The sequence below is a fragment of the Haliotis asinina genome, chromosome 4 (assembly GCF_037392515.1).
Source record: "Haliotis asinina isolate JCU_RB_2024 chromosome 4, JCU_Hal_asi_v2, whole genome shotgun sequence".
NCBI lineage: Eukaryota > Metazoa > Mollusca > Gastropoda > Lepetellida > Haliotidae > Haliotis > Haliotis asinina.
The window spans coordinates 57816002-58340400 of NC_090283.1; the positions used below are offsets into that span (position 1 = coordinate 57816002).

At 39.8% G+C, this 524399-nt stretch overlaps 4 protein-coding genes across 45 annotated transcripts; 1 reads left to right on the plus strand and 3 right to left on the minus strand.

Annotated features, from left to right (window-relative positions):
• Positions 1-17550: 17550 nt before the first annotated feature.
• LOC137281041 (putative transcription factor Ovo-like 1) lies at positions 17551-18940 on the minus strand. The gene is made up of 2 exons (XM_067812195.1): positions 18853-18940; positions 17551-17918 (listed from the first exon to the last, which is right to left on the minus strand). Exons 1-2 carry the CDS (start codon positions 18938-18940, stop codon positions 17551-17553), a joined length of 456 nt encoding a protein of 151 aa, XP_067668296.1.
• A 1532-nt stretch (positions 18941-20472) lies between these two features.
• Positions 20473-98812, minus strand: LOC137281711 (zinc finger protein Gfi-1b-like). 23 transcript variants are annotated; one of them, XM_067813139.1, is made up of 3 exons: positions 97596-98785; positions 88143-88468; positions 84992-85967 (listed from the first exon to the last, which is right to left on the minus strand). In XM_067813139.1, exons 1-2 carry the CDS (start codon positions 98437-98439, stop codon positions 88146-88148), a joined length of 1167 nt encoding a protein of 388 aa, XP_067669240.1. In that variant the 5' UTR covers positions 98440-98785; the 3' UTR covers positions 84992-85967; positions 88143-88145. The 23 variants fall into 23 exon arrangements, with proteins under 23 accessions (XP_067669233.1, XP_067669254.1, XP_067669255.1 ...); XM_067813140.1 differs by having other exon boundaries at positions 88104-88468; XM_067813132.1 differs by lacking the exons at positions 84992-85967; positions 88143-88468 and adding an exon at positions 20473-23117.
• Positions 98813-103605: 4793 nt separating this feature from the next.
• LOC137281720 (uncharacterized) lies at positions 103606-361805 on the plus strand. 20 transcript variants are annotated; one of them, XM_067813222.1, is made up of 3 exons: positions 103606-104794; positions 149612-149939; positions 151282-152789. In XM_067813222.1, exons 1-2 carry the CDS (start codon positions 103939-103941, stop codon positions 149932-149934), a joined length of 1179 nt encoding a protein of 392 aa, XP_067669323.1. In that variant the 5' UTR covers positions 103606-103938; the 3' UTR covers positions 149935-149939; positions 151282-152789. The 20 variants fall into 20 exon arrangements, 19 of the variants coding, with proteins under 19 accessions (XP_067669323.1, XP_067669336.1, XP_067669329.1 ...); XR_010956757.1 differs by lacking the exons at positions 149612-149939; positions 151282-152789 and adding exons at positions 114605-115039; positions 117096-117546 and having other exon boundaries at positions 103627-104794; XM_067813234.1 differs by lacking the exons at positions 149612-149939; positions 151282-152789 and adding exons at positions 141773-142070; positions 145356-147063 and having other exon boundaries at positions 103629-104794.
• A 114491-nt stretch (positions 361806-476296) lies between these two features.
• Positions 476297-477466, minus strand: LOC137281042 (major royal jelly protein 5-like). Its single transcript, XM_067812196.1, has one exon. It carries the CDS (start codon positions 477464-477466, stop codon positions 476297-476299), a length of 1170 nt encoding a protein of 389 aa, XP_067668297.1.
• Positions 477467-524399: the final 46933 nt, after the last annotated feature.

A 524399-nucleotide genomic window follows, 5' to 3' on the forward strand; every position in this document is an offset into this window, starting at 1 on the left:
CCAGACAATCCAGTGATTGAAATTATGAGATAGTTTCAAGAGACAGCCCAATTTCAACAGTGATATTCAACAGTGTATTCAGGTTTTGTGTCAGGTCACTTTTGTCATGAAATTGTGTATATATTACATGAGAGTGAATTGAATGAATGTCACCAGCAAACAGGGCTCCACATTAATGTTTGTTGGGATATGTTTGTGTTGCGTACCAAGGAGACCCTAACTGGTGCTGAGTTTACATCTGTGTCTTCAAGTCCCTCTTATGTTCGTGCCATTAATTATATCTTGCCAACAGTTGTTTTAAGTTTTATTTGCCTGACGAGCATAATTTCTGTGTTAATCAGACATGCGGTAAATGTCAAGCATTCTTATGAACATTAGGATACCGGTGAAGAACCAAGGTAGAATAGGTCGTCAGTAACTTGTGCTTGCCATAAAAGGCGAGAAACGGCCAGGCTTGCTGTCTTGGTTGACACATGTCATGTCATCATTGGTTGATACATGTCATCGGTTCCCAGTTGCACAGATCGATGGTCAGACTAGATTTGTCTGGTCCAGACTCAATTATTTACAGACCGCTGCCGTATAGCTGAAATATTGCTGAGTGCGGCGTTAAACTAAACTCACTCTCTCGGAATGATCATTAGGATTATCGAACTTCTAAGTTGGAGGAGAGGAGACCCTTGCCTTTTTAAGTGGGATGAAAAACAGACATTGTACTTATTTTGAAAATAAACACCTGTATTAATTCTTCATGCAGTGGAATGTTTACATTTTTCATTCAAATAATTCTCCTTAGAGAATGGTTTGTCGAGAATGTTTTCTGTTGGTACAGCATGAATAACACCATGTGATGACACTGATGAAGAAGATCCAGGTTTTGATATTGATCTTCAGTAACCCATGCTTGTCATAAGACGCGATTAATGGGATCAATTGGTCATTGTTTAAGAACCTCTGAAGGCCTACCCCGGGCCATGCTTGCCATAAAGGTTATTGTAAGAGGTGACTAGCAGGATCTGGTGGTCAGGCTCACTGACTTGATTGACACATGTCTTTGGTTCCCAATCGCAGATCGATGGTCAGGTTGTTGATCACTGGATTGTCTGGTCTAAACTCAATTATTTACAGACCACTGACCATACTGCTGAGTGTGGCGTAAAACAAAACACACTCACTCACTCACTCACTGTGTGATGTGCAAGGGGTTTCATTATGTTTTAGCTGCAGAATCACTAGAGGGGCTACCAAAGAATTTTGTTGTTTAATGCCTCCCTGCAAAATAGTCATGCCTGAGGTAGTTCGGTCATGAACTGGGATACGATAATGTGTAAACCAAGTTGGCCATCGGGTTCTTCATGGGTTACAATGACATACAGTGGAGGCTGTCAAAACCAGCATCTGTCCAATCCGGCAAGTTGTCAGCACCATTACAAAGTTTGAGTCCAATCTGTGGCTTGTACATTTATCATCAGCTCTACAATCCAGCATGCTGTCTACACCGAACTATTTCTTCTGTCCCAATGATTGCCTGTTTAGACAGCTTCCACTGTATATTTGATAACTTACATGGAACCAGATGTAACTTCTAAAAATGTTTGTAGTTTCAGTTTAGTGAAGAAGTGCCTTAAAATACAAGTAGAACAATCTGAAAGAGTATGGTTTTCAATATGCCAGCAATGTTATGGTACGAGATACAAGAAATGGACTTCACACACTGTGCCCATGGGTAGAACAAAACCCAGACCTTGGGGCTGATGATTTACTCATTAGGCTGACCATCAGTCATTGACATCTTCAATACAAACACATACCGGTAGGGACACAGTATAAATCACAATAGTGAGTGGTGTCAAGCATTATACTTTTAATCTCTTCAAATGGCAAGAATGCAGTAACCGTTATCAAACATGTTTTGAAGAAGAGACATGAAGCTGTTCTACAGTGAACCCATTGTGCCATAGCGATGACTATAGATGATAGATAAACCATGAAGTGAACCACAAGGACTGGCTATTGATCGAGTATTGTATCGTGAGTGAGTGAGTGACATTACTCTTAGCAATATTCTGGCAAAAGCATGGGTATTGAGTATTGTATCGTGAGTGAGTGAGTGAGGTTGTATGCCAGTTTTAATATTCAAGCAGTGTCACTGTGCATCACACCAGAAAGAAGCCTTACTCATTGTAACCATGAGGGGAATCGAACCTTTGGTGTGATGAGTAAACACTCTAACCACTGGACTACCCCACTGCCCCTGGCTGCTGACAGAGATTGATGATGATTTGCTGAATATCGACTGATTATTAAAAAATATCAGAGAAATAACTTTCAGCAAAATAGCAAAAAGAAAGAAATCACCTCAACTCCCACCACTGATTTGCAGTGAAATATTGAACACTCGACCCACTAAACCACCTCACAGTCTCCAGCTCATGGAACATGCCAAGGAAAATCATGTATGTTTGAACCCCATCTCAAGTTTAACAGTACAGCATCCTTTCACAAGATCCGTATCTGTATCAAAGTACTCACTGGTGCTAGTTCTATACATTGTATTCAGTGTGTTTTAGAGTTACACATTTCTGATTATTATTCCCAGTGATATATTTTGTTCACCTAATTTGCATATTTTGAAACCATCATGGTTGGCTGGTCCTAGATAAAGTTTATCATGAGTGTGAAATACCAGAGGAGTGATCAATTTTGGAATTGTAGTCAACTTGCTGTACAAAAACTACACTTACTGCGCACTAGAGGCCAGTACAGTTACAAAATGACTATTAAATGTATTCAGTGACATTCCGTCCTTTCAGAAATCAGAATTGTCCTTTACTTGTGAACTGTTCGAAAATATATGAATTTGCAGGTAGATTCAGACCAGTTGTTAGAAGAGGTAGTAATTAATCATAGTCAGATGTGACTATTTGAAGGGAGGTTACTTTCAGAGTAAAATGTTTCATTATTTTGAACCAGGTAGGAATTAATCTCATGTTATTAAAAGCAGTAGTTTCAGATTGTTTCCTCTTTCAATCTTTAGGAGTAATGGGGTAACCTAGTGCTTAAAGCATTTCCTCGTCATGCAAAGACCCATGCTCGATTGTCCACATGTACTGGTATACATTGTGTGACGCCCATTTCTGGTGTCCTCTGCCATGATTTTGCTGGAATTTTGTTGAAAATTACATAGAACCAAATTTACTCACTCACTTTCTTGATCTTTTCTAACGTGTTTTAACAGTGTATGAAATAAGGTCCCGTCCAACCTTTCAAGATGAGCTAGATTTCTGATGGATGGTCTAAATTTACAACTAGCCAGCATGGTGAAACGTTTTAGATAAGCTGTTCCTTACATCTGAGTGAAGTCATCACATCTTATAATATTTTTCAAATTAAGAGTTTCATTTAGACTTGACAACTACTGTTTAATTACTGTTTGAACTATTATATCGCAAACTCCTAGCACTGGGTTGACATCAAATCATTTATTGTAACTACAACTTGAGGATTATCTGATCTGGTTAATCCATTTGGGACCTGTAACATTTTTCAGTTACCAACGCTGGTTTCTGGATGGCTTTTCAGTTTATATCATAGACTTGTTTTAGTAAACCATCACTGGACTTCTAGTATGTACTGGTTACACCTCACTGTCTTAGGATATTTCCAATTAATCTCTTACTGAACTGGAACTACCATTTTGTTGATTTCAGAGATTGCTCGGTCGGTCAGCTTTGGTCATTCCTTCACAGGAAGTTCAGTTCGAGGTATTGGTGGAGGAGGCAACAGTTCGGGGCAGTCATGGGGACCACCAAGACATAGTTATCCCTTCCCTGGTAGAGGTAGAAGGAGCTCCAGCATGCTAGATCGTCAGTTCGCTTGTGATATTTGTGGCAAGGAGTTTACAGAAATCTGGGGAGTGAAGAGACATAAACAGGCCAATCACGAGGGTGCATCTTTCCCTTGTGTGTGTGGGAAGGTGTATCGATATATCGCCAGTTTGCAGAAACATCAGAAGAATTGTGATCCATACATGTTCTCATGCTTGAAGCAGCAGCCTGATGAGATGCACTAAGTCAAGTCGTTGTTCACTGGCATACAGTGCTGGTAGCAATATGAAGGCTTATCACATTTGCATGAAGAATTAAACATTGATGGGAGGTTTGGTCCCAGAGTTTGAGCTCCTTTTGTTGTAGTATGCTTAGAGTAACTACCTCAAGACTGTATTCTCTAAGAAGGATGTATCTGTTCGCTGTACAAGTCTGGCTGATGTCAAGTTCCCTGAAAGATTTACCAATGTTCATTCTCATTTCAAAGGTTATCAAAGATTTGATGATCTTTCAAGGACATTGTGTTCAAAACATGACTTCCACATACTTACCTATAGTGTCTGCAAGATTTTTCAGGTCATAACAGGTTTGCTGAAATTATTTAAATTGTTCAAACTTGAAATATCGATCAGTGTTGTGATTGTGTTCATATGTTGAAAAAAGTGTATATATGTTTTGTGAAGTAACACATAGTCACAGGTTGTTGAAGGGTTGTGTGAACATACATGAAACAGCAATGTTGTGGTGCAGTGTAAAACCTGTAAAAAATATATGTTCCCATGTTGAAATGATAGCAGCATTTCAAGACTGTTGATGATACTGAGTCATCAGTGGACAGTTCTAGTTATTGACTCTTGTTGTTTTCAGATGATAGAGTTCATCTCCTGCCCACAGGTTCGACTTGTGGCAGCAGCAGACATTTGAATGTCGCATCTGGAACAGGCATCAACTCGGGATCATCTCCTAACTCCTGCTTCCAGATGTTCATCAACAGACCCCTGTCCATGGAAGGATTGACTGGACAGCCTGTCACCACCTATGGGACAGCAGGACACACAGTGTCCCATCATCAGTGGTCCAGATCAGGAGATGGACATGGTTCTGGAGATCCTTCTGGAGGTGCTCCTAGATTAAGTTTCAGGACTTCTGAGGTATCTAAGTCCAAGTGTTGTTTTTGTGATATCTGTGGGAGAGAGTTTCCTGACAACTGGAGAGTGAGGCGACACAAGCAGGCTGCTCATGAGAACATCACCCATCCCTGTGTTTGTGGAAGACTGTATAAGTACAAGGGGGATTTACTGAAGCACCAGAAGAACTGCTCAATATATACTTTGTCTGTGACATGAAATGCATCACAAATGGAGAGGCTTGCAGACAATCAGAGCTTTAAGCTGCATACATTGAACTGAAAACAATGATTTTAACATTTTATAAAAATTTGAACTGAGATATTTTATGGATTCCATGTTTTCTTGATCTCAAACATTTCATGATATGAGAATGATTTCAAGATTCTCTGTACTGAAACAAACCATCATTCGGACATGGTTCAACTTCATCAAGTGATTTATAAAGAATGCTGCCTGTTTGGTATTTCCTTTGTGGTTTTCACATAGGTTGCGAATGATCATGATGACAGTTAGACAGAAAGCCGGCCTGCTTCACACTCAGCAGTTACATTTTGTCCAAGAAGAGTTTTCTTTGAAAAAAGTGCCTTGTGATGTCTTGTTTAAAAGGATTCCTTGCGTTTGTGTCTAATTGTGTTCATGTGGTTTGGATGGAAGTTTGTTCCTATCACTACTGCCTGGAGAGAATTATCGTACAGTTTCTCAAGGTATAGTTGATGTATATGAACTCTCTACATGGAATCATCGGTCTTAATTATCTCATTAATTATATGAAATTATATTTGTTTTTCTCAAGAGTACATGTCTTCGGAAAAAGAAGTTGAATTTGTTATGGTGTAGAAATTACTGAGATAAACTTTCTGCTATAAACCAGTAAAAATAAGGAAAAAAACCCCAAGTGTATAATATTCAGTAAAATATTGAATAAAAGATAAACATGGTTACAGTGAATGACAGTGCAGATTTCTAATGCAATATGATTAGGTCGCTGATCTAAAATATTAACTAAACGTCTACAGAAACCAAAGTCTTGCTCCTTCTAGATATACTGATCGAAATTTGTTGACAACTATGGTCAGTCTTGAAACATTGATGTCAACAAACAGATGAGTGTAAATACAAAGTCATCTCCCCATCATATCAACCACAGTCATTTACGTACCTATTACAGGGGTCTAGGCTAAGTGCCCCCTGGACAACTGCCCCCCGGACAACTGCCCCCCGTCCATTGTGGCCCCTGGACAACTGCCCCCCGTCCATTGTGGCCCCTGGACAACTGCCCCCCGGACAACTGCCCCCCGTCCATTGTGGCCCCTGGACAACTGCCCCCCGTCCATTGTGGCCCCTGGACAACTGCCCCCCGGACAACTGCCCCCCGTCCATTGTGGCCCCTGGACAACTGCCCCCTAGGCTAATTGCCCCCTGGGACAAGTGCCCCCCATAATAACAACACACCAACTGCCTTTGAGACATTTATTGGAGTCTTGCAAAAAGAACAGGCACTGAATGAAGTACAGATGACCAAGATGGTGACTGGCCAGGAACCACCCCTCAAACGAAAAACCTACCGTGACTGTGCCAATAGACTTGCACGTCCTTTTATAATCTGTCCTTTTAAATGAATTGATACTCGTATTGAATCTAAAGATGATGTGTTGTGGTATTATATCTTCTGTGTAACTAGGACTGCTGTCTAATTTGGACTTTGTTGTTGGTCCCAAGCTGGTCCAAATTAGACAGAGTTCATTGTATATAGTTATGGAAAATTCTAGCAAAAGCTATGCCACACCACCACTTTCTTGAAATTACTGGAACCCTGTTGTCTTCCATGGGAAACAAAACAAAGGGAGGTAACTCCCCAGCTTACTCTTAACATAGAAGGCGAATTCAAATTCATATTCAGCACTTTATTTTACTTAAATTTTACTTAATGTTACATAATAATGAACCAAACCACATCCTCATTACACATTGCAATTATCTGCTGAGATAGATTCTGGTAATAAAATTTGAATAGTGTTGAGGTAGGTTTATGAATGCATCCTGAAAATCAGTGATGACACCAGGTGTTCGTGAGAAGAGTATGCATGTCCAGGTATAGTGTTAGCACCCTTCATTCACACAAACTGAATTAAAAAAGAAAGTGGGGTGCGCCTGTAATATGATACCTGTGAAGATCCAGGTTAGAATTGATCTTCAGTAACCCATGCTTGTCGTATGACGCAACTAACGGGATCGGGTGATCAAGCTTGCTAACTTGGTTCAGACATGTCATTGTTACCTGATTGTGTAGACTGATGCTCATGCTGTCGGTCACTAGGTTGTCTGGTCCAATGTGGATTATCTGCATCCGTATAGCTGGAATTTTGATGGATTAGGTGTTAAACAACAACCAACTAATTTAGTTCCGATTCTTTTCAGGAATAGGTTGAGAAAGTGGTAGTACGTTACCAATATGGTGGTACAGTTGTGAGAACAAAGAGCAAGTCTGAATGAAGCTCCTGCACTATGCCAACAAACCATACCTTCTCATTGTGAGAACAAGTAACTTAGATGCCTTTGTATGTGTTTGTGATCCATGTCACTAGTAGGGTGATATACCTCCTTTTGTGAACACCTGATGTCATCACTGTTTAGTAGTGATTCTGTTATGATACAGTGAAATAAAATCATGAAACATGAATGGAACCATGCACGAAACTGTTTTAGCAAACAGAGGCTGATTTAATTCTGAAACAGAGGTTGCTTTGGATTTGAAGAAAAGGGACGGAAAAGATGATCTTTTGTACTTATAGTCAGTGATAATATGAAGTGACAACGCTTTGCAGCCCTTGTTTACAGGAGGACATAATTCTATTCCTGTAGGAAAAAGACATTTACAGTGAGTCTGTTGTTAATTGCAGGTGCCAGAGGTGAAGATACTTATGGGACTTTCAACAACCCTTCTCAGGTCTTTGGGAGAAACATTTACCCAATACCAAGAGGTTCATTTGCATCCAAACCCGCAGACCCTGCTGCCAGTTTGAGACAATCGGGTTCGGAACTTCCATTTGTTAGATTTGTCAGCGACATTGCAGACAATATGCTGCAGAAAGGTGCCTGTCGTTGCAGCGACTGCGGGAAGACGTTTCCCGACACTTGGAGGTTGCGGCGACACAGGAAGGCAGAGCACGAGCACGTGACACACGCCTGTGTTTGTGGGAAAATATACAAGTACTCAGGGGACCTTCCCAGACATCAGAAGACTTGCATCACATTCCAGTCATTCCGGAACTGAGGCATGAACCTGGTAATGGTTTTGTGTACAAAATTATATTCTTCTGGCATCTAGGGCTAAGGTTTCTCAGAGCATCATTTCATAAGCACGAGGCATCACTCTTGGTAATGGATTTGTGTAATATTTATCTGGCATCTAGGGCAAAAGTTCCTTGTTCGTTGTGGCTTCAGAGCGACATATCAGATTCTAGGGCTTTACAGCTTGTTGTGGATTTGTATAAAAGTTTATATTCCCTAGATACCTTGTACAAAGGGCATCTAGCAGGGGGTTAGTAAAGCATATACTGGTCAGTCTCTCCGTGAATAATCATTTCAGTATTTGATGTTATCAAAAATGGTTACCAGAGGGTTGTAAAAGGTTTTCTTGGCTGGTCAGTCTCCACAACATTTCAAAGGTTAGCTCATTCTGCTCAGTCAGGCTCCAGAAAAAATGTTTCAGAATCTTACATTCATGGTTTTGTGCCTTCTCTTGTCACAGAGGGTACTTGTCATATCTTCCTATGAACCTTCATTCTAGTACAGTCCATGAAGTGAGTTAGTCTGTCTCACAGTCCCTGAACCACATTATTTGCCTACTGACAAATCTTCTCTGCAGTACTAAAGTCTTAAATGAAGCAAGTCTGGATTTCCTCAGGTTCAGGCTTGGAATCTCTGGTCTCCCTGGGACTCCTTTTCAGTTAGAATGGGTTTGCTTGTTACTATCAAAATTATATATATTCAGAGACTGAGCCTTAGTCTGGGTGTTCTGGATGCGTGATTGGTTGCAATAATATTTAGTTGTGCAATCAGCGATATTGTTTCAAAAGTGATAATTCACAAGGCCTGGATAGTTCACATATCCTTTGTAAAAACTAGAACGTCTTTCCCAGTCAAATTCACAAATGTTTCATTTAGACAGAACTCAGTGATGTAATGGCCGGATCAATGACATCTCCAACACACGTTGACAACAGACAAGCTTGCCATTAAATTCTTGTGTGTCACATCAACAAAGTCCTTGACAGCAGAGGGACTAATCTGTGGTAGTCAAGTTCAATTTAAGTCGATGTAACCTGTTCTGATTGGACAGAAAGAATGGACATAATTCATGTCACGATTTTTTGCCGCTGGGGGACCATGAGAACCAGGAGATATTAGAACAGAAGTTCTTAGGAAAATATGACAAGTAACCTCTGTGGGAAGAGAACGGTTTTTGTGGTCTATTTTTCATGGATCAGTATGTGAAATGGTAAGGATGATTCCATTCTCTACCACTATCAAGGCGTCAAAATATATCAGTGCTTTGGTAGTAATCATTTTAGGTACTGTGATGATGTACACTTAGAACCAATAGTTGACCTTTGTTGGAAAGATAGCATGAAAAGGGCACTGGAATCAGAAGCAATACAGTCAGGACTTGAAGGGAATTTATATGAATTTCAAGGCATTCACAAACATTCAACTGAATGTGTGCATGGTTGAATGATGAATTACCTTCAGTGTCTTGGAAATGTTTTGATTTGTCAAGTAACACTGACAATAGGTTGATGATAGCTGCAGTATCAAGGATGCTGCCAGGATGTTCCTCATCATCAGCCAAGAGCCATGTTTGTTAATTACTGAGTGACCTTTTGAGGGTTATCAGTTACTGGTGAATGTTTGGGTTGAACTTACAACATTAGATCACAAGGGACAGATGATTCATTATTTTTAGTTTATGAGCAGGTTAATTTCCACCAGTCTTTCCTTCCTTAGAAAATATAGATCACACAGACATCAGTTCAGCCAATCTATTGTTGTCACGCTGTCACAGAACATGGGCTGAGATGTCAAGAACAATGGATGACATCATCTTTGATTGTTTCAAACTGTTGTGCACACAATCAAAACAATGCACTTGGTGTGATGTAGCTAAGATGGTGACTGGGGCTTCTTGTGTGGATAAACAGTCTCCAGCGAGCATGGAGGTCATCAGTCTATGACTCTGCTTCAGTATTTAACTGGTTGATTAATCTTTAGTGGATCAAAGAGTGTTTTTTTTTAATCAACCATGCCCTATTTTGGCCCTTTAGCACTGAAAGTGGACAATGGATTTGACATTTATATCTGTTGATAAATTACTTCTTTGTGTGGCATGTTTAGAAGTTGGTGAATCAGATAAGGACAAAACTTCTTGGATGAACAACTTCTTTAATCAGTTGGAGCGACATTTCGATACAGCTTCTTGTATCGTTGTCAAGCAAGTTGATTTATCTGTTGATAAATTAGTTTACTTCATTGAATACCCAAGAAAATGGTATGTTGATTTATTAGAGGACTAGCTCTTGGTGTCAGATGTCTGTGATTATTACAAGGACACTATCACGTAATACGATCAAACAGGCTGGATATGCTCAGACCAACACCTCTTCTAAGACTTCCAGTGTCTTGATTACCAGAGTAATACATGAATTACAGTTTCACAAAAATGATCACGTAATACGATCAAACAGGCTGGATATGCTCAGACCAACACCTCTTCTAAGACTTCCAGTGTCTTGATTACCAGAGTAATACATGAATTACAGTTTCACAAAAATGACCTCAAAAGGACCACAAATTAGTACACAACAAACAAAAAGTATGGGAACACCCTAAAATTTTGTTAGTCACATATTAACTTAATTATGTTGTAGTCATATATACCCTAATGTAGATACAACATTTTATGCACTTAATGGGCATTTTAAACAATGTGTTAGAACATGCAGCTGCAAACATTTTCAGCCAGACCACAGGGCTGGCTTGCCAGCCCTGACTAACACTTACCTGCCCCCCCAAATACCAATATACATGTGTAAATTTTAACCCATCAGTTGGGCTGCTTAATTTGAGAATCTTGCAGTCCATGTTGAATATGAACCATCCTGGACAGACAGATACTCTGAAATAGGTACCTTGTGAGGAGGATGTTCTGTGATAACTCACTGCTCTTAACAGGCTGCATGAGTTGAAAACTCTCGAGGGAGCTGGTTAAATGAACGCCAGAAGAAAGATTCCCCCAGTGTCTTAAGCATGTGTTAGTTGCATTTATATGTCCGCTATATAAATATCCTATTATAATATAACTAAAACCTGTTCATCTTCCTTACTCCACCCTCCATACGTACACTGTCCGATTAGACTTACATTACATCAACAATAGTTTGTTTCTGAAAACTAATGATCTAATTGTTGAATCATGTTCTTCAAATTCTTCTCTCTGTAGTTTCAGGAATCGCTTATGGAACTTTGCACTCCCAGAGCATGCTTGAAGAGGTCCTTCCCACGTGGCATGGCGGCACAGGCTCGAAGTACATCCCGCCAGACACCGCAACCTTCCATGACCTGTGTTCCACCAGTCAGGTGTACAAGAAGAATTACCCATGTCACATCTGCGGGCGGACATTTGCAGACACAACAGCTCGTCTGAACCACAGGAAAGCCGAACATGACAAAATAATCCATGCTTGTGTGTGTGGGAAGCAGTACAAGTATAGAACTGGGCTCCGCATCCACAAGAAGGCCTGCTCAGTGGCTATGTCAACTTGACCACTGTTGGACTGTTATGATAAACAGCTGGACAGTGGTCAGTTAAACATGGCAGCCCCATAGGATATCTACCTGTGCGGAACATTTCAAGTGGTTTGAGGAATCAGGGTCTGATCACTTTGGGTGTAACTCCTTTACCATGTTGACATGTCATGATACATGTCGGGGGTGGCCCAGGAGTTAAAGTGTTTGCCCATCACGCAGAAGACTCAGGTTCGATTCCCCACATGTGTGCAATGTGTGCAGCCCATTTCTGGAGTCCCTTGCTGTGATATTGCTGGAATATTGCTAAAAGCAGCCTAAAACCATACTCAGTCACTCGATAAATCTTGGCTTTTAGGGATATGGTGGGGAAATGCATTTTGGTAAAAATTCAGAATAAAATTGCATTTGATTTGGGCGCATTTACTTAAAATTACTGTAAGTTTAGAATTAGTAGAAACCCAAAGGCCTTTCCTTGACATAGTACCATGACCTTCTAAATATTTATTTTGTTGATTGTGTAATTTCTGTCAAATAATTGTCTTTTAAGCGAGTGATTTGGGAACATCTCTGTGAACAGTATTACAGTTATGCCAGAGCATGTCAGTTTAGTGTCAGCGGGGAGCCCCAAGTGATTCAGTTCATACATTCACCTTGTGAAATTCACAAGGGTTCACATGGCGCTGCAAACCTAGGAACATCAGTGGCAACTGGGATTCGGAACCCATGATATCCAGGACGCAACTCTGCACGGTGGACAGCTGGATCACCAGAGCCACGATAGTCTTACAGACTGATATTACAGGGATGGTGGTGTAGCCTAGTGGGTAACACACTTGCTCATGAGGCCAAAGGCCTGGTTTTGATTCCATATTTCTTTGCAATGTGTGAAGACCATTCGTGGTGTCCCCTACAGTGCTGTTGCTCACGCACTCACTCTGAAAATACAATCACACAAAATCATCGAACCGGTTCAAGTATAGAACAGAGCCTGCTCAGTGGCTGTGTCAGCTTAGACACTGTGAAAGTAGCTTGTTGGGATAACGCAGACGTTGTCACTGAGAAGACATTGAGCGAGGATTTTTCACAGATGGTCCCAGCAGTGATTCTCCATGTGGTTAAGACCCATCAATGAAGCAAATTTAACACGGAGAACTTGTTGTCTGTGACCTTTTTATCTTTCTTTAACATACATAAACATACTGAGGTGAACTACGGAGCCTTTGGGTTATATGTGGGTGGCAGTATTATGAAACAGAGTTTACCTCAAGTACATCCAACTTTGAATAGTGTTTGAACAGTGTTTGAACAGTTAGCATGTGAGTGTTAAACAGTATTGCTTAGCAACAATGGCGACCAGGGTACAAAGCAGCCTTAGGCGTAAGACAAACTTAAGTCTATGTTAATGTATGGGAGTTACAGTCACCTTATGGCTGGAGATCCGGGTTTGATTCCCCACATGGGTACGACGTGTGAAGCCCATTTCTGGTGTCCCCCACCATGATATTGCTGGAATATTGCTAAAATCGGTGTGAAATCCAACTCACTCACTCATTGCTAAAAATCGCTTTGTACAATCGTAGGCTGGATGGAGAGTTACCTCCCTTTGCCAGGAGTACGTTCAAATAATATACCACAAGTACTTTCCAAAGTAGCATTAAACCAACAACCTCATTTAAGTTGGTTATGACCGAGTGAGTGAGTGAGTTAGGTTTCATGCTGCTTGGAACATTACTCCAGGAACATCAGACATCTCGGCTTCGTGATGGAGGACCACCAGAAGCGCTGCACATCATCAGTGTGGTGATACCAGAAGGCATGGACACAGTGCTGTTGAACCTCGACACAAAATAGGGATAGACCTAGATTGGAACCATGATCATAAGTTTCTGGCACACACTCTCAGGGTTCACACAGGCTTGAAAAAACTGGACTCTTTTACATTTTACACTAACAGGTACTAAATTTGGTTTGGTCCTAATTGTCATGTCCAGTTATGATTTTAGAGGAAACTAATACATAAAAGAAATACCTTGCCATCACAAAATGTGTATTTAATCTCCATCATGATGCAACAAGTTCCCTTTGCACCGATGTCTCTTAGAGCTATTTCTCTCTGATGATTGATCCCAAATTATACCAACTGCATGTGTATTCATCTACTGATGTCTTAAGTGTGCTTATATGGTTCCTTAAAAATGGTTGAACAGCCCTTACATTTGACGGCTGATAATCTGAACGAACTCTGTACTGCTATGACACCAGTGTGTCCCTCCTGTCACATGACCAACAGTTTGCCAGAAAGATGTTCAAACTCATTTCCGTTCAAACTACAGTGGAAGCTGTCTAATTTGGACTTGTCTGGGACCGACTTTTGTGTCTAAATTACGAGGGGTCAGAATTGGACTGGTGAGAGTCAAAAGTCAGCTCCCTTGACCAGGAGATACGCATACACAGTACTTTTATGATGAAAGACACAACTAAATGAATAAATGAAGTAAACATGTACTGTATAGATTAATTTATTTATTCAATGGTTTGATTACATATTTTACTTGCGGCAATAGTCCCTCAGGGTAGGGCTGCATTTGGACATCTCCGCTTCAGTGGTGGTTCAGCCATTTTGTCACTGTTGAGAAATTACTGGAGTATCGTCTTTTTATAACAAAATCGCATACCATCATAATGACACTGAGTGAGTAGTGTCAGCTTGCTGAACTGCTTTGTTAATTTCATTTTGTTAATTGGTTATCATCACACCTGATAATCTGTTTGAAGTGGTAATCGGCTAACTACAAAGCACTTCCGCCTCTGGCAGTCCAGCTAGCCCGAGTTAATTAGTGATGTTTTAATAGTAAATTACCTTGAAGGACGGAGATTTCAGTCCGAAATCCGAGTTACATGAAGTCTGAATTAGTTAGTCTACATGTAATGACAACTTACTTAACTTCTGCCAGGATCAACAATTCGGTCCGAATTATATAGAAAACCGAGTTACTTAGGGCCTGAGTAAGACAGCTTCCACTGTATCAAAAATCACTTTATGTAATTAGTTAACAGAGTGTTTGAATCTACAATCTGTTGTTTAACTCACATATTTGTCATAATGTTTAACACTCATAATGATTACTTTTGTCAAGATGTCCTCAGGAATGAGGCATACATAATTCATGTATGATTATGATATAATCCCTGTTGAGTTACCTCTATTAGTAATTTATCTCTTCACACAAAATAAAACATGCCTGTTTTCTGCCCACAATGAAGCTTCATTTGGGAGTCATCTATATATTTCAGTCAGTCTGTCAATAATGCCATTATATGTGGCTGATACGTGTAACTAAGGCCAGACCAATTTTGTTTTATTTTTATTTTTAATTTTATTTGTTTATGGATCTGCTGTTCGTAAATTGTTCCAAAATATGAACAAAAATAAAAATAAATTTTCCCCGCTCAAAAAAATAAAATCCCAATGTTGAAGGTATATGTGAGCAAGACTTAAGCGACTATGTAAGGCAGTTTGTTGGACACTGTAATACCGGTATCTGTTTTCAGGGGCTTTAAACTGAATGATCTAGCAAGTTTTTTCTTTGAATTCAGTTGTTCAAGCATCTCAGTGAGTGTGAACTTGAAATACAATCAGTTTGAAAAATTTATGTGGGTTTTTGTTTTGGCTGGTGATTTTTAAAAAAATAATTAACCTCCTCTTGCCTTTAGGCTTACTGAGATAAAAAATGTGTAAAACAATAAATAAACTTGGTCTACCCAAATGTTACTAAGTAAATAGGTATGCATGACGTAATAGGATGAAAATTGTCTTTCTGTTAATGAGACAAATGGAATTTAGTTATCTAGAATTAAAAACTTCACAAAAAGGTTGATAATTTCTTCTGCAAACCTGCTAATATTTTTAACTGTGTGATTGAACATAGTTGATGCTTAGAGTAAAATATTTTCTTTCAGTTTCAACATTGTGTTACATTGAAATTAATTCATTTTTTATTTTTATTTTCAGGATGTATGTCCTGTTTTATGTAACTGTATGAGGTGACTGCAATAAATGTATATTTAAGTTGGTCATTCTTTTCATTAATCCATATTGGGCTATTGAACTGTTTCAACATACTTATGGTTTGTGGACAAAATTGAATGAATGAGTGAATGATGGTTGCAGTGGTTTACATGGAGGGGTCAAAGCGGGTAAGCTTGGATGCTCAACCTGAAAATTATGTATTCCTGATTCATTGTGATATTGACCAATGGGATCAGGTGGTCAGGCTCACGGACAAGATTGACACATGTCATCGGTTCCCAATTGCGCAGATCGATGCTCATGCTGTTGATCATTGTATTGTCTGATCCAGACTCAATTATTTACAGACCGCCGCCATATAGCTGGAATATTGCTGAGTGCAGTGTGAAACTAAACCACCATAAAATATTGACTGTTTGATACAAGGGATGAGTGCAGAGAATGGGACAGCAAGGTGTTTGAGAAACACAAGCACAAGTGCAGACAAAGTTGTTTATTCATTAACCTTTGCTGTGCTATCTCCACCCTTTCTCACATGTACAAGGACCTTGAACAACTTGAAAAAAATCAGATCTTTTATTTAACATGAAACACATTGGTCGTATAATACTGTATTCAGACAAAATGTGCAACTATCGTCATGGAAATATAACTACTGTATTATTGTAACATTATTGTATCCATGATCACATTACTATATCCATAACCGGTTACTGCATTGATGAAAACTTTACTATCCATGAAAACATCATTATGTCTTGATGAAAATATTATCACTGTCTGGATTAAAACATTATTACTGTATCCATGAATACATTACTATATCCATGAACACATTACTGTATCCATGAACACATTACTGTATACATTACTGTATCCATGAACACATTACTGTATCCATGAACACATTACTGTATACATTACTATATCCATGAACACATTACTGTATCCATGAACACATTACTGTATACATTACTGTATCCATGAACACATTACTGTATCCACAAAAATACTGTAACTATTCATGAAGACATACTGTTATCATTCACAAAAATTATCAAGATTTTTTTATTTTAAATCATGAAAATATAAGGCGAAAGAAACAAAAACCAACAGTAGTGTAAGAAGTGTATTCAGTCACTGCAAAAAGATGATATTTAATCTGTTTTTCTCATGATATTCCTGACACATCACTGGACACCAAGAATGGATTTCACCCAGTTATACCAATGTTGGGAATCAAAACGATCTGGCCTTCCGCATGAAGAGCCATTAATTTACCATGTGATCATTCCACTGATTTGTTTTATTGTATTCCCGTTGCGTACGTCAATGCTTATGTTGTGATCAATTTATTGTGAGGTCCAGACTTGATTATCTACAGCCCGCCATAATATAGCTGGAATAAAGCTGAGTGTAGTGTTAAACAAACTACTGCTTCATTTCATATAGAATCCAGAGCTTCATTTTAGTTTCCTGAGAGAGAGAGAGGGAGAGAGAGAGAGACAGAGAGAGAGACAGAGAGAGAGAGGGAGAGAGAGAGAGATGGCGTTTGTGTAGTTCTCAGCAATATTCCAGCAATATCACGACAGGGGCACCAGAAATGGGCTTCACACATTTGTATCCATTTGGGGAATCACGGGTATTCGGCATGAAGAGCGAATACATTAACAACCACATTATTATTTCATTTCGGAACCCGACATTACTTTTCATTTCTTCTAGAACAGTACAGCATGAACACAATTTCCTGAACTTAAATGTTCTGATCCGATAAACCAATCTCCTGGTTGTGGTGACTCATTTCATGTGCGACCCAAGCACTGCTGTCATTGTAACCCTTGCCGCAGTGCTTACAGAAATACAAGAAGGGATGACCGTGTTTGTGTTTCACATGACTTTTAAGTGTAGTGAGTGTGTACATCTTGGACCCACAGATGTCGCAGGTGAAGGGGCGGATGCCGGTGTGTGTGACGACATGACGCTGGAGGTCGTGGCGGGAGAAAAACCTCTTGCTGCAGATGTTGCACAAGAGGGCGGGGTTTGTGTGGTACCGTTTGATGTGCATCTTGTACGAGTGTCGTTTGTCGTAATATTTGCCACATTCCTGGCACACAAACAGAGCTGAAACAAAAATTGAAAATTATAATATGTTATTCAGCCTGCAATGATCTCAGGATTAGATGAATATGATTGACATTAACATTATCAACTAAAACAAGGAACTGTTCTGTGAAACGGTCGTATCAAATATGAAAAAGTGGAAAAGTATTGTTAGATGTTTCCTTAACTGCATTGATACCACAGATATAGACGAATGTAATAGCATTGTGTAAAACAAAAAGACATCTTCTTTGAAGCAAAAATGTGAAATATTATTTCTTATCAAATATTCTGCTCGGCCGCCTGCTGCTAGCTAGTTATACAGCAGACTTACAACTTTATTATGTAGCCAGCCCTGTGGGCCAATAAATTTTCAAAGGGTATACATTTCACTATGCCACTGACTACGTGAAATATTTCGAAAATAATTTACAATTGTGGTAGCTTGATGACGTCTGTGTAGTCCACGATCAATCAAACTGTAACTTCCACAGATCAGCCTCTTATCTAACACTAAATGTGACTGGTCTAGAGAATGCTTTCAGCAAATGAATAATGTCATTCTTTTCTGTTGTTCTGATTCAGATGGCAGTGACACTAAATGAATCAACAGTGGCCACAAGTTATGGTTTTATTAAATTTGCTTTTGCACATGTTTAAGTTTAACTCACTACAAGTAATTCATTAATTACATTATTTTAACACCATATCTCAATTTCCTATTTTTAATATAAGGCTGGTTGCATGTCATCAGGGCCTGCAACATTGCTTAGTTATCAGCACTGTGGGCTCCCTGGCTTTGTCAGGAGTTTCATACACTGTCTATACGGATTAGCACAAAAATAATGATAATAAGAATGTATCCATTTATAGAACAGCACATTGTTACCCCTGATAACCCAGTCTGCCTGCTAGAAGGTTAGTACTCACATGACCAATACCACCAGGTACCCACATTCTGCTGGGCCAACAACCCCCTGATAACCCAGTCTGCCTGCTAGAAGGTTAGTACTCACATGACCAATACCACCAGGTACCCACATTCTGCTGGGCCAACAACCCCCTGATAACCCAGTCTGCCTGCTAGAAGGTTAGTACTCACATGACCAATACCACCAGGTACCCACATTCTGCTGGGCCAACAACCCCCTGATAACCCAGTCTGCCTGCTAGAAGGTTAGTACTCACATGACCAATACCACCAGGTACCCACATTCTGCTGGGCCAACAACCCCCTGATAACCCAGTCTGCCTGCTAGAAGGTTAGTACTCACATGACCAATACCACCAGGTACCCACATTCTGCTGGGCCAACAACCCCCTGATAACCCAGTCTGCCTGCTAGAAGGTTAGTACTCACATGACCAATACCACCAGGTACCCACATTCTGCTGGGCCAACAACCCCCTGATAACCCAGTCTGCCTGCTAGAAGGTTAGTACTCACATGACCAATACCACCAGGTACCCACATTCTGCTGGGCCAACAACCCCCAGATAACCCAGTCTGCCTGCTAGAAGGTTAGTACTCACATGACCAATACCACCAGGTACCCACATTCTGCTGGGCCAACAACCCCCAGATAACCCAGTCTGCCTGCTAGAAGGTTAGTACTCACATGACCAATACCACCAGGTACCCACATCCTGCTGGGCGAACAGAGGTACTTTTTAACAAACTCACTTGCCTATGGTGAGACCACATGTATCACACATGCTTCATTGTGGGCAGGACTGAAGTCCCAGAAACTCGCAGGAGTCAAGCTGCCAAACATGGTCACCAATCCATAGACTCTTCGCACTCAACACTGGTTGACTTAAACTGAACTGTGACCTTAGCTCTAAGACCACATACCACCACACATCCAGCCATGACTATACAGTGAAAGCTGTCAAAACCAACATCTGTCCAATCCGGCAAGTTGTCAACACCAGCATAAAATTTCAGTCCCATCTGTGGGTTGTACATCATCAGCTCTACAATCCAGCATGTTGTCTAAACTGAATTATTTCTTTGGCCCCAGTGAGTGCTGGTTTAGACAGCTTCCACTGTATTTAGAATTTAATGTAGTATATAGGCAAAACAGAAAAGGATCACTGAAAAACTGTGATGACACCAGGTGTTCACCCTACCAATGGCACCTACATAAAAAAGTAAGTATTTACAGTCTGATGCTGCAGGACTCCAATGAACAAACCAGATAAACAAGTGAGCGAGCGAGTGAGAGAGTTTCACGTTTTTATCAATATTCCAGCAATATCATGGCACGGAACACCAGAGATGGGTATCATACAATGTACCCATGTGGAAAATAGAACTTAGGTCTTCAACGTGACTGGCAAAAGCTTTAACCACCATCCCCAACTGTGTCGAAGTTCACAGATTCAAAGAAACAGAAGCACATCTCACTGGGAGTAAGCCCTGTCCATGCTCAGCCAGAAGTTGGTCGCCATTAGTTTGCCCAATGGTAGAGAGTCAGTCTCAAACCTTGTAAATGTCTATGAACTCAACCTGTCTAATAAGCTGAATGGTCAGGGATTATATCCCCTAAATCAAAACACATTAACTTCCAGACTGTGACTTATTATGCATGTTTATTACAAAAAATGAATATTTTGACAATTAAAAACAATACAGTAATGTAACAGTTGTATTATGACCGATACTGTTATTCAGAGTATAAACATATTTACATGAGTCTAACACAGAACACCTTTCTAGTCCATCTGTGTCACTCCAGGATCAATCGTGGACTAAATGCCTCAAATAAACAACATCTTTTTTTCATACTGATTCAACTCAGCAATATTCCAGCTATATGGCTTTAACCTATGAATTAACCAGTCTGGACCAGACAGTCCAGTGATCAACAGCATGAACATGAAACTTACAACTGGGGCAAGTCAACCACGTCAGCGAGTCTGACCACCTTTTAGTTATCTCTAAAGACAAGCACAACATTCAAAATTGTAATCCCTTGTCATCACATAACTGTTATTTCTCAATTATCTTGTTGCTGGTTTTGTTAATTATATACTGTATTTATATAACCCTGTTTTCTACCTGATTCGTACCTGCATGGCAGTGATACAAGTATCTGTGTCGAAATGTCGCATCACCGGAATAAAGAAGTATATGTTTTCACCTGTAGAAATGCCACTCAAAAACGTTACCCAGGTAAGGAATTGAACCCAGGTGTTCAGTGTGAAAAACGAACACCATGCAGCTGCTCTTCTGCCCCTAGGTTGTTCAAGAATACATCAGTACACTGCTTAACATGGAAAAGTTATGAAAACTGAATAATGATTGCCAGTAGTTTAAAATACATCCAGGGGATAAGTTCTTGCTTGCTTGTTCTAATTTAAGTTGTAACCATGGCAACTAGCTGGATACATGTTGTATCAGGTACACAGTGGTAACCACACAAGTGTCTGTCAAGTACCATTCATCGTAGCGCAGTGGGGTAGCCCTGCGGTTAAGGAGTGGTGTGTGAGTGAGTTAGTTTTACAACACTTTTAGCAATATTCCAGCAACACCATGGCAGGGACAGTCTAAGTAAACTTATCCTTAGTACTTTTCGTTACACTCCACTACTGTGTCTAACAAAACCTATGGAGGTCGCATCAGGTAACCTTTGATGATTAACCAATCAGAATACAGCTTACCAAATCGCGAAAGTGCACATTCGCACATACCTTTTGAACTTTTTATCTCGAAAAGGTTCGTACCCAAATGATTCCAAATGCTATTTAGCATACGCTCGTTTCCGGGTGATGCACACGGCGTACGTACAACCATGTCAACGGTGAGTAAACCGTCACTGAAAATGGTGTTTTGGCAATATTCAAAGATGTTATCATGCGGAAATATTAGCTAATGGTAACCATGTCAACAGAAACCGCAAAGCTTATACTGGTATACTGCAGGTCAAATAACTGTGTTATATGTTGATTTTTGTTTGTGGAAAGATCTGTGTGAGTGACCTGAATATTTTGAAAGTCCCTCTGATCCCTAAATAGTAGCCGTTGTCTGGTTGGTAAAATCTATTTTGATTGGATGATCATTGGTCGCTCAAAGGTTACCTGACGCGACCTTCTACTAGGTTTTGTTAGACTCAGTGGTGGAGTGTAACGAAATACACTGAGACTAAGTTTACTTAGACTGTAGCAGGGGACACCAGAAATTGGCTTACACATTGTGCCCAAAGGGAATTGAACCCGGATCTTCATGACAAGTGAACACTTGCACCAAAAGGCTACCACACTGCCCCTACTGTCAGTGGAAAGCACAAAGATGTACCAAATTTATTCAACATGGAGATGTTTTGGGCATTGTTCACTTAAAACATAGATGTCAGTCTTGAATTCGAACTCATGTCACAGAGATCCTGGAAACAGACATCAACCGTTTAATGAAACACAAGTAGGTCCATCAGGTTTATTCTATGAACCTTTGTCTGATACTCGGGATAGCAAGGCTGAACAGTATATATCAACGGAGCAGGCAGGGGTTATTGAGTTCAAACAAATCCTGAAAATGTTCCCTCAGGCATTTAACTTGGATTAACCTGAATGTTGAGCAAAAACACTGAATACTTTGAGAACGTGTATCATTATCACTTCTCATTGTTCTCCTCCACACACTGCAGGGGTGTGGGGCAACAAACACACCATGACGTCCATGACGGCCATGACATCTATGATGACAATTATGACGAGCATGACAACCATGATGAGCATGACGTCCATGACAACCATGGCGAGCATGACATCCCAGCACCACAACCCAACTGGCCAACGACCCACTAACCACAGCCCTCATCATCAGATTAACATCAACTAATGTTTAGTTCACAAAGCTTTTGTTAACTATCGTGGTACGTCTTGTACACGGGACAAATCTTCCGATGCAGCCACATGCCACCACGTGACTTATACGACTTCCCACATTCACAGTTATAAGTGATATTCTCGTGTATTGTGCGAATATGACACTTCATTGCATAGGCACTGGAGAATATTTTGTGGCATATCGGACACGATGCCTTTTCCAATGAGACAGTAGCGTAGCTCGAACTAGAACGGCGCTTCTCTACCATGAAGTTAGTCTGGTTTGGGAAGACAATCGGCAGCGAGGCTAGAGATTCTTCCGAGCCTGGTGGAAGGAAATGTCTTTGCTCCTCAGATCCAGATTGACTGAAACCCATTGAACTTCTCACACCTGCAATTACAAAAAGTTCATAGTTTCAGTCAATCCTTGATGCATGTGAAGGTCAAGGTCAATAACATGAAACAACGGATTAATACATGCGTGGTGTGAAGCTGCATGCTACATGTGTGCTGTGCTGTTAGGACCTAATGTTGGTTACAGGAACGTAAACCATCGGTTAAACCATATAAACCTATTTCCTTATACTGTGTGAGTGAGTGGACATGGATTTACACAACTATTAGCAACATCCCAGTGTTATTAAGGCAGGGATATCAGAAATAGTATCCCAGTAGTTTCTGTGACACTCGGTCTGTTGATCACTGGATTATCTGATCAGATTTGATTATTTACAGACTGTTGCCACATAGCTGAGTGTGACATTAAACTAAACTCACTCACACTCACACTCACTAAAACTGATGTTATATATACAAATTTCAAGTAAAATATATAGTGTGTTGTCAGGATAACAAAACTACACATTGCTACAAGAAACAAAATCTGAAACTAAAACTGAATTAACATAAAGATCAATAAGAGTAGACATAGTCTTTTCTTTGCATCACATGCTGGCTTTAGCCTAAACTGACCAATTTCGACAGCAATATGAATACATATTTAAAATTTTAAACAATTGTGGCAAATGCACTGGTTCTTTTCACAGTTCATTTCCAATTCAGTGACAGTTGAGCACCTTGGACTTTACCAGATACTAGCTCAAGGTTAAGACCAGTCTTAAACTTCCATTCATGGAAAATATTAATGAAGAGGATTTCTAACCACCACAGACGACTTTGTCATGAAGCACAATAATCTGTCACACCAACAAGAGCTGGCCACCAGAGCCCACTTGCACAAGGTGATCTTAGCACCACAATGATTGTAACTCCCATTCTCCAACATTGGCTTAAGATAGTCATAGCACTAAGATCGTTTTGTGCAAGTGAGTCCAGTGCCCCGTGTTCAAAACAACCTTAGCTAAGATCAACCTTAAGCACTAAGGTTAGAGTTACGATCACCTTAAGAAAAAGATGCGCCTGTTGCATAAAACAACCTTAGGGCAACCTTAGGGACTCCAACCTTAGCCGTACCCTTAACCCCGTGGACGCCGAGTTTTTTTTCAGGCGCACATTTTCATAAGGTTTGAAAAGTGAACATTGTGCGAGAATTACGCTAGCGTGGCCCTGGATCTGTGTACGGCAATACAATTACACAGAAATGTAGAATATTTAATTTCCTATCCGTTGGTGTAAATATAACTGCGACAACCTCAGGGATTTGAGAAATAGATACTGGTAAATGTTGCCAAAAACCTTTGTGTGCATTAAAAATCAGTAAATTTCTCCGTTTTCATTGTGTACCAATAAAAACACTCTGCTACGATTTTTAAAATTTATCACCTTTACGAAAAAGTGTGAGCGAAGAAAATACAGCCTAATGTCAGAACGACATAAGTGTATATGAAATGGATTTACGTCTTAATGCACAACATCATACGCTCAATATTAAAAATGGTCCGCAATAAATGTCAAAAATGGATCTCCACAGGGATATGATGCACTCATAAAGATAAGGGGGCATAACTCTGCTATGTTTTACATCAGGTCAGTGTAACTAAGATCACATGGAGAGAATTTGCTGTGAATACGGATAGTATATTTTTGTAATGTTTTGTACACAGTGAACAAACCCATTCCAATACAAAGTTCCCCAATGTGAGCGGAGAGGTTTTGGTAGTTTCACAGTTTATAAGGAAAGATAACAATGTACTACATGAGAAAGCGATTTGGATGGCAATACATGATTTAGTTCTTAGATTCTCAAATTCTCCTGTTTGTGTAGATGTTATTTGATTAATTTTGCATCACTATTAACGGAGTAACAGACACAACTTCAAATGTAATGACATTATATAATAACATAACTTAAAATGATGCAACATTTTAGTTGACGTCATGGCATGTTTTGTGCATTTTGTGACATCAGAAAAAGATGACACTGCTTTGCTGTTTAGTACATATCTCACCTAATTTCCATTGAACATGTCAAAGTTCTCGGCTTCTATGCCAGAATTCAACACACTTCAGACAAAACGAAATAGTGTCCTGAATATATCAACAATTAGACGGTGTTACTACGTATCTTATTGTGAGCAACACGTGTACCTGCCTGGCATCAATGTAGCGTAAATGAATATTCATTTAGGATATAAACATTATGATTATGTTATTTCTCTTCATAGGTATGTAATGAAAGGTAAAAATAGAGAACTATTAGATTGTGTACGTAAGGTTTGTCCAAATTAAGACATGACCTGTTACATATTCTTAAGCAGTTTTCGTATAAATATTGAGTTAGATATCCTAGTTGCTATCAAAATGTTTCAAAACATTTTTGACAAACTCACACCTGGTGAAAATACGCAAAATATACATCACAATACTGAAAGTGCAATCGGAATAATATGGCCATTGTGTTTACTCTTGTTCAACGGACCTTCACCTCAAAGAAATTGCCTAATATGTGCAACAATGTTGATGTGTGACATCACTACCCATGACCAATTTCTTTCAAAATGGCGGCTTCGCTGACATGGGTACATCGGAATTTGCTAGGATCCAGGGATCTTTTGAACATAAATATGAGATGTAAGTAATCAGAATTATTCTGACTATCTGTGTATTGTTATATGTTTTTATCGCTTACAATGTAAATGACGGAAGAAGCCAGAAATGCCGATAAGTACCGTTGTCGTTCTGCTTGATTTTGCGTCAGTGATGGCGTCACGCTGCTCGGAAACTTTGACAGTTGCTTATGAATCATTAAATGATTGCATTGTATATTTTTTTAACTTGCTATTTCTTGCTGCGATACGCTTCACCTTAATATTCTAGGCGTACTTAACCATTGTAAGCAATGATTACACGGCTGGATGCTGGAAAATTTCCGAAAATGCCACGTAGTGTAAAATCGGATTTTTTGTTTACATTTGAAACGCAGAGTCTTTCGAGCGTTCGTTCTCGTTCGTTTTATGTAGACAGTTAGTGTTGGTGACAAAGACCATTTGTAATTTGATTCTATGATGTGTGGAGAATTCAATGATACATTTGTTGCAGCAGACTATGAAGTATATGTGATAAAATAGGCGTCTCAATATTGCCCTTGTCGAAACATGATTTTGTAAACACTATCCAATATGGCGGAAAGCGCACTTCGGCGTTCGTGTAAGTGTATTTTCAAAAACATCCCAACCAATTCTTGGTTCATTGGCGACGTTTCAAAATTTCATAACTGGTTTTCATGAAAACTTTATCAGTGATCATTAATATGCTATAATTGACATTCCCATTCATGTACACTCTCTGCTTCCTCAAAATAAAAACAGCTGCCATATTCCCTTTCCAACCTTAGACACACTTAACCTTAGTTGAGGTTGTTTCGTGCAACGGGAGGCTAACCTTAGTAAAGGTCTAAGGTTGAAATCTTAGAGATAAGGTTGTTTTGAACAACGGAGCACAGATCTGTCCAAGTTCATTGAGATTCTGCAGGTTGAGCTAGGTAACACTGAGATCACACTCCAGACAGCTTGGTGCCATCCGAGAGGATAAATAAGTATGTCTTTAAGAGGAAAAAGAGTCAACTTTTTTCCAAGCAGAAAATAGCAACGTTGATTCATACTTTGTGACTATAATTTCTGCACATGGGAGGTGTGAGGTAAATCGTACAATCATGCTAGTAAAGCACACAAAGGGATCACATTTGTAAAAACTGATGTCAGCATGTGAAGATTTGGGTTAAAGACTCATCTTCAGTAACCCCTGTTGTGAGAGAAGACTTACATGATCGGGAAGTCAGGTTTGCTGAGTCATGTCATTGTATGCCAACTGCATAGACTGATGCTCATGCTGTTGATCACTGGTTTGTCTGGCCCAGAATTGATTACTTACGGACCACTGAAATATAGCTAGAAGACTGCCAAAAACGGGTTAATACTGAACTCACTAAAACTGATGTCAGAAATAACACGTACAGTCAGGATAACAAAATCAGTTCTATATCCATTACTTTTGTTATAAGTGTATTGACAACAAACCCTGTTTACTGCATTGTTGATGTTTATCATAATCCAGTATATGTTTACTAAAACTGTGGATTATAGTTAAATAAAATACATTCAATGCAGCTGAAGCTTCAACAGTACTTAGTATATTCATGGCAGGGGACACAATCTTCATGAATGAATCAGTCAGAACTTGGGCCTTGCAGCACGAGAAACATGAATCCAAATTTGAAATGTTTTGTTCTTGAATCTTGAGTAGTGCGTGAGTCTAGTTTTACACTGCACTCAGCAATATTCCAGCTATATGGTGGTGGTCTGTAAATAATCGAGTCTGGACCAGACAATCCAGTGATCAACAGCATGAGCATCAATCGGTGCGAAAAATGTGAACCGATGACATGTGTCAACCAAGTCAGCTACCCTGACCACCCAATCCTGTTAGTTGCCTCTTATGACAAGCACAGTCGCCTTTCAAGGCAAGCATGGGTTGCTGAAGGTCAATTCCACCCTGAACTGTCACAGGTTTCTTGAATCTTGAAGTATTTAATTCAGATAAACACAAGGTGCATCTCATGTGTATTGGAATCACTGGGATATCTGATCAGAATGAACTGCCCATTGGATCATATGAACACAAAACCAGTCTCTTTCCTCAAAGCTTTCGTCAGTCCTACACCTTTTTCATCATAGAGCACAAGCACCAATGTTTCGACAAATCAGGTTTATACCTGTCAAATGAATATATTCACCTGAAATTAATCAGTTTTTTCCACAAAGATTTTGTCAGAGCTACACCTTTTTCACCATGGGGCACAAACGTCTATGTTTTGACAAATTCGGTTTATACTTGTACTGTCGGCCGCAGACACAGACATAGGACTCATTGTTATGGACAGCCATCTTGTGCACCATCATGGCTCTCCGTGTTGTAAATGTCTTCTCACAGTCTGGACACTTGACAGTGCCAGGTCGCCAGGTCGAAGATGGTTGCCTGTTGTTGTCATAGAAGCCAGACATGCCCACTTGGAACTCTCGGGGCAGTTCCTGAATATCCCATGATGTAAAAGACAGTGAAGGGTCCCTTCCCATGAAATTTGACCCATCTGACTTTGGTTGAACAAACATGAGTGAGCTTCCGTCATCTGAAAGATACAAAAGCTTGTTCTTGATTTGGTCAACTTTGGCCAAAAACGTCATGAAGAAGATATAGATGGTGCAGCATAACTTTGGTAGGGTTTTGTTAACTTTGACAGTTTCAAGAAGTTTCCTTGTGTTTGTTGGTTTTATGCCTTTAGTCAGCAAATATTCAATAACAGATATTAAACCAGACAGGGGGCAGGGTGGTAGCCTAGTGCTTAAAGCCAATTTTCATCATGACAAAGACTCAGGTTCAATTCACCATATGGGTTCAGAGTGTGAAACCCATTTCTGGTGATAATGGTGGAACATAGCTAGAAGCAGTGTAAAAGTAAAATCATTCATCCCAAAGAGACAAGTGACTAGTGACAATCGAGTGATGCTGTAGAGTTGGTGGAATCAGTGATAATGTCATCTTATGGGTCTTATAACTAAATCAAGACAACTTGAAAATATATCAAGTTGTCTTGAATTAGTGTCTCTAAATTAGTTCGGGACTGTAAAGAACGCTGTAATCTGTTCATAAATGTTAAAACTATTGGAATCACATTGAATCCGTTGAGCAGGAAGTCCTGTGTTACTTAGCATGGCTGTAACAGAAACACGACTGTTCCCTTGCCGTTTAATGTTGCACTGCACTAAGAAATATTTATGCTATATGATGCGAGAACATTCTGGAGTAGACAAACAGTGATTGATATTATGAGCAACAACATAAGCTGTTGGGGTTCACTGAGTGAGTGAATGAGTTTAGTTTTACGCCCGCTGTCAGCAATATTCCAGCTATATGGCGGTGGTCTGTAAATAATTGAGTCTGGACCAGACAATCCAGTGACCAACAACATGAGCATTGATCTGGGAACCAATGACACGTGCCAACCAAGTCAGCAAGCCTGACCACCTGATCCCGTTAGTTGTTGGGGTTCACTGACACGATCAAGCTGGACCATCTCAACTTTGAGTCACTTCTTATGACAAGAACATTGTAGAGGCCAGTTCATAGACGTAATTGCCACAGGAAATCTGGGATATACTGGATCCACACAATTAGGAGCAGACATGGACACTGTTTTCAGTATCATTCACTGGAAACTACAATCTTACAAAGTTTAACACTGACTGATGTTCAGTTGCCTGGCAACAGTTTAGTCAAGTGTCACAAATAATATGCCATCAATAATATACATACGTCATCACCAATCTTCATGACTTTAATGATGCTGGCAGCAACAGAAAAGCTTAAGCATTGCTGCCCAGCCAAAAGAATTCCCAGAGTCCATGTAGTACAAGACCATAGTTGGATTTGTTCTGATGTCAGAAACCCATATTGAAGTGAATACATAATAAAGTACTTTACACCAGTGACCTCAAAGGTGACCTTGAACTTAAATAAACTTAAATAAATAATGAACTTGACATAAATACTTGACATTAAATATTGTAGAAAATATGAAATTTATGGTTTTAAGCTCATAAATTGTCAATGATATGATCATGTTTTATCCAAGCCTGAATTCTGACTTTGACCTTTGACTAATCTTGATCAGAGCCATTTTCCAAGAACTAAATCATATACCAAACTTAATGATAAAAGCATTAAAACCTTTTGAGAGCATTAAACCTTTGGCTTCATTTCTATTCTATAATGTAAAGTCAATAAGTTGTGCTACAGCCATTAGAAAAAAAAATACCTAAGTATTAATTTTTAACATTTCAATTCACATAAGCAATTATTGGGGTACAATTATATGCAATAAGTGAAATCAGAGCACATGATCGCTCATTAAGATAGTTGTACTGACTAGTACTTGGTCTTCAGAATCAGGAGAGAAGAAAAATCAAACTGCATGTTTCTATTCATAATTTATTGAAACAACTGAAATATCATTCTTGTCAATAACAGCAAGTTAACAGACATTATACAGTTGACAAACTGGACATATACATAGTATATTGAAAGAACAGGACAGGACCCATTAAATGACTACAAGATGGACATAAAAAGTATCGGTGATGTAACAATCCATTGAATAGACTTGGCATCTTGATCCAATCAATATACAAATGTGGTCTTGCAGGAACTATAGTCTGTTTGTTGTGAAAACGTGCCAATGAATTTCACTTTAAACAAAAACAAAAACCAAATAAAGTGAAATTAAGATTGTGAATCCTCATAATTTTACCTTGCCAATTGAAAATTTAAGTGTCAGAATTTTATTCAACTGAGCATGAAAGCTATTAAATGACGAATCATAGATTCAAATCGCTATTGTTGGTATGTATTACAAGGGGGTAAGTGCAAGAGATGGAACAGTGAAACAAATGAGCACATGAGTGTTAACTTAGGCCAACACTCCTTGTTCTTGATGTTTCATTTAATATGCTTACCCCATTATAATGCAAACCAATAAAGCACTTAGAAACTATGATTGTGTGTTAAACAACTTTATACTCAGTTGCATAAAATTCTGAGATTTGAATGTAAAATTATGAGGAGTCACAATCTTAATTTCACTTTATTCGTTTTACATTTTCATTTAAAGCGGCATTCATTGGTACGGTTTCACTGCAAACAGATTATACACTTATTATGCCCCCCACACTGATATAGTCTCCACTTCCTCAAAGCATTTGGACAGTGTATCCAAGCGTTTTTCTCTGTACCTAGGTAACAAAGTTTGTTTTTGTTTGTTTTCTTTTCTACTGCACTCTAACTCAGTAAAACATCTTTACAGGACAGTACAATAAACACAGATTATGGTATCAGTTGTCACTTGGAACACATGCATTATTGTACCAGCAGAGACAGAGTATGGTTTAATGCAACAGGAGAATCAAACCCAGGAATTCATGAAAGGATTGTGGTGTGATTAGAAGTGTTCATTGTGGGATGTGCAATATTAACATTACTGTATTATATGGTTCAATCATGTTTTCTAGATGTTCTGTTACCAGACTTATATAAGAAAATAAAATAAACAAGTATGTATTTGAGAAAGCTTCTCAAGCTGCCAATTAGCATGCAACTTATTTTAGACCCGGAGCGTTCATATGTATACTGCCGAATCAATTGCCATCAGCTTGTCTTTGTGGAGTCAAAGATCTGGTCTTTCATGCATAAGTAAGTTGTGCCAAGTGAGAGAGTGAGTGAGGTTAGTTTTATGCCACACTCAGCAATATTCCAGCTATATGGTCGCGGTCTGTAAACAAGTCTGGACCAAGCAATCCAGTGACCAACAGCATGAGCATCGATCTGCACAATTGGGAACCAATGACATGTGTCAACCAAATCAGCCAGTCTGACCACCCGATCCCATCAGTCACCTCTTTCAACAAGCATAGTTGCCTTTTTATGGCAACCATGGGTTGCTGAAGGTCTATTCTACCCCGGACCTTCACGGGTTCGTACCAAGGGAGCAATGGTCTTAAGTACAGATCTTTATTGTGATGAGATGCTTTAACCACCACGATATCTCACAATCCTCAACAACTTGAAAATAACAAGCAACAATTCTTTTACATATACTGTAAATCATGAAATTAATGCGTCATGAATTTAATGCGAGTGCAAAGGTCTTGTCTAAAATGCGTCATGAAATTAATGCGAGCTCAGGAAGCTGTGTTGATCAGAAAATGCGACACCCTGATTCTTTGTTGTTCATTTTCTTTTCATTTCTTATTACCACACACTAGTTACCTGAATTGAACTTGTTAAGCATTGAATGGAATGGAGCTGACGATGCTTTGATTACGCTGCCATGTTTGATCACGTGATTGCTTGCTACTACTTGTCTTATGACAACAATTGATGGTGAATTCAAGGTGGCCATGAAGAACCAATTTATTAATTGGTATGCCAACAAAGTGTCAGACAATTTCACAGGTTCCAAAAAGGACTTGTGGATTTACGAATAAGTGTGATGAAGCCTCTACATGCCAAATGGACGGAGGCCGCGATTGCAAAGGTGAGCAAGGATCGCTAAACGATCCTGCGTGGCTGGAGAATGTCCGGTCTGGCTGATGTGCCTCAATGACTTTGAACAATTGACAGTGATTAGTGTAACCAGTGATAACTGACTTGCGATACCCGTAATGTGAAAGTGACCTGTGTTGTCTGGTGTAGTGTCAACACTTCTGCTTAGTGACAAAATTTGCCGATGAATAATGTCAATAGGTATTAAGTAGTGTCAATGAATGGAAGAGATTTCTGTTTATTCAAAAGTACACCCCCAGACTGAAATGCGTCATTTTAATAATGCAACACATGTACAGACGCATTTTTCGCAATAATAAAATGTTCGCATTAATTTCATGATTTACAGTACTTGAGCGTAACTACGAGCTCATCTTGAGACTCTGCTTCACTGGACATGTCCGATGGTGCTTCACCAAACTTGGCCGATACTTGTACTTCTTCCCACAGACACAGACGTACGACACATTGTCATGGACAGCGGCCTTGTGGTCATTCATGGCACCCGTGGCAGAGAACATCTTGCCACAGTCGGGACAAACTGACCTACAGGGTCTCAAGCAGTCCCGGAGTGGGAGATCAACCATGCCTGGAAACACATTGCCACCGTGGATCTCCTCCAAGTACTGTGTCGCCATGTGTTGCCTGCTGGTCAGCCTGTGTCGATCTACACACTTCATCATCGGCTGACTGAAACTCACGGAACTTCTGTCACCTGAAAGTAACAAGAAGTCCTATGTAGTTTCAGTCAAGCTTTGGCATTTGTATAATTTTTCATAGCACAGAAGAAATCACGAAACTGACGTAAAATCTCTGCAGGTATGCACTTAATCCCCACTGTGTCAGACTTGGATGTATCAACACAAACTCATCCACATATACTGAAGCCTTAAACTTTGGATAACAAAAAATCTCTCTAAGTCCCAAGTTTGAAACAATACAAGGTTCAACTCTATAATAAAATGTCTTTTTAAAGAACGAACCATCCCCACCAAAGAAATCACACTAGTTGTCACACCAAAATAATGGAAAGCATCTATGGATTTACCAACAGAACTTGAGGAGGGGAGCAATATTAAACCCCTGGTAAGAATGAAAACATTCTTTCTGATTCTCACAGATTTGCAAACATGGTTTGTATTTTGTAAAGAATTGAGGAAAAATGATTCCATATTTTTGACAGTAACATCTATGCATAATTAATTAAACACAAATGGCCTGTATGTATAGTGTAGATCTTAGCTGTGTAGGGACGTGGGCTATGTTTCACTATATGATACAAAAGTGAACAAGTACAGAGCTCCAGATAAGATTTAGTTCATGTGGGTACTGTACCCAGTGTATTTTTTGGGGGGTGGGTATTATGAATGTTGAGTGGGTATTTCATTTTCCATTGCCCACTGTTTTCAAATGTGGGTATTTCAGTGATTTCACTCAGCTATGTATATGTCATCAAGTACATTTACTGTCAGGTATGTACTGTCTTTAGTCATACCTAATCAAAACTAACAAAAATATAATGGAAATTATTTCCTAACAAATTACACATCTTATACTGACATAACAACACTGGTCTTATTCAAACAGTACAACTTGAGCAACTGATGTCTTTTTCATTGCGCAAGCGATCTTTATGAATTTATTCCATACAGATATGGTTTAAATTTTTTGTGTATCTAACATTTCAAATGCATAATTGCTACGCAACAATTATTTAAAATGTATAATTGGAAATTTTCTATGTGTATTTTACCTGGATATGCAAGTCTGTTGAAAAAATGTCTACAGGGGTCAGGCTGTTTCATAAAGGTTGAAGCAGTTTGGGCTGATTTTGTACTGGTACCTTGACACAAGGAAGGTACCAACTGAGCTCCAGCAGCACACGATATATGGTCGAACTACTCATTTTGATCCTTGAAAGTGCTATGTGCAACATTTCATGGGTTTGTATCTCTTAGTATCATTCTTTGCTGAAACAATGTACCGTTTGAAAGTGACAGAATTTCACTGACAGTTTTCCTGTTTAGTGAATCATCTGATGTGTTGAATTGCTGTAGGAAAACTAACTTTTTGTCTGTATATCCAAATTTGAATTTTCTACAGATATCTTAACATTTCTTGCGTAATCATATTGGCAAAGTCTATGGAAAAAATTCACAGCAACTACCATAAAATTGTAGAGGTTTGAATCTCTGGTTCAAACTACACAATCTATAGACAACAAACAGGGCCAGGAAATCTCAGCTGAGCATCATAAACTATGGCAAATTCTTCAAGATTTTACACCATACAGATGTTTGTTAACTGATGAGCATAGGGGTGTAAAATAGACTTATGTTTGTGTTGCTTATTACATGTCGTCTCCTGTCCTTGTGTGTTCCCTATTCTTGAAGTAAACACATTTTCTGCTAAGATCGCCGATGTGTGATACATAGCGGTTGTGTACATCACTGACTGCTAACAAGGAAGTGGTCCTAGTCAGTGAATTATCAAAATTTGGCAATGTAATGAATATTTGTGAGTTTTAACCAGTTTGAAAATATCGTAACTTTTTCCTGCCCTTTCCGACAGAATTCCTGTTCCATACGTTTCATAACGTTACTTCCTTGTTATGCTCCGAGAATGGGAGACACCTCTAAAAGTTAGCGGCAGACAACCTTGTTTTTCATTGAGCTCAAGAGCGATAGTACACCTGATGGATCGAGCAGTTGATAGATGCAGATGTTAGATGGTGAATCTCTTCATATAAAAACAACAAGCATTCATGCAAAGAGAACTGTTTGTATTATTTTATTCAGCCGAGATCTGTAAGTAATGCGAGAATAGGAAACACCAGTACATTATAATACTTGGCATAAATTCTTTTTTGTTGTCAGATCAGGATTAAATGTTAATGGTATGCAGTGGAAGTATTAAAACACAATTCAACAAAAATTAAGGTTCAAATCTGTTTACTGATTGACAGTTACACGGTACTTACAAGAACTCAGTAAATAAGCCTGCAAGCCTCCTTGCTGCATGTGATTCACCTTATACAAGAGGTGCATTCTCAAAAAAGTTTCAATGTTTTGTGGTTGTTTGAGTGAGTGAGTGAGTGAGTGAGAGAGAGTGATCGAGCGAGCGAGTTTAGTTGTACCCCACTTTTAGCAATATTCCAACAATATCATAGCTAGGAGACTCTGAAATGGCTTCATATGTGTGTGGGGAATCGAACCAGGGTCTTCAGCAAGATGAGTGAACATTTTAACCACTAGGCTACCCCTCGCCCCGTAGTTGTTTGACCTTTCTGGCCTGACGTGTGCAACGTTCAGTGTTTACATCATATGACTCTGTTTTACACGACACGTCCGATGGTGCTTTACTAAACCAGGTCGATACTTGTACTTCTTCCCACAGACGCAGACGTAAGACACATTGTCATGGACTGCGGCCTTGTGGTCGTTCATAGTTCCAGTGCCAGAGAACATCTTGCCACAGTCGGGACAAACTGACCCACAGGCTCTCAGACTGTCCCTGTGGGAAAGATTGATGACCCCTGGGAACACCATTCCAGCGTGGGTCTCCTCCAGGTACTGTGTCGCCATGTGTTGCCTGCTGATCAACCTGTGTCGATCTACACACTCCATCATCGGCTGACTGAAACTCACGGAACTTCTGTCACCTGAAAGTAACAAGAAGTCCCATGAAGTTTCAGTCAAGCTTCAGAATAAATTGTCACAGCCTTCGAGACAAACATCACCAAGCTAACTATTCCCTACAATAACACAAAACTGAAAAGAATTTATTAAAAACAAAACCATCCCAGGTTCAGGCCAAATCATGCCTTGCTATGCCACTGTAGTTCTGAGTAAACTCGAGATATATCCTAGCATTTGCCTGACACCTTAAGAACAAAACTTTGGTCATCTCAACATGTTTAGAAAGCTGGAGAATGGAACAGAATTTATGATAAAGGGTAAGTATTGTGGCTGAGATTGACTGCATGTGTTATCACACAGACTTCAGTCAATGAGGTAACTTGGAAAAAGTGATATACTGTAAATCACGAAATTTTTGCGTCATGGTATTTTTGCGAGTGGCGACCAAGAGACGTTTTTACGTCACAATATTTTTGCGACTTACATAATTCTCAAAACATAGTTTAGTTTGACAGTTTCAAAGCTTACTTGCATCTGAAAGTTTGATCTGAAGTAAATCCAATAACATATTAAAGTTTGCCGCTAATCTTGAACACCATTCAGTGAAGTACTTCCGCATGTATGCAAGTCAGTGATGTTTACCTAAAAACAACACTTGCTGCATAGGCCAGATAAGCTTAAAACAGTTCAAAGGGATTAAATTAAATGGAATGACTTTAATAAATTGGCACTGATGAAGGACCTGTTTAGTCAATGTCGGTGAAGCTGTTGATCTCCAGATAAGTGTCATGAAACCTATCCAAGCCCACTGGATGGTCTCGGCCTTTCAAACAGTCTCCTAGAAATGTGTGTTGCATGGTTGGCGCCTGTCTGGACCATCGCACTGATTGAGTGACTTTAGTTCAGGTATCCATTGTTTGGATTGTTTCCACGTGAGTACGAGTAATGCTAGTAATTAGTCATTCTTCGCGTTGTTGTCATAGCTTAATATATGTATTGTCTAGATCCATTGTTAATTATATGAACTGGTGAATAATAAAGCGAAGATAGGACAGGTTGTTTGCTGATTATTCATTGCATTCTACCAGCAAATTGCATCATGATTTTTTTGCGAACTCAAGTCATTCGTAATTTTTGCAAAAATATCATGCTTGCAAAAATTTAATGATTTACAGTAACCAATCCATACTCAGCACAATGTAAATGACTCCATTTTTTACTCAGAGCCTCATTCAACTTCAGCTCAGAATGTCAGCAACATAATGTAAAGTATGCAAAGAATTCCAACTGAATGTGCCAAAAACTGAGAGGAAACTGGACCATGATGTAATAAACGATATCCACTTTATTTAATACCGAAAACGATATCCACTTTATTTAATACCGAAAACGATATCCACTTTATTTAATACCGAAAACGATATCCACTTTATTTAATACCGAAAACGATATCCACTTTATTTAATACTGAAAACGATATCCACTTTATTTAATACCGAAAACCAAACTATAAAAGTGTCATCTTTAAAGACAGTAAGACACATTTAGCCTCAAGTGTTCTAATGTTCTAACTTCCAACTAGTGTGTAGGAACAGGTCATATTCACAGGTATTTGATAGAACATTGGTGATGTCATAAAGACAGACCTCTTGTTGAACACATCTTTGTCATCGGCACTTTCAGCTATCAAATCCTGAAACTACTAAAATGTTGAAGACGTATTTGTTTTTCATCCTATAGATGAGCTCACAGACATTCTCGGACACCGAGGATCAAGGTCAATAAATGTCCCCATCTAAATTCCAAAACAGATAACCTTCAGACCCTAGAAGAATATTTTGTTTCATGCAAGTAGGTTTTGTGTAAAAGCAACAAGACTTTACATCCACTGGGCAATTACCTGATTACACAGAAGAAAACTTCATGCAATTCACTCTGATTCAAATAACTTTCAACTTCCCAGAAATACAGCTGAGGTTGTTTGAAAGCTTTCACTAAGGTCTGGCAGTCACAAAACATGATCGCCCATATGGCTTACCATATTTTCATAATCACCTTCAACTAATATCATTGCATAGCAATGCAGGTCTTCTGATGTTTTAATAAGTCGTCCTTGTATGTGTACACTTTACCACAGACACAGGGGTGCTTGATTTTGTCATGGTTTGCCACCTTGTGACGCTTTACCCCTCGGAAGTCAGCAAAACCCTTGCCACAAATATCACAAAAGAATTCCTTTAAAGTCTTAGGTCTACCAAAGCCGGATCCAGACTGGCCTATAGGAAATACGGTCAGGCCTGGATGTGGCACATGCTCAATGTAGTCATGAAAACCGAGTCCTGTTCTTGGAATGATGGGAAAAGGCCTATCGTTTGTGTGCCCTGGAGGATGGGACCAGACTCGGCCTGAAAGGAACAGAATTTTGTTAATGTCAATGTCTAAAGATTGGTACCCTACTTGTCCAAGGAACCGCGTGAGAAATATGCATTACCTCGGAAAGTGCATGATAAATCTTTAAATCGTCATCATCATCATCATCATCATTCAACCAGTGTCTCTGCAACATCACAACAGAGTCGGTGGTGGGTAGCTTAGTAGTTTAAGCGTTCACTCATCACACCAACGACTCAGGTTCAATTTCCCACGTGGTTATGATCTAAGGGGTTGAAAACACCACTGCCAAACGTCCCAGTCCAGTGTGTTTTTCCTACTGGCCAATCATTTTTGTATATGATGCGGTACCAGTGTCCAGCTGACTTACGAATGGTAATTACGTTGCTTATTTAAATAATCAACAAGAACATCGGCTAATATAGTGGAAAAGTTATCACGATAAGTGATGTTACATGTGCCACTGTCCCAGAATATACTAACAATTATAAAGTGTCATGATATTGCTGTAATTTTGATTAAAGCGGCATAAAATCTTATTCACTGACTCAGCATTTCTGCTTATATTGTAACTGAGAAAATTGTGCAGTACGCCAGGTTAATGAATGTGGTTTGTTAACTAACCAAACTGCACAAGAGCTTAATACAAAATACAATGTCTAAAGATTCATCCTTTGTCAAAGATCACAACTCTGTCGATTCCAATGACAAAAACCCAACATCATTCAAATTAACCATATCTTGACAACCCTGAAGATTCGGGTTAGAACTTCAGCAACCCTCACTTGTCTTAAGAAGTGACTAACAGGATCGGTGCGTAGACTTGGCTGACACGCCATCGGTTCCCAATTGTGCAGATCAGCGCTCATAATGTTAATCACTGGATTGTCTGGTCCAGATTGTGTAGATGAATGATAAGGATGTTGACAACTTGATTCTCTGGTCCAGACTGGATTACATTCAGATCATCACCATACAGCTGTAATAGCACAGTGTAAAACTAAACTCACTCACTCACTCACTCAGATCACCATACAGCTGTAATAGCACAGTGTAAAACTAAACTCACTCACTCACTCACTCAGATCACCATACAGCTGTAATAGCACAGTGTAAAACTAAACTCACTCACTCACTCACTCACTCAGATCACCATACAGCTGTAATAGCACAGTGTAAAACTAAACTCACTCACTACTAGTCAAATAAATCAAGGATATGGCATCATATCCACTGTGTAATAATTATACACTCCTGACTATCTTCAGTAAGGCAGTTCCAGAATTACAAGATCAAGATGACGGCAGTTTAACTGTATCTTTATTTGTCCAAGGTTACATGATGAGACACACAGTAACGTAAAACAATAAACAAACCTTGCATCACTGTGGATGTGATCTTTGATACAATTAACACCATGTTCATCTGTGTAGCATATGAGTAGGTAAGACTGCTTGCTTACTACTGTCTACAGTGTTAGCAAATCCGATGTATTAGAAAAATGACACTACAGTTAAGTGAAGCAAACATCACAATGGATACAATGGTTCAAAAATATTCTGAAAAGCCACTTACCACAGGGCAAGTGACTTCAAGAAAGTAACTTGTCCTAAGTTTCCACTTGCCCTGATTTTATGACACAATGCGTGATGTTAATCTTTACTGACTATTTATCAAAGTGATAATTTCACTCTCTACTAGCTCTACTTTATTTATCAGTGCTAACTTTAGTTGCTTGATTATGAGCAGATATGAAATGAAATCGAAGATTATCTGCAGATAGAAACCATTAGTGGAAATTATCTTGCAGTCCACGGACAAGAGAGATACCATTATTTGATTGCCCGAAATGAAAATTGACTTGTCCCGGGCGTTGGGCAATAGGATTTTTTTACCCCTGGGATAATGATTTAGTGACTGAGTGGGTGCAAATTTGTAGAATACTTATGAAAACACACGCACACACGCACGCCAAGTCTGGTTTCTCCACTAACTTTGGGGAACCAAGCAAGTCTTATGCTGATGAATTGCATGACGATTATGCATAAAACTGCTGGAAAACATATAATGCATGTGAACAGCTGCATTTTTGGGGTAACATTTTCTTAAGAAATCACCAATTTTCACTGATTTTTATTATTTACTGAACTCACGACAATAATCTTTTCAACTTTACAAATTTGTGCATCTGTTCATGAGTAAACAATACCTCCAAACAGTATGAAATATTTTGCAAAGTTTACTCAAATACAGTTGTCTGAAGTAAGAGGCTACATTTACACCAGTGAGCCTGATCTTTTGAAATGAAGTCTGTTCCAGTTAAATCATATAAAACCAGTTTGAAAGAGTTCTGTTATATCATGATGTGTCTGTTTAAAGTGGGAGGGAAGCCTGAAGTGATAAAGTTCTAAGATATACACTCCATAGGTAAAAGTATGTAGCTGTTAATCTTAAAATACTCAGAGCACTGAATCAAAAATCCAAGGGACACAACTCTGGAGAGGAAACTGCCATGCAGGGACAACTGGGCCACCCACAAAACCAACACACTTGGAACAAAGTAGCCCTTGCTTGCTAGTTGTTTAACATCACAGTCAGCTATATTACAGATACATGGCAGTGTGTGTAAAGACTAGACAATCCAGTGATCACCAGCTGGATAGCTATTCTCAAAATGTCCATAGCACTACAAGCTCTTAAGCCCACTCTTAACACAATGGCTACAATCAAAAGTTAAGAATTCTTAGGGCTATGAATGTTTCGAGAATAAGGGTGCTGATGTCCTAAATCATTCACACTAAACCGCAAGCATTATGTATAATTTTATATTCGGCATATATGGTATGTCTGATTTTTATGAGCTACCATCTGTATTTCTGTACCACCAACTACACATCCATTTCCACATATAAATCACAGAGAAGAGATTTTGTCTCAGATCACACATGTTCAATCCTCACAGAAACTTCAGTCTGCTTGAATCAGTCAACAAATATGGTTCACACAAAGACAGAACAGTAACTTCTGAGCAAGTTTATAGCCATCCTATAAAGAGACAGACACAAATGGGTGATAATGCTGATGAGCTAGAACAGTCTCCTATAGATGTTGTCGACCAAAGTTATATTGAATCTGTATCACATCGTGCTTTATAAGTTATGACATCGTGTCGAGGGAAATACTGGGTTTTATAAGTCCCAATACAACCTTACTCGGGACTGATAAAACCCTGTGCTTCCCTCGACACGATGTCATAACTCATTTATCTAGCTGAATGTTTTCACTAAATCAAAACAAAACAACACGCATCGAATCAACTTGTGTTTATATACGTGAGATGCCACTGTTTGACCTCAATGCACCGCACGTTACTAAAGGCTTGTCGATACACGCTTTTCTCACTTCGCATCATTACTGAGACGTAGCGGGGTGATATGACTTTCATAGCGGGAGTACACGACTTTTATACTCCCGCTCGCGGATCGTGATGGATGTACATGGTATTTTATCAGAGTCACGTGGACCAATCAAAACTCGACATTATTACATGAGGCTAAATAATAACACATAGTCCATGGGTGCTTATATGGTAAAAAAGTGAGCAAGTTCTGCATATCTCCAAGAACAATCACAGACTCTCTGGGCCATGTGGTTCTTGTGTGCTACCAGATTGAGAATCCTCTTCAACAACATCTACTTTGACTGCTGTTAAAGACTAAAAAAGACAACCAAACAATTATTGCGTACATACTGGAACTAAAAACCAGCAGGTCATCTCGAGGGTCTGTCAAATTCTAATCCAATCAAGGTACATTCCTTCAAATCAGAATCTGTTGTGCATTTGTCAGAACCATCTCTGAACCATCCTCACTACACAAAAGGTTGTTCAAAGTCAAATCAGAAACAGCATGAAACTAACTTAAGAAATCCATTCTTTTAAAGACATCAAGATATGAAGAAAAATACCTCTGCATTTTGTTCATAAACGATCACAGAGTATGTGAATGTTTGTCTGTAGGATAAGACTCAAGTTGGAGTGAGTGACTCAAGCTGGAGTGAGTGAGTAATATTTCACATCACTCTTAGCAATATTTCCCCCATTATCACGGTGTACACATGTGGGGAATCAAACCCAGGCCGTTAGTGTGAACACTTTAACCACTAGGCTACCCCACCACCTCACTTCACTGGAAAGATCTGGGAAACAACCAGCAATCTTCCTGTCCATCTCATATAACAAGGTGGCCTCACAGACTGGCACCTGTTCGTGTGTTTCGTCAAATCATTGGAACATCTGTAGGACTGTCCACACATACACGTGTTCCTGTCCATCTCGTATCACACAGTAGCCTGATAGACTGGGCACCTCTTCATGTGTTTCGTTAAATCACTGGAATACCTGTAGGACCGTCCGCAAATACATATATGGGTGACATTGTCATGGCTGGCCTTCTTGTGTCTCCGCACAGAATAGAAGTCAACAAAACTCTTCCCACACACGTCACAAAAGGACATTTTCTTCTGTGACAGATCAGAATTAGCTCCTTGGGGTGACGACTGGTACGGTACTTGGAACATGTGTCCGGATACATCTGTGTGTTGAGAATATCCTTGCGAAGTCTTGGGATTCTGGGTGTGGAATGCAAGCATTGAGCTGGCAACAGAGTCTGAAAGGAAACAAGATTTAGAGCTACTGTGTGTTAGACACTTGTGGGTAGCACGCCGCAGATGATTCATGACACCCATGAATGAACTAACATGAAGATTCAAACATGAATTTTATCAGATAAAAACTGTCATCAAAGTGTTACACCATCTTGCTAAGAGACTACATATAGTCACAGGTATTGCTGAGAGATGATAATATAAGAATTTGGAAACTTCATCCAGTTACAAATTTGAGGTGTTCTGAAGCAGTCTTCTCAATAAAGATTTCAAACCATCATCATTACCAGTTGTTAATTTGTAAAGATATGTAACCCTAACAACAGATGCAGTCAAAAATATCACACTAGCTTCAAAAGACATTGCCAAACATCAACTCTACCAAGATTACTATCAGCAAATTCAAACATGTTCTGAAGATTTTAGTTTTTACAGCTATAAATGAACCAGCACTGGCAGATATGATTGAATATTCTTTACCACACTCCACATAAAGGAACTTCTGCTCATGAAAGGCAACCAATGAGCGCACAGCATTTGCCCCAAAGTGTGATGTTCTCATCGATTTTGGCAACAAGTTGGTTATTTTAGGTCTGATAGCTTCTGAGACAAACATCAGAGACTCTTCATGCACAGATGAACAAAGTCCTATAAATCCATCAGGGTATTTCACAGTTCAATGTGTGACTTTCAAGCTCCTTTCCCTGATGCATGGCAGACAAAACTTTAAGTCTTTGCAAAGACACATCATGTAAAACTACAATGTGAAAATCTCCACAACTGTACACAATATCCAGAGTTCTTTGCAAACCACTGAAGACAAAACAACTTGTTTATTGTAAACAGAACCATCATCACATCAAGTTTACTGTTAACTTGTTTCCGCAAGCTTATGAACTGAGCACGTCTTCAGATGTTGAGTAAAACCACTCCTGTATTTATAAACCCGTCCACAAACACAAGAGTGAGTGATGTTTTCATGTTCGGCCTTCTTGTGCCGGCGGACACTACGAGCATCGCAAAAAGCTCGCCCACAAATTCCGCAATTGTAAAACTTTTCCCCTTTTGTATCCTGTTCATAGACAACTAACTGAGAAAAGTGTGCAGAGTTTGAAAATGATGGGTAAAGAATTCCTCCATGGGCCAAAGGTTCCTTTGGGGTCTGTTCAGAAGCATGGAAGTCTCCTGATCCCACGTGGCCTTTTTTTCCTGAAAGAAGTAAAAATTGACTTTCAGTCTGCTGTGGAGATATTGTTAAAAAACACCAAGACGACTTGTTACAGAAAATGTGGTTCATCCAGAGATTAGATGACACAGAGAGGAGATACTTTCCAAAACACAAAACTGTCAGGGATATAGGTTTATGATGCAAAGCACTGCTGCATGAAAGTGAGAATAGATTCATCAGCTGTATCACTAGTTTATGACGAGAATGAACTTGAACAAAATACAACCACACAGATGATGAAAGCAAGAAACATCGAAGAAAGAACTCACATAACTGTCCCATCTTCTGTTCAAGGTCAAAATGTTCACAGTGATCTCCGACATCTTGTTCCTTCCAACAACAGAGTACCATGTTTCATGTCTTAAGTGCAAATGCCCACAATACCAAACAGATTATGAAAATAAGGCAGTCATAACACACATAATTATTGTGTCTGTTGTTCGTAGTCAAATGTGATCCTCCGTCTTGTTCTGTACGACAACAAACGACTGTCATTATTTCTATCATGAGTCAGGGGCAGTCAGTGACCCAAACACAAGACACAGTTGTCCATATAACCGTCACAAACCATCAAACTTAATATCCAGCATCAAAGAAATAACTTCATTTCCAAAGAATTGAAAAACAGATGTTCAGTTTGTACCGTGTTATGACGATGATCCACATTAGAACAACAAGCTTCAAACAAGTCTACTGTGTTTAAGGTCCAAAATATCTCGCATTGAGCAAACAAATATTACGACTATTGTACAAAACAGCCAGATGTACAGATTGTCCATTGGTATGATACTGATCAACAACATTAGAACAAGAGGCTTCAAAATAAGCGTTCTGCTTTTCCTGTCCACATCTCGTGTCGAACAAATAAATGTTGGTACCAATAAACAAATCCTTAAGATGTACGGCTTGTCTTATGTTTTGAAGTTGATCAACATCAGAGCAAGAAGATTCAAACAAGTCTACTCCTTGTCAGTTCCAAGTCGGTGGACAGTACATGATTTCAGATGTTGAGTAAAACCACTCCTGTACTTATAGATTCGTCCACAAACACATGAATGAGTAATGTTTTCATGTTCAGCCTTCTTGTGCCTTCGAACACCGTACGCATCAGAAAATGTTTTATCACACATATCACACTGAAACGGTTTTGCAATTCGGGGACCCACAGAGCCATCATCAGCGTATAAGACCCTTTGGGATGCATGCATTAGTTGACGACCGACACCAGAATTGGATCTATTCCTTCTTTTTCGGGGGAACTGCTGAGACATTTGCCCCAAACACTCAGGATCTTCATTTCCTGCAAGGAACGAAAATCTAGTTTTAAGAAATGTAGAAATGATTCTGAGAAACTATATATCAAGCCAGGAACAAAAGAATTGTGTTTATTAAGGCTAATGTATTTAGCTTGTTGTTCAACACAGCTATAATTTCAGCTATATGGCAGCAGTCTGTAAATAATCAAGTGTGGATCAAACAATCCAGTGATCAAGACCAATAGTGTCAATCTATGCAGTTGGGATACAATGACATGTGTCAACCAAATCAGCAGCCTGACCACCCAATTCCATCCCTTTAGTAGCCTCTTAAGACTACCATGGGTTGCTAAAGGTCATTTCTATCCCACAGGTGTCCAACCAATATAATTACTAACATTTTAACCAAACTTGTAGATCAATTAGAAGTACAACAAAAAAACCCAAAAAACACCCAAACCGACACAATATCACCTGAACTTGAAAGTTCATTTGAAACAGTATACTGCTGGTGAGTGAGATGAGTTTAGGCTTTGAACCAAATACCAGTTACATCACAGAGCTAAAGTTTGATGTTGCAGGAAAGAAAAAGTGAAAGTCAGACATTTACCAGTTTGGAGAAACCCACAAGCACGAGGGTGTTGCTGACAGACATAGAAATATAATTGAAGCAAACAGTGAATGAGTTCCATTTCAAGCCACCCTTAGCGACAATCCAGAATACAGGCAGTATGTCAGAAACAGCAATACACATTGTACCCATGTGTGGAATTGAACCTGGATCTTTGGTGTGGTTTGTGAACACCTAAACCACTCCATCATCCTGGAGGCACAAGAATCAATCCCATAATTCATGGGTATAGGTCTCTGAGATGCACACAATGAGAGAGTGAAGATTACGAACTGGTTCCTATGCCCGATACACTCAAATATTCCTGAGATGCCAACCCCCAAAGTGTTGCTAGTAGTAGTTTCAACATTACAAAATTGGTAGTTTGACCATAAAATCAGTGGTCAACTAAATAAACAAAATCATGATGGATTCTGAGAAAAAAATAATGATATTATGACTATGTGGTTAAATTATTTCGGCCAGAAATAAATGTGTCAAAATCGCAAAGGTATTCGAATTACGTTTTACTTGCAATCATTCCAGTTCAAATATGTCATTAAATTTGATGAATGGAAGGTACGTGAAGTCCAAAAATGTATTTCATTGTTGAAAATGCATGTTTTTATGCATTGTTTAATGCATTTTATTCAAATTTCTTAGGACTTCTAGTGGAAGCGTATTGGCATATTTTGAAGTTAAAATTCGTAGTGACTATGATAAAATCGTAGAAGTTAGCATCTCTGGTATTCTGGACCACAGATGGTTGACACCACCTTGATACTGATGATATCACTGGTAACTGCAGTTCTATGAGTGACGCGGAACATAAAAACTACTTCTGACACCTGGCTTTCACAATACCCTGTTTGTTCAAAATTCTCAGTTCAACCTTCCAGTGTCACTTCAGGGACATCATCAACGTCTACACTTCTAGACCCTGTTTCACAAAGCTCTTGCAAGCAGATGACCTCAAAACGTTTCTCATAGCATTTGTACCTCGTACACTGTAACAAGTAAGAACGCTACGAGAGAAGTTACAAGATCTGAGAAAATTTACAAGTTCTTACACTGCGAGAGCTATGTGAAATAGGGACCCCTTTCATCAGCTCCTCTGTGAATCTAGCCAGGAATTTCAGTTGTGGTGATTATTCTTTCGCAGCAGCACAAGTGGAACAAGTCCTCTTGACATTAAACCTTCACACGCTGAACCTTCATATTAAACCTTCACATCTTTTGTCTCATTTGAAAACAAATCTCTTTCAACTTACACATGCCGACAACTCTGGTACTGAACATTTTGGTGTGATTTCAGTACGCATTGTGAATGGAGATATGTGCTGTAGAAATGTACTGTTACTTCTTCTATTAATGGAGTGGGGGTGGGGGGTGGGGAGGGGGTGGGGAGGGGGTGGCTATGGGGGTAGCTTAGTGGTTAAAGCATTCACTCATCATACTGAAGATCAGGGTTCGATTCCCTACATGGGTACAATGTGTGAAGACCATTTCTGGTGTCGCCCGCCGTGATACTTCTGGAATATTGCTAAAATTGGTGTAAACTAACGTCACTTACTCACTTTTCTACCTACATCAATGTTCCAAGTTCACATATGTAAATGAATATAGACTAAACAAACTCCAGACTTATATTATGAGTTGTTCCTATCACCAACAGGCTACCACACTGCTCTTACGGTCAGGAGTAAGTGAGCACGGTTTCACACTACTTTTAGCAATATTCCTGGTATATCACGGCATGTGACCCCAGAAATGAGCTTCACCCCGATCTTCAGTGTGAAGAGCAGACTTTTAACCCACTGGGCTTCCTCGCCACCCCGAGTCAGAAGTAATGCCCAAATGATGTATATGGAGTCAGAAATGATGGATGTTACATGTGTTATTCATAATATTCCTTCTCTTGATTACAACAGAAATCCCCAAAAGACATGTTTCGTCAAATTTGAAACATTTCAGAATGACGTATCATGGAAAATGAGAAATGAAAAGAGAAAAACAGTTTTCATCATTCATTATTTTATTAGACAAAGATGAGGCATATTTTACCAGGAAAAGTTCTATTCCATATAGGAGGGGGAGTACATGTATCATTATGTGGGTGGACTGAGTCATTGACAAACACAGGCAGTGCAAGTCTGTCAGATTATGATGACAAATCATAGTGATTCCTACTTGACATGTCACACTCAAAGGCTGAATGATGAAAGTACATGCAGCCTCCTAAGACATCAGATGTGAATCCCTTTTCTGATCAAACTCTGTTCCTGTTACAGAAAACAGTGTTGTTTTTTACATGTCTGCTTGAATGCTGTCCTTAAGTAATGTGAGTGATGAAATCACCTTACTGAACAAGCCCACTTCCTGTTACAACAAGCAAGGCTGTTTATGGTACGTCTGGTCTGTTTGACGTCCCACAATGATTGAAGTCAGTCACATCGGATTCAAATCCCCTTTCTGAACATGACATGTTCCTGTTACAGAAAAACAATTGTTTGTGATATGTCTGCTTGATGGCTGTCCTACAGTGATTGAGTGAGGTTAACAAGTCCTGTTCCTCTTACAAACAACAATGTCTTTTATGATGCGTCTTACGTGGTTGTCCTTCAGTGATATGAGTGAAGGTGGAGCTATGCAGAATGAAGCTTTAGGCCATGGTCTGCAGTGTTCCAGCAGCCTGTAAATTACAACTATCAGGCCAGCAGATACTGACACAGAAAGAGCTAAAGATCATTCATGTGAGTGTGCACAAGTACATGAAGTCAGTCTCAAAGACTTGACCACCTGATCCCGTCCACTGACCTCCTGATCCCGTCCACTGACCTGACAGTTCCACTCGGCAATCTTAGAGATAAATGACCCGTGCCCAGATTTTCAAAGTTCCCTTAGTACTAAGATAGTCATAAGTGCCATTCATTAACATTAACTTAAGACTATCTTAGCGCTAAGACAGCTTTGAAATTCTAGGCCTAGAACTCCCATACTTCGACACAGGCATGTGATAGCCGTAGAGGGAAAGACTGACTGGGCTACAGTTATCTGTGTCACTTTCACCTCTGCTTATTGGGCACTGAGGCGGATGAACACATCAATTTATCCCTTATCAACTGCACATTGCTGGACTGTCATTGAGGATGACAATGACGACGATAACATGGAGACCAAGGGAGACAATCTATTAAGATGTGAAAGTGGAATCATTGTCAAGATTGTTTCTTTGTGGATCAGATAATCCAGTGATCAACAAAATAAACACTGATCTGCACAACTGTGTCAGTCAAGTCAGCAAGTGACCAACTGATCTCATTAGTCACCTCTTACGACAAGCATAGTCACTTTTTATGACAAACATGGGTTGCTGAAAACCTATTCCAACCTGGAATCTTCACGGGTCCATTGATCTAGGAACTGTTGCACTTACAACAAGCTTGGGTTGCTGAAGACCAGTTCTTACCCAAACCTTCAAAGATCTGTCTACATTGATAAAAGTGGTAAGATGTATCAGTGAAGTGGCAGATTAAACTGTGTTAAAAGTTTCTTGTGAGTGGAAAGGAAAGGCCACCTGTGTCCCCTAAACCATAACATCAAAAGTTCATATCAACAGATGGACGTACTGTACATCCAATACCGCACACCACAAACGTTTCTTAACAACATCATACTCTTCTGCTAAGTAACTGTGGCATCTGGGAGTCACTAAATAAGAGACACATGTGAACATCGTCCTTTTCATAAGCTCTACCTTAATTCCAGATGGCAAAGAACAAAAACATCTGACACTGATTTACAAATATTCCTGTAATGTCATGGCTCACAAAGTCAACTCATGTGTGGAATCAAACCCATATTCCAGCAATATCACAGCAGTCCACACCAGAAATAGGCTTTCACACGTTGTACTCAGATACACAGAGTCATGCCACGGCCTTCAGCTTGATGAGCAAAGCTTTAACCGCGACGCTACATCATATCCCCAGACGCTGGTGTGTATGTTCAAACAGTGGACTTATACACACTGCAGTTCTTCTGGTGGGCTCTCAGCCCCCGAACATACACGTATGTCTTTCCACAAACACAAACACACGCCTCATTTCCATGTGCAGCCAACTGGTGCCTGTGGAGATCGGTCTGCCTTGTGTAACTCTTCCCACATTCACAAGAAAACTTCAAGTTTCTGTGGCTGGTTTCTATATGTCGTTTACAGCTATTGTGACTAGAGAATGTCTTGCCACATAAGCTGCACTGATTTGAGGAAGACAAATTGGAAAACTGAAAACTGTCTCCAGACAGTCCTCCCATATCGTGGGGCAATTCTTGAGAAGGTGGATGCAGCAATCTGACTATAGAACCTGAAAGTAACAAAATAACACCTGTTGAAATATAAAGATTCTGCTACCCATGTAAAGATCCTGCTTATTAATATAACTGAATGCTATTATGTCATGGCTGATACAGATCTGCAGGAAGTCTGCAAGAACTCTGCAAAAAGTCTTCAGGAAGTCTGCAAGAAGGCCACTAAAAGGCAGTTGGTTGTGCAAATTTGCTGACCTATGCATTCCTGCTAGTATTGTCAGACACAATGGTTTCACAGTTAACCAAACATATCAGATTTGTTGTGCAGTTCAGTGTTTGAATTCAAATGACTTGTCTCATCACCTTAGGATTTGCTGAATCAACATGCTTCACTGAAGCCTTTTCCAGCAAAAAAAAATCGACCACGTGGTCAGACGACATTATTACCATACCAAGGAGCCAATCAGAATACTGACGAAACTGATGATGAAAATGGTGGTAGGCAGGAGAAGGACGGTACCCTCAAACCACGCCTTATATCTCATCATAAGGTTTTGCTATCTATATCATGCTTCATGGAGTCTCACTTTGCAGAAGCCGTCTGACCATACATCTCCCAACATGCCGCCTACTATAATAAGCATAAGAAGGTGAAATATATTGAGTCTGTCAATAACCCATATTGGCTCCTTGAATTGCATATGGTATCATTTCTTTGTTAGACAACAGGCAAGCCTGAGGCTGAATGTTGATTTAAGATTTTATCACACTATGATGCCTGTGGCATGATGTTGTTGATCAAACTATTCACGAGGGATGCATTTACAACAGAAAATATCATCCTTGAAAGAGTCAACACTGAGATCTGAAATACTTAGTGAAGGCATTGTTGTAATACAAAATCTTTAGCCACTGTGGAGAATAGTAAAATTAAAACATCTCTTTTATTGGATTAAGGATTCAGGTGAACTCTTACTGGTCAGAAAGAAAGAAAGTGTACAATAAGCTGTATCAACGCCACATGAACAGAGCATGATAAAGTAGGGCTGTTCCTTTGTCCTTGGAGAAGCCAGACAGGTTTCTGTCAAATGGCAATCTAATGTATCGAGCCACCACAACTGTTGTCTGCCTCTTGGTAAACATCAGTTTTGGGACCTCTCCATGAATACAGGACAAGTCTTTTGATGTTTTCGAAGGTTCCTCGCATACACATAACTCTTCCCACAAACACAGTAACAGGCCTGGTTCTCATGAGCGGCCGCCTTGTGCCTCTTCAAATCATCTGTACGAGCAAACCCCTTCCCACATTCACAAGTGAAACACAACTTCCTGTGAACTTGGTCAACATGTCTCCGGCAGCTCTGAACCGAGCTGAACATCTTGCCACACTCTGTGCACTGAGGAGTGCCTGACCACTCCATGCCTGGAGTGTTTGAGTGTGACTCTGATAGTCTAAACACGTCTGTCTCCAGTAACTTTCCTTGTGAGTCAAAGGGTCTAATGGTACAGGGAAGTGAGTGTTCCGCCAGAAACACCCCTGGGCCTGAAAGGAACAAAAAGTCAGGATGACAATCTAGGAAACGATCCTGCATGTGGATTTGTGGTCTTCAGGCTGAAAGTCAACCCTGGACATAAAAACATCCACCAACAATAAGGTTTTGCCTTCACTGATAATTATACCAATTCTAGGCAGGTTGCTCATTAGGGAGAGATATATGTTCAATGAAATCACAATGCCTTTCAGGAAATGATCAAATGTAAATCTGGACAGGTGTAATCCCATATACAGTAAGTCATTCCCAAGCCTCATGCGAACAACCTGGTTTGCTTGTACAAGACATAGGTAACTCTGTCGATATTGGTAAAAAGGTGCTTATCATGATCACCTTAATTCTTCCAGATACAGCAAAACCTCTGGCAACTTGTCAACAAAATAATTCCTTTCATCGTTACAAAATAATATAAAAGTTTCACAGCTTGTTTACTTCTCTCATACAAGAAATAATTACAAAAAACAAATTAGTGATTATTATGTGTAGTCAACCACAGACCACAATGACATGTGCATGATAGTCACGGACTCAGAGATGCCAACTCCAAAGTGTTGCAAACAGTACTTTGACTACAAAATTAGCATTATAACTGAAGAAAGAGAATAAGACACTAAGTAAGAGTGAAGCCTTAATTTCACGTAGGGGTTTCATATCATTGAACAGAAGGAACGGTCATAGTTCAATCATTCCGACAAAACTGTCATCTGACCTCAGTACACAGCGAGTAGGTCAAGTCACAAAGGCATTGAAATCAGGTTCCTGATGGACAATTTTGCTAAAATTATGTTTTTTACAAGCAATGATTCCAGTTCATATAGGTCATTAAATTTGATGAATGGAAGTCCGAGAATGTATTTAATTGACAAAAATACATGTTTTTGACAACACATCCAAAATTAATGAATTTCCCTCGAATTTCATAGAATTTCTATTTCAAATGTTTCTAATGTACATTGAGGCTTAATTTCAAAGTAATTACAAGAAAATTGTAGAGGTTGGCACCTCTGCTGACTGCCAGTCAATTAGTAAGGCTCTGGCGACCAGCACAAGTTGATTTAGACCGTAAGTGGGGAGTTGCTAGTGACTAAGATATCAGCTGCATGTCCTGGCTCTGATTTCTTGAAACAAACTTAAGTTAAGTTTTAACTCGAATTTCAAACTGAGTTTGACAATTTGAATCAGCTGACTTTTTAACTCAACTGCATTTTTCAGACAAAAAGCCCAAATCATTTCAGCAATCTATCCCCTACAACTCAAATTGTCAAGTATGTTTAAGTATAATATCAATTTCAGTTCATTCTGGGAAATTCAATTTCTAAAATTTGAGTAAAAACTCTTACTTAAGCAAAAACTCAGACTCAAGTTGGTAATTGTTGAAAGACCCCTGAAGGTCCGGGGTAGAATAGGCGCTCAGCAGCTCATGCTTCCCATAAAAGGCAACTAAGCTTGTTGTAAGAGGTGACTTATGGGATCTGGTGGTCAGGCTCTCTGACTTAGTCGACAAGTCATCGATTCCCAAGAACACAGATTGATCTCATGCTGTTAATCACTGGATTGTCTGGTCTAGACTTGATTATTTACAGACCGCCGCCATATAGCTGGAATATTGCTGAGTGCGGCATAAAACTAAACTCACTCACTCTGTTGGATGGACTGCACATGTGGATGCATTTCCACATGCAGTTTTGTGGCCTCTCCATGAATACTGGACAAGTCTTTTGATGTTTTCAAAGGTTCCTTGGATACACATAGCTCTTCCCACAGAGGAACAGGCCTATTTCTCTTCAGAGGCCGCCTTGTGCCTCCCCAGATCATCTCTACTACCAAAACCCCTTCCCACATTCACAGGTGAAACACAATTCCCTGTGAACTTGGTCAGAGTGTCCTGTGTGTGGATTTGTGGTCCTCAGACTGAAGTCCTTGACATAAGAACATCCATCAAATGCCCAAATTAATTTATTTCATACTAATTGTCGATACAACGTCATATCTTTCAGACTAGACATTTCCGAGGAAAAAACAATGCCTTTTAGGAAGTGATCAAATTTATCATCTGAGTGTGACACTATACACAATAAGTTTCCTTCACCTGAAGGATTAATTAACTTAAGTGATGTAGAAATCAAAATATGGTAATGATACATAATTGTTCCCAGGCATGAGTGAGTTTTGTTTTATGTCACTTTTAGAAATATTCCAGCAATACCAGGGCAGGGGACACCATGAATGGGCTTCACCTTGAACCCATGTGAGGAATCAAACACGGGTCATCAGCATAACAATCGAACGCCTTAACTACTAGTCTACCCACCATCCCCAGCCATGAGTTGGCAAGTGAGTGAGTCTTGGAAGAGTGAGTGAGGTTTATTGCTGCTTTAACCAGTACTTTACACCATTGTGTGTCAGCTTGATGTATGTGGACTTTCCAGATAAATGAGTGAGTGGGTGAGTGAGCGAGCGAGCGAGTTGGGCCTAATGCAGCTTTTAACAATATTCCAGCAATATCCAAATTATGTAGTTTCATTGACCATCTATGCAAAATATACTCTTCAAATAAAGTAGGGGAACTGTACTTTCAATATATGATTGTCAAAATTGGGAGATATGTAGGACTCACCATATGGATTTAATTCAAAGCAAAACTGTTCCTTCAGTTATCCCCCTTGTTAGGTGACTGGAGTATGACATGAAAATTTCAGGTTTACAATTTTCAGTTAGTAGTGTATGATTTGACCCTGAAAACCCTGACCATGCACAGCTGCATGAAAATTATCAGGAAAAAATGGTCTACACTGATTACGAATGTCAAGATTCATAATGACACCCCATGGACCACACATGTAGGAGGCTCCCATGTTGTGCACATGCTTCCCATGCAGTGTGTTCGCATGTGGTTAGAACGCGAAATGATGCTGCTTACACACGATGAATATCATTGTAAGGTTCCTCAATGAGTTTTCCACCACACTTTAAAGTTCATGTTCCCCTATTTTTTTTTGAAGAGATACATGAATAAATTAATGGTGCTGACAAAAAAGGAACCTAATTTGGGCAATCGAGAATTTGAACCACAGATCTCTGGTTTCTGGCAAGTTATAAGGAAACAAACTGATACCAACCTAAACATGGTGCACACAAAAATTATTTTTCTAGTTTTATTAAAGCTCAGACAACAGTCGGCAGTTAAAAAAATAATCTATAATTTGATTTTAAGCTTTTCCATTTTTTCATTCTGTATGTGACACACACGCTTAAACAAAGATACATAAAAATCAGCACAAAAATGGAGGTGGGGTAGTGTTTTAATTTATAACCGGATTCTGAAAGTACTTTAGTTTATCTCTTTCTAAGAAATCCAGATTCTGAAAGTGTTCTAGGTTATCTCTTTCTCGGAAATCCAGATTCTGAAAGTGTTCTATGTAATCTCTTTCCCAGAAATCTAGATTCTGCAAGCATTCTAGGTTATCTCTTTTTCCAAAATCCAGATTCTGCAAGTGTTCTAGTTTATCTCTTTGTCAGAAATCCAGATTTTGAAAGTGTTCTAGTTTATCTCCTTCTTAGAAATCCAGATTCTGCAAGTGTTCTAGTTTATCTCTTTGTCAGAAATCCAGATTCTGAAAGTGTTCTAGTTTATCTCCTTCTTAGAAATCCAGATTCTGAAAGTGTTCCACGTAATCTCTGTTTTAAAACCAGATTCTGAAAGTGTCCTAGGTTTTATTTTGTTGAGCAGCAGTACACCCTTCGGCCATATGTCTTCTGAGTCCTCTCTGGTACCGATACACCTTCCCACACACACATGAATGAGTAATGTTCTGATGGATGGACTGCATGTGGATGCGTTTGCTTACAAGTTGAGTGAAGGTTTTACCACATTCCTCACATTGTATAGGTTTCGCACTTTTGTTGGAGGGGTTATTCCTGGTTGGGGGACAGTAAACTGATCTTTCACTCTGACTTAACACATTAGATTGGTCTGAACCAGTTGGCAGATAATTCCATAGTTGTCCAGGACTTTGAGAGATGGGTTGGCTTGAACTCAGATAATAGCGATTGTCTGAAACAGACAAAAAAATAAATTCTATTTCTTGCTTGGTGTTGGTTGATGCAACAATGGTGTTTGCCTCTGACACAAATAAATGTTATCAAATGGTCAGACAAATTCAGATTTGGGAACTTGAACACGGGACAGCTTGAGGAACTGATGACACCTGAGTCCAACTAACCATTCACTATGTTATCTCAGACTTGCACTGACAAAATAAATCAGCAATAGGCACAGATAATATATCATGTTGTAACTAAATGAGAGCCAAGAACTAAACACTTCTCAGAACAAAAGTGAAATATTTCAAACAAATGTCTACTTTTATTAACTAACTAAACAACTAACCATGTCCACAAATCTCAAAGTAAGAAAGTGAACAAATCTTTGAAAAAAATAAGACAGGTGATAAATAAAATCAAATTTGTTGTATTCACACATTGTTCCTATTAGATTGCTTCCTCCTACTTCTGAAATCAAAATCAAAACTGCATCTTCATCTGTTGTACAGCTCAGTTAACGCATTGTCAGTCCATTTCAGCTTTGCACAAATTTGCATTACTCCCGAACAGCTGAAATGTCTGCGCCTCTCAGATATTTATTTCTCACTACATGACAATGTATGTTGCTGCTGTGAATCTAAAGAACAGTTCATGGACACTTTCAAGCTGCCAGCGACCTTGTTCCCCTGTGGACTGTTCTAAATGATCATCACACTGTGCTGTTTTGGTATTTCGAATCTCTGATACTCTCTCATGAACAATGAAGATGTGGGGACTTCAACAATTCAAGACCTTGGAAGGACCTTTCAAGATTTTACCTTGACATCAAGGACTGCTTTTCCTCAATATCAGTCAGTGTTCTGTTCAAAGTTATCCGTAAACCTTCCCTAACATTCAGGACGTAATTTCAACAAACCCAGTTCGTCAGTGGTCTGTTGTAAGATCTGAGGTACTTCTTTGTTCTTTGAAGATTTGACCTTGACTTCAATAACAGTTATTCCAAGGATTGTTTTCCATACTACAAGTCAATATTCATCTTCATGTACATCTTCCTGAACCCTGAAGATGTTGACATTCAAACATTTCACTTTCTTTGAAGGACCATGCAAGATTTGACCTTGACATCAACAACATCTATTCTTTGGAAAGTTTTCCCTTAATATCAGTCAATGTTCTGTTCAGAGATATGATGTACTAGTACACATGTACACTACTGACATGGTAACACATTCTTGAAACATCTAGCAAGATTTGACCTTGACAACATGTCAAAGGACTGGTCTTCCTGACCACTTCTGGCAATGCTGTGTTGTGCTTAGCATAACTCCATTCCAACATAAAATACCATCTGGCAAGTTCAGTAATTCAATTCTTTTTGGAATGAGCTCAGTAAGTTTTTACCAGGAAATCAACAAAACTTCCTCCTATGATGGTCCACCCTGACCTCGACAGCCATCGTGCTGTTTGTGTCTCCGCAATGCTCGGCGATACTTGTACACCTTCCCGCATACGCATGGGTACACAAGCTTCTGATGCACAGATTCGATGTGTATTTTCTTGTTCACCTGCTGGGTAAATGTCTTCCCACATTCTTCACATCTGTGAAGCTGGCTGGCAGCTCCTTTATGATAATCAGGGGAAACCTCAGAAGGGTTTGGACCAATGGCAAAAGCCACTGACTGCATGAGGTCAATGGCTGGTTGCGACTGTGGTCCGAGCGGGTATGTCCATGACGGATCAATCTGAGAAGTCCTACTCAACTGGCTGCTGGATATCAGGGAGAACCCATTGTCTGAAAGGAACAGAAAATGAAATCTAGTTCCAGAAGTGTTTAGAAATATAATTTATGCATGAAATGTTCCAGGAAGCTGTGAAGTTGCTGGTAACAGACATGATGACGAAGGCCTTTCCTTGTTATAATCGAAGAGCGATATATTTGAGAAGTGGGTTAGGCTTTTAAAAAAGGTTTTGTTGTTGACATGTGGATGACTTTTTCCATTTGAAGGATGTGAGAGAGACGATGTCCTGAGCTGTTCCGTATGCCACTCGTACTTGAAGTTCCTCTTGAACAACTGACATGCTTCTGCATGTATTTGCAATGGGTTCCAGCTTGTGGGCAGATTATGGTCATCTGTCCACTAATACATGGCATCATAACTCTCTCATTGTGGGTCAAGAACAAACAATTATGATTTTAATTCCCCTCAATATTCACATGGTCTACATTTTAAGGTTTTGTCAAAATATATTTTTTGGAAGGAGTCAAATGTTTAAGTAGCCATTCCTAGATTTTGCGGACAACACAAGAAACACAGATTTAGAGTTATCTCCCTTCAAATGATTTCCATTTGCAAAACATTGGTAATTTCCATGCATCATGTATCATTTAATGTTATTCGAGACAAAGATGTAACTACCATCAAGTAGCAAATGAGTTGCTATTGGCAGTTGGGTTAATTGCTATGCACCTCGCTTGTACACAGGGTACACTGAAAATAACAGAGCACTCAGCCAGTCAGACAGCGACATTTATGTGTGAGGTAAGATAAAACTCAGCTTTTGACATTGTTTTCTTGTGTCTGGAAAGTGGTGGAAACAATGATTCAACCATATAGTGAACATATTGCTACACACATCCCCATGTGAAATAGAAAGGTTAGTGAACTGAATGTATCATCACCTGAAAGTAACCCAGCAGATCATTTGAAATCATCACCATAGCGATGACTGTAGCGAGTGAGTGAGTGGGTGAGTTTAGATTTACACTGCTTTTAGCAACATACCAGCAATATCACAGTAGGGAACACCCGAAATGGTATTCGCACACAGTACCCATGTCCAGAATTAAACCCACCCCTTCACCATGATGAACAAACACTTAAACACCTAGGCTAAATGAGGTATTTCTGTTACTATGGCAACATTTCCACACAACAAGCAATGATTCCTTAACCATTAAATGACTAATCTACTCCTTTAGCAGATTGAGTTCAAGAACTTCGATCAATGGGAATTGTCAAATTGCCTTTCCACCTGATATGGCCTTGATACATGACCTGTTTGGAGGGTTACTGAGATCTTCATGAGGAGACAAGGTAGTGTAATTTATAAATATTAGAAAAGCACAGAAGGCATTAAACATACCACTGTCTGTATACCAAACATGTCTGTGGGGAAACTGAACGCCCCTTAAACAATACTCAGTTTCTCATGGAAATGAAACTTCTTCACATATTGATGTCATAATCTTCTTTCAGGATTGTAGCTAGATTGCATTGGTATGGTGAGTCAGAAAGCTGTTTTACTGTATGTCATGCAAGATGAAAGATTTAACCAGCTTAATGGCCAATTTCATGCAAGACGAAAGATTTAACCAGCTTAACAGCCAATGCCATGCAAGATGAAAGATTCAACCAGCTTAATTTAACGGCCAATGTCATGCAAGATTTAACCAGCTTAACGGCCAACATATACACTATAATCATTAATTTGTTCAGCATTTAGATGCTGTGTCAGCCACTGACAACAAACTCATCTGTGTTTTGGACTGGTTTATTTTTCTTGGTGAAGAAAAAGTACAATTTATAAAACTGCGTATTCCAGAGGTTTAATACTCATACACATTACTGACAAAAAGGAACCATTCTATGCCAACACCTTTCTGCTGAATACAAATGCAGATGGCATCATTGGTGTGTTGTGATAATAAACTGTTGTCTTGATTCCCAGTCTATGTTCAGGCTGTATCACAGCATAAGGGAGCTTTCAGACCTGGTTTAAAATACTGAATTCACTGCAAAAATAAAATTTTCTTGAATTTTCAATCGATGTTGAAAGAGGCATCTGACCTACTTTAACTTCAGCATGTCATATTGAATTCTCCAAGTCTAACTGCAGACAAACCTTAGTCTGCCAAGAAATAAACAAAGAAATATGACAACCACATATCCCAAAGACGTGCATGGTTCTGATGAAAACAGTCGCTCCTTTTTGAAACTCATCTACTTATTGGCCCGCAAGATACTACAGGCCTTCTGATGCCTCGTCAGGGCATGTTTGTAGCTGTAGCTTTTTCCACACACACAGTAAAACTTGACTCGCTCATGTATGGCAGTCACATGGTGCCACCTAGAGCCCACATTAGCAAAAACTTTGTCACAGTGTGGGCATGGGTAGCCCTGTCCTCGGGGGGCCACATTCTCAAGGAAAGTGAACAAGTTGTCGCTCTGCATTTCAGAGCCTTGGCTCACTGAGTTACCCTCGTAAGATCGGCCCATACCCACATCTGAAATTGATAAGAAAACAGTGTGCTAGTCCCGTGCTTTAACAATTTTCTGGTCAAAACTTAAGCAAATCAACAGTTATTTCAAAAGAGTTAATGTTCCCGCTAATCATCCAATATCAAGATAATAAAACAACTACAAGGTGTTAAGGTTGCATCTACTCCTTTTGCTTGTCCCTCTCTGATTTGTTGTATACAGTATATTTTTCAGATAACCTGACAAAGATTTCTGAAAACTTTATCTTGCATTTTATCAATGAATGCATACACAAGAAGCATATTGCTGTTAGATCAATTTCTGTACCATGTAGTAAGGTATCGTATGTGTGTAAGGACACTGTGATGAATATGGAGGCCATTATTCAACAAGCTGATGACCTCGGTTTGCTTGGACTAATCTTACTATACATAATAACTGCCAACAAAACTGAGAGATCGATGACCTTTGTAGTTGCGTTAAAATGGGAATTACAGATAGTAACCTGCTACAAAGCCAACAGATAAATCCTTGAGCTTTGAGGTTATGTGAAGCACAGACTTAGGGACAGGTGACTTTTGAGTCTTTGTGAAACTTGAACTGAAAAGAGTAACCTCCAACAAAACTGGAGGATCAATAACCTTCATGATTATGTAGAACACAAACATATTTATTATCACTCAGAAATCCTTCTCAGCATTACATATTTTAATGTAGCTAGTAAACCTGTAAAACAAAATACAGGACTAATCAACAAGCTGTTTCATATCAACATTCACTTTACTGATCTTGTGACCATTAAATTTCAGCAGGAAGCTCCACACACTGTCTGATTCTTCAAGGTCAAGTACTGAAATGTTCTGCTGATCTATTGAGGTATGTAATACAACAAATATTTCCAATGATGACATTACCACCTCTCTCACACATGGAAGGAAAGAAAGATATGACCAAATTCTTGTAGCACTTATCCTTCTGGTCTGATATCTCTTAAGTGGCCATGCGTACTGTGTCAACTGCTACAACATCGCTCCATGCCATGTGCCCCTTGTAACGCTTATCCTTATTCTCCGATACTGCAATAAAACTGCCTAGTGTGTCAACAGCGTCGTTCCTTGTATCAAGGAGCAGGTGGTAACACATCATAGAAACATGTCTTCTTGTGGAAGAGAAGGCTCTGATGATATTTATAGATCTTCCCACAAGCACAGGGATACAGCTTGTTTTCATGTATGGATTTGACATGGTTGCGTCTGGCCCCATAACTGGCAAATACTTTGTCACAGTGCGGACAGGGTAACCCTCCCAGAGATTGCTGGGAAAGGCGAGACTGGTAAGGGGGCAGAAAGTGGGTTCGGGAAGTGTCTGCCACACTCTGAACACAACTGCTACCATCCCTGCCATAACCAACATCTGAAAGTAACAAAAAACCTTTCCATTTTTTTGCTAAACATTTTTTATTACAGTCATATTGTATTTGCAGTGAGTCAGACGGAGCAAAATGTTTGAACTTTGAAAAGATACATTGCAAAGAAAAATAATACTTCTGATCAAATAAATTTTTTTGTCAATTTCTGGCTCTCTTTGGACATCTTCCCAAAGAATTCAAATAATCAGGTTTACAAGAAAGTAGAAAGATCTCTTTTGTTCGTGTCAGTATGTTAATAGAAAACTGCTGGATAGGTCAGTCACCAAAATTACATCCCATGCTCAATTCCACTCTGATTTGTACTATGTAATCCCGCCTTTTCTCATTCAACTAATGACTTGCCTTGTCAATGTGTTTTTGACGTGTGCCACTGGTGAAGAAGGATGTGCTCACACTTTCGTACACAGTAGCATCATTACTTGATGGCGATCCACAAACATTCCCATGATGCATCTGGATTCATACAATAGATGCGGCCTCTAGCTGATGTTACTAGTGGCCACGGAAAAGGTATTTTGTGAACAGTATTTAAGTTATTGCACAACACACCTGCTCATTACAAGGAAAGCCCAAGGAAGGTAACCCTGATCGGTACGCAAACATGACAGCACAAGTATTGCTGACACAAGGTGCTAGAATTCTTTGGCGTGTTCATGTTGAATCCAAATATGGAATCCCTTCAATTCTTTCTGCAGTGAACGGCAATCATCACAGCGATGCCAACAGCAATAACTTCAGCTACAAAGGACAGGAAAGACAGCAGTGTTGTTGAGGTATTTATTTGTTCCTTGTAAAAGCAGCAGCGTAAACGTAAATAACAGTTTGAGTCAAGGACATTTTCCTGTCCACAAATCTTATCTTTGTTTTCAAGGTGTATACTACACAAAGCAGGATGGCGATCACAGACATTCACTTCACATTTGGTCAACTTACTTTCTTCCTCTTAACAGATGTACAGGAACTTAATATATGGATGAATATTTCTTTTAAAATAATGACCAACAGGTGACTGGAAAAACAGCAACTCATGAAATCTTAAAATATATACATACATATGTTTAATCAAATTGTTTCTGATGTTGGCATAACAGAATTATTTTCAAAATTATTTCTGGACTCAGTGAAACATTGCCATCCTAAGAATCATATCTTTATCGACCAATCACTATTATTTAGAAAGGTCTTTGTTATGGAAGTCAAGATGGATGGGTTTCTTGACCAGCTGTGATTGACTGATTGTTGACTGATTGACTCATCCCAAAACCTTGGCAACAATATGAGACATCAGTCCATCAATCCATGCCCACTTGAAACACAAATGAGGATATCTTTCTCACATAAATCTCACTCAACACAACCCATCCTAAATGACTCTTCAATGTGAACTCATCCATTGCCACTAGCAGTCTAACACACTTGTGGCAGGTCTTCTGTGCCCATGTTTGCTGTCACAAGCTTAAGAAATCGCTAATCTAAACACTATTTACGAATCACCTGACCGATCAAAAATTATACTTTCCACAAGGAAATGTCCTATTTCCTCTTTGAATATTGCTTGCTTGGACAAGCAGATGTCAACATCTCCACCAGCAGTCAAACACATATGAGGTAATCTTTTGAACCCATGTTTGTGATCAGAAGCACACCAAGTCTCAATATCCAAATGTTCGAATCACCTGTCAGGGTCAGAAATTGTCCTCCACCAGATGTTGAATGTAGTCCACAAAGAAATGTCAGAAATCCTCTTTGAATGCTGCTAGTACTGGACAAGAAGATGCTATTTTTAAACCCTGATCTTTCAATACATATGTTCCACTTAATGGTGTTAAAGGTAGTCCATGAGGAACTGTCGCGATTCTTCTTTGAATGCAGTCAGTACTCGCCTCTTATTGCATATCAGACAGATGGTTTCATCCACACATTGGACAAGACTTCCTGTGATGAATCAGACCTTGCTGATAGGCATACACTTTGCCACAAACACATGTGAATGACACCTTGTCATGAACGGTGTTAACATGGTTCCTTCGAGCTCCTTGACTAGCAAAGACTCGTTCACATTTGGAGCAAGGAAATGTCCTCGCACGTAAGGCAGCATTCTGCCGTCGAGGCTGTCTTGGGACAACAAAGTTACATTCAGAATAAGTATTCTGGAAATAATTCTGATCCTGACCATTTCCATCATCATAATAGGTTCCACCTGAACTTTGCTGATTAAACCCCATTGATGTCCCGTACTCATCTGAAAGCAACAAAAGCAATGGATTATGTTGCTTTCAGACCAGTCCAGAACTTCTTGTAGGGACAACACAACAGTGAGCAAGTAATTCATGTCCACAACACCTTCACAAAAAGGTTTCCTTGTATGCAAATGGTACGAAAGATTTGTATCCATACCATCAATTATCAACGACCTCCATAGAATGTCCATTAATAAGGTTACACAGTATGCAAATTATACAGAAGGCTTCAGTATCCAAATGCAAGTATGACACGCAAAACAGGATGTCATTCCATTCCTGTTTTAATGTACTTTAAACTTTAAAACATGCTTTGTTATGGAAACATAGCATGTCTGAGACCAATCAGAAATTCAGTTTTGAGATGAATCTGAACTTCTGCTCCAAGTTATTGAAGTAACAGCCTCTTTAATACCTTTTGCTGATAACCTTTTACATTCCCAGGCATTATGCACAGAACAGGATGAAGTGAAGTTCTTTGTCCCCATCAAGAAAGTGTTCAAAGTCCTAACAAAACACACTGTTCAAAGAACCCATTCATTAACCGGTTCAAAGGTCCAGATCACAAAATGTTCAAAGGACCCAATCAACAGTGTTCAAAGGACTCCAACACAAAAAGTTCAAAGATCTTGATCTCAAAGTGTTCAAAGGTCGTGGGTGCTCTTGCACAAATCAACCTTAGTGTTAAGACTGTCATCTGAGTTAAGGTATGAAAATTGTTACTGTTGCTAAGGTCACTTTGTACAATGATGTCCAGATTATAATAAAAAAAAAAAAATATATAAAAATTCAAAGGCCCCCAATCCTATGACGATCATAACTTGATAGCATCATTTGATTTGGCTGTCGTACCATTATGGACACTGTCAGGACTGGACAATGAACAGTCTCTAAAGTCTTGAGTCCCATTGTCACGTGTCTGCACACATTGCACACGACTTCCGATGATGTAGAATTCCCTGACGGTATGCGTACACCTTCCCACACACACATGTGAACTGTACTTTATCATGGATGGCAACAATGTGATTGTGTCTCGCACCATGACTTGCAAAGACTCGGCCACATTTCCGACAAGGAAAGGATTTGTGGGACCGAGAATGATAATCTTGGTGACCCCTGTAGATATCCCCCTGCCCATGATGACCTTGCTGAGCAACACTCTCGTAACCAAGCCAACCTGAAAGCAACAAAAAGTCAAGTCTAGAACAAGTTGCTTTCAAGTGGAAGTTGCGGTGGCTGAGAGGGTTAGGCGGCTGACGATGTGTGCTGGAGATAAGAAGCTTGACTCTGAAGGTGTGTATTCAAATCCCTGATGGGACTCAACTCAAAAAGGTCCTAGAATTTGTATTTTACTAAGAAAGTGTAATCCAAAATATAACGCATGCTGCTTTCAAGTAGCCTGCCTCCAATATTTAACCCATTCAACAAATATTCAACAATCTCACTGAAAACATTCTTAGTCCTTGCTGTGTACAACCTTAAATTCGACCAGTCAGAGTGCTGAAAAAGAGTAAAAACTGCTGATCTCTTTTCCCATTGTGCATTGTCAAAAGATTAATTCAGGGTATTACTAAAGCAACCAAGTCGATCTCTTACTTCAATTACATAAACATTTGAAATGAAACAGAGGCATTCTAGACTTCAGAACACATTTTTTTCAGTCGACAGTCAACAAAATATGCCATTTTGAAACTATCATTACATTTCATTAGTTTTACTGTGAACTGTCTTTTTCTTTTCTCATTCTGTAGAACACGTTCATTCCCGAGACTAGTTAGTTTCAGTCTAGATTACTGCCTACAACTACAGCAGTATTATTTGATTATTTGGGTAAGTTACACCTTGTCAAATTTTAATCTCAGGTTCCAAGTTTGCTTGCAATGTGCACAGGGCACGACTTAATGTGTTTAGAGAGACTTGGTTGATACTTGTACACACGGCCACACACACAACCGAAGGTCTTGTTCTGATGGACAGCCTCAATATGATACAGCCTAGCACTATAGGCAGTGAAAGTCTTGCCACACTCGGGACAACTGAATATCTTTTTAGCTGTGTTGTTGTGAGGCGAGGGACCGAGTTCGAGCCCAAGAGACAGGTTAGAAATGCTCTGAAGAGGATCCTGGTGCTCAGTTGGAAGGAAATGGTTTAGGGACAAGTTTCTGGCTGGGAACATTAATGTATCCCTGAATCCATGTATTGTGACAGCTCGTCTCTCATCTGAAATCAACAAAAAGGACCTCTTGTGATCACTAAAGGTTTGGGCTTAAACTTCTAAACAACCATCACACATATCATAACAAAACAAGGAGCTTACAAATGCTGCTTTCTTTGTAATTTTATGCCTCAGGCAGCAATATGCCAGTCATATAATGTGCCCTGTAAAGAGATAAACTGAACCAGCTAATCCAGTGATGGATACGATGAGCATGTATCTACATAATCAGGAGACATTAAACAAGCATCAACCAAGTCAGTGTTTGTTCGGGGCCTTCTCTGAACAACATGATGCCAACTAACACTCCATTCAACCATGAATCATAAATATTGTTTGAGATAAAGAGTGCATATTTCTGATATGCCAACCCTAAATAAGTGCATTAAAGAATGTGAGCTCACAAAGATAAAAAAGAAAAATGAGGAATTTTTCCACCAAATTAAGAATTATTATAACTTGTTCCACTAAAGGAACCAAACTTTTTAATGCCATTACATACAGCGACCCTTATACAACTGAAACTGGTTCTCAATACTCAGCGTCAGTGCTTGTAAATGATAAGTGAATAAAATATATAATGCATGGAATTTATCAGACAATCTACTCAACCTCCGGATTACTTAATGTGTAAACAATTTGAAAATAACATAATAATAAAAACTTGCAAGGAAAATGGTGGGGAATCGACATGCATTTTTTTTGGGATGATTCCATTAAATTCAGGCAGGTTGGTATCTCTGGCCACCTAACACTCCCTTCAACCATTAATCATGAATACTGTTCCTGAAAAACAGCCTTCAGCATCATCAATAAAACTGCATTCATGTTTGATATCATGATTTACCCCCATGATGCATGAATGAGTGTGTTGAATGTGCACATGTATTTACACTGTGACTTGTCATATGTAGTGATTGTGAATGAGCATAGGTTTATCAGAAGAGTAGGCAGATGATGCAAGAGACAAACTCATAAACTGCCAAAAGGAGAACAAAATCTAAATTTCTTGGACATAAGTAAAAGTTTTATTCATCAGAAATATTTTCTTCTTTGAAGTGAACCCATTCAATGATTACCTAGTGTCTACCTGACCAGGTGCACTGTCACTTGTCTGCCTTCAGATGGAAAGGACAGACTTTCTCGTGGTGTAAGAGGGACGTGCGGTACTTATAGAACCTTCCACAAACACAGAAAAATGTTTCCTTTTTGTGAACAACCTGCATATGATTGAAGCGTGAGCCTCGAGATGAGAACACCTTCTGACACTGTACACAAGGGAAATATTCAGTTCTGGCTGCAGAATTATCAGTCCTGGGAACTAAATTGTCATCACTTGCAATGCCTAACATCTGAAAGTGGTCATTCTGGGAGCGTTGGTATATTGTGGACGTATGGTATGGCATCTGTCTGTACCCTGAAAGCAACAAAAGAGTTGGAGCTAGTCCCATCACTGGTCTCATTAGTGTTTCAGTTTGAATGGGTCATCTTGCAAATGGATGAAAGTTTTGTGTTCTGTTACTTGTGTTGTCCAGAATTCATCAATATTGAAGAAATAGGGTCAAAAGCTAAAATAAGGCTCATTTAAAGATTTGTGCACCTTCCTGTGACACCCACTGACTGCAATACAATATATACCATTCATTCAGTTCATAAATGAATAAATGGTGAACTGAAATACAATATATACCATTCATTCAGTTCATAAATGAATATATGGTGAACAGATAATTTTACAATCTCTGTAGTTGCTTCTTACAACTTCAATGAAATTATTACGTTTCTGATTACAACTATATATTCATTCAATGTGACATTCTGGTAAAGTCATCTTTGTCAGCCTCTACATGACAGTATCCAAGAAACCACCAGATTCATGACAGCTTCTAAATGCTCTTGTGTTTTGTTGACACAACTGTGAACAAATAACACAATAATGAAGTAACATGATTAAAACCTTTATTATATTCAGGTTGCTAAATCATAAAATTATTTCCACACATCTTTCCAAGACACTGGTGATATTTCATCCAGTCTGTGGCATTTAAAATCAACCTGGATGACCATCTCTGATTCAAACACAGTAGTAGAAGTCAACGTATAATCATGGCTTATTTTCCCCACAAAATAATGATATTAATACATGTAGTGATGTTTCAATGTGCATACAGATACAGACAACACAGAAAATGAATTTTTCAAAAGTTGTGAATTAGCATGAAATTGATTTCTTTGTGAATATAGGGTGAGACAATAGGGAAAGGTGGTGCCATCATCAACTGACGAAAAGTCCAATGATTAAATAAATCAGACTAAAAAATTTAAATTGAATTAACAATATGATCATCAATGCAAAAAATCAAACTTGAAACGAGAACAATATTTAATGTAAACTTTCCACTCTAGACTTGAATAGGGCTATTTGATTTATTCTCTGGAATCCGAGAGTCAGTCAGCATTCCAATGGGCACCTATATGCCATACCTTGAGCGAGTGAGTAGGGTTGTATGCTTTATCAGTATTCCAGCAATAGCATGGTAGGAACACAAGAAATGGGATTCACACATTGTACCCATGTGGGCAATCGAAGTTGAACACTTGAACCAGTAGGCTAGCCCGCAGGTGGGGACACAAGAAATGGGATTCACACATTGTACCCATGTGGGCAACTGAAGTTGAACACTTGAACCAGTAGGCTAGCCCACAGGTGGGGACACAAGAAATGGGATTCACACATTGTACCCATGTGGGCAACTGAAGTTGAACACTTAAACCAGTAGGCTAGCCCACAGGTGGGGACACAAGAAATGGGATTCACACATCGTACCCATGTGGGCAACTGAAGTTGAACACTTGAACCAGTAGGCTAGCCCACAGCCCAAACACTTTGAATGTACCATGGAGGGCATGCACTTGGTGCACTGTGATATGAAGAAAGATAATTTGCCATTTACATCTAACCAATAAGCTGAGCTGTCATGTTTTGTCATTCCCTGAACATCAAACTACAAACCATACTGAAACATAATAACATAATAATATAATAATATAATAATTTTATTAAACTAAAACTTAGTCTCTGAACATATATAATTTTGACAGAAGCAAACAATTAAACTGAAAACAAGCCCCAATGAAATGGGCGATTCAGAACCTGCAGGGACATCATGGAGTTCAGACAGATCTATTTGATCATGAATGAGTTAGTGAGTGACTCGGGTATAACCCCACTTCAAGCAGTGTTCCAGGCATATCATGGCACATCACCTTGAATTGTGGTGAAAGTCTGAAGAGGTACAGGTCTTTGAGGTGTGAAATGAGAATAAAACTCGCCAGCTTGGGTATGTCACCAACAAATCGTGAAACACACTGTGGCTGAACCAGGGTTCAAACTCAGAAAGTTTCTGATGTGTTCTCAGATCATAAACCATGTCAAACTTGCATCACATCATCCGTCAAGATCAAAACAAAAAGATGTCTGCCTACTTCTACTTGATGTAACAAAAGATGCACAATTGTCCCAAACCATACATTCATGTCCATGAATTATTCCATGAGGGCAGGACAAACATGTCACATACCCACAGCAATCAGATTCCTATAGAAGCTTAGTTAAATACCACTAGTTATAACCAAAAATATACCATACCATGTTGAGATAACAATTACCATGGTAACTGGAGAAAAGAAAAAAGGACATGTATCAAACCAGGTCGAGCTGTTTCATTTTTATTAACAGCAATATATACCAGTACTGAAGCATTTGAAATTAAATTTATATGACATGACACTTGAAAATGATATTTTAAAAAAATACACAACTCTGACACCTTAGTTACACTCAAAATCTAAGAGAACATAGCCAAGATTAAGTCAAAACTGGTCCACTGAATGTACACAGAGGCCAAAATGTTTTTATGCTGTGTGATCATCAGTGCACTAAGATAGTTTTGTACAACAGGCTAGCTGTTCGCAGCCCTACGAACTTATTAAGCCCATTCTTAATACATTGGCTATGATCAAAGTTCAGAATGCTCAGGGCTACTAATACTTCCAGAATAAGAGCCCTGCAGTCCGTAAGATAAAACACTGACGCGATGTAATTACTGAAAATGTCAGTCTGTGACCGAATGACTGATTTTCGTTCAAGTTCGTATAGTAAACAGTGATATCAGTTAGACTCTCTCCACAAGCCCAGGAAAAGGAGTCTGAGATTAGAACCCACGACATTGAGTTTCTGGCATACCAAATCTGATGAAAACATATACAGAAAGCTACCATTTATCCTTGATATAAGCTCCAAACAGACCAAATGGCGTTTGGTAAGTGGTTAGTGAGCATTATTATACGTGGCTTTTACTAATATTCACGCAACAGCACAGCTGAGGACATCAGAAATAGGCGTCACACAACCTATGTGGGGAATTGAAACCATGTCTTTGATGTGATGATCAATAGCTTCAACCAGTAGGCTGCCAATCAACACAAAGGAGTGAGTGAGTGAGTGAGTGAGTGAGTGAGTTTAGTTTTATGCCATTATTAGCAACACTCCAGCAATATATCAGCTCGAGACTTCACAAATGGACTTCACACATTGTGCCAATGTGAGATATCGAACCAGGGCCTTCAGTCTGACGAGTGAACGCTTTAACCACTAGGCTACCCTTACCCGTAGGCTGTCCCCCACCTTAAGAGGATGAACAGACAGACAAAACAACGATCACTGACAAAACCAGGAACTTGTTTCACCAGATTCTGAAAATCTATCGATGCAACTGGGCCAAATATGTTTCACAAGTTTTCTTGTGGTATGTGAGACTCCGCCTATGTGAATACTGTTTTCCACACACACAATGATATGTAACACCTTCATGGATGGCACTCTTATGATAGTGGAGGCCAGACTCATCACTGAATGACTTCTCGCATAAATTACACTGAAATGGTTTACGTGGTTTCTGAAAACCCTGGAGAATGTTCTCCACAAATTTTGCACCAAGAGGGTTGTAAACGGGCCTTGCAAATCCACTTTGAGAACCCATTGTAGGGTTGAGGAAAGCTGCTGGATTCGTACTACCAGTAACATCTGAAAACAAGAAAAAAACCAACTCAGTCACCTGAAGACGACCATCTTGAACTCAACACAGCTTACACCGACTCAATAGTAACTGAACATTCATAACATCCATTCTATAAACAAATGTTTGCCACTCATAGGGCAATGTCCCTTGTCGCTAAAGAAGAATCAAATATTTACTACATATTCACTACTTGGTCACACACAAGATGCCTGAAATGACTGGTGTCTGCATAGTCATCAATTATAAGCTGTCGACGAAACTGAAGACGTTGGGTGCCATGTTTTCATGAGACATCGCGTTGACATAAGCATGGAAAAGTGGTCAAAGTGTCATGGTGACCTTGAAAGAAGGTCAACGTCACCCAAATCAACAGATGTCTGCGTAATGCCTAAATGTAAGCTGTCACCATATTTGAAGATATTGGTTACATCAGTGTATGAGACTTCAGGATGAAAAGTGGTCAAGACTTTTGGTGACCTTGAAAATAAGGTAACATTCACTCAAGTCGACAGGTGTCTGCATAATCACCCAATGTAGACTGTCATGACATTTGAAGACACTGGGTACGACAGTTCATGACATATCATGCTAACAAGAGTTTGAAAAGTGGTGAAAGAGTCATGGTAACCTTGAAAATAAGGTCAAGGTCACCCCAATCGACTGATGGCTGTGTAATCGACCAATGTAGGCTGATCAAATTGGGTACAACAGTTAATGAGATATCGCTCTGGCAAGACATGGGACGCATCGACGGACAGACAGATGCGGCTGAGTACACAGTCCCCTGTTCCACGTTGCTGCGGGTACAATAAACATGAATCAAATCCAGTTCAAGTGGCTGACAATACCTATACTTCATGTGATGTTCTTGTAATCAGCTAAATACATAATCAATGTCAAAAGGCCTTTTTCTACACCCAACATTCAAGGAATATAGATCAGTATTTCTCTCATAATAACAGAATCTCCAGACGTTCACCAAAGTCACTTTAGCATCCTTAACACATTATCCAACAAGATCTTCAAACCTTCAATTGCACAGAACCATATTTAGTCGAAGCAACCAATGTAAAACAGTATGGTTTAATGGCATTTTTAGCAATATTCAAATGATATCACTGCAGAAGTCACCAACAATGGGCTTCACACATTGTGGGGATTTGACATGACTTATGCACACCGAAGGATTTAAACCACAGGCTTACAACACCATCCGTGAAGCAATCGGACTGACTTTCACGATTACAAAAGACTACGAAATATTCTTGCTCCTTGAGCTCATTGCAGAATGTGTGTCAACAGGACCTGTAGTCTTGCAGTGACATGACCACTTCACAATTTCACCGTCAATCTACCTGCATGAAACACACAAGCAGCGCACTAACCCATTTCATTCTTATAAAAAGGTCAAAGATTTACTTAGAGGGTTTAACAGTATAAATGCCTTTCCATGCTTGAGAGATGCCAGTTGACAAACACTGTTTCCTGAATACTCAGTGGTGAAGACTTGCCAGGAACACAGGACATGTCTTTCGATGGAAGGACATGCTACTTCTATGAACGTAAGTTTTCCCACAACGACACGTGAAGGTCACTTTTTCATGAACAGCTTTCTTGTGGGTGTATAAACCTGTTCTGTGAGTGAAAACTCTATCACACATTGGACATGGCCATTGTTTGTTTTGTGGAGCGCATCGGAATGACTTGTAAAACTCGGGAAAATTCTGAGGCGAAAAGCCTTTGTGATCTACACCCACTGTTGAGAGAGAAATCTTGAAACTGTCATTTTCATGTTTATCTGAAAGAAAGAAAAATTTGTATGGAAAATTGGGCTATGTTGCTCAACGATTTAACACCAGTGCTACATATGTACGCATATAATTAACAACTTACTAAAAACTGTTAAATGCTGGATGAAGACGCGAGTCATATGAAAAGCTCCTTGGACTTGTGCACATATCACTTTTGCCAAGAGACAATTCTTCTGTATTTTCTCATGTATGAGGTCATGACACAATTGGACATTGTTTCCTTGTTTTACTGCATAAAGGTACTTGAATAAAAGGGATAATATAGCAATTATTACACTTGCAAGTGTGCCATATGTCTTAAACAAAACTTACACAACCTCAAAATTTGACAATCATTTTATATAAGTCATATTGCATACTTGTGCAATAATCTCTGAGTATTGATGAACTAAAAACTGACTGATTACTCACAGTTATTAAGAGATGTAAATTTGAGCATAAATGACTCAAAGGGTCTCAAGACATTTCACAACACTGAACAGCTTGCATACATTTAATCATGGACTACCAACAAAGACAGTGCCCTTAACATATATACGTACACAAATGTCGACTTTGAGCTATGTGTGAATTAAGCTATTCATCACCTCAATAGCTTAGGTACAGTATTATTGATGACACAATCTTCAAATTGACAATCACAGGTAACGCTAGTCAATGATGATATTTCATGGGAACCACAAGTATATCTTTTAAAATGTTGGTATGAGTCAGTGAGTCTAGTTTTACGCCACTTTTAGCGATGTTCCATCAATACCACGATGGGGGGAAACCTGCCATACAGTGTTTATGTTTGTTGCATGCACATACACTGACACAATGAAACCTGTATTATTGAGTAATTCTTGTGACACGTGCAGTTAACTGTGGGCCTAACACTCAATCCCGAGCCTTCAGCCCCAACTGCCCTCATCACACAGAGAAAGGAGGATGTGAAGCTGACCAAAACTCAATTGTGTGAAAAAAAACAGAAACTGTAAAAGTTCACACATAAGTGTCACACGTCACTTCAAGGCCAGTTCCTCAGAATCACTTCAACATGTTCTGAATTTCAGTGTTGAAGACTTGCAAGGTATGCAGAACACGTCTTTTGATGGAACGACATGCTACGTTTATGGATGTAAGTCTTCCCACAAAAACATGTGTAAGTCAGTTTTTCATGAATGGCCTTCTTGTGGAAATACAACCCTGGTCTGTCACTGAACTCTTTCGAACACATAGGACATGGGAATTTTTTCTTTTTCTCAGCGAGGCTGAAGTCAAGGAATGGGTTGAAAAGATCAGGGATGTTCTGGGGAACTAAACTTCCCTGAACCACACCCAGGGCTGACAGAGATATCTGCGAACTGCCATATTCATGATCATCTGAAAGAAACAAAAAACTGGATGGAAAATCTGGCCATGTTGTGAAAAGATTGTTGATTATCTTCTTAACAAGAACAATGTCAGTTTTAAGACACACCAACAGGGTTAGCTTTCTTGTTCCTTAACGTAAGTGGTGCATTGGGGCAGCTTTGTGGTTCAGGCATTCGCTTGTCAAAGTAAGGATCCATCATCGAGAGGAACACATGGCTCACACTGACAATCATCACAGCAGTCCTTCATAGCCTTCGGAGTGAAACTGCCAAGCTGTTAAGCAAAGGCTTGCATGTTCGAAATTAGGTATCGGCAGAATATACTGCAAGTTTTCAATAATGTGATATTTTACGATGGAAACAAAGGTGTATCAATCTTCAAAACAAGTAAAATAATTCAAAATCAATGGCTAATAATCAGAAAATCTCCAGGACGTGGGCAATTCTGAAGGAAATCCCTGAGACTGCTTGAAGAAAGCCTGCAGAACTGCTTAACTTTACTCAGTAAGGGAAGAACCTGGCGGAACAATAGAATGACATGACTGAAGGTTTATAATGGTTTTACAAGTATTGGCCCACTCACATACCTTGACAGTTTAACAGCCCCCTGAATACTCAATGTAACTTGAAACCAATCAGGCATTGTGTTATCCCCTCAATGCTGGGCGGTCATAGCTAAAACAGTATCCTATCTTAACTTGACACAGATTCAACACATCAACATTTGGTTCTCTGAGATGTCTTTTTCTATGAGACAATGAAAACAGTCACTAAAAGTAAGAATAAAACCCTCTATTATACTAACAGTGGCATAACAAAAAGTCGTCGTAGATGTGAGCTGAATTGTCTTGTACACTACTCCACAGGTATGCACATCTATCAGGCATGAAGGACATTGCCAGCAACACAGAAACAGGTATAAACCTTGGATGTGTTTCTGTGGCATCTCCGCATCCAAACACAGGAACATTATAACGCAAATGTGGTTGCAAAGCATAAAGAATATGACAAGTCTTCTTATATGCCAGCGAAGTGGGCAAAGGTTGGCAACTTACTTTCCTTGCTTCGGTTCGAAAAATATTTTTCATGTGAAAATAAAATATTTGAAAATGCTGTGGGCAAAGGTTGGCAACATACTTTCCTTGCTTCGGTTCAAAAAATATTTTTCATGTGAAAATAAAATATTTGAAAATGCTGAACCCCAAAAATATAAGTACGGCCTAAGTAAATATAATGCAATAAATATTGTTATTGTTTGCTGCAATAGCAAAGTTTAACTATATGTTATATTATCCCTGTTTGGTTGTTGTTCAACCAATGAAAGCGTGTGTTTCTAAATATCTTTCATTTGGTAACTTTTGGTTTTGGTTTTTAGTCTTCGTAAATGATCATGTGTCATAAGAAAATTCTGAGCTTATTTAAGCAGTTTATTAACATCCAAATTAAGTAAAAACATTTACTGAAAACTTTAAACACCCAAATAGAAAGGGGCCTACCTAAAATGAACCTGGTGGGGCAACTGGCCCTTCCTATCAAGCACTGGGCCCCACAAAAAAAGTCTGAGGTTTATCCCTGAAGAAAATCAAATATCTAAATAAATACACTATCTCCATAAAACTGACAAACTGCATTACAATTTTGCATACTTATTTTCTTATCAGGTATGGTTGATCACACACACACTTTAAATGTTAATCTAAGAGTTGACAGATGATTCACTGTCTGACAGGTCAACTTTTAAATCATGATGCAATGATTAACAAGGTCAGATTTGTTTGGATGATCTTCAAAATTACCACAGTTTATCACTAACTACTGTTTCCATGAAAAACAAGAATCAACACCCTTGATTAGTCGAGGAATTGAAAACGACACAAGTCTTTTGATGATAATCCATACTTCGTTTGTGGTTATACTTCCGGCCACACACGCAAGTGAAAGTTAGTTTTTCATGAATTGACACTTTGTGGTAATACAAGCCTCCTTTGTCTTTGAACAGTTTACCACAGACAGGGCATGGAAACAGATTTTTTGTAGTTTTTTGTCCATACGGTTTGCCCAAACATTCCCTCAAAGGGGCAGAACTCTGTAGAGTGTATCCACCTGACGAAAAATCTACTGTTGGCAACGCAAGCAGGGAACGGTCATAAAAATGCACATCTGAAACGAAAAAGCCCATGTTGCAGACTTAAGCAGAAAAGAATGATCAGATCAGGACTAAGTTAATAACATGGTGTCAGTTACACCTAAACACTTATACATCTATAGAATATAGTGAATATATCCCTGTCACCAAAAACAGCAGAGCTCTCTGATTAAATCTGTCAGATATTCTTGCATATGTCAATATCAAAAAGTCCTAAAATCAATCGACACTAACAAAAATTGTGAACCTACAAAATTAATCAATGTATAAAATGTGATTGGTAAGTTTGAAAATTTGGCATTGTCTGGGAAAAACCTGGTTTAAATCAGTTTAGACAGTGTTCTGGGTTTTTTTGTGTTTAGTGAAGGGAAATAAATTTCACTTGTGGTATAACATAAGAAAAGATGGGAAGTATATCCACATGAGATGAAACATTTAGCATTCGGGGCTTCAGTTTAGGTCTCATCTGCAAACCGACATCAATAGGCAGGAGTTAATGGTTCACAGACCTGAATGTAAGCAATTATTAGTATTAAGCAACGGAGCTTCATGAACAGAAGGCAAACACTGGTCATCATTGCAAGTTCACAGATTTAACCTGAGCAAGTCGGGCTTGTAGAACGCAAGATGGGAAAAGTGGGAGCAAGTGGGCACTTTGCAAGTGGTCTGTTAATCTGTGAATCTTGGTCACATGCACGACAGGAAGGCAAGTATCAGATTTATGTCCCAAAATGTCAAATCCACAAGAAACGAACTGACAACAATCCATCAGTTTTAAATGATTCCCAACAAAAAAAGAATGTAACCTTACTTACACGAATATGAAAGAAAACAATTCCGCTTTCAGGTGACAGGTGTGAATGTGTTGGTGTATTAGTATTCTCTGCCTCACTGAGAAATATTCTGGCTACACGATGACCACAGGAAACTCAGTAACTTGACTGATAGTGATAATTGAATCAAGACAATCCATGCCTCTGTTAAATGGCTAGTGCAGTTAGTGATATGATTTGATAAATGTACTCTGTTGTCAAATGCTGTTCCTTCAATGCTGGGAGAAGTTAACGGAATCCAGTCTGTCACTACCCAAAATCAGGAACAACTTCAAACACCGACAAAAACTCAACTATCGTACAAACCATGTTTATTAACGAGAGAAAACCTTAACATCAGTGTGTACCGAGAAAAATGTATACATCAAGTGTGGGAGTTAAAAACAGGCTCTCATTGTTACGTTTGATAGTCAGGTTCTCTTAAGTAGCTTGTAATATATAAATCTTATTTGATCCTTGTATAAGAAATACGACCGTGACACACAGTCCCTCTTCCAGATGATAAGTACAGTAACAGAATGAAACAAGACAGCTTCCTTGAAATCTCTCAAATATTTTTGCCTAGTGGTAGCTGGTTTCATCTCTTCATGCATGCACATTTGCTTGCATTTGTTGTTCAACTGAGAAATAATGCTGCCTCAGAAAACCAGGACAGTTCAGACAATGGTAAGTTGATATTTCAACCTATGACATTCCCTTTTTTGGGCTCCCTTAACTTCATGCTGCTGTAGTACCAGAGTGAGTGAGTGAGTGAGTTTAGTTCAACGCTGCGCTCAGCATTATTCCAGCTATTTGGTGGCGGTCTGTAAATAATCGAGTCGGGACCAGACAATCCCGCGATCAACAACATGAGCATCAATTTGCACAATTGGGAACCGATGACGAGTCAACCAAGTCAGCGAGTCTGACCACCCGATCCCGTTAGTCGCCTTTTATGGCAAGCATGGGACCTTCACAGGTCCTATATTAGTAAACCAGAAGATGTGCTTGCAGTGTGAAGTCTCACACATTAACATTTGATAACAACAAAACAATACATTAAAACAAAACCAAACACCTAACACAAGCTCCAGATAAATACCATCATCAAATGAAACAAAGCTCTAACTACATCTCGCTGTGACACAGTAAAGACTGTTCACTGTTACACGGAAACAAACACCCCTTACAGGAAATGAATTTAAAGGGGCACTGATGCGGAGCGAATAATGTTTCTCGCCAACGGTCGAATTACGAAACCAAACCGCAAATTGGTCAACGCCCGCTCCTTCAACCGTGACGGACAAAGGAACTGGGCTCCTGTCCATATTAGCAGAATTTCTTCACCTAAACAGTCAGGAGGCCGGATGCCCATCATATGCCATTTGTTTAAAAATGTCCATGGTATCCCTTGTCTGATCGTAACCAAATATACCAGCAGTGTAGTTCTTTTCGGATGGATGGTATAGTTACTGGTCCAATTTGATCCTATTTCTGTGTTTTTAACCTCGATATTTAATCATGTTACATGAAAATATGATGTCTACAGGCACGTAGCAAACCATTTGTTTCAGTACGGAAGATTGCAAAGCTTTATATATATATATATATATATATAGGTAGTTTTGAGTGTTGGTTCAGCTGTGATAGCAAATATCATACGTAAATTTTGGTAGCTATGGTAGCTACCCTGGTTTATTATTTATGATAATAAAAACACAGTTGATTTATTTGAATTCGTAAACAAACAACGATGACTTTGCCTTTGGTAGAGAAACTGGAAAATTCTCTTACGTAAAAAACCCCTTATTTCACCTATTTACCCAAATACACAGCAAATGCCTGTGTGTATTCCTTATGTAATGAAATTCCGTTGGTATCCTCAAAAGAGTTTCGGCCCATAGGTGTTTTCAGGCTGCATGCGACGCAGAGATTACATCTTCCTTGCTGTAACTCGCATTTGATGGTGTAAACCTACAGGTGTTATTTGTCATAATTCTCTGGATGGTCAATTAATGAATTTATAACAGGTATAATTAGTAGTAACACCACTTCGGTTAGGTTACTCAACAAAGGTCCCCATTTGGCATTTCTCCTGTCTGGAGTAAATACTCAACATTATAAATTAAGGTCTGTAATGGCAAATGTATTGTATGTTATGTAATATGTGCATGTAAGTGATGCAAGAGGGTTTATCAGCTGAGTTACAAAAACAAACATTGATCAAAGGATTAACCGATAACACACTGATTGATTAATTACTTTTATCTTCTAGCGGATTTGTCAAAAGGCAGTGTGTGTAGATGACGACACCCTGTCGTAAAGAGTGAGTGCAAAAAGAACATCCTCCCTTCAAAGAATTAACCACCCTTGCGTTGATTGATTGCTCATTATTGGTTAACTAAATTACTTAGAATAGTGGACACCATACAATTAGTTGCCAGGTGTGCTATCTTGGGAGACCAATGAGAGGTTTATCTGGTTTTCACCAACGAAAGACGTGAAACGATGTGTTACTTTTTCGCAAACTAGACAGTTGTAAGACACGCGACACAGAGCAGGATTATTTACCAGCTGCAGATGAATGGAATACGATTTCTTTTATGTGGATATTGATGGATACATTCCTGAACAAGGTAGTAGCCTGACATTGTTGCTATAAAATTAGTCTGTTTTACATTCATTATTTGCATTTTGTTTTAATTTATTTGTTGTAGCATTCAGCAGAATCTGTTTGACAGAAAACACACACTAGATCGCATATGTGTGTGAAATAGGATCCACATTGGCAATCTATACAATGTATAAATGTTGCTGTTATGTTAGAAATTTACTATGAGTATAAGCAGATCACGTGTTCTTTTATTAATTTTCAGAATCATACAAATATGACAATAAACTAATTAGGGTTATGAGACAAAATATAGAGACGTACATTGGCTTCGTTATTTTTCCGTCCTAATAGTTTTTTACCATTTCTACCACTGGCAGATGATTAACCTTCAAAGTGTTTCATTTGTTTTCATAATACATTTGTTATGAAGTAAAAATGACTTCACCTAAGTTGATCTGTCTACAATTAAACTATCAATTGCGCTTACGGAACACGCAGCAGAGGTCACGAACCAGTCACGAATTCTGGGATATCATGCGGGTGCTCACGGGAGAAAAACAATAACAAAAGTTTACACCAGTCCACGGAAAATGCTCCGCATCAGTGCCCCTTTAACTGTCACTACTTGAAATTTACGCTTCCATACATAAAACTGTAGCACTTGAGGACTGTATGATGAATCACAACTTTAAATAATAAAGCCTAATAAGGTTAAGCCTTCCCATGCATAGATTCACCCGCTAAGTATGTAACGATTTGGTTCGATTTGTGAAAAATTGAATCCGACATCTTAGTTTTAGTTTTCAAAAACCATTATCACTAATTTGATTTGATGTTTGTACACCTATCTGGGTTATTTCCACATAGCGGGAATGTAAATCTGATGCAAACTCGGGCACTGCAATAAGGCAAAACATAAACACAGGGCTGATTAACCAACGAGTCATTAGTCACTTCTTCTGCAACAAGGAAAACTGAACACAATCTTTCTGATGTGTACCAAGGCTTCGTTTATGGTGATAAGTTCTACCGCAGACACAAGTGAAAGTCACTTTCTCGTGAATGGCCAGCCTATGATATCGCAGTCCCCTTCTATCACAGAATGATTTCTCACACTCTAAACAGGAAAATGGTTTGAAAGATGGACTTTTAGAATCGTCCAAGGGAGGTAACATATCTGCCCTTGCCATTTCCGGAAACCAAGCTTGATCAGTATCTGAACTCCCAACAAGAAAACCTGAAAGCAACAAAAATCCCAGATCAGCATGATCTATCATCCAGGATCTAACAAATTGGAATCATTTGATGCACTTTCTTCGCTTGTAGCCATGACCTGCCATGACCTTTATGAAACAGTATGGACCACCACAAAAGGCACCCTCTTTTCATTAAGGCATGGTTGTAATTCTGGACTACTGTCAGCTTTAACAGTTTCACATGTGTAGAGTCAACAAGCCACCAAGCAATACTCTCAACCCTTCTGTAAATGGCACTAATCCTGCCTGTTCATTAAAGGTTGTAATTCTTGACTAATGTCAGCTTTAACGGTTTCACATGTGTTCAGTCAACAAGCCATCAAGAAATACTCTCAAACCTGCCATAAATGACATTAATCTTGTTGTCTGTTCATTAATTGATTGATTGAGTTTAGTTTTATGCTGCTTTTAAGCAATATTCCAGCAATATCACGGCCGGGGACACCAGAAAATGGGCTTCACACATTGTACACAAGAGGGGAATCGAGCCCGGATCTTTGACGTGACGAGCAAACGCTTTACCACTAGGCTACACCACCGCCCCGTCTGTTCATTAAAGGTCACAATGTTTCACTACTGTCAGCTTCACTTGTGTTCAGTCAACAAGCCTTCAAGAAATACTCTTTAACCCTTTATATATGACACTAATCTTGTCATCTGTTCATACAAGTCATACATCTTGACCACTGTCAGCTTTAACAGCATCATATACGTTCAGACAAGAAACCTTCAAGCAGTACTCTGTAACCCTTTCAAATATGCACCCATCAGCCAAGAACCCAAGAGTTGGATCTATTGGACCATGTTTGGTACATCCTCACTCACAGAAAGGGAGGTGAAACCAGCTTGTATAGCATCAACTATCTGAATTGCCACCTGAGACACGTGGATAAAATTTTATGTTGATATACCAACATTATGTGTAAAAGTGTCATGTCTTGCACCCAGTCTTATACTTCTTCTGTGAAGCCTGTCCACATTGACAACCTAAAGGAGGACATGTGACAAGTTATATGCTGATAAACCCAGCTGATGTGTAAAACTGTCACACCTCACTCTCAGCATTATACTACTTCTGTGAATTCACATGAACACCACAGAATTTCTGATGGTATTTCAAGCTTCTCTTATGAGCATACTCCTTGCCACACGTACAAGGAAACATCCGTCTGACCTGACATTGGTGCTCTTGCAGTGCTGAAACACTACTGAAAGATCTACAACACTGGTGACAAGGGAAGGATTTAGCACGAAGGCGGTCCGGAACATGAATGTTCCCTATCCTAAACACATTATCTGGTTCATTGCCTGATGCTGCTAATCTCCAATAAGGCAGACAACTTCCATAACCTGAAACCAATAAAAAGGCTGATGAGAAGTCTCTCCATTACGAGGTCCCTATTTCACAAAGTTCTTGTAAGCTAAGATCTTGCAGCTTTTTCCCTCCTATACTGTAACCTAGGAAGTACGAATACTACGAAAAGTTACGAGGGATTAAGCTTAGGGAAGTATCTGTCAGTTTTGTTCAATGCCAAACTCATAATTCTTTATAGGGAACTGGACTCCTGACACATCTGCCGTGGAGTGGATGTGATAAACATTGTTCAATGCCTTTGTTTGTTCAGTCCTCAACAAACTCTGACCAATAAATGAATGACTTGGAGAGGCAGACACATGCACTGTATTAGGAGTCCAACGGTACGCCATGTCATGGTTTGGTATGTATCATGGTACATGGTACAAAGCTTTCAGTTCAGGTCATTAACAATAAAATTTGATGGATAAACTTTTTTGTGGAAAGGCACTGTTGGTTTGGCTGAAGTTCCGAAAGGAAATTCTTTTGGAATTGTGACCCAAATGAAAGTGATTTTACACAATCTCATTTTGCCTATACACAATCTTGTTTATCCAATCAAATTAGAAAAAGTTTTTGACAACAGCAGCACAAAAATGGTAGCTACATGAAGATGTCATCTCGAATTAAATTACACGGAATGTGTATGATGACATTCCAACAGTAATGAGCAAAAAGTGTGTGAGATGAAATTTTCAGCATGAAAACTGAACATCATATTTTCAAAGAGAATTTTGGTGTATCGAATCAATAACAAAATACCATGGTTACCATTTCAGCCTTACAATAAATGTTATGAACAATAAGTCCCATCTCAGAAGGCCAATGACACGCACATAACCAATTAGTAACATTTGATGGATATATCAATATTTATATCATATGAGGTGGAATGGGACTAATTGCTGACCAATCAGAAGGTCCAGATAAAACCCTCGATACTGTCAGAAGTTCTTGAAAATCAAGTGACACATGACATCAGTCTCATGAACTCATGACTGATTTGTTACCATGTTTCCTGGACTGAAACTACACAGCCAGCTAATTTCTAAATGTTTCAGAATGGTACCACATGAGTATCAAGGATTGTCTGTTCCTTTGGACTGTCCACCATGAACAGGACAGAACTTCTGATGGTACCACAAACTTCGCTTGTGATTGTAAACCTTTCCACAGACACATGAGTAAGTCAGTTTACTATGGATGGCCAGTTTATGCTGATACAAACTTGTGTTGCTACCAAACACTTTGTCACACTCAGGGCAAGGGAAAGATTTTTTAGGTTTGTCAACACCAAGATGTTTCATGAACACGTTTTCGATGTTAGAAACAGTCATCGTGTCATATATTGATGGTGATAAGGTCCAATATGGTTGTGAACTTCTATGGGCTTTACGATTATCTGAAAGTAACAAAAAAAAACTAATCAGAAATGTTTCCAGTTTAAAATTGACTTGTAATTTTGATTTTAGAGGACTTTGCATTCTGGTTAAATGAAAAAAAAAAAAAAGGAAAAAAAAAAAGTTTTTGCATTTCAACAGTACAGTCAAGTCTTGTTAATCCGGCCTCCGTTTATCCGACACTTCTGCTGTTAACAAACTGCATTAACATAATTTAGTTTCATATTTTAGTCTGACATCCTTATTAATCGGACAGTTTGCTGAGCAACTATCAATGTTGGATTAACGAGACTTGACTGTATGTGTATTTCCCATCAAACAAGGATATATATTCAATGTAACAAAGTAACAGTAGTAACGCTTTCTTGCAAGGCAGCAGCCAGGACAAGAAACTCTAGAGTTCCAGATAAGGTGCGTATTTTACTAAATAAAAATCACATTTACTCGATTAATTAGAAATCTGGGAGTACAAAAAACACGCAAGAATCACATAAAACCCAATAGGTCTAGAATACCTTGCATACATCACTCAGTTCTGTAAATTGGCTTGCATATGATTCGTCATGGCACCCAAACTGTACAACAGCATTAGCTAATGGTAGGCGATACCTATACTATCACAGCCGTTGCCACTGTCTGGGGTTTACCTTTACAGTCACATGACTTCCATGTTGAGTATTTAGAAGTAGCTGTCAAATGTCTGTCAATGTGACAATTGCTAAACACTTTTAGTCTATTGAGATGCATTCATATTTATATGTTTAGAAGAGTTAGGGTCCCTGTGAGGATAAGAAATTCTGTGTAAATGTACTCAATTCTTTTGACTGGTGGTAGTACACAAAATGACAGTTACTCCTCAAAAAGTGGAATCACTAATACACACACAGAGATGAGAGTAAATACCCAAAAGCTTGAAAAATTATCTGGAGCTCTGAACTCTGAACAGCTGGTGGTAGGCTTTTTCAGGCAGGTAACTATCTTTCTAGTTTTCAAACACAGTTCAACTCACTGTTTCATCTGAGGACAAAAGGACCGGATTCAAATCTTTTATTCACATGTTTATTTCAGAAAAAAATATGGCATTAAAAGATAGCATAGACATTATGAGCACTTTGACTGTCAATCCCACATGAGGAAATCCTCAAGATACAGTTCAGTTTTTGTGCACGAGTCACTGGTTTGTGGTCAAAATGAAACACTTGTTACTGTGCATGATGAATCACAAGTTTGTTTACACAATGTCAGTGGTGTGTGATCAGAATGAGTCACTGGTTTGTGTGCACGAGTCACTCTTTTGAGTGCATGATGAGTCAGAGGTTTGTGTGCACACCGAGTCACTGGTTTGCGCATATGAGTCACTGGTTTGTGTACACAATGAGTCACTGATTTGCGTGCACGATGAGTCACTGATTTGCGTGCACGATGAGTCAGATGTATGTGTGCACAATATGCCACAGGGTATGTGCATGGAATTTCTAAGTGACAGATTAACAGAAGTACTTCTGCTGACAATTACAAAACTTCTCCAACCATACAAGTGAAGATCATGCACATACATGGGGAAGTTCACTTCACAACCGGAAAGTGTTTTCATGACAAATCATGTTCATTATCTCATGTTGAAATACCAACTGGAACAAACCTCCATTTGTTAGAACTTGAAGGAAACACTAACACGAGGCATGATGTATGCACTAAAACAACCATGTATTACATTTTATTTTCTCCTGGTGTCTGTTCGATATACAGGCTACATTTCTTCTGATGATACCACATGCTGCGTTTGTGGGAGTATGTTTTCCCACAGACACAAGTAAAGGTTACACCATCGTGAATAGACGATTTATGCTGATACAAACTTCTCTTGCACCCAAATACTTTATCGCAGAGTGGGCAAGGAAATAGTTTTCTAGACATGTCAAACTCCCCTAAACTTGGAACTGAGCTACTGAAATTATTTGCGTTCATCGAAACAAACATAGGTCTCCCAAGGCGGTGATTTAAGCCTGAACCATGAAAACCTGAAAATAACAAAAATTCCTGATGAGTAATGCTTCAAAATTATTTTGATTTATATCACCTTCAACTAATAACAAGAAAAACAGAAAAGAACTTCGAATAAAATTTTAAGTTAGCAGGGTTTAAGCTGTTTGTGATATTCCTTCAACATCTAACATTGACTGACAAGGAAATGCTTGACCCACTAGACCAGCTTACTGATTCACTAATGAGAACAAAGAGAAAGGACAGCTTTTAAGTGATGGCATGAAAGTAAAACCAAGTGGTCCAGGATTCATAATTTACCTAAAAGTAATGGAATGATGTCCACAAAATGCAACCAAAAACTTTTCAAGATCAAGTATGTGTTATTGAAGGCACTAAAAACATGAGAACACCACCAACAAACCAAAGAACCTTGTGAACTGTTACAAGAAAATCAACTTGGCAAAATCATGTTTAAACAGTTTTCTTACCAGCCTGTCACCAAACATACATGGAAATTACAATATACTTGTCTTCAAGTCCTATAAACTGAGACCATAGCTGGCTAAGAAGATTGATAATGGGAAATATTGATTTGGTAAGAAAATCATGATATCGATAATATTGTATGTACCAATATGGGAAGAAATAAAGAACGAGTTTACTCACACAATATGCTACATTTTGTCATTAATCATGGTGTGCTATCAGGTTATGTACAGGATGCTTTTTTAAAGTAATACATGCATAAAGATGTCACCACTTACCAGTGAAGTGGAACATATTCATGTCATTCAGACATTTCTTTAAATATTTGCTTTAAGTTACTCTTTGATATTCACTGTTAATCAATCAATATTTTGTTACAGGTCACATGCAACCAAAAGATCAAACATAATTAAAACACAATTATCATTTATTCATGACATATAATATACATTGCCACTTGTAAAAAAACAACAAAAAATTATAATCGTACAATCGCAATTCAAAAGTGCAATATTCTGTACTTGGGCTTACTTCCCTCGAAACGAAGTCCTCGGGAGACCGAACCCAGTCATAGTGGGTGGATGCGCACTCAAGTGTAACGACGGTTCTGATTGTCTGGTTCATTTGCTGATATGCTGAGGGCTCATAGTGTGTTCAGAAAGATCTTTTTGATGGGCATTTTAGAAATATGGTGAGTCAAAAGAAAGTAAGATTCTTTATGGATAACAACTTCTTTCATTGTACTCGATGTGTCGTTTCAGTATGTATTCATATACTGCAGTCAAACAAGATCATATGCACTAGAAGAAGTTGTTATCCACAAAGAATGTATGTAGCGATGCTGGGTTTTGTAAATACATGTTCTCTGAATTTCCATTCGATCCAATCAAAAATCATCTCAACAGAGATGTTGAACTACTTGAAACTGTTATTTGTCACAGTACAAAGCAGTTTGCACCAGTTTCCGTTAGATCCAGTCATTCGAGAAAAATTGATGTACATGTAGTTTCTTTGCAACCTACAGACATAAAACATGTCGTGTACAAGTATCACACCTATCTAATTACATAATGTGGCAGAGATAAGACTTGGGTGCACGAGTCATAAATCAATTTAATTTGTTTATGGTGTATAGCCTGATAGGTGTTGAGTTCAAATTGTATGTGGTCAATAATGGAAGCTGTGTATTGCATATTGTCTTTAGGAGACAGGCAGGCAGCTATATAGGTGTCAATAAACCAGACATTGAGCTTTCTCTGTGACAGAGGCTGCAACAATCAATAAGTTTTTTTTATGTAACGAGTAGATTATTTACTTGTTTGTGTTACACAAAAAGGGGGATTAGACTACTGCTCACGACCTCACACTCCAGGCATGCATACTGTTTCAAGCTCCGCGAACCTATTCACTGTGCATGCGTTATGGGCGTAGCGCAGCACAGCTGTTGAAATCACTTTTTCCCCCAGCGCTGGGGGAAATTTAATGAATCATTTGAACTCAGGTTTCGCAGACTTTTTTCCATTGCATCTTTCTTTCAACTTCATAGGTTCAACTGGCATTTTGGATGATTTGTTTCGGTTACTGCATACTGAAAGGTATCAGAATCTGCAAAGTTGTATTTTACGTTGCATGTGACCTTTAACAATCATTGATCACTATGATCTATACTAACAAACAACACTAACCAAGACCATGAACGACACAACCAGAGGAGCGACTTTGACCTGTTACTGCTGTAAAACCGACATTATGTACACCTTGCATCTCTTTTGATGGCGAGACATGTTGGTTTCGTAGCTGTACGTTTTGCCACAGACGCAGTGGAGCGTCATGTTCTCATGAATCGCCTTCACGTGATACTGTAACCCTAACTTCCTATTGAACACTTTGTTGCACTGTGAACAAGGAAACGAAAGTTTGGGGGTGGCCCCACCGTCTCCTGACGACCCAGGTTTACTAACACTGGGGGCAAGTATGCGTTCCACTGGGTTTGCCACAAAAGGGAGATAACCCCGTCCTGCAACGCCTGACCTTGACCAGTGCATAGCTCCTGAAAGTAACAGAAAACGCTGGAATGAATCCTCTGAGACATATTACGACACTTACAAAATGAAGCCACTTCTACATCATCATAGACAATCTGTGAGAATCTTTCCAGTCGACTAAATTCCCTGCCAGATTGACACATGCGTCATCTCATGCAGCTGTTATAAAGAAGGAAGTCCAGGGTTTCATATGACTTGTAAATGTGCATCCAGTACGCACAAACGTAGAGAATGGGCACAGAAAAACAATCCACTGCATCCTGAGCGATGCACAATATCATTCACTGTATCTACAACACATCTATGACTTTGTTAAGTGTTCGGCGTTTTCTTCCAGAACAGCTACGAGCATCATTTCATAGAGCATCGTCAACACATACAGTGTTCTACATTGTTACCTCACAGGACACTTGCATTGCCTGCAAGGACCCCTAAAACCAATAACTGGGGATAAAACCCTCAAAAGACATGGATTCCAATGATTTTACATTCCTGGTTATTTCCTTAGTTGACTCGCGCAAGACTGACCAACAGATGCCTTATCATGTGAGACAAGCTTGGATTACAGATGTAATATGTATATTTATCTATGTAATGTTTATTGTACAGGCCAGAGGAATCCAAACATTTAGATCAAACATGCATTAAACACACACCAGTGAGGAAAGACACGTATTAAAAAACAATATCATCCAAACACACACACACATTTTTGAACCGACTTCAACCAGTTATAAGGTCAATGAGTCTTCATGCCTATCTCACTTCTCTCCCTTTGACAGATACACACGACAGGTCTTTTGATGGTATGCCATGCTGCGTCTATGGTTATACACTCGTCCACACGTACACGTGAATGTAACTTTTTCATGAATGGCCTTTTTATGATAGATCATACTGCTACGATCACAGAACATTTTATCACACTCAGGGCACTGAACTGTTTTAGGCCTAGTATCTCGCGGTCTTGAATACAATAGGTTCAAAGAAAATGGCACTTGGCCAAACAGATGAGGACTTGTACTTGAGCTTCCAAAACCAAGAGAACCTGCAAGGAAGAAAAGGCCCAAATCAGTTCAAACTAACTGAAAATGAAATCTAGGGCTCACACACTCGAGGCTTCTTGTTCAGCTGACCATAAAATAAAGAAAATTCACAGCCTGTGTCTACTTGTGTCTAGTGGGGATGAGATGATTACACAAAAAGGGGAAAAGAGAATGACGCAAGTCAAGTCTTGCTCATAAACATCAGAAACATCTTGAAAGTCAACTCCCATCCAGAGACAGAACAATGCAGAGAAGCATCTAAATTTAGAAATGAAATATTTTTACGAAGAGCCAATTGTCAAGTCATCTTAAAACATAGTGAGTGAAAAAGAACCAAAATCCTCTCGATTTTCAGATAAAGAATATTGATGTCTATGGTATGACAGATTCATACACTGATACACATTTTTATGGCCTGCACAACACATAATGTAAACATCTGCAGCTGTCCACACATTCTACAATCTAGTGTGTAGACAGTACACACCCTTGGTCTAGACAGCTTGATATAGCTGGAGGTTTCAGGTTAAATGCACCTCATTTTCAACAAGAGGCTAATGTTTAATAACTGATTCCACAGACATTTTCATCATCCCTGATACTTCCATATCTGGCTACACTTGACTGAAAAAAGATTTCTAGGTATGGAATGTGGACTTGGACATCGGTGCTCCTTATTTCCACTAAGCGGATGAATAACAATAATTTAAGAAAATACAATGTATCTCTCTCGAGTTTCATTCATCTGCACAAACTAGACCCCACATCAATCCATACTTGTGTTAAACGAAAAGACTAACTCTGTTGTCAAGATGGCTGACCCAAAGTCGACATTACAAAGCATGTAATTCAGTTCTAAAAAACACTGATCTAGTATCCGTAACAGAGCAAGTGCACATTGTTTTGTGTCAGATGTGAACTACTAACATCACCTGAACACAGACAATCATCTGCAGGGATGGGTATTGCCAAACCTTTTCGTACTGCAATATATTGTGATATGTGTTATTGTACTGCAATATATTGTGATATGTGTTATTGTACTGCAATATATTGTGATATGTGTTATTGTACTGCAATATATTGTGATATGTGTTATTGTACTGCAGTATGTAATGCAATACATTGAGAATGAGAATGTGCAACACATGGTTAAGGTAATGAGATTACTGTTTCCTTTCTTTTGACACAATGCAACTGGCCAGTTGAAAATATTCGAAACTGAAAACTTCGTTCTCAATTTTGGAACTTGACTAAAGCTTCTACAGCGACGTCCCTCATTTTTCTTTGTCTAACCCAAATAAAGTGCCAGTAGTAATGTATTTTTTCATTTATATAGTTTATAAATGTCAAGAAAATGTAATCATACGACACATGAACATTTTCAAAATCATTAATGCAAAATAATAAAAATCAAGTACATTATCATGAAAATTAACGATCATGGTCAGGGAAACAACCAATCCTATCAGGTGAACCGGTTTGCAAGAAGTGCACCGCAATATGTCTTAGTGTGAAGAATTGCAATACACCAGTTAACTGTTATTATCATCCAAAACTATGCTCCACAGGAGATATCGCATGTGTGAGATCAGGAGATACAGCTTTGACAGATTTTGCACAATACCCTGACAATGCTATGACATCACAATGCTATGACATCGTTGCACTGCAAGTCTAATGCCAGTTCTGTGTTCAGAGATGTACATTTTTCATTGGATGACAAATAAATCTCACCCTCCTGTCTACTGATATCAATTATATCAACACTCGTTGATATAAGTAAAAGCCTTGGATATATTTGATATCAGTAGACACTGGGACGAGATTCTCTATTTATCGCCCACCCCTAATCATCCTACAAATATTATCTAACCACTGAACAAGACTTCATCCAACTTATCAACATCGTTGTTTCATAGAGATGCTCTAATCTGTTAAAGAGGCATCTCAATGTACCGACAAAACTTCCCAAACACTGTAATCTTCCTTCCTTTTAACATGAAGAGATTTGTTCTAGAAATATCATAGCTAAACATCAATACTTCATGAGAATAAAGACCACTAGACACTTCAATATTGCCATAAACTCTAGCGTTTAAATTTTTATAAACTGAAAGTGGCATAGAGCCAGAAGACAAAGGTCCCATCAATATTCAATCACATCTCACGTGTTCTGATGACAGTACAGGTTTCTCATATGGCTCTAGTCATCTATCACCATGACGACGGAAGTAAGACAGGACAGTAGGTGTTGCCTACATGATGAGTGAGTGAGTTTAGTTTTACACCGCTCTCAGCAATATTGGTTGCAGGATGAGAAACAACAGCAACTGAAGTGCAGTCATACATTATAGAGCATATTATATGTGTGCCCATGTCATACTATGTTTATGACACAAGCCCCAAAATGATGGGCGAGGGATATGGAGATATTCAGGCATTAGTGTCATAAATATAATATTCTGATTACTGCAGAAGTCGTCAAATTGAGGAAAATAAACCAAAATCTACTTTTAAAAATGCGCTGACTACTCGCCATTACAGCACTGTTCACCAAGACAAAGAGACACTTTGTCTCTCATGAAAAATATAAACCCTTATATAGTATTCCCAGAAATTATTGAGAATCATGTTGCGTCATGTAACTCATTACGTTTATTAACTTCTGGCGTTTTACTTACATAAAAATGTTAAAACATCATCCTTTTACAGTCTCAGTCTTGTTTTAGTACTTCGTAAGACCTCCTCACTCAGCAATGCATGCCTGAATACGCCTAGGCACACTACCCATCAAAGTTTGTAGGTAGTCGTGTGACGGTATTCCAATATTGGACCACCTCGGCCTTCATATCTTCAATATTTCTCAGTCCCTTTTGGCTTATTCTGTCCTTCATGACTCCCCACACATTCTCAATTGGGTTTAGGTCTGGGCTGTAACTGGGCCAGTCTAAAACTTGAACATTTTCGTCCGACAACCACCGTTTTGTGAAGTGCGCAGTGTGTTTTGGGTCATTATCATGCTGGAAAATCCAAACATCTTCATACAATGTTTGTGCTGTCGGAAGAAGGTGACCATTTAGAATGTCAACGTATCTTTCTTTTGTCAAGTTTCCAGTGGAAACACACAATGGCGTCACTCCGCGAGCCGATATGCTACCCCACATGTGAAACTTCGGGCTATGTTTTGGTCGCTGGTAGATAGGTTTGACAGTATCTTTGGTCCAAATTTTCATACAATTAGGGAAAAGCCAAACAAAACTTTAATCCGAAAAGAAAACATTATCCCAATCTTGATTTTCATGAGCGCGACACCAGTTTAAACGTTTTTCCTTTTGTGCATCTTTCATCAACGGCGAGGGAATTCCATGTTTTTTCACCCAATTAAGTCTCTGTAATTCCTGCCTAACTGCTTCATTGCATACCTGAGGACTTCCTCTGCTAATCATTTCATTTCTGATGTTCTCAACACTTTTCAATTTGCCCCTACTCACAATCTGCCCAAGTCTTCGGCGATCCACAACACTGAATTTCCTAGGCCGACCTGCCCCTGCTTTGTGCTCTATCCCGGTTCCTGTTTGAATATTTTTCAAAGTTCTGTATACTGTAGACAGAGGAATACCATGTCTACAAGCTAACACTTTAGCATCAGCCTCACCCCTTTCAAAATCCTCTAGAATGAGCTTTCTTTTCTCTCTTGCTGTAAATTCTGCCATGTCAACACAGGAAGCCGTCTGCTCAGACAAGGGAGATAACTCTTGACGTAATGAGCTGCCTTCTAAGCCTTCAAGAGTTGTCTCCCTTATTTAGTATGCTTAGTGCATAGAGAAAGCCCTTTTTCCAATCTTAGCATCATTAGAAAAAAAAACCAAAGATTTTCTCAATAATTTCTGGGAACACTGTATTTTCACCCTTGTAGGTAATAATATATCAGAACTGTGCTCAAACCAACAGACTCATCCACACACCAGGCTTCGTGACAATTATTGTCGCCAACAGGGAATGCATACTATGTCAACCCAATGAAAACCAACAGACTTCCAATACTCAGTGTGTGACCTTAAGAAAATTATCACTTTCACAAAATGGAACATGACTTCCCGAGAGAAATCATATTGATAATAGTTTCTAGACAACTGTATTCAATAAGCACTACATGATCAAACACCTCAGTCTGAATGCACAGCAATGGTGTTCTCTATGCGGACTTACAAATTCCTTCAACAAGCACAATGTGTCCACTTTTAAAGTTTCGGTCAGTTTTACTCATTTTTCCCAATCCCATTTACTGCTGAACTGAGGCACAGAGAACTTGAATAACAGCCTTCTAATTCTACTGGTCACCGAGGACTACTGCCCTTGAATTTTTGTCCTCAAATCAAGTTGGACCAGAATTTTCAAAGATTTTGCTGATGTTCTAGTTGTTTTGTGCTCATTGTCTCTTTTCAGTATGTGTTAATTTTCATATACATGGTGTCCATTAGCGTGATAAGCACACTGTATTTAAGCACCATCCTTTTTCATCATGAAACAATGTTGAGGTACTTTTAGATTAATAACAGAATGTATTAACACTAAATGAACTCTGTTATGAATCTACTCTAATGAGATTGCAATACGCATCACAAATAAATGATAATGTTTATGAATATGCCAGTGAATCGCAACAGCCTTATTAAACACCATAAGGAATACATAGAGTAAACAATCCCCACAAATCTACTCTCTGCCTACTACTACTGCAGTTAAGGTTGCTGGGTTAACAGTATCAAAGAACACAAAAACACATGACTTCTCCATTGACAGGCTTGTCTCAAATACAGGCCTGTCGAAATATTTTTCTGTCCAGCAAGAATGTTTCGTTTTTACAGGTCAAATTATATTTACTTATTTCAAGAAAGAACAAGCAACATCAGATTGTACCCATCCCGTCATTATGTGGATACACTACATGGTACAAGATATTGGGGAATCATTGTCCCAAAGAATTATCACACAACAGGTAGGGAAACATCTTGATGCTGTTGTGTTAATTATTGACGTTCTTCATCACAGTTTCACTTTGTAGCATTTTACCAATGGTTTCAAACCTAATGTGAAGATCAGCCCTGAGCCCAGGCCACAGCTGAGTCAGGAAGCCAGTGTGTGGACTTACCTTGTGATGCCAGGAATCACACCCTCATCATCGTTGTACTGTGGCACTGGGTGTGTCAACATGGCAAGTGACAAGATGGATTAAAAAAAACTGTTAATTTTAGAGTTTGCTTTGCGTTCTTCGTCTTAAAAAGTTACACTTTCAAAAGCACATTTACCAGCCATGACCAAATCAATCTTATCACTTTTCACATATTCAGAAAACATACACATGGATCATTGTTATTTTATGTGCACAACATATCAAACGTTGATAGGGCTTTCCTAGTAACTGGTAATAAGCATGTATGATATAAAACATTTAATACCAACAAAACAATTATTTCAATGATACATATTCTGGAACTACTGCACAGGCAAAATGCAAGAAAATGATATCACTCATGTTTAAGATATATTTGTAATTTTGTTTCCTTCAATTACTAGTTGAATGGAAAACCCTATTTGGTTCCATACAGCTAAGTGTGATAAGACAAGAGGACTTCCACTTACCAACAAAAATAATGAGACAAAATTCATGTTTATCTCAAAACAAGTTCTATCTTTTTTCACAATTTATCTTTTCTTGTAGTTTCAGTGACAACTTAGCTACAAAATCGTGGACAGTACAGTTTTCAGTCATACTCAACTGTACGGACCAGATACAATGCAGTTAGTTTTACATAGGACAATCAAGACCAAAGAAGGATTCAATTCCCTTTGTACTTCCAGCCATTGACCTCTGACATTTCAACTCTTACGTAACTGCTCAGTAACAATTTAAACTTATCTCTTTTCAAATGAAATACATAAAATCTGGTTGCTTTCAGCAATATTCCAGCAATATCACTGCAGGGGGCACCAGAAATTGACTTCACACATTGTAAGGAATAAAACCCAGGTCTTAAGTGCCAAAAGCAAACACTATTACCACCTGGCTAATCTAATTTCCAATCAACTGAGGGCTACGAGAAGAAAATCCTACTCTGCTGGACAGTGTTATTATGAAATGTCTCGAGCCAAGAAGACATGTCTGGTCTGTGCCCATTTGACATTAACCAACTGAGTTACAGGTGGGATAACCTTGCTGGTAAAACCTGGTGTAGGTTTTTTAACTGATTGACGTTTTGGCTGTTCAGATTCAGAAGCCCAAGTACTAAAAAAAAAAGAGTTTGTATCAAAATAGTTGAGCATCTATCAGTTTTTTTCTCTCCATTTCCAAAAATGACTTCAGTGTCATGCATGTTAGAACTAAACGCATCCAGTCTTGTGGCTAGAGTGTCCATCCAGAGAGAGGATGGTCACAGGTTCAGTCCTCTGCTATATCATTCTAAAAAATGGTAAAATATGGTACGTGTTCGTCCTTGTCTGATGCCTTGTATTAATGGGTACTGGTTCAGCTCAGAGTCACAATGGTAAGTCTGGGTGGGGTGTTCATGTTTAACTGCAGCATGGTGTCTCAGTGAGTTGGCACTACAAAACCAGCTGAAGTCTGGGCTAGCATAAGCAGCCACACATACACGTTGTCATATGTACGAAATATTCTTAAGTATGATGTTAAAACTCCATTTCATCTCCCAGCCTTGTTCCTTCTGTCCTAGTTGTTTCTGTGGTTGGGGCAAAAAGATTTCATTCCAAAAGAAAGGTCATTGCCAGAAAGAATATGAAAACTGAACCCTTCTATGTTGTAAATGTCTGGTTACCTGCTAATGATGGATGTCTCAGTGTTATTAAACATCAAGTCAAATAACATGTTAACTGTTCCCATTAATCACTGAAGATATCACACATTAGAAATAACCAAACACTATGAGATTAAGGAGAAGAGATGGTCTTCACATCAAGTCAGTTCTACTCAGTTACCATAGCAACAATATTCATAAGATTTTCTGAGTAAATCCCTGACCTCAAGCAGTAGCAATACAATTTTCAGTAAAAACCCAATAGTTCTGCATACCTGAGATGTGTCACGGTGAAAAGGGAGATAACTACCTGAACTTACTCCCCTTTCAGCCCTTACAGTTTCAAACTTGAATGTTGAATGTGCATGAAGTTGACAACTATGCATGTATATTTCCCTAACACAATATTCCGACATTTAATGCCGAGTATATAACCCAAAATGTGGCTCTCAACATAATTTCAGAATATTTGCTGGCTTCTGACAAAATAACTGTAGAGAGCTTTGTTTTTTAAAGATACTCATTGTTCTTTGCAGATTGTGAAACTTTGATCATGGAAGAAAAAGGTACACATTTATATGCAATGGCTGACCTGAAGAACTTCTCTAATAGTATTTCTTGCAAGCTTGACTACAGCTTCATGCCTACACAAATGAAACTCAATGTTCCAGGGTGGGGTAGTAGGACCTCTTGCAAATACATATGTGCAAGTTTTGGACCTGTCAATTTGTCTGATTCCCCCAAATTGATGCTTGCCAAAAAAAGGTGACTATGCTTGTCGTAAGAGGCGAGTAGAGGGATCGGGTGGTCAGGCTCGCTGACTTGGTTGACACGTCATCAGTTCCCAATTACGCAGATTGATGCTCATGTTGTTGATCACTGGACTGTCTGGTCCAGACTCGATTTTGTGATTTAAGTATTATGGACTTAAAAACACTTTTTTTCCTCACATATATGTAACATGTATAAAATGCGGTGGTATCCTTTTATGTACTTCAAGCTACATGCATGAAAGGTTTTCTTAGTGTTTCCTGTTTTGAAGCTTTGTGAAATATTTCCTGATTATCAGACTGAAAATTTGATTTTTGACACTGCTATGCAACTTCATGAAGCACCATTTAAAATAGATTATGCCAGTGGTGTTGAGTACACAATTTCTAAATCAAATGTTATTCATTCACCTGTTATTACTGTCGGAGCAAGTCTTCTGAGCGTTATTCTATCAGTGACGACCATCACTTCTCAAACAGCAGAAGAAAATGGATATTTACCGTCATTGCTGTAATCTGCTTCATTATCGTCGCCGTAGTCATTGTCATCTTGAAACACTAAATAGTCATCTGCACTTTGGTCACCATGATGAACTTGACTAGTACTGGGTTCGGAGTAATCTGGCACATGTGGAACATTTTGATGAAAGGACGATGATGAAGAACCGGGTGATTGAGAATGTGATGATTGTGGATGAGAGAGTCGGTCTAAAGCTGCTTGGGACGTTTGCGTATGAGGTACATCTGAGGAATAATCTATTTGCATGTATGGAGTCTCTGTCTTTGGCACAATGTCGTCAGGTTCTGGATCAGGTTCTATTTCAATCAAATCTGGATCTTCTGGTTCTTGTTTCACACTAACAGAAGAGTCATTTTGAGATTTTGAATGTGTATTGTTGGACGGAGAAGACGATTGAGCTTGTGGAATGCGACGGGCTGGTGAACGAATTGGTGTACTTTCTAAATGTCTCACTTTTGCTGCAGGTTGTATTGATGAGGAGTTATCGTGCAAACGTTTAGAAGAAACCGAGGCCGAAGAAGGCATCTGTTCATAATTTTCAACTTCACTTTCTTGAGGTATTAATGAACGGTCAACGTCAAATACTGAAAGTCTTAATGTTTTACATTCACTCTTTGATATCATGCTTGCATTTGATGAAACACCATCAACTGTAAACGTCAGTTTGTTTGCATGCAACGCTACTTGAATATTTGCATCTTGCGTCGTGCCGTATGAATTCACCGACGCAGGAAATTCAAGATTCGACTTAGGTCCTTTTTGTAACGATGAAAACACCGTGCACAAGTCAATCGGAATGGTGAACTGAAGGGTTTCGATGAACATGGCTGCAGATTTCCTTCTTGATTCGATACTTTGCTTTGAAATGCTAAAACGGCGTTGCGGAATGCGGGAAATCTTGTGTCCTCGGTCAGTTTTCTTTCCCGGTGCTTTGCCCCTTTGTACTTGCCTCGCGCATTCGGAATTTCGAACACATGGCAGGTGCGCGCTTCATTAATCTCGACTCAGGGGCGTCTGATCACAAAATCATCCCAACAGTTTCTTCTTATGGTGTATTATGAATCAAATGATCACCATGCAGTGCGGGAATAAAACGTAGACAGTCGTATTTCGGTTGTTTTTCTTGAAATACTCTGCAGGTACACCAGCTCTTCCTGGCTTCCTCGTTCGTTTTTCCGGTAGTTTCGATACTATTTACCTAAATACTACCTTTAATGAAAGGTTTGGGATTCCGGGCTTCTGTTGAATTTCGTGTTGCATATTCTTGAAGTATTTTATGGATCAAATGGAAGCAAGAATATATATATGACAAATTAATTTTTTTTTCAGGGAACAGGTCTAAAGAGCCCAAGGACAAAAGGGCCAAAACTGAAAAAGTGAACAGCACCAAAGGAAATCCAAAAGTGCCAATGTTTTTTTTTTCACATTGAGACTTCATTAAAATGTTTGGCACATGTTTTTTTTTTACGTTTTTGCTTCCCCATAGGTACGGTGTATAGTATGGAATGCATCACATGACACAGCAATGCATACCAGTTCTTCCAGTGTGGAATAGGTCACGCAATGTACACAGTTCTTAAAGTATGGAATACTGTAGATTTCACCATAAACATTCAATGTAGAATGTCACCTGTCAAAAGTTGCAAAGAGAGTGTGGAAAGATCACCAATGTCTATAAAAGGCTGATAACTGGAATTTTGAGAAGTCAAGAAACTTTGTCACATCGCAGTAAATTATCATTTCTTTTTGTATAAACTGAAAATTTGGTTTTGATTTTTCTCGGCAACATCTATAAACTGATTGTCTGACAATCGATCTAATTGCATTCAAGGGGGTGTTATTCTCGCCCCCCTCCCCACTAAATGCAGAGTTTATATTTTCGTTTGAAAAAAGCATTGTGCTTTCAGATATTTCACTGAGCCAGTCAGTCATCTTTTCCCATATTCCTTTGACATGTTCGCAATCACTGAGTAACTGAATAGTTGTTTCAGGTACCTTGACGCAGAGAGTACACAGTGCATGGAAATTCCATGAATTTTATCTGAAAGCGATGTATATTTGTAGCTAAAATATTGTTTAAGATTTTGAATTGGAACTGTTGTAAAGTAACACTTTTTGAACTGAAGACATAAGATCAAAATTTATGAGTTCATCTTTATTATATGTATATTTTCACATCTTCTTTGACTTTGCGTTTGTTTAGATTGTATGTCACACAAGGTTCCATAGGAGAATTTACAACTTTTCTTGTATATTCGCAGACATTTCAAATTAAAAGGGAGAAAAGGACGCATCAATTTCCAGAGTGACTTTCAGTGTTTTTCAAAGTTGCTGATTTTAGTCCTTGATATCTCAAAAATTCAATATATTCAATTTATTCAAATTCAATTTCAAGTTATGTTTCAACGGAAATTCGTCTAAGCTTCAGATGTGGGACGATGTACGACGATGTACGACTTCAGATGTCATTCATGAAGTCGTTAACAGAGATCACTTCCTTATCAAATATCAGAATGAATAATAGGTTTTCCATCAATACATATGTTATTGTTGTACCATACTGATTGGGACAGAGTTATCTAAAAAGTTATCAACTTTCTGGTATTTATTTCTTATTTTTATTTTTTATTTTTTATTTTTTTGTAAAAAATCTGCCCATACACTAAAACAGCAAGCCAAGAGACATTTGAAATACATAGTAACGCTGTTTTTGTAACAAAACATAGATCGGCTAACCAAACATGTTTGGCACATACTGACTATTTATCAAGTGAGGCTACGCGTGCGTTCCCCAGCATTGCGTTGGAATATCGTCAGATACGGTCTCATCAGTTTATGCGAAAAATGTTAAGGTATAACTTACATTGTAGGAAAAAACCCTTTTGGGTACAGATCCTGAAACTGCAAAGCTGCAGCTCAGCACGTTTATTGTTTTAGGTAGATAGATAATAGCAACAATGCAACAAAACTAATCATGTATACTGCTGATCAGCTTTCTCTAACATGTCAGCCATCTCTGCAAACGAATCTAAGTCAGTTACGCGTGTGTTGTTTTGTTGTTACACAACCTCATAATCACAATGTAAAAGTCAATCCTTTTTTCCATTCCAAATGCACTTTGGTTTACTCGTCTTTCAAAATATAGTATCCTGTTCTTAACTCTCTTTACAGCATGAAAACATGACTTTTCGAAGATCGTGTTACAGAAGTGTTCTATTTTTGACATGCATACATTGACTTTGTGAATACACATACAACAAGAAAATCTTCATTCGGTTTGCAATGCAAGATGCAAATTCTAAGTCATTGGTCAGCTTTTAAATAGACGATATAATACCGTATCTCATGCTATATTTGAGATTACACTTTCTCGCCAAAATACAGATTCTAGGACTTATGTTTTTTACTCACGTGCGGATTTGAACCTCCTCAGTGAGGCACGTAATCACCAGCACACCGGGACAGCCATCCACCCTACACAGCCACCGCCGTGTCCAATGTGGGTCCGATGGTTGGCTGCTCTCGATTCCTCAGAACTCCACGTGCAAACCACATTTTCTCCATAACATTTTCATGCAAGTTGGTACTTTCGAACGTAAACGTGCATTGAAGTTCCTGAAGATGCGTTTCCTCTTCACAAACCAGATTAAGTTGGCGAAATTGCAACAATCAAACACTGATTTTGAAACACATTATATTTTCATGCAACCATGTCACATCAAAGTCTAAAATGTTCGATAGTGAGATAATTTAATGCTTATGGTCCAAACCGTTAACATCGTACATCGTTTCCACAGCCGTTAACACCGTACATCGTTTCCACAGCCGTTAACACCGTACATCGTTTCCACAGCCGTTAACACCGTACATCGTTTCCACAGCCGTTAACACCGTACATTGTTTCCAACACTTCACCTGAAGAAGAGACTAGGATCTGTCTCGAAACGTTGTGACCTTGAATAATAAAGAAGTTGAACCATAAAGCATATTTAGTTTGTTTCCACAGCCGTTAACATCGTAAATCGTTTCCACAACCGTTAACACCGTACATCGTTTCCATAACTGTTAACATCGTACATCGTTTCCACAGCCGTTAACGTCGTAAATCGTTTCCACAACCGTTAACGTCGTACATCGTTTCCACAACCGTTAACGTCGTACGTCGTACATCGTTTCCACAACCGTTAACGTCGTTCATCGTTTCCACAACCGTTAACGTCGTTCATCGTTTCCACAGTTACCCACTAAAAATAATTAGACACCTTAGCAAAGTCATGTTTCAAGCTAACCAAAGCCTCATCGACGTACATCAATAACTAACTACTTCTTTGAATTAAGTGAGGTGTTGATCACTGGATCGTCTGGTCCAGACTCATTATTAGATTAAATAAACACGTCGGTGTGGTTGTTAATCTGTGTAATTAGTTTGTTGAACGACACAGCAAAATGACGGCAGTCGTGCGCGAATCAGCGAATCTGCTTAATCCGTGAAGATAAGGGTTAGGATAAATGTTTGCAATACCGTAATTTGCCCGCTTGCAATCAGGGCCTGATGCCGCATGCAGGCTTTGAAATCTACCGGCCCTGAATGAAATCTGCAGAATATTTCAACCGTATCAAAGCAAAATAGACTATACTGTATACAGTTTCACACTGTTTCTACAAAATCATTTAGCAAAGATGTATGATCTGGACGATAATGTTAGGTCATGACTTGTTTTTGTTGCTGACTCGAGTGTATTGTGTTGATGAAACCATGGTAACTGTAATTTTTAAAAACATAACATTTATGATTCAATATGAAACAAACAATTTTTAAACTTCTCCACTTCCTTACTGTTGATCATATTCAAGGTCATATATCATGTAACTACCGTGTTGTCAGTAATGTAAGTCACTGTTGACCCTCATATGACTGATGACCTTCTCTCACTTAACAGGCAGCTCGGGTTATTTGGGGTAATGATGTCTTGGCACCTTGAGAATGGAAACAGGCACTTTATGAATACCAATTTTCATTTTTATGGCCATAAAAGAGACTTGTCGGTATTTTATTAGTGCGAAAAATGCATCTGTACTTTTCTAGCTTTATTATGGTGACGCATTTCAGTGTGACCATTTCTGCTTTTGAGAACGTAATAAAAGACAGATGTATATATTCAACAAAAACTAAAACAACAAAAACGACCAAAAAAAGATAAAAAAAAAATATAAAAAAATCATAAATAAATAAATAAACAAACCCCCACCCCCACCCCCACCCCCACCCCCACCCCAAAACACACAAAATTTAAAAACAAAAAGCAAACCCAAAACAAAATAAAAACAAAACAATAAAACAAACTATGGCTCAAAGAGAAAAGACTGGTGTTGCCATTCCTCTGCGAAGTCGCTGAAATACCAGAAAGTGGAACTGTGACTTATAAATCATGAATGGCTCTCGAAGGTTTATAGTGAAAAAATATGGGAAAGATTCTGGTTGAAAAAAACGACCGATAATTTACCAAAGGCCCTAGGGGCCTGCAAATATTTTAAACAGCAATAACAAGCAGCGCTGGGCCTACAGGCCGGTGATTATTTCGAACGCGACTGACGGGATCGGGAGGTCAAGACCACCGACTTGGTTGATATATGTCATCGAATCCAAAATGACGTAGATCGATGTTCATAATGTCAGTCACTGGATAATTATTCACAGACGGCCGTTATAATGCTGGTATGTTGTTGAATGTAGCGTTAAACATACAAAACACGCTAATCATGTGAACTGTGCCTTATTAACTGGTGTTAAAAGTACAAGAAATAGCACATTGCATTGTCGCACAAAGTTCCGAAATTTGTACTCAGGACGCCAAACGCATGATCATCAGCTTGCCTTACAAAAAGACAGGTAACAGTCGCTATAATACGCAGATTGGCAACAGACGTATTTTCGCCAAGGAGTAATATTGGTTTCGTTGAAGATAGTACAATATTAAACAGGAAATAATGAACATGAACCGCTTCGCGCATGCTCTGTTATGTAGCGCGTGCTCCCGCTTCACAAGAAGACGCTGTGGATGAGACTTACAGACGCCAAATAATGTATTTTTGGTCCATCCAGTGATGTCCAATACGTTTTGTAAAGTGCATTTATATGGGAAGAGAATTTTAATGGGACACAAGCCGTTATCTGGACGACATTGTGAGATGTTTTTGTGTTTTTGATCGTCAAGTTTGATAACCATTTTCGTTAAACACGCCGATCATTTCGAAGTGTGAACTGGTGACCTAGAGAGTGAAAGAAGACAGTGTTCTCTGCTGGAACGTATTCTGTCAAGCATCATGTTTATCGAAACACTTGAATTCACAATTCCTATGGACTTATATGATGTGTTTTCTACTTTGAAAGACGGACCGAAGGAAAACCTTGAATTTCCAGCGTCTGTGAATTCTTACGGCACGACGCAAGATGCCAATATTCAAGTGACTCTACGGTCTAATAAGTTGACTTTCGTTGTGGATGGTGTGTCATCAAATGCAAGTATGATTTCTAAAAGTGAGTGTAAGACGCTTAAACTTGCTGTGTTCGATGTGGATCGGACATTAATAGCACAAGAGAGTGCAGTGACAATGACACAGACAGCATTACCAACAATTCCATATCGGACTAAAAGGTCTCACGAATTTTCAGGTTCAGATCAGTCTAATGTAAAATTCAGCCGGACATCCTATTCAGAAGCCACACCATCAAGAACTCAACATCGCACCATTCCACATGCTCAAACCACACCAAGTCCGTCCAACACTTCCTTATCAAAATCAAGAATGGACCCACCAGTGAATGTTAAACAAGAACCAGAAGATCCAGACTTAATAGAAATAGAACCTGATCCAGAACCTGGTGACATTGTGCCAAAGAAAGAGACTCCATACATGCAAATAGATTATTCCTCAGATGTACCTCATACGCAAACGTCCCAAGCAGCTCTCGACCGACTCTCGCACCCACAATCATCACATTCTCAATCACCCGGTTCTTCATCATCGTCCTTCCATCAAAATGTTCCACATGTGCCAGATTACTCCGAACCCAGTACCAGTCAAGTTCATCATGGTGACCAAAGTGCAGATGACTATTTAGTGTTTCAAGATGACAATGACTACGGCGACGATAATGAAGCAGATTACAGCAATGACGGTAATTATTGTGTTTGATTTCTTCTGCGGAGAATTGTTGGTCACACCAAAATGGAATGCCAGGAATCTAAAGAGATAGTGTTCCTCAGCATCATTTGTCTTTGTCGTCAACCCAAAGAAGACACATCTTAACAATCCCATCATGTAAAACTGAACCCAGCAGGTCTAGGATAACCACAGATGTAGTTCCAATGTGTTGATCAAACTCAATGTCGTGCCCCAATCAATGCACAACTTTCGGAGCATTGTATGGGAAAACATTGGTTGTTTGTTGCTCAATGCCGCACTCAGCAGTATTCCAGCTATATGCCGGCTGTCTGTACGTAATTAAATCTGGACCACACAATCCAGTGATCAATAGCAGTACCATCAGTCTACACAATGGGGATACAATGTCATACGTCAGTCAACTCTTGTGACAAGCATGGGTTGCTGAAGATCAATTGTCTTCAGGGTCTTGTGTGTGGGTTCCAGACCCAGTGTTTTAAATAGCAACCTGATCAGTCAGGGTATTTGAGTTGTTGCATGTCATTATACCCAGCCATGGAGGGCTGCTTGTTTTATTCCAATTAAGAGTTAAACAGATCTGCTTTCACATTTGGGACTTAAGACTATCAAGTATTTTTGATGTTTGGTCAAACTGTCGATTTTTCCACTTTTGCCAATACTTAGAATCAAAGGTAAATTACTGTAGAGTTGTCTCCCTTGGGTTAGTGATTACTGAGCTCATTCCCTATGTGTGAAGTAGTTGACTTGCAGCGACAAGTTTCATGTAACTGTTTTATGTCAGTGTGTAGCTTCATGTATGGTCTCCAGACAAAAATCCATCATGCTAAACAGCTTCATATTAATATAATCAAGTATGAAATCTTAATTTAATGTTTTTCACACATCTGTCATAAAATGGTGACAGGGGGTGGTGAATTAATAGAACATTAATTTGTTTTAGTAGTAAAGCAATGTTTTGAAATGGGTCTATTAAGTTTGCAATTCCATAATGAACGGTATCTAGTGGCAACCATCAAGGTGCTGCAATGCCCTTGGTGACACTGTAAAATTCCTCAGCTAGTACAGTTGTACCAAAACCAGAGGCAGTTAATAATGGACCTGTCTTAGAGTCTGATATGAGAACCCAATGTGCAGAAATGACTGTACTCTTTAAATTGCTGTTGACATTGTTAATACTGATAGTGTCTGAGTATTGGCAGTTATTGTCTGCTTTATGAAGGTCTGGGTTAGAATTGATTTTCAGTAACCCATGCATGTCGTGAAAGGAGACTAACTGGATCTTGTGATCGGGCTTGCTGACTTTGTTGATAACTGGATTGGAATGCTGTTGAGAACGGTGTTAAACAACAAACGAACCAATCATAAATGCTAACTGAGGAGAGGTCTAAATGTCCTAAATACATCTTTCTAGTGAGAACGTTGTTAAAAAAACTTCATATGATGCCCCAATCGCCATAGTAACAGCATTCAAGAGTATCTAGTGTCCCTGACTTGTCAACTAACATTGCACGTTGCTCATAATATCAATCTCTTGATCAGGGGTTGGATGGCCTAAGGGTTAAAACATTCACTCGTCACACTGAAGACGGGGGGCTCCATTCCCCACAATCATATCATGTGTGAAGTCCATTTCTGGTGTCCTGAACCTTGATGTTGTTGGAATCTTGCCATAAGTGTCATAAAAACCATAATCACAGTCACACAATTACTGGATTGTTTTGTCCAGTTGTGATTATTTACAGGCTGCCATCGTAGAGCAGGGTCACTGACACTTTAAGTTTTAACTTGTTTAAAACCAAAACAACAAACGTTTTCTTAAAGGAGAGAATTTATGGATGTAAAAATCAGTATTTTCCGTAACATGTCTGTTTTTACGAACTTTTTACTTCAGTCATCAGGGATTATCTCCAGAGAGGAGAAAAATATGTTGTAAGTTGACATTTTAATAAAAATAGGGAAGATGACAACCACAAATTCTTGCTTTTATCTCCATCACTTCAAGTGCCTCTCAATGACATTAAACATTAACCTGTACCTACAAGATAATTACTCAAATTTACTGATAACTTTGCCCGGAGGTACTGGCTATTATATATTTGAAACATATCAGGTTACACCTTTGAAGGTGTTCATACATATCCCCGAGGTACTAGCTACATTCATACAGATGCATTTTAAATATATATGGTTTAGATCTTGGTGTTCTTAAAATGGTGTGACCAGCAGTTTGTTTTGTACAGTGTTTGTTTAGTGTCACTGGTTGAGAAAAACAGTATCTTCATATAAGATTTCTTGAACCTGTCACTTTTGCTTGTCTTTAGTGAAAATTCAGATAACTGAATTCTGAGATTTGCTATCTCTACACCCCCAACTTCTGGAATGCCACTTTAGTCTTATTTCTCAACAAGAAGTGAAATTTTTCAAGCACTGTCACAGAATCATTTTCCTATATTTGATTTTGTATGTAGATCGAGCTCTATCAATCAGGGATGTTATAATCTTGTGTAGCTGAACTTTACCTGAATCTCTTTCATGTCTTCGTAGCAGTTCTGGGTGTGTTAAATTATCAGCATTGGCTCAGGTCATTGAATCCGTTTTGCATCTAGTAAGTCTCAAGTTATTGAAATCGTCTGGCAAAGTCTCACATTTGATAATCAGGGCCAGTTTAGCAATAACCTCTTTGTCCTAATTGAGTAGAGCCTCTGTCTGGCATACAACACTGATGCTACTGTTTGGGCTCGCGAAAGAGTTGATATTGATGTGGAACAGTTGTAGCCTCAATGGGCCACACACATCAGCGCCAGGTTATTCTGAAAAGGAGTACCCACCTAGAATGTCTTTTAGTTTTATCTGTAGGCTATTTAGTATATAAATCAAGTTATCTTATTGCAAAATATTATCAGCAGAATAAATAAGATGACTGAAATCCAAGTGGAGTTGAAACAATCTAGTCTTTTCCAGTCATTTTAGACTTCAGGTGTCAAGTCTGAAGCTTGAATCTTGTTTGGTCCAGACATGTAGTACATTCCGGGAAGTCTATCCCAGCTAAAAAAAAATAAAACATTTTATGCTGTTTTAGATATTTGAATTGCACATTTTATTACATTTTGATCTGGCCTTAGCATGCTTCTTTGGCTGGGGGAAAGTGAAGGCAAGTTGACTTGATATAGTTATTGTTGTGCAGGAGACTTGAGGATGACTGAAAAGAAGGGGGGACGGGGGTTGTTGTTGCTAGTTTTGTTGCCTATGTACTTGCAGAATGGAATAGGCTGAATATTTTAGCTCATTTTCACCAGTCTGATATTTTCGTAGAAAGGAGTTCTCTCGAGCACATCCCTGATTGTTTTGAGTCTCTGTCTGCTGTATTGAGTCATTCAGGTTGGAGCTCACTGTGTGGTACATATCTAGGTATGTCGTCTATTATGAATGTGAGGTATCCTAGTGGTTAAAGGGCTCACTTATCCTGTTCTTCTCTATTTTATTTTTTTTTATATTTTTTGTTTGTTTGTATCTTTTAACATTAATTTTTACAGTCCTCCTGGGTTTGAACGCCATGGGTATTTTTGGTTTTCGACTTTTTCTGGCAACCTGTGGTTGTCATAGATACAACTTGATGGACTGTGGTTTGCTAACTATAGATTGATTATGTCACCATTCTCCTGATTGTGTTGATCTGAGTTCAAAACAACAGTCACAGCAATGCCTGGCTGAGACTTGTTTACATGCTGCTGTCACGGTGATTTAATATTTCAGAGTTTAGCATTCAGCAGTAGGAAAAGCTGTACTGTGATGCTATTTGAGATTTGTCTGTGTCTTTTTGAAAATTGAATTTATCTGCATCTCCCCGCTCCCTTTTCTAATAGTAGTATTTAAGATTGCATCCCCCTTCACTCGTTTATACTTTAATTAATTTGCTCCTTCACTCCCTAGTCAATATGTAACTTGTTGGGATGTAACTTGTGATTTTAGCGTTTACTCATCACACCAAAGACAAGGGTATAGTTCCCCACATTTTTTGTGTCCCCTGTTGTGATATTACTGGATTCTTGCTTAAAGCGATGTAAAACCATATTCACTCGCTCATTTGTAGCCCAGGAATAAGTACCCAGCACACTGAGCTCAAACCTGATGAATCATAGATCTGTTTATAAAAGGTGTGTATCATTTCTGGTATGGAAAGATTTGGTTTGATCAGACCAATTTTGCAAGACTTTTGAATTGACATGCAAGTACAACAATTTCCAAATACAAATGTACATGATATACCTCGGTTAAAGAGATCATCCGGCTGACTGACATGGCAGTCCATATATTTGGTTTGTGTGTTTTGAAAGAAGACTTTAAACTGCTCAAATTTGGTTTTTGAAATGGACAGTCATGTGACTCGATACATGATATTTAGAACATGTTGAATGGTTTCTAAAGATTTTAAATTATGTTTGAGTATGTCTGAAATGCTTTGTTATTATCCAAACACATAACGAACAAGTGACAAGATGGATTCATACAATCTCGTCATTTCATCAGATTTAATACACATTGTGATAAGTAAAAGTATTTTGAATTTAAAGGAAGTGGTTTTGTCTTTGTTGAAATCCATCTTGTCACTTGCCATGTTGACACACCCAGTGCCACAGTACAGCGATGATGGGGGCGTGGTTCCTGGCATCACAAGGTAAGTCCACACACTGGCTTCCTGACTCAACTGTGGCCTGGGCTCGCACATCCTACAGCTCATGAACATTTTTGGTCAGTTATTATTACGCTATAAATGTATTTTACAGATTGTGCACGTTGTGTTGATACAAGACCTCATAATGATACAGTTAAGACTTGATGTTGACTGTATTTACAATTCTGGTGTTTGGTGTTCTGTCGCCATAGTCTCTGATTTGTGCTGACCCAGTTTTATGGCTGTCACTGAAAATATTTCAAATGTGCAAGAAGCATCCCCATCTGTCTTTACTGAACAAAAACGTGACTGACTTGACACCAGTGACATTTGATGTATGTCCTTGTCTGTTGTTTCTACCTGCACATATGACTGGTGTGTACACTGACCTCCGAACTACTGGTACAAGTGGATTGGGAAAGTTTCAGCACAGAGAAACTGTTACATGTTATAATGTTCCCAGTTCTGCTGTCAGACTAATTATAACACCCCCTGTCCTACTGCCAAGCTGGTTGTAATGCCTCCAATTATACCGCTAGACTGATTATAATACCCCCTGTTCTACTGCCAAACTGGTTGTAATGGCTCCAATTATACTGCCAGACTGATTATAATGCCCCCAGTTCTACTGCCAAACTGGATGTAATGCCTCCAATTATACCGCTAGACTGATTATAATACCCCCTGTTCTACTGCCAAACTGGTTGTAATGGCTCCAATTATACTGCCAGACTGATTATAATACCCACTGTTCTACTGCCAAACTGGTTGTAATGCCCCCAGTTCCACTGCCAGACTGATTATAATGCCCCTAGTTGTACTGTCAAACTGGTTGTAATGCACCCAGTTGTACTGTCAAACTGGTTGTAATGCCCCCAGCTATACTGCCAGACTGATTATAATACCCCCAGTTCTACTGCCAGACTGATTATAATGCCCCCAGCTGTACTGCCAGACTGATAATGTCTTCGGTTCTACTGCCAAACTTACTATAATGTTCAAGGTTGTCAGAATTGATTTACTGTTCTTGCTGTATAAACCAACCCATTGTGTAGTTGATGGTTTGCCACATCTGTTCACTGGGAACATCACCTGTTAAATACCTGCTTCTTTTTGTACCTAGACATGAACTGTATGCTTCTACAAATGCTGGAACATTCGTGTCATACTGTATATGATCATATGTGCCATACATGTTTTGCTAATTTTTTATGAAAGTCAAGGTTATAGATACTTTCTTTGCTCGACATGCTGTTGCTTGATTTCTATTAATGTAAGGTCCCTTTGGGTAATAGTACTATGATAAAAGTGATAATGGATGTTTATGACGCACCTGTATCCACCAACTTGTGCATGCTGAAGGCATTAAAGTAAAATGAGAGGATAGTATACCAAACATACATTGTGAGATCAGAAGAATCAATAGCAAGTGTGGGCATAAAGTTGGATTTTGAAACATGATTTGAAAGTTGGCAGAGAAGCAAAGAGTGAAATGTTGACCTCAACAGAATTCCATTGATGTGGAATTACATGTAGGAATGATTACTTGAATAGGGAAGCTAAATGTGTCTTGGGGACTGTTAGCAAGAGCTGAGTCTGGGATAAAAAAAATTCTAGTTGGTGTATTCTGTGACAAGATCAGCTAGAGATGCACAGGATTGTGTAGACCATGCAGAGGAGCTTGAAGTCAACACAAGATGTAATAGGATGCCAGTGTATGATTTGAGAACAGAAGCTATGTTATCTGACTAGCATCCATGATGTGAACTTCTGGCTGTTAGTAAAGCTGGACTTTGTTGTGAATGCAAGCAGCATGGACTTTGTTGTTTGTTTATGACAAACTTGTCGGTCATGCACCATTTTGCTATGATGGGGCAACTTAGTTAGACTTGGCATCCATTTTGAACTTGGATGATGACGTTTCTGATATTTTTGTAAATTCAGAATCCAAAGAATTTGAGATGTCCAATGATGGAAATAGGAAACAGGTTTTACACTGTGTTTGTTTTGGTTCTGCTGAAACTATTTTCTTTACACAGTGCTGGAGATGCACAATTGTTGAAGTGGCGTGAAGATGGAAACAAACATTTTACAGTTGTTGTTTACTGAAGATCACTTCACTTGTGAAGATCAGGGTTCAAAATAAGCTTGTCCATTAGTCAGAGAGAAGTGAAATTCAGGCAGGACTGGAGAGAAGGACTATTGATTACAATTACATAGATGACAACTGATCGTCAAAAGGATACAGATTATCTGAGCATGAAGATTTGTAGCCATTGTGAGGACGGTGTGAAACAGTTACCGCCAATGACATGAAGCTTCATGACAGAACTTTGTGTATTGTTCAAGCTAAATCACCTCTAATAGTCACTCGGTATAAGTGTTAGTTGTTAGGACAGTACTTAAAGTGTTGATTCCTCAAGAAGGAGTCCTGGGTTTGAATTCTGTTTTGGTAGAGGTGAAGAATATTTCTGTTGTTCCAGATGATTTTGTTCTTGAATTTTGCATCTTGAGTAAAGTAATGGAAATGTGGTCACTAAAATATCCACGTGTTTTGTGAAAAATACATGACGAGGTTAATATGATGCAGATGACGAATATAGCATAATGAATTGAATATTGGATAATGAATATAAGGAAAGTCAGCAGTGAAATTATTATTTGATATATTGGATGACCAGTAACAAACACTATTCATTGCCTTGTTTTGACAACAGTTTTGACAGTGACCAGAGACAACACTGATGTCAGATAAGTGTATAACTTAATTATATCCTGCTTGTATTTTGTAGTGGTGCTCCGATTAGTTGAAATACTCTAAGATTGGTCGCAAGGACTAAATGACCTATCAGTCGATCATGTCTTCTCATAATAAAACTCAAGGAGTATAAGTTAATTATATCCTGCTTGTGTTGTATTGTGGTGGTCCGATTAGTTGAAATACTCCAAGATTGGTCGTAAGGACTAAATGACCTAGCAGTCGATCATGTCTTGTCATAATAAAACTTAAGGAGCATTTGTCTTCATTGACAACATTTTTCACAAGATTGGTTTTGTCTGTCTTATTTCATAAGCAGCACAAGCTTGTTTTAAGTCATGAAATTGAAATAAACATGAAATTATGTGTGAGTGTGTGTTTGTCTGGTACAAATAATGCCCTGAAATCTATGTAAGGGAATGTAATGAAGTATATATTACATAGTATACATTTCAGAGAACATCACAAGATTCTGTCTCATGTAAGTCTCAACACAAACACGTGTTACATTTGATAAGCACTTTAATATTGAAAATGAAAGCAGACTATCAGCAAACTGCCTTGTTTGGCAACTTGTAGTAAAAAAGCACTGCCATGGCATGAGAAATGTGTGGTAAGGTGTCAACTTGAAGAATTGATCTATATTTACTTTGTTGTGAAACAACTGAAGATAGATATCAAATTCAAACAACTAATACAGTCATATTTGGCAATCTTTCAGAAAACTGTCTCATAAATTGGCAGCTTGGAATTTGAAAAAACACAACAGTTACAGAATGTATGATAGGTCTCTTCATATTGACTTGACAGTGAAAAGACTCATCATTTTATTTTATAAAATTTAAACAATTAATACCACAGTCACATTTGGCAGTCTTTCAGCAAACTGTCTCATAAAATTGCAACTTGGAATTTAAAAAAACACAACAATTAAGGAATATGTGATAGGTCTCTCTAAGTACTTACTTGACTCATCCTGAGACATAAAATTCGAACAGCTAACATTGTGAGTAATTGTACATCAAAATGTGAATATCATTAAAAATGTGACTCTTGCAGTTTTCTTTGCTTTGGAGATCGCCATTGTGTTAAGGCACCAGTGAAATTGAACTTAAAAAGGTTTGGTCCTTCCAGTTTCACAGTCAGCAAGTCTCTGCACGGAATCTGTTCTGAGGAACAGTTTTGAGAGCTAAACCCCCCTTTCACAATCAGAAGTGTGAATGGGAACAGTTAAAGCAGTAGCTGTTAAAGTGATTAAGTTTGGAAATGACATCTTGTGGTATTGGTGATCAGTCCCCAGAGAACAGCCATCTTATTTTGAAGATAACCAGAGTGGACAACAAGGTGTTTGAGGACACTAAATTCCTGTCAAGTTGCTTCTGGGTTGTCTGTTGCTGACTGGTGAAGTCTTTAGTTGACCAAAGTGCTCACTCAAAACATCAAGTTGTTCTCTTCCCAGGTCTGCAGGCCACTCTTGCTTAAAAAACTTATTGGCCTTAGAATGCTAAAGGCATGCATGATGTTGCTATCACTGAAAGGAAAATGTTCATCCAACTTCTTCAAGATTTCATCAGTGAACTTGATCTTGATTGAGTCAGTGTTTTCTTTTCCTTGAACCACATGGTTCTCGCTGAAGACAAATTTGTTGAACTATAATGCTGAGATAGTACATTTTGAAACTGTTAAAGATAAATGCTCCGGGGTACATCTCCAGCTTTAATAGATAAAGGATTAGAAAAGCTCATTTCAAGTTCGGCTTGTTTGTTTGTTGATTGACACTGCACTCAGCAATATTCCAGCTACATTTCAGCGGTCTGTAGATCAACTCTGGACCAGACAATCAAATGCTCAACGGCATGAGGATCACCCTACTCGGTGAGGGTATGATGACATGTCAGCCAAGTCAGTGAGTCTAACCCACTTAGTCGCCTTCTACAACCATCATTTGTTGTTAGAGATCAATTTTTACCTAGATCGTAATAGGTCTCGTTAACAATGCCGTCATACAGAAATGTTGAAGATGTTTCAGTTTTCAGTTTATTTCTATTTATGATGAGTTTGAGTTTTCATCAAAATCATAGCTGTCATTCATGATGTTCCACAGAGATCATTCATAAAGGCTCATGTGATCGACTACATAGTAATGTATATCATGAAGGATAGTTGACTGGTATCTAGTCTAACAACCGCAAAAACAAGAAAAAGAATCATTCGCGTCTGTATATCAATAATTTCATGCTTTTTTTATGATGATTTTCTTAATTGCTGATGAAGATAAATATCACAGATTGCTACATATTGGTGGTGGCACTTGTGAATGATGTTGAATTCCCGGAGAAAAGCAGGTGACTCAAGCTTTTTGTTTCTTGCAGGCTTAGATGACTTGAGCTTCTCTGTGACAGATAGTGAGTTCCATCCGGTCCGAATGCAAGGGGCAGGGTTCCCTCTTGTCAGTGGCGCTAGTTTTTATGGAATTAATTTGACAAGTTCCAACAATGGCAAGAGACAGTGTGCCTGTCCATTGTGTGGAAAGGTATTTGCCAAAAAAAATGGACTCATGTACCATATCCAAGCTATACACGAGAAGGTTCAGTTTAATTGTGCCTGTGGAAAGTCGTACCACCACAGACGAAGTTTGCTGTATCATAAGAAAACGTGTACAACTGTACAAGGGAATAGTACAACGTGACAGACTTTTTGAAGGATTCATATAAAGGCATACCTGAGCTATGTTGTTCGTGATGGACTGGACTGGCATTACAAATCCCACAACATGTAGATCCTCAATCAGAGCTTAGTAATCGATTGTAAGTGTAAATCCACGACTACTCCACAAAGTTCAATATCTGCACAGAATCATAGCATTGTGCAAATGAAACGGGTACATACCACAATTGAAACATCTAGGATACTCCCTGTGGAGACAGGTACCATTTAATACCGCATTCAAGATGGTAAAGGGTACTTCCTGTTGAGACAGGTACTGTTGTATACTACTGTTGAGACAATCAAGGATACCGTGTGTTGAGACATGTAGTGTTTAATATCACGATCAAGACAGCTGAAGGTACTTTCTGTTAAGATAGGTACTGTTTTATGCTACTGTCAAGACAATCAAGGATACTGTGTGTTTAGACAGGTAGTGTTTAATGCCAAGATCGTGTGAGGCCCATTTTCTGGTGTCCCCCGGAGTGATATCGCTGGAATATTGCTAAAAGCGGCGTAAAACCAAACTCACCCACTAATACCAAGATCAAGACAGTGGAGTGTACTTCCTGTTGAGACAGGTACTCTTTTATGCTACTATCAAACAGTCAAGAATACTTTGTGTTGAGACAGGCAGTGTTTCTTACACGATCAAGACAGTTGAGGGTACTTCTTGTCAGACATGACCACAAGTACGTTGTTGACCGTAGATTTTCCACTGGAGCGTTTATGTCTTCATTGAACAAACATTCTCAAGTCTAATCTAATATAATGTTTCAATTTTAGTTATTGATTAGTGTCCTGAGCTGATCAATAATCGCTAACGCAAGCGAGATTGATTATTCGTTCAATCGCTCTAGCAAGTGTATCATGAATATTGGGTAACGAATGCTGTAATAAGTCATCAGCTGATGTATTATTTGTTACATTCAGTGTAACAAGAACGAAATAAAGTCTGACATGTGTTGACAATGTTGAGAATGTTATCATATCAGTGATAACTCTACTGCCAAAACATACATACGACAGCCCATTGGAATCCTGGGGTAGCCTGGTAGTTAGAGCATTCACTCATCTTCCTGCACAACGGTGTTCAGTTCCCACATGGGTGCAGTGTGTGAAGTCCATTTCTGGTGTCTGTTTCTGTGCTGTTTCTGGAGTATTGCTAAAAGCTGCAGAAAACACAAGTCCGTCTAAATGACACCCTAATTCAAGTAAAATTATTCCTTTTCATAGAATTCACATATACTTCATTGTAGTGATTCTGAATATCAAATGGAAATCAAGACAGCGTGTAGTTTGATTCAATGAAAACAACTAGTTGTACGATCAACCTGTTTCATGATAGGTTGTGTTAGACTCATTCTAATCAGATGTAGTATCAGAAGATGCTCAAGTACTCTTGTCAAATTAGTGAATTTCAAGGCATGAATGGATAGGTGTGCACACTGGGATCCTCACAGTGCTGTGCTGTGCTATGTCGTGCTGCTGTCTTGCTCAGCACAAGAGGTGAATAACTCGATAGCTGGTAGTCTTTCTGGATGATTGTTACGTTTCTGAATTGCATGGATGTCTGACTCTCAATTATTCATGGCCTTGTAATATAGTTGAAATGTTTATGAGTGAACTTAACGATTAATATCAGCACAAAATCCTAATGTATTATCATAACCCTGATGCAAATGATTGAAAGATTAACGAATCACCATTTTTCAGCAAATTGGGAGAAAACTTCAAGAAGCTCAAAATACCCTAAATTTTTATCAATAATGAATCATCGCTTGTTACACTCAAGAATTATGGTGAATGGAAGCCCAGAACCTTCACAATTCAGTTCACAAATAAAAAAGGATTTTAACCCATGCATCAGGTAAAACTGCAACATCCATGTAAGTATATTAAATCTTTAAAGCATGGAGATGGAGATGGAGATGGGGTAGCTCATTGGTGATTTCCCAGGGTGGGCTCTGTTTAGACAATGTTTGGCGACCTGAGCCGAGATATTTCTGAAATATTGTGATGTAACACTGCACTCACTGTACATTGTCTCACAATTGTCATTTGTGCACATAGGCGGAAGGAAATAAATTCATAAAAGGTCGGTACATATAATTCCTGTTTGACACAATTCCAAACTAGATTTTTTGTTGCTTTCAGATTATCTTGATATGGGAGGTCATGGGAACAGTAATCACTATTCAGGGGGATTTGAGGCAACGTGGCGATCACAGGGGTCACAAGCTGACAGCAAAAAAAAGGGAGATAACTTTCCTTGTCCGCAGTGTGAGAAAGTTTTTCAGAGGAAATGGGGTTTGATCTATCACATGAAGGCCATCCACGACAATGTGACTCTGTATTGTGTGTGCGGCAAGTCATACAAGTATGAGACAACCCTACATCGTCATCAAAAGTTCTGTGGCATATACTTAGAATCAAGGAAGTGATGGCGCAAACATATTTTGTGATGATTCAGTCAGTGGAGTTTGAAAGAAATAGATTGATCTGACATTAATGTTGTATTTGTCCAAGTTGTGAGCTGTAAAAAATTATGCGGTGATATTGTTTGTGGCATAATTTATTATTTCCAAATAATAAACCTGTATGAATATTTTGGTTGTTTTTCTGACCTTACGACTAATTACACCTACAAAACCTTTTTCATAATCTTGATCTAAATTATTTGATTCACCGAAATCAAGCATGTGTTTCTGAAACACAATCGGATGTTGGTGATATTTACTGGAATATATCCCTCAGCCTGGATAGTTCTTCATGCTATTGACTGCATAATTGTCACGCTGTTGACCACAGAATTGTCTTGAATATTTACAGACCATGGCATACAGCTGAAATATTGCTGAGTGCTGCATTATTCAGTGAGTGGACGGAGAACTTGCTGAAGTGCAAGGCTAGTGATCCAGAGAGATTGAGGCGTCAGGATCGAGCCTACCTGTGACTGGGCATAAAAACCTTGGACTCTTTCCATGTTGTCACAAGCTCTAATGTGCACTACATAGCCCTGTGCACTTTCAAAAAACCGACCAATCCGTTAATGGTGGCTACATAATTACATACAAAATCTGATTGCGGGTACAGCAATGTACAGTAAACTTGGACAACTGTGACTGTATATCCCAGTCCACCCAGCTGTGAATTATGTATCTTGATAGGATGAGAGCGCCACAGTAAATTCAGTGCACCTATACGCCTCAGGGAGTTGAGATTGATAACAAACAACATAAAATGTTCTTGTCCGGTCCAGACTTGATAATTTACGGACTGCTGCCATATAGCTGGAATATTGCCAAACACAGCATCAAACTTCAATTTAACAAACATGTATTCATTACATCCCTGGAATGTTTACTTGTTGTTAAACATAGACAGGTGCTGGTAAATGTGTCAGCAGCTACCTTTTGTTCTTTTTCCAAACCTGGGTATGTTAAACATATTAGGACAAGCTTGAATTCCTTATTTCAGTCTCTTTGGATTTTGCGGTCAATTTCCCATCAGTATACTGTATTTCTACATTCATGTCATACTTACATAAACAGGTTGTAAATGTTACATCTGAGAAATTGTTTGAATCATTTGTCTTTTAGACAGAAACCAACCTGAGTTACTTGAAAGTCTTGATGGTATTTGTAATACAATGACATCAGCTTAATCATGGTTTTTCAGAATCTGATATGCCATGAAGTAATTAATTCCTGACATGATGCTGTTGAAATTTTCGGTTGGGATTGAGACGTTCTCCATTATGTCCTGCAAGGTCAGATCTCTGAAGCGAATGTGAATAACTGATAAGATCAATTCGTTCTAAATGTGCAAATATGCTTTTTTATGTATGCTGGGAGGTGAAACATCTGTTTAATCCTCACAAATTTACATAATAAATAAATGTTTCAGACTTGAGAAATGCAATGCGAGGGTTACTAGTAAGTGGTTGTGCATTGTTAGTCCAGTCCTGGGCGTTAGGGTAGCTTAGTTGTTAATGCATTAGCTTGTCACGCTGAAGACCCGGGTTTGATTCTGCAAATGGGTACAATGTGTGAAGTCCACTTTCTGGTGTCCCATGCCTTGATATTGCTGGAATATTGCTTATAATATAAAGCAGCGTAAAACTAAACTCACTCACTAGTCCAGTCCCCAATAAAATTGTATGATTTTGAAATGAGGTTTGTTATTTGATGTAAATTACTTGTTCATTATCACTTGCTGGATGACATTTGAATCTGTGTAGAAATGTCACGTATACAGATTAAAGAAGTTAATCCATAAAAATAGTTGTCACTCTTTGTTCTCTTTGTTATTTGATGTACTTGCACTCAGTAGAGACCAAGTGTCCAGTGTTCATACACTGAAATTGGAACTAAAGCTCCTTTTACATCATGAAATTAACACTATAACTTAAAAGAACTCTGCAGTCTGGCCTTTTTGTTACTTTCAGGTTATGGCTATGGAGCAGGCGAGACATTAACTCATTCAATGACAGACTTTTCTGAAAGTGGCAGCTACAGGCAGCCATATTTTTCTCAAACCTCCAACAAAAGCAGAAATATGTTCACTAAAAGTTATCACACAAACCAGCCAGCAGCCCCTAAACAGAAAGAAGTGTTTCCATGCCAACAGTGTGAAAAAGTGTTTAACAGAAAGTGGGGGTTGATATACCATGTCCAGGCCATACATGAGAAAGTGACATTTGCGTGCGAGTGTGGGAAGTCCTACAAGTATCAGAACGCTCTAGTTTACCATCAGAAGACTTGCATCCTCCATGCATCTCTAGGCCAGTGACCCGGATGTACACCACCGAGGTGTATGCGTTGGGTTGCAAAATGGAATTTAGTGCGTGGTGGGTGAACTGGCTAAAGCATCGGGCTATAATCAAGCAAGCCAATTTGTGACGGGGTGTAAATCCTTGGAGTCAACTTCATGTACAGACTCATTCACTGTTGTCACAATCCAAAGTGTACAGTATACAACCCTGTGCACTTCACAGAACCCATGAATCTATTGGTGTATGACCAGATCATGGCAACATAAACATGTGCAAACAGCCAGTTGTAGCTAAAGCAATGTGCACTTGGACAAAGTACTGTGTCCCAGTCCACCCAGCTGTGAACTGGGTACCTCGCAAGGATTGGAAAGCCTTGGTGGCAGCTAGAGTTAACTGGTCTCTAGGGAGTTGGGATTGATAAGAAGATGTCCAGTTGTGTTTGGAAAAATACCAGCGCCTTGAACATGCAACAGTATGTGGATATGTGCGCTATATAAATATCCGATATTAATAAAGAAAATACTAATGACTTACAATCACTTACATTGGAGTGATCAGGATGTACACCGTTTAGATGTTGTATTTCTTGGGTTGCCTCATGAGTTGGTCAGCTTTGTGAAACTAGGAACATGCGTCTTGATGATCTTCTTTTCCAGACTGTGTATCTTATTGCTTTCAACAAATATTCAGAAATACTGTTCCTTCCTTAATTTATACAAGAGTAGGGATCAATGGAGAGGAGAAAAAATCACAAGGACTATGTTTTCAAAGATAAGTTTATATTTAGCAGTAAACCATCTTCAACTTGCATGTTTTCTTTAGCCATTGGTATGACTTATATAGTGTTGCATCTGTCCTGCATGTACATTGTATCATGAGACAGAGCTGTTGCTATGCCTATATGTAAAAAAAATGATAAAATAGTTTCAGAGTCATGTGACTGCATATAATTAAAGAAGATTTCTATCAATGAAGATCATAAAAGTGCCCCAAATGAAACCACTCTGAGTCATCCTCATGAATTAATTATCTCCCTTGTTGAAGTTGCTGACACATACTTACACGTGGAAAGTAACATATTTTCTCGGGAGACGTGCACACTTCTGCCCACAATTAGTTGTGTGGAAGACCCCATACTGAACTGACAGAAGTTGATACAAGGTTCATGCCTACATACAGATTTGTGTTATGTGAAGGATCTTGTGGTATTCTAGTGATTAAAGCATTTGTTTGACACAGGTTTGATTCCCCATAGCGGTACAACATATAAAGTCCATAGTGGAATAGTGCCAAGGGCAACAAACCACTACTATTCATATGTTCACTCAAGTTCCAGGATAGAATTGGTCTTTAAGCCATGTTTGTCGTTCACGGCAACTAACGGGATAAGAGGGTCAAGCTTGATGACTTGGTTGACATATGCCATGTGTTCCCAGTTGTGTAGATCGATGCTCATGCTGTTGATCACTGGCTGGATTATCTATTCAGATTGATTATTTACAGACATATAGCTGCAATATTGCTGATTGCACAGTAAAACTAAACTCGCTCACTCAGTCAAGTATTTTAAGCCCACAAAGTATCAGAACATACGATTCAGTTGCAACTAGATACTACTTTTCCTTCTTTCAGATGGAGGCCAGATTGCGATCCATCATGTAAGCATGGGTGGCTGGGATGGGCTTGGTTATGACTATAACCAGTCCCCTGGAATGCATGATGGGGATTCTCCCTCTCACCTTGGGACAAATAGGATCGCAAACATTTCTTGCCTGGAATGTGGGAAAATGTTTTCGTCGCGAGGTTCACGATTTAACCATATGCAGGTCGTCCACAGGAAACAAACTTTTTCTTGTGTCTGTAGTAAAGTCTATAAGTACAGGACAGGGTTGCTGGCTCACCAGAAGTGCTGTGAAATATTCCGTTCAAATGTGTAAAAGGGTGCTCACAGGTTTCATGGTACAGTGGGTCATAGTCACATGTGGATCACCTGGATTCAAGTCAGAGAAATTCACAAATGAAGATCTTTGGTCTATCTGCACCAAAGATGTGAAATGGTCCAGTTAAACGTGTAAAGTGGCATCAGACATTTCATCCGACAAAGTTATGTTCAGCAGTGCTCAGAATCTCATCGTCACAGTCACGTGGGTTCAAGTCCAATATGCTTGCAGATAATGATCCTATCTCCGTCAAACGGTTTTTCAGTGTTTAACAAGACTTAATTGTGCACTGACTCATGAAGATGTTGATACATCTAAATTTTGCGCTCATGTTGAGAAAAGAAAAAATATGCCGTTTCAAAATGAAAGAAAGAAAGTTTTTACCATGATTCATGTAAAATCATAATGCATTGTTCTCTCATCGTTAATAAAACTTACAATTCCATGCGGAAAATGCACCAGAATTTATTATCGTAACATACGGAGGGAAATATTTAAAGGATCACATGAAAGGACACATGTCCTTTATTTTCTTCCAGGTTTTCCTCACAAGCTTTGTATTGCATACCTTGTGACAAACTGGAAGAAAGTATGGGTAACTGCCTCAATGTTTTGGTATGCGTTGGGGTAGCCTTGTGGTTAAACCACTCACTCATCAGGATGAAAACCCCAGTTCGATTTCCCCGGATGTTTTGTGTGCATGTCTTGTATCCTCTGCCATGATATTGCGGGAATGTTGCTAAATATGGTGTAAAACACTACACACTCACTCACTTACTGTAAGCACCTGAGATTTGCATTGTTTCAAGCTGACAATCTAAGTTCAGTTTAAAGCAGCACTATACAAAACTCATTAATTTTCACAGTGTTCACCACAGGAGTGACCATCTATCGCTTCATTGCCATTTTTTCTTGCAGCAGGAAGTTCTACAACACTGATTGTTGTTAATATCCCTTGATTGTCAATTCAGTTCAAATAGATGTTTCAATAAATTCCTAACGTGCATTTTTATGTGATCATTTAAAACTAAATAAGTATCAGACGTCGCAAATAAACTAGCACAGCCTTTTTGTTACTTTCAGGTGCGAGTTGTTTGGGTGGAAACAATGCTGCCACTTCTGTAACTGTGCCTGATAGTAACTGGAGGACTCCTAAAACAGAACCTTTCACTCATATGCCTAGGGAAAACGTGCTCCAAATTCTGCCAGATGTTTCGGTGTTTTTCTCAAATCGTAGCTCCTACCCAGACAAAAGTACCTTTCAGTGCCCCGAGTGTGAGAAGCAGTTCACGGCGTACAGTGCCAGGATGTATCACATTGAGTCTGTACATAGACACAAGACGTTTGCATGCAAGTGCGGCAAAGTGTACAAATACCAGCCAGGGCTGCTTAGACATAGCAAAGTCTGCCGTCTGCTTCTCCAGGCAAATGCACAGAAGTCGGACCAGTGATTGGAGTGTGGGTTGGACAAGGGATTGGTGTAAGGGTCAGACCAGTGGTTGGTTGGGGTCAGACCACTGAATGGAGTTTGGATCAGACTAGTAACTGGTGTGGGGTCGAACCCAGGGATGAGACTTGGGATCAGGCCAGTGGTTGGTATGGGGTCGGACTGGTTGGGATTGTGGCAAGGTGAAGTTTAACTGGGTCAGACCTGTGAGTGGTTTTCATGTAGAACCAGTGAATGATCTTTTCAGGGGGGTTAAAATTCTGCCCTCAGTTCCAAAAGTATATCTGATACATTATAGTCTTTTATGACAAATATTGGGTGAGTGACCAAGACTGGCATGGAATTCCAGCTATTGTCTTATGCAAGATACTGTTTCAGTAATATGTGATGATGTGGAATCCATGGAGAGGATTGAGATGCTTGTCTGATGACCACAGGCGACTGTCAGAGACTGTGTTGAGACAAGATACTGATATATTTCATTAGTCCATACTAGTGAATACTGAACACATGGCTGATTTAATGGGAAAGACTCCTTGTTGAATCAGTGACCTTTGTCATAATCTGCTTCAAACAATTATGGAAGAATTAATTTTGTGAAATGGAAACTATGGTGAATGATTGAACGATTATCAGGACAAAATGTCCCATAGAACTGCATTAGTTTTAGCTGATCCACCATTTTGATGATGTGAACACGTTTTTATCCATATTCATATCTTCACATGGTGGACAGAATCATTCTGAGTAAGCATAATGTATGTTGTGTTTTGTTGGTTTTTTTTGTAATTTTTTTTTAATCGTCCTATTTTGAGTGGATTTTTATTGCCTTCAAACAAGTCCATGTGGCGCTGATGATGTGTTGTAATGTACCGACATATTGGTTTGAGATTTGATATGTAATGTATTATATACTAGGCCTGACTGAAATGATCAGTAATCAGTAATATTGTTGAGAAAATATTATCTATATGAAAAATGCATTATCGACATTATTATGACAGAAACAAGGAATGGTTTTCTCACATATCAAACAAATTTACGTTTATCATGGTATGCTTCTTAAGTGCTGTTTTGTGAGCAGTCCATGTGTAAACAAAGTGATGTGAAATATAGTAATTTCTGTCACAATTGTTGGCATTTGCCAAGGTTACATCTCCAATATTTATAGTCAATCAATATTTAATTAATGCTTGTCATTCTCTATGATCAATGTCAATAGCTGTGTTATGTACAGAGGTAATATTGCAAGGCAATTAGCTCATTGTTTGACACAAACACTTCTGTATTGTCTCAAGGATGAAATTGGTTCAGGAATTACATGGAGGGTATACTTCTGTTATGTGAAACTGAAATCAGTGCTGATGGTGGACTGAAGTATATATGCTGTTTTCCAACAACATATAGTAAAGTGTGTCCACGTGAAACTGACATCAGTGCTGATGGTGGACTGTAGCATATTATATGCTAGTTTCCTACAACATATTGTAACTGTTTTCTTTTAGATAAATTATTATCAGCACAGGCAATGTTGCATGGTGTGATCACAGTACATGTAATCATAAGTCTGACCCTGGACTTGTCGTAACACTACATTTTGTGTGCAGAATGGGCTGATTGGCTGTTACAGCTTCAAGAGGACCAGTTTATTCGTGTATCTGAGTTGGTGATACTTACTGACAAACATTGGTCAGAGTCAATCACTAGAATCTGCTAAAGGATTGTTTTCTTGGTGCAAGGTGTTTATATTTTCACTTCAGTCTTGGTAGAGTTTTTCTACCAGACATCTTTTCATGCCGAGGTTCTTCTTTGCTACTCACAAAGGTTGAGATTTTTATTTCAGTTTTGTCTTTTATTTCCGTCTCTTCACTAATTTAGATATCAGAATGAAGCATTTTAGCTGCATGGGTCAAGTCTGATGGAGAGCGGAAAATGTTTCAAACTTGACATTTTTGTTGCTTTCAGGTTGCGACTATGGGAGCTCTGTCATGTTTGACCCGTCAGGCATTGCTTTACACCAGGGAAATATGGTCACATTTGGTTACGGTCAAAATAGTGCGTTTGATACTGGTGAAAATAATCACCTTACAACTTATTCCAATTCGTCAGGTCGTCAGCGATCATTTAAAGGGTTTCCTTGCTTAAAATGTGGAAGAAGTTTCGCCAGTGCTGGAGCAAGACACAATCATGTCCAGAGTGTGCACGATAAGATTCAGTTCACGTGCGTGTGTGGAAAGAAGTACGCGTACCAACAAGGGTTAATTCACCACAGAAAGTCATGCGCCATGTGTGTCAATGCTTAGATGATTGATGAAAAGCCACGACCTGTTGGTATTGTGCTTGTAATTGTCGCACAATTTCTGAAGCTAGCAGTTTGATGAGTATAGAGTATACATTAAACTGTTGCCATGTTCTGTGATCACATATTACCAGGATTTCATTTTCCTGAACATTTTACAGACCATTTGAAGATGAACACAAGGAAAAGGTGACAGTAAGGGAGGTAACTCTCCCTACCTAGAAAGCAAGTCCTCCATTTGTCTATCTCTCTGTCCTCATAGCTGTCAATCCAAAACGTGCCCAAGAGTGGGAACCATTAAAATTCAGCATCCAATGATAGCAGGTCCTGGTCGACCTCAGGGTGCAACAGAATCTTTTTAAATGTATTATGGAGGCTACTGAAGGCAAGTTTATCTGTGTCAGTCGGAAACGGTGGTTATTTGAGGTGGAAACAACAATATTTTGCAATATTTAGAAAACACTTTTACGGAAATATGTAAGATTGAGTAGAATGGCCATGAAACTTTCAAAATCTGAGATTCGTTGCAAAAACGAGACAGTTAATAGTTTGAGTCCATGGGACGCGATATTTCCTGTTGTGACTTGCTTTTTGTGTAGTGCCTTGAATGATGCAAGCCTGAATTTCTGAATCTACCCTCTATCAGGGGTTCTTTTTAATTTATCAGGAGTTGTTTTACATATCAAGAAACAAGGCGTTAATCAAGGCTATCATCAGATTTAATGAGTGAGGGAGTTTTACACCAGTTTTCAGAATATTCCAGTAACATCATGGTGTGGACACCAGAAACAGGTTCACGTGGTGAGCAAAGGTTTTACCACAAGGCTACCCCACCGCCTCATCCGTTTTAATAAACATGGCTGCATGATGTGCATAATAGTAATCATCCTAGAGTCTTTCTTGCTTCTGTGGGTGACAGTAAAGTAGCCGCCTTATAGTTATGTGTGACGATGCTACATGATACATATCTGTAAGTGTTCTCTTGTGAAGTTGTTTTGGGCGGGGAATTACTAATTATAGTGCTGTTTAAAGAGGTGGAATCACTAATATAACCTTAGTGCACTGTTAAAGAATGGGAGTTGAAGTTAACCTTAGTAAAGTTTCCTTCGTGAAAGGGGCACTAGGAGTTGCATGTACTGTATTCACATAATATTTGCTGGGCGTCGTTTGAAATTTTTGAACAGAATATAAAAAATATTCAGTTACTATCAAGTGATTGCCACACACAGATTGTCGTCTGCAATTAATTTTCAATATGGTCTTTTTGTTTCAAGTATTAATTGTTAAAAATACAGCTTGATGCAGATGTGACATTGAATGTACCTGATTTCTGTTACCCGATTTACAGGTGTTATAATTACGTATTGCGCCACAAGGACAGCTTAATCTTCATAATGTTTGCCATCTGACAAATGTAGACTTGACGTTTACTTTGTCAGTATGTCAGGTATGGACTTTTGGGAGGAGTTGCTTGATAATTGAGTACAGCTGACCAACTATTGACTAGTCATATGCCATAATGCTAAGAATATCTCGGCCTGAATCATGTACTGTGCATATTAAACGATACATGTAGGATTAGTGTGCACCCCATTTTGTTCTGAAAGTTTATTAAACGATCATTGTACTAGCATGAAAATGGCCGAAAATGAACTGTGCACCCCCTTTCTCAAAAAGTTGTATCTGCCCATTGCATAATTATGCTGCAGTTGTCATCTGCCCTGAAACTGCCATTCCAAAAAGGGAGACTACTCACACAAACTTGACATATCCTGGTGGCAGCGTCAGACATTAAACAACAGATTGTATAGCTAATATTTGAAAGATTGAACACGGATGTGGTGTAGCTTAGTCCTTAAACCAATTGATTACCATGGACTGATTGTGAAATATTTTTCAAACAAAGATTGTGATATTTGTCCATTGTATGCCTTATTTACCAGTCTGTTTCCATTGACTCTTGGTGCAGTGTAAATACCATGCAAATTGTGATGATGTAAGTAATATTATTTTGAAAAAAATAATAAAAGATTCCAAATGGACGAGTGTATTTTTGTTATTTTCAGACACTTTTGACAAACACTACTATGGCATAGGTCAAGGACACAGAAGAAAGATTCATGCATCTCAGCTTGGATCCAGTAGACCCAAATACCGAGACTCAGATCACTGTACCACAGCTCCGCCTATGGGCAAGTATCCCTGCCCACAGTGTGACAAAGTGTTCGCGAGTGTAGGTTCAAGGCGTAACCATGTCAAATCCATCCATGACAGGGTGACATTTTCTTGTGTTTGTGGGAAGGTGTATGTCTATGAATCCGGATTGGCATACCACAAGAAATTTTGTCCTCATTGTGTGTCATCAACTTAGTGAGTGAGTGAGTCAGTATGGTTTCACGCTGCTCTTGGCAATATTCCAGCAATATCACTGCAGGGCACACCAGAAATGGTCTTCACATGTTGTACCCATGTGGGGAATCAAACCTTAGTCTTCGACATGATGAGTGAACACTTTAACCACTAGGCTACCTAGTAGGGGGAATTCAGGATTGATTGTGACATCTTTTATCTGGAGGAGCTGCTTTGTGAAGAATTGGATTGGCAGCAGGACACTTGATTTTTCTTCAGTGATTGTATGGTGTTTAGCTACATCAAACAGACCTTGTGACAAGGGCTGCAAGATTCACAGAGACCTCGACTTGATTCGATTTTTGAAGTGGACCCTTGATTCTGATCATTTTTGATTCGGCCTTTCATACAAGCAGATTTCATTTAACTCTCAGAGTTGACAGGATTAGTGTGAAATCCATGGTCAACTTGGCGATGTCTGCTAACAAATATTTTTATTTGATAATTAGCTTGCCATAAACCAGTCACATTTTACCTTATTTCAGCACATGAAATAGCCAGAGTTGGAGTCAAACTTTCGTTAAGGCTGGGTGGAAATAAAAAGTATTCAAATCAAAACAGTGATACTGGTTATCAATAATTGAAACTAAGGTGTCGATTCGATCCTCAGTTAATCATACCAAATCATTACAGCCTTGTGACTTTTTCACATTTGTGGTCTATAGGAAAACTTTTTGTTTCCTTGTCTGGTGCTGAAATTTAAGGGAAGTGAAGGAGGATTCATTTGGAGATTTGGAGGAGTCACTATTTTCTAGAGTGACGGGGTTACACACACACAGAGACAGACAGAGGCAGAGAGAGGGAGAGAGAAAGAGAAAGAGAGAAAAAAAAGAGAGAGAGAGAGCCACTCTGCATAAGTGTTGTAATGTTTATAATTTGACCAGTACTTTTTTACCTGACTTCACACTGCTTCTCCTTGTCTCACCTGAATTCACCACATTGTGATTCTCTGTCCTCTTATGGTTTGATGTGTTTTGGCTTGACGCAGTAATTTACTATTTAGAAGATGTAGACAAAGCTGTAGTGATACTGTCTTATAGTCCTCAAGTACAATTCCTAAGCCACAATAAATGATTAGATTTTCCTTGAAACTACTTTTGAATGATGTTATGGCTTTGTATTTTATATGTAATTTTGTTTCTAATACAACAGATTAGGGCAGACCTATGAATGAAGATACAATTAACAAGAATATCCTAGATATGAATAGAAGTTACATGTAGCAGTTTACATTATCAATGATAATGATAATAATGATGATAATGTTCATGTGGTGCTGAAGGGTAGGCCTACCAAAGACAATTTCACACTGTAGAAAAAAACACAGAAAAGCCCACATTTATCATGGAAATAGCAACATAAACATTAAACTTTGCTACTGAAAATGGTGAAAATGGCAACTTTGAATCGCTAAAACTGGATTAGGAAACCCCCAAAAGCCTGCAACTTTGATTTTGTGCATGCGAACATGGAAAAGGTAGTTTCGACCATGTTGCCACTTTTCAGTTTGAACAAAAGTAACATTTCCTTTTAAAAGTGTTTCTGTTGTGTTGTTTGGCAGTTGTCATCATCACAATTGTGTGCACACCAGTGTAGAATACTGTCCATGCATATGAAATAATTGACAGTAATTATTTCAACATATTCAATACTTTTTATAGGCAAGGAGAGTCACGGAAGTGCAGAATCTTAATGCACATGTGCAGTAGAGGTCAAAGTTCCGTGATGTAAAAATGTTCCAGTTTCATAGTCTTTCTTTTTCAGTAGCTAGGTATTATGTTTATGCTGCGGTTTTTTTGCACAGAAAGAAAGCTTTTTTAGGTAGGTCTGTAGGGGCCAGTAGCAATATTTCAGTAACTTCACGGGGCGACTATTGAAATGGGTTTCACACATTTGGGAAGTGAACCCGGTTCTTTGATGTGATGTGAAACGCTTTCACAACTAGGCTACACCACCACCTCTTGATAGTGCCGACTCGTGATGATGTGGGTGAGAACATAGGCCTTCACTAACCTATGCTTCTTGTCCTATGTGCCAACACACAGGATTTGGTGGTCAGGCAGGCTGATTTGGTTGACACATGTTATTTGTTCCCAGTTCCACATATCAATGCTCATGCTATTGATCACTGGATTGTCTGGTTCAGACCCTCAATTATTTACAGACTGTTGCCATGTAGCTGGAATATTGCTGAGTGCGGCTTAAAACAAACATCACTCAAATTTGAGAAAGCAGTTGGAAGATGGAAATCTAAAAATTAATTCATTATGGCCAGATGATGATAATCTGTTTGACAGTTGAATCCGCTGTAAACTGATGGAAGTTGTCATTGTGAAATAGCTTGTTCCAGAAGTAAAGCCACAAGTAGCTGCAATAACGCCGATTTATTCATTCACTCCTATTGCAAAGTTCTGTGATCAAATCAAGATCTGTTACTGTTTGATCATATATCATGCCCGCTGAAATTTTGCGACTGTACTTTTTATCAGAGTGTAGCAGAATAATCATCAGTTAGAAATTTACCTTTTCAGTTCTTATGGCTGTTTACGAGACATGCTGTTAATGTGTTTTCGTAGAAATTTGTTGAAAACAATAAAAATATCTTGCAATGGATCAGTGTTTTCCTGTTGTTTTCAGACCCTCATGGCAATCACTGCTATGGCTTAGGTCAAGGACAAAGAAGAACGATTGCAAGATCCCAAGTCGGGTCCAGTCCAAGTTGTCAGAACCGTGTTCCATCCACCCCTGTACTGCCTGTGGGCAAGTACCCTTGCCCATACTGTTCCAAGGCCTATGCTAGTTACAGTTCCAGGCGGAACCATATCAAGTCTATACATGACAGAGTGACATTCTCTTGTGTTTGTGGGAAGGTGTATATCTACGAGTCTGGCTTGGGATATCACAAGAAGTTTTGCCCCATGTGCGTGTCGCCACCAACGTAAATAGCGGGCTTGGTGTCAGTTTTGAGTGATTTGAAGACAGGTTGTTCTGAACGGAATTTTGGTTGTTCAACTTGATTGTCATTTCAAATGGAACAGCAGCAACAGAGTTCATGATTTTAAAATAAGACTGAACATTTTGAACGGGACTTAGGCCTTAGAAAAATGTTGTGGTTCCGATTATCTGACTTACCCTTGAATTCTTGTGCAGACCTTATCTTATAAAAGCAGTATGAATAAAATAAGCTCTCACGTATGTGAGCTTTCTGGTATCAGATATGTAGAATGTGAGTCCAGATCAGTCATTGGCTACTCCATGGTGACGACCTGAGGTCAGATTATTATGGACCACTTTCCGGGTTGTAATTCACTGACAAGTGAAACTAGAGTTAATAAATATTCTTAAATCTTATCATATTTGAATTATTATCACTGCCTTAACAACCCGGAAATATACTGAAACCTTTTGGTGGAAGGACACAGGATGTGTGGATAACAATCAGTAAGCCAGATGCATCATTTGTGTCTGTTATGTATTAATGAGCCATTATATTCCTGAGAAGAGTCCTTTGAATATTTTATTTGTTTCAATAAGCAACTGATAGCATTCACACCCTGCTAATCAATTTAAATTTATGAAAGTACTCATATTATTTGTCGTGTCTCGAAGTAGAATTCGAAGTCAATGATGGAGCTGTGATGATTAAACATTTAAAGACCATTTAGAATTTTCGGCTGTGGTGATGATTTTTATGGAATAGCATGTACAAAGTGAACTGATGCTCCCCTAACAGTTATGTACAAAATATGTGGGGGACACGCCTGCCTGCATGTCATGTACAAAATCAGTGACACCCCCATCCCACCTTTCCATAATTTTAAAATATTTAGTTGTGTACAAAATAGCTTATCAGCAATAGTGCATGTGTACAAATTTAATGGAACCCCCACCCCTTTTCACTCACCGGAACAAAATGGTAACACCCATCTCCCTCACACACACCTCCCCCCCACCCACCCCCCAAAAATAAAATAAATAATAAATCATCATCACCCCCACCAGCATTGTGAACCGTCACTTAAACCACATGGCTACCCCACCTCCCAGCTCACGAGGAACTAACAGACATAGTTAGTTTGGGATTTTGTATATGCTAGCTGTATATTTTAGTCAAATTGTGTGTAACGAACTACAGTCATAATGAACTAGAATTAGTTCCCTTGTCCTGTTTGCTTAGTTGTTGACAACTGTGTGACAACACCAGTTCGACTACCTGAAATAGAAACAGCTTTTTTGTTGTTTTCAGACTTCAGTGGAAATCCCCACTATTTCTCAGGAGCCCCTAGTACAACTGTATGCAGACAAGCGAAGTATTCTGACATGGATTATAATACGTTCCGTGTCCAGCGTAACCAAAACACTGACCTGACCAAGGGCAGCCATCCATGCTCACAATGCAACAAAGTGTTTGCCAGTCAAGGGGCTCTGTGGAACCATACCAAATCTATTCATGAAAACATGTCTTTCCCCTGTGTGTGTGGCAAGGTGTATGTGTACAAGTCAAGTTTGCTGTTTCATAAGAAATCCTGTGCTCAGTGTTTATCTGGGGGAGTCGGGTAGCCAGGTGGTTAAAGACTTCACTCATTCCACTGAAGGTCTGATCCTCAAAATGGGTACAATGTATGAAGCCCTGGTGTCTTGCTGGGATATTGCTGGAATATTGCCAAAAGCAGTTTACACTCCAAACTAACTCACCTTGTGTTTATCGTTTTCGTGATCCAATGCACTAATGCCTAGCTTCATCAAAATGCCACAGGGCGATACGCCCATGATGTCGGGAAAGAATAATTAGTCACTCCCCACTTTCGGTAGTTCATTTCACAATGTAAATAACACTTGACTTCAAAATGTATTGACAATGTGGTTTTGAATAAATTACTTAACTTAGATTAACTTAACTTTTTCAAACCTCCGCTGGACAGAGGCCCAGTTAATTTTCAAAATCCAATTGACCAAATATTAATTTCACTTGACCACAATTAACAATTTGGTTTTGTCTGCAGATAATCTTTATCAATTGGGTGAAATTGCATTTTTATTTCATCATCAAAATACACATATGAAAGCATTTCAGTACTTTGGCATTACTGTACCACAGTACCAGAGAATTCCACTGGACGTGAGCATCGGGCAGTTGTATTTTTCAACCCGGCTTCAGTACAGTTCAGTCATTATACATGGATGGTTGGCTTTTTACTGACATTTTTTAAAACCTTGGGTTGGTGCAATCATGTATGTATCATATAGGGCTGCAGTGTTTCGCTCAAATATTCAGTGAATTGAACCATACCTCTCCATGAATTCAGTTGATTATTTGTGATCACTAAAATCAAATATTTCTTGTGCTTTCACTTGAATTTAATTTATTAATTAAAACAAATTATGAAAAATGAAATGTGAGCAAGCTAGACAGGATTATTGTGAATACCATTATCTACTGTAATAGGATTGTGGTCATTAGTCAGTGTCGTGCTGGAGCTTTGGGATAGCCTAAAGGTTAAAGTGTCTGCTCATCATGCTAAAGTCCTGGGTTCAATTCCCTACATGGGTACAATGTGAGGAGACAATTTCTGGTGTCACCCGTCATTGCTGGAATATTAATAAAAGTGGCATAAACCATGCTCACTTACTCATTGTTGTGTTAAAGTAATAGCATAATTAAAATGTACGCGAATGTATTTGGTTATTGTTTCTCTAATTATAGTGAATAACACATCAACTGTTGACTTGTATTTGTTTTTCAATTTTAGTGACGTCTGTGATATTGCTGGAGTTAGTGAGTTTAGTTTTACCCCACACTTAGCAATGTTCTAGCTATTTGGCGGAGGTTTATAAATAATTGAGACTGGACCAGACAATCCAGTGATCAACAACTTGAGCATTGATCTGTGCAATTAGGAACCGATGACATTTGTCAACCAAGACAGCAAGCCTGACCACCTGATCCCGTTAGTTGCCTCTTATGACAAGCATACTCCTATTCTATCCCAGACCTTCACAGGTCGATATTGTAGGAATGTTGGAAATAGTGGTGTAAAACCATACCCTCTCACTTCTGGCAGATTCGTTCAGATTTACCAGTATTGGATGCCTACTTGCTGGAGTTCAAATATTCCTGTCATCGATGGGAGCTTTCTCTTAATCTTTTTTTGTTGTTGTTCAGTCGCTCATGGTTTTCACCAAATCTCACACAACCCCTTCCTCCCCAACATGGTACTGTTGTTTGTTATGATCTGCAAGAGTTTCAAGGCAGCATCCATTGATAAAAAAAATAGAACAAGCCTTTTTGTTACTTTCGGATGGCCATAACTCCTACATGAGAGCATGTGGCAGCACAATGGCCGGAGGGGAATATGACTGGCAGTATGGAGTTACTATGATAAAAATGTTTTCGGAACCAGGTTCTTGGACAAAACATGTCTGCTCATTTCATCAGAATGTCAGGTTCATCTGCTTGTTTGGAAAGGTTTGTGTTTATCAATCCAGTCTCTTGTTTCCTAAGAAAACCTGCTCCATGTGTCTGGCCCAACCTACATCATTAAGTTGATGAAGTCCTGATGAATATGGGATGGTTTGTGTAAAACTGTTATATATTGTGACGTCGTGTCTGCTTGTTGCGTATAGTTTTGTTATAGGTTCAAGGAATAATATTTATTACTGTGTCCATTGTCCTAGACGCACATTTGCATGTTTTGTAAAACACTGGTAGCAGGATGAAATCAGTAACCCGATAGGATTTTTTGTGACAGATTCAGGAGAAAATGGATGAATCCTGAGATCTGTGTGCTTTATTTGTGCCTCCTCAATACAGCCAAATAATTGTACTACCAGTGGAATATAAAACGGGAATTCGACTCCAGGGCATGATTCGTTTTGATGCTGTTATTCTTAAAATGGATGAAAAGTCCTTCAGTTTGCATCATGTGTTGAAGATTCATTTCAATACCGTTGTCTTCAAGTGTTGAATGGATTGGAAAAAGAGCCTTTTGTTGCTTTCAGGTTTTCATGGTTCAAAGTCCCTTGGACCAATGTCGGGCATCAGGTTGAGCGATCAAGCTGCCTTTACTCTTGTGGCTGCTGGCAGACTTCCTGCCCCTCAAACGAATCCAGAGGGGGCTATTGGGAGCCATCCATGCTTTCACTGTGACAAGACTTTCTCGAGTCACGGGGCCAGGTGGAACCACATACAGTCCATCCATAAAAAAGTCTCGTTCTCGTGTGTTTGTGGGAAAGTATACGTGTATCAGTCTAGTCTGTCATTTCACAGAAAGACTTGCCCAATGTGTGTGGCCGTTAGCTCTCCGTCATAACTGCGATGGCCAACGTTGAATTGAGGAAACTGTTTCAATTTGACAATAATTATCCCAAGTTGGGTGTCTGACTGCAGAGGTTGTGAATTGTTTTCATCTGCACGGACAAATATTTCTGATAAGGCTCCCATTGTACATGTCTCTGAAGGAATTGAGCATTACTTTTGATTTGCTCCTTAGCTTACAGAAAGTCAGTGACAAATGCCTTTCAATTCCAAGAAGTATTGCTGACTCATCCAAGATGCTGATTCATTTCTCCACGTAAAGGAATTCGGCATGGAAATGGAAAACCTGTTCCATGATCCTCATGGAATCAACCTTTTGCACTGTTTCATTGATGATTAATGTGTTAGTGAGTACGTTACAAAGACTCCCCTTCAGTCCAGGGTGTCATTGCACAAAGCGACATTAGCGCTGTGGTGACTGTAACTCCCATACTTTAACACTGACTTAGATAGCCTTAGCTCGGATGTTTTGTACAACAGGACCCAGGCTTGCATTTGTCTCTCTCTCTGAATGTCTGTCATTGTATGTTGAGAAGTGACCCAGGTTACAAGTTGCTGTAGAAGGCTGTGGTATTCGTGTATCTGTTGAAATTAATTAAAATTAATTCAAGTTGATCATGGCCATACAGCTCCTCTATAGTTCCTGTATTAGGAGGTCTTTTCTAATTGAAGTAATCAAGATAGGTGAACAAACGACCAAGCAATTGATCACATGTTCTCACAGTAGAACACAAAACAAATTGTTTTAGGGTATGAAATGCTTGATGATTTTAGTGTTTGAAATACTTGGATATTATCTTGAAAGTTATCTGTTTAATTTTAAGGAAAGTCACTTCGCTTGCTGAAAAAGTCATGACTGAATATATTGTGAAGTCATTGTACATGATATATTAGACATCACTTTGACGTAGCAAGTTGCATCATTTTACATTCAGTGTGAAGTTTGTAAAATGCAGTTTGTGTCGTTTCTAAACAAAAGAAACAACAGAAACAAAGTTGTACTTATTTGCAAAAATGACCTGAATATGAAAAATGATGCTAAGTTTTTTTTTATCGATGATCGCTCGTTGGTAATGAACCAATCATCAATAGTGAGATTTGAGCCAATTCCCAACATTACTGCTGGATGTACACTTAATGTTTTTTTCAAGGATGGTAGCTCTTTCCAAGTCTGTTTTGTAACTCAGTTACTGGTGGTTGTATCAGATTACCACCCCACACCCCGACACCCACACACCACACCTCGACACCCACACCTTGACACCCATACCCCGACCCCACACTCCCAACATGTTACTGTTGTGTGTGGCAATCTGCAAGAGTCTCAAGGCCCATGAAGATCCTCAGTAGAATAGGCCTTTAGCAACCCATGCTGGCCGTTTCTTTAGAACCTGGAATGAATCATCGATGATGTGGACAGATGGATGAAATGATGCACATGACATCTAAGAGAAACAACCCAACACTTATCAAAGTCACAGATGTGTTCTTGGAACAATGAATAATACTTTGTGTCCTTAAGGACACAGTGGTTTTTTTTTTGTGTACATTGTCTACATTCGTGCGCACTGGACGCGAGTCACGTGACACTTTGGCAGCGTGATGAAATAAGTAATCCTGTTGGATCCGATGTGACAGCTTCAGGAGAAGACGCTGGAGTCCTGAGATCTGTATGGTTTGTTTACGTCACGTTACATCAAAACTATACTGAAACAATAAGTACAAGGCATGAGTTGTTTTGATACTGTTTTTCTTAACATGGATGAAAAGTCCTTCAGTTTGTGTTATGTGTTTAAGATTCATTTCAATACCGTTGTCTTCAAGTGTTGAATGGATTGGAAAAAGAGCCTTTTGTTGCTTTCAGGTTTTCATGGTTCAAAGTCCCTTGGACCAATGTCGGGCATCAGGCTGAGCAATCAAGCTGCCTTTACTCTTGTGGCTGCTGGCAGACTTCCTGCCCCTCAAACAAATCCAGAGGGGGCTGTAGTGAGCTATCCATGCTTCCACTGTGACAAGACTTTCTCGAGTAAAGGGGCCAGATGGAACCACATACAGTCCATCCATAAAAAAGTCTCGTTCTCGTGTGTTTGTGGGAAAGTGTACGTGTATCAGTCGAGTCTGTCGTTTCACAGAAAGACTTGCCCGATGTGCGTGGCTGTCACCTCTTCGTCATAACAGCTATGGTCAACTTTGATTGAGGAAACTGATTTATGTCGTCATGGAGTGTTGCATTTGGATGTTTCGCTTCAGGCTGGAATATATTTTCTCTACACTGACAAATATTTCTGATTAGGTTATCCATGTAAAGGTTTCTGGAGGAATTGAGCACTACACTTTGTTTGCTCCATAGTTGAGCCAAGTGAATGAGTTGTACGCTGCTTTTAGCAATATCACAGCGGGGAACACCAGAAATAGGCTTCAGATATTGTACCCATGTGGCGAGTAGACTCTTTTAACCACACGTTTACACCACCGGAAATTCAGTGATTAGCATCTTTTTATGGCAAGAACAAGGAAAGGAATTCATCATGGGAATGAAATACCTGTTTAATGATCCTCATGGAATCAACATTTGCATTGTTTCTTTGATGATTAATGTGATGATTGCATTGCAGTCACTCCTCAGTCCAAGCTTGCATTTGTCTCCCTGTATGAGTGTCTGACACTGCATTTTGAGAAGGTTCATGACCGGGAAGGCTAACATCATAACGCTTCTCGGTTCTCGAGTGTATCCTTCACGGTACTTATAATGCAATGTTATGGCTGAATGAACACTGCGCTCCCCCACTAGTGGTTTGATGGGTAAGGATAGTAGACATTGAGCTGTTGAAGGTAGATAGTGGGTTTGATGGGTAAGGATAGTAGACATTGAGCTGTTGAAGGCAGATTGTGGGTTTGATGGGTAAGGATAGTAGACATTGAGCTGTTGAACTTTGAGAGCAAGATTAATGAGTAAAGATGACAGACACTATACAGAACTGCTGTTTTACATTTTCGTGAACATTTTCTCAATTTACTGTACAACGCTGTGAAAATGTTATTGTTGATTCATTCATATCTAGAAACATGGACACCTCATATAGATATTTACTTTGAGTGACGTGTGCTTCAGGATCCAGCATGGACTTGAATATGTAGTGTTCAGTTCGGAGGTGATGGCACGTTTTCATTTACATTTTGTATCCTTTGTACATTGAGAATGAGTGATGATGACTTTGTAGCGAACCAACTTGTCTAAAACCCTGGAAGTTGTATAACAGAATTTTGATACTCACCAAAATCCCATGACTATTGGTCTGCATCCCAAAATTGACCTGATAAAATTTTGTTAGGCTTGAGCTTATACATTGGGTTAGAATCGAATGTTAGATCCTCTTGTCCTTGGTGTGTATGAACCATACCTGTTTTCAATCGTTTTGCCAAAGTGGGAAGACTTCCATCCTATTGGATTGTCTTCCCTGAAAATATTGATACAGATCCTTCGTCTGTATTGATGCATTATGTAGGCTTATGGTCATTATGGTATGACTCTTTTGGTATATCGATGTATATGTAACCTAAATCAACTTTTCACATTATTACATTGGTGTTTGGTCTGTTATGTGTGGTACAGGATATATGATGACAATAAATAAGGATGGTAGGCACTGTTGTGCTGACAGGGTCAGATCGCTGGCTTGATGCTTAATGATGGCAGACAACCAGCTGCTGAAGCCAGATGTGTGGCGTGTGTATCATGTAGTGATGTAGTGTTAGGAATCCAAAACAAATCCAATATCGATTATCGGAGGACTTTTGTTGAACGGTTATCAGTTATAAACATATGAATTTTTGTAATCACCAATTTTAAGGATTTTTTGTCTTTTTTATTAAAATGTCTTTGTAACTAATGCTGTCACGCAGAGAAATGGATGCATGCAAGAAAGACACTGGAATTGTAATTAAACAATAAAAGTGGTTGATATTTTTACTGTGCTTGCTGTCATCTTTTCATAACTTGATTATGTTATTCTTATCATCTCTCTCTCTCTCTCTCTCTCTCTCTTTCTCTCTCTCTCTCACACACACACACATCATTCATGAGCCTCATGAATATTCTTTACATTTAATGATTAGTTTACTTCATTCAAGTGCGCTATACTAAAACAATTTTGATTAATCGAAAACTGGTTTTGTACAATTGATACCTATTCTAGCTGAGTGAGTTAGTTTGGTTGTGCGTCACCTTCAGGAATATTCCTGCTATATTATCTGTAAATAATCAAATTTGGACCAGACAATCCTGTGATCAACAGTATCAGCTTTGATCACTACAATTGGGTTACAGCTAGTCTGCTCATCTGATAACATAACGTCAAGCATGGGTTGCTGAAGAGCGGGCTACAGGACCAAACAGAATTGAAGTATTAAGCTGCAACCATTATTGATATGTGTGTGGATGGACCACTCATTGCAAGATGTGGGCACCTGTTGAGTCATTGTTGAAACAGCATCTGTCAGTGAGACTCTACAGGATATTGGTGACCATGTTACTGACTATTTCCTCTACAATACACAGCTTCTATACTTTGTGATCTTTGACAGTCCAAATAAACTAAGTGTTATTTCTTTACTTTGCTATACTGAGTCTAACAAACCCTTGTAAAAAGTCGTGTCACATTTGAGCAACCTGTGACTGTCCAATCAAGCGTGAGATGGCCAAATGGATTTAACCAATGAAGTGGTTTGGGGAATTTCTCTTTTTCGGTCGTTGACACTGATCTCTCAACAACAGAAAACAAAACAAAACACAGACATTTACGCTTAGTGGTTTCTGACGACATCGTTACTATTATCTAATATGGCTGCAAGACGACATCCTGGAATATTGACAAAAACACTATTTTCAGTAACTCTTTACTCATTGTTGCAAATTAATGGCGTCCTCCATGAACATAACTCAGAAGTGATCGTGTGGAAAGTAGCATTTGGAAATCATTCACGTTTTTGAGGTAGACGTTCAAATGGTATGTGTAAATGTTAACTTTTCATGATTTGGTAAACTGTCTTCTGATTGGTCAATTCAAAGGGTTTTCTGACCCGACCTTCTACTAGGCTTTGTTAACGTAAGGATAGCAGTGTTATGCATAATACTGAGTCTAAGGTTATTGAAACGGTGATCAGTGATACATGTTGTCCAAAGTATTAATTGCATAAGAACATTTGTATACATTGATGCATGTGTTCAATAAAACATTAAACATAAACATTGATTCTGAATTTTACATACCATCAAATATAATCTGAAATACTATCTACAATACCATAATGTGGAATGGTCTGACAAACCTCCACTTGGGCATCACTTCATGTGAACATTCTGATCAAGCAGTCAGTATCATACTTTCAGAAGTCTCAACATGAGCAAGTGAAACCTTCAGCTCATGTACTTTCTGTATCTGAAATAAAAAGGTTGAGAAGGAATTCCAAATTCATAAAGTTTAAGACACAGCTCCTCTGTTGTGAATATTGTTTGATGTTGATCAGCTGAGTGTAGATTTAAAAGCTATTAGACGCCACTTTGTTTAAATTTAACTGATGTCCTGAAATATTTTCATTTTACTTGGAGTGAGGATTATGTTGCATCAGTTCTAGCAGTATTCCAGCAAAATTATCACAGTAGAAATAGGCTTCAAAATTTGTATCCTTGAGGGAAATCGAATCAAGGCCATCAGAGTGGTGTACAGATCCTCTAGGCTACCAGCAAAATTATGACACTAGAAATAGGCTTCAAAATTTGTATCCTTGAGGGAAATCGAATCAAGGCCATCAGAGTGGTGTACAGATCCTCTAGGCTACCAGCAAAATTATAACACTAGAAATAGGCTTCAAAATTTGTATCCTTGAGGGAAATCGAATCAAGGCCATCAGAGTGGTGTGCATATCCTTTAGCTACTACACCACCTCTGGACAAATGTGAATGTTTTTGAGCGATTGATTGAGTGAGTGAGTTTAATTTTGTGCCCCACTCAGCAATATTCCAGCTGTATGGCGTCGGTCTGTAAATATTCGAGTCTGGACCAGACAGTCCAGTGATGAACAACATGAGCATTGACCTGCGCAATTGGTAAGTGATGACATGTGTAAACCTAGTCAGCGAGTCTGACCACCTTATCCTGTTAGTTGCCTCTTACGACAAGCATAGTCACCTTTTATGGCAAGCATGGGTTGCTGAAGGTCTATTCTACCCTGGGACCTTCATGGGTATGGCAAGCATGGGTTGCTGAAGGCCTGTTCTAAGCTGGGACCTTGACAGGTCTGATTGTAGTTGGAGTGATGCAGCCTTGCTTCTGGAATACTTATCTTCAACAGATCACATCCAGCTGAGAATTAGATTAAGATTCTTTTAACAACAAAGCTAATCCACTGCCCGAAACCAATTTGAAAAACAATGTCTCCTACATACCAAACATACATCAGCTACTCCAACCATCTCATGGTGTTTGGATATAAAGAGTTCCTAAGTCTACAACTTTGGGCGTTATGAATAGATGCCTTGACTTCCAGGTTAAGTTTCAAAAACTGCTGCATACTAACATGAAATCATTCCACATTTGATTCAGCATGAGATGAATTTCGAGTAGAAAATGTGTTTTTGTTGTTTTCAGGTTTTCGTGGTTTGAACGCTATTGGTGAAGACAGCCAATCACAGATTCAGTTTTCCGACTTCCCTGTGTATGGCCACACTAGGCGTGGTAAAACCTCGGAGACTGGTGTAGGGACACATAAATGCTTTCATTGTCACAAGACATTTTCAACCAGTGGTGCTCGGCGCCATCACATCCGGTCCGTGCATGAGAAGGTGTCGTTTGGCTGTGTGTGTGGCAAGGTGTACGTGTATCAGTCAAGCCTGGTGCACCACAAGAAGTTTTGTCCTGTGTTTCTCAGTTCAGTCTCTAGATAAAGGTGATTATCCAACCCCACCTCGATTTCTGATTGCTTGATGTGGCCCTGCACATATTGTCCATATATGACCAGTGCACAAGAGTACACTGACCAAACAGCATATAAATTTTTGCAAGGGAACAGAAATCATTTATTACACACCCCATGGTAAAAGCATGCATCCCTGTCTGAATCTGGATTCAGTGGTTCAGAGCTACTTGTCAGTACCATGTTAGTAGAATATATCATCAAATCAGTTTGTTTTAATGTTATATTTACATGATGAGAGATTTAAGTATTTGTCAAGGTATACTCATGGAAACCCATAAGGGGAACACATGAAAGTGTGAGTGTTTCTATATTCCTTTCTAGGTTTCTTCACAAGGTATGCATTGCACTGTGGGTGAAAATGTGGATGTAAATGCAGGGACACTTGCACTTCCATGTGTTCCCTTATTTGTTACCATGAGTATATATTTGTTGTAGCATTATGGTGACGAGTGGTCCTGTGCGTAGAGTTCAGATCACAAATCGGTTGAAGGTAAACACTGTCGGGCTCATGCAGTCTTGAGAGTTTCTAGGACTTCAGTCCTGCCCCACAACGAAGCACTTGTGGTACATGTGGTCTGACCTTAGGCAAGTGACTCTGTTCAGAATTGGTTCTGTTCATCCGGCAGTAAATGGGTACGTGGTGAGATAAAGGGATGTGACTATAACCTTCTAGTGCATAAGACCCAACTCGGGTTATCCGGGGTAATAAGAATCAGATTCTGATTACAACGTCCAGTGAGCAACTGGGCACTATATAAGTAAATTATTATTATTATTATGACCATGAGTATATAGGGTTTTATGCATCCCTTGTTGAGACAAAACCAAGCACTGGATTCATAAACCCTGAATACCCCTCATCACACTGCTACAACTTACATTACTACTGAAGAATATTGACTATCAACAGGACTATTTTGTGTTGATGCACAAGCAGTTCTGCCCTGTCTTTCTCAATACATAGATAAAGAAACATTTGAGGTCCAGTGACTATCAAAAGATCCAAATCCAGATTTGTTTGCCTGTGTTTTAGTCAGTGTGTGAAATAGCCACTGGTCATTTAGCCTGTGGCTTGTAAAAATCCAGTTGGAACAGTAAATCTTCATAGTCACTGGCCCGACTCGCTAGTGAATTTTCATGGGGTCATTTTGTAAATATATCGCTCTCTGTATATCTCTAAAATCTGTGGCACGCTAAAAGTATCGCTCTCTGTATATCTCTAAAATCTGTGGTATGCTAAAAGTATCGCTCTCTGTATATCTCTAAAATCTGTGGCATGCTAAAAGTATCTCACTCTTATCTCTCTTTGTCTTAGTTTCTACATACAAATTTCGGGCAAGTGAATTATTTTGTTTGTGAGTAACTATCAGGCATAGAGAGTGCGACTGACCAGCAAAACCTTGACACTATGTTGCACACTGGTTTGAGGCAAGGTTTGTTTCTGTCTGTCCAGTCTGGGACAAGTATTTGTAACTGACTCTGAAGCAAGCAAGTGACTCTCAGACATGACTTGTCCTGGATCTTTTGCCTGTGTTTGTGGCAAGTTGTATGTCTGTGTCTCCAGTATTGTACAGGCTGGATTCCACAAGTTTTCAGTACAGTGTATAGATAAAGGTGACTTTATCGCAGTCCAGTGACTATCATATGTTGCAAATCCTAGGTCATTTGGCAGTCTAAATGTGTTCATGAACATGCTGGTATTACGAAATACTGTGTTGCTGGTTGGTATTTAACACGTCACACTGGGAGTGACAAATGGCTGATGGACAAGCTGGGGTTGTATCATCTGGCAGTGCTGAGGTGCTCCTGTTAGTGTATTGGTGTTGTTTCACTGGCCGTTTGTCGTCCCTTGTTGTGAAGCTTGAAAATAGCACAAAATAATGACGGTTTCTTATACAATTTTTTTGCGATCAATCATAAAATGTCAGATTTCAGATCCTGTTGGGTTCCAAGGTTTCAGGACCATCTGTCGAAATTTAAGTACTATGGAAACTGGTTGTGTTCAGACTAATTGAAGTACCTCATTGCTTCTCGTTCTAAGCTGCTGTTAGAACTGAGCTTGCCAGTGTCAACAAAGAAAGTGATCGCAGCTGCGAAGGTTTGTTTGCAGTGCGACTCAAATTTTGGGAAATCATACAGACAAACTGACAGGTCCGAAACTTTACAAAAAAATAAGCAAGAACTCTTTCAGAGAACCTCTGCATGGTTTGTGTTGCCAAGTTTGATCAGTTGGATAATTTAAAAAGCGAATTGTGATTGCTATGGTCAACTTCCCCAAAAAAGACACCTGGTTGACTAAAAAGTCAATTCAAGGGAGGTAATAAATTCATTGAGCTGTAGAAGCATCCAGAATATAGTGGAGATTCATCGGAACAAAAGCCCTGGAGAAATCGAGGATGACTGCCTCAAGGACCTCTTCATTCCTAACATGGACAGTGGGGAAGCCTAATGGTTCAAGCATTCGCTCGTGGTGCGGAAAACCTGGTTTCTGTTCACTGCATGGGTACAATGTGTGACGCCCATTTCTGGTGTCCCCCACCATGATATTACTTGAATATTGTTAAAAGCGGCATAAAACCAAATTCACTCACTCATTCCTAACACTGGGAATGCATTTAATGAAATGACATTTTTACCAAACTGTGTGCGTTTTCTGCTAATTATTGCTCTAGTAGAGCAAGACAGGCTTACTGTTTTTAAAAGGTTAATAGAAATGTAATGATAATGTACACTGTCGTCAGACTCCTCATTGTCCTCAGTGCCCTTGGTTTGGTACTTGATCTCTTGGTTTAGATCAGAATGTGTTTGTCCACCAGGAGCACAGACCTGACAATCGTCGTTAATGTAAAACTCAGTAGTGTAGAGGAGTCGAGATATTCTCCTTACGTTCTTGGGGGGGTTTGACTGCCCACTTCAATTGAAGAAGCCCCAGTCGCTGTCTGGGCTGCATGTAGAAGGGGCAAGGGCCCTGAGCTGATGATGAGCCTTACCGGTCTGACAGCGCCAGGATCATCCAAACTCTCTCTGCACTATTTTTCATCTGTAAAATAGAGATAAGAATAATGGCCATATATATTGTATCCTCACACTTGGAGTTATCTCCAAATACCAGTGGTACGTTCTTATAGTGTCCATCTCTATTTTGCCTTGTATTCCTCTTGAAATGTATTTCACAAGATAATCTAGACTGACGTCTCTCTGGTCTTGACTTCTGTGTTTACATGGATACGACAAAGGACTTTTTGTTACTTGCAGGTGGCCTTGGTTTCACCAGTTACCATGGTAACATGGGTGATGAGCAAAACAGGATGAACGAACAGCAGCGTCAGTTTTCGTCCCTTTATCCGAATTATTACTCAAGAAAACAAACCCCCAAGTTGAACCAGCACGTATGTCCCAAGTGTAACATGTCGTTTTCTAGTTACGGAGTCAAATGGAATCATATGAAGTCTGTTCATGAAAAGATGTCTTTCACGTGTCTGTGCGGCAAGGTATATGCCTATCAGTCCAGCCTTGTGTATCATAAGAAGACGTGTCCGATGTGTATCACAACATCATCATAACCATCGACAGTTTGAGGAGGGACTAGTGTAGGCGTAGGTCTCAAAGAAGGAGAGCTCTTTACGAATGATCTTGGAATGAAGATACACTTCCTGGATCAGAGACCCTACATTATGTGAGACATTTCATCATGATGGCTTCTTCCCCTTAGTCAGAAGCCTGGTCTTATCATGCCCGTAAAGATCTGGGTTAGAATTGGTATTCAGTAACCCATGCCTTTTGTAAGATGCGTTTCAAGGGATCGATGGGTCAGACTGGCTGACTTTGATGACACATCTCATCTTATCCCAAATGCATAGATTGATGCTCATGATGTTGACCACTGGATTGTCTGGTCCAGACCTCATTGTTTGCAGATCGTCACCTTATGCGAGCTGTAATATTGCTGACTGTGGCATAAAACTAAACTCAGTCACTTTAGTATTGGTGGATGTATGGGTTTTTGATGGAAAATTGCTGAGTGCTGTGGTAAACAGCAAACGTTATCATTACTTATTAGTTTCATCTGGAAAATGCGAAAGAGGCCTCATTAATGTCTTTGCAAATAGTTTGCTGCTAAGACAAAAGCATTATATCACACAATGATCTTCCATCTTTCCATAAAAGGCGACTATACTTGTCGTAAAAGGCAACTAACGGGATCGAGTGGTAAGGCTCCTGACACATGTCATCAGTTCCCAGTTGCGCAGATCGATGTTCATGTTGTTGATCACTGGATTGTCTGGTCCAGACTCGATTATTTACAGGCCGCTGCTATATAGCTGGAATATTGCTGAGTGCGGCGTAAAACTAAACTTACTCACTCACCCATCTTTTCATAAAAGGCGAATATGCTTGTCGTAAAAGGCGACTAACGGGATCAGGTTGTCAGGCTCACTGACACATGTCATCAGTTCCCATTTCCGCAGATCGATGTTCATGTTGTTGGTCACTGGATTGTCAGGTCCAGACTCGATAACTTACAGAGCACCGCCATAAAGCTGGAATATTGCTGAGTACGGCGAAAAACTCAACTCACTCACTCACTCACTCACTCACTCACTCACTCACTCACTCACTCTTTCGTCTTTTAGATGCTTATGTTCAGCAGGATTTGAGATCTGTGAGTTTCATAGTTAAGAAGTCTCTATGAGGGTCGCGTGAAGTGGATAATGGAACCGATGGCAGAATTTTGTTGAAAGCTTTCTTGTGTGTTATTTGTGAAGGTGTTCGGATTGACATTGCTGCCAATGTAAAGACTGCTTACGAACTGTAATCTAGACTGTATCCTACCCTGTGACATACATCCAATGATAAACATGTAATATTTCATTCTTTTTTTTTCTCATTTGCATGAAATATTTGTGATGTTTATGTCATGATGGAATTGATTGGATAATGTATTAAATATACAAGAAACAAATTCTGTTGTTGGTTTTGAGTCTGTTCAAATGCGTACTTCATGGTATGCAATGTCAGTGTATATAATGTGATCATATAAATCAGATTAGATTGTTCTTGCTAGTTGGGACCCATGAAGGTCCTAGGTAGACTATGCCTTCAACAATCCATGCTTGCCATAAAAGGTGACTATGGTTGTTGTAAGAGGTGACCGGGTGGTCAGGCTCACTGACTTGGTTGGCACATGTCACCGGTTCCCAAATGCGCAAATCGATGCTCATGTTGTTGATCACTGGATAGCTGCAATATTGAAGAGTCACATACTTACTCATCTACAAAGCAGGGCGTTGGTGGTGTAGCCAAGTGATTAAAGCATTCGCTCGTCATCCCGGAAACCCTGACTCAATTCCCACATGTGTACACTGTTTGAAGCCAGTATCTGGTGTTCCCCACTGTGATGTTGCTGGAATATTGCTAAAAGCAGCATAAAAGTAAACTCACTCACTAGGGCTAACACAGTCTGGACTTGCCAAATAATTTTTAGTTGCTTTTAATCTATGAATACAGTGGGAGCTGCCGAAAGCAGCAGCTGTCCAATCCAGCAATTTGTCAACAGTGGCACGAAATCGCAGTCCCATCCATGACTTGCACATGTATCGTAATGTTAAAGCTTTGCAATCCAGCAAGTGTCAATTCAGGATCTCTTCATAGAGTGAGCCGCACAAATATGTGTTTTTACAGTAATTAATTTTCTTATCCCCATTGTTTGTGTCAACAGGCTTTACCTCATCTCTGATGTGACCATGTCTATAACTCCTTTTTTTCTCGGTCCTCTGTGATTACATGGATATCTCTGGCTTCCTGTAAATCTGGTATATGTGCTATATTTTCTACATCAGTCTTTAATCGCCCGAAGAAGGGGCAAGAAGTAGCACAGTAATGTTGTGTTATGCAGTAAAGGAGTTGCCATCCATGTACTTGTCTGATATGAGCCTCAATGAGATGAAACATTTAGAACCTGAGGAAATCTAAACTTAAGCAGGGGGTAGCATTGCAGAAATGGCTGAACAGAAGGGAAAATATTGTGGTTCAAGGACTGTGAGATAGACTAGCCTGTTTAGCTTGGAACTGCGTATGAAATGGGTCCCTGTGCCTGTTATTTCTTGTAACTGGTGATCAGGGGCTGATCAAACTCGGAGACTCTGAGATAGTTTGTCGTCATAATCAGATGGAAGTAGGTCAGTGTCAACCAATAGTTTATCTGGCCTAGTTGCCAGCAGCAACATAAAATAAAATTGTCAGTCCACTCATGTCTCCATTCATCTGATGCACACCTGAATATCTTTGGCATTGACACACGTGAATCTCTGATGCATCGATACACACCTGAATATCTGATGTACTGATACACATCAGAATATCTGATATGGTGCAACACACTTGAATATCTCATGCGTTGCTGCACACCCAAATATCTGATGCATCGATACACATCTCAATATCTGATGAGATGCTACACACTTGAATATCTCATAGGCTGCCGCATACCTGAATATCTACAGTGCGGCACACCCAAATATCTGATGCATCGATACACATCTCAATATCTGATGAGATGCTACACACTTGAATATCTCATAGGCTGCCGCATACCTGAATATCTACAGTGCGGCACACCCAAATATCTGATGCATCGATACACATCTCAATATCTGATGAGATGCTACACACTTGAATATCTCATAGGCTGCCGCATACCTGAATATCTACAGTGCGGCACACCCAAATATCTGATGCATTGATACACATCTGAATATCTGATGAGATTCTACTCACTTGAATATCTCATAGGCTGCTGCACATATGAATTTCTGCATTGCTGCAATCCATCTTTGTAGCAAGCAGAACCCTCCATTATTTTCATGTTACAGCAGGTCCGTACCAATTCCTGTTGCTTCTACAAGACATGATTCTACATCACACAAGGTGATTTGTTTGATGGCTTATAATGTCAATCACAGGTTTGTCTGATCCGATCTGTCTGATCTAACAACACATGTGATTAGACTTTGTCAAATCAAAATTGTTAAAATGTCATTGTGCAATGGCAATCATTCCTTTACTGAACAGCAAAATAAATGCAACTCTGGGTTTTTCAATTTTTTTAATGGAAGACTTATACATGAATGCTTACTTTTAAGAGATTTTATTTTTAAAAAAAATTCGCTTTTTTTGCCTTTCAGTAAATTTCATCAGATTATACATGTTTATATGTCAATCACGTTCAGATGACAGTATAAACTCTTGCTACAGCAATATGTTACTCAGACATCGGACATACTCGGATGATGGTTCATAATTAAGATAAACTTGTCTTTGATAAGTTAGTAACTTGTCTCATATAAGTTCATGCAATAATTGACAAAACAATGGATGTTCTTAAGCAAGCATAGACCCATAAGATGATATACCTCTTGGCAGTAATTGTCACTAGTCTCCTATAGTATCGAGTGTGAAAAGCGCTCCTTCCTCAATGCCTGGACTGGAATCCATTTTTTTGTTTTTTTCAGATAATCGCGGTCACAGTGGTGTGACTCGGAATGTGCCTAACAATCAGATCTGGAATTACGGACTCAATCAGTATTCTGTGATGGACCAGGTTAGGTTCTGCGAGGTCCCCCGACTTCCGACCAGCACTGAGTCAAGTCAGGGTGGCTTCCCTTGCACTCAGTGTAATAAAGTGTTTGCAAGTCATGGGTCAAGACGAAACCATATACGTTCGTTCCATGAACGGATGTCATACACGTGCATTTGTGGTAAAGTCTACTCGTATGAATCGAGTTTGCTTCATCACAAGAAAGTCTGTTCTGTCTGCATTGAGGCAACCAGCTAGAAAAGGTGATAAACATTCTCTTTGCTGTATATTTGCCAGATCTATGACCCCTGAGTTGATCTTCAGTAACCCATGTTTGTCGTAAGTTGCGACTGACATGGCTGACACATCACCAGTTCCAATTGTGTAGATCGATGCTGAAGCTGTTGATCACTGGATTTTCCGGTCCAGACACGGTTGTTTACATACCACCGCTGTATAGCTTGAATATTGCTCAGTGTGGCATAAAACTAAATTCATTCGCTTTGTATTGTTATATCTCTGTAAAGGTGTGTTTGAAACAAAATGGTGACATTACTTGATATTTGTGCAGTAGCGAATAATTTAATAACAGGTCTGGTAAATCTGATGTCAGCTATTATCAATGAACCTGTTAAGCTAACTGATGTTTCAAAAGAAACATGTTTGAAATATCAAATTAAAGTTTAGAAGTATGATTTGTTAAATGAAGACATACAACTGATGCAGTGTCCCTGACTCTTAAAACTGATGTGTAATCAACATGCAGGCGTGCTTGCCTCAGTAGAAAGTATCTTTGATTGCTATTGTTAGTGCCTGTTTTATTGGCAGAATGTTGTTACTGTGTCATTTCATTGCCCATTTGATTTTGTTTTGGGCTTTGCGATTATTAATCGATTACTGAGCTCCGATTACCGATCTGCATATTGTGAGCGTTAACCAAAGCTGAAAGCAGCATAAAACCAACCTCACTGACCCACTCATGAATTTAGAGTTTTGACAATTTTATTGACTGTTTTTGAGTTCTTGTCAACACAATGTCAATCATTTTAAGTGTATGAATTGGTTTTTACGTAGACACTCTCACTTATATCAGTGGACATCAAATGTCAGTTTTGAATTATTTCACAGAAATTTAGCTGTAGCATTGTCAGAAATTGGAATGCAATGTAACTAGAAAAGTTGATGTTGTGTTTCGAGTGTGCATTTTTTCTGCTATGGTTTTAGTTCTCATATGGTACAGTCAACATTAAATGGTTATCTTCATTGATGGATACATCGTTGATGTATTAATACATTGATGGTTACATGGATACATCATCGGGTTAACTTGTGGAGGTATTCAGATCATAAATTACCTTTGCTGGATCCATTTTGTCTGAGAGCAACATTATAGCTGGACAGTTTTTTTCTCAATTTCAGTTTGTTATTTATGTGTTGGTAATAGCAGGAGGGGAGTATTCCCACCACCACCTGACATAAATAATCATTTGACTGCATGACAGATTTGAATTTAATGTGATCTTAGTTCTTTCTTGTTCAACGTCCGTCTTTCAGTAGTAAAACTGGGTAGCACTAAGGACTCAAAAATATTTTTATTGCTTTCAGGTTGTCATGGGTACGATAACAGATTTACTGGGCCCATTTCATCATACGCTTTTGTCCAAGTAGATGAACAATTTGGACAAGAGTTATTCCCCCTGAATCGCAAAGGTCATGGTCGACCATACCCTGAACCTATCGAAGGGAACTACCCTTGCTCTCAGTGTGACAAGGTGTTTTCAAACTCAGGCACAAGATGGCATCATGTGGCTGCAGTTCATGATAAGATAGTGTTCACGTGTGAATGCGGAAAACAGTTCAACTACAGACACAACCTAGTGAGGCACAAAAAGACACAGCATTGTGGCTGATAGACCCTCAAGAATCTGAAATATGTTTTAAAAACAGTACTTGATTTGATATATTAGATGCCAAACAAATCAAAGAGCTGAAATAGGTTTTCAGAATAATACTGACTTGAATGAAATATATGCTTAATGGGCAAGTACTAGTATATACACATCATTGATAATCTACAGGATATACAGTCATATAAATCTCCGCTAGTACCCTGGTACCGTGTGATAATTTTATTACCTCCCTTTGCTGGATCTGCCTTTTCACAGCAGCGAATCAGATTTGCCGTAACAATCAAGCTTGCCAGTGTCAACAAAGATGACACTCGCTGTATGACTCACAATCAGGGGGAATATCATACAGACAAATTGACAGGTCTGAAACCTTCGGAAATGTATCCAGAACACCTGCCTCTGTCAGGATACCTCTGTAACAATTGTGTTGCCAAGATTTATCAGTTTGATAAAAGAAGCAGAAGTGTATTATGACAGAAGCCTTGTGATTAGCTGTGCTCAACTTCCCCGCATAAAGACATGTTTGGATAAATAGCCAGCAAAGGGATGTAATGCAAGTACCAGGTTGAGACTTTGATGCATTCAGGGTACTAGTAGAGATTTATCGACATCTCAGACTAGTTGCAGAAGGTGAATCAGTGTGGACAATTCCAATTTCTTAGGTCAAGTGAGTGATAATTGTTTTTGTGTATCTTAAAATGAACATAATTCATACTGACAAACATGACTGATTTTTTTGTGTTAAAAATCAATGTAGTCCAGGAGTGAGGCACTGTTTGTTATTTTGAATTCTTCAGGGTTTGTTTTCTTACCATGATAGAATCTACATCATTAAGGTGTAATAAGGAGAGCAACTTGTGTTCTGTGCCAGTTTTCTGTTGTTGGGATAGAAATTTACACAATAGAGTGGTCTGTAAATCAAGGAAATAGTTTTATACGGTAAATAGCTGATGTACAAAGCAGGGTAGACAACTCTGTTGAATCCTTCCAGGTAGAAAAGAGGAAATGTGGACTGCCCACATCCGTTTTAAGACAATGTTGAGGAATTTTTATCATGCATGTGTTTTAAACTTCAGTTCGGTCAAATGCTAACATCTGACTTCACCCAGAACTATTTTTATAGTTGTAGTCATGTATGAAGAAACTGGAATATTTCTTTTCAGGTAACATTCTCGTTATTGATATATATATTCAGAATAAAAATGAATGTGAATATTTCTTAATGTTATATATTTCCAAGTTACTGTGCGGAAGTCTAACCTTGAAGCATCTTTAAGCATCAGGGGCACTGAGGTGATGCGCAGAAAACGTGGATGTCTTCAGTGGACAGTCAATCAGTTATGTCAGGTGGATGTGTATTAAGACCTGAACATGTATTTATTGAACAGGAAGTTGACCTGAAACTGCTGAATATGTTTCATGGTTGTTTCTGATTTGTATGAACAAAACAAAATCAGTGAACCTTTCTCCATATGAACATCTCTTGTGATGTGGTAATTTTAAGACCCGTGAAGGTTCAGGGTAGGATATCCCTTCAGCAACCTATGCTTGCCATAAAAGGCGACTATGCTTGTCATAAGAGGCGATTGACGGGATCGGGTAGTCAGGCTCACTGACTTGGTTGACATGTCATTGATTCCCAGGTGCTCATTCTGTTGATCACTGGATTGTCTGGTCCAGACTCGATTATTTACAGACCACCACCATATAGCTTTAATATTGCTGAGTGCAGCATAAATCTAAACTGACTCTCTCACGATAATTTTAAGACTCATGCTGTTTATTATTGTCAGCATCGGATGTATGTAAATAAAGGTGAAAGACCTCATCAGCTTTTCTCCTGCAGTATGGGACCTGCGAGGTGGCTTTGTGGTGAATGTGTTTTCTCGTCACATAGAAGACCCAGGTTTAGTTTCCCACATAGGTTTAATGTGTACAGCCCATTGGGGCTTGAAACGCTCTATGGAAGCTACCTGTGGATTGTACCGCCACAAAAATAGTGTTTCCTCTCTGGCCTCATTTCTCTGAAGTTATGAGGTATACTCTTTTCATGTGCACATAGGAGTGATGGGATAGCCTAATGGATAATGGGTCGACTTGTCACGCCGAAGACCCGGGATCAATTGCCCTCATGAGTACAATGTGTGAAGCCCATTTCTAGTTTTCCCCGCCATGATAATGCTGTAATGTTGCTACTGTTCACTCACTCACTCACTCACTCACTCACTCACTCACTCACTCACTCACTCACTCACCTACCCTCTCGCTAGCTTGCTTTGTTCACTCACTCACTTAGTGGCTGTTCAACAATGCAGAAGTTTGTTACACATATTCAAAGTGTTCAATACCATATGCAAAGTCCGCCAGTAGTAACCATACTGGTATCAAGTATCCTGAATGTCAACTAAAGACCTAAAGAACCCAAGAACAAAACTTGTTCCATGTACATCTATCTCCACTGATAGTACCATTGAAACAGCCAAACAATCAATAATGAAATACTGCCTAGAATTTTACCTTAAACATTCTGTTACTATGTCAAATGAAATCAGTAGTCTTATAAACTTAGATCAGATTTTTGTTTAATTTCAGGTCATCAAGTTTGGGAAGGTATTAGGTCCAGCATGGTAGGACAGTCTATTGACTTTGATCCCAGCCACTTCCCCGTCAGTAGAAACATTCGGGGACGTATTTACCCCAACCAAGTACAAGGGAAATATCCGTGTCCAGATTGTGACAAAACTTTTGCCAGTTCTGGAGCCCGATGGAACCATGTAGGAGCCGTGCATGACAAAGTTGTATATAGTTGTGTGTGTGGAAAGCAGTATAACTACAGTCATGCTTTGAAACGCCATGAGAAGTCATGCATGATGTATATTAGAGCAAGAGAAAGCAACTGATTTTTATGGAAATATTGGTCTCTTTAAGACAGTGTTTTAGAAAAATTTATCAGTGCTTACAATGAGAAAAACGACTGAAAAAGTTTAATGGAACTTTCTTCAAGGTATGGTGACCATTTGTGTTTGACACAACCTTAAAATGTCGTGCTTAGGAATAGCAGCAATTTACCATCAACATGAAGCGATGAAACCAAGTTTAAAAAATCACAGTTTGGACCTAAAATGTCATGAAGAGATCATACACAAGCTGGAAGTGGAAATTTCGGGACCTCCCCCAATGATAAATTGTATAATAGACATTTAGGTGTTCATACTGTCATAACTTGGTGTCAGTACTACCATAAAATCACAAAATCGGGCTGACTTCAGTTGCTACACGTCCGACTTCAGAAAGTGAAGTACATCTACTGCGGTCCTGGATCGAATGTCACGTTGAACTTGTATGAAGTCTTTCAGTGTAAGTGATGAACGCAATATACAGGATACATTCTGAAACCCATGGTCAGTTTTAACTGGGTGGATATAACACTGGTATATTTTAAATGACTCTTTCTCAAGCATTGTGTGCTCATAACTGATGGATCTAGCTCTATGAATCATCCGTATCATCCAGTCAAATGTGCAAGCTACTTTGCTGCATGCTGACCAATGAAAGACGATGGATGGACAACTGTTTCTCAGTTAGTGTGGTGAACCCCAAATGACTGTAGCATAGTCTCAAGCTGTCATGAGTGACCAAGACAAAGTGTTTTTTCTGTTTCCAGATTCTCATACCTGGGACAGCTATGGTATCTACCGAGAATCTTCTTTGTCTGAATCAGACGCGAACATATATCAACATGGCGCTCTGTCACATGGCGTGCAGCGCTGTAGGAGGGAGAGAGTTTACCCTAAGCCCATTGGTGGAAAATACCCATGTCCAGAATGTGACAAGCTCTTCTCCAGTTCCGGTTCTCGATCCAACCATGTGGGGGCCATTCATGACAAGCTGATATTTTCGTGTGACTGTGGCAAGCAATACAACTATAGACAAGCACTGATTCTGCACAAAAAGACTTGCCCAATATGGCATCAGAAGTGATATCATTGTTCTGGAAGCTACCGCCATGATGCTGTCATGATCTTGAACTGTCCTTGAAGCTGAGGAACTTTCTTTTGCCATGACTTTGAGAGGTCCTTCTGAAGGTCAGGAACTTTCTGCTACCATCAGTCCAGAGGCCTTTTGGAAGGTCAGGGACTTTCTGCTGCCATGACTTTGAGAGGTCCTTCTGAAGGTCAGGAACTTTCTGTTAACCATGAGTTGAGAGGTCCTTGTGAAGGTCAGGAACTTTCTGTTACCATGACTTTGAGAGGTCCTTGTAAAGGTCAGGAACTTGCTGCTACCATCAGTCCAGAGGCCCTTTGGAAGGTCAGGGACTTTCTGCTGCCATGACTTTGTGAGGTCCTTGTGAAGGTCAGGAACTTTCTGTTGCCATGACTTTGATAGGTCCTTGTGAAGGTCAGGAACTTTCGGTTACCATGAGTTGAGAGGCTCTTTGGGAGGTCAGGGACTTTCTGCTGCCATGACCTTGATAGGTCCTTGTTACGAGAAAGTAAAGTTGCTGTGTTTTGTTCACAAGGCAGCAGTGAAATGTTTAAGATTTCGAGGACATTTGAGCAAAGACAGTTTGCTGACATGGCTCTTTTCTTGCACCAGTTCATTTTTAGGTTTCAGTATTGTGTAGCTGAGTAGTATTTAATTTGCAGTTCCTGTAAGTTTATAATCATCTTGTGTAACAGATGAGGGATGTGTAGAGGATTACCAAAGATACATCTAGATTTCCTCTCACAAGTGAAAATATGGTGTTAATCACAAACATTTGGAGATGGAGCGTCCATTTGCAGAGGACAAAAATATTAAATCTGAATTTCAGTTAGGTTTTTATCTGTATTTTCACTGACATTTTAAGAGTGAAAATGAATAAAAAACATGAAACATCAACCCTATGGCAAAGCCTCACTGACATCAGGCTATTGTTCTTGTGACATAGTTTGACCCATTTTTTACATTGTGCTCAGCGAATGATGCTATGCCGGAGAGTAATAATACCAGACACTTACTGTTTGATCAGACATTGTTAACGAGTTATCTCTTAGTTCAGAATTTGTGCACGGGTATATTGTTTGCAGACCAAGATACTTATTTGTGATCTTGAGGTGTATTTTCAAGGTCCCAACTTTTGGTATGTCATCACAATGTTAGAATGTATGTTCAAGTCAGCACTGTCAGCAATGTCCGGTGTTTAAAGTCAGAAATGTTCAAGATTTGTATCATGGATCTCAAAGTAATAAAGATATTTGACATGACTATCAGTCTACTAATTCAACTTGGATATTGACACTCGTCAAGCAAGTCAGTGAGCCAGACTTGTATGTCACCTCTTACGACAACCAAGATTTGCTGGAGACAACCCATGATACCCCAGATTCTCAGCTTAGTAGAAGTATGTAAACTTCAGAGAAGCTTCATTTCTCTTAATACAATGTGTGAGGCCCATTTTGGGTGTCCCCTGTTGTGATATTGCTGGAATATTGTTAAAAGTGGGGTGAAACTAAACTCGCTCATTTCGCTTACCCTTCCACTTTTGACTACAGCTTCAGAAATTTTTTGTTTCTAAAGTCAGCCTAGACAACTTCTGAGAACCTTACTTTACAAATTATGCTGCTTGTCCCGATTCAACAAAACAAAACTGTTTTTTTGTGTTTACATTTGCTGTCATTTTGTTCCTTTTCAATTTTGTTGTTGTTTAATGCTGCACTCAGCAGTGTTCCAGCTATAAAGTGACTGTCAGTAAATAATCAGGTCTTGACTGAGCATATCAGTGATAAACAGCATGAGCATCAATTTGTGCAATATGGGAAGCAATAACATGTGTCAACTAAGTCAGCAAGTCTGACCACCTTATCCTGTTAGTCACCTCTTACCACAGGCATGGGTTCTTGAAGACCAGTTAAGATAGGATGATGTATTTGTGGTGCACAGACAGGCATCACCTAGGTGTGAGAGATCACAACAGCACTTTTTGTTGCTTCCAGATCCACATCCAGACATGAGCTATGGTGTACACAGTGCAGTTGAATACACTCAACCACACCAGAACGTGTATCAGTACACGCAGCAGACAGTACCAATCACTAGACGGCCCAGAACCTACCCTAAACCTATCGGAGGGAAATTCCCGTGCCCCGAATGTGACAAAATGTTCTCTAGTGCTGGGTCTCGACACAACCATGTGGGGGCCATTCATGATAGGCTCATATTTGCGTGTGACTGTGGAAAGCAGTACAACTACAGACAAGCACTGATTCTTCACAAAAAGACGTGTCCTCTATGGAATTATCCCAAGTGATAATTTTGGAAGCAGGGAGCAGACTTTGTCTGGAACAAGATGTTGGTGCTGATGTGGAAGGTGTTTTTTTCAGAAGTTACAGAAGTCTTTGAAAACTAGCATCCTATTGGACATGTTTTTCGGGAAGGTCTTAACTCTCAGAGTCTCAGTCATAAAACAGATTTTAGACATTTAGAGAGAATGGTTTTATGCTCTTTGTAAAATGTAAAATCACAAGAAAAATTGTTTTAGATTGTTTTGGGGATTTTCTGCCAAATATACACATCATAAATTGCCAGACGTAAAATACTTTCAGTTTTAGTTATTAATAATACTTTGTTTGATGATTTTATTTTTATTATTTTCCTTCCTGCCTCTTGGTTTACTGAGGACAAATATCCATAAAACCAGAAATAAATTTGGTCCGGTATTAACTGACGTTTTCTGATATTGTGAAAAGTAGTTGTGACTAATATCTCTAGTGCCTGCCAGTATTTAACTGATTCCCAATATCGAATATCTGTAGATGAAATAATGATGCCAATAGTTCTACAAGGCTCATGACTTATCATCAGATTATATTTCTTCCAATGACATATTCTGGCAGCAGTGTATCCTCCTGTCATATCGAGACCAGTTGTGTCATACAGTACTTGGTTAATGGCTGTTGTTGATAGAACATCATTTACAAACACATAACAAGCACACAGATGATTGAGTGATAATGTTAGACATGTAAACAATATCTCAAACCTAGGAAACTGACTCACACACAGTACCCATGCAGAGCATCGAACTTGGACCAGTCATTGTGTTATCAGCAGTTACTTTATCCACTTACCCACCCACTGGATGAAGTGATCAACTCGATATAGAGGACCATACTTCCTCCCTGTCTGCTGCCTAGTCCATCATTCAGTATATACCATCCCCTCACCATTTTTCTTGGAATTTTTCTATTAATCAGAGCTCCAGATAAGCTTTTGACCATGTGAGTATGATACCCATACTTCTGAAACTAAGTGGGTATCTATACGTTTGATGCCCACCATAAGTCTGGTTATTATTCAAATGACAAGTTTAAGAGGTGTGACACTGTTTATTCATTAATAGAAATAAGACAAAATGCACCAGGTTAAAGATGAATAATTATGGCTGTACATATGAAGCAATGATACTAAATCTCAGCAAATTTGTCATGAATATTTGAAGATGGAAAACCTTCTAGTTTGTTTTGATTGGCTTGAACTGGAACGATAAAAACATGATTTTGACGTATTGGGGAAATGCGTGTTGTTATTTTGACATAGTGTAAACGTAAATATTTAGCGTTTCTTCACACACTGACATTTATTTTAGTTGCATATTTCAACTTTCCTGTATCATAGTATACGCAAATAGCTTATCTGGAGCCCTGACATGTTTGCACACATGTAAATGCAGAATCTACTAACACCAAAAGACAAGTGATCTAATACGAGAGTATCCTGTAACACAATATTTTGTTGTTTTCAGGTATTCATGCTTTGGCTGGAGCAAGTTTATCAGTTGGCTATTCCTTACAAGAGTTCGGTATCCCTGTCTCTGGTAGTCAGGGTGGTAATGAAGGTCGAGCCAATCCGTCGTCCAAAAAACATTCTTGTCCCTATTGCCCAAAGACGTTTGCAAGTCGTGGTGCACGCTGGTATCACATCAAGGCTATACATGAACTCTCTGAGTATATTTGTGTGTGTGGAAAGCAGTATCGGTATAGCAATTCATTGGCAAATCATAAGAAGCTGTGCACAATGGCAAATTCTTAGTTGTCATATGACTGATTCATGAAACGGACTGAAATAAAGGACTGTGCAGTTGTATTCCTGAGATGCAAAATACAAGGATTTGTACAAAACCTTAGCAGTCATCAGTTCTTAGTAGTCTTTCATGGGCCTCATGGATTTTTCAACAGTTGGGGGAATCTTCTGAAGTGAAAACCAACACACATCAATGTGCTTGTGAACTTCATTACTGCGGACTCAAGGTTACCTTTGGATGGACATTTTCCGTAGTATCATACACAAGATGCAATACTTGAACTGGAATCTTTTGTTGTTTTCAGATATTCGTGGTTTGGGCATCTCTTTTGGCGTGAGTCCTGCAGATATAGACAGTATTGGTCACAGGACAAGTGTGTCTTTTGAAGGTGGCGCTGTTCGAAACAGTCGAGGCCGAGTTTACCCTGAGCCTGTTGGGGGCAACTATCCCTGCCCAGACTGTGACAAGATGTTTGCCAGTGACGGCTCCCGATGGAACCACGTTGCTGCTATTCATGACAAGCTCAGTTTTGCCAGTTTGTGTGGCAAGACTTTCAACTATCGACATAATTTAGCTCGACATAAGAAAACATGTCCAATATGTATGGAGATGGGGTTTCAGCAACAACCAAGATGAAAATGCTTTGGAGAAAAGCTACTCCAATGCTTCAAGGATGTAGTGTCAGTGATGGTGTTCAGGAAGATCCCAGAGAGCGTGCATGCACGCACGCACGCAGACAGACAGACAGACAGACAGGCAGAAAGAGCACTTCTCTACCTTTAATTCCGCCTGTGCCTTTGACCACTCCAGTTGGGGTTAGAGTAAACCCACAGCAGCAAGTGCGAACCAGAATTCAACTTTTGCATGCCAGCTCATGAAATTGACGGTGTTGGTAATTGAGGACTTGCTTCAGAAGAATCATTTTGATTGGTTGTAGACATCACTTCCTAAATGAAACTGTTATGGTGAATGGTTCACAGTGTTTGTTGTGGCAGAATGGAAAATTCACTGGACTGTTCTTTTTCATGTCACCTGGCTGTTGATGTATTTGTATAATTGTCCTCTTGTTATATGCCGGAGAACATTTGATGGAAAAGTGAAAATCTAGTTAACATATTGACTGCCTCTGACGAGAATACTCGCAGTATCAATTCTAGTCTAATTTGCCAAATGAGTTGTCTTGTTGATAAATCAGTGGTGTTCTACAACAAGTTTAACAAGTTGGCAACATAGGCACAAGAAACAAATGAGTCCTGGCATTCTGTTACCACCATGAGATGATTGCTTCTTGTGTCAGATTGTGAAACTTGTTTTAAAATACCACTGGTATTGCTATGAGGTAACTCTGCGTTCAAATTTTAGCATACATTGATCTTATGAGCATACTCATGATGGCAGTCAACATGTTTAAGTTATATACCAAATCAAACAGACAAAGAAGGGTTAGTACTGGCCTTCAGCAACCCATGCTTGTCGTAAGAGCCAACTAACGAGATTTGGTGATCAGGCTTGATGACTTTGTTGACACATTTCATTATGTGCCAAGTGCATAGATCAGTGCTCATGCTGTTAATCACTGGATTGTCGGGTCCAGATTTACAGACTGGTGCCATATGGAATGTTGCTGATTGTGGCATTAAACAACAAACGAACCAACCTTGACCAAAGCCTGTTTTACAGCGACTGAAAACAGGACAAAAATAAATGTTGGCTTATGAAATTGTTCATTCGTAGATTTTCATTAATTATTTTGACTTTATTCACACATTTCACACTTATGTATATATAGAGGTAATGACAAGAGTACTATAATTGCAAGTTTTCATGATCTTTTACAACATATTTTCTGTGGGTGAAAAAGGCACCCCTCCTAAATTGTTCAGTTTGAATGGAAGTTCACATTCATATTTGAGTTTAAGTTTCACCACTATTAAAGGCAGTATATATCTCCGAGGGATGTTGGGTGTCTTCACCATAGAATGCCCCACCGTCTAAAATCAATCATATTTGTACGAGATGTTTTCATCTAAATACAACATTAAGCTAAGTTGTGTACATACATCTGTATGAACAATATCCTGATGATATTATCACAGCCTGAGGAATGATATGGTACCACAGATGGAGATACAAGTACCTTTAGAGCCGCATGTCATTGGTACCCAATTGCGCAGATCAGTGCTCATGCTGTTGGTCACTGGATTGTCTGGTCCAGACTCGATTATTTGCAGACTGGCCCCATATAGCTGGAATATTGCTGAGTGCAGCATAAAATTAAACTAACTCACTCACTCATGTGGAAGAAAATATCATCGTCGTAGATGTTTTAACTTCTATGTCGATGTAAGTATCAGTCTCATAAATGCATAGATGAAAATAAACCTTTAAGACTGTGGCTTTAACAGGCTTCCATACTTTACTGGAGTGTCCAAAGGGAGATGTTGTATGGAGTTTGTTAATACCTGACTGGTATTGATCATTTTGTGATATTTCATTCTGAACGCTTAATAAAAGCATTTATCTGTTTGTTCCTGTGATTCTAGTGAACTGATTTATGAATACTGAATAGTTTGTGGTATTTGCTACTTGTATTACACATATACGCACCATTACAGCAGATACCCAGACTTTCTCAGGATTCTTAAGAATTATTGATTTGACAGACATGAATGAGTGAATATGTTTAGTTCTACGCAAGTTTTAGCAATGTTCCAGCAATACCGCCCAGGCAAACATGTAAAACGCCAGAGAACAATCAGTCTCAAGCATGAGCTGAAATTGTCTGCATTTGACACAGTGATATATACACGTCAGCATAAGTAATGCACCACCAAATTATTTTACATGACTGGCTGGAATTGAGTTTGATGAGCGTTTCCATGCAGTTTCTTGATTATCAGATAACGTTTACTGACATATACTTGGATGACAATAACAATTCTGGTTGGTCTCTCATGATTTCAATTAAAATGATACACCTTTGTTTTTGGAAATACAAACCTCAACAGAGCACATGCAACTGGGAATCAGATTAAACATCATTGAATATTTTCTAGATTTGTCTTAAAGAGAACCAAGGTGCTTGTGATAAGTAGCCTCAACATTCACTCTGTTAATCTTAAGAGTCTGCATAAATTGTTTTGATTTCAGACAAGGATCATACCAGCACCGATGGAATGAAGCCTTCGTCAGAGTATACATGGAAAACAACCCATGACATGCCCATTGTCCATTTTCCAACGTTGTCGACTGAGACGTCTAAGTCATTGATGAGAGTGCAGCAGGGTTCCGCCGATCGGTCATATCAGTGTGAAGAATGTGGGAAGACCTTCACTCAACCCTGGACCAAGAAGAATCATGTAGACTCTGTACATCGGAACATGACCTTCATGTGTGTTTGTGGGAAGGTCTATAGGTATCGCCGGGCACTGAGGAGGCACATGAAATCAGAAGGATGTAACCTCAAAATCTGACGAGAGCATGTCCAGTCACACAAAGTGCCACGATTTGCTGTGTGCTGTTGCCTCCCTTAGGCATGTAAGGATCCTATCGTACTGGTTATGTTTCTAAGACTGCTAATCATGTCCATGCTGTTCAGGTTTCAAGAAACTTCAGAGTTGCCTCCCTTAGGCATGCTAGGATCCTGTGATAACATGTTTCGTATGTCAAGGCTTGCCACCATCATGTCCATACTCTTAGAATTTCACCCAAGTAATGGATAATTAAGGCTACAATACTTCTGACATATCAACGGGATATGTTTTAACAATACTGTTCAAAGAGGATTAAATCCTCACTTTTGCTTGAAGGGATTGTAGGTTGGGGTTTGTTGTCATGCTTCAGTTTCTTAATGCTTCGTATGACTACCATTACAAAGTAACAGTATATTATTGTAATTGTTCAGTAATCAGCTCAATGATTATTCAATAAAGGTTCTGTAGAGCAATCAGAGTGACAAAGCCCTTTCTATAATCACGATGTGCACCAGAATGGAAAGTACTATTGACTGTAATCTGTATCATTATCCTGTGTTTATTAACCAGGCCAGTTTTATTTCTTGTTTCACAGATTTATGTCCTGAACCTCAAGGCAATGGGGAAACAGAATATGAAAGCACTCCCAGTCAAAGCGAAAACCCACATGATTCCATGTTAAGTTGTTTGATTTGTTCATATCAACCAAACATAAGTTGAGTGAGTTAAAGTTACACACTGATTTCAGGAGTATTTGACTAGGATTTCATGAAATTGGTCTGGCCTCACTAGTAAATATTTATCGCAGGTGTTCCCAAAAAGGTTGGTGTTCCCATCACAAACACATGCACAGGCACATCGACTGTTGACATGAGAAAAAGACATGGGAACACATATTACACTTAAAGGGAAGAAACATTTTTAATGTTACCATATAACAACATCCCAGCCATGTGACCGCGGTCTGTAAATAATCGAATCTTGACCAGACTGAAGCTTTAAGCATTTCCTTCCTTCCTTCTGGAGTAACAACAATGGGCGCCTCGTGTGTCAAGGCAGATCATTACATCCTTGAAATAATGAGTCATGTATTGTTTCACAGCATCGTGTCAGTGACTGAGTGAATGTAGTAATATTCCAGCTGTATGACGAAGGTCTGTACATAATCGAGTCTGAAACAGACATTCCGGTTATCAACAGCATGAGCATCAATCTACAATATGTAGATTAGGTAAACAGTGACATGTGCTTGTCATTATTACAATACAAGGACAGGTCAACAGCCGGACCACTCAAACCCATTAGTCACTTCTTACACCATGCATTGGTCGCTGGAGTAGAAGAATACCCCAGATCGTCACAGGTCTGATAAATGTGTCAAATCGTACTTTGATCCTTTCTTCAAATCTCTTTTTAGACTGTTTCACAGGTACATGCTTCTGATGATTTGTGAATCTGTTACTGCTCAATACCCTTTCATTTCATTTTGGTAATAGTGTGTACATATGTTTCACCTTCCGGTTGCATCATTCCTTGATTGGCAAGTTCAATAAATGAAAATGTAATGAGACTAAATATTTGTGTTGCTTAACTTTTTGTGAGGATTACATTACACAGAGGCACTATTGTTCCAACCCATCCTGGACCCTCTAAATGAGATGTACCCAAGCAATGATCACTCGATCATTAGAACGTGATCATCAATTACAAGATCAAACGCATCACGGCAGGACATTCTGACCCTGAAATAGATAGTGATATGGAATCTGAAAAAGCTGATGAAGCATTCATGTCAGCTTAGAATACACACATTTCATCTTTTAAGATTGCGTTAAATGATTACGCAGTCATTTACGATCTGAATTATTGTAGAAGTCGCTGAAGACAGAAGATTTCTGCAGTGACGAGTATGCACAGGACTAACACTGATTTGATAGTGCTATATATCGGATGCTCTTCCACGTGTCCACTCGAAGGCTCGGGTTAGAAATGGTCCTCAGCAACCAACACTTGTCTCCACCCCCACCCTCTCTCTCTCTCTCTCTCTCTCTCTTGCTTGACCGTTTGAGAATGGTTTCATGAATACATTCTGAAAAGACGCATCATATGTAGTAAAGGAACTGTCATCCATAGCGCATCCTGCCTTTACTGTAACAATAAATTATTGCTGCTGTGATAATGTCTGAAATTTACCCGGCTTACATTTCTGATCTTTCAGGAAATCCTGGAGGAGGGCGTGAAAGCATTCAGTACACAGACTACAACCAGTTCCACCTGATACAGGTGGCAAGTCCACATCCACTCAACTATGACTCGCGTCAGTGTCGCAGGTCTAAACCACCGTCAGTGAGCTGCCCCAGCTGCGACAAGACGTTCACCACCAGACGAGCCATGATGGTACATAAAGCCGCTGTCCACGACAAGGAGTCATATGTGTGTGTCTGTGGGAAGGGCTACAAATACAAGCCGGGACTACTCTACCACAAACAGCATTGTCCCATAGTCCACATTCAAAACCTCAGCGCCAGCGAATGATGAATTTCCATTGTTTACCGAAACCATTGGTAACTTGCATAATATCTGAGGGGTAAAGGCACGCCTTTAAATATTTAGTAGCCAAGGGGTATATAATCTGAGTAATGTGTTGTGACATTTGCATCCTGTAGGTAAACTGAATCTATAATGAAAATTACTGTTTACTAAAATTATGATATTTTTTTATGGGTTCACATATGTATGGGCTATTGAGTGTTGAGTGTTGGTGGTGTCCGTGCTAGCTACAGGTATGGATAACATTATGCCTCCATTACATTCACACTGCCAGATAATCTTCATTATTCTATTCTTTACTGTCAACATTGTCATGACAAACAGTGACACACCAACCAGAATGACATGTTGTGTGTTTGATATTCTGGGAGGGAAATATATTGAAGCTGTGGTATGGGTAGAGTTCTCAAGAAAGGAAATGTTAGTAAGCACATGACATATTGGTGGAGTGGAGTTCAGAAATAAACGCATTAAAATATTTGTTCGGTGGCCGTTCAAGTTAATCCCCTGAGTTTTGAAAATAAACTCACACACTTCGATGACTGTAACAGGTGCCAAACTTTACACTGGAAATAACCAGCTCACAAATCATGCCTCAGTGTATTTGAAGAATATGGCTTTATTCCCCCGTGTATCTACTCAAGTCCCCCGTTGGCACAGGAAATTACACGTATTTGTTCCACTTACCAGCACTGACAGCTAGGCTATGTTTGTTTAAAAATTGTAAACAAATACTTGGTGAAAATACGGCAACACTGAAATCACAGTGGAACACGAGTCTGTATCATTTGTCCTTATTAAACATTGCTCGTTGCAACAAAAACAAATGTGATATATAGCACCAATGTTCGAAAGTGTGAAATGGTATCATATCTAACTAGCTGTTACCCTCTCGCCGGTTGTCAAGTATGGCACTGATCACGTGACTGGATAGATCGAACGTTCAACGTAATATAACTCTTTTTCAGTATATAGCTCCCTTTGAAAAATCACCCGTGTCCATATTCATACGTAAACATTAGGAGAAAGATTATGGCAGTTGTTAACTCCAAATGTGATAACATACGCATATACATTCGGCAGGAAACGTTTTCTAAAAGTTGCAAGTTTTCTGGCAGAGGTCGCTTGAAATTTGGTCACACTGAGTGATGCTCTTACCGGCCACTGCACCAAGGTTCAAGTACAATGGTCATGACGTCATCATCGCCTGTCCTGACGTCACGGGGTTCCAGTCGGCTGAGGGCTTATTTTGATTTTTCTGGTGCGGTAATGCGGCCGCGCCCAAGTCGATGCTGTGAGATTGGTTTCCCAAATATCACTATTTTCTTATCAACTCAATACTTTTATTTACAATTAGTCATCGTATTGTAAATATATCACCATATAACATAATATTTTCAAAACATTTTCATCACATTTCTTAACAGTTTCTTTTTCTAAAACAATATCTAAGAGTACTTGTTGTAGCCTTTTAAATATGTTTCACAACTGTTACAATGCTACTGAAATGTTATGGAGAAATTCTACGTATATTTTGTCGTGTTTAGCATTCTGGACACCACCAAATCGTACAAATAAGATGTGAATGTCTCACAGCTACATCATATGTTAACTGTGTTTCAAATTGTCCGAATTTCAATGTCACTCTTGCATCAGTAATTTCATGAAGAAAAACGTTAACCTTCCCTGAAGGAGAGCGAGTTATGTTTTCATCCTTAAAACAATTTTATTCTTGCTAAAGGGATTCGAAACAGAGTTGAGCGAAAGGTCTATCCACTAGGCTACCCCCACGGTCCGCCCAGCAAGGGTTTAGGCGCAATAAGACAAGCTATGAATGGTGCCCGTCTTGTAATCCTGACTCATAGCACCACTCCCCAACCCACAGACCCCACCAGCAACCCTCAATTTATAAAAAAGGTCTATACAATAATAATGTACTTTTTTATTAGTAAGGTCCGCAGTGACGTTTAATTTTAAAACAATAGATAACGTAGTCTCAAAAGTAGTAACACAAACAACTTGAAGGGTTTTAAACCAAGATTATTCAATTGCTGATTGTATAATGAACACCCTACGAAATAACGAGCAGTTTTGGTCGAGTTACCACCTGCACCTGATCGATCAGTAATAACGCTACTCTTTACTGATCGTAAGATAATCTACTAGTACTATGTACTGTATTGAGATGTGTAAGACAGTGAGGACAGTACAGGTGATCCCATTTGAATTTTGAGAAGGAAATACAATGTCATGGCTCTGAACATCGTCCATGTGAAAACTACTGATGTCACATTTGCCAAGTAATTTCCCGGGGGTGTATATGAAGAATATTCCAGCTATATGGAGACAGTTTGTAAGTAATCAAGTCTGGGCCAGACAATACAGTAATCATGGCGCAGTGGGTAGCGAGCCTGTCTCGTGACAGCATGGCTTTGAGTTCGGGGCCAATTACATGAAACTAAACGTCTGTTTTTCACTCATATTCGCTGTTTCAGTCTGTTTGAACTATCCAACAGGTTTTCGCAGCTCTCAGCACAAACTGGAAGTAATGTCAAACACGACCCAACAGACTCGAGTCTTTCCAGTATCTTCAGGTCGAAGCGTGTACTGCTGCCGACATAGAATTCCACCATCCCAAACCCAAACACCCCATCCTCCCAAGTCATTTGGTTCAAGAATACACGTTACTTCAACACGTAACACCAACGTGGCTTCAAAACATTGTCGGAGCAGTGGGTTAGTCTAGCGGTTGAAGCATTCTCTCGTTCAACGGAAGGTCCGGGTCCCGTTGCATACATTAGTACAAAGGAAGTTTCTCGTGGCCCGCGCCTTCATATTGCTGGAATGTTGCTGAAAGAGCGGTGGGCCAGGATAGTATCCAGCGAGGTTGAGGTGTCGGGATCGAACCCACCTGTGACCGGGTGTGAAAAACCTTGGAGTCAACTTTGTGTGCAGACTCTTTTGGTGTTGTCACAAACCCCCGTGTACAGTGCACTCCCCTGTGCTCTTAAATGATCCCACGACTCATGTGATGATGGTCACACGAGTATATGTAAACATTTAATTGTGAGTACAACAATGTTCAGTGAATTTGGACAAAGAACTGTGATTAAGTTACCCAGTACACCCACCTGTGAATGGATACCTCGCCAGGACGTGATATCCACAGTACACTCAGTGCACCTTGGGGCAGCAACAGTTGTACATTCCCCGAGGAGTTGAGATTGATAATACAATGTGATGTTGAAATTGAGAGACCAATACCAGACCTGATCAGGCACTAGTTGCGCTATATAAATATCCTGTAGTATATAAAAATATGAACATGTTGGAAGTTCCCACAGTTTTTCCCAAGACTTTGTGTATAAACAGTAATATATACAGTGTGTAGTGTAGTGTGGACTGTGGCGCAGTGGATAGCGTGTCGGATTCGTATTCAAGTTCACTTTGAGACCGCTCACAGAAACAAATGTATGCATGTGTGTTTTGTGTAAAATATGTGTGCCTTGGTGCATGAACGTTTTGAAGATGTCATCAATGAAGATACGGATATACTACGTAAAGATCAGAAGCAATAAACATCTTTGTTGTCAGCTACCACCTCATACTTTGGCCTTTCGCTTCTGTGACCAAATATGTAAGAATGAGGCTAAGGCTGCCCATACAGAAAATGGAGTTGCTTTTGGGGCAGCTCCACATTTCGTGTGGACATCGCTTCCACCCTGTGAAATAGTTTTAGTTACAACTACACTACTGGTCGCAAAAGGCAGCTGGGGAGAAGAAATGTGTGCATGGATAGATGTGATGGCGCCAAGTGGTCGCCTCATCTCACTTCACCGTGCCACACCAAATCATGCCATGCTATGATATACCACATTCTGTTATGCCAGCATGCCACATCATACCATGCCATGATATATCTCATCCTGTCATGCAACCATGCCACATCCCATCATGCCATGATATGCCACATGCTCTTATGTCACCATGCCATATCCTACCATGCCATGATATGCCACATCATCTTGTCACCATGCTACACGTCCTACAATGCTATATCTGCTATGTCACATCCCACTATGTCATGTCACATCCCACTGAGATCTCACATTCCACTATTCAATGTCACATCCCACCATGCCATGTCACATCCCACCCTGCCACATCCCTCCGTGCCTCTCACATACCACATACCACATCCCACATGCCATGAAACATCCCACCACGGCACATCCCACCATGGTAGATATCACCATGTTACATCGCACCATGGTACAGCCCACCATGGTACATCTCTCTATGGTCCATTCCACCACGGTACATCCCACCACGGTGCATCCCACCATGGTACATCCTTCATGTTACGTACATCCCATAATAGTACATCTCACCATAGTACATCCCACGTGCCATATCCCACCATGCTATGTCATGATGATGATGATGATGATGATGATGATGATGATGATGAGTGTATATGTAGCCACTGATACCATGTCCAAAACTGTGCAACATTGTCCACAACTAAGCTGCCATAGTGCCTTCCTACCCGTGCGATATGAACATTCTTCCACACCCTCCATGAATACAATGTAGAAAGACGTTTTTGAGTGCTGCGACACCCTCACAAGTATATCAACTCGTTCCTGGTTGCTGGACATCAGTTAATTCCAAGGATTGCCTCTAGTAAATGGTTCAGGCGAACGGCCGGCCACTTTTCAGCGATTTGTATGCAACTTAAAAATCCCGTTATGGATGAATGGTTTGGTTTAGTTCTCACACAGCAATGTTCTTGCTTTATGTGGTGGTCTGTAAATGATCCAGACAATCCAGTGATCAACGGCATGAACATCTGTGTACGCGTTTGGGATACAATGACATGTATCAACCGATTTGAGAGAGAGCCTGACCACTCGACCAATTCTAAACCAGGATTTCCACGTGTTGTCATGAACATACGAACAGACAGACACACACACACACACACGCGCGCGCACACAGAGAACAAATACGTACATAGCTTATAAATTCCAGTCATGCTAATATAATAAAGCATGTGTGGTTGTTTTGCCAATGACACAATGTACATAGTATACGTATGTCCCACGTTGTCCAACATGTTGCAACATCAGTCGGAGTCAAGCGACCATACCGCCTTACCGGCCGTGAGATACGAGCTTTATTTACCCTCTCTGTTACAATCCATGTACAAAGAATTTCAACAGTGTTTTGTCATGTTTTAACCTTGAAAGGAGAGGAGCCAGTGTTGAATAGCCAACAAGTATTTAAATGTATGCTTACGGACCGTTCATACACTCTAAACCTATGTGTTCTAGTTTTGAACACTATGAGAACACCTTTTTTAAAAAAGAACACAGTCGGAGTGTTCTGATTTTGACACTATGTGTTCTGCCTTCAGAACACTAGTGTTCCGCTTACAGAACGCTTTTGTCCTAGGTTTCAGAACACTCTTTGAGTGTTCAGTTCAGTACAGAACACACCCTGACGCATCGGACGCTGTAACAGATTTAGAACAGAAACCTTTGAGTGTTCTGAGCCTCATTTCAGAGGACTAGTGTTCTGAATCTTCCACCAGCCTAACAAGAACGAACGAAAACAATAACAATATGAAACGATCCAAAACTTTATTAACACCTACATTAATTGTACTTTGAATACTGTTGTAATCATTTTGTCACACGTTACATCTGTGCACAGCTTACCACATCTGCAGTTACATATGTGGACATCTTACATATATGCAGTTACATCTGTGCACTACGTACCACATCTGCAGTTACATCTGTGGACATCTTACATATATGCAGTTACATCTGTGCACTACGTACCACATCTGCAGTTACATCTGTGGACATCTTACACATATGCAGTTACATCTGTGCACTACGTACCACATCTGCAGTCGCAATACCATTGTATACGCTCTCGGGTTAAATATCAAGTTAAAGATATAGTACATGGCCATGAGTTTAAGAACTGCAGCCATGATGCCACCCCCCACCCCCCCCCCCCCACCCCCCCCCCCCCCCCCCCACATTGATCACGCACGAGACAGTGTCGGCAGCTACGTGAACGGCGGCCAGAGCATCATCTTTCAAAAAAGCCTCTATTTTGGGACCATCTGAGGATTTCGTCTTCTGGGCCCCCTGAATTTCTTCCATGGTCACATCCTACAATAAAAATACAATTTCACGCTAAAATTTCTAAATTCATTTGCAAAATATGATGTTTTTTTTTATACTGAACTCGTGACACATAATTTTGAATGAAAGTACTACATGTATTTTATTTCACCCATAAATAAATATGAAAACGCTTATTCAACGGTTTTAGTCAATACAAAACAAGTTCTATTTTGTAGGAATATGCAAAAATGTGGAATATTCCTTGTAAACGCCTGCTTAATGATACGTTCCTTGAATTGCGGGATATAAAATAATGTAACACATGAATTTTAATAAACCATAGGACCTTTTTAACTTCTATTATCGACCTCTTCGGGCTCGTGTTCCATTTGGCACCTTGATGTAGTCTAGTTTTATCTTCTATGAGGTGAATGACGAGCAACATTAATTCTCAATGGATCCTAGAAAAGTTACAGCTACATTACTGTTCAATTGACCCATAGGAACATCATATTCGAATCGCGTTAACGGAATAAGCAGTGTGGTTGGAAATATATTCCTCAAATAAAACACCTCGGTCGTTATCACGAGTCAATAAATGCACAATGAATCCAGCCTGTGCATTCGAAAACGGTAATCTGCAAATATGAAGATTTTAGCTTACAAAATAAATATGTTAGTCTCAGAAATTTATTTAACTTAGGGTAATAGCTGTTTGACAAACCATCATATATTCAAATCGTTATAATTGGTTTGTATTACAAGGGCAGTAGGAATAGTGAAACACATGCACGTGCAGTAAGTCATGAGCGTTAAACTAAGGCCAACCCTACGTGTTCTCGGTGTTTCATTTAATGTGCAGACCATTGTAAATTCGTTCCCGTACAACCTTTGAAACACCGTGTGACGAATGTAGTACCCATAATGCCTTTTAATTTTGTTTATCTTGAAACAACCTTCGGCAGAATGAGACACAAAACGTGTCGCCGTGATATTTCCTGAACGGTCATAAAGGGAGATAACTTGGGATGACATATTTTCCTATAAAAAAAGATCGCATTTGAAGTATCTGTTACTATGCAAACATTCTATACAAAACAAATCTTTACGGCTGACGTACAGAACGCAGTAGAGCACTGGCGTTGTCAGTCCAGATGCCCTAAACTGCGTTGAAAGCAACCTTCAAAACTACAAGAGGAATAACATTTTACCGAATTGACGTCAAAATAGGATAGGATATGACCACTACGCATGACTAACCGGTGCTCAGAAAACGCCTAGTGTTCTGTTTTCGGACGCCTAATGTTCTGTTTTCGGACGCCTAGTTTTCTATACCGGCTGTGCAATTGAGGATTAGCCATCCGTGCGGCAGCATAATATAGTCTGTTCTTTACAAGCAATCCTAGTATATGCTACTATATATGCAGGCAAAATGTAACATTTAAATATTGCTTTGTTCCAAGAGTTGAATAATGGCGGCCGCCAAGACACATGAATCAAACGTATATACCTAGGTTATTCTAGTACTCCAGCAAATAAAGTAAATGTTTTTGTTATGTTTTGCTTTTTTGTTGTTTTTTGTTGGTTTTTTGTGTGTGTAATGAACAGCATGTGTAGAAAATACCTTGTGAAATTTGTGTGTAAATGTTTTTCTTTTGTTTGTTTTGCTTTTTTGTTGCTGTTGTTTTTTTTGCTTTTTTTTGTTTTGTTTTGGTTTTTTTCTCTGTTTGTTTTTTTTCTTCTTTTTTTTTGTAGTGAACAACATGTATAGAAAATACCTTTAGTAAATGTCCAGTATTACCACTGACAGTATTCTTTTGACTCGTGGCGCCAAACAGGTTTTGCTTGAAGCGTTGGGGAAGGGACAGCCGCTCGTATATGTTATGGTTAAGTGTGCTTGCATATGTACGAGCGTGTGTGATCGTGCGTGTCGGTGCGTGCGTGCATGTGTGTGTCTGAGGAATGGGGTGAAGGGGTGGCGGCTGGGAGTCAGTCAGTCGGTCAGTCGGTCAGTCAGTCAGTCAGTCAGTCAGTCAGTCAGTAACTCTCATGGCCTGCCCTCCCTCAAAAACATCCCTATGCATGGAAACAAACAAACAAACAAACAAACAAACAAACAAACAAAAGCAAATAAATAAGAGCCTTTAATCACATCCCTAAAACCAATGATAATCATCTCCCTACCCAATATCGGGCACACAATATATTTTATTGCTGATTCTGAAGCTATGATACTATGTTTCTCAGGTGCAACACTGTACAACATTACCCAGGCGCAAACATCTAGTCTGCCTAGTTTTATTCCCCTACCATGACTACAATGTGTGAAAGGAAGTGTTTCAGTGTTGTATAAATCGTAGGTGGTAGCAAGGCCATACTCGCCTGCTGGTGCATGAGACGACTAACCATTCTTGGCTTCACCTGGGCCAAATGTAGAGATGCTGTGAAAACCAAGCAACATGAACCACCCGGTGGCTTTATCCCCCTCACTGCATGTCTTGACCATGTACAACACCAGTTACTTGACAACATCCTCCATTTGATTGGTGTAGGGTGGAGTCAGTGAGGGGGTGGGTGAGTGAGAGGATGGGTGGGTGAATGAGTGAGTGAGTGGGAGGGAGAGAGTGAGTAAGTAAGGGAGATGAGCGATTGAGGGAGGGAGGTTAGTTTCGAAGTGGGGGGGGGGGGGAGGGAGGGAAAACAATTTTTCTTGGCCATCACAGTAGCTCATTGACTCGTGTTTTCAGAAAGTGCAGTGTGTTTTGAGTAAGAATGGTATTTTCCGTTTATTAATCGTGTTGATATAATAAAAAATAGATGTCTATGTGGCCGTTGTGGCTATGATACTATGTCCGACGTTATCCAACATTGTGCAACACAATATCGCGCCAAGCCATCATCCTTCCTGACTACACGTACGATATAAGATTCATTTCTCCCCTCCATTGATACAATGTTGTGAGTTTTTCAACAGTGTCTGTTGCTGCATTCCGCATCTCTTAAATGTGCCGGCAGCATACAGCAATGTTGGTTTGTAACAATACACATTTACCAACATGCACGAGCAGGGCAGCCAGCCACCCACCCACAATTCAGGATCATTGGGTGTGATTACGAGATTATTTTAAGGCAATCTGCTTTGTGTACAAATACTGTCAATGTGCCCCTGCCTCTCTGTATTGTAGTGTAGTGTAGTGTAGTCGAACGCCGTGAGTGCCATGGAGTGCCTCACCGTGTAGAGCAGAGAGGATACCCTGGATACCTAAAGATATCACCTCTCTTTCTTTTATTCTTCACAGTTATGAATGCATGAAGCTTTAGTACCTATGATACTGTATATCATGTTCTACACTGTACAACATTATCGAGAGGCAAACGGTCGGTCGGTCAGCCAGTCTTTTAAACCTATATGATATGAGTTACAAGTGCGTTAGGTGTGTGTGGGTTGGGTTGGGTTGTTGGTTGGATAGCATAGCATAGCATAGCATAGCATAGCATAGCATAGCATAGCATAGCATAGCATAGCATAGCATAGCGGCTGCTCTTGGCTGTTCCCCATGAACTAATCTCGCTCTTTCACTCCCCTAAACTACATTTGCTGTTAATTCGGCTTCACGTTTCCAAAATGTTTATGGCAGTGAAGTGTACCTCTCTTCTCAGTATTAGGGACACATTAGCTGAATGAAAGTAAAACAAAAGTCTGTTTGCAGAAAACCGCACCGATCAATCTTACTTGAAACAAACAGTCCTCAACAAATCCTCATAATTTTACCTGGTCAGTGGAAAATTTACGTCTCAGAATCTTATTCAACTTAGAATAAATGTTGTATAACAAATGACCAGATAGATTCAAATTGTAAATATTTTTTAATTTATGAAGGATGTCCCGAAAAACTATACCTTCTTTAATCACGTGTACGCATGCATACTTAAATATAATAAAATGAAGTACACCACTGACGGAATTGCCAACACACCAGGGTTTATTGTAAGAGTAACAATGCATGCTTCTGTTTGCTAATAATGACACCAATGTTCAATTTTGGAAGCTTTTTTCTTCAATTACTAATTTCTTTTGTGTCAGTCCGATTGTACGTGCCATGGGTGGTCATCCAGAGACCGAGTACTTAGACATGACACACACGCCCACTGTTATCTCTCCCTGAGATGAAAACAATCTCTCAGCCGGAGATCTGCCGCCAAAACTGTTGTGTCGGCGGCGTGACGTCATACCTGGCTATGATGACGTCATGACTCTGTCCCCGGTCTCGGTAGCCAGTTGCTGCTCACACAAGAAGTGTCTTGTTCACAAACATCGGCTGGGAACAGCTGCACGTCTGCCAGACCTGCTACCTTGGCGGCGTGACGTCATATCTGGCGATACCGACGTTATGACTGTGTCACGACCTTGGGCTGTGTACTAGTGGCTTGTTTACAAGCATCAGCGGCGAACGACTTTTGACAGAAACAGTCATGTAGCCCCTTGCCATACCCAAATTAATCTTCAAAGTATTGCTCTAATTATTTGATTCAAGTATCCATATTTCCTGAATGCATCAACAACACATACTTAATTGAATTGCGCACACATAAAATATTATTTATCAGGTCACGTTACCGTCGACATGTCGGTCGATGACTGTGTAAAACGTATGCTCAAAGGCATTTCAAATTTTTGATAACTGCATTCTATGAACAATAAATCAATGAATTCATTGTATCAGTGTTTCAAAGTGATGGGGATGTGGCGTAAAACTCAACTCACTCACTCAAAATGACGTCTGCGTATTTGTGGCATCCGATGCAGCTGGTTAAGGCAAAAGAATTCAGTCAGTCAGTCAGTCAATGTAAGTTATAGTATTCCGCTCTAAACCGGACAATCCCTGCAACCTTTTGCACATGACAGATATGTGTTTGAAGTTTGTTTTGCAGGTAGTAACGCAGAACACAAACACCATAACATGCCAATACAAACTTTCAAGAAACACACTAACACTTTAACCATCTTACTGTAACCGGGTGCGAATGGCTATAGTGACGACCAGACACATATTACGGGTTGTGGGATCAATACCTTTATTGACAGACACTCTGAAACACATGTTTGGAGAATAAGTACCAAGTTCACGATAAACATATACTAGTAAATATAAATAATTATATACAATCATCCCATCTCGCATATCATTTCTAACATATAAGAGATAAATCTAATATGAAAACACTACGAACAGACGCACATCAAGTAATGCGGTAGTAGTTATATTGCCATTACCACGATGACTGAAACCGCCAAGAACGATAGCTCCTCGGCACTAAAAACACGTTTCAAATACGTCGTACCAACGTACACACCGATGTAGTAACTGGTTAAGTACGTTAGACCAAATTTATCAACTATGTGATGAACGTAGATACTTCATACATATGACACAATAATATTATTCATACCCTGTGCGTGACACTGGGGTGTAGGAAAGCCACATCTCCAAAACTGAATAGAAGGCTGCTACAACGACAAGGAAACCAAAGTCTCAATATTCTAAATATGTATATATACAAAATACATGGCAAGCAGCTGCGTGTCTATAACATGGCTATACGTGAGAATGGTTTTCAGACCATGTGAATTCATCGTCCGCATGGCCATACAATGAAATTCAAAACTATTGTGCATTATCAGGTAAGTCACTGAACTACAGTGCAGAGAATAACCTATGCATAAATGATCCGGTGCAATATGAACAAATATACAAACGTACGTTTCAACACCTCTATAAGCATTGGCCTTATTTGTGAATAATACTGCATGACAGTCTAGTTACAAGAAATGCTGTGCATAATATTTGCAATTGCACCAGTGTACTTTAACTAATTTTATTATCATCAAGATCATATAACTGATAATAATAACACTGTTATTTGGTGCAACACATATATACAATACTTGAAACATTGTTCCTACCTTAGGTCTGAGATGTTAGTTGTCTGTTACTCTGAAATGCGGTCGAACTGAAGTGACGCTCACATGGAAGTAGTATTTTGTGTTTTTAAAAGAACCAATCGACACAAGGGTAAAAAAAGCAAAGGACACAACACAAGTGATGACACAATCTCTTGACACCCCTTATACTGGCAATGGACTAGGAAAGATCTAAAAATAACCATAGTCTAATACTTAAAAAGGATACTAGTTGAGTTAAACTAAAGACAATGACGGCTTCAAATGAACGAAATCTTACATGACTTCATACCTGCCACATTACAACCATTCCATCTTGCAGATTTCTGGATAAATGTATTAATCACAAATGCATGTTCTGATCACACGAGGTCATCAGTCTGTCGGTGGCTAGTCGGCAAGTCAGCATTGGTCAAGATATAGGTGTATCTGGCGACCAGTTTGCGGTCAGCCAGCTTGTTTGTTGTAACAATGTTCCATGAAGTTACGCTACGTAGTTATTTTCAGCAAGAAGAAAAGTTATTTACGGCGAAATCCAGTTCTGTATGTGAGAATGTATCTTTAGCAAATCTAACACATATCTTTACAAGAAATATATAAATAATCCAGATGTTCGAAATAAAATACAGGTTTTCTGTAGCCTGAAGCATAAATTTGTAATTTGATTTTGTTTATTTTGAGAGCGGGATGCTGATGAGAGAGAAGATATTGCCAGAACTCCGGTAAGACCTCTCAATTCTTCATAACCGAGTGAACAGCCGCATTCGGGTGTTTATATAGAGATGAAAATAATAACCTAGATTCTGAACTGTGTACAATATTTTGCTCTTTGTAGAGGACTCTGTGTTTGGTTTGTAAGACCACATACAGCAATATGCCAGCCATATAACGTACGTTGGTCTGTGGCATTTCAGCTAATTACGGCCATGTTGACCAACTGGTATTTATAGGAGGAATGACGTGACTCAACCAGGTCAACGAGTCTGACCACATGATCCCGGTTGTGGTCTCTTATAACTTGTTCGCTGAAAAGCAATTGTAAGCCGAATCTTCATTGTAGCTTACAGGCTACAAATTCTACTCGCTAGGGTGCAGTCACTTACCACCTTTTGACCGTCATCTGTACAGGTTGTGTTATGTGTGTTGTCTTAGTGGTGACCTTGTGGTTTCCAAATCGAACTGTTGTAGTACACTGACTCCAGGCAAAGACCTACAAAGTGTGCTACGTACACGTCTCTTATATGCCGAGCTGGGCAGCATGTGCACTCATAAACGGACGAATCGAATCGGAACTACAGGGGTTAAATTCTATGGACCCCACGGCAGTTTAGGGTACCGTACGAGGTACTGTTCTGCGTTCTGACTCCGGCTAGGATAATATCCATGGTATATGTCTGTGGTAGTTGTGCCCTCAACGGCTCCAGCAGCCCAAACAATCATTCAGTAGCATTTCAGTGGATATGTGAACACAACTGAATTGGTAATGTTGAGTGCATTAAGTGTTTGAAAGTATTATTTCACACACATTGCCGTTTTCCGCTCTGCAGACAACCATGGGCATATCAGTGCCTTGCCATAACAATTGGGTACAAGTATCTACAGCAGGTGAGTTTAGAGTACAGAGGCTATGTCGTCAGCGCCTCCAGCTGTATGACGTCACGCCGCCAGCGATGACGTCAGGCCCCCACGACCAGCCGACCAGCCTGTCAGCTGTAGATAGATACAAAGAAAGAAAGAAAGACGTTTATCCTTTGAGTCCTGGATCTCCTTTCACAAAGCACTAAGGTTATAGTAGGTCACTAAAGCAAAAGAATGGAAATTAAGGTTAACCTTAGTAAAGGTTGCCCATGTACAGCGTGCGTACTGTGCCGTGTCGTGCCGTTGAAGTTTTCACTGACTCTCTCTCCCTCCCGCACACGCACGCACGAACGCACGCTCACTATATATCAGTATATTGTGGAACAAAGCCCTATTTGCACATCAGAAGTGTACACTACCTTCAGTCTAGCCAAGTGAAGACTACAGAGGCACAATTCTTTCCATCAGACAAGAAATGCATTTAGTGAATATGAATCGTCAACATTGTCCGCTCTAAACAACACCATCAGTATTATTCATATTTACTCACACTCCTTAACTAATTAGCGTGAGAAATTGACACAACAGCTTCAAAACTAAGGCTATTTCTTTTCCATCAGGAACATTTACCTGAACGTTTGAGTCGTTTCGCCGTGTTCGTCATGAGTGAGTGAGTGAGTTAATATTTAACGTCACATCGGCAATATTTCAGCCATATCGTGACGAGAACATGTAACACTGAAATGGATGATATATATTTCTTAAATAAACCTGTCAGCAAAGGACAGTAAAACAACCAGAATATCACAGTTACAATTTAAAACTAGTCTTGAAAGTTAAAACTAAGATCACTATTAGGACAACACAATATAAAACACGGGCTATATATCACCAACGACAGAAGGTAGATCACCATGCTAGGGACCATGGGGACTTACAGTATATTTGCTTCCTGCATGGACCCTAGTTGGATTTACATCATCCCTTCAGCCGTTAGCAATTCAGAAAATCTAGCCATAAATTAAAAGGACACGTATTCTACGATTAGAAACAGTGGAATATTTTGATGTACTTTAAATGTTTTTGGACTTACGTACCCTCTCAGGAGGACAATAATTTTACAGTGCTTTAACCCCCCTCGAGGATACAGCCACTAACACTTTAAGTTACTAATTCAAACTTCCAAGAATAAAATATTTATCTATTTACAATTCATTTAGCAAATCTAAGTCTTTTAAAAATGCAAGAATTAAATGAGAGCTAACATTATTAAAAAGATCCTTCAAAGTTTGTGAATTAAAATATTTATCCCTTGTGATGGAATATTCAACACAGTCAAGCAGGACATGCTTGACTGTGATTCTTTCATCACAAGGGATACAAAACGGAGGATCTTCACCTTTTAATAGATAACCGTGAGTATACCTCGTATGGCCAATGCGACATCGTCGCATAATGACCTCCTCAAATCTTGACTGACAACCCAAGTAAGTATAACCGATATAAGGTTTTATTTCATGTAATTTATTTATACCTACTTGAGTGTCCCACTTCTTCTGCATCAGATCACGGATATAAGATCTTATTGTAGCTTTATAATCTGAGTATGGAATAAGAAGTGGTGTCACAGATTTGTTGAGTGCTGCCTTGGCAGCAATATCGGCCATTGTGTTACCAGAAATGCCAACGTGACTAGGCAACCAACAAAAGACGATGTCGCACTGGCCAGTAGCAAGATTATTGTACAGTTCAATAATTTCTATTAAAAGTGGATGTTTACAAGAAATATTTTTAATAGCCTGAAGGCAAGAAAGAGAGTCGGAATAGATTATATACTGTTTATGTTTAGGGTGTCTTTGTATGTATTTGAGAGCCGTTAGTATGGCGTTAGCTTCTGCTGTAAAAATAGAGCTATTATTTGGTAATCTAAAAGATATTGTTCTGGATCCAATGACAGTGGCGCAGGCCACTGCTCCACCATCCTTGGACCCATCTGTAAATATGGGTTTATAATTGCTATATTTATGTTTCAATTGATTATATTCTTGTTTATACTGTAATTCATTTGTTTCTGATTTTTTAAATGTAGTTAATGTTAGGTCAACTTGTGGCTTAACTATCTGCCAAGGAGGAGAAGAAAGAAGACGGGAGGGAGCTATATGTTCCAGCTCAATGCCGGCTGAAGAAAGAAAGGGTTTAATTCTGAGCCCAAGAGGTGGAACAAGAGAAGACTTCTTGTCGTACAAATCCTCATACAGTGGATTGAACACACAGTTATATGCAGGGTTAGATTCATTAGAGTGTAGTTTAGTAATGTATTGTAAGGACAATTTAATACGGCGTTGTGTAAGAGAAAGTTCATCAGCCTCAACGTAGAGACTGTCAACAGGTGAGGTTCTGAAGGACCCAAGACAAAGTCTTAGACCTTGGTGGTGGATAGAATCAAGAAGTTTCAGGTTGCTTTTACAGGCTCCACCATATACGATGGAGCCATAATCAAGTTTAGACCGTACTAATGATCTGTATAAGTGGAGGAGGGTAGCTTGATCCCCTCCCCACTTTGAATTTGAAACAACTTTTAACAAATCTAGTGCCTTCAGGCATTTAGCTTTAAGGGATTTAATATGCGGTAAGAATGTTAAATGAGAGTCGAAAATTAAACCCAGGAACTTGGCCTCCTTTACAACTTTGATAGGGGTGCCATTTAAAGATAATTCTGGGTCCTTATGCGGCTTATATTTTCTACAAAAATGTATACAATTAGTTTTTGATTTAGAAAATTTAAAGCCGTTTTCAAGACACCATTTATTTATTTTATTTAAACGCAACTGTAGTTGCCGTTCAATAGTATGCATATTTTTACCACGACAAGAAATATTAAAATCATCCACAAAAAGTGATCCGTCAATCGAATCGTTTAAAACCTTGGATAAACTGTTGATCTTAATACTAAATAAAGTGACAGACAAAATACTGCCTTGTGGAACACCCTGATCCTGATTATAATGGTCAGACAGTTTAGAACCCACTCGGACTTGAAATTGTCTGTCTTTTAAAAACTGTGATATAAAAAGAGGCAAACGGCCTCTCAACCCAAAGTCATGTAAATCCTTCAAAATACCATGCTTCCATGTCGTGTCATAAGCTTTCTCGAGATCAAAGAAAATCGACACAGCATGTTGTTTATTGACTATAGCATTTTTAACGAAGGATTCTAAACGTACCAGATGATCAATAGTACTTCTATTCTTCCGAAAACCACATTGAATATTTGTAATGAGGTTATTGGTTTCCAGATACCAAATTAATCTGTTATTTACCATTCGCTCCATGGTTTTACAGACACAGCTGGTTAAAGATATCGGTCTGTAATTGGAAGGATCAGTAGGATCCTTACCAGGTTTGGGTATTGGGACCACAATGGCATTACGCCATGAAGGAGGAAAGTTTCCAGATGTCCATATTTTGTCAAATATATCCAAAAGTGTAACCAGACATGGTTCAGGTAAGTGTTTCAGCAGCTGATAATGAATATTGTCATCACCCGCTGCTGTGTCATGAGCTTGCTCAAGAGCAGTATATAGCTCATGTAATGAAAACACTTCATTATAGTCTTCACCGTTATCTGATTCAAATTTAAGTTTTATCTTCTCCTGTTGTTTCTGGTATCTCTGAAACTCAGGGACGTAATTTTCTGATGAAGAAGTTTTGGCAAGAGTTTCACCAATTTTATTTGCAATTTGACATTTGTCAGTAATTAGATTATCACCATCTTTGAGATGGTGAACGGCAGATTTTGAACCTTTGCCTTTAATTCTTTGAACCATGTTCCATACTTTGGACATTGGCGTGCGCGAATTAATTTTGGAGATATAGTTCCTCCAAGATTGTCGCTTACTTTGTTTAAAGGTACGACGCGCCTTTGCATTCAGTATTTTAAATCTGTTTAAATTATGTACAGTTGGGTGATGGCGGAAATATTTCTCTGCCTTTTTCCTTGCTTTTCTAGCACTTTTACAGTCTGTCGTAAACCATGGCTTTCGTACATGTGGAGTTGTAGAGGATCTTGGTATGCACTCATCAGCAATTACGTTTAAAACGTCAGAAAATACCTGAATAGGATCAGCAATATCACTGAAACATTCGGGTCTTAGTTGAGATGTGCATTGAGTTTGAAATAAGGACCAATCCGAAAAATTGTTCAGTGTTCAAGGTTCTATGGGCAGTGACTGAAACAGGAATGCTAGCCAAAGTTTGCAGTGTCAATAGGTTGGAGGCCTGCTGTTTTCGATGACATTCAATCAGTAGGGAGCCTGAACGCAAGCGTTTGATGTTCTTAACGTCACCCGCAACGCCATATATCCCCTTAGAAATAATGAAAGGATTCAACTTGAGTGGAGTCTTGTCAACAGTGTCAAGAACAAGGAAACGTGGCCAATTGTCTGGTACAGTGGATTCATTCTCTTCATTGTCGTTGTCAAGTTGTCGCTTGGTCTTTTTGGAGGGAGTTTGGTAAGCCATAGTGAGCTTATAATTGTTTCATCATCCGAGCTCCCCACCCACCACGGAGTATCACAAGGACAATGCTAAAAACAAACGGATCTCCAGTTTGCAGCACCAAGGATACACGGATGATATACTCCAGCAGAAAAATTAAAAGTGTAATCATTCCACCAGATTGGCCCATGAGCCACCGCCTTCTGGGCATACGACTCTAGGCAAAAACATGAAAGTGTATAGTTGAAATGAAGAAGGTCCAAAAATTCGCCAAGACTTAAAAAGATACAACTTCCAATTTGTTAACATTACATAATGTAATGCTCAGGGCTTGGCGTGACCAGCCGATTGGTTGAACCGGGCCCATTCAACCACCCGTCTAGGTGAAGTCAGGGCCGAAGTGGTGTATTAGGCAATAGGAACACGGTTGCAGGCCCCTATTGCCCTCAACCACCAGGATCCCCTCCTCCACCGACACAGGGCCGCAACCCACGGCAAACGGGTTGGTGGACCAAATATCCCCCCGGGTCCACAACAGGGGTGTCGGCGAGCTCTTAGCGTTACCCAGCACCCACCACGAGGAGGTGGCTCGCCACAGGTGCCATGTTCGTCATGAACGTGTCAACGGTAGTTTACCTCACGACTAAGACGAGGGTGCTTTCCTTCCCATATGCACTGTTGGTCGTTCTACCTAACTTGCATATCATGTATAACATACTCTATTGATAAATTACCGGAATTAAGGTTATGAAAAATTCTCCAATTGCTGGAAAAGGCCAGTGTTTGTTAGCATGTTAAGATCACGACTGAACATCATTAATTAATAACTGGGTTCAAACCGTTCAAAATATATGGTTATATAGACATACACGTGGTAATGAAAAATACTCCTATAAACTGATATAAACAAGATCATGGCTATTGTTGTGCTGTGAAAAATGAATCATTTCGTACTTGCATCAGGCTAAAAGCGGCGGTGTCTTAGTTTTTGTGAACGGCTGTTTTTCAGATATTTGTAGACCGCTTCAGTTAGTTAGTACAGCCTCAAACAACCTGAATGTTTTCAGAATAGGACCTATGAGATACAATGAAGCAGGTTCGAACCTGTGCACCACACGTTATTTTAATCAAAAAGAAAACTAAGAACATATGGACGAACAGCTTGTTTATAAGAGTTGGAGCGACGGTTCAGTGTAGCGTCGAACACAAGCAAGCGTCAGAAGCTAAGCCAAAACGTGTGTTAAGTTGATAACCAGCCACACAAACAACCAAACTCCAACCGGTATAAATTGTAAGACTCATAATTTCTTTATTGTATGCAATGGTGAGGTGTGGTGTGGTGAACTCAGTTTAGGACTTCTTGGGGCCATAAATTTCCAGTACCTTCAATGTTTTTTCGTCACTAATAGAAACAGTTCAGGGTCACCATGAGCAAGTTCACCTCTCTCAAGAAAAACATAGAAATCTATCGGCATTTGAGCTGATTAATCCTGCTCAAGCGGCATAATAACATGTCTGATCTTGTCGCAGATTGTACAAAACTATGAAACATTATACAGTCAAACAGTCGCACGGTCTTTCTGCCCATGTGATATGAGTGCTTATTCCACCCCTCCATTAATACAATGTAGGAAGACCTACAACAATGTTTTAACTTAACTGAGCAACCTTATGGCCACATGAAGAGAAAAAAGAAAAATTATTTTCAACAACAGAATCCGCCATAAATTTATTTGAATGAGCATCCTTTTTGTTTTAGTGTCAGGGGATACTGTGTTCGATAAGTTTTGTTTATGAACACTAAAATCAAATTCATTTCCACCAGCCTCTCTTTCATGTCTTTCATGTCTTTCATGTCTTTAACACACACACACACACACACACACACACACACACACACACTCACACACACACACACACACACACACACACACACACACACACACACACTCACACACACACACACTCACACACACACACACACACACACACAAGCTATTAATACATCACCAAAGCTATCAATACATCTACTTCTGGATAAGCCTCAATGGCACTGTTTATATTATGTCCAACAATGTACAAAATTGGACAGTTGATATGAGTGTTTTCCACTCTCTACCAGTCACACAATGTAGGAAGACTGTTCCAGAGTTGCACCCTGCCTGCCCATTGTCTTATGCTCATCCTTCCATATTGTGTCAAAATATGAATGTGATACATATATATGCTCACACGATACAGAGTTTCCAGTGATACTACTGTTGAGCAGGAAGTGGGAAAGATTTGCTGCAAGATAGCACAGAAATAGTCTATGTTTCAGCTCAAGGAACGCCGCATATTTATAGAACCCCAAACACCATAATGAACACATGCCTAAAGAAACCATCTTTCCATATTGTGTCAAAATATGAATGTGATACATATATATGCTCACACGATACAGAGTTTCCAGTGATACTACTGTTGAGCAGGAAGTGGGAAAGATTTGCTGCAAGATAGCACAGAAATAGTCTATGTTTCAGCTCAAGGAACGCCGCATATTTATAGAACCCCAAACACCATAATGAACACATGCCTAAACAAACCATCCTTCCATATTGTATCAAAATATGAATGTGATACATATATATGCTCACACGATACAGAGTTTCCAGTGATACTACTGTTGAGCAGGAACTGAGAAGGAGTTGCTGCAAGATAGCACAGAATAGTCTACCTTTCAGCTCAACGAACGCCGCATATTTATAGAACCCCAAACACCATAATTAGCACATGCCTAAACAAACCATCCTTCCATATTGTGTCAAAATATGAATGTGATACATATATATGCTCACACGATACAGAGTTTCCAGTGATACTACTGTTGAGCAGGAAATGGGAAAGATTTGCTGCAAGATAGCACAGAAATAGTCTATGTTTCAGCTCAACGAACGCCGCATATTTATAGAACCCCAAACACCATAATTAGCACATGCCTAAACAAACCATCCTTCCATATTGTATCAAAGTATGAATGTGATACATATATATATGCTCACACGATACAGTGTTTCCAGTGATACTACTGTTGAGCAGGAACTCAGAAGGATTTCCTGCAAGATAGCAAAAAAATAGTCTATGTCTCTGCTCAACGAACGCCACATATTTATGGAACCCAAAACACCATAATTACCACATGCCTAAACAAACCATCCTTCAATATTGTATCAAAACATGAATGTGATACATATATATGCTCATACGATACAGTGTTTCCAGTGATACTACTGTTGAGCAGGAACTGAGAAGGATGTGTTGCAAGATAGCAAAAAAATAGTCTATGTCTCTGCTCAACGAACGCCGCATATTTATAGAACCCCAAACACCATAATTAACACGTGCCTAAACAAACCATCCTTTCATATTGTATCAAAATATGAATGTGATACAAATATATGCTCACACGATACAGAGTTTCCAGTAATACTACTGTTGAGCAGAAACTGTGAAGGATTTGCTGCAAGATAGCACAGAAATAGTCTATGTTTCAGCTCAACGAACACCGCATATTTATAGAACCCCAAACACCATAATTAGCACATGCCTAAACAAACCATCCTTCCATATTGTATCAAAACATGAATGTGATACATATATATGCTCACACGATACAGAGTTTCCAGTGATACTACTGTTGAGCAGGAAATGGGAAAGATTTGCTGCAAGATAGCACAGAAATAGTCTATGTTTCAGCTCAAGGAACGCCGCATATTTATAGAACCCCAAACACCATAATTAGCACATGCCTAAACAAACCATCCTTCCATATTGTATCAAAGTATGAATGTTATACATATATATGCTCACACGATACAGAGTTTCCAGTGATACTACTGTTGAGCAGGAACTGTGAAGGACTTCCTGCAAGATAGCACAGAATAATCTATCTTTCAGCTCAACGAACGCCACATATTTATAGAACCCCAAACACCATAATTAGCACATGCCTAAACAAACCATCCTTCCATACTGTATCAAAATATGAATGTGATACATATATATGCTCACACGATACAGAGTTTCCAGTGATACTACTGTTGAGCAGGAGCTGAGGAGGATTTGCTGCAATATAGCACAGAATAATCTATCTTTCAGCTCAACGAACGCCGCATATTTATAGAACCCCAAACACCATAATTAGCACATGCCTAAACAAACCATCCTTTCATATTGTATCAAAATATGAATTTGATACATATATATGCTCACACGATACAGAGTTTCCAGTGATATTACTGTTGAGCAGGAACTGAGAAGGATTTGCTGCAAGATAGCATAGTATAATCTATCTTTCAGCTCAACGAACGCCGCATATTTATAGAACCCCAAACACCATAATTAGCACATGCCTAAACAAACCATCCTTTCATATTGTATCAAAATATGAATGTGATACATGTATATGCTCACACGATACAGAGTTTCCAATGATACTACTCTTGAGCAGGAACTGAGAAGGATTTGCTGCAAGATAGCACAAAATTAGTCTATCTTTCAGCTCAACGAACGCCGCATATTTATAAAACCACAAACACCATAATTAGCACGTGCCTAAACAAACTATCCTTCCATATTGTATCAAAATATGAATGTGATACATATATATGCTCACACGATACAGAGTTTCCAGTAATACTACTGTTGAGCAGAAACTGTGAAGGATTTGCTGCAAGATAGCACAGAAATAGTCTATGTTTCAGCTCAACGAACGCCGCATATTTATAGAACCCCAAACACCATAATTAGCACATGCCTAAACAAACCATCCTTCCATATTGTATCAAAATATGAATGTGATACATATATATGCTCACACGATACAGTGTTTCCAGTGATACTACTGTTGAGCAGGAACTCAGAAGGATTTCCTGCAAGATAGCAAAAAAATAGTCTATCTTTGAGCTCAACGAACGCCACATATTTATAGAACCCAAAACACCATAATTACCACATGCCTAAACAAACCATCCTTCAATATTGTATCAAAACATGAATGTGATACATATATATGCTCATACGATACAGTGTTTCCAGTGATACTACTGTTGAGCAGGAACTGAGAAGGATTTCCTGCAAGATAGCAAAAAAATAGTCTATGTCTCTGCTCAACGAACGCCGCATATTTATAGAACCCCAAACACCATAATTAGCACGTGCCTAAACAAACCATCCTTCCATATTGTATCAAAATATGAATGTGATACATATATATGCTCACACGATACAGAGTTTCCAGTGATACTACTGTTGAGCAGGAGCTGAGGAGGATTTGCTGCAAGATAGCACAGAATAATCTATCTTTCAGCTCAACGAACGCCGCATATTTATAGAACCCCAAACACCATAATTAGCACATGCCTAAACAAACCATCCTTTCATATTGTATCAAAATATGAATTTGATACATATATATGCTCACACGATACAGAGTTTCCAGTGATACTACTGTTGAGCAGGAACTGAGAAGGATTTGCTGCAAGATAGCATAGTATAATCTATCTTTCAGCTCAACGAACGCCGCATATTTATAGAACCCCAAACACCATAATTAGCACATGCCTAAACAAACCATCCTTTCATATTGTATCAAAATATGAATGTGATACATGTATATGCTCACACGATACAGAGTTTCCAATGATACTACTCTTGAGCAGGAACTGAGAAGGATTTGCTGCAAGATAGCACAAAATTAGTCTATCTTTCAGCTCAACGAACGCCGCATATTTATAAAACCACAAACACCATAATTAGCACGTGCCTAAACAAACTATCCTTCCATATTGTATCAAAATATGAATGTGATACATATATATGCTCACACGATACAGAGTTTCCAGTAATACTACTGTTGAGCAGAAACTGTGAAGGATTTGCTGCAAGATAGCACAGAAATAGTCTATGTTTCAGCTCAACGAACGCCGCATATTTATAGAACCCCAAACACCATAATTAGCACATGCCTAAACAAACCATCCTTCCATATTGTATCAAAATATGAATGTGATACATATATATGCTCACACGATACAGTGTTTCCAGTGATACTACTGTTGAGCAGGAACTCAGAAGGATTTCCTGCAAGATAGCAAAAAAATAGTCTATCTTTGAGCTCAACGAACGCCACATATTTATAGAACCCAAAACACCATAATTACCACATGCCTAAACAAACCATCCTTCAATATTGTATCAAAACATGAATGTGATACATATATATGCTCATACGATACAGTGTTTCCAGTGATACTACTGTTGAGCAGGAACTGAGAAGGATTTCCTGCAAGATAGCAAAAAAATAGTCTATGTCTCTGCTCAACGAACGCCGCATATTTATAGAACCCCAAACACCATAATTAGCACGTGCCTAAACAAACCATCCTTCCATATTGTATCAAAATATGAATGTGATACATATATATGCTCACACGATACAGAGTTTCCAGTGATACTACTGTTGAGCAGGAGCTGAGGAGGATTTGCTGCAAGATAGCACAGAATAATCTATCTTTCAGCTCAACGAACGCCGCATATTTATAGAACCCCAAACACCATAATTAGCACATGCCTAAACAAACCATCCTTTCATATTGTATCAAAATATGAATTTGATACATATATATGCTCACACGATACAGAGTTTCCAGTGATACTACTGTTGAGCAGGAACTGAGAAGGATTTGCTGCAAGATAGCATAGTATAATCTATCTTTCAGCTCAACGAACGCCGCATATTTATAGAACCCCAAACACCATAATTAGCACATGCCTAAACAAACCATCCTTTCATATTGTATCAAAATATGAATGTGATACATGTATATGCTCACACGATACAGAGTTTCCAATGATACTACTCTTGAGCAGGAACTGAGAAGGATTTGCTGCAAGATAGCACAAAATTAGTCTATCTTTCAGCTCAACGAACGCCGCATATTTATAAAACCACAAACACCATAATTAGCACGTGCCTAAACAAACTATCCTTCCATATTGTATCAAAATATGAATGTGATACATATATATGCTCACACGATACAGAGTTTCCAGTAATACTACTGTTGAGCAGAAACTGTGAAGGATTTGCTGCAAGATAGCACAGAAATAGTCTATGTTTCAGCTCAACGAACGCCGCATATTTATAGAACCCCAAACACCATAATTAGCACATGCCTAAACAAACCATCCTTCCATATTGTATCAAAATATGAATGTGATACATATATATGCTCACACGATACAGTGTTTCCAGTGATACTACTGTTGAGCAGGAACTCAGAAGGATTTCCTGCAAGATAGCAAAAAAATAGTCTATCTTTGAGCTCAACGAACGCCACATATTTATAGAACCCAAAACACCATAATTACCACATGCCTAAACAAACCATCCTTCAATATTGTATCAAAACATGAATGTGATACATATATATGCTCATACGATACAGTGTTTCCAGTGATACTACTGTTGAGCAGGAACTGAGAAGGATTTCCTGCAAGATAGCAAAAAAATAGTCTATGTCTCTGCTCAACGAACGCCGCATATTTATAGAACCCCAAACACCATAATTAGCACGTGCCTAAACAAACCATCCTTCCATATTGTATCAAAATATGAATGTGATACATATATATGCTCACACGATACAGAGTTTCCAGTGATACTACTGTTGAGCAGGAGCTGAGGAGGATTTGCTGCAAGATAGCACAGAATAATCTATCTTTCAGCTCAACGAACGCCGCATATTTATAGAACCCAAAACACCATAATTAGCACATGCCTAAACAAACCATCCTTTCATATTGTATCAAAATATGAATTTGATACATATATATGCTCACACGATACAGAGTTTCCAGTGATACTACTGTTGAGCAGGAACTGAGAAGGATTTGCTGCAATATAGCACAGAATAATATATCTTTCAGCTCAACGAACGCCGCATATTTATAGAACCCCAAACACCATAATTAGCACATGCCTAAACAAACCATCCTTCCATATTGTATCAAAATATGAATGTGATACATATATATGCTCACACGATACAGAGTTTCCAGTGATACTACTGTTGAGCAGGAACTGAGAAGGATTTGCTGCAATATAGCACAGAATAATATATCTTTCAGCTCAACGAACGCCGCATATTTATAGAACCCCAAACACCATAATTAGCACATGCCTAAACAAACCATCCTTCCATATTGTATCAAAATATGAATGTGATACATATATATGCTCACACGATACAGAGTTTCCAGCGATACTACTGTTGAGCAGGAAGTGGGAAGGATTTGCGTTGAAAAAGCACAGAAACAGCTCGAGCTCGACGAATGTCGCATAATTATGGATGGTCAAGCAACATTCTTTCCACATGCCGAGACCAATCATACATATCACAGGACGCTGTAATCAGATTCTGATTATCATTATGAATGTAAAACATCCAAAGGCTGGTTGAAGAAATATGCCTATTCCACAATTTGAATATTTGTTTACATATCATGATTCTTTTGGTTAAATGCAGACACTTGTTTTTTGCCGTTGTTTACGTTATGTGTATTTATGAAGTGACTCCATAGGCTCCATATCTTACCATTATGTATTCATAAATATCTAACAGAGAACGCCATCCATGGCACTTACTCCATGCTCTTGAATCTCTCAGTATTAAATGTTCATGTTCGGTGTATTTTCGTATTTCAGGCGAACACGTGTCTAAACTTAGTATATGTTTATGGCGGTTACCACCCATGGGGCAGGCAGGATACGCTCACCCTTCGTGAACACCTGGTGTCATCAGTATTTCATAGTGATTCATAAACACATGCTCTGTTATCGTATCGCATGGTGGATTATCTGATTCAGACCCGATTTGTTTACAAACAACATCGTAGAGTTGTAACACTGCTGAAACAAATCCATGCCCATGGTATAGTCACAGTTGTACACTCGACACTGGGCACAGCTTCTATTGTAGATATATGTCAAGGTGTATGACATATCACTATTGATCCTGAAAGTTGCCATTTTCCGATCTTTCTTGTATACGGTCATGACGATGAAACTGCAACATTGACTTGAGTTCTGTTTGTTTATTAGACAGTTTTAGTAAAGTGTTTCTCCAGACCATACAAAACTTCTATACTGCCAAGATGGCACCGTAGCATTCTAGGTAAACTACGTATCAGCGAAAGCCATCATCCCAACTGGCCTGGTGTTTGTATTTTCAGTGTTCCTTTATCACTGCCCTTTTATTTGACATGTACATTCAAGTGAAACATGAATAAACTGTTTTGTCTCTCTGTCTTTATTGTTTCGCGCTTTTCTAGCTGCATGTTTATATCACCGTGGTCTGTAAATAACGGTGCCTGAACCACACAAACCAGTGATTGACATCAAGAGCCTTGATCAATGCAATCAGTTGCATGAAACCCTTTATAAATAAATCCCCTTATTAATCTATCATTAAGCTAATGAAGGTTTGGGGTATCATTAACACATCTTTAACCGTATCAACCTGGCAGGCAACATAACTTTCTATCAACTGCCTATCTGAAAACGCTCTTTTTTTCACATTTTGAAAGATATTGTCCCATTTTGTCTCGATTTCTTTGGACGTTCAGCTGTTTACCCTAAGACCACACGCCACATGTAATTATGTAGTACTGCAGAGCGAACTACCCCATTCCCCCAAACCCCCAAACCCCTAAACCTCCAAACCATGCATATGTTTGTATAGTTAGACCTCCATAAAATCAGCGTTGTCATGTACCACTCTTCACTTCCATTCTCTTCTGTTAGAACTTTTTACCCTGACGACACATGTCAGTTAGTTGTCTCATAATACAGTTTCTGGACACAAGTTCTAACCAAAGCAAAGTAGTGATAAACATTATAAGGGAAGCACTGCTGAAAATCTAATCTATGCCTTAAAATTATTTACTGCTATTCATTCTTTTCATAAATATGTCATTGTCAGAGACTGGTGTGTAAGTATTTCGATATTTATGCAGTTTTATTAACAAACATCTCCCATCTATTAAAACTACTTGCAGCACAGATATCTCTATAGACAGCATACAGACATAAGCCAGTGTGATAGATTGCTTCATTATCACTATCTTCATTCAGTAGCTGCAGTATGCAAGGTAACACGTTCAAGAATAAAATTACCAATATAACTAGCATTAGACACATATGTATACATCCCCTCCATTTGCAATAGTGACTCAATATGTCATCTTCTCCAGTCCATTATACCTGATTGCTTGTGTGTTGTTTAACGCCGCAGTGAGCAATATTATGCCTCTCCGTAAATAATCACGTCTGGACCAGATAATCCTGTTATTGGGGACATGGGCCTCGATCTACACATACTGGGATACGATGACATGTGTCAGTCAAGTCAGCAAGTCCGACCGACCGATCCGTTGGTAGCCTCTTGCACTAGCAGCAGTCTCCATTTCTGACGCCCCTGGACCCGGTTATATCAAACTTTGATAAAACCTTCGTCGTTAATTATACTATGATTAGTTAATCACTGATTATCTTCACATGAACGAAACCCTTTATAAATCAAATCCTTTATTAATCTATCATTAATCTAATGAAGGTTTGGGGGTATCATTAACTCATCTTTAGCCGTAGCAACATAGCAGACAACATATCTTTCTATCAACTGCCTATCCGAAAACGATTTGTTTGTTTTTTTTGCATTTTGAAACATATTGTCCTGAATTTCTTCGGACGTTCTATTATTTACTCCTTGGAACACACGCCACACGTAATTATGTAGTACTACAGTGTGAACTACACCATCCCCCCAAACCCCCAAACCCTATATATGTTTGCATAGTTAGACCTCGCATAAAATCAGCGTTGTCATGTACCACACTTCACTTCAAACATTCTGTTCTGTTAGCATGTTTTTTTCTTCTTAAGTGTTGGTGAATTTCCAATCTTACATGTCGGTCCTACATGTCGATCATGCATGTTTTCCTGCAGAAGTTCTGCTGATCATAAAGAGAGTACCTCATTATGAGTCTTGATTAACTGAATCTGTTCCGTTGTCAAAGTTAATCTTTGCTGTATATTTATACATACTAGTAGACAAAATTTGCTGTATTGGAGACGATACGTCACAAGGGGATAGTCCTGGTTGACAAGTGTTTAATGTGCTGGCTGGATCAGCTGGTTAGCCCAGATTGATCCTGACAAATACTGTGTGAAGCCAGAGCTGTTGTCCCTTCCATCGTATATTGTGGAGGAGAAGAAATATTTCATAATCTGCGCACGTTCATCTCTCTGCCTATTCGATTATAATTTCATTATTCATAAAACATGGTAAAGCGCTCGTCTCTAGCACATGGGCATGTTTGATCATATATATTAGGCGAAAGCGGCATGCACGCACGCACCCACGCATATATTCATTTCAAAGTTCATTACCCAACTGCACAGATCAATGTTCATGATGTTGATCACATGATTGTCTGGTCCAGATTCGATTATTAAGACAACTCCACGGTAAAGCTGGAACATTGCTGAGTTTGCGGCGTAACAATATATTCACTCACTCACTCACTCTGATATTAGACTGTGTACAGAGGTCACAGATCACACTTCCTACAGATCGATGCTTATGATGCTCATCACTGGATTGTCTGGTATAGCTTAACTAGTGAATGTGTCAGTTTAGTTCTACTCTGCACTGAGCAGTGCTCCAGCTATATGGGTGGTCTGTAAATAATCGAGTCTGGACCAGACAATCCAGTGATCAACAGCATGGGTGTGGATTTCCGTAACTGGGAACAGGTGACATGTGTTAACCAAGCCAGAGTGTCTGACAAACCGGTGCTGTTATTTGCCTCTGTCTTAGTAAGCCACTATCTTGGGTTACTGAAGATCAATTGCTGTCTGTTTTATTTTGATTTTGCTCACATAAGGACAGTAGTGCATTCTAAAGGAATCAGCTTAGTGTTTATTGCTCTCTGGCATCAGTCAGTTGTCAGTTGTTGGATACTGAATACAGGGCACTTTGAATTCTTTGAGTGTCATTTAGAAGTAGGTGTTTTGAACAACGAAGAGCGTTCTGTGGATATACAAATTTATTATTAATAATAAAACATTTGTTTATTTATAGATTTCTTCTCGTTCACTTTAAATTCAGTAATGTCAGATTGATATCAGATGGATGTTCCCACGACAAAGAAGTCCGTTTGTATTATCAGTTCACTTGTACAAGGTCATTGTAATAATAAGCAAAGAATATTCCTCAATGTAACATAAAGTACCCAATTTCAAATGTATATTTTGCTAAATGTTTGTTCCCTGCAGGGCCTCACAACTGATCACATATGTGGCTGCGTTTGAACGCCATGCTCGTTGTTTCTAGAATATGTTCCCATGTCATCTCTTTTCTTATGTTTCTGCACACATGTCAAAAACTTATTCTTCTCGTCTACATTTGCAAGTATAAAAGATATCATAACTCGTCATGTGAAATAGTTTTAAATCCATACATTATACATCCATGAAATTTGATAGAAGTGTAACGCTGTTCCCAAACCATGATAACAGTATTCCAAACACCCCTGTTGCGTCTGGCAGAAAATCCATGCAGTCAAATTTTGCAAAGTGACAAGTGCTCGTCAGGCCTAAAACGAAGAAATTCTGTTTTCGGTTATCTGCCCTGTTATAATATTTCCTACAAATCACCTTTACCAGAATTATTAAAGACAGTGATTCTGTTACTGAAACAACGCAAGAGAAGTCTGGTACCCTACAAGATTAGCCTACTGGAGGGCATAAAGTGGGTGGGGCTTATACCACGTGTGGGGCTGACACTCACTTAATGTAGTGTGCCCCCAAGGATGTGGATGTGCGTGCGTGTGGGGCTGCTGAGACAGGAGGGGTGGGGTGGTGGTGGGGGATGTTGGGGGTGTAGGGGTAGTCTGTGCAGTGAGGAGGATTTGGTGAGCTATACTGCATTACAAGGAGCGCTATGGTCACTTTTGTATGCGGGACCCAGGGCTAGTGTATTTACTTGCAGTTGGAGGTCAGTATGGTTGATTGTGTGGCCTACACCTCCTGACATTGCTGTTTGAATCGACAGACTAAACCATCACAAATTAGATGCCAAGCTGAGTCACTTGTGGTACTGTAGGGGGCTGTATAGAGAGAGTCTCAATACTAAACCCCCTCCCAAAGTTGTTATACATGTACATGGGCACCTCTAATTAACGTTTGGCCACCATTTTCATCTAAATTTGTATATTTCTTATTCCTAAAGATTTACATCTTAAGACCAAAAAACAAAAATTATTTTCTCATGGAAACAAATGAGCGCCAACTTCTTGTGTAAAGTCGAGTGAATTCAGCTGACCAATCAGTGATGACCATGGCATATATTTCTGTGCCTATCAGTCGGTGCCGTTTTTATCGGGACTATAAAAGAAAGCGCCTGCGTAAATGTGCCATTCTGCTCTTTCTTTCAAAAACACAAGCATCATGTATCGAAGGCGAAATGACCGGCGCGGGCTCTCAGTGGATCGGTCTACACAGTGCAACTGTACATTCCTCTCCAGGTATGCCACTCTGTTCGCTCCAAACTTTGATGACAGTACCATCCTAGCCTTGCATCTCTTAGCAGAGTACAAGGTCTAGCTGGCAGCCTGTACTGAAGACAAGAATCTCCGGATCTCGCTAACAGACACCAAGCATTCAGTGGGTGATAGGCATTAACTGTGACTTCGATTACGTGACGTATCTTAGCCGTGGGTATAGGATATGACGGGTAAGGATAGGTCGAAATTTAGAGGGAGCAGAGGGGGATCGGGACGTTTTGGGGGATTCTTTACGGTATTATCTGAGGGATAACAATTCTCGTAGGTCAGTTCAGGTGAGGAAGGGGAGGGAGGGGGCCGGGAGTCGGGGTGTTGGTATGTTTTCGGCATCGATTGTTGCACTCGTCGATGCGGAAACATGGAAGCATTTTTGCCTCCCAGAATTATAAAAGGGGAGAGGGTGACTGAGTACCTGGGCCACCTAATTCCGATGGTAACCCATGATGGGAGGTTGGAGGAATAGGACAGGCGAGCGCTCATGGTTTTGAGGCACTTGTTTTGGATGGCCATAGAAATGAACAGAACGATCTGATCGAGCCAGACTCAAATTTAGGGGTTACCATGAACCACTGTAGGGATAACGCCAACTGTAAATTCACCCGGGTAGAGGGGAGGAGGGGTGAGGAACAGCCGAGGTTCTAGATGGTGACCAAGACTGCGATAAGTGCTGGTGTGGAGATGCAGTGGGAGTACGGGGACTTCAGGCGAGGAGTGGAGGGCTTCATCAACCACTGGGAGTTCGGCTGCCACATGTTAGGAACCTAGCTTCGGCGACGGCCTTTTTCAAGGCCACAAATGCCCCAAAAGAAAACTTTAGGGGGAAAATGAAAACTTAAGCATCACAGCAGTTTGATCAAGAATGCGTTATTTGATGAACGGAATGAGCCCAAATTTGTTAAGATATATTTAGTAACAAAGCAACTCGCGGAAAGATAACAAAACAAGAACACATTTTCCTTACAATGGTCGTAAATTGAATGAAAGGTTTCATGACAGATTCATGACACATTTATAGAACGAAACATGAATGTAAACAGTGATGAAATATGAAAACCAAAATTGCATTTGGACTGAGTTTTCGTGTCTTAAAAGTCGTCTGATGCACTAATTTCACCAGAAAAAATATGACATAAGTGACATCATTACTAATTGCTATTGAATTATCCACTCCCTCCAATAAAAACCAAAAAAATGTCTTTGTGACAAAAACCACAGAATTGTCTTTGTGATTGTAAAGGCAGTAGGACAAATCTCGCTTCCCTTCCACAGCAAATGTAAATTATTTTGGCTCTGTTTACAAAGGGACAAGCTCCCGCTAAACCCCGCCTTACAAATTAAACATGACTGTATTCCTCAAAATTTAATATGAAAGTATAAAGAGAATCTCTTTTATTCCATAATGTAAACAACAATGCACTGAAGCTTTACACAACCGTAACAATAGTTATAAAGGCAAGTACGATGTCTGTCGCCAATGGAACACAGCCGGGGCATTCGCACAACAATATTGCAGCGTCATAGTTAGGCATATGGACGGGGCGTGATGACAGGAACTTGTAACAAGACTATGAAACAAAAAGACACAGTCTACTTATTTGGACTCTAAAGGTGGGCCAACTGGTATCAAAACATTCCCCAGACGTATTCTACTTTACTTGATTCTGAAGTATACGCATGTAGTACTTCTGTACTCTCTTAATATCTAATTCCTTACAACATTTCAGTTATTTCCTTATATCAATTATTGCAAAGTTTACACAATTCCTGGCGTACGTTTATTTTATATATTATTTGTGTAAATTACGCAGGGGGCTATAACAAGTCGCAAATAAATATCCCGCCATAGCCCAAGCTCAGGGAACTTGAGACCGAGACGTCTCCATAGAGATGACCTACAAAGAGCCATCCTGTCGACAGCTACACAAACCAGACAGGAACTTGGAAAGAGATAACATGTTGGGGCACAAGGTATGGAATTTTTGTATTTGTATGGTCTTGTGTGGTGTTGTTACATATGTATAGTCAGTCAGCAGTTGTAATTTGCTGGCTTCTCATGATGGCTTTTATGTCCGGTCCACACTGCATAATCTACAAACCACCATCATATGTAATAGGTATAACCAGTCATTTTTTATTTATGGGAATTTTTCTACCAAATTTGGTGTGTTAGTAGAACGAAGTTTCAATAACAACAAAACATTTTGACTTTCATATACAAAAAAAATTATTAAAAAGTTCTTTGACTTGCAAGACACCCACCCTGAGTGAAAAAATGAACATTTCTTTTCCAGACATTTTTTTTGTTAGGAACATTTAAAAAATATTTCTGTACTTCCCAAAATATGTTTTAGTATTCTAGTACTGTAATGGTATCCTGTCTATCAATTTTGGTGATGAGTCACATATTCACAACTTACAACATGGAAATCTGGCCCTCTAAGAGTAGCACCATATCAATAAGTTTTACACTTTTTTGCTTTTTTAAACAAAGTTTTCATGATTAATGTCTAAAGGTGAGTAAAACATCATCGAAATAAGCATACATATTAATTGTCATGGTACAACAGACCTTTCTATCCCTAAAGAGTGAAGGTAAAATTTGAAAAAAAAGAATATTTTACAGCTTTTACAAAAATATACGTTGGACCATAAAATTTGAAGGTTATGTGATACAAACATATGAAAATGGATTTAGAAGAATATTTAGTGTTCTGCCTGTAACATTTTACATGAAATTTTATGTGGAGCAAGGCCATGGGATAATTCATCAAAATGCACTTTGTTTTTGACACAAAAAATTATTTAAAAAATTATTAGCATTCAAACATGCGTTCTATCAAAACGTTACCTCATTTCTTTCCAGCCATATATTTGCTATGGTAATTTTAAAAAAATATTTCTACACTTCTGAAAAATATTGGTATGCATTGTAATTGCTTATTGTCACCAAGTCAGTCTTTTTTGCAACAAAAGTAATATATCTAACACATACAACTGCGAAATCGGTAACTGACCGAGTAGGACCCAACTCAGCTGTTTCAACACCATCATAAACATATGACATGTAGTAGTGTAATAATGACTAGAAAAAGACAATAACTGTGTACAAGCTTAAGGCAAGTTTGATGTTAACAAAAGTTTGTCAAAATAAGTAACAACCAAGTAAAATATACGGACTTCTTGCTCCTTTCTTAAGACAGGAGCAACCACATAAACTTTCTACAGACAACATGGTACCACTACAAATTGAATAAATGAAGTTCGTCTCCTACAACATAATCCATAAAATATATATCACTGGGTTGGAAACTAAATTTGGCCCAAGTAACATAAACAAATCTCAGCTAAGCCCTTTTATATCATTTACAATATCTCATACATGATGGATTGACACCATATCTGATATTCAGAGGTCAGCTTTGAGGTCTGTTTTGGATGTGATCATAAATACTTAAGCAAATACTTTCCAGCAAATACAGTTTCAGTTGAAATGATCCTGGAGGCTTGTGTATCCATTGGCAAAGTTTAATGCACAACATACGAAGAAATGTTGTTATTCCTTTAAAGAGTACCTAGTCTTGCTCTTTCAACTCTATCAGAAATTATCAACACATGGCAGGTATAAGTGCCTCAAAGAAATCCTAATGACAGCATACAGGTCAAGTTGCATGTTAATCATGCAAGTCTGATATAACACTAGCCACTAATCCGTGTCACTCTGCGAAACGTAAGTAGCCTGGCATTTTATCTTTCTTCTCTTCATTTGGTCAGTCCATGCAACTGAAAATGGAGATAATACAACATGAAATGTCATCATGCTCAGCTGTCAAATGTTGCTAACTTGTGTATACAAACATTCAATCACATTTTAATTCACTCACTGTCAGTAGTATTACATTTTTTATAACCATGTCAAGTTAATAAAAAAAACTACGTCAACTCAGTGTGCACGCTATTTACTTACACCAAATATGTGTTAAAATGGGATTGATTGGCGGTAATAAATGGCTTATATTCGTTCATTAGTTCAAGATGTATCATATCGCAAGTATGAAATATGTTGTCACTCACCTATTTCGCACCAAAGATGATATATCCACGCTTGTTGACAAATACGATCTCAGCTGGCAGACTCTGTATGCATCCCTGTTCGGGGCCTCACAATAATATTTAGTGGCCCGGGAACCGGGATGATTGCTTCATCGCAAGCGAAAGTTACTTCCGGTATAGACGGTGGGGCTCTTTCCATTTATATTTCGACATCAACACGTTGTTAAAAAAATACAATTACTAGAGCAATTTGAAGCTGGATGATTCTTCTAACTATGTGATTTTTTACAAACATGTGCGCTCTGCATAAATATGTATTTTACACTTCGGAAGCTTTTACCTTCACAAAGTCAACATTTGACGTCACATCTCTCAAAGTTTGTCTAGCTTTGTTATCCTTCTTTTCATTGGTCTATTTGAAGTCTTTGTGCAATCAGAAACAACGTTTCAAGTGCGCGTGGACGCAACCCCATGTTTTACCCCGTTTTCTGACCATGTTTTTGTTTCGGTTATCTCCCCTGGCTGGATATCGCTACATAATGTAGCTTGAGTTTAGCTGGGTGAAGCGTAGAACAACAGTCAAAGTGAGTGAGTGTGGTTTTACGCCGTATTTAGCAATATTCCAGCAATATCACGGCGGTGGACATTGGAAATGGGCTTAATTTACACATTGTACCCATGTGAGGTATCGAACCCGGGTCTTCAGTGTGACGAACCACTGGGCTATCCCACCGCCCCCAACTGTGAAAGAATCGTGAGGGAAAATAATCGCAACAAAATCTTTAAAGCAACTTGTACTGACACCTACCAAACGACACTCTCACTTTAAACTGAACAATTTTACAATCCCAGTTTAAACAGAATATTTTAGACAATAGAAAATGTTTTCAAAAATCTGTAATCAATGCAGTGGAAATGTTTCATGAAAATGTCCACACGTTATAGTGCTCAAAGGGCATTTGATTGTTTTCCTTGTGTATCAAATTATGTTTTTCTAAAGTTTTAAGCAAAATATTTGACAAAATTTTGAATATTTGAATTGTATTGAATTTTGTGTGATGTTACTGAGATTACTGATGGCATTTCCACTCAGGGAGTTAAAGTAAAAGCATTGTCCCCCTGAGTCCAACTTACATGATGTATGTAACATGAACTAGCTTTCTGATTACTCAAGTACAGCTTTGTGAAAAAATATTGCTTAGCTCTGCATACAACCAGTAGGGGTCAAAGTAATGACGTTAATCCTATTGGGAATCACGTAGGAGTGAGTAAGTGAGTTCAGTTCTACGCCGCAATCGACAGTATTTCAGCGGCGGTCTGTAAATAATCGTGTCTGGACCAGGCGATCCAGTGATCAACATCACGAGCATCGATCTGCACAAGTGGGAACCGATGACATGTGTCAGCCAAGTCAGCGAACTTGATCACCTGTTAGTCGCCTCTTACAACAAGCATAGTCGCAGTTATGGCAAGCATGGGTTGTTGAAGTCCTGTTCTACACCGGACCTTCACGGGTCGGCTCATGCACGAAGCATAGTGAGTGAGTAAGTGAGTGACTTGGGTTTTACACCGCTTTTAATGATATTCCAGCAACATCACGGCAACAGGAAATGTTCTTCATACAAATAACCTATGTGGGAATCGACCTCCCGCGTGATGAGCGAACGCTTTAACCACTGGGCAACCTCACCGAACCTTGAAGGCAGCAGAAGCATTTATGGGGGGCAGAAGAACGGGGCTAGGTTAGTTTAACAAAACATACGATTCTATATAAATTGAAGCCCAAGCGATATTAGAGGAAATATAAAATTGCTTCGTTGCAGGAATAGGAAATAATGCGATTCAGGGACTGTGAGTCTAAGCTTGCTGGCAGCATGCCAGTGGACACACCTTCACTCTACTTACATGGGGTGTGGTTCACGGTGGTCGGAATTGATTGAACGTGATTCAGTATCATGTACAACCCTGTGTCTATTTCACATGATCTTGAAACTCATCATAACAAATGTTTTCTACAAAATTAAACCCTTTCGACTAATAATATTATTTTCTTTCAAAACTTCTAAATAAACGAGAACGTATATCATTTATAGACGTTGATTTGAAATCAGGGTAGAATACTGGGCGAGTGAGTGTGACTGATTTTCATCTGTCTTGCGTTTCTTATTTATGAATTTAATATCATGTTTGAATTACATCTACTTTCTTTGTATTTAATTTTAACCATTGTTTAATTATTTCATTTTGTCTTAAAATATTTTATTTATGCTCATTAAAATTCTAAAGATTTCTGAAATTTCTACACTGGTACGGGTATGGAAGAATGTGAATTCGAAAGTTTATATAGCCTTCCAAACCTGAATGTCAGATTATAAAATGGGGAGAGTACTGTGGTATTCAAAATGACTCCTTCCATTTCTGCCTCAAGATAGACTTCGCGAGTGTTGGCACTCTTATGCTGTATGTTCCACCTTGTCGCGTCAGTTTCAACCACGACCATTTCGTGCGACACAGTTGCTCCCACTCACGGGGGCAGAGCAGCCTATGACGAAGCGGCCTTAGCCAGGCCATAAAACTTGGACAGACTGTAGATACACGCCTCAGGGTGTTTGGTTCTGATCCCAATATGGTATCGGAACTTTGAGAAGTAATGTGTGAATTTACTGTCAGGCCCGGGATCAGAAATAGCAAAGAAAGCCCATACAAATATATAAAATATGTGGCAGTTCTAGATTACTGCCTTTTCTTAAAACGAAGAGAGTCTCTTGGCATTTTACGGACTGTAAGGTATTCAGTAAATTATTGACATTTTAGATACTAGATACTAGATACTAAATTAGATACTAGATGTTTGTGCCAAAGGGAACGACACATTAGAATGGGCTTCACACATTGTATCCATATAGGAACTGAACCCGGGTTTTTGACGTGACGAACGCACGCTTTAACCACTAGGCTACTTGTCTTTTCTGGAAGTACAGACAGATGTCTGGAGAACGAGTGTGTAAACAATGTCTGGGTACATTTGGAAACGATTTTATTAAAAGGCTGTTTGAGACAGGTTTATTCATATAACTGGATATGATGATCACTGTATATGGCATGAACGAATATTTGCCTTAATGGTGGAAACCACTGCAACTATTTCATGAAAATGTTTTTTAACAATTGGTAATCCGTGGGGGTTCTAGTTTCGAATTTATGTGCCTGGGGATATGTGGCTGTTATACGTGGCCTGTAGATGATTGTATCCTAGTTGAATAATTGGTTGGATAGGTGGTCAAGATGCTAGTCACTGGGTTATCTGGTCCGTTTTAGAACACTTACGGACGACACGAACGTTTCATAGATAAGTTGTTAGCGTAAGGTGAAATGTTGCGTGGGTGGGTGTGACTGTATTTTTCGTCCACCATGCGGGAACTGTGCCATGCACCTGTGATCTGTACATGTAGGGTTCCTGGCAGAGGTAAAGATCCCTACCCAGATGGGCTTGTCAGACATATACTTGCCTTCTGGCGCGCATTTACGTTCAGACTGGCTTTTATTACTAATGTCACGTTCTCGAGATCTCCGTTAAAATCACGCAAATAGGTATGAATATATCAGTGTCAGTGACTTTTCTGAGACGTGAATTTGCAACGTGCATTGGCTTCAGGGGGCTTCAAGACCCCGTCGTGGAGGGTGGCCTTGGGACCACGGCATCTCTAGCTGTTTTCTCGGAGTGAGAGTTCGGCGTGAAAGGCTGCTAAATGAATGGAGAGTGACTTGATCGCGGTGTTGATCACTGGAATATCGGGTCTGTACTCGAATATTTGCTCAAGGCCGCTGGATAGGACCTCAAATTCAGTATGTTGGTTTCATATGAAAGTTAAAATGATATATATAGGTGGACGTTGAATTTTGTTTGACTGGACATGTTTTAGGTACATATGTGTAGCGTTATATAGCCACGTGAAATGGACGTCTAAACTCTACTCTAAGACCGAGTTTCATGTGTCTATAAATTACAGGGTCTCCCGTGGAGATCTGGGTTAAGATAAAAGGTGATTAAGGTATGGTGTGGTCAGGTTCGATGCTCGCAATCACTGGTTTTTCTGGTCTAGAGTTGATTATTTTACAGACCGCGCTATATAGCTGGAATAGTGCTGGGTGCGACGGCCTTAAACAATAACCTGATAACTAATTATAATTAGAAAGTGACGGCTTCATGTTGTGTTGAGACAGCCACTTTCCCTTCACTGGAGACATATATTGCCATGTGTAGATTTACTGACCCCTCAAGACGTAGGTTAGAATTGATGTTCAACACCTCTTACTCGCAGTAACGATATCCCATGTTCATGTGCTGAGTTAGAGAGTGAGTGAGTGAGTGAGTGAGTTAGTTGAAGTTTTGTTCTATTGCTCCCGTCACATTGCTTCCTAACAGAAACAGCTTGCCCACACAGTGGCCGTTGGTTTTGTTGGCCATGTCTTGCTTATTCCATATTGGGGTAAAAGTGGATAAAGTGCGGGATGGTAAATGTTGAACATACATTAGCCAAACCCAATCAACCTGCATGTAGAATATGACGTAATGATTTCAGCATCGTTGGTTGCATGCAAGTTTTAATGTGTCTGAAGTTGTGATATTCTAGTTATTCTACTGTCCTTTATTGACAGGTTTTCATGTCTTTAAAGACTGAGTTTCTTATTAGTCTACAGGTTTCATATTCTTAAATATTGCCTATGTGACCTTAAATGTTCACTCACTTGTTCAAAACATAGTCTCTAAATATACAGATGCCAAAGATAAACATTTTTTAGATTTAATAGGCAAGCGTCGGGTGGTCAGGCCCGCTGACTTGGTTAACTCGTGTTATCGTATCCCAACTGCGTAGATCGATGCTCATGCTGTTGAACACTGGATTGTCTGGTCGACTAAGTACAGACAATAAGACTATAGCTTACCGCGGCTTGTATAGTTTTATTAGATTACTTAGCACCAAAGCTTGGCAGGATTTGATCAGATTTTGTTGAGGCCATGGTTAAATATTTCATTCTGCCTTACTTATTTAAAGCTCAACAACAATATATATGGGCGCATTGCAGGGGTATAAAAGAGTGAGGATTCGAAAGTTTCATAATCTTTCAAGTGATTGTCAGAGTATACAATGAGGAGAGTACAATGTATGCAACTGTACCCCTTCCGTTTCTGAGGGCTGGATGCATTGCTCTGAGACCACACCAGCATACAATTTAAGGTTTTATCTCTCCAATGCTGTCTGTCTCGGTGAGTTGTGTCAATTTCAGTCACGTGAATTTCGTGCAACACAGTCGCACCTACTCAGGGAGGACGAGAACTCCTATGCTGAGGCGGCCTTAGCCAGGTTATAGAACTTGGACAGACTGTAGACAGGCGCCTAAAGCTGCTTGGTTCCGATACGGATGTTGAGGCGACCTCAGCCAGGTTATAGTGAGTGAGTGAGTGAGTTTAGTTTTACGTCGCACTTAGCAATATTCCAGCTATATGGCGACGGTCTGTAAATAATCGAGTCTGGACCAGACAATCCAGTGATCAACAACATGAGCATCGATCTGCGCAATTGGGAACCGATGACATGTGTCAACCAAGTCAGCTAGTCTGACCACCCGATCCCGTTAGTCGCCTCTTACAACAAGCATAGTCACCTGTTATGGCAAGCATGGGTTGCTGAAGGCCTATTCTACCCCGGGACCTTCACGCGTCAGCCAGGTTATAGAACTTGGGCAGTTGGTAGCAAAAGGTGAATGTAAGTGACACGTTCTCAAAGAAATATATCCATGAAAGCCCACGCAAGTCTATAATATATGAAAAAGTCTAGATTGCTACAGCTTCTGAAAATGAACTAAGTCTCTTTATTACCTAGTTTTATTCCATATTATTTAGTTAGTTTAATTAACGATAAATTCACATACTCGCTAAAACTGTACATTGAACCCAAGTTGACTAGATGTAGTAGTATCACTATCGGTCCGTGAAGACAACGGAAAGAATTGATCTTTAGCAGCCAATGTTCGTCAAGGAGGCGACAAACAGGTCGTGTACATGTGTTCTCACTCGCCGACTTGTGTACGGCGCTCACCAACGAGATAAAGGCTGCATCACACTGCAGCAAACACACAGTTTTCAAATCACATTGAAGCAGTCTAGTTCGATGCTCATAATGTTGATCACTGAATTGTCTGGTGCAGATTCGATTACAGAGCAACACCATAAAGCTGGATAACTGCTGAGTGCCGAGTAAACAACAAACTTTAGTGGCATAGAAAAGATGTTACATATACGGGATTTTCCAACGCGATGGGACAGCAAGCAGCAAACAATGACTCATGTTTCAATTTTTAGCTGTTGCGTGTTGTCTCGGAGGACTACATTAAAAAATATAAGAGGGGCGAACTTTTTTACTGCTACCGCGCTGCCCTGCTTCTGTGTGGCCCCACTTTTTGTGGTTCTGCAGTAGAGCCATGTAAGATGTAGCACAGCAGATTGTATATGTTTGAAAGTCCCACTAAATGATAAGTTATTATGTACTTGTAAGCTTCACCTAGCCGTCAACATTTGTGGTCACAGCACAGATGACTGTGACTGATAAGTTTGATAAACCACTTCGCCGGGATGAGGTAATGATGCCTGGTCATTCAAGTATAATTACTCTCATTACCAATGTTCTGGTGCAAGCAGGACACGAGAGTTTCAGAAGGGGTGTGGCACTGAGTGAGCGAGTGAGTTTAGTATTACGTCGCACTCAGCAATATTCCAGCTATATGGGGGCGGCCTGTAAATAATCGAGTCTGGAACAGACAATCCAGTGATGGATCTAGGCATCGATCTTCGCAACTGGGATACTGTAACACCTGTCAACCAAGTCACCGAGCCTGACCGCCCGATCCCGTTAGTGCCTGTCAATTAAGTGGGTAAACTCAAATTCATGGTGAAGAATGGGGACTACAGAATAAATTGTAGGACATGTACAATTTGTATGATTGTGCTCAATCCTAATAGTTATTTTTATACACTTGGCATGATGAACGTTCTCCAAATTTAGGCATTGTAAGAGAAAAATAAAATCTCCTGACAACATCTGACTGAAACACTGTCACCCCACCACCACATCCTTTCACACCCTGTCCTGTTCAAAGCAAAGACCTCCAGTCCAATACGTTGATTACAGTCTTCCACATCTGGGTGGTGACAACACTGTGTTTTCATCAGGTGCACATGCAGTCACCCATATCGTGTCCGCCCCCATGAGATATACCGCGAATAAAAAGTTAAACGCCACCCATTATATTTTGCAAAAATGTAAGTTAGCACATAGGACAATCCAGTGATCAACAGAATGAGCATCGATCTGCGCAAATAGGAACCAAGTTAGCGAGCCTGACCACCCAATCCCGTTAGTCGCTTCCTACGACAAGTAGTCTCCTTTTGTGGCAAACATGGGTTGCTAAAGGCCTATTCTAACCTGGATCTTCCCCATGAGGTCGGGAGGATGGGTCACCTTATGGGGATCTACCGTCTGCGGGAGGATGTGTCACCTGGGTATATCTACATGGGTGACCTTATGGAGTTCTGTCGTCTGGGGGAGGGTGTGTCACCTGTGGGTACCTGCATGGCCTTTTCTACCCCGAGCCTCATATGTGTATAAAGAGTTCCGACACTTTATTCATTCAGTACAACAAGAGCCAAAAGACCTTCCTTATCTCGACTTGCTAGAGCACATATTCCAACCCTGCATGGACTACATTGGTTTCGGGTCTTTTCGCATGCCAGACAATACCGGGGAAGTGATTTTCATAAACATTGCCGATATAATAGCATATTATTGAATCTACGGCATGAATATCATTCCATAATTTATATATTTAAATGATGAACACCTTGTATGTTTAACAATATTGTGTTAATTGTACTGTGTAACCCTGACAGGCTGTGAAAGTAAATAGATCTAAGCTTGAAATTAATGCATTTTTTCATGCTGATAAACTTTTCTTTTTTTTTAAAAAAAAAAAGAAAGCATATATATTCTAACTAAAATAAACAATAAGTGACTCTTACCTCGATTCGCACAATTAGAATATTAAAGGAAACACAGAGACAAACAAAAAAAATTTTTATCAGTGGTACGCGTGCCGTCTATCACGGCCTTGACCTTTCTTGAAATAGAAAATGGCGGCAAGGAAGAGCGTGTTGGAAGTGATCGCGTCGACTTTTGCAGTTTATGAACAAAATGCGATGTGTCATGGGATATCCTAGCAACACGTGGATGCATAAGGTAGTGTTTTAACCGTTTATACCTTTCAGATATATTTATTTATGTTCTGATTGCGTTGTAGAGAGATATAGCACAGCAGGCATGAGACTGCGCCATCATCCACTGTTGCCAGTGTTGAACGAGACAGGGACAAACGTCAGCAGGTCTCAACTCTTCTCGCGAAAAAGGCAGTGCTTGTTATTATTATGACAGCTAAATCTAAACTATCAAAACTCTTTCATACATGCATCGTCAGTGTATCCGATGTGAATTTTGTAATTTGTTTATATTTGATCTTGAACAACATCGCGGGGAGAAATTCCAAAAAGCTGAAACTGAGATGATTTTGCAGACCAAAATGTGTGCGGTTTTTCAGATGGTCTATTTCCGAGGTATCTTTCGTTTTACATGGCGACCATGCAACTACAGTGCATTTCCCACCGTTCAAGATAATTTGACTTTGTTGGTAGATATCATATTTTGACAGCAATCTTTGCCACAGTAAAATTTACAAAAATTGACATGTTTTGATTAAATGATCATTTGGGTGGGAATGGTTATAATTGTACTTTCTAGGCCTGTTAGTTAACCTTAAGTTATATCTTTTAAGGAACCATATATTCATAATTGTCCAGCATTTGTTTTTGTTTTTTAGTTTCTTTAGTAAATGCTTTGAAAATTGGGAATTTATTCTGCAATTTGTTGCTGACTGAATATATATGGGGCCTCTGAACAGGTCTGAACATCAGCATTCAGTATTGTTATGTTTCTTGACAATATAAAAATGTTAATGTTTTTTTAAAAAAAAAGTTAAATGGTTCTGTATTTATTTATTGAAGATGATTCCAATAAAACGTTGAGTTAGAGGCATCTGGGTGGCAAACTTGATATGCCAAGGGAAATGTTTCTCTCGAGGTGCAATACCAGGAAGAAGGTGAAGTGAAGTTGAGCTTGTTCCTGGTACCACACGGAGAGATTGTCAGATAACTGCCCCAGGGGCTTGTGGTTGTTATTTCACATATGCCATAAGTTCTAGAGCATACCTGTTATACTTGAATTATTTTATATTGTTATAACCGTGATTATTATATATTATTCTACAATGATATTACACTCAGTAACTCGAAACTAACAACTGAACTGTTAATATCATGAAACAACAAGAATTTCCTACATGAATATTATAAACAATGATAAGTGAACACTATCTGGTAAACATGCAATAATAAAGAATAACAGTTGTTTCCTACAGACGATGCAATATATGGAAAATATTCTGTTGGAAGATTTAGTAAAATGTCAATTTTGTATTGTTGAGAACAGATATTTTTACACGATTATTTTTCTAAAACTAACAGATGAGAGATGACAGACCCTCAGGTGACCACCATTCACCCAGATGACAAGACCCTCCAGGTGAACAGAGTCCCCACCAGGTGACAGACCCCACAGGTAACCAATGTCCCCTCAGGTAAACATTTTGCTCCCAGTTGACCGACCCCCATAAGATGACCCATGTAGATACCTCCAAATGATACACTCTCCTCCAGGTGACTCACTCTTCCCCATGTGACAGTCCCCCATAAGGTGATACACTCTCCCTGAAGTGACACTCCTCCCCCCAGGTGACAGTCCCCCCTTAAGGTGATACACGCTGCTCCAGATGACACACCCTCTCAGCTGACAGACACCCATAAGGTGACAAACCCTCCCCTGATGACAGAGTGAGTGAGTTTAGTTTTATGCCACACTCAGCAATATTCCAGCTATATGGCGGTGGTCTGTACGTCAATCCAGTGACCAACACCATGAGCATCAATCTGTGCAATTGGGAACTGATGACATGTGTCAATGAAGTCAGCAAACCTGACCACCCGATCCCATTAGCCACCTCTTACAACAAGCATAATCGCCTTTTATGGCAAGCATGGGCTGCTGAAGGCCTATTCTACCCTGGGACCTTCACGGGTCCCCAGATTATAAACCATCCCAAACGACAGCCCCCCATAAGGTGACCCATGTAGATACCCACAATGGACACTCACCCCCAGACAGCCCCCCATTAGGTGACCTGTGCAGATAACCCCTGATGACACACTCTCCCACAGGTGACAGACTCCATAAGGTGATCCATCTAGATAACCTAGGTGACAAACCCTCCTAGTTGACAGACTTCCATGAGGTGACCATGTAGATACACCCAGGTGACACACCCTTTCCCCTATGACAGACCCCCAGAAGAGTGCCTGTGTAGATACCCCAGGTGACACACGTTTACCAGGCGATAGACCCTCCATAAGGTGACCCATGTAGATAACCCCAGATGAGAGATCCCAAGATTGTAACCCCCAGGTGACACACCCTCCCCCAGATCATGTTTCCTGAATTCTGACATTGTCTGGCATTGTCTGCGAAAACAAAATAATCAAATGTGTATTGTTACAAAATACTATCTAACTTGTGAGGAAGAGCCAGAACATGACCCTTGTGATTCATCACTGGTTGAAAGCAGAACCCAGACGGCTAAAGAGAGTTCTTCAACCTCAGGAATCTGAGGAAGTCAGAGATGATGAGCAGGTAAATTTATGAGGCAGAGGATGGTCACGATTCTGACTATGACAGCTGCCCTGATAGTGATGGCAGCATTTCAGATGCAGACAGTTACGATGTGGAGAATTCTTACACCAGTGATGATGACTGAAGTCCTTAAAGGTCACATGCAACCTCACCCCACCCCCACCCCCCCACCCCCCCCCCCACCCCCTCCACAAACTGAAATAATTAGAACACAGTTATCACTTTTTTATGATATATAATATACATTGCTGGTAGTGAAAAAAAACAACAAATAAGCAAAATTATAAACATACAATTGCGAATCAAATGTGCAATATTTTCTACTTGGAATTACTTCACTCGAAACTAAGCACCTGGGAGACTGAACCCAGTCAGTGTGAGTGGGTGTGCACTGACGGGTTATGAATACTTTCCTGTGGCTGGTTCATTTGCAGATACACTGAGGGTTGTTTGTGTGTATATAGAAATGTTCTGTTTGATTGGCATTTTAGAAATATGTTGAGTAATAAGAAGGTAAGATTCTTTATGGATAATAAGTTCTTTTAATGTATACGATGCATGTTTTGGTATGGATTCATATACCATTGTCAGGCAAGGGTGATAACGGTATAAGAATCCATCCTGAAACAGTGCATCATATACATTAAAAGAAGGTGTCATCCAAAAAGAATGTATATAGAGATATAGGTATATATATAGGTTTTGTAAATGCATGCTCTTTACATTTGTGTTCGATCCAATCAGCAAATACTGAGATGGTGAACTACTGCATGTCTGGTGATTGTCATCCATCCAATTACAAAGCAGAACTTGAAAGTCTTTAAACTGGCAATCCGAGTTTGCTCATCACACCTGCCTGTCTCTGTAATTACATAATGTGACAGAGACAGTATTTAGGTGCACAAGCCATAAATCAGTGTATTGGTTTGTGATGTATAGCCTCATAGGTGTTAAGTTAAAATTGCATGAGGTCAGTGATTGAAGTTGTGTATTGCATATTGTCTTCAACAGACACAGGCAGACACATTGAGTTTTGTCTGTGACAGAGACTGCTTGTTACACTTAACATATTTTTCTGTCCTTCCAGAGACGTATTAAAATCTTTCATTTTTCAAGTTGAGCAGTCTTTAGGGACATAATTTATGTCTAGGTGATGATGATGATGATGAACTCCCTCCAGAACATGTGTACAAAATTGATGACCCCCCCTACCTCCCTAGAATAATGTAGGTGACCCCCCCCCCCCACCCCCATCACCACCCTCCTTAGCCATAAAGTGTGAACAGCCCTTTGTAATGAAAGTAGTATTTCCAGTGCTTCTTTAAAACTTGTTTTGCATCTAAGTATGGGACCAGTGTATTTTTATTACTGCAGACCCAAGATGCTTGTAATCACAAGAAATATCCCTGCATGCTTCACTTGCTGTCGTTTTACGAGTCACCTTTCCCGTTCCAGCTGTGTGAACCTAATCCCTGCACATGTACTACGTGTGCACCAAAACCACTTTTCATGACAGCGCTGTAGTGAAATTAGGGGATAATCAATTATGCTAAACTGCTTTTGATTTCTAGAAAATCATATCCTCGGTTATGCCAAAACCCAAAGCCGTGTTCCGAAACTTTGAAACCATCTCCCATGAAGGTTTTGTATTTTAGGTTTTGCATTCTCTCACAACAAACATAGCTGAAACAAAATGAAAGGAAAGATAAACAAACATTCATTGTTCAGATAACTAGAGAAACATTTAAAACCCTGTTTTATTGAACATGACTATTTTTTGTAATTTATATAGGTGTGTCACCTGGAGTTGAATTTTGATTTTTGATAATTTGTTACTGTAAATCCAACCCCAAAGGTGTCAGAATCTGCAAGGTTGTGTTTTGTGTTACATGTAATTCATAACTTTGCAGATTCTGATACCTTTTGGTATGCACTTACTGAAGCAACTCATCAAACATGCCAATTCAACCTTTAAAGTTGAAAGCCTTACGAAATCAGAGTTGAAACAATTCACTCTTGGGGGAAAAGTGGTTTCAACAGCTATGCTGCGTTGTGCTCATAACGCATGCGCACTGAATAGGCTTGAAACAGTATGCCTGCCCAGAGTATGAGGTTGTTAGCAGTAGTCTAATCTTGGTTGTGTACATAAACAAGTAAATAATCTAATCTTTACATGGAAAAAAACGTGTTGAATGTGACAAGCAGGCTATGTCCAAGAGAAAACTCAGTGTCTGGTTTACTGACACCTACATGTCTGCCTGTCTGCTTATGACAATATGCTATGCACAACTTCAATTACTGACCATTTGCAATTTGAAATTAGCACCTATTGGGCTTACAGCTATAAACAAAGTGCCGTAGTGGCCAATGACAAGGCCTCGTTACACATGAGTGCACATCCACTGGCCCTGACTGGGTTCAGTATCGCAGTTGCTTCGTTTCGAGTTAAGTAAACCCAAGTACAAAATATTGCACTTTAGATTTGCAATTATACGCTTATAATTTTGTTTATTTGTTTTTTTTCACTATCACAAAGACATTTTATTTATTGCAAACATGTAATAAATGTGTTTGATTTTTGAGTTGCATGTGACCTTTATGGTAATTGAATATGAATATATATATATATATATATATATTTATATATCCCAGCATTGTATTTTGCGATATTAAAATGGACTTAGTGTGTGCATGTTTGTCTTTTTGCAGGGCAGGGCCCTTATTCTTGAAACATTTGTAGCCTCAAGAATTCGTAATTTTGATTGGACCCGTGAAGGTCCCAGAGTAGAATAGGCCTTCAGCAACCCATACTTGCCAGAAAAGGCGACTATTCTCGTATGCGCTGTTTTATTGTCTAGAAATTTTCATGAATTATTTGGACCAGTAACGTGTCAGATGGGACAGTGACATTCTTGAATCACTAGCCTGACTGGCTAGTGACAGTTTGAATCTACTTCCACACACCCTCCTCCAGATAGTAGACCCCAATAAGGTGACCCATGTATATACCCAAGTGACACACCTTCCTCCAGATAGTAGACCCCAATAAGGTGACCCATGTATATACCCAAGTGACACACCCTCCTCCAGATAGTAGACCCCAATAAGGTGACCCATGTATATACCCAAGTGACACACCCTCCTCCAGATAGTAGGTCCCCATGTAGATAACCCAGGTGACACATCCTCCTCTAGATAGTAGACCCCAATAAGGTGACCCATGTAGATAACCCAGGTGACACACCCTCCTCCAGATAGTAGACCCCCAGCAGAGTAGGAGGTAATCTTTAGATTGAGCAATCAGAGCCCAGCTTACCAAATCTCCAACGTTGACATTCATTCATACCCTTTGAACTTTTATGTTTTGGGGTTTGTAACCGAACGATTCGGAATGCTATTTTCTGTACAATCACACATGGAGCATGCCACAACAGAGAGTAAATAGTCACTGGAAATAGCTTTTTATCAATATTCAAAGATGTCAACTTGCGGAAATATGAGCTAGTGATAACTATGTCAATGGAAACCCCAAAGCATATACAAGGTCTAATTTAGACCGCACCCTTGCGCCATTGGCACATGACAGTTAAAATAAATGCACTATTCCTTTACTTGGTGGGTCTGATCGGTGCACTCTGAAAATAACATGTAGAGATATACCTTTTGAAACTGTTAAATATTTACAACATTTTCACAATTCAATGCATAAATCAGCATTCATAATCCCTGCAGCATTGTACATGATTTCCCCACATCTAATGCAATGCCTAAATCAATGCCTCTAGCTTATAATTCGTTGCTAACTCAAGTCATGCTGTTTTGTTATGGATTAAGAGTTAAGTCCTCTACCAGTGTATTTCCCAGGTCTATATCGAAATGAAATGCAGCTGAAAAGTCGTTTGCTGTTTTTTGAAACAAAAAGAACAAAACCTGATAGAGAAAATGCCAAAACCGTTGCGAGGTCAAGTGAAAAGAGTTCTAGTTTAATAACTGAGACGAAACTATAAAAAACCAATGACACACAGATCGAAGTTAAAACTGTAAACAAAACATCAACCCGTTTGTTCCAAACGAAATGGCAAGGTATCAGTGGGTTCCCTATAATGAGTGTAAAAACAAAATGACTTGTGATCTTTGTCTGAAAAATGGAACGCATAATGTTTTCACTGATGGAACAGATGCTGATAGTGCTGACCATAGCTCAATGTCTGTCCAAGCTCAATGGTTGAAGGGACAAATGAAACCGGCACTGAAAAATATGATTCAGGGTAAGAAAAGGCAGCAATTCAATTTAAATCATCACTTTAATTGATAGAACTGAACAGCTTTTTGCATGGCAAATTCATTAATATTGCAGAGTGAATGTCTCCCTTGTCTCTTCTTATGACCCACCTGCAATGGCAAATGTCCCACTTTTCCAATAAACCACAAGCCAATGGGATAATTCTTCTGAAAAGTAAATTAGACACTGCATATATACTAAAGGTCAAATATCTGTGATTTTTTGTGGATTTTCATTTGTTAGACTCAGTAAAGGAGTGTAAGGGATAATACTGCTACTAAATTTGCTTATACTTGGCTCTTCTGGCCTTTGTTAAACATTGCAATAAGTATTCTCTAAAAATAGTTCAAGTATACTCACAGTGTCAAAGTTCATACTAGCATTGGTACATTTTACCAAGCTTACAGTTGCTGTTGAAATGACCCGGTTATCAAGTAGACTGTTTAGTGTCTAGATACATGCTAGCATGGGTAAATTTTGTGAATCTTCCAGTTCATCCTGAAGAATTGATCAAGTGGTCAAACAGATTGTACATTGTCCAGATACATGCTGGCATGGGCAGATTTTAAATAGTGTCCAGTTAATGCTTTAGAAAGGGTCAAATGGCCAAAAAGGCTGTACAGTGTACAGATACATGCTAGCAGGGGGAGATGTAACATACCTTTCAGTTAATGCAGTGAAAATTGTCGAGTGGTCAAAGAGGCTGTAGAGGGTCAAGTTACATGCTAATATGTGTAGATTTTACATAACTTCCAGTTAATGCTGTAGTGGTCAAGTGGTCAAATTGACTAAGACTATTGTGTCCATATACAGGCTAGCATGGGTAGATTTTATATAGCGTCCAGTTGATGCTTTAGAAATGGTCAAGTGGTCAAAGAGTGTGTACTGTGTCCAGATACAGGATAGTATGGGTAGATTTTACGTAGTGACCAGTTAATGCTGTAATAATTGTCAAGTGGTCAAATAGACTGTACAGTGTGCCGATAGATGCTTGCATGATTCGGCATAACTTCGAGTTAATGCTGTAGAAATGGTTAAGTGGTCAAATAGTACGGCGTTCAGATGCATTCTAGTAAAGAATATGTACAGTTTCCTGTTGATGCTGTAGAAATGGTCAAGTGGTCAAACAGACTGTACAGTGTCCATATACATGCTGGCATGATATGGGTAAATATGCATGCTCGTAAGTTTCAGTTAATGCTGTAGAAATGGTCAAGTGGTCAAATAGACTCGTACAGCATCGAGATGCATGCTAGCATGGGTAGATTTTGTACAGCTTCCTGTTGGTATGGTACAAATGGTCAAGTGGTCAAACAGACCATACGGTGTCAAGACACATACTGGTATGGGTAAATTTGGATAACTTCCATTAAATGCTGCAGGCATGGTCAAGTGATAAAGCAGACTGTAGAGTATCTGAATACATGCTAGCATGATCAGATTTTGCATAACTTCCAGTAAACGCTGCAGAAATGGTCAAGTGGTCAAAGAGACTGTACAGTGTCCATATATATATGCTACGAAGGGTGGATTTTATGTCGCGTCCAGCTGATGCTGTAGAAATCATTAAGTGGTAAAACAGACTGTACAGTGTCCAGATGTATGCTAGCATGGATAGATTTTTGCATAATTTCCAATTAATGCTGTAGAAATGGTCAAGTCACCAAAGAGACTGTACAGTGTTCAGTTACAGGCTAGGATGGGTAAATTTTACGTAGTGAATAGTTAATGCTGTAAAAATTGTCAAATGGTCAAATAGACTGTATAGTGTCCCGATACATACTAGCATGGATAGATTTTGTATACAACATATGTCATATTTGGTATTTCACTTTCTTAGTAAAGTACAAATTCTAGTACTTTTTAGGTTAAGTCCCATCCGGGATTCGAACCCACACCCTCAGAGTCAGGCACCTAATCGCCAGCACACACAAGTCAGCTGCCTAGCCCACTCAGCCACCGTGACTTCCACTGAGCTTCCATTTGACCACTTTCTAAATAGTATTGTGTAATCATAGATTTTGTATAGTTTATAGTTAATGGTGTTGAAATGGTGAAGTGGTCAAATAGACTACAGTGTTCAGATGTATGCTAGTCTGGGTAGATTTTGCTTATCTTCCAGTTAATGCTTTAGAAATGGTCAAGTGGCCAATAGACTGTCCGCTGTCTGCATGTGTAGATTGTACATTGCATCCAGTTAATGCTGTAGAAATGGTCAAATGGTCAAGTTGACTGTACAGTGTCCAGATACATGCTGGCATTGGCAGATGTTATATAGTTTCCAGTTAATGTGGTACAAATTGTCAAGTGGTCAGATAGACTGTGCAGTGTGCAGATACCTGCTGACATGGGTATACTTTATGAGGTTTGTAGCTAATGCTGTAGAAATGGTCAAGTGATCAAACAGACTGTACAGTGTCCAGATGTATGCTAGCATGGGTAGATTTTATATTGTGTCCGGTTAATTCTTTAGAAATAGTCAAGTGGTCAAGCAGACTATACAGTGTCCAGATACATGCTAACATGGGTAGATTTTACATTGAGTCCAGTTAATTCTTTAGAAATAGTCAAGTGGTCAAGCAGACTGTACAGTGTCCAGATACATGCTAACATGGGTAGATTTTACATTGTGTCCAGTTAATTCTGTAGAAATGGTCAAGTGGTCAAGCAGACTGTACAGTGTCCAGATACATGCTGGCATAGGCAGATTTTGTACAGTTTCCAATTACTGTGGTACAAATGGACAAGTGGTAAGGTTGCATGTACAGTGTTCAGATCCATACTGGTATGAGTAGATTTTACGTAACATCCAGTTAATGCAAAAACAGACTGTACAGTGTCCAGATACCTGCTACAATGGGTATGTTTTACATTGTGTCCAGTTAGTGCTGTAGAAATGGTCAAGTGGTCAAACAGACTGTACAGCATCCAGATACAGGCTAGCTTGGGTAGATCTTAAAAATGGTCTAGTGGTCAAAGAGACTGTACCGTGTCTAGATACATGCTAGCAGGGGTAGTTTTTGTGTTGCGTCCAACTTGTACTGTAGAAATGGTCAAGTGGTCAAAGAGACTGTACAGTGTCAAGACAAATGAGAGTTTGGATAGATTTTGTGTAGCTTCCATTTACTTCTGTAGAATTAGCCCATTGGTAAAGTAGAGTGTACACTGTCCAGATATATGCTAGCAAGTGTAAAGTTTCAGTTAATGCTGTACAGGTTCCAGTTAATGCTGTAGAAATGGGCAAGTGGTTAAAAAGACTGTACACTCTCGAGATACATGAGAGCTGGGAGAGATTTTGTATAGCTTTCAGTTAATGCTGTAGAAATGGTTAGGTGGGCAAATAGACTGTACACTCTCCAGATTTTAGGAAGCTAGTCAAGTGGTCAAGGAGACTGTACAGCCTCCAGATACATACTTACATGTGTACATTTTGTACAGTTTGCAGCTAATGCTGTAGAAATGGTCAAGTGGTCAAGCAGACTGAACAGTGTCTAGATACGGGCTAGCATGGGTGGATTTTACACAGTGTCTAGTTACTGTGGTACAGATGGTTAAGTGGTAAGATAGACAGCACAGTGTTGAGATCCATACTGGTATGGGTAGATTTTGTATAATGTCAAGTTAATGCTGTAGAAATGATCAAGTGGTCAAATAAACAAAAAATTCCAAAAACATGCTTGCATGGGTATGTTTTGTGTAGTCCATTTTGTACAGTGTCAACATGCCTGCTAGGATGGGTAGATTTTACATTTCACCATACTTCCAGTTAATGCTGTAGAAATGTCAAATAGACAACTTGGTCCAGATACATGCTGTCAGGGTAGGTTGTGTATAGATTCCAATGAGGCTAGCTTAAAGTGGCACTCAGGAATATTCCAGCTTGTGGCAGTCTGTAAATAATCAAGTCTGGACCAGAGAATCCAGTGATCAACAGCATGAGCATCAATCTGTGCAATTGGGAACCGATGAGGTGTTAACCAAGTCAGCGAGTCTGTTAATCACCTCTTTTTATAGCAAGTATGGGTTCTTGAAGGCCTATTCTACCTCGGACATTTATGGATCGGAGGCCAAATACATGCTTGCTTGGGTAGATTTAGATTACAGGCTGTGTTCAGGATGGTGTGTGTAGCTTCAGTTTAAAAGGTATTCTCTGGAAGTCATGAAGTAGACTGAGTAAAGAGGCCAGATTCCTGCCAGCTGCGGTAGTTTCAGAATACAGGGTGTGTTAAGGGTAGTTTGTGTAGCTTCAGGTTAAAGGTATTCTCCATGTAGTATCAGGTGAAAAGTACTCTCTAAAAGTCATTAAGTAGACTGAGTATAGATGGCAGATACATGCTAGCTTTGGTAGATTTAGATTACAGGGTGTGTTCGGGGTGGTTTGTGTAGTGTCAGGTTAAAAGTATTCTCTGAAAGTTATGAAGTAGACTGTGTAAAGTGGCCAGATACATGCTACCTTTGGTAGATTCAAATTACAGTGTGTCTACAGGGTGGTTTTTGTAGCTTCAAGTTAAAGGAAGTCTCTGGAAGTTGTAAGTAGAATGTGTAGAGAGGCCAGATACAGGCTAGCTGGGGTAGATTTAGATTACAGGGTGTCTTCAGGATGGTTTCTATAGCTCCAAGTTAAAGATCTTCTTTGGGAGAGAGCATGTAGAGTGTGTATAGATGCCAGATACATCGAAGTGTATTTACATTCAGATTACTGGGTGTGTTCAGGGTGGTTTGTGTAGCTTCAGGTTAAACGTACTCTCTGGAAGTCATGAAGTAGACTGTGCATAGAGGCCAGATACATCCTAGCTTGGTGGATTTAGATTATCGGGTGATTTTTGTTTCGTTTGTGAAGATCCATATTAAAGGTATTCTCTGGAAGTCATGCAGATTTAGATTTCAGGGTGTCTTCAGGGTGGTTTGTCTAGCTCGAGGTTAAAGGTCTGGAAGTCATGCAGTAGACTGAGTATAGAGTCAAGTCATTAGAGGGTGTGTTCAAGGTGATTTGTTGCCTGGAAGTCATCACGTAGAAAGTGTAGAGGCTAGCTACATGCTAGCTGGGGTAGGTTTAGATTACAGGTTTTTTTCAGGGTGGTTTGTCTTGGTGAGTTCAAACTTATTCTTTGGAAGTCATGAAGTAGATTGTGTATAGAGGCCAGATACATGCTAACTGGGGTAGATTTAGATTACAGTTTGTATTCAGAGTGGTTTGTGCAGCGCAGATTAAAGGTATTCACTGGAAGTCATAACACATACTGTGGGTAAAGGCAAGATATGTGCTAGGTTCGGTAGATTTAGATTCCCGGGTGTGTTCAGGGTGGTTTGTGTAGCAGTTTATACTTATTGTGGAAGTCATGAAGTAGACTTTGTATAGAGGCCACATACATTCTAACTGGGGTAGATGCAGATTTGCAGGGTGTCTTCAGGGTAAATAGTGTAGCTCCAGGTTAATTTTATTCTCTGGAAGTCATGAAGTAGACTTTGTATGGAGGCCACATACATGCTAACTGGGGTAGATGCAGATTGGCAGGGTGTCTTCAGGGTAAATAGTGTAGCTGCAGGTTAATTTTTAAAAATTAATGTTAAAATAGACTCAGATGACACCATGTCTTCTGTGTGGTTTGTGTAGCTTGGATTAATAATGTTCTCTTGAAATCAAGACATAGGCTGTGTATACAGGCAAGACAAATGCTAGCTTGGGTAGGTTCAGGTTACACAGTGTCTTCATGGTGGTTTGTGTGCCTCCCGTTTAAAGTTATTCTCTGGAAATCTTTAAGGTGACTGTATAGAGGCCAGATGCATGCTGTTTTGGGTAGATTCAGGTTACAGGGTGTCTTCAGGGTGGTTTGTGTACCTCCAGTTTAAAGGTATTCTCTGGAAATCGTTAAGGTGACTGTGTATAGAGGCCAGATGCATGCTTTCTTGGGTAGGTTCAGATTACAGGCTGTTATCAGGATGGTGTGAGTGGCTCCAGATTGAAGGTATTCTTTTGAAGTCACCATGTAGACTGTGTATAGTGGCCAGATACATGCTAGGTGGAGTAGATTCGGATTACAGGGTGTCTTCAGGGTGGTTTGTCTAGCTCGGGTTAACGGTATTCTCTGGAAGTCAGGAAGGAGAGAGTGTACAGAGGCCACATACAGGCTCATGTGTTAAATTTATATAACATCTTCTGTTAAGGTTGGTTTGTGTAGCTCCAGGTTAATTTTATCTTGTGGAACTCCTGAAGTAGACTGTGCATAGAAGCCAGATAGGTGCTACCTTGGGTAGATTCAGGTGGCACCATGTGTTGAGAGTGGTGTTTGTAGCTCCAGGTTAAAGGTATTCTTTGGAAGTCAACAAGTAGACTGTGTGGAGGTGCCAGATGCATGCTAGCTTTGGTTGATTACAGGGTGTCTTTAGGGTGGTTTGTATAGTGTCAGGTTAAAGTTGTTCCCTGGAGATCATTAAGTAGACTATGTATAGAGGCAGGAGATATGTTAGGGTGTTAATTTTAGATTGCTGGGTGTGTTTAGGGTGTTTTGTGTACCTCAGGTTAGAGGTGTTTTCTTGATGTCATGAAGAAAACTATGTACAGAGGCCAGATACAGCCAGCTTGAGTAGATTCAGAAAACAGTTGTGTCTTCAGAGTGGTTTGTGTAGCTCAGTGTAAACATTTTATCTGGAAGTCATAATCAAGAGTATGTATAGAGGCCAGATACATGCTACCTGGGGTAGATTCGGATTTGCAGGGTGTCTTCAGGGTGGGGTATATAACTTAAGGTTAAGGGTTTTTTCTAGAAGTCATCAAGTAGATTGTGTATAGAGGCTGAAGATGCTAGACGCTAGCTGGGGTAGGTTTAGATTACAAGGTGTCTTCAGGGTGGTTAGTGTAGCTTCAGCTTAATTTTATTCTCTGGAAGTCACAAAGTAGACTGTATTGAATTTAGATACATCCTAGGTGGGGTAGATTCCGATGACACCATGTCTTCAAGGTGGTTTGTGCAGTTCGGCCTAAAGGTATTCTCTGGAAATCATGACACAGGCTGTGTATTAAGTCAAGACAAATGCTAGCTTGGGTAGATTCAGGTTACAGGGTGTTATCAGGGTTGTTTGTGTAGCTCAGTGTAAACATTTTATCTTGAAGTCATGAAGTAGAAAATATATAGAGGCAAGATACATGCTAATAGGGGTAGATTGAGATTTTCAGGTTGTCTTCAGGGTGAGATGTATAACTTCAGGTTAAAGGTATTTTCTAGAAGTCATCAAGTAGATTGTGTATAGAGGCCAGATGCATGCTAGCTGGGGTAGATTTAGATTTAGATTACAAGGTGTCTTCAGGGTGGTTAGTGTAGCTTTCAGGTTGATTTTATTCACTGGAAGTCATGAAGTAGAAGTATTGAAGGTAGATACATCCTAGGTGGGGTAGATTCAGATGACACCATGTCTTCAGGGTGAGCTGGACAAACCACCCTAAAGACACCCTTTAATCTAAATCTACCCTAGTTATCATGTATCTGACCTCCATACACAGTCTACATCATAATGTCCAGAGAATACCTCTAGCCTGAGCTACACAAACCACTCTGAAGACACCCTGTTATCTGAATCTACTCAAGCTGCCTGTATCTGTCCTCTATACATAGGTGTACTTTATGTCTTCCAGAGAATACCTTTACCCTGAGCTTCACAAACCAAACTAAATACAACCAGCAATCTAAATCTAAACACTCTAACATATATCCTGCCTCTATACATAGTCTACTTAATGATCTCCAGGGAACACTTTTAACCATAACCTACACAAACCTGAAGAACAGAAAATACCTTTAGCCTGAGCTAGACAAACCACCCTGAAGACACCCTGTAATCTGAATCTACAACAGCTAGCATCCATATGGCCTTTATACACAGTCTGTGTCATGACCTCCAGGAAATACCTTTAACCAGGAACTACACAAAGCACCCTGAAGACACAACGCAAATATTAATCTACCCTAGCTATCATGTATCTGGTCACAATGCACACTCTACGTCATGACTTTTTACTGTACGTGCCTGTCTGCCAAATACAGTATGCAATACATAACTGCAATCATTGACCGCCTGTTTTAGATTGCTGGCAGTATTTACTTTGGTTTCTGAAGCTCAGGGTAAAGGTATTTTCTGGAAGACATAAAGTAAACTTATGTATAGAGGGCAGATACAGGCAGCTTGAGTAGATTCAGATAACAGGGTGTCTTCAGAGTGGTTTGTGTAGCTCAGGTACCCAATTCACATCTGGGTGGACTGCACGTTGCTGTACCCGCATCTAGGCGTTTGTACGTATTCATGTGGCCACCATCTGGTCATATACCAACGGATTCATGGGTTCTTTTAAGTGCACAGGGTTGTGTACTGTATGCTAGGGGGTGTGACAACACGGAAAGAGGCTGCACACAAAGGTGACTCCAAGGTTTTTACACACGGTCACAGGTGGGCTCGATCTCGACCCCTCAACTTAACACCTATCATGCAATACACCACAAATAAAACACATTGTGTAATTACACAGACATATAGGTGTGATACTTTACTTGTACACGTGAGACATGTTATGAACAGAGGTTATTAATTCAAGTCTTGACCAATACAACACATAGTTAAAATACATAGAATAAAATTTTCGTTGTATTAGCCACCCACATGGACTATGGGCACTTTTTTGCCTCAATTTATACTTAAATCAAAGAAAGCTAAAACAGACAACACATTCTCCTTACACACATGACATATACACACTTCTTCCAATCAATATAACTCCTTCCCAACACTCACACACACATGCACACACGTGCACACACATACACACAGAAAATCATGTTATGATGTCTGTTGCTGGCAAACAAACTCCATCCGTTCAAACCTGACATGGAGACTTGACTAATGTGCACCTTGTCAGAATTTCTCCAACCTAAACAGCGGGACATAGGGAATGGTGGATGCCCATCACATGCCATTTTTTGAAAATACCCCGGTAGTTCTTGTCTGATTGTAATAAAGTATTTCAGCAATGTAGGTGATTCTGATTTTCTAATGCCTGCAGCAAAGAAATTGAGGACAAATTCACAGTATCTATTGTTGGTTATATATAGTATATATCGAAAGAAAGTCTGAACCATTAAAAGAAAGAACCGCGACATTAACTTACACTAATATCATCGCTTGCTTGATAACGTAGTTAGTACCTACAATCCAAATGTTGCACTCATTGCAATAAATAGGTTGACTAGCCATAGAACTTGGTTTTCCTTCACCAATACAACTGCTAAAATGACTCAAAGAATACATCTTCAAACCTTAACAAATTGATAAATTATTCGAGACAATGATATGCAGTTAATCAATGAAATAAGCCCCTATGTTATTTATAAGCACCTACAACGCACATATACAACTGTATCCAGTTCTTGTGTATTTGTCTCAATGCTATATGTACTGGGGAAGTACAGTCTAAGTAAACGTTGTCTCAGTGTATTTCGTTACACTCCACCACTGAGTCTAACAAACCCTAGCAGAAGGTTGTGTCAGGTAACCTTTGAGTGTAATCATAGCTTTCGGCTGTGGGAGCCATGCCAATTCACACTTATCAGAGGGGTACACAAAGTACACAGTCTAGACTACCAGTTGTCCGACTTTCATTTTTGTGGAAGTCACGGTGGCTGAGCGGGTTAGGCAGCTGACTTTCTGTGCGGGCGATTAGGTGCCTGACTCTGAGGGTGCAGGTTCGAATCTCGGATGGGACTCAACCAAAAAAAGTATTAGAATTTGTACTTTACTGAGGAAGTGAAATCCCTATCTGACATTTGACCACTTCCTAAATGGCATCGTTTAAGCAATCAGATACACGCTAGCTTGGGTAGATTAAGATTACAGGGTGTGTTCAGGGTGGTTTGTGTAGTATCAGGTTAAAAGTACTCTCGAAAAGTCATGAAGTAGACTGAGTATAGATGGCAGATACATGCTAGCTTGGGTAGATTAAGATTACAGGGTGTGTTCATGGTGGTTTATGTAGTATCAGGTTAAAAGTACTCTCGAAAAGTCATGAAGTAGACTGAGTATAGATGGCAGATACATGCTAGCTTTGGTAGATTTAGATTACAGGGTGTTTTCGGGGTGGTTTGTGTAGCGTCAGGTTAAAAGTATTCTCTGAAAGTCATGAAGGGGACTGAGTATAGAGGGCAGATACATGCTAGCTTGGGTTGACTAAGATTACAGGGTGTGTTCGGGGTGGTTTCTGTGATTGACTATCTACCAATTTTTAATCTTTGACACATAACTGGAAACTATGGAACTTCAAACATTGTTACACAGTGCTCTATAAAACGAACTGTGCTGCAAGGAGTGTTGTGAACTCTGAACCTCGCAGTACTGTGTTGTTTATGCACTGTGCAATGCTTCATGGAGTTCGTGTTCAGAAGTTTTGTTCTATACCATTATCAAGCCTCCAAAAAGCGATCCTTAAATTTTTAGACACTGCACATGAAAGTGCATTTGTCATTTATTCCTTTTCTTGTGAATGATCATGAACAGTTAAATCTCATAAGATTTTTAAAAAATCTCATTTTTTGATTTTATCACACATCTTTCCTGAGCCAGGTTTATCCCTGTGGTTTGCGTAGCTTCAGGTTAAAGGTATTCTTTACATGCTAGATGCATGCATGCTTGGTAGATATAGATACTGGGTGTGTTCAGGGTGGTTTGTGTGGGTACAGGTTAAAGTATTCTCTGGAAGTCATTAAGTATAGTCACCATTATCAGCATGAGACCCTGAGTTTGCTGACGTTAGTTGACAGACATTGGAATTACGAGAGTACAGAACGTCATTGGCATTGGCTATCTACTGATAAAAGTCACATTTTAGTGTGAAAAATTGTGACTTCATGGCTTGAATTTTCTTTGATTCATTGTGATTCTTGAATATCTAATCTAGAAATGGTCAAGTGGTCAGACCGTATGTGCAAAGTGGCCAGATATATACAATCTTGAATACAGTGTGTCTTGTGGATGGTTCTTCTAACTTCAGGTTCCAGATATATCTCTGGGAGTATTTACTGGGTCTAGGACCATTTGTTATCCCTCCGGCATGTAATGCAGGTGGATATAGTTGATGCCTTGTCTGTCCGTCCGTCCCCATCTGTCCGTCCATCCATCCGTAATCATTTTGTTTCCGGAGCATAACTCCAAAACTGTTCAATGTTTTTAGACCAAACTTGATAGATATAGTAATGTCAGCCTATGGTTGTGCCTTTTACTATTTACAGATTTTTTTCATTTATATTTTTTTTTTTTCCAGGGAACATTTTGGTGTTAGTCTTATGGTGGGGTGGGCTTCGTTTCTGGAACAGAACTCAAAAACCATTCAATATTTTTGTGTAAAACTTAGATATTTCAGTCAGAACCTGAAGTGGTGCGTTTTGCCATGTACAGGATTTTGTGATGTATTATTTTCTCGGTTCCCTGGAAACGTTTTGTACTCAGTCTCAGAAGTGAGAGATGTGTTTCGTTTCCGGAGCAGAACTTCTTAATATCTGTCCATTAAACTTGGCAGATATGTGTTTCAGACCCCAAAGTGGTGCCTTTTGCTCTCTACAGGTTTTTGTGATGTATTATGTTCGCGTTTTCCATGGAAACGTTTCAGACTTAGTCTCAAAAGGGAGGGGTGGGCTTCGTTCAGAGAACAACTGGAAAACCATTTGATATGTGTCAACAGATCTTGGCAGATATATGAGACAGATCTTGAAATTGTGACTTTGCTTGTTACAGATATATGGCATTTATAATTTTCATGAATTCCATGGAAACAATTCAAACTTAGTCTAAAGAAACAATGAGTAACTCTCAGATTATTTCTCCTTTCCAACATATGTGGGCCAGGGGGGTATGTCATCTTCTGATGACTCTTGTTTAGATTGTGGTTGAAGGTATTTCTCCTGATAACCTTCAGTTGCTCAGTTGGCATGGTGTTTTGCATGTCAGTTGTGTAGTTTGGGCCAGTCAAATAGCGAAACCAGATGTACATGCATGGGTATTGCACAAAGATATTTAGATGTTTTCAGTTTTGATTGAGGTTATCCCCTGACCTCATGACCATACCTCCCAACATGACCAGATTCACCCAGATTGCCAGACCAAATACACTCTGATATCGAGATCCACCCAGAGTACCAGATCCACCCTCTTAGTAACATCAACCCACATGACCAGAGCTATCCACATGACCAGATCCACCACCCCATGACCAGATCCACCTCTCCTCCACTCCTTGACCAGATCCACCACCACCCCCTTGACCAAATCCACCACCCCCATCCCACATGACCAGATCCACCCCCGCAACCCACCACCCCGACCAGCTCCAGATCCACCACATACCCCTCCAACCCCTCTCCACCTCACCCCCGCTAGCCCCCACCACCCCCACCAGGTCCAGATCCACCACATTTCCATCACCAGATCCACCCCTCCAACCCTTCCCCACCTCACCCTTGCTAGCCCAACCACCCGACCACATCCCCATGACTAGATCCACCCCTCCAACCCCTAGCCCCCGCACCCCTGCTAGCCCCCACCAACCGGACCAGGTCCAGATACACCACTTCCCCATGACCAGATCTAACCCTCCAACCCCTCCCCACCCCACCCCCGCTAGGCCCCACCACCCCAACCAGGTGCATATACACCGCATCCCCATGACCAGGGATACAGCGTTGGGTTAGTTTTTTTGTAATTATGAGAGATTATGATTGTGGAAATTGTAAAATTACTTGATATAGTGTCTGAGTATTTCATCTTGTATCAGTGATAACATATTTTCTGGATGATGTTTGACAGACCCAAGATTCCGGCAGCTATTCACTTTTCATTCCAACAGAATATAACAAGACCAAGAACATTCCAGGGTCCTGATTTGAATGAATAGTGTCATGTGTTAAGTAATAAATTTTTACAGTGTGTTAATGCTTGTGACTGTTGTCAGATTGTCATCATAATCTTGGTGGCTGAGGATTTTCTGACAGGAATGCTGTCTTTGTGAAGCTGTGCCGTCAGTGAGGATTGTGTTCCAATGCTTTTGGGATTCATGTATAATTAAGGGTTGTGGACTAGGTCAGTGGTTAAAGGGTTTGCTTGTTGCGCCAAAGACAAGGGTTCAAGTACCAACATGGGTACAATTTCTGGTATCCCCTGCCACTGTCACTGCTGGAACGTTGCTAAAAGCGGCTTAAAACTAAATTCACTCACTGGTGTAAAATTTCGGCTATATTTGCATGCTTTCATCAGTATTTGGTTTAATCCAGACTTCCATCAGATAGTAAAAAAAAATGCATTCAACAGGATTGCAACTTTAATACAGCAGAGAATAAATAATGGAATTTCAACCACACAATGCAGTGATTGACATCTACATGTTTGGGTACAGCGATGTCAGTGGATAAAATAAACCAGGGTGACCACATTATTCATCATTCATATAGTATTTTTTTCTAAAAGCAGTTGTCGCTGAAGATGTGCACAGATGTGGATGTAGCACATATGACCTTCAGGTTAAATGTAATTCACTATAAAATGTCAAGTGATAAAGAAAGTAACTCAGACTGGGTTTACAGGGTGTCTTTTGGGTAGTTTGCATAGCACCTGTATAAAGTTTACCTCTGGACATGATAAAATGGTGTCAGATAGATTGTATGTTGAGGCAAGGAACATGCTAAAATGGGTCTACATGATGTCTGACAGGATATGTCTATAGGTTCAGGGCCTAGATTTTCGAAGCTCCCTTAGTGCTAAGATTGTCATAAGTACCATGCATTTAGATTAACTTATGACTATCTTAGTGCTGAGAGACCTTTGAAAGTCTAGACCCTGGTTGGTAACACTCATCAAGTCATCAAGTGGTCACATAAACTGTCTTCAGGGTGGTTTGTGTAGCTTCAGGTTTAAGGTATTCTCTGGGACTTTGCAAGTAATCACATAGACTGTGTCTGCCGGGTGGTTTGTGTACCTTCAGGTTTAAGGTATTCTCTGGGAGTTTTCAAGTAGTCACATAGACTGTGTCTTCAGGGTGGTTCGTGTAGCTTCTGGTTTAAGGTATTCTCTGGGACTTTGCAAGTAGTCACATAGACTGTATCTTCTAGGCGGTTTGTATAGGTTCATGTGAAAGGGGATGGTGAGGTACCCAGTAGTTAAAGCGTTTGCTATTTATATCTAGCTGGGGTTTGATTCCCAAAATTTATAAGTGTGGATTGTTAAAGGTATTCCCTGCATGTGTTGGTCAGATAGACTTACACAGGACAGATAGATCATAGCATGGGTAGATGGATAACTGGGTGTTGTGAGAGTGAGTTGCACAGCTACAGGTTAAATGTATTCCCTGGAAGTGTTGGTCACAGACTGTATACAGGCCAGACAGGTCATAACATGGGTAGATTTAGACAACTGGGTGTTGTGAGAGTGAGTTGCACAGCTTGTGGTTAAAGGCTTTGTCTCGGAAAGGTCAAGTAGTAATCATACATCATAGCATTGGTTGATTTAGAGTGAGTGCCTTGAAAAGTTTCAGGGTAAATGTTTTTTCTGGAAGTGGTCAAGCGACAATACAGAACACAGCTTTGAGATTGTTTATTACAAGGTGGATGGATGTTTAGTACAAGGTGTCTTAAGGGTCGTTTGTATAGCTTGGGCATGTATGTCATGAACTGGTCAAGTGGTATATAGTGACCATGTACAAGAGCATGTAACATGAGCAAGTGTGTGTTTAGATTCTAGGGTTTCTTCAGTGTTTTTGGCTTGTGAGGCTGTAGAACTCACCCCCTGTTGTCTAAATGGAGAGTGACCCAGGTAACACACCCATCCCCTAATGACAGGTACCATTCAGCCCCCAGTTGATCTCCCTCAGCTGCAGTTGTCAATATGGAGAGTGACCCAGGTGACACACCCATCTCCAGATTACAGACCTATTTACCCCCAGTTGTCTATATGGAGAGTGACGTAACTGACATACCCTTCCCTTGATAACAGATACCCCTCATCCATCTATATAGAGAGTGACCCAGGTGGCACACCTTCCCCAAGATGACTGATCTGCCTCACCCCCAGTTGCGTATATGAAGAATGACCCAGATGACACACCCTCCCCCAGGTGACTGATCTCCCTCACCCCCAATTGTGTATATGGAGAGTGACCCAGGTGACACACCCTCCCCAAGATGATGGACCTATTTTACCTCCACTTGTCTACATGGAGAGTGACCCAGGTGGCACATCCTCCCCCACAGATGAGTGACATCCCTTATCCCCATTTGACTATATGGAGAGTGACACCCTCCCCCAGATGACTGACACCTCTCACCCCTAGCCTGTTTGTCTATATGGAGAGTGACCCAGGTGGCATACCTGCCCCCACAAATGAGTGACACCCCTTATCCCCATTTGTCTATATGGAGAGTGACCCCCCCCCCCCCAGATGACTTACACCCCTCACCCCTAGCCTGTTTGTCTATATGGAGAGTGACCCAGGTGGCACACTCTCCCCTACAAATGAGTGACACCCCTTATCTCCATTTGTCTATATGGAGAGTGACCCAGGTGGCACACCCTCCCCCACAAATGAGTGACACCCCTTATCCCCATTTGTCTATATGTAGAGTGAGACCCTTCCCCAGATGACTGACACCCTCACCCCTAGCCTGTTTGTCTATATGGAGAGTGACCCAGGTGGCACACCCACCCCCACAAATGAGTGACACCCCTTATCCCCATTTGTCTATATGGAGAGTGACACCCTCCCCCAGATGACTGACACCCCTCACCCTCAGTTGCATCTATGGAGAGTCACACAGGGGGCACACCTATTTTACATCCCAATGGTCAAGTGTAAATTCAGAGACACAGTGTCAGGTTAGTTTCTGTCTTATTGTAAGAGACGATATGATTGGGCACTTTGTAAAATTACTTAGGTATTTATAATTCTTTATGTCTCCTATTTACTTGATTATATTTATGTGACATAATTATGATATAATACGTCTTCTGGTGTCCCCTATTGTGATATTGCTGGAATATTGGAGACATAAACTGTACTCACACACTCATGTTCAGGGTACTATCTGTAGATGGCTAAGTGATTAAACTAAGCAGAGTAGAGTGACCTGTTGCGTCACGGCCAAGTTTGAATGTGGAGTGCATGAAGCTGTGCCAGTGGTGGTCAAACATTAGGCCAGATATCAACTGTATGTGGTGAACCCTCTGAGCATGGGTAGATGTGTATACTTTGTAGAGTTTCTGTAGAAATGGTCAAGTGGTGAACCATGAGCTACCTCATAGCTTTGGTAGTTTTTGATTCAATGTCCTGAGGGTGGTCAGATGAACTGTGGTCCAGACTTGATAATTTACAGACCGCTGCCATATAACTGGAATATTGCTGAGTGTGGCATAAAACTAAACTCATTCACTCACTCTCCCAAACCCACTCACCCACCCACTCAGATAAACTGTGTATAGAGGGCAGATACATGTTAGCTTGGGTAGATTTAGATTACAAGGTGTCTTCAGGGTAGATATGGTAGCTGTGGGTTAAAGACATCCCATGGAAATGGTCAAGTGGTCAGACAAACTGTTTATAAAGACCAGATACATGTTACCTTGGATAGATTTAGATGACAGGGTGTCTTCAGGGTAGATATGGTAGCTGTGGGTTAACGACGGATATCCCATGGAAATGGTCAAGTAGTCAGACAAACTGTTTATAAAGGGTGTCTTCAGGGTGGTTTGCGAAGCATCAGGTTCAAGGTATTCTCTGAATATGTCATTCAGGTCATTCCCTGCAGTCACATAGACTGTGTACAGAGGCACGGTGCATGCACGCATGGGTAGATTTAGATTCCAGGGTGTGTTCATGGTGTTTTATGTATCTTGAGGTTAAAAATATTCTGTGAAAGTAATTATGTGTTGTCATATGGACTGTGCATCTAGGCAAGATACATGCACGTGTGCTTAGATTTAGATTACAAGGTGTGTTGAGGGTGGATTTTGTATCTTCATGTTAAAGATATTCTCTGGAGGTCGTTATGTATTGTCACACAGACTGTCTACGGAGGCCAGATATATGAATGCTTAGTTTAGATTTAGATTGCAGGTTTGTGTATCATCAGGTTAAAGGTATTTTCTGGAAGTCATCAATTTATTCACATGAGTAATGTTTTGAAGCCAGATGCATGTTAGCTTGGGTAGATTTAGATTCCAGGGTGTGTTCAGGGTGCTGTGTGTATCGTCAGATGAAAGGTATTCTCTGGAAGTCATTATGTATTGTTAGATAGACTGTGTTCAAAGGCCAGATACATGTGTAAAGGCTGGATATTTTGTCTCTGGCCCTTGCACTAGTAACCCAATATCCCTCTCTTTACCAAATATCTGATAAGGTTTGGGGGCTCAAGGCACTGGTGCCATGGGTCCCATAGCAACAGTTTTTTCAGCCAATCCCCAGGGGGTATGTTGTCGCGTGACAGGGGCGAGAGGGAGCGTGGGACCCCCAACCTCGAAATCTTCCTCTTTCTGCCTGTACTGTCTAGGTGACAACAAGCCCTCTGGATTGTGTTTTAGGTAAGAATCCCGGTTTATCTCCAAATTGCTACTATGTCTTCTGTATTAGGTTCCAGTGTATAGTTATGCTGTTAACAAGAAAAGTAATTGTGAGCAGTTTCCAAATTAATAAATTATTATTTAATTCTGATAAATCAAAATTTAAAAACAAGTGTTGTGGTCACTGTAATCAATTGTTCTTGTTGTGCCAATGTGGCAAAATGTCACTCATCTGTGACTGTCCAAATGTGCACTCGATGGCAAGAACAAATGACATGTACTCCTTGTAAAACACTTCCCTCAGGGAATTAATTTGAGCAAAGCACGTTGTGTGTTTAGAATTGTACATTGTTTATTTGATCTGCTTGTTAAAATTGCTCTAGCTCATTGCTAAATTCAAAATTCCATTTTATTTAATACTTGTTGCGTTAACAGCAGAACTTTTCAGCCATTTTATGCTACAGTAAAAAGCGGCTGTACCATTGTCCCGGTTTCCATTGTTTTCCACTGCGCCCAGTTAAAGTATCACTGTGTCATCTGGAGGTAATTAGTGGCGATCATTATCATGCACTGACCAGTGCTGACCTCTCCACTGAGCAGCAGAGAACTTTGGTAGTGTTCCACTCTCCTCGGCATTCCTCGGCTCCCTTCCGGCTGCATTACAAAATGGCTGCACCGGATGTAAACAAACCAGGGCCCGTCGTCTGCTTCATGTTTATCTTAACAAAGTAGAAGCCTAGGACAGTCTCATGTAACCTTATCCAGTATATCTGTATATTACTACTGATGTGTAATGGCATATTTGTTACATGATCATTCAGCATCTGAATATTATTGAGTCAAGGTTTCAGCACCATGTGATTTATAGATGCTTTGTGCACTTATCCCTATTTTGAGTTATGGAATCATTTCTTCTCATCTCAAAACTGTGTTTACTTTTCTACACAAGACTATTTTCTCGTTCTCTTCGCGTCTGGCGTTATGCAATCTGATGTTGCCAAAAGTCTTAGCATTAACTACCAGGCAGCCCTCTCAATTTATTGTGCGAAATACCAATCGCAGATATTTCTTTGGAATTATATAGTATTTCTACAGACCGTTATGTCAATCATTTTAGGATGTTTCCCCACTTGAGGTGAAAGTGAAGTCACTGTTTATTCAATAATAATATGATGTATCATATTATATGGCCAATAATACACCTGCAAATTGTAGCAATATAAATAATGTAATATCCATTTATTACATCTTATTAATTTATTAATTACAATTAGGTGTTCTTCCTGGGTAACCACTAGTGGCTTACCTACTGGGTGTATCGACGTGCTGTTGGAGCTAGCCTCGTATGGACTAGTTCGATCATCCAACAGGCTGTCATACCCCATCTCCCTTAGCCGCATACATTGTACAGGCCAGGTGTCCTGTCGTGGTTATTGTGACGTACAAATTAAAACCGGTTTATATATATCACAAATGTGTTCGGCATACACATTGCCCCACTTTGTGCATATATATGTATACTTTTATCCTCCCCGTTGGTCCTGTGAATGTGACTTTCATCCCACCTCAGGTGGGGATCCTATGTACATGCTTTATATCTGTATAACTGTTTTGTGGCTCTTTCTGCCTGTACTGTCTAGGTGACAACAAGCCCTCTGGATTGTGTTTTAGGTTTCACCTGGACTGTGCAGTCAGAATTTGCAGATCCGAGCCACGCCTTTGTTTTAATACATGTTATTGCTGTCCTTTTGTGTTGTGTCATCTTTGACTGGAGGACTTAGCGCAGTAGGCACACTTGCCCATCCCTTTTCATCGTGAGACGTAATTGTTACGCAATCAGAGCAATTCACCAGGTCTTACACATGGATGCTTTGTAGAGTTAGATTCCAGGGTGTCTTAAGGGTGGTTTGTGTTGCTTCAGGTGAAGGGTATTCTCTGAAAGGCATGAAATAGACCACGCATGGAGAAAAAGATACATGCAAGCTAGGTTAGATTATAGGGTGTGTTCAACATGGCTTGGGTATCTTCAGTTTAAAAGATATTCTCTGGAAGTCATTCTGTATTGTCACATAGACTGTGTATACAAGCCAGATACGTGTTAGCTTAGGTGGATTTATATTCCAGGGTGTCTTCAGGGTGGTTTGTGTCACTTCAGATGACGGGTATACTCTGAAATTCATCAAGCAGACCATGTATGGAGGCGAGATACATGCTGGCTATGGTAGATTTAGATTACCGAGTGTCTGTAGCGTGTAAGTTCTGGTTAAGGGTATACTCAGGAAGTCATTGCATATAGTGTCATAGACTGTGCGAGGAGGCCAGATTCGTGCACACTTTGGTAAGTTTAGGTTATATCGTTTGTTCAGGGTGGTTTGTGTCGCTTCAGGTTAAAGGTATTTTCTGGAAGTCATCAAGTAGTCACATAGAATATGTATACATGTTAGCTTGGGTAGATGAAGGTTACAGGGTGTCGTTAATGTGGTTTTGTGTGTCTTTACTTTAAAGATATTCTGTGGAAGTCATTATGTACAGTCACATAGATGTCGAAGTACATGCTAGCTTGGGTAGATTCAGATCCAAGGGTGTTCTTAGGGTTGTTTGTGTCTCTTCATTTTAAAGATATTCTCTGGAAGTCATTATGTACAGTTACATAGGTGTAAAGAAGCCAGATACATGTTAGCTTGGGTAGATTAGATTACAGAGGGTGTTCAGAGTGGGTTTTGTATCTTCAGGTTACATGATTTTTAAAAAAGTTAAACACGAGCCATTCTTATTACATAATGTCATTCAGACATTTTAATAAATACCACATGTGCACCATCTAATTATGAAAATAGTTCTAAAAATGATAAATATGCAACAAACTGAAAACCACTTTAGCCCATCCATTCGTATGCATATTTGTACTTTTATCGGTCTACCATCTGTGAGTGTGACGTCAAAACTGAGAGTCCACTCGGTGTGTTTACATTTCGCCATTGAGTTGAAAGTTACACAAAGCGCGCTGTTTTGATTAAATCGTTATGGTTGTGTATTGGAAATGACAACTGCACTTCCAGTTTTGATGATTATCCTGTTGTGTAGACAACACGGATGTACATTTCCTGAGAAATTATATTTGACAAGAAGAAAAGCATAGATTGTTTGTCGTCGTGCAGATTTCAAACCTCTCCACACACAGTTATCTGTGTTTGTAACATGTTTTGAGAAGTGCTGTGAAAGACCACAGTGTTGGCAAAATCTGTAAACGAGTAGGCAAAACATAATAAGGATTCTCTATATTGGGCATTCCTTTTTTGACATTCTAAACAAACACAGAGGCCAAAATGTCAACTTTGGACAGAGAGTGAGAGTGTTGCATACCGGAAGTGGTGTTGTTTGCAGCCATGCATCTGAGTTTTAAATGTAGTTGTTTTGGAGCAACACAAACACTGCAGTAGTTAGCTATAAAAAGAAACAGGTGATGTAAGAGTATGTCATAATTTGTGCTCATGTCCTGTTTTCGATATATTTTCACAGTCACAGTAACTATTACTCTGTAGAGTCAAGTCCTCTATTTCCCTAGACAGGTGTGTTGTTGTGTGTGTGAGTGTTTGTCATGGTGGAGGGAGTAGGAAGAGTTTGGGCATGCACAAATGAGAACGTGGAACATATGGAGGTGGTGGTAAGAGACAGCACATAATTACTGAAAAGATAAGTGAAAATGAGTCCTATGAGATAATTATCCATCAGGGACTGGCCCTCAGCCATGTTAGGATGTTGAACTGTGGGATGGAGGGTGGGTGGGGTGTCAGGGCTTGATTAAACCTTGACTCTCTCTCACTCTTTCTCTCCTAAAGACAATGTACAATAAATAAAACAAAAATGGCTGCTCTGCACTGGCCTAAAACTTTTTATGAACCCCATGTAAAACATCATGGCAGCTGTATATGTAGATTACTCTTAACCCATATTTCCTAACTGCGCTCAGCACTTTGTCACGTTACTTAAGATCAATCTTGTTTTCTTAGGCTTATACCAGTCCATCTAGTTAATAAATATGCAAGCCTTTGCCATCATGATATGGGTGTACACACTGTATTTATTATTTTGTCATAAACAGTTTGTATGCAAATAAGTCATTTGATTTTGTTATCGTTTGCTGGTTTCTTGATTTGATTGCTGGCCTTTCTTTGGGACTGATCACACTTTACACATTACTACTGCAACACAATGAAGAAATTTCTTTTCCACTAGCTGACAGTTGAAGACAATGATAGAATACGGATTTATCAGTGTTTATTGCATCTATAATTCTTTATTATATCTGTTATCAGCTCTTAAGGAGGTTACTAACCTATATCATTATACATTTTGTTTACATATCTTGCAGATTTTGCAGATTATCAGATAACAAGTACATGGAAATTGAAACGGTAATGAAACTGATGTTTGATGCACCCATATGGAGTCTTATCGATTTACGCCAAAACATACACTAACGAATTTACTGTACTTCACTACATTACAGTAGTAAGAATTTACTGTACTTCACTACATTACAGTAGTAAGAATTTACTGTACTTCACTACATTACAGTAGTAAGAATTTACTGTACTTCACTACATTACAGTAGTAAGAATTTACTGTACTTCACTACATTACAGTAGTAAGAATTTACTGTACTTCACTACATTACAGTAGTAAGAATTTACTGTACTTCACTACATTACAGTAGTAAGAATTTACTGTACTTCACTACATTACAGTAGTAAGAATTTACTGTACTTCACTACATTACAGTAGTAAGAATTTACTGTACTTCACTACATTACAGTAGTAAGATTGAACTCGTCCACTTCCATAATGGTAAACATTATGATCATACTAAAACCTTTACGGATACATTTAATCGGAAGACACATTTTATGAAATAAAGCTGAAAGTTACTTGATGAACCCCGAACGTATAACTATTTCAGTGTTTACATTCCCGATATTTATCAGAAGACTGGCTTAATACATTAATCGAACATTGCTGTTACCATGATTGCCAATTTAACCATGACTGCTAAACAATGAATTCTGTATCTGATCAGATTTCAATGAACTTATTTTAGGCAACTGGCTTGCATACTGGTCTACAGTAGTCTATTGGAAACGTAGTCAGGATCGGGATTGTCTCAGGGCTTTATGTTGTCAACTGGTGGAATCGTCAATATTCATGTCAGTCTTGTCGCTACAAATACTTTGAAATTTAAATGGTTGTATGTGTGTGATATCATCTGTATTTAGTATGTCATTCAAATCCAGATTGGACTTCCTGTTCGGAATTATTTAATAACCTAGACGCAGACCTCAGTAAGCAAACAGGCTCTGTAATGGTGGGGGATATAGTCGACACCTCGCCTGTCCGTCCGTCCGTCCGTCCGTCCATCCGTCCGTAATCATTTTGTTTCCAGAGCTTAACTCAGAAACCGTTCAATATTTTTAGACCAAACCTGATAGATATTATAATCTCAACCTATAGTTGTGCCTTTTGCTATTTACAGAGTCTGGGCATTTTTATTTTCTTTGTTTTTCCATGGAACATTTTGGTGTTCGTCTAAAGGTTGGGTGGGCTTCGTTTCCAGAGCAGAACTCAAAAACGATTTAATATTTTTTCTGCAAAACTTGTTAGATATATCAGTCAGAAGCTGAAGTGGTGCCTTTTGCTATGTACATTTTTTTGTGATTTATTATTTTCTCGGTTTCTATGGAAACGTTTCAGATTTAGTCACAAAATGGAGGGATGGACTTTGTTTCCAGAGAAGAACTCAAAAATCATTTAATGTTTTTCTGCAATACGTGGTAGATATATCAATCGGAATCTGAAGTGGTGCCTTTTGCTATGTACAGGATCTTGTGATTTATTATTTTTTCGGTTTCCATGGAAACATTTCGGACGTTCCAGAGCAGAACTCAAAAACTTAATATCTTATTTAATATCTGTCAGTAAAACTTGACATATATGTGTGGCAGACCCCAACGTGGTGCCTTTTGGTTTTTAAAGGTTTCTGTGATGTATTATTTTCTTGGTTTCCATGGAAACGTTTGGACTTAGTCTCAAAATGTAGGGATGGGCTTCGTTCCCAGAGCACAGCTCGAAAACCATTTCATACCTTTCAATAGATCTTGGCAGATATATGAGGCAGATCTTGAAATTGTGACTTTGCTACTTGCAGATATATGGCATTTATAATATTCATGAATTCCATGGAAACAATTCACACTTAATCTAAAATAAAATGAGTAACTGTAAGATGATTTGTCTTTTCAAACATGTGGGGGTCGGTGGGGATATGTCATCTTCTGATGACTCTTGTTCATGTCTTGATGTAGTGACTCGTGCAATCACGTGACCACTTACCTCATTTTCTTCCGAAATGATGAAATGCTTTCAAGGGACGTGCATGATAGATTCACACTAGAATCTGTGTAATGAAACATTACAGTTTAAAACTTTATTGTGTGCATATTATACGTATCTTGGTGTTAAGACAGAATATAAACAATGTGTAGAGGGCTTTTTAAAATTCTTTTAAAGATACTCTTTGGAAGTCATTATGTATAGTCACATTGACTGTGCATAGAAGCCAGATACATGTAAACTTGGGTATATTTAGATCCAAGGGTGGCTTCAAGGTGGTTTATGTATCTTGAAGTCGAAGGTATTGCCTTCGTCAGTAAGGACAATGTGTATAGAGGCCTGATACATACAAACTTGGGTAGGTTTAGATTCCAGGGTGTCTTCAGGGTGCTTTATGTATCTTGAAGTTGAAGGTATTGTCTTCGTCAGTAAGGACAATGTGTATAGAGGCCTGATACATACAAACTTGGGTAGATTTAGATTCCGGGGTGTATTCAGGGTGCTTTATGTATCTTGAAGTTGAAGGTATTGTCTTCGTCAGTAAGGACAATGTGTATAGAGGCCTGATACATACAAACTTGGGTAGATTTAGATTCCGGGGTGTCTTCAGGGTGCTTTATGTATCTTGAAGTTGAAGGTATTGTCTTCGTCAGTAAGGACAATGTGTATAGAGGCCTGATGCATACAAACTTGGGTAGATTTAGATTCCGGGGTGTGTTCAGGGTGCTTTATGTATCTTGAAGTTGAAGGTATTGTCTTCGTCAGTAAGGACAATGTGTATAGAGGCCTGACACATACAAACTTGGGTAGATTTAGATTCCGGGGTGTATTCAGGGTGCTTTATGTATCTTGAAGTTGAAGGTATTGTCTTCGTCAGTAAGGACAATGTGTATAGAGGCCTGACACATACAAACTTGGGTAGATTTAGATTCTGGGGTGTCTTCAGGGTGCTTTATGTATCTTGAAGTTGAAGGTATTGTCTTCGTCAGTAAGGACAATGTGTATAGAGGCCTGACACATACAAACTTGGGTAGATTTAGATTCCGGGGTGTATTCAGGGTGCTTTATGTATCTTGAAGTTGAAGGTATTGTCTTCGTCAGTAAGGACAATGTGTATAGAGGCCTGACACATACAAACTTGGGTAGATTTAGATTCTGGGGTGTCTGCAGGGTGGTTTATGTATCTTGAAGTTGAAGGTATTGTCTTCGTCAGTAAGGACAATGTGTATAGAGGCCTGACACATACAAACTTGGGTAGATTTAGATTCCGGGGTGTCTTCAGGGTGCTTTATGTATCTTGAAGTTGAAGGTATTGTCTTCGTCAGTAAGGACAATGTGTATAGAGGCCTGAAACATACAAACTTGGGTAGATTTAGATTCTGGGGTGTCTTCAGGGTGCTTTATGTATCTTGAAGTTGAAGGTATTGTCTTCGTCAGTAAGGAGAATGTGTATAGAAGATAGGTACATGCAAACTTAGTCCTCAGCGTCATTTGTGTATTTCCCGATACTCTCTGGAAGTTATTACACATATGGACTGTGTATAGAGGCCACATAGATGCACGTTTGGGTAGATTTAGATCCAAGGGTGTGTTGAGGGTGATTTGTATGTCTTCAAGTTAAAGGCATTCTTGAAGCCATTACATATTGTCACATTGGACTGTTTACAAGACCAGATTCATGCACTCTTTGGTAGATTTTGATAGCAGGGTGTCTTCAGGGTGCTTTGTGTATCTTCAAGGTAAAGGTATTCTCTGGAAGTCATTGGGTATAGTCACATAGACTGTTTACAAGACCAGATTCATGCAGTCTTTGGTAGATTTAAATTAATGTGTGTGTACAGGGTATTTTGTGTATAATCAGGGGAAAAGTAAGTGGGTTCAATTTTTTCTCTAAAAGCCACTTGCCACACGGCAAACAGGGTTCATACAATCTTTAAAAAGGCTGTATTTTTGGCACCTAGCTTTTAAAATCTATATTTGCCTTTAAAAGCCTGGAAAAAGACTTAAAACCTTGAAGAAGTCTTGAATTTTAAGTTCACCGACCAGGGTGTTGTCACATCAAAATAATGTGTTATTTTAGGAACTTACATTCATTTATCAAATCTGTCAGTTTTCATAATGCTTGAAAGCACTTATTAAGTTTAAAATGGCCATATAATATCAACGGGTTAGAATAAGAGACTATTTTTCACAATGTTTTGACAAAATCCCCGATTCTCGGACACATGCTTCCACAATGGTTCCACATCATAGTTCTTTATGAGGAAATTAACAGTGGTTCAAGGAAATCATCAAACAAATCGGAAGAATTTTTTATGAATGGAGTTACATAATGATTTGTGACTTGTATTTCTGTCTAGAATATTCTTTTAGTGAAAACGTGCTCACTATTGAAGCGTCTGGAAGACAAGTAGTACACTTTTTGACGCACTGTACACTTAGGCCCAGGTTAGGGTTGTCATCTCAGAATATACATATAGGTGGTGATTTTTATAGCTTGATTTTATCGAGAACTTTTGTCTTAATCTACAGGTTTCCATTTATGAGGACAGTAAACATTGCTGTTATCTGTTTGGCTGACTTAGGTCATGTCTGATTTTGACCAGTCATGATCATTATAGTAGACTGTTGATAAAAATGTGTTATTAGAAACCAATCTTTATCCAATGAATTTGCTTCTTTTAACTTGAAAATACTCTTGGTAAGGGTACAATGATATTATTGATGTTCGGAGCTGCTAAGTGATACCCACCATCAAATGAATCGCCTCTCATTTTATTCATGGAAAGCTTCGAAAACGGAGGTATTACATGCTGTTTTGTCAAGTTACAGTATGCCACAGATATCAAGAAGTACAAGAACCATACATATTATTTCAGAAAACGTTTTATAATAATTTTCCAATTTCCAATGAAATTGAAAGAAAAAGGGAAGGGGATATCATGACATGTTATAAATGGGAACAATTGCCTCAGTTTTTCCTTCCTTCGTAGTTTATCTGGACATATAATCCAGGTCTAAGTGAGTTTAGCTTTCCGCCTCACTGACCAATATTCCAGCTATATAGCGGTGGTCTGTAAATAATTGAGTCTGGACCAGACAATCCAGTGAGCAACATGAGCATTGATCTGCACAATAGGGAACCAAAGACATACGTCAACCAAGTCAGCGAGCCTAACAATAGGAAAATTTGGCTTTGGACCTAATATGGAAAAATTGATCAAAATATTAATCAATGATCCTACTTCTTGTGTTATACAAAATGGTCATCTATCTCATTTTTTTCACAATGAAAGGGGCTGTAGACAAGGCGACCCGGTCTCTTCCTACATATTCCTTTTAGTGGCAGAAATTTTAGGAACAATGATCCGTAACAACAGTGCAATAAAAGGAATGACGTTGAATAATACTGAACATAAAATTGGACAATATGCAGATGATATTTGATGATTATTTCTTGATGGATGTAAAGAAAGCTTAAGCATAGCAATTGACACCCTAAATAATTTCTACAAAATGTCTGGTTTAAGAATAAACGTAGAGAAGACTAAAGCAATATGGATAGGCTCAATGGCAGGTAGTAACATGATGTTATGTCAGGATCTTAAGCTTGATTGGCACGGTGGGGATTTTGATGTACTAGGAATAAAGCTTAATCCTAAGTTGAATAACCTTTGGGTAATTAATACAAGAAAAAGACTAGAAATTATTAATAGAACTCTTGGGAATTGGAGAAAAAGAAATTTGACATTAATAGGGAAAATAACGGTTATTAAAACTTTAGCACTCTCATCATTAGTGCATATATTAACTTCACTCCCAAATCCTCCAAAGGAGTTCATTGATAAATTAAACAATATATTTTATAAATTCATCTGGAATGATAAGCGCGATAAGATAAAGCGAACAACACTTATTAGAAAATATGAAGAAGGGGGACTAAGAATGGTTAATGTAGAGGTATTCATTAACTCATTAAAACTGTCAGTATTAAAAAAAATATCTCCAAAACAAAAACACTAGCCCTAGTACCTTTCCATTGAAGGATATATTTCTGCTTGGAGCCAACATTGAAAATTATGTGAAAATAATTAATCCCTATTGGAAAGATGTGTTAGCAGCATGGGGAATATTTTATAGATCACATAAAACTGATTTTACAGATATTAATCAAATCTTATCTGAACCCCTTTGGTTCAACCATCAATTCCAAAATAGTAATTTTATTATAAGACATTGGTATTTTAAGGGTATTCACTCTATAAGAGACTTGTGTAATGATCAAGGTATTTTGTCATTTAATGAACTTCAGAAAACTTACAAAATCAAAGGCACAGTTCTTGATTACTACCAGGTTCTTTCAAATATACCAAGAAAATGGAAAGATACTATTAGAAATAATCTATTGATTGTTCATAATCACTATCTCAGCACACCACTGATATGTTTACTTTCAGCACCAAAGAGGTCAAGATATTTCTATGATAAGCTTATAAGTACTGAAACTTTCCCTTCTACATGTAAAAAATGGCAACAACTCTTTGACACTGTAATCCCATGGGAATATATTTTCAAAGATTATAGAAGATGCACAAAAGATACTAAATTGATTGACCTTCAATTTAAATTTATTCATAATATTATATACACAAAAAAAGAATTACTGAAAATGAAATTAGTTGATGATGAACTTTGCTCTTTTTGTAACTTAGTGTCTGAAAATTTGATACATATTTATTGGGAATGTGAATGTGTGAAAACATTCTGGTTGAAACTGAAAGAATATATTGACAATAAGACAACAGAAACATTTACCCTGACAAAATATACAGTCTTAATTGGTGGAAATAATACTGACTTAATGAACCATATACTTCTTGCTGGTAAAAAAGACATTCATGTATCAAGTATTAAAAACACCAAGTTATTACTCGATGCATTTCTAAAAATACTGGGTGATATTTTCAAAACTGAAAAGTTTATTGCTACTAAGAATAATAAAATGTTACCATTTGACAGAAAATGGTCACCACTGCTGCCATATATCCAGTATGTATAACTTCTATCCATATGAACTTTTGTCTTATTGTGTACTTGTGCTGTTGCATCATTTATTTGTGTAACTGTCTACTGAGTTGAATGGATAATAAAAAAAAATAAAAAAAAAAAAAAGTCAGCGAGCCTGACCACCTAATCCCGTTACTTGCCTCTCACGACAAGCATGGGTTGCTGAAGGCCTATTCTACCCTGGACCTTCATGGGTCATTTAGTAAGTCATTGGGACACTTATTAGTCCAAAAGACAATAACAGTGCTCAGTTTGTTCTGTTTGTTATTATGTTCATTAGGTTTATTTATTTAATTGCTTGTCTTTTTGGTCTTAATTTTGCCCAAAAAGTCTTTGAAAAGCCTTAAAGTTTGGTCTTGAAATTATGTACAAACTCTGGAAGTGACTTTAAGAAAGTAGTTTGTCCTAACTAATTTCTCACTCACCCTGATTTCATAATCAAGACTGATAAATAGCAAAGAAAGATAACACTACTTTATTCATTAGCTACATTTTGAGCAGATATGAAATGAAATCTAAGTTTATTTCCAGTTTGAAATGATTCATGGAAATTATATAGTTGACCATGGACAAAACAGATATAATTTGATTGCCAAAATGAAACATGACTTGTCTCAGGCATCAGGCAATGGGATTTTTTAACCCCTGAGGTATTCTCACAAAGCCATTACATTTAGTTACATAGAAGGTGTACAATGGCCAGATACATGCAAACTTGAGTAGATTTAGATTACAGGGTGTTTTCAGCTTATCGAATCTCTGGACATCATAAAGTACTCACAAAGGCTGTGTGTAGAGGCCAGATACATGCTAGTTTGGGTAGATATAGATAATAGACCAGGTGAGATACAGGTAGCAGTTAATGTGGAATATTCAGGGCATAATCTAGAAATGATCAAGTGGTCAGAATAAGTTCCTTAGAGTGGCCTGTTGTGTTCAAGCAGGGGTATATCTTTAATACAGTGTGTCTCGTGGATGGTTCTTGTAACTTAGCTTGAGGATATGCCTCTGGATCTGAAATCTAGATACACTAATGGTCCACCCAGATTGCCAGATCCACCCAAATAACCAAATCCACCCTCATGACCAAATCCAACCTCGTGGTCGCTTCCACCTGCATGATCACATCCACCTTCATAATCAAATCCACCCACATGACCAGATCCATTCTCATGACCAGATCCACCCTCATCAGATCCACCCTCATGACCAAATCCACCTTTATGACTAGATTCAACCTTATGACAAGATTCACCTGAATTGCCAAATACACCCTCATGACCACATCTGCCCTCGTGGTAACATCCACCCTGATGACCATATTCACCCCCATGACCACATGCGCCCTCATGGTGACATGCACCCACTTGACCAGATATACTCAGGTGACCAGATCCATGCACAGGGTGTAGAGGAGTGTTGTAAACTCCCTGAAATTTCACCCAAAGAACAGGTCAGTTACCAGACCATCAGGTGTGGAAATTCGTAAAACTGATGGTCTGGTCACAAAAGAGACCGTTTCAGACGGTCGGACAGGCGAGTGTTTGCAACGCTGGCGTAGTGTCAATGTCTTGGTAACAGAGATTAATTTCTCTGATTCTTGGTACGAACTGGCCCCAGTTACTAGTTACTAGTTGCACAAGATAGTCAGGTTTTCTGTTCAAATGATGGCCAAGATCATTGCTCTTGATGTCATTTACTGGATTAACTTGTTAATTCCAACAATATAAAATCAGTTTACAGTCACCAGGGTTACGAATGTCATGATGTAAGGTCAAGGCAAAAGTTAACGAAGCTGTGTGTGGTTAGTTTTTTGGTAATTATTAATTATTATAATTATGGAAGTTGTAAAATTACTTGATATACCGTCTGATTATTTCATCTTATGTGAGTGATATATATTTTCTGGATGATGTTTGACAAGTCCAAGATTCCAGCAACTGTTCAAGATTCATTCCAACAGAATATGACGTGACCAAGATGGTTCCTGGGTCCAGATTTGAATGAATAGTGACAATAAAGCGTTTCAGTGTGTGGATGTTTGTGGCCATTGTCAGATTGTCAACATGATCTAGCTGACTGATGTTTTTCTGACTGGATTGCTGTCTCTGTTGAGCCATTCAGTCAGTGAGGATTGTGTTCCAATGCTTTAGGGATCACGTAGATGTTGGGGTAGGGTGATGGGGTAGCCTATTGGTAAGGCATTTGGTCATTACGCAAAAGAGTTCAAGTCCCCACATGGGGACAGTTTCTGGTATCCCCTGCCCTGATATTGCTGGAATATTGCTGAAAGCAGTGTAAAACTGAACTCACTCACTCGTGTAAACTTTTGGCTATATGCTCTTATCAAAATGTGATTCTTCTGTTTCTTCTGTAAACTTTGCATCCAGCTTTAAGACAGCAGTGAATAAATAATGGAATTTGGACCACACAATGCAGTGATTGACATCTACGTGTTTGGGTACGCGATGTCAGTGGATATAGTGAACAAGGGTGAAGATGTCACTGAAGATGTCCACAGAATTGTCAGTGTAGCACATATAAGCCCCAAGTTCCCTGTAGATGCAACCTTAGGTTCAGGTTTAATTTGGATGGTCTAGTAGTGATCTGTTATTACTACAGGGTGTGTTATGTATGGTTTGTTTTGTTTCATGTTAAATGTAATTCACTGTAAAATGTCAAGTGGTAAAAATAGTAGCTGAGAGATATTGCGTTTACAGGGTGTCTTTTGGGCATTTTACATAGCACCTGTATAAAGTTTACCTCTTTTTAAGATAACATGGTGTCAGATAGATAGTATGTTGATCCTAGGTACATGCTAGGATGGGTCTAAAGGGTGTCTGACAGGTGATTTCTAAAGGTTCTGGTTGGTAATATTTCAAAATGGAAGTCAAACAGACTGTAGTGTTGCTTAGTGTATTTGAATTTGACTTTGAGGAAATGGTGTGTAGAATGTTAACATAAGGTCAAGTAGTTGAAGCGTTTCCTTCTTGTTGGTAAAGTCCTGGGTTTGATTTCCCACAAAGGTGCTCTAGAATGTCAAAACGTCAGGTAAAAGCTTTCTTCTTGAAATGGTCAAGTGGTCAAATACACCAGTTTTTTTGTGGACAATATCAGTGGTGGTCATGCTAGCATGGGTATATTTCATGGCCAGATCCACCCGTATGGTCACATCCACCCACATGACCTCATCCCCCCACATGACCAGTGATTAAATTGTTTGCTGTTTACATACACCAAATCAGTGTTTGTCCCTCACATGGGCACAATGTGTAAAGGCCATTTCTGGTGTTACCCGCTCTTAATTGCTGGAATATATCTGAAAAGGTCTCATACAACAGCCGCTTGCTCGCTCACTCACTCACTCACCCAGTAGAATGTATAAATTTCAGATAGATTGTTGCTTGGGTAGATTTCAATAACTGGATGTTGTGCAGGGTGGGTGGCATAGCTGCAGTTAAAGGTATTCTCTGATAAATTGTAGGCTGGGCAGATTGGAATAACTTGGTGTTGTGAGGGTGGGTTACACAGCTGTAGGTTAAAGATATTCTGGGAGAACTGGTCAGATAGTATACAGGCCAGATAGATTGTAGGCTGTGGAGATTTGAATATCTAGGTGTTGCGAGGGTGGGTCACACAGCTTCAGGTTAAAGATGTTCTCTGGAATTGTTGGTCAGATAGATTGTAGACTGGGTTGATTTGAATATATAGGTGTTTTGAGGGTGGGTTGCACAGCTTCAGGTTAAAGGTTTTCTCTTGAGGTCATGGAGTAATGACACAGACTGTGTATAGAGGCCAGATACATTTTAGCTAGTATCAATTTAAATTCTAAGGTGTTTTCAGGGTGGTTTGTGTATTTTCAGTGAAAAGTCATCAGGTAATCACATACTTTGTTTATAGAGGCCAGATACATGCTGCCTTGGGTAGATTTAGATTCTAGAGTGTCCTCAGGGTGGTTTGTGTATCTTCAGGTCAGAGGTATTCTCTGGAAGGCATAGTAGTGACATAGACTGTGCCCAAAAGCCAGATACATGCTGCCTGGGTAGATTTAGATTCTAGGGTGTCTTCAGGGTGGTTTGTGTATCTTCAATTTAAAGGTTTTCTTTGGAAGTCATGAAGTAGTCACATACTCTGTTTGTAGAGGTCAGATACATGCTGCCTTGGGTAGATTTAGACTGCTAACTATCCATCTCAGCTTTGGTTGGTGTCAGTTTCTTGGCATGGTCAAGTGGTCTGATAGACCGGATCAGTTTATTATTATTAGATTTTTGCTTGTATGAGTTAGATGACAGATTTGGAGTGGTCTACAGTGCTTATAATCAAATGTTTGTGTGACTTCAGTATAAAGGTTTTCTGTGGAAGATATTAATGGTGGTCCAGGAGACTAAGGCCAGATACATGCTGGAGTGGTCTACAGTGCTTATAATCAAATGTTTGTGTGACTTCAGTATAAAGGTTTTCTGTGGAAGATATTAATGGTGGTCCAGGAGACTAAGAGAGGCCAGATACATGCTGCAATGGTCTACAGTGCTTATTATCAAATGTTTGTGTGGTTTCAGTATAAAGGGTTTTTTGTAGAAAATATCAGTGGTGGTCAAGGGGACTATGTAGAGAGGCCAGATACACACTAGCATGGGTATATTTCATGACCAGATTAACCCATATGGTCATATCCACCCACATGATCACCACCCCCACCACCCACCCCAACCATATAATATCCCAGCAGTGTAGTTCTTTTCGGATGCTTGGATGGTATAGTTACTGATCCAATTTGATCCTATTTCTGTGTTTTTAACCTCGATATTTAATCATGTTAGATGAAAATATGATGTCTACAGGCACGTAGCAAGCCATTTGTTTCAGTACGGAAGATTGCAAAGCTTTACATATAGGTAGTTTTGAGTGTTGGTTCAGCTGTGATAGCAAATATCATACGTCAATTTTGGTAGCTATGGTAGCTACAATGGTTTAATATTTATGATAATAAAAACACACGGTTGATTTATTTGAATTCATAAACAAAAAACATTGACTGTGCCTATGGTAGAGACATCTGAAAATTTTCTTACGTAAAAACCCCTTATTTCACCTATTTACCCAAGTACACAGCAAATGCCTGTGTGTATTCCTTATGTAACGAAATTCCGTTAGTATCCTCAAAACAGTTTCGGCCCATAAGTGTTTTCAGGCTGCATGCGACACAGAGATTACATCTTCCTTGCTGTAACTCGCGTTTGAACCTGCACACGTTATTTGTCACCATTCTCTGGATGGTCAATGAATGAATTTATAACAGGTATAATTAGTAGTAACACCACTTCGGTTACTCAACAAAGGTTCCCATTTGGCATTTCTCCTGTCTGGAGTAAATACTCAACATTATAAATTAAGGTCTGTAATGGCAAATGTATTGTATGTTATGTAATATGTGCATGTAAGTGATGCAAGAGGGTTTATCAGCTGAGTTGCAAAAAGAAACATCGATCAAAGGATTAACCGATAACACACTGATTGATTAATTACTTTTATCTCCTAGCGGATTTGTCAAAAGGCAGTGTGTGTAGATGACTACACCCTGTCGTAGAGAGTGAGTGCAAAAGCAACATCCTCCCTTCAAAGAATTAACCACCCTTGCACTGATTGATTGATTGTTCATTATTGGTTAACTAAATTACTTAGAATAGTGGACATCATACAATTAGTTGCCAGGTGTGCTTTCTTGGGAGACCAATGAGAGGTTTATCTGGTTTTCACTAACGAAAGACGTGAAACGATGTGTTACTTTTTCGCAAACTAGACAGTTGTAAGACACGCGACACAGAGTATGATTATTTACCAGCTGCAGATGAATGGAATACGATTTCTTTTATGTGGATATTGATGGATGCATTCCTGAACAAGGTAGTAGCCTGACATTGTTGCTATAAAATTAGTGTTTTACATTCATTATTTGCATTTTGTTTTAATTTATTTGTTGTAGCATTCAGCAGAATCTGTATGACAGAAAACACACACTAGATCGCGTATGTGTGTGAAATAGGATCCACATTGACAATGTATAAAAGTTGCTGTTATGTTAGAAATTTACTATGAGTATAAGCAGATCGTTTGTTCTTTTATTATTTCAGAATCATACAAATATGACAATAAACTAATCAGGGTTATGAGACAAAATATAGAGACGTACATTGGCTTCGTTATTTTTCCGTCCTAATAGTTTTTTTTATCATTTCTACCACTGGCAGATGATTAACCTTCAAAGTGTTTCATTTGTTTTCATAATACATTTGTAATGAAGTAAAAATAACTTCACCTAAGTTGATCTGTCTATAATTAAACTAATCAGTTGCGCTTACGGAATGCGCAGCAGAGGTCACGAACCAGTCACGAATTCTGGGATATCATCTGCGTACTCACGGGAGAAAAACAATAACAAACGTTTACACCAGTCCACGGAAATTGCTCCGCATCAGTGCCCCTTTAAATTGTTTGCTATTTACATACACCAAATCAGTGTTTGTCCCTCACATGGGCACAATGTGTAAAGGCCATTTCTGGTGTTACCCACTCGTAATTGCTGGAATATATCTGAAAAAGATGTCATACTCACTCACTCACTCACTCACTCCAATAGAATGTATACATTTCAGATAGATTGCTGCTTGGGTAGATTTCAATAACTGGATGTTGTGCAGGGTGGGTTGCACAGCTTCAGGTTAAAGGTATCCTGTGTGTGTTTATCAGGTAGACAGTATACAGGCCAGATAGATTGTAGGCTGGGTAGATTTCAATAACTGGATGTTGTGAGGGTGGGTTGCACAGCTTCAGGTTAAAGGTATTTTGGGAGTGCTGGTCAGGTGGACAGTATACAGGCCAGATAGATTGTAGGCTGGGTAGATTTGAATATCTAGGTGTTGCAAGGGTGGGTCACTTAGCTTCAGGTTGAAGATATTCTCAGGAATTGTTGGTCAGATAGATTGTAGGCTGGGTTGATTTGAATATATAGGTGTTGTGAGGGGGTGTTGCACAGCTGTAGGTTAAAGGTATTCTATGTGGGTGTTGGTCAGATAGACAGTATACAGGCCAGACAGATTGTAGACTGTGGAGATTTGAATAGCTGGGTGTTTTGAGGGTGGGTTGCACAACTTCAGGTTAAAGGTTTTCTCTGGAAGTCATGGAGAAATGACACACACTGTGTATAGAGGCCAGATGCATGTTAGCTTGGGTAGATTTAAATTCTAAGGTGTCTTCAGGGTGGTTTGTGTATCTTCAGGTCAGAGGTATTCTCTGGAAGGCATAGTAGTGACATAGACTGTGTGCAAAGGCCAGACACATGCTGGCTTGGGTAGATTTAGACTGCTAACTATCCATCTCAGCTTTCCGTTTCTTGGCATGGTCAAGTGGTCTGATAGACCGGATCAGTTTATTAACTTGATTTTTGCTTATGTGAGTTAGATAACAGATTTCCATGTCTTTTAGCTCCTTGTTAAAGTTTGGAAGTTATCATCAGTGACCTGTGGTTCACGGGATCGGATGGTCCGGCTTACTGACTTGGTTGACACACGTCATCAGATTCATGTTGCAGATTGCTCATGCAGTTGATCACTCACTGTATTGTCTGGTCCAGACTCAATTATTTTCAGACACCCACAATATAGCTGGAATGTTGCTGAGTGCGGCATAAAACTTCATTCACTGACTGACTCACTCATTCAGTATCAGACTGTACTGTGCCTTTACACACTGCTTCACCACCTGTTTTGTTCTATTTTGGTGTACAAGCAGTGACTGACATAATTTGTCAACTCAACCTGACAGCTGAGCTGGTGGCCCATTAAAGTTGACTGCCCACCTTTAAGTAACCCTCTCTTTGATTGGTTCTTATTGCACCATGTGACTACAGATATCCAGTCATAGCGTAGCTTACTAAGTCTGCCAGCTTTAGTGTTCTGGTGATATCTTCACTGGCTTAAGAGTTGTCCGTGTATAATTATGGAATATGCTTGCAGCTTTCATTCATCTTTCTTAAATAAAAATGTGACATGACAAATAAAATGGAATGATCGTTCTGAGAGCGAACTGAAAGTAGGTCAACCTTAAACATTTCATCCAGACAATCGGGCTGGTGGAGAGAATTTCCAGGCAGCAAAACTCAAACTATACTCGCCAGGGACCGTTATTTTTATCACTGTGTACAAGTATCGTTCAGGAACATATCTGCGTTGAAATGAGATCGTAGCATTGAGAGAGAGGTGCTTAGACCAGTTTGATCGCATCAACATGCCCTTGCACCTTGCTCATAGTGTTAAACTCTTTCAGAGCTTTGTCCGTTCCTTCTTGTAGAGTTCCCAGCCTGTAGTAATATACTTGATAAGCACCCCCTGTATGACAAACTGATTTCCAATATCATCACCCATTTTGAACTCAACAGAAAGGTGAGGCCCACATGTTCGCAGCACAGTTTGGTTGCCCCCTGGACATTTAACCAGTGGGTAGTCTTGTGGTTTAAGTGTTTGCTTGTCATACTGAAGACCTGGGTTCAGTTCCCTAAATGGGTACAATGTGTGAAACCCACTTCTTGTGTTTCCAATCATGATATTGCTGAACTAGTGCTGAAAGCTGGCATAAAACTAAACTGACTCACTCACTTTCAGCCAGCCACAAACCCACTGTGATGATGAACATATTGCCAGTTACTGTTTTGCAGGTGATGCTGATTGCTTGTGACACATTCTTCTTACTTGTTGGCGTTATATTGTATCGACCGTCAGTATTCATCTCGCAAGGCCCTATAATTGTTAACTACCTTGAATAACTTTACCTTTTTGGTCATGTCCTGTGAGTTCAGTCCAGCTACAGCCTCACACCTTGTTGGAGGAACTCTGCATACTGTTCCTGTGTGTGAGTGGAATGGCAGTGTTGACCATCTGTATTCTCACATTTTCTAGACTTGCGTGGGCTTTCTTGGATTTTTATACTTCAGGTTCGGTATGACAGATTAGACTGTCATGTAATCAGGTCAATGCCCGTCTGCAGCTAAGCATCTTCGCAGTGGGTAAATGTTGAACAAAACATTATGTTTCACATTTCAGCTGTGTTTCACATTTCAGCCACCTTTTCATTGTCCACTAGTTGTATACCTCCTTTTATCGTGATTTTATCTCAGAGAACCAAGTGAAAATGTCTCTGTTCTCCTCACTTCTTTCTCTTTTTCCCTCCCATCATCTCTTTCTCTTTCACTCACTCACTGACTGACTGACTCCTTTGGCTGAATACAGCTACATGAACAACCTATCAGTTTACCCATAACAGTTAGTGGTTATAGCTGTCATCATGCAGCTGTGCATGTAAACTGACCAGGGTGACACACCCTCCCCAGAGGACGACACCCCTCACTCCTAGGTGTCCATGTAGATTGATGCAGGTGTGACACACCCTCCCCAGAGGACGACACCCCTCACTCCTAGGTGTCCATGTAAATTGATGCAGGTGTGACACACCCTCCCCAGAGGACGACACCCCTCACTCCTAGGTGTCCATGTAGATTGATGCAGGTGTGACATGGGGTAGGCTTTGGGGTTGGCTTTGTTTCCGAAACAGGCCTCAAGAACTGTTCAATATTGTTTTGCAAAACTTGGCAGAACCTGGAGTTGTGCCTTTTGCTATGTACAGGTTTTTGTGATTTATTAATTTCTAGGTTTCCATGGAAACGTTTCAGACTGTCTCAAAAGTGAGAGGTGAGTTTCGTTTCCGGAGCAGAACTCAAAAACTTCCCAATGTCTTTCAGCAAAAACTTCTTAATATCTTTCAGCAACACTTGGTAGATATGTAGGGCAGATCTTTGAACAGACCTTGGCAAATGTATGAGACAGATCTTGAAATGGTGACTTTTGCTGATTACAGATATATGGCATTTATATTTTTCATGAATTCCATGGAAACAATTCAAACTTAGTCTTAAAAAATCAACGAGTAACTGTGAGATGATTTGTCCTTTCAAACAGGTGGGGACCGGGGGGATATGTCATCTTCTGATGACTCTTGATTTTTTTATTCATTCAAATCAGTAGACACATACACAAATAAATAATGCAACAGTACAAGTACACAATAAGACATAAGTAGAAATTATACATACTGAAAATATGGCAGTAGTGCAGTGTCTATTCTAGAACTGAAAATCTAGGGGGGATTTGTCGCCCCCTCACAAAGAAAGGAGGGGGAATTTGGAAAAACTAAGGGGGGAATACGTGTATTACCATCTTTCAAACTAGTGTGGATGTTTATTTTGGCAACAGTAGTCACATATCATAGCACCAAGCTCATTTTGAGAGAGCCATGGCCATTCTTTCAACCATTTTTTTCTGAAAAACACTTGGTTTGGTTTTTATCCCCCCCGGTATATAATGATATAGTCTACGCCTCGTCTGTACGCCCACCCACCCGTCCGTCCTTCCCCCAATACGTCCGTCCCTCCATACGTCCGTCCGGAAATCATTTTGTTTCCGGAGCATAATTCAGAAACCGTTTAATATTTACAGAGTTTGGGCATTTTTTTGTTTTTTGTTTTTATCCATGGAACATTTTGGTGTTAGTCTAATGGTGGGATTTCTGTGATTTATTATTTTCTCAGTTTCCATGGAAACGTTTCGGACAGAGTCTCAAAAGTGAAAAGTGTGTTTGGTTTCCAGAGCAGAACACCAAAACTTCTAAATATCTGTCAGTAAAACTTGGCAGATACGCATGGCATACCCTAGAATGGTTCCTTTTTCTATTTACAGGGTTTTGTGATTTATCATTTTCTTGGTTTCCATAGAAACATTTCGGACTTAGTCTCAAAATGGAGGTATGGGTTTCGTTTCTGGAGCAGAACTCAAACACCATTTAAATTTTCTGCAAAACTTGCTTGATATACCAATCAGAACTTAAAGTGGCGCCTTTTGCTATTTCCAGGTTTTGGTCATTTACTATTTCTTCAGTTTCCAGGGAAACGTTTTTCACTTACTTTCAAAAGTGAGAGGTGTTTCGTTTCCGGAGCATTGCTCAAAACTTTACAGTATCTGTTGGTAAAACTTGGCAGAAAACTTGTTGCAGACCCCAAAATGGTGCCTTTTGCTATAGACAGTTTTTTGTGATTTATTATTTTCTTGGTTTCCATGGAAACGTTTCAGACTGAAAAAGGAGGGACGGGTGGAACTCAAAAACCTTTCAGTATTTTTCTGCAAAACTATAGTGGTGCCTTTTGCTATGTAAGGGATCTTGTGACTTATTATTTTCTGGGTTTCCATGGAAACGTGTTTGACCTAGTCTGAAAAGTGAGAGGTTTGTTTCATTTCCAGAGCAGAACCAAAAAAACTTCTCAATATCTGTCAGTAAAACTTGGCAGATATGTGTGGCAGACCCCACAGTGGTGTGTTTTGTTTTGTGTGATGTATTATTTTCTTGGTTTCCATGGAAATGTTTCAGACTTAGTTTCAAAATGTAGGGGTGGGCTTCGTTCCCGAAGCACAACTTGAGAACCATTTCATATCTTTCAACAGATCTTGGCAGATGTATGAGAGAGATCTTGAAATTGTGACTTTGCTGATGACAGATATATGGCATATTAACATGTGGGGGCAGGGAATGGGGGTGGGGGAATATGTCATCTTCTGATGACTCTTGTTATTTTTCCCTGTTTCCATGGAATCAAGTCTCAAAATGGAGTGATAGACATCATTTCCAGAGCACAACTTGAAACCCATTTCATATCCTTCAGCAGAAAGGAAACATCAAGTAATAGTCAGATGATATGGCCGTTCAAATATGTGAGGGCCGGCGGTATATGTCATCTTCTGATGACTTTTGTTGTCTTTTGTCAAATGGTCAAACAGACTGTACAGTATCCGGATACATGCTTGCATGGTTACATTGTTTACATAGAATCCAGTTAATGCTGTAGAAATTGTCAAGTTGTGAAATAACTTTTACAGTGTCCAGATACACGCTCGCAGGGATATATTTTGTAATGGTTCCAGTTTATGTTGTAGAAATGGTCAAGTGGTTAAATAGACATTGTCTAGATACAAGCTCTCAGGGTAGATTTTGTATAGCTTTCAGTTACTTCTGTAGAAATGGTCCATTGTGTAGCTTCCTGTTAATGCTGTAGAAATGGTCAAGTGGTCAAATAGACTGTACATTGTGTAGATACATACTGTTAGCGGTAGGTTTTGTGTAGCAGGTTTTGTATAGCTGACAGTTAATGCTGTTGAAATAGACTGTACAGTGTCCAGATACATGCTGGCAGGTTGAGATTTTGTGTAGCTTTCAGTTAAGGCTGTAGAAATGGCCACGTGGTCAAATGAACAACATGGTCCAGATACATGCTGTTTAGGGTAGGTTTTGGATAGCTTCCAGTTAATGCTGTAGAAAGAGTAAATGAGGCTAGCTTTAAGCTGCACTCCGGAATATTCCAGCTTGTGGCAGTCTGGATATAATCAAGTCTGGATCGGAAAATCCAGTGATCAACAGCATGAGCATCGACCTGCGCAATTGGGAACCGATGAGGTGTCAACCAAGTCAGTGAGTCCGACTATGTGTTCCTGCTAATAACCTCTTATGACAAGCATATTCACTTTTTATTGCAAGCATAGGTTCTGGAAGGCCTATTCTACCTCGGACATTCCCGGATCGAAATCATCAAGTAGAGTGTGTATGGTTTGTGTAGCTTCAGGTTAATTTTATTCTCTGGAAGTTATGAAGCAGACTGTATAGAAGCCAGATACATCCTAGGAGGGGTAGACTCAGATGACACCATGTTGGTTCACTGTCACTTAGACAGAGTCTAACGTAGAAGGTCTTGCTAAAACAACATTGCACTCTGGGTAGGTGAGAGATGGGAGCCAGGTAACGAGCATTAGCCACCAGGTAATTAAAAGGGGGTGTTTGATTGAAAAGGGGATCTAAATAGGTGCACTCTCAGTTAGCCAGGTCTAACCAAAAAGGTTTTGTTAAAAACAACATTGCACTCTGGCTAGGTGAGAGATGGGAGCCAGGTAACTAGCATTAGCCACTGGAGCCTGAGCCTTTGTTCTAGAGCTATAGTCTATTTCTACTCTGCAACATGATACAAGACGTGTGCAAGTATGTATGTGTTTGTTTGAAATATTAAAATTTGGTTGAAGCATATTTATGTCTGATGTATTGTTCAGAAACTTATTGACAAACAAGCAAAAAGTCTATAATAATGCCTTTCCAGACAAAATAACATTCGTGTGACTTGCATTTCATAACTTGATTACAAAGTACATGATATCATTAATCACATTAAGCATACAGTATACAGGAATGTAAACATATATACAGCAAAGGTTCTGTAAAGAGCAAGATGAAAGCTTAAAACTGATTGAATCTTCTTGAACTGGTAATAAAGTTATGTTCTGATTTGATAATATCATTATTTATAGATCTGGGTAATTCGAGGTTGCCATACAGATCATCGTTTATGTTAATTTACGCCCGTGTTTGAAATAAAATTGTTTCTTACAGCATCATAGTTGAGACGTATAACAAAGGTAATGAATGGTGGCCTCGAGGCAGCACCCCAAGTACATGATGGGTTATCAGAAATTGTAAATTTTATTATTGTACAAATTTGCCACATAAATATAAATAATATACATGCTTATCATTTACAAATACCCAAAGGCTTTCTTATATTAAAACATTTTGCAGCCTCCACCAAGAAAGTTGTTTAAACATCATGATTGAAAAAGCAAAACAGAATAGTCACTATCTCGTTGTGCACTTGATACACATGCTGGATGAAAAGTGAAGTTGAATGCTGACGTGAAACAGTTGATGATTAAAGTGTACAATTTTATTCCGTGCTGAAACCGAAAGGGACAAAATATTTTATGCCGATGTAAATTCCGTAAGTAGGCAAAAAAAGTATGCAAGGAGTATCAGCAAGGGTACTGACAAATGTTCTGGAACAAAAACATTGTGAGGGTGATGCGAAACAGGTAGGGGCCGTGTCAAAATCACATAAATTAAAGGTCACATGCAACCAAAAATTACATCATAATTAAAACACAATTATCACTTATTCATGACATGTAATATACATTGCTGCTTTTAAAAACAAACAAACAAATAAACAAAATATATTAGAGTACAATTGCGATTCAAAAGTGCAGTATTTTGTACTTGGGCTTACTTCCCTCGAAACAAAGCTGACCCCTGTCATAGGGGACCCCATACTGCAGTATGCAGGACCCCAGTAGTACAGCCCTAACATTGAACAGTCGAAAAGGTGAGATGATATCATTGCTCGACAAATTTCAGATTGTATGGCCTTCAAAGGCAACGAAGCGTCAGCTATATGAGATCATAACAACACACAAAGGTGAACCTTTCTACAAAGTTGACAGTAACATAAAAAGTAAGGATCACGATGTTCTGTGACTTCCACCCTACCACAGTGACCTTAACCCTATTGAAATGATATGGGGTATTGTCAAAGGAGATGTTGCCAGACCAACACAACTTTTAGATTACATGACGTAGAGATTTCGGTTAAGGTATCCCTTACCAAACTCATGACTGAAACTTGGGAAAACTGTGTCAAACAAGGTAGCTAATGTCATTGAACAAGGGTACTGGTCTAGGGATGGCTTACAACAGGCAAATGTGGCACCACTTGTCATCCCTTTAAGTCGTGACTATGACACTACAATAGACGAGAACCTAACTGGAATAGATTTTGAGATGTCCCCCGCCATGACCCGCTGTTCCGTTTCTGCAGTTTCACCCTGCCGCGACAGATTACAACTTTTGCTTTTTCAAGGGTGATAGTTTCTTAAACGACTTTTTTGGTGGAGTCAGGAAGATGTTCAGATATAAGCCAGCTGTTGGATATTGGTAAACGATAAACATGTGTACTATTTACATTTATGTGGCAGTTTTGTACAATGATAAAAATTGCAATTCATCAGTCATTTCTGACTCAAACGACTGTACTCTACAGGCATTGTATATAGTGTGTATAAAGGCAAGACAAGTGCTAGCTTGAGTAGGTTCAGGCTACAGGGTGTCGTTATCATTGGTGAAATTTTATACACTACAGACTTTATCTGTGCAATCCAGTTTTTGATCTTTTGGAAACCAGGGGCCTAAATGTTTGTGCTGGGGATAATAATTATTTCTGCATAAATAATTTTGGACTAGTTAAAATCAGTTCGCTAATATCACCAATTGAGCATTTCCTGAAATTCGTATCAATATCAGTATACAATCAATTCATCTCACCATGATACAAATATCAGTTACATTGTCAGTTGAGCATTTCCTCAAATCCTCCAAAAATCTTCAAATAATACTATATCAGTGAGCATGTATCTCACTTTAATACAAGTTCACCAATGTTACAAATTGAGTATTTTGTTGAAACAAACTATGGTTCATCTGGACTAAGCGCTATCAAATCACTAAACGTAGTCAGCCAAATCCCACTCTGGCTATGCGAGGCACCGGTTTTTACAGAATCTGGCTAAGTGAGAGGACATCACTATGTCTTCTGTGTAGTTTGTGCAGCTTGGATTAAATGTACTCTCTTGACATAGAGACATAGGCTGTGTATAAAGGCAAGACAAATGCTAGCTTGAGTAGATTCAGGTTACAGGGTGTCTTCAGGGTGTTTGTGTACCTCCATTTTAAAGGTATTCTCTGGAGTCATTAGGGTGACTGTGTATAGAGGCCTGATACATGCTAGCTTGGGTAGATTAAGATTACAGGGTGTCTTCAGGGTGGTTTATGTATCTTCAGGTTGAAGGTATTCTCTGGAAGCCATCAAACCGCCACATAGCCTTGAGGGTGGTTTGTACAGCTTCAGGTTTAAGGGAGTTATCAAGTAGTCACATGTTTTTGCTATTTACACCTAGTCAGTGTTTGATTCCCAAATTTTCACCACGGCTTCATGTTAAAGGCATTCCCCGCATGTGTAATCAGACAGACTTGTGCAGGACAGATAGATCATAGCATGGGTAGATGTGGATAACAGGGTGTTGTGAGGGTGAGTTGCACAACTACAGCTTAAATGTATTCCCTGGAAGTGTTGGTCACATAGACTGTATACAGGCCAGACAGGTCGTAACATGGGTAGATTTAGATAACCGGGTGTTGTGAGGGCTGGTTGCATAGCTTTAGGTTAAAGGCTTTTTCTGGGAAAGGTCAAGTAGTCATCATACATCATAGCATGGGTTGATTTAGAGTGAGTGTCATGTAAAGTTTCAGGGTAAATGTTTTCTCTGGAAGTGGTGAAGTGTCAAAACAGAACACAACATTGAGATTTTTTATGACAAGGTGGATGGATGTTAAGTACAAGGTGTCTTAAGGGTCGTTTGTATAGCTTGGGCATAAGGCTTTCTCTTAGAGTATAGTGACAAGGACTTGCATAGCAAAGGTGTGCTTTGATCGTAGGGTGTCTTCACACTTCTCTTGAATTGGTAGAATGGTCACAATATACTGAGTATGTGTATAGTGACCATGTATGTCATAAGCTGGTCAAGTGGTCAAAATATACTGAGTATAGTGACCATGTACAAGAGCATGTGCCATGAACAAGTGTGTGTGTAGATTCTAGGGTTTCTTCAGTGCCTCTGGCTTGTTTACCTGTAGAACTCACCCCCAGTTGTCTATATGGAGAGTGACGCAGGTGACACACCCATCCCCTTATGACAAGTAACATTCAGTCCTCGGTTGATCTCCCTAAGCCCCTGTTGTCTATATGGAGAATGACCCAGGTGACACCCCCATCCCCTAATGACAGGTACCATTCAGCCCCCGTTGATCTTCCTCAGCCCCTGTTGTTTATATGGAGAGTGACCCAGGTGACACACCCATCCCCTAATGACAGGTAACATTCAGTCCCCGGTTGATCTCCCTCAGCCCCTGTTGTCTATATGGAGAGTGACCCAGGTGACACTCCCATCCCCTAATGACAGGTACCATTCAGCCCCCGTTGATCTTCCTCAGCCCCAGTTGTTTATATGGAGAGTGACCCAGGTGACACACCCATCCCCTAATGACAGGTACCATTCAGCCCCTGTTGATCTCCCTCAGCCACTGTTGTCTATATGGAGAGTGACCCAGGTGACACACCCATCCCCAGATTACTGACCTATTTTATCCCCAGTTGTCGATATGGAGAGTGACCTAGGTGACACACCCATCCCCTAATGACAGGTACCATTCAGCCCCTGTTGATCTCCCTCAGCCACTGTTGTCTATATGGAGAGTGACCCAGGTGACACACCCATCCCCTAATGACAGGTACCATTCAGCCCCTGTTGATCTCCCTCAGCCCCTGTTGTCTATATGGAGAGTGACCTAGGTGACACACCCTCCCCCACGATTCACTTTAGATATTTACCCCCTAGTTGTCTTTATGGAGAGTGGCAGAAGTGACAAACCAACCCAAAGATGACTGAGACCCTGCTACATTGAGAGTGACTCACCATTCCCACAGATGACTGAGACCCTCATCCTATGTTGTCCATCTGGAGATGACACACCCTCCCCCACTTCTCCATATGAAGATTAACTCAGATGACACACTCTCCGCCTGTTGTCCACATGGAGATTGACCCAGATGACACCCCTCCCCCAAATGTACATAAGGAGATTGACCCTGGCGACACACCCTGCCCCACTAGTCCGTATGGAGATTGACCCAGATGACACCCCTCCCCCAAATGTACATAAGGAGATTGACCCTGGTGACACACCCTGCCCCACTAGTCCGTATGGAGATTGACCCAGATGACACCCCTCCCCCAAATGTACATCAGGAGAGTGACCCAGGTGACACACCCTGCCCCTGTTGTCCATACGGAGATTTTATCGTAGTCGCTATGAATTTCAGCTTCAAACTACGCCAATACGATTCCACCAGATATCCTACGAAATTTGAATAAAATGCATTAAAATTCAGATATATAGACAAACAACATTTATTTTCAACGATGAAATACATTTTCGGACTTCACGTACCTTCCATTCTTCAAAATTAATGACATATTTGAACTGGAATGATTGCAAATAAAAAACGTAATTTTAGCGAAGCTGATTTCAACACCTTTGCGATTTGACACATTTAGTTCCGGCAGAAATAATTTAACCAGGTGACCGTAATATCATTCGTTGTTTCTCAGAATCCATCATGATTTTGTTTATTTAGTGCACTACTAATTTTCTGGTCAAACTACTAATTTTGAATGTTGAAACTACTATTTGCAACACTTTGGGGTTGGCATCTCTGCTGAAGCAATTGTCATTTGTTTGTCATGTGTCCTTTCAGTTTAATATATATTTCAGTATATACTGAACAGCAAAAGAAACGCAACTCTGTTTTTTGTCAAGTTTTTTAAATAGAAGACAAACATGAACGTTTACTTTTGTGAGATTTATTTTTCCGAAACTTGCGTTACTTTTGTTGTTCAGTACATACTTGTACAATACACAAAATGAACATACTGCTAAGAGACACAAGTGTTTGGTATGGAAACTTAATTTGACAGCCATAGATAGAAACTTTGTAATTTAAATAACTCTTACTCCACGTTTCATCCTTACCATCAGAAACCAAACATGGGTAGCAGCTTACTTTATACAGCAGCACAGATTGTGGATATTGGTTTCAACTGACATGCATGCCATTACATACCAGTTTGCCCACAGGTCTGCTTCTCTTTGATGCTAACTTCCTACAGTGGGGGCGCAGCAGTTGACCGGCCATGGCACAGATCAGCTTCACTGTTGTCTGTATGGGAATGTATCCCATGGGCGATTCTAGATTAACTTTCTACAGCCAGGTCAAAGCAGTTGATTGGAAAAGAATGATTTGTCCTCTTTCCTGCACTTTCGGCCATGGCACAGATCAGCTTCACTATTGTCAGTATAGTAATGTATCTGTATGGTAATGTGTCACATGGCTGATGCGAGATACTGTTTCCAGTCTGGAATATCTGAAGCAATGTATAGTCAGATATGCATAAAATAGGAAACACTGTATCACTTCTGGTGCAATAAAATCATGACTCAAAACTTCACAATTTAATGCTGTAGTATAAGTTGTCCACTGGTCACGAGAGGGGCATATATTGAGGTAGCCTCGATGTTTGATTATGTTCCCTGAGCTACAGTAAAGAATATATATAACTAAACTAACTGATTCCAAATTACACACGATAATTCTTTAGAATGCATACATAAAGGCATATACCTGAAAATTATATGTATATATTATTTGCAAATCGAGTATTTTTGTAAATTGTTTGAGACCCAAATTTTGATGTCAACTCCTGAAAATATTTTTTAGAGTCAAGCAGACCGGGGAGTCAGAGGAGGTGCCATATGTTGTCAGGTATTGGTTGCTCCTTATTCCCCTGGCATGTAATGTGAGGGGATATAGTCGACGCCTCGTCTGTCCGTCCGTCCGTCATCATTTTGTTTCTGGAGCAAAACTAGGAAACCATTCAATATTTTTAGACCAAACTTGACAGATATAGTAATCTCAGCCTATGGTTGTGCCTTTTGCTATTTACAGATTTTTGGCATTTATATTTTTTTTATTTTCCATGGAACATTTTTGTGTTAAGTCTTGTGGTGGGGTGGGCTGCGTTTCTGGAGCAGAACTCAAACATTCAATATTTTTCTGCAAAACTTGGTAGATATATAAATCTGAACCTATAGTGGTGCCTTTTGCTACTTACAGGTTTTTGTGATTTATTATTTTCTCGGTTTCCATGGAAACGTTTTGGACTTACTCTCAAAAGTGAGAGGTGTGTTCCGTTTCCAGAGCAGAACTCAAAAACTTCTTAATATCTATCAGTGTTACTTGGTACATATGTGTGGCAGACCCCAAAGTGGGGCCTTTTGCTAGTTACAGCTTTTTATGATGTATTATTTTCTCGCTTCCATGAACACGTTGCTGACTTCGTTTCCGGAGCACAACTCGAAAACCATTTCATATTTTTCAAAAGATCTTGGCAAATATGCAAGACAGATCTTGAAATAATGACTTTTTCTGATTACAGATATATGGCATTTATATTTTTCATGAATTCCAATGAAACAATTCTGACGTGGTCTAAAAACACAATAAGTAACTGTCAGATGATTTGTCCTTTCAAATATGTGGGGGCCAGGGGGGATATGTCATCTTTTGATGACTCTTGTTTTTAGGGTGACAAGCTTTGTTCCTTAGAATGGACATTGTCAGATACATCCATATCTTCAAGAGATCCATATTTATTGAACAGCTGAATTCTATTTTGTGACCCTTTGGGGGCTGTGCCACTTTGTTGTTTTCTAGTATTAGGGTTACGTTCGGGTTTAGTTTCAACAATTTCTTGACTAGCAGCTGTCGATGAAACTCGAAGGGTGATGTTCAAGATGATTTATTATCAGAAGAAGACTTTGATTTACCCCACAGTGATTCCTCAGTCTGAGATTATATAGCAGGGTATAAAAGCTGTGGAGAGTTGCAACTGACCCAAGTCAAGGTAGTGTGGCAGCTTGTGGATGATTTTGTTAGTTGAGAGCTACACAAAGATGATGTTTTTGCTACTGTAGCATAACATTCTGTAAGGTCAGATTTCTTCACCAGTTTCATTGCCTCAGAAAAAGATATATTTTGGGTATATTTTAATTTTGCTCTTTCAAAACGGACATTGTTCAGAAGAAGGTGAATGGCTGCCTGAGCAGTTAGTGCATTTTTTGAAATCACTGTCACAATCTCCTGTTGTGTGTGTCTTATCACCACAGTGAGCACACACAACAGTGTATAGGTAGAGAGATACACTGTGTCCATGTTTGTGGCATTTAAAACACCTTAACAGGTTGGGGGTGTAGGTGTCAACTGGGATGTTACAGCAGTCTGCCTTCAGTGATTTGGGAGCATTTGGAGATGAAAAAGAAAAAAAGATAGGTATTCATTTTGAAAGTTTCATTGTTTTTCCAGGTTGAAAAGCGCTTTACATAAAGTACATCTTGATCTTATATTTCTGATACAATGTCAAGTGCTGAGATATTGGAAACAATTGATCACTTTATCTGACGATACCTTTACTTGTGTTCAAGGTTATGTGAGGAGAGACCATAAATGCCTACGAAAGATTCAATACTCATCAGGTTGGTTGATTATTTTTTTTCTCGCATTCAACTAGCAGTGCTTCCAAACGTAAGTGTCTGATGTTCGAAACATCCCCAGCAATACTGAATGCCCTTAGATACTGCAAAAGGGTTCAACTTTAACAGTTTCTTGTCCAGGAGTCTCAATCACAAGGAAACATGGCCAATTCTCATTTGATAGACACGGACTGTGGTCAGTATGAACAGGATCAATTTCGAGTTGACGTTTTGTTTTTAGGTGGGGGAATTTCATTAGCCATTGTGCGTGTAGTATAGTTCATCATCCGAGCTCCTCACCCACCACAGAGTATCACAAGGACAATGCTAAAATCAAGCGGATCTCCATCTTGCAGCACCAAGGATACCCTGATGATACACTGGGTACAAGATGGTAGGTAAATTACAAAATCAAAATAGGTGAAAGATCATTTTGCCAAGACTGTTGACAAAACATTTTGAGTGTTTTGTGAAACACAACAGTACCCAGGGCTTGGCATGACCAGCCGATAGACTGAATCGAGCCCATTCAGCCACCCATCTAGGTGAAGTTAGGGCCAAAATGGTTGTATTGAGCAACAGGATCATCTAGGCCTTGTTCCAGTGCCCTCAACAACCAGGATCCCATCATCTACACAAACGGGCACAACCCACAGCCAACAGGTTGCCCAGTTTTGTCTTCTCTTACGACGGGCTGCCGTGGTGTGCCGTGGACACATTCTGTCCTGGGTCCACACAGGAGAAGAGCAATAGTGTTATCCAGCACCCACCACGAGGCGGTGGCTTTTCACAGGTGTCTCAGATATAGGATTGCTTTGGCAGATTTAGGTTACAGGGTGTGTTTAGGGTGCTTTGTGCGTCTTCAGTTTAAAGGTATTCTCTTGATGTCATCAAGTAGACTTCGTATAGTGGCCAGATACATGCTGGCTGATGTAGATTTGGAGTACAGGGTGTGTTCAAGGTGCTTTGTGTATCTTCAGGTGAAAGGTATTCTCCAAAGGCATCAAGTAGACCATTGAAGGAGAGAAAATACATGCAAACGTGTAGATTTAGATTCTAGTGTGTTTTCATCATGGTTTGTTTTCCTTGAGGTTAAAGGTATTCTCTGGAAGCCATCAAGTAGTCACATAGACTGTGTGCACAGTCGAAATACATCTTAGCTTGAGTAGATTTGAATTCCAGGGTGTGTTCCGGGTGGTTTTGTATCTTCAGATTAAAAATATTCTTTCTGTCAGTAATGAGAATTTTCATAGAGGCCAGATACATGCAAGCTTGGGTAGATTGAGATCACTGGGTCTTTTGGTTGGTTTGTGTATCTTCATGTTAAAGGTATTCTCTGGAAGTCATTACATATAGTCACATAGACTGTCTACAGAAGCCAGATACATGTACACTTGGGTAGAGTTACATTCCAGGGTGCCTTCTGGGTGGTTTGTGTTGCTTCAGGTGAAAGGTGTTTTCTGAAAAGCATCAAGTGGACTATGAATGGAGACAAGATACATGCAAGCTGGGGTAGATTTAGACTTCAGGGTGTCTTTTGGATGGTTTGCATTGCATCTGGTTACAGGCATTCTGTGGATATCATCACATTAGTCACATGGACTGTGTACAGAGGCCAGATGCATGCACAATTGTGTAGTTCTAGATTCCAGAGTGTGTTCATGATGCTTTGTGTATCCTCAGGTTAAAGGTATTCTCTGGAAGTCAGTATGTATTGTAGCATGGACTGTGTTCAGAGGCCAGATGCATGCACACTTGCGTAGATTTACATTCCAGGGTGTGTTCAGGGTGCTTTGTGTATCTGAAGGTTGAAGATATTCTCTGAAAGTCATCAAGTAATCACATAGGCTGTGTTCAGAAGCCAGATACATGCACGATTCGGTAGTTTAGATTCTGGGTTGTGTTCAGGGTGCTCTGTGTATCCTGAGGTCAAAGGCATTCTCTGGAAGTCAATATGTATTGTCCTACAGACTGTCTACAGAGGCTAGATATATGTATCTTCAGGTTAAAGGTATTCTCTGGAAGTCATTATGTTTAGTCACATAGACTGTCTTTAGAAACCAGATACATGGGCAAGTAGACAAATAGACCTCCAGTGTCAAGATACAAATCAGCATTGGTAGATATGACATAGCTTCCACTTAATGCTGTAGAAATGGGCAAGTAGTCAAATAGTACAGTGTCAAGGTACATACCAGCATGGGTATATTTTACATGGGTTGCAGTTAATTCTCTAGAAATGAATTTCGCTGGAAGGCATCAAACACAGGAAACCTGTAGTGCAGCTGGGTTGTGCAGCATAGAGAAAATGACCAGTCTTCTTGCATGCGAGTGAAGAGAGCAAAGGTTGGCAACATACTTTCCTCGCTTCTGTTTGAAATATATTATTCATGTCAAAATCAGATATCGCCATCATCAAAGGTATACACCCATTTCTTCACTGGGTTGTGCTCTCACATCTCTAACCCCATGTTGACCATTGCTCATGCATATGTGGAATATATTTTATTGAACATTTTAAGCTCAACTCGTATGTCAGGCCATTCTTCACCTCCATTCCACTTCCAGCTTCTGGTTCAACAGAGTGATGGAGCAAGAGGGTATTATACCACATGGAATACTTACAGTTATCTCCCCTGCTTCATTAGCCCATTATGCCAGAAGTGTTTTATGTAAAATATATGTTATAAAAATTCTAACAATAGAGACGACAGATAAGACAAATAAACTTGTAAGAAGTTCATGATAAAATTAGGCAATATGGTTCTTTTCAATTTCTGCTTATTCTTGTTCTGTCATTCCATTCAACTGGAAGCTGGCAGGGGTGATGGAGGAGAAGAACGATCTGACTACCACTAGTGGCGCTTAAAATGTTGAATAAAACATATTTCACGTTAGTAGATTTAGATAAATTTTAGGTAGATTTAGATCCCAGGGTGTCTTGAGGGTGATTTGTGTGTCTTCAGGTTAAAGATATCATCTTGAAGTCATTATGTTTAGTCACATAGAATGAGTATAGAGGCCAGATACATGTTAGCTTGGGCAGATTTAGATTCAAGGGAATGTTCAGGTTCAAAGTATTCTGTGAATGTCGATGTCATTCCCTACCGTCACATAGACTGTGTACAGAGGCAGCGTACATGCACACTTGGGTAGATTCAGATGCGAAGATGTGTTCAGGTTGGTTGATGTATCTTGAGATTAAAAATATTCTGTGGAAGTAATTGTGTATTGTCACATAGACTGTCTACGGAGGCCAGATACAAGAACGCTTAGTTAGATTTAGATATACAGGATGGTTTTTGTATCTTTAGGTTAAAGATATTCTCTGGAAGTCCTCAAGGAGTGACATAGATTGTGTACAAAGTCAAAATACATGCACACTTTGTAGATTTAGATCCCAAGGTGTCTTCGGAGTGGTTTGGGTTGCTTTAGGTGAAGGGTATAATGTGAAATTCATCAAGTAGACTATGGATGGAGACACGATACATACAAGGTAGGGCAGATTAGATTACAGGGTGTGTTCAGGGTGGTTTGCGTATCTTGAGGTTAAAGATATTCTCTTGAAGTTATCAAGTAGTCGCAGAGACTGTGTATAGAAGGCAGATACGTGTTAATTTGGGTAGATTTACCTCCCCGGGTGTGTTCAGGTTAAAGGTATTCTCTGGAAGTCATTATGTATTGTTAGATAGACTGTGTTCAAAGGCCATATACATGGATGCTTTGTAGATTTAGATTCCAGGGTGTCTTCAGGGTGGTGTGTGTTGCTTCAGGTGAAGGTTATTCTCTGAGAGGTATGAATTAGACCATGCGTGGAGAAAAGATACATGCAAGCTAGGTTAGATTTAGATTACAGGTTGTGTTCATGGTGGTTTGTGTATCTTCAGTTAAAAGATATTGTCTGGAAGTCATTATGTATTGTCACATAGACTGTGTGTAGAAGCCATATACATGTTGGTTTGGGTAGATTCCAGGGTGTCTTTAGGGTGGTATGTGTTGCTTCAGATGAAGGGTATTCTCTGAAATACATCAAGTAGACCATGTGTGAAGGTACATGCCGGCTAGGGTAGATTTGGATTACTGGGTGTCTGTAGGGTTTAGCCTCTGGTTAAGGGTATTCTTTGGAAGTCATTGCATATAGTGTCATAGACTGTGCAAAGAGGCCCGATTCATGCCCGCTTTGGTAGATTTAGATTACAGGGTGTGTTCAGGGTGGTTTGTGTTAAAGGTATTCTCTAGAAGTCATCATGTAGAGTGTATAGAGATCAGATACATTCTAGGTGGGGTAGATTCAGATGGTTTGTCTAAAGAGTGTTTTGTGTAGCTCAGGTTAAACATATGCTCTGGAAGTCATGACACAGGCTGTGTATAGAGGCAAGGCAAATTCTAGCTTATGTAGATGAAGATTACAGGTTATGTTCAGGGTTGTTTGTGTAACTTGAGGTTAGAGGTATTCCCTGGAAGTCATGAAGTAGACTTAGTATAGATGCCAGGTACATGCTAACTGGGGTAGATTTAGAATACAGGGTGTCTTCAGGTTGGTTTGTGTAGCTTCATGTTGAAGGTATTCTCTGGAAGTCATGAACTATACCATGTAGAGAGGCCAGATACGTGCTCGTTTGGGTAGATTCAGATTTGGAAAGTGTCTTCAGGTTGGTTTGTGTAGCTTCATGTTAAAGGTTTCTCTAGAAGTCATGAAGTAAACAATGTGTAGAGGCCAGATACAGGTTAGCATGTTTAAATTTAGATTACATCTTTTGTTCAGGGTGGTTGGTGTACCTCCAGGTAAATTATATTCTCTGCTAGTCGTGAAGTAGAATATGCATAGAGGGCAGATACATGCTAGGTGGGGTTGATTCAGATTACCGGCTGTCTATAGGTTGGTTTGAGTACCTCCAGGTGATAGACATTCTCTGGAAGTCATGAAGTAGACTGGGTACAGATGCCAGATACATGCTATCTGGGGTAGATTCAGATTAGAGGGTGACTTAAAGATGGTGTGTGTACCTCCAGGTTAAAGGAATTCTTTGTCTTGAAGTGGACCGTGTATAGAGGCCAGATACATGCAGGCGTGTTTAAATTCCGATTACAAGGTGTTTTCAGGGTGGTTTGTGTAGCTTTTGTTCATTATTGCTACAAGATAACAATGGCAGTGATGGATTGTATTTTGCCTTCAGTTTGTCAAGAGCTCCAGAGCAACTGGGTATGGACTTCCATGTCTCTTTATGTTTGAGTAATTGCATATTTTGAGGAGTAACTAAGATCTTGTAAACTAAGATCTTGTATACTCTAGCTGGTTGTATTATGCACAGAGATTCTTATGGTTATTGAATAATTAACACTTCTAAATATGTGAGCATAATTGCTTCTGAAATGGACAAAGTCTTTATTAATTCTTATACATGTATTACCAAATAGTTAGCAACATGTTTCAACACTTGACATGAATGTCACATGACCATTAGAGTAAGCTCCAGATAGAGGCTTACCTCTATAAAATTATATCTATACACAGGCATCGCTTAACATTTGCTATCGCTGTTGTAGAGTCCGGGCGCTATGATGAATTATCACAGGCATGCCAATTTACTTATAGGAGAAAAGTACACAAGGTGTTACAGACCTATTATGCTTTTAGTGTTTCTTATGCATTTTTTGTACTTCCAGCTTTGTAATTGATTGAGTAAATGTCAATTTAATAGAGCAAAATATGCAAATATGTGCCTTACCTTGAGCTGTGCAGCTTGTGTAGCTCCAGTTTACAGGGTATTCTGTGGAATTGTCAAGTGATGAAATTGACTCTGTACAGTTCGTAGCTTGGCTAGATTTAGATTGCATGATACCATAGGGTTTACATATTTAGCTAGAGGTTGAAGGTATTGACTTGGTCAGTTGGTCAGGACAGACTGGGCAGTTATGAGATTCTCTTAGGTTTAGATTGAAGGGTTTGCTGAAGGGGGTTTGGGTTGGTTAGGTGTTCATAACAATTATTTAGTGACCATATAGGTTTTTGCTTATACACTGCCTGTATTTTGGATAAGAGATGTTATCTGGAAATAGTCAAGCAGTGAAAAAGAGGGTGGATATGTATTGACAGTAACATTTAAGCTAAGTGAACGTCTGTTTCAAACTAAAAGGTTAAAAACAACGTAAAACACAACTTTGCATATTCTGATACCTTTCGGTATGCAGTCATGAAAAATGCTCAACCTATAAAGTTGATAAAAAAATGATGAAAAAAAAAGCCCACGAAATCAGAGTTCACATGATTCACTAAATTTCTGGGGGGAAAAAGTATTTTCAACAGCTGTGCCAGCCTGTAACGCTTGTGCAGTGAATAGGTTGGCAGAGCTTGAAACAGTATGCATGCGCGGAGTATGAGGCTGTGAGCAGTATAGTCTAATCTTGGTTGTGTACACAAACAAATAAATAATCTACTCGTTACAAAGAAACTTGTTGATTGTGGTAAACAGTCTGTGTCACACAGAAAGCTCAATGTCTGGTTTATTGACAGCTATATGTCTGCCTGCCTGTCTGCTAAAGACAATATGCAATACACAGATTCAGTCAGTGACCACTTTGAACTTAACACCTATCAGGCTATACACCATAAGCAAGATAAATTGATTTATGACTCTGCCACATTAAGTAATTAAGCAGGTATGATACTTGTACAAATCACATGTTTTTTATGTCTGTGAGTTGCAAACTAACTACATCCATTTTTCTCGGATGACTGGATCTGACAAAAACCGGTGCAAACTTTTGTCAGTTTCAAGTCTTGCTTTGTACGAAGTCACAGAGTAGTTCACTATCTCTGCTGAGATGATTTTTGATTGGATTGAACACAAAATCAGAGAACATGTATTTACAAGACCAACATCTCTATATGCATTTGTTATGGATAACATGTACAACTTTTGTGTATGTGGTTTTATTTGCAATGGTATATAAATCCATACTGAAACGACGCATCAAGTACATAAAAGAAGTTGTTATCCATAAAGAATCTTATTTTCTTGTGACACACTATGCTTCTAAAATGCCCATTGAACAGATCATCTTTCTATACACACAATGAGACCTCAGCATATGAGCAAATGAACCAGCCAATCCGAAGTTGCTGTTACACTTGAGTGCACACCCACCCACTATGACTGTGTTCAGTCTCCCGAGGTTTTCGCTTCGAGGGAAGTAAGCCCAAGTACAAAATATTGCACTTTTGAACCGTGATTGTACAATGTATGCTTATAATTTTGTTTATTTGGGTTTTTTGCAAGCAGCAATGTATATCATATGTCATGATTAAGTGAAAATTGTGTTTTAATTATGTTTCAGTTTTTGGTCGCATTTGACCTTAAAATTCATATGTTATAGCCATGGGTATGTATTTTTGCTAAAACGTGGTACACGGTCCAGTTAACTCTTTCTGTAGTGCCCTCTAGTTTGTCAGTCAGTGTAGAGTTCAGCTGTTTAATAATTTGTCTTCCACACTTGACTGGATTTCTTTTCACAACAGTGGGAATTTTCTGATATTCTTTGTGATAAACAGTCTCCATGTTTCTTTGATCACACTCGGGTAAATGTTCTGGGGCCATTGCTAAGTCAATGTATGGTTGAAGAAAATAGGTCACATCCTCTAGACAACATCCTGCGAAGAGTTTGCGTCATAATAATGTGCACTACAACCCAAGCTGCCTGTGAGATGCTAGCGCAGTTGTGACTGTACCCCTGTGACTGGCATTATCCTTATGGGTGTCTGACATTTTACATTGATGCCTTTTCCTTTCACCCAGACAGAATGTAGCAGAGCTTGTTCTGAGATGATGCACTGATACTAAATGCTTGTGGCAGAGGCTTCATCCAAATCCACCCAGATGATTAGATCCACCCAGATGACCAAATTCATCCAGATGTCCAGATCCACCCAGATGACATATTGTAACTCAGATGACAGATCCACCCAGATGTTTACATCCACCCAGATCACAGATCCACCATAAGTCTGTCATGGAAGGTTTACAGCTGAGGTAAATGTTCTGATGAGAGAGACATAAATCTCAAAATAATCTTCAATTCGTGGTTTAACCTGTGATATTTGGTCAAGATTAATTTAGATATGCAATTTAGGGTTAGTTTCTTCCTAATTGTATGAGATTTTAAGTGTATAACCAGTAAATTTACTTAAATATTCTCCATGCTTGGTCTGCTTTCCAAGTAGTATATCTTGTAGTGATTATTAAACATGATATCGGGATGATGTTTGATTGGTCCGTGGTTCCAGCAGCAGATTGAGATTCATTCCCAGTACTCGATCAAGATATTCAAGGAACCTGATACTAAGTCTAGGTTTGTATTACAAATTATGTTTTTTGCAACCAGTTCAAGTTTACTTAAGTGGACAATGTGTAACAAAATATCGGTTTTATGCAATTTACTGTCGGTGGTGGCGAGTGGTCCTCTGTGATGGTAAGTGCGTGTGCGTAGTGCTCAGGTTACAAATCATTTGAAGTTAAGCACAGTCGAGCTCGGACAGTCCTTGGATGGGTGGCCGTGTTAGGCAGTTTGACTCCTGAAAGTTTCTTAGACGTTGGTCCTGCCAGATAATGGGTACCAGGTGAGGTAAAGTCATGTGACTATAACCTCCTAGCGCCTAACAGGCAGCTTGGGTTATCTGGTGTAATAATAATAATGATGATGTTCAGTATGTTATGGGCTTACAGTGTGTCCCTTAGTGATGCAGATGATGCGCCATATAATTATTATTATTATGTTTTACAGATTGAGATAGAAATGCAGCAGAGAGGGTTTTGGTGATCCTGGCACAGTCAGGCTGGTCAAGCTCATCATCAGCTCAGGGCCCTTGCCCCCTCTACACGCAGCCCAGACAGCGAATGGGACTTCTCCCAGGAAACACTGCCTAGTCGAACCCACCAAGAACTTTTCGGAGAATATGGAGGCTCCCCAACACTGCAGCCTTCCGCATTACCCAGATTGTCAGAAGGGCTGTGCTCCCGGTGGAGAACCCGGGCACTCTTCTGATCTGCGCCAAGAGATCTGGAGGTACCAAACCAAGGGCACCGAGAACAATGGGGAGCCTGACGACAGTATATTTGGGATGTAAGCGAGACATTTCAAAGGCGAGGTCCGCATATTTATCATGCTTTTCCTGAATCTTGCCAATCACATTGCTGTCAAAAGTAAAACAGAAAATTCTATGATATAAATAATTTCATTTGCGTTATCAAAAAGGACAAGGTCAGGTTTGTTGGCTGGAATTCGTCTCAGGCTGTATATTGGCCTATTCCAAAGAAGTTTAAAAGCATCATTTTCCAGGACGCCCTGGACATGTTCAGGGTCATACCATGGATGGACCTCGGAGTCAAAGCCACAGGCATGGCGGAGACGATAATAAAAGCAGCGAGCCATGCCATCATGTCTTTTAAGATATGCTGTTTGTGCCAAGGAAGGGCATCCACTGACAAGGTGTTGGACAGTCTCTGTAAATTCATTGCAAAGACGACATTTCATATTGATGTTTTCTTTAAGAATCACATTCTGGCGATTGCGAGTGGGAAGTGACTGGTCCTGAGCAGCAAAAGGAAGCCCTCAGTTTCACATTTGAGACCAGCCGACTTCATCCAGGTGAAGGAGTCGGTTGGATTGCTGTTCTGTTCCACACACTGCATATACACACGATGCAGTGGCTTCTCAGACAGCTTCTCCACAAAGGACCGACTCTTGGCAGACTTGGTGAAAGACTTCACCTGGTTTACTCCCATCACTGTACCGTCCAGCAGTACATCGCCACCAACAAAATCAACTTCAAATTTCAAATTGTGTCCAACAACCTTGGCACGCTTAAAGTAGCTGTGGAATTCCTTGCTTTCATCATGAATCTTAACGTGCATCACCAGAGGATCATCTGACAAATGAATATGTGCAAAAGCACACAATAAAATTCTGTCATGAAGAGCTTCCACATTAATCAAACCCTGTCCTCCCGAATTGATTGACATGTATAAACGATTAAGAGAGGAACGAGCGTGGTGTGCTCTGTTATCAGACATGATCCTTCTGGTCAGGCGGTCAAGACCCTGGATGTCTTGTTTTGTCCAATCAACTACTCCAAAGGAATAGGAGAGGACTGGCACAGCAAAAGTATTGGTGGCTTTGACCTTGTTTCGAGCATTTAGCTCTGAACTCCAGATTTTCTTTAAACGAGATTTATACTCGGCCCGAAGTTTATCTTGAATCTGGGCATTCTCGAACTTGCATTCCAAGTTATTATTATTATTATTATTATTTAGTTTTGGGGCTAGCTATTTTTTATTTCATTGATTTATAATATATTGATCTGTTGATAAACTTTAAATGTTTGTGACATATTTTCATTAACCTTATCCTGAAGCTGTGTTACTTGGTTTTGGTCACAAATTTGTGGTTCATGTTAAAAGTTTTGTTCAGTATGTTGGTGCAGCCAGGCTTTGCATCATGATACTTCATAGTGAAGGTTAGATTTAGGGAATCTTGGAGCTGGTTAGTGAAGCTTCAGATTTGTAGGTATTCTCTGCAAGTGGTCTTCTGGATTTTGTACAGCTGAATCCAGACCTCCGTGCTGGGTACATGATGACACTTGGGCAGCATTTAGTAATATTTAAGCAACATGACAGCAGTGTATGAATACTGGAATGTGCACCAGATAATCAAGTGATCGATGTCACAAAGATAGGTCTCCACATTTGGAAATGGTGACACGCATTCAGCAATATTTAAGCTGTATGACTGCAGTGTAAGAATACTGGACACTGCACCAGATAATCAAGTGATTGATGTCATGAACATATATCTCCAGGTTTATGCATGGACATGCATTCAGCAATACTCCAGCTGTATGACGGCAATGTATGAATACTGGAAGCGACACCAGACAATCAAGTGATTGATGTCAAGGGCCTAGATCTCCATGTTTGGATATAGAGACATTCCCTGTAGGTCTCTTTTGTCCATATGCCCATGTTCCCCAGGCTACTCTCCTTCTAGGACAGGTCCCTAGTCCCTATTCTCTCCTTGGAGCCACCACTGTAATCCGAGTTGGCATACATCGCGTTAGATAGGTTAAGTACCTATATAAATATACAATTTATAGTTACTAATTCCAAATTTAAAACTTTCCCTATCTCACCATTTGCACTTAGCCCATGATTGGATGGCAGGTCACAGATTACCCTAGGTCAAAAATCACTGACAGTATACACTGTATATGTTAATGACAACTGTAGAGAGCAAGAACAAGGGTGGCAGGGCCCATCTAGCATAGTACCTATGCTAGTGATGGTCTCTTCTGAACCCCTTGGCTTCCTAGGCACAATTGCTCACAAGGCGTCATACACGGGTGTATGAAAAAGGGAGGTTGACAGGCAAAGTTCTCATTTGTTCCATTCAGCTACAAAGCAAGAGAGAGAAGTGCAAATCATGAAACAGGATAAGTATATAAATGTACCATTTAAAGTTCAAATTTCCAAAATCATCGGAGCCGTTGATGCATCCAGGGTAAAGTGGAGAGTTATCGGAATGTATTCCCTGGAGATTATGGAGGATGGTTATATGATAATTAAGGTAGGTTGTTACTGATTGGTGTATCAAGGGTTCAGGTGTGTCATGTGGCTGTGGTGTAGTGGTAAGAGTCTGTATCAAATATTACACAATAAAGGTATTTTCAAGTAATGATGAAGTGGTCCAATAGAATGGGATGAGTAGATTTGGTCAGCACAATATAAAAAGGGTGATTTGTAGAACTTCATGTTTGACAAAAATGCTGGAGTGTTCAAACAGACTTTGTTGTGAGCATTTTATGTTCGGATCGGTTTTGTGAGGGTCTGAAGGGTTAAATGTAAAACTTACATGTAACAGTGTCCAGAAATGGTGAAGTGGTCAAATGGAAGCCATATACATCATAGCATGGGTGAAAGCTGTATCTTAATGGTGGTTTCTATAGCTTCAGGTTAGTGAGTGTGTTTAGTCCAGGTTAGTGCTTTTCTCTGATCATGATCAAATTAACAAGCAGATTAAGATCATTGTTTTGGTGGAACTGTGGTCCAAATAGCTTCAGGTTTAGCGATTGCACATGAAATGGTCCAGTCAACAAGAACAGATATGTGCTAGGTTGGAGTTGTGTACTACTGGGTGTCTACAGGGTGTCTTTAGGGTGGTTTATACAGCTACATGTTTGTCGCTCTCTCTGGGAATTGTTAGGTGGGTGTCAAATACACAGGACATTGAAATCAGTTAAATCGATAAATATTTTGATTACAGGGTGTCTTCAGGTGTGGTTCTGGTAGTCTTAGGGTAAACATTGTTGACTGTTACTATCTAGAAATGTGGTTGAATCAGCTGTTTCTATATAGCATGAGAAGATTTGTCACAGTGTGTATCCAGTATCATAGCTTCAGGTGAAGAATTAGCTGAATAAATCGTGAAGTAGCTTAAATAATTATCTGCAAATGTTCATGTGGTCAAACAGATCTGTTTGAAGGACCCCCCTCAAGGGTTTAACACAATGCGTAATTGCGCGTCCAATTAAATGTCCACTACGCACACATGTAGTGAATGGACACAGAAGACTATGTATTATTCATTGTGTCCACAAGATAGTAGTATATAGGACTTTATAATGTGTTGATTTGTTTCATTCAGAGCAGTTTCGTGCATCATTTCAGTCGTCAGTCCACGTGATCAACGATTCATTCCAGGCTCTGAAGTATGGTGGCTGATTTGGCCCATCGCTTTATTGTCCTGAAAAATCTGTGAGACATAACCACAAGGCGATAGTACGACACAACATTGTGATATGGTGACATGATATAGTGATACATTCAAGACCAAAATAACAATATCACCATATGATATAGTAATAACAAGACATGAATTGACGATAACATGACACGCAATGGCGATAAAACAGCGCGACATTGCAGTATGGTGATATCGCAAAAAGGCAACATTGCAATATACAGACACGATTTGGTGATGCAACCACACTGTGATATGGCAATATTGCACCATTTCCATTTGTGAAATGTGGAGAAGCGGATAAATTGATTCAGTTTTCGAATCTAGTATGTGAGATAAGCCCATTTGTAAAACCTCCCATTCTACTGAAATAGCTCATCCCAAGGCATGCAAACTCTGTAAGCTATAAGATTTCATCAGAATAGATTTGGAATCATACAGTTCCTGATTGATCTGCCGGATGTGATGTGAAGGTTTTTTTTGTAAGAATGGCGGTTGCTTATTGAAAAATGAAAATATGATCCTAAACAAAAGATAGTAGAAGACTTCTCTTCTTGTATCTACAAATAAGAGGGAGTGAGGGAGTTTAGTTTTATGCTGCACTTAGCAATATTACAGCTGTATGGCGGCGGTCTGTACATACTAGTAATCGAGACGGGACCAGACAATCCAGTGATCAACAACATGAGCATCAATCTGCGCAATTGGGAACCAATGACATGTGTCAATCAAGTCAGCAAGTCTGACCACCCGATCCTGTTACTCGCCTCTTACGACAAGCATAGTTGCCTTTTATGGCAAGCATGGGTTGCTGAAGGCCTCTTCTACCCTGGGACCTTCACGTGTCTACAAATAAGAAATATTTTTATTATTCTATACACTAATTATTCGATTTTGTTTATCGATTACTATTCTAATTTCAGTAGGTTCAGTAAATCGGTCTGAGAATTTTTGACAATTATCGTTGGCAATTTGGTGGGATTTACGCTTTAAGGGTGTGTATAGATACGTTTGTACATTCCTGAGTTGAGTTAAAGTAGTACATCAAAATCTTTACTTTACGGTTTAACCATTATTATCATGGCCATCAGAGAAGCCAAATGTAGGTCAGCTGCATATGGCAGGTTGACCATGGAAGCATAATCTTAACTACTTAAAGTGAGAATATACACATAGAATTCTGTTTTTCAACGGGACGCGACCTAGTCATACAACTTCAGGTCAAGTGGACTGATGATCTCCTCCAAGATACAATCTGGCTGTTGCTGCAATGTCTTGTAGAGCAATAGAATTTTACTGGAAATGTACTTGTTCAAGGCAGATGTGTTAAATATTTTGGGGTGGAAACACAGGGATACACAAAACATAAATGTCAATGCTCAAAAGTATGATCACCATGACTACGCCACCAATCTAATTGTCATACCGTTTTCAAATAATGTAATCGTTGTGATTGTATGAACCACTGATGACTGCATCAGTATTTGATTTTCTGTTTTCTGAAAGCATGCGTCTTGTCATGTGAAACTAATGTTTAGTGGTAATGTCGTCTTTTACATCAGTTCAGAATACACAAAGTGCAATTTGGAAATATACATGTACTAGTATACCTCCATGTGCTAGGCGCATTCACAGCACATCATCCTGCCACCCACTTGTCTATACTGGATAGAGAGTGTGCTTTACGTGTGTATTCTAGTAATATCACATGTTTGAACGAAAAGTTTTAAAATTCCACCCCAGTTTCCGATGGTGCTTACATAACGCTCATATGTGTATTCAGTTACTGCACGAGTGCATGCTACCGATGTTAATGAACTATTTGTTATGGGCCTTAGAAGACATGCTGAATGTACATCCCAAAATGGCATGGCAGTTTACCCAGCTCTGAAAAAGGTTGAACTGAAATTTTTAATATTTTTTTAAAAAATGCAGAACCTTATCGTTTACTTGGCAAGTTAGTACTTTCTCATTTTGGTTGTAGCTTACATGATCTTTTGAAAGAACAACATTGAAAAATTTGTGGGCATGGGCAATAATAATGCTTAACCGGTATATTGCAATTCGAACTTCACAGAACTATATATTGCGGTACACTTTTCGTTAAAAAATAGGTTCACCCGATATGATTGGTTATTTTCGTGATGTAGCCGAACTACTAATAGCATTTGTATTTCCTTTATATCATTACATATTACAAGACTCAGGTAACTCCACTGATGCAACAAGAATATTGAACAATGGGCTTGCTAATTTATCTGAATGAGAAAATGAATGGCAGGTATCGTTTAGTCTGAAAAATGTGTGGCTATGTCATTCACTAAAAGGTAATACCTAGAGCAAAAACAGATTTAATGATGGATGATGTAAAAATGAAAGAAGTTGACTATCATAAACATGTAGGGCTATGATTTCAAAGCAATGGTAAATGGGATATGCAAATCAAATATCTAGCACAAAATCTAGTCCTATAATAAATTGCTTTTGGAGTCTTAAATATGAACTAAACAGAAATGGCTTAAAAAGACTGTATATATCCTTCATCCCTCCTATCTTTGACTACTGTGACTTCAGTAGGGATTAGTGAACTCAAGAACAAGGATTAGTACTAGAAAGATTGCACCTTGATGCTCTTTGTACCATAAGTGAGACCTCGGGTTTCAGTCATAAAAATCAAAACATGCATGAGTTACACAATCGCACCGTATGCATTCTGTGCATGCATTAAAGATTACTTTTGCATACCAAATATTATCTTTGCATGAAATCCCTAGAAAGTGTTTGCTTTCTGACTTAAGTTCTTACTGTACTTAGTCAAATACAACATGGACACATTACACACACATACATATGCACGTACCACACCAACAGATATAAAGATGAATGTATCGCTTTATCGCTATATCACAAAATCGTATCGCCATGTTGCATAACCATTTTGCATTATCACAATTCATGTTATCACCACTTTGTGTCGTTTTGTCTTCATTGCGTGTCTTGTTATCGCAGTGTTGTGTCGAGTTATCCTCCTTTCATGTCTTTGTGTCGCTATTTCACTTTTGGCCATATCACTGCATCACAGTATCGTGTCTCACTGTCGATTTGTCGCTGTGTTACCCAGATTTTACAGGGTGATAATGCAATGGCCTGACTCAGCCACCATACTGAAGAAATTATCAAAACACACATTTCTCTACACTGTTAGTTCCCAGGACCCTCGTGGTATCTTCAAGGACCCTTTAAACTAAGAGGTGGGCATCCCAGTGTTCATTGGTCGAGGTGAAATCCTGCCCCTCCCTTTCACGTGACGCATCTACACCTCCAAATGACAGATCCTCCTTCCCCTTCAGGTGAAACATCTACCCTCATCATGACAGATCCCCCTCCACGTTCAGGTGACACGTACGTCTACCCCCAGATCACAAGTACCCCTCCCTCCTAGTCTACACATCCACCCCAAAGATGAGAGATCCCCCCTCCCCATTCGGGTGCTGCCACTCCTCCTTTCAGGCGACACATCTAACAGACGCAGAGGGCGGGGGGGGGGGGGGGGGGGGGGGGGAGATCTTCATCCCACTTCAGGTGATAGTGCAGATTTACCCAGGTGACACACCCTCTACCAGATGACATCAATCGAAACCCTTCCCTGGGTGACCTTGTAGATTTATTTTCTCCCAGGGGACACATTCTCCCCCACTTCACCCTAGATGAGAGGGACCATCACCCCACACCACACAAATGAGAGGTTTTCCTTACCCCAGGTTACCATGTAGATTTTACCATGTAACGCACCCTGCCCCAAATGATAGGGACCCCTCTCCAAATCACACAGCCTCCCCCAGATGACAGGGACACCTCCCCCTGCTGACACACCCTCCCCTCAGATGACAGAGACCCCTCCCCAAGATGATACACCCTCCCCTCAGATGACTCCCTTCCCCAGATTACCATGTAGATATAACCAGATGACACATTCTGCCCCCAGACGACAAGGACCCCTTCCTCATCTAACACCCCGTCCCACAGATGAGATTGGCCCCTTCCCTATGTGACACACCCTCGCTGCAGAGGACAAGGACTCCGTCCCCAGCTGACACATTCTCCCCATAGATCAAAGGGACCTCCTATCCCAGAAGACTGGGACTCCCTACCCCAGCCGAAATAACCACCTCCTGGGATAACAGGGACCTCCTGCGCCTGGTCACCCTGTAGATTCACCCAGGTAGATGACAGTTAAACATGCAGATTTACCCAGATGTCACATTCTCTCGGGTGACACATCCTCCCCCAGATGTCAGATCCTCCCCCAGGTGACCATGTAGACTGACCCAGGTAACACATCCTCCCCTACCCTGGTGAGATCCTCCCTTACACAAAAAAGACATATTTCCTTGAGGTGATCATGTTGTTTCATGAGTTCAGATGCTGAGTGAATTTTCCCAGTTTGACATGATATAGCAGAGCTCTAGATATTTTTTCAAGCAGCTGGGTATTTACACCCATGTCTGTTTATGTAGGAGTAATTGCATTTCTTAAGGACTAACTAGCATTTTGTATACTCCCACTAGTTTAAAGAATTGTGTGCTGGCGATTAGGTGCCTGACTCTGAGGGTGCGGGTTCGAATCCTGAATGGAAAAAGTACTAGAATTTGTACTTTTCTGAGAAAGTGAAATCCCAGATATGACATATGTTGCATTTTCCACTTTCTAAATGGCATCATGTAATCATAAAGAATTTAGAACTTTTACAAAGAGTGTTTTTGTTTCTATTTCTACATATGTAAACATAAATGGTTTTGAAGACACCTAACCTTTTAGTAATTCTTATATTCCCGAGTAGTTGGCAGCCATTTTTGAAAAGGCAACTGCGAAGTCATGTGACTACTACACTCATCTCCAGACAGTGGCTACGGCTGTAATAGCATATGAATATATAGGCATGACTTCACTTTTGCTAACGCTGTTGTAGAGTTCGGGCTCCATGATGAATTATCATGTGCAAGCCAGTTTAGTTGATTTAGTAAAGTATGCCAGGTATCATAGACCTATTGGGTTTTAAGTAATCATTGTGCGTTATCTGTACTCCCAGATTTGTAATTAATTGGGTAAATGTGATGTTTATTGAGTAAAATACACAAATATGCACGTTACCTGGAGCTCTGATATAGTTTTCATTAACACACCATTGATGTAGCATTTATCTGCCAAATGTAGTTGATCAGTTTCCTTTGTTCTGCTTGATATTGCAACAGTGAGTTTCTTTGTATCTGGACAGTAAACAAGGGGGAGGTAATTTAGAACATTTGGTGGAAGAGTATACTCCCTTTGGTGTGCGTTTGTCTAATACAGCATTGTGAATTGTCTGTGCCTAGCTGTCTACAAGGCCAGGGAAACTGAGTGACAGCATATATGATTATGGCATGGAAACCATTATTTTAAAAAGGACATAAAATGTTTTCTGTATTAATTAAAACGTTCATGTTTATGTATATGTTTGTTGAAGTCAAGTCTTCTGAGATGCCATATGCTGCAGATAACAGTCAGGGCGTTTCTTTGTAAGTATGGTATCCCATGGTATGGGTGGGGCATCCCTCAGATAATGGTTATTGTTCCTTGCTATGAGAGGGACACCACTTTCTGAGTCTTGGGGTTAGGCTGGCTTGGTATGGGTGATACATCCCTTACAGAGTCTTGGGGTTAGGCTGGCTTGGTATGGGTGGGACACCCCTTACAGAGTCTTGGGGTTAGGCTGGCTTGGTATGGGTGGGACACCCCTTTTAGAATCCCTTTTAGTGTGTTAGGCTTAGAGCATCACAGTATGGGTAGGGCAGCCATTTCTGAGTGTTTGGGTTAGGGTGGGTGTGGCACCCCTTTAATGCCCTTTGCTTAGGGTTCCTTGTCATGGGAGGGACACCACTTTCCAAGCCTTAGGGTTAGGTTGGCATGGCATGGGTGGGATACCCCTTACGGAGTCTTAGGGTTAGAGCACCATGGTATGGGTGGGATACCCCTTTTAGAGACTTAGGGTTACGGTACCATGCTATTCGTGGGCACTCCTTTAAAGGTCTTAGGGTCAGGGTGCCATGCTATGGGTGGGACACCCTTTAAAGGTTTTATAGTTAGGGTCCCATGCCATGGTAGGAACACCCCTTTAAAGGTCCTAAGATTATGGTGTCATGCTGTCAGTGGGCCCCCCTTTGATATCATTGGGTTAGGACGCCATGTTATTGATGGAATACCCCTTTCAGTTTCTTTGGATCTGGATGCTTTGATATGGTTGGGTCACCCTTTTAAATCCCTAGGGGAAGGGTGCCTTGTGGGTGGGGAATTCCTTTCATTCCTAGGGGCCATGGTATGGTGGAAGACCTCTTTAGAGGTCTTAAGGGTTAAGGCACCATGGTGTGGAAAAGACACCCCTTTCACAATCTTGGGGTTAGTGTGCCTTGCTATGGGAGGGACACCCCTTTCAGAATCTTATTGTTAGGGCACCATGGTATGGGTGGGGCACCCCTTTGATGGCCTAGGGTTAGTGTGACTTGCTGTCGGAGTAACATGCTTGTCACATACTTTGTGGGTTTAGGAGCCAGTTTATGGGTGGAGATCGACACCCCTTTCTGTGATGAAGGAGACTCAGGTTTCATTCCCTACATGGGTACTGTGTGTGAAGCTCATGTCTAGTGTTCCTGCCATGATACAGCTGGGATATTGCTAAAAGTGGAATAAAACTACAACATCCCATCCACACGTGCTGTCCCTTCACAAAATCCCTCGAGTGTGACGTCTGTCAGCAGCCATATTGTCCTACTGTTCAGAAATGTAGAAAGAAACTTCAATTTATTTATTGGCAGTCATAGCCAAAATAAATTCATGTTACTAGTTTGCTTGTCAGAGAACACAGATTTCATTTGAAATACAGTAAGATGAGGCATTGTCTTGATTAGTGGCTTTGATGACAACACTCATAGTGACTGAGTATTATAGTTCATGGCATGAAATTTTGTGGAGAAAAACTGAAGTTATCTTATCAGAGTAACTTTTTATAATGATGTTGTAAGTCATCAGTGCCATCACTCCAGTTTTGTGTATAATTGTATATTGAGCTGCAGGTACAGGTCCTCTTGTCTAGTGCCACAAGTTAAATTCTTACCTGAGGTTGCACCATGTGTAAGAAGGTGTAAATTCATGTACTTTGAATTAAGCCCTGATATACATGTGTATATTCAAGTAGTAATGATCATGATCGTTTTGGATCTTCCATGAGGTTTTCGAAAGACTAAAATCCATTTATAGAGACGATTTACAGCAAATGAATGTATCTGTGTATCCCAGGTCTCATTGTACATTCAAGTTGTAGTGACCCTACACTTTGGCATAAATTATTGCTGTTAGCAGGTATTTTAGCAGATATGTGAGTATCAATCACCGTTGAGATTTATTGTGATTTTGTTATCCACAGGAACAACGAAGTGGTGGCTTATGAAACAGGGTATTTATTCGTCTCTCTGACAGTGGACCAGGGGGAGGTAATGTAAAACATTTGGTGGTAGAGTATGCTCCCTTTGGTGTGCTTTTGTCTGATACAGCATTGTGAATCATCTGTGCCCAGCTGAATACAAGGCCAGGGAAACTGAGTGACAGGATGTACAATTATTGCAGGGAAACCGTTATGTAGATAAAAGACATGAAATATTTTTATTACATGTAGGGGGATATAGTCGATGCCTCATCTGTCTGTTCGTCTGCTTGTCTGTCCGTAAGCATTTTGTTTCTGGAGCATAACTGAAAAACTGTTCAATATTGATAGGCCATAATTTTATAGATATGATAAACTAAATTTATTGTTCCGCCTTTTGCTATCTACAGATGTTTGTCACTTTTTTTTTGTTTTATTGTTTTTTTCCATGGAACGTTTTGGTGTCAGTCTATTGGTGGGGTGGGCTTACTTTCAAGACCAGAACTCCAAAAACTTTCAATATTTTTCGGCAAAACTTTGTGGATATATCAGACAGAACCTGAAGTAGTGCCTTTAGCTTTTTACAGGTGTTTGTGACTTATTTTCTTGGTTTCCATATGAACAGTTTGGACTTAGTCTCAAAATGGAGGGTTGGGCTTCCTTTCCAGAGCACAGCTTGAAACTTCTTAATATTTTTCAGCAGTATTTGCCAGATATGTGAGGCAGACCACAAAGTGGTGCCTTTTGCTGTTTACTAAGATTTGGCATTTCTATTTTCCCTTTTTTCCATGGAAACAATTCGGACCTCTCAAAATGTAGGAATTGGCTTCATTTCTGGAGCACAACTAGAAAAGCATTTCATATCTATCAACAAATCTTGGCAGATATATGAGGCAGAACCTTGAAGTGGTGCCTTTTGCTGTTTACAGATATATGGTATTTATATTTTCCATGATTTCCATGGAAACGACACAAACTTGGTCTAAACAAACATCAACTAATAGTCAGATGATTTGTCCTTTCAAGTATGTGGGGGCAGGGGGGTATGTGTCATCTGCTAATGACTCTTATCAAGGAGTAATAAAAAAGTTCATGATTATGAATATGTTTGTTGAAGTGAAGTCTTCCAAGATTCTACATCGTGCATAGAGCAGCTGCCTTGTTATGCTCTCGTAAAACCCCAAATTAGTGATGTTAAGCCTATTGATCTTCTGAAAAAAATCTTCTTTGAAAACATAAAGCCTATGTATACTGCAGCAGCCAAAATTCCCTAGAGCATTTTTGAAGATAGGGTTGAACAAACCGGTTGACTTGATTTGTTTGGTAGTAAGGTCAGTATGGTCGCTTGACTCTGGTTCATCTCTCTGTCTTTTTTGTTGCTTTGGATTGTCAACTCTACACACACTGGTTATTTCCCATAAGACAAACCCATTTTATAAGAAGCCTCAGGGAGACCCGAGATTCCTGAGGAAATCTAGACTTGCTTCATTGGCTTTAGCACTACCGAGAAGGCTTGGCATTAGGCAAAATAATGTGGTTCAGGGACTGTGAGACAGACTACACATGTACCTGTGCCGTTATGTGCTTTCTTGTTGGTGCCACCTTTACTGGTTGGACCATGAATTACAACATGCTGAAGTGAAACCATCAATTGGAACTCTCACGTTGTTGAGGGTTGAAAAAATGGTGGCCAGTAGTATGGGCAAAGGTAAAGGTTGAATGTGGTCACTCTCAATAGTGACGTCATGTGTTTTGTTGTATGACATTTCCATATTTGTACAAAGAGTTGGCAGGGACCTCCATCGTTTCTTGTTGGCAGTAAATGCTTCCAAACAGATACCATTCTTTGTTTTCATTCCATTCATTTTGTCAATAATTATGGTCAATACTGCATTTCAGGGCATTATCATTTGCAGAATTCCTACGTAAATATGATGGCACCAGGAATTTTTCTGGATAAGGGAGGTTCCACTTGAAACATGTTAACTAAAATGGGCAACAGTATCCTGTCAGTAGCAGCAGGAATATCATACCTTTAATGTCTACTGTTGATGTATAGCAGACATTGGTGACTCCCTAGTATTGGCTGATGCAGCAAATGTCAGTTATATCATGGCACTGTGACAAAAATGTTATTCTCTAGTAAAGCTAAACGAGAATATCAACCATTGTTGTCATATTGAAATGTGGCACTAGGGCTTACATAGGTGACATAATTACATAATTGGCCTAAAATAGGGTTGTCATGACTCCTTAAATATTCCATTTACTGAAGATGACATTAAAGCATGTAGTAACATCTCAGTATTCACCCTTATCCGTCTCATTGACCACTACATTGGTCAGTGTTTGACACCAGCCACCACTGTACTGTACACTGTCAGTCTCAAAGGGATGTAGAGTACACTGATCAGTGTTGGACACCAGCCATCCTTGTACTGTACACTTTCAGCATTAAAGGGATGTAGAGTACATTGGTCAGTGTTGGACTCCAGCCACCTGTGTACTGAACACCATCAGTCTTAATCGGAGGTAGAGTCCACTGGTCAGTGTTGGACATGAACCACCCCTCTACTGTACATTGTCAGTCTTAAAGGTATGTACAGTAGGCTGGTGAGTGTTGTACATCAGCCACCTCAGTACTGTACACTATCAGTCTTAAAGGGATGTACAGTAGGCTGGTGAGTGTTGTACACTAGCCACCTCTGTAATGTACATTGTCAGCCTTAATGGTATGTATAGTACACTGGTCAGTGTTGTACACCAGCAGGGCCTGTACTGTACACTGTCTGTCTGTACCGGTAACCCTTCTACAGTACACTGTCAGTGTTGGATACCAGCCACCCGTGTACTGTACACTGTCAGCCTTAATGGTATGTATAGTACACTGGTCAGTGTTGTACACCAGCCACCCCTGAACTGTACACTGTTTACTAAGGTAGACTACATAGGTCAGTGTTGGATACGAACCACCCTTCTACAGTACACTGTCAGTCTTAAACACATGTAGAGCACACTGGTCTGTGAGTGCTTGAAACCATCCTCCCCTGTACAGTATACTGTCAGTCTTAAAGGGATGTAGAGTACAGTTTGGTCAGTGTTGTACACCAGTCACCCCTGTACTGTATACTGTCAGTCTTAAAGGGACGTAGAGTACACTCTGGTCAATGTTGGACACCAGCCATCCCTGTACTCTACTCTGTTGGTCTAAAGTGTTGTATATTTGACTGGTTAGTTTTGGGCACCAGTCACCCCTATACATTACACTGTCAGTCTTAATGGGATCCAAAGTACACTTGTCAGTGTTGGACACCAGCCACCATTGTAATGTACATTGTCAGTCCCTAAAGGGATGTAGAGGACACTGGTCAGTGTTCGACAAGAGCCATGACTGTACTGTATTCTGTCGGTCTTAAAGTGTTGCATATTTGACTGGTTAGTTTTGGACACCAGCCACCATTGTAATGTACATTGTCAGTCCCTAAAGGGATGTTGAGGACACTGGTCAGTGTTGGACACCAGCCACCATTGTAATGTACATTGTCAGTCCCTAAAGGGATGTAGAGGACACTGGTCAGTGTTCGACAAGAGCCATGACTGTACTGTACTCTGTCGGTCTTAAAGTGTTGCATATTTGACTGGTTAGTTTTGGACACCAGCCACCCCGATACTGTACACTGTCGGTCTGAATGGTTTGTAGTGTACATTGGTCAGTGTTTGATACCAACCACCTCTGTAATGTACACTGTCAGTCTTCAACTGAGGTAGAGTACTCTGGTCAGTGTTGGATACCAGCCATACATTTACTGTATGCTGTCACTCTTTAAAGGGATGTAGAGGACACTGGTCAGTGTTGGATACCAGCCACCCCTGTACTGTACACTTTCAGTCTTAAAGGGAGATGAAGTACACTGGTCAGTGTTGTACACCAGCGATCCCTGTACTGCACTCTGTCCATCTTACAGGGGTGTAGTGTGGATTGGTCAGTGTTGGACAGCTGCCAGCCCTGTGGCTGTATGCATATCTCAGGCATAGATTCAACTCCGGGTGTAAATGTGAACTGCACCGTAATGAGCATGCATGTTGTTAAAAAAGTTACGCCTTACTTTACGTCCCAGAATTACGGTATAGGCACAGTCTATCGAAACCGCAGACTGCACTTGAACAGAAACAAGATATTCAGAGACAGAATGAACCTTTTGGAATTGTTTGACGATCTAGATCTTCATAGTCAGTTCAGGTTTTGGAGAGTTGACATGTCAGGATTGTTCATTCACTCAGAGATTACATCAACCGTAGTGTTAAACGCAGATTCACTCTATCTCCTGAGTTGCAAGTGCTCATTGTCTTGCACTTCTGTGCTACAGATTCATTTCAGAACGTTTCGGTGATACTATCAATGTGCGCCAGTTGACCGTGAACAGTGACCGTGTTTATACACCCCAGTATAATGACATGTTGACTTATTGACCGGGGGATATAGTCGATGCCTCGTCTGTCTCACTGTCCGTCTGTCCGCCCATCCTTTATCATTCTTAGCATAACTCAGAAACTGTTCTATATTTTTATACCAAACTTGATAGATATAAAAATCTCAGCCAATAGTTGTGCCATTTGCTATTTACAGAGTTTTGGCATTTTTATTTATTTATTTATTTATTTTTTTTTTGTTTTTCCATGGAACATTTAGGTTTTAGTCTAATGGTGGGGTGGGCTTCGTTTCCGTAGCAGAACTAAAGAAACGTTCTATATTTTCGTGCAAAACTTGGTACATATATCAATCAGAACCTGAAGTGGTGCCTTTTACTATTTACAGATTTGTTTTATTCATTATTTTCTTGGTTACCAAGATAATATTTTACGGACCTTGTCTCAAAATGGAGGGATGGTTTGCGGATGAGAACTCAAAAACCATTCAATATTTTTGTGCAAAACTTGGTAGATATATCAATCAGAACCCAAGGTGGTGCTTTTTGCTATGTACAGGTTTTTGTGATTTATTATTTTCTCTGGTTCCTTGGAAACGTTTTGGACTTAGCTTCAAAATAGAGGATGGGCCTCGTTTGTAAAGCACAACTCGAAAACCATTTCATATCTTTCATCAGATATTGGCACGTATAAGACAGACCTTGAAATGGTGACTTTTGCTGATTACAGATATATGGCATTTATATGTCTCATGATTTCCATGGAAACGATTAAAATTTAGTCTAAAAAAATCAAGTAACCGTCAGATGGTTTGTCCTTTCAAATATGTAGGGACCAGGGGGATATGTCATTTTCTGGTGACTCTTGTTCTATCAGACAAATATTTGAACCATCCATTCATGTGGTGTCTACATGTGTACTGCAGTAGATGAAATGTGTTTGTAAATATTTCACCCATTGTCATATGAAACTACATGTATACAAAGCAAGAGAGAGATGTGCAAATCATGAGATGGGATAGATATAAAAGTGTACAATTTAAAGTTAAAATTTCCAAAATCATTGGAGCCATAGATGCATCCAGGTTAAAGTGGACAGTTAGCGGAATGTATACCACGGAGATTATCAATGATGGATACATGATAATTCAGGTAGGTTTAACTGATTGGTGTATCAAGGGCTGTAGGTGTGGCTGTGGTGTAGTGGTAAGACTCTGTATCAAATATTACAGAATAAAGGTATTTTCTAGTAATGGTAAAGTGGTCCAATAGAATGGGATGGAAATCAGATTCATGATAGCTTGGGTAGATTTGGTTAACACAGTATTAAAGAGTGATTTGTAGAACGTAATCTTAGAAAAAAGAGCTGGAGTCGTCAAACAAACTTTTTGCGAACATTTCATGTTCGGGGTTGGTTTTGTGAGGGTCTGAAGGGTTAAATGTAAAACTTACATGTAACAGTGTCCACAAATGGCGAAGGGGTCAAATGGAAGCCAGATACATCATAACATGGGGAAATGTTAAAGCCATAGGTGAGTGGTATTCTCTGGAAATGGTCAAATTATGAAACAGATTATGCATAAGGACAGTGTAGATCATTGTTTTGGAGGAATGGTGGTTAAAATAGCTTCGGGTTTAGTTGACGATCGTGAACTGGCCCAGGACACAGACCAGATACATGTATATCCTAGGTTGGAGTTGTTTACTACTGGTTGTATTCAGGGGGTCCTTAGGGTGGTTTGTAAAGCTTCAGGTTAAGTTGATGCTCATGAACTGGTCCAGTGTACAGACCAGATATATCCTAGGTTAGAGTTGTTTACTACTAGGTGGACCCGTGAAGGTCCCGGGGTAGAATAGGCCTTCAGCAACCCATGCTTGCCATAAAAGGTGACTAGGCTTGTCGTAAGAGGCGACTAACGGGATCGGGTGGTCAGACTAGCTGACTTGGTTGACACATGTCATCGGTTCCCCATTGCGCAGATCGATGCTCATGTTGTTGATCACTGGATTGTCTGGTTCAGACTCGATTATTTACAGACCGTCGCCATATAGCTGTAATATTGCTAAGTGCGACGTAAAACTAAACTCACTCACTCACTCACTACTACTGGGTGTATTCAGGGGGTCCTTAGGGTGGTTTGTAAAGCTTCAGGTTTAGGTGTTGCCTTAGGTTAAACAGTTTTTAAGGTTATTGCCTGGAAATGTGGTTGAATCAGCTATGTCTAATAAGTAGATACTACATAGCAAGATAGATTAATCCAGTCTTTATGGGGTTTATGACCCGTGAAGGTCCTGGGGTAGAATAGGCCCTCAGCAACCCATGCTTGTCGTAAGAGGCGACTAACGGGATCGGGTGGTAAGGCTCGCTGACTTGGTTGACGCATGCCATAGGTTCCCAATTGTGCAGATCGAGGCTCATGATGTGATCACTGGATTGTCTGGTCCACACTTTAATTTTAATGACGAGATGGAACATAGCATGAGAAGATTTGTATCACAGTGTGTCTTCAGTATCACAGCTTCAGGGGAAGGATTTGCTTCAGAAATGGTGAAGTAGTAAAAACAATTATCTGAAAATGTTCATGTGGTCAAATAGATCTGTTTGAGGACCCCCTCATTTTTAACAAAATTCGTAAATGTGAGTCCAATTCAATGTGTGTCCAGTACTCACACATGTAAAGAATGCACACAGAAGACCAATTCATTGTGTCCAGTGGGACTCAATATATATTATTCATTGTATCCACAACACATCTATGACTTCAGGGGCGGTGGGGTAGCCTAGTGGTTAAAGCATTCGCTCTTCACGCCGAAGACCCGGGTTTGATTCCCCACGTGGGTACGATGAGTGAAACCCATTTCTGGTGTCCCCTACCGTGATATTGCTGGAATATTGCTAAAAGCGGCGTAAAACTAAACTCACTCACCCATAATGTGTTTGGTTTGTTTCATGTAGAGCAGTTTCATGCATCATTTCACCCGTCAGTCCACATGATCAGTGTTTGTTAGTCGAGGTAACATGCTGCCCCGACTCCTTCAGGTGAAACATCTACCATGCCCCTGCCCCCCAGATGACAGATCCCCCTCCCCTTTCAGGTGACACATCTACTCTAAGAAGACAGATCCCCCTTCCACTCCAGGCAACACATCTACCCCCAAGTACACAGATCCTCCCTCCCCTTTCAGGTGACACATCTACCCCCAGCATGACCAATACCCCTGCCCTTTAGTTTACACGTTGACCCCTAAGATCACAGATCCCCTCCCCTTTCTGGGTGGGCGTCCCAGTGTTTAGTTGAGGTAAAATGCCACTCCTCCCCTTTTCAGGTGACACGTCTAACCCGTCCAAGATAAAAAATCCCCCACTTCCGCATGTGCCACATCCTCCTCCTGCTGAAACATCCTACCCTAGATGATAGGGACTACCTGCTCCATGTCACCTTGTAGATTCACCCAGGTGACACATCCTCTCCAAGATGACATCAAACCCCTTACACTGGGGTGACTTTGTAGACTTACTCAGGTGACATATTCTGTCCCTTGATGAGCGGGACCATCACCCCATCCCACCCCCAGACCCAGATGAGAGGGTCTCCCTCCCCCAGGTTTTTTCATCGCGTTTTTTTTTCAACTTTATAGGTTGAATTGGCATTTTTTATGATTTGTTTCGGTAAGTGCATACCGAAAGGTACAAGAATCTGCAAAGTTGTGTTTTACGTTGCATGTGACCTTTAAGGATGATAGTCCTAATCTAAATCGCATTAATGAATTTCTCATTTTGTTTTATGTTAAAAGTGATACATACTGTTTGGGTTGGAGTATGGTTGTAAACATGCTATAGGAATCATACTGTGAGCTATTATCTATAAACGAAAGCCAGTCTTGATGAAATATGTTAATAGCTGTTTCTTGCAATGGATACAAAAAATGATTCACATGCCAACTGACTGACTTAGTCACAACGTGGTGCCTTTTGATATTTCTAGGTTTTCATCATTTATCATTTTCTGGGTTTCCATGGAATCAATTCGGACTCAAAAGGGAGGGATGGGCTTCGTTTCTGGAGCAGAACTCAAATATTATTTAATACCTTTCTGCAAAACTTGGCAGATAGTGGGACAGGCCCTAAAGTAGTGACTTTCGCTGGTTTTGCAGATTTTGGTGATTAATCATTATCTGGGTTTCCATGGTTTCCATGGAAACAAGTTGTTATCTTTATCTCAAAATGGAGGGATGGGCTTCGTTTCCGGAGCACAACTCAAAAAACATTCAATATCTTTCAGGAAAACTTTCAGCAGATATTTGAGGCAGACAGCAAAGTGGTGCCTTGTTTTGACATGTCTAATTTTCCTGGTTTCCATGGAAACAGTTCTGACTTAGTCTCAAAATGGAGAGATAGGCTTTGTTTCTTTTGAAAAACATTTCATATCTTTCAACAGATCTTGTCAGATATATGAGACAGATCTTGAAGTGGTGCCTTTTGCTGTTTTTTTCATATATATGGCACTTATGTTTTTCATGATTTCCATGGAAACGATTCAAACTTAGTCTTAAAAAACATCAAGTAACTGTCAGATGATTTGTCCTTTCAAATATGTGAGGGCCGGAGGGATAGGTCATCTTCTGATGACTCTTGTTATGTATAGGGATGATAACTGATATTGCCCAGATGTGTGGAAATATGCCAGTCTTGAACACCTTGTTAAAACACTTATTCAAAAATGGCATAATGATAGATTGTGAACACTTCAACATTTCTGCAACAACTTTGTCCAAACCAGCTGATTTTCCGTTTGTGAAGAGCGTATATGCTGCACAGATTTCCTGAACTGTAATAGATGAATCTCATACAAAAGCTTCTGGGTCTAAATCATTTTCAGATGTTACACTTATTGCATCATCTTGCACGTCAGTGCTTGTGCAAAAAATATTAAAAACAGAATTGTGTCTAAAAACCCCTTTAAAACAAGCAAGCTATGATGTTTTCGTAGTTTGTATTGCCAATGATGGGTCTACTCTTGAATCTTCATATTTGTTTCCAAATCGCTGTAGGTGAACTACTTGATTTGCAAAGTCTTTCTAAATTACGTTTTACGCAAGTCTGATTTGTGTTTTCTACACAGAGTTTTGTATCTATTTCTTTCCTTACAGTGCAGTCTCTTGTTTAAATCATTACAATGTTTCCTAAAACTCCTAAGAGATTTTTGCGCAAACCCTTCGTGTGTTTTTACACTCAAAGTTTAGCAGTATCATGTTCTGGGTCTCAACATACATTTCTTCATGCAACTAGTAGACTCTATAATCATATGTATGAAATTGTCAACTGAGTCCTCTACGCTGTCAAGTTTATATAAAAATGTCTGAATTCCATTGGCATAATTCGTTTTTAGATTTTTCCAAAAAGTGTGAGAAAGAGTATCATTCATATGATTTTGTCAAATAAACCTTCTGACGATGTATTAAGATTTAAGGTTTTCAAGTAAGGGAACTTATGAGTTAGTGCCAGTGATCAGATTCTAACTGATCACCTATATATAGCTTGCCGATATACTGAAAGAAGTTAGCGGAAGAGAGGAAGTAGTTGTTACCACTATCATCTTGTTGACCCAAGAGGTGAATTCACCTTGTTCGTCTCCGAATACTGCAATTAATGATAGATAGCTGAAATGCATAAGAAAGGTCTATAAAGTTTTGTCCGAACTTATTGATGACAGTACTATGCCACTTGCCATTATTAACTGTGATATCATCATCATCATCTTCAAATACACCAATGTTGATATTTCCCTAGCTACCATCACATTACTGGGCCAGTGCTGGCATCGTTCTGGCCTGTACTGTTGGTACTGGCATAATGTACGCCAGTATGGAGCCTGTATTGGGCCAGTGCTTATTTTCCTTCAGTGGCCTGTTACAGGCAAAACTGTATTGGGCCACATATGGATGGTTACCATAAACACAACACCACAATGCTGTACTGGCCCAGTAATCGTGTGGGAGATCATCTCAGGACCACGTCGTCTACTCTAGACGCTCAGTACACATTCCACTTTCTCATTTAGGGCATCGATGTCCTTGTACATAACATCATGGTTCTGGTTTACCTGGTTAATGTCTGACTTGAGCTCACTAACCCTTATATCCAGATCAATACATTTTGAGTTGATTGCTTTAACTTCAGATTTCAAGTCGGATAGTCCTGATTTGACGTCATGCAGCTAGCTCATTAAAGTATCTCTTAACTCTTCCAGTGTAAGCGGACTGGGGTTAGATTTAATGTCGTTTTAACACATCATTAACTGTGATATCACCCATGAATAGATCTTGGCATCCTAACAAGCAAACCTGGTGTGCAAGTGGGGCATGTGGCAATGTCATAGACAGAACTAGTTCACATTCAAAACTCGTCATGTCACATGCTATGCAAAAGAATGTGGTTTTTTTGGTGGGGCAAATATGTGTTAACATTTAATTTTCCACACCAGTTTATAACACAGAAAGATGCTGACAAATGGATCCCCTTCAGTAAAAGACAGATAAATAGTCTAAAGTGAAAATCAGAGACAGCAACGTATGGCGACTACTCACTGTCTCTGTCAAGTGTCACTTGTCGGATACCCGTCCAGTGGGTAAAAGATCCAGTTCTGACTCTGTACACCTTGATTGCAATTATATTCTCGGGTAGAATGTATGATCATACACTTACTAACACACTACACCAGGGAGGTGTATGTAAAGGTTTGGTTTACCACTCACGCCACCAAGGGCACATGATACAGTTTTCATTAACACACCATAGACATACCATTCAGCCAAATGTAGTTGATCAGTCTCCTTTGTTCTGGTGTATTATGCAACAGGGGATTTATTTGTATGTGTATCTGATTAGTAGACAAGGGGGAGGTAATTTAGAACATTTGGTGGAAGAGTATGCTCCCTTTGGTGTATTTTTTCTGTCTGATATGGCATTGTGAATCATCTGTGCCTAGCTGAATACAAGGCGAGGGAAACTGACTGACAGCATATATTGTCATTGCAGGGAAACCATTATTTATAATGAATATGTTTGTATGATTATGAATATGTTTGTTGAAGCCAAGTCTTCCAAGATGACATATGGTGCAGAGATCTCAGTGTCACTCAGATCAGTGAGGGTGTTTCTTTGTAAGTACTTCAAAGGAATTTGAGTAAGATGTTCCTTTGCACAGGAATTTGCTTGATCTGTCTGTGAGGATAATGGCCCAGTGACAGGTTGAGTGTTTCAGTGGTTGTCTACCTGTGTTCTGAGGGTGTCCCAGGTAATGACCCTGCAACAGGTTGAGTCTTTCATTGGTTGTCCAGGTGGGTTCTGACTAACAAGATCGGGTGGTCAGGCTCGCCGAATTTTTTGGTTGACACGTCATAGGTTCCCAATTGCGCAGATTGATGCTCATGCTTTTGATCACTGGATTGTATGGTCCTGACTTGATTATTTACAGACTGGCCATATAGCTGGAATATTGTTGAATGCTGTGTAAAACTCAACTCGCTTGCTTGCTCACTCACTCACTCACTCACTCACTCACTCACTCACTCACTGAGGTTGTCACAGGTACGAGAGGTTTTATCCTAGTGAAATAATTGTTCCAACAGCCAGTAGGATAGAGATGGTGTTTATGATCTGTAGTGCCATTGTTTGAAACCAAACTTAGTGACAGGACTAAGAGAGTCTTACATGAACATTCTGACCTCAATATTCTTGCAGCACTTTTCTCAATGTGGCTGACTACAATCACCAGTTGACCAAGCAGAATTGTCCTGGGTTAATTTCTTCATTCCAGTTTCAGGGTATAAGTCAATATGAAGAGTTTAACATTCAGATTCCAATCCTCTCACTCATATACTACAGGAACCAATCTTAAGTCTCGCAGTCACTTCCTTCATGCCAAGCACTTCTGTCTATATTAGATATATTAGTTGAGACACTTACTTGGTGGCATGACATGACAATCGGGCAAGTACTTGCGTATTCTCCTGTGTTTCTCCATATAAGGTGCTATCTTTGTCATTTGCATAGGCTCCAGTCATTCATCAGTAGAATTGTTTATCTTCCTCAGTTTGGAACACGGGGTTAGGGTAGCATGCCATGGGTGTAGCACCCCTTTAAACATCTGAGGGTTAGGGTGGCATGCTCTGGGTGGTATACCCCTTTAAACAACTGGTGGTTATGGTGCCATGCTAATGGTGGGATGCCCCTTTGAAGGTGTCAGGGTTAGGGTGGCATGCTATCGATGGGATAGCCCTTTAGGGTTAGTGTGTAATGCTCTTGATGGAACACCCATTTCAGAGTCTTAGGGTTAAGCCGCCATAGTATGGGTGGGACACCCTTACAGAGTCTTAGGGTTAGGGTGTCATGCTATGGGTGGAGCACCCCTTTTAAAGTCCTAGGGTTAGGGTCTCATGAAATGTGTTGGACACCTCATCAGTGTCTTAGGGTTAGAGAGCCATGGCATCAGTGGGACATCCTTACAGAGTCTTAGGGTTTTGGGTGCCATGGTATGGTTGGAGCACCAATTTTAGATTCTTAGGGTTAGGGTCTGATGGTATGGGTGGGACACCCCTAACAGAGTCTTAGGGTGCAATGGTATGGGTAGGGCATGTCTTTTCAGTGTCTTTGTGTAAGGGTGCCATGATATGGGTGGAACTCCCCTTTCACAGTCTTACGGTTAGGGCACCGTGGTATGGGTGGAGCACCCCTTCGATGCCCTAGGGTTAGTGTGCCTTGCTTTTCACATTCTTTGTGGAGTTAGGAGCCATGTTATGGGTGGGGGTCGACATCCCTTTCAGTTTTGAAGAAGACCTGGGTTTAATGCCCTACATGGGTACAATGTGAAGCTCATGAGTAGTTTTCCTGCCATGATATTGCGAGATAAAAATAAAACCTCTCTCCCCTGTCCCTGCCGCTGTACCCGTCCACATGTGCTGTCCCTTCACAAAATCCCTGAGTGTGACATCTGTCAGCAACCATATTCTCCCAGTGTTCAGAAACTTTAACTTCTGTATTTGCGGGAATAGCCACAATAAATACATGTTAATAGTTTGCTCTCCAGACAACAGATTTCAGTTGAAATACAGAATGATGAGGCATGGACTTGATTAGTGACTCTGATAACTACACAGACATTAACTGACCTTTGTAGTTCATGGCATGACATTTTGTGAAGTAAACTGAAGTTGATCTTATCAGAGTAATTTTTTTACAATGATGTTCTAAATAATCAGGCGCAACCTGTTAAAAAATCTGTTCCACAAGCCTGGTGCCACAAGGGTATTATTACCTGAGGTTGCACCGTGTGCAATAAGGTTCTAAGACATTCAATTAAGCAAATATTCATGTGTATTTTCACGTAGTAAAGATCATGAACATTTTGAATTTTCCATGAGGTGTACAAAAACAAAAAAATCCAGTTATTTGGATGATTTACACTAAAACGAATGTTTCTGGGTATCCAGGGTCTCATTGTACATTCAAGATCTAGTGACCCTACACTTTGGAGGAATTTATTGCTGTTAGCAGATATGTAAGGATCAATCACTGTTGAGATTTCCTGTGATCCTGTTATCCACTTCAACATTGATGTGGTGCCTTCTGCTCTTACAGATTTTTGTCATTTTTTATTTTTCTTTGTTTACATAGAAACGATTCGCACATTGTTTTAAAAGGGAGGGATGGGCTCCGTTTTTGAGACCTTCTTAATGTCTATCTGCAAAATGTGTGAGGTAGACCTCAAAGTGGTGTCTTTTGCTATTTACAGAGTTTTGGCATTTATATTTGTCCCGGTTTCCGTGGAAACTATTCATACTTGAAAGGGAGGGATTAGCTTTGTTTCCAAAGTACAACTCAAAAACCATTTGATATCCTTCAATAAATCTTGGCAGATATATGAGGCAGATCTTGAAGTGGTGCATTTTGCTCTTTACAGATATATGGCATTTGTATTTTTCATGACTTCGATGGAAACGATTCAAACTTAGTCTTAAAAAACATCAGGTAACTGTCAGATGATTTTTCCTTTTAAATAAGTGAGGGCCAGAGGGATAGGTCATCTTCTGCTGACTCTGTTTTGTTTTGCAAATATTCTATTGTTTTGTATTGAAAAATATAGTTACAACTGTCAGAGGATTTAGAATGGACATTTAACGTTTCCTCCCAAGGAGGACTTCTTCTTTCCCAATTTGTCATTATATGGTTTTCATTAACACATCATAGACTACGATTTAGTGGCCAAATGTAATTGATCAGTTTCCTTTATATTTTTGGATAATGCAACAAGGGATTTATTTGTATCTGAGCAGTAGACAAGGGGGAGGTAATTTAGAACATTTTGTGGAAGAGTAAGCTCCCTTTGGGGTGCTTCCTCATATATCTGATGCAGCATTGTTAATCGTCTGTGCCTAAGACTGGGTAACTGAGTGACAGCATACATAATTATTGCCAAGAAACCATTATGACATCAAATATTTTCTGTAATAATTAAAAATTCATGATTATGAATATGTTTGTTGAAGCCAAGTCTCCTGAGATGTAGAGAGCAGCTACCATGGTAGACTAGGTAGCATTACAAAGCTACTCAGGTCAGTAAAGATGTTTCTGTGTAAATACTTCAAAGGATGGTGAAAGGACCCTTTTCACAGTTTGAGTGTTGTTTAGCTGTGTTCTGAGGGTGTCTTAGGTAATGACCCTGCCACAGGTTGAGTGTTCCAGTTGTTGTTTGGCTTTGTTCTGAGGGTGTCACAGGTACAGAGATGCCAACCACTCTGATTTTGGAGGAGTTACTCTCATTTTCAGATACAAAGAAAGCCCAGAAATGACATATTTCCAGCAGACTAAATCTAATTTTGTAAGGGAGGCTACCCCCCAACCCCCACTGTCAAAAGGGGTCCGATACCCCTCTCACACTCACCCCCAACTTGCATTTTCAGGGCTTGAGAACTGCTGTGGGCAAGGTATGACTCCGTTTACAACTGATTCAGGTTTGGCATCTCCACAGGTACCAAAACTCTGATCCCTGACTTGTAATAGTGCCGACAGCCAGTAAGTAGACATGCTGTTCAAGATCTGTAGTGCCATTGTTAGAGACCAAATATAGTGACTGCGCTAAGAGAGTCTAGCATGGATTCTCTGAACATTATTATTATTATTTCCAGCAATGTGGCTCAAACACCAGCTGACCAAGATAACTGTCCTGGGTTAAATGCTACACTAAAATACTACAGGAACAAATCTGAATTCTCGCAGTCACTTCCTTGAAGAGTTGTAAACTTAGGGTGCCATGCTATGGATGGAACACCCCTTTAAAGGTCTGAGAGTTAGGGTGCCAGGCTATGGGTTTAACACCCCTTTAAAAATCTCAGTGATATGGTCCCATGCTATGGTTGTAACACCCTTTTAAAAGTCTAAGGGTTAGGGTGCCATGGCATGGATGGGACACCATTGTCAGAGGCATAGGGTTAAAGTGGCATGTTATGGATGGGGCACCCCTTTAATGCCCGAGGGTTATTGTGCCTTGTTATTGGATGCACACCCCTTCCACATTTTTTGTGGAGCTACGAACCATGTATACCTGGGGTATATTCTGGAATAGGCCATAGTTTACCCCCAGCCCAGATAATACACCTACAGAAAATAAGTGATTAAGAATGCTGCTATAATTTTCGTGTACTTTTCCCACAATTAAACACTATGTACGACACTAAATTGGGCTCAAACATTCTCCAGATACAAAGCATATCAAGTCTGGGTTTTCAAGCTGAAGCTGGCAGGGTATGGCAGCCATTGTATTGAGAGACCATTGGAACTGTTAATGTCACAGACTTTCTGTTGATATTACTTCTGAATTTGTAGCCCACACTCCATCTCGTGAAATTCCAGAATTAGTGACGTAGTCATTGACAGTTTGGTTCATGAAATGTTTTAGTTCGTCACTAATGTTATTGTGCACATGCTGAACAACTCATTCTTGGATTCCGTCAGGCCTTCACAGATACAGCGGAAGTAGCAGATGCTGTTGCCTTTCGGTCTGGATGTTGTCAAGGTGCTGTTAAGTCTGTTCATCTTCTGAAATAAATGTTCTGTGAAAGGATCAGGCCTAATGCAGCAGCAGCAGACAAATTCCTTTGAGCATTTTTGCAGATAGGGTTGAACAAACGGTTTGACTTGATTTAATTATTATTGTCATATTGAAATGTGGCACTAGGGTTTATGCAGTGTAGTGACATTTGGCCCAAGTACTAATTGTCTCCTTAAATGTTCCCTTTACTGAAAATGTCATCAATACGTGTTATAACTTCCCAGTATTATCCCTTATCTGTACCACTGACCACTATGTTGGTCAGTGTTGTACACCAGCCACTCCTGTACGCTACACTGTCAGTCTTAAAGGGATGTAGAGTACACTGGTCAGTATTGCACACCAGCCACCCCTGTACTGTACACTGTCAGTCTTAGAGGGAGGTAGAGTACACTGGTCGGTATTGCACATCAGCCACCCTTATACTGTACACTGTCAGCCTTAAATGGATGTAGAGTACACTGATGAGTCTTGGACACCAGCCACCACTGCTCTGTTATTTGTCAGTCTTAAAGAGAGGCAGAGTAAAGTGGTCAGTTTTGTACATCAGGCACTCCTGTGCTATACACTGTCAGTCTTAAAGGGATGTAGAGTACACTGGTCAGTATTGCACACCAGCCACCCCTGTACTGTACACTGTCAGTCTTAGAGGGAGGTAGAGTACACTGGTCAGTATTGCACATCAGCCACCCTTATACTGTACACTGTCAGTCTTAAATGGATGTAGAGTACACTGATGAGTCTTGGACACCAGCCACCACTGCACTGTTATTAGTCAGTCTTAGAGAGGTCAGCAGAGAGTTCAGTTTGGGACACCAACCACCCCTGTACTGGATACTGTCTTAAAGGGAGGTAGAGTGCACAGGTCTTTCTTCGAATCCATACACCCCTGCACTGTACTTTGTCAGTCTTAGAGGGAGGTAGCGACACCCCTGTATTGTACTTTGTCAGTCTTAAAAGGCAGGTAGAGAACAGTGTTCAGTTGTGTACATCAGGCACTCCTGTGCTATACACTGTCAGTCTTACATGTAGGTAGATTTCACTGATAAGTCTTGGACACCAGCCACCACTGTCCTGTGCTCTGTCAGTCTTAGAGAGATATATATCTTTCTAAATAGAGTAGAGAGTAGAAACAGTTTTTGACACCAACCACCCATGTACTGGATACAGTCTTAAATGGAGGTAGGGTGCACTAGTCTTTGTTTGAATCCAACCACCCCTGTATTGTACACCCTCAGTCTTAGTGGGAAGTAGAGTCCACTTGTCAGTTTTCCAGACCAGCCACCCCTGTGCTGTACACTGTCTGTCTTACAGGGAGGTAGAGTACACTGATGAGTGTTGGAGAACAACCACCACTGCAGTGCACTTTGTTAGTCTTTGAGGGAGGTAGAGTATACAGCTCAGTGTTGTGCACCAGCTAACCCTGTACTGTACACTTTTTAAAGGGGTGTATAGTATAGTGATCAGTTTTTGACACCAGCCACAACTGAACTGTACTCTCTGAGAGTTATGTAGAGTACAATGGTCTGTGTTGGATACCAACCTTCTCTGTACTGTACATTTTCTTAAGGGACACTGGTCAGTGTTCATAATTATTGCCTTTTATATTTTATCACCTTGAGTGTGAGACAGACAGGTTCTTCAGTGTGAGACAGACAAGATGCACATAAGCCACACTAACAGTATGTATTTATAAGATATGATTCACTATGCAGTCTCTAAGATATCTAGAAATTATAGTTGTTTTAAAATTCATCCAAAATTCTTTTGCACATATGAGGTTCCAAAGCACATAAAATATGTTAGTATATTATTTATGCTAGGATTCCAAAACAAAAATTGAAAGACATACATTGACTTCCGTTTCTTTTCATTCTATAATTATTTACCACTACCAGATGTTTTTATCATGAAACTGAAGGTGAAAATGTTAATGCATTATAAGGAGGACCACATTTTCTAATTAATTTCCAGTCTAAACTGTGTGTCATCCCTGTTGTTCAGTGTAAAGATACATCCTAATACCACCAACTGCGCTTGCGGGTGGTGCTGCAGAAATCGAAACCCAGCCATGAATACTTGAATATCATCCAGTTACCAGTGAAGGAAAGATACCCAGTCCCAACATCCGAGACTGGCGAATTTTGCAAGACGGGTAAAAAATCTGACCAGCCAGTCCTGTGGAGAGGCGAGATTTTCTACATCTTTCCTACACTGCAGTAATCGAACCCAGTCAAGAATTCTTAGATATCATCCAGGTACTTAAGGGGTAAAACAAAAGCAACAACCAGACCACAGAAATTGCTCTGGACAAGTGTCGCTTTAAAAATAAAACAACTATGATGGTATGCTCCAACATTTACATCACTGTCAGATTTTCTTCCGCAAAAAGAAACATACCACCTGCACTTCCGGTACGTACAACCTGTACTGCCAGTGCTGACAAATTGTACTTTGCAGTGCTGATAAAGTTGTACTTCCAATGCAGACAGATTGTACTTCTGGTGTTGACTGAATTTATAGGTTTTTGTGCAGATGGTGCCTCAGTTTACCTTGGTTATGGAAATCGTGTAGCTTCACAGCTGAGTCAAGTTATGCCACATCTGATTGACTTTCACTGTATGGCACATAGACTTGAACTTGCTCATTTGAAATTGTAAAAGAAATGCCAAATGGTGATTGATGTAACAGACTGCTGATATTTGATTTGGAAAACATGTCATTTACGTCCCAAAAGTAAAAGCAAGCTGAAACAGATTGGAGATGAGTTGGCAGCCAGGATTTACTCCCCCATACCTGCCATTGGCACAAGGGTGTGTCCCACACATTCATAAGTCCTTGAGACATTTCCTATAGGGTAGAAAGGAAGGAAGTCTGGTGACTGATTTCGGACACATTGACGAGGCCTTGAGACTTTTCCTACAAGATAAAAAGGATAGTAGTTTACTGACTCATTTTGGTTACTTGGATCTGTCTACACATTTGGATTAACTTGTTGGAACATGTAAGATTGTGGATATCAAGGGAGTGGTGAAAAGAGTCCTCAAGCAGATGCACTCTCTGAAGTTTATTGCCTTCTGCCCTTTTATGGCACATGTATTCAGGGAGATTGCCCTTCCGAGATGTAAGTGGCAAAATGATCTCTTCTGTCTACAGCAGTCTCAGTGAGTATGTTGTAATATGATTAAAAAGCAGCTGTTTGTTGATGAACAGAAGACAGACAGAGGACAGAGAACAGAAGTCTGACGGAATTGCAATTACTGGTGATCCAGACAAAAGCAAGACTGAACTAGGCAAATGCATTGATCACGAAGATTTAAAATTGTCTCATGTCATATTCTCACTTAAACCATATCTTCCTCACCAAGGATTCTTGCAAAACAGACTTTACTAACATCTTACACCTTGTGAAAATAATGCTTGTGTTGCCTATTAGTTCAACAGAATGTGAATGGTCTTTTTCTGCACAGAAAAGAATAAAGTCTGATGCTGATAGCAGTTTGACTGTGGACAGGTTATCTGATCCAAGCCTTGTTTGTTGTGAGGGCCTAGAACTCCCTCAGTTTGATTCAGCTGATTAAAAAAAGTAGTAGTGGGAAGAGGAGGCCATCTTGTGCACAAACCCAATCATGGCCAGAAGACATTATTTGTGTGCAAGCTTCCAGTATGAACTCCAAGTGCAACTCAGATGCTTTTCAGTCTGAAATGACAGCAAGACTGAAATTGTCATATTGTTACATGCTGGAATAAACTAACTCACTCACTCACTCACTCACTCACTCACTCACTCACTCACTCAAACCCACAGGGTTATTACCAGTTGAGTGAGAAAAAATGTTAATCTGAGGCTCTTAAAACAGTCTTGGAGTATTCTGGTTAAAGAAAATGATTACTCTCACAACATGATTTTAATCTTGAGTTCTTTGTTTACATTGAGAGTGTTTGAGGTGTGTCCAGTCATGTGTGAATGGGTGGAGTAACTTTGAGAATTTCTTGAATCTGGTCATCATTTGAATTAATGAGGTTCTTTTGTTTGTTTCTTGGCGATTTTCATTAACCAAGTAGTTTGAAAATTCTCAACCAATTTTGAGTTCAGATTAGATAATAGCATTTATGAGCCTGTACATCGCTGGTACTTACAGGTCGTACATCCGAGACTTACAGCCTGTACACCCAGTACTTATTTCTTGTAATTCCCTTGCTTATAGCCTGTTCATCTGGTACAGAAAAGCTGTACATCCGGTTCCTAGATTTGGTACGTTTGGTACTGACAGTCGGTACTTCCATTAGTGACGGCCTGTACATCCAGTACTGCCGACCTGTACATCAAGTACTGACTGCCTGTACATCCCCTACTGACAGCCTGTACATCCAGTACTGACGGCCTGTACATCAAGTACTGACAACCTGTACATCCAGTATTAACAGCCTGTACATCAAGTACTGACAACCTGTACATCAAGTACTGACGGCCTGTACATCAAGTACTGACGGCCTGTACATCAAGTACTGACAAACCTGTATATCCCGTATTAACAGCCTGTACATCAAGTACTGACGGCCTGTACATCAAGTACTGACGGCCTGTACATCAAGTACTGACAAACCTGTATATCCCGTATTAACAGCCTGTACATCAAGTACTGACGGCCTGTACATCCAGTACTGACAACCTGTACATCAAGTACTGACGGCCTGTACACCCAGTACTGACAACCTGTACATCAAGTACTGACAACCTGTACACCCAGTACTAACAGCCTGTACATCAAGTACTGACGGCCTGTACATCCAAGTACTGACAAACCTGTATATCCCGTATTAACAGCCTGTACACCCAGTACTGACGGCCTGTACATCAAGTACTGACAACCTGTACATCAAGTACTGACAACCTGTACATCAAGTACTGACGGCCTGTACATCAAGTACTGACGGCCTGTACATCCAGTATTAACAGCCTGTACATCAAGTACTGACAGCCTGTACATCCAGTACTAACAGCCTGTACATCAAGTACTGACGGCCTGTACACCCAGTACTGACGGCCTGTACATCAAGTACTGACAAACCTGTATATCCCGTATTAACAGCCTGTACACCCAGTACTGACGGCCTGTACATCAAGTACTGACAACCTGTACATCAAGTACTGACAACTTGTACATTCAGTACTAACAGACTGTACATCCAGTAGCGACAGTGTCTATATTTTGATATGTCATATCATACGTGTTTGTCGATCGTAACTCCAGACAACAATGGAATACATTGTGTCAAAGTGTAAAGATTCACCCTCAAGGATGTTCCTGTCAGAAGCTGTCAGAAGCTGGTATGGTCACCACAGTAACTGGTACAACCTTAAAACAAGCTGCTTGTAAGCATCCGAGTATGGAGATCTATGCGAAACAGTCAGTTTATGGACTATGTGCAATACAAGCAAAGACGTTTGAATTTGAGCTTCTTCGTAATATTTCCATTTTTACATGCTAAATTTGTGACAGATATCACGCAAAGTCTTATCATTGGATACATCAAGTGAAATTAATATACATACAGCTTAGATTGTCAAATTGTACATACGTTTTAGCGTATGAGTGATGTCCGGAAAAAAAAACATACTGTGTGGCCGTGTGTGCATGCGTACTTGTGTTTTTCCGTGTTCCGTTTGATTGAATAGATAGTTAAATGGAGTACAACACCAGCGTAATTTCCAGCGGACAAGAGATTACATGTGTATTTTAAGGGGTAACAGTGGTTGCTTACATTGTAAGAAATGTTCAATTGATGCACCGTTATTCTCTAATCCTGGAACCAAAATATACAGAGACCAAGTAGTTAGACATGCCACCCACACCAAGTAGTTGACATTGGGCTGTGTACTTGCACCCAGTTGTTGTTGACTCGCGGAGATCGAGTTTGTTTACAAACAATAGATGCAAATGGCTTTGGTCTGAAACAGTCCTATGGCCCCTTTTCCATACCCAAATTAATCCTCAATGTATTGCTCTAATTATTATCTAGTTATTATATTACGTTATCACTATCAGTATCAATATTTCCACAGAAGTACCCTGAATGCATTAACAACACATACTTAATTGAATTACGCACACATAAAATATCATTTACCAGGTCACGTGACGTTGCTGTGTCGCTGTCGAAGGTAAAAGTTTGTTTTGCAGGTAGTAATGCATGACACAAACACCATACACATGGCACAATACACGCTTTCAAGAAACCATCATACAGTCCTTCCATCTTGGAGATTTAAGGATAAATGCATCGATTATCCTCGTGATCATCTCAAATATGCCCAAATCACACGATGTCGTCGGTCTGTCGGTCTTTGTACTATGTACACACATTACAGCTGGTGGTGCGCCAGCGTGTTTGTTGTAACAATTTTCCATAAATATATCGAATATATTATATTGTAATTTTCGCAAACGAGAAACGTTATTTATGTCGAAATTCAGTTCTGGAACGTGATAATATTTCTTTAGCAAATCTAACAAATCTGTAATAAAGTACAGGTTTGCTGTTACCTTCACGTGTAACAATATGTAACAGCCAGATTACAAGAATTCTAAAATTTGTAATTTGATTTTGTTTTCAGAGTGGGATGCTGACGAAAGAGAAAATAATGTGTCAGCTCGGGTAATGATTGTCGAGTCTGCATATCCTTAAGTGTACAGCAGCATTCATGTGTGCATTTAAAGATGAAAAGAATAAAATAGATTTTCACTTCTGTACAATATTTTGTTCTTTGTGGAGTACCGTGTGATTCTGTGCTTGGTTTGTAACACCACACACAGCAATATTCTTGCTATACGACTGCTCTGTGGCAGTCTATGATGTTGAGCAACTGGGATAAGATTAATGACGTCATTCAATCACGTACGTGAGCCTTACCACACCACCCCGTCAGTCGTCTTCTATAACTTAGTTTCAGATGAAAAAACAAAACAATTGGAACCCTCATCTTCACGGGTAGCCTGTAGACCAGCAATAACACGATAGTTACAAATTCTCTCGGCTAGGGCTAGGGTGCAGTTGCTTTCCTGTGGGCCATAGAAGATCAGCTGGACACGCCCTGCCATCTGGGTGGTGGTAGAGGTAACCTTGTGGTGAACATAGAATATTGTCTTCAGTTTCCAAGTCAAACTGTTGTACCACACTGACACCTACAATGTGCAATACTCTTGTGCAGCCATGATCAGCATGTGCACTCGTAATCAGGGGAATCGAACTACAGGGGCTTATTAAACACTGTGGACTCCACTTAGGGGACAGCACCCGGTACTGTTCTGATAGTGGCTTATATAATATCTACTGTATGTATCAGTGGTACATGCTATCAACGACTCCTGTGCTGCTCAAACAATCATTCAGTTGTATTTCAGTGGGTGTGAACACAACTGAATAGGTAGTGTCGAGTGCAGTGTCTGAAATTATTGTATTTCAACCCAGATTGCCGTTTATGCAGGCCTTCAGTGGCACGTCAGTACCAACTGGGTACAATTATCTACAGTGGTGAGTTTAGAGTACAGAGACTATGTCGTCAGCACCGCCTGTTATATGACGTCACGACGCCAGCTATGACGTCAGGCCCCGACGACCAACCTCGCAGCGTGTCAGCTGTAGAAAGGAAGACATTTATCCCTTGAGTCCTTTACGGCTCGGCGGGGTGCGCCCCTTGTGCCGTTTTTGTACTTTGAACTTTTTGTACTTTGACCTTTCATGTGGTGACGTACTGTAATTTATCTGCTTTGCGTATTTTCGTATTGCATTATGTGTCTTTGTAAACGTGTGTGTTCCGAAAACATCTTGATTGCTGTGTATGTCAAGCTTACGAAATGTCAGGACTTATGAAAATACGCCACGTATTGGTAAGGAGAGATTGTCTACATTGTTTATCCACAACCGCAACAGTTTATTAGTCCATTACAGATCTGGAAGCACACATCTGCAGCAGTAATGACACAGAATTAACAATTTATCCCGGCCTCGGTGTCAGTGTCTTCTGAACGGCTACAGATTCCGATTGTCACAAAAACACAGACGAGATTAATTTGAACAGATACCTGTTGAAACCTGACATCAACAGCGTTACACTTAATAGTAAAAAAGCAGCTATATACCCTGTGGCCCATGTAACTTGAAACACAATTTTGCACCAAAGTATGTTCTTATGTTTCGACAGGTTCGCATATCTTGTCTTCAAACATATGACGATAAGTCGATGAAACAATCGTCTGTAATTTAATAGTTAATCATACAATATATTTGTCAGTTATTCTTGTGAGCTTAATGTTGAAACTTATCTTTGCGCATGTCTCTGTGCGTGTGAATATGATGCCCTATGTCTGGTCTCTGTATGACATCTGAGAAACAAAACAGAAATTAGACGGGGTATGGTGTAGCGGTGCTGGAATGGAATGGCCGACACCGCTCTATCTGTTATAGCGGGATATACTCTTGGAAACAATTTAAGCAACTTCACTTGGCCTGTACTGGTGCTATGCACTGGAATCCGTTATGAAAGAGAAAATAGGTTCAATAAATATAATCATTGTTTTTGTCGGCACCAGTTTAGAACACAACAAACATGTTAGGAATGTTTTTGCAGATTCATTTCTTACTCCCGTCTGCATTAAATGAATATAACGTTTAATATTGTTTATACGAAACTTCCCAACCACTGAGTACTTTTGAATCACCAAGTGCGTAGGAAATGGTTGATTAACAGACACAAAACGTCACGAAAAGTGGACAATGTGTCTGTGCAGGTTACTGAAATTTGTGCACATAACACGCCGCTGTCTGCCGTCTCAAGACCAAGGCTTCGAGTTCAAGTACAGAGGTAGTGACGTCATCATCGCCCGTTCTGACGTCACAGGTTTCCAGACGTCTGCTGTCCGTCCGAGCTGTCAAGAAGAAGGCTTGACCATAAGTTGGTTCTCGAAATATTAAAATGACCAATACATTCTCTCGGTAGAAGGAAGGAAGGAAGGAAGGAAGAAAGGAAGGAAGAAAGAAAGAAAGAAAGAGGATTGGATGGCTGAAAGGAGTCGAAAGAGCAATGGCAATACACTAGCTTTTAGCAGTAGTGTCATATTTTTTCATTGTATGTGGGAAAACCAAGTTCTAGGCATAGTCAGCTTCTTTATTGCAAAGAGTGTACATATTGACACCATGTATACGTTCATAACATATCAGTCAATGATTAAGTGATTACTGAAAACTTGAATTAATAAAACCTAATGATCAAAGACGATAATGTTCTGTAACACTCTACGGCAGTATAGGACGTCATGTTGCATTGCTCACCCCACCCCACCCCACCCCACCCCACCCCATCCCATCCCTTCTCACCCCGGGTACATCGTCTCTTGCCTTTCATACTTCAGGTCTAGGTTTGTCATTCATGCGTGGACGCGTACGTACAATAAATGTTGCAATGGTAAAGCTTTGGGTGTGAACATCCTCAAAAGCAATTCGGTTGTCCACATGGTTAAAGACAGTTCTGGCGTTCCCCCGCCATGATATTAATGCCGGAATAATGCTAAGCACACGTGCTGTTCCTTCACAAAAATCCCCCAGTTTGCAAACCATTCGCCGCCTCAGTGCCGCTCTGCAATGTGACCTCTGCAGCCACAACCAGCAGCAACATTCCCAGTGGTCAAACATGTTTAATATAACTTCAAATTCTGTATTTGAGGTCAGGGCAGAGCCACAATAAATGGTAATCGTTTCATTCCAATATTCCAGCTATGTGGCGGCAGTCTGTAAATAATCAAGTCTGGACCAGACGATCCAGTGATTAACAGCACGAGCATCGGTCTGCACAACTACAACTACCTTTGTGCTGTGAAAATCATCTCGTGTATTTGCATCCAGCTTTAAGCCACGTCGTGAACATTAGTGTCCGTGAACGACTGTTTTTCAGATATTTATGGGCCGCTTCAGTAGTTAGCATTGCCTCATTAACATTAAGATTTCAGGAGAGGAACTAAGTGAGTGAGTGAGTGAGTGAGTGAGTGAGTGAGTGAGTGAGTGAGTGAGTGAATGAATGAGTTTGTTTGTTTAGTTTTACGCCGCTTGTTAGCAGCATTCCAGCAATCGCACGGTGGGGGACACCAGAAATTGGGCATCACACAGTGTACCCATTTGGTGAATCGAACCCGGGTTTTCGGCGTGACGAGCGAACGCTTTAACCGTTAGGCTACCTCACCGCCCCCAAATCAACCAGGTTCGGATTTGCCGACCACACATTATATAGACTAAAGGGAAGGATAACACATGAAGACAGGTTTTGCCAATTTCAAGAAAAACTATCGATCGCAATTTCACTTGATTAACCATGGTCCAGTGGCAATAGTAACATATCTCTACTTGTCGCACATTGTACAACACTATACAACATTATTCGGAGCCAAACAGTCGTACTGTCTTTCTGCCCATGAGATATGAGTGGTTATTCAACCCCTCTACCAATACAATGTAGGAAGACCTACAGCAGTGTGTTTAACAATACTAAGCATCATTATGGGCAGATGAAAAGAAAATCTAATTAACACAAAGTGCACCAATATTTTATTTCCCTTGGATTTCTCTTTGTAATCAGTGTGATAGGCATACGGATATACACCAAGCTTTGTTTATGAACAGAAAATTGACAACGAACTGACTGACAACAAAGGTGAATTTGCGTGTCAACACACACCAAGGCTAACGCCAACAACACTCCACACCTCACTCCATTTGGAATGTTTTCCTCTCTCTTCCATTCATACAATGTACAGAGAGAGCGTTGGAATGTTGCACTCAGCACCTTTCCAGGTGTATGGCTACTGTCTGTAAATATTCGAATCTGTACCAGGCAAGAGGGATAAGGAGACAGCCACATGAACCTGGCCACCCGGATTGTCGTTTTAATGAAAGCATAGGTTGTTCGTGGCGTGGCGTGGCGTGGCGTGGCGTGGCGTGGCGTGGCGTGAGCAAACAATGCGTTCAACACTATACTAACTGAGCGAAGGCTTGATAGGCTGGGCTGTGTCAGTGCGTGTATCAGGTTTGTGGTTGTAGTTGTAGTTGTAGTTGTAGTTGGAGTTGTTAACGCTGGAGGGTGCCATGGAAATTATTCCTTTGCCACACCTTATTCTCGGCCTAAGACGTGAAGCAGAATCTAACTTGGTCCCGCAAACGCAAGTTCTTCCGATTTTTGCCAGGCGCTTCGATCTGTCACTTTAACCACGCGAGTCACAAGATGCCAGCTTGCGACCATCACAGATTTCTAGGGTGTCTCCGTGGCCTTGAGGCTCAACGGACATCGTGGATATGAAATGTAGTGACAGTAGCTATAAAGTGTCTCGTTTGTTGGACAGTAGTCGTGACACATTGTCTCAAAGTGCCGTTGTGAAAGAACTACTGTCATGGTACCCGTTACTGGGGTATTGTTTTCTCTTCCAAATACATACGTGCCGGGCAAATGTTTGATCTATCCCTGTGGTCTACATCGAAGGGAAGCTGTCTTAACGATTATTTGACAATGCCACCTCAGTGGAGGTGCTGACATACTGCATTGGGGCAGGGCAGGGCAGGGCAGGGCAGGGCAGGGCAGGGCAGGGCAGGGCAGGGCAGGGCAGGGCAGGGCAGGGCAGGGCAGGGCAGGGCAGGGCAGGGCAGGGTTACGGTTAGGGTTAGGGTTAGGTAATGTTAGGGTGAAGTTTCAGATAAGCATACCACATTGGGCAGCACCTGTGTGTACTTCTTACCTATTTCTTATCCAAATTCAAACTCCACCCGTCTCCACAATAGGCTGTCCACATGTTCTTGTAAATGAGTCTGTGTTGTAAAGTCTGTGTTAAATAATAAGAACGCTGAACTGGCCATGTATGACGTTAATATACACGCGGGTCGTTTATCATTGGCCCCAGCGACAGACTGCAGGCACACTTCATCCCTTAACCCAAAACCCACCCACCCCTGTCCCAACCTGCAAAGCGAGAGTCGCCATGTATTTTCTCTTTTCCGTACCCTATACCCAGTGGTAATTCCGGTCCCTCCTGACTAGTGATGGTTTGAAATGCTTTTACGTTCTCCTAGACTAGTCTCTGAAATGAACATATGTTACTGAAAAAAAACGTTCATAGTGAAAAAAATAATATAATGAAATGGAGCCGTGAGACTTTGTTCATTTTCAGAGACTAAACGAATCTGTAGAGCGATAATTTCTTGGAATTTCTCAACACATGCAAAGATTCTTATCACCCATTACTGACATGCCACTGAAGGTGCATGTGACAGGACCTTTTACTGCCCCCTACCCTACCGTACCGTACCGTACCGTACCGTACCGTACCGTACCGTACCGTACCCTACCCTACCCTACCCTACCCTACCCTACCCTACCCTACCCTACCCTACCCTACCCTACCGTACCGTACCGTACCGTACCGTACCGTACCGTACCGTACCGTACCCTACCCTACCCTACCCTACCCTACCCTACCCTACCCTTCTTCCTCCCAGTGTGGTGTGGGCAGCTCAGGGGAAGTATCAAGTGTCGCAACCGCATAGCTTAGGGGTAACATCTCTTGAGACTAATGCTATGGCTGGAAAACTGGATGTATCCAAAACTCCAACAAAGATATCAAATATAATTGTCAAATCAAAATATTATGTCTGCATTATATACGGCATTTTGATTAAAATCACATGGAACAGGAGAAAACTGTTTATTGGATGTAGTAAGACAGAACCATGTCTTTGATTGAAATGTTTTAGTAACAGTTAACAGGAAATGTTCAACACACACAGTGTATAGAAAATGGTCACGTGAGGTCACTCATATGGACAATACTTTGTGCCATCTTGTAAAACCCTTTGAAAAGACTGCCATCTATTTGTACCAGTCCTGTGGAACTGAAGTCACAACACAACTGATCAATGATATGCAATGTTGTACAGATCCTGAAGCAAATACATCCAAGAACGCCCATGCAGGGTCTGTACGACAGACTAACGTTCTCCTGGGTCTTAAGTTTCACCGTCATGATTAACCTGAGCCGAGCGGGTCTTCCCAACGGCCGTTGAAACACTTTTCACTCCATCTGTCAAGTTGGTCACATTCACAATAAATCAAAAACACCACTCATATTACAGTAGTTTGTCTAATTTTATTAAAGCATACACTGACATTTCTTAATTACACTGAGTTAATGCCCCTCGTGTGCTTAAAGCTTCATTAACTCTCATGAATGTTACTTGGTTGTGGTTGATGAAAAGAACGTATTACGTCATCGTAGCGCTCGTTTACATTCTGTTTTCCCTTCATTTCCAGCATAGGTGTACCTATGGTGGCTGATTCGGGCCATCGCTTTATCGCCCTGTAAAATCAAGGCGACATTGCGACAAAGCGATAGCACGACACGACATTGCGATACGCCGACACAATATAGCGATATTGCGATACGGCCAGAAAACGAAATAGCGAAAACCCGACACGATATAGCGATAACACGACACGAAATGGCGATAACACGACACGAAATGGCGATAACAAGACACGAAATGGCGATAACCCGACACGAAATGGCGATAACCCGACACGAAATGGCGATATCACGACACGAAATGGCGATATCCCGACACGAAATGGCGATATCCCGACACGAAATGGCGATATCCCGACACGAAATGGCGATAACACTGGGCGACATTGCGATATGGCGATAACGCGAAAAGGCGACATTGCGATATAGAGACACGATATGGCGATACAGCGACATTGCGATAAAGCGATACAGCGACATTGCGATATAGCGACACAGCGACAATGCGATTTGGCGATACAGCGACATTGCGATATGACGATATTGCTCCCTTTCCATTTGTGAAATGTGGAAAAGTGGATAAATTTATTCACTTTTAGAATCTATTATGTGGAGTATGGGATTAAACATCTGGTTAATAAAAAACAATTTACATGATTAATGTTCATGGGTTTCAGTCTATCTCTACAGACATTTATAGATTAAGAAAGTCTGGGTCTTGTAGTTGTTATTGCATGATGCCTCTGGAAGACGATTTGGAAACAAACAGTTAAAATTGTGTGTGGCCATGGTAATGTGCACAAAAGGATGAAGCTGATTTCCCGTTTTCCGAAAGTCTACGTCTTGCCGTGTCAAGTTAATGTTTAGTACTAATGTCATGATTTTTATCAGTTCATAATGCACAAAGTGCAATTTTGAAATATACTAGTATACCTCAATGTGCTAGGCTCGTTCACAGCACATCATCCCTGCCGCCGACTGGTACATACTGGATGAAGAACGTGCTTTACGTGTGCATTTTAGTAATATCTCATGTTTATTTATTTATTTATTTATTTATTTATTTATTTATTTATTTATTTATTTATTTATTTATTTATTTATTTATTTATTTATTTAAAATCAGAACCTTATCTTTTACTTGTTAAAGTTAACACTTTCTCGATTTGGTTGTAGCTTAGAAGTTCGTTTTAAAGTACGACAATGATTAATTTGTGGACGTGGCCGATAATACCGCTTAACCGTTATATTGCCATACGAGCTTCACAGTACTATATATTGCGGTACACTTTTCGCGAACCGGTTCACCCGATACGATCTGCCATTTTTGTGATGTAGCCAAACTTCTAATAATATTCGTATTTCCTTTATATCATTATACATTAATACACTCCGTATTGGGTCCTCTTATGTTCCTTGTTTAGATAAATGAATCACTTATTGGTATCAAGCAACATACTTTTATTTGCTGATGATACCTGCCTTTACATAATCATACGTAACCCCACCGATGCACCAAGAATGTTGAACAGTGATCTTGCTAATCTGTCTGAATGAAGAAATGAATTGCAGGTGTCGTTTAGTCCCCCCAAACCAGTGACTACGTTATTCACTGAAAGGCAATACCTAGAGCGAAAACAGATTTAATGATGGATGACTAGCATAAACATTTAGGGCTACGATTTCAAAGCAATGGTATATAGAATATGCAAATCGAATATCAAGTAAAGAAACTAGTCCTATAATATATTGCTTTTGGAGGCTTAAATATGAACTAATAAACTAAACAGAAAGACTGTATATATCATTCCTCCTTCCTGTCTTTGAATACTGTGACTTCATTTGGGACAACTGATCCCAAGACCAAGGATCAGTGCTAGAAAGATTACACCTTGATGCTCATCGTACCTTAAGTGAGGCCATCATGGGTATCAATCATTAAACAAATGACGAAGAAACATGTATGCCATCTCTCTTTCAAAGGAGAAAGAATCATAAATTGTTTATTTTGTATAAGATGGTACATGTTTAACGCCAGAGTACTTAACAAGATAAACTCCACAAGAAGTGGGCAAAATACTCACTATTTCCTTCATAATGCCAAAGATACTCAAGACAGCCAGAACAAAAACAACTAGACGAGTTTAACACTATAACACTCTCTTCTTCCATTAGTCATACAAGGCTACAATAATCTGGACGAATATGTAAATCGGCAAAGTTATTGTCTAAATTTAAATTATATCTTACTTATTACACTCTCATTTTCAGAGCTATAAATACTTTAATTATTGCCAAATTATCCAACTTTTTCCAAATTATCATGTCCAAACTGAGACTGGGTGTAGTGTTTTAAACTTACACCAGTTCATACCAATGTGGCTTTTTAACAGAAGATACCCCGTACTTCATTTTTTGCCCTGTATTTCGTCACATCAGACATAATATAACCAGTACTTCTACCGCAATAGATTCTCTGTTGAAGAAATAATCTGTGGCAAAGATAACGTATCCAATATTCATGCAGAATTACTTCTTACATCCATTTATCATTTCATAATTCAACTCCAAACGTATGGCTAAATAACACATAAACTCGTTTTCTTGGTTTTGAAAATTGACTCATTGAATTATACATCCTTTTACAATCTCTTCATCGTGTTTAATTCGTTAAGCTGTTGTCTCTTGGGAGAGGCATCAATACAGGCCTTGTTCGATCTGTTTGCCATTTATTTTTGTGGGTTCTCTGTTGTCTTTCTGATGTCTTTTCTTTTTTTTTTTTGAATAAATACTGTTTAAACCGCATATTTTTAGTTTCAAAAATGTTTATTGGTCATGTGATTGTACTAGCATGAATTTTAACCCATGTGAATTAAAGAAAATAGATTGGTGGGGCACTTGTTGTGGGGATAAACAAACCGAAATGGTTGACCCTGCTGCAGACGCTTTTTCTCGAGTTCCAAACATTAGAGCAAAGCATTCAGAAACATGTTCATTTGATCTCTCCTACAATCACACCTGATTCCTAACTGGCTAGTGGCATTGTTTCAAAAGAAATGAAACAGTAATTTCATGACCTTAAACCATGTGTTCCACTTTCACAATGTATTGCAATACATATTGCAGTACGCCAAAGTATATCACAAAACATCGGTATACGATCATTTTGGTAACACCCAACCCTGCTAATGTCTATTAGGGAAAATCGGTAAATATCTCAAACATTTCTACATTTAGTGTAATATTTTTTGTCCTTATGTATGGAACAATGAGTCGACGTTGTTCCATTATTCTTTAGTTAGTGGTAATATGACGCCGCAGTTACACAGATGGTAAGACATAAGAGGTACGTTTTAAATAGTAATAACCACCCCACCATTCAACTACATGGTCATAAAGCAAGCAAACAAACAAACATGTTTTTATCTGTTTGTTTCCAAATTGTTTACCAGAGGGATCATGCTATAACAACTACAAGACCTACACTTTCTTAATCTATAAATATCTGTAGAGATAGATTGAAACCCATGTGCATTAATCATATACATTGTATTTTGTTAACTAGATGTTTCACCAAAAAAACATTTACATCCCCGTACATGTACCTTTCCAGTAAAATTCTATTGCTCTAGCCTCAACAAACCTAAACTAAAGTCAATTCCATCCAATTTTGTATCAAATTGTTTAATCTAATCATGTGTAATATTGTATCTCGGACCGTTCAATTGGGCTGTCTCCTCAAACGCTGAAGGTCATCAGTGGGTCCACAATACTGTCTTCGGCGTCAAATATATTTTGCTTTAAATTCTTAAATTCTGAGAGTGACTTACTATACTTACTGAAATTAATTCAGTGTACAATGTAATATTTTCTTATTTATAGATACAAGAATAAAAAGTCTTCTACAACTTTTCTTTATGATCATTTCGTAAAGAAGAAAAAAAAGGCACGGTATGATGCCAAGTCCGTTCTGGTGAAATCCTATAGAGTACAAAGTTAGCATGACCATGGGATGCACAACTATCACAGTTTGAAATATGTCATCACTCATCGTGCTTTTGGATGAGCTATAGCTATTTCTGTAAACTGGATGGTTTTACAAATGCGTTTATCTCACATACTCCACCTATCAGATTCTAAAACTGAATCAATGGAAAGGAAGCAATATCGCAATATCGCAATATCGCAATATCGCAATGTCGCTGTATCGCTATGTCGCAATGTCGCTGTATCGCCATATCGTGTCTCTATATCGCAATGTCGCCTTTTCGCGTTATCGCCATATCGCAATGTCGCCCAGTGTTATCGCCATTTCGTGTCGGGATATCGCCATTTCGTGTCGTGATATCGCCATTTCGTGTCGGGATATCGCCATTTCGTGTCTTGTTATCGCCATTTCGTGTCGTGATATCGCCATTTCGTGTCGGGTTATCGCCATTTCGTGTCTTGTTATCGCCATTTCGTGTCGTGATATCGCCATTTCGTGTCGTGTTATCGCTATATCGTGTCGGGTTTTCGCTATTTCGTTTTCTGGCCGTATCGCAATATCGCTATATCGTGTCGGCGTATCGCAATGTCGTGTCGTGCTATCGCTTTGTCGGAATGTCGCCTTGATTTTACAGGGCGATAAAGCGATGGCCCGCATCAGCCACCATAGTACCAGATGTCCCCAAACACTGTACATCGTTTAGAACAGGTGTATTGCCTCTTGAACACAGTTATCAATTAAATACTGGACACATTCATAGCTTTTGAAGTTAACATAGATCTTGTCCAAATAGAATTCAGGAATGTTATTGTCGCAATCACCAATCACAACAGGAACACACGAAAAAAACCCAAAAAAAATGCAGTAGCTTTTGGGTCGGATGCATAATTAAAGAACTGTGACCCGGAAGCTGTCGTGTTTACCACCAATTCCATCGTGTGACTGCGCTTTCCTGCACCAGGTTAGGCTCCAATAACTCCACAGCCCAAAGTCATGGCCAAAATTCCTGGCCTGAGCGCCAAATCAGTATCCCCGACTGGAACCATCCATATCGATGCCAGAGGATATCGCATTCCGTGCCCTTTTGGGTTTCTTGAAGGCACTTTCGGACACCGTTGCACCACCTGTCCACTGATGCCCGCTGCTGTCGCTATCAATAGCATGGTAAACAACTCCAACTGACCAATCGCAGTCATCCACATCCTCGCACAGCCCAATCCCTCCGCCACACACCCGAACCTTTTCGTCACAACCATCTTCTTTACGCTTTCGGAACCAGCACATATCTACCATATATCTACAACACATCCACCAAATGACGCCAAGGACGCAAAAGACATCAAAGGAAAGACAAGTAAACAAACCCCCCAGCCCTCATTTCCAGCTACACTGCCTCAGCTTCTTTCGTCTCCCATATATGGTCACGTAGTACTATCGCCTCCACTCACCCACAGACGCCTACCACGTTCGCGCTTCTCAAATACACTTCACCTGTATTCAGCTCTTCCACCATCAATTGTGCATAAATTCACTTTATTTTTTCTACATAGACCCATGCTTTACAATGTATTCTCTTCATCAGAGCTCCAGTTCATTTCTTCACATTTCCACCTTTGACCTCAACACCCAGCTGGAGTAATCGCTCTCACTGACACCTGCACCTGCACCCGCAGGCACTATGTACCCGGAAGCTGCAAGCACCAGTCAGACGGCAGACCGCATTATTTACTTCTGTCAGCTGATCATGGCGGCGTATACTGCGGACCAAGGAATGGTCACTTTGCTACGCCTTCGCTGGTCAGCCACGACTGTGACATGAATCTGGAGGTAAGTACATTAGTGTCTTTCGCTCCACATTTTATTTTTCATAGCGCCCATATGACTGACGTCTTTCGAACAAGGCCAGTTGCCGCACCTCTTTCGTAGAAGACAGTGTCACCCGTTTTCGTGCCTCTATGCCAACTGCTTTTCATGGAGAGGAAGCAGACAGGGAACTTTTTGTTTTCTACTGTGTATAATACATGAATCGCCGTGCCTTTCAAAGTATAACCCAACAATTCAAACAGACACCATATATCACATATGTTCTCTCATTCCAAAAGCGTATTACTTGCTCTTTTGCTCAGTGCCCAAGTTGTTTTACGAGCGCTTCGTTTGGTGTGGTTTCAGCTTCAGCGTTTGCTTTATTTATTTTAGGAGCCAGTTAATATCCCCGAGGTAGTTCGTGGCACAGGGCATACAAGGTCAATTGTCCCTTATCAATATTTCCCACTTGTCGTGTTTATGAAGGCGCATCTAATACAGTACACTCTGTTCAACAAATTTACATGCCCTGCATATTAATGAACATTTTCATTCAGGACTGTACAGAGCTGGGTTTATTCAAATCCAGAATGTTCAGTAATGGTAGGCCGTGCTCAATAGAATTCTTTGCATTTGTTGCACCTGATATTGCATCTTCTACTAGTAATGTATCTGTTTCATCAAGCCTATCAAGGTATGAGTAGATAATCACCCAAAACTGTCCATACTGCATTTCCTTCTCTATTTGTATTTCACCTACAGTATTCATTCATTCATTCATTCATTCATTCATTCATTCATAGGAGAAAGTGATGTCAACTGATACATACCAGATTTAATTGTTATGCAATTAGAAAGTATAAACTGATAAATTTAAAAAATATGTTTACGTTTCTTTGGTGAAGGGTTATTTCATAAACGTTGTGGTTATCTCAAATTTCATGTACAAAGCTCATAAGAGGTTTTATTGAGGGTTTGGTGGAAAATTGTATGTGGTTGACGTGCATCTAAATTATGCCCCCTTGTGGAATATTTACATCACTAAGGAAGTCAGGTGGATCGTTCTGGCCTCAGTTTCATATTTTGTGCTATGTGACCAGAGATTAAGTCTCCGATCGGTTTCAAGCGTTGGTTGTTATATAAAGAGCTGGTCACACACTTGAAAACACCCTGCAGCTTCTGACCATTCATCATTGCTCTGTTCACTGTCGAAGCTATGTCTCTTTGTTCCATTCTGCCCTAGACTCACAAGGAAACATGTTTACTGTGACACCGATTCATATCTATTTAGAACAGGTGCTAAACTTGACAGCCAGTAATGTGCTTTGTGATGTAATGTATTCTGTGTTCCCGGCACATGGTAACCTTTAAAACTATCACCTTCACATCTATACTTCCAGGAAAATGTGCAGAAACAATGCTTTGGATTACCATGGTTTTAGGGCTATAGTATCTCTAGAGCAATGTGGGATCATCTTTGTTCATTTGGCTGGTAGTAAGTAAGTGGTGGTCATTGTGTTAAATGTTGTTGCAGACCCTGACTGAGATGATGGCGCTGCCACTGACACAACCTCAGGGCACAACTATACAACCCACAGCAGGCTAGGTGTGTTTATACCTCTTGTCACTGTGCCCAGGACCATTACACATGTGGTGTACAGTGTTTACTGCATCAAGGATTTTCATGCTCAGCATATGTTCACAAACCCAAGCTGCTGGCTGTGGCTCTCACATCACAGATTCCTCATGTCGTGAGGTGAGGTGAGGTGAGGTGAGGTGAGGTGAGGTGAGGTGAGGTGAGGTGAGGTGAGGTGAGGTGAGGTGAGGTGAGGTCAGGTGAGGTCAGGTGAGGTCAGGTCAGGTCAGGTCAGGTCAGGTCAGGTCAGGTCAGGTCAGGTCAGGTCTCCCTGCTGATGGGCATAGCGTTTGGCATGGTGGTGAATGTTACTTCTGTGTTGTGTTACCAACAGAGGGGTTTCAATGGCGGTGGAGAGGGCTCATGATGAGTACAGCTGCAGACATGGGGAACCGACAGGCTCTCGTTGAAGGTGTTGTAGGAGGTGTCAGATCAAGTGGACTCGGGTTGACGATGTTGTGAATGACGTCCAGGGCTTCTTGTAGAGGCATGTTGGTGAACAGGTCGATGACACCATAGATAACCATGGTGTCTGTGATACAAGCGTCTTTCAGTAGGTTAACCAATGTGTACGATTCGCTGATGTGTTACTTTCCATCTTTGTTCCATTGGCTAAGCGTCGGGAAACCTTTATTGTTTGTCTTTGTTTTTGATGGTGAGGTGTTGCATGATTTAGTTTGAGATGTTTATTTACAGTTTCATTCACCTGATAAAGCAGGCAAGAATTTACTAAATGTCACGTTCCTCACACCGTTGAAAATGGTGGTAGGGTAGGTCACCCCCAACTGTATCCTTAGCAATTGGATCCCCTTTCCATCCAACAACCTCTTCCCATCATTAGAGCGGGAAGCAACTGTTCGAAAATAACTAACCCTAAGACGAGGGTATGCCTTCTTTTAATAAACCACAATAACCCCCCCCCCCCCCCCCCCCCTCCCCTCCCCCCAGAAAAGAAAACAAACAAAAACAAAAACAAAACAAAACAAAACAGTGATCAGAGTTAATAAACTTTTAATCGTAGGAAGGAATGTAATTCAATGGAATTAGGACATACCAATGTGTGCGTAAGTCAAATTAGACAGACTATTATACTGTGAGTATTGGTTTTGATTGTGTGGTGAATGTGGGGCATGCGTGTGTATTGTCAAACTGTAACTAGCTACCGCGTAGCCCTGGTCCGGGCGTTAAACACCCACACACAGGGAAATCACACACCAACATGCATCAGCTAATGAGAGGGCCAGTCCGAAATGCTCAATAAACCAACATACTTAAATAGGGAGAAACAACGCAATTACCTTCGTTATACCAAACCATGCACAACTTATGCTGTGGGACGAAATCTGCATACGGCGTTCGAATCCCACGTAAAAGTATTTTGTGTTTAATGTGTTTTGTTTTGTTTTGTTTCTTGTGGTCAGGCCCGCTCACGTGGTTGTCGTGTTTGCCCTCTTGTGAACATGTATGTTCATGCTATTGATCTCTCGATTGTATGGTCCAGATTCGAATATGTACACAGAGTATAGAGCATGAAAGGTACTGAGTGCAACATAAGACAATGAACAGTGCACGGTGCAACACTGAAACAGTCTCCCTACATTGTATGAATGGTAGAGAGGGGAAAACACTCATATCACATGGCTTGGAAGGAAGACAGGTTGGCTGTGTGGCAGCTGTCTCATTGTTGGACATAAGATAAACAGTGTCGTTGAGGTTTCATCCATCAAGTATCAGTACTGAACGTATTATTAGCTGTGCTGTGCTGTGCTGTGCTGTGCTGGGCTGGGCTGGGCTGTGCTGGGCTGGGCTGGGCTGGGCTGGGCTGGGCTGGGCTGGGCTGGGCTGGGCTGGGCTGGGCTGGGCTGGGCTGTGCTGTGCTGGGCTGTGCTGTGCTGTGCTGTGCTGTGCTGGGCTGGGCTGGGCTGGGCTGGGCTGGGCTGGGCTGGGCTGGGCTGGGCTGGGTGGGTGAGTGAGAGAGAGAGCGAGCGAGCGAGAGAGAGAGAGAGAGAGACAGACAGACAGACAGACAGACAGACAGACAGACAGACAGACAGACGGAAAGTGACAGTGACTGTGGGGGGAGTCCGTTACATAAAGAAAACTTGACACATGTTGGTATCCCCTGTCAAGTCAAAACATTGTTGCAGGTCTTCCTACACTGTATTAATGGAGGGGTTGAATAAGCACTCATATCTCATGGGCAGAAAGGCCGTATGGCTGTTTAACTCTGAATAATGTTTCATAGTCTTGTACAATGTGCGACAAGTTCAGACATGTTATTATAGCCACTTGAGCAGGATTAATTCTATTAGGGGCGAAAGGAACTTTATGGTACCAACAAATCCTTAACCGAGTTCAGTATCACTGGGCTTTGTTTGTTTGCTTGATGTTTGTTTGTTTGTTTGTTTGTTTGTTTGTTTGTCTCCCTATCTTATCAAGAAGATGTTCGCCCATATGGTTTTATCCTTCCTCTTGGTCTAAATAGCGTGTGGTGGACAGGTTAATTTTGTCTAACATGTCCTTTTTCTGAAAGCATCCAGGATGATGCAGGCTGTGCTAACTCACTGAAGCGGCCTACAAATATCTGAAAAACAGCCGTTCACTGAAATGGCTTCCAGACAGATCAAAGTACGGAATGATTCATTTTAGTGATGATCTTGTTAATATCAGGATATAGGAGTAGTTTTCATATTGTGTGTTTAACAATATTTTCCTTGAGCGTTTTCAACCCAGGGCGTTCAGGATGGGAGTTCCGCGTACTTCCATTAACGTCAGTGAACTTCACAACTTTCCCAGTCATGTTTATATTTGTGGTGAATGGCAAAGGACGTAGCGTATTATCAAATTGGGGCTCTCATCAATGGGGGAATGTTTGGTAGTAGGAGAATGCTTGGTAGTGGGAGAATGTTTGGTAGTGGCTGATGTCACATGCATGGCAGAGCGATGGATGTGTCATTTTCTGTGTCATCACAGCTGCAGACCTGTGTTTCAGGCTGGACTAACATGTTACGTCTCTAGCTACACAATATAGACACTGTCTCCGAAGCCATACAGGGCCTGTTTTCATAAATCCTTACATTTACTTAGCTTGATATGCAGTGATATACTTTTCTATACTGAAACTATCAGAGTAAGCACGGTTTTTACACCAACAAGAGTAAATAACAATCACAATAACAGCAATAATATGTTTTCGGAACGGATACATAGTTATCAATCACAACGTATTTTGGTCTGACATAAAGACGACTTAGTTTAGAATGAAAATCCGCATCCCACAAGAACCTCATGTCATAACACTGACAGCAGACAGATAATTTTAAAAATTGAAAGTACAGAAACGGCCGAATCTACTTTAATGTTTTCATCTGCAAATAAACACACGGATGCGGCTTTTGCACTCAGTTGTGAAGAAATGAGAGGCTTTACCCGAGTTGTGGCAATATTTTCTCTCATCAGCATCCAACTGTCAATATACACAAAAATTACAAATTTATGTCATCTGGCTGTACATATTGCTGAAAGTGTAGGTTACACTACAGAAAACCTGTATTTTACTTCGAACATCTGGATTATTTATTTATTTATTTATTTATTTATTTATTTATTTATTTATTTATTTATTTTAAACATTTGCCACAGATATACTCTCATATACACCTGGACTTCGCTGTAAATAACGTTTCGTCTTGGCGAAAATAGCTATGTAACAACGTTGCATAACTTTATGGAACATTGTTACAACAAACAAGCTGGCTGGCTGGCTGGCTGGCTGGCTGGCTGGCTGGCTGGCTGATTTCTTTTGTGTTAACCGCGGTTGAATAGGATACAAGAAACACGCAAGCAAACCATCACTTTGAAACACTGATACAATGAATTCATTGATTTATTGTTCACAGAAGGAAATTCTAGAAAATGTGACATGCCAACCCGTTTATACTTTCTACAGTCAGTCATCGAGTGACATGAAGACTGTCACATGACCTACTAAATAATATTTTATGTGTGCCTAATTCAATTAACTATGCGCTTTTGGTGCATTCAGGCTATTTCTGGTGGAAATATGGATACTTGACGTAGAGCAGTACTTTGAATATTTATTGGGTATGACAAGGGACTACATGCCTGTTTCAGTCAAAAGTGGTTTGCAGCTGATGTTTGTAGACAAGTCACTCGACTTGTAAACGAGTTGCTGAACAATTAGGTGCAAGCACACAGCCCAATGTCAGGACATAGTCGTGACGTCAGTATCGCCAGATATGACGTCGACGTCACGGCGCCAAAGTAGCAGGTCTGGCAGACGTCCAGCTGTTCCCAGCCGAAGTTGTAAACAAGACACTTTTCTTGTGTGAGCAGCAACTGGGGGTCGAGACCGGGGACAGAGTCATGACGTCATCGTAGCCAGATATGACGTCACGCGGCGAGCGCAACAGTTCTGGCGGCAAATCTTCAGCTGAGACACACTCCAGCGCAGCGATGACTTAGCATAACATAACTATGCTGGCTCGCCGCATGGAACTCTGGGTAGGAGAGTGGCTGAGAGATTGTTCTCGTCTCGGGGAGAGATAACAGTGGGCATGTCTAAGTACTTGGTCTCTGGATATTATTGTTCCAAGATGAACACCCCTGACACTTACAATTGGACTGACACAAAAGAAATTAGCCATTTACAAAAAAATGGTTCCCAAATTAAAAATTGGTAGCAATATAAGGAAAGACAAGCATGCATTGTTACCCTTAAAATAAACCCTGGTGTGTTGACAGTTCCGTCTGTGGCGTAGTTCATTTTTCTATCTCTTCAATAAAATGAAACTCTGGAAAATACGTGATAGTTAGTATAGTTTTTCGGGACATCTTTCATAAGTTAAAAGTTATTTACAATTCGAATTTATATGACCCTTTCTTAAACAACATTTTTTATAACATTTATTTTTCATTGGTCAGGTAAAATTATGAGGATTCGAAATCTAAATTTCATCAATAAAATTCAGTAAAATTCATCAATACGTTTTTACTTAAAACAGACTTTTGTTTTACTTTTATTCAGCTGTGGTGACGTCCCTAATTCCGAGAAGAGAGGTCCACTTCATACTTCATTGAAATGAACATTTTGGAAATGTGAAGCCGAAATAACAGCAAATATAGTTCAGCTAGATTAGTTCATGGGGAACAGCCAAGAGCAGCCGCTATGCTATGATATGCTATGCTATGCTATGCTATAACCCCACCCGACCCCACCCCAGCTCACACCCCCCCCCCCCACACCCAACGCGCTTATAACACATGACTGACTGACTGCCCTGCCCTGCCCTGCCCTGCCCTGCCCTGCCCTGCCCTGCCCTGCCCTGCCCTGCCCTGCCCTGCTCGTGCATGTTGGTAAATGTGTCTTGTTACAAACCAACATTGGTGAATGCTGCCGGCACCTTTATGAGATGTGGGATGCAGCAACAGTAACAGACACTGTTGACAGACTTACAACATTGTATCAATGGAGGGGAGAAATGAATCTTATACCGTACGGGTAATGAGGAAGTATGATGGCTTGGTTCGGTAGTATGTTGCAGAATGTTGGATAACGCCGGACATGGTATCATAGCCACAACGGCCACATAGACATATATGTTTTATTATATCAACACGATATACTAAACGGAAAATACCATTCTTACTCAACACACAACCGCACTTTCAGCAAACACTGAAAGTCAATGAACCACTGTACTGACCAAGCGCATGAAATATTTTTCATTCCCCTTCCTTCCTCCCTCCCTCCCTCCCTCCCTCCCTCCCTCCCTCACTCACTCACTCACTCACTCACTCACTCACTCACTGAATCAATCAATCAATCACGACTTATACAGACAATTCCATCACCCATGAATGCAACACTGAAACACCTCCTTTCCCACATTGTAGTAATGGTAGGGGAATAAAATTCATATGATACAGGCTTGGAAGGCTGACTGGCTGCTTGCGCCTGGGTATTGTTGTACAGTGTTGGACCTGAGAAACATAGTATTATAGCTACAGAATCAACGACAAATATATTGTGTGCCTGATATTGCGTAGGGAGATTATTGTTAACATAATTATTAGAGGATGTGATTAGAGGCTGTTTATTTGTTTGTTTGTTTGTTTGTTTCCATGCATGGGGATTTTGTGGAGGGACGGCATGAGAAGACACTCAGACACACGCACGCACGCACGCACGCACGCACGCACGCACACGTACACCTAGCCACAACGTATGAACCGTCCATAAGCATACATGTAAAGACTTGTTAGCTATTCAACACTAGCTCCTCTCCTTTCCTTAAACATTAGAAAACGGTATTGAAATTCTATCTACATTGTTGTAACGGAGAGTGTAAATAAAGCTCGTATCTCACGGCGGTAAGGCAGTATGGTTGCTTGACTCCGACTAATGTTGCAACATCGGAGATGCTATGTACATTGTGTCATTGGCAAAACAACCACACATGCTTTATTATATCAACATGATTGGAATGTATAAGCTTTGTATGTATGTATGTATGTATGTATGTATGTATGTATGTATGTATGTATGTATGTATGTATGTATGTATGTATGTATGTATGTATGTATGTATGTATGTATCTGCTCTCTGTGCGTGCGTGCGTGCGTCCGTCCGTCTGTCTGTCTGTCTGTCTGTCCATGATAACCCGTGAAAATACGGGTTTAGAACTGATCGGGTGGTCAGTCTTTCTCTCACATGTTGACACATGTCTTCGTATTCCAACTACAGACATTGAGGTTCATGCTGTTGATCACTGGATTGTCTCGACCATTTACAGACCGCCGCATAAAGCAAGGTCATTGCTGTGTGAGACCTTAAACTGCGACCAAACTAAACCAAACCAAACCAAACCAAACCAAACCATTCATCCATGACGGGTTTCTTAAGTCATGGGCACGGCATACAAATCATTGAAAAGTGGCCAGCCATTCGAAATAACCATTTACTAGAGGCAAACCCTGGAATTAACTGGTATCCAGCAGTCAGGAGCTAGTTGATGTACTTGTGAGGGTGTAGCAACATTCAAAAAAGTTTTCCTACATTGTATTCATGGAGGGTGTGGTGAATGTTCATATCGCACAGATAGGAAGGCACTATGGCGGCTTGGTTCTGGATAATGTTGCACAATTTTGAACATGGTATCAGCGGCCACATATACACGAATGTTATGTTATGTCAATGCGATCATTGCATGGAAAATACGAACGAAGTCTGTTACTATCTTGACACCCGACCAAATCTTCTGTATGTGCAGGTACTACATAGCGGGTTTCACGAAATGCATGATGACATGGCTGCTCGTGTATGCATAGTAACTGAGGCGCCGGAGAAATACCTGAGAAAGAGGCGTCCTCCAAACCACGGAGCCTAAGACTGTGGCATGTTCTCCTGTCCAGTTTGGTTTCTTCTTTATAGAATTGCTGGCCACACCAAAATGGAATGCTTTCGAAGCATTGTGTGGGAAAACATTGGTTAATTGTTGCTCAATAATGATAATATTCCAGCAATATTCCAGCTATATGCCGGCTGTCTGTACGTACGTATGTAATGAAATCTGGACCACACAATCCAGTGATCAATAGCAGTACCGTCAGTCTACACAATGGGGATACAATGTCATACGTCAGTCAACTCTTGTGACAAGCATGTCATTATACCCAGCCATGGAGGGCTGCTTGTTTTATACCAATTAAGAGTTAAACAGATCTGCTTTCACATTTGGGACTTAAGACTATCAAGTATTTTTGATGTTTGGTCAAACTGTCGATTTTTCCACTTTTGCCAATACTTAGAATCAAAGGTAAATTACTGTAGAGTTGTCTCCCTTGGGTTAGTGATTACTGAGCTCATTCCCTATGTGTGAAGTAGTTGACTTGCAGCGACAAGTTTCATGTAACTGTTTTATGTCAGTGTGTTAGCTTCATGTATGGTCTCCTGACAAAAATCCATCATGCTAAACAGCTTCATATTAATATAATGAAGTATGAAATCTTAATTTAATGTTTTTCACACATCTGTCATAAAATGGTGACAGGGGGTGGTGATTTAATAGAACATTAATTTGTTTTAGTGGTAAAGCAATGTTTTGAAATGGGTCTATTAAGTTTGCAATTCCATAATGAACGGTATCTAGTGGCAACCATCAAGGTGCTGCAATGCCCTTGGTGACACTGTAAAATTCCTCAGCTAGTACAGTTGTACCAAAACCAGAGGCAGTTAATAATGGACCTGTCTTAGAGTCTGATATGAGAACCCAATGTGCAGAAATGACTGTACTCTTTAAATTGCTGTTGACATTGTTAATACTGATAGTGTCTGAGTATTGGCAGTTATTGTCTGCTTTATGAAGGTCTGGGTTAGAATTGATTTTCAGTAACCCATGCATGTCGTGAAAGGAGACTAACTGGATCTTGTGATCGGGCTTGCTGACTTTGTTGATAACTGGATTGGAATGCTGTTGAGAACGGTGTTAAACAACAAACGAACCAGTCATAAATGCTAACTGAGGAGAGGTCTAAATGTCCTAAATACATCTTTCTAGTGAGAACGTTGTTAAAAAAACTTCATATGATGCCCCAATCGCCATAGTAACAGCATTCAAGAGTATCTAGTGTCCCTGACTTGTCAACTAACATTGCACGTTGCTCATAATATCAATCTCTTGATCAGGGGTTGGATGGCCTAAGGGTTAAAACATTCACTCGTCACACTGAAGACGGGGGCTCCATTCCCCACAATCATATCATGTGTGAAGTCCATTTCTGGTGTCCTGAACCTTGATGTTGTTGGAATCTTGCCATAAGTGTCATAAAAACCATAATCACAGTCACACAATTACTGGATTGTTTTGTCCAGTTGTGATTATTTACAGGCTGCCATCGTAGAGGAGGGTCACTGACACTTTAAGTTTAAACTTGTTTAAAACCAAAACAACAAACGTTTTCTTAAAGGAGAGAATTTATGGATGTAAAAATCAGTATTTTCAGTAACATGTCTGTTTTTACGAACTTTTTACTTCAGTCATCAGGGATTATCTCCAGAGATGAGAAAAATATGTTGTAAGTTGACATTTTAATAAAAATAGGGAAGATGACAACCACAAATTCTTGCTTTTATCTCCATCACTTCAAGTGCCTCTCAATGACATTAAACATTAACCTGTACCTACAAGATAATTACTCAAATTTACTGATAACTTTGCCCAGAGGTACTGGCTATTTTATATTTGAAACATATCAGGTTACACCTTTGAAGGTGTTCATACATATCCCCGAGGTACTAGCTACATTCATACAGATGCATTTTAAATATATATGGTTTAGATCTTGGTGTTCTTAAAATGGTGTGACCAGCAGTTTGTTTTGTACAGTGTTTGTTTAGTGTCACTGGTTGAGAAAAACAGTATCTTCATATAAGATTTCTTGAACCTGTCACTTTTGCTTGTCTTTAGTGAAAATTCAGATAACTGAATTCTGAGATTTGCTATCTCTACACCCCCAACTTCTGGAATGCCACTCAAACTGGGGGCAGTTTTTAGTCTTATTTCTCAACAAGAAGTGAAATTTTTCAAGCACTGTCACAGAATCATTTTCCTATATTTGATTTTGTATGTAGATCGAGCTCTATCAATCAGGGATGTTATAATCTTGTGTAGCTGAACTTTACCTGAATCTCTTTCATGTCTTCGTAGCAGTTCTGGGTGTGTTAAATTATCAGCATTGGCTCAGGTCATTGAATCCGTTTTGCATCTAGTAAGTCTCAAGTTATTGAAATCGTCTGGCAAAGTCTCACATTTGATAATCAGGGCCAGTTTAGCAATAACCTCTTTGTCCTAATTGAGTAGAGCCTCTGTCTGGCATACAACACTGATGCTACTGTTTGGGCTCGCCAAAGAGTTGATATTGATGTGGAACAGTTGTAGCCTCAATGGGCCACACACATCAGCGCCAGGTTATTCTGAAAAGGAGTACCCACCTAGAATGTCTTTTAGTTTTATCTGTAGGCTATTTAGTATATAAATCAAGTTATCTTATTGCAAAATATTATCAGCAGAATAAATAAGATGACTGAAATCCAAGTGGAGTTGAAACAATCTAGACTTTTCCAGTCATTTTAGACTTCAGGTGTCAAGTCTGAAGCTTGAATCTTGTTTGGTCCAGACATGTAGTACATTCCGGGAAGTCTATCCCAGCTAAAAAAAAATAAAACATTTTATGCTGTTTTAGATATTTGAATTGCACATTTTATTACATTTTGATCTGGCCTTAGCATGCTTCTTTGGCTGGGGGAAAGTGAAGGCAAGTTGACTTGATATAGTTATTGTTGTGCAGGAGACTTGAGGATGACTGAAAAGAAGGGGGGACGGGGGTTGTTGTTGCTAGTTTTGTTGCCTATGTACTTGCAGAATGGAATAGGCTGAATATTTTAGCTCATTTTCACCAGTCTGATATTTTCGTAGAAAGGAGTTCTCTCGAGCACATCCCTGATTGTTTTGAGTCTCTGTCTGCTGTATTGAGTCATTCAGGTTGGAGCTCACTGTGTGGTACATATCTAGGTATGTCGTCTATTATGAATGTGAGGTATCCTAGTGGTTAAAGGGCTCACTTATCCTGTTCTTCTCTATTTTATTTTTATTTATATTTTTTGTTTGTTTGTATCTTTTAACATTAAGTTTTACAGTCCTCCTGGGTTTGAACGCCATGGGTATTTTGGTTTTGGACGTTTTCTGGCAACCTGTGGTTGTCATAGATACAACTTGATGGATTGTGGTTTGCTAACTATAGATTGATTATGTCACCATTCTCCTGATTGTGTTGATCTGAGTTCAAAACAACAGTCACAGCAATGCCTGGCTGAGACTTGTTTACATGCTGCTGTCGCGGTGATTTAATATTTCAGAGTTTAACATTCAGCAGTAGGAAAAGCTGTACTGTGATGCTATTTGAGATTTGTCTGTGTCTTTTTGAAAATTGAATTTATCTGCATCTCCCCGCTCCCTTTTCTAATAGTAGTATTTAAGATTGCATCCCCCTTCACTCGTTTATACTTTAATTAATTTGCTCCTTCACTCCCTAGTCAATATGTAACTTGTTGGGATGTAACTTGTGATTTTAGCGTTTACTCATCACACCAAAGACAAGGGTATAGTTCCCCACATTTTTTGTGTCCCCTGTTATGATATTACTGGATTCTTGCTTAAAGCGATGTAAAACCATATTCACTCGCTCATTTGTAGCCCAGGAATAAGTACCCAGCACACTGAGCTCAAACCTGATGAATCATAGATCTGTTTATAAAAGGTGTGTATCATTTCTGGTATGGAAAGATTTGGTTTGATCAGACCAATTTTGCAAGACTTTTGAATTGACATGCAAGTACAACAATTTCCAAATACAAATGTACATGATATACCTGGGTTAAAGAGATCATCCGGCTGACTGACATGGCAGTCCATATATTTGGTTTGTGTGTTTTGAAAGAAGACTTTAAACTGCTCAAATTTGGTTTTTGAAATGGACAGTCATGTGACTCAATACATGATATTTAGAACATGTTGAATGGTTTCTAAAGATTTTAAATTATGTTTGAGTATGTCTGAAATGCTTTGTTATTATCCAAACACATAACGAACAAGTGACAAGATGGATTCATACAATCTCGTCATTTCATCAGATTTAATACACATTGTGATAAGTAAAAGTATTTTGAATTTAAAGGAAGTGGTTTTGTCTTTGTTGAAATCCATCTTGTCACTTGCCATGTTGACACACCCAGTGCCACAGTACAGCGATGATGGGGGCGTGGTTCCTGGCATCACAAGGTAAGTCCACACACTGGCTTCCTGACTCAACTGTGGCCTGGGCTCGCACATCCTACAGCTCATGAACATTTTTTGTCAGTTATTATTACGCTATAAATGTATTTTACAGATTGTGCACGTTGTGTTGATACAAGACCTCATAATGATACAGTTAAGACTTGATGTTGACTGTATTTACAATTCTGGTGTTTGGTGTTCTGTCGCCATAGTCTCTGATTTGTGCTGACCCAGTTTTATGGCTGTCACTGAAAATATTTCAAATGTGCAAGAAGCATCCCCATCTGTCTTTACTGAACAAAAACGTGACTGACTTGACACCAGTGACATTTGATGTATGTCCTTGTCTGTTGTTTCTACCTGCACATATGACTGGTGTGTACACTGACCTCCGAACTACTGGTACAAGTGGATTGGGAAAGTTTAAGCACAGAGAAACTGTTACATGTTATAATGTTCCCAGTTCTGCTGTCAGACTAATTATAACACCCCCTGTCCTACTGCCAAGCTGGTTGTAATGCCTCCAATTATACCGCTAGACTGATTATAATACCCCCTGTTCTACTGCCAAACTGGTTGTAATGGCTCCAATTATACTGCCAGACTGATTATAATGCCCCCAGTTCTACTGCCAAACTGGATGTAATGCCTCCAATTATACCGCTAGACTGATTATAACACCCCCTGTTCTACTGCCAAACTGGTTGTAATGCCTCCAATTATACCGCTAGACTGATTATAATACCCACTGTTCTACTGCCAAACTGGTTGTAATGCCCCCAGTTCCACTGCCAGACTGATTATAATGCCCCTAGTTGTACTGTCAAACTGGTTGTAATGCCCCCAGCTGTACTGCCAGACTGATTATAATGCCCCTAGTTGTACTGTCAAACTGGTTGTAATGCCCCCAGCTATACTGCCAGACTGATTATAATACCCCCAGTTCTACTGCCAGACTGATTATAATGCCCCCAGCTGTACTGCCAGACTGATAATGTCTTCGGTTCTACTGCCAAACTTACTATAATGTTCAAGGTTGTCAGAATTGATTTACTGTTCTTGCTGTATAAACCAACCCATTGTGTAGTTGATGGTTTGCCACATCTGTTCACTGTGAACATCACCTGTTAAATACCTGCTTCTTTTTGTACCTAGACATGAACTGTATGCTTCTACAAATGCTGGAACATTCGTGTCATACTGTATATGATCATATATGCCATACATGTTTTGCTAATTTTTTATGAAAGTCAAGGTTATAGATACTTTCTTTGCTCGACATGCTGTTGCTTGATTTCTATTAATGTAAGGTCCCTTTGGGTAATAGTACTATGATAAAAGTGATAATGGATGTTTATGACGCACCTGTATCCACCAACTTGTGCATGCTGAAGGCATTAAAGTAAAATGAGAGGATAGTATACCAAACATACATTGTGAGATCAGAAGAATCAATAGCAAGTGTGGGCATAAAGTTGGATTTTGAAACATGATTTGAAAGTTGGCAGAGAAGCAAAGAGTGAAATGTTGACCTCAACAGAATTCCATTGATGTGGAATTACATGTAGGAATGATTACTTGAATAGGGAAGCTAAATGTGTCTTGGGGACTGTTAGCAAGAGCTGAGTCTGGGATAAAAAAAATTCTAGTTGGTGTATTCTGTGACAAGATCAGCTAGAGATGCACAGGATTGTGTAGACCATGCAGAGGAGCTTGAAGTCAACACAAGATGTAATAGGATGCCAGTGTATGATTTGAGAACAGAAGCTATGTTATCTGACTAGCATCCATGATGTGAACTTCTGGCTGTTAGTAAAGCTGGACTTTGTTGTGAATGCAAGCAGCATGGACTTTGTTGTTTGTTTATGACAAACTTGTTGGTCATGCACCATTTTGCTATGATGGGGCAACTTAGTTAGACTTGGTATCCATTTTGAACTTGGATGATGACGTTTCTGATATTTTTGTAAATTCAGAATCCAAAGAATTTGACATGTCCAATGATGGAAATAGGAAACAGGTTTTACACTGTGTTTGTTTTGGTTCTGCTGAAACTATTTTCTTTACACGGTGCTGGAGATGCACAATTGTTGAAGTGGCGTGAAGATGGAAACAAACATTTTACAGTTGTTGTTTACTGAAGATCACTGAAGTTTACTGATTGATCACTTCACTTGTGAAGACCAGGGTTCAAGTTTGTCCACTAGTCAGAGAGAAGTAAAATTCAGGCAGGACTAGAGAGAAGGTCTATCGATTACAATTACATAGATGACAACTGATCCTTCAAAGGATACAGATTATCTTAAGCATGAAGATGTGTAGCCATTGTTAGGACTGTGTGAAACAGTTACTGCCAATGACATGAAGCTTTTACTTCATGTCTGAACTTTGTGTATTGTTCAAGCTAAATCACCTCTAACAGTCACTCTGTGTAAGTGTTAGTTGTTAGGACAGTACTTAAAGTGTTGATTCCTCAAGGAGTCCTGGGTTTGAATTCTGTTTTGGTAGAGGTGAAGAATATTTCTGTTGTTCTTGAATTTTGCATCTTGAGTAAAGTAATGGAAATGTGGTCACTAAAATATCCACATGGTTTGTGAAAAATACATGATGAGGTTAATGTGACGTAGATGACGAATATAGCATAATGAATTGAATATTGGATAATGAATATAAGGAAAGTCAGCAGTGAAATTATTATTTGATATGTTGGATGACCAGTAACAAACACTATTCATTGCCTTGTTTTGAGACTGTTGGCAGAGTGAATTGATCACGACAGTAACCATAGACAACACTGATGTCAGATAAGTGTATAATTTAATTATATCCTGCTTGTATTTTGTAGTGGTGGTCCGATTAGTTGAAATACTCGGAGATTGGTCGTAAGGACTAAATGACCTAGCAGTCGATCATGTCTTCTCATAATAAACCTCAAGGAGCACTGGTCTTCATTGACAACATTTTTCACATGATTGGTTTTGTCTGTCTTATTTAAGTCATGAAATTGAAATAAAACATGAAATTATCTGTTAACACATGTTAAATTTAATAAGCACTTTAATATTGAAAATGAGAACAGTCTAAAGCATACTGTCTGCAAACTGCCTTGGTTGGCAACTTATAATAAAAGAGCACTGTCATGGCATGAGAAATGTGTGGTAATGTGTCAACTTGAAGAATTGATCTATATTTACTTTGTAGTGAAACAACTCATGATGGATATCAAATTCAAACAACTAATACAGTCATATTTGGCAATCTTTCAGCAAACTGTCTCATAAATTGGCCAATTGGAATTTGAAAAAATACAACGGTTACAGAATGTATGATAGGTCTCTTCATATTAACTTGACAGTGAAAAGACTCAGCATTTTATTTTATAAAATTTAAACAATTAATACCACAGTCACATTTGTCAGTCTTCCAGCAAACTGTCTCATAAACTTGCAACTTGGAATATGAAAAAACACACAACAATTAAGGAATATGTGATAGGTCTCTCTAAGTACTTACTTGACTCATCCTGAGACATAAAATTCGAACAGCTAACGTTGTGAGTAATTGTACATCAAAATGTGAATATCATTAAAAAATGTGACTCTTACAGTTTTCTTTGCTTTGGAGATTGCCATTGTGTTAAGGCGCCAGTGAAATTGAACTTAAAAAGGTTTGGTCCTTCCAGTTTCACAGTCAGCAAGTCTTTCTGCACGGAATCTGTTCTGAGGAACAGTTTTGAGAGCTAAACCCCCCTTTCACAATCAGAAGTGTGAATGGGAACAGTTAAAGCAGTAGCTGTTAAAGTGATTAAGTTTGGAAATGACATCTTGTGGTGTTGGTGATCAGTCCCCAGAGAACAGCCATCTCATTTCGAAGATAACCAGAGTGGACAACAAGGTGTTTGAGGACACTAAATTCCTGTCAAGTTGCTTCTGGGTTGTCTGTTGCTGACTGGTGAAGTCTTCAGTTGACCAAAGTGCTCACTCAAAACATCAAGCTCGTTCTCTTCGCAGGTCTGCAGGCCACTCTTGCTTAAAAAACTTATTGGCCTTAGAATGCTAAAGGCATGCATGATGTTGCTATCACTGAAAGGAAAATGTTCATCCAACTTCTTCAAGATTTCATCAGTGAACTTGATCTTGACTGAGTCAGTGTTTTCTTTTCCGTGAACCACATGGTTCTCGCTGAAGACAAATTTGTTGAACTTTAATGCTGAGATAGTCATTTTGAAACTGTTAAAGATATATGCTCTGGGGTACATATCCAGCTTTAATAGATAAAGGATTAGAAAAGCTCATTTCAAGTTCGGCTTGTTTGTTTGTTGATTGACACTGCACTCAGCAATATTCCAGCTACATTTCAGCGGTCTGTAGATCAACTCTGGACCAGACAATCAAATGCTCAACAGCATGAGGATCACCCTACTCGGTGAGGGTATGATGACATGTCAGCCAAGTCAGTGAGTCTAACCCACTTAGTCGCCTTCTACAACCATCATTTGTTGTTAGAGACCAATTTTTACCTAGATCGTACAGAAATGTTGAAGATGTCTCAGTTTTCAGTTTATTTCTATTTATGATGAGTTTCAGTTTTCGTCAACATCATAGCTGTCATTCATGATGTTCCACAGAGATCATTCATAAAGGCTCATGTGATCGACTACATAGTAATGTATATCATGAAGGATAGTTGACTGGTAGCTAGTCTAACAACCGCAAAAACAAGAAAAAGAATCATTCGCGTCTGTATATCAATAATTTCATGCTTTTTTTATGATGATTTTCTTAATTGCTGATGAAGATAAATATCACAGATTGCTACATATTGGTGGTGGCACTTGTGAATGATGTTGAATTCCCGGAGAAAAGCAGGTGACTCAAGCTTTTTGTTTCTTGCAGGCTTAGATGACTTGAGCTTCTCTGTGACAGATAGTGAGTTCCATCCGGTCCGAATGCAAGGGGCAGGGTTCCCTCTTGTCAGTGGCGCTAGTTTTTATGGAATTAATTTGACAAGTTCCAACAATGGCAAGAGACAGTGTGCCTGTCCATTGTGTGGAAAGGTATTTGCCAAAAAAAATGGACTCATGTACCATATCCAAGCTATACACGAGAAGGTTCAGTTTAATTGTGCCTGTGGAAAGTCGTACCACCACAGACGAAGTTTGCTGTATCATAAGAAAACGTGTACAACTGTACAAGGGAATAGTACAACGTGACAGACTTTTTGAAGGATTCATATAAAGGCATACCTGAGCTATGTTGTTCGTGATGGACTGGACTGGCATTACAAATCCCACAACATGTAGATCCTCAATCAGAGCTTAGTAATCGATTGTAAGTGTAAATCCACGACTACTCCACAAAGTTCAATATCTGCACAGAATCATAGCATTGTGCAAATGAAACGGGTACATACCACAATTGAAACATCTAGGATACTCCCTGTGGAGACAGGTACCATTTAATACCGCATTCAAGATGGTAAAGGGTACTTCCTGTTGAGACAGGTACTGTTGTATACTACTGTTGAGACAATCAAGGATACCGTGTGTTGAGACATGTAGTGTTTAATATCACGATCAAGACAGCTGAAGGTACTTTCTGTTAAGATAGGTACTGTTTTATGCTACTGTCAAGACAATCAAGGATACTGTGTGTTTAGACAGGTAGTGTTTAATGCCAAGATCGTGTGAGGCCCATTTTCTGGTGTCCCCCGGAGTGATATCGCTGGAATATTGCTAAAAGCGGCGTAAAACCAAACTCACCCACTAATACCAAGATCAAGACAGTGGAGTGTACTTCCTGTTGAGACAGGTACTCTTTTATGCTACTATAAAACAGTCAAGAATACTTTGTGTTGAGACAGGCAGTGTTTCTTACACGATCAAGACAGTTGAGGGTACTTCTTGTCAGACATGACCACAAGTACGTTGTTGACCGTAGATTTTCCACTGGAGCGTTTATGTCTTCATTGAACAAACATTCTCAAGTCTAATCTAATATAATGTTTCAATTTTAGTTATTGATTAGTGTCCTGAGCTGATCAATAATCGCTAACGCAAGCGAGATTGATTATTCGTTCAATCGCTCTAGCAAGTGTATCATGAATATTGGGTAACGAATGCTGTAATAAGTCATCAGCTGATGTATTATTTGTTACATTCAGTGTAACAAGAACGAAATAAAGTCTGACATGTGTTGACAATGTTGAGAATGTTATCATATCAGTGATAACTCTACTGCCAAAACATACATACGACAGCCCATTGGAATCCTGGGGTAGCCTGGTAGTTAGAGCATTCACTCATCTTCCTGCACAACGGTGTTCAGTTCCCACATGGGTGCAGTGTGTGAAGTCCATTTCTGGTGTCTGTTTCTGTGCTGTTTCTGGAGTATTGCTAAAAGCTGCAGAAAACACAAGTCCGTCTAAATGACACCCTAATTCAAGTAAAATTATTCCTTTTCATAGAATTCACATATACTTCATTGTAGTGATTCTGAATATCAAATGGAAATCAAGACAGCGTGTAGTTTGATTCAATGAAAACAACTAGTTGTACGATCAACCTGTTTCATGATAGGTTGTGTTAGACTCATTCTAATCAGATGTAGTATCAGAAGATGCTCAAGTACTCTTGTCAAATTAGTGAATTTCAAGGCATGAATGGATAGGTGTGCACACTGGGATCCTCACAGTGCTGTGCTGTGCTATGTCGTGCTGCTGTCTTGCTCAGCACAAGAGGTGAATAACTCGATAGCTGGTAGTCTTTCTGGATGATTGTTACGTTTCTGAATTGCATGGATGTCTGACTCTCAATTATTCATGGCCTTGTAATATAGTTGAAATGTTTATGAGTGAACTTAACGATTAATATCAGCACAAAATCCTAATGTATTATCATAACCCTGATGCAAATGATTGAAAGATTAACGAATCACCATTTTTCAGCAAATTGGGAGAAAACTTCAAGAAGCTCAAAATACCCTAAATTTTTATCAATAATGAATCATCGCTTGTTACACTCAAGAATTATGGTGAATGGAAGCCCAGAACCTTCACAATTCAGTTCACAAATAAAAAAGGATTTTAACCCATGCATCAGGTAAAACTGCAACATCCATGTAAGTATATTAAATCTTTAAAGCATGGAGATGGAGATGGAGATGGGGTAGCTCATTGGTGATTCCCCAGGGTGGGCTCTGTTTAGACAATGTTTGGCGACCTGAGCCGAGATATTTCTGAAATATTGTGATGTAACACTGCACTCACTGTACATTGTCTCACAATTGTCATTTGTGCACATAGGCGGAAGGAAATAAATTCATAAAAGGTCGGTACATATAATTCCTGTTTGACACAATTCCAAACTAGATTTTTTGTTGCTTTCAGATTATCTTGATATGGGAGGTCATGGGAACAGTAATCACTATTCAGGGGGATTTGAGGCAACGTGGCGATCACAGGGGTCACAAGCTGACAGCAAAAAAAAGGGAGATAACTTTCCTTGTCCGCAGTGTGAGAAAGTTTTTCAGAGGAAATGGGGTTTGATCTATCACATGAAGGCCATCCACGACAATGTGACTCTGTATTGTGTGTGCGGCAAGTCATACAAGTATGAGACAACCCTACATCGTCATCAAAAGTTCTGTGGCATATACTTAGAATCAAGGAAGTGATGGCGCAAACATATTTTGTGATGATTCAGTCAGTGGAGTTTGAAAGAAATAGATTGATCTGACATTAATGTTGTATTTGTCCAAGTTGTGAGCTGTAAAAAATTATGCGGTGATATTGTTTGTGGCATAATTTATTATTTCCAAATAATAAACCTGTATGAATATTTTGGTTGTTTTTCTGACCTTACGACTAATTACACCTACAAAACCTTTTTCATAATCTTGATCTAAATTATTTGATTCACCGAAATCAAGCATGTGTTTCTGAAACACAATCGGATGTTGGTGATATTTACTGGAATATATCCCTCAGCCTGGATAGTTCTTCATGCTATTGACTGCATAATTGTCACGCTGTTGACCACAGAATTGTCTTGAATATTTACAGACCATGGCATACAGCTGAAATATTGCTGAGTGCTGCATTATTCAGTGAGTGGACGGAGAACTTGCTGAAGTGCAAGGCTAGTGATCCAGAGAGATTGAGGCGTCAGGATCGAGCCTACCTGTGACTGGGCATAAAAACCTTGGACTCTTTCCATGTTGTCACAAGCTCTAATGTGCACTACATAGCCCTGTGCACTTTCAAAAAACCGACCAATCCGTTAATGGTGGCTACATAATTACATACAAAATCTGATTGCGGGTACAGCAATGTACAGTAAACTTGGACAACTGTGACTGTATATCCCAGTCCACCCAGCTGTGAATTATGTATCTTGATAGGATGAGAGCGCCACAGTAAATTCAGTGCACCTATACGCCTCAGGGAGTTGAGATTGATAACAAACAACATAAAATGTTCTTGTCCGGTCCAGACTTGATAATTTACGGACTGCTGCCATATAGCTGGAATATTGCCAAACACAGCATCAAACTTCAATTTAACAAACATGTATTCATTACATCCCTGGAATGTTTACTTGTTGTTAAACATAGACAGGTGCTGGTAAATGTGTCAGCAGCTACCTTTTGTTCTTTTTCCAAACCTGGGTATGTTAAACATATTAGGACAAGCTTGAATTCCTTATTTCAGTCTCTTTGGATTTTGCGGTCAATTTCCCATCAGTATACTGTATTTCTACATTCATGTCATACTTACATAAACAGGTTGTAAATGTTACATCTGAGAAATTGTTTGAATCATTTGTCTTTTAGACAGAAACCAACCTGAGTTACTTGAAAGTCTTGATGGTATTTGTAATACAATGACATCAGCTTAATCATGGTTTTTCAGAATCTGATATGCCATGAAGTAATTAATTCCTGACATGATGCTGTTGAAATTTTCGGTTGGGATTGAGACGTTCTCCATTATGTCCTGCAAGGTCAGATCTCTGAAGCGAATGTGAATAACTGATAAGATCAATTCGTTCTAAATGTGCAAATATGCTTTTTTATGTATGCTGGGAGGTGAAACATCTGTTTAATCCTCACAAATTTACATAATAAATAAATGTTTCAGACTTGAGAAATGCAATGCGAGGGTTACTAGTAAGTGGTTGTGCATTGTTAGTCCAGTCCTGGGCGTTAGGGTAGCTTAGTTGTTAATGCATTAGCTTGTCACGCTGAAGACCCGGGTTTGATTCTGCAAATGGGTACAATGTGTGAAGTCCACTTTCTGGTGTCCCCTGCCTTGATATTGCTGGAATATTGCTTATAATATAAAGCAGCGTAAAACTAAACTCACTCACTAGTCCAGTCCCCAATAAAATTGTATGATTTTGAAATGAGGTTTGTTATTTGATGTAAATTACTTGTTCATTATCACTTGCTGGATGACATTTGAATCTGTGTAGAAATGTCACGTATACAGATTAAAGAAGTTAATCCATAAAAATAGTTGTCACTCTTTGTTCTCTTTGTTATTTGATGTACTTGCACTCAGTAGAGACCAAGTGTCCAGTGTTCATACACTGAAATTGGAACTAAAGCTCCTTTTACATCATGAAATTAACACTATAACTTAAAAGAACTCTGCAGTCTGGCCTTTTTGTTACTTTCAGGTTATGGCTATGGAGCAGGCGAGACATTAACTCATTCAATGACAGACTTTTCTGAAAGTGGCAGCTACAGGCAGCCATATTTTTCTCAAACCTCCAACAAAAGCAGAAATATGTTCACTAAAAGTTATCACACAAACCAGCCAGCAGCCCCTAAACAGAAAGAAGTGTTTCCATGCCAACAGTGTGAAAAAGTGTTTAACAGAAAGTGGGGGTTGATATACCATGTCCAGGCCATACATGAGAAAGTGACATTTGCGTGCGAGTGTGGGAAGTCCTACAAGTATCAGAACGCTCTAGTTTACCATCAGAAGACTTGCATCCTCCATGCATCTCTAGGCCAGTGACCCGGATGTACACCACCGAGGTGTATGCGTTGGGTTGCAAAATGGAATTTAGTGCGTGGTGGGTGAACTGGCTAAAGCATCGGGCTATAATCAAGCAAGCCAATTTGTGACGGGGTGTAAATCCTTGGAGTCAACTTCATGTACAGACTCATTCACTGTTGTCACAATCCAAAGTGTACAGTATACAACCCTGTGCACTTCACAGAACCCATGAATCTATTGGTGTATGACCAGATCATGGCAACATAAACATGTGCAAACAGCCAGTTGTAGCTAAAGCAATGTGCACTTGGACAAAGTACTGTGTCCCAGTCCACCCAGCTGTGAACTGGGTACCTCGCAAGGATTGGAAAGCCTTGGTGGCAGCTAGAGTTAACTGGTCTCTAGTGAGTTGGGATTGATAAGAAGATGTCCAGTTGTGTTTGGAAAAATACCAGCGCCTTGAACATGCAACAGTATGTGGATATGTGCGCTATATAAATATCCGATATTAATAAAGAAAATACTAATGACTTACAATCACTTACATTGGAGTGATCAGGATGTACACCGTTTAGATGTTGTATTTCTTGGGTTGCCTCATGAGTTGGTCAGCTTTGTGAAACTAGGAACATGCGTCTTGATGATCTTCTTTTCCAGACTGTGTATCTTATTGCTTTCAACAAATATTCAGAAATACTGTTCCTTCCTTAATTTATACAAGAGTAGGGATCAATGGAGAGGAGAAAAAATCACAAGGACTATGTTTTCAAAGATAAGTTTATATTTAGCAGTAAACCATCTTCAACTTGCATGTTTTCTTTAGCCATTGGTATGACTTATATAGTGTTGCATCTGTCCTGCATGTACATTGTATCATGAGACAGAGCTGTTGCTATGCCTATATGTAAAAAAAATGATAAAATAGTTTCAGAGTCATGTGACTGCATATAATTAAAGAAGATTTCTATCAATGAAGATCATAAAAGTGCCCCAAATGAAACCACTCTGAGTCATCCTCATGAATTAATTATCTCCCTTGTTGAAGTTGCTGACACATACTTACACGTGGAAAGTAACATATTTTCTCGGGAGACGTGCACACTTCTGCACACAATTAGTTGTGTGGAAGACCCCATACTGAACTGACAGAAGTTGATACAAGGTTCATGCCTACATACAGATTTGTGTTATGTGAAGGATCTTGTGGTATTCTAGTGATTAAAGCATTTGTTTGACACAGGTTTGATTCCCCATAGCGGTACAACATATAAAGTCCATAGTGGAATAGTGCCAAGGGCAACAAACCACTACTATTCATATGTTCACTCAAGTTCCAGGATAGAATTGGTCTTTAAGCCATGTTTGTCGTTCACGGCAACTAACGGGATAAGAGGGTCAAGCTTGATGACTTGGTTGACATATGCCATGTGTTCCCAGTTGTGTAGATCGATGCTCATGCTGTTGATCACTGGCTGGATTATCTATTCAGATTGATTATTTACAGACATATAGCTGCAATATTGCTGATTGCACAGTAAAACTAAACTCGCTCACTCAGTCAAGTATTTTAAGCCCACAAAGTATCAGAACATACGATTCAGTTGCAACTAGATACTACTTTTCCTTCTTTCAGATGGAGGCCAGATTGCGATCCATCATGTAAGCATGGGTGGCTGGGATGGGCTTGGTTATGACTATAACCAGTCCCCTGGAATGCATGATGGGGATTCTCCCTCTCACCTTGGGACAAATAGGATCGCAAACATTTCTTGCCTGGAATGTGGGAAAATGTTTTCGTCGCGAGGTTCACGATTTAACCATATGCAGGTCGTCCACAGGAAACAAACTTTTTCTTGTGTCTGTAGTAAAGTCTATAAGTACAGGACAGGGTTGCTGGCTCACCAGAAGTGCTGTGAAATATTCCGTTCAAATGTGTAAAAGGGTGCTCACAGGTTTCATGGTACAGTGGGTCATAGTCACATGTGGATCACCTGGATTCAAGTCAGAGAAATTCACAAATGAAGATCTTTGGTCTATCTGCACCAAAGATGTGAAATGGTCCAGTTAAACGTGTAAAGTGGCATCAGACATTTCATCCGACAAAGTTATGTTCAGCAGTGCTCAGAATCTCATCGTCACAGTCACGTGGGTTCAAGTCCAATATGCTTGCAGATAATGATCCTATCTCCGTCAAACGGTTTTTCAGTGTTTAACAAGACTTAATTGTGCACTGACTCATGAAGATGTTGATACATCTAAATTTTGCGCTCATGTTGAGAAAAGAAAAAATATGCCGTTTCAAAATGAAAGAAAGAAAGTTTTTACCATGATTCATGTAAAATCATAATGCATTGTTCTCTCATCGTTAATAAAACTTACAATTCCATGCGGAAAATGCACCAGAATTTATTATCGTAACATACGGAGGGAAATATTTAAAGGATCACATGAAAGGACACATGTCCTTTATTTTCTTCCAGGTTTTCCTCACAAGCTTTGTATTGCATACCTTGTGACAAACTGGAAGAAAGTATGGGTAACTGCCTCAATGTTTTGGTATGCGTTGGGGTAGCCTTGTGGTTAAACCACTCACTCATCAGGATGAAAACCCCAGTTCGATTTCCCCGGATGTTTTGTGTGCATGTCTTGTATCCTCTGCCATGATATTGCGGGAATGTTGCTAAATATGGTGTAAAACACTACACACTCACTCACTTACTGTAAGCACCTGAGATTTGCATTGTTTCAAGCTGACAATCTAACTCATTAATTTTCACAGTGTTCACCACAGGAGTGACCATCTATCGCTTCATTGCCATTTTTTCTTGCAGCAGGAAGTTCTACAACACTGATTGTTGTTAATATCCCTTGATTGTCAATTCAGTTCAAATAGATGTTTCAATAAATTCCTAACATGCATTTTTATGTGATCATTTAAAACTAAATAAGTATCAGACGTCGCAAATAAACTAGCACAGCCTTTTTGTTACTTTCAGGTGCGAGTTGTTTGGGTGGAAACAATGCTGCCACTTCTGTAACTGTGCCTGATAGTAACTGGAGGACTCCTAAAACAGAACCTTTCACTCATATGCCTAGGGAAAACGTGCTCCAAATTCTGCCAGATGTTTCGGTGTTTTTCTCAAATCGTAGCTCCTACCCAGACAAAAGTACCTTTCAGTGCCCCGAGTGTGAGAAGCAGTTCACGGCGTACAGTGCCAGGATGTATCACATTGAGTCTGTACATAGACACAAGACGTTTGCATGCAAGTGCGGCAAAGTGTACAAATACCAGCCAGGGCTGCTTAGACATAGCAAAGTCTGCCGTCTGCTTCTCCAGGCAAATGCACAGAAGTCGGACCAGTGATTGGAGTGTGGGTTGGACAAGGGATTGGTGTAAGGGTCAGACCAGTGGTTGGTTGGGGTCAGACCACTGAATGGAGTTTGGATCAGACTAGTAACTGGTGTGGGGTCGAACCCAGGGATGAGACTTGGGATCAGGCCAGTGGTTGGTATGGGGTCGGACTGGTTGGGATTGTGGCAAGGTGAAGTTTAACTGGGTCAGACCTGTGAGTGGTTTTCATGTAGAACCAGTGAATGATCTTTTCAGGGGGGTTAAAATTCTGCCCTCAGTTCCAAAAGTATATCTGATACATTATAGTCTTTTATGACAAATATTGGGTGAGTGACCAAGACTGGCATGGAATTCCAGCTATTGTCTTATGCAAGATACTGTTTCAGTAATATGTGATGATGTGGAATCCATGGAGAGGATTGAGATGCTTGTCTGATGACCACAGGCGACTGTCAGAGACTGTGTTGAGACAAGATACTGATATATTTCATTAGTCCATACTAGTGAATACTGAACACATGGCTGATTTAATGGGAAAGACTCCTTGCTGAATCAGTGACCTTTGTCATAATCTGCTTCAAACAATTATGGAAGAATTAATTTTGTGAAATGGAAACTATGGTGAATGATTGAACGATTATCAGGACAAAATGTCCCATAGAACTACATTAGTTTTAGCTGATCCACCATTTTGATGATGTGAACACGTTTTTATCCATATTCATATCTTCACATGGTGGACAGAATCATTCTGAATAAGCATAATGTATGTTGTGTTTTGTAGGTTTTTTTTGTAATTTTTTTTTAATCGTCCTATTTTGAATGGATTTTTATTGCCTTCAAACAAGTCCATGTGGCGCTGATGACGTGTTGTAATGTACCGACATATTGGTTTGAGATTTGATGTGTATTGTATTATATACTAAGCCTCACTGAAATGATCAGTAATCAGTAATATTGTTGAGAAAATATTATCTATATGAAAAATGCATTATCGACATTATTATGACAGAAACAAGGAATGGTTTTCTCACATATCAAACAAATTTACAACGTTTATCATGGTATGCTTCTTAAGTGCTGTTTTGTGAGCAGTCCATGTGTAAACAAAGTGATGTGAAATATAGTAATTTCTGTCACAATTTTTGGCATTTGCCAAGGTTACATCTCCAATATTTATAGTCAATCAATATTTAATTAATGCTTGTCATTCTCTATGATCAATGTCAATAGCTGTGTTATGTACAGAGGTAATATTGCAAGGCAATTAGCTCATTGTTTGACACAAACACTTCCGTATTGTCTCAAGGATGAAATTGGTTCAGGAATTACGTGGAGGGTATACTTCTGTTATGTGAAACTGAAATCAGTGCTGATGGTGGACTGAAGTATATATGCTGTTTTCCAACAACATATAGTAAAGTGTGTCCACGTGAAACTGAAATCAGTGCTGATGGACTGTAGCATATTATATGCTAGTTTCCTACAACATATTGTAACTGTTTTCTTTTAGATAAATTATTATCAGCACAGGCAATGTTGCATGGTGTGATCACAGTACATGTAATCACATGTCTGACCCTGGACTTGTCGTAACACTACATTTTGTGTGCAGAATGGGCTGATTGGCTGTTACAGCTTCAAGAGGACCAGTTTATTCGTGTATCTGAGTTGGTGATACTTACTGACAAACATTGGTCAGAGTCAATCACTAGAATCTGCTAAAGGATTGTTTTCTTGGTGCAAGGTGTTTATATTTTCACTTCAGTCTTGGTAGAGTTTTTCTACCAGACATCTTTTCATGCCGAGGTTCTTCTTTGCTACTCACAAATGTTGAGATTTTTATTTCAGTTTTGTCTTTTATTTCCGTCTCTTCACTAATTTAGATGTCAGAATGAAGCATTTTAGCTGCATGGGTCAAGTCTGATGGAGAGCAGAAAATGTTTCAAACTTGACATTTTTGTTGCTTTCAGGTTGCGACTATGGGAGCTCTGTCAGGTTTGACCCGTCAGGCATTGGTTTACACCAGGGAAATATGGTCACATTTGGTTACGGTCAAAATAGTGCGTTTGATACTGGTGAAAATAATCACCTTACAACTTATTCCAATTCGTCAGGTCGTCAGCGAGCATTTAAAGGGTTTCCTTGCTTAAAATGTGGAAGAAGTTTCGCCAGTGCTGGAGCAAGACACAATCATGTCCAGAGTGTGCACGATAAGATTCAGTTCACGTGCGTGTGTGGAAAGAAGTACGCGTACCAACAAGGGTTAATTCACCACAGAAAGTCATGCGCCATGTGTGTCAATGCTTAGATGATTGATGAAAAGCCACGACCTGTTGGTATTGTGCTTGTAATTGTCGCACAATTTCTGAAGCTAGCAGTTTGATGAGTATAGAGTACACATTAAACTGTTGCCATGTTCTGTGATCACATATTACCAGGATTTCATTTTCCTGAACATTTTACAGACCATTTGAAGATGAACACAAGGAAAAGGTGACAGTAAGGGAGGTAACTCTCCCTACCTAGAAAGCAAGTCCTCCATTTGTCTATCTCTCTGTCCTCATAGCTGTCAATCCAAAACGTGCCCAAGAGTGGGAACCATTAAAATTCAGCATCCAATGATAGCAGGTCCTGGTCGACCTCAGGGTCCAACAGAATCTTTTTAAATGTATTATGGACGCTACTGAAGGCAAGTTTATCTGTGTCAGTCGGAAACGGTGGTTATTTGAGGTGGAAACAACAATATTTTGCAATATTTAGAAAACACTTTTACGGAAATATGTAAGATTGAGTAGAATGGCCATGAGACTTTCAAAATCTGAGATTCGTTGCAAAAACGAGACAGTTAATAGTTTGAGTCCATGGGACGCGATATTTCCTGTTGTGACTTGCTTTTTGTGTAGTGCCTTGAATGATGCAAGCCTGAATTTCTGAATCTACCCTCTATCAGGGGTTCTTTTTAATTTATCAGGAGTTGTTTTACATATCAAGAAACAAGGCGTTAATCAAGGCTATCATCAGATTTAATGAGTGAGGGAGTTTTACACCAGTTTTCAGAATATTCCAGTAACATCATGGTGTGGACACCAGAAACAGGTTCACGTGGTGAGCAAAGGTTTTACCACAAGGCTACCCCACCGCCTCATCCGTTTTAATAAACATGGCTGCATGATGTGCATAATAGTAATCATCCTAGAGTCTTTCTTGCTTCTGTGGGTGACAGTAAAGTAGCCGCCTTATAGTTATGTGTGACGATGCTACATGATACATATCTGTAAGTGTTCTCTTGTGAAGTTGTTTTGGGCGGGGAATTACTAATTATAGTGCTGTTTAAAGAGGTGGAATCACTAATATAACCTTAGTGCACTGTTAAAGAATGGGAGTTGAAGTTAACCTTAGTAAAGTTTCCTTCGTGAAAGGGGCACTAGGAGTTGCATGTACTGTATTCACATAATATTTGCTGGGCGTCGTTTGAAATTTTTGAACAGAATATAAAAAATATTCAGTTACTATCAAGTGATTGCCACACACAGATTGTCGTCTGCAATTAATTTTCAATATGGTCTTTTTGTTTCAAGTATTAATTGTTAAAAATACAGCTTGATGCAGATGTGACATTCAATGTACCTGATTTCTGTTACCCGATTTACAGGTGTTATAATTACGTATTGCGCCACAAGGACAGCTTAATCTTCATAATGTTTGCCATCTGACAAATGTAGACTTGACGTTTACTTTGTCAGTATGTCAGGTATGGACTTTTGGGAGGAGTTGCTTGATAATTGAGTACAGCTGACCAACTATTGACTAGTCATATGCCATAATGCTAAGAATATCTCGGCCTGAATCATGTACTGTGCATATTAAACGATACATGTAGGATGAGTGTGCACCCCATTTTGTTCTGAAAGTTTATTAAACGATCATTGTACTAGCATGAAAATGGCCGAAAATGAACTGTGCACCCCCTTTCTCAAAAAGTTGTATCTGCCCATTGCATAATTATGCTGCAGTTGTCATCTGCCCTGAAACTGCCATTCCAAAAAGGGAGACTACTCACACAAACTTGACATATCCTGGTGGCAGCGTCAGACATTAAACAACAGATTGTATAGCTAATATTTGAAAGATTGAACACGGATGTGGTGTAGCTTAGTCCTTAAACCAATTGATTACCATGGACTGATTGTGAAATATTTTTCAAACAAAGATTGTGATATTTGTCCATTGTATGCCTTATTTACCAGTCTGTTTCCATTGACTCTTGGTGCAGTGTAAATACCATGCAAATTGTGATGATGTAAGTAATATTATTTTGAAAAAAATAATAAAAGATTCCAAATGGACGAGTGTATTTTTGTTATTTTCAGACACTTTTGACAAACACTACTATGGCATAGGTCAAGGACACAGAAGAAAGATTCATGCATCTCAGCTTGGATCCAGTAGACCCAAATACCGAGACTCAGATCACTGTACCACAGCTCCGCCTATGGGCAAGTATCCCTGCCCACAGTGTGACAAAGTGTTCGCGAGTGTAGGTTCAAGGCGTAACCATGTCAAATCCATCCATGACAGGGTGACATTTTCTTGTGTTTGTGGGAAGGTGTATGTCTATGAATCCGGATTGGCATACCACAAGAAATTTTGTCCGCATTGTGTGTCATCAACTTAGTGAGTGAGTGAGTCAGTATGGTTTCACGCTGCTCTTGGCAATATTCCAGCAATATCACTGCAGGGCACACCAGAAATGGTGTTCACACGTTGTACCCATGTGGGGAATCAAACCTTAGTCTTCGACATGATGAGTGAACACTTTAACCACTAGGCTACCTAGTAGGGGGAATTCAGGATTGATTTGTGACATCTTTTATCTGGAGGAGCTGCTTTGTGAAGAATTGGATTGGCAGCAGGACACTTGATTTTTCTTCAGTGATTGTATGGTGTTTAGCTACATCAAACAGACCTTGTGACAAGGGCTGCAAGATTCACAGAGACCTCGACTTGATTCGATTTTTGAAGTGGACCCTTGATTCTGATCATTTTTGATTCGGCCTTTCATACAAGCAGATTTCATTTAACTCTCAGAGTTGACAGGATTAGTGTGAAATCCATGGTCAACTTGGCGATGTCTGCTAACAAATATTTTTATTTGATAATTAGCTTGCCATAAACCAGTCACATTTTACCTTATTTCAGCACATGAAATAGCCAGAGTTGGAGTCAAACTTTCGTTAAGGCTGGGTGGAAATAAAAAGTATTCAAATCAAAACAGTGATACTGGTTATCAATAATTGAAACTAAGGTGTCGATTCGATCCTCAGTTAATCATACCAAATCATTACAGCCTTGTGACTTTTTCACATTTGTGGTCTAGAGGAAAACTTTTTGTTTCCTTGTCTGGTGCTGAAATTTAAGGGAAGTGAAGGAGGATTCATTTGGAGATTTGGAGGAGTCACTATTTTCTAGAGTGACGGGGTTACACACACACAGAGACAGACAGAGGCAGAGAGAGGGAGAGAGAAAGAGAAAGAGAGAAAAAAAAAGAGAGAGAGAGAGAGCCACTCTGCATAAGTGTTGTAATGTTTATAATTTGACCAGTACTTTTTTACCTGACTTCACACTGCTTCTCCTTGTCTCACCTGAATTCACCACATTGTGATTCTCTGTCCTCTTATGGTTTGATGTGTTTTGGCTTGACGCAGTAATTTACTATTTAGAAGATGTAGACAAAGCTGTAGTGATACTGTCTAATAGTCCTCAAGTACAATTCCTAAGCCACAATAAATGATTAGATTTTCCTTGAAACTACTTTTGAATGATGTTATGGCTTTGTATTTTATATGTAATTTTGTTTCTAATACAACAGATTAGGGCAGACCTATGAATGAAGATACAATTAACAAGAATATCCTAGATATGAATAGAAGTTACATGTAGCAGTTTACATTATCAATGATAATGATAATAATGATGATAATGTTCATGTGGTGCTGAAGGGTAGGCCTACCAAAGACAATTTCACACTGTAGAAAAAAACACAGAAAAGCCCACATTTATCATGGAAATAGCAACATAAACATTAAACTTTGCTACTGAAAATGGTGAAAATGGCAACTTTGAATCGCTAAAACTGGATTAGGAAACCCCCAAAAGCCTGCAACTTTGATTTTGTGCATGCGAACATGGAAAAGGTAGTTTCGACCATGTTGCCACTTTTCAGTTTGAACAAAAGTAACATTTCCTTTTAAAAGTGTTTCTGTTGTGTTGTTTGGCAGTTGTCATCATCACAATTGTGTGCACACCAGTGTAGAATACTGTCCATGCATATGAAATAATTGACAGTAATTATTTCAACATATTCAATACTTTTTATAGGCAAGGAGAGTCACGGAAGTGCAGAATCTTAATGCACATGTGCAGTAGAGGTCAAAGTTCCGTGATGTAAAAATGTTCCAGTTTCATAGTCTTTCTTTTTCAGTAGCTAGGTATTATGTTTATGCTGCGGTTTTTTTGCACAGAAAGAAAGCTTTTTTAGGTAGGTCTGTAGGGGCCAGTAGCAATATTTCAGTAACTTCACGGGGCGACTATTGAAATGGGTTTCACACATTTGGGAAGTGAACCCGGTTCTTTGATGTGATGTGAAACGCTTTCACAACTAGGCTACACCACCACCTCTTGATAGTGCCGACTCGTGATGATGTGGGTGAGAACATAGGCCTTCACTAACCTATGCTTCTTGTCCTATGTGCCAACACACAGGATTTGGTGGTCAGGCAGGCTGATTTGGTTGACACATGTTATTTGTTCCCAGTTCCACATATCAATGCTCATGCTATTGATCACTGGATTGTCTGGTTCAGACCCTCAATTATTTACAGACTGTTGCCATGTAGCTGGAATATTGCTGAGTGCGGCTTAAAACAAACATCACTCAAATTTGAGAAAGCAGTTGGAAGATGGAAATCTAAAAATTAATTCATTATGGCCAGATGATGATAATCTGTTTGACAGTTGAATCCGCTGTAAACTGATGGAAGTTGTCATTGTGAAATAGCTTGTTCCAGAAGTAAAGCCACAAGTAGCTGCAATAACGCCGATTTATTCATTCACTCCTATTGCAAAGTTCTGTGATCAAATCAAGATCTGTTACTGTTTGATCATATATCATGCCCGCTGAAATTTTGCGACTGTACTTTTTATCAGAGTGTAGCAGAATAATCATCAGTTAGAAATTTACCTTTTCAGTTCTTATGGCTGTTTACGAGACATGCTGTTAATGTGTTTTCGTAGAAAATTTGTTGAAAACAATAAAAATATCTTGCAATGGATCAGTGTTTTCCTGTTGTTTTCAGACCCTCATGGCAATCACTGCTATGGCTTAGGTCAAGGACAAAGAAGAACGATTGCAAGATCCCAAGTCGGGTCCAGTCCAAGTTGTCAGAACCGTGTTCCATCCACCCCTGTACTGCCTGTGGGCAAGTACCCTTGCCCATACTGTTCCAAGGCCTATGCTAGTTACAGTTCCAGGCGGAACCATATCAAGTCTATACATGACAGAGTGACATTCTCTTGTGTTTGTGGGAAGGTGTATATCTACGAGTCTGGCTTGGGATATCACAAGAAGTTTTGCCCCATGTGCGTGTCGCCACCAACGTAAATAGCGGGCTTGGTGTCAGTTTTGAGTGATTTGAAGACAGGTTGTTCTGAACGGAATTTTGGTTGTTCAACTTGATTGTCATTTCAAATGGAACAGCAGCAACAGAGTTCATGATTTTAAAATAAGACTGAACATTTTGAACGGGACTTAGGCCTTAGAAAAATGTTGTGGTTCCGATTATCTGACTTGCCTTTGAATTCTTGTGCAGACCTTATCTTTTAAAAGCAGTATGAATAAAATAAGCTCTCACGTATGTGAGCTTTCTGGTATCAGATATGTAGAAAGTGAGTCCAGATCAGTCATTGGCTACTCCATGGTGACGACCTGAGGTCAGATTATTATGGACCACTTTCCGGGTTGTAATTCACTGACAAGTGAAACTAGAGTTAATAAATATTCTTAAATCTTATCATGTTTGAATTATTATCACTGCCTTAACAACCCGGAAATATACTGAAACCTTTTGGTGGAAGGACACAGGATGTGTGGATAACAATCAGTAAGCCAGATGCATCATTTGTGTCTGTTATGTATTAATGAGCCATTATATTCCTGAGAAGAGACCTTTGAATATTTTATTTGTTTCAATAAGCAACTGATAGCATTCACACCCTGCTAATCAATTTAAATTTATGAAAGTACTCATATTATTTGTCGTGTCTCGAAGTAGAATTCGAAGTCAATGATGGAGCTGTGATGATTAAACATTTAAAGACCATTTAGAATTTTCGGCTGTGGTGATGATTTTTATGGAATAGCATGTACAAAGTGAACTGATGCTCCCCTAACAGTTATGTACAAAATATGTGGGGGACACGCCTGCCTGCATGTCATGTACAAAATCAGTGACACCCCCATCCCACCTTTCCATAATTTTAAAATATTTAGTTGTGTACAAAATAGCTTATCAGCAATAGTGCATGTGTACAAATTTAATGGACCCCCACCCCTTTTCACTCACCGGAACAAAATGGTAACACCCATCTCCCTCACACACACCTCCCCCCCACCCACCCCCCAAAAATAAAATAAATAATAAATCATCATCACCCCCACCAGCATTGTGAACCGTCACTTAAACCACATGGCTACCCCACCTCCCAGCTCATGAGGAACTAACAGACATAGTTAGTTTGGGATTTTGTATATGCTAGCTGTATATTTTAGTCAAATTGTGTGTAACGAACTACAGTCATAATGAACTAGAATTAGTTCCCTTGTCCTGTTTGCTTAGTTGTTGACAACTGTGTGACAACACCAGTTCGACTACCTGAAATAGAAACAGCTTTTTTGTTGTTTTCAGACTTCAGTGGAAATCCCCACTATTTCTCAGGAGCCCCTAGTACAACTGTATGCAGACAAGCGAAGTATTCTGACATGGATTATAATACGTTCCGTGTCCAGCGTAACCAAAACACTGAGCTGACCAAGGGCAGCCATCCATGCTCACAATGCAACAAAGTGTTTGCCAGTCAAGGGGCTCTGTGGAACCATACCAAATCTATTCATGAAAACATGTCTTTCCCCTGTGTGTGTGGCAAGGTGTATGTGTACAAGTCAAGTTTGCTGTTTCATAAGAAATCCTGTGCTCAGTGTTTATCTGGGGGAGTCGGGTAGCCAGGTGGTTAAAGACTTCACTCATTCCACTGAAGGTCTGATCCTCAAAATGGGTACAATGTATGAAGCCCTGGTGTCTTGCTGGGATATTGCTGGAATATTGCCAAAAGCAGTTTACACTCCAAACTAACTCACCTTGTGTTTATCGTTTTCGTGATCCAATGCACTAATGCCTAGCTTCATCAAAATGCCACAGGGCGATACGCCCATGATGTCGGGAAAGAATAATTAGTCACTCCCCACTTTCGGTAGTTCATTTCACAATGTAAATAACACTTGACTTCAAAATGTATTGACAATGTGGTTTTGAATAAATTACTTAACTTAGATTAACTTAACTTTTTCAAACCTCCACTGGACAGAGGCCCAGTTAATTTTCAAAATCCAATTGACCAAATATTAATTTCACTTGACCACAATTAACAATTTGGTTTTGTCTGCAGATAATCTTTATCAATTGGGTGAAATTGCATTTTTATTTCATCATCAAAATACACATATGAAAGCATTTCAGTACTTTGGCATTACTGTACCACAGTACCAGAGAATTCCACTGGACGTGAGCATCGGGCAGTTGTATTTTTCAACCCGGCTTCAGTACAGTTCAGTCATTATACATGGATGGTTGGCTTTTTACTGACATTTTTTAAAACCTTGGGTTGGTGCAATCATGTATGTATCATATAGGGCTGCAGTGTTTCGCTCAAATATTCAGTGAATTGAACCATACCTCTCCATGAATTCAGTTGATTATTTGTGATCACTAAAATCAAATATTTCTTGTGCTTTCACTTGAATTTAATTTATTAATTAAAACAAATTATGAAAAATGAAATGTGAGCAAGCTAGACAGGATTATTGTGAATACCATTATCTATTGTAATATGATTGTGGTCATTAGTCAGTGTCGTGCTGGAGCTTTGGGATAGCCTAAAGGTTAAAGTGTCTGCTCATCATGCTAAAGTCCTGGGTTCAATTCCCTACATGGGTACAATGTGAGGAGACAATTTCTGGTGTCACCCGTCATTGCTGGAATATTAATAAAAGTGGCATAAACCATGCTCACTTACTCATTGTTATGTTAAAGTAATAGCATAATTAAAATGTATGCAAATGTATTTGGTTATTGTTTCTCTAATTATAGTGAATTACACATCAACTGTTGACTTGTATTTGTTTTTCAATTTTAGTGACGTCTGTGATATTGCTGGAGTTAGTGAGTTTAGTTTTACGCCACACTTAGCAATGTTCTAGCTATTTGGCGGAGGTTTATAAATAATTGAGACTGGACCAGACAATCCAGTGATCAACAACTTGAGCATTGATCTGTGCAATTAGGAACCGATGACATTTGTCAACCAAGACAGCAAGCCTGACCACCTGATCCCGTTAGTTGCCTCTTATGACAAGCATACTCCTATTCTATCCCAGACCTTCACAGGTCGATATTGTAGGAATGTTGGAAATAGTGGTGTAAAACCATACCCTCTCACTTCTGGCAGATGCGTTCAGATTTACCAGTATTGGATGCCTACTTGCTGGAGTTCAAATATTCCTGTCATCGATGGGAGCTTTCTCTTAATCTTTTTTTGTTGTTGTTCAGTCGCTCATGGTTTTCACCAAATCTCACACAACCCCTTCCTCCCCAACATGGTACTGTTGTTTGTTATGATCTGCAAGAGTTTCAAGGCAGCATCCATTGATAAAAAAATAGAACAAGCCTTTTTGTTACTTTCGGATGGCCATAACTCCTACATGAGAGCATGTGGCAGCACAATGGCCGGAGGGGAATATGACTGGCAGTATGGAGTTACTATGATAAAAATGTTTTCGGAACCAGGTTCTTGGACAAAACATGTCTGCTCATTTCATCAGAATGTCAGGTTCATCTGCTTGTTTGGAAAGGTTTATGTTTATCAATCCAGTCTCTTGTTTCCTAAGAAAACCTGCTCCATGTGTCTGGCCCAACCTACATCATTAAGTTGATGAAGTCCTGATGAATATGGGATGGTTTGTGTAAAACTGTTATATATTGTGACGTCGTGTCTGCTTGTTGCGTATAGTTTTGTTATAGGTTCAAGGAATAATATTTATTACTGTGTCCATTGTCCTAGACGCACATTTGCATGTTTTGTAAAACACTGGTAGCAGGATGAAATCAGTAACCCGATAGGATTTTTTGTGACAGATTCAGGAGAAAATGGATGAATCCTGAGATCTGTGTGCTTTATTTGTGCCTCCTCAATACAGCCAAATAATTGTACTACCAGTGGAATATAAAACGGGAATTCGACTCCAGGGCATGATTCGTTTTGATGCTGTTATTCTTAAAATGGATGAAAAGTCCTTCAGTTTGCATCATGTGTTGAAGATTCATTTCAATACCGTTGTCTTCAAGTGTTGAATGGTTTGGAAAAAGAGCCTTTTGTTGCTTTCAGGTTTTCATGGTTCAAAGTCCCTTGGACCAATCGCGGGCATCAGGTTGAGCGATCAAGCTGCCTTTACTCTTGTGGCTGCTGGCAGACTTCCTGCCCCTCAAACGAATCCAGAGGGGGCTATTGGGAGCCATCCATGCTTTCACTGTGACAAGACTTTCTCGAGTCACGGGGCCAGGTGGAACCACATACAGTCCATCCATAAAAAAGTCTCGTTCTCGTGTGTTTGTGGGAAAGTATACGTGTATCAGTCTAGTCTGTCATTTCACAGAAAGACTTGCCCAATGTGTGTGGCCGTTAGCTCTCCGTCATAACTGCGATGGCCAACGTTGAATTGAGGAAACTGTTTCAATTTGACAATAATTATCCCAAGTTGGGTGTCTGACTGCAGAGGTTGTGAATTGATTTCATCTGCACGGACAAATATTTCTGATAAGGCTCCCATTGTACATGTCTCTGAAGGAATTGAGCATTACTTTTGATTTGCTCCTTAGCTTACAGAAAGTCAGTGACAAATGCCTTTCAATTCCAAGAAGTATTGCTGACTCATCCAAGATGCTGATTCATTTCTCCACGTAAAGGAATTCGGCATGGAAATGGAAAACCTGTTCCATGATCCTCATGGAATCAACCTTTTGCACTGTTTCATTGATGATTAATGTGTTAGTGAGTACGTTACAAAGACTCCCCTTCAGTCCAGGGTGTCATTGCACAAAGCGACATTAGCGCTGTGGTGACTGTAACTCCCATACTTTAACACTGACTTAGATAGCCTTAGCTCGGATGTTTTGTACAACAGGACCCAGGCTTGCATTTGTCTCTCTCTCTGAATGTCTGTCATTGTATGTTGAGAAGTGACCCAGGTTACAAGTTGCTGTAGAAGGCTGTGGTATTCGTGTATCTGTTGAAATTAATTAAAATTAATTCAAGTTGATCATGGCCATACAGCTCCTCTATAGTTCCTGTATTAGGAGGTCTTTTCTAATTGAAGTAATCAAGATAGGTGAACAAACGACCAAGCAATTGATCACATGTTCTCACAGTAGAACACAAAACAAATTGTTTTAGGGTATGAAATGCTTGATGATTTTAGTGTTTGAAATACTTGGATATTATCTTAAAAGTTATCTGTTTAATTTTAAGGAAAGTCACTTCGCTTGCTGAAAAAGTCATGACTGAATATATTGTGAAGTCATTGTACATGATATATTAGACATCACTTTGACGTAGCAAGTTGCATCAATTTACATTCAGTGTGAAGTTTGTAAAATGCAGTTTGTGTCGTTTCTAAACAAAAGAAACAACAGAAACAAAGTTGTACTTATTTGCAAAAATGACCTGAATATGAAAAATGATGCTAAGTTTTTTTTTATCGATGATCGCTCGTTGGTAATGAACCAATCATCAATAGTGAGATTTGAGCCAATTCCCAACATTACTGCTGGATGTACACTTAATGTTTTTTTCAAGGATGGTAGCTCTTTCCAAGTCTGTTTTGTAACTCAGTTACTGGTGGTTGTATCAGATTACCACCCCACACCCCGACACCCACACACCACACCTCGACACCCACACCTTGACACCCATACCCCAACCCCACACTCCCAACATGTTACTGTTGTGTGTGGCAATCTGCAAGAGTCTCAAGGCCCATGAAGATCCTCAGTAGAATAGGCCTTTAGCAACCCATGCTGGCCGTTTCTTTAGAACCTGGAATGAATCATCGATGATGTGGACAGATGGATGAAATGATGCACATGACATCTAAGAGAAACAACCCAACACTTATCAAAGTCACAGATGTGTTCTTGGAACAATGAATAATACTTTGTGTCCTTAAGGACACTGTGGTTTTTTTTCTGTGTACATTGTCTACATTCGTGCGCACTGGACGCGAGTCACGTGACACTTTGGCAGCGTGATGAAATAAGTAATCCTGTTGGATCCGATGTGACAGCTTCAGGAGAAGACGCTGGAGTCCTGAGATCTGTATGGTTTGTTTACGTCACGTTACATCAAAACTATACTGAAACAATAAGTACAAGGCATGAGTTGTTTTGATACTGTTTTTCTTAACATGGATGAAAAGTCCTTCAGTTTGTGTTATGTGTTTAAGATTCATTTCAATACCGTTGTCTTCAAGTGTTGAATGGATTGGAAAAAGAGCCTTTTGTTGCTTTCAGGTTTTCATGGTTCAAAGTCCCTTGGACCAATGTCGGGCATCAGGCTGAACAATCAAGCTGCCTTTACTCTTGTGGCTGCTGGCAGACTTCCTGCCCCTCAAACAAATCCAGAGGGGGCTGTAGTGAGCTATCCATGCTTCCACTGTGACAAGACTTTCTCGAGTAAAGGGGCCAGATGGAACCACATACAGTCCATCCATAAAAAAGTCTCGTTCTCGTGTGTTTGTGGGAAAGTGTACGTGTATCAGTCGAGTCTGTCGTTTCACAGAAAGACTTGCCCGATGTGCGTGGCTGTCACCTCTTCGTCATAACAGCTATGGTCAACTTTGATTGAGGAAACTGATTTATGTCATCATGGAGTGTTGCATTTGGATGTTTCGCTTCAGGCTGGAATATATTTTCTCTACACTGACAAATATTTCTGATTAGGTTATCCATGTAAAGGTTTCTGGAGGAATTGAGCACTACACTTTGTTTGCTCCATAGTTGAGCCAAGTGAATGAGTTGTACGCTGCTTTTAGCAATATCACAGCGGGGAACACCAGAAATAGGCTTCAGATATTGTACCCATGTGGCGAGTAGACTCTTTTAACCACACGTTTAGACACCCGGAAATTCAGTGATTAGCATCTTTTTATGGCAAGAACAAGGAAAGGAATTCATCATGGGAATGAAATACCTGTTTAATGATCCTCATGGAATCAACATTTGCATTGTTTCTTTGATGATTAATGTGATGATTGCATTGCAGTCACTCCTCAGTCCAAGCTTGCATTTGTCTCCCTGTATGAGTGTCTGACACTGCATTTTGAGAAGGTTCATGACCGGGAAGGCTAACATCATAACGCTTCTCGGTTCTCGAGTGTATCCTTCACGGTACTTATAATGCAATGTTATGGCTGAATGAACACAGCGCTCCCCCACTAGTGGTTTGATGGGTAAGGATAGTAGACATTGAGCTGTTGAAGGTAGATAGTGGGTTTGATGGGTAAGGATAGTAGACATTGAGCTGTTGAAGGCAGATTGTGGGTTTGATGGGTAAGGATAGTAGACATTGAGCTGTTGAACTTTGAGAGCAAGATTAATGAGTAAAGATGACAGACACTATACAGAACTGCTGTTTTACATTTTCGTGAACATTTTCTCAATTTACTGTACAACGCTGTGAAAATGTTATTGTTGATTCATTCATATCTAGAAACATGGACACCTCATATAGATATTTACTTTGAGTGACGTGTGCTTCAGGATCCAGCATGGACTTGAATATGTAGTGTTCAGTTCGGAGGTGATGGCACGTTTTCATTTACATTTTGTATCCTTTGTACATTGAGAATGAGTGATGATGACTTTGTAGCGAACCAACTTGTCTAAAACCCTGGAAGTTGTATAACAGAATTTTGATACTCACCAAAATCCCATGACTATTGGTCTGCATCCCAAAATTGACCTGATAAAATTTTGTTAGGCTTGAGCTTATACATTGGGTTAGAATCGAATGTTAGATCCTCTTGTCCTTGGTGTGTATGAACCATACCTGTTTTCAATCGTTTTGCCAAAGTGGGAAGACTTCCATCCTATTGGATTGTCCTTCCTGATGATATTGATGTAGATCCTTCGCCTTTGTTAGGGAGATTTTTATCCTATCGTCTGTATTGGGGAGACTTCTATCCTATTGGATTGTCCTTCCTGATGATATTGATGTAGATACTTCGCCTTTGTTAGGGAGATTTTCATCCTGTTGTCTGTATTGGGGAGACTTCCATCCTATCGGAATGTCTTCCCTGAAAATATTGATACAGATCCTTCGTCTGTATTGATGCATTATGTAGGCTTATGGTCATTATGGTATGACTCTTTTGGTATATCGATGTATATGTAACCTAAATCAACTTTTCACATTATTACATTGGTGTTTGGTCTGTTATGTGTGGTACAGGATATATGATGACAATAAATAAGGATGGTAGGCACTGTTGTGCTGACAGGTCAGATCGCTGGCTTGATGCTTAATGATGGCAGACAACCAGCTGCTGAAGCCAGATGTGTGGCGTGTGTATCATGTAGTGATGTAGTGTTAGGAATCCAAAACAAATCCAATATCGATTATCGGAGGACTTTTGTTGAACGGTTATCAGTTATAAACATATGAATTTTTGTAATCACCAATTTTAAGGATTTTTTGTCTTTTTTATTAAAATGTCTTTGTAACTAATGCTGTCACGCAGAGAAATGGATGCATGCAAGAAAGACACTGGAATTGTAATTAAACAATAAAAGTGGTTGATATTTTTACTGTGCTTGCTGTCATCTTTTCATAACTTGATTATGTTATTCTTATCATCTCTCTCTCTCTCTCTCTTTCTCTCTCTCTCACACACACGCACACACATCATTCATGAGCCTCATGAATATTCTTTACATTTAATGATTAGTTTACTTCATTCAAGTGCGCTATACTAAAACAATTTTGATTAATCGAAAACTGGTTTTGTACAATTGATACCTATTCTAGCTGAGTGAGTTAGTTTGGTTGTGCGTCACCTTCAGGAATATTCCTGCTATATTATCTGTAAATAATCAAATTTGGACCAGACAATCCTGTGATCAACAGTATCAGCTTTGATCACTACAATTGGGTTACAGCTAGTCTGCTCATCTGATAACATAACGTCAAGCATGGGTTGCTGAAGAGCGGGCTACAGGACCAAACAGAATTGAAGTATTAAGCTGCAACCATTATTAATATGTGTGTGGATGGACCACTCATTGCAAGATGTGGGCACCTGTCATTGTTGAAACAGCATCTGTCAGTGAGACTCTACTGGATATTGGTGACCATGTTACTGACTATTTCCTCTACAATACACAGCTTCTATACTTTGTGATCTTTGACAGTCCAAATAAACTAAGTGTTATTTGTTTACTTTGCTATACTGAGTCTAACAAACCCTTGTAGAAAGTCGTGTCACATTTGAGCAACCTGTGACTGTCCAATCAAGCGTGAGATGGCCAAATGGATTTAACCAATGAAGTGGTTTGGGGAATTTCTCTTTTTCGGTCGTTGACACTGATCTCTCAACAACAGAAAACAAAACAAAACAAAACACAGACATTTACGCTTAGGGGTTTCTGACGACATCGTTACTATTATCTAATATGGCTGCAAGACGACATCCTGGAATATTGACAAAAACACTATTTTCAGTAACTCTTTACTCATTGTTGCAAATTAATGGCGTCCTCCATGAACATAACTCAGAAGTGATCGTGTGGAAAGTAGCATTTGGAAATCATTCACGTTTTTGAGGTAGACGTTCAAATGGTATGTGTAAATGTTAACTTTTCATGATTTGGTAAACTGTCTTCTGATTGGTCAATTCAAAGGGTTTTCTGACCCGACCTTCTACTAGGCTACTACCGACCTTCAACGTAAGAATAGCAGTGTTATGCATAATACTGAGTCTAAGGTTATTGAAACGGTGATCAGTGACACATGTTGTCCAAAGTATTAATTGCATAAGAACATTTGTATACATTGATGCATGTGTTCAATAAAACATTAAACATAAACATTGATTCTGAATTTTACATACCATCAAATATAATCTGAAATACTATCTACAATACCATGATGTGGAATGGTCTGACAAACCTCCACTTGGGCATCACTTCATGTGAACATTCTGATCAAGCAGTCAGTATCATACTTTCAGAAGTCTCAACATGAGCAAGTGAAACCTTCAGCTCATGTACTTTCTGTATGTGAAATAAAAAGGTTGAGAAGGAATTCCAAATTCATAAAGTTTAAGACACAGCTCCTCTGTTGTGAATATTGTTTGATGTTGATCAGCTGAGTGTAGATTTAAAAGCTATTAGACGCCACTTTGTTTAAATTTAACTGATGTCCTGAAATATTTTCATTTTACTTGGAGTGAGGATTATGTTGCATCAGTTCTAGCAGTATTCCAGCAAAATTATAACACTAGAAATAGGCTTCAAAATTTGTATCCTTGAGGGAAATCGAATCAAGGCCATCAGAGTGGTGTGCAGATCCTCTAGGCTACCAGCAAAATTATGACACTAGAAATAGGCTTCAAAATTTGTATCCTTGAGGGAAATCGAATCAAGGCCATCAGAGTGGTGTGCAGATCCTCAAGGCTACCAGCAAAATTATGACACTAGAAATAGGCTTCAAAATTTGTATCCTTGAGGGAAATCGAATCAAGGCCATCAGAGTGGTGTGCAGATCCTCTAGGCTACCAGCAAAATTATGACACTAGAAATAGGCTTCAAAATTTGTATCCTTGAGGGAAATCGAATCAAGGCCATCAGAGTGGTGTGCAGATCCTCAAGGCTACCAGCAAAATTATGACACTAGAAATAGGCTTCAAAATTTGTATCCTTGAGGGAAATCGAATCAAGGCCATCAGAGTGGTGTGCAGATCCTCTAGGCTACCAGCAAAATTATGACACTAGAAATAGGCTTCAAAATTTGTATCCTTGAGGGAAATCGAATCAAGGCCATCAGAGTGGTGTGCATATCCTTTAGCTACTACACCACCTCTGGACAAATGTGAATGTTTTTGAGCGATTGATTGAGTGAGTGAGTTTAATTTTGTGCCCCACTCAGCAATATTCCAGCTGTATGGCGTCGGTCTGTAAATATTCGAGTCTGGACCAGACAGTCCAGTGATGAACAACGTGAGCATTGACCTGCGCAATTGGTATCTGATGACATGTGTAAACCTTGTCAGCGAGTCTGACCACCTTATCCTGTTAGTTGCCTCTTATGACAAGCATAGTCACCTTTTATGGCAAGCATGGGTTGCTGAAGGCCTATTCTACCCTGGGACCTTCATGGGTATGGCAAGCATGGGTTGCTGAAGGCCTGTTCTAAGCTGGGACCTTGACAGGTCTGATTGTAGTTGGAGTGATGCAGCCTTGCTTCTGGAATACTTATCTTCAACAGATCACATCCAACTGAGAATCAGATTAAGATTCTTTTAACAACAAAGCTAATCCACTGCCCGAAACCAATTTGAAAAACAATGTCTCCTACATACCAAACATACATCAGCTACTCCAACCATCTCATGGTGTTTGGATATAAAGAGTTCCTAAGTCTACAACTTTGGGCGTTATGAATAGATGCCTTGAGTTCCAGGTTAAGTTTCAAAAACTGCTGCTTACTAACATGAAATCATTCCACATTTGATTCAGCATGAGATGAATTTCGAGTAGAAAATGTGTTTTTGTTGTTTTCAGGTTTTCGTGGTTTGAACGCTATTGGTGAAGACAGCCAATCACAGATTCAGTTTTCCGACTTCCCTGTGTATGGCCACACTAGGCGTGGTAAAACCTCGGAGACTGGTGTAGGGACACATAAATGCTTTCATTGTCACAAGACATTTTCAACCAGTGGTGCTCGGCGCCATCACATCCGGTCCGTGCATGAGAAGGTGTCGTTTGGCTGTGTGTGTGGCAAGGTGTACGTGTATCAGTCAAGCCTGGTGCACCACAAGAAGTTTTGTCCTGTGTTTCTCAGTTCAGTCTCTAGATAAAGGTGATTATCCAACCCCACCTCGATTTCTGATTGCTTGATGTGGCCCTGCACATATTGTCCATCTATGACCAGTGCACAAGAGTACACTGACCAAACAGCATATAAATTTTTGCAAGGGAACATAAATCATTTATTACCCACCCCATAGTAAAAGCATGCATCCATGTCTGAATCTGGATTCAGTGGTTCAGAGCTACTTGTCAGTACCATGTTAGTAGAATATATCATCAAATCAGTTTGTTTTAATGTTATATTTACATGATGAGAGATTTAAGTATTTGTCAAGGTATACTCATGGAAACCCATAAGGGGAACACATGAAAGTGTGAGTGTTTGTATATTCCTTTCTAGGTTTCTTCACAAGGTATGTATTGCACTGTGGGTGAAAATCTGGATGTAAATACAGGGACACTTGCACTTCCATGTGTTCCCTTATTTGTTACCATGAGTATATATTTGTTGTAGCATTATGGTGACCAGTGGTCCTGTGCGTAGAGTTCAGATCACAAATCGGTTGAAGGTAAACACTGTCGGGCTCATGCAGTCTTGAGAGTTTCTAGGACTTCAGTCCTGCCCCACAACGAAGCACTTGTGGTACATGTGGTCTGACCTTAGGCAAGTGACTCTGTTCAGAATTGGTTCTGTTCATCCGGCAGTAAATGGGTACGTGGTGAGATAAAGGGATGTGACTATAACCTTCTAGTGCATAAGACCCATCTCGGGTTATCCGGGGTAATAAGAATCAGATTCTGATTACAGCGTCCAGTGAGCAACTGGGCACTATATAAGTAAATTATTATTATTATTATGACCATGAGTATATAGGGTTTTATGCATCCCTTGTTGAGACAAAACCAAGCACTGGATTCATAAACCCTGAATACCCCTCATCACACTGCTACAACTTACATTACTACTGAAGAATATTGACTATCAACAGGACTATTTTGTGTTGATGCACAAGCAGTTCTGCCCTGTCTTTCTCAATACATAGATAAAGAAACATTTGAGGTCCAGTGACTATCAAAAGATCCAAATCCAGATTTGTTTGCCTGTGTTTTAGTCAGTGTGTGAAATAGCCACTGGTCATTTAGCCTGTGGCTTGTAAAAATCCAGTCGGAACAGTAAATCTTTATAGTCACTGGCCTGACTCGCTAGTGAATTTTCATGGGGTCATTGTGTAAATATATCGCTGTCTGTATATCTCTAAAATCTGTGGCAGGCTAAAAGTATCGCTGCCTGTATATCTCTAAAATCTGTGGCAGGCTAAAAGTATCTCACTCTTATCTTTGTCTTAGTTTCTACATACAAATTTCGGGCAAGTGAATTATTTTGTTTGTGAGTAACTATCAGGCATAGAGAGTGCGACTGACCAGCAAAACCTTGACACTATTTTGCACACTGGTTTGAGGCAAGGTTTGTTTCTGTCTGTCCAGTCTGGGACAAGTATTTGTCACTGACTCTGAAGCAAGCAAGTGACTCTCAGACATGACTTGTCCTGGATCTTTTGCCTGTGTTTGTGGCAAGTTGTATGTCTGTGTCTCCAGTATTGTACAGGCTGGATTCCACAAGTTTTCAGTACAGTGTATAGATAAAGGTGACTTTATCGCAGTCCAGTGACTATCATATGTTGCAAATCCTAGGTCATTTGGCAGTCTAAATGTGTTCATGAACATGCTGGTATTACGAAATACTGTGTTGCTGGTTGGTATTTAACACGTCACACTGGGAGTGACAAATGGCTGATGGACAAGCTGGGGTTGTCTCATCTGGCAGTGCTGAGGTGCTCCTGTATGTGTGTTGGTGTTGTTTCACTGGCCGTTTGTCGTCCCTTGTTGTGAAGCTTGAAAATAGCACAAAATAATGACGGTTTCTTATACAATTTTTTTGCGATCAATCATAAAATGTCAGATTTCAGATCCTGTTGGGTTCCAAGGCTTCAGGACCATCTGTCGAAATTTAAGTACTATGGAAACTGGTTGTGTTCAGACTAATTGAAGTACCTCACTGCTTCTAGTTCTAAGCTGCTGTTAGAACTGAGCTTGCCAGTGTCAACAAAGAAAGTGGTCGCAGCTGTGAAGGTTTGTTTGCAGTGCGACTCAAATTTTGGGAAATCATACAGACAAACTGACAGGTCCGAAACTTTACAAAAAAAATAAGCAAGAACTCTTTCAGAGAACCTCTGCATGGTTTGTGTTGCCAAGTTTGATCAGTTGGATAATTTAAAAAGCGAATTGTGATTGCTATGGTCAACTTCCCCCGAAAAGACACCTGGTTGACTAAAAAGTCAATTCAAGGGAGGTAATAAATTCATTGAGCTGTAGAAGCATCCAGAATATAGTGGAGATTCATCGGAACAAAAGCCCTGGAGAAATCGAGGATGACTGCCTCAAGGACCTCTTCATTCCTAACATGGACAGTGGGGAAGCCTAATAGTTCAAGCATTCGCTCGTGGTGCGGAAAACCTGGTTTCTGTTCACTGCATGGGTACAATGTGTGACGCCCATTTCTGGTGTCCCCCACCATGATATTACTTGAATATTGTTAAAAGCGGCATAAAACCAAATTCACTCACTCATTCCTAACACTGGGAATGCATTTAATGAAATGACATTTTTACCAAACTGTGTGCGTTTTCTGCTAATTATTGCTCTAGTAGAGCAAGACAGGCTTACTGTTTTTAAAAGGTTCATAGAAATGTAATGATAATGTACACTGTCGTCAGACTCCTCATTGTCCTCAGTGCCCTTGGTTTGGTACTTGATCTCTTGGTTTAGATCAGAATGTGTTTGTCCACCAGGAGCACAGACCTTCTGACAATCGTCATTAATGTAAAACTCAGTAGTGTAGAGGAGTCGAGATATTCTCCTTACGTTCTTGGGGGGTTTGACTGCCCACTTCAATTGAAGAAGCCCCAGTCGCTGTCTGGGCTGCATGTAGAAGGGGCAAGGGCCCTGAGCTGATGATGAGCCTTACCGGTCTGACAGCGCCAGGATCATCCAAACTCTCTCTGCACTATTTTTCATCTGTAAAATAGAGATAAGAATAATGGCCATATATATTGTATCCTCACACTTGGAGTTATCTCCAAATACCAGTGGTACGTTCTTATAGTGTCCATCTCTATTTTGCCTTGTATTCCTCTTGAAATGTATTTCACAAGATAATCTAGACTGACGTCTCTCTGGTCTTGACTTCTGTGTTTACATGGATACGACAAAGGACTTTTTGTTACTTGCAGGTGGCCTTGGTTTCACCAGTTACCATGGTAACATGGGTGATGAGCAAAACAGGATGAACGAACAGCAGCGTCAGTTTTCGTCCCTTTATCCGAATTATTACTCAAGAAAACAAACCCCCAAGTTGAACCAGCACGTATGTCCCAAGTGTAACATGTCGTTTTCTAGTTACGGAGTCAAATGGAATCATATGAAGTCTGTTCATGAAAAGATGTCTTTCACGTGTCTGTGCGGCAAGGTATATGCCTATCAGTCCAGCCTTGTGTATCATAAGAAGACGTGTCCGATGTGTATCACAACATCATCATAACCATCGACAGTTTGAGGAGGGACTAGTCTAGGCGTAGGTCTCAAAGAAGGAGAGCTCTTTACGAATGATCTTGGAATGAAGATACACTTCCTGGATCAGAGACCCTACATTATGTGAGACATTTCATCATGATGGCTTCTTCCCCTTAGTCAGAAGCCTGGTCTTATCATGCCCGTAAAGATCTGGGTTAGAACTGGTATTCAGTAACCCATGCCTTTTGTAAGATGCGTTTCAAGGGATCGATGGGTCAGACTGGCTGACTTTGATGACACATCTCATCTTATCCCAAATGCATAGATTGATGCTCATGATGTTGACCACTGGATTGTCTGGTCCAGACCTCATTGTTTGCAGATCGTCACCTTATGCGAGCTGTAATATTGCTGACTGTGGCATAAAACTAAACTCAGTCACTTTAGTATTGGTGGATGTATGGGTTTTTGATGGAAAATTGCTGAGTGCTGTGGTAAACAGCAAACGTTATCATTACTTATTAGTTTCATCTGGAAAATGCGAAAGAGGCCTCATTAATGTCTTTGCAAATAGTTTGCTGCTAAGACAAAAACATTATATCACACAATGATCTTCCATCTTTCCATAAAAGGCGACTATACTTGTCGTAAGAGGCAACTAACGGGATCGAGTGGTAAGGCTCCTGACACATGTCATCAGTTCCCAGTTGCGCAGATCGATGTTCATGTTGTTGATCACTGGATTGTCTGGTCCAGACTCGATTATTTACAGGCCGCTGCTATATAGCTGGAATATTGCTGAGTGCGGCGTAAAACTAAACTTACTCACTCACCCATCTTTTCATAAAAGGCGAATATGCTTGTCGTAAAAGGCGACTAACGGGATCAGGTTGTCAGGCTCACTGACACATGTCATCAGTTCCCATTTCCGCAGATCGATGTTCATGTTGTTGGTCACTGGATTGTCAGGTCCAGACTCGATAACTTACAGACCACCGCCATAAAGCTGGAATATTGCTGAGTACGGCGAAAAACTCAACTCACTCACTCACTCACTCACTCACTCACTCACTCACTCACTCACTCACTCTTTCGTCTTTTAGATGCTTATGTTCAGCAGGATTTGAGATCTGTGAGTTTCATAGTTAAGAAGTCTCTATGAGGGTCGCGTGAAGTGGATAATGGAACCGATGGCAGAATTTTGTTGAAAGCTTTCTTGTGTGTTATTTGTGAAGGTGTTCGGATTGACATTGCTGCCAATGTAAAGACTGCTTACGAACTGTAATCTAGACTGTATCCTACCCTGTGACATACATCCAATGATAAACATGTAATATTTCATTCTTTTTTTTTCTCATTTGCATGAAATATTTGTGATGTTTATGTCATGATGGAATTGATTGGATAATGTATTAAATATACAAGAAACAAATTCTGTTGTTGGTTTTGAGTCTGTTCAAATGCGTACTTCATGGTATGCAATGTCAGTGTATATAATGTGATCATATAAATCAGATTAGATTGTTCTTGCTAGTTGGGACCCATGAAGGTCCTAGGTAGACTATGCCTTCAACAATCCATGCTTGCCATAAAAGGTGACTATGGTTGTTGTAAGAGGTGACCGGGTGGTCAGGCTCACTGACTTGGTTGGCACATGTCACCGGTTCCCAAATGCGCAAATCGATGCTCATGTTGTTGATCACTGGATAGCTGCAATATTGAAGAGTCACATACTTACTCATCTACAAAGCAGGGCGTTGGTGGTGTAGCCAAGTGATTAAAGCATTCGCTCGTCATCCCGGAAACCCTGACTCAATTCCCACATGTGTACACTGTTTGAAGCCAGTATCTGGTGTTCCCCACTGTGATGTTGCTGGAATATTGCTAAAAGCAGCATAAAACTAAACTCACTCACTAGGGCTAACACAGTCTGGACTTGCCAAATAATTTTTAGTTGCTTTTAGTCTATGAATACAGTGGGAGCTGCTGAAAGCAGCAGCTGTCCAATCCAGCAATTTGTCAACAGTGGCATGAAATCGCAGTCCCATCCATGACTTGCACATGTATCGTAATGTTAAAGCTTTGCAATCCAGCAAGTGTCAATTCAGGATCTCTTCATAGAGTGAGCCGCACAAATATGTGTTTTTACAGTAATTAATTTTCTTATCCCCATTGTTTGTGTCAACAGGCTTTACCTCATCTCTGATGTGACCATGTCTATAACTCCTTTTTTTCTCGGTCCTCTGTGATTACATGGATATCTCTGGCTTCCTGTAAATCTGGTATATGTGCTATATTTTCTACATCAGTCTTTAATCGCCCGAAGAAGGGGCAAGAAGTAGCACAGTAATGTTGTGTTATGCAGTAAAGGAGTTGCCATCCATGTACTTGTCTGATATGAGCCTCAATGAGATGAAACATTTAGAACCTGAGGAAATCTAAACTTAAGCAGGGGGTAGCATTGCAGAAATGGCTGAACAGAAGGGAAAATATTGTGGTTCAAGGACTGTGAGATAGACTAGCCTGTTTAGCTTGGAACTGCGTATGAAATGGGTCCCTGTGCCTGTTATTTCTTGTAACTGGTGATCAGGGGCTGATCAAACTCGGAGACTCTGAGATAGTTTGTCGTCATAATCAGATGGAAGTAGGTCAGTGTCAACCAATAGTTTATCTGGCCTAGTTGCCAGCAGCAACATAAAATAAAATTGTCAGTCCACTCATGTCTCCATTCATCTGATGCACACCTGAATATCTTTGGCATTGACACACGTGAATCTCTGATGCATCGATACACACCTGAATATCTGATGTACTGATACACATCAGAATATCTGATATGGTGCAACACACTTGAATATCTCATGCGTTGCTGCACACCCAAATATCTGATGCATCGATACACATCTCAATATCTGATGAGATGCTACACACTTGAATATCTCATAGGCTGCCGCATACCTGAATATCTACAGTGCGGCACACCCAAATATCTGATGCATCGATACACATCTCAATATCTGATGAGATGCTACACACTTGAATATCTCATAGGCTGCCGCATACCTGAATATCTACAGTGCGGCACACCCAAATATCTGATGCATCGATACACATCTCAATATCTGATGAGATGCTACACACTTGAATATCTCATAGGCTGCCGCATACCTGAATATCTACAGTGCGGCACACCCAAATATCTGATGCATTGATACACATCTGAATATCTGATGAGATTCTACTCACTTGAATATCTCATAGGCTGCTGCACATATGAATTTCTGCATTGCTGCAGTCCATCTTTGTAGCAAGCAGAACCCTCCATTATTTTCATGTTACAGCAGGTCCGTACCAATTCCTGTTGCTTCTACAAGACATGATTCTACATCACACAAGGTGATTTGTTTGATGGCTTATAATGTCAATCACAGGTTTGTCTGATCCGATCTGTCTGATCTAACAACACATGTGATTAGACTTTGTCAAATCAAAATTGTTAAAATGTCATTGTGCAATGGCAATCATTCCTGTACTGAACAGCAAAATAAATGCAACTCTGGGTTTTTCAATTTTTTTAATGGAAGACTTATACATGAATGCTTACTTTTAAGAGATTTTATTTTTTAAAAAAATTCGCTTTTTTTGCCTTTCAGTAAATTTCATCAGATTATACATGTTTATATGTCAATCACGTTCAGATGACAGTATAAACTCTTGCTACAGCAATATGTTACTCAGACATCGGACATACTCGGATGATGGTTCATAATTAAGATAAACTTGTCTTTGATAAGTTAGTAACTTGTCTCATATAAGTTCATGCAATAATTGACAAAACAATGGATGTTCTTAAGCAAGCATAGACCCATAAGATGATATACCTCTTGGCAGTAATTGTCACTAGTCTCCTATAGTATCGAGTGTGAAAAGCGCTCCTTCCTCAATGCCTGGACTGGAATCCATTTTTTTGTTTTTTTCAGATAATCGCGGTCACAGTGGTGTGACTCGGAATGTGCCTAACAATCAGATCTGGAATTACGGACTCAATCAGTATTCTGTGATGGACCAGGTTAGGTTCTGCGAGGTCCCCCGACTTCCGACCAGCACTGAGTCAAGTCAGGGTGGCTTCCCTTGCACTCAGTGTAATAAAGTGTTTGCAAGTCATGGGTCAAGACGAAACCATATACGTTCGTTCCATGAACGGATGTCATACACGTGCATTTGTGGTAAAGTCTACTCGTATGAATCGAGTTTGCTTCATCACAAGAAAGTCTGTTCTGTCTGCATTGAGGCAACCAGCTAGAAAAGGTGATAAACATTCTCTTTGCTGTATATTTGCCAGATCTATGACCCCTGAGTTGATCTTCAGTAACCCATGTTTGTCGTAAGTTGCGACTGACATGGCTGACACATCACCAGTTCCAATTGTGTAGATCGATGCTGAAGCTGTTGATCACTGGATTTTCCGGTCCAGACACGGTTGTTTACAAACCACCGCTGTATAGCTTGAATATTGCTCAGTGTGGCATAAAACTAAATTCATTCGCTTTGTATTGTTATATCTCTGTAAAGGTGTGTTTGAAACAAAATGGTGACATTACTTGATATTTGTGCAGTAGCGAATAATTTAATAACAGGTCTGGTAAATCTGATGTCAGCTATTATCAATGAACCTGTTAAGCTAACTGATGTTTCAAAAGAAACATGTTTGAAATATCAAATTAAAGTTTAGAAGTATGATTTGTTAAATGAAGACATACAACTGATGCAGTGTCCCTGACTCTTAAAACTGATGTGTAATCAACATGCAGGCGTGCTTGCCTCAGTAGAAAGTATCTTTGATTGCTATTGTTAGTGCCTGTTTTATTGGCAGAATGTTGTTACTGTGTCATTTCATTGCCCATTTGATTTTGTTTTGGGCTTTGCGATTATTAATCGATTACTGAGCTCCGATTACCGATCTGCATATTGTGAGCGTTAACCAAAGCTGAAAGCAGCATAAAACCAACCTCACTGACCCACTCATGAATTTAGAGTTTTGACAATTTTATTGACTGTTTTTGAGTTCTTGTCAACACAATGTCAATCATTTTAAGTGTATGAATTGGTTTTTACGTAGACACTCTCACTTATATCAGTGGACATCAAATGTCAGTTTTGAATTATTTCACAGAAATTTAGCTGTAGCATTGTCAGAAATTGGAATGCAATGTAACTAGAAAAGTTGATGTTGTGTTTCGAGTGTGCATTTTTTCTGCTATGGTTTTAGTTCTCATATGGTACAGTCAACATTAAATGGTTATCTTCATTGATGGATACATCGTTGATGTATTAATACATTGATGGTTACATGGATACATCATCGGGTTAACTTGTGGAGGTATTCAGATCATAAATTACCTTTGCTTCCATTTTGTCTGAGAGCAACATTAAAGCTGGACAGTTTTTTTCTCAATTTCAGTTTGTTATTTATGTGTTGGTAATAGCAGGAGGGGAGTATTCCCACCACCACCTGACATAAATAATCATTTGACTGCATGACAGATTTGAATTTAATGTGATCTTAGTTCTTTCTTGTTCAACGTCCGTCTTTCAGTAGTAAAACTGGGTAGCACTAAGGACTCAAAAATATTTTTATTGCTTTCAGGTTGTCATGGGTACGATAACAGATTTACTGGGCCCATTTCATCATACGCTTTTGTCCAAGTAGATGAACAATTTGGACAAGAGTTATTCCCCCTGAATCGCAAAGGTCATGGTCGACCATACCCTGAACCTATCGAAGGGAACTACCCTTGCTCTCAGTGTGACAAGGTGTTTTCAAACTCAGGCACAAGATGGCATCATGTGGCTGCAGTTCATGATAAGATAGTGTTCACATGTGAATGCGGAAAACAGTTCAACTACAGACACAACCTAGTGAGGCACAAAAAGACACAGCATTGTGGCTGATAGACCCTCAAGAATCTGAAATATGTTTTAAAAACAGTACTTGATTTGATATATTAGATGCCAAACAAATCAAAGAGCTGAAATAGGTTTTCAGAATAATACTGACTTGAATGAAATATATGCTTAATGGGCAAGTACTAGTATATACACATCATTGATAATCTACAGGATATACAGTCATATAAATCTCCGCTAGTACCCTGGTACCGTGTGATAATTTTATTACCTCCCTTTGCTGGATCTGCCTTTTCACAGCAGCGAATCAGATTTGCCGTAACAATCAAGCTTGCCAGTGTCAACAAAGATGACACTCGCTGTATGACTCACAATCAGGGGGAATATCATACAGACAAATTGACAGGTCTGAAACCTTCGGAAATGTATCCAGAACACCTGCCTCTGTCAGGATACCTCTGCAACAATTGTGTTGCCAAGATTTATCAGTTTGATAAAAGAAGCAGAAGTGTATTATGACAGAAGCCTTGTGATTAGCTGTGCTCAACTTCCCCGCATAAAGACATGTTTGGATAAATAGCCAGCAAAGGGATGTAATGCAAGTACCAGGTTGAGACTTTGATGCATTCAGGGTACTAGTAGAGATTTATCGACATCTCAGACTAGTTGCAGAAGGTGAATCAGTGTGGACAATTCCAATTTCTTAGGTCAAGTGAGTGATAATTGTTTTTGTGTATCTTAAAATGAACATAATTCATACTGACAAACATGACTGATTTTTTTGTGTTAAAAATCAATGTAGTCCAGGAGTGAGGCACTGTTTGTTATTTTGAATTCTTCAGGGTTTGTTTTCTTACCATGATAGAATCTACATCATTAAGGTGTAATAAGGAGAGCAACTTGTGTTCTGTGCCAGTTTTCTGTTGTTGGGATAGAAATTTACACAATAGAGTGGTCTGTAAATCAAGGAAATAGTTTTATACGGTAAATAGCTGATGTACAAAGCAGGGTAGACAACTCTGTTGAATCCTTCCAGGTAGAAAAGAGGAAATGTGGACTGCCCACATCCGTTTTAAGACAATGTTGAGGAATTTTTATCATGCATGTGTTTTAAACTTCAGTTCGGTCAAATGCTAACATCTGACTTCACCCAGAACTATTTTTATAGTTGTAGTCATGTATGAAGAAACTGGAATATTTCTTTTCAGGTAACATTCTCGTTATTGATATATATATTTAGAATAAAAATGAATGTGAATATTTCTTAATGTTATATATTTCCAAGTTACTGTGCGGAAGTCTAACCTTGAAGCATCTTTAAGCATCAGGGGCACTGAGGTGATGCGCAGAAAACGTGGATGTCTTCAGTGGACAGTCAATCAGTTATGTCAGGTGGATGTGTATTAAGACCTGAACATGTATTTATTGAACAGGAAGTTGACCTGAAACTGCTGAATATGTTTCATGGTTGTTTCTGATTTGTATGAACAAAACAAAATCAGTGAACCTTTCTCCATATGAACATCTCTTGTGATGTGGTAATTTTAAGACCCGTGAAGGTTCAGGGTAGGATATCCCTTCAGCAACCTATGCTTGCCATAAAAGGCGACTATGCTTGTCATAAGAGGCGATTGACGGGATCGGGTGGTCAGGCTCACTGACTTGGTTGACATGTCATTGATTCCCAGGTGCTCATTCTGTTGATCACTGGATTGTCTGGTCCAGACTCGATTATTTACAGACCACCACCATATAGCTTTAATATTGCTGAGTGCAGCATAAATCTAAACTGACTCTCTCACGATAATTTTAAGACTCATGCTGTTTATTATTGTCAGCATCGGATGTATGTAAATAAAGGTGAAAGACCTCATCAGCTTTTCTCCTGCAGTATGGGACCTGCGAGGTGGCTTTGTGGTGAATGTGTTTTCTCGTCACATAGAAGACCCAGGTTTAGTTTCCCACATAGGTTTAATGTGTACAGCCCATTGGGGCTTGAAACGCTCTATGGAAGCTACCTGTGGATTGTACCGCCACAAAAATAGTGTTTCCTCTCTGGCCTCATTTCTCTGAAGTTATGAGGTATACTCTTTTCATGTGCACATAGGAGTGATGGGATAGCCTAATGGATAATGGGTCGACTTGTCACGCCGAAGACCCGGGATCAATTGCCCTCATGAGTACAATGTGTGAAGCCCATTTCTAGTTTTCCCCGCCATGATAATGCTGTAATGTTGCTACTGTTCACTCACTCACTCACTCACTCACTCACTCACTCACTCACTCACCTACCCTCTCGCTAGCTTGCTTTGTTCACTCACTCACTTAGTGGCTGTTCAACAATGCAGAAGTTTGTTACACATATTCAAAGTGTTCAATACCATATGCAAAGTCCGCCAGTAGTAACCATACTGGTATCAAGTATCCTGAATGTCAACTAAAGACCTAAAGAACCCAAGAACAAAACTTGTTCCATGTACATCTATCTCCACTGATAGTACCATTGAAACAGCCAAACAATCAATAATGAAATACTGCCTAGAATTTTACCTTAAACATTCTGTTACTATGTCAAATGAAATCAGTAGTCTTATAAACTTAGATCAGATTTTTGTTTAATTTCAGGTCATCAAGTTTGGGAAGGTATTAGGTCCAGCATGGTAGGACAGTCTATTGACTTTGATCCCAGCCACTTCCCCGTCAGTAGAAACATTCGGGGACGTATTTACCCCAACCAAGTACAAGGGAAATATCCGTGTCCAGATTGTGACAAAACTTTTGCCAGTTCTGGAGCCCGATGGAACCATGTAGGAGCCGTGCATGACAAAGTTGTATATAGTTGTGTGTGTGGAAAGCAGTATAACTACAGTCATGCTTTGAAACGCCATGAGAAGTCATGCATGATGTATATTAGAGCAAGAGAAAGCAACTGATTTTTATGGAAATATTGGTCTCTTTAAGACAGTGTTTTAGAAAAATTTATCAGTGCTTACAATGAGAAAAACGACTGAAAAAGTTTAATGGAACTTTCTTCAAGGTATGGTGACCATTTGTGTTTGACACAACCTTAAAATGTCGTGCTTAGGAATAGCAGCAATTTACCATCAACATGAAGCGATGAAACCAAGTTTAAAAAATCACAGTTTGGACCTAAAATGTCATGAAGAGATCATACACAAGCTGGAAGTGGAAATTTCGGGACCTCCCCCAATGATAAATTGTATAATAGACATTTAGGTGTTCATACTGTCATAACTTGGTGTCAGTACTACCATAAAATCACAAAATCGGGCTGACTTCAGTTGCTACACGTCCGACTTCAGAAAGTGAAGTACATCTACTGCGGTCCTGGATCGAATGTCACGTTGAACTTGTATGAAGTCTTTCAGTGTAAGTGATGAACGCAATATACAGGATACATTCTGAAACCCATGGTCAGTTTTAACTGGGTGGATATAACACTGGTATATTTTAAATGACTCTTTCTCAAGCATTGTGTGCTCATAACTGATGGATCTAGCTCTATGAATCATCCGTATCATCCAGTCAAATGTACAAGCTACTTTGCTGCATGCTGACCAATGAAAGACGATGGATGGACAACTGTTTCTCAGTTAGTGTGGTGAACCCCAAATGACTGTAGCATAGTCTCAAGCTGTCATGAGTGACCAAGACAAAGTGTTTTTTCTGTTTCCAGATTCTCATACCTGGGACAGCTATGGTATCTACCGAGAATCTTCTTTGTCTGAATCAGACGCGAACATATATCAACATGGCGCTCTGTCACATGGCGTGCAGCGCTGTAGGAGGGAGAGAGTTTACCCTAAGCCCATTGGTGGAAAATACCCATGTCCAGAATGTGACAAGCTCTTCTCCAGTTCCGGTTCTCGATCCAACCATGTGGGGGCCATTCATGACAAGCTGATATTTTCGTGTGACTGTGGCAAGCAATACAACTATAGACAAGCACTGATTCTGCACAAAAAGACTTGCCCAATATGGCATCAGAAGTGATATCATTGTTCTGGAAGCTACCGCCATGATGCTGTCATGATCTTGAAATGTCCTTGAAGCTGAGGAACTTTCTTTTGCCATGACTTTGAGAGGTCCTTCTGAAGGTCAGGAACTTTCTGCTACCATCAGTCCAGAGGCCCTTTGGAAGGTCAGGGACTTTCTGCTGCCATGACTTTGAGAGGTCCTTCTGAAGGTCAGGAACTTTCTGTTAACCATGAGTTGAGAGGTCCTTGTGAAGGTCAGGAACTTTCTGTTACCATGACTTTGAGAGGTCCTTGTAAAGGTCAGGAACTTGCTGCTACCATCAGTCCAGAGGCCCTTTGGAAGGTCAGGGACTTTCTGCTGCCATGACTTTGTGAGGTCCTTGTGAAGGTCAGGAACTTTCTGTTGCCATGACTTTGATAGGTCCTTGTGAAGGTCAGGAACTTTCGGTTACCATGAGTTGAGAGGCTCTTTGGGAGGTCAGGGACTTTCTGCTGCCATGACCTTGATAGGTCCTTGTTACGAGAAAGTAAAGTTGCTGTGTTTTGTTCACAAGGCAGCAGTGAAATGTTTAAGATTTCGAGGACATTTGAGCAAAGACAGTTTGCTGACATGGCTCTTTTCTTGCACCAGTTCATTTTTAGGTTTCAGTATTGTGTAGCTGAGTAGTATTTAATTTGCAGTTCCTGTAAGTTTATAATCATCTTGTGTAACAGATGAGGGATGTGTAGAGGATTACCAAAGATACATCTAGATTTCCTCTCACAAGTGAAAATATGGTGTTAATCACAAACATTTGGAGATGGAGCGTCCATTTGCAGAGGACAAAAATATTAAATCTGAATTTCAGTTAGGTTTTTATCTGTATTTTCACTGACATTTTAAGAGTGAAAATGAATAAAAAACATGAAACATCAACCCTATGGCAAAGCCTCACTGACATCAGGCTATTGTTCTTGTGACATAGTTTGACCCATTTTTTACATTGTGCTCAGCGAATGATGCTATGCCGGAGAGTAATAATACCAGACACTTACTGTTTGATCAGACATTGTTAACGAGTTATCTCTTAGTTCAGAATTTGTGCACGGGTATATTGTTTGCAGACCAAGATACTTATTTGTGATCTTGAGGTGTATTTTCAAGGTCCCAACTTTTGGTATGTCATCACAATGTTAGAATGTATGTTCAAGTCAGCACTGTCAGCAATGTCCGGTGTTTAAAGTCAGAAATGTTCAAGATTTGTATCATGGATCTCAAAGTAATAAAGATATTTGACATGACTATCAGTCTACTAATTCAACTTGGATATTGACACTCGTCAAGCAAGTCAGTGAGCCAGACTTGTATGTCACCTCTTACGACAACCAAGATTTGCTGGAGTAGAAGTATGTAAACTTCAGAGAAGCTTCATTTCTCTTAATACAATGTGTGAGGCCCATTTTGGGTGTCCCCTGTTGTGATATTGCTGGAATATTGTTAAAAGTGGGGTGAAACTAAACTCGCTCATTTCGCTTACCCTTCCACTTTTGACTACAGCTTCAGAAATTTTTTGTTTCTAAAGTCAGCCTAGACAACTTCTGAGAACCTTACTTTACAAATTATGCTGCTTGTCCCGATTCAACAAAACAAAACTGTTTTTTTTGTGTTTACATTTGCTGTCATTTTGTTCCTTTTCAATTTTGTTGTTGTTTAATGCTGCACTCAGCAGTGTTCCAGCTATAAGGTGACTGTCAGTAAATAATCAGGTCTTGGCTGAGCATATCAGTGATAAACAGCATGAGCATCAATTTGTGCAATATGGGAAGCAATAACATGTGTCAACTAAGTCAGCAAGTCTGACCACCTTATCCTGTTAGTCACCTCTTACCACAGGCATGGGTTCTTGAAGACCAGTTAAGATAGGATGATGTATTTGTGGTGCACAGACAGGCATCACCTAGGTGTGAGAGATCACAACAGCACTTTTTGTTGCTTCCAGATCCACATCCAGACATGAGCTATGGTGTACACAGTGCAGTTGAATACACTCAACCACACCAGAACGTGTATCAGTACACGCAGCAGACAGTACCAATCACTAGACGGCCCAGAACCTACCCTAAACCTATCGGAGGGAAATTCCCGTGCCCCGAATGTGACAAAATGTTCTCTAGTGCTGGGTCTCGACACAACCATGTGGGGGCCATTCATGATAGGCTCATATTTGCGTGTGACTGTGGAAAGCAGTACAACTACAGACAAGCACTGATTCTTCACAAAAAGACGTGTCCTCTATGGAATTATCCCAAGTGATAATTTTGGAAGCAGGGAGCAGACTTTGTCTGGAACAAGATGTTGGTGCTGATGTGGAAGGTGTTTTTTTCAGAAGTTACAGAAGTCTTTGAAAACTAGCATCCTATTGGACATGTTTTTCGGGAAGGTCTTAACTCTCAGAGTCTCAGTCATAAAACAGATTTTAGACATTTAGAGAGAATGGTTTTATGCTCTTTGTAAAATGTAAAATCACAAGAAAAATTGTTTTAGATTGTTTTGGGGATTTTCTGCCAAATATACACATCATAAATTGCCAGACGTAAAATACTTTCAGTTTTAGTTATTAATAATACTTTGTTTGATGATTTTATTTTTATTATTTTCCTTCCTGCCTCTTGGTTTACTGAGGACAAATATCCATAAAACCAGAAATAAATTTGGTCCGGTATTAACTGACGTTTTCTGATATTGTGAAAAGTAGTTGTGACTAATATCTCTAGTGCCTGCCAGTATTTAACTGATTCCCAATATCGAATATCTGTAGATGAAATAATGATGCCAATAGTTCTACAAGGCTCATGACTTATCATCAGATTATATTTCTTCCAATGACATATTCTGGCAGCAGTGTATCCTCCTGTCATATCGAGACCAGTTGTGTCATACAGTACTTGGTTAATGGCTGTTGTTGATAGAACATCATTTACAAACACATAACAAGCACACAGATGATTGAGTGATAATGTTAGACATGTAAACAATATCTCAAACCTAGGAAACTGACTCACACACAGTACCCATGCAGAGCATCGAACTTGGACCAGTCATTGTGTTATCAGCAGTTACTTTATCCACTTACCCACCCACTGGATGAAGTGATCAACTCGATATAGAGGACCATACTTCCTCCCTGTCTGCTGCCTAGTCCATCATTCAGTATATACCATCCCCTCACCATTTTTCTTGGAATTTTTCTATTAATCAGAGCTCCAGATAAGCTTTTGACCATGTGAGTATGATACCCATACTTCTGAAACTAAGTGGGTAGCTATACGTTTGATGCCCACCATAAGTCTGGTTATTATTCAAATGACAAGTTTAAGAGGTGTGACACTGTTTATTCATTAATAGAAATAAGACAAAATGCACCAGGTTAAAGATGAATAATTATGGCTGTACATATGAAGCAATGATACTAAATCTCAGCAAATTTGTCATGAATATTTGAAGATGGAAAACCTTCTAGTTTGTTTTGATTGGCTTGAACTGGAACGATAAAAACATGATTTTGACGTATTGGGGAAATGCGTGTTGTTATTTTGACATAGTGTAAACGTAAATATTTAGCGTTTCTTCACACACTGACATTTATTTTAGTTGCATATTTCAACTTTCCTGTATCATAGTATACGCAAATAGCTTATCTGGAGCCCTGACATGTTTGCACACATGTAAATGCAGAATCTACTAACACCAAAAGACAAGTGATCTAATACGAGAGTATCCTGTAACACAATATTTTGTTGTTTTCAGGTATTCATGCTTTGGCTGGAGCAAGTTTATCAGTTGGCTATTCCTTACAAGAGTTCGGTATCCCTGTCTCTGGTAGTCAGGGTGGTAATGAAGGTCGAGCCAATCCGTCGTCCAAAAAACATTCTTGTCCCTATTGCCCAAAGACGTTTGCAAGTCGTGGTGCACGCTGGTATCACATCAAGGCTATACATGAACTCTCTGAGTATATTTGTGTGTGTGGAAAGCAGTATCGGTATAGCAATTCATTGGCAAATCATAAGAAGCTGTGCACAATGGCAAATTCTTAGTTGTCATATGACTGATTCATGAAACGGACTGAAATAAAGGACTGTGCAGTTGTATTCCTGAGATGCAAAATACAAGGATTTGTACAAAACCTTAGCAGTCATCAGTTCTTAGTAGTCTTTCATGGGCCTCATGGATTTTTCAACAGTTGGGGGAATCTTCTGAAGTGAAAACCAACACACATCAATGTGCTTGTGAACTTCATTACTGCGGACTCAAGGTTACCTTTGGATGGACATTTTCCGTAGTATCATACACAAGATGCAATACTTGAACTGGAATCTTTTGTTGTTTTCAGATATTCGTGGTTTGGGCATCTCTTTTGGCGTGAGTCCTGCAGATATAGACAGTATTGGTCACAGGACAAGTGTGTCTTTTGAAGGTGGCGCTGTTCGAAACAGTCGAGGCCGAGTTTACCCTGAGCCTGTTGGGGGCAACTATCCCTGCCCAGACTGTGACAAGATGTTTGCCAGTGACGGCTCCCGATGGAACCACGTTGCTGCTATTCATGACAAGCTCAGTTTTGCCAGTTTGTGTGGCAAGACTTTCAACTATCGACATAATTTAGCTCGACATAAGAAAACATGTCCAATATGTATGGAGATGGGGTTTCAGCAACAACCAAGATGAAAATGCTTTGGAGAAAAGCTACTCCAATGCTTCAAGGATGTAGTGTCAGTGATGGTGTTCAGGAAGATCCCAGAGAGCGTGCATGCACGCACGCACGCACGCAGACAGACAGACAGACAGACAGGCAGAAAGAGCACTTCTCTACCTTTAATTCCGCCTGTGCCTTTGACCACTCCAGTTGGGGTTAGAGTAAACCCACAGCAGCAAGTGCGAACCAGAATTCAACTTTTGCATGCCAGCTCATGAAATTGACGGTGTTGGTAATTGAGGACTTGCTTCAGAAGAATCATTCTGATTGGTTGTAGACATCACTTCCTAAATGAAACTGTTATGGTGAATGGTTCACAGTGTTTGTTGTGGCAGAATGGAAAATTCACTGGACTGTTCTTTTTCATGTCACCTGGCTGTTGATGTATTTGTATAATTGTCCTCTTGTTATATGCCGGAGAACATTTGATGGAAAAGTGAAAATCTAGTTAACATATTGACTGCCTCTGACGAGAATACTCGCAGTATCAATTCTAGTCTAATTTGCCAAATGAGTTGTCTTGTTGATAAATCAGTGGTGTTCTACAACAAGTTTAACAAGTTGGCAACATAGGCACAAGAAACAAATGAGTCCTGGCATTCTGTTACCACCATGAGATGATTGCTTCTTGTGTCAGATTGTGAAACTTGTTTTAAAATACCACTGGTATTGCTATGAGGTAACTCTGCGTTCAAATTTTAGCATACATTGATCTTATGAGCATACTCATGATGGCAGTCAACATGTTTAAGTTATATACCAAATCAAACAGACAAAGAAGGGTTAGTACTGGCCTTCAGCAACCCATGCTTGTCGTAAGAGCCAACTAACGAGATTTGGTGATCAGGCTTGATGACTTTGTTGACACATTTCATTATGTGCCAAGTGCATAGATCAGTGCTCATGCTGTTAATCACTGGATTGTCGGGTCCAGATTTACAGACTGGTGCCATATGGAATGTTGCTGATTGTGGCATTAAACAACAAACGAACCAACCTTGACCAAAGCCTGTTTTACAGCGACTGAAAACAGGACAAAAATAAATGTTGGCTTATGAAATTGTTCATTCGTAGATTTTCATTAATTATTTTGACTTTATTCACACATTTCACACTTATGTATATATAGAGGTAATGACAAGAGTACTATAATTGCAAGTTTTCATGATCTTTTACAACATATTTTCTGTGGGTGAAAAAGGCACCCCTCCTAAATTGTTCAGTTTGAATGGAAGTTCACATTCATATTTGAGTTTAAGTTTCACCACTATTAAAGGCAGTATATATCTCCGAGGGATGTTGGGTGTCTTCACCATAGAATGCCCCACCGTCTAAAATCAATCATATTTGTACGAGATGTTTTCATCTAAATACAACATTAAGCTAAGTTGTGTACATACATCTGTATGAACAATATCCTGATGATATTATCACAGCCTGAGGAATGATATGGTACCACAGATGGAGATACAAGTACCTTTAGAGCCGCATGTCATTGGTACCCAATTGCGCAGATCAGTGCTCATGCTGTTGGTCACTGGATTGTCTGGTCCAGACTCGATTATTTGCAGACTGGCCCCATATAGCTGGAATATTGCTGAGTGCAGCATAAAATTAAACTAACTCACTCACTCATGTGGAAGAAAATATCATCGTCGTAGATGTTTTAACTTCTATGTCGATGTAAGTATCAGTCTCATAAATGCATAGATGAAAATAAACCTTTAAGACTGTGGCTTTAACAGGCTTCCATACTTTACTGGAGTGTCCAAAGGGAGATGTTGTATGGAGTTTGTTAATACCTGACTGGTATTGATCATTTTGTGATATTTCATTCTGAACGCTTAATAAAAGCATTTATCTGTTTGTTCCTGTGATTCTAGTGAACTGATTTAAGAATACTGAATAGTTTGTGGTATTTGCTACTTGTATTACACATATACGCACCATTACAGCAGATACCCAGACTTTATCAGGATTCTTAAGAATTATTGATTTGACAGACATGAATGAGTGAATATGTTTAGTTCTACGCAAGTTTTAGCAATGTTCCAGCAATACCGCCCAGGCAAACATGTAAAACGCCAGAGAACAATCAGTCTCAAGCATGAGCTGAAATTGTCTGCATTTGACACAGTGATATATATACGTCAGCATAAGTAATGCACCACCAAATTATTTTACATGACTGGCTGGAATTGAGTTTGATGAGCGTTTCCATGCAGTTTCTTGATTATCAGATAACGTTTACTGACATATACTTGGATGACAATAACAATTCTGGTTGGTCTCTCATGATTTCAATTAAAATGATACACCTTTGTTTTTGGAAATACAAACCTCAACAGAGCACATGCAACTGGGAATCAGATTAAACATCATTGAATATTTTCTAGATTTGTCTTAAAGAGAACCAAGGTGCTTGTGATAAGTAGCCTCAACATTCACTCTGTTAATCTTAAGAGTCTGCATAAATTGTTTTGATTTCAGACAAGGATCATACCAGCACCGATGGAATGAAGCCTTCGTCAGAGTATACATGGAAAACAACCCATGACATGCCCATTGTCCATTTTCCAACGTTGTCGACTGAGACGTCTAAGTCATTGATGAGAGTGCAGCAGGGTTCCGCCGATCGGTCATATCAGTGTGAAGAATGTGGGAAGACCTTCACTCAACCCTGGACCAAGAAGAATCATGTAGAGTCTGTACATCGGAACATGACCTTCATGTGTGTTTGTGGGAAGGTCTATAGGTATCGCCGGGCACTGAGGAGGCACATGAAATCAGAAGGATGTAATCTCAAAATCTGACGAGAGCATGTCCAGTCACACAAAGTGCCACGATTTGCTGTGTGCTGTTGCCTCCCTTAGGCATGTAAGGATCCTATCGTACTGGTTATGTTTCTAAGACTGCTAATCATGTCCATGCTGTTCAGGTTTCAAGAAACTTCAGAGTTGCCTCCCTTAGGCATGCTAGGATCCTGTGATAACATGTTTCGTATGTCAAGGCTTGCCACCATCATGTCCATACTCTTAGAATTTCACCCAAGTAATGGATAATTAAGGCTACAATACTTCTGACATATCAACGGGATATGTTTTAACAATACTGTTCAAAGAGGATTAAATCCTCACTTTTGCTTGAAGGGATTGTAGGTTGGGGTTTGTTGTCATGCTTCAGTTTCTTAATGCTTCGTATGACTACCATTACAAAGTAACAGTATATTATTGTAATTGTTCAGTTATCAGCTCAATGATTATTCAACAAAGGTTCTGTAGAGCAATCAGAGTGACAAAGCCCTTTCTATAATCACGATGTGCACCAGAATGGAAAGTACTATTGACTGTAATCTGTATCATTATCCTGTGTTTATTAACCAGGCCAGTTTTATTTCTTGTTTCACAGATTTATGTCCTGAACCTCAAGGCAATGGGGAAACAGAATATGAAAGCACTCCCAGTCAAAGCGAAAACCCACATGATTCCATGTTAAGTTGTTTGATTTGTTCATATCAGCCAAACATAAGTTGAGTGAGTTAAAGTTACACACTGATTTCAAGAGTATTTGACTAGGATTTCATGAAATTGGTCTGGCCTCACTAGTAAATATTTATCGCAGGTGTTCCCAAAAAGGTTGGTGTTCCCATCACAAACACATGCACAGGCACATCGACTGTTGACATGAGAAAAAGACATGGGAACACATATTACACTTAAAGGGAAGAAACATTTTGAATGTTACCATATAACAACATCCCAGCCATGTGACCGCGGTCTGTAAATAATCGAATCTTGACCAGGCTTTAAGCATTTCCTTCCTTCCTTCTGGAGTAACAACAATGGGCGCCTCGTAGATCAAGGGAGATATCTACATCCTTGGAATAATGAATCATGTATTGTTTCACAGCATCATGTCAGTGACTGAGTGAATTTAGAAATATTCAAGTTGTATGAGGGCGGTCTGTAAATAATTGAGTCTGAAATAAACAATCTAGTGATCAACAGCATGCGCATCAATCTACAATATGTAGATTAGGTAAACAGTGACATGTGCTTGTCATTATTACTGTCATGTAAATCATATGAACCATTCTTCGCTATCATGCTGTTATTTTTATCACATGATACAATGACAGGTATCAACCAAGTCAACAGCCAGACCACCAAATCTCATTAGTCACCTCTTAAAACATGCATTGGTGGCAGGTGAAGAAGAATACCCTAGATCTTCACAGGTCTCATAAATGTGTCAAATCGTACTTTGATCCTTTCTTCAATTTTTTTAGACATAAACGATGTATCCACTCTTCGCAGGGCAAGAGTTACGTGCATTTAACCCTTAATATATTGTCCATTATCTGAGATTTGCTTTTAGTTTATATGTTCTGATTTAGGAACTTCTTAAATATATCAAAAGAAGACATAATTCTATAGAAATATATGTACATTATCCTTGTATACCAAAGCAATAAAAGCGGCGTAACACTAAACTCACTCACTCAAAGCAATAAAAAGGATTATTCTATTTTATGAATGTTTCTATGTTGTTAGGAAGATAGCATGCATTTCACAGTGCGTGAAATGTATGGATCTCGTCTGGTTTCCCTGCTATTTCAGTGGTTGGGGTCTTGGGGTGTTAATGTCACACTCAACATTATTCCAGATATATGGCGACAGTCTGTAAAAAAATCGAATCTGACAATCCAGTGATCAACACCATAAGCATCGAATTACTAAATTTGGATACAGTGGTGTGTCAACCAAGTCAACAGTGGTGTTTCAACCAACTCAGCAGTGGTGTGTCAACCAAGTCATCAGTGCTGTGTCAACCAAGTCAGCAAACCTGACCACCGATTCCGGTAGTCGCATCTTACGACCAAGGTGGTCGTAAGTCACTAAGATAAACTTAGTGCAATGTGAGAGAATGGGAGTTAAGGGTAACCTTAGTAAAGGCTGCTTCTTGAAGCAACACCCTGGTTCTTCAGCCACATGAAGCTGACACAAGCTGAAACCGTACTCTCAACTATGTATGTGCCACACACGTTTGTAACAAACTCATGGAAATGTTTGGTTTATTCCGATCTCTTGCAGTGATTGTTTTAGTAAACTAATTATGGTCATCATCAGCTCAGATTATTGATCTCTGTGAGTTTGTCGTGACCCTTGTTTATGGTAAGCAAATTAGTGTTGATAATGGGCCCTACACTTTTCAGTAACTCATGGCGAGAAGATTCATGGTTGGGATGGGTGCCACGTGTGAAACCCATTTCTGGTGTCCCCCTCCATGATATTACTGGAATATAGCTGAAAGTTGGGTTAAAACTAACCCCGAATGACGAAAATCTAGACTTTAGACAAAAGCTACATTTAGAGCTTTCACTTTGCAGTGATGACTGGACAGAAAGGAAATAACGTGGTACAGGGATTGTGGGTGAGTGAGTGAGTGAGTGCGTTTTACACCACACTCAGCAATATTCCAGCAGCTGTCTGTAATATGGCAGCTGTCTGTAAATAATCAATTCTGGACCAGACTATCCAATGATTAACAACATGAGCATCGATCTGCACAATTGGGAACCGATGACATGTGTCAACCAAGTCAGAGAGCTTGGCCACCAGATCCCGATTGTCGCCTCTTACGACAAGCATAATCGCCTTTTATGACAAGCATGGTTTGCTGAAGACTTCAACCCCGGAATCTTCACGGGTCACAGAGACTGCGATACAGACGATTAATGTTGACTGAATGCTTGTAAACGCCGAAGGATTTTGGAGTGGCTGCATCTATCTCTACTAGAGAGTAGGTGTGGCAGAGTGAGCATCTCTTTATGCTGTTTTTAGATACATTCCTGCAATAACACCACTGGGGAGGCAATAGGCTTCACCCATTGTACATATGTAGTATTAAACCCAGTCATGTGCCAGGAGAAGCGCACACTTCAACCACTGGGCTACACCTTCGCCCGGATTGCTATAAGATTTCCTCAGCATTTGATGACCATAAATGGTGGACGGATGAATTTTATTGTTAAATCCATCCTTGAACTGTCGTATCCAGGTTATATTATGTACAGTTTGCATCCAAACAGCCTAAAGACTACTGGATGCATGTTGATGCAACAGTTAAACAGAATAAAAGAAAATAGGACAGTGAATTCTTGAAAAATTATTCGATAGTATTTGGGAATTATTCGTGAGACATATGCCTTTGTTATTCATTTACAAAATGAACCAATAGATGTGATTTTTGCTGGTTTCAGATACCTTTGGTTCACTTGATGATGACAAACTGCTCGCGGGACTTCATTTTACATCCAGTGAGGAGATCTCTGTAAGACACACACATAACACTGAAGGCAGTCTTTCTGTAGCATTACGTAGGGGAAGTGTTACCATGGAAACCAAGAAATCCTCGAATCCTCACATCTCTGACATGTGTGATAAGGTTTTCTGTGACAGCACTGGCTTGACACGTCACAAGGCAGCTATTCATGAAAATTGTACTACTGTATTTGTGGCAAGTTTTATAAGTACTTACAAGAGGAGATCTTTTCTTTTACAACATATCACGGTGATGGGGTAGCCTAGTGGTTAAAGGGTTCACTCATCACGAGGAAGACCTGGGTTCGATACTTTCACTATTGTGGAGCCCATTTCTGATGTCCCCAGTCGTGATATTACTGGAGTTTGGCTAAAAACGACATAAATCTAAACTCTCTTGTGGGTTTATTCAAATTTTAACATGGACATTATCCTGCAGATAAAGCGCACATTCGTCAATAAAGCACCCACCAAAGGGATGAATTATTTTGGAGAAGATTTTGTTATGTTTTACCCATTCAAAAACCTCACGAAATGCTTCAGGTGAGTGAGGATGAGATAAAGAAGCAAGAACTCCTAAAAAGGATGGGGATTTCCCATTTCAAAATATTGCCAGGTCAGCAACCAAACCCAAAATAACAAGTGCAGATTTCTTCAACTTAAAATGATTTTTATGCAGTGATAAGGAGTTTTTGTCTCTGAAACTAAACTACCAGTAATATTAAATTCTAATATTGTGAAAGTTTACCGGCATGTAATGAGAGATTGAAAAGTTCAGAGGGGAACAAAGCGCGATGTGCTGCCCTTTTGTGCTGGCATGTCTCTGAATATCCCAAGAGAAAAGCCCTCTGTCTCTCTCGGAGCACAACCAAATACCCCAGACAAACCTCTGTCAGAGTTTACCAATTCTTCACAAAAAATAAGCAACAAGTATTTTCAATGTAATATGTTAATCAATCTGAGTAGCTATTTTTGCCGCCAATTTACTGAAATGTAAATATTCAGAGAATATATAACCTTCATTCGCTGTCAAATTGATTTACCTGGTAGCATTGCCTCCACCCTCAGAAACAACATGTGAAGTGTGTGACATGAATGTTTGCCACCCTTCACACAAGCACCCTGATTGGTGTAAATCCACCTGTGGTCATTCCTCTGGCACAACAAGCGGCTCCTAATTTAATTTTTATGGATGATAATGTCCGTCTATGGATGATAATGTCCGTCTATGGATGATAATGTCCGTCTATGGATGATAATGTCCGTCTATGGATGATAATGTCCGTCTATGGATGATAATGTCCGTCGTCTATGGATGATAATGTCCGTCTATGGATGATAATGTCCGTCTATGGATGATAATGTCCGTCTATGGATGATAATGTCCGTCTATGGATGACGATGGAAGAGAAAGAGTTGTTAACGATGTTGTTCTGAACAACAACATCGCACACATGGACTAACCTGCAAGGTCACTTGATATTAATCTCACTGAGCATGCTTGGGACATTATTAGAAGTCGTGTTTACGGTCTCCATGTTCACCCCACTCTGGATGACCTTTGAGCAGAACGTTACAGGGTCACGGAGAATGACAGAACATTCCACAACAGCCACATTAAATGTTCATTGGGTCAATGCAAAGACGTAAAATCTTGCATTTGTATCCATAGTGGTCACACGCATTACTGAACACTGCCTCATTGTCCAAAACTGACTTGAACCGTATAATGTTGACATTTTGCTCCATCAGTGCAACACTTTTTGACGACTGTTTCACAGGCACATGCTTTTGATGATTTGTAAATCTGTTGCTGCTCAATACCCTTTCATTTCATTTTGGTAACAGTGTGTACATATGTTTCACCTTCCGGTTGCATCATTCCTTGATTGGCAAGTTTAGTAAATGAAAATGTAATGAGACTAAATATTTGTGTTGCTTAAGTTTTTGAGAGGATTACATTACACAGAGGCACCATTGTTCCAACCCATCCTAGACACCCTGAATCAGATGGATGGAAGCAACGATCACTCGATCATTAAAACGTGATGATCAATAACAAGATCAAACGTTTCACGGCAAGTAGATAGTGATATGGAATCTGAAAAAGCTGATGAAGTATTCATGTCAGCTGAGAATGCACACATACATTTCATCTTCTAAGATTGTTTTGATAATACTGGTCATGATTACGCAGTCATTTTCGATCTGAATCATTGTAGAGGTCGGTGATAAAAAGAAGATTTGTGTAGTGACGTGTATGCATATGACTAGTACTGATTTGATAGAGCTATCAGATGCTCTTCTACATGTCCACTCGAGGGTTAGGGTTCGAAATGGTCCTCAGCAACCAATGCTTGTCTCTCTCCCCCACCCTCGTGAAGATCGGTCTCGGTTAGAATCGGTCTTCAGTATTTACAGTATAGTATATCAGTGCATTTACATTGAAATCGGAACCTGCAGGCCAAATGTGAATCTTTCACTGCACTACGTAATTATATATAGAGAGGGATACAAAACCCACGAGTGTAAATATAGACACTTACTTCAGTCAGCTGTTTTCAACTATTTGCCAAATATTCCACACTGTTTACTGTACAGGTACTGTTAACACGTGAACTGTATTGTAAAAGAAAGTCTCAACGTTGAAACGATTACAGTCATTAGTTCAACAAATGATTAAACTAGGTGAACATTGGTGTTATCTTAACAAAACGGTGCATCAAACTGTTCACATGCACGATATTTGCACATGATGCGTGATCCTCGTGGTATTCATCTGCAGAAGGTTTGCAGTCGGTTCCCCAAAGTTAGGGGACACATTCATCACCGTTGTAAAACATCGTAGGCTGGAATACTGCTCAGTGCAGCGTAAAATTAAACTCTTTCTCTCTTACTTGACCGTTTGAGAATGGTTTGATGAATACATTCTGAAAAGTCGCATCATATGTAGTAAAGGAACTGTCATCCATAAGCCATAACACATCCTGCCTTTACTGTAACAATAAATCATTGCTGCTGTGATAATGTCTGAAATTTACCCGGCTTATATTTCTGATCTTTCAGGAACTCCTGGAGACGGGCGTGAAAGCATTCAGTACACAGACTACAACCAGTTCCACCTGATACAGGTGGCAAGTCCACATCCACTCAACTATGGCTCGCGTCAGTGTCGCAGGTTTAAACCACCGTCAGTGTGCTGCCCCAACTGCGACAAGACGTTCACCACCAGACGAGCCATGATGGTACATAAAGCCGCTGTTCACGACAAGGAGTCCTATGTGTGTGTCTGTGGGAAGGGCTACAAATACAAGCCAGGACTACTCTACCACAAACAGCATTGTCCCATAGTCCACATTCAAAACCTCAGTGCCAGCGAATGATGAATTTCCATTGTTTACCGAAACCATTGGTAACTTGCATAATATCTGAGGGGTAAAGGCACGCCTTTAAATATTTAGTAGTGAAAGGGGTATATAACCAAGTAATGTGTTGTGACATTTGCATCCTGTAGGTAAACTGAATCTATAATGAAAATTACTGTTTACTAAGAGTATGATATTTTTTATGGGTTCACATATGTATGGGCTACTAAGTGTTGTATGTTGGTGGTGTCCATGTTAGCCACAGGTATGGGTAACATTATGCCTCCATTAAATTCACACTGCCAGATTATCTTCATTATTCTAATCTTTACTGTGAACATTGTCATGACAAACAGTGACACACCAACCAGAATGACATGTTGTGTGTTTGATATTCTGGGAGGGAAATATATTGAAGCTGTGGTATGGGTAGAGTGCTCAAGAAAGGAAATGTTAGTAAGCACATGACATATTGGTGGAGTGGAGTTCAGAAATAAACGCATTAAAATATTTGTTCGGTGGCCGTTCAAGTTAATCCCCTGAGTTTTGAAAATAAAGTCGCACAATTACTACGATGACTGTAAACAGGTGCCAAACTTTACACTGGAAACAGCCAGCTCACAAATCATGTCCCAGTTTATTTGAAGAATATGGCTTTAAACTCGTATTCCCCCGTGTATCTACTCAAGTCCCCCGCTGACACAGGAAATTACACGTATTTGTTCCACTTACCAGCACTGACAGCTAGGCTATGTTTTTATTTAAAATTGTAAGCAAATACTTGGTGAAAATACGGCAACACTGAAATTACGGTGGAACACGAGCCTGTATCATTTGTCCGTGTTAAACATTGCTCGTTGCAACAATACCAAATGTGATATAAAGCACCAATGTTCCAAGTGTGAAATTGTAATACTATCATCTAACCAGTTGTGGCCCTCTCACCGGTTGTCATGTATGGCGCTGATCACGTGGCTGGATAGATCGAACGTTCAACGTAATATAACTCTTTTTCAGTATATAGATCCCTTTGAAAAATCACTCGTGTCCATATTAAAATTAATACGTGAAAATTAGGAGAAATATTATGGCAGTTGTTCAACTCCAAATGTGATAACATACACATACACACTCGGCAGAAAACGTTTTCTAAAAGTTACAAGTTTTCTGTCAGAGGTCGCTTGAAATCTGGTCACACTGAGTGACGCTCTTACCGGCCACTGCACCAAGGTTCAAGTACAATGGTCATGACGTCATCATCGCCTGTTCTGACGTTACGGGGTTCCAGTCGGCTGAGGGCTTATTTTGATTTTTCTGGTGCAGTGATGCGGCCGCGCCCAAGTCGATGCCGTGAGATTGGTTTCGGAGCGTCCCAAATATCACTATTTTCTTCTCAGCTTAATACTTTTATTTACAATTAGTCATTGTATTGTGAATATATCACAATATAACATAATATTTTCAAAACATTTTCATGACATTTCGTAACAGTTTCTCTTTCTAAATCAATATCTAAGAGTACTTGTTATAGCCTTTCAAATATGTTTCACAACTGTTACAATGCTACTGAAATGTGAAGAAGACATTCTAATTATATTTTGTCGTGTTTAGCATTCTGGACACCACCAAATCGTCCAAATAAGATGTGAATGTCCCACAACTACATCACATGTTAATTGTGTTTCAAACTGTCCGAATTTTAATGTCACTCTTGCATCAGTAATTTCATGAAATAAAAAACCTTCCCTGAAAGACAGCGAGGTATGTTTTCATCCTAAAAACAATTTTATTCTTGCTAAAGGGATTCGAGTCGAGCGAAAGGTCTATCCACTAGGCTACCCCCACGGTCCGCCCAGCAAGGGTTTAGGCGCAATAAGACAAGCTATGAATAGCGCCCGTCTTGTAATCCTGACTCATAGCACCACTCCCCAACCCACAGACCCCACCAGCAACCCTCAATTTATAAAAAAGGTCTATACAATAATAATGTACTTTTTTGTTAGTAAGGTCCGCAGTGACGTTTAATTTTAAAAAAATAGATAACATAGTCTCAAAATTTGTAACACAAACAACTTAACAACTCGAAGGGTTTTAAAACAAGATTATTCGATTGCTGATTGTGTAATAAACACCCTATGAAATAACGAGCAGTTTTGCTTGGGTTACCACCTGCACCTGATCGATCAGTAATAACGCTACTCTTTACTGATCGTAAGTTAATCTACTAGTAGTAGGTACTATATTGAGATATGTAAGACAGTGAGGACAGTACAGGTGATCCCATTTGAATTTTGAGAAGGAAATACAAGGTCTTGCTTCTGAAATTAGTTTATTCCACAGTGAGATCGTACATGTGAAAAACTACTGATGTCACATTTGCCAAGTAATTTCCCGGGGGTGTATATGTAGAATATTCCACCTATATGGCGACGGTTTGTAAGTAATCAAGTCTGGCCCAGACAATACAGTAATCATGGCGCAGTGGGTAGCGAGCCTGTCTCGTGACAGCATGGCTTTGAGTTCAGTGCCAAGTACATGAAACTAAACGTTTGTTTTTCACTCATATTCGCAGTTTCAGACTGTTTGAACAGGCCAACAGGTTTTTGCAGCTCTCAGCACAAACTGGAAGTAATCTCAAACACCATCCAACAGACTCGAGTCTTTCCAGTATCTTCAGGTCGAAGCGTGCACTGCTGCCGACATAGAATTCCCCCATCCCAAACCCAAACACCCCATCCTCCCAAGTCATTTTATTCCGGAATACACGTGACTTCAACACGTGACACCAACGTGGCTTCAAAACATTGCCGGAGCAGTGGGTTAGTCTAGCGGTTAAAGCAGTAGCTCGTTCGGCCGAAGGCCGGGTCCCGTTGTACACATTAGTACAATGTGAAAAGGGAGTTTCTCCTGACCCGCCCCTTCATATTGCTGGAATGTTGCTGAAAGGGTGGTGGGCCAGGATAGTATCCAGCGAGGTTGAGGAGTCGGGATCGAGCCCACCTGTGACCGGGTGTTAAACATCTTGGAGGCAACTTTAGTGTGCAGACTCTTCTGGTGTTGTCACAAAAAACCCCGTGTACAGTGCACACCCCTGTGTACAGTGCACACCCCTGTGTACAGTGCACACCCCCGTGTACAGTGCACATCCTTGTGCTCTTCAATGAACCCACGACTTCGTTGGTATATGACCAGATGATGGTCACATGAATATATGTAAACATTTAGTTGTGGGTACAACAACGTTCAGTGAACTTGGACAAAGAACTGTGATTAAGTTACCCAGTACACCCACCTGTGAATGGATACCTCGCCAGGACGTGATATCCACAGTACATTCAGTGCACCTTGGGGCAGCAACAGATGTACATTCCACGAGGTTGATAATACAATGTGATGTTGAAATTGAGAGACCAATACCAGCACCCTGATCAGGCACTAGTTGCGCTATATAAATATCCTGTAATATATAAAAATATGAACATGTTGGAGGTTCCCACAGTTTTTCTGAAGACTTTGTGTATAAACAATAAAATTTACGATGTGTAAATGGTGGTGTGGATTGTGACGCAGTCGGTAGCGAGTCGGATTCGAATTCAAGTTCACTTTGAGTTTGAAACCGCTCACAGAAACAAATATATGCATGTGTGTTTTGTATAATATATGCTTGCCTTGGTGCATGAAGGCAACGTTTTGAAGATGTCATCAATGAAGATACGGATATACTACGTAAAGATCAAAAGCAATAAACATCTTTCTTGTTAGCTACCACCTCATACTTTGGCCTTTCGCTTCTGTCACCAAATATTTAAGAATGAGGCAAAGGCTGTCCATCGAGGAGTTTCTTTGGGGGCAGCTCCACATTTCGTGTGGACATCGCTTCCACCCTGTGAAATAGTTTTAGTTACAACTACACCACTGGTCGCAAAAGGCAGCTGGGGAGAAGAAATGGGTGCGTGGATAGATGTGATGGCGTCAAGTGGTCGCCTCATCTCACTTCACCGTGCCACACCATATCATGCCATGCTATGATATACCACATCCTCTTATGCCATGACATACCACATCCTCTTATGTCACCATGCCACATCATACCATTCCATGATATATCACATCCTGTTATGTCACCATGCCACATCCTATCATGCCATGATATATCACATCCTCGTGTCACCATGACACATCCTATCATGCCATGATATATCACATCCTCGTGTCACCATGCCACATCATACCATTCCATGATATATCACATCCTGTTATGTCACCATGCCACATCATACCATTCCATGATATATCACATCCTCTTATGTCCCCATGACACATCCTATCATGCCATGATATACCACATCCTGTTATGTCACCATGCCACATCCTATCATGCCATGATATATCACATCCTCTTATGTCCCCATGACACATCCCATCATGTCATAAAATACCACATCCTCTTATGTCACCATGACACATCCTATCATGCCATGATATATCACATCCTCGTGTCACCATGACACATCCTATCATGCCATGATATACCACATCCTCTTATGTCACCATGCCACATCCTATCATGCCATGATATATCACATCCTCTTATGTCACCATGCCACATCCTATCATGCCATGATATATCACATCCTCTTATGTCCCCATGACACATCCCATCATGTCATAAAATACCACATCCTCTTATGTCACCATGACACATCCTATCATGCCATGATATATCACATCCTCTTATGTCCCCATGACACATCCTATCATGCCATGATATACCACATCCTCTTATGTCACCATGCCACATCATATCATGCCATGATATATCACATCCTCTTATGTCACCATGCCACATCCTATCATGCCATGATATATCACATCCTCGTGTCACCATGCCACATCCTATCATGCTATGATATACCACATCCTCTTATGCCATGACATACCACATCCTGTTATGTCACCATGCCACATCATACCATTCCATGATATATCACATCCTGTTATGTCACCATGACACATCCTATAATGTCATGATATATCTCATCCTCTTATGTCACCATGCCATATCCTATCATGCCATGATATGCCACATCATCCTCACCATGCTACACGTCCTGCATCGCTCTGTCTGCTATGTCACATCCCACTGAGATGTCACAGCCCACTATGGAATGTCACATCCCACTGAGATGTCATATCCCACTATGCAATCTCACATCCCACCATGCCATGTCACATCTCACTGAGATCTCACATCCCACTATGCAATGTCACATCCCACCATGCCATGTCACATCTCACTGAGATCTCACATCCCACTATGCAATGTCACATCCCACCATGCAATGCCACATCACACCTTGCCACATCCCTCCATGCCATGAAACATCCAACCACGGTATCTCCCACCATGGTACATCCCACCACGGTATATCACATCATGGTACCTCCGACCATGGTACATCCCACCACGGTATGTCACATCATGGTACATCCCACCATGTTACATCCCACCATGGTACATTAAACCACGGTATATCACATCGTGGTACATCCCACCACGGTGCATCCCACCATGGTACATCCTTCATGCTACGTACATCCCATAATAGTACATCCCACCATGTAGCCACTGATACCATGTCCAAAACTGTGCAACATTGTCCACAACTAAGCTGCCATAGTGCCTTCCTACCCGTGCGATATGAACATTCTTCCACACCCTCCATGATTACAATGTAGAAAGACGTTTTTGAGCGTTGCTACATCCTCACAAGTACATCAACTAGTTCCTGGTTGCTGGACATTAGTTAATTCCAAGGATTGCCTCTAGTAAATGGTCCAGGTGAACGGCTGGTCGCTTTTCAGTGATTTGTATGCACTACTTTATTTGTATGCATTACTCTATTTGTATGGATGAATGGTTTGGTTTAGTTCTCACAGCAATATTCTTGCTTTATGTGGCGGTCTGTAAATGATCCAGACAATCCAGTGTTCAACAGCATGAACATCAATGTACGCAGCTGGGATACAATGACATGCGTCAGCCGTGTGAGAGAGAGCCTGACCAATCGACCAGTTCGAAAAGAGGCTTTCCACGTGTTGTCATGAACAGACAGACAGACAGGTAGACAGACAGACAGACAGACACGCACGCACACAGAGAACAAATACATACATAGCTTATAAATTTCAATCATGCTAATATAATAAAGCATCTGTGGTTGTTTTGCCAGTGACACAATGTACATAGTATGTCCGTCGTTGTTCAACATGTTGCAACATCAGTCGGAGTCAAGCGACCATTCTGCCTTACCGCCCGTGAGATACGAGCTTTATTCACCACCTCAGTTACAATCCATGTACAAAGAATTTCAATAGTGTTTTGTCATGTTTTAACCTTGAAAGGAGAGGAGCCAGTGTTGAATAGCCAACAAGTATTTAAATGTATGCTTACGGACCGTTCATATACTCTAAACCTAAGTATTCTAGTTTTGAACACTATGAGAACACCCTTTCAGTAACAGATTTAGAACACAGTCGGAGTGTTCTGATTTTGACACTATGTGTTCTGCCTTCAGAACACAAGTGTTCAGCTTACAGAACGCTCGTGTTCTAGGTTTCAGAACACTCTTTTGTGTTCAGTTTAGAACACCCCCTGACGCCTCGGACGCTGTAACAGATTTCGAACACCCTCTGAGTGTTCTGAGACTCATTTCAAGAGGGAATGAAAACAATAACAACATGAAACCATCCAAAACTTTTTTAACAGTTACATTAATTGTACTTGTAATACTGTTGTAATCATTTTGTCACACGGGAGTTACATCTGTGCACATCTTATCACATCTGCAGTTACACATGTGGACATCTTACACATATGCAGTAACATCTGTGCACAACGTACCACATCTGCAGTGGCAATTCCTATATCTCAGGTTCCGGTAAAGATGACATAGCCTCCTCCATTTGTCTTACAAAGCGTTTATACTTTGTGACCATATTCTTTGAATTCACCGTATCTTCCATTACAAACGCTTGAAGAGGGGACCAAACCATGGTATACGCTCTCCGGTAGTGCAAGTTAAAGATGTAATACATGGCCATGAGTTTAAGAACTGCTGCCATGATGCCACCTCCCACATTGATCACGCACGAGGCAGTGTCGGCAGCTACGTGAACGGCGGCCAGAGCATCATATTTAAAAAAAGCAACTATTTTGGGACCATCTGAGGATTTCGTCTTCTGGGCCCCCTGAATTTCTTCCATGGTCACATCCTACAACAAATAATACAATTTCACGCTAAAATTTCTAAATTCATTTGCAAGAAATGATGTTTATTTTTATACTGAACTCGTGACACATAATTTTGAATGAAAGTACTACATGTATTTTAATTCACCCATAAATAAATATGAAAACGCTTATTCAACGGTTTTAGTCAATGCAAAACAAGTTCTATTTTGTAGGAATATGCAAAAATGTGGAATATTCCTTGTAAACGCCTGCTTAATGATACGTTTCCTTGAATTGCGGGATATAAAATAATGTAACACATGAATTTTAATAAACCATAGGACCTTTTTAACTTCTATTATCGACCTCTTCGGGCTCGTGTTCCATTTGGCACCTTGATGTAGTCTAGTTTTATCTTCTATGAGGTGAATGACGGGCAACATTAATTCTCAATGGATCCTAGAAACGTTACAGTTACTTTACTGTTCAATTGGCCAATGGGAACATCATATTTGAATCGCGTTAATGGAATAAGCAGTGTGGTTGGAAATATATTCCTCAAATAAAACACCTCGGTCGTTATCACGCGTCAATAAATGTACAATGAATCCAGCCTGTGCATTCGAAAATGGTCATCTGTAAATATGGAGATTTTAGCTTACCAATTAAAAATGTTAGTCTCAGCAATTTATTTATCTTAGCTGGTAATAGCTGTTTGACAAACCACCATAGATTCAAATTGTTATAATTGGTTTGTATTACAAGGGCAGTGGGAACAGTGACACAAATGCACGTGGAGTAAGTCATGAGTGTTAAACTATGACCAACCCTACTTGTTCTCGGTGTTTCATTTAATGTGCAGACCAATGTACATTCAGTCCCCAACAACCCTTGAAACACCGTGTGACGAATTTATTACCCAAAATGTCTTTTAATTTTGCTTATCTTAAAACAACCTTCGGCAGAATGAGACACGCGACACCTGTCGCCGTGGTATTTCCTGAAGTCATAAAGGGAGATAACTTGGGATGATTAGTTTCTTATAAAAAAGATCGCATTTCAAGTATCTATTACTATGCAAACATTCTATACAAAACAAATCTTTACGGCTGACGTACAGGACGCAGTAGAGCACTGGCGTTATCAGTCTAGATGCCCTAAACGGAGTTGAAAGCAACCTTCAAAACTACAAGAGGAATAACGTTTTCCGAATTGACGTCAAATGGCCGTAAGTAGGATATGACCACTGCGCATGACTAACCGGTACTCAGAGAACGCCTAGTGTTCTATTTTCGGATGCCTAGTTTTCTATACCGGCTGTGCAATTGAGGATTAGCCATCCGTGCGGCAGCATAATATAGTCTGTTCTTTACAATCAATCATAGTATATGCTACTATATATGCAGGCAAAATGCAACATTTAAAAATTGCTTTGTTCCAAGAGCTGAATAATGGCGGTCGCCAAGACACATCAATCAAATGTGTAATGAACAGCATGTGTAGAAAATACCTTTAGTAAATGTCCAATATTATCACTGGCAATATTGTTTTGACTCGTGGCGCCAAACAAGTTTTGCTTGAAGCGTTGGGGAAGAGACAGACGCTCGTATATGTTATGGCTAAGTGTGCTTGCGTATGTACGAGCGTGTGCACGCGTGCGTGTCGGTGCGTGCGTGCATGTGTGTGTCTGAGGAATGGGGTGCAGGGGTGGCGGCTGGGAGTCAGTCAGTCAGTCAGTCAGTCAGTCAGTAACTCTCATGGCCTGCCCTCCCACCAAAACTAACAAACAAACAAACAAAAGCAAATAAATAACAGCCTTTAATCACATCCCTGAAAATAATCACCCTAACCAATATCGGGCACACAATATATTTTATTGCTGATTCTGAAGCTATGATACTATGTTTCTCAGGTCCAACACTGTACAACATTAACAAGGCGCAAACATCTAGTCAGCCTTCCAAGCCTATGTCATATGAGTTTTATTCCCCTACCATGACTACAATGTGTGAAAGGAAGTGTTTCAGTGTTGTATTCATGGGTGTGTAAATTGTCTGTATAACTCGTAGGTGGTAGCAAGGCTATACTCGCCTGCTAGTGCATGAGACGACTAACCATTCTTGGCTTCACCTGGGCCAAATGTAGAGATGCTGTGAAACCAAGCAACATGAACCACCCGGTGGCTTTATCCCCCTCACTACATGTCTTCACCATGTAATACCAGTTACTTGACAACATCCTCCATTTGATCGGTGTAGGGTGGAGTGAGTGAGTGAGTGAGTGAGTGGGTGTGTGAGTGAGAGGATGGGTGGGTGAATGAGTGAGTGGGAGGGAGGGAGAGAGTGAGTAAGTAAGGGAGATGAGCGATTGAGGGAGGGAGATTAGTTTGAAAGGGGGAGGAGGGAAAACAATTATTCTTGGTAATCACAGTAGCTCATTGACTCGTGTTTGCAGAAAGTGCAGTTGTGTTTTGAGTAAGAATCGTATTTTCCGTTTATTAATCGTGTTGATATAATAAAAAATAGATGTCTATGTGGTCGGTGTGGTTATGATACCATGTCCGGCGTTATCCAACATTCTGCAACATACTACCGAACCAAGCCATCATACTTCCTCATTACCCGTACGGTATAAGATTCATTTCTCCCCTCCATTGATACAATGTTGTGAGTTTTTCAACAGTGTCTGTTACTGTTGCTGCATCCCACATCTCTTAAATGTGCCGGCAGCATTCACCAATGTTGGTTTGTAACAAGACTTATTTACCAACAGGCACGAGCAGGGCAGGGCAGGGCAGGGCAGGGCAGGGCAGGGCAGGGCAGGGCAGGGCAGGGCAGGGCAGGGCAGGGCAGGGCAGGGCAGGCAGCCACCCACTCACCCACCCACAATTCAGGATCTTTGGCTGTGGTTATTTTAAGGCAATCTGCTTTGTGTACAAATAATGTTAATGTGCCCCTGCGCTCTGTAGTGTAGTGTAGTGTAGTGTAGTGTAGTGTAGTGTAGTGTAGTGTAGTGTAGTGTAGTGTAGCGTAGCGTAGCGTAGTGTAGTGTAGTGTAGTGTAGAGTAGTGTAGTGTAGTGTAGTGTAGTATAGTCGAACGCCGTGAGTGCCATGAAGTGCCTCACCGTGTAGAGCAGAGACGAACGGAGTGGAGTGGAATGGGGGTGTATGTTCTCCATCGCTCCCACCCTGGATACCTGACTAAGATGTCACCTCTCTTTCTTATATTCGTCACTATTATGAATGCATGAACCTTTACTACCTGTGATACAGTATATCATGTCTTACACTGTACAACGTTATCGAGAGGCAAACGGTCGGTCGGTCAGCCAATCTTTTAAACCTATATGATATGAGTTACAAGTGCGTTAGGTGTGTGTGGGTTGGGTTGGGTTGGGTTGGGTTGGGTTGGGTTGGGTTGTTGGTTGGATAGCGTAGCATAACATAGCATGGCATAGCATAGCATAGCGGCTGCTCTTGGCTGTTCCCATGAACTAATCTCGCTCTTTCACTCCCCTAAACTACATTTGCTGTTAATTCGGCTTCACGTTTCCAAAATGTTTATGGCAGTGAAGTGGACCTCTCTTCTCAGTATTAGGGACACATTAGCTGAATGAAAGTAAAACAAAAGTCTGTTTGCAGAAAACCGCACCGATGAATCTTACTTGAAACAAACAGTCCTCGACAAATCCTCATAATTTTACCTGGTCAGTGGAAAATTTACGTCTCAGAATCTTTTTCAACTTAGAATAAATGTTGTATAACAAACGATCAGATAGACTCAAATTGTAAATATTTTTTAACTTATGAAGGATGTCCCGGAAAACTATACCTTCTTTAATCATGTGTACGCATGCATACTTAAATATAATAAAATGAACTACACCACAGATGGAATTGCCAACACACCAGGGTTTATTGTAAGAGTAACAATGCATGCTTCTGTTCGCTAATATTGTCATCAATATTCAATTTTGGAAGCTTTTTTCTTCAATTGCTAATTTCTGTGGTGTCAGTCCGATTGTACGTGCCATGGGTGGTCATCCAGAGACCGAGTACTTAGACATGACACACACGCCCACTGTTATCTCTCCCTTAGATGAAAACAATCTCTCAGCCGGAGATCTGCCGCCAAAACTGTTGTGTCGGCGGCGTGACGTCATACCTGGCTATGATGACGTCATGATTCTGTCCCCGGTCTCAGCAGCCAGTTGCTGCTCACACAAGAAGTGTGTTGTTTACAAACATCGGCTGGGAACAGCTGGACGTCTGCCAGACCTGCTACCTTGGCGGCGTGACGTCATATCTGGCGATACCGACGTTATGACTGTGTCACGACCTTGGGCTGTGTACTAATGACTTGTTTACAAGCATCAGCGGCGAACGACTTTTGACAGAAACAGTCATGTAGCCCCTTGCCATACCCAAATTAATCTTCAAAGTATTGCTCTAATTATTTGATTCAAGTATCCATATTTCCTGAATGCATCAACAACACATACTTAATTGAATTGCGCACACATAAAATATTATTTATCAGGTCACGTTACCGTCGACATGTCGGTCGATGACTGTGTAAAACGTATGCTCAATGGCATTTCAAATTTTTGATAACTGCATTCTATGAACAATAAATCAATGAATTCATTGTATCAGTGTTTCAAAGTGATGGGGATGTGGCGTAAAACTCAACTCACTCACTCAAAATGACGTCTGCGTATTTGTGGCATCCGATGCAGCTGGTTAAGGCAAAAGAATTCAGTCAGTCAGTCAGTCAATGTAAGTTATAGTATTCCGTTCTAAACCGGACAATCCCTGCAACCTTTTGCACATGACAGATATGTGTTTGAAGTTTGTTTTGCAGGTAGTAACGCAGAACACAAACACCATAACATGCCAACACAAACTTTCAAGAAACACACTAACACTTTAACCATCTTACTGTAACCGGGTGCGAATGGCTATAGTGACGACCAGACACTGATTACAGGTTGTGGGATCAATACCTTTATTGACAGACACTCTGAAACACATGTTTGGAGAATAAGTACCAAGTTCAGGATAAACATATACTAGTAAATATAAATAATTATATACAATCATCCCATCTCGCATATCATTTCTAACATATAAGAGATAAATCTAATATGAAAACACTACGAACAGACGCACATCAAGTAATGCGGTAGTAGTAATATTGCCATTACCACGATGACTGAAACCGCCAAGAACGATAGCTCCTCGGCACTAAAAACACGTTTCAAATACGTCGTACCAACGTACACACCGATGTAGTAACTGGTTAAGTACGTTAGACCAAATTTATCAACTATGTGATGAACGTAGATACTTCATACATATGACACAATAATATTATTCATACCCTGTGCGTGACACTGGGGTGTAGAAAAGCCACATCTCCAAAACTGAATAGAAGGCTGCTACAACGACAAGGAAACCAAAGTCTCAATATTCTAAATATGTATATATACAAAATACATGGCAAGCAACTGCGTTATTATTCCAACATGGCTATACGTGAGAATGGTTTTCAGACCATGTGAATTCATCGTCCGCGTGGCCATTCAATGAAGTTCAAAACTATGGTGCATTATCAGGTAAGTCACTGAACTACGGTGCAGAGAATAAACTATGCATAAATGATCCGGTGCAATATGAACAAATATACAAACGTACGTTTCAACACCTCTATAAGCATTGGCCTTATTTGTGAATAATACTGCATGGCAGTCTAGTTACAAGAAATGCTGTGCATAATATTTGCAATTGCACCAGTGTACTTTAACTAATTTTATTATCATCAAGATCATATAACTGATAATAATAACACTGTTATTTGGTGCAACACATATATACAATACTTGAAACATTGTTCCTACCTTAGGTCTGAGATGTTAGTTGTCTGTTACTCTGAAATGCGGTCGAACTGAAGTGACGCTCACATGGAAGTAGTATTTTGTGTTTTTAAAAGAACCAATCGACACAAGGGTAAAAAAAGCAAAGGACACAACACAAGTGATGACACAATCTCTTGACACCCCTTATACTGGCAATGGACTAGGAAAGATCTAAAAATAACCGTAGTCTAATACTTAAAAAGGATACTAGTTGAGTTAAACTAAAGACAATGACGGCTTCAAATGAACGAAATCTTACATGACTTCATACCTGCCACATTACAACCATTCCATCTTGCAGATTTCTGGATAAATGTATTAATCACAAATGCATGTTCTGATCACACGAGGTCATCAGTCTGTCGGTGGCTAGTCGGCAAGTCAGCATTGGTCAAGATATAGGTGTATCTGGCGACCAGTTTGCGGTCAGCCAGCTTGTTTGTTGTAACAATGTTCCATGAAGTTACGCTACGTAGTTATTTTCGCCAAGAAGAAAAGTTATTTACGGCGAAATCCAGTTCTGTATGTGAGAATGTATCTTTAGCAAATCTAACACATATCTTTACAAGAAATATATAAATAATCCAGATGTTCGAAATAAAATACAGGTTTTCTGTAGCCTGAAGCATAAATTTGTAATTTGATTTTGTTTATTTTGAGAGCGGGATGCTGATGAGAGAGAAGATATTGCCAGAACTCCGGTAAGACCTCTCAATTCTTCATAACCGAGTGAACAGCCGCATTCGGGTGTTTATATAGAGATGAAAATAATAACCTAGATTCTGAACTGTGTACAATATTTTGCTCTTTGTAGAGGACTCTGTGTTTGGTTTGTAAGACCACATACAGCAATATGCCAGCCATATAACGTACGTTGGTCTGTGGCATTTCAGCTAATTACGGCCATGTTGACCAACTGGTATTTATAGGAGGAATGACGTGACTCAACCAGGTCAACGAGTCTGACCACATGATCCCGGTTGTGGTCTCTTATAACTTGTTCGCTGAAAAGCAATTGTAAGCCGAATCTTCATTGTAGCTTACAGGCTACAAATTCTACTCGCTAGGGTGCAGTCACTTACCACCTTTTGACCGTCATCTGTACAGGTTGTGTTATGTGTGTTGTCTTAGTGGTGACCTTGTGGTTTCCAAATCGAACTGTTGTAGTACACTGACTCCAGGCAAAGACCTACAAAGTGTGCTACGTACACGTCTCTTATATGCCGAGCTGGGCAGCATGTGCACTCATAAACGGACGAATCGAATCGGAACTACAGGGGTTAAATTCTATGGACCCCACGGCAGTTTAGGGTACCGTACGAGGTACTGTTCTGCGTTCTGACTCCGGCTAGGATAATATCCATGGTATATGTCTGTGGTAGTTGTGCCCTCAACGGCTCCAGCAGCCCAAACAATCATTCAGTAGCATTTCAGTGGATATGTGAACACAACTGAATTGGTAATGTTGAGTGCATTAAGTGTTTGAAAGTATTATTTCACACACATTACGGTTTTCCGCTCTGCAGACAACCATGGGCATATCAGTGCCTTGCCATAACAATTGGGTACAAGTATCTACAGCAGGTGAGTTTAGAGTACAGAGGCTATGTCGTCAGCGCCTCCAGCTGTATGACGTCACGCCGCCAGCGATGACGTCAGGCCCCCACGACCAGCCGACCAGCCTGTCAGCTGTAGATAGATACAAAGAAAGAAAGAAAGACGTTTATCCTTTGAGTCCTGGATCTCCTTTCACAAAGCACTAAGGTTATAGTAGGTCACTAAAGCAAAAGAATGGAAATTAAGGTTAACCTTAGTAAAGGTTGCCCATGTACAGCGTGCGTACTGTGCCGTGTCGTGCCGTTGAAGTTTTCACTGACTCTCTCTCCCTCCCGCACACGCACGCACGAACGCACGCTCACTATATATCAGTATATTGTGGAACAAAGCCCTATTTGCACATCAGAAGTGTACACTACCTTCAGTCTAGCCAAGTGAAGACTACAGAGGCACAATTCTTTCCATCAGACAAGAAATGCATTTAGTGAATATGAATCGTCAACATTGTCCGCTCTAAACAACACCATCAGTATTATTCATATTTACTCACACTCCTTAACTAATTAGCGTGAGAAATTGACACAACAGCTTCAAAACTAAGGCTATTTCTTTTCCATCAGGAACATTTACCTGAACGTTTGAGTCGTTTCGCCGTGTTCGTCATGAGTGAGTGAGTGAGTTAATATTTAACGTCACATCGGCAATATTTCAGCCATATCGTGACGAGAACATGTAACACTGAAATCTATGATATATATTTCTTAAATAAACCTGTCAGCAAAGGACAGTAAAACAACCAGAATATCACAGTTACAATTTAAAACTAGTCTTGAAAGTTAAAACTAAGATCACTATTAGGACAACACAATATAAAACACGGGCTATATATCACCAACGACAGAAGGTAGATCACCATGCTAGGGACCATGGGGACTTACAGTACATTTGCTTCCTGCATGGACTCTAGTTGGATTGACATCATCCCTTCAGCCGTTAGCAATTCAGAAAATCTAGCCATAAATTAAAAGGACACGTATTCTACGATTAGAAACAGTGGAATATTTTGATGTACTTTAAATGTTTTTGGACTTACGTACCCTCTCAGGAGGACAATAATTTTACAGTGCTTTAACCCCCCTCGAGGATACAGCCACTAACACTTTAAGTTACTAATTCAAACTTCCAAGAATAAAATATTTATCTATTTACAATTCATTTAGCAAATCTAAGTCTTTTAAAAATGCAAGAATTAAATGAGAGCTAACATTATTAAAAAGATCCTTCAAAGTTTGTGAATTAAAATATTTATCCCTTGTGATGGAATATTCAACACAGTCAAGCAGGACATGCTTGACTGTGATTCTTTCATCACAAGGGATACAAAACGGAGGATCTTCACCTTTTAATAGATAACCGTGAGTATACCTCGTATGGCCAATGCGACATCGTCGCATAATGACCTCCTCAAATCTTGACTGACAACCCAAGTAAGTATAACCGATATAAGGTTTTATTTCATGTAATTTATTTATACCTACTTGAGTGTCCCACTTCTTCTGCATCAGATCACGGATATAAGATCTTATTGTAGCTTTATAATCTGAGTATGGAATAAGAAGTGGTGTCACAGATTTGTTGAGTGCTGCCTTGGCAGCAAGATCGGCCATTGTGTTACCAGAAATGCCAACGTGACTAGGCAACCAACAAAAGACGATGTCGCACTGGCCAGTAGCAAGATTATTGTACAGTTCAATAATTTCTATTAAAAGTGGATGTTTACAAGAAATATTTTTAATAGCCTGAAGGCAAGAAAGAGAGTCGGAATAGATTATATACTGTTTATGTTTAGGGTGTCTTTGTATGTATTTGAGAGCCGTTAGTATGGCGTTAGCGTCTGCTGTAAAAATAGAGCTATTATTTGGTAATCTAAAAGATATTGTTCTGGATCCAATGACAGTGGCGCAGGCCACTGCTCCACCATCCTTGGACCCATCTGTAAATATGGGTTTATAATTGCGATATTTATGTTTCAATTGATTATATTCTTGTTTATACTGTAATTCATTTGTTTCTGATTTTTTAAATGTAGTTAATGTTAGGTCAACTTGTGGCCTAACTATCTGCCAAGGAGGAGAAGAAAGAAGACGGGAGGGAGCTATATGTTCCAGCTCAATGCCGGCTGAAGGAAGAAAGGGTTTAATTCTGAGCCCAAGAGGTGGAACAAGAGAAGACTTCTTGTCGTACAAATCCTCATACAGTGGATTGAACACACAGTTATATGCAGGGTTAGATTCATTAGAGTGTAATTTAGTAATGTATTGTAAGGACAATTTAATACGGCGTTGTGTAAGAGAAAGTTCATCAGCCTCAACGTAGAGACTGTCAACAGGTGAGGTTCTGAAGGACCCAAGACAAAGTCTTAGACCTTGGTGGTGGATAGAATCAAGACGTTTCAGGTTGCTTTTACAGGCTCCACCATATACGATGGAGCCATAATCAAGTTTAGACCGTACTAATGATCTGTATAAGTGGAGGAGGGTAGCTTGATCCCCTCCCCACTTTGAATTTGAAACAACTTTTAACAAATCTAGTGCCTTCAGGCATTTAGCTTTAAGGGATTTAATATGCGGTAAGAATGTTAAATGAGAGTCGAAAATTAAACCCAGGAACTTGGCCTCCTTTACAACTTTGATAGGGGTGCCATTTAAAGATAATTCTGGGTCCTTATGCGGCTTATATTTTCTACAAAAATGTATACAATTAGTTTTTGATTTAGAAAATTTAAAGCCGTTTTCAAGACACCATTTATTTATTTTATTTAAACACAACTGTAGTTGCCGTTCAATAGTATGCATATTTTTACCACGACAAGAAATATTAAAATCATCCACAAAAAGTGATCCGTCAATCGAATCGTTTAAAACCTTGGATAAACTGTTGATCTTAATACTAAATAAAGTGACAGACAAAATACTGCCTTGTGGAACACCCTGATCCTGATTATAATGGTCAGACAGGGTAGAACCCACTCGGACTTGAAATTGTCTGTCTTTTAAAAACTGTGATATAAAAAGAGGCAAACGGCCTCTCAACCCAAAGTCATGTAAATCCTTCAAAATACCATGCTTCCATGTCGTGTCATAAGCTTTCTCGAGATCAAAGAAAATCGACACAGCATGTTGTTTATTGACTATAGCATTTTTAACGAAGGATTCTAAACGTACCAGATGATCAATAGTACTTCTATTCTTCCGAAAACCACATTGAATATTTGTAATGAGGTTATTGGTTTCCAGATACCAAATTAATCTGTTATTTACCATTGGCTCCATGGTTTTACAGACACAGCTGGTTAAAGATATCGGTCTGTAATTGGAAGGATCAGTAGGATCCTTACCAGGTTTGGGTATTGGGACCACAATGGCATTACGCCATGAAGGAGGAAAGTTTCCAGATGTCCATATTTTGTCAAATATATCCAAAAGTGTAACCAGACATGGTTCAGGTAAGTGTTTCAGCAGCTGATAATGAATATTGTCATCACCCGCTGCTGTGTCATGAGCTTGCTCAAGAGCAGTATATAGCTCATGTAATGAAAACACTTCATTATAGTCTTCACCCTTATCTGATTCAAATTTAAGTTTTATCTTCTCCTGTTGTTTCTGGTATCTCTGAACCTCAGGGACGTAATTTTCTGATGAAGAAGTTTTGGCAAGAGTTTCGCCAATTTTATTTGCAATTTGACATTTGTCAGTAATTAGATTATCACCATCGTTGAGATGGTGAACGGCAGATTTTGAACCTTTGCCTTTAATTCTTTGAACCATGTTCCATACTTTGGACATTGGCGTGCGCGAATTAATTTTGGAGATATAGTTCCTCCAAGATTGTCGCTTACTTTGTTTAAAGGTACGACGCGCCTTTGCATTCAGTATTTTAAATCTGTTGAAATTATGGACAGTTGGGTGATGGCGGAAATATTTCTCTGCCTTTTTCCTTGCTTTTCTAGCACGTTTACAGTCTGTCGTAAACCATGGCTTTCGTACATGTGGAGTTGTAGAGGATCTTGGTATGCACTCATCAGCAATTACGTTTAAAACGTCAGAAAATACCTGAATAGGATCAGCAATATCACTGAAACATTCGGGTCTTAGTTGAGATGTGCATTGAGTTTGAAATAAGGACCAATCCGAAAAATTGTTCAGTTTTCAAGGTTCTATGGGCAGTGACTGAAACAGGAATGCTAGCCAAAGTTTGCAGTGTCAATAGGTTGGAGGCCTGCTGTTTTCGATGACATTCAATCAGTAGGGAGCCTGAACGCAAGCGTTTGATGTTCTTAACGTCACCCGCAACGCCATATATCCCCTTAGAAATAATGAAAGGATTCAACTTGAGTGGAGTCTTGTCAACAGTGTCAAGAACAAGGAAACGTGGCCAATTGTCTGGTACAGTGGATTCATTCTCTTCATTGTCGTTGTCAAGTTGTCGCTTGGTCTTTTTGGAGGGAGTTTGGTAAGCCATAGTGAGCTTATAATTGTTTCATCATCCGAGCTCCCCACCCACCACGGAGTATCACAAGGACAATGCTAAAAACAAACGGATCTCCAGTTTGCAGCACCAAGGATACACGGATGATATACTCCAGCAGAAAAATTAAAAGTGTAATCATTCCACCAGATTGGCCCATGAGCCACCGCCTTCTGGGCATACGACTCTAGGCAAAAACATGAAAGTGTATAGTTGAAATGAAGAAGGTCCAAAAATTCGCCAAGACTTAAAAAGATACAATTTCCAATTTTTTAACATTACATAATGTAATGCTCAGGGCTTGGCGTGACCAGCCGATTGGTTGAACCGGGCCCATTCAACCACCAGTCTAGGTGAAGTCAGGGCCGAAGTGGTGTATTAGGCAATAGGAACACGGTTGCAGGCCCCTATTGCCCTCAACCACCAGGATCCCCTCCTCCACCGACACAGGGCCGCAACCCACGGCAAACGGGTTGGTGGACCAAATATCCCCCCGGGTCCACAACAGGGGTGTCGGCGAGCTCTTAGCGTTACCCAGCACCCACCACGAGGAGGTGGCTCGCCACGGGTGCCATGTTCGTCATGAACGTGTCAACGGTAGTTTACCTCACGACTAAGACGAGGGTGCTTTCCTTCCCATATGCACTGTTGGTCGTTCTACCTAACTTGCATATCATGTATAACATACTCTATTGATAAATTACCGGAATTAAGGTTATGAAAAATTCTCCAATTGCTGGAAAAGGCCAGTGTTTGTTAGCATGTTAAGATCACGACTGAACATCATTAATTAATAACTGGGTTCAAACCGTTCAAAATATATGGTTATATAGACATACACGTGGTAATGAAAAATACTCCTATAAACTGATATAAACAAGATCATGGCTATTGTTGTGCTGTGAAAAATGAATCATTTCGTACTTGCATCAGGCTAAAAGCGGCGGTGTCTTAGTTTTTGTGAACGGCTGTTTTTCAGATATTTGTAGACCGCTTCAGTTAGTTAGTACAGCCTCAAACAACCTGAATGTTTTCAGAATAGGACCTATGAGATACAATGAAGCAGGTTCGAACCTGTGCACCACACGTTATTTTAATCAAAAAGAAAACTAAGAACATATGGACGAACAGCTTGTTTATAAGAGTTGGAGCGACGGTTCAGTGTAGCGTCGAACACAAGCAAGCGTCAGAAGCTAAGCCAAAACGTGTGTTAAGTTGATAACCAGCCACACAAACAACCAAACTCCAACCGGTATAAATTGTAAGACTCATAATTTCTTTATTGTATGCAATGGTGAGGTGTGGTGTGGTGAACTCAGTTTAGGACTTCTTGGGGCCATAAATTTCCAGTACCTTCAATGTTTTGTCGTCACTAATAGAAACAGTTCAGGGACACCATGAGCAAGTTCACCTCTCTCAAGAAAAACATAGAAATCTATCGGCATTTGAGCTGATTAATCCTGCTCAAGCGGCTATAATAACATGTCTGATCTTGTCGCAGATTGTACAAAACTATGAAACATTATACAGTCAAACAGTCGCACGGCCTTTCTGCCCATGTGATATGAGTGCTTATTCCACCCCTCCATTAATACAATGTAGGAAGACCTACAACAATGTTTTAACTTAACTGAGCAACTTTATGGCCACATGAAGAGAAAAAAGAAAAATTATTTTCAACAACAGAATCCGCCATAAATTTATTTGAATGAGCATCCTTTTTGTTTTAGTGTCAGGGGATACTGTGTTCGATAAGTTTTGTTTATGAACACTAAAATCAAATTCATTTCCACCAGCCTCTCTTTCATGTCTTTCATGTCTTTCATGTCTTTAACACACACACACACACACACACACACACACACACACACACACACACACACACACACACACACACACACACACACACACACACACACTCACACACACACACTCACACACTCACACACACACACACACAAGCTATTAATACATCACCAAAGCTATCAATACATCTACTTCTGGATAAGCCTCAATGGCACTGTTTATATTATGTCCAACAATGTACAAAATTGGACAGTTGATATGAGTGTTTTCCACTCTCTACCAGTCACACAATGTAGGAAGACTGTTCCAGAGTTGCACCCTGCCTGCCCATTGTCTTATCCTCATCCTTCCATATTGTGTCAAAATATGAATGTGATACATATATATGCTCACACGATACAGAGTTTCCAGTGATACTACTGTTGAACAGGAAGTGGGAAGGATTTCAGTTGAAAAAGCACAGAAATAGTCCATGTTTCAGCTCAACGAACGCCGCATATTTATAGAACCCCAAACACCATAATTAGCACATGCCTAAACAAACCATCTTTCCATATTGTGTCAAAATATGAATGTGATACATATATATGCTCACACGATACAGAGTTTCCAGTGATACTACTGTTGAGCAGGAACTGAGAAGGATTTGCTGCAAGATAGCACAAAAAATAGTCTATCTTTCAGCTCAACGAACGCCGCATATTTATAGAACACCAAACACCATAATTAGCACATGCCTAAAGAAACCATCCTTCCATATTGTATCAAAATATGAATGTGATACATATATATGCTCACATGATACAGAGTTTCCAGTGATACTACTGTTGAGCAGGAACTGAGAAGGATTTGCTGCAAGATAGCACAAAAAATAGTCTATCTTTCAGCTCAACGAACGCCGCATATTTATAAAACCCAAAACACCATAATTAGCACATGCCTAAACAAACCATCCCTCCATGTTCTATCAAAACATGAATGTGATACATATATATGCTCACACGATACAGAGTTTCCAGTGATACTACTGTTGAGCAGGAACTGAGAAGGATTTCCTCCAATATAGCAAAAAAATAGTCTATCTTTGAGCTCAACGAATACGCATATTTATAGAACCCCAAACACCATAAATAGCACATGCCTAGTCAAAACATCCTTCCATATTGCATCGAAATATGAATGTGATACATATATATGCTCACACGATACAGAGTTTCCAGTGATACTACTGTTGAGCAGGAACTGAGAAGGATTTGCTGCAAGATACCACAGAAATAGTCTATGTTTCAGCTCAACGAACGCCGCATATTTATAGAACCCCAAACACCATAATTAGCACATGCCTAAAGAAATTATCCTTCCATATTGCATCAAAATCTGAATGTGATTCATATATATGCTCACACGATACAGAGTTTCCAGTGATACTACAGTTGAGCAGGAACTGAGAAGGATTTGCTGCAAGATACCACAGAAATAGTCTATGTTTCAGCTCAACGAACGCCGCATATTTATAGAACCCCAAAAACCATAATTAGCACATGCCTAAACAAACCATCCTTCCATATTGTATCAAAATATGAATGTGATACATATATATGCTCACACGATACAGAGTTTCCAGTGATACTACAGTTGAGCAGGAAGTGAGAAGGAATTCCTGCAAGATAGCACAGAAACAGCTTGAGCTCGACGAAGGTCGCATAATTATGGATGCTCAACAAGCATACTTTCCACATGCCTAGACCCATCATACATATCAAAGTATGAATCTGATGTATATATATGTTTAAACTTTTTGAGTTCCAGTCTCAAGCCATAGAAAAAGTATGAAAATTCTGACTCGATTGTTTTGTGACCTCTGTACAACATGAATTGATACCATTTCTTGGCCATTTTCAGAAGGTCGAGAGGAGAGAGGAATAATAACGCCCTGAGATACACTGAGGCGGAAATATATAGAATTATGCAGATGAATTAAGAACAGCATCATCACAGGATTTAAAATATCCCACGCAAATCTAACGTTCTCAGGCGATTTCATCTTGCCTAAAAAGATATGTACAAAGCAAATGAGAGAATGAGTTTAGTTTTACGTCCCACTCAGCAATATTCCAGCTATATGCTGGCGGTCTGTAAATAATCGAGTCTGGACCAGCCAATCCAGTGACCAGCAAGATGAGCATCGATCTGCGCAATTGGGAACCGATGACATGTGTCAATCAAGTCAGCGAGCCTGACCACCCGATCTCGTTAGTCGCCTCTTGCGACAAGCATAGTTGCCTTTAATGGCAAGCATGGGTTGCTGAAGGCCTATTCCAGCCCGGGACGTTTGACAGACGTTTGACAGACGTCCATAACAATTTACTGTTATCATTTCTATCAGTGATGGTCCTGCATAATTCCTGCTGAAAAAGAACCATGTGTCTTCTCTTTCTTGCCTTTTAATATCTGTGTGAGTTTTACACTGTCTTAAAATCATATCCATGTGAGAATCAATATGTCCTGAATGAATAAAGTCAATACAGTTATCAAACACGGATGTTGGTCAAATGATAACTACAATCTCTATGAATTGTCTCTTTCGTTCCACACAAAGCAAGGACTGCTTCAATCGGCATGAGGATCATGCTTGTCATGGCCGTGAACGGGGGAGTCATGTGACTGAAATCGACATGTGAATGACATGTGTTCTGAATCTGACCTAGATACGACATCCAACTGTTAACATGATGTAAACATGTTTAGGATATTACATAGTCAACTACATTTGTACCGTTTGCATAAATATATATAAAGTAATCTTTCTCTTTATCGTTGCCACAACGACCTTTCACTATACTGAGGTTTAGGTACAACTCAAGTTTAGAAGAACTCTACCAAACTTATACAAATGTCCACCTCATGAGACGGGGATAATGTTAATATGGTCCATGTGTCTGTACAATATCTCTCGCTTACTGAGTTTTCATCAGCCTCAGTATTGTAAGGATATCCATAATGATAATGATAATGATAATGATAATGATAATGATAATGATAATTCACTTACATAGCGCCTAGTATCCGTCTGATTTGTTGCTCACAGGACGCTGTAATCAGATTCTGATTATCATTATGAATGTAAAACATCCAAAGGCTGGTTGAAGAAATATGCCTATTCCACAATTTGAATATTTGTTTACATATCATGATTCTTTTGGTTAAATGCAGACACTTGTTTTTTGCCGTTGTTTACGTTATGTGTATTTATGAAGTGACTCCATAGGCTCCATATCTTACCATTATGTATTCATAAATATCTAACAGAGAACGCCATCCATGGCACTTACTCCATGCTCTTGAATCTCTCAGTATTAAATGTTCATGTTCGGTGTATTTTCGTATTTCACTTAGTATATGTTTATGGCGGTTACCACCCATGGGGCAGGCAGGATACGCTCACCCTTCGTGAACACCTGGTGTCATCAGTATTTCATAGTGATTCATAAACACATGCTCTGTTATCGTATCGCATGGTGGATTATCTGATTCAGACCCGATTTGTTTACAAACAACATCATAGAGTTGTAGCACTGCTGAAACAAATCCATGCTCATGGTATAGTCACAGGTGTACACTCGACACTGGGCACAGCTTCTATTGTAGATATATGTCAAGGTGTATGACATATCACTATTGATCCTGAAAGTTCCCATTTTCCAATCTTTCTTGTATACGGTCATGACGATGAAACTGCAACATTGACTTGAGTTCTGTTTGTTTATTAGACAGTTTTAGTAAACTGTTTCTCCAGACCATACAAAACTTCTATACTGCCAAGATGGCACCGTAACGTTCTAGGTAAACTACGTATCGACGAAAGCTATCATCCCAACTGGCCTGGTGTTTGTATTTTCAGTGTTCCTTTATCACTGCCCTTCTAGTTGACATGTACATTCAAGTGAAACATGAATAAACTGTTTTGTCTCTCTGTCTTTATTGTTTCGCGCTTTTCTAGCTGCATGCTTATATCACCGTGGTCTGTAAATAACGGTGCCTGAACCACACAAACCAGTGATTGACATCAAGAGCCTTGATCAATGCAATCAGTTGCATGAAACCCTTTATAAATAAATCCCCTTATTAATCTATCATTAAGCTAATGAAGGTTTGGGGTATCATTAACACATCTTTAACCGTATCAACCTGGCAGGCAACATAACTTTCTATCAACTGCCTATCTGAAAACGCTCTTTTTTTCACATTTTGAAAGATATTGTCCCATTTTGTCTCGATTTCTTTGGACGTTCAGCTGTTTACCCTAAGACCACACGCCACATGTAATTATGTAGTACTGCAGAGCGAACTACCCCATTCCCCCAAACCCCCAAACCCCTAAACCTCCAAACCATGCATATGTTTGTATAGTTAGACCTCCATAAAATCAGCGTTGTCATGTACCACTCTTCACTTCCATTCTCTTCTGTTAGAACTTTTTACCCTGACGACACATGTCAGTTAGTTGTCTCATAATACAGTTTCTGGACACAAGTTCTAACCAAAGCAAAGTAGTGATAAACATTATAAGGGAAGCACTGCTGAAAATCTAATCTATGCCTTAAAATTATTTACTGCTATTCATTCTTTTCATAAATATGTCATTGTCAGAGACTGGTGTGTAAGTATTTCGATATTTATGCAGTTTTATTAACAAACATCTCCCATCTATTAAAACTACTTGCAGCACAGATATCTCTATAGACAGCATACAGATATAAGCCAGTGTGATAGATTGCTTCATTATCTTCATTCATATTGAAAAAAGAGTAGCTGCTGTATGCATGGTAACACGTTCAATAATAAAATTACCAATATAACTAGCATTAGCTATATGTGTATACATCCCCTCCATTTGCAATAGTGACACAATCTGTCATCTTTTCCATTCCAGTATATCTGACCGCTTGTGTGTTGTTTAACGCCGCAGTGAGCAATATTACGCCTCTCCGTAAATAATCACGTCTGGACCAGATAATCCAGTTATTGGGGATATGGGCCTCGATCTACACATACTGGGATACGATGACATGTGTCAGTCAAGTCAGCAAGTCCGACCGACCGATCCGTTGGTAGCCTCTTGCACTAGCAGCAGTCTCCATTTCTGACGCCCCTGGACCCGGTTATATCAAACTTTGATAAAACCTTCGTCGTTAATTATACTATGATTAGTTAATCACTGATTATCTTCACATGAACGAAACCCTTTATAAATCAAATCCTTTATTAATCTATCATTAATCTAATGAAGGTTTGGGGGTATCATTAACTCATCTTTAGCCGTAGCAACATAGCAGACAACATATCTTTCTATCAACTGCCTATCCGAAAACGATTTGTTTTTTTTTTTGCATTTTGAAACATATTGTCCTGAATTTCTTCGGACGTTCTATTATTTACTCCTTGGAACACACGCCACACGTAATTATGTAGTACTACAGTGTGAACTACACCATCCCCCCAAACCCCCAAACCCTATATATGTTTGCATAGTTAGACCTCGCATAAAATCAGCGTTGTCATGTACCACACTTCACTTCAAACATTCTGTTCTGTTAGCATGTTTTTTTCTTCTTAAGTGTTGGTGAATTTCCAATCTTACATGTCGGTCCTACATGTCGATCATGCATGTTTTCCTGCAGAAGTTCTGCTGATCATAAAGAGAGTACCTCATTATGAGTCTTGATTAACTGAATCTGTTCCGTTGTCAAAGTTAATCTTTGCTGTATATTTATACATACTAGTAGACAAAATTTGCTGTGTTGGAGACGATACGTCACAAGGGGATAGTCCTGGTTGACAAGTGTTTAATGTGCTGGCTGGATCAGCTGGTTAGCCCAGATTGATCCTGACAAATACTGTGTGAAGCCAGAGCTGTTGTCCCTTCCATCGTATATTGTGGAGGAGAAGAAATATTTCATAATCTGCGCACGTTCATCTCTCTGCCTATTCGATTATAATTTCATTATTCATAAAACATGGTAAAGCGCTCGTCTCTAGCACATGGGCATGTTTGATCATATATATTTGGCGAAAGCGGCATGCACGCACGCACCCACGCATATATTCATTTCAAAGTTCATTACCCAACTGCACAGATCAATGTTCATGATGTTGATCACATGACTGTCTGGTCCAGATTCGATTATTAAGACAACTCCACGGTTAAGCTGGAACATTGCTGAGTTTGCGGCGTAACAATATATTCACTCACTCACTCACTCTGATATTAGACTGTGTACAGAGGTCACAGATCATACTTCCTACAGATCGATGCTTATGATGCTCATCACTGGATTGTCTGGTATAGCTGAACTAGTGAGTGTGTCAGTTTAGTTCTACTCTGCACTGAGCAGTGCTCCAGCTATATGGGTGGTCTATAAATAATCGAGTCTGGACCAGACAATCCAGTGATCAACAGCATGGGTGTGGATTTCCGTAACTGGGAACAGGTGACATGTGTTAACCAAGCCAGAGTGCCTGACAACCCGGTGCTGTTATTTGCCTCTGTCTTAGTAAGCCACTATCTTGGGTTACTGAAGATCAATTGCTGTCTGTTTTATTTTGATTTTGCTCACATAAGGACAGTAGTGCATTCTAAAGGAATCAGCTTAGTGTTTATTGCTCTCTCGCATCAGTCAGTTGTCAGTTGTTGGATACTGAATACAGGGCACTTTGAATTCTTTGAGTGTCATTTAGAAGTAGGTGTTTTGAACAACGAAGAGCGTTCTGTGGATATACAAATTTATTATTAATAATAAAACATTTGTTTATTTATAGATTTCTTCTCGTTCGCTTCAAATTCAGTAATGTCAGATTGATATCAAATGGATGTTCCCACGACAAAGAAGTCCGTTTGTATTATCAGTTCACTTGTACAAGGTCATTGTAATAATAAGCAAAGAATATTCCTCAATGTAACATAAAGTACCCAATTTCAAATGTATATTTTGCTAAATGTTTGTTCCCTGCAGGGCCTCACAACTGATCACATATGTGGCTGCGTTTGAACGCCATGCTCGTTGTTTCTAGAATATGTTCCCATGTCATCTCTTTTCTTATGTTTCTGTACACATGTCAAAAACTTATTCTTCTCGTCTACATTTGCAAGTATAAAAGATATCATAACTCGTCATGTGAAATAGTTTTAAATCCATACATTATACATCCATGAAATTTGATAGAAGTGTAACGCTGTTCCCAAACCATGATAACAGTATTCCAAACACCCCTGTTGCGTCTGGCAGAAAATCCATGCAGTCAAATTTTGCAAAGTGACAAGTGCTCGTCAGGCCTAAAACGAAGAAATTCTGTTTTCGGTTATCTGCCCTGTTATAATATTTCCTACAAATCACCTTTACCAGAATTATTAAAGACAGTGATTCTGTTACTGAAACAACGCAAGAGAAGTCTGGTACCCTACAAGATTAGCCTACTGGAGGGCATAAAGTGGGTGGGGCTTATACTCACTAAATGTAGTGTGCCCCCAAGGATGTGGGTGTGCGTGCGCGTGGGGCTGCTGAGACAGGAGGGGTGGGGTGGTGGTGGGGGATGTTGGGGGTGTAGGGGTAGTCTGTGCAGTGAGGAGGATTTGGTGAGCTATACTGCATTACAAGGAGCGCTATGGTCACTTTTGTATGCGGGACCCAGGGCCAGTGTATTTACTTGCAGTTGGAGGTCAGTATGGTTGATTGTGTGGCCTACACCTCCTGACATTGCTGTTTGAATCGACAGACTAAACCATCACAAATTAGATGCCAAGCTGAGTCACTTGTGGTACTGTAGGGGGCTGTATAGAGAGAGTCTCAATACTAAACCCCCTCCCAAAGTTGTTATACATGTACATGGGCACCTCTAATTAACGTTTGGCCACCATTTTCATCTAAATTTGTATATGTCTTTTTCCTAAAGATTTACATCTTAAGACCAAAAAACAAAAATTATTTTCTCATGGAAACAAATGAGCGCCAACTTCTTGTGTAAAGTCGAGTGAATTCAGCTGACCAATCAGTGATGACCATGGCATATATTTCTGTGCCTATCAGTCGGTGCAGTTTTTATCGGGACTATAAAAGAAAGCGCCTGCGTAAATGTGCCATTCTGCTCTTTCTTTCAAAAACACAAGCATCATGTATCGAAGGCGAAATGACCGGCGCGGGCTCTCAGTGGATCGGTCTACACAGTGCAACTGTACATTCCTCTCCAGGTATGCCACTCTGTTCGCTCCAAACTTTGATGACAGTACCATCCTAGCCTTGCATCTCTTAGCAGAGTACAAGGTCTAGCTGGCAGCCTGTACTGAAGACAAGAATCTCCGGATCTCGCTAACAGACACCAAGCATTCAGTGGGTGATAGGCATTAACTGTGACTTCGATTACGTGACGTATCTTAGCCGTGGGTATAGGATATGACGGGTAAGGATAGGTCGAAATTTAGAGGGAGCAGAGGGGGATCGGGACGTTTTGGGGGATTCTTTACGGTATTATCTGAGGGATAACAATTCTCGTAGGTCAGTTCAGGTGAGGAAGGGGAGGGAGGGGGCCGGGAGTCGGGGTGTTGGTATGTTTTCGGCATCGATTGTTGCACTCGTCGATGCGGAAACATGGAAGCATTTTTGCCTCCCAGAATTATAAAAGGGGAGAGGGTGACTGAGTACCTGGGCCACCTAATTCCGATGGTAACCCATGATGGGAGGTTGGAGGAATAGGACAGGCGAGCGCTCATGGTTTTGAGGCACTTGTTTTGGATGGCCATAGAAATGAACAGGACGATCTGATCGAGCCAGACTCAAATTTAGGGGTTACCATGAACCACTGTAGGGATAACGCCAACTGTAAATTCACCCGGGTAGTGGGGAGGAGGGGTGAGGAACAGCCGAGGTTCTAGATGGTGACCAAGACTGCGATAAGTGCTGGTGTGGAGATGCAGTGGGAGTACGGGGACTTCAGGCGAGGAGTGGAGGGCTTCATCAACCACTGGGAGTTCGGCTGCCACATGTTAGGAACCTAGCTTCGGCGACGGCCTTTTTCAAGGCCACAAATGCCCCAAAAGAAAACTTTAGGGGGAAAATGAAAACTTAAGCATCACAGCAGTTTGATCAAGAATGCGTTATTTGATGAACGGAATGAGCCCAAATTTGTTAAGATATATTTAGTAACAAAGCAACTCGCGGAAAGATAACAAAACAAGAACACATTTTCCTTACAATGGTCGTAAATTGAATGAAAGGTTTCATGACAGATTCATGACACATTTATAGAACGAAACATGAATGTAAACAGTGATGAAATATGAAAACCAAAATTGCATTTGGACTGAGTTTTCGTGTCTTAAAAGTCGTCTGATGCACTAATTTCACCAGAAAAAATATGACATAAGTGACATCATTACTAATTGCTATTGAATTATCCACTCCCTCCAATAAAAACCAAAAAAATGTCTTTGTGACAAAAACCACAGAATTGTCTTTGTGATTGTAAAGGCAGTAGGACAAATCTCGCTTCCCTTCCACAGCAAATGTAAATTATTTTGGCTCTGTTTACAAAGGGACAAGCTCCCGCTAAACCCCGCCTTACAAATTAAACATGACTGTATTCCTCAAAATTTAATATGAAAGTATAAAGAGAATCTCTTTAATTCCGTAATGTAAACAACAATGCACTGAAGCTTTACACAACCGTAACAATAGTTATAAAGGCAAGTACGATGTCTGTCGCCATTGGAACACAGCCGGGGCATTCGCACAACAATATTGCAGCGTCATAGTTAGGCATATGGACGGGGCGTGATGACAGGAACTTGTAACAAGACTATGAAACAAAAAGACACAGTCTACTTATTTGGACTCTAAAGGTGGGCCAACTGGTATCAAAACATTCCCCAGACGTATTCTACTTTACTTGATTCTGAAGTATACGCATGTAGTACTTCTGTACTCTCTTAATATCTAATTCCTTACAACATTTCAGTTATTTCCTTATATCAATTATTGCAAAGTTTACACAATTCCTGGCGTACGTTTATTTTATATATTATTTGTGTAAATTACGCAGGGGGCTATAACAAGTCGCAAATAAATATCCCGCCATAGCCCAAGCTCAGGGAACTTGAGACCGAGACGTCTCCATAGAGATGACCTACAAAGAGCCATCCTGTCGACAGCTACACAAACCAGACAGGAACTTGGAAAGAGATAACATGTTGGGGCACAAGGTATGGAATTTTTGTATTTGTATGGTCTTGTGTGGTGTTGTTACATATGTATAGTCAGTCAGCAGTTGTAATTTGCTGGCTTCTCATGATGGCTTTTATGTCCGGTCCACACTGCATAATCTACAAACCACCATCATATGTAATAGGTATAACCAGTCATTTTTTATTTATGGGAATTTTTCTACCAAATTTGGTGTGTTAGTAGAACGAAGTTTCAATAACAACAAAACATTTTGACTTTCATATGCAAAAAAAATTATTAAAAAGTTCTTTGACTTGCAAGACACCCACCCTGAGTGAAAAAATGAACATTTCTTTTCCAGACATTTTTTTTGTTAGGAACATTTTAAAAATATTTCTGTACTTCCCAAAATATGTTTTAGTATTCTAGTACTGTAATGGTATCCTGTCTATCAATTTTGGTGATGAGTCACATATTCACAACTTACAACATGGAAATCTGGCCCTCTAAGAGTAGCACCATATCAATAAGTTTTACACTTTTTTGCTTTTTTAAACAAAGTTTTCATGATTAATGTCTAAAGGTGAGTAAAACATCATCGAAATAAGCATACATATTAATTGTCATGGTACAACAGACCTTTCTATCCCTAAAGAGTGAAGGTAAAATTTGAAAAAAAAGAATATTTTACAGCTTTTACAAAAATATACGTTGGACCATAAAATTTGAAGGTTATGTGATACAAACATATGAAAATGGATTTAGAAGAATATTTAGTGTTCTGCCTGTAACATTTTACATGAAATTTTATGTGGAGCAAGGCCAAGGGATAATTCATCAAAATGCACTTTGTTTTTGACACAAAAAATTATTTTAAAAATTATTAGCATTCAAACATGCGTTCTATCAAAACGTTACCTCATTTCTTTCCAGCCATATATTTGCTATGGTAATTTAAAAAAAATATTTCTACACTTCTGAAAAATATTGGTATGCATTGTAATTGCTTATTGTCACCAAGTCAGTCAGACCGAGTAGGACCCAACTCAGCTGTTTCAACACCATCATAAACATATGACATGTAGTAGTGTAATAATGACTAGAAAAAGACAATAACTGTGTACAAGCTTAAGGCAAGTTTGATGTTAACAAAAGTTTGTCAAAATAAGTAACAACCAAGTAAAATATAAGGACTTCTTGCTCCTTTCTTAAGACAGGAGCAACCACATAAACTTTCTACAGACAACATGGTACCACTACAAATTGAATAAATGAAGTTCGTCTCCTACAACATAATCCATAAAATATATATCACTGGGTTGGAAACTAAATTTGGCCCAAGTAACATAAACAAATCTCAGCTAAGCCCTTTTATATCATTTACAATATCTCATACATGATGGATTGACACCATATCTGATATTCAGAGGTCAGCTTTGAGGTCTGTTTTGGATGTGATCATAAATACTTAAGCAAATACTTTCCAGCAAATACAGTTTCAGTTGAAATGATCCTGGAGGCTTGTGTATCCATTCTGGCAAAGTTTAATGCACAACATACGAAGAAATGTTGTTATTCCTTTAAAGAGTACCTAGTCTTGCTCTTTCAACTCTATCAGAAATTATCAACACATGGCAGGTATAAGTGCCTCAAAGAAATCCTAATGACAGCGTACAGGTCAAGTTGCATGTTAATCATGCAAGTCTGATATAACACTAGCCACTAATCCGTGTCACTCTGCGAAACGTAAGTAGCCTGGCATTTTATCTTTCTTCTCTTCATTTGGTCAGTCCATGCAACTGAAAATGGAGATAATACAACATGAAATGTCATCATGCTCAGCTGTCAAATGTTGCTAACTTGTGTATACAAACATTCAATCACATTTTAATTCACTCACTGTCAGTAGTATTACATTTTTGATAACCATGTCAAGTTAATAAAAAAAACTACGTCAACTCAGTGTGCACGCTATTTACTTACACCAAATATGTGTTAAAATGGGATTGATTGGCGGTAATAAATGGCTTATATTCGTTCATTAGTTCAAGATGTATCATATCGCAAGTATGAAATATGTTGTCACTCACCTATTTCGCACCAAAGATGATATATCCACGCTTGTTGACAAATACGATCTCAGCTGGCAGACTCTGTATGCATCATTGTTCGGGGCCTCACAATAATATTTAGTGGCCCGGGAACCAGGATGATTGCTTCATCGCAAGCGAAAGTTACTTCCGGTATAGACGGTGGGGCTCTTTCCATTTATATTTCGACATCAACACGTTGTTAAAAAAATACAATTACTAGAGCAATTTGAAGCTGGATGATTCTTCTAACTATGTGATTTTTTACAAACATGTGTGCTCTGCATAAATATGTATTTTACACTTCGGAAGCTTTTACCTTCACAAAGTCAACATTTGACGTCACATCTCTCAAAGTTTGTCTAGCTTTGTTATCCTTCTTTTCATTGGTCTATTTGAATTCTTTGTGCAATCAGAAACAACGTTTCAAGTGCGCGTGGACGCAACCCCATGTTTTACCCCGTTTTCTGACCATGTTTTTGTTTCGGTTATCTCCCCTGGCTGGATATCGCTACATAATGTAGCTTGAGTTTAGCTGGGTGAAGCGTAGAACAACAGTCAAAGTGAGTGAGTGTGGTTTTACGCCGTATTTAGCAATATTCCAGCAATATCACGGCGGTGGACATTGGAAATGGGCTTAATTTACACATTGTACCCATGTGAGGTATCGAACCCGGGTCTTCAGTGTGACGAACCACTGGGCTATCCCACCGCCCCCAACTGCGAAAGAATCGTGAGGGAAAATAATCGCAACAAAATCTTTAAAGCAACTTGTACTGACACATACCAAACGACACTCTCACTTTAAACTGAACAATTTTACAATCCCAGTTTAAACAGAATATTTTAGACAATAGAAAATGTTTTCAAAAATCTGTAATCAATGCAGTGGAAATGTTTCATGAAAATGTCCACACGTTATAGTGCTCAAAGGGCATTTGATTGTTTTCCTTGTGTATCAAATTATGTTTTTCTAAAGTTTTAAGCAAAATATTTGACAAAATTTTGAATATTTGAATTGTATTGAATTTTGTGTGATGTTACTGAGATTGCTGATGGCATTTCCACTCAGGGAGTTAAAGTAAAAGCATTGTCCCCCTGAGTCCAACTTACATGATGTATGTAACATGAACTAGCTTTCTGATTACTCAAGTACAGCTTTGTGAAAAAATATTGCTTAGCTCTGCATACAACCAGTAGGGGTCAAAGTAATGACGTTAATCCTATTGGGAATCACGTAGAAGTGAGTAAGTGAGTTCAGTTCTACGCCGCAATCGACAGTATTTCAGCGGCGGTCTGTAAATAATCGTGTCTGGACCAGGCGATCCAGTGATCAACATCACGAGCATCGATCTGCACAAGTGGGAACCGATGACATGTGTCAGCCAAGTCAGCGAACTTGATCACCTGTTAGTCGCCTCTTACAACAAGCATAGTCGCAGTTATGGCAAGCATGGGTTGTTGAAGTCCTGTTCTACACCGGACCTTCACGGGTCGGCTCATGCACGAAGCATAGTGAGTGAGTAAGTGAGTGACTTGGGTTTTACACCGCTTTTAATGATATTCCAGCAACATCACGGCAACAGGAAATGTTCTTCATACAAATAACCTATGTGGGAATCGACCTCCCGCGTGATGAGCGAACGCTTTAACCACTGGGCAACCTCACCGAACCTTGAAGGCAGCAGAAGCATTTATGGGGGGCAGAAGAACGGGGCTAGGTTAGTTTAACAAAACATACGATTCTATATAAATTGAAGCCCAAGCGAGATTAGAGGAAATATAAAATTGCTTCGTTGCAGGAATAGGAAATAATGCGATTCAGGGACTGTGAGTCTAAGCTTGCTGGCAGCATGCCAGTGGACACACCTTCACTCTACTTACATGGGGTGTGGTTCACGGTGGTCGGAATTGATTGAACATGATTCAGTATCATGTACAACCCTGTGTCTATTTCACATGATCTTGAAACTCATCATAACAAATGTTTTCTACAAAATTAAACCCTTTCGACTAATAATATTATTTTCTTTCAAAACTTCTAAATAAACGAGAACGTATATCATTTATAGACGGTGATTTGAAATCAGGGTAAAATACTGGGCGAGTGAGTGTGACTGATTTTCATCTGTCTTGCGTTTCTTATTTATGAATTTAATATCATGTTTGAATTACATCTACTTTCTTTGTATTTAATTTTAACCATTGTTTAATTATTTCATTTTGTCTTAAAATATTTTATTTATGCTCATTAAAATTCTAAAGATTTCTGAAATTTCTACACTGGTACGGGTATGGAAGAATGTGAATTCGAAAGTTTATATAGCCTTCCAAACCTGAATGTCAGATTATAAAATGGGGAGAGTACAGTGGTATTCAAAATGACTCCTTCCATTTCTGGCTCAAGATAGACTTCGCGAGTGTTGGCACTCTTATGCTGTATGTTCCACCTTGTCGCGTCAGTTTCAACCACGACCATTTCGTGCGACACAGTTGCTCCCACTCACGGGGGCAGAGCAGCCTATGACGAAGCGGCCTTAGCCAGGCCATAAAACTTGGACAGACTGTAGATACACGCCTCAGGGTGTTTGGTTCTGATCCCAATATGGTATCGGAACTTTGAGAAGTAATGTGTGAATTTACTGTCAGGCCCGGGATAAGAAATAGCAAAGAAAGCCCATACAAATATATAAAATATGTGGCAGTTCTAGATTACTGCCTTTTCTTAAAACGAAGAGAGTCTCTTGGCATTTAACGGACTGTAAGGTATTCAGTAAATTATTGACATTTTAGATACTAGATACTAGATACTAAATTAGATACTAGATGTTTGTGCCAAAGGGAACGACACTGCTCCAATTCTCTTTTTTTTCAGGCAGACAGTGAGTGAGTGAGTTTATTTTCACTCTGCTTTTAGCAATATTCCAGCAATATCACGATGCGGGTGAGGGGTGGGTGGGGGCACAAGAATGGGCTTCACACATTGTATCCATATAGGAACTGAACCCGGGTTTTCGACGTGACGAACGCACGCTTTAACCACTAGGCTACTTGTCTTTTCTGGAAGTACAGACAGATGTCTGGAGAACGAGTGTGTAAACAATGTCTGGGTACATTTGGAAACGATTTTATTAAAAGGCTGTTTGAGACAGGTTTGTTAATATAACTGGATATGATGATCACTGTATATGGCATGAACGAATATTTGCCTTAATGGTGGAAACCACTGCAACTATTTCATGAAAATGTTTTTTAACAATTGGTAATCCGTGGGGGTTCTAGTTTCGAATTTATGTGCCTGGGGATATGTGGCTGTTATACGTGGCCTGTAGATGATTGTATCCTAGTTGAATAATTGGTTGGATAGGTGGTCAAGATGCTAGTCACTGGGTTGTCTGGTGCGTTTTAGAACACTTACGGACGACACGAACGTTTCATAGGTAAGTTGTTAGCGTAAGGTGAAATGTTGCGTGGGTGGGTGTGACTGTATTTTTCGTCCACCATGCGGGAACTGTGCCATGCACCTGTGATCTGTACATGTAGGGTTCCTGGCAGAGGTAAAGATCCCTACCCAGATGGGCTTGTCAGACATATACTTGCCTTCTGGCGCGCATTTACGTTCAGACTGGCTTTTATTACTAATGTCACGTTCTCGAGATCTCCGTTAAAATCACGCAAATAGGTATGAATATATCAGCGTCAGTGACTTTTCTGAGACGTGAATTTGCAACGTGCATTGGCTTCAGGGGGCTTCAAGACCCCGTCGTGGAGGGTGGCCTTGGGACCACGGCATCTCTAGCTGTTTTCTCGGAGTGAGAGTTCGGCGTGAAAGGCTGCTAAATGAATGGAGAGGCTGAGTGACTTGATCGCGGTGTTGATCACTGGAATATCGGGTCTGTACTCGAATATTTGCTCAAGGCCGCTGGATAGGACCCCAAATTCAGTATGTTGGTTTCATATGAAAGTTAAAATGATATATATAGGTGGACGTTGAATTTTGTTTGACTGGACATGTTTTAGGTACATATGTGTAGCGTTATATAGCCACGTGAAATGGACGTCTAAACTCTACTCTAAGACCGAGTTTCATGTGTCTATAAATTACAGGGTCTCCCGTGGAGATCTGGGTTCAGATAAAAGGTGATTAAGGTATGGTGTGGTCAGGTTCGATGCTCGTAATCACTGGTTTTTCTGGTCTAGAGTTGATTATTTTACAGACCGCGCTATATAGCTGGAATAGTGCTGGGTGCGGCGGCCTTAAACAATAACCTGGTAACTAATTATGATTAGAAAGTGACGGCTTCATGTTGTGTTGCGACAGCCACTTTCCCTTCACTGGAGACATATATTGTCATGTGTAGATTTACTGACCCGTCAAGACGTAGGTTAGAATTGATGTTCAACACCTCTTACTCGCAGTAACGATATCCCATGTTCATGTGCTGAGTTAGAGAGTGAGTGAGTGAGTGAGTGAGTTAGTTAGTTGAAGTTTTGTTCTATTGCTCCCGTCACATTGCTTCCTAACAGAAACAGCTTGCTCACACAGTGGCCGTTGGTTTTGTTGGCCATGTCTTGCTTATTCCATATTGGTGTAAAAGTGGATAAAGTGCGGGATGGTAAATGTTGAACATACATTAGCCAAACCCAATCAAGCTGCATGTAGAATATGACGTAATGATTTCAGCATCGTTGGTTGCATGCAAGTTTTAATGTGTCTGAAGTTGTGATATTCTAGTTATTCTACTGTCCTTTATTGACAGGTTTTCATGTCTTTAAAGACTGAGTTTCTTATTAGTCTACAGGTTTCATATTCTTAAATATTGCCTATGTGACCTTAAATGTTCACTCACTTGTTCAAAACATAGTCTCTAAATATACAGATGCCAAAGATAAACATTTTTTAGATTTAATAGGCAAGCGTCGGGTGGTCAGGCCCGCTGACTTGGTTAACTCGTGTTATCGTATCCCAATTGCGTAGATCGATGCTCATGCTGTTGAACACTGGATTGTCTGGTCGACTAAGTACAGACAATAAGACTATAGCTTACCGCGGCTTGTATAGTTTTATTAGATTACTTAGCACCAAAGCTTGGCATGATTTGATCAGATTTTGTTGAGGCCATGGTTAAATATTTCATTCTGCCTTACTTATTTAAAGCTCAACAACAATATATATGGGCGCATTGCAGGGGTATAAAAGAGTGAGGATTCGAAAGTTTCATAATCTTTCAAGTGATTGCCAGAGTATACAATGAGGAGAGTACAATGTATGCAACTGTACCCCTTAAGTTTCTGAGGGCTGGATGCATTGCTGTGAGACCACACCAGCATACAATTTAAGGTTTTATCTCTCCAATGCTGTCTGTCTCGGTGAGGTGTGTCAATTTCAGTCACGTGAATTTCGTGCAACACAGTCGCACCTACTCAGGGAGGACGAGAACTCCTATGCTGAGGCGGCCTTAGCCAGGTTATAGAACTTGGACAGACTGTAGACAAGCGCCTGAAACTGTTTAGTTCCGATACGGATGTTGAGGCGACCTCAGCCAGGTTATAGAACTTGGGCAGTTGGTAGCAAAAGGTGAATGTAAGTGACACGTTCTCAAAGAAATATATCCATGAAAGCCCACGCAAGTCTATAATATATGAAAAAGTCTAGATTGCTACAGCTTCTGAAAATGAACTAAGTCTCTTTATTACCTAGTTTTATTCCATATTATTTAGTTAGTTTAATTAACGATAAATTCACATACTCGCTAAAACTGTACATTGAACCCAAGTTGACTAGATGTAGTAGTATCACTATCGGTCCGTGAAGACAACGGAAAGAATTGATCTTTAGCAGCCAATGTTCGTCAAGGAGGCGACAAACAGGTCGTGTGTTCTCGCTCGCCGACTTGTGTACGGCGCTCACCAACGAGATAAAGGCTGCATCACACTGCAGCAAACACACAGTTTTCAAATCACATTGAAGCAGTCTAGGCCGATGCTCATAATGTTGATCACTGGATTGTCTGGTGCAGACTCGATTACAGAGCAACACCATAAAGCTGGATAACTGCTGAGTGCCGAGTAAACAACAAACTTTAGTGGCATAGAAGAGATGTTACATATAAAGGATTTTCCAACGCGATGGGACAGCAAGCAGCAAACTATGACTCATGTTTTAATTTTTAGCTGTTACGTGTTGGCTCGGAGGACACTATTAAAAAATATTAGCGGGGCCGAACTTGTTTACTGCTACCGCAGTTTCTGTGTGGCCCCACTTCCTTGTGGTTTTGCAGTAGAGCCATGCAGGATTTGTGTTTAAGATATATAGCACGTGCACGGCAGATTGTACATGTTTGAAAGTCCCACAAAATGATAAGTTACTATGTACTTGTAAGCTAAACGTAGCCGTAAACACTAGTGGTCACAGCACAGATGGACGTAACTGATAAGGTTGGTAAAACCACTTCCCGGGGATGAGGTAATGTTGTCTGGTCATTCAAGCATTACTCATATTACGAATGTTCTGGTGGAAGCTGAACACCAGAGTTTCAGAAGAGGTGAGTGAGTGAGTGAGTGAGTGAGTGAGTGAAGGAGTGAGTGAGTGAGTGAGTGAGTGAGTGAGTGTAGTATTACGTCACACTCAGCAATATTCCAGCTATATGGGGCGGCCTGTAAATAATCGAGTCTGGACCAGACAATCCAGTGATGGATCTAAGCATCGATCTTCGCAACTGGGATATGGTGACACCTGTCAACCAAGTCAGCGAGTCTGACCAACCGATCCCGTAAGTGCGTGTCACTGAAGTGTGTAAACGCAAATTCATGATGAAGAATGAGGACTATAGAATACATTTTAGAACATGCACAATTTGTATGATTGCGCTCAATCTTAATAGTTATTTTTATACACTTGACATGGTGAACATTCTCAAAATTTAGGCATGGTAAGAGAAAAATAAAATCTCCTGACTAAAGTCTTGACTGAAACAATGCCACCCCACCACCACCTCCTTTCACACCCTATCCTGTCCAAAGCAAAGACCTCCAGTCCAATACGTTGATTACAGTCTTTCACATCTGTAGGTCTTCAGACTGACAACTTTGTGTTTTCATCAGGTGCACATGTAGTCACTTGACCCATATCGTGTCCAGCCCCATGATATATACCGTGAATAAAAAGTTAAGCACCACCCAGTATATTCTGCAAAAATATAAGTTGGTACATAGGAAATCTTTCAGAAAAAGTATTTGGTTTAATACTTTTAATGTAACAACAAAGCCATAATGGAAATTATCTTTTACTTTCAACAGGACACACGCTCTTTTGGAAAACATGGATTTTGTTTTCTTCAAAAAGGTTACCTTCTTTTGAAATGTGGAAATCAGAAATGACTGCTATATGGTCTCATGATTGTCACTTTTAATAATAAGTTTAATAGTCTTGTATAAGCACAAGAGGAATAGTTATTTTGATTTAAAAAGCACTGCCATCATATATTGAACGATATTTCCTTTAATTGTAAATATAAATGATTATGACATCCCTGAAACAGTTTCCAGATGAACCTTCTCTAAATATGGATTGGTCTTCTCAATTAGTTCAGCCTAACATTTCCACAGCTTCACATCTTATTTTTGAAATAGGATGGTGCTTAACTTTTTATTCTTGGTATACTACTTCATTGATAAAACACCATACTGCATTAAACGCCAACACGAAAATCTAATTTACTGAAAAAAATGACATCAAGGATTTTCAATACATCGGAAATTATATTTTAATTCTACTTTTCATTGCTCTTTTTAAAAGTCAATATCCTAACTCTATGTTTAACATGTGAAACAATATTGGTCCACAAAGCTAACGTCGACATGAGACACTGTATGCATACATTTCTGAGGAATGTTTACTCCGAGCCAGACAATCCACTGATAGTGTCAATAACAGCTAGCTCTAGATCTAGCAATGCTTCTGCAAATATCTAACCATGAAAGTTAAAGTTAAAAAGTTGCGGTACATCTAACCGAAGCTGTATGAGTTCGTATTTATATGTTAAATGTGTTAGCGCCTCTCCATATGCATCGATTTTTAATCGCTCAGTTGTGGGAAACATAAAGTTTCATTATAAGTTTACGGTCAATAAATTTTCAGTTGACATTCTGATGCCTGTTTATCTTGCACTTCGTCTACAGTCGGCCGCAATTATAAAGTTCCGTGACATCGCAGGTATTTGTTTTTCTACATAGACTACTGCAGAATCCAGTTGTGTTTAAGGTCAAATTTGCAAATTTAAAAAATCTTAAAAAGATTTCACTAAAAGGAATTTATGGCTTTACTGCAAAGCCCAAACCAGTCATTGAAACAGACTATACTGGGGAAGTGATTTTCATAAACATTGCCGATATAATAGCATATTATTGAATCTACTGCATGAATATCATTCCATAAGTTATCTATTTAAATGATGAACTCCATTTATGTCTTACAATATTATGTTAATTGTGCTGTGTAACTCTGACAGGCACTGAAAATAAATAGATCTAAGCTTGAAATTAATGCATTTTTTCATGCAGGTAAACATTTTATTCTTTTAAAAAAAGCATATATATTCTAACCAAAATAAGCGATAACTGACTCTCACCTCGATTCGCCCATTTAGAATTTTAATGGAAACAGAGAGACAGAAACAAAAAAATAATATTTTTTTATCTGTGGTACGCTTGTCGTCTATCTCGACCTTGACCTTTCTTGAAACAGAAAATGGCGGCAAGGAAGAGAGTGCTGGAAATGATCGCGTCGATTTTTGAAGTTTATGAACAAAATGCGATATGTCATGAGATATCCTAACAACATGTGGATGCATAAGGTAGTTTTTTAACTGTTTATACCTTTCAGATATATTTCTTTATGTTATGCGCCATCATCCACTGGTGCCAGTGTTGAGAGAGGCAGGGACAAACGTCAGCAGGCGATTGATCTCAACTCCTCTCGCGAAAAAGGCAGTGTTTGTTGTTATTATGACTGCTAAATCTGAACTATCAAAAGTGTTTCATACATACATCGTAACTGTATAAGATGTCAATATTGTTGTTTGGTTATATTTAAACTGGACCAATATCACAGGAAGAAATTTCAAAAAGCTGAAACTCAGATGATCTCGCATACCAAAATGTGTGCGGTTTTTCAAATGGTCTGTTTCCGAGGTATCTTTTGTTTTACATGGCGAGCATGCAACTACGATGCTTTGCCCACAGTTCAAGATAATTTGACTTTGTTGGTAAATATAATATTTTGACAGCAGTCTTTGCCACAGTAAAATTTACAAAAATTGACATGTTTTGATTAAATGATCATTTGGGTGGGAATGGTTATAATTGTACTTTCTAGGCCTGTTAGTTAACCTTATGTTATATCTTTTAAGGAACCACTTATTTATAATTGTTCAACATTTTATTGTTTTAAGTTTCTTTAGTAAATGCTGTGAAAACTGGGAATTTGTGGCAGACTTGGGGCTGAATATATATGGGGCCTCTGAACAGGTCTGAACATCAGCATTCAGTATTGTTATTGTTGTTTGTTGACAATGTGAAAATGTTAAGCAGTGTTCGAAAATATTGGGACACTGGAGCCCTCAGGTTATGGGTGAAATGATGACTGCCAAGTGAGTGGTTCGCTGTGATAACCACCTTCAAGGGACATTGAGGTGGTTATCGAAGCGAATCACATGCTTAGGCTATTATTTTGCATATAACACTAGGTAAAAAAAAACCTATGTTAGCTGACAGTCATCATTATTAAGGACAGTGTGCAGATGTACTAATTTTTTTTTTAAAATTTGAATGGTTTTGTATTTTTTTATTGAAGATGTTTCCAATAAAACATTGAGTTAGAGGCATGTGGGTGGCAAACTTGATATGCCAAGGGAAATGTTTCTTTCGAGGTGCAATACCAGGAATAAGGTGAAGTGAAGTTGAGGCTTGTTCCTGGTATCGCATGGAGAGATGGTCAGATATCCGCCCCAGGGGCTTATGGTTGTTATTTCACATACGCCATAAGTTCTAAAGCATACCTGTTTTACTTTGATTATTTTATATTGTTATAACCATGATTATATATATTATTCTACGATGATATTACACTCAGTAACTCGAAATTAACAACTGAACTGTTAATACCATAAAACAACAAGAATTTCCTACATGAATATTATAAACAATGATAAGTGAACACTTTCTGGTAAACATGCAATAATAAAGAATAACTGTTTCCTACAGACAATGCAATATATGGAAAATACTCTGTTGGTAGTTTTAGTAAAATGTCAATTTTGTATTGTTGAGTACAGATATTTTTACACGTTGATTATTTTTCTAAAACTAACAGATGAGAGATGACAGACCCACAGGTGACCACCATTCACCCAGATGACAGACCCTCCAGATGAACAGAGTCCCCCCCCCAGGTGACAGACCCCACAGGTAACCACTGTCTTCTCAGGTAAACATTTTTCCCCCAGTTGACAGACCCCCATAAGATGACCCATGTAGATACCTCCAAGTGATACACTCTCCTCCAGGTGACTCACTCTTTCCCAGGTGATTCGCTCTCCCCCAGGTGACAGTCCCCCATAAGGTGATACACTCTGCTCCAGATGACACACCCTCCCAGGTGACAGACCCCCATAAGGTGACAAACCCTCCCCTGATGACAGAGTGAGTGAGTGAGTGAGTTTAGTTTTACGCCACACTCAGCAATATTCCAGCTATATGGCGGCAGTCTGTACATCAATCCAGTGATCAACAACATGAGCATCAATCTGTGCAATTGGGAACCGATGACATGTCAATGAAGTCAGCGAATCTGACCACCCGATCCCATTAGCCACCTCTTACAACAAGCATAATCGCCTTTTATGGCAAGCATGGGCTGCTGAAGGCCTATGCTACCCCAGGACCTTCACAGGTCCCCTGATTATAAACCGTCCCAAATGATACACCCTCCCCCAGACGGCAGACCCCAATAAGGTGACCCATGTAGATACCCCCAGCTGACACACCCTCCCCCAGTTGGCAGACCCCCAGAAGGTGACCAGTGTAGATGCCCCAAGGTGATACAACCCCACAAGGTAGATATCCATGTAGATATCCAAAGGTGACATCCCCCATAAGGTGACCCATGTAGATACGCACAAGTGACAGACCCTCCCCCAGGTGACCCATGTAGATACGCACAAGTGACAGACCCTCCCCCAGGTGACCCATGTAGATACCCCCACATGACACACCCTCGCCCACATGACAGCCCACATAAGGTGACCCATGTAGGTACCCCCAGGGAACATCCCCTCAATGAGGTAACAGATCCCCATGAGGTGACCCATGGAGATGAACACACCCTCCCCCAGACGACAGCCCCCGATAAGGTGACCCATGTAGATACCCCCAGTGGACAGATCCCCAGGTGACAGCTCCCCCCATAAGGTGACCCATGCAGATAAGCCCTGATGACACACCTTCCCACAGGTGACAGACTCCATAAGGTGATCCATCTAGATAACCTAGGTGACAAACCCTCCTAGTTGACAGACTTCCATGAGGTGACCATGTAGATACACCCAGGTGACACACCCTCACCCACACGACAGCCCCCATGAGGTGACCCATGTAGGTACTCCCAGGGAACATCCCCTCAATGAGGTAACAGATCCCCATGAGGTGACCCATGGAGATATCCCCAGATGAACACACCCTCCCCCAGACGACAGCCCCCGATAAGGTGACCCATGTAGATACCCCCAATGGACAGATCCCCAGGTGACAGCCCCCCCATAAGGTGACCCATGCAGATAAGCCCTGATGACACACCTTCCCACAGGTGACAGACTCCATAAGGTGATCCATCTAGATAACCTAGGTGACAAACCCTCCTAGTTGACAGACTTCCATGAGGTGACCATGTAGATACACCCAGGTTACACACCCTTTCCCCTATGACAGACCCCCAGAAGAGTGCCTGTGTAGATACCCCAGGTGAAACACGTTTCCCAGGTGATAGACCCTCCATAAGGTGACCCATGTAGATAACCCAAGATGACAGATCCCAAGAAGGTAACCCCCAGGGGACACACCCTCCCCCAGATCATGTTTCTTGAATTCTGACAGCATTGTCTGCAACAACATAAAAGTCAAATGCGTATTGTCACAAAATACTATCTAAATTGTGAGGAAGAATGTCATTGGTCAGTTTTGAAGAGCCAGAACATGAACCTTGTGATTCATCACTGGTTGAAAGCAAAACCGAGATGGCTAAAGAGAGTTCTTCAACCTCAGGAATCTGAGGAAGTCAGAGATGAGGTAAAGTTATGAGGCAGAGGATGGTGAAGCCCAAACAGCTCAAGATTCTGACTGTGACAGCTGCCATGATAGTGATGGCAGCATTTCAGATGCAGACAGTTACGATGTGGGGGATTCTTCCACCAGTGATGATGACTGAAGTCCTTAAAGGTCATATGCAACCGTCCAAACAAAAATAATTATCACTTTTTTATGATATATAATATACTTTGCTGGTAGTGAAACAACCAAATAAGCAAAATTATAAACATACAATTGCGAATCAAATGTGCAATATTTTCTACTTGGAATTACTTCCCTCGAAACCAAACACCCGGGAGACTAAACCCAGTCAGAGCGAGTGGGTGTGCACTCACGGGTAATGAATACTTTCCAGTGGCTGGTTCATTTGCAGATAGACTGAGGGTTGTTTGTGTGTATATAGAAATGATCTGTTTGATTGGCATTTTAGAAATATGTTGAGTAATAAGAAGGTAAGATTCTTTATGGATAATAAGTTCTTTTAATGTATACGATGCATGTTTTGGTATGGATTCATATACCACTGTCAAGCAAGGTTGATAACGGTATAAGAATCCATCCTGAAACAGTGCATCATATACAGTAAAAGAAGGTGTCATCCAAAAAGAATGTATATAGAGATATAGGTATATATATAGGTTTTGTAAATGCATGCTCTCTACATTTGTGTTCGATCCAATCAACAAATCCTGAGATGGTGAACTACTGGCTGGCGATTGTCATCCATCCAAGTGCAAAGTAGAACTTGAAACTCTTGAAACTGAAAATATGAGTTTGCTCCGGTTTTCGTCGGATCAAGTCATCTGAGAAAAGTGGTTGCAGTTCGTTCGCAACCCATAGACATTATAACATGTCATGTGTACAAGTATCACACCTGCCTGTCTCTGTAATTACATAATGTGACAGAAACCGAACTCAGGTACAAGCCATAAATCAGTGTACTTGTTTGTGATGCATAGCCTCATAGGTGTTAAGTTAAAATTGCATGAGATCAGTGATTGCAGTTGTGTATTGCATATTGTCTTTTGCAGACAGACAGGCAGACACATTGAGTTTTGTCTGTGACAGAGACTGCTTGTTACACTTAATATATTTTTCTGTGCTTCCAGAGACATGTATTAAAATCTTTCATTTTTCAAGTTGAGCAGTCTTTAGGGACCGTTCAAAATGTATGGCTAGGTGATGCTGATGATGACGATTATGGAGTTGCATGTACAAACGCACAATGTGAATGACTAACACCCCAATTCCCCACCCCAAAAATAATGTACAAAGTAAGTAATCTCCCTGCTTGTCACGTTCAATGAACTCCCTCCAGAACATGTGTACAAAATTGATGACCCCCCTACCTCTCTAGAATAATATAGGTGACCCCCCATCACCACCCTCCTTAGCCATAAATTATGAACAGCCCTTTGTAATGAAATTAATATTTCCAGTGCTTCTTTAAAACTTGTTTTGCATCTGATAATGCGACCAGTGTATTTTTATTACTGCAGACCCAAGATGCCTGTAATCACAAGAAATATCCCTGCATGCTTGGCTTGCTGTCGTTTTACGAGTCACCTTTCCAGTTCAATCTACGTGAACCTAACCCCTGCACATGCACTACGTGTGCACCAAAATCACTTTTCATGCCAGCGCTGTAGTGAAATTAGGGGATAGTCAATTATGCGAAACAGCTTTTGATTTCTAGAAAACCATATCCTCGGTTATACCAAAACCCAAAGCCATGAAGGTTTTGTATTTTAGGTTTCGCTTTCTCTCACGACAAACATAGCTGAAACAAAATGAAAGGAAAGATAGACAAACATTCATTGTTCAGATAACTAGAAAAACATTTAAAAGCCTGTTTTATTGAACATGACTATTTTTTGTAATTTTTATACGTATAATTACTTCTAACAGTATGATTGCATATTTAAAAATATTGACATCCAAAAGCATCTCTTCTCTTTATTATTTATTACCTCTCTGATAAAATGACCAATGTAGTTTCTTTGGCATTGCTGTCATCCAATTTGTTCCAGTTAATTTAGTAGCTGGAACATTGTTTAGTGTCCATTTTGAAACTGCATGGTGAAACCATCCACTCGTTTATAAAACTAGAAGCTAGTTTCACTTCAAAACCATGTACCTGAAAGTAGGCACTCATTTATAACAGAAGAAACCAGTTTCAGAAACCAAAACCAATTTGGATTAATCGAACAGGACACCTCTAGGGAATCGTTTAATTCAGATTTTGCAGGTGGTTCGGTGTCAACTTAATAAGTTGAATTTTGATTTTTGATAATTTGTTACTGTAAATCCAAACCAAAAGGTGTCGGAATCTGCAAAGTTGTGTTACACGTAATTCACAACTTTGCAGATTCTGATACCTTTTGGTATGCACTTACTGAAGCAACTCCTCAAACATGCCAATTCAACCTTTAAAGTTGAAAAAAATGCGATTGAAAAAAACCCTACGAAATCAGAGTTGAAACAATTCACTCTTGGTGGAAAAGTGGTTTCAACAGCTATGCTGTGCTGAGCTCATAACGCATGTGCACTGAATAGGTTTGCGGAGCTTGAAACAGTATGCCTGCCCAGAGTATGAGGTCGTTAGCAGTAGTCTAATCTTGATTGTGTACATAAACAAGTAAATAATCTGCCATTTACATGGAAAAAAACATGTTTAATGTGATAAGCAGGCTCTGTCCAAGAGAAAACTCAGTGTCTGGTTTACTGACACCTACATGTCTGCCTGTCTGCTAATGACAATATGCTATGCACAACTTCAATTACTGACCATTTGCAATTTGAAATTAGCACCTATTGGGCTTACAGCTATAAACAAAGTGCCGCAGTGGCCAATGACAAGGCCTCCTTACACATGAGTGCACATCCACTGGCCCTGACTGGGTTCAGTATCGGGGTTGCTTTGTTTCGAGTTCAGTAAACCCAAGTATAAAATATTGCTCTTTAGATTTGCAATTACACGCTTATAATTTTGTTTATTTGGTTTTTTTACTATCACAAAGACATTTTATTTAGTGCAAACATGTAATAACTGTGTTTTAAATGTGTTTGATTTTTGGGTTGCATGTGACCTTTATGGTAATTGAATATGAATATATATATATTTATATATCCCAGCATTGTATTTTGTGATATTAAAATGGACTTAGTGTGTGCATGATGTTTGTCTTTTTGCAGAGTAGGGTCCTTATTCTTGAAACATTTGTGGCCTCAATAATTCGTAATTTTGATTGGACCCGTGAAGGTCCCAGAGTAGAATAGGCCTTCAGCAACCCATACTTGCCAGAAAAGGCAACTATTCTCGTATGCGCTGTTTTATTGTCTAGAAATATTCATGAATTATTCGGACCAGTAACGTGTCAGATGGGACAGTGACATTCTTGAATCACTAGCCTGACTGGCTGGTGACAGTTTGAATCTATTTCCACCCCTACTCATGTATACCCCCAGGTGACACACCCTCCCCCAGATGACACCCCCCCATGAGGTGACCCATGTAGATAACCCAGGTGACACACCCTCCTCCAAATTGTAGACCCCCCATAAGGTGACCCATGTAGATAACCCAGGTGACACACCCTCCCCCAGATGACACCCCCCCATGAGGTGGCCCATGTATATACCCAGATGACACACCCTCCCCCCAGATGACAGACCCCCATGAGGTGACCCACGTAGATAACCCAGGTGACACACCCTCCTCCAGATAGTAGACCCCCATAAGTTGACCCATGTATATACCCAGGTGACACACCCTCCTCCAGATAGTAGACCCCCCATAAGGTGACCCATGTAGATAACCCAGGTGACAAACCCTCCTCCAGATTGTAAACCCCCATAAGGTGACCCATGTAGACCCCAAGGTGACACACCCTCCTCCAGATAGTAGACCCCCAGCAGAGTAGGAGGTAATCTTTCAGATTGAGCAATCAGAGCCCAGCCAACGTTGACATTCATTCATACCCTTTGAACTTTTATGTTTTGGGGTTTGTAACCGAACGATTCGGAATGCTATTTTCTGTATAATCACACATGGAGCATGCCACAACAGAGAGTAAATAGTCGCTATTTCCGCTTTTTGTCAATATTCAAAGATGTCAACTTGCGGAAATATGAGCTAGTGATAACTATGTCAATGGAAACCCCAAAGCATATACAACATCTAATTTAGACCGCACCCTTGCGCCATTGGCACATGATAGTTAAAATAAATGCACTATTCCTTTACTTGGTGGGTCTGATCGGTGCACTCTGAAAATAACATGTAGAGATATACCTTTCGAAACTGTTAAATATTTACCACATTTTCACAATTGAATGCATAAATCAGCATTCATAATCCCTGCAGCGTTGTACACGATTTCCCCACATCTAATGCAATGCCTAAATCAATGCTTCTAGCTTAAAATTCGTTGCTAACTCAAGTCATGCTGTTTTGTTATGGATTAAGAGTTAAGTCCTCTACCAGTGTATTTCCCAGGTCTATATCGAAATGAAATGCAGCTGAAAAGTCGTTTGCTGTTTTTTGAAACAAAAAGAACAAAACCTGATAGAGAAAATGCCAAAACCGTTGCGAGGTCAAGTGAAAAGAGTTCTAGTTTAATAACTGAGACGAAACTATAAAAAACCAATGACACACAGATCGAAGTTAAAACTATAAACAAAACATCAACCCGTTTGTTCCAAACGAAATGGCAAGGTATCAGTGGGTTCCCTATAATGAGTGTAAAAACAAAATGACTTGTGATCTTTGTCTGAAAAATGGAACGCATAATGTTTTCACTGATGGAACAGATGCTGATAGTGCTGACCATAGCTCAATGTCTGTCCAAGCTCAATGGTTGAAGGGACAAATGAAACCGGCACTGAAAAATATGATTCAGGGTAAGAAAAGGCAGCAATTCAACTTAAATCATCACTTTAATTGATAGAACTGAACAGATTTTTGCATGGCAAATTCATTAATATTGCAGAGTGAATGTCTCCCTTGTCTCTTCTTATGACCCACCTGCAATGGCAAATGTCCCACTTTTCCAATAAACCACAAGCCAATGGGATAATTCTTCTGAAAAGTAAATTAGACACTGCATATATACTAAAGGTCAAATATCTGTGATTTTTTGTGGATTTTCATTTGTTAGACTCAGTATAGGAGTGTAAGGGATAATACTGCTACTAAATTTGCTTATACTTGGCTCTTCTGGCCTTTGTTAAACATTGCAATAAGTATTCTCTAAAAATAGTTCAAGTATACTCACAGTGTCAAAGTTCATACTAGCATTGGTACATTTTACCAAGCTTACAGTTGCTGTTGAAATGACCCGGTTATCAAGTAGACTGTTTAGTGTCTAGATACATGCTAGCATGGGTAAATTTTGTGAATCTTCCAGTTCATCCTGAAGAATTGATCAAGTGGTCAAACAGATTGTACATTGTCCAGATACATGCTGGCATGGGCAGATTTTAAATAGTGTCCAGTTAATGCTTTAGAAAGGGTCAAATGGCCAAAAAGGCTGTACAGTGTACAGATACATGCTAGCAGGGGGAGATGTAACATACCTTTCAGTTAATGCAGTGAAAATTGTCGAGTGGTCAAAGAGGCTGTAGAGGGTCAAGTTACATGCTAATATGTGTAGATTTTACATAACTTCCAGTTAATGCTGTAGTGGTCAAGTGGTCAAATTGACTAAGACTATTGTGTCCATATACAGGCTAGCATGGGTAGATTTTATATAGCGTCCAGTTGATGCTTTAGAAATGGTCAAGTGGTCAAAGAGTGTGTACTGTGTCCAGATACAGGATAGTATGGGTAGATTTTACGTAGTGACCAGTTAATGCTGTAATAATTGTCAAGTGGTCAAATAGACTGTACAGTGTGCCGATAGATGCTTGCATGATTCGGCATAACTTCGAGTTAATGCTGTAGAAATGGTTAAGTGGTCAAATAGTACGGCGTTCAGATGCATTGTAGTAAAGAATATGTACAGTTTCCTGTTGATGCTGTAGAAATGGTCAAGTGGTCAAACAGACTGTACGGTGTCCATATACATGCTGGCATGATATGTGTAAATATGCATGGTGGTAAGTTTCAGTTAATGCTGTAGAAATGGTCAAGTGGTCAAATAGACTCGTACAGCATCGAGATGCATGCTAGCATGGGTAGATTTTGTACAGCTTCCTGTTGGTATGGTACAAATGGTCAAGTGGTCAAACAGACCATACGGTGTCAAGACACATACTGGTATGGGTAAATTTGGATAACTTCCATTAAATGCTGCAGGCATGGTCAAGTGATAAAGCAGACTGTAGAGTATCTGAATACATGCTAGCATGATCAGATTTTGCATAACTTCCAGTAAACGCTGCAGAAATGGTCAAGTGGTCAAAGAGACTGTACAGTGTCCATATATATATGCTACGAAGGGTAGATTTTATGTCGCGTCCAGCTGATGCTGTAGAAATCATTAAGTGGTAAAACAGACTGTACAGTGTCCAGATGTATGCTAGCATGGATAGATTTTTGCATAACTTCCAATTAATGCTGTAGAAATGGTCAAGTCACCAAAGAGACTGTACAGTGTTCAGTTACAGGCTAGGATGGGTAAATTTTACGTAGTGAATAGTTAATGCTGTAATAATTGTCAAGTGGTCAAATAGACTGTATAGTGTCCAGATACATACTAGCATGGATAGATTTTGTATACAACATATGTCATATTTGGGATTTCACTTTCTTAGTAAAGTACAAATTCTAGTACTTTTTAGGTTAAGTCCCATCCGGGATTCAAACCCACACCCTCAGAGTCAGGCACCTAATCGCCAGCACACACAAGTCAGCTGCCTAGCCCACTCAGCCACCGTGACTTCCACTGAGCTTCCATTTGACCACTTTCTAAATAGTATTGTGTAATCATAGATTTTGTATAGTTTATAGTTAATGGTGTTGAAATGGTGAAGTGGTCAAATAGACTACAGTGTTCAGATGTATGCTAGCATGGGTAGATTTTGCTTATCTTCCTGTTAATGCTTTAGAAATGGTCAAGTGGCCAATAGACTGTCCGCTGTCTGCATGTGTAGATTGTACATTGCATCCAGTTAATGCTGTAGAAATGGTCAAATGGTCAAGTTGACTGTACAGTGTCCAGATACATGCTGGCATTGGCAGATGTTATATAGTTTCCAGTTAATGTGGTACAAATTGTCAAGTGGTCAGATAGACTGTGCAGTGTGCAGATACCTGCTGACATGGGTATACTTTATGAGGTTTGTAGCTAATGCTGTAGAAATGGTCAAGTGATCAAACAGACTGTACAGTGTCCAGATGTATGCTAGCATGGGTAGATTTTATATTGTGTCCGGTTAATTCTTTAGAAATGGTCAAGTGATCAAACAGACTGTACAGTGTCCAGATGTATGCTAGCATGGGTAGATTTTATATTGTGTCCGGTTAATTCTTTAGAAATGGTCAAGTGGTCAAGCAGACTATACAGTGTCCAGATACATGCTAACATGGGTAGATTTTACATTGAGTCCAGTTAATTCTTTAGAAATAGTCAAGTGGTCAAGCAGACTGTACAGTGTCCAGATACATGCTAACATGGGTAGATTTTACATTGTGTCCAGTTAATTCTGTAGAAATGGTCACGTGGTCAAGCAGACTGTACAGTGTCCAGATACATGCTGGCATAGGCAGATTTTGTACAGTTTCTAATTACTGTGATACAAATGGACAAGTGGTAAGGTTGTATGTACAGTGTTCAGATCCATACTGGTATGAGTAGATTTTACGTAACATCCAGTTAATGCAAAAACAGACTGTACAGTGTCCAGATACCTGCTACAATGGGTATGTTTTACATTGTGTCCAGTTAGTGCTGTAGAAATGGTCAAGTGGTCAAACAGACTGTACAGCGTCCAGATACAGGCTAGCTGGGGTAGATCTTAAAAATGGTCTAGTGGTCAAAGAGACTGTACCGTGTCTAGATACATGCTAGCAGGGGTAGATTTTGTGTTGCGTCCAACTTGTACTGTAGAAATGGTCAAGTGGTCAAAGAGACTGTACAGTGTCAAGACAAATGAGAGTTTGGATAGATTTTGTGTAGCTTCCATTTACTTCTGTAGAATTAGCCCATTGGTAAAGTAGAGTGTACACTGTCCAGATATATGCTAGCAAGTGTAAAGTTTCAGTTAATGCTGTACAGGTTCCAGTTAATGCTGTAGAAATGGGCAAGTGGTTAAAAAGACTGTACACTCTCGAGATACATGAGAGCTGGGAGAGATTTTGTATAGCTTTCAGTTAATGCTGTAGAAATGGTTAGGTGGGCAAATAGACTGTACACTCTCCAGATTTTAGGAAGCTAGTCAAGTGGTCAAGGAGACTGTACAGCCTCCAGATACATACTTACATGTGTACATTTTGTACAGTTTGCAGCTAATGCTGTAAAAATTGTCAAGTGGTCAAGCAGACTGAACAGTGTCTAGATACGGGCTAGCATGGGTGGATTTTACACAGTGTCTAGTTACTGTGGTACAAATGGTTAAGTGGTAAGATAGACAGCACAGTGTTGAGACCCATACTGGTATGGGTAGATTTTGTATAATGTCAAGTTAATGCTGTAGAAATGATCAAGTGGTCAAATAAACAAAAAATTCCAAATACATGCTTGCATGGGTATGTTTTGTGTAGTCCATTTTGTACAGTGTCAACATGCCTGCTAGGATGGGTAGATTTTACATTTCACCATACTTCCAGTTAATGCTGTAGAAATGTCAGATAGACAACTTGGTCCAGATACATGCTGTCAGGGTAGGTTGTGTATAGATTCCAATGAGGCTAGCTTAAAGTGGCACTCAGGAATATTCCAGCTTGTGGCAGTCTGTAAATAATCAAGTCTGGACCAGAGAATCCAGTGATCAACAGCATGAGCATCAATCTGTGCAATTGGGAACCGTTGAGGTGTTAACCAAGTCAGCGAGTCTGTTAATCACCTCTTTTTATAGCAAGTATGGGTTCTTGAAGGCCTATTCTACCTCGGACATTTATGGATCGGAGGCCAAATACATGCTTGCTTGGGTAGATTTAGATTACAGGCTGTGTTCAGGATGGTGTGTGTAGCTTCAGTTTAAAAGGTATTCTCTGGAAGTCATGAAGTAGACTGAGTAAAGAGGCCAGATTCCTGCCAGCTGCGGTAGTTTCAGAATACAGGGTGTGTTAAGGGTAGTTTGTGTAGCTTCAGGTTAAAGGTATTCTCCATGTAGTATCAGGTGAAAAGTACTCTCTAAAAGTCATTAAGTAGACTGAGTATAGATGGCAGATACATGCTAGCTTTGGTAGATTTAGATTACAGGGCACAGCAAAAATAACCTGGTTTCCGCAGTGCGGAAACCTGATGGAAAGTGGACTGAAACTTAAGTTTCCACCAAGAATCCAGTGAGTTTCCGTTCTTTTACACTGAGTTTCCGCAATGACGGAAACTGTCAATTACCCACTTTCTAAGGGTTTCCGCACGGTATCCGTTACCCATGCTCCAACAAGTTTCCGTTGAGTTTCAGTTAAGTTAGAGATCCATCAGGTTTCCGCAGGGTTTCAGTCACCAAGACTCCATCAGGTTTCCGCAGAGTTTCAGTTACCAAGACTCCATCAGGTTTCCGCAGAGTTTCTGTTGCCAGAAAACTTTCCGCAGCATTTCATTTACTCGGGTTCACAGGAGTCATTCAATGTGTGTCATTGCATATAACATTCTTGTTACTCCTGGTTGGCAAAGACAATATAAGGAGTTTGTGTACAATCATCACGTATACATAAAGAAAAACAAAAGATACAATAAGATTCACTGCTTTATTTTCAGACAAATATGGATCAAACATATATCTAATAAATAATAAAAAGATATAGCACTAGATAACAGATCAATATTTGTCACTTATGACAAAAATATTTCTAAAAACATGCTATAACAGTTGCATCCCTTGACTCCTCCTGCACCTCCTCACGCTGACACAGAAAAACACACCCCAGTCAGTCAATGCTAAACATATAATAACACACACCATGCAATACAATACAACAATGAAATAAAATGCAATAAAGAACTTAGGTTACATTGAAAGTACAAAAAATGTATTTAAAGTAAACAAAGGTCTCTTGGAAAATAGATAAAAATTAAGATTGAATAAAATTGTATTAATTGAAATACAATCAGAATATCAAAACTATTAAAGTTTTACATTGATAATAATTCAAATTTAATTGATCACAGATAAAATTACGTTCATGTGATCGATTAGCTATTTACTAGCCCACTTGGGCATCCTTGTGCGGATATCTCTGTCATTGTGGTTGGATGCCGCATCCTGGTCTTCATGTTGGCCTTAGCTTTGGTGGTGGCGTTGAAAATTGTGGCTGAGTCCAGTGCAGACATCTTGAGTTTAGATTCCCAGGTAAAGGGGTAAGAGAGCAATGAATTGGCATCTTCTTCATCACTCACAACTGGTGAAGTCATTTCCAAGGTAAGTATAGTTGAAACCCTTTCCTTTCGTCGATCTGGCCAGTCAATAGTTTTCAGGCTTTTCATGCGCAGTGCAATTTTCTGAAAATTAAACAAAAATCAATCAACAGATAAACCATAATGCCAAGATGGATTGCAAATTATTAAAAAGGAAGTGTCGTGAAAAATTATTTACTTCATTAATCACCCCAACACAAGTTAAGCAGTTCATCACATTTAATGACATATCCTATTTTCTTATGGACACACAATCTGTTGCTCTGAAGTGACATGAAGTCACTGAAGTGTAATAACATGTTTATATATCACCATTAACTGACTTGATTCTTATGTTATGATTTATGAAATTATGATCTGAATCATGTGTTACATATCTTATATTAAGAATGTAAAAAGCAATAATCCATAAACATTTTAAATGTATATTTCCGGAACTTAGAATCTGTCACACATTGTAATGAGAAGAATTGTTACATGTTATTATTCGAATAGATATACTTACGGATTTCATTCTTTTTGTTTTTGTTTTTTTTGCTTCTGTTCTGTGTGACACTTTCTTTCCGGTTTCTTGTCTACTGAGATCATCACGCCTGTTCCGCCACACTCTACAAAGCGCTTCTGAAAATAAATGTTTAAAGTACTATACAGCATGTTTCACACATTTTAGTTCATCTGTTAGGCAAAGGTATTTATATATGCCATGCTGGCTTGGTTACTGAAGTTAACATCCATAAATCTGTCTTTACACTATTATTTAAATCATTAACTATTTATAATGACAGGCAGGTGAGTGAAAATTACCTTCACAAGATCCTATTGACCATCCTTGGTCGTGATATAGTCACTTGTTTCTTTGACTACTATATTCATAGAGTCCTCGTCATCGGCTTTACTGAAATAAAAAGCAAACGTCATTTTTCTTGCACTTCATTCAATCATGCATTCAACACAATGTCTATTAAAATTAACGATCGTCAGTGAAAATTATACAACCAAGTAAACTGCAGATTTATAACTTTGAATACATATATTGTTCTGAAAGTTTACCATTTTGTAGTTAAATGATTTAAAATAACCTCCAAAACGGCTAACCATCCTTTGTGTTATTTCGTGCAAATTCTATGTACATCCTGTTTGCCAAAGTTATGCAACCGGTAAGTGAACAACTGACATAAAGATCATGATAAAAGAAGTTTAGTTATATCACATGACATAACCTTGCAGCAATTAAGCATTGTAAAATCAAGGGGTCAGTTTGATGGCAATTTCACACAGGTGTAATGTTAAACTGATTTAGTTTACCGGCTATTCAAATCCATTTGCAAATGATACTTTCATGTATTTTTCATTTTGAGAAAACGTACGTAGGGAAGTGAATTAATGAAATATTCAAAGTGAAATTACCTTGTAACATGAGCACATACCTTCGATAGACAAGGGTCATGTCCAGATTTTTCTCACAACAGCCTAAAAGATTATGCTCAACACGTATGTATTAAATTATTGAAAAATTACATGAAATTTTAAATGTATCCTAACAGTTTCTTATATGAATTTAGTGTTTGCCTCAAATAGTTCAGAAACACATCTGACCCCTCTGAGCGAATTTGGGGGTAAACAATTTCATTTCACTAATGATCCAGGATTGCATTTAATAAATTACACCGAAATGTTGCCATTGTAAAAGCCCATCATTTGTATCATTCTTTAAAATATATCTGAATTGGTGAAATACATCTTGCAATACCCAGTAAACCCATGAGTGAACCACTACACATGGCGGATCTTTTTGATGCAGATCGTAATTCATCCCCCCCCCCCACCCCCACCCCCACACCTTTTGTACAAGTGCTAACCGAGTTGCAACGCTAAAATTTGCAAACTATTAACAGGAGCACTAAAATCAAAAGTCTGCCCCTTTAAACTTAAATAAATATTTGTGGTTAGTACTAAGATAGTTACTTACAAATACAAGCTTGGTGTATTCTATACCATGTCGATCTATTGAAATGGAATATAAACAAACTTATTTTTCAGGCCAATTTTACTTAGATTTAACGATAACATTTAAAAATAATACGAGCGAAAATATACATTCGCGGGATAAACTTTATAATCTATCCGGATTTCTGTCATTAACGCAATATTTCTTTAAACGTTATTTACAATAAAATACCCTCGGTCTTACCTGACACATCCGAGGTACTCCGAGTTGCTCGCATCCGTTCTCTGCTTTCTTCTCCAAGTCGCGAATTCTTTCGTCGAGTGCTTTTGGGGAAAGTGAGGTGGCCATGGCAAAGTTTACACGACGCAGCCATCTTATGCTTAAAGTTTTGAAAAATAATTGCTAGGAAAACAAATTTGTTCCTACCCGCCAAACAAGATGGCGTCTCGCTAACACTCACGGGAAATAGACAGTTTTGTCATTGTGTTTTTTTAAATAAATCTAATGTGACCATTTGACAGTAGATTTCCTCGTTCTACAACAAAAGAGGAAGGTACACCCTGTTGTGAGTTGTTTTGTTAACAATTAGATAGTCTCGCGTGGACGTGATCCTGTCGCCATTCGTTTATTTGTTTACATTGCCGACATCAAAGGGGAGTGTGAAAAGTGGAATTCAGCGGATTGAATGTAAGTACTCAAAGTGACAACAGTGAGCAGTTATGGTTTTAGCAGTCTTTTCATCGCATTAGCGTCACTGATTGCTTTTTCTCAGTGTCAAGCATCAATATGTAGACCTTGTTATTATTAACAGTGATTAATTGTGAAAACATGTTCACCTTACTTTAACATGCCCGAGCGTCATGAGTCCTACTGATTTAGCACTCATGGGAAACTTTATTGTAGCAAATAAGTTATTTTCTAAAATCCTGTCAGGAGAAGGTAGTATCCGGATATATTTCTGCTGGATGGACCCCCCCCCCCCCCCCCACCACCACCACCACCACATACCATGTAAGTAATTTACGCACTGTGCTCACAACATGCACGGGGGTTAGAAATATTAACATTGTTTGTTCTTTTCAGTTATACACCCAGATCTACTATCCCTATCTACCCTTTAAGTTAACTTTACTACTATTACTAATATAATTTGGTGATGTGTCACAATTTCTTTGAAACCTTAATTCATTTGTCAATGTGAATGAAGAATGAAGCACAATCCCACTGACCCTTTGGCTATGATTTGTACATGCATAATTTCTGTAGACTATTCATGGCACTTTCTGCTGCAGGGACACAGTTCTTTGTGGACATTGCGACAAGTAATTGTCAAGAAAAACAGCCTAAAATCACGAGAAATACGTTTCTGAAATATGGTTGGTTTCTACAATATTTGTTTTAACATGGGTACCCAGAGATATTCCGCATATATGTCTTCGTTATATCTATTCATATAATCTGTACTCCAGAAATATTTCAACCAAGTCACATCATACATTTATTAGTTCATCAAATTATCTAGTATCTTATGTCCTGTGTCAGTTCTGTGTATCCAGTTGTACCAGTTAATCAGTTTCCTGGTTTGATATTTGTTTTATAACCATTAAAACCTTGTCCATCAGTACATGTTGCATGTGTTAGCCCTACAATGCATTGACATTATCATCACACCTCAAGTTTCATATTTCTGAAAGAATCGTTGTGTCAGTTATTTGATTTACAGATATGGATTGTGGACCAACAAACTCGGAGAATGATGCCCGGTAAGGGAATCTCTTTTATAACAATATTATTCATATAGCTTTATAATGAAGCTGACACTATGTTAATACATACAACAAACCTTTTTGACCTCACTCAAAGTGTAACTGTACATGGATTCAAGCATAATATATACATATATTTTAAATTCCAGGAGAAATACGGCTTTTCTGTCCTCACTGCCAGACGTCTGTTTCAAGAAAAACACGTTATCTCCATCTCCGTAACAAGATGTTTGTTAGTTTGTAAAGATTTTTCGGGTGAATGACAAATGTTTCATCAGGTTAGTCATCAAAGAAGTTTTAGATTTCACTAAAAATCGAGTTTGCACTGTCACTTTGCTATCCATGTTTAATATATTTAATGTATGTATCATACATGTAACTGTAATAACTGAAAGTGAGCAAATGGTAATACGTATTTAATATTTGTAATACATGTTATCTGCATTATCATATATATTGCTGTGTTTCATTCATTGAATTGTCTCTCAGTTGAATTGATGATTCAAACTGAATGTCCTTTTCCTTTCCAGACACTGACAGTGACCAAGATATTAACAGCACATTCAAGGTTTGCGAGCTATTACCACCACAATGTGAGAGCCTGATTGATTCGGATTCAGATGTTTCGCCAGACATTAACCAGGACTCGCATACACCAACAAACATCTACAGAAGAACAAAGCACTTTGTGTACTGGCTAGCTCGTCTTCATTCAGTGTGCCTACTTCCTGAGCAATGCTTGTGTGCAGAGAATTCTGTTACTCTTCTCTGAGCGCCCCAGTTTCTTAATACAGCGAATTGTGTACTACTGCAACTGCTCTGTTGCATTAAAATGTGAGCTTTTCTAAGAAATGAAACAGTTGGATCATAATATTCCCAGCGTTTGTTTTTTGTTCAAATAAATATGTAATAAATATAACAAGATAATACAACATACTTCAGCTTTCTAAACTAAGCGAACTCTCATTGTCATCTTCCTTGTACAGAAACCTAGCGGAAACCTACATTACCCAAGATCCACAAGGTTTCCGCAAGACCAGAAACTTTCCCACTCCAGCTATAAAGGTTTCAGTAAACTGAAACTAAATGGAAACTTCCAACTACAGTTTCAGTTGACGGAAACATGACGGAAACTAAGACTTGTTAGTTTCAGTTGTGGAAACTATGCGGAAACTCTCATTGCGCGTTTCCTGAAACTGAAACCTAGCGGAAACCTACATTACCCAGTATCCATCAGGTTTCCGCAAGAACGGAAACCAAGTTATTTTTGCTGTGGGGTGTGTTCGGGGTGGTTTGTGTAGTGTCAGGTTAAAAGTATTCTCTGAAAGTTATGAAGTAGACTGTGTAAAGTGGCCAGATACAGGCTACCTTTGGTAGATTCAGATTACAGTGTGTCTACAGGGTGGTTTTTGTAGCTTCAAGTTAAAGGAAGTCTCTGGAAGTTGTAAGTAGAATGTGTAGAGAGGCCAGATACAGGCTAGCTGGGGTAGATTTATATTACAGGGTGTCTTCAGGATGGTTTCTATAGCTCCAAGTTAAAGATCTTCTTTGGGAGAGAGCATGTAGAGTGTGTATAGATGCCAGATACATCGAAGTGTATTTACATTCAGATTACTGGGTGTGTTCAGGGTGGTTTGTGTAGCTTCAGGTTAAACGTACTCTCTGGAAGTCATGAAGTAGACTGTGCATAGAGGCCAGATACATCCTAGCTTGGTGGATTTAGATTATCGGGTGATTTTTGTTTCGTTTGTGAAGATCCATATTAAAGGTATTCTCTGGAAGTCATGCAGATTTAGATTTCAGGGTGTCTTCAGGGTGGTTTGTCTAGCTCGAGGTTAAAGGTCTGGAAGTCATTAAGTAGACTGAGTATAGAGTCAAGTCATTAGAGGGTGTGTTCAAGGTGATTTGTTGCCTGGAAGTCATCACGTAGAAAGTGTAGAGGCTAGCTACATGGTAGCTGGGGCAGATTTAGATTTCAGGGTGTCTTCAGGGTGGTTTGTCTAGCTCGAGGTTAAAGGTCTGGAAGTCATGCAGTAGACTGAGTATAGAGTCAAGTCATTAGAGGGTGTGTTCAAGGTGATTTGTTGCCTGGAAGTCATCACGTAGAAAGTGTAGAGGCTAGCTACATGCTAGCTGGGGTAGGTTTAGATTACAGGTTTTTTTCAGGGTGGTTTGTCTTGGTGAGTTCAAACTTATTCTTTGGAAGTCATGAAGTAGATTGTGTATAGAGGCCAGATACATGCTAACTGGGGTAGATTTAGCTTACAGTTTGTATTCAGAGTGGTTTGTGCAGCGCAGATTAAAGGTATTCACTGGAAGTCATAACACATACTGTGGGTAAAGGCAAGATATGTGCTAGGTTCGGTAGATTTAGATTCCCGGGTGTGTTCAGGGTGGTTTGTGTAGCAGTTTATACTTATTGTGGAAGTCATGAAGTAGAGGCCACATACATTCTAACTGGGGTAGATGCAGATTTGGAGGGTGTCTTCAGGGTAAATAGTGTAGCTCCAGGTTAATTTTATTCTCTGGAAGTCATGAAGTAGACTTTGTATGGAGGCCACATACATGCTAACTGGGGTAGATGCAGATTGGCAGGGTGTCTTCAGGGTAAATAGTGTAGCTGCAGGTTAATTTTTAAAAATTAATGTTAAAATAGACTCAGATGACACCATGTCTTCTGTGTGGTTTGTGTAGCTTGGATTAATAATGTTCTCTTGAAATCAAGACATAGGCTGTGTATACAGGCAAGACAAATGCTAGCTTGGGTAGGTTCAGGTTACACAGTGTCTTCATGGTAGTTTGTGTGCCTCCCGTTTAAAGTTATTCTCTGGAAATATTTAAGGTGACTGTATAGAGGCCAGATGCATGCTGTCTTGGGTAGATTCAGGTTACAGGGTGTCTTCAGGGTGGTTTGTGTACCTCCAGTTTAAAGGTATTCTCTGGAAATCGTTAAGGTGACTGTGTATAGAGGCCAGATGCATGCTATCTTGGGTAGGTTCAGATTACAGGCTGTTATCAGGATGGTGTGAGTGGCTCCAGATTGAAGGTATTCTTTTGAAGTCACCATGTAGACTGTGTATAGTGGCCAGATACATGCTAGGTGGAGTAGATTCGGATTACAGGGTGTCTTCAGGGTGGTTTGTCTAGCTCGGGTTAATGGTATTCTCTGGAAGTCAGGAAGGAGAGAGTGTACAGAGGCCACATACAGGCTCATGTGTTAAATTTATATAACATCTTCTGTTAAGGTTGGTTTGTGTAGCTCCAGGTTAATTTTATCTTGTGGAACTCCTGAAGTAGACTGTGCATAGAAGCCAGATAGGTGCTACCTTGGGTAGATTCAGGTGGCACCATGTGTTCAGAGTGGTGTTTGTAGCTCCAGGTTAAAGGTATTCTTTGGAAGTCAACAAGTAGACTGTGTGGAGGTGCCAGATGCATGCTAGCTTTGGTTGATTACAGGGTGTCTTCAGGGTGGTTTGTATAGTGTCAGGTTAAAGTTGTTCCCTGGAGATCATTAAGTAGACTATGTATAGAGGCAGGAGATATGTTAGGGTGTTAATTTTAGATTGCTGGGTGTGTTTAGGGTGGTTTGTGTACCTCAGGTTAGAGGTGTTTTCTTGATGTCATGAAGAAAACTATGTACAGAGGCCAGATACAGCCAGCTTGAGTAGATTCAGAAAACAGTTGTGTCTTCAGAGTGGTTTGTGTAGCTCAGTGTAAACATTTTATCAGGACGTCATAATCAAGAGTATGTATAGAGGCCAGATACATGCTACCTGGGGTAGATTCGGATTTGCAGGGTGTCTTCAGGGTGGGGTATATAACTTAAGGTTAAGGGTTTTTTTCTAGAAGTCATCAAGTAGATTGTGTATAGAGGCTGAAGATGCTAGACGCTAGCTGGGGTAGGTTTAGATTACAAGGTGTCTTCAGGGTGGTTAGTGTAGCTTCAGCTTAATTTTATTCTCTGGAAGTCACAAAGTAGACTGTATTGAATTTAGATACATCCTAGGTGGGGTAGATTCCGATGACACCATGTCTTCAAGGTGGTTTGTGCAGTTCGGCCTAAAGGTATTCTCTGGAAATCATGACACAGGCTGTGTATTAAGTCAAGACAAATGCTAGCTTGGGTAGATTCAGGTTACAGGGTGTTATCAGGGTTGTTTGTGTAGCTCAGTGTAAACATTTTATCTTGAAGTCATGAAGTAGAAAATATATAGAGGCAAGCTACATGCTAATAGGGGTAGATTGAGATTTTCAGGTTGTCTTCAGGGTGAGATGTATAACTTCATGTTAAAGGTATTTTCTAGAAGTCATCAAGTAGATTGTGTATAGAGGCCAGATGCATGCTAGCTGGGGTAGATTTAGATTTAGATTACAAGGTGTCTTCTGGGTGGTTAGTGTAGCTTTCAGGTTGATTTTATTCACTGGAAGTCATGAAGTAGAAGTATTGAAGGTAGATACATCCTAGGTGGGGTAGATTCAGATGACACCATGTCTTCAGGGTGAGCTGGACAAACCACCCTAAAGACACCCTTTAATCTAAATCTACCCTAGTTATCATGTATCTGACCTCCATACACAGTCTACATCATAATGTCCAGAGAATACCTCTAGCCTGAGCTACACAAACCACTCTGAAGACACCCTGTTATCTGAATCTACTCAAGCTGCCTGTATTTGTCCTCTATACATAGGTGTACTTTATGTCTTCCAGAGAATACCTTTACCCTGAGCTTCACAAACCAAACTAAATACAACCAGCAATCTAAATCTAAACACTCTAACATATATCCTGCCTCTATACATAGTCTACTTAATGATCTCCAGGGAACACTTTTAACCATAACCTACACAAACCTGAAGAACAGAAAATACCTTTAGCCTGAGCTAGACAAACCACCCTGAAGACACCCTGTAATCTGAATCTACAACAGCTAGCATCCATATGGCCTTTATACACAGTCTGTGTCATGACCTCCAGGAAATACCTTTAACCAGGAACTACACAAAGCACCCTGAAGACACAACGCAAATATTAATCTACCCTAGCTATCATGTATCTGGTCACAATGCACACTCTACGTCATGACTTTTTACTGTACGTGCCTGTCTGCCAAATACAGTATGCAATACATAACTGCAATCATTGACCGCCTGTTTTAGATTGCTGGCAGTATTTACTTTGGTTTCTGAAGCTCAGGGTAAAGGTATTTTCTGGAAGACATAAAGTAAACTTATGTATAGAGGGCAGATACAGGCAGCTTGAGTAGATTCAGATAACAGGGTGTCTTCAGAGTGGTTTGTGTAGCTCAGGTACCCAATTCACATCTGGGTGGACTGCACGTTGCTGTACCCGCATCTAGGCGTTTGTACGTATTCATGTGGCCACCATCTGGTCATATACCAACGGATTCATGGGTTCTTTTAAGTGCACAGGGTTGTGTACTGTATGCTAGGGGGTGTGACAACACGGAAAGAGGCTGCACACAAAGGTGACTCCAAGGTTTTTACACACGGTCACAGGTGGGCTCGATCTCGACCCCTCAACTTAACACCTATCATGCAATACACCACAAATAAAACACATTGTGTTCCGTCTCTGTCACATTGTGTAATTACACAGACATATAGGTGTGATACTTTACTTGTACACGTGAGACATGTTATGAACAGAAGTTATTAATTCAAGTCTTGACCAATACAACACATAGTTAAAATACATAGAATAAAATTTTCGTTGTATTAGCCACCCACATGGACTATTGGCACTTTTTTGCCTCAATTTATACTTAAATCAAAGAAAGCTAAAACAGACAACACATTCTCCTTACACACATGACATATACACACTTCTTCCAATCAATATAACTCCTTCCCAACACTCACACACACATGCACACACGTGCACACACATACACACAGAAAATCATGTTATGATGTCTGTTGCTGGCAAACAAACTCCATCCGTTCAAACCTGACATGGAGACTTGACTAATGTGCACCTTGTCAGAATTTCTCCAACCTAAACAGCGGGACATAGGGAATGGTGGATGCCCATCACATGCCATTTTTTGAAAATACCCCGGTAGTTCTTGTCTGATTGTAATAAAGTATTTCAGCAATGTAGGTGATTCTGATTTTCTGATTTTCTAATGCCTCCATGGTATGGTGAATTATCCTCTTTGATCCTATATCTGTGTTTTGTACCTTGATCTTTAATCATGTAAAAAATGCTAAATAATGAAACTCTGACATACTTGCAAAACTTCATCCGATCAAAATCACAAAACGACAACTGCAGCAAAGAAATTGAGGACAAATTCACAGTATCTATTGTTGGTTATATATAGTATATATCGAAAGAAAGTCTGAACCATTAAAAGAAAGAACCGCGACATTAACTTACACTAATATCATCGCTTGCTTGATAACGTAGTTAGTACCTACAATCCACCTGTTGCACTCATTGCATTAAATAAGTTGACTATCCATAGAACTTGGTTTTCCTTCACCAATATACTTCTAAAATGACTCAAAGAATACATCTTCAAACCTAAACAATTTGATAAATTATTCGAGACAATGATATGCAGTTAATCAATGAAATAAGCCCCTATGTTATTTATAAGCACCTACAACGCACATATACAACTGTATCCAGTTCTTGTGTATTTGTCTCAATGCTATATGTACTGGGGAAGTACAGTCTAAGTAAACGTTGTCTCAGTGTATTTCGTTACACTCCACCACTGAGTCTAACAAACCCTAGCAGAAGGTTGTGTCAGGTAACCTTTGAGTGTAATCATAGCTTTCGGCTGTGGGAGCCATGCCAATTCACACTTATCAGAGGGGTACACAAAGTACACAGTCTAGACTACCAGTTGTCCGACTTTCATTTTTGTGGAAGTCACGGTGGCTGAGCGGGTTAGGCAGCTGACTTTCTGTGCGGGCGATTAGGTGCCTGACTCTGAGGGTGCAGGTTCGAATCTCGGATGGGACTCAACCAAAAAAAGTATTAGAATTTGTACTTTACTGAGGAAGTGAAATCCCTATCTGACATTTGACCACTTCCTAAATGGCATCGTTTAAGCAATCAGATACACGCTAGCTTGGGTAGATTAAGATTACAGGGTGTGTTCAGGGTGGTTTGTGTAGTATCAGGTTAAAAGTACTCTCGAAAAGTCATGAAGTAGACTGAGTATAGATGGCAGATACATGCTAGCTTGGGTAGATTAAGATTACAGGGTGTGTTCATGGTGGTTTATGTAGTATCAGGTGAAAAGTACTCTCTAAAAGTCATGAAGTAGACTGAGTATAGATGGCAGATACATGCTAGCTTTGGTAGATTTAGATAGGGTGTTTTCGGGGTGGTTTGTGTAGCGTCAGGTTAAAAGTATTCTCTGAAAGTCATGAAGGGGACTGAGTATAGAGGGCAGATACATGCTAGCTTGGGTTGACTAAGATTACAGGGTGTGTTCGGGGTGGTTTCTGTGATTGACTATCTACCAATTTTTAATCTTTGACACATAACTGGAAACTATGGAACTTCAAACATTGTTACACAGTGCTCTATAAAACGAACTGTGCTGCAAGGAGTGTTGTGAACTCTGAACCTCGCAGTACTGTGTTGTTTATGCACTGTGCAATGCTTCATGGAGTTCGTGTTCAGAAGTTTTGTTCTATACCATTATCAAGCCTCCAAAAAGCGATCCTTAAATTTTTAGACACTGCACATGAAAGTGCATTTGTCATTTATTCCTTTTCTTGTGAATGATCATGAACAGTTAAATCTCATAAGATTTTTAAAAAATCTCATTTTTTGATTTTATCACACATCTTTCCTGAGCCAGGTTTATCCCTGTGGTTTGCGTAGCTTCAGGTTAAAGGTATTCTTTACATGCTAGATGCATGCATGCTTGGTAGATATAGATACTGGGTGTGTTCAGGGTGGTTTGTGTGGGTACAGGTTAAAGTATTCTCTGGAAGTCATTAAGTATAGTCACCATTATCAGCATGAGACCCTGAGTTTGCTGACGTTAGTTTACAGACATTGGAATTACGAGAGTACAGAACATCATTGGCATTGGCTATCTACTGATAAAAGTCACATTTTAGTGTGAAAAATTGTGACTTCATGGCTTGAATTTTCTTTGATTCATTGTGATTCTTGAATATCTAATCTAGAAATGGTCAAGTGGTCAGACTGTATGTGCAAAGTGGCCAGATATATACAATCTTGAATACAGTGTGTCTTGTGGATGGTTCTTCTAACTTCAGGTTCCAGATATATCTCTGGGAGTATTTACTGGGTCTAGGACCATTTGTTATCCCTCCGGCATGTAATGCAGGTGGATATAGTTGATGCCTTGTCTGTCCGTCCGTCCCCATCTGTCCGTCCATCCATCCGTAATCATTTTGTTTCCAGAGCATAACTCCAAAACTGTTCAATGTTTTTAGACCAAACTTGATAGATATAGTAATGTCAGCCTATGGTTGTGCCTTTTGCTATTTACAGATTTTCTTCATTTATATATTTTTTTTTTCCAGGGAACATTTTGGTGTTAGTCTTATGGTGGGGTGGGCTTCGTTTCTGGAACAGAACTCAAAAACCATTCAATATTTTTGTGTAAAACTTAGATATTTCAGTCAGAACCTGAAGTGGTGCCTTTTGCCATGTACAGGATTTTGTGATGTATTATTTTCTCGGTTCCATGGAAACGTTTTGTACTCAGTCTCAGAAGTGAGAGATGTGTTTCGTTTCCGGAGCAGAACTCAAAAACTTCTTAATATCTGTCCATTAAACTTGGCAGATATGTGTTTCAGACCCCAAAGTGGTGCCTTTTGCTCTCTACAGGTTTTTGTGATGTATTATGTTCGCGTTTTCCATGGAAACGTTTCAGTGTCAACAGATCTTGGCAGATATATGAGACAGATCTTGAAATTGTGAATTTGCTTGTTACAGATATATGGCATTTATAATTTTCATGAATTCCATGGAAACAATTCAAACTTAGTTTAAAGAAACAATGAGTAACTCTCAGATTATTTCTCCTTTCCAACATATGTGGGCCAGGGGGTATGTCATCTTCTGATGACTCTTGTTTAGATTGTGGTTGAAGGTATTTCTCCTGATAACCTTCAGTTGCTCAGTTGGCATGGTGTTTTGCATGTCAGTTGTGTAGTTTGGGCCAGTCAAATAGCGAAACCAGATGTACATGCATGGGTATTGCACAAAGATATTTAGATGTTTTCAGTTTTGATTGAGGTTATCCCCTGACCTCATGACCATACCTCCCAACATGACCAGATTCACCCAGATTGCCAGACCAAATACACTCTGATATCGAGATCCACCCAGAGTACCAGATCCACCCTCTTAGTAACATCAACCCATATGACCAGAGCTATCCACATGACCAGATCCACCACCCCATGACCAGATCCACCTCTCCTCCACTCCTTGACCAGATCCACCACCACCCCCTTGACCAAATCCACCACCCCCATCCCACATGACCAGATCCACCCCCGCTAGCCCCCACCACCCCGACCAGCTCCAGATCCACCACATACCCCTCCAACCCCTCTCCACCTCACCCCCGCTAGCCCCCACCACCCCCACCAGGTCCAGATCCACCACATTCCCATCACCAGATCCACCCCTCCAACCCTTCCCCACCTCACCCTTGCTAGCCCAACCACCCGACCACATCCCCATGACTAGATCCACCCCTCCAACCCCTAGCCCCCGCACCCCTGCTAGCCCCCACCAACCGGACCAGGTCCAGATACACCACTTCCCCATGACCAGATCTAACCCTCCAACCCCTCCCCACCCCACCCCCGCTAGGCCCCACCACCCCAACCAGGTCCATATACACCGCATCCCCATGACCAGGGATACAGTGTTGGGTTAGTTTTTTTGTAATTATGAGAGATTATGATTGTGGAAATTGTAAAATTACTTGATATAGTGTCTGAGTATTTCATCTTGTATCAGTGATAACATATTTTCTGGATGATGTTTGACAGACCCAAGATTCCGGCAGCTATTCACTTTTCATTCCAACAGAATATAACAAGACCAAGAACGTTACAGGGTCCTGATTTGAATGAATAGTGTCATGTGTTAAGTAATAAAGTTTTTCAGTGTGTTAATGTTTGTGACTGTTGTCAGATTGTCATCATAATCTTGGTGGCTGAGGATTTTCTGACAGGAATGCTGTCTTTGTGAAGCTGTGCCGTCAGTGAGGATTGTGTTCCAATGCTTTTGGGATTCATGTATAATTAAGGGTTGTGGACTAGGTCAGTGGTTAAAGGGTTTGCTTGTTGCGCCAAAGACAAGGGTTCAAGTACCCACATGGGTACAATTTCTGGTATCCCCTGCCACTGTCACTGCTGGAACGTTGCTAAAAGCGGCTTAAAACTAAATTCACTCACTGGTGTAAAATTTCGGCTATATTTGCATGCTTTCATCAGTATTTGGTTTAATCCAGACTTCCATCAGATAGTAAAAAAAATTCATTCAACAGGATTGCAACTTTAAGACAGCAGAGAATAAATAATGGAATTTCAACCACACAATGCAGTGATTGCCATCTACATGTTTGGGTACAGCGATGTCAGTGGATAAAATAAGCAAGGGAGACCACATTATTCATCATTCATGTAGTATTTTTTCTAAAGGCAGTTGTCGCTGAAGATGTTCACAGATGTGGATGTAGTACATATGAGCTTCAGGTTAAATGTAATTCACTATAAGGTGTTAAGTGATAAAAAGTAACTCAGATAGGGTTTACAGGGTGTCTTTTGGGTAGTTTACATAGTACCTGTATAAAGTTTATCTCTGGACATGATAAAATAGTGTCAGATAGATTGTATGTTGAGGCCAGGTACATGCTAACATGGGTCTACATGATGTCTGACAGGATATGTCCATAGGTTCAGGGCCTAGATTTTCGAAGCTCCCTTAGTGCTAAGATTGTCATAAGTACCATGCATTAAGATTAACTTATGACTATCTTAGCGCTGAGAGACCTTTGAAAATCTACCCTGATTGGTAACACTCATCAAGTCTTCAAGTGGTCACCTAGACTCTCTTCAGCGTGGTTTGTGTAGCTTCATACATGCTAGCTTGGGTAGATTTAGAATACAGGGTGTGTTCAGGGTGGTTCGTGTAGCGTCAGGTTTAAGGTATTCTCTGGGCGTCATCAAGTCGTCACATAGACTGTGTCTTCAGGGTGGTTTGTGTAGCTTCATGTTAAGGTATTGTCTGGAAGTCAACAAGTCACATAGACTGTGTCTTCAGGGTGGCTTGTGTAGCTTCAGGTTTAAAGTATTCTGTGGAAGTCATCAAGTAGCCACATAGACTATGTCTTTAGGGTGGTTTGTGTAGCTTCATGTAAAATGGGATGGTAAGGTAAGCCAGTGGTCAAAGCGTTTGCTATTTACACCTAGCTAGGGTTTGATTCCCAAATATTATAAGGGTGAGTTGCACAGCTTCATGTTAAAGGTATTCCCTGCATGTGTTGGTCAGATAGACTTATACAGACAGCTACAGGTTAAATACATTCCCGGGAAGTGATGATCACATAGACTGTATACATTTCAGACAGGTCGTAACATGGATAGATTTAGATAACCGGGTGTTCCGAGGGCTGGTTGCATAGCTTCAGGTTAAAGATTTTGTCTCGGAAAGGTCAAGTAGTTATCATGCATCATGGCATGGTTTGATTTAGAGTGTGTGTCTTGTAAAGTTTCAGAGTAAATGTTTTTTCTGGAAGTGGTCAAGCGACAATACAGAACACAGCTTTGAGATTTTTTATTACAAGGTGGATGGATGTTAAGTACAAGGTGTCTTAAGGGTAGTTTGTATAGCTTCGGCTTTCAAGTGGTCAAAATATGCTGAGTACAGTGACCATGTACATCATGAACTGGTCAAGTGGTCAAAATATGCTGAGTACAGTGACCATGTATGTCATGAACTGGTCAAGTGGTCAAAATATACAGAGCATAGTGACCATGTACATCATGAACTAGTCAAGTGGTCAAAATATACAGAGTGTAGTGACCATGTACATCATGAACTGGTTAAGTGGTCAAAATATACAGAGTATAGTGACCATGTACATCATGAACTGGTCAAGTGGTCAAAATATACAGAGTATAGTGACCGTGTATGTCATGAACTGGTTAAGTGGTCAAAATATACAGAGTATAGTGACCGTGTATGTCATGAACTGGTCAAGTGGTCAAAATATACAGAGTATAGTGACCATGTACATCATGAACTGGTCAAGTGGTCAAAATATACCGAGTATAGTGACCATGTATGTCATGAACTGGTCAAGTGGTCAAAATATACCGAGTATAGTGACCGTGTATGTCATGAACTGGTCAAGTGGTCAAAATATACCGAGTATAGTGACCGTGTATGTCATGAACTGGTCAAGTGGTCAAAATATACCGAGTATAGTGACCATGTATGTCATGAACTGGTCAAGTGGTCAAAATATACCGAGTATAGTGACCATGTATGTCATGAACTGGTCAAGTGGTCAAAATATACCGAGTATAGTGACCGTGTATGTCATGAACTGGTCAAGTGGTCAAAATATACCGAGTATACTGACCATGTACAAGAGTATGTACCATGAGCAAGTGTGTGTTTAGATTCTAGGGTTTCTTCAGTGTTTTTGGCTTCTGTAGCTGTAGAACTCACCACCTGTTGTCTAAATGGAGAGTGACCCAGGTGACACACCCATCCCCTAATGACAGGTACCATTCAGCCACCAGTTGATCTCCCTTAGCCCCAGTTGTCTATATGGAGAGTGACCCAGGTGACACACCCATCCCCAGGTGACTGATCTCCCTCACCCCCAATTGTGTATATGGAGAGTGACCCTGGTGACACACCCTCCCCCAAATGATTGACCTATTTTACCTCCAGCTGTCTATATGGAGAGTCACAGAAGTGGCACACCCTCCCCCAGATGCCTCACCCCTGTTTGTCTATATGGAGGGTCACTCAGGTGGCACACCCTCCCCATCAGATGAGTGACATCCCTTATCCCCATTTGACTATGTGGAGAGTGACACCCTCCCCCAGATGACTGACACCCCTCACCCTCAGTTGCATCTATGGAGAGTCACCAAGGTGGCACACCTATTTTACATCACAGTGGTCAAGTGTAAATTCAGAGATAGAGTTTCAGGTTAGTTTCTGTCTTATTGTAAGAGATGATATAATTGTGCACTTTGTAAACTTACTTAGGTATTTGTAATTCTTTATATGCTCCCTTGTATTATTATTTCATCTCCTATTTACTTGATTATTTTTTGTGACATAATTATGATATGATACCTCTTCTGGTGTCCGCTAATGTGATATTGCTGGAATATTGGAGGCATAAAACTGTACTCACCCACTCATGTTCAGGGTTCTATCTGTAGATGACCAAGTGATTAAACTAAGCAGATTAGAGTGACCTGCTGCGTCACAGTCAAGTTTGAATCTAGGGTGCATGAAGCTATGCCAGTGGTGATCAAACATTAGGCCAGATATCAACTGTATGTGGTGAACCCTCTGAGCATGGGTAGATGTTGTCAACAGGTTGTGTCCTGGGTACTTTGTAGAGTTTCTGTAGAAATGGTCAAGTGGGGAACTATGAGCTACCGCATAGCTTTGGTAGTTTTTGATTCAATGTCCTGAGGGTGGTCAGATGAACTGTGGTCCAGACTTGTTAATTTAGAGACCACTGCCATATAACTGGAATATTGCTGAGTGTGGCATAAAACTAAACTCATTCACTCACTCACCCAAACCCACCTACCCACCCACTCAGATAAACTGTGTATAGAGGGCAGATGCATGTTAGCTTGGGTAGATTTAGATTACAAGGTGTCTTCAGGGTAGATATGGTAGCTGTGGGTTAAAGACATCCCATGGAAATGGTCAAGTGGTCAGACAAATTGTATAGAGGCCAGATACACTTTACCTTGGGTAGATTTAGATGACAGGGTGTCTTCAGGGTAGACATGGTAGCTGTGGGTTAAAGACAGATATCCTATGGAAATGGTCAAGTAGTCAGACAAACTGTTTATAGAGGCCAGATACATGTTAGCTTGGGTAGATTAAGATTACAGGGTGTCTTCAGCGTGGTTTGCGTAGCATCAGGTTCAAGGTATTCTCTGAATGTTGACGTCATTCCCCACAGTCACATAGACTGTGTACAGATGCAAGGTACATGCACGCATGGGTAGATTTAGATTCCAGGGTGTGTTCAGGGTGCTTTATGTATCTTGAGGTTAAAAATATTATGTGGAAGTAACTATGTATTGTCCCATAGACTGTGTATAGAGTCATCAAGTAGTCACGTAGATTATGTATTGAAGCCATATACATGTTAGCTTGGGTAGATTTAGATCACAGGGTGTGTTCTGGGTGCTCTGTGTATCTTCAGGTTAAAGGTATTCTCTGGAAGTCATTATGTATTGTTAGATAGACTGTGTTCAAAGGTCAGATACATGGAGGCTTTGTAGATGTAGATTCCAGGGTGTATTCAGGGTGGTTTGTGTTGCTTCAGGTGGGGATTCTCTGAGAGGCATGTATAAGACTATGCTAGGAGAAAAGATACATGCAAGCTAGGTAAGATTTAGATTGCAGGGTGTGTTCAGGGTGGTTTGTGTATCTTCCGTTTAAAGGTATCATGTATTGTCACACAGACTGTGCATAGAGGCTAGATACACGTTAGCTTGGGTAGATTTAGATTCCAAGGTGTCTTCAGGATGGTTTGTGTCACTTCAGATGAAGGGTATACCCTGAAATTCATCCAGTAGACCATGTATGGAGGTGAGGTGTCTTTAGTGTGGTTTGTGTAGCTCCAGGTTAAAGGTATTCTCAGGAAGTCATTTCACATGTTGTCACATAGACTGTGTACAGAGGCCAGATACTTGCAAGGTTGTGTTATGATATGGATCTCGGGTCGAAGTGAGGGTACCAGTGAAATCCCTTATCTAACTTGCGTGCTGGTCTGCTTTGGGGAATTAACTCAGCAAAGAGTCTGAAGTAACAAGAAGCAAATTACAATTTCATTTACAAGAAATAGAAGAACAAGGGTGGCCACAGAGAGTCGGTACAACCCTCTGGGCTGAGGGCTAGAGCTGACCTGTGTTGGGAGTCTAAACCCTACTGATGGACAGATAGAAGTGGAGACTATTTAACTACAACTGAAACAATACAAAGATTATGATTTTGCTGACTGATACAAAGATGGGTGTAATCTACAGTAGCCAATAAAATACAAGATAAACAAAATGGGATGTGTCCTACCAGAACAACTTCAATGACCAGACTGGGGGGGGGGGGGGTGTGTGTGTGTGTTACTTAATCTTTTAATCCTATTCTAAGTGGCATTAATCTTGTTGGCACATATACTGGATGCTTGATTGCTTACTCTGGGCTGGATTAACTGGTGTTTGCTCAATGTTTATTTTACTGTAGGTGATGTCATGTTTACCTCATCAAAGCAGTTTATAAACCTGTCTAGACATAACCCTTGTCTTAGTGAATGGTAAGTGTTACAGTGGAGTTCTGATTACCTCAGGCTAGGATTTTAACTCTAGAACATCTGTGAGACAGATACATGCAAACTAGGGTAGATTTAGATGACAGGGTGTGCTCAGGGTGGATGTGTAGCATCAGGTAAAGGGTATCCTCTAGAAGTTATTATGTGTTGTGATACAGACTGTGTATAGAGACCAGACACATGTTACCTTTTGTAGATTTAGATGACAGGGTGTATTCCAGGTGGTATTTGTACCTTAAGGCTAATGATATTGTCTTTAAGTCATTATGTATTGTCATACAGATTGTGTGTAGAGGTCAGATACATGCATGCTTAGGTAGATTTAGATTAGAGGGTGTCTTCAGGCATCATCATAAAGATGCATAGCATCATCTTAAAGATGTTCTCTGGAAGTCATCAAGTAGTCACATAGACTGTTTACAGAGTCGAAATTCATGTTAGGTTGGGTAGATTTAAATTCCAGGGTGGCTTATGTATCTTGAAGTTAAAGGTATTGTCTCTGTCAGTAAGGACAATGTGTATAGAAGACAGGTACATCAGGGTGGTTTGTGTATTTTCAGATTAAAGGTATTCTCTTGAAGTTATTACATATAAGCAAAGAGACTGTGTATAGAGGCCAGATATATGCACTTTTGGGTAGATTTAGATCCCAGGGTGTGTTGAGGGTGGTTTGTATGTCTTCAAGTCAAAGGCATTCTCTGGAAACCATCACATACAGCCCCATACTGTTTACAAAGCCAGATGCCTGCACTCTGTGGTAGATTTAGATTCCAGGGTGTCTTCAGGGTGCTTTGTGCATTGTCTAGGTAAAGGAATTCTCTGGAAGTGATTAGGTATAGTCACATAGACTGTTTGCAAGACCAGATGCATGCACTCTTTGGTAGATTTAGATTAATCGGTGTGTTCAGGGTGCTTTGTGTAGTATCAGGTGAAAAGAAGATGAGTTCAATTTTTAAAAAAAAAAAAAAAAAGCCACTTGACACACGTCAAACATGGTTCGTACAAACTTGAAATAGGCTGTATTTTGGGCACTTAGCTTTTAAAATCTATATTTGCCTTAAAAAGCCTGTAAAAAGACTTAAAAACCTTGAAGTTGTCTTGAATTTCAAGTTAACCTATTCAACACTGTAGGCCCGAAAACCTGCTACGACTTCACGGGACATTGACAGCAGGAATACCAACCAGGGTGTTGTCGCATCAAAATAATGAGCTATCTTAGGAACCGAACTTACATTCATTTATCAAATCTATCAGTTTTCATAATACCTGAAAACACTTATTACTTTTAAAGTGGTCATATATTATTATCAGGGTTAGAATAAGAGACTATTTTTGACAATGTTATTGACAAAAGCCCCGATTCTCAGACACATGCTTCCACAATGGTTCCACATCATAGTTCTAAATGAGGAAATTAACAGTGGGTCGAGGAAATAATTAAACAAATTGGAAGGATAAAATTAACAACAAAACTGTAGAATTTGTCAAACGAACATCACAACTTATGCTTTTGGCATAATTATTACAATTTTGACCAATTAATTATGCTATTATACTTACTGTGCAAAAACTAAGCTTTTTTACTGGTTTTAGGAACATGGATGAAGTGGATAAAATTTCACAAGGAAGTGTTTTGTTTATGGGTTAAGAAATGACCATTGACCGATAACATTTATTCTTAGAATCATTCCAATTAGTTTATAAGGAATTGGAATTGATGTATGGTGTGTCCCCTGACCAACAATTTTTGATGAATGGAGTTACAGAATGATTTGTGACTTGTATTTCTGTCGAGAGTATTCTTTTTGTGAAAACGTGCGCAATATGGAAGTGACTGGAAGACAAGTAGTACACTTTTTGACTCACAGTGTCACACTTAGGTCCAGTATAGGGTTGTCATCTCAGAATATACATATAGGTGGTGATTTTTATAGCATGATTTTACCCAGAACTTTTGTCTGAATCTACAGGTTTCCATTTATCAGCACAGTATCCATCGCTGTTCTGTTTGGCTGACTTACGTCATGTCTGATTTTGACTAATCACAGTCGTTTTAGTAGACTGTGGCTAAAAATGTGTTATTAGAAATCTTTATCCAATGAATTTGCTTCTTACAACTTTGAAAATACTCTTTTAAGGGTACAGTGATATTATTGATGTTCAGAACTGGTGAATGATACCCGCCATCAAATGAATCGCCTCTCATTTTATTCATGCAAAGCTTCGAAAACGGACCTATTTCATGCTGTTATGTCAAGTTACAGAGCAGAATGCCACTGATAACAGGAAATACACGACCATACTTATTTTTTCTGAAAGCTTTTTATCATAATTTTCCAATTTCCAATTAAAATTAAAAGAAAACAGGAAGGGGATATCATTCACTGGATTGTCTTGTCCAGACTCGATTATTTACAGACCAGTGCCATATAGCTAGGATATTGCTGAGTGTGGCGTAAAACTAAACTCACTCACTCACTTAGACCTTTCAAATGGAGTATGATATGTAGTAGCAATAATGATTAATCAGCTGATATTTTTCTTGATAAACAGAGGCTTCATCTATGACCTCAGAGTTACTGGGAACTCTGTGTCATGGCAGTATATGCCTCTAGTTGACTGGTGTTGAAAGAGTTAAAGCTTGAAGTGAGGATTGTGTCTGTTAACCCATTTTCCCAAGAGGATGTCACTAGTCCCTAGACACCGTAGGCTACAAGCATAAGTCACATGAAAATGGTATTTATTAAGTACCTTACAAAGACAGATATGTTTAGCAGTGTAGTGAGTGAGTTTACTTTTCCACTGCACTCAGCAATATTCCAGCTATATAGCGGCGGTCTGTACACAATCAAGTCTGGTCCAGACAATCCAGTGATCAACAACATTAGCATCGATCTGCGCAATTGGGAAGCGATGACAAGTGTCAACCAAGTCTGCGATCCTGACCACCCGATCCTGTTACTCGCCTCTCATGACAAGTATAGTCGCCTTTTATGGCAAGCATAGGTTGGTGAAGGCCTATTCTACCCCGGACCTTCATGGGTCTTTTAGCTATTCACTGGGACACTTATTGGTCCAAAAGACAATAACAGTGCTCAGAAGTTGTGTTTGTTATTATTTTCATTAGGTCTGTTTATAGAATTGCTTGTCTTATTGGCCCTAATTTTGCCAAAGAAAATTTTTTTAAAAAAAACTTAAGGTTTGGTCTTGAAATTCTGTATGAACTCTGGCAAGTGACTTTATGAAAGTAACTTGTTCGAATTTTCCACTCACTCTGACTTCATAATCAGTCGTGATGAAAAGCAAAGAAAGATAACACTACTTTATTCTTAAGCTACATTTTGAGCAGATATGAAATGAAATCTAAGTTTATTTGCAGTTTGAAATGATGCGTGGAAATTATATAGTTGGCCATGGACAAAAAGATATAATTTGATTGCCATACATAGACGGTGTACAATAGCCAGATATATGCAAACTTGAGTAGATTTAGATTACAGGGTGTATTCAGCTTATTGGTAATCTCTGGACATCAAGTAGTCACAAGAACTGTGTATCAAGGCCAGATACATTATAGTTTGGGTAGATTTAAATAATAGATCAGGTGAGATACAGAATGGGTAGATTGTGGAATATTCAGGGCATAATCTAGAAATGATGAAGTGGTCAGAATAAGTTCCTTAGAGTGGTCTGTTGTGTTCAAGCAGGGGTATATCTTTAATACAGTGTGTTTCGTGGATGGTTCTTGTAACTTAGGTTGAGGATATGCCTCTGGATCTGAAATCTAGATACACTAGATATCCACCCAGATTGCCAAATCCACCCAAATAACCAAATCCGCCCCCATGATCACATCCACCCACATGGCCAGATCTACACTCATGACCAAATCAACCTTCATGATCAGATCCACCCTCGTGACCAGATCCACTCTCATGATAAGATCCACCCACATGACCAGATCCACCCTCATGACCAAATCCACCTTCATGATCACATCCATCTTCATGATCAGATCCACCCTCGTGACCAGATCCACCCTCATGATCAGATCCACCCTCGTTACCAGATCCACTCTTATGATATGATCCACCCACATGACCAGATCCACCCTCATGAACAAATTCACCTTCATGATCACATCCATCTTCATGATCACATCCACCTTCACGATCAGATCCATCCTCATGACCAGATCCACCCTCATGATCAGATCCACCCTCGTTACCAGATCCACTCTTATGATATGATCCACCCACATGACCAGATCCACCCTCATGAACAAATTCACCTTCATGATCACATCCATCTTCATGATCACATCCACCTTCACGATCAGATCCATCCTCATGACCAGATCCACCCTCATGATCAGATCCACCCTCGTTACCAGATCCACTCTTATGATATGATCCACCCACATGACCAGATCCACCCTCATGAACAAATTCACCTTCATGATCACATCCATCTTCATGATCACATCCACCTTCACGATCAGATCCATCCTCATGACCAGATCCACCCTCATGATCAGATCCACCCTCGTTACCAGATCCACTCTTATGATATGATCCACCCACATGACCAGATCCACCCTCATGAACAAATTCACATTCATGATCACATCCATCTTCATGATCACATCCACCTTCACGATCAGATCCATCCTCATGACCAGATCCACCCTCATGATCAGATCCACCCTCGTTACCAGATCCACTCTTATGATATGATCCACCCACATGACCAGATCCACCCTCATGAACAAATTCACCTTCATGATCACATCCATCTTCATGATCACATCCACCTTCACGATCAGATCCATCCTCATGACCAGATCCACCCACATGATCAGATCCACCATCATGACAAAATCCACCTTCATGATCACATCCACTTTCATGACCAGATTCAACCTCATGACAAGATCCACCCGGATTCCCAAATACACTCTCATGACCACATCTGCCTCGTAACATCCACTCTCATGATCAGATTCACCCCCATGATCATATCCACCCTCATGGTCACATGCACCCACATGACCAGATATACTCTGACCAGATCCATGCACAGGGTGTAGAGCAGCGTTGTAAACTTCCAAAAATTTCAGCTAAACAACTGGTCAGTTATCAGACCAGTTGGAAAGTTTTCATACCATCATTTTCTGGATTAAGAACAGTAATAAGAAGGTAAATAAGACGTCTGAAAACTGATTAATGTTTTCAAATCAAGGCTTTAGTCCTCATGCTCATAGTCAGATTCATCCAAGACCATGGGGCGTGCAGCTTCTTAGAACTGATGGTCTGGTCGCAAAACAGACCATCTGAAATGGTCGGACAGGTGAGAGTTTGCAACGCTGGCATGGTGTCAATGTCTTGATAACAGAGATTAATTTCTTTGATTCTTGTTAAGAACTGGCCCCAGTTACTAGTTGCACAAGATAGTCAGGTTTTCTGTTCAAATGATCGCCAAGATCATTGCTCTTGATGCCATTTACTGGATGAACTTGGGAATTTCAACAAAATAAAATCAATTTAGGAAATTATTTCATTTCAATTTACAGTCACCATTGTTACGAATCACATGATTTAAGGTCAAGGCTTAATTTATGGATGCTGTGTCGGGTGATTTTTTTGGTGATTATGAGAGATTAAAATTGTGGGTGAGTGATTTATATTTTCTGGATGATGTTTGACAAGTCCAAAATTCCGGCAGCCGTTCAAGATTCATTCCGGCAGAATATAACAAGACCAAGATGGTTCCAGGGTCCTGATTTGAACGAATAGTGGTAATAAAGGTTTTCAGTGTATGAATGTTTGTGGCAGTTGTCAGATTGTCATCATGATCTAGCTGACGGATGTTTTTCTGACTGTCTCTGTTGAGCCATTCAGTCAGTGAGGATTGTGTTCCAATGCTTTAGAAGCATTTGGGGTAGGGTGATGGGGTAGCCTTGTTGGTAAGGCGTTTGCTTCTTATGCAAAAGACCCGGGTTTAAGTCCCCCAAATGGGGACAATTTCTGGTATCCCCGCCCAGATATTGCTGAAATATTGCTGAAAGCAGCGTAAAACTGACCTCACTCACTCGTGTAAAATTTCAGCTATATTTGTATGCTTTTATCAGTATTTGGTTCTTCATTTACATAGTGTAAACTTTGCATTCAGCAGGATTGCAACTTAAGCCAGCCATGAATAAATAATGGAATTTCGACCACACAATGCAGTGATTGACTTCTACATGTTTGGGTACAGTGATGTCAATGGATAGAGTGAGCAAAGGTGAAGATGTCACTCAAGATGTTCACAGAGATGTCAGTGTAGCACATATAAGCCCCAAGTTTCCTGCAGATGCACCTTTAGGTTCAGGTTTAATTTGGATGGTCTAGTAGTGATCTGTTATTACTACAGGGTGTGTTATGTATGGTTTGTTTTGCTTCATGTTAAATGTAATTCACTGAAAAATGTCAAGTGATAAAAACTGTAGCTGAGAGAGATTGGGTTTACAGGATGTCTTTTTGGTAGTTTGCACAGCACCTGTATAAAGTTTTTCTTTGTTTAAGATAACATGTTGTCAGATAGATTGTATGTTGAGGCCAGGTACATGCTAGCATGGGTCTAAAGGGTGTCTGACAGGTGATTTCTATAGGTTGTGGTTGGTAACACTCATTTAAAAATGGTGAAGTCAAACAGACTGTAGTGTGGCTTCGTGTATTTGAATTTGACTTTGAGTGAATAGCATGTAGAACTTCAGGTTAACGAAAGGTCAAGTAGTTGAGGCATTTTCTTCTTGTTGCTAAAGTTCTGGGTTTGATTTCCCACAAAGGTGCTCTAGAATGTCAAAACGTCAGGTACAAGCTTTCTTCTTGAAATGGTGTAGTGGTCTTGTACACCAGATCAGACACACCATTTCTTGGGGAGAGTTTTGTATTACAGGATGTGTTCAATATTTAGTCAAATAGACTTTCTAAAGTGACTAGGTAGGAGACAACATGGATATATTTGCAATACACAGTATTGTAATGGTGGTCTAAGAGACTCTGTAGAGAGGCCAGATACATGTTGGAGTGGTCTACAGTGCTTGTTATCAAAATATCAGTGGTGGTCAAAGACAGTAAGTAGAGGCCAGATACATGCTACCATGGTCACATCCACCCACATGACAATATGCACCCACATGACCAGTGATGAAATCGTTTGCTATTTTATAGACCAAGTCAGTGTTTGTCTCTCACATGGACACAATGTGTAAGGGCCATTTCTGGTGTTGCCCGCTTTTAATTGCTGGAAAAAAATATCTGAAAAGGTGTCATACTATAGTCGCTTGCTTGCTTGTTCACCTGCTCACTCACTCACTCCAAAAGAATGTAGACATTTCAGAAACATTGTTGCTTGGGTAGATTTCAATAACTGGATGTTGTGCAGGTTGGGTTGCACAGCTGCAGCTTAAAGGTATTCTCTGATAAATTGTAGACTGGGCAGACTGGAATAACTGGGTGCTGAGAGGGTGGGTTGCACAGCTGTAGGTTGAAGGTATCCTGTGTGAGTGTTGATCAGGTTGACAGTATATAGGCCAGATAGATTGTAGGCTGGGCAGATTGGAATAACTGGGTGCTGAGAGGGTGGGTTGCACAGCTTTAGGTTAAAGGTATTCTGTGGGAGTGTTGATCAGGTAGTGTAAAGGCCAGATAGATTGTCGGTTTTTTAGATTTGAATATCTAGGTGTTGTGAGGGTGGGTCACACAGCTTCAGGTTAAAGATATTCTCTGGAATTGTTGGTCAGATAGATTGTAGGCTGGGTTGATTTGAATATATAGGTGTTGTGAGGGTGGGCTGCACAGCTGTAGGTTAAAGGTATACTGGGAGTGCTGGTCAGATAGACAGTATACAGGCCAGACAGATTGTAGGCTGGGTAGATTTGAATAACTGGGTGTTGTGAGGGTGGATAGCACTCCTTCAAATTAAAGTTTTTTTCTCAAAGTCATGGAGTAATGACACATTTTGTGTATAGAGGCCAGATACATTTTAGCTTGGGTAGATTTAAATCCTAGGGTGTCTTCAGGGTGGTTTGTGTATTTCCAGGAGAAAGTTATTCTCATGAAGTCATCATGTAGTCACTCACTTTGTTTATAGAGGCCAGATGGGGTACATATTGATTCTAGAGTGTGTTCAGGGTGGTTTGTGTATCTTCAGGTCAGAGGTATTCTCTGGAAGGCATAGTAGTGACATAGACTGTGTACAAAGGTCAGATACTTGCTGGCTTGGGTAGATTTAGACTGCTAACTATCCATCTCAGCTTTGGTTGGTGTCAGTGTCTTGGCATGGTTAAGTGGTCTGATAGACCGGATCAGTTTATGAACTTGATTTTTGCTTGTATGAGTTAGATGACAGATTTCCATGTCTTTTAGTTCCTTGTTAAAGTTTGGAAGTTATCATCAGTGACCCGTGGTTCATGGGATCGGATGGTCCGGCTCGCTGACTTGGTTGACACACGTCATCAGATCGTTGCTGACTGCTCATGCAGTTGATCACTCACTGTATTGTCTGGTCCTATTTTCATACACCCACAATATAGCTGGAATATTGCTGAGTGCGGCATAAGACTTCATTCACTGACTCACTCACTCTTTCAGTATCAGACTGCACTGTGCCTTTACACACTGCTTCACCACCTGCTTTGTTCTATTTCTGTGTACAAGCAGTGACTGAAATAATTTTTCAACTCAACCTGACAGCCAGGCTGGTGGCCCAAAAATGTTGCCTGCCTATCTTGAAAGTTTCCTGCCCACCTTTAAGAACCCTCTCTTTGATTGGTTTTTATTGAACCGTGTGACTACAGATATCCAATCATAGTGTAGCTTACTAAGCCAACCAGTTTTAATGCCAATCTTCACTGGCTGAAGAGTTGTCCATGTATAATTATGGAATATGCTTATAGCTTTCATTCATCTTTCTTAAATCAAAATATGACATGACAATTAAAATAGAATGATCGTCCTGAGAGCAAACTGAAGGTAGGTCAACCTTAAAAAATTCAGTTAGACAAGTGAATGGTGGAGAGAATTTCCAGGCAGCCTCACTCAAACTTTACCGGCCACGGGCAGTCGGACAGGCCGTTATTTTGATGACTGCTTAAAAATGTTGAATATTGGCGATCGTCTGGAATCTGATCACTTACCTCTAGAATTGACTAGTAGATTCCCATGTATGTATCGAAGAAATAGCGTGTTAACACCTAAGGGTGTCACGATGGAGAAATTGATATGGAATGACAAATTATCTGACATATATTTGAGTAAGCTGCAAGAAGAAATCATGTCTACTACACAACCACTCTTCTATAAACTTGATAATAACATTGAAGAGGCAATTGATGAATTTGTTCAACTAATGCTGGATTCATCATCTTGTATGAGAAAAGAACTAAAATCTAACTCTTAATGCTGAATGTCGGACTGCAAGACGAAACGCCCGCAAGAAACTGCGAAGATTTAGGGTAACTCGTACTAGTCTTGACCGGAAGTCATTTTGTGGAAGTAGAAACAAATATAAGAATTCTTGTCGGAAATTCAAAGTCCACTTGTGTAGGCGTAAACAAGACAAACTGGTAAATTCTTTGAGCAAAGCGTCATCATTCTGGAAAGAAATACGATCCCTGAAATTGTCATTTTAAGAAGGTTTTCGCAAATGAAACAATTAGACACAGAAATTGATAGCATGCAAAATGATTCTACTAAATTTTATTCTGATGTTGATGAATTTGTTCTAGATTCGCCTATTGTTGAAAGCGAAATCTTTGATGCAGTAGAACACCTAAACAGGGGGAAAGCAGCAGGCCCAGATGATATAATTATCCAAATGCTAAAGTGTTCCAGATTTGCAGTTGTGCCATTCCTATGCAAATGCTTTATTAAGTTATTTGAAAACGGTGTTTTCCCCAACTGTTGGTCATGTTCCATAATAATTCCCCTTCATAACAAAGGTGACCGTAAGGACCCAGGTAACTACAGGGGTATTTGGCTGATGAGCATACTAGGAAAAGTGTTTACATCAATACTAAATGATAGAATTTCTAAATGGGTAAACATGTGTGATGGGGTTAATGAATTTCAAGCTGGCTTAAAGAAGAATTATTCTACATCAGAAAATATATTTACTCTTTATGCAATTATCCAAAAGACATCATGTCTAAAACATAAATTGTTTGTAGCATTTGTAGATTTCAAACAAGTTTTTGATTCGGTTGACCTCTCTAAGTTATGGCTCAGACGTATGGGGAATCCAACGGTATGAATGTTTGGAGAAGGTCCATTTATTAGCATGTAAAAATTTCCTAGTGTTGGGTCTTCTACACCAAATTGTATGGTATATGGTGAATGTGGTAGATACCCCATATATATTAATTCCCACATTAGATGTTTAAAATACTGGTTCAAACTTCTTCATCTGCACGAACAGCTTCTTCCTAAAATAACATACAATATGCTTTTACATTTAGATAACATGGGGACAATTACATGGTTAACGCATATAAGGAATCTTCTATTTTCCCATGGTTATGGTTTCATATGGTTATGGCAGTCAGTTGGAAGTGTAGACATGTTTCTTAAGGAATTTAGAACGCGTTCTGCAAATATGTTTTACCAGGAATGGCATTCAACTTTAGAAGATAACTCACGTTATGTTGATTACAGAACTTTCAAGACTTTACTCCCACAAGAAATTTATTTCTCAATACTCACGACGGAAACTTGAAGGAACTGTTTTATTAAATATCCACTAGGTTTATTAGACGTCTAAAATAAGGGAAGAAAGTGTCCATTCCAAAATCGAAATGAATTTGTCAATCATGCTAAATAGAAATAGAGAATAAAATTCACTTGGTGTTCACCTGTCCATTTTACAGTGACTTTCGAAAGAAATATATTAAAGATGATTTGATAAAGATGCCGTCATCGCAAGCTTTTGCATATGTTTTAACGAATCTCAAATATTAAACCTTTCAACATATATTATACATGCATCAGTTAAAAGGAATGAATTGCTTGAAGAAGGTGTTACTCCCTGTATGTAACTTTATGTTATATACATACTCTCTTGTATATGGACCGGAGGCCTTTAATACAATAAACCTTTTTGACTTGACTTTGACTTGAATGTGCAGTGTCCAGGGACAGGCCAGCATGGGAATATACATACTGTCCAATTAATGTTGTAGGAATGGTCAAGTGGTCAAGCAGACTGTACCATGACCAGCTACAGGCTAGCATGGGTAGATTTTACAGTGTCTAGTTAATGCTTCAGGAATGGTCAAGTGGTCAAACAGACTTTACAGTGTACAGATAAGGGCTAGCATGGGTAGATTTTACATACTGTCCAGTTCATGCTGTAAAAATGGTCAAGCGATAAGATAGAGTGCACAATGTTGAGACTGGTATGGGTAGATTTCACATAACTTCCAGTTAATGCGGTAGAAATGGTCATGGGGTCAAACTGATTGTACAGTGTTCAGATACATGAGAGTTGGGATAGATTTTGTGTAGCTTCCAGTTACTGCTGCAGAATTTGCCCAGATATATGCCAGCAGGGGCAGATTTTATACAGGTTCCAGTTAATGCTGTAGAAATGGTCAAGTGGACAAATAGACTGTACACTGTCCAGACACATGAGAGCTGGGAGAGATTTTGTGTAGCATCCAGATACTGCTGTAGAAATGGGCAAGTGGTCAAATAGACTGTACACTCTCCAGATACAAGCTACAATGGTAGATTTTGTATAGCTTTCTGTTAATGCTGCAGAAATGGTCAAGTGGTAAAATAGACAACAGTATGCAGATATATGCTAGCAGGGGTAGATTTTGTGTAGCTTCCTGTTAATGGTGTAGAAATGGTCAAATGGTCAAGGTGACTGTACAGTGTCCAGATATATGCTAGGAGGGGTAGATTTTGTGTAGCTTCCTGTCAATGGTGTAGAAATGGTCAAATGGTCAAGGTGACTGTACAGTGTCCAGATATATGCTAGGAGGGGTAGATTTTGTGTAGCTTCCCGTCAATGGTGTAGAAATGGTCAAATGGTCAAGGTGACTGTACAGTGTCCAGATACATGCTGGCATGGGGAGATTTTGTATTGTTTCCTGTTAATTTGGTACAAATTGTCAAGTGCTCAAAAAAAAAGCCTATGCAGTGTTCAGATGCAGGCTAGCAGGGATAGATTTTGTACAGCTTCCTGTTAATGCTGAAGAAATGGTCAAGTTGTGAAATAGCCTATACAGTGTCCAGATACAAGCTAGCAGGGGTATACTTTGTAAAGGTTCCAATTAATGCTGTAGAAATAGTCAAGTGGTGAAACAGACTGTACTATGTCCAGACATATGCTTGCAGGGTTTTTTTTTCATACAGCTCTCAGTTAATTCAGTAGAAGTGGTCAAGTGGTCAAATAAACAAGAATTATTAGATTAGATTTTGCGTAACTTCCAGTCCATGCTGTAGAAATGGTCAAATGGTAAGATAGAGTGCACAGTGTTGAGATCCATACTGGTATGGGTAGATTTCACACCCATTTAATGCTGTAGAAATGGTCATGGGGTCAAACCGAATGTACAGTGTCCAGATATATGCTAGCAGGGGTAGATTTTGTGTAGCTTCCAGAGACTACTGTGTCCAGACAGAGGAGAGTTGCTGTAGATTTTGTGTTGCTTCCAGTTACTGCTGTAGAAATTATCAAATGGTCATGGTGACTGTACAGTGTCCAGATATATGCTGGCAGGTTGAGGTTCTGTGTAGCTTCCAGTTACTGCTGTAGAAGTTGCCAATTGGTCAAATAGACTGTACACTGTCCAGAGACATGCTGTTAAAGGGGCACTGATGCAGAGCGAATAATTTTTCTCACCAACGGTCAAATTACCAAGCTGCAAATTGGTCGGTACCTGCTCCCTTGACCATGACAAAGTGACTGTTAAAGATGTTTTCTGGAAGTCATCAAGTAGTCACATAGACTGTGTATAGAGGCCAGGTACATTTTAGTTTGGGTAGATTTAGATTAAAGGGTGTCTTCAGGGTGGTTTGTGTATATTCAAGTTGAAGGTATTCTTTCAAAGGCATCAAGCTAAGGTAGATTTTAGATTACAGTGCGTTCTGAGGGTGGTTGTGTAGCATTAGGTTGAAGATATTCTCTGGAAGTCAATATGTATTGTCACACAGATTGTGTATAGAAGCCAGGGGCACCTTAGTTTGGGTACATTTAGATTACAGGTGCTTTGTGTATCTTCAGGTTAATGGTATTCTCTGGGAGTCATTATGTATTGTCACACAGACTGTCTACAGAGGCTAGATATATGCATAATCAGGTAGATTTAGGTTGCAGGGTGTCTTCAGAGTGGTGTGTGTATCAAGTTGAAAGTATATTTTCTCTGTCAGTAAGGAGAATGTGTATAGAGATAGATACATGCAGGTTTGGGTAGATTTAGATTACTGGGTGTCTTTAGTGTGGTTTGTGTAGCTCTAGGTTAAGGATATTCTGTGGAAGTCATTAGATAAATTCACATCGACTGTGTACAGAGGCCAGATACATGTACACTTGAGTAAATTTAGATTCCAGGGTGTCTTGTGGGTGCTTTGTGTATCTTCAGGTTAAAGATATTCTCTGGAAGTTATTATTGTGTCTGGTCACATAAACTGTATACAGAGGCCCGATACTGTGAGTAAATGAGTTCGTATTTAAGTTCACATTGGCAATATTTTATCCATATTGTGACAAGAAGATTTAACACTGAAATGGAACATATGTATATTATGAGAACCTGTCGACAATGGGCAGTAAAACAGCTAGAATATCACAGTTAGAATTAAAACTAGCATGGAAAGTTAAAACTGATATCAATATTTGGCCAACACAATATAAAAACTGACTATAGATCACCAACAACAGAAGGTAGATCACCATACTAGAGGCCATGGGGACTTACGTTACTCTTGCTACCTACATAGACCCTAGCTGGATTTTCACCATCCCTTCAGCTGCTGGTGATTGTGGGAAATGTCAGCCGTAATTAAAACAACAAAAATACTGCATTTAAAAAGCCTGGTTTGTTTAAATTTACTTTGAATATTTCGTGACCTACATACCCTCTCAGGACAACAGTTTTTGAATACTTTAACTTGATAATACTTGAGTCTACAGTCACTAACAATTTGAGTTATTGATTTAAACTTCCAATCATAAAGTATTTATCTATTTACAAATCTTTTAATAGATTTAATTCCTTCAAAAATGCAATAATTGCATTAAAAAAATATTAAAAAGATCCTTTATAGTTTGTGATTTATACCAATTGTCCTTTGTGATGGAATGTTCAACACAGTCAAGCAAGACATGCTTCACCGTGATTGTTTCATCACAAGGGATACGAAACGAAGGATCCTCACCTGTTAACATGTATTTGTGTGCATGCCACAAATGACCAATACGACCTCGTCGCATAATGACCTCCTCAAAGCTGGACTGACAACCCAAATAGGTGTATTGATGCCTACTTGAGTGCTCCACTTCTTCTGCATCAGATCACGGATGTAAGTTCTAATGTTAGCTTTGTAATCAGAGTATGGTTTAAGAAGTGGTGTCATAGATTTGTTAAGTGCTGCATTGACAGCAAGATCGGCCATCGTATTACCAGAAATGCCTACTTTGCTGGGTAACCAATAAAAGATGATGATGTATTGGTCAGTAAGATCATTATACAATTCAGTGATTTCAATTAAAAGAGGATGTTTGCAAGAAATATTTTTATAGCTGGAAGGCAAGAAAGAGAATCTGAATAGATTATATACTGTTGGGTTTTTGGTGTCCTTGAATATAGTTAAGAGGTTTTAATATGGTATTAGGTTCAGCTGTTAAAATAGTGCAGTTATCTGGTAATCTAGAAGATATTGTTCTGGATCCAGTGGCAGTGGCACGAGCCACCGCACCACCATTCTTGGACCCATTATTCTTGTTATATTGTAATTCATTCATTCTGATTTTTTTAAATGTAGTTAATGTTGTTTCGAAGTACCAAACATGTCAATTATTTATCACACGTTCCATGGTTTTGCAAACACAGCTAGTTAATGAAATCGGGTGATAATTAGACGGTTCCGTATGATCACGTCCAAGTTTGGGTATTGGCATTACTATAGCGTCATGCCATTTAGAAGGAAATTTCCCTGGCATCCAAATATCATCAAAAACATTTGAGAGCATCTCCAAACCGGATTCTGGTAAGTGCTTTTCAAGCTGATAGTGTATGTATCTTGGGCTTGTTCAAGAGCAGCATGGAGCTCATTAACAGAAAATAGTTCAATATAGTCTTCTCCATTATCAGAATTGAAATTAATAGTTTTCTTTTCTTGTGGATTTTGATATAGTTGGAATTTATGTACATAATTAGAAGAAGAAGAGAGTTTACTGAGAGTTTCACCCAGTTTATATGCAATAATTGATGTGTCGGTGACTAATAGATCTCCATGTTTAAGATGATAAATGCTAGATTTAGTAAATGTACCTTTAATTTTCTGGACCATGTTTCATACTTTGGAATATATTGTGGATGCATATTTTTGCCAAGATTGGCGTCTATTGTGTTTAAAAGTATGCCACGCTTTAGCATTTAAAATTTTAGATTTTTTTAAATAATGTACCATGGGATGGTGATGGAAATAATGTTCTGGTTTTTCCTTCCTAGCTTGTTTGCATTCATCGTTGAACCATGGTTTCTGGATATGTGGAATTACAGAGGACTTGGTATACACTCATCAGCTACGCAATTCAGTTTATTAGCAAAACATTTAAAAGCATCAGGAACGTCAATAAAACGTTCAGGTTTAAGTTTTGCAGCACACAGTGTTTCATACAGTCCAGTTAGCCTTTTCTCAATTCTGCCTTGATGATGGAGGAACATCAGATGGAGTTATAGGGTTTAGTATAGTAGGAAAATGGTCACTTCCAAAGAGGTCATCATAGACTGACCATTCAAATCCATTGAGTAGTTATGCATTTGTGACTGACAGGTTGAGAGGAGAATAGGTTCCTGTACCAGGGTGTTACTATATGTTTGAACCATCATCATAAATACATAAATAATTATCAGAACAAAAGTCTTCCCATAATTTATGTATATGGTTGTATTTACACTTTCCCAGGTTGTGCCCATTAGAGTCTCCCATTGTACAGGGCTTCGGGAGTTGGTCATACAGGGCTTCGGGAGTTGGTCATATAGGGCTTTGGGTTTAGTCGCACTCAAGATTATTAGTAAGTGAAACAGGGCTATGGATAATGTTCTGTTTGACTAGAATGGAAGACCCTCCCATGGCCGTATCACCCAGAGGTGAAAAGCAATGATATGCCTTGTAATGACACAGGTCAAAAGTATCTGTCTGTTTTAAATAGGTCTTGTGCAGACGGATCGCTAAGGGTGAAGGAACAAGTTTTATGGATGATCAACTTCTTTATTTTCACAATGGCGACGTTTCGGTATGGATGGGGGGAGAGAAATAATAGGGGGGTGGGGATGGTATAGCATAGGGGTGAAGTTGAAGATAAGGGGAAGAAACAAAAGTAAAGTAAGGTAAGGGGGGTGGGGGTAGGGGTGGGGTAGTAGGGCGGTAAGGCCTAGGCCTGTGCTTTTTTTTTTTAAAAAAATTGGCGATAAGAATTGGTGGCCTGGCTAAAATGTTGGGGTGAAAAGTTTAAAATGTTTTGGGTATAAATGGAGATGTATATGATAAAATGAAATTAAAATATAGGTGGTTGGGAGGGGGGGGGGGGGAGTGACGAATTTACAGTGACATATGTACAATGGTTGGGGGGGTGAGGGAGTTGTGTTTTTTACACATAGTGGTGTGTGATAAAATGTGTTTTTGGTATGAACTTATTGTTTGTATATGGTAAAATATATGGTAAAAAGGAGGATTTGAGTGGATTAAAAAGTTAAAAATGTGCTGGATATTTGGGAGGCTGGGGTGGGGATGAATGGGTTGTCAGTAGGGGAGATCGGGTAAGGCAGAGAGCGTGTGACCGGGCGTGGACGCCGTAGAAGACGACCGCGCACCGGCTTGTGGGACCATTAGGTGGCTTACGGTACAGGCGAGAGGTAGGATGGCGGACGTGGTTGCGGGATGTTGTGCCGGAGAGTTGTAGGTTTTAGATTTTATGGGCTATGGAAGAGTTTAAAATGAAGGTTGCTAGAGCGTTAAAGATAAGTTTTGGGTTAGGCGGGTTGAGTAATAGGTGTGTGTTATAGTGGTATTTTGGAGGAATTGTGCTGTGTAGTTGAGTGATGTTGGTTTTCTGTTTTGGAAGTGTGGAATGGTATGTGTGGTGATGGGTGGGTGGTTGCTAGTTTAGCTGTTAAATCTGCTGTATTGTTGCCTATGTTGTGTGTATGTGCTGGGATCCAGAGTAGAGTTATATTTTGGTTGTGTTTGTGGAGAGAGCTGATTTGTTGGGTGATTTGATGGATAAGGTCAGGGCGGGATTTAGAGAGTTTGTTTTGTAGTTGTTTTATGGCTGGGAGGGAGTCGGTTATAATAAGGAAGTGGGAGGCTGGGAGGGTGGGGATAGTGTGGAGGGCTGTAAGAATAGCTAGTAGTTCTGCAGTTGTGTTGTTTAAATGGTGGAAATTTGTGGTGATAGGTGGGGTTGTTTGTACATGTATGCCTAATCCTGTTATTTTGTTTGTAGAGATAGATGCGTCTGTATATATATGTGTATGGTTAGGGTAATGGGTGTCTAAGTGGGTTTGGATAATGTTTGTTTTGTTGTGGGTGTCAGGTTTAGGGGTAGTGTTTAGTATGTGGGCTTGTAGTGTGGTGTCTGTTTTGGGTGGAGGTAGGTGGTGAATGTAGCTTGCTATGGGAGGTGAGGGTTGTATTGTGTCAAGCTGTTGTGTATGCAGCAGACTGGATGGGTGTGAGTAAAATGGTGCAATATTTTTATTATTTTTGAATGTTGGGGTGGATGTTTTGATGTTGGTGTATTTTGTTTTTATGGTGTTGTAAATAGGGTTGTGTTGGGCCCCAGCCCAGTAACTGAGTGCAGTTTGGTTTATTCGTGTACTGATTGAAGGGATGCTTGTGAGTAGGAGGAGTGTGGATAGGTGGGGGGTGCCAGTCCTGACCCCTAGGGCTAGTTTGAGGGCTTTATACTGAATGGAGGTTAGCTTTTGAAGGTTGGTGGGGGAGTGCAGGACCGGGGCGGCGTAGTCCAATTTCGACTGTATGAGGCAATGGTAGATGTTTGTAAGTGTTTGTTTGTCGGCTCGACATGTAGTGCCACGAATACATTTCATTAGATTTTTTTGACAGTTATTGACCAAGTTATTAATATGGGGAGTCCATGTTAGGTGTTGGTCAAACATTACTCCTAAGAATTTTGCTTCTTTTTCGAAAGTGATTTTTTGGTTGTTTAGGTGTAGTTTGGGTGTATAATTTTGCATATGCAGTTTTTTGAAAAGAATGCCCACGTTTTTTTTGACATTAACATGGAACCCCCACTTGTGGGCCCAATTTTGAAGGTGATGTAGCATTCGTTGAGCTTTAGAAGTTGCTTGCATAGTTGAGGTGGAGGAAATCCAAAAAAAAATATCGTCTGCAAATTTAGCTGTGGTTATTTCAGGCCATTTTTCTTGGAAGATATCATTAATCATAAAGTTAAAGACAGTTGGTGATAGGGTGCTGCCCTGGGGCGGGGGGGGGGGGGGGGGGGGTGCCATTTTCTAAGGGATATGGGTCCGAAAGGGTGTTGTGGGTTTTGACTATTATTTGTCTATCTTTAAGGAAATGGTGAATGAAATTTAGAATGTTTCCGTGTATGGCATTTTCTTGGAGTTTTTTCATGAGGCCGTTGTGCCTTTCCATGTCGAATGCTTTACTGAAATCTATGAAGATGGCCAATGTGTATTGTTTCTGTGCTTGTGCGATTCTAACATCATGCTCCAAATGCAAAATGTGGTCTATAGTTTGTCGATTTGGGGTGAAGCCACTCTGGTCCTGTTTTATGAGATTATGGGATTGAATATGATGTTTTAGCCTATTGTTTACTATGGTTTCCAGAGTTGGCAGGTTTCCCTGGTTTCAGGATTGGCACCACCTTTGCAGTTTTCCAGGAGTAGGGTAGGGTACCTAGGGTCCAGATTTTGTTGAAAAGTGTTAGGGTAAGAGAGAGCATGTTGGGGTGGAGTTTGTTGATGATTGTGTATGTGATATGATTTTGACACGGGGCTGAGCCTGTTTTCTTGTGTTTGAATGATGCTTTTAGTTCATGTATATTTATAGGTTTGTTGAAGGGTAGATGTCAGTGAGGTGGTTCGGGGGTGAAAGTGTTGTGGTTTGCGATGTGTTGTTGGAAGGTGGGTGGGTAGTTGGTGGAGCTGCTTGTGTCCGAAAAGTGGGCTGCCATTGCGTTAGTTTTGTCTTTATTTGTGGGGTGTTCCGAAAGGTGGGGTTGAATAAGTTTTTTGGAATTTCCCTGTATGACTTTGAATTTGTTCCACAGTTTTCCTGAATGTGATGGGTCGAGCCTGAGGGATGAAAAAAAGTTTCTCCAATGGTTTATGTTGGCAGCGCTGATAACTTTTTTGGTATTATTTCTGAGTTTTTTTAGCCAAATATATTTTTGAACGGTCCCTCTTTGCTTGGTTGAGGGCCTATTTTCTTGCCTTCCTGGCGTTAATGATTTCTGTGCTCCACCAGGGGACTGTTTTTAGTGCAGGGGTGGGCTGAGAGGTGGGGATGCATTTGTTTGTGATGTCTATTATGGTGTTTGTGTAGTTGGTACTAAAGGTGTTTATATCGTGGTTGTAGATGTCTTGTGTTTTAATCTGTGTGCAAAGTTTATGGAATTTGTTCCAGTGTGCTTTTTTAAGGTTGTATTTTATTTCTGAGGGTGGGGGTGTGGTGGTGTTAGGTTGGTGTTGTGTTTGTAGGTGATTTATTATTATTTTGATGGGGCAGTGGTCACTGCCCCAGGTGTCTTGGTGTGCCTCCCATAGGCAAGCTTTTGCTAGTGTTGGTGTGGTTATTGCTTTGTCTATGGCGGAAGGGAGCTGGTAGTGGGACAGTGGGATTCTAGTTGGCTGATTGTTGTTTAAAGTGATAAGGTTGTTGTTAGGAGAAGTCTGATAGGAGAAGTCCGTTTCTGCAGGTGTAGGGTTTGGTGCCCCATGATGGGTGGTGTGCATTGAAGTCTCCGTGGATAAATTGATGAATTTGGAGATACTGTCTAAGTCTTTTATGTTTAATTTAACTGAGGGTCGCCTGTATACTGTTATTTTGAAGGCGTTTCTGGGGGATAATTTTGTTTCCTGGAGAAAAATTGTCTGAGGGGCAATTTTGTTTTGGCAATGAGTGCCTTAAGCTCATGCCCATTTGGTCGGAGACTGTTACAGTTCCACTGCATCAGAGCCATGATCATGGTAATTTGGAATAGGACTTTATGAAAGATCATGGGTGGGGCACGTAATTTTGACAGATGGGGTAAGTTGGCTAGAGCAGCTTAGTGGGGTGAGTTTATGAGAAAGTTTTAACAGCTATGACTGGCTAGAGGTTTATGATATAGGTTAAGTTTGCGGGCTAGAGTATGTATTTTTTTGGCAGTGGGGTTGGGTAGGAGGGCTATGGTGGTGATGAATTCTATGAGTATGTTTAAGTTTTGATTGAGTTTTTGGGGGGTGAGTGTGATGTTGGAGTTAGCCGAGGGGGTGGTGGGGGTTTTGTGCTTTAGTGTGCGGTGTTTGATGTTTGCTGGGTATGTGGGTTTTGTAGAGGTTGGGCGAGGGTTGGTATTGAGGGTGGGTTTTGGGGGAGGGGGGCAGTTTTGGGGCGGGGTTTGTTGGGGTGGGGTGGGGGATGTGGTGGTAGGTGTGGGAAGGAGAGGGCGTTTGGTTGTTTTGGGTTGGGTGGGTGGTTGGAGGTTTGAGTTGGGTTGGGATTGGGTGGGTTTGGTGGCTTTGGGTTGGAGATTGGTGGGGTTGTTGTGTTTATTGGTGAGGCGTATGGGGAAGAGGTTTGGGGTGACAGTTGGGGAGGGGGGTGGGGGGTGGGTTTGGCGGGGGGGGGCTTGGATGGGTGGGAGGGAACTTGGTATGGGGAGAGGGAGGTTTTGGCACATCAGTGTGTCTGAGGTGCTTGTTGAGTTTGAGTATCTGTGTCTGTTTTATGGGGCATGTGTTTTGGTTTGCTGTGTGTCCTTATGTTTTACAATGTATGCAGTATGTTGTGTATGTGCATTCTGTTATGTCGTGAGTGTCTGATCCGCATTTTGGACATAGGGGGATGTTTTTGCATGTGTCTGTAGTGTGATTGTATTGGTGACAGTGTTTGCATTGTTGGGGGTTTTTGATTACTGGGTGTACTTTGTATCTGAGTGCTCCGAATGTAATTTATTGGGGTAGGGTGGTGGTTTGAAATGTTAGGAATGTGATTTGAGTGTTTGGGTTTGTGGATGAGGGTTGCTTTGTGTTGATGGATTTGTATTGGAGTATTTTTGGTTGTGACGTGATGGTGTTGGCAATGTTGATGTAGTCTTGTATGTCTGTGTGTGTGTGTCCCGGCTGTCTAAGTGAATTACTCCCTGTACCTGGGTAAGCCACCTTGGGTGTTCCCATTTGATTGTTTTCCCGTCTCTGAGGGTGTTTTTAAGGGCGTTTTGGAGGGAGGGAGGATCTGGGAAATTGATTTTGAATCCCCTCCCGCAGAAGTTGACATTTGTAGGTGATGTTTGATTTCTTTAGGTAGATGGCGAATTTGTTGGCAGAGTAGGTTTGGTTGAGAGGTGTGTTGGTATTTGTGGAAAAGGCCAGGAGGATTAACTTGTTGGGTGGTGGTTTGGGGCGGGGGTGTCTTTAGCGCATGTTTTTTGTTGTTTTGCTGATTTTCCAAAGGGGAGGATTGTGGGCGTTTTTTGTTTTGTTGTTGATTGTTGCTGGGGTTAGAGTTAAGTGGAGGCGAGTTGAGATCTTGAATGGGTTGGTTGGGGGCAATTTCCTCGAGATCTAGGCCGAAATCTATAGGTATGGAGTTAACATTTGGTAATGGTGATGTGAGTTTGGGGAATTCTTTGGTGGGGGTTGAGAAAAGTGAAGATGCTAATAGTGGTGAGCTCATGATGGGGCATGGGGAGGGGGGGAGAGGGTAGGGGGGCTAGAGGGGCGAGGGGGGAGGGGATGGAGGGGATTGGGTGCTGAATGAAGCAAAAACAGTGAGACAATATATAGGTAAAAACATATGAGGATGACAGATGAAGGGATTTTTTTGATGATGAGGAATTACAATTTAGGTGATGATAGGGTATTTGATAAGAACTATGTACAATTGGTTATAGAGGTGGTTGATTGATAAAAGGGACTTGCCCCGTGGGGAGGAGACCCCAGGCTATCGGTGGCCTCGGCTGCACTGGTCGGCGACTGTTGGATATTCTTGGATCGAGGAGGAGGTGGTTATAGTCGAGATGGCGACGCCTTGGCTGGGGTGAGGGTTGAGGGCTTGGGCTTAGCTCCGTATAGATGAACTTCCAATGTCGGAATGAATGAATGAAATGAATGGATGTCAATGTGAATGAATGCATATAAGAGGACAAGGTGTAACAGTTTATATACAGGTACATGAGCTATAGCTAAGGAGATTAACAATAACAACAACATAATTGAGGAGATGAGATAACAAAAACATCAAAGGATATATAACTAGAGTTGTTGATATAACCAGTGAATAGTGTGATTTTTTGTCTGCTTTGTTTGTTGATGTGTTGTGTTCTTTGATGCGAATATTTAGTGGTCTGGATGTTTCCCCAATGTAGTTGCTGCCACAGCTGCAGCTGAAGTTATATGCCACACCCTTGGGCTCTTGTTTTGTTGTGGAATGTTTCCTACCATTTGCCCTGATGATGGTTTTGATGGGTGTGGCTGTGGTGAAGTATGTGTCGATGTCTGCTTGTTGCTTGAGTAGATGGCTAATGTGGTGTGATCTTTTGCCAATGTAGGGATGTGAGATGCGAACAGGACCTGAGTCAGACTTGGTAGTTTGGGATTTTGGTGCGGGGTTGATAGTGGAGTTGATGATGTGGTCAACAAGTTTAGTGGGGTAGTTGTTGAGTTGGGTAAAGACATGCCTGAGATGATTTAGTTCAGGTTTATAGAGGTGCGAGGACAGGTTTACAGCGGGGCTGGTGCGGTTGGAGATAAAGCAGGTTTTAGTCCTGAGAGGGTGATTAGAGTCAAAGTGGAGGTATTGGTCAGTGTGGGTAGGTTTGCGATAAACAGAGGTTTGGATAGTGTTGTCAGTATTGCGGGTGACAAAGATATCAAGAAAGGGTAGTTGTGAGTTGTTTTCAGTTTCCACAGTAAATTGGATGCAGGGGTGCTGATTGTTAAAATGTTGGAGAAGTTCAGAGGGGTCATTGTCGTGTGGGAAGATAACAAAGGTATGATCAACCTTCCTGAACCAGCAGGTTGGTTTGACTAGTGAGGTGCTGAGGGCTTGTTGTTCAAAGGAAGTCATGTAGATTTCAGAAAGGATGGGAGAGAGAGGGGATCCCATGGGAAGGCCATCTATTTGCTCATAGAGTGCATCACCCCAGGTCAAGTAAGTGGAGGTGATGGAATTAGAGAATTAGAATTAGCTGCAGAATGGAGTCAGTAGAAAGGTTTGTGTCAAGAGGGGTGTCACGGGTGTCAAGGCGGTTACAGAGAATCTGCAGGGTTTCATTAATGGGAACACTGGTAAAGAGATCAACAACATCATAGCTTACAATATATCCTGGATCAGGGACCATTCTTAATTTTTCACAGAATTCGGCAGAATCTGAGATGTAGGAGTCTGCAGTTTCGCCAACAGGGGCTAACACTTTCGTCAGGTGTTGGGCAGTGTTACAGAACACAGTGTCACGTGAGCACACTAAGAGTCTGGCTTTGGGTGGGTTCTTATGTATTTGTACATTGGCATGTGCACGTGGTGCTTGCGGATGAGGCACACAAAGATTTTGGTAGAGCTGATGGCTTATCTCATAGTTGTCATGTAATTTCTTCAGGTGCGTCTTGTGCTGTCGTTGGAGCTTTTGGGTGGGGTCGTTTTGGAGCTGGCGGTATATGAAGGTATAAAATCTTGGACTAGTAGCTGTAAATCATATAAATTAGTTCTCAGTCCTCTGCAGTTCCACTGTACATTATTATAGGAATAACCTATCTTTTGTTTTTTTTGGGGGGGAGGGGGGGATTTATTGGGGATCTGCTTTGTTCCTTGGAATGGACATTGTCAGATACGTCCATGTCTTCAAGGGATCCATATTTATTGCGCAGCTGAATTCTATTTTGTGAGCCTTTGAGGGCTCTGCCACTTTGTCATTTTGGGTATTAGGGTTTATTTGGGTATTAGGGGTAGGTTTGGGTTTAGTTTAAAACAATTTGTTGACAATCAGCTGTCGATGAGACTCAAAGCATGACGTTGAAGATGATTTATGATCAGAAGAAGACTTTGATCGACCCCAAAGTGATTCCTCAGTCTGAGATGATATAGCAGTGTATAAAAGCTGTGGAGAGCTGTGGAGACCCAAGTCAAGGTAGTTTGGCAGCATGTTGATGATTTTGTTAGTTTAGAGCTACACAAAGATGATGATTTTGCTACTATAGCATAACATTCTGTAAGGTCAGATCTTTTCACCAGTTTCTTTGCCTCAGAAAAAGAGGTATTTTGGGTATATTTTACATTTGCTCTTTCAAATCGGACACTGTTCAGAAGAAGGTGAATGGCTGCCTGAGCAGTTAGTGCATTTTTTTAAATCACTGTCACAATCTTCTGTTGTGTGTGTCTTATCACCACATTGAGCACACACAACAGTGTACAGGTAGATAGATAGACTGTGTCAATGTTTCTGGCATTTAAAACACCTTAACAGGTTGAGGATGTAGGTGTCAACTGGGATGTCACAGTAGCCTGCCCTCAGTGATTTGGGAGCATTTGGAGATGAAAAAGAAAAAAGATGGGTATTCATTTTGAAAGTTTCATTGTTTTTTCCGGGTTGAAAAGCGCTTTATATAAAGTACACCTTGATCTTTTATTTCTGATACAATGTCAAGTGCTGACATATTGGCAAACAATTGATCACTATCTCTGACGATACCTTTGTTTGTGTTCAATGTTATGTGAGGAGAGACCTTGAATGCCTACGAAAGATTCAATACTCATCAGGTTGGTTGTTGTTTTCTTTTCTCGCATTCAACTAGCAGTGCTTCCAAATGTAAGTCTCTGATGTTTTAAATATCCCCAGCAATTCTGAATGCCCTAAGATACTGCAAAAGGGTTCAACTTTAACAGTTATTTGTCCAGGAGTCTCAATCACAAGGAAACATGGCCAATACTCATTTGATAGATATGGACTGTGATCAGTATCAACAGGATCAATTTCGAGTTGACGTTTTGTTTTTTGGTGGTGGAATTTCATAAGCCATTGTGCGTGTAGTATAGTTCATCATCCGAGCTCCTCACCCACCACAGAGTATCACAAGGACAATGCTAAAATCAAGCGGATCTCCAGCTTGCAGCACCAAGGATACCCTGATGATACACTGGGTACAAGATGGTAGGCAAATTACAAACTCAAAATAGATGCACTTGAAATTCAAGTGAAAGATCATTTTGCCAAGACTGTTGACAAAACGTTTTGAGTGTTTTGTGAAACACAACAGTACCCAGGGCTTGGCATGACCAGCCGATTGATTGAATTGAGCCCATTCAACCAACCATCTTGGTGAAGTTAGGGCCAAAATGGTTGTGTTGTGCAACAAGATCCCCTAGGCCTTGTTTCAGTGCCCTCAACAACCAGGATCCCATCCTCTACCCAAACGGGCACAACCCATAGCCAACAGGTTGCCCAGTTTTGTCTTCTCTTACCGGGTCCGGGTCCACACAGGAGAAGAGCAATAGTGTTATCCAGCACCCACCACGAGGCGGTGGCTTTTCACAGGTGTCTCAGATACAGGATTGCTTTGGCAGATTTAGGTTACAGGGTGTGTTTAGGGTGCTTTGTGCATCTTCAGGTTAAAGGTATTCTCCAAAGGGATCAAGTAGACCATTGAAGGAGAGAACATACATGCAAACATGTGTAGATTTAGATTCTAGTGTGTTTTCATCGTGGTTTGTTTTCCTTGAGGTTAAAGGTATTCTCTGGAAGTCACATAGACTGTGTGCAGAGTCGAAATACATCTTAGCTTGAGTAGATTTGAATTCCAGGGTGTGTTCCGGGTGGTTTTGTATCTTCAGATTCAAAGTATTCTTTCTGTCAGTAATGAGAATTTTCATAGAAGCCAGATACATGCAAGCTTGGGTAGATTTAGGTTACTGGGTCTTTTGGTTGGTTTGTGTATCTTCATGTTAAAGGTATTCTCTGGAAGTCATTACATATAGTCACATAGACTGTCTACAGAGGCCAGATACATGTACACTTGGGTAGAGTTACATTCCAGGGTGCCTTCTGGGTGGTTTGTGTTGCTTCAGGTGAAAGGTATTTTCTGAAAAGCATCAAGTGGACTATGAATGGAGACAAGATACATGCAAGCTGGGGTAGATTTAGACTTCAGGGTGTCTTTTGGATGGTTTGCATTGCATCTGGTTACAGGCATTCTGTGGATATCATCACATTAGTCACATGGACTGTGTTCAGAGGCCAGATACATGCACAATTGTGTAGTTCTAGATTCCAGAGTGTGTTCATGGTGCTTTGTGTATCCTCAGGTTAAAGGTATTCTCTGGAAGTCAGTATGTATTGTAGCATGGACTGTGTTCAGAGGCCAGATGCATGCACACTTGCGTAGATTTACATTCCAGGGTGTGTTCAGGGTGCTTTGTGTATCTGAAGGTTGAAGATATTCTCTGAAAGTCATCAAGTAATCACATAGGCTGTGTTCAGAAGCCAGATACATGCACGATTCGGTAGTTTAGATTCTGGGTTGTGTTCAGGGTGCTCTGTGTATCCTGAGGTCAAAGGCATTCTCTGGAAGTCAATAAGTATTGTCCTACAGACTGTCTACAGAGGCTAGATATATGTATCTTCAGGTTAAAGGTATTCTCTGGAAGTCATTATGTTTAGTCACATAGACTGTCTTTAGAAACCAGATACATGGGCAAGTAGACAAATAGACCTCCAGTGTCAAGATACAAATCAGCATTGGTAGATATGACATAGCTTCCACTTAATGCTGTAGAAATGGGCAAGTAGTCAAATAGTACCGTGTCAAGGTACATACCAGCATGGGTATATTTTACATGGGTTGCAGTTAATTCTCTAGAAATGATTTTCGCTGGAAGGCATCAAACACAGGAAACCTGTTGTGCAGCTGGGTTGTGCAGCATAGAGAAAATGACCAGTCTTCTTGCATGCGAGTGAAGAGAGCAAAGGTTGGCAACATACTTTCCTCGCTTCTGTTTGAAATATATTATTCATGTCAAAATCAGATATCGCCATCATCAAAGGTATACACCCATTTCTTCACTGGGTTGTGCTCTCACATCTCTAACCCCATGTTGACCATTGCTCATGCATATGTGGAATATATTTTATTGAACATTTTAAGCTCAACTCGTATGTCAGGCCATTCTTCACCTCCATTCCACTTCCAGCTTCTGGTTCAACAGAGTGATGGAGCAAGAGGGTATTATACCACATGGAATACTTACAGTTATCTCCCCTGCTTGATTAGCCCATTATGCCAGAAGTGTTTTATGTAAAATATATGTTATAAAAATTCAGATAGATAGATAAGACAAATAAACTCTTAACAAGTTCATGATAAAATTAGGCAATATGGTATTTCTTTTCAATTTCTGCTTATTCTTGTTCTGTCATTCCATTCAACTGGAAGCTGGCAGGGGTGATGGATGAGAAGAACGATCTGACTACCACTAGTGGCGCTTAAAATGTTGAATAAAACATATTTCACGTTAGTAGATTTAGATAAATTTTAGGTAGATTTAGATCCCAGGGTGTCTTGAGGGTGATTTGTGTGTCTTCAGGTTAAAGATATTATCTTGAAGTCATTATGTTTAGTCACGTAGAATGAGTATAGAGGCCAGATACATGTTAGCTTGGGCAGATTTAGATTCCAGGGAATGTTCAGGTTCAAAGTATTCTGTGAATGTCGATGTCATTCCCTACCGTCACATAGACTGTGTACAGAGGCAGCGTACATGCACTCTTGGGTAGATTCAGATGCGAAGATGTGTTCAGGTTGGTTGATGTATCTTGAGATTAAAAATATTCTGTGGAAGTAATTATGTATTGTCACATAGACTGTCTACGGAGGCCAGATACAAGAACGCTTAGTTAGATTTAGATATACAGGATGGTTTTTGTATCTTTAGGTTAAAGATATTCTCTGGAAGTCCTCAAGGAGTGACATAGATTGTGTACAAAGTCAAAATACATACACACTTTGTAGATTTAGATCCCAAGGTGTCTTCGGAGTGGTTTGGGTTGCTTTAGGTGAAGGGTATAATGTGAAATTCATCAAGTAGACTATGGATGGAGACACGATACATACAAGGTAGGGCAGATTAGATTACAGGGTGTGTTCAGGGTGATTTGCGTATCTTGAGGTTAAAGATATTCTCTTGAAGGCATCAAGTAGTCGCAGAGACTGTGTATAGAAGGCAGATACGTGTTAGTTTGGGTAGATTTACCTCCCCGGGTGTGTTCAGGTTAAAGGTATTCTCTGGAAGTCATTATGTATTGTTAGATAGACAAGGCCATATACATGGATGCTTTGTAGATTTAGATTCCAGGGTGTCTTCAATGTGGTGTGTGTTGCTTCAGGTGAAGGTTATTCTCTGAGAGGTATGAATTAGACCATGCGTGGAGAAAAGATACATGCAAGCTAGGTTAGATTTAGATTACAGGTTGTGTTCATGGTGGTTTGTGTATCTTCAGTTAAAAGATATTGTCTGGAAGTCATTATGTATTGTCACATAGACTGTGTGTAGAAGCCAGATACATGTTGGTTTGGGTAGATTCCAGGGTGTCTTTAGGGTGGTATGTGTTGCTTCAGATGAAGGGTATTCTCTGAAATACATCAAGTAGACCATGTGTGAAGGTACATGCTGGCTAGGGTAGATTTTGATTACTGGGTGTCTGTAGGGTTTAGCCTCTGGTTAAGGGTATTCTTTGGAAGTCATTGCATATAGTGTCATAGACTGTGCGAAGAGGCCCGATTCATGCCCGCTTTGGTAGATTTAGATTACAGGGTGTGTTCAGGGTGGTTTGTGTTAAAGGTATTCTCTAGAAGTCATCATGTAGAGTGTATAGAGATCAGATACATTCTAGGTGGGGTAGATTCAGATGGTTTGTCTAAAGAGTGTTTTGTGTAGCTCAGGTTAAACATATGCTCTGGAAGTCATGACACAGGCTGTGTATAGAGGCAAGGCAAATTCTAGCTTATGTAGATGAAGATTACAGGTTATGTTCAGGGTTGTTTGTGTAACTTGAGGTTAGAGGTATTCCCTGGAAGTCATAAAGTAGACTTAGTATAGATGCCAGGTACATGCTAACTGGGGTAGATTTAGAATACAGGGTGTCTTCAGGTTGGTTTGTGTAGCTTCATGTTGAAGGTATTCTCTGGAAGTCATGAACTATACCATGTAGAGAGGCCAGATACGTGCTCGTTTGGGTAGATTCAGATTTGGAAAGTGTCTTCAGGTTGGTTTGTGTAGCTTCATGTTAAAGGTTTCTCTAGAAGTCATGAAGTAAACAATGTGTAGAGGCCAGATACAGGTTAGCATGTTTAAATTTAGATTACGTCTTTTGTTCAGGGTGGTTGGTGTACCTCCAGGTAAATTATATTCTCTGCTAGTCGTGAAGTAGAATATGCATAGAGGGCAGATACAAGCTAGGTGGGGTTGATTCAGATTACCGGCTGTCTATAGGTTGGTTTGAGTACCTCCAGGTGATAGACATTCTCTGGAAGTCATGAAGTAGACTGGGTACAGATGCCAGATACATGCTATCTGGGGTAGATTCAGATTAGAGGGTGACTTAAAGATGGTGTGTGTACCTCCAGGTTAAAGGAATTCTTTGTCTTGAAGTGGACCGTGTATAGAGGCCAGATACATGCAGGCGTGTTTAAATTCCGATTACAAGGTGTTTTCAGGGTGGTTTGTGTAGCTTTTGTTCATTATTGCTACAAGATAACAATGGCAGTGATGGATTGTATTTTGCCTTCAGTTTGTCAAGAGCTCCAGAGCAACTGGGTATGGACTTCCATGTCTCTTTATGTTTGAGTAATTGCATATTTTGAGGAGTAACTAAGATCTTGTAAACTAAGATCTTGTATACTCTCGCTGGTTGTATTATGCACAGAGATTCTTATGGTTATTGAATAATTAACACTTCTAAATATGTGAGCATAATTGCTTCTGAAATGGACAAAGTCTTTATTAATTCTTATACATGTATTACCAAATAGTTAGCAACCATTTTTCAACACTTGACATGAATGTCACATGACCATTAGAGTAAGCTCCAGATAGGGGCTTACCTCTATAAAATTATATCTATACACAGGCATCGCTTAACATTTGCTATCGCTGTTGTAGAGTCTGGGCGCTATGATGAATTATCACAGGCATGCCAATTTACTTATAGGAGTAAAGTACACAAGGTGTTACAGACCTATTATGCTTTTAGTGTTTGTTATGCATTTTTTGTACTTCCAGCTTTGTAATTGATTGAGTAAATGTCAATTTAATAGAGCAAAATATGCAAATATGTGCCTTACCTTGAGCTGTGCAGCTTGTGTAGCTCCAGTTTACAAGGTATTCGTAGCTTGGCTAGATTTAGATTGCATGATACCATAGGGTTTACATATTTAGCTAGAGGTTGAAGGTATTGACTTGGTCAGTTGGTCAGGACAGACTGGGCAGTTATGAGATTCTCTTAGGTTTAGATTGAAGGGTTTGCTGAAGGGGGTTTGGGTTGGTTATGTGTTCATAACAATTATTTAGTGACCATATAGGTTTTTGCTTATACACTGCCTGTATTTTGGATAAGAGATGTTATCTGGAAATAGTCAAGCAGTGAAAAAGAGGGTGGATATGTATTGACAGTAACATTTAAGCTAAGTGAACTTCTGTTTCAAACTAAAAGGTTAAAAACAACGTAAAACACAACTTTGCATATTCTGATACCTTTCGGTATGCAGTCATGAAAAATGCTCAACCTATAAAGTTGATAAAAAAATGATGAAAAAAGCCCACGAAATCAGAGTTCACATGATTCACTAAATTTCTGGGGGGAAAAGTATTTTCAACAGCTGTGCCAGCCTGTAACGCTTGTGCAGTGAATAGGTTGGCAGAGCTTGAAACAGTATGCATGCCCGGAGTATGAGGCTGTGAGCAGTATAGTCTAATCTTGGTTGTGTACACAAACAAATAAATAATCTACTCGTTACAAAGAAACTTGTTGATTGTGGTAAACAGTCTGTGTCACACAGAAAGCTCAATGTCTGGTTTATTGACAGCTATATGTCTGCCTGCCTGTCTGCTAAAGACAATATGCAATACACAGATTCAGTCAGTGACCACTTTGAACTTAACACCCATCAGGCTATACACCATAAGCAAGATAAATTGATTTATGACTCGTGCACCTTAGTACCGTCTCTGCCACATTATGTAATTAGGCAGGTGTGATACTTGTACACATGACATGGTTTTTATGTCTGTGAGTTGCAAACTAACTACATCCATTTTTCTCGGATGACTGGATCTGACAAAAACCGGTGCAAACTTTTGTCAGTTTCAAGTCTTGCTTTGTACGAAGTCACAGAGTAGTTCACTATCTCTGCTGAGATGATTTTTGATTGGATTGAACACAAAATCAGAGAACATGTATTTACAAGACCAACATCTCTATATGCATTTGTTATGGATAACATGTACAACTTTTGTGTATGTGGTTTTATTTGCAATGGTATATAAATCCATACTGAAACGACGCATCAAGTACATAAAAGAAGTTGTTATCCATAAAGAATCTTATTTTCTTGTGACACACTATGCTTCTAAAATGCCCATTGAACAGATCATCTTTCTATACACACAATGAGACCTCAGCATATGAGCAAATGAACCAGCCAATCGGAAGTTGCTGTTACACTTGAGTGCACACCCACCCACTATGACTGGGTTCAGTCTCCCGAGGTTTTCGCTTAGAGGGAAGTAAGCCCAAGTACAAAATATTGCACTATGAACCGTGATTGTACAATGTATGCTTATAATTTTGTTTATTTGGGTTTTTTGCAAGCAGCAATGTATATCATATGTCATGAATAAGTGAAAATTGTGTTTTAATTATGTTTCAGTTTTTGGTCGCATGTGACCTTAAAATTCATATGTTATAGCCATGGGTATGTATTTTTGCTAAAACATGGTACACGGTCCAGTTAACTCTTTCTGTAGTGCCCTCTAATTTGTCAGTCAGTGTAGAGTTCAGCTGTTTAATAATTTGGCTTCCACACTTGACTGGATTTCTTTTCACAACAGTGGGAATTTTCTGATATTCTTTGTGATAAAAAGTCTCCATGTTTCTTTGATCACACTCGGGTAAATGTTCTGGGGCCATTGCTAAGTTGACGAATGGTTGAAGAAAATAGGCCACATCCTCTAGACAACATCCTGCGAAGAGTTTGCGTCATAATAATGTGCACTACAACCCAAGCTGCCTGTGAGATGCTAGCGCAGTCGTGACTGTACCCCTGTCACTGGCATTATCCTTATGGGTGTCTGACATTTTACATTCATGCCTCTTCCTTTCACCCAGACAGAATGTAGCAGAGCTTGTTCTGAGATGATGATGCACTGATACTGAATGCTTGTGGCAGAGGCTTCATCCAGATCCACCCAGATGACCAAATTCATCCAGATGTCCAGATCCACCCAGATGACATATTGTAACTCAGATGACTGATCCACCAAGATGTTTACATCCACCCAGATCACAGATCCACCATAAGTCTGTCATGGAAGGTTTACAGCTGAGGTAAATGTTCTGATGAGAGAGACATAAATCTCAAAATAATCTTCGATTCGTGTTTTAGCCTGTGATATTTGGTCAAGATTAATTTAGATATGCAATTTAGGGTTAGTTTCATCCTAATTTTATGAGATTTTAAGTGTATAACCAGTAAATTTACTTAAATATTCTCCGTGCTTGGTCTGCTTTCCAAGTAGTATATCTTGTAGTGATTATTAAACATGATATCTGGATGATGTTTGATTGGTCCGTGGTTCCAGTAGCCGATCGAGATTCATTCCCCGTACTCGATCAAGATATTCAAGGAACCTGATATTAAGTCCAGGTTTGTATTAGAAATTATGTTTTTTGCATCCTGTTCAAGTTTACTTAAGTGGACAATGTGTAGCAAAATATGGGTTTTATGCAATTTGCTGTCGGTGGTGGCGAGTGGCCCTGTGTGATGGTAAGTGCGTGTGTGTAGTGCTCAGGTTACAAAACAGTTGAAGTTAAGCACAGTCGAGCTTGGACAGTCCTTGGATGGGTGGCCGTGTTAGGCAGTTTGACTCCTGAGAGTTTCTAAGGCGTTGGTCCTGCCCCACAACAAAGCACATGTGAAACATGTGGTCTCACCTTAGGCAAGTGCGTTTGTTCAAAAATTGCCTCTGTTCACCCAGCAGAAAATGGGTACCAGGTGAGGTAAAGTCATGTGACTATAACCCCCTAGCGCCTAACAGGCAGCCTGGGTCATCTGGGGTAATAATAATAATGATGATGTTCAGTGTGTTATGGGCTTACAGTGTGTCCCTTAGTGATGCGGATGATGTGCCATACAATTATTGTTATTATTATTATTTAGTTTTGGGATTAGCTATTTTTTATTTCATTGATTTATAATATACTGATCTGTTGATAAACTGTTTAAATGTTTGTGACATATTTTTGTTAACCTTGTCCTGAAGCTGTGTTACTTGGTTTTGGTCACAAATTTCTGGTTCATGTTAAAAGTTTTGTTCAATATGTTGGTGCAGCCAGGCTTTGCATCATGATACTTCATAGTGAAGGTTAGATTTAGGGAATCTTGGAGCTGGTTAGTGAAGCTTCAGATTTGTAGGTATTCTCTGGAAGTGCTCCTCTGGATTTTGTGCAGCTGAATCCAGACCTCTGTGCTGGGTACATGACGACACTTGGGCCGCATTCAGCAATATTTAAGCTGTATGACAGCAGTGTATGAATACTGGACACTGCACCAGATAATCAAGTGATTGATGTCATGAACATATATCTCACGTTTTATGTATAGACATGCATTCAGCAATATTCCGGCTGCATGACAGCAATGTATGAATACTGGAACCGGCATCAGACAATCAAGTGATTGATGTCAAGGGTATAGATCTCCATGTTTGGATATAGAGGCATGCATTCAGCAATATTCCAGCTACATGACAACAGTGTATGAATACTTGAATCTAGTGATTGATGTCATAAAGAAAGGTCTCCATGTTTGGATATAGAGACATGCATTCAGCAATATTCATGCTGTATTAGAGCACTCTATGAATACTGGAATGTGCACCAGACAATCAAGTGATTGATTTCATGATTATGTGTCCTGAGACATGTGGATGAAGTCAGTGACCGTGTAGTCTTGTTTTTAGCCATTTTCCACAACTTTAGGGTTGCCAAAGATCTTCGATCACCATCGCAGGGCCATGGTTGTAGCAGATATGAAACTCAGGATCACAGCAGAGGCAGACCAAAATCCGTGTTTAGTGTGAATGGGGAGAATAGGTCAGGTTGTCAAATCATCTATGGTCCAGTGATCTGTGTCATTTCGGGGTTCATTTAGATTTCAGCATGTCTTTTAGTTGTTTAGGTTCAGATTTAAGATGTGCTTGGGAAAAACACCAAATAGATCAGTTTACAGGCTAGATGCATGTCAGCTTGGATATATTTGGTTGCCATGGTCCTTGAAGGGAGTGAGCACAACTTCAGATCAGAGGTATTTGTTGGAAATGGTCAAATGGACAGCTTAATTGTCAAGTCAAGATACATGGCGTCCTCGATAATCTCCAGGGTATACGTTCCGATAGCCCTCCACTTTACCATGGATGATAATTTTATTACCTATCCTTGCTTGCTGCCCATTTTCACAGGAGCCAATCAGCTAAGCCACCATTACAATCAGGCTTGCCAGTGCCAACAAGGAATGGTTGCAGCCGCAAAGGTTTGATAATTTAAGAAGTAAAAGTAAGTTGTGATTGACATGCTCTTCTTCCCAGAGCAGACATCACATTGGATAAAAAGCCATCCAAGGGAGGTAAGCTTATCTCATCATTTGCACTTTTCTATCTTGCTTCGACTTGAAGTGGAATGAATGAAAACTTTCTCTGTAGGTCTCTTTTGTCCATACACCCATGTTCCCCAGGTTGCTCTCCTTCTAGGACAGGTCCCTAGTCCCTATTCTCTCTTTGGAGCCACCACCGTAATCCGAGTTGGCATATATCGCATTAGATAGGTTAAGTACCTATATAAAGATACAATTTATAGTTAATAATTTCAAATTTTAAACTTTTCCTATCTCACGATTTGCACTTAGCCCATCATTGGATGGCAGGTCACAGATTACCCCAGGTAAAAAAGCGCTGACAGTCTACACTGTATAGGTTAATGACAACTGTAGAGAGCAATGAACAAGGGAGGTAGCGTCCAACTAGCATAGTACCTATGCTAGTGATGGTTTCTCCTGAACCCGTTGGCTTCCTAGGCACAATCACTCACAAGGCGTCATACACGGGTGTATGGAAAAGGGAGGTTGACAGGGAAAGTTGTCATTTGTTCCAACCAGCGACAAAGCAAGAGAGAGAAGTGCAAATCATGAAATAGGATAAGTATATAAATGTACCATTTACAGTTCAAATTTCCAAAATTATCGGAGGCATAGATGCATCCAGGGTAAAGTGGAGAGTTATCGGAATGTATTCCCTGGAGATTATGGAGGATGGTTATATGATAATTTAGGTAGGTTGTTACTGATTGGTGTATCAAGGGTTCAGGTGTAGCATGTGGCTGTGGTGTAGTGGTAAGAGTCTGTATCAAATATTACACAATAAAGGTATTTTCAAGTAATGGTGAAGTGGTCCAATAGAATGGGATGAGTAGATTTGGTCAGCACAATATAAAAAGGGTGATTTGTAGAACTTCATGTTTGAAAAAATGCTGGAGTGTTCAAACAGACTTTGTTGTGAGCATTTTATGTTCGGATCGGTTTTGTGAGGGTCTGAAGGGTTAAATGTAAAACTTACATGTAACAGTGTCCAGAAATGGTGAAGTGGTCAAATGGAAGCCATATACATCATAGCATGGGTGAAAGTTGTATCTTAGCTTCAGGTTAGTGAGTGAGTTTAGTCCAGGTTAGTGCTTTTCTCTGATAATGTTCAAATTAAGAAGCAGATTAAGATGATTGTTTTGGTGGAACTGTGGTCCAAATAGCTTCAGGTTTAGAGATTGCACATGATATGGTCCAGTCAACAAGAACAGGTATGTGCTAGGTTGGAATTGTGTACTACTGGGTGTCTACAGGGTGTCTACAGGGTGTCTTTAGGGTGGTTTATACAGCTACATGTTTGTCGCTATCTCGGGGAATTGTCAGGTGATTGTCAAATACATGGGATATTGAAATCAGTTAAATCGATAAATAAGGGTATATTTTGATTACAGGGTGTCTTCAAGTCTGGTTCTGGTAGCCCTAAAGTAGACATTGTTGAGTGTTACTGTCTAGAAATGTGGATGAATCAGTGTTTCTGAATAGCATGAGAAGATTTGTGTCACAGTGTATAATCAGTATCATAGCTTCAGGTGAAGAATTAGCTGAAGAAATCGTGAAGTAGCTTAAATAATTATCTGAAAATGTTCATGTGGTCAAACAGATCTGTTTGAAGGACCCCCTCAAGGGTTTAACACAAAAGGTGCGTCCAATTAAATGTCCAGTACGCACACATGTAGAGAATGGACACAGACAACCAATTCATTGCGTCCAGTGGGACTCAATATTATATTATTCATTGTGTCCACAACACGTCTACTACTTTGTAATGTGTTGGTTTGTTTCATTCAGAGCAGTTTCGTGCATCATTTCACTCATTAGTCCACGTGATCCACGATTCATTCCAGGCTCTGAAGTATGGTGGCTGATTTGGGCCATCACTTTATTGTCCTGAAAAATCTGGGCAACTTAGCAACAAAACGATAGTACGACACAACATTGCGATATGGTGACACGATATAGTGATAGTCAAGACCAGAATAACGATATCACCAATATGATATGGTGGTAACAAGACACAAAATGGCGATAACACGACACGCAATGGTGATAAAACAGCGCGACATTGCAGTATGGTGATAACACGTACATTGCAATATAGAGACACGATATGGCGATACAGCTACACTGTGATATGGCGATATTGCTCCATTTCCATTTGTGAAATGTGGAGAAGTGGATAAGTTGATTCAGTTTTAGAATCTAGTAGGTGAGATAAGCCCATTTGTAAAACCTCCCATTGTACTGAAATAGCTCATCCCAAGGCATGCAAACTCTGTAGACTATAAGTTTTCATCAGAATAGATTTGGAATCAGTTCCTGATCGATCTACCGGATGTGATGTAAAGGGTTTTTTTTGTAAGAATGGCGATTGCTTATCAAGAAATGAAAATATGATCATAAACGAAAAATAGTAGAGGACTTTCTCTATTTGCATCTACAAATAAGAGAGAGTGAATTTAGTTTTGCGCTGCACTCAGCAATATTCCAGCTATATGGCAGCGGTCTGTAAATAATCGAGTCTGGACCAGACAATCCAGTGATTAACAGCATGAGCATCGATCTGTGCAATTGGGAACAGATGACATGTGTCAATCAAGTCAGCAAGCCTGACCACCCAATCCTGTTAGTCGCCTCTTACGACACGCACAGTTGCCTTTTATGGCAAGCATAGGTTGCTGAAGGCCTATTCTACCCTGGGACCTTCACGGGTCTACAAATACGAAAATAATAATTCTATACACTAAATTAATTTCAGTAGGTATAGTAAATCAGTCACTTTAGGTCAAGTGGTCTGATGCTCCCCTCCAAGATACAATCTGACCGTTGCTGCACTATCATGTAGAGCAATAGAATTTTACTGGAAAGGTACATGTTCAAGGTAGGTGTGTTAAATATTTTGGGGTTGAAACATCTAGTTAATAGAACATAATGTAAATGATTAATGTACAAGAGTTTCAATCTATCTCTACAGATATTTGTAGATTATGAAAGTCTGGGTCTTGTAGTTGTTTGAGCATGATGCCTCTGGAAAACGATTTGGGAAGTAACAGTTATAAGCGTGTGGACATGGTAATATTCACAGAGCGATTAATGAAGCACCACCCATGTTTTATTTGAATATGTATATGAAACACTACACGTTGAAACAACATAATTCCGCATGTTAAAATGGTAACAGAAATATTTTACTCTGACTAAAACAACCATCAAGCTGAACTTGAAAGTTTGGAAAAAATTTACGAACAATTTGAGGGGGATACACAAAACGTAAATGTCAGTGCTTGATAGTGTGGTCACCATGACTACGCCACCAATCTCATTGTCATATCGTTTTCAAATGTAAGTGTTGTGATTGTATGAACCACTACTGATGACTGCATCAGTATTTAATTTTCCATTTTCTGAAAGTCTGCATCTTGTCGTGTCAAGTTAATGTTAAGTGGTAATGTCACCTTTTACATCAGTTCAGATTACACAAAGTGCAATTTTGAAATACACGAGTATACCTCCATGTGCTCGGCACGTTCACAGCACATAATCCTGCCACCCACTTGTATATACTGGATAGAGAGTGTGCCTTGCATGTGCATTCTAGTAATATAACATGTGAATGAAAAGTTTTAGAATTCCACCCCAGTTTCAGATGGTGGTTAAACATGGCTCATATGTGTATTCAGTTACAACACGTGCATGCTACCGATGTTAATAAACCGTTTGTTATGGGCCTTAATAGACATGCACAATGTACATCTCAAAATGGCATGGAAGTTTACCCAGCTTTGGAAAAACTGAGCTGCTATTTCTGATATTTTTTTGTTAAAACAGCAGAACCTTATCTTTTACTTGGCAAGTTAACCCATTCTCATTTGGGTTGTAGCTTACATGATCGTTTGAAAGAACAACATTGAAAAAATTGTGCGCATGGGCAATAATCATGCTTAACTGGTATATTGCAATTCAAACTTCACAGTACTATATATTGTGGTACACTTTTCATGAACTGGTTCACCCGATATGATTGGTCATTTTCGTGATGTAGCCAGAACTACTAATAACATTCGTATTTCCTTTATATCATTACATATTACAAGATTCAGGTAACCCCATCGATGCAACAAGAATATTGAACAATGGACTTGTTAATTTATCTGAATGAGAAAATGCATGACAGGTATCGTTTAGTCTGAAAAAAATGTGACTACGTCATTCACTAAAAGGCAATACCTAGAGCTATAACAGATTTAATGATGGATGATGTAAAAATGAAAGAAGTTGACTATCATAAACATGTAGGGCTATGATTTCAAAGCAATGGTAAATGGGATATGCAAATCAAATATATAGTACAAAATCTAATCCTATAATAAATTGCTTTTGGAGTCTTAAATATGAACTAAACAGAAACGGCTTAGAAAGACTGTATATATACATTCACCCTTCCTATCTTTGACTACTGTGACTTCAATAGGGATTAGTGAACTCAAGAACAAGGATTAGTACTAGAAAGATTATGCCTTGATGCCCTTTGTACCATAAGTGAGACCGTCGGGTTTCAGTCATAAAATAATGATGAAGAAACTAGTAAACCGTCTGTTTTTCAAAGAAGAAAGAATAATAAATTATGTATTTTTTATAAGATGGTACATGGCTTAACACAGGAGTACTTAACAAGATAAGCTCCACAAAATATGGGCCACGAAACTCACTTTTGCCTTCGTAATTCCAGACATACTCAAGACAGTCAAAACAAACAGAATTAGTCTTGTATAACACTATAAATCTCTAGTTCCATCAGTCATACAAGGCTCGATTAATGTGGACAAATCTGTAAATCGGCAGAATCATTGTCTGAATTTCAAATTATATCTTACAAATTATTACACTCTCATTTCCACTTTCACAATGTATTACATATTGCACTACGCCTATTTATATCGCATTACGATATCACCAGTTAAAGAAAACCGGTAAATAACCCAAACATTTCTACATTTAGTGTAATATTTTGGATGGAGGGAGCAATAATTCTGATGTGTCGATGTTGTTCCGTTATGCTTTAGTTAGTGGCAATATGACGCCGAAGCTACCCAGCTGGTAAGAGATCATGTCTTAATAGTAATAACCACTACACCATTTCATGTTCTTTTGGCGACCATTTGTGTTTCTTTCTGTGTATATTATTTTGTTGTTGCTGCATTTTGATGATTCAGACGATGAGTTACACAATAGCACCATATTCTGCATGCATTAAAGATTACTATGCATACCGAATATTATCATTACATGAAATCCCTAGGAAGGATTTGCTTTCTGACTAAAGCTCTTACCATACTAATTCAAATACAACATGGACACATTACACACATATACATATGCATGTACCTTACAAACTGATATAAAGATGAATGTATAATTTTATTACCATATCGCAAAATCGTATCGCCGTGTCACGTAACCATTTTGCGTTATCACAATTTTGCATTATCACAATTTTGCTTTATCGTAGTATTGCTATATCACCATATCATATATATTATTATGTAGCGATATCGCTGTGTTGACACTCTATATTGCTTTATCGCCTTTTCGCATTATCACAGTATCACTACATGGCAATATTGCTGTTTCGTGTCATGTTATCACCATTTCGTGTCTTGTTATCGCAATGTTGTGTCTTCGTATCACTATTTCACTTTTGGCCATATCACTACATCACCGTATCGTGTCACCATATCGCACTATCGTGTCTCACTGTCAATTTGTCGCTATGTTACCCAGATTTTACAGGGTGATAACACGATGGCCCGAATCAGGTTCACTGGACCCTCATAGTGTCATCAAGGACCCTTTAAACTAAGAGTTGGGCATCCCAGTGTTTGTTGGTCGAGGTGAAATCCTGCTCCTCCCTTTCACGTGACACATCTACCCCTCCAAATGACAGATCCCCCTCCCCCTTCAGATGAAACATCTACCCCCAGATGACAAATACCCCTCCCTCTTAGTCTACACATCTACCCCAAAGATCACAAATCCTACTCCCCATTCTAGTGCTGCTACTCCCCCTTTCAGGCGACATCTCTCTCTCTCTCTCTCTTTTCTCTCTCTCTCTCTTTTCTCTCTCTCTCTCTCTCTCTCTCAGACACACACAGAGCTGATAGTGCAGATTTACCCAGGTGACACATCCTCTCCCAGGTGACATCTATTGAAACCCTTCCCTGGGTGACCTTCAGGTGAGACGTTCTCCCCCCACAGATGGCAGGGACCCCTCCCCCTGCGGACACACCCTCCCCCCAGATGACAGGGACCCCTGCCCAAGATGAGACACCCTCCCCCTCAGATGACTTCCTTCCTCAAGTTACCATGTAGATATAACCAGATGACATATTCTGGCTCCAGATGACACATTCTGTCTCCATATGACAAGGACCCCTTCCCTATCTAACACCCCAACCCGCAGATGAGATTGGCCCCTCCCCTATTTGACACACCATCCCTGCAGATGACAAGTACTCCCTCCTCAGTTAACACATTATCCCCCTAGATCAAAGGGAGTCTCTACCCCAGGTGACCTCCACCCAGGTAACAAGAACCCTCTCCCCAGCTGACACATTCTGACCCAAGAAGACTGGGACTCCCTACCCTAGGTGAAATATCCTTCTGGTATAACAGGGACCTCCTGCCCCTGGTCACCATGTAGATTCACCCAGGTAATACATTCTTGTATGTGACAGTGATCCCTCTCAGTTAAACATGTAGATTCACCCAGATGTCACATTCTCTCAGATGACACATCATCCCCCAGATTACAGATCCTCCCCCAGGTGACCATGTAGATTGACCTAGGTGACACACCCTCCCCCACTCTGGTGATATCCTTCCTTACCCCCAAAATGACATGTTTCTTTGAGGTGATCATGTTGTTTCATGAGTTCAGATGGTGAGTTAGAATTTTCCCAGTTGGACATGATATAGCAGACTCCAGACATTTTTTCAAGCAGTTGGGTATTTAAACCCGTGTCTGTTTATGTATGAGCAATTACATTTCTTAAGGAGTAACTAGCATTTTGTATACTCCCACTAGTTTAAAGAATTGTGTGCTGGCGATTAGGTGCCTGACTCTGAGGGTGCAGGTTCGAATCCCGAATGGGACTCAACTAAAAAAAATCCTAGATTTTGTACTTTACCAAGAAAGTGAAATCCCAGATATGACATATGTTGCATTTACCACTTTCTAAATGGCATCATGTAATCATATAGAATTGAGAACTTTTACAAAGAGTGTTTCCTATTTCTAAATAGGCAAACATAAATGGTTTTCATCAGACCTAACCTTTTAGTAATTCCTATGTTCCCAAGTAGTTGGCAGCCAGTTTTGAACAGGCAACTGCGAAGTCATGTGACTACTACACTCATCTCTAGTCAGGGGCTACGGCTGTAATAGCATATGAATATATAGGCAGGACTTCACATTTGCTAACGCTGTGGTAGAGTTTGGGCTCCATAATGAATTATCATACGGAAGCCAGTTTAGTTGATTTAGTAAAGTATGCCAGGTATCATAGACCTATTCTTGTGCGTTTTTTGTACTCCTAGATTGGTAATTAATTGAGTAAATTTGAATTTTATCGAGTAAAATACACAAATACGCACCTTTCCTGGAGCTCTGATATAGTTTTCATTAACACACCATAGATATAGCATTTATCTGCCAAATGTAGTTGATCAGTTTCCTTTGTTCTGCTTTATAATGCAACGAGCAGTTTATTTGTATCTGGACAGTAAGCAAGGGGGAGGTAATTTAGAACATTTGGTGGAAGAGTATGCTCCCTTTGGTGTGCTTTTGTCTGATACAACATTGTGAACTGTCTGTGTCTAGCTGTCTACGAGGCCAGGGAAACTGAATGACAGCATATATGATTATTGCAGGGAAATCATTATTTTTATTAAGACCTAAAAGGTTTTCTGTAATAATTAAAAAGTTTATGAATATGTTTGTATGATTACATGTGTGTTGAAGTCAAGTCTTTTTAGATGCCATATGGTGCAGAGAGCAGCTACCTTGGTAGACTGGTTAGCACTACGGTGTAATTCAGGTCAGTCAGGGTGTTTCTTTTTAAGTATGGTATGCCATGGTATGGGTGGGGCACCCCTCTGATAATGGTTATTGTTCATTGCTATGAGGGGGACACCACTTTCTGAGTCTTATGGTTAGGCTGCCATGGTATGGATGTGACACCCCTCACAGAGTCTTAGGGTCAAGCTGCCATGGTATGGATGGGACACTCTCTACGGAGTGTTAGGGTTAGGCTGGCATGGTATAGGTGGGACACCCTTTACAGAGAGATAGGGTTAAACTGCCATGGTATGGGTGGGACACCTCTCACAGAGTCTTAGGGTCAGGCTGCCATGGTATGGATGGGACACCTCTCACAGAGTCTTAGGGTTAAGCTGCCATGGTATGGATGGGACACCTCTCACAGAGTCTTAGGGTCAGGCTGCCATGGTATGGATGGGACACCCTCTACGGAGTGTTAGGGTTAGGCTGGCATGGTATAGGTGGGACACCCTTTACAGAGAGATAGGGTTAAGCTGCCATGGTATGGGTTGGCACCCTTACAGAGTCTTAGGGTCAGGCTGCCATGGTATGGATGGGTCTCCTCTCACAGAGTCTTAGGGTTAAGCTGCCATGGTATGGATGGGACACCCCTTACAGAGTCTTACTGTCAGGCTGCCATGGTATGGATGGGACACCCTCTACGGAGTGTTAGGGTTAGGCTGGCATGGTATAGGTGGGACACCCTTTACAGAGAGATAGGGTTAAGCTGCCATGGTATGGGTAGGCACCCCTTACAGAGTCTTAGGGTTAGTCCACCATGGTATGGGTGGGACCCTTTTAGAGACTTAAGGTTAGGGTGCCATGCTATGGGTGGGGCACCCCTTTAGAGGTCTTATAGTTAGGGTCCCACACTATGGTAGGAACACCCCTTTTAAGGTCCTAAGGTTATGGTGTCATACTGTTGGTGGGGCACACCTTTGATGTCATTGGGTTAGGATGCCATGTTATTGATGGAACACCCCTTTCAGTCTTCGGATCTTGTTGCTTTGATATGGTTGGGGCACCCCTTTAATGCCCTAGGGTAAAGGTGATTTGTGGATGGGGACTTAAGGTCACTTTTAGGGGCCATGGTATGGGTGGAAGACCTCTTTAGAGGTCTTAAGGGTTAAGGCACCATGGTGTGGAAAAGACAACCCTTTCACAATCTTGGGGTTAGTGTGCCTTGCTATGGGAGGGACACTCCTTTATGGCCTAGGGTTAGTGTGACTTGCTATTGGAGTAACAGGCTTGTCACATTCTCTGTGGGTTTAGGAGCCAGTTTATGGTTGGAGGTTGACACCCCTTTCAGTGATGAAGGAGACTCAGGTTTCATTCCCTACATGGGTACTGTGAGTGAAGCTCATGTCTAGTGTTCCTGCCATGATACAGCTGGGATATTGCTAAAAGTGGAATAAAACTACAACATCCCATCCACACGTGCTGTCCCTTCACAAAATCCCTCGAGTGTGATATCTGTCAGCAGCCATATTGTCGTAGTGTTCAGAAATGTAGAAAGAAACTTCAATGTTTTTATTGGCAGTCATAGCCACAATAAATTCATGTTAATAGTTTGCTTGTCAGAGAACACAGATTTCATTTGAAATACAGTAGGATGAGGCATTGTCTTGATAAGTGAGTTTGATGACAACACTCATAGTGACTGAGTATTATAGTTCATGGCATGAAGTTTTGTGGAGAAAAACTGAAGTTATCTTATCAGAGTAATTTTTTATAATGATGTTGTAGGTCATCAGTGACATCACTCCAGTTTTGTGTATAATTGTATATTGAGCTGCAGGTACAACCTCTTGTCTAGTGCCACAAGTTAAATTCTTACCTGAGGTTGCACCATGTGTAAGAAGGTGTAAATTCATGTACTTTGAATTAGGCCCTGATATACATGTGTATATTCAAGTAGTAATGATCATGATCGTTTTGGATTTTCCATCAGGTTTTCGAAAGACTCAAATCCAGTTATACAGACGATTTACAGCAAACGAATGTATCTGTGTATCCCGGGTCTCATTGTACATTCAAGATGTAGTGACCGTACAGTTTGGCATAAATTAGTGCTGTTGGCAGGTATGTTAGCAGATATGTGAGGATCAATCACTGTTGAGATTTATTGTGATTTTGTTATCCTCAGGAACAACGAAGTGGTGGTTTATGAAACAGGGTATTTATTTGTCTCTCTAACAGTGGACAAGGGGGAGGTAATGTAAAACATTTGGTGGTAGAGTATGCTCCCTTTGGTGTGCTTTTGTCTGATACAGCATTGTGAATCATCTGTGCCCAGCTGAATACAAGGTCAGGGAAACTGTGTGACAGGATGTACAATTATTGCAGGGAAACTGTTATGTAGAAAAAAGGCATAAAATATTTTTATTACATGTAGGGGGATATAGTCAATGCCTCATCTGTCTGTCCGTCTGCTTGTCTGTCCGTAAGCATTTTGTTTCTGGAGCATAACTGAAAAACTGTTCAATATTGATAGGCCATAATTTTACAGATATGATAAACTAAATTTATTGTTCTGCCTTTTGCTATCTACAGATGTTTGTCACTTTTATTTTGTTTTATTTTTTTTCATGGAACGTTTTGGTGTGAGTCTATTGGTGGGGTGGGCTTACTTTCCAGAGCAGAACTCCGAAAACTTTCAATATTTTTCGGCAAAACTGTGTAGATATATCAGACAGAACCTAAAGTAGTGCCTTTTGCTTGTTACAGGTTTTTGTGACTTATTTTCTCGGTTTCCATACAAACAGTTTGGACTTAGTCTCAAAATGGATGGTTGGGCTTCCTTTCCGGAGCACAGCTCGAAACTTCTTAATATTTTTCAGCAGTATTTGCCAGATATGTGAGGCAGACCACAAAGTGGTGCCTTTTGCTGTTTACTAAGATTTGGCATTTCTATTTTTCCTTTTTTCCATGATAACAATTCAGACCTCTCAAAATGGAGGAATTGGCTTCATTTCTGGAGCACAACTAGAAAATCATTTCACATATCTATCAACAGATCTTGGCAGATATATGAGGCAGATCTTGAAGTGGTGCCTTTTGCTGTTTACAGATATATGGCATTTATATTTTCCATGATTTCCATGGAAACGATACAAACTTGGTCTAAACAAACATCAAGTAACTGTCAGATGATTTGTCCTTTGAAATATGTGGGGGCTGGGGGTATGTGTCATCTACTGATGGCTCTTGCCTAGGAGTAATTAAAAAGTTCATGATTATGAATGTGTTTGTTAAAGTCAAGTCTTCCAAGATTCTACATAGTGCAGAGAGCAGCTACCTTGTTATGATCTCGTAAAACCCCAAATTAATGATGTTGAGCCTACTGATCTTCTGAAATAAATGTTCGTTGAAGGAATAAAACCTACTGCAGCAGCCAAAATTCCTTCGAGCATTATTTGAAGATAGGGTTGAACAAACGGGTTGACTTGATTTGTTTGGTAGTAAGGTCAGTTTGGTCGCTTGACTGTGGTTCATCTCTCAGTCTTTTTTGTTGCTTTAGATCGTCAACTCTACTCACACTGGTTATTTCCCATAAGACGAACCCATTTTAAAAGAAGCCTCATGGAGACTCGAGATTCCTGAGGAAATCTATGGCTTTAGCACTACCGATAAGGCTTGGCATTAGGCAAAATAAGGTAGTTCAGGGACTGTGAGACAGACTGCACCTGTGCCATTATGTGCTTTCTTGTAGGTGCCACCTTGAACTGGTTGTACCCTGAATTACAACATGCTGGAGTGAAACCATCAATTGGAACTCTCACGTCGTTGAGGATTGAAAAAATGGTGACTGGTAGTATGGGCAAAGGTGAAGGTTGAATGTGGTCACTCTCAATAGTGACATCATGTGTTTTGTTGTACAAAGAGTTGGCAGTGACCTCCATCGTTTCTTGTTGGCAGTAAAAGCTTCCAAACAGATACCATTCTTTGTTTTTATTCCATTCATTTTAGCGATAATTATGGTCATGCTACATTTCAGGGCATTATCAATTGCAGAATTCTTGCGTAAATATGATGGCACCAGGAATTACAGGTTTTCTGGATAAGGGAGCTATGTGAAGTCAAATGTGCCTAAGTGTCAGTTACATCATGGCACTGTGACAAAAATCTTATTCTCTACTAATGTTAAACGAGAATATCAACCATTGTTGTCATATTGAAATGTGGCATTAGGGCTTACACGGGTGGCATAATTACATAACTGGCCTAAAATAGGGTTGGCATGTCTCCTTAAATATTCCATTTACTGAAGATGACATGAAGGCATGTAGTAACACCACAGTATTCACCCTTATTGGTCTCATTGACCACTACATTGGTCAGTGTTGGACCCCAACACCACTGTACTGTACACTGTCAGTCTCAAAGGGATGTAGAGTACACCGGTCAGTGTTGGACTTCCTGGCCACCCTTCTTCAGTACACTGTCAGTCTTAAACTGAGGTAAAGTACTCTGGTCAGTGTTGGATGCAAACCATCCCAGTACTATACATTACTAGTCTTAAAGGGATGTAGAGTACAATGGTCTGTGTTGGATGCAAACCATCCCAGTACTGTACATTGTAACTCTTAAAGGGAGATCAAGTTCACTGGTCAGTATTGGATATCATCCACCCCTGTACTGTACATTGTTGGTCTTAAGAGGATGTAAAGTAGGCTGGTCAGTGTTGGACACAAGCTACTCGTGTACTGTACACTGTCAGTGTTAAAGGGAGGTAGAGTACAATTTCCAGTGCTGTACACTAGCCACCACTGTATTGTACACTGTCTGTCTCAAAGGGATGTATAGTAGACTGGTCAGTGTTGGACACAAGCTACTCGTGTACTGTATGCTGTCGGTTTCTTAACTAAGGTAGAGTAAACTGGTCAGTGTTGTACACCAGTCACCCCTGAACTGTACACTGTCGGTCTGTAACTAAGGTAGAGTACATAGGTCAGTGATACGAGCCACCCTTCCTACAGTACACTGTAGGTCAGTCTTAAACACGTGTAGAGTACACTGGTCTGTGAGTGCTGGACATCGTCCTCCCTTGTACAGTATACTGTCAGTCTTAAAGGGATGTAGAGTACAGTGTGGTCAATGTTGTACACCAGTCACCCCTGTACTGTATACTGTCAGTCTTAACGGGACGTAGAGTACACTCTGGTCAATGTTGGACACCAGTCATCCCTGTACTCTACTCTGTTGGTCTAAAGTGTTGTATATTTGACCGGTTAGTTTTGGGCACCAGCCACCCCTATACATTACACTGCCAGTCTTATTGGGATCCAAAGTACACTGATCAGTGTTGGACACCAGCCACCAATGTAATGTACATTGTCAGTCTTAAAAATGAAGGGATGTAGAGGACACTGGTCAGTGTTCGACAACAGCCATGCCTGTACTGTACTCTGACAGTCTTAAAGTGTTGTATGGTTGACTGGTTAGTTTTGGACAGCAGCCACCCCGATACTGTACACTGTCAGTCTTAATGATTTGTAGTGTACATTGGTCAGTGTTTGATACCAACCACCTCTGTACTGTACACTGTCACCTTTAACGGGATGTAGAGGACACTGGTCAGTGTTGGATACCAGTCAGTGTTGGATACCAGTCACCCCTGTACTGTACACTCTGAGTCTTAAAGGGAGATGAAGTTCACTGGTCAGTGTTGTACACCAGCTATCCCTGTACTGGAGTCTGTCAGTTTTAAAGGGATGTAGTGTGAATTGGTCAGTGTTGGACAGCTGCCAGCCCAGTGGCTGTATGCATATCTCAGGCATAAATTCAACTCTGGGTGTAAATGTGAACTGCACCGTAATAAGCATCCATGTTGTTAGAAAAGTTACGCCTTACTTTACGTCCCGGAATTACACCACCTACCTAAGTGGAGTAAGCCAGGCATAGTCTATCGACACCCCAGGCTGCACTTGAACAGAAACAGGATATTCAGAGACAGAACGAACCGTTTGGAATTGTTTGAGGATCTAAATCTTCATAGTCAGTTCAGGTTTCGGAGAGTCGACATATGCAGGATTGTTCATTCACTCAGAGATGACATCAACTGTAGTGTTAAAGACAGATCCACTCTATCTCCTGGGTTACAAGTGCACGTTGCCTTGCGCTTCTGCGCTACAGATTCTTTTCAGAACGTTTTGGTGATACCATCAATGTGCGCCAGTTTGACTGTGAGTAGAGTTGTTAGGAGTGTGTCCCTATCACTTCAGGGTAACATGAACAATTCGGTATTTTTCCCAGATGCCAATGAATTAAGAAGCATTAAAGACAGTCTCCTTGCTCTTTGAAAGATATTTGTGTGTTTATACACCCCAGTATTATGACATGTTGACTTATTATCCCCCCGGCATGAAATGCAGGGGGATATAGTCGACGCCTCGTGTGTCTCACTGTCTGTCTGTCCGCTCGCCTGTCCTTAATCATTCTGAGCATAACTCAGAAACTGTTCTTTATTTTTAGACCAAACTTGATAGATATAATAATCTCAACCTATAGTTGTGCCTTCTGCTATTTACATAGTTTGGGTATTTTTATTTTTTTTTGTTTTTCCGGCGGAACATTTTGGCGTTAGTCTAATGGTGGGGTGGGTTTCGTTTCCAGAGCAGAACTAAAAAAACGTTCCATATTTTTCTGCAAAACTTGGTAGATATATCAATCAGAACCCAAGGTGGTGCTTTTTGCTACTTACAGGTATTTGCGATTTATTAATTTCTTGATTTCTATGGAAACGTTTCGGACACAGTGTCAAAAGTGAGAGGTTTGTTTCATTGCCTGAGCAGAACTCAAAAACTTGTTAATATCTGTCAGTATGACTTGGTAGATATGTGTGGCAGACCCCAAAGTAGTGCCTTTTGGGATTTACAAGCTTTTGTGAGTTATTATTTTCTCGGGTTCCTTGGAAATGTTTCTGACTTAGCTTCAGAATGGTGGGATGGGCTTCGTTTGTGAAGCACAACTCGAAAACCATTTCATATCTTTCATCAGATCTTTGCAGATATGAGACAGATCTTGAAATGGTGACTTTTACTGATTACAGATATATGGCATTAATATTTCTCATGGTTTCCATGGAAGCGATTCAAACTTAGTCTAAAAAAACTGAAGTAACCTTCAGACGATTTGTTCTTTCAAACATGGTGGGGCCGGGGGAATATTTCATCTGCTGAAGACTCTTGTTAATGATTTCCATGGAAACAATTCAAACTTAGTCTAAAAAAAACCTGAAGTAACCTTCAGACGATTTGTTCTTTCAAACATGGTGGGGCCGGGGGAATATATCATCTGCTAAAGACTCTTGTTAATGATTTCCATGGAAACAATTCAAACTTAGTCAAAAAAAACCATCAAGTAACCTTCAGATGATTTGTCCTGTCAAATATGTGGGGCCAGGGGGATGTCATCGTCTGATGACTCGTGTTCTATCTGACAAATAATTGAACCATATTGATGTGGTGTCTACAATATGTACTGCAGTAGATGAAATGTAAATATTTTACCATTTGCCGTATGAAACTACATGTATACAAAGCAAGAGGGAGATGTGCAAATCATGAGATAGGATAAGTATAAAAGTGTACAATTTAAAGTTAAAATTTCCAAAATCATTGGAGCCATAGATGTATCCAGGTTAAAGTGGACAGTTAGTGGAATGTATACCACGGAGATTATCAATGATGGACACATGATAATTCAGGTAGGTTTAACTGATTGGTGTATCAAGGGCTGTAGGTGTGGCTGTGGTGTAGTGGTAAGACTCTGTATCAAATATTACAGAACAAAGGTATTTTCTACCAATGGTAAAGTGGTCAAATAGAATGGGATGGAAATCAGATTCATGATAGCTTGGGTAGATCTGGTTAACACAGTATATAAAGAGTTATTTGCAGAATGTACTGTTTGAACAGACTTTTTTGTGAGCATTTCATTTTCGGAGTCGGTTTTGTGAGGGTCTGAAGGGTTAAATGTAAAACTAACATGTAACTGTGTCCAGAAATGGGGAAGTGGTCAAATGGAAGCCAGATACATCATAGCATGGGTAAATGTTAAAGCCATACATCTTAAGGGAGGTTTGTATAGCGTCAGGTGAGTGGTATTCTCTGGAAATGGTCAAATTATCAAACAGATTGTGCATACGGACAGTGTAGATAATTGTTTTGGAGGAATGGTGGTTAAAATAGCTTCGGGTTTAGTTGATGCGCTGAACTGGCCCAGTACACAGACCAGATACATGTATATCTTAGGTTGCAGTTGTTTACTGCTGGGTGTCTGCAGGGTGTCCTTAGGGTGGTTTGTATAATTTCAGGTTAAGTTGATGCTCGTGAACTGGTCCAGTATACAGACCAGATATATCCTAGGTAAGAGTTGTTTACTACTGGGTGTATTCAGGGTGTCCCTAGGGTGGTTTGTACAGCTGTAGGTTTAGGTGTT

Excerpts from the sequence above, each read along its gene's own strand:
- LOC137281042 (XM_067812196.1), bottom strand. The coding sequence starts at position 477,466 with ATGAGAGTGTATTTGGGAATCCGGGTGGATCTTGTCATGAGGTTGAAT.
- LOC137281041 (XM_067812195.1), bottom strand. The coding sequence starts at position 18,940 with ATGTGGGTACCTGGTGGTATTGGTCATGTGAGTACTAACCTTCTAGCA. Across the intron at positions 17,919-18,852 it reads GGTTGTTGGCCCAGCAGAAT|CTCTGTTTGTGTGCCAGGAA; the intron begins GTGGGTACCTGG and ends TTTTTGTTTCAG.
- LOC137281711 (XM_067813150.1), bottom strand. The coding sequence starts at position 98,439 with ATGTTCATCGAAACCCTTCAGTTCACCATTCCGATTGACTTGTGCACG. Across the intron at positions 51,918-97,595 it reads AGCAGATTACAGCAATGACG|GCCCAGGGGTGTTTCTGGCG; the intron begins GTAAATATCCAT and ends TGTTCCTTTCAG.
- LOC137281720 (XM_067813216.1), top strand. The coding sequence starts at position 103,939 with ATGTTTATCGAAACACTTGAATTCACAATTCCTATGGACTTATATGAT. Across the intron at positions 104,795-122,738 it reads AGCAGATTACAGCAATGACG|GTGCGAGTTGTTTGGGTGGA; the intron begins GTAATTATTGTG and ends TGTTACTTTCAG.